At 37.3% G+C, this 576,716-nt stretch overlaps 3 long non-coding RNA genes and 1 pseudogene across 3 annotated transcripts; 2 read left to right on the top strand and 2 right to left on the bottom strand.

The window, feature by feature from the left end:
- The first annotated feature begins 108,802 nt into the window (after positions 1-108,802).
- LOC132352556 (uncharacterized) lies at positions 108,803-212,775 on the top strand. Its single transcript, XR_009498775.1, has 3 exons — positions 108,803-108,860; positions 109,491-109,668; positions 212,730-212,775. It is a non-coding gene; the product is annotated as an uncharacterized LOC132352556 (long non-coding RNA).
- On the bottom strand, positions 117,489-117,942 carry LOC132352699 (palmitoyltransferase ZDHHC7-like; annotated as a pseudogene).
- Positions 162,708-468,097, bottom strand: LOC132352555 (uncharacterized). The gene is made up of 3 exons (XR_009498774.1): positions 468,085-468,097; positions 170,404-170,456; positions 162,708-162,750 (listed from the first exon to the last, which is right to left on the bottom strand). It is a non-coding gene; the product is annotated as an uncharacterized LOC132352555 (long non-coding RNA).
- Positions 468,098-522,722: 54,625 nt separating this feature from the next.
- On the top strand, positions 522,723-524,981 carry LOC132352414 (uncharacterized). Its single transcript, XR_009498709.1, has 2 exons — positions 522,723-522,899; positions 524,497-524,981. It is a non-coding gene; the product is annotated as an uncharacterized LOC132352414 (long non-coding RNA).
- The last annotated feature ends 51,735 nt before the right edge of the window (positions 524,982-576,716 follow it).

Here is a 576,716-nt window from a genome sequence, read left to right as displayed (position 1 = left end):
TGGGAATCATATTGCAATATGTAAATGTACCCAGTCAACAAGTTGTACCCCTTAACTTTCCACAATGTTATACTTCAATTATATTTCAATTTTAAAAATTGAAGGGACTGAATAGGATATGTTGGATGGCATATTGTGCCTCTTTCTTCCTTGGGCTTTAACTCAGGTTTTAGGACTTTCCATGACGTTAATAAGCACAGATGACTTCAAAAAATGATGAATGATGGTCAGTGTTAAGTGTGAAATTCTTCAATGTTAAGTATTTAAATTCTCTTTTGAAAAGTATGAGACCTTGTGTACAGGAGAAAAAAGAAATATTAAAGGAATTTCATTAGTGCCAATTTTAGAAGAAAGAACTGATTGTTCTTGCTTTTGAAAAGTTCCTCTTTCCCAGAAATTGGAGAATAAACCATGTACCTCTGAAGAAAGAACAGACCCTTCCTTCCCTTTTTTTAGAGAAGATCTTTCTCAGCAATAGTTACCAGGTATGTTCTTGACAAGAGACATGGACATCAGCTACTTACTCCCATAGTTTCAAAGGAAAAAAAAAGTCTTCCACAAGTTCAGCCAAAGAGCAAAAGTGTCATTTTTTTGGACATAAGACACCATCTAAATATTTGGATTAAGGTTGAACAACGGGGTACAGAGACTGTATTAGTTTCCTAGAACTCCTATAATAATGTACCTCAAGCTGAGCAGCTTAAAACAGCAGAAATGTATTCTCTCACCGTTCTGGAGGCCAGGAGTCCAAAATTAAGGTATTGGTAGGGAGCCTCTAGGGGAAGATCCTTCCTTGCCTCTTCCGGCTTCTGGTAGCCCCAGGCATTTTGTCACCAATGGAAGTATGGCTGCAATCCCTGCCTCCGTCTTCACATGGCCATCTTCCCTCTCTGCCTGTGCCCAAATTTCCCTCTTTTTATAAGGACACCAGTCATAGTGAATTAAGGGCCCACCTTAAGGACCTCATCTTAACTTGATTACATCTGCAAAGACCCTATTTCCAAATAAGGTCACATTCATAGGTATCAGGAAGGCTAACACATCAACATATCTTTTGGGCGGGACACACTTCAAGCCATAACAGTGACCAAATGTTTATGAACCATGACTGGACACACAAGAATGAATTGAGGCGAACACATTCTCTAGCTTGGGAATCTGAAATCAAAGCAAAATAGGAAGGTTTTTTTTTTAAAGGATGTCATGAATCAGAACTGTGACAAGCCAAAGCCTTGTGCAAACTGAAATTGTAAGGGAGCAGAGAAGATATAAGTAGGTGGAAAGAGTAAAAGACAGATGACGCGTATCGTGAAACAGGGATGAACAGAGACAGCTGGAAAGTAAACGAATATTTTGCACAGCAGCTTGAATTCTTCAGATGAGCATCCTTATACTTAAGGTACCTCTGCCCTTGGGATAACCCAAGTGGCTTTTTGTTACTTGGAAACAAAAGAGCAAAACCCTAACCACTTCTCATTGTCCACAAGATTCAGGCAGAGAGGCTCAGGTTGGGAGGTGACAAGAGGGGCAGGGAAGAAGGAGAAAGTAAGGAACAAAAGCTTCCAATTCCTTACTTTCCTGTTTTGTTTGTGCCCTTGTTGCTTATCTTTGTCTTCTGCCATGGATTCTCCTAGGCAGCACTTGTTTGGAAAATCACACTGACCTTCTAATCCAGCTAGAACAAAGGATGAGGAAAAGCTCTTAATGATATTACATCCCTTTATTAAATCATGCATCACTCATTCTCCCGGGCTCAGCTAGACGAATAGAAAGATCGGTAAATAAACACACACACACACACACACACACACACACACACTCCATTATTTCTGCTTCTCAAATTCACTTTTCAGTCTTGACTAAAATTTCCCCTTCAATGTATATTTGATAAAATATGAATTGTTTGCTGGGTCAATAAAAGACAAGGTGGTGGAAAAACCGAATTTTATGCTTTTCCCAAGACACATGTTGACACTTTCTATATGGGAAGCCTTGTCTCAAGTGCACCCTAGACTCGCTGTTTGGGGCAGAGAACTCAGCCAGCTGAGGACTCAGGGTGTGCTCTTCCTTACAACCAGAGACGGGTGTCACTCTCTCCTAAAGAATATTTTCGATACTCTTGAGTGCAATACTCCTGTGCATTCAAACAGATGGCAAAATAAGTTGCGTACAGCCTTAACTTTTCTTCCTGATCAATAGAAACAAGCCTGTGGTTTTTGAGCTTTCCAAGAAGTGGCTTTAATACTCTGTTCAATTTAAGTCTCCTATATCAACCTCCAGAAAAATCAACAAAATTTTTCTAGAAGGAATTTTAGTTCTCATTAAGGCATTTGCTTTTTGGTACTTTTAAACCTAGGTGGGAAACTTTTTTTATTCTTAAAATCTTTCAAGATGGAAATTTTCATCCTTGCTGTCTGAAGATAATGTCTTCACTCTTGTTTTGTGACTTTCATTTTGGGGTACAGAGTCAAGTTGGATCCGAAAGTGTGTTTGCTACTTTTGACTTTGGCAAGCAACATTCATCTGAATGCCCGTATTCCCCAATCTTTAACAATCGCTATTTCAGGTGGAAGTGTGCTGCATTTTATTGAGAAGCCTTCCACCAATTGCCAGAGTTCTTTTATGGGAACCTTGGCATACTTTAGTAGTGTGGCTGTAAAATGTTTACAATCATGTTAACTGTCAGGATCTGAGAATGATGTATGAACATTGTCAAGTTGAAGATACATCTTGCCGGAAAAAACTATATTATGTGGTTGCCTGGCACATTTAAATCAGCAATGCTTGTTTTAACTCAAGGAAAATAGTTTCTGTGTTGGATAAAAGCAAATTGTGTTATAAAATTCTGTATAACATACTGTGAAAAGTTCTCTCATGTTCCTGAAGAATTTAGTTTAATTAGGCATTATCAGAGAAGGGACAAAAATCAGATATGACATCATCAGGAAGCATGTGAATAAAACCAATAGAAAAGTAATTGCATCAGTAATGGTCTCCCTTTTAGGATAGTTGGTTTATTCTTTATAAATCTAGGCTTTTGTGTATTTCTCTTTTGTTGTTTATTAACTTTAATTTTATTATGTTAAGGGTAAAGAAACATATGGCAAAATATAGCCCATACTTTTCTTTTGCTGTGTTCCATTTAAAAGAAGAAAGATGAAAGTGAAGAGTAGGATGTGATAATCCTCTCTAAAGAAGCCTTCTTGGTTTCTTTATTTTTCTGTGCAGATTTGATGTTACCATATTAAGAGGGAAGGAGTAATTGTTACATAATTAAATCTGCTCTCTCAGATGTCACTGTCAATCTATTTTGCTTTATATTTTTAAAAGTTTCTAGAAAATATATCTAGTACTTGCTTTTGAAAGACCCAGCCTGGATAATAAATCAAGTTACATACCAAATATTTCTTTCATTGCAGATCGCATGAACTCTAAGCTTTGTTGTTGTTTTTCTTTGATTTGGGGAAAAAAACAGGATCTCTACTTAAAAAGCAGATGAGCCCCGATTCTGGAGTCAGACTACCTGTTTTCAAATCTTGGCTCTGCCACTGATTAGCTTTATGACCCAGGGCCAGGCACATAATCTCTCTTTAACTTAGCTTCTTTATGTATAAAATGAGAAAATGATGTTATCTCTCCCATGGGGTTAAAAGAGTGCCAGCCAGAACTTTAGCCCTTCCTATTATTTGCAAGATGAATAGACAACCTGTTCCACACAGCAAACATTTGATCATGCACACTTACCTGGTCAGCTCATTTGTCATCTGCTCTCCACGGGGCCACCATATCGCACAATATAGAATATAATGTGAATGACACCCCCGGAGGCCCATTATTGTGTTCTCCGAGAATAATGTCTCCTGGTGTTGTATAATTTGGAGGCCTTGCTCCATCTGATTCCATTTTATACCTATCAGTGCAGACCATCAGCTTTTTGCAAAACTTCTAAACCACACTAAGAGGATGAATTTCCTCTCTGCGTTCCAGAAAAGGAGAGAAAAAAATTCTTCTATTGTAGAAGAAAACAAACTAAACAAACACATCTATAGAGATGTGACCAAATTGGACTAAGCAATGTAGTCAGTTTGCTATTCTATAATTCATCTAAAACAGGCAGATTATTCTGGGGAGACTTCACAGGACTGTGTGTGTTGCTCAGGTAATGTAAAAGGATGCTCTTAGGGAACCGATATAACCAAATATCTCGGTTCTATTATCATGGCAATATTTACAGTGGGTGTTCCCTAATAGATGTTGCTTTCAAAAATGTGTCTTTTATAAGACAAGGAGGGGTAAGATATTCTGTTTCTTATTCTTTTGGGGGGGGGGACTTTGAATATGTGACCCAGAGTATACAGCATTCATTGTATTAGCATTTCAGAGCTCACCCCTGGACATCAATACTCAAGAGACATTGATACTCAGTTGGACTAAATTCAGAAGAATACTTTGAATTTTAAGGTATGGGAATTTGTGCTTATTTTTGTTTCAAAACGGTAACCACCTGCTGCCTTGCCAGAGTTTTGTTTCTTCCAGTCAAAATAATGTAGCTCTTAAAAATTCATTTTCTCTACTTCTGAGAAGCAGAACATTAGGAGAGAATGTTCCCTTCTGTTTCTTTAGTTTTTGTTTGTTCCCCAAGTTGATTACCAGACCCTAGGGGTAACAGAATCTAATTCAATCATCATAAATGTAGCATGAGGCCCATTTAGGAATTTTCTAGTCTGTAATCCAATCACATCATCATGCTTTTCTGGCCAAAAAAGAGACTGTCGCCAACAGCACCGAGAAGGCATCTGAAGTTTCCTTTTTTAAACTTCACATTAATAACAACCACTTGTAAAAATAAACTGTGTTCAAAAGGGAAGTGCTTCTTCATATCTCCTCAAAGAATTGTGAAATTACTATGTGTAAATGTTTACAAAGGCTTTAATTAGCACCTTGGGATTTCACATAGAGATCTGTAAATAAACAGTGGATTGAAATTCGAAAAAATACTTTTGAAACCTTTATACAATACTTTTAATTAAGGCCTAACACCTCATCCTGACTATATTATTTCTAGGAACTTCTGTAATCCTTTATCTTAGTTTCTGCTATTGCTTTCTGTCTCCAGTCTTCTTTCCACTTTTACAACTGCCTTATTCTTACCAGCTTGCCATTCTATCATGGACTGATGGTGACTTCTCCCCAAGATTCTGAATTTTCAACTTATATTTGAACACATCATCATCATCCATTTCAATAACACGTTTTTAGACCTGATGCCCTTGACTTTCCTCCATATTTTTCATTTATTTATGTATTTAATTTGATTTAACTTTGATCTACAACCTGAATTTTTTACGTTCTCTGCTCTTGGATTGCTGGAGAAAGTCATGCTGATTTAGGTGCTCTAAATTCATGGCCAATAACCTTTGATGAGCTCTCAGCGAACCCTGCTAGCCAGTTGTTATGATGCAGAGCCCTAGTCTTCATAGCTGCCATTCCATAGATGTTTTTCTCTCTTCAGACCTGGAAACCAATCCATATCCCCTTTTATTTTCACCAAGATTAATAGCACCATCTAAAAAAAAGTCAAACATTTCCCAACTCATATTCCCTCAGGTATTTCCCACCTTACATTTACTTTGTATTAATATTTTCATCTGTCACCTTATTCTTAATTCTTATAAAGTCTTAATTCTTATAATGGAGAAAGAATATTCATTTTCCTCTCAAGGCCAGTGGTTTATACTATGCTCACAATCCCACCCCTTTTGCAGACCTTGATCTATTAATTATTTCCTTTATTTAACATCTTCAAGAACTTTCTTTTACTTTCTTTCTTTCTTTCTTTCTTTCTTTCTTTTCCTTTTCTTTCTTTCAACATGCTTGTATCTTTCTTGAAACTGCTACTTTCTATGAGTTTCCTTTTCAGTAGCATTCTATGCTCACTAGCTCCATTTTTTTAATAACTTGCTGATTCCATAAACACAATTTGATGTGTAGTATTCCATTGAGAGTAATACTCTACTGAAGTCACAATCTCCTAATTGTAATGAATCACCTTATATTTAAAATAAATCACAAATATTTACATGCTTATTGTCTGTCTTCTCAAACGAGAATAAAAACCCTTTCAAGACAAAGACTTTATCCGTCTGGTTCCTCACTGTATATCCTACATATCCTGTCTGGTGCAGTGTTGGTACTCCATAACTATTCACTGAGTGACCAGGTAATCACCTAATCCAAACCAACTTGAATTTTCAGAGACTTCTGATAATAATTCTGCTCAATATTAATTTTATGAGGAAACATTGTTTGAGGATGATCTTCCCCATCTTTCATTTCCACCAAGATATCCAATCAGCCCCCAGTTTCTTGTTCTACAAACTCTCATATGTATACTTTTCTTATCTGTTCTTATTTCAGCATTCTCAAACTGGAAAATTTCAGTACCATATCCTAGTACAGTATCCATGCTTCTTGTTCAATCCATCCTGCACTGAGCTACCAGTATAATCTTCATCTGAAACAAAGTTCTGGCCACACAACTCTCAGCAGCTTCTGTTGCTTACACACTGGGATTGTAGGCTCTAATTGGTCTTTATTGCCTTATCTCTGAAAAATTTCCTATATGAAATTTATGTCCCAGTTAAATATTTTTCAAATATACTCCATGGTTTTTATAAATATAAATAAAGATAAATGCCTTCCTAATCCAGTTCTTCTGAAATTTCTTCTTCCCTTAGCTATCTAACCCATCTGTCAGGATTTAATTCCAATGTTACCTCCTTCGGTAAGCTCTGTCAGAGCTCCCCAAATGGAAGTGACCTCTTTCACCTGTAAATCTTCATAACATTTTGAACTCTTTTCATGGTATGCCTCACATTATGTATTTATTCAACATATTCTATATATTTTTCTCTTGCTTACAAAATTATACATTGTTTGAGTACAGGGATATTGTTTTTAATATCCTTTTATTTCCTTAGTGCTTAGCATAGCACCTTTTCCCTCCAGCTTTATTGTAGCATAATTACATACAGTGAAATCCATTTAAGTGTACAGTTTGATGAATTTTGGTAGTTACATACAGTTATCATACCATAATCAAGATATACAATATTTCTAATACTATAAAAATTTCCTCATGCATCTTTGAAACCTGTCCTCCTTTAATCCATAGACTCAGGTGATTACAGATTTTTCTGGAACTATAGTTTTGCCTTTTCCAGCCAGAATTTATATGAATAGAATCATATAAGTTGCTTTTGTCTCTGTCTGCTTTCATTTTGCAGTTTTCCACCCATGGTGTTTCATATTTTAATTGACTTCATGTATTGAAATTCCGTTGTATTGCTGAGTATGAATATACCACAATGTTATGTTTATCCATTCACAAGTTGATGGATGTTTTGAGGTTTTTTTTTCAGCTTTTGGGTATTACAAATAAAGCTGCTGTGAACATTTATGTACAAGCTTTGGTATGAACATGTGCCTTCATTTCTCTTAGCTAAATCATGCTGTAGATATGTGTCAGGAAGCTGAGTGCAACCAGTCTAATAAAAAGTCATAATCCCTTGCTCAGTTCTAGGACCTGAGCCAATTTTCAGATCTGGAACCCATTGACTAACAGGTGGCCTCATTCCTAGGAAGAAGGTCACAGCAACTTCCTGGCAATTGTATATTATAATGATTTCACAGTCCCTCCCCTGAAAGACCTAAGTCATTTACTCAGATTACTACATACTTGGGAGAGGGAAATGCTCAGACATTTCAAGGACTATTAGACACAAGTAGAAAGTGAATTTGATGCTCGGGGAACCAAAGCACCATCACGGCTCCCCTGCTAGAATACTGGTTTATGAAGGTAAGATAATAAATGGAGTTCTGACTAAAATCCAGTTTCTAAGGGGTCCACTGGTTCCACGGATCTACTCAGTGGTCATTTCCCGAGTGCATAACTAGGATGAACATACTTGTAGTTGGGATAATTTTTTCATTGAGTATTTTCCCTGTTAGATAAGAGATAATATAATGAGGACAGCCTAATAGAAACCTCTGAAACTTTCTCCACCCATGCTGGCTCACACATTCTGGGGCAAGGGTGTAGTAGAGCATGGCACAGATAGTGGGGTGGTGGTCCCTTATCATTTCCTTATCTCCTTTTAATTTGTCAGTCCGGCGTCTTTCAGATACTGATGGATCCTGGAGAATAACTGTAGATCACCGCAAGTTCAAACACATAGTAGCCCTGTTTGCAGCCACTGTGCCAGATGTTTCATTGTTGCTAGAGGAGATATAGAAAGCCTCAGCTAAATGACACTGGCCCATTAATTTGGTAAATGCATTTTTTTGTATTCTAATAAGAGAAGAGGATCAGAAATAGTCCATATTTTCATGGAATGGACAAAAGTATTTATTAATAGGTTTGCCCTACCTAGGGCTATGTTAACTCATCCCCCTTCTCTCATAATAGGATATAAGGGGATCTGGAGCCCACAGAACAGTGCCTGCATCCATCATATCAATGACATTATGTTGATTGGGCAGGATGAACAAGAGGTGGCTATTTGTTACCGGCTCTGGATCCTACATCAGGATCTATCCCATCCTCCTTTTCCTCAATAGAGGTCTTCTTTTCTTTAAGCCTAATTCATTTATTTGCCTACTCAAAATTCTTGTGCTATTGATTATACTTTCCTTGTCTTGTATATTTAACATCTTCTCAAATAGCTTTTTCTTATCAATTTTTGAAGCTCTCCATTAAAACAAACTCTGACAATCCTTCCTTTACCCCAAATTCCCATCTATCCTTGTTTCCATCCCTTTACCTTGTCCCACCTTATAATCAAACTTTTCCAGTTTGGTTTTAATATCTATCATGTAATAAAATTTGATATTATATTCCAGCTTTGCAATCCCCTTGAGCTCCAGATTCATATAACTAACTGCGTACATAATCTTTTTACTTGGATGATTCAATGTTACCTCACACTCAGCTTATTTAGATTCAAAGTCACGCTCCATTTGCCACTTCTAGTCTTTACACCCAGTGGTCTTTGACTCAGTATAGCTCCAGAAAACACAGGAATTAATCTTAACATTTCCCTCTCTCTTATTCTCAATACCTGATCTCCCACTAGGAAGGGTTTTTTTCCTCCCAGTGTTTTTCCAATGTGTCCCTCTTTCTTCTCTACTGCCTCTGCCCTTGTTCTAGAATACTCTCGCCTAGAGTATTGTAATCATTTTCTAACAGAATCTCCCTTAGGGTCAGTTGTCTTCTTCCAGTCCTTACTCCATAGTCAGAATAATTTTTTTTCTTCACACAGAAACCTGATCAAGTCACACCTTCTGTATAACAGTTTAGTAAAATAAAACCCCAAATATTTAATGTGGCCAAACACGCCCTGCATTGTCTCTCCTTACTTTTCTCCACATTGTACTTTAGTAATACACAACTCCCTCACCCCACGCTCTTCAAGTAGGGAGCTCTTGCCATTCAATCACCAGTCATGCAGGAAGGACTTCTCTGGCCATCTCAGTCATTTATTTCTCCCTGTTAAATGTGCTCTATACATGTACTCCATTCTGTTCCCTTATTTATGAAACATTCAACTAGAAGTTGCTATGTGTCAAACATTATATAAGCATTTAAAATATTAGCTCGATTAATACTTATAACAATCCTAAGAAATAGATACTTTAAAATTTTCCATTTTACATATCAGCAAACTGAGGGCAGAGAGGTTAAGTAACTTTCCCATGGTCACATAGCTAGTATGTGACAGAAGGGATCAATCTCATCAGATCCACGAAGGGGTCCATGGATCCAACAGAAGGGGTCCATGTTTTAAGGACCTTACTTATGCTGCCTCTCTCCCTGAGTGACATTTTCCAAAGTCACAACTTACATTTATTTGTGTGAATGTCTACTTTCCCATTCTAAAGATAACGATCTGTTTTACTCCTTATTATGGTACATAATACAAGTAGAGATGAAAGAATGAAAACTGAATGAATAAAATATTGAACTATTTATTTACATCCATCTGTATTTTGGATGTTAACTTCCTCTCATATGTGTCCTGTGCTCTGGAGTTTCATATTGCTAGGTTAATTATTTCCAAGAACATCTCTATGAGCTTTGGCAGAGGTATTTAAAATAGGTAATGAATATTTTCATGGCCTAACAACTTAAAAAATGGAGGGTCTTAAGTAGAGATACCAGCATGTCAGAAATGTTAGAGAATATTCATTTTTCACTCACGTTGAAAGTTTCATGAACCAGAAAGTTTCATGATGTTTCATTTCCCTTCCTCCATTTAATTATGAATTCAAATTCCTTGTCAAGCTAAAGTCAAGGAATAGTAAAAGAAGGGAACATTTTTCTGATTATGAAATAACACATGTTCATTACATGGAATTTTAGAAATGTAGAAGATTTTTAAGAAGAAATTAAGAATCAATTACTGCTAAATCTGCCAAGAAAAGAAAAACCAGAATAGTTTGGTGCATAAATCCTTTAACACCTATATGCATATATAGATATATAAGTCATATTTATACATACATATATGTCAAATACAGAGGAATACATATGTGTGTATGAGTGTGTATACTTCAGAATTAGCATGTTACTTTAAATGAATGCTTATTTAATTTTATATAAGAAGCATATTTCACTATTATTGTTTTTCAAAAGCGTGATATTTAATGTCTAGATAATATTCATCCTATGGATAAGCCATAACTTATTTTACCACTTGTTCTTATTTTCAGTATCTTTAAAAATAATAATTCAGTGTTTTCTTATGTATAAACCACTATCCACATCGCTGAACTTTTCCTCATGATTGAGTTCCCAAAGTGGAGAGACAAGATCTTAAATGTTCTCACCCGAAAAAGGAAATAATAATTACGTGAGGTGATGGAGGTGTTAGCTAATGCTACATTTGTAATTATATTGCAATACAACATGTGTATCAAATCAACATGTTGTACACTTTAAACATACATAATGTTATATGTCAATTAAATCTCAGTTTAAAAAAGTGAATTTTAATTTCTTGATTCATATTGCTGACTGCTTCCCAGAAAGGTTGTACATAATTAAACAGAAGCATACAGGGGTACCTACTTTATGATACCTTTATCAACTTTAAATATTGCTCCTGGAAACAAAATCTTTGATGATTAAAAACTTTGATAACACTGTGTCAATGAGTGTTTGAGAAACAGATTATGTTCGTATTTTGTGAATATGTGTAAAAATTGCTACAAATTTTATGGAGGGAAATTTGGAAACTCCTGCTAAAATTTCATTTCTCTTTTGATAGCAATTTAATTAGTTTCTAGGATTTCTCCAGATATGTTCAAGCTTGGTCTCAAAGTCATGTGTACAAAAATATTCATGACCCCTTGTTTGTAATAGCCAAAGGCTGTAAGCCACCCAACTATCCATCTATAGGAGGTTGGTTGTATAAATATGGTATAGTCACACCGTAGACTACTGGATCAATTAGAGCTCTCAATGCTAAAAATAACAGAAATCTAACCCAAATTGGCTTACACTATAAGAAAATCCATTGATAACTTGACAGTCCAGAGGCAGAGTGGACTTCGGGGTGGCCTTAACCACCTGACTCTCATATTGTTGACTCTTTTTTTTTAAATTAATGAATTAATTTATTTATTTTTGGGTGTGTTGGGTCTTTGTTTCTGTGCGAGGGCTTTCTCTGGTTGCAGCGAGCGGGGGCCACTCTTCATTGCGGTGCGCGGGCCCCTCACTATTGCGGCCTCTCTTGTTGCGGAGCACAGGCTCCAGATGCGCAGGCTCAGTAGTTGTGGCTCAGGGACCCAGTTGCTCCGTGGCATGTGGGATCTTCCCAGACCAGGGCTTGAACCCGTGTCCCCTGCATTGGCAGGCAGAGTCTCAACCACTGCGCCACCAAGGAAGCCCCCTCTTGACTCTTACTATCCCCAAAGACCTAGTTTCTCTGCTCTGCCTTCTGCATTATCTGCTAAAATACATGGCTTGGCTGCCTCCACTTGTGACTAAAAAATGCTCTGGGCTTCTTCATCTCATGGAGAGAGGGAGCAACTCCCCAATCATTAAAAAAAAAAAACAAACTAGGCTTCATTTTGATTGGACCAACATTGGCCATTTGACACTGAAATAATCACTGTTGAACAGGGACAACGCCCCTGGAGTTACAGATGCTATGAGTCTCACTCAAACTTTAGTGCAGTGACACAAAGGAGGTGGAAAAGTGTAGGGTCACTGGGAAGCAACCTCAATATCCACTACAATTTTGATGCAGAAATTAATATATAAGGTAGTTTTATATGCACTGATACCAAATAAACTCCAGGATATAATATAAGCCTAAAAATAACAATAAGATGTTAATTATGAAAACACACATATACACACATATTTGCTTGTATATGCAAAGAATCTTTCTAGAAAGGCACATAGGATCTGGTAGCATGAGTTGCTTCAGTTTGGGATAGTGGAATAGAAACTTTTCATTGTATATTTTTTTCAAGTTTTGTTTTGTTTTGTTTTTGTTTTTACTTTGAGTTATCTATTTGTAATGTATGAAAAATACTCTCTTATTCGACTTTCTCTCTCTTTGAATATAATGAGATTGAAATTTTAAAACATTAATTGGCCATTTGTATTTATTCTTCTATGAACTGTCCACGAATGTCTTTGGCCACATTTTCCTATTGGTGTGTGCAGTTGTTATTTTCCAAGAGGGCCCCCAGTGATCCTGGTTTTCAGGCCCTTGAACATCTCCCTTTTACATTAAGATTGGCCTATGTGACCAGCTGATTATTGATGGACTAAGACTTCCAAGATTAAGTCATAAAAAGCTTTGTGGCTTCTGACGTGATCTCTTAGGTCTCTTGCTCTGGAGGTAACCAGCCATCGTGACATGAAGATGCACAAGCAGTCCCTGAGGAGAGGAAGTGAGGACTTCCACCAGCAGCCAGCACCATGTATGTGAACCAGGGGTGCAGGGGATCCTCCAGCCACAGCCAACCTCCAGGTGACTGCAGCGTTTGACTATGACCTCAGGTGAGACCCAACCTAGAATTCCCAAATTCCTGACCCCCAGAGACTGAGAGGAATACTAAATGATTACTATTTTAAGCCACCAAATCTGGGGATTATTTGTTATGCAGTAATAGATAATTAATATTGCACGTAAGCAATTTTCTTATTGATTTATTAGAGATCGTTATATATGTTTTCCAAGTTCATGGTTTACTTTTCAATTTGTCTTCTTAATACATGGTTTTAAAATTTTTTTATGCAGTTAAATGTATAATTTTGCTTCTTGTCCCATTTCTTTCTAATATCTCTCGGAAACATGTAAAATGATAATGGTGATTAAAGATTTTCTAATGTGATTCTTTGATTTAAATGGAAATCACTCTAGTATTTTACTATCCAGTATTATGTTGTTTATTGGCATAAGTTAGATATTCTTTATTATGTTGAAAAACATTCTTTTATTCTTAGTTGTCTTTAAAACGTCAGTGATAAGTATGGTGAATATTAGCAAATGTTTTTCTGACATTTATTGAAATCATATTTTTAAATTTCTTAATGTAATGTACTATATATTAAGAATATGAATCAAATGAATAGTAAGTCAACATTGAATTTCTGGGAAAAACAATTCTTTGTGTGGGTAAATAATTTAATATACTCTTACATTCTTACACAATTTTTAAGAAAAGTGTGCAAGCTTATAGCTACTCAGGAAATTAGTACATCATTAAGCATTTACATAGGTTCAGATATTTTATCAATACAGGAATTTTGTTTCCTGCTTTTACTGCAAAGGCAGGAATAACTCTTACAGAGGATAGAAATTTTAAAGCTCTTTAAATGACAAAACTGGAAAAGGATTGATAAAGCAAAAAGTTCAGCAGCATTGCAGGCAAAAGGGGTTAGTGGGTAACCTTGCTTCATGAAAAAGCACTGATGTCAGAGCTTGGCCAGACCAATCCTTGACCACTACTATCAACTGTTAACCCACCTCTCTAACTTATTAATATTTTACTCAATATTTTTGCACTAATTTCATTAATAAAACTGATTTTTAGTTTCCTTCTTTTATTTTGGGCTCTATTTTAGGATGTTATATACAACTTCTATTAGCCCCACCTCAGGTTGGAGTCTTATTTGTACCTAAATCTTTGATAACATTTTCAAGTCCTTTGTAGGTATTTGGTTTATTCTGCTTTTTTTATTTTTAAACTTTCTTTGAATTAATTTTGATAATTTTCATTACACAATTGTAAGTTGGTAGTTTATACTAGACCACTGATTTTCAAAGTGCAGTCTGAAATATTTTTTAGGGCACTGTGAGGTCAAAATGATTTTCATAATAAAACCAAGCTGTTGTTTGCTCTTTTATTCTCATTCTCTTCTGGGTGTATTGAGTTTTCCAAAAAGTAAATTATGTGTACTGATGTCATTATTCTGATATCTAAGAGAAAACATGCTTACATACTCTTGTGTTTTAAATATTCCTAGTTTTGTAAATCAACTATTCTTTAACAAAAAATAATGAAAAACAATTCCTAACTCAAAAAATTCCTAGTTTAATTTCTAATATGGTAAATATTAATAGATTTGACAAACATAAACAAAGTCACTTTGGGTTCCTCAATACATTTTAAGTGTTTAAAGGGGTCCTGAGAAAAGTTTTGAGCATTACAGTTCTATCTAGATATTGTCCATTTTTTTAAATGCAAAGTTTTAATAGTGATTGTAAAAAATATTTCTTTATTAATGTTAATCTCTCCCTCTCTCTCTCTTATATATCTTTCCTAATAGTCTTATTTGTGTTTTATTCTCTTCTAAAAATTGGATATGCCAAAAGTCTGTCCATTTGATTGATTTCACTTGATTTTGCCTGACAATAACCGTAACTAACTCTATTCTGAATTATTTTATGTTTTGCTTGTTGTATCTTTCATAAAGATCTGAGGTTTAACACAAAGCTCGATTAATTTTTATTCCTTATTGTTCAACATGAAAACATTTAAAGTTATGTTTAAGAACAAAAGATTTTGCCCTAAAAATTTAAAACAAGCCAAGCTAATGCTTCTGTACTACAGCAATAAACATATCTTCCTAGATACACAAAAACTCTGAAATAACATGCATGTGCTTTTTCTTGATAAATTACTTAAGACATATTACAGTCAACCAAAAAATTGATCACAAAAATTCAGTAGCGTCTAAGGAGTATTTTGAAATGAAGTGATATTATTCATTGAAACTATCTAAACAGAGATTTGATCAATAAATTGCTATAAATAAGTATATTTACTGAGCCCTTGACTTCCTGATGGTATTTTTCTATTTCTTTCATACATTAAAAATAACTTAGCAGATAAATAAATTTAAGGCACAACTTTTCCCCTTCAAATTTCTTTAGACCATGTATATTAGTATCCTATTGCTTCTTTAACAAATTGCCACAGACAGAGGCTTAAAACATCACTAATATGTTATCTTACAGTTTTGGGAGTTGGAAGTCTGAAATCAATTTCATGGACTAACATAAAAGCGTTAGCAGGGCTGGTTCCTTTTCGAAGCTCTAGGGGAGAGCCTGTTTGCTTGCCTTTTCCGGCTTATAGAGGGCACTCACATTTTGACTCAGGGTTGCTTCCTCCATCTTCAAAGCCAGCACCATAACATCTGCTCTCCTCTCTGACCTCTGCTTTTCCATTATTTCATCTCTTTCTGATTTGGATCTTCCTGCTTTTCTCTTATAAAGACCCTGATGATTACACTGGGCCTACTTGGATAATCTAGGATCACCTCCTCTCAAAATCCTTAATTGATCATCTGCAAAGTCCCTTTGACCGTGTAAGACAACATATTCACATGTTGTGGGAATTTGGATGGGGACCTCTTGGGGGGAGGCTATTATTCAGCCTACCATATCATGTTCCATTTATCCTGGTACTTAGCATCCAGAGGAAGAGTGAGGTCATCACTATTTCCATTTTATTAAATCTGTAGTTATTTTCAAAACAATTTAAAACCTCCTTCTATCTTTTTCTTTTTTTTTTTAATTCTTAAAAGAATGTGGTAATGGTGGTCTTCACTGGTGAATTGAATTATTGGCCCCAGTTCTTCTCCCTTTCTGTACCCAAACTCTTTGCCTTGAACTTTGCAGTCCCTGCCGCCAGTGCGGGCTGCATTCCCTAGCCCTTGTCTTTGGTCTTGGCCAGCTGGCTCGCCCTCCAGCCTCATTTCATCACTCCTCACTTGCTCTGGTCCAGCCACATGCACCAGGCGTTCAGATAACATTCCCTTTGCCTCAAAGGTGAATCCTCTCTCTCTTGAATTTGGATTCATTCTCCCCATCCTCCAGGCCACTGTGTTAGGGAAGCCTTCCCGGATTCCTGGACAAAGCTTTACTGCTCAGCAGCCATTCACTGCTCTTCAGTCTCATTAAGCCAACTGCTGAGACACAAAACTATGTTCAGCTGTTCTTGGAAACATGATCCATTCAACAGATATTTATTGTGCACCTGATATAATGTCCTTGAGAGGACTCTCAATCCAAGAAAAATGTCCCATCTCCAAAGACAACCCCTGTTGACTGAGGACCTGCTCAAACGGCTTGGCAGATGTAGCTCAAATCTGGTTTTCAGCTGCCCGTACGTGTATTCACACGTATGTACTTTGATCTACTTTAGAGTTTGTAGACTTTGAGGACTGCTGAGGATACTCCTGGGTAGACAGTCTTGACAGGAGACAGGGCTTGTTAACAACACAGACAACTTGGATGATCTTGAGCCATCTGACAGTTGAGTAAAATCAAGGTACTGTCTCCTCCATTTGTACAGAATTTTGCCTTCAGAAAACACTTTTGGTGCTGAAAGCCCCTCCAGGAACACTCTGGAGTATACCAGGGCTGACTGATGAGCCTAAGAGCCAGCGCTTGTCGGCAAAAGCTGAATATGTTATTCTGCACCTCATTTCCCAGCCTGCCAGGCAGAATGTGATGGCTGGGATGACAGCTGACACCATGGGATGGCCGTGAGATTTCATTTACTTGTTAAATGAGGCCACAGAACTGCTTGGTTTGGCTGTGGTCAGTGTTTCCAACTCTCCTGTGGAATAGGAAGGACCCTTCACACTGTTACAGAAGTCTGCTTTCAGACCTCCAAGTTCTAATCATGCACTGTCCGTGACCTTTAGCTCAGCTAACGCTAAGGACACCGTGCACCCATCTATAGACAACCCCTCTCCTCCAAGCCTGGTAGAGAGGAGAGTGGAGATGGCTTCTTAGAGAGTTGAATCCCTGGAGAAACATGACTCCTAGCATGTCAACATCCTCCCAATTTCCTTCCTTTGTGTTTCTCTTCATTGAGGCATATCTATTCTTCCTTATGAAGATCTGTCATGGGATTCAACATGCTTATAGGGCTCGTTGATCACTGATCTTTCTGGAATTCTCTCTTTTTTTGTGACAATGTACCAGCAACTTCTTACCTGGTTCCACATGCCAGAAGCAGCTTGTGATTTTTGGTGTGTTAAGCTGACATCTTCCTTGGCCTCAAGTTATGCTACAGCAATAGTATTCTTTCTCAAAAGTAATACAACACAAGACTGAAGCTCCATGAGGAGAGGAACTGTCTATTTTGCTCATTGCTGTATCCTTAGCAACCCATATACACCTTCAACCATGGTAAGTCTTTAGTAATGAATGAACGAATGGTTTCCTTGGCAACCTCCCAAAGACTTTTCAGTTCCTACTGCTGCTTCCTGTCTACCTCTCTCAATGTTTTATCTCAAGTGAAGCAGAAGTGGAAAGAAGAGGTTGTGTGCAAATGCTAAGCAAGCCCTTCATTGTGTTTTCTGGTATCTCTCTCTCTGAAACTACTCTTTATCCTGAAAGTTCTCTGGCATTACTTATTTTGACATTGTGATTTCTTCCATTGACACATCTTCTCTGTTCTTTAGGTCTGTATTTTACAAAACACTTAGCTTTTGGTTATTAGAATTCCAATTTGAACTAAATTAAACAAAAATGTGGGAATTTGTTATCTCATGTAACCAGTGGATATAGCTGGACTCAGGATAAACTGGAACCAGTATTCAAATGTTGCCAAGATTTTTTATGTGCCTTCTTTCTTAGGGAAGCTGCATCTACTTTACTTCTACTGAAGATCAACTTTCTCCCCATTGTGTGGGAGATGGCTGCCAACAGCTTTCAAGTCCTTCATCTCAGAATCTCTATCCCAAATCTCAGTATGAAAAATCCTATAGGAGAGACTTAGGTTCACATGGTTTGGATCATGTAGCCCCTGCCTGGACCTACCTGTGGCCGGAATAGTGGAGTATTGGGATCAGAAATCCCTTTGGGTAAGGGATAGAAAAGATATCCCACAGAAGTCAATATAGTTTCCAGAAAACAGTAAGCTATTACTCAGTGTCTGATAGTAGACTAAGAGAAGAATACCTCAATAGTTGAGTTTATGTTAAGCCGCATCATTCTTTACATCATTGAACATAGCTATAATAGTGATTCCTGTCTGCTAATTCTAACATCTGGACCATCTTGGAGTCAGTCACTGTTGATTATCTTTTCTGTTGAAAATGGATTACATTTTGCTAATTTTAATATGTCTAGTAATTTTGAATTGTATCCGGAATGTTGTGTTAGAGTCTCTGGATTCTGTTGTATTCTTCTGAAGAGTGTTGATTTTATTGTTTTAGCAGGCAATTAAATGAATGGGCTAAAACTGCCAACTTTGTATCTTAGGCAGCAACTCCAATATCAGTTTAGTTCTTTTATCTTCTGTTTGACTGTTTTATGCATGCATGGCTCAGGGATTAAACAGAGATTTGGGTGGAATTTATAAATAAAATTTGGGATTCTCCTTTTCTAGCTCTCACCTTTCCAGGATTCCCCCACTCACTTACCAGGGCCTGTGATTATTCCAAACTCTATCCTCAAGTTCTTTAGGCCAGACAGATTGTGGCTTTTTTAAATCAGAGTTTTAGATGTCCTTCATTAAATTAGTACCTATGTTAGTCTACTTTTAAATCACACTTTCAATCAGATTAATTGATCCTGAAACACTTTGAGTGTGTTTCCTTTGCAATTGTAAAACGAGGCACCTTTTTGCAGAGATCAGTAGGAAATAGAGAGGCAGGAGTTTGAAACTGTAGCCAACAGCTGTGTGACCTTAGGCAAATCACCTCTTTTGTCTGAGGTGTGATTTCCTCATTTGGAACATAAAGTATCAGCCTCAAATTTCTTTAACACTAATGTCTCCACAAGTTCTAAATTTCTGGGTGTTCATGGTGGGATGAGAGGTGGGAGGGAAGATTCCTTCTCTCCATTCTCTTTTTTAAACAACTGTATTGAGGTACAATTGGCACACAATAAACTGCGCAAATTTAAATTGAATAACTTCATGTGCTTTGATTTGTGTATACCCCTGGGAAACCATCACCACAGTCAAGGTAGTGAACGTATCTGTCACTCCCCAAATTAACTTGCGTCCCTTTGTGATACCTCCTCTTCCTTCCTTCAGCTCCTGTCTCCAGGCAGAAAACCACTAATCTTCTTTTAGTCTCTTTAAATTACTATGTGGCAGTATCTCCTCATGGTTTTGATTTGCAGAACCCTAATGACTAATGATATTGAGTATCTTTTCATGGGATTATTTGCCATTTATATATCTTCTCTGGTGCAGCGTCTTTCAATGTTTTGCCTGCTTTTTCTTGGATTGTTTGCTTTTATATTATTGGGTTTTCAGAGTTTTTAATATATTCTGGTTACAAGTTCTTCACCAGATATATTAGCAGTGTCTTTTAAAGAACAGAAGTTATGTGGAGCCTGAATTCCTGACCCACATAAATATAAGACACCACAAAATAGGGGTGGTTTTAAGTCACTAGGTTTTAGAATAGTTTATTACATAGCAGTATATTATCAGAACATTCGCCATGGGCTCTTTAATCTTTAATCACCAAGGAATAAAGAAGGAGAGGAGCAGAAATGAGTTAGGCAGCAGATACAATGATTAAATCTGTGGGAGACTTTAGCAAGTTACCTCTCTCTGAGCTTTAATGTTCTCATCTGTAAAGTTCATAATAACACCTGCCCTGCTGGACCCACAGGGGTGTTGAAACAGGATCATATGTGGGAATATGTGATTTGAAAACTGTGAGGTGATAAACACCTCCTTATTGAAGTTTAATCTATAAATAATAAAATGCACAAAGTTCATTATGTTTTTGCCAAATAGATATACTTGTGTAAAAATGCCCAAAGCAAGATACAATAGCTCACCATCACTGTAGAAGGATCTCTTCTATTCTTTTATGATTAATCCAAGCCACATCTCCCACCACCCCACAGAAAACCACCATTTGGATTTCTATAGAAATAGATTCATTTTCCCTGTCCCTTAATTTCAGATAAATGGGATCATACAATAAGTGTTTTTTGGTATTTGACCTTGTTCTCTAAAATAACATCAGTGAGATACATGTATGTTCTGTGTATCATTCCTTTTTACTGCTGCGGAGTATTTCATTGCATGAATAAACCACATTTTGTTTATCCATACCCCCGTTTATGGATATTTGGATTATTTCCAGTTTTAGCTATTATGAATAAAACTACAATGAACATTCTGCTACATGTTATTTGGTGGATATACACTTTCATTTCCCTTGGATATGTACTCAAAGTGGAATTGCTGGTCTGTGGTGGTAGGTACAACTTTACCTTTGTAAGAAATTGTTAAACTGCTTTCCAAAATAGTTTTATAAGGGTCCCAGATGCACCACATCCATGCAAATCTTTTCAGTCTCTTTAATTTCAGCCATTCAGTATGGCTTTAATTTGCATTTCCCTAATGACTAATGGAGCGAATCATCTTTTCACATGCTTATAGGTTATTTGTATATATTCTTTGGTGAAGTGGCTTTTATCTATTTAAAAATTAAGTTATTACTGGAGAGTCAAACCCATTTTTTGTTTCCCATTCTTATAGTTAAAAATCCTCTAATTATATCAGTTTGTTTCTCTAGCAAACACAATTGAGAACAAATTTAAGAACAGAATTCTAAATCTAATAGCCAGTGGTTTTTCACAAGTCACCTAAATATCCTGTTAAAATGTTTATTATGATTCAATATGCCTTGGGTATGGCCCAAGATTCTAAATTTCTATCAAGGCACTGCAAAATGTCAAAACCTCTGGTCCAGTTACCACCTTTGAGTAGCAAAGCAATCAGTGCTTCTTTGATGATGGAGCCCAGCAGTATTGGAGGGTCATTTTATATAGCTACATCTATATTTATTGTAAATCACTGTTCTTGTGGAATCATAGCCTGAGAATGCCAAGGGTGAACGGAGTCTTCAGAAATAAGATTAAAAGTTATAGATTCTGGTATATTGATTTGACTAGTGGACCCAATCCTCCAACCTCGTGTTTTCAAACCATTTGCTGTATAGCGTTGTTAGGTCCCTTCACTTCCACTCTGTGTCAGGCACGTGACTTGCTTTGTCCAGCAAGATGTTAGCAGCTTTGACAAAGCAGGGGCTTGACCAGTCCTTGTGCATTTGGGTTTGCCCTTGCTTGTTTCTCTATGTTCACCCATTTAGCTTCCTGAGGAATGAGAAAAACACATGGTCATTTATTGGCCAGTATTTCCTTAGTGCCTATCATTTATTGAGCATGTGCTATGGATCAGGCAACATGTGAATCATTTATATTTTCCCAGTACACTTCCCGCAGTAACTCCATATCATAGGTAGTACTACTGAGGACATTGAAACCTAGAGAGGTTCAACGAAGCAATTAGCTCCAGAACTAGGATTTAAATGCTTTTTTTCTTCTAACTCTAGATGAAGTTTTAGCAACCAAGGCTGCAGACTAAAGCAATACCTTGGAAAGGGAGACAAGGACTCTAGAATGTTGATGGGCAGAAGTGGAGAATTGGAGGATTTTCTTTGGTACCCTTATGCCTCCCTTTATGCAGTTCTTTCCTCCATCAGAAGATCATCCATTATCTGTAGCCCCAGTAACTCTGTGTAACAAACTACTGGAAAAACTCACTGCCTTAAAACAGTATGTATCTATTTAGTTTAAGAATTTACAAGTTAACAATTTGGGTTGGGGTCAGTGGGGCAGTTCTTCCTGTATCCATCACCAGGCTGCCCCAGCCAGCAGTTAGCAGACCACCAAACATGTGCATGAGAAATTATAATTATTTTTATCTGGATTTTATATAATTATCATTTTATTTTATATATATATTACATACATATATTACAACGGAGTGATGACAGACATCAGTATTCAAGATAATGTGTAAAAAGCCTTATTATATTAGGTTCTATTCCAGGCAGAGCATGCTATTCAGATAGCTGTGTAATTTTACAGAAGTACCAAAATATTTTACTTTTATGGGTAATAACTTTATTCATAATATTGATTTCCTATACTCACTATCTGAGTCTGGGCTGATAAATCTGTCTTTAAAGGATCTTAAATCTTTTCCTAAAAGTAAATTTTACAAGTAACATCCTACTCTTGGCAGCTGTATCAACTCTACCAGGACTGTTTTCTTTAAGCTGAACCACAGCTTATTTCAACTAAAAAAAATGTAACAACAATTCCTTATTCAAAATACTATTTGGAAGATTGCTTAACTCAGTAAGTAAGATAGATTTCCAGTGATTTGGGTCAGTAGCTGAGTAAGGCAGAATGATTAAAATGACACACACTCTATGTTACTAGAATCGATTTTCTTGTGTGCCCCCTTTATCTCGTGACTTTTATTCTTTTTTTTTTTTTTTCAGGCTATTGGGCAATATATATTTCATGGTTTGGAAAAGACAGTTACTTGTCTGTGGTTCTCCCAATACTAAATAAAAGAACCTTAGAAGGAAAACGTGTCACTTTATTAGAAATAGTGTAAAGGGAGAAGGTGTCCTTTGAGGTTAAAATCATGAAGGAGAGCTCTGTGTCTTGAATCTGATTCTGTTGATATATATTGGGAGTGTCTGCAACAATAAAGATTGTTATGAGCCAAGAGAGCTAGAAAGCAGTTAGTCTGATGTTTCATTTATTATTTTCTCTCTAGAACAACTCATTCAGACACTAGGATCCTAGAGAAATCAGAAACAGGAGTGGTTTATGTATGAATTGCCACAGATGACATGCACCTAGACATTTCAAGCTCAAAGTTGAAAACAGGTCGCTTAAAACAGGTCTACTGTTCAGCTGAGGCATTGTCACTTGAATCATTATCTCAAGTATGGAAAGTGAGAGTCTTCTCTTGGGTTTTAGGTTTGGATAGGCAAAGGGAAAAAGATAATGAGTTTGGACTATGTATATATAACTCACAGCAGTGCATAAAGAACAATGTTCTGAGAGGGCAAACAACAATAATAAATAATGGATTGTAAAATGCAAATCTGGAGAGAGGAGTTTTCTGCTGGGCTTTAATCTTGAAGGGTTCTTAAAGCCTTTAAAAATATGTAACTTTCTGAGGTTTGAGCAAGAATGACAAATAGCCTAATTGTCATTATACTGGGTACAGAATCCACATAGGAGATAAACAGATGCAATTTAATAGGAAACAAGATGGAAACAAAACAAAATAAAACCTCAAGTAGAAACAGAAGCTACAGAGTAGAAGGCTCTTTTCTTGGCCTGAGCTAAAGTTAAATCAAACAGTCATTAATAATTAATTTTTGTAAAATAGCTAGAGGCCTTTCATTTGGCTCATGCTAAACATAAGGTGCTTTACTGGAGAGATGGCTATAGCACTGGCAATAGTTATAGCTCATGAAATGAAAGTGAAAAAAGGCATTCTCTGGCAAAGTTTTTCTTAATGTTTTCTTTTGATTTTTTAAAATATTTATTTCTCAAATAGTATGAGAGCATCCAAATATGAGGGGAGTATTTCTTCTTTTTTCTTGTTTCCTATTTATGAAATCTGAGCTTCTAAAAGTCTAGCTGGGTTAATTCATAGTATTATTATTAGTAGTAGTAGTATACATTTTATTAGCTATGGCTTGATGACTCACCTTTTGGCAAACGTTAGAATTCAGATCTCTCAAGAATCAGACATATGTAGCCTAGATGACAGAAGGCATGCAGAAGTAAATAATATAGTTTCAGACTGTTGCAATTAGGAGTGTTTTGGCATCCATTTTCTACCCAAAGGGAGACCCCTTACAGACAAGAAAAATATAGAAAGTTTTTTCCTAACTCAAAAGGCAAGAATTAAAAAAACAAAAACTTTGCCTGTCACGGTATAACCACCTACATGACTCCAAACAAAGTATTCAGAAATAAAGTTTCAGTGCAAGGCAAATGGGAAGAGGAGTCATTCTCTAAATCAAAGTAAATGGCAGTGGCATTTTTCTGAATCTGTTGGAGGAAGCAACTCCTTAGCAAGAGAGTTAATGAGGTCTTTGCTCTTTGAAGTCTGAACTTTGAGCAATTCCAGAGAGACTTAGAATTTGCTCTATTTAGTTATAAGGGAAAAGAAATATGGGTGCAGTTGACTCAGTGCAAAGCAGAATGGGACAAAAGCAAGGAGGACACAGAGAGATCATTAAGTCAGAAAGATGGAAACAAGAGGGAACACAGAACATTAAAAATATTCCCCCAGCTCCATGAATTCTTCAGTGAGTAGGGGAAGGGGAGGGAGTTAATGATGGAACACCACTTTGCATCACTTATAGCTTGTTGTGTTCACCCATACTTCTGTCAATTGTATACTAAGATGTCTACAGCTCTAAATTTCAGAACATAAGTTCAGTCATTCTCAGTTGAGTTCTTGGTGTCTTTTTATGGTCATGCATTAACTTCATCTATAGTTGTGGGTCTATATCTGAGCCAGCTGGATCCCAACTGGCAAGATTCTGGTAGATTAGACTCAATAAGCAGTATCCTTTCTACCATGTTACATATTAAGACTCTCTTCTTCTCTGAAAGCGATATACATTATACACACACTTCATGAGACATAATATTTTGACTTCGTAAATGGAAACTAATACTGTGTTTCTGGTTGTAAGATATCTAGTTTTGTAATACCACAAAAAGAATTAAAGTAACTTGACTGTTTAGGGTGCTTTATAAGCTACAAGCACTTTTATATCTATTCTCTTATTTATTCTATCCTTGTTGGGTAGATATAGATTTTTAAAGATGAGAAATCAGGTTGAGGTAACTTAAATAATTAACTTGGGTCATGTTTTTAATTGAAAGACCTATACTTAAGGTTTTCTTTCCTTTTTATAAATCTTGTAATTCTGTCGCCTTGCCGTTCTTTCCAGCATAAACTACTTCCAGATTATAACTAAAGTCTTTCTTAGGAAGGCTCTTTTTATAGACCATTTATTTGAACTTCTCTTTCTTACGGCAAAATTTGTTTTGACCACAATCTTATTTTACACATAATTTAGTCATTTTTTGCTTAATAAAAGTTCTTTTATAAGAATATTATATACTTTCTGTTGTTTAATTAAAAAACAATAAGTATGTATTCTTTTAGGAGAATGAAAATGTATATTCTATAATAAGAAATGCTAGTTCAAAATTCCCAGTTGCTGGCTTCCAATCTGACAGTGGTAAAACAGGCAGATTCACTTTATGAAAAAAGGTTTGCAAAGCCCTTAATAAAGTAAATGATGCTGTACAAACAGAAGGCTCTGTAACTGTGAGATGCCTAAGCTTGAATAAACTGTGCTTTTCTTCTGATGAAAATGAAAGAATTGACACATTTGAACTCTGTCATTCCTAACAAAGATTCATTAAACGTAATCTGTTAACTTTTCCAAGGTGATCTTGCATATAAATAAAAGGCTATGCTGTATCAAAGATAAAAAGCAGATATTTCAGGTTTTTTTTGAAGGTTGTTTTTGTTTTTGTTTTTGTTTAGTGAATGTTATAGAGAAGCAAAAGTTAGGATAAATACTGTTTTTTTCAAAGCTACAGTAAATAATTCCAAATTCCCCAGAGGTCTGTGTTAAAATGGCTGTTGTATCTAAAAAGGATCATTGACCAGATTGTGAAATTATAGAATCTTTACAACTATGGAGAAAAGGAAATACTGTATTGTCCAATCTGTAATTTTATTGATCATTTTCCTTTTTCTCTTCATTTTCGGAGACCCTAAATCCTAAAACTCAGCACCAGTTCCATTCTTCTAGTCCCAGACTTTTAGTTTGCTGGTTATATAACAATATCATATACTTTCTATTGTTAGAAAACAATTAAAAAGTATGGTACAAATGAACTTATTTATAAAACAGAAACTGACTCACAGACATAAAAAACAAACTTATGGTTACCAAAGGGGAAAGGGGGGATTAATGGGTACACACTACTACATCTAAAATAAATATATACAATAAGAACCTACTATATAGCATAGGGAACTATACTCAATATCTTGTAAAAAAAAAAAAGTATAATATTTTTAAGAAAATGCAAATTGATATACTATAATAATACCTGTTTGTGTGCCTGAAGGTTGCTATCCTGAGCGTATAAAGCACAAATTTCTCATAGCTGACAGCATAATGTGTCATTCTCTTCATGGCTCTACACCTCAAGTTGGCATAACCATTTGTTTTACAGCTAGAAGACAAGGAGACATTCTAGGTCATTTGTGTGGAGACAATGGTGTTTTCAGCTAGATTTCCCTTGTCAAAATTGCAGCATGATCACAGAGTACGTCGGATTTCCCATCAGAACTGAACAGGAAAGCCACATGACTCTGGAAAGATCAGATAGCAGCTTGACATATCTGTACTCATGAAGTGTCACGTTGGGAGGCTACTAAAAAATGCTGGTTTCCCCAAAGAAACAGGCAAAGCAAACAGCAGAAAGGACAAATGAGATGGAAAATATGTCCAATCAAAGAGTCTTCCCCTCAGAGCGGGGAGGTTCTAAAAGCAACAGGACACCAACCCCAGCCCTAACTATCGTAACTTAGGGGTGGTCTGAGAAATGTAAGAGCCAGTATAAAACAGAGGGAAAATAGATGATGCTAGATTTTCTCCTTTCCAGTATAAAATAAGGACTTAGACACCTATCTAGAACTGAAGCTTAAACTTGGTACTTTGAATATGTCGAAACAATGACATGACTATTTTTTCCTTTGTACCCATACGCGTCTTGATTTTTCCAGGAGCAGAGGCTTCTTAATGACCCATCCAGAGGTCAGTGGTTCAAGGACTATCTGTCTGTCATGGATCAACACCTGGCAGAGAAAGCCCAGTAATGGAGGAGGTGGAGCGGACCCCCAGACAGGAGTAACGGTGGGTACAGTGGTGGCAGCTGTACTGTCTTCTCAGATGTATGTGTTTACAGCTGCGTGTGTTGGGCCTTTGCCTTTCAGCTCAGTAAGGGACTCAGTTTTGAACACCATTGTCCCTGTCTCCAAAGAGACACTTGGGTTGGAATTGCCAAGTCAAGGAAACTGCTGTCCTTTGGGACAGTGGAATACTGAATCCTGGGGCTGCATTTCACTAGACTCTTCTCTGAGTGTTCTGTATTTCTTCAACAATGCTGGGTGGGAGTGGCGCCTCGACCCTAAGAATCAGCCTTTACAGTGAGAGAGAATATGTTCTATCTGAAATGTGCCAGCAAATAAACTCTTTGAGGGCAGGACTCTTTTCTACATTACATCCCCAGTATCTGGCACATAGTATGTGCACAGCAAATGTTTACTGGATGAATAAAATATAGCATAGTTTTGTCAGATTGAAGCCTTTTACTAGTAGGTGTTATAATTCTCATCTGCGTTATTTTTATGGAAGTTTCAGTAGGATCATGACTGCCAAAACAGCTAGAGATTTGTCCCTCTACCGGAGCTGGTAAATCAGTGAACTGATAACTGATCCGAGGACAACATAAAATGAATTTCTTTCCAATTTATCAAAATGGGTTTACTATTTTGTTCTATGAGATTTCTCATATGGGTTGAACTAAGTAGAATAGTTGGGAAACCACTTATGCTTGATAGGATTTGTACTGCTCTTTCATGAACTTAGTAGTTGTATCTTTGCTTTACTGGCTGGGAAGAGATGCTAGCGATCTCTTTGAAATAACTTTCAAAGCAATTAAAATATTTTGGACCCCTATTGTTCAAGGAGGGGAGAGGAGATCAAAGACACAATAGTGTGTCTCTGTCATTAAGCAGCATAAATCCTAGTTGAGGGGCAGAGACATGTACATATCTACATGACTCACACCTTCATTTCATAGAGGACTCGCTCAAATGTTCTATCCCCTTACCTGAACTTATTTTGCTTTATAGTCCTTACAACATGTTTGTTCATTATCTGTCTCTTTCCACTAGAATGTAAGCCTATGAAGATAAAAAGGGTTTGTTTATTTTGTTCATTGCTCTGTTTCCAGTGCCCTGGACAGTGGTTGGTACATACTAAACCCTTAATAAATGTTTATTGTTGCATGAACTGTCAGTATCAGGTAACCTATAATTTCCTCATTGATTTAAGACTAGATAAACTGTGAGTCTTTCAATGATAACATTTTACAGTCACCTATGGTCAAGGACAAATGTCCAGTCAATAAATAATATAAGAATTATAAGAAAAAACCTGTTCCTATCCTATTCAGAAAAGAACTGTGGACTCCAATGGATTTCATCTCTTTCAAACATGTATGAAGACATCTTATTTTCAGCAAAGCATTTTTTTTCTTTTTAGTTTCTGGAGTTTCTGCTAGAGTCAATTCTCTTTACTACTTCTGTTGCTGAAGTGCCAACAGTACAGATGGGCCTCAAAAATGTCTGATGGCATTTTGTAGTAGATAGAACCTTATACTCACAGAAATAAAATTTTTATGGATGTTACAGTCTTTTTGGAAATTAAGACCACAGAATCTGAATTGATTACTTGAGGGGGAAAAAAAGAATCAAAATCAATACATAACTGCTTCATGTCTCCCAGACTCTGAATTACAGAAAAATTTTTGTTGAAACACAATGAAGTTATACTGCACAATTCAGTACAGAGTAAATCATTCAGAGTTGTTTTTGCCCTAAAATCCATCAATAATAGCAATAACATTTGGTAGTAAATGCAATTTTGAAGACTGATGTGAATTGTCTACTTAAATAACCATAACACCAACCAATTAAGTTTTCTCATAGTCATTTTCCTCCCTTTTTTTTTTTTATACACCGGTATCTTGTAAAACACCTGATGATGACAACTAAGGAACTGTAATTCTTCTGCCTTAGCTTGACTTATTTTTGCCTTAGGGAATGAATAAGCATGTAAATTAGACATGACTCATTTTAGCCACTTATCAATCCAAAAATATTTGAGCAAGGTAGGCCAAAAGTGACTGGCTGGGAATTGCAGAATCTATTGAACTATATTGCTTTCTTTAAAATATATTACTTTCTCTAATTGAATTAGGTTAGCTTCATGGAATTGACACAGACAAACCTGAAGGATGAGTGGGAGATGATAGCCTGAGGGTCAGGCTAAATTTGAAATCAGGATATCACTTAATATTGGGCAAGATGATCTTTAAGTTACCTTCCAGGCAGACACTGTATGATTTGAAGAAATCGTAGCCCATCACTACATGCCTCAATCCAGCAATATCTTGCAGAGTAAGAGTAGGAAGCTGAAATATCTATAATAGAGTGGAAAACATAATTAACTAATCCACCAACCTGGATTGTCAAATACCCTAACCGATATTTTCCAAGCTTGTTGGTCTTAAGGGTCAGTGGATGAGCTTGTTAAAAATACTTAGTCTCAAGTTCCTCTCTATTCCTGAGCTCTGCAGATTCTGATGAAGTGGGAACAATTTGAGCCAAGGGGAAAACTCTCCTATAATCCTACCAGGAATTAGATGAATGTAGCTTTACCTTTTCCCAGTAACTAAATAAAATGACTGACCCTATGTATGACCATTTCTAATTATTTACATGTTTGCCTGATCTAGGGGATCATGAATTTAGATTTTAAATGACCAGGGACAGAAGTTTGATCACATCCAAATTTGATTAATATTTTACATATATACATACTTAATAAGCATTTTAAAAGTTATGTACATACTTACATAACATTATTTATATAAAATATTTATTATACATAAAATTATACATGTGTTTGTTTTTGAAATATTGAATGGGAAAGAGATTGATGTTTTCCTCTCATTCATATTGCAATATCAATTCTCAGGAAGAGAAGACTTGTCAAATTTTAAAATAGTGTGCAATTGCCAATCAGATGTTTTAGATTACATTCTTAACACCCTATTCATCATGCAGAAAATGATATGAAAGGGATGGGCACACTGATATATGAATAACATCATTAAAAATAAAAAAGTTTTATAGCCTCATGTGTATGAACTGAGATGCCATTTAATTATAGACTCAAATAAATGACTCTCTCAGGATAATTTTTTGCATATTTGTATGTGGTTACTTTGGGGACAACATATTTATTTTTGATAACTTTAAAAGTTCACTCTGTATAAAATAGTTTTTAAAAAGTCCTGGGAATTAGTGTGAAAAAAAAATCATTAATTAAAATATTTAACTTCATGCTGATATTCTGTAATGGGGTTGGCACCAGAAAAACAGAGCATGACTATTTTTTCCTATAAGAAGGTTTTGTATTAATTATACAGCACACTCATTGAAGGCACAAATGAAGACATTTGCACTCATGCAGCTATGTGGGCAAATGGACATATACTACCTGTGCAACTAATTATTTTTTTTATTCATTGATGAAGAAACCAACATTCATTACTATATGTTTAGATCTAATGAGAGATGGATCTTCTTCTTTGACATTTTATAAGTTAAAAACAACATTAAAATATTGTAAAAATTGCTGGGGAAATCAACATTTCTAGTTTAAGATGAGACTGAGGACTAGAGGGATGGATTAACATCAAAGTTGTGGTCTGGGTCTCCTAGATCATGTTCTTCTGTGCTTCAACTTCTTCACTAGGAAAATTACAATACTTTCTCTTAGGTTGCAAAGATTCAGTGAGTTCACACATGTAAAATGTTTGGAAGAGTGCCCAGCAAATAATGATGCCCAATAATAATAACTATTGTAATCATTGATCTTAGAACAGGAAGCACTCTCAAGGAAATACAAAGTCCAGGCAGCCCTCTTCTGAAGCATTATAATCTCAAGTCTAAAGATGAGGCAATGAGGGGAAGGTCTAGAACCTACCTCATTAGCCAACTTTTCTTATGAATGTCCACTAAAATGCTTCCGTAGCTCTTCTCTACTTCAAAAAATAAATTTAAAACATTTTCTAAGGCTGTCTGCCTTGGGGCCCCCTAAGTGCCCAGCCGATGTGGGACCTGGCCCCCACCCACTAGAGGGCCCAGGATCTTGGCCTACCCACAAGCACACCTGCACTAGCCCCAGGAAAAGGCTCACCCATCAGTGGCTAGCAGTAGAACTATGACATTGTTCTAGTAGGCCTCACCTACCAGTAGGAGGGCATCATCCAAAACTAGCAGAATACACATTCTTTTCAAGTGCAGATGGAGCATTCTCCACGATAGATCACATGCTAGGTCACAAAAAAGCCTCAATGAATTTGAGAAAATTGAAATCATATCAAGCATCTTTTGCAACCACAATGCTTTGAGACCAGAAATCAACTACAATAAAAAAAAAATACAAAAACCACAAACACGTGGAGAGTAAAAAATATGCTACTAAGCAATGAATGGATCACTGAAGAAATCAAAAAAGAAATAAAAAATACCTGGAGACAAATGAAAATGAAAAGACAATGCTCCAAAATTTATGGAACACAGCAAAAGCAGTTCTAAGAAGGACATTCATAATAATACAAGCTTACCTCAGGAACCTAGACAAATCTCAAATAGACAATGTAATATTACACCTACAGGTACTAAAAAAGAAAAAAAAAAAACAAATTAGTAAGACAGAAGTCATAAAGATCAGAGCAGAAATAAATGGATTGGAGACTAAAAAAACAATAGAAAAGATCAATGAATCCAGGAGCTGGTTCATTGGAAAGATAAGCAAAATTGAAAAACTGTTAGCCAGACTAATCAAGAAAAAAAGAGTGTGGCCCCAAGTCAATAAAATCAGAAACTGAAAAGAAGTTACAACCAACACAACAGAAATACAAAAGATCATAGGAGTTTACTATGAAATTATGCACCAATAAAATGAACAAACTAGAAGAAATGGGTAAATTCCTAGAAATGTACACTTTCCAAGACTGAGTCAGGAAGAAATAGAAAATGTGAACAATTACCATAATGAAATTGAATCAGTAATTTAAAAAACTCCCCCAAAACAAAAATCCTGGACCAGACAGTTTCACAGGTGAATTCTACTAAACATTTACAGAAGAGTTAACACTTATCCTTCTCAAACTATTCCAAAATTCGCCGAGAAAGGATTGTTTCCAAACTCATTCTACAAGGCCAGCTTCACCCTGATACCAAAACCAGACAAAGATATCCCCCCAAAAGAAAATTACAGGCTAATATTATTGATGAACATAGATACAAAAATTTTCAACAAAATATTAGCAAATCAAACTCAACAATATATTAAAAGGATTATATACCATGATCAAGTGGAATTTATTCCAAGGATACAAGGATGGTTCAATATCTGCAACTTGTTCTCTCCATTCTAGAGTCCTTAAACCTTTTTCCTCTTGCCCAGCCTATGAAAACTCTGTCTTAATTTGAAGGTAGCATCTATTTAACTCAATTTTGAATATCATCAGTGGGCATAGACATTTGGAATAAAGGCCTAGGAGTCTAGTAATACACTTCTACTTCCTGCCTTGCTTCAAACCTCCATCAATTAATGAACACAGAGACAGCTACTTCCTGACGATGATGAAAAGGAAAAGAGAAGCAGACAAGGAGACATTCCCATGAATTGTTATTAAAGAATACTATCCATGCATGCTGATTTATTTTCTGTTACAGTTTTTGATTATCCTTCCCAACTTTCCAGACTATAAGTTTTATGAAAGCAAGAACTCTTATCTTTACCAATATGTATCTAGCAACTAGTACAATGTCTAGAATAAAGTAGATACTTAAAAATTTGTGTTAAATAAATGAATAAATATAATAGGCATTAAATACATATTTATTGTATTCCCATTGCTGAATACATTACTTCATAAAGAGAACATATTTAATAAATATTGAATGAAAAAACATAATAAAAGGTTGACAAGCAGAAAGAGAAAAACAAATACTGTATGCTAACACATATATATGGAATCTAAAACAAACAAACAAAATGTTCTGAAGAATCTGAAGACAGGAATAAAGATGCAGACATAGAGAATGGACTTGAGGACACGGGGAGGGGGAAGGGTAAGCTGGGATGAAGTGAGAGAGTGGCATGGGCATATATACACTACCAAATATAAAATAGCTAGTGGGAAGCAGCCACATAGCACCAGGAGATCAGCTTGGTGCTTTGTGTCCATCTAGAGGGGTGGGATAGGGAGGGTAGGAGGGAGATGCAAGAGGGAGGGGATATGGGGATATATGTATACGTATAGCTGATTCACTTTGTTATAAAGCAGAAACTAACACACTACTGTAGAGCGATTATACTCCAATAAAGATGTTAAAAAATAAATAAAAAAATAAAGACATGCTCCTTTTTAAAGAAGAAAAAAAACTATCTATATTTGCAGTGGACATGATCTTGTATGTAGAATGTCCTAATGAATCCACTAAAAAACTATTTAATTAATAAATAAGTTCAACAAGTTTGCAGGTCATTTATACAAAGACCATCTGTATTTTTTTATACCAGCAATTAACTATTCAAAAATGAATTTAAGAAAACAGTTCATTTACAATAGCATCACAAATAATAAAATATTTAGGAGTAAATTTAACAAAAGGAGTACAAAATGTATACTCTGAAAACTACAAAACGTTGTTGAAGAAATAAAAGATGAATTAAATAAAAGGGGGGGAAAAAAAGCTTGACAAGGAGATGCAGCAGCAAAACCTTGGAGGTCATTTCACACAGCCTTTGAGCCAGCTGAGTTGGTAAGATTTGGCTAAGGATGTTGAATGTGTGAAACTAACCTCTGATCTAATCATAGCACCAATGACAAATGAAAATCAGCAAGAAAGGATCCTACTCTTCATTGTATGTCCCTGAGTCTTCTGATTCAAGTTGATTATACTAAATCTCTATCAAGACTTTTGCCTTGACTTTGTAGCAGTGGTTCTGGGCTTATACAAAATTTCACTTTGAGATGGTGATTAGAAAAGAAGTGTGTGGTATGAGACTGGTAAAAAAAAGTGAAGTGAATTGACCTAGTTAGCTGAATGCTCCAAACAATTGTATGAACTCAAACAACATGGAGCATCTTACATATTTTATAAAGAAAAAACAGAAAGGACTGCTGTCTTGATGAGAGTTCTTTTGGAATAAATATACAATATTAGAGTGAACATGCTTTGTTATTAAACACATTCATGACCTAGAAAATTCATTTTTTAAATTTCTCTGTGATGTGAACAAAAGTAAAATTAATTATCTCATGGTTATCCCAGAAAAAGGGACAAGTGTAAAAACATTCCCTTTGGCTATAGAGTACTGTGAATATACTGTTATAGAAATACCATATTATTAAGCGACTGTTTATTCATATACATGTGAGATGGGATTGAGTCTTAACACTCTATCCACAAACACAGTGCCCAAATCTTTACTGAAATTACGTATTTTTCTTTTGAACTCAAATAGCTTGGCAAACCTGCTCATCTTATCAAATAACATAAACCTTCCTATGAACCTCTTCTAGTTCCTTTCATTTGCTCATGTAGATTCATGCAGTGTCATTTTCTTATTTCAATACAGCTTTGGTCTCACCCTCTTCTTGAACTTGTTATTTTCAAATACATTTCATTTCCATGTTAAGCCTATTGTTATAGGCTTAACAATACAATCATATATGTACTGGTTTTTTAAAAAAAATTTATTTTATGTCGGAGTATAGTTGATTTACAATGTTGTTTTAGTTTCGAGTGTACAGCAAAGTTATTTAGTTATACATATACATATATCTATTCTTTTTCAGATTCTTTTCCCATACAGGTTATTACAGAGTACTGTGTAGAGTTCCCTGTGCTATACAGTAGGTCCGGATTATCTATTTTATATACAGTAGTGTGTATATGTTTATCCCATCCTAATTTATCCCTCCCCCCACACACACACCTTTCCCCTTTGGTAACCATATGTCTGTTTTCTAAGTCTGTGAGTCTCTTTCTGTTTTGTAAATAAGTTCATTTGTAAAATTTCTTAGATTCCACATATAAGTGATATCATATGATATTTGTCTTTCTCTGTCTGACTTACTTCACTTAGTATGATAATCTCTAGGTGCATTCATGTTGCTGCAAATGGCATCATCTCATTCTCTTTTATGGCTGGGTAATATTCCTGTATGTATATATATATATCTCACATCTTCTTTATCCATTCATCTGTCGATGGACACGTAGGTTGCTTCCATTCTTGGCTATTGTAAATAGTGTTGCTGTGAACATTGGGGTGCATGTATCTTTTCAAATACAGTTAGTTTTTAAATAAGAGAAGAAAGGCAAAAAGATCTTTTCTGAATAAAGATGTGCTTTTCTAATTTAACAGTCATGAGAAGTGCATTTAATCTCATCACTCATATTCCTTGCATTTTATTTGTGCTGAATCAAACGTTCACATCCGTGTTGTTCTATTATACTATGAACTTGTGGAAGGTTTGATAGTGTTCAGCAAGTAAGTAAACACACGCCTATTGAGTGTAAGATGACCATAAAATGTTTGTGCCTTTTACCTTTATATACTTTATAATACTTTCTATTAACTGGTCTCAATAACCATGACACAACTTCCCTCACCTTAAAATGAGCTACAAGTCATATTTGAATATATGACAGGAAAAGATATATATGTAAACAGGAATGAGAAGCATGACTTCATAGACTTGTATTTATCGTAAAGTGCTACCCCTACTCATTTATTCTCGCTTTTTGTTTTCACTTTTGCTCATTTCTCCCTTCCGTTTTGGATCATTATCCAGAACATTTATCTCAGAATCCTGCTACTCATTGATTGCTGACAAGTTACAACTATTCTTTTCCTGAGAGAAGTTAGCACTCCAAGTGACTGGGGCTGCTAACACCTTCTATGGAGTTAGAGAGGAGTAAAGTATAAGCCATTAATTTTTTTCATGGACAACTAGTGAGAACCTGGCATACCGCCTGGGAAGAGGTAGATTAATGAGAAGGGGATGAAATATTGATTCTAATGTTACCTATTTCTGGATTCACATGTAGATGACTCTTCAGGTAAGTTTGGCATTATACATCCTCTTGAAATAATTGAGAATGTCCAGTGTAAAAAAAAAAATTTAGTTACTTTTATTTTTAAGCCATATTTATTGACGTGCAATTTGTTTACAGTAAAATGTATCCTTTTTTAGGTATACAGTTTATTTTTGACAAATGTATACAATTGCATGACCACCATGACAACAATGATACAGAACGTTTTTATCATCTCAGGGAGTCTCTAGTGCCTGTTTTTGGTGTATATCCTCCACTTCCTCCCCACACCTTCTGGTAACCATTGATGTGATTTCTGTATCTATAGTTTTGCCTTTTCCAGAATGCCACAGAAATAGATTATATGGTATGTAGCCTTTAATATTTGACTTACTGCACTTAGCATAATGCCCTTGAGATTAATGTTGATGCAGGTATAAGAAATTTCTTTCTATTGCTGAGTAGTATTCAGTTGTATCATATATCACAATTTCTTTATATATTCACCAATTTTTGGACATTTGGGTTGTTTCCAATTTTTGAAAATTATGAGTAGAGCTGATATAAACTCCCATGTACAGTACTTTGTGTGCACATATATTTTTATTTCTCTTGGGTAAATACTTAGGAATGGCATTGTTGGGTTGTATGGTGAGTATGTTTAATGTTATAAGAAACTGTCTGTTTTCCAAAGTAGCTATCCCTAGCCATGCCATTTTTGCTTTCCCATCAGTAATGTATCAGACTTCCAATTGTGCCACATCCTTGATAGCACTTGTTATTGGCAGTTTATTTATTTTTTTAATTTAGCCATTCTAGTAGGTGTGTAGTGATGTCTCTGTGGTTTTAGTTTGCATTTCCCTAATGGCAAGCTTTATTGACAAACTTTTTATGTGCTTTTTTGCAATTTATATCTCAATTTTGTTGAAATATCTGTTCAAATTTCTTAACTCATTTTTCTAAACTGTTTTTTGTTATTATTATAAATGAGTTGTAAGAGTTTTTAAAACTACACTTTGGGTACAAGTTGCTTATCAGATTTTGTAAATATTTTCTCCCAGTCAGTGGCTTGTCCTTTCATTTTCTTAACAGCATTCTTAAAAAGCAGAAAATTTTGATTTATGAAGTCCAACTTATCAAGTTTTTTTCTTTTTCTTTAATGGCACATGCTTTTTTGGTTCAAATAAGTTTTTTCCTAAACCAATGTCATAAAGATTTTCTCTTATGTTTTCTTCTAGAAGATGTATAGTTTCAGGTTTTACATTTAGGTCTATAATCCATTTTGAGTTGCTTTATGCTTAAGGTGTCAGGTATGGGTCAAACTTAATTTTTTGTATGTGGAGGTTCATATATTTTTGGAAAGACTATCCTTTGGCCATTGATTTACTGTGATACATTTGTTGAAAATCAATTGACCATATGTATGTGTGGAGGTTCATTTCTAAACTTCACTTGTTCCTGTTTTACACTAATACTGTCTTTATCATTACAGCTTTATAGTTAATCTGAAATCATGGAGTCTAAGTACTCCAACTTTTTTCTTCTTTTCAAAATTGTTTTCGTTATATATGTCACTTTACGATTTCTACAAAAAAGAACATTTTGGAATTTTGATTGGAATTGTGTTTAATCTACATATCAATTTATGGAAAATTAATATCTTAACAATATTAGTTATTTCAATCTATGGGTATGATATAACTCCCATTTGTTTAGATTTTATTAATTTTTCCATTAATTTTTGTAATTTCCAGCAGATCTTGCAATTATTTTTAAAGATTATATCCAGGAATTTCATGTATGGATATAAAATTTCATGTATGGAATTTCATGTATGGTCCTATTATAAATGACACTATTTTAAAAAATTTTAATTTCTAATTGTGCATTGGTACTATATGGAAAACATTTGATTTTTGCATATTGACATTTATCATTCAAACTTGCTAAACTAACTTATTAGTTCTAGTTGTTGTGGTGGGTTTTTTTTTGTAGATTATTTCGGACTTTCTATTTAGATGATCATGTCATCTGTGACTAAAAACTGTTTTATTTCTTCCCTTCCCATTTTTATGCCTTTTATATTTTTCTTGCCTTAACGCAAAGATTAGGATCTCTAGTACAATGCTGAATAGAAATGAAGTGGTAAGAGCAGAGGTACTTGCCTTATCTCCTTTTCTTAATATATTCAATTAAAAGTATAAAGATAGTAAAAATCAGAGTGGTGTCAGAAACTAAGTTCTAGCTCCAGATCTACCATTAACTGTTAATTGAGATACTAATTTCCTCTTTATTGTAATGAATATCCCCAAGAATGCAAAGTGTTTAATACCAAATTAAAAACCTATTTACAGTATGAAATAAAGTATCAGATTTCCTGATCATATTTTGTATTTATATGAATGAAACAGAAAAATGCCTGAGATTTGATTAAACTTCCTGATCCATAGACAACAACATTTAAGGATATATCCATATAGTTATACCTATTACTCAACAGTACTCGAATCTTATTGCTTAGTCACATATTGTGTACACATTAAGTATTTAGATAATTATAAGTCTAAAGTTAAAAATAAGCTATGAGGCTGTATTGTACAACACAGAAAATATAGCCGATATTTTATAATAACTATAAATGGAATATAACCCTTAACAATTGTGAATCACTGTGTTGTATACCTCAAACTTACATAATATTGTACATCAACTATACCTCAAAAAAAATACCCAGATTTTTTTGTTAATCAATTAAAAAGTTATCTACTTGCAGTTTTAGTTTTTGTGTACCCTGCCTTCTAAGATTACAGTTGGTGATTGACAAATAAGATATGCATTGCATTATAAATTATAACATTAGTTTTATGGTTTTGAAATTAGCTTTTTGTAGGTTGAAATTGTGAAAGTTAATTCTTTAGATCTGAATGTCTTTGGGTAAATACAATTAAAATTTTCTTAAAAGTTTCTAAAGAGTGGCTAGAAGCAGGCTTTAGATGATGGTGACCCTACCCAGAATGTGTACCTAATTCTCATTGTTTTTTAATAAAAGAATGCTAAAACAACAATTCAGTGAGGAATTTAAAAAAATATATAAACGAATGTGCTCTTTCCATTTATACTTGCTTGAATTTGATTTCTTTTTTCCCTTTCACCCAGAGGTATCTATTACCTTAGGAAGATATGGATTGTAATAATTTGGAATGTAAAATAGCCAATTTTAGCTTTTGACTCACAAAATAGGATCTTACAGCCCATAGACAGACAATAGTTCTGAAAGCCTTTGCATATCGAGTAAAACTTGGTGATCTGAACTGAGATTTTAAGCCATAGGTAGTAAGAACTCAAGATACGCCCAGGTTAAAAATGAAGTCTTTAAAAATTCTTTTAATTAAATTTTTTTGAGTTTAATTTTTTATTTTTGGTGAGAACATTTAAGTTCTACTCTCTTAACCAATTTTTATAAAGAGCCTTTATAACTGAAGTATGGAGAAGGCAGAGACTCATAGAAAATGAGACTTTCCCTCAGAGCTCTGCTTTCCCTTTTCCAACCTTTATCCTTCAGGCTTTGCCTTGGGTGTGAACCCTAAGAAGGAAGAAACTCTAGGTGGGGACTTCCGGATCTCAGGACAATTACCACTCAAGGAGTCCCCTCTCCAACATCCAACACAGAGCAGGTGCAGATGAAGGAAACAGTGTTGTGGTATGTTTAGGAAGAAAGAGGGCCTAAAATAATATAATGTTCCTGAGTAAAACTCAGCTCTCAAGTGGAGTTGTGTGAATTCCACAGACTCCTTGGTAGCCTGAGAGGGTTATAGAAGATCAGTGAGCATGAAATTAAGCTATAGCTACAGTGTGGACCCACAAAACAGTTCTGGCTACACATACGGTAATCTGCAGTGCTCATGAGGGGAAGACTGGACAACAGGGAGAAGTGGCTGATGTCTTTGGAGACAACTGGCATGCCTTGCCCAGGCTGAGAAAGCAATTCACAATTATATAAATTGATATATAGCCATGGACACATCAGCATTAGAGGCTGTGAGCAGGTGCGCAAAGACAAAAGGGGCAAGACATTCATTCAGGGGACAGCATTTGATCCTCTGATAATCCAATGCTATGAGAATATTAGCTTTTCTTTTCTCTGTACCCAGGCACTATTTTGGGAGGAGGCAAGGATGGGAGACCTCCTTGATGGGGAAGAAAGCCTGGGAGGGAGATTAAACTTTGACCCTGGCCCCATTTATATCCAAAATAGAATGACTTCTCTTTAGTTAGAAAGTGTAAATCATTCCTCTAAGCCTGTCATCAGAGAGAAAGACACTCAGGAGCAGAATGAAGTATGTCTTGAATAATAAAGGAACTTTTTGTTTTTTGCACTTTGGGAGTATCACGTGTGAATTCTCATCCTATTCCACCCTTACAGAAAAAAGTAATTTTTCAGGGCAGAAAATTTGCTTCATACATGTTGTATGTGGCTACTGACCCTTTCCGTGATGATATTAAGCGGAATGCCTGACTTTCTGGCAAACCCCCCCTCTTACCTCTGTCTTGTCAAATTTGGAGTTAGAAACTCTGAGAAAGCTTTGAAATTTGTCTCTACTTCAGTGAAAATATATTTTGTGTACCATGATGAATCAATTACAATCTAAATTTTTGAACAGTAAAACGTTCTTTACAAAAAAGTAACTCGTTACTGAAACAAAATTTTTAAAGTGAATACACAAAAGGATTTATATGGCTTTAATTTAGATGATCAGCCTGAGCTGATCCAATTGCACCTGCCAGCATCAGTTAAAAATAAAATACTAACATGTTTAGGGCTAATGTTCATGAAAGGATGTATTGTCTATCCAGAACAAAGCAGGATTGTTTCCTCTTGACTGTAAAGGGCTTCTTGCTTCCCCTGATGCTCAAAACTTATGTCATGGGGCTATTTAGAAGTGAGTAGTATCCAGATCTTCGATACTTTGACAGTGAGAGTTGTCATCTGAGTTTCAACGTTTCCTTAATACCCATGCCAATTTTAGTTTCAATATTTCAAGGGAAATTAGAGAGCATGTAGGCAAGAGTAATTCAAATGTATTATTTTTTTTTAGATTTAAGTTTGGAACGTGAATCAGATGGACTTAGGTTTAGAAGTAAGGATGAATTTCTTGCCTCCTGATAATCACTGACGATAGCAATGATTCTTAAATTGCTGTCACTAGATCAGCAGCTTCATGTGGGACCATGCTATGGGAACTTATTAAAATTCTCAAGCCCCGCTCTAGAACTACTGAATCAGAAACTCTGATTGTGTGGCTTGTATTTTAACAAGACTTCCAGGTGATTCCAATGCATGCTAAAGATTGAAAACCACTAATCTATAGAATACTACTAAAGAAACATCACTTATCCTGAAATCCCTTAAAAATGAGACAACTGCATATTTTGAATGCCTTGGTAAAAATCTTTCCAAGAAGTAGCTGGACCAATAATCTATTTAGCATTATTTTATTTACATGTATTAAAATGTTTAATTATAAATTTCTTAAAATGGTATGCATAATGTATGTATGGTCACTTTTGACTCTAAACATATATGATATACAAAGATAAGAAAAGTAAATATATAAAAGTGTTTAGAAATGTGACTGGCCATTAGTTGAATGCTAATGAAAAGTGATAACACTTAAAGAGCATCTGTTTCATGTAGGCAACATGCTAGCCAGTTTTACATATATATTTTGTGTAAATATCTAATATTTATAACAAATGTAAAATATCTTCCCAAATGTCACCCAGTTAGGAGGTGATAAGTCAGATGCAAGTCTGTTCTTCAACTATAGCCTTACCTCCTTAAGTTAATTTACTTACGTGCTCCTACTCTAGCTAGGAGATTCATTAATGACAATAATAAGATATTAGTTTGAAATACTAGTCTCCTAGTAATAATCAGTGTGCAGATAATATCATGTATTTTATTAATATGGTGATACATTGGAATAAGGCCATTGAGGAAGAGGCTTATCAGTAGCAGCCTTTATATTTATGATGTGCTTAAATATCTCTTCTATCACTTATCTTTGATATTAAATCCTCTTTATAATTTGAGCACTTTAGTGACTCAGACTAAAGTCATGACTTTCCCATGACTCTGTTGTATATATCACTACTTAAAGAATAGTCTTCATAACTAGACTAAGAGAAGAGCATGCAACAAGAATGTAATTTAAGTCAGTAGTTTGCTATATCAAAATTTTATTGCATTATTTTAAAAGTATCTTTTCTCTGAAAACTTGGACTCTATGCTACATTATTGCTATCTCAAACATTTTTTTGGAAAGAGTAGTGACAAACTAAGTTTGAAAAATACCTTATCACTCTGTTATGTTGTTTTCCGCTCTGTATAAGTACATATTCAACATCAATGAAATGAAATCCAATTGCCCACAACAATTAGGTGGAACTAGCAATATCTGGAGGGCTGATATTATAGGTGGAAGTAGGGAGAAGACATTCAGGAGACTGGAATTCAATAAAAAGCTATATATTTTTAGTTTATGGGCTCAGAGTTCAAGAGAACACTGCTATTGTTCAGTCAAACTATCAAGAGGTCATAAGACTTTTGGGTCAGATAAGACTTTTGCTTTTGCTCTGAAGCTGCACTAAACCTGGAGTAAAGAACTTTTTTTGGAAAGCATGAACAGATTAGGATAACCGTTATGGATTGAATTGTATCCTCCAAAAAAAGATGTTGAAGTCCTAATCCCCAGTAGCTTATAATACGACCTCATTTGGAAATAGGGTCATTGCAAATGTAATTAGTTAACATGAGGTCATACTGGGGTAAGGTGGGCCCTTCATCCAATATGACTGGTATTCTTATAGGAAGTCAGAAACATGGAGGGAAAAGGGCCATGTGAAGACACTCGCATAGAGACCAAGATTGGAGTGATACACTATAAACCAAGGAATGCCTGGGATTACCAGCAGCTGAAAGAAGCAAGGAAAGACCCTCCCCTAGAGGCTTCCGTGGGAGAATGCCCCTGTCAACACCTTGATCTGGAAAGTGTGACAGAATACTTTTCTGGTGTTTTAAGCCACCCCATTTGTGGTAGTTTGTTATGACAGCCCTCGAAAACTAACACAATGAGGTAATGGGAGAGGAGAGAAAGAACAGGAAAGGGAAGCGGAAAATTCTCTACAAAGCATTAGTTAATTCAGCAGAACCAAGAAAGCTGACTCCCAAGCTTACTATGGAAAGGTCAAGAAACAACCTGATTTACCTTGTCTGATCCCCCAAAACTCAGGAAATGATAATCCAAGGTATGTATGTTAACTAAGTTCCTGGACCCAATTCCAACATGTGTGTGTGGAGCCTTCCCCACACTGACAAGCAATTCTTGGATACCTGCAGCATGTCCAAGAATTCAATTCAATTCTGACATTATCTACCTGGAGATAGAATCAGATTCTATAGGTAAAAGGTCCAGTCCCACAAGACCACCCTCTACTTCATCCACCAATTGCAAGCCCAGGTTACCTGTGCTTCTGACTAACTGACTACAGATTGGAGATTCTAACAACCCCCTCCAACTCAAGATACCAATCACAAGTCCAGACTGTTACCTGTACGTCTAACTGACAGGCTTAGATCAGAAGTTTTCACGACTCCCTCATTGGGTTCAATTACTTTGCTAGAATAGCTCATAGAACTCAGGAAACCTGTTTCCTCACTAGATTACCAGTTTATTACAGAGGATATGAATCCACAGCCAGATGAAGAGATACTTTTGGTGAGGTCCCGAACATAGGAGCCTCTGTCCTCATGCAGCTTAGGGCTTGGCAAGGTGGCTTGTAGAAGTGTTCAGTTTCCTTGACCTGGGAGCTCTCCAAATCCCCTCCTTTTGGGTTTTTATGGAGACTTCATTTCTTAGGCATGATTAACTCATTGATCACTGGTGACCGATTCAAGCTTTAGCCTCTCTCCTCTCCCAAGAAATCAGGGGGTGTGACTGAAAGTTTCAAACCACTATTCAGTTGGTTCCCCTGGCAACCAGCCCCCATCCTTAGGTACTTTGTAAAAGTCACCTTCATTAACATAAAGCCAGTTGTGATGGAAAGGGCTTGTTATGAATAATAAGATACCCATTTCACCTTTATGGCTCTGAGGCATTTCCAGGAGTTGTAGACAAAAGACCAAATATCATTAAAAAAAGAGGCTCCCATTGATTTTATTGCTTAGGAAATTCCAAGGGTTTTGGGAACTGTGAGCCAGGAACTGCGGAGGAAGACCAAATATAAGTGAGAAATATACTTTGGTCATCTGAGTGACCAAATATATATATTTATTATAAATCACAATATCACAGTATGGAAGCTGAGATGAGGGAGAGTGGGAGCTGAAGCATAAGTGGGCAGAGACAGAATCAAGCAGGAGGCAATAGTATAGAGACAAGGATCATCCATGGGGACCAGCCCCATGGGCTTCTGAATAGAAAGAGATGAAGATCTTGGAGAATCTTCCTGAGATCCTGGAATGTAGCAGCAGGTATTTTTTATATTAAGAGGCCGAGAAATCTAAATCAAGAGTAGGAGGGAGTTTCAGAAAGTGCTGAGCTAGCATGGACAGATCTCTTGATATTTTAAACTTTTAATGGTGTGACGATACAATTTAAAGATGGGGCAAGGTGGGAAGAAAGGCCAGCTTGTAAACAATGATATTACAAAAACAGCTGCATCTTGGCAACAGTGTGATTTGACAGGACTTAAAGAAGGTGAAGTCAAATAGGAAGAAGTTGGGTTCCATGTAAATGTTTTCTAGTTTAGAATAAATTTGTAGAGAGAAGAAAACCCAATTAACCCTGGCTATTGAGGAATAGAGACATTAAGGACAACCAAGGAATTGCCAGTTCCTTCTCTTTAAGGCTATTGGAAAAAGAACCATCATATTCTACCTAAATGCAAAGCCTTTGAAACCTAATTTTAAGTATGAAAATCTATAAGCAGTTTATTAAAGATACAATTTTTCTTCTTTGTCATAAATCTTTAAATGACTTGGTGTTTCGCTTTTAAATGTATATGGTGTCTTTGTAAAAATCTACTTTGTACTTAAATTCTTTTTTTATGATATATTAATTTAATGAATCACTTTTCATTTGAAAAATAATTGGTTGTCCTGCTGTTTTTCCACCTCAAGTTTGAAAAACAATGACCCTAATAGTAGCCGGAAAATGAATGAATGCAAATTCTTTGGTGTTGTCAGGAAGGGGAAAATTTCCTCCTTTACCCCTCTTAAGTTCTTGTGGCTGGACTAATAATAAAATCAATGCAAGACAGATTAACAGGAGAAAAAGAAACAAATTTTAATTCATGCACATGGAGGTGGCATAGAAATGTGTCCTACGACGTGGCCAAAGCAGGCAGCTTTTATACTTTTTAGACAAAGAAAATAATGAATTTGGGAGGAATTGACAGGACAAAGAAATTTAGTTTTTGGGTGCTCGGTTAGTGAAGAATCTAAACAGAATGTGGGTTTGGGGTAGTAATTTAAAGAAGTAACAAGATTTGTGTATAGAGGCTTCTCAGGCTGAATTCCTTATCTGCAGAGTGAACCTTTCATATGGCGGGTTTATTTCCTGCTTTCAGGGAAAAATACGTTTGTGTATAAATATATATATGTCTCAAATGGCCCGAATAGATGATGCTTGTATAATTTAAGTTTGACATTACATTTACCAAAACCAATGGAGTTCATTTTAACTGGTAAATGTAGTAGAAAATAAAGGACTAGGAACAAGGAAAAACAAAGAGCATGGCTCACCACCCAGTTCTGCAAGAGTTAAAGCTGTAACCCGCTGAGGTTGCCCGAAAGTTGTAACCCGCTGAGGTTGCCCGTGGACAATGCATGCTGAGAGGAATTCGGGATGAAAAACAGGATGAGGTACTCTGTACTTAGATAGATCCTTAGGGAGTGAAATGTAGATCTCAGGAAGAACTTCAATGATCCCAGATTCTTGCACAGCATAGCACTAAAACCATTAACTTCAGATCTCTGTTCTTTGTGATCAACAGCAATCTTTTACCACGGGGTATGATTGACTGCATGTATTTCCTAGCCAAAAAAGTCATACATTAACTGGCTTCTCCCCTATCTCTCTCTTTGGAGCAGTTTCCTCAGAGCCACTGACTGGCTTTCTCCCAGGCTATAGTCCTCAGTAAGTCCTTGAATAAAACTTAAACTCACAACTATTATGTTGTATGTTTTTCTTTAAGTCAAGGCATCTTAAATTTTGAAGAATTGGCACATGTGGGAAAAAAATCAATGTTTTGGGGGTTTAATTTTCCTTTAGAAAATAGTTCTAACGCTAACTGTTTTTGTTCACAATGTCCCATTTTCAAATTGTGTAGTTTAAAAAAGTGGATTTAGGTCAAGGGCTATTTCGAAAATCAAATAGGGTCACTAATTCCCTCAGAGGATTATAAGTAGTTGTGAAGTGAACCAGTTTTCCTAAATGCTCACTGGATCATATGTATTATTTTAATTCAGGTTTTGTAACATTAAAGCTTCTTTCAGCTGTGGATTATGTATATTTCAAAAAGACAGCATTACTTCACCTCCTAATTTGATGTCGCTCTTTCTATGAATTTCTTTTTATGACTTTCTCAAGAGGCTAGGCTACATAAATCAGAAATTCAGACTAAAATTTCTTCAAAAACTATTCAGTTAAATTAAAAATTTTAAATGAAAACAATTTAGTTTCAAAAATATGATGAATACTTATTCTATTGAAAAAATGATGAGTATTGTGACATACACAAAGATGATGCAAATATGTGATAATTTGTATAGATACAAAAACCTGATGCATCCTAAAAAAAGGAGAAAATATCAACTTTTCTATCACCAGATTTAAAAGTTAGAATTGTTTACAAAAAATTTTCCCACGAGGATAAATGTTTCAAAGAGTTTGTTTTAATTCCCACTTGTCAAATTCTATCTTCATCAAATATAAATACAGATGTGAAACTTTTGTAAATAACGGTAATGCACTATCACTAAATAGGTTTTTTTTTTTTTTTTTGGAAATGGGGATGCATTTATCTTGATAAATTTTCACATTCTCATTAAGTGTGATCAACCGTTCCTTATGTTCAATGTTTCCTGGTGAAATGGCTATAATTAAGTGGGCAGTGTATAGGTGCAGAAAAATAATAGCTAGCACTTATGTAGTGCTTACTGTGTGCCAGGCTATTTGAAGCTCTTTATACATATTAATACAGTTAATTCTGAGAACAACCCAACAACATGTAACTAATATTCTCTCCATTTTACGCGGAGAGATTAAGTAACTTGTCCAAGGTTACACAGCTGTTAAGTGACAGGCAGAATTCAGATACTGGTAGTCTGGACCTTGAGATTATGCCTTAGACCATAATTCTATAGCCCAGTATTTTACAGTAAAAACTCTGTAGAGTTATTCACTCACAGACTCACTATTAAAAATATTGATTATGCTAAATTGGGAAAAGGATGGAAGAGGGAGGCAGAAGCTACTCTGATGAACTATGCAGCTGAGGAAATTTATCAAATTCATGGTCTTGTATTCGTAGAACTCACCCAATGGCCTGCTCTATCATTTCTGGAACATTGACAATTGTAAAAAAAAAAAAGAAAGAAAGAAAGGAGTAACTACAAAGAGTTTCCTAAGACCCACTATACAAACCATTAAATGTTTTAAGTCACAACAGAAGAAAAAAGTTCTTGGTCTCGTTTTGATCTTGGTCACAGAGGCATTTGGAATAAACCATTCAGGTTATATCTGACAGTTGCAACAATTCAACTGCTTGCAGATCCCTCAAATCAATTTAAAAATGAACGTTATGGACGAGGGTTAATAAATATGTGTATCTAGTGGTCAACCACAACCAAGTGTCTGGAGAAATGAAACAGCTGGCACTCTCCTTCTGGACACACACACAGTGAGGCAGGGATAACAAGTAGGTATCAGTAAGCCAGCTCCCTGGGGCTGGCTAGGGCTGCCTAGGTGCCCAGGTAGCTGCGTTCTGGAGAATTCTGAGGCTACATGCAGACACCGAAGGGAAAGAGGCTGCCCTGAGTTACCAGCAGTTACGAGGGTACATGTCATCTTAGGTAAGAGGATAAAATGTCTAATTCCAGTATTTATGAAGAGGGCTTCAATTCAATGCGTAGCACTAATCAAATTCTCCCTTTACCTCAGTTTGCCTTTCAGAGGCAGTAATCATTTACTTTTGCCACTCTGCCTCTGTAGTTTGTCAGAACACGATACGTTTCTAATGTAAGGTCTTTTAAACGAAGGTATTATGGAAGTATAAAACATTTTAATTCAGTCGTTTAAGGTAGCATTGTAAACCCAGTTAGAAAAATAAACAAATAAGGAAATATACCTCAAAAACTTTATTGCTTTTTACTTGCTGTTCTGAAGAAGTTTCAGTTCTGGAGAAATTATTTATTTCTCCCAAGAAGCAAAACATCACTTATAATATGAGTGCTTCTGGCACATATACTTGAGAAAGAATCACCCGTTTGCAAAAAAAAAGCACTGAATAAGAATCTATTGTGTATATGATGTATACACAATAATCGGGTGATCACAACTCTTCCTGCACAAAGTTATTTCTGCTGCAACTATTTGAACTTAGTAAGACAGTAACTATCCCTTGAGCAGATTTCATGGTCACAGATTGCTTCAAAAGCGTTGGTAGGAGAATACCATTAGTAATGAGTTAACTGTTAAAAATTGTTCAGCATCTGGGCCCTGGGGTTGCCAAGAACCGTGGTGTGTTCTTGATTGTTGGCTGAAACTCTGGAGCAGATGAAGGAGGTCGAGGAAGAAGAGCAGAATCCTGTGTTGACATCGGATGAGGCAGGTGCTGATATGACTGATGGGATGCAGTCACATACAGTGTCTTTAACTCAGCAAAAGTTCCTGTTCCATAGTGATAACTAAAGAAGGGGGAAAAAAAGTTTTGAAGTCTCATCTTTAAAGGTGCAACTGTAGACACTTTAGGCTACAAATTCAGAAGGTTCCTTATCTCAATATTGATATGTGGTTTTGTGAGCATTCAGGTTATTGCACATTTATTAATAGGCAAGAGGAAGTTGCCTGGTTGGAACGTAAGGGGAAGTCTTGAAGTTTGCTTGTTCTCACAGGAAAGCACAATAGCTTGGCTCAAATTATGTTAATTCTTCAGCTGGCACTATTTGCACTAAGGTTTACTAATCACTGTGTTTTGGTACAAATTTATAATCATTTCTCCCAGAGCACCCCGGAGCTGGGGGGCGCTGGGTGTTAAACAGGGTGATTCCTGGGCACCTTTCCACCAAAACGGGTACTCTGATATTACCATCCCCATTCGGCTCGTGGAGTTCAACCTACCCTGTCATATTTCTATGCCTTTGTATGGAATTTCCTTCCCTAAAACACCCATCTTCCTTTCTTTTCAATAAAAATCTCATTAATCATTAAAAATAAAGACTAATATTTCAAGGACAACTGAAATAGAGACGTTTCTTCTAAGTCTGACAATTAGCCTTAGCATTCAAAATTCTCCAGAGTGAGAGCTCTCATAACTGTCATGCAAACTATATATAGCTTAATTGTATGTGCTTAAATATGCCTCTGGTAATTGGAAACGAATTTGCTCCAAAGGAAAAAGGCAGAAAAGAAGAAATAAATGGCAGAATATTTATGTGGAATCTGGAAAAATGGTACAGATGAATTTATTTGCAAAGCAGAAACAGAGTCACAGATGTCGAGAACAATCATATAGACACCAAGGGGGGAAAGGCGGCGTGGGACGAATTGGGAGATTGGGATTGACATACATACACTACTATGTATAAAACAGATAACAAATGAGAACATACTGTATAGCACAGGAAACTCTACTCAATGGTCTATGGTGATCAAAATGGGAAGGAAATCTAAAAGAGAGTGGATATATGTATACGTATAACTGACTCACTTTGCTGTACAACAGAAACTAATGCAACATGTAAAGCAACTATACTCCAGTAAAAATTAAGTAAAAAATCATATTTACTAGTTGTGGTACCTATGCTTACCTCTTTTCATTAGCAGGTAAACTAAGAAGAAAGCTCAATTTTAAAACAGTCTGTTTTCATATTTAATTGTTCCATCAGGTTGGAGTTTTTCTTTCTTATTGGAGAAGGAGAGAGAAGGACACTTCGGTATGTTCTTCTGCACTCTATAAGGCTATAGCTCTTTTTCTATTAAACCATCTTGAAAATATGGCCAAAATTTCAGCTTCACATTATAAGGCATGATACACTTTTGCTAAGTATACCCTTGCCTTGATGTCCTTCAGAGCATTGTTTAGAAAATTACGTTTACAGGCATATTTCCTCTCTCATAGTACCTGTGAGAATATTGCTGCATTGGAAATGGGAGGGTAATGACCCAAACTCTTCTTAGAACTCTTAGGAAACGATTTTTGAAGACATTTAATTACAAAGAATAGCAACTTGTACACACAAATATTTCCTCAGTAAGTGTTGTTGTCATTGGTATTATGTTTATATCGTTCCTAGAGCTTCAGGAGGACTGCAAAGCAGACAGTGGTGTACTCGTCTAGGAGGAGAGTCACTGAGTCATAATCTTCCTGTTGGGCCAGAGTAGACTCCTGGGGGGTCCTTCATTTTCAGACTTTTAACAACTGGTGATTTGCTCTCAAGTCACAAGGATTTGTAGAAAAGCAGCTTTGTTTTTTCTCAGGAAAAGCAGTCTTCTTCTCTTCTCTGAAATCTTTTTGAAAATTTAAATTTCCAAGAATATCGCATTGGAAAAAATAGTGTTTGGGATTTTATATATCACTTTATTATTTGCACCGCACATTCTCATATTTAATTCTCAGTAGATATCATTATTAGGCACCAATTAAATTGGTACTCACACTGCTTCTTCCAGTGACCATGTCTTTACCAACCCCATCTCTCCCTTTGGAGAACTGCTTTCTTTTTCCATCCCTAGACAACTGTTCCAAATGACCCAATTGTTTTTATGCCTCTGACTCTCTGGTTTAGCAATTGTTAAGTGTTGGTCAGGTGACCCAAGCCAAAGTCCTTCCTTGGAGTTTTATTTTTAATATCAAGTGTGTGCATGGTGGACAGGTCAGTAAGTGGTTACCAAGTAAGTCTAGAGTTGCTGATGGCCATGGCCATGTCTCCACAGTGTGACATAAAGTGCTCTCTGATAATGAAATCAGCGTGCAGAGAGAGGCTGAGATAAACTTGGTAGGAAGAGAGGAAGACACCACCTGCAATTTGATTACATAAGCTAGTTAATTACCCTTTATATGTTGAAGCCATCAGTACAACTGAAGTGAGTTGATACAATACTTATTCCCAACTTAAACTGGAGAAATTGAAATCTTATAAACATACGTGATTTTACTAAGATGTTAAAATGCGTTCTGTTTTCTGCCCCTTTTAGAATTATTTCTATTGAACTGCTCTTTCATGTTACGCCATTAGCACAAACTGAAGTAAGTCATAAGAATAAAATTCTCATCATTTTACAACCTGTTGTTCACTAACATTGTACAGTGTTTGCACCTGTAGCTAAGGGGAGCTTACTAGGAAGATGTTTTCATACATGATAAGAAAACAAGTCGATATAAGGAAAAAACACAGATTATCCTCAATAAGAAGTTTATTTGAATTTTGAAAACATTACAAATTTTATAACTGATTTTATTTCCCTCTTTGTCTGACTGATGGAACAAAGAGATAAATTTTCAGCTTACCTTTAGCAATTGCACAGGACTGTACAGTATATATTTTCTTCTGTCTACCTCACCTCTAGTTTTATTCATTTTTTGTGCATTTATTCCTTTTGCTAAAAAAATTAACTTCATTCCTTTTGCATTATATACATTTTTGAAAATAAACAAGCAAATGAATAAATGAAACAGAGAATGAATAACTAAATGCATTTTTTATATTGCAGTAGATTAGTGTGGTATGCTTTCTTCCAAACTTCCATTAGACACTACTGAAGGCGGATGAAAGCAGAAGCTAACAATAGCACCTTAAGTTAAAGGAAGATCATATGTGAGGTCCTTTTCCTTTCATGGGCCAGAAGAACTTGCATTTATAGTATATCCTTGAGAGGCATGTATTGAGATTCTTAGATAATATAGCATGTATTTTGCTCTCTCAATAAGAAACACCTGAATGGTCACTACTGCGATAGGAAAGGACTTTGGCCCCTCATGGTCTGCTGCTAATTATTGGAAATGGTGATTAGGAGAAACACGGAGGTGAAAAGCAAACAGCTACCCCATAATTGCTCAATTTCAGTTTTTCTGAGCCAGTCAGCTCTAGGAGAACCTTTGTACCCAATCCGTCTCTACCCACATCCCAACACATAGGATCATCAGCTTTTCTCTTAGCCACTGAGAGACCATATCTACCAGGAGGATCATGGCAGAGGTGTATTGCATCTTGGGCTGCTCAGGTACCTGAAGAAGTTTCATTTCATTGCCCCGCTCATCTTTTCATAGTAGATTTCTTCTGGTCACTGTCTGGACTAAGGATGAGTAACTCCTGGATCACAAGTTGACCCATGGTCCAGTTGGCCCTATCTGGAGGGAGGATATATAGTACAGGATACCACTGTGTACTGTGAAGGGCTTGTGAGCCGGTAGTTCACCTCACAAGAGGCTATGGGCATGGTAGGCATTTTGAAGATTGCCTAGTTCATTACAAAGTCTTTTGCAGTTATTCCCTTTTTCTTCCTTTAAATTATGAAATTTTCAAGCGTAAGAATTTAACTCTTTGTGAGTTTGTCTATACCTTTTATATTTTCACGTAAAGTATTCTCATTTCCAAAATATTATGTAATTATCACTTGAATTTCCTCTGACTCACTAGTTTTTAAGAGGGTTTTTGAATCTTCAGTTGATTTGTTTTAAATTTAAACATTTGCTATTAATTTCTAGATATTTTTGTACTGTAGTTAGAACTTAGTCTGAAAAAAATTGTACTTTTTAGAATTTCTTACGATTCTTTTATGATTAAATATAGGATTTTTGGTAAATTATTTATAATTTTTTCCCATGATTTCTCATATACTGAGAATGCCATGCTGAAATCATTTGCCTATATTATGTTTTTACCCATTTCTTTTATAGTTGTTATAGTTTTTCCCACAAATGCAATGTTATTTTTTGCATCCAAGTTTACAATAATTTTACTATTATTGTGACCTGTAAGCTTTTATTGACATAAAATTATTCTTTTTGTCCTATTTAATGTATTTCATTTTGCATCAAATTCTCTTTTGTTACTATTACTACTAACTTTTTTTAAACATACCTTTTTTATCCCTTTTCTTTTTAAACTTATGAAGCATTTTGTTTAAGGTGTTTCTTTCAAATAACATGTAGTTGAAATATTTAGAAACTTAATCCTGGTATATATTTTTCATAATAAACTTTTAAAATTTATTTTCATACCTGAAGAAAATATTAATGAATATTTACCCAATCCTTGACTGGAGAAGTAATCACTAAAAAGAGAAATGATGAAAATAGTTTCAAAGGAAAGGAGTAATATGTTAGATTGCCTAAACTTTAAAAAACAGGTGTTGTAAAAATGTCACAGCCTCCTTGAAAATAGAGGAATCACTGACAAGTGTGACCAAAGCAGAAACAAAACTGAACAGAAATATAAAACATTGTGATAAAGAAAAATTAAATAACTAGCAATGTGGAGAAGAGTAAAAAGAATTAAGGATACACAGCAGATATGTGTAAAATGGATAGCTAGTGGGAACCTGCTGTATAGCACAGGGAGCTCAGCTTGGTGCTCTGTGACGACCCAGATGGGTGGGATGGGGGAGGGGTGGGAGGGAGGTCCGAGAGGGAGGGGATATAGGTATACATACAGCTGATTCGCTTCATTGTACAGCAGAAACTAACACAACAGTGTAAAGCAATTTTACGCCAATAAAAAAAATTTTTTTTAAAAAAAGGACACATAGTGGATAACTTCATGGAAACAAATCTGAAAGTAGAGATAGAAAGCAGAGAGACAGAATGTTCCTGAGCAGTAGTGTAAAGATGTCAATACACCTTCAAAGTAATCTATACTTTTAATATAATATCTACTGTGTACAATTGTAAATTGTTTTAAACTGTCCAATGGAAAAATATATCAATAAAAACAATCAGGAACCTTAAAATTATTTTTTCCTTTGCTCATCAGTGTATCTGCAGTGTAAAGAAAATCTAAACAGAAAGTAAGCACACAGTAATTACTAGTTTCACGAATGCATGGATAAATATGACTTCCACAGTATTAGAACATAGTAAAAAAAAAAAAGGCACAGTAATTAAAACAATATGGTGTTGGTCTTAATGCTGTATCTAAATTCTAAATATGGAAATTCAACAGAATATGGAATAGGCTTGTTAAACAGAATAGAATAGGATGGAGTAGAATAAAGAATCGAATAACAGAATAGGTATTTTTTTTTAAAAAACCCTCTCGAAAATATTATGGGGAGAGATCTATGAATTATTGATATGTGACAAAACAGTTACATTTTATAGTATAATAATGACTAATATTAACACATTGCCTACTATGTATTAGGCATTTTCCTAGGTGTCTTTCTAAATTGATACTAAAAGCAACCATATGAAGTATTTTCTCAATTACAGATAGGAAAAGAGAAGCTCAGACAGGCTAAGTTACTTAAAAGTTTACAGATGAGATTTGAACCCAGGCAGTTTGTCTCTAGAGTCCGTACTTTTAACCACTTGGCTATATTTTCTTGTATTTGTGTGTGTGTGCATGAATATAAATATACCCATTATATAAATCAATATATAAATAATGCAATCTTATAAAATATAAGATAAACATTAATAGTGGTGTGGTTGTCTCTTGCAAGAGAGATTTTAGGGAAACATTCACTCTATAATTTTGAATTCTGTGCAAAGGACATGTGTTATTGTTACTAAAAGCAAAATGTGTATTCTTTTCAGAAAAAAAGAGAAGCCTCTCTTTTTAACAAATATGGTTGAACGACTAGGTATCCTTATGGGAGAAAGTCAACCTCGAATCTTAACCACACCATAAAAAATACAGCCCAAATCTCAAGCATCCAGAAAGTATTAAAAAGATTGTCAGCCTAGAGGCCAGGGAGGGAGGAGCCAGGATTTGTGCTAAGGGCTGCTCCCAAGAGCCATGTGAAAGGTATATACCAACTCAGAAGGCAGAGGGGCTCAGGAACAAACACAGAGCCTAACCATCTCCGTGCCACACACCTCAGTAGATGTTCTTCTTAAGTATACAAGTCCTATGCAACATCAAGTCAGCTTGAAAACCTTAATTTTACCACTTTTATTTGCTCAGCCTATGTCCAGAACCGATCCTGTCAATTCTATTACCTGGCTAGTGGTAAGATACTAATTACTGCACTTACTCAAATTATCTTTTTTTAAACATTGATTTGACAGATCAAAGGACACTTCCTGCTAGTTAAATTTGGGGCTCAAAATTTGATTATACTTCAAAGAGAACTTTTTTCTCTACTTCCACCTGAAGTTTCTTTTCTTCATTTTCTCCAGACCTTATCAGTGTGAGAGGTCTATTTGTGGGTTTGAAAGGAATCTTCACTGGAGCAGAAGAGACATATTTCTCCATGGGAGGAGGAACTGTGCTTCTGGAAAGTGGACTATCTCCACAGGATAATTTTACACTCTATGAGTAGGACATAGAGAGTCAGGAAAACATCTGGAAATCTATAAATAACCACTTATATTTGTCAACTCTCTTCCCTCCAGACGCTCTCCCTCTTATAAATAGATATTTATTGGCATTTATGTAAAATTATGAATTGAACCTAATCGATTTAGCTGCTGTTTATTAAACGAGGGGGAGATCACCTCTTTTATTTGCCAGTGGTGGAAAATAGTCATAAATTGGAGCTTGAAGCAACTTGAATTGTTATCATTTTGACTCACAATCAAATACGACCAAGGATAACTGCTCCAACTCTGAAAAACAAAATCATAAATAAGGGCTGAAGGAAAAAGCAAATGAATGAAAGTTTCGGAATAACAACTCAAAAAAGAGCCTAGAGAGAGAGAGAAATGGACAGAGACATTATCATTGAAAATCAGACCACCACCGGCACTCATTATGTTCAATTTCTAGAAACCAACCAGCATCCTCATAGTCAAGCATTTACTCAGCTCCTCTGTAATAAACACCATGTATGACTCTTGAAGAAATGAAGAACATGCATACTTTTAAAAATCTTAATGTATGTGTATATTTATAATAACACCTGAAAACAAATATATTCTATAGATTGCCTTAGGCACGGTCTACATAACGCAGTTTAAGGGGTTAAGAAATCTCCACTAGTAACCAAGGAAGTTTCCCCCCAAGTTTACCACATCTTGAAATTGATTTATGAGGCGAAGTGCTTAAATGAGAATTTCTGGGGAGAGGTACATCAGTAACTTAAGGAATATATGCCTGATACTAATATTGTCTATCACTAGAGGGTCAAAAGGTGGAAGGAAAGACCAAAGAGCCCTAGGGATAGTAAGTTCAGAGAAGAAAACTTCACCTCCTTCATAATTTTGTGCAGATCTGGACAGGCATATTTTTAATTTATTTCAGCTATAGGAGAGGAAGGAATAAAGACAGATTTTTCTTTACTTTTTTCTCCTAGTCCTCTTTTGAGAATCTGGTATAAGCTATAAATTCTGCCACCAAAAAAAAAAAAAAAGTACATGCACACATTCATCCAAATACTGGGAGAAAATTTCAGGGATTCAAAGACTCTGAAATTCATCCAAGATGGAAGGTTGAGAAGCACTGATCAAAGGGTTTGTTGGCATCACAAGAATATAAGGGGGGTTTGTTAGAAGTCCTGAATGTGATGAGTGCTTTCATGTCAGTTGGAAGAGAAGGCATGAGGAAAGGGCTGGAAATAAAATTACTGAGTGGCAGATAGAGCGAGTTATTTCGTCTGGAGTAAAATATGCAAATGGATAAAACAGAAGGCAGAATTAAAAAGTTATAACCAGTACCCAGAACAAGTACAATTTGTAGGATGCAATTCACAGAGCACATTTATTTCCTTTTCTCACTGGTGTGGTGCTCAGTGAGCTAGATTTCCCCCTGCCTATGCACCAAAAAAAGCAGTTATAGGACTTTGTAGAACACATGCCAAAGATTAAGATCACTTTAAGTCACAAAATTGTCTCATTTTGGTACTTAAAATGTCCAATAATGCTTCCAACTTCTGCTGGAGTGGGTTGGGGGACATGGACTACCTCCTGCTTCGATTCTCTTCCCCAACTCACTAACCCTGACTTCTGGTCCAATGGCCCTGAGATTGGAAAGTGGGGAGCAAAGGGATGTAGGGGGATGAGAAAGTGCTTGCTCTCATAAGCCATCTTCATGTTAGGTCTGAGTCAGGTCTAGGTTCAAATACACTTTTTGACTTAGAGATGGGCTCTTTCCCCGTTGCTGGAGATCTTTTACTGGCAATTCCCTAGATGCAGATGAGGGACACTCCTCTGGCTTCTCATTTTCTCTCCTTCCACAGTACCTAGGAAACTTGAGCTTCCCTCTGCAGAGGCCTGTTCCCCAACATGCCTCCATGAGACCCTTTCTTAACTGTGGTCCCTGTCCTGACCCTGGGGAGCAGTCATACTTACTTTGCTATGGTACGTTTTTTGAGCGTTATGCAAAACCCCTTTTCTCACTTCTGCCCCTGGAAGAATTGGCCAGCCTGTCTTCTGCCTTTTGCAATTCTCAGGAAGGATTCAAACTCAAGAAGTGAGTGAAATCCCTCAACTGCTGGGAAAACAGTGGAAACTCTCTGATTGGTCCTGAGGAAGTTGAGGTGAAGGAGGTCACTCACCCCATTTCTTCTCCTGGGTGGTGGTGAGTGGCTCACTGCATACCAATAGCACTTTCTTCAAGATCATTCTCACAAATTCTCTCTGGATCTTTTACATGCTCAGTGTGGAAGGCCGTATTTAATATGATCTTGAGCATCTAAATGTTTGTAAGTTCTACTATTGGTTTATCCCACAACCCATTTTAGAATTAGCTTAGGGTAAAAATTAAATAAAACTTTCAATACACAGAAAGTAAAGAACATATATGTGTAGTTTTACAGAAATGAAAACAAAGTTAAAACGTATATGCATATTGTAGACAAAATAGTTGTGAATCAATATATACGGTTTTAATTTAACAAATTTAACAAACTCTGTTGCCACTTTTCCAAGCACTTTTCAGACTAACTTGTTTAATCCTCGTAACAATCAACTTTACAACACAAGCACTACTATTGTCATCCTCATTTTCCGTTGAAGAAATTGATGCCCAGAGAGGCTCAGCAACCCATCCAAGATCACACAGCTGGCAAGTGGCAGAGCTAGGGTTTAAGCCTATGCAGTCTGGGTCCAGTATGATTGATCTTAGCCACTATGCTATCCTTCCTCTCAAGGTTATTGGAATCCCCGAGTAATTCTAAAAGGAGAAAGTGTATATTTTATCAATCTGAATTCCAGAGTGGTAATTTCAACCACTCTGCGGCTACAGCTCTCAAATGCTTTGCTTCCCTGTAGCTCTGTCCCACTTATGACCTGGCAAATCAGATCACGTCAATTTCTTACTTAAAGTCTTTAGTATTTTTTATTACTCACCAAGACCACATTTCTTGGTGATGTATGAAAAGCCTTTCATGTTCTTCATGTTCTAGTTTCTTTTAACACCTGTAATCTCATTCCCTGGCATTTCGCTAAACACTCTTCTCCATCATGCTGATCTACTTATCTGTGCCCTGAGCAAGCTAAAGCTATTTTATTTCTCTATACCATGCCATCCACGTGGAAGTATCTCTTTCATGTATACCTTTATAGTCTTCAATCCACCAAAGAATTGATTTTTCTTCTAAAAAGCCATCCTTGACCCTTCCATCCATCTGTGTATCCATCTATTCGTCCATACTTTTGTCATACATTCACCAAGTGCCACAGGTCTTAGTTTTCCAGGTGCTGGAATATAATGACGACCAAAGCAGATACAAATCTTCATTTCCACTTTGGTGCTCTCTTAATCCCTGGGAAAATATTCATTTCATTCCTTGTTGCCTCATTTTGTAATAGTTTGTTTACATCTCTCCTCTGCACTATAATCCGAGATCCTCCAGGACCCCCAAACAGGTCTTTTAAACAATATTATCTCCATTTCTCCAGGCGCATAGCAGGGTTCTTAGCATAGACATGATAAGTGTTGGATTATTAAATTAATTAATAAATGCACACATTAGTGAGATGTAAATGAATAGTTGAATCTAAGAATACACTTGCTACTTTTGTATTATTATTATTATTTGGTGTAGTTAGAAATTGGTACATGGGGAACTAATAAGAAAAATGTTTCTGGAGTCTAGGTTCAAGGATTTCGAGTCTGAACTAGCTTCCTAAAGCTGTGGGAAAAAATTTGGAGTGGGAAAGGATTTGGCCTCAATTGAGAGAACATGAAAGTGATCCACTCTGAAGGCAAAATGAATGCAGCTTTTCAGATTTAAGACTTACTCTGTTATCCAGAAAACTTTTGAATTGACCAAAATGGAAATTTCTAGCAGAGAAAGGCAAAATTACAAAAAGAGATGTCAAAAGTTTTCAAAAAATTTATGGTTTAATTTTTTTCTGTCCAAAGTTAGATTCTTTCCTTTGATTTCAAGGGATTCCAATAAAGGGTTTTAATATTTAAAGATAAGTAAAACACCCTACTGAGCCAAGTTACCCAGTCTTCTCATGCAAAGTGAACTGAATATTCAAAGAAATTAAAGGTAGAATATAGTTAAGAAGTTGCTGTTCTTAGTGAACGTGGCTCTCTGTTGGCGTGTGTGTTCAGTACTTGGATTGGCTTTCAGCACATTTTCTTAAATTCATCTCCCAGGCTTCCAGAAAATTATTAACAACTCAAAGAAGAAAGCTGTCTTTTTATTAGATCTTTTTATGCTTATCTAATAAAATAAATAATGGTTTCTTTGATGTCACTGTATCAAGGATTACATTTCCTCTAAGGAAATTATTCATATCCCTTCCACAATATGGTGAAAACGCTGAGTCACCTGCCATTGACCTTTACATGTTTATGTGTACTTATCTAAACCACACATCTGTTCTTTATTTTATTTTCCAATAAAGAGACCATATGCCCCTTGACTCACATATAAGAGCATAATGTTCTAAAGCAAACACACTAAAGTTAATTTAAGGGATAAAATAAACTTTCAAGAGGATTCACATTCAATGCTCTAGCTGTGAAAAATAGCAGAATTTATTTCTAAACTCAAGGGTGGCATTTTATCTCTTTTTCCATAACGCTCTGGTGAATTAAATAGTTTAATGAAATAACTTTTTTTAAAAAGTATTTATTTATTTATTTATTTATTTATTTATTTATTTAAACACTATTTTATTTATTTATGGCTATGTTGGGTCTTCGTTTCTGTGCGAGGGCTTTCTCTAGTTGCGGCGAGCGGGGGCCACTCTTCATCGCGGTGTGTGGGCCTCTCACTATCGCGGCCTCTCTTGTTGCGGAGCACAGGCTCCAGACGCGCAGGCTCAGTAATTGTGGCTCACGGGCCCAGTCGCTCCGCGGCATGTGGGATCTTCCCAGACCAGGGCTCGAACCCGTGTCCCCTGCATTGGCAGGCAGATTCTCAACCACTGCGCCACCAGGGAAGCCCCGACAAATCTTTTAATCATGTATGACTAAGACGAAAAGATTAAGGAGAAAAATATAAACACACAACATCATAAATATAGATATTGACAGAAGAGATGTTTTGTCTAAGATCATCCCTTATTTAATAAAAATTTACACTGAATTTGTTTCGAGGAGAAGGAAGAGTGTCTTAGAATAATGTATATTCATATTTTGAACAAGAAAAAGTAATCTTAATGACAATTTCTTTCTTGCTTCATGAACTCATAATCTCCCATGAGGAAAAACCAAGTTAATGTAGTGTTTATGCTAAGAAAATCCCCAAGAAACCGTATAAAGAATAAAATCAGAGCACCAGTTTTCAAAGCTAGAGAGTATATAGTTTTATCATTAACATAAAATGTATCTGTCTATCTATCTATAGATAGATAAATATCCATCCCCCCCACCCCGACCAAGACTTTGCAATAAGTTATATTGTTGCCTTCTTCCTTGTATTTTGGTGTTAAGTAGGAATCAGGTACAAAATAACTTGGAAAGCAAAGTCCCATATAAAATCTAGAAGGACGCATACCAGATTACCAGCAGTGGTTAGCTTTGGGAACTGTGGCATGAAAAATTACAGAAGGCTTTCTACCTTTATACACATCTATAAAAACCACATCTTTTTATTAGACAAAGTGAAAAAAATAGTTCATATACTTTGACCCATAATTCAAAGGACAAGAGTCTCTTTCAAGGAAAAAATCATAGATAAAGAATAAAAGCCTTAATTTTACCCTTATAATGTCATAATATTGAACAATTATATATAACAAATATTCAACAATATAAAATAATTATCTTAATTACAGCTTGTTAAAACAGTAGATTATTCTTCAAATGAAGTGGTTTCAGAAATGTTTAATAGCTGGGGAAATGTTTATGATTATATATTTATCTTAGATTATAACAAATGCAGAGTCTAGTTACTTTTAATCTTCACTAGACCTTAATCATCCTTTTGTGTTCTATGATGCAGGTTAAATATATAGCTGGATGATGGATGGATAGAGAGGAAGGAAAGAAGGGCCCTGAACACTTCTATGTGCATTATGGTATCACATTTAATCTTCATAACATCTCCATTTTGCATATAAGAACACTAGGCACAGAGAGCTTTAGTCACTTGCCATCTTCCTCTCTATCCATCCATCCACTTGACAAATATTTATTGAGTTCCTACTATTTGCCTGTGACAGGTGTTGGGAACAGACGGACATGCAAGATAGACATGGTTCCTGCCCTCAAGGATCTTAGAGTCCAGCATGGAATCAAGCATGGTATAATTAAAATAATTATTGCATAACTAACTAATTAATTGTAATTATGAAAAGTACATAAAGGAAGTACTTAGGTAGGGAAAGAGAAAATTGAGGTAAGGCTCAGCAATGAAGGAATAAAGGATGTCTGAGGTTAATGTAATAAGACACATTCTTCTTCTATATCTCCTCTTCCACTCACTGTGAAATTAAAAATAAAGTACCTATTGAGCTTGTACTGGATGCCAAAGAGGGAGCTATTTATACGGAGTTGTGGACTTTATAATACAGGTCAATCCCAGGAAGGAAACAGATGTTCTTAGTAAGAATAATGCAGAGATTGCTGTTTTATAAAGGGCAGAGTCAAAGTCAAATTCCTGGGAGAAATTTTCCTTTCCTCAGAGAAGACTTGAGTGTATGGTCTTTGTGAAAAATTCATGCTCACTTGGGTGGGGTGTACCAATTTTTTAATGAAGAAATAAATACTAAACTTTACGTTTACAGTTCAGTTATAATTGAAATTATAGTTCAGTTTAAAGTGAAATCAGAGTACCCACTTTTGTTCCATCACAGGAATGTTGTTCAATTTTCGCCTTTAGGGATGAATGAGGTCCATTAAGCTCCATTAATATTCAATTGCAAGAATTCATCTCAAAGAATTCAAGCAGGAACCAGGGAGATCTGTTTCCCAAATGAAGATGGGGTAATTGATTGGGGGCCTCGGATGAGGTATATCCAGAAAAAAGGAAGGGGCTTAAAGAGAGAGGGTCAGCAAAGAAAGAGCACCCAAATGTTCCTGCTCATGTAAACGTCAGTCTCTTATGAGTTGAATTAATATAAGTCAGTCTGCAGAGATGGATAAATTTGGGTTGCTTTGATTTAAGTGAAGACTCTGAACTTGCAAACATCAGGACCCTACCACGGACTCCGATAAGTGAGTCAAATTGTGACCACATAATGAGATCCTTCCCAAGTTACTACCTGTCTTTCCTAGATGACTTATTTACTTACTTACTGATTGACTGATTGACTGATTGATTGCCTATCCCAGCACACCAGTTACTATATAGAGCTAAACAGTGTTTTCTGGCTAACATTTCTCTCTATTTTTGAAGATATCTGCCTTTGTTTATGGGGGCTTGTTCCTATCAATTTCCATTTCAGAAATGCATTTATTATTAAAACTTTTATTTGGGGATAATTGTAGATTCATAGGCCATTGCAGTAGATAATACACAGAGATGTCATGTATCCTTCATCCAGTTACCCCAATGATAGCATCTTGCAAGATTTACTGTACAATGTCACCAACAGGAAATTGATCTAATTTTAACCTTACTCAGATTTTCCCAGTTTTACATGCACTTGTGTCTTCGTGTATTTATTTCTAAATGATTTTACCAATTTGTGTAACTTGTGTAATAGAGTTGTCTTAAATGTTTCCTGTGTATCCATTGAGAACTACATTAGACTATGTTATAATTTATGCTTCAACTGTGAAATATGATTGAGAAAACTCAAGAGGAAAAAGAAGGTCAATTTACCCATATTTTCTCTCTCCATTTTTCTTCTGTTATTCAGTGATTCCTTCTTTTACCATTTCTCTTCTGCTTAGAGTTCTTCCTTTAATCATTCTTTTTTATGGTATGTCTGCCAGTGACTAATTCTTTAGCATCTTCATCTGAGACTGCTTGATTTCCCCTTTCTTTTTGAAGGATAATTTTGCTGGGTATAGAATTCTCTGTCAACAGTTCTTTTATTTCACCTCTTGAAAATATCAAGCAGCTTCTTTTGGCCTCTGTGGTTTCCAAAGAGAAATGCACTCCATTCCAATTGTTTTTCCTCTGTGTATCATTTCCCTCTTGCTACTTTCAAGACTTTTTGTTTGGATTTTATTTTTGAGAAGTTTGACCAGGATTTGTCTTGGTGTGGATTTCTTTGTACTTTTACTTTGGGGAATTACTCAGCTCCTTGAATCTGTAGGTTTATGTCTTTTGCCAAATTTAGAAAGTTTGAGCACTTTTACCTCTGTCTTCTTTCTCTGCTTCTTCTGGGATTCTAATAACAAACGTTAGATCTTTTGTTATAGTCTCACTCTTCCCTGAGGCTCTGTTCAGTTTTTGTGTTTTTTATTTTTTCAGTTTATTTTCCCTCTGCTTTGCAGATTAGGTAATTCATATTCTATCTTAAAGTTCACTGATTTTTTTTCCTCTGTCCCCTCTATTCTACTGTTGAGCTCATGTGCTCATTTTTAAATTCAGATTATTATATTTTTCAGTTCTAAAATTCCTACTTGGTTCTTCTTTATATTTTCTATTTCCCGTCCTGATACTTTCTATTTTTCCATCTGTTTCAAGTGTGTTTATAATTCCTCATTAAAACATTTTTATGATGCCTGCTTTAAAATTCTTGTCAGATAATTCTAGTATCTATACCATCTTGGTGTTGGTGTCTGTTATCTTTTTTCACTCACAATGAGATTTTTCTGGTTCTTGGTATGATGAATGATTTTCCACTGACAATGGGACACTTAAGGCATTAAATTATGAGGTTCTGTGTCTTTTTTCAGTTCTGTGTTTTAGCAGACTTTATCTGAAACTGCTCCAGCAGGAGTTGTAGAGTGCTGCCTCACTACTGCCAAGAAGCGGAAGAGGTACAAGTTTACTGCTCATCTGCTGTGACTCAAGTGCAGGGGCAGGAAAGAGCCTTCTCATTACTGCTGGGTGGGGCTGGGGGTCCAGGCTTTCATCCTCATCCTCACCAGTCCTCAACTGGTACCATTCTCTCTGGGAACTGGGGGAGAGCTGCTCCCCATGTGGCCTTCACTGAAACCATAGGAGGGTGTTGCCCCATTATCACTGATAATAATCCCTCATTATCACATTATCACTGAGCAGTGATGATGAAAGTCCTGACTCTCCACTGTGCAGCCTCTGAACCATCTCAAGGTAGGGCTACCTTGTTACTACCTGGTGAGAATGTCACTACCTGGTGAGAATGTCACAGCTCCCAACTTGGCTTTTTTGACACCACCCTGCAAGGTGTTAGGGCACCTTGTTGCAGCTTGTTGAGGGTGGAAACCTAATTTCCCCCTGGCTTACAGTTGTTTTTCTTTTTCTTTCTTTTTATTTGTCTGTGGTATTTGCCTGAAGAAGAGCAATTATCGTCTAAGAGTATTCTGTCTTTCTAGGCTGCCTACTCTTGGTTCTTCAGCTAGAGAGTGCAGCCTCTTTTGGTGTCTTTGTTTTGTTTTGTTTTTGTCTCTGCCTGAGGGTTTCCAGGATTCTGGCTTCTTTGGAACCTAGTCTGGGGTATGTGAGACAAAAAGAAAACTCTGGAAATTCACCACCATGTTATTCCTTGGGCTCAAAGTTTTCTTTTCTCCAACCTTGAGAGCCTCCTTATGCTTGTTTTACATATATTTCCAAGGTTTTTAGTTGTACTTAGCAGGAGGAATAGGGAAAACTATGTCTACTTCCTCTTTTGAAGCAGAAGTGGAATTCATTTTTAAAATGTAAAAATGACCCTGGCTTGCAGGATGGTACTGGTGATGGATTTGTGGAAGGAAGCAAATCCTGAGGGAACTCTGCTTACTCTTCCTCCAGGTGATTTCTAGGACCATTTCTGGAGGTACTTGAATAAAGAGGCTGAAAGTTTAACTTAAGAATTTTCTTTAATAGATTCGAGAAGAAATAAGATCAACAAGAAAGTATCTCTTATTCTTTTTTTTCAAAGAAGCAAATTAAAGGTGAGAGAATAGATAGAGGGAAAACCAGATTTATCTAGAATAAATGGTTATGTTAGAGAAGTAATAGGAAAGAGATGTAATAATAGTTAGAAATTAAGGTTTAGGGTATTTATGTAAATGGATTTAGAGGCTTCTATTTTGAGAACCCTGAGAAGAAGGAAATCTCATTCCTGTGAGGACAATATGAGTTTCAAAGAAGAGCTGTAGAAAAGGGGGGTAAAACTAGCATAAAAGAAGTAATAAAAAATGAGCCACAGATATGAGAAATCATATTCTCCAAAATAAAGTTTCTCCCTTCTTCCCAACTTTATGCTGTCTTGAAATTCAATCTCAGTAATTTCCTACAACTATTGAAAGAGTATTTGTAAAACTCATTCCTCCAGCATTTCATGTTCTCTTTTGTTCATTAATTTAAATGAGGGTAGATGCATTCTGGAGGACAGAATTCTGTAATAAAGTATCATAAAAACCTGCTGTATAGCACAGGGAGCTCAGCTCAGTGCTCTGTGGTGACCTAGATGGGTGGGATGGGGTGGGGGAAGGTCCAAGAGGGAGGGGATGTACGTATACATACAGCTGGTTCACTTCACTGTACAGCAGAAACTAACACAATATTGTAAAGCAATTATACTTCAGTAAAAAAAGAGATCCTTAAAACTCATTTATTAAGGAAGTAAATTATTGAAGTTATCTTCAATGTACTTTATGTGCTAAAAATATTTTATCATATCCTGATCTTATCTATCCTAGCATGTACAAGTTGCTGTCCTAGACTCCGTGATCCAAAATAAATTAACAACAGGGCCATTTACATAAGGTGTTAGGCAGTAACTGAGACACCTTGAATTAGTTTCCGGAGTTGGGTGGGATATTTATTATAAATAAGTACATCATGATTACACTAACCAGGGTACTCTACTATCCAAGTATGATATTTTACAAAGGTAGTTGTACTAGAATATATAAAATTATCATGATTAATTCAATTATAAACTAGACATTTCACTCTACCTTGTGGTGACATGACTATAACAAGAATTTCTACAGAAGGGACAACGTGGAAGTAGAAAGAACATGATTGATTGGGTGAAAATACTGGCTCTGAAACTAATTGGATTTATACAAGTTATTTAATTTCTTTAAGCCTCAATCATTAATCCAATTTTGGAATCCTTAATCCTAATTGAATTCGGATTCTTAAAATTTAGATGCATTTGAGAACCAAAACCGTTTACACACATACAACTTACTATATACCTTTAGAAAATTGTACTGTTGAGCTATTTTCACTAGTACAACTTTACCATTCCAGGAAACTTTTGCTCAAAAAGATAAAAGTTGCAAATAGCTGTATATATTTTTTTTAGGAAAATCTCTCCATTCCTCCAAAAAGACATCTACATGAACATCAGACCGTCAACTTTTCCATAGCTACTTTTTTCCCCCTAAAACTACTCTTTTCTCCTCATTATTCTTAGAAACCCTTGCCTAAAAATCTCCACCTTGCTGTGTTCACCACATCTCTTCTGAGATGGTTAAGGGATAGAACCAGCCATTTCACACAGCTCAGAAATTGTAGTATAGCTCTTCCTTGCTCTAATCTTGCTCTGTTCTTAACTTTATTTCAAGACCGTCAAGGCGACACATGCAAGCTGTTGATATTTACGTTTTGATGCACACATACACACATGTGGAATGTTAAATTGACATTCCCAAGATACAACTAAGTCCCAGGAAATGGTCTCTGTATCTGACAAAATCTTCTCCTTTCTAGGATGATACTTTAATTGACTTGACCTTCCTTTCATGCCAGCAGATTACTGAGCAACACAGGAAACTTTCTGATAGGAGATAGTCATACACAAACTTTTTATTTGCTTCTTTTCGGCTGAAATATAAAATGCAATTTCTAGATTATACTACTCCAGAAACCAGTTGAAAATGGAAAAGTTTGTTTTATACATGGTTTTGTTTTTATAAACTAAATCATCCCTGTGCCAAAGGTTCAACCTAATGGAAGTAATGCAACAGATTCAGAATGGCCCACATCCTCAGGACTATTTTTCCATGTATCCCAAAGAATAAAGAACCATCTTAACATTTTTAAGTCCCGTACATTCTGAAAGGAATGCATCCTGAATGCTCAGAGATGGTAGCTTTCAGCCCAGCCCTGAACCATATAAGTCAGGTGCCCTAGGAGAGCTGCCACCTTGACCTGAGGAGGCTAAGTGTATTTATCCAGGTTCCCTCATGGGATCGGTTCTGCTCTATAAGAGGCCAACCAGCACACAGCATATTTAGAGGCAAGAATCAACAATCCCAATGATGTCCAAAACTTTCAAAAGAAGAAGGATATACTTCCCAACCTGCCAATGGACTTCTCATGTCCCTCTGTGACATTAAACCAGCATTTCATGCCAAGGAGAGCATCTTAAGCAGATAATCCTCTTCATTGTTACCTGGTGGAGGTGTGGTGCTTAAATATTCCAAGAACCATCAATTTCAATTATTTCTAAGAATCCTGTAGAGTCTCTTGATGACCCATGGGGGGTCACTGAATGAGCATCTTTTGAATGACAAAACAATTTATTGAAACCAGTGAACTGGTGTGTGAAGAACTGAATTTGAGATGTAATCACTGTTTTTAAGCCTTTATTATGTGACAGTCATCCTGCGGGCACTTTCACATACGTGGTCTTAACTACCTTTATAAAGTGAGTACTGTTATTTTTATTTTGCATGTGAGAATGCTGAAGCTCAAAATGTTGTCTAAAATAAAATGTTGGAACTTCCCTGGTGGCGCAGTGGTTGAGAATCCGCCTGCCAATGCAGGGGACGCGGGTTCGAGCCCTGGTCCGGGAAGATCCCACATGCCACGGAGCAGCTAGGCCTGTGCGCCAAAACTGCTGAGCCTGACATGTTTAGTTGGGATTTGGAGCCGTGGTTATATTTCAAAATGAACGTTTCTTGTATAAATCACTTTGAGGATCATAGCATCATCGAAGGAAAATATGTCTAAGAAACAGATTTTGAAGACACAGAAGAATACGATATTTTATTTCAGAAATCTCTGGCCTTGTAAAGTACAGGAAAATAAGTAGAGATGTTCAGTATGAATTTTTTTTTTCCTGAAATGAGATGCAACTAGTTTTATGCTTAGTTAAATCTTCCTGGTATTATATGTTCATTTTTTAGCGTAAAAAGTTTTTTAAACTTCAGCAGACAAATTTTTTTTTTTAATATTTATTTATTTATTTTTGGCTGTGTTGGGTCTCCATTTCTGTGCGAGGGCTTTCTCTAGTTGTGGCAAGCAGGGGCCACTCTTCATCGCGGTGCACGGGCCTCTCACTATCGCGGCCTCTCTTGTTGCGGAGCACAGGCTCCAGACGCGCAGGCTCAGTAGCTGTGGCACACGGGCCCAGTTGCTCCGCGGCATGTGGGATCTTCCCAGACCAGGGCTCGAACCCGTGTCCCCTGAATTGGCAGGCAGATTCTCAACCACTGCGCCACCAGGGAAGCCCAGCATAGACAAATTTTTATGGTTAGAAACTGCTTTTAAATTTAGGACAACCTTTAAACAGCCTTCTCACATTAACATTATTGCAAGAAGTAAAGGCAAATGCAATGAAGAGGTTTTGCCCATCACCCCAAGGGTGTTGGCTCAGAGCAGAGAGAGTCCAGACAGGCCTGTTTCAGCAGCAGTGCGGAAAGGGCAGAGGCAAACATTACTCTTTCCGACTGGTAATTCCTCCTCTTCTTTGAATTCTTGTCTGCGTAGATTCTCCCTTTCGCTAGAGACTTTGAAATCCGATGAAGAATGGCGTGAGAAGGGTGCATTTCAGGTTACAAAGTTTGATTTTTCTAGTCTATTGAATGTGGTGCCATGTAGATTTGATAACCGCTGTAATTAACCATCAGTCAATCGTCTCGTTGGGTCCTCCGTTCTGTGTGTTCAGTGATGGGCTACCTTAGACTGGTTTCTGAACTCCTCTTACTTTTGACTGTTAACTTTGGACATGTAAGAATATGAAAAGCTCCCATACATAAAGGAGGAATTAAGTGGTCTGTTTGCTTCCTTACATTTCACTCTTACTCTCAGGGTTTAGAATATGGATTTGAGGCAAGGTTATTAGAACTTGGATCCCACCTCTGCTACTTTTTAGCTCTGCTCACCTGGGCAAGTTATTTAAACTTCCTATATCTCAGTCTCCCTACTTACGAAATAGAGAGAATGATACCTACATCGTACAATTATTTTAAAAATTTAGACTCAGGATAAGTAAAGCATTAAAACCATGCTGGGCACACAGTAAGTATTAGCTGTTCTTATTAAGGATGCCTGATCACCCTGATAGCATGTCTGTGTGGGACTGAAGCATTTCATTTCAAGAGTTGACGTGTTCATCATTGACGTGTCCATGTGAAATATCAAAACGATTTCCCTTAATCCAAAATTTAATTTTCTTTATTAGCATTATATTCCATCAAAAGTTATAACCATAGTCTTAGAATACAATACTGAGCTCTTTCTTTTACCTTAGACACTGAGAAATCTTATATTTCAAAATATGTCTGCATTTCTATGAGCATTTCATCCAAGTGCTCTGCCAGCTTTGTGTAGAAGTCAGGGAAAAATTACCATGAACTGTTAGAAATGATAATCAGGGAGGATTTTGTTAGGAAACAAAAGGTGGTATTTTTGTGGTGGTGTCAAGCTAGAATTTGAAGTCACCTTAGCTGTAAAACACGTGTGGAGGAATTCTAGCAAATCTGCTGCCTTTGCCCTAACAGAAAGTGTTTGGTATCAGTAACCCACATCAACTGGGGAGTGGTTAAAATACCAGGTAAATTCCCACAAAATGCTTTTTATTTTTTATTTTTTTTGAGTGAAATGTGCATCTTTCTTTTTTTTTTTAACATCTTTATTGGAGTATAATTGCTTTACAATGGTATGTTAGTTTCTGCTTTATAACAAAGTGAATCAGTTATACATATATCCCCATATCTCCTCCCTCTTGTGTCTCCCTCCCTCCCACCCTCCCTATCCCACCCCTCTAGGTGGTCACAAAGCATGGAGCTGATCTCCCTGTGCTATGCAGCTGCTTCCCACTAGCTATCAGTTTTACATTTGGTAGTGTATATATGTCCATGCCACTCTCTCACTTTGTCCCAGCTTACCCTTCCCCCTCCCGGTGTCCTCAAGTCCATTCTCTACTAGGTCTGCGTCTTTATTCCCATCTTGCCCCTAGGTTCTTCATGACCATTCTTTTTCTTTTTCTTTTTTTTTTAAGATTCCATATATATGTGTTAGTATATGGTATTTGTTTTTCTCTTTCTGACTTACTTCACTCTGCATGACAGACTCTAGGTCCATCCACCCCACTACAAATAACTCAGTTTTGTTTCTTTTTATGACTGAGTAATATTCCATTGTATATATGTGCCACATCTTCTTTATCCATTCGTCTGTTGATGGACACTTAGGTTGCTTCCATGTCTTGGCTATTGTAAATAGAGCTGCAATGAACATTGTGGTACATGACTCTTTTTGAATTATGGTTTTCTCAGGGTATATGCCTAGTAGTGGGATTGCTGGGTCGTATGGTAGTTCTATTTTTAGTTTTTTAAGGAACCTCCATACTGTTCTCCATAGTGGCTGTATCAATTTACATTCCCACCAACAGTGCAAGAGGGTTCCCATTTGGTATACAGTCATTACCTTAAGACAGCATTGCAGGTTCAATTTCGGGTTAATCTCTTGAAGATGAGAAGCCCATCGTATGTTTACAAGATCGAAGATGACAACTGAGTTAAAAACTGTCCTAAATTTGGAACAGGTGTTAGCGAATGTATGCTGGGAAACGTCGAAATCAGCAGTAGACTCAGCAGTCCAGCTTCTCAAGTATCCCTCAACCGGAACCAAGCACTGTGGTGCCAAAAGCCGTCAGAAAAAAATCAATCTCACAAGGAGAGAGCCCCCAACACGATGTGACTCCAGGGGTGTTTAAAGCCCCCTTGCTTATTTGCTTATTCAGCTTATCAATACCGAGAGTTCCAGTCTGAGAAGATCTTTGATTTCAGTTCCATGTGTTCTTTTAAACGTGTGTTCTGTTAAAAAAAAAAAAAGGCTGGTCCTAGTTATAGCATTATTAGCCTCCACGATGCCAAATCTACTGTACACATTTGGTCTTTATTTTTCTTGATCTCAGAAATACTTGACAAAACTGACCACTCCCTACGTTGATATTCCTTTCTTGTGCCTTCCTTGATACCTCTTCTCTCTCTCTCTCTGTCTCCCCATCGCTCCCTCTCTCCCTTGCTCTTTCACTGTTTCTCCCTCCTCTTTGGAGTCTCTGCTTAGTTTTCTTTATTAGTTCTATCCAATCAGTAAATATCAGATTTTGAAGCCTGCTTACTCTTTTCTCTCTCTTTCTGTGATCTTAGCCACTCTTGGCACTTGAATTACCACTTACCCACTGATAACTCCTATCTTACCTAGGTTCCTCCAAAAGTAGAATGAGGCAAAGGTTTGTAGTTTATTTGAAAGTTATTCCAGGCTGTGGCAGAAATGCATGGGACGAGCAAGACAGGGAAAGAGGAAAACCAGCAGAAGGGTGCATTATCAGGTTAACCACTTCTGCAGCGGCAACCAGTGCTGGATCCTTCTGAGATCTTCTGAGCAGCCTTATAAAATGCAGCTCAGATTTGCCCATCCAGGGGAGAAGAAAAAGAAGTCTTTATTCATCAGCTTCTATTTCCCATTGATCAAGGACGGCCTCACAGGAGTTAACTCCCTCACATTCTGGGGGGTTCATATACGAGCCTCAGGCAGCCATCAAGAGATACAAGGCTAAGGCTGAGGAGAGGCATTATCAAATTAGACCCGCAAGTATCTGGTTGGAACTTGGATGAGAGGGGATAGCAGTGGTGATATTAGCAGCTTTGGTTAGAGTAAGAGGTGGGGTTGAAAGGATGTAATAGGCTGTGTGAGATGGGCCTGATACAACTCCCAAGCATATTTCTTTATCACAGACTTTACTGAACTCTGGATTCATATAACCAACTGAACTCATGTTCTTTTCCGTGAAATTCCTCCAAAGTTTTCCATCTTGGGAAATGGTACCTAGTTGCTCATGGCACAAAACTTAGTCATCATTCTTGAGGTCGCCCCCTCCTCAATTCTCCATCTGAATGGGTCCCCAGTTCCTCTTCGTGATTTTCTCCCTTTCCACAGAGACTCCTATAGTATAAACCACCATCATCTCTTACTTTGACTACAGGAATAGCTACTCCTCATTTGCTCTCGCTTCCTTCAGATCTCTTTCTCCGCTGTGAACTGAAAGGTTCATTTTTACATGAAAGTCTAAGCACATAATTCTCAAGTTAATTCCCTTTACTGACTTCTCATTGCTCTTAAGAAAGTCCGAACTCCTTAAAAGTGGCCTGAGTTGAGCCCTGCCCATCTCTGCCCACCATCCTCCTTGTAGTTCACAATGGTCCAGCTGCACAGAGCTTTCCTTCATGTGTCAGATGACACAAGCTCCCTCCTTCCTCTGTTCCTGAACACACTCCTGCAGTAAACACATCCTTTTCTGTGACATATTTTGGAAAAAAGGCAGATTAATGGAGATGTTTGGAACTTAGAAAGATGGCATGAGTCAAACTCAGGGGACAGCCAGAGAGAGGTAAGTAGTTCAGAAAGAGGGAACTGAGGTCTGATTTAAACATTGACTACTTTACTGTTTTTAATCCAGAGCCTGTGCACCCAGGCATTCAGTATTTACTTAACAGTTATATCAGTTACACAGCACTTAGTTTGTGCAAAACACTGTCCCAAGTGCTTTGAAACATTAATGCATTTACTTAATTACTGCTGTATTTCAAAACAGAGCTATGTTCCGGATTCTAGTTTCTTAATGTTGTCATGCTTATTAGGCAAAATACTACACTTCTTGGAAGTCTGGTGGTTTTATAGAATGAGTGGTTTAAACCTTGAGATTAAATTATTATACATTATGCACTTCTGGAAATACCTGACTTCAAAGCATTCATGCTTTTTCATTTATTTTTCCTTTAATTCATTCAATATTTGATGAGAATCATCTTTATGTTAGGAGCTTTGCTACCACTGGGATGTGCTTCCAAGACCTCAAATTCTCTGTCCAAACCTGACCTTTCTTCCCCTTGCTGGCGTTCCCTGCCACCTGTCTCTCCTTGTTTTGGATAAACCTCTTCACAGCTACCTAAATCCTCTTGCAATAGAGGACACATTTAATCTATTCCAATTCCTTAACTTGAAACAAAAGACCCTTTACTATGCATGTATAGCCCAGACCATGGCCCTGGGAGCTCAGTTCTAATCCCCTTCCATACACCTCTAGCTCCAGCCATCCTGCCATTCCAACAGGAGCATCTCACTAGGAGTGCCTTCTTCTCTCATTGCCCTGTTTTTGCATTTCCCCTGCCTTCTGCTTGCAAAGTCCTTTAAACTTTGATTGACTTAGAGACTCCACTCATTCTTAAGCATCTAGATCAAATGTTGCATTTTATTAGGAAACTTATTTTGCAGAGATGGACGCTGTCTCCTCTGAATTCTCGCATCATTTTGTGCATGTGTTTATTTTCCCAATTTTACTTGTTTGTAAACTCCTAGTTCAACTCTGAGCTTCTCAAGTTCACAAATCATATCTTCTCCATTTTTCTTTTACCAGCATTTTGGGAAGAGACTGTCACCATCAAAACAACAGAGATAAGATATCTAAGAATAAACACAGATTAAAGATATCCAGACATTATATGAAGAGAATTTTAATATTTCACTAAAGGATATGAAGTAAGCCTTAAATAAAAGGAAAGTCATACTCTGTTTTTAGACAGAAAAACAGAATTCCTATTGGCAATTTTCCCCAAAATTAAACAATAAACTCATTTATATCTCAATTAAAATAACAACAGATTTTTTAACTTAGCAAAAATTCATGTAAAATAATCAGCATGTGAGAACATCTTGGGATCGTCTGATAAAGAAAAGTAATTACAGAAAGTCATTTTTATTGGTTTAAAAGTACTATGAAGCTACACTAAAGTAATTTGGTAAGTTCATAAATAGATCAAGAAAATTGAAAGAAATTCAGAAACAGACACATAAACGTAATCAAGATATTGGTGAAGAGGATATTTTAAATTGTTGAGCATCTAATAGATTATTCAGAAGGTTCTATTGGGCCATTTGGATAGCTCTTCTCAAAAAACTAAAGCTAAATCCCTACTGGAAGTTTTATTTTAAAATAAATACCAGATATACGAGCATTTAAACTAAAAAGAGATATTCTAAAAAGACCAGAAGAAATAACCTTACTTTTTAAAAACTTTAGAATGGAAAAAACTCTTTCTAACTTAGAATTTGAGAGGGAAAAGTCATAAATTGGACCACATAAAAAAGTACAAATTTGATACTACAAAAAATTTTCATGTGGCAAGAAAAATGACAACTATGGAAAATATATGCAAAGTATAAATCTATGCCAGACAAATGCCATACTTTCTTACTACGCAAAGGATTCTCACAATAGAAAAATGAATAAAAATGAAACAACATTTCACAGAAAAAAATAACAAATAGTGAATAGCCAGCCATATGGTAAAATGCTAAAATTCACACATAACTATACATGCAAATTTAAATAACAAGAAGACACCATTTTCCCCTATCTTATTGGAAACACTAGAATGTTTTATAATAGCCAGTGTTGGCTAGAATAAGTAAGTACTCTCAAATCATGTTGAAAGGCAATTTTAAAATACCAAGATTTCTTGTGATCCAGAATCCTACTCACAGGAATTTATCTAACAGTTTTACTGAAATGCAAAGATGTTCACTGATTTTCAGATCCAGAAACAACACAAATGTTCATCAAAAAGAGAAGTATTAGTAATATTCATACATTGTGCTATTTTTGCAATTGTGATTAGAAGTGGTAGATTTAACTATTTAGATGGAAAGTTGACCAACATATCAGTTAATTAAAAAAACTGTAAAACATAGATGTTTGTGTAAATGAAAGGATCATTTACATGCAATAGTACATATATTTTTCAGGACATGAAGTCCTGAAATCTAACATGGTTGAATTTGGGGAATAACAACTGAGCCGGAGGGGAGATGGCAAGGGGACAGTATAACCTTCAACACTTCTGTATTATTGGAATCATTTTATAAACCTAACAAAGGATTGTTTTTTTATAGGTTTCTAAGTTTTTCCAAAAATGGCAACTCTTCTTACCTCTGTCACTTTAGACTGAGAGAGTTATTCAAGAATAACTTGTTTATTCTAAGACACCATGTGTCTTCCCAGTAACTGATGGATCCAGAAATTGAAATATTCATGCTCCCTGATGGTGACAAGTCCCTTTTGGGGTTAATTTTTATATTTATACTTTGCTCTAACAGGAACGCTGAAATCTGCATGTGCGTGTCATAGCTAGGATGTTTTTGGCACAAGCAGAGGCTCTTGCTGCCGCCGTGAAGAAAGAACGGATGCCTATGACAGGAGTGGCAGCTCGCTGGCGATGAACAGCCTCTCTTATTTTGGCATTGCGTACATCGTACTTTTTCTTAGTCCTTTGCTTTCTGCACAGCTTTCCAGGTATAGTAGAAAAATAGATTTTGCAGTATTATTATTTTTTCTGTTGCTTCCTGATAAAATAAGAGGGATAAATATTGCCTTTCTACGTGCTCTAATTGCCAAACATGGGAGCTTGGCTCTCAATCATGTAACTACAGGTACAACTGCTTAGGTGAGTGACTCTTCTGATGACCACGTGTGGTTTTGTACCCAGTTCCAATGTGTGGGGTTTTTTTTCCGACACCACCAAGCAATTCTCTGACACCAGCTTGGTGTCCTACAATTGAACTTAATTATGACACCATCTACCCAGGGATAGCATCAGATCCACAGGACAACCCCTTCTTCAGACACCAGTGGCAAGTACAGGTTGTCAGCTGTGCTTCTGACCGACCAGCTATAGATCAGAGGTTCCCACAACCCCCCTCTGATGAATATTTGATTAATTGCTAGCATGGCTCACAGAACTCAGGGAAACAGTTTACCTACTAGATCACCAGTTTGTTATAAAAGGATATAACTCAGGATCAGCCAGAGGAAGGAGACGTGTAGCGCAAGGTGTGGGGAGGGATTCAGAGCTTCCATGCTCTCTGCGCGCCACTCTCCCCACATCTCTGCATGTTCACCAACCCCAAAACTCTTCAAACCCCGTCCTTCTGGGTTTTTATGGAGGCTTCATTACATAGGCATGATTGATTAAAACATTGGCCATTGGTGATTTAATTCAATCAGTGGGTGAGACTGAAAGTTTCAACCCTCTAATCACATTGTTAGCTCCATTGACAACCAGCCCCCAGCCTTAGGTGACTTAGATACTTTCCAAAAGTCACCTAATGAACATACACATGACACTTTCTCTCTCTCATCACTCAGGAAATTTCGAGGGTTTTAAGAGCTGTGTGTCAGGAATGGGGTGAAGACCAAATTTGTATTTCTTATTATAAATCACAATATCACACCATGGTTGGTCAGATCTTTGGAAAGTTCGAAGGTAACAAATACAGATGAGAAAACAAAATAAAAACATGGAGGGTTCCCTTCCTATTGTCCTTTTATTCTGTAGGAGTGCTGGTATCCCGGATTTCTGCTGATGTCACTTATTTAAGTCAAAAGTGTGGAACTCAGCTTGCAGCCTCTTCAGGAAAAAGAGTAGGGTAAATACTGATCACTTCTAGCCATGTTTTCTGTTCTGAGTTCAACATCATTAACTAGATAAAAATTGTTCCCAAGTGGTGGTAGTTTTTAAAAAACATGATAATTTCTTAAAGCTGAATGTAGTGTACCTATAGCCTTGTATGTGGTGATAACTCAAAAACAAAAAATGTTGCTGCCACACTTGTTTGTTACCTAAGTCACAATAGGATGCAGAGAACAAATATTCCTCTAATCATAATATTCAATGTTTCTAATAAATTAGAAAAACAAAAATAGTAAAGAGCAAAAACACAATTTAAAAATAAAAATAGAAAAGTATTTAACCCTCTATTCCCTCAAACATTGAACACGGTAATTCAGTGCAGTACATAGGCACTATCAGAATTCAACTCAGCCAGTTTCATAGAACTTACTTGCTCCTAGAAAGTGATGTACTTTTTTTTTCTTTTTTTGAAACTGTGGCTCATAAACCTTTCTATAAGGAAGACCACCAACTCACTTTTTCATGACTTAAATATAAAACCATTAAAAAGTACCCTAGCTACCTACCAGAAAAGGAAGGCATTTTAGTACTGGGGCATGGGGTAGCTGTTTCTCTCACTTTTCAAAATGGAATTTAGTTAATTTTATGACGTTTTAGTTTGAATTTTATTATTAAAAATCATGCTCATTGAAAATAATTCAAAGCATACAGAAAGTTAGAGGGTGAAAAGTTACTGCTCCTTGCCTTCCTTCCCCGAGTTAAGGGCATTTGCTATATTCTTAAATATCTTTGTGACAGATCAGCTAAGATTTTCATTGGTTTCAAGAGAATATGTAATTTCTTACTGAAACGTTTTTATGAAGGCTGCTTGTCCCATAATTCCAGTATCTGATTCATCCTGGTGTTGGCATTGGTTGATCATCTTTTCTCAGTATGATAGTTACTTTTAATTGTATCAACCTTTCAACAATTATGTTACGAGACTCCAGGTCCTATTTAAATCTTTTATTTTAGCAGACAGTCACCTGCTCGGGATTAGCACACAGCTCCTGGCTTACCTTTGCAGACTGTGGTTCCAAGGACTATTCAATTTTTTTTTAAGTGTACACTTCAGTGGTTTTTAATATAATTACTGATACGTGCAACCATCACCACAGTCAATTTTAGAACATTTTCATCACGACAGTGAGAAACCCTATATCCTTAGGAATCCTCTCCCTGTTTCCCCATCTCCCAGCCCTTAGCAAGCATTAATCTACTTTTGTGTCTATAGATTTGCCTGTTCTAGAGATTTTACATAAATGGAGCTCAAACACATGACTTGCACTTTCACTTAGCATAATGTTTTCAACATTCAGCCATGTTGTGGCATGTATGAGTCTTTATTCTTTTTCGTGACCAAATAATTTTCCATCTATGGATATACCACATTTTGTTTATCTGTTGATGGATAGCCAGTTGATGAACATTTGGATTGTTTCCACCCATTGGCTATTGTGAACAGTGCTGCTATGAATATTTGTGAATGAGTTTTTGTTTGAACGCCTGACTTCACTTCTTTTGGGTGTATATATAGGAGCGGAATTGCTGGGTCATCCTATATTTAATGCTGTAATTCCATGCTTAACCCTTTGAGGAGCCACCAGACTGGTTTGCACAGTGTCTGCACCAGTTTGCGTTCCCACCAGCAACGTATAAGGGCTCTAATTTCTCTACATCCTCACTCACACTTATGTTCTTTTTTTCTTTTGGACAATTTAACTTTTAGAGCCTTTAGAGTGCCATTTTTGTCTGCTTGGTTCATCTGGTGTCACTGGGGCTCCCACTGGGCCCTTCCAGTGCCTGAGGAGGAGAAAGGAGTCCCCCAAAGCTGGGCTGTCTGGTGCCTCTAGGTGGTGAGGGTCTCCCCCTCTCCCCAAGGGACAGAACGTTCTTCTGGGAGAGACTCTTAATGTAGCTGGATCCCTTTTGCCATTGGTGCCCACTCGCCCAATCTCTTGGTGGGGGAGGGGAGTCTCAGGTCTACAGGGACAAAGAGACTTTCCGAGCAGGCTGCCTGCTGTGGCTTCCCCGGCAGTGTCACCTGGCTGCCCAGGTTCTCTATGTGGAAGCAGATCCTGTCCCTTGCCTGATGATTTCCAGAGTGGGTCTTGATCTCTCACCTTTGTATACATTGCCCAGCTTGCCTGCTGGTGTTCCTAGAGCTCCTATTTGATCCAGGGGAGGAATGAGCTCATCTGGGCTCCCTTCTCTTTGATGGGAGATCTGGCACGAGGGGCTGAGTAGCCTTTCTCTGTTGGGTGGAGGGTTGTAAGACCCCTGCCACTATGTTTTTCCCTTAGTCGTAGGATCACAAACAAATTCGTCTTCCTCTTTCCACCATCCAGAGTTCTCTTTCCATTGCCTTTGCATTATTTCCAGGGTTTATAGCTATACTTGGCGAAAAGAAGCTGGGAGAAATTAATCTACAGCCTCTTTTCTTGTCCAGACTGGAAATCTTTAATTTTCTCTTAATGTGCACGTCGCCCCAGCTAAACTCTGAGGACTAGGGAAAGACACCACATCTTAAAGTTGTGTCTTCAATGTTTAATTCAGTTTCTGACGCATAGCAGGCACTTATTAAGGAAGTGTTAATGAATTAATGTACAGAATTTGCTCTGCCTATATTTTACTATGGCGAACAGGAGATTTTTCTGTGCCATGTTACTCAGCAGTGACAACAAACCCAGATTAGGGCTCTGCTTAATAATGCAAACATGTGACTTTTTTCTCTGTGCTTGGATAGCTGACTTCACATTTATCTTTTAGTGTTATCTCCATTGCAGGCGACTAAAAGATGTCAGAAAAGGATATCAGTAATACATCATGCCACCATGTCACAAGCATCAGAGAATGTCTGAGTGGGCAAATAGTTTTCTCAAAGGACTTTAGAAAATAGTCTCTGTATACCTTTGCTGCTCAAGGCTTCCATTAAGACAAGATAAAAGGAAGAGTTTTACTCTTCTAATTACAGGTAAGCCTGTGAAACACAAGCACCCAGCATGGTTGAAGGTTTTGTTTGTTTGTTTATTGCCCTGGTTTAATGGAATCCTGGGGCAAAAACCTTAATGTAGGTTAAGATTGTTTAATAGTAGTGATAATGCCTCCCTCTTTTTCAGTGTCCCCTGGTGTGAAGCTCTGAGCTAGCCGCATTACTTATATTTCTTTTTTTTTTTTTTTTTTTTTTTTTTTTTAAATATTAGCTGATAGGTACTTTGGATTGGCCCTTACTATTTTTTTTTTTTTTAAATAAATTTATTTATTTATTTATTTATTTTTGGTTGTGTTGGGTCTTCGTTTCTGTGCGAGGGCTTTCTCTAGCTGCGGCGAGCGGGGGCCACTCTTCATCGTGGTGCGCGGGCCTCTCACCATCGCGGCCTCTCCTGTTGCGGAGCACAGGCTCCAGACACGCAGGCTCAGTAGTTGTGGCTCACGGGCCCAGTTGCTCCGCGGCATGTGGGATCTTCCCAGACCAGGGCTTGAACCCGTGTCCCCTGCATTGGCAGGCGGATTCCCAACCACTGCACCACCAGGGAAGCCCATTACTTATATTTCTATTCAACTCCACAAATCTCCATTCTGTAGATGCCGAAGTTGTGAATTAGAGAAATTATATTATCTAAAGTCATACAATTTGTTCAAACAATAGAGTTAAGTGTGCACACTGAGGACTGTCCACCCTTTTGTTTGTAGGTTGGCTCTTATAAAATACAATATCTAAAAGAAAGCATGAAAATGTAACACATGACAAAATAAGATTTGATGAAAAAAATCTTTTTCTTCATTTATCCGAAAGTGTCATGGTAATAGCTTAGTTAATATTACAGGATGTTTTGTTGCAGTGATAGTAACAACTGCCTTTTGACAAAATAATGCATTGTTATTAGCTCATTGAACTAGAATGGAGAACATTGTTTCCAAAGGCAATAATGTCTTATAATACAGTGACTTCTGCCCTGCCCCCTACTGTGTTAATTTCTTTCCTCCACACTGACAAAGGCATTCCGCAAAATGAGAAAATAGTGGAGGGCACAGCTGAATCAAATTTTGAAACAAACAGCCAAAGATAAGTGTGTCACATGAGAACAGCTCTTAATTGTTCTGGGATAATTCACTCAAAATATAATGATATTGTTAGAAAGAATGAACTACTTTTTGCGGATTAAGAGAAAATCATTTGTAGAAGATGAAAGGGCATCTAGCATTTGAATAGACAGAGAAAAGAACTGCAAGAACATGAAATTACTTTTTTGCCTGATAAGACATTTATCTGTGTTTCTCTATCCTCATGCTAAATGAGGTCTAGAATAGATAAAGTCCTTTGAAAGCAGAAATGGTATTAGGTTGGAATTCTGTTCAAACCACTCCAAACAAAGACATAAATAATCATTGCAGTGAGGCAGGTTACTAACGAGGAGAACTCTTTAGTTAAGTCATCTTAACTAGCTTTTTTTTTTCTTGAAAACTGCCCAGGGTGTCTTACCAAAAACCAAGGCTGCATTCTATATTTGCAGGGAAATAAGATGTATAAGTAGCCCCCCCTTCACTGGGACAGTTTGGCTCCTAGAATATCTTAGCTCAAATCTTTCTTTTAGTGTTAACACAGATTTCAAAGCAGATGGTCATAGTAACTTGCCTTTCAAGACAAGCCTAAAATCTTACCAGTTCACTCAGACTTTTAAAACAATCCATCCTCCTGCTAGAGGCAGCCTAGCAATATGAAATAGCCTCTGCATTGAACTTATACTTGAGCTTCCCTGACTGCCCTTTTTCTTGTACCCTTCCAATACGGAATCTTAGCTACACTTTAATGATGAATCTTCCCACTCTAAATTGGACAATCAATCGATGGTATATTTGATGGGAGTAGGAAGAACCTGAAGTCTTTGCATGAGATAGTACAAGTGGGCTCTTGAATGTTTTCAAAGTGGAAATTCCTAGGCACTTTTTGGGAAATTCCTAAGAATTTTTTGGAATAAATTCTTTTAATGAGAATTTCCCTAGAAATATGGACCTATTTGGTATAACACGGAGGGACAAAGGAATTGAGGATTGAGGACTGAGAGGGGAGGGGTTAGGGTCCAAGAGATATGGCACATGACTGATTCTCAAGGACCCACCTACTTGATGCAAGCAAATCATGCATAAATTATAATAAAGTGTTTGTATGTTTAATATACATATTTCTCGGCTTGAGGAATTTAGAATCTAGAAGAGTAAGCAGTGAGGAAACTATACACATGAAAGTGGGACTTGCTTTTGAGTCAAATGCCCAAACAAATAATGGAATCAGGAAATCAGATATTAGGAGTCGAGAGTGAAGGTTTTTCTGACATTTCTAATATAAACTGGAATCCACAAAGGCGTCTCAAGTAGCTTTAGAGAGAAATATGTGTATTCTTTTTGGAAGAAAGCATTCTGATTACAGTTTTTTAGGAATCCATGAAATAAGCTTAATTAAATATAAATGTAGATTTAAAAATTATGTAAAATTCAAGAAAACAATTCACCATATGTGAGTCAACAAAAACAGCAAAAATATTTACATCTACATACTTCATATATTGGAATTATTAGGTAAAAAATATAAAATAACTATGTATAAAATGTTTAAGAAGTAAAATATGTGCAAAAATGATTGAGGAAAAAGGAAACGGAACCATGAAAAATAATCCATAGCTTTGTTTCTGGTAATTCCCAGGTGATTTGTGTCCACTGTCCTGGAGAGGATAAGAAGCAAAGCTGCAGGGCTGTGTGCATGTGTGTGTGTGTGTGTTAAGTATGCATGTGTACCAGCTTATAGGAATGAGAGAACCAAAAAGGCAGCTAAGAATTCCTGGTCCAAGACCCACATGAAGGGGGAAGCCAAGAAAAGTGGAAAAAGGTATGTCTTGCAAATAGTAACCAAAAGAAAGGTGATAATAGCTGTCAGAAAGCACTACTAGCAGTAAAGAAAGACACCCATAATGCTAAAATTCAGGAAGATGTAACAATAATTTGAATGAACCTGAAATATTGACAGAACTAAAATGAGAAATAGACAAATTCAAAGTGATGATGGATGATTTTTTAACACAAGCCATTCAATAATTAACAGAACATGGAGAAAAATTAAGTAAAAAATAAACATTTGAAATACTCATTAATAGACACACACACACACACACACAACTCCACCCAACAACAGTACAATACAGTTCTCCAGGACATATGGGGCAGTTAAAAAATTTATCAGATGCTGCCTCACAAAGCACATCTCAACAAATTTCAAAGGATTGAAATGATACATGCTGTATTCTCTAATCACAGTATAATTAACCTAGAAATCTGGAAAAAACTCAGTTTGGAAAATCCCCATATGTTGAAAGCTAAGAAATATACTTCTAAGTTACTCATGGTCATGGAGGGAATCACAGTGGCAAAGAGAAAATATTTTTAATTAAATGTAAAATAAAATACCATTTTCAAAACTTGCAGTTTTCTGTTAAAGTGTGCTTAGAGGGAAATGTGCATCCTTAAAAATGCATATACTGAAGAAGGTGAAAAACTGAAAATCAATCATCTAAGTCTCCATCTTAATAATTTAGAAAGAGAACAGCAAACTAAATCCAAAGAATGTAGAATACAAGACCTATTATAAGTCCATAAATAAAGAAATATAAAAGATTAATAAAATGGATACATTTTTGGTGAGATTGACTAAGAATGAAAAAAGGGAAGACAAAAATAATCAATATCAGATATTTAAAAGAAAACATTAAATAGGTTAGAAAAGTGTACGAAGAAGTTGGTTAAAGAAATAATCCAATGTATCCAATAAAATAGACATTTCTAGAATCATATAACTTACCAAAATGTAAATAAAGGTAGAAAATCTTTGTAATTCTATACTTGTTCAATGTGATTTAAAATTTTCCCAAAAGAAAACTGTTGGCTAGTCCAGATGCCTCCATTAGTGACTCATACCAAACATGAAAGTAGGAAATGTCAATTTTGCTCTTCCTGATAATAGAACATAAGGGCAAACACCTCAAGTTAATCTTTGAAACCAAAATAACGAGCATATGTGAAATAAACCTAATAGAATTTTTATAAGGAAATGATAATTGAAATAAAAACCTTAATGGATGAATTCAACAACACACAGACATAAGTGAAGAAAGGATTAGTAAAACTGGAGTATAGAGGTAGGGAAATTACCCAAGTCACAACATAGAAAAACAAGAAGATGGAAAGTATAATAATTGAAGGGGACAGTCTAACAATATAACACATCACTGTCCCAGAAGGAAAAACAGAATGAAGAAGGGGGCTGATATTTTGCCAGAGCTGATGGAAGGTACAGACTTAAAGACACAGAGAGCACCGCTTGCTCAAGGCAGGATAATTTAAAAAGAAATATAGACTCAGTAAATCTGTAGAAAGCCTGAGGGAAAAGGTAGCCAGAGAGAAAGAACAAATTACTTACAAAAAACAACACTGTCACCAGGCTTCTTAAAAAATTGAAAGCCAGATGATAGCAGAATAAAATTTTTGAAGTGCTTATAGAAAATAACAGTTAACTAGAATTGAATATTCAGCAAACTTGTCTTAAAAAAAAAAGAGGATGGGTTGAAACAAATACATTTTCAGATACTGAAAGTCTGAGTTCACTTACCACTAATCAGCTTCACTACAGAAACATGTAAAGATTTTCTTCAAGAAGAAAGAAAATAATCTTACAAGGAAAATGCAAAAAATAATTGTGAGAAAAGAAACTGATAAGGATAATACATTAGATATCTAATGCTGTGTAACAAATAAGCCCCAAACTTTGTGGCTTAAAACAATAATCTTTATTTATACAGCTTCTGTGAATCAGGAATTCGGAAATGACTTGGACAGGTGGTTCTAGTCTAGGGTCTGTCATGAGGTTGCCATCATATGCCAGTTGGGGTTGCAGTCATATGAAAAAATAACTGTAGCTAGAGGATACACTTCCAAGGTGGCTCACTCACATGGCTTTAAAGTTGGTACTGGTACCAAGCCTCTGTAATAGTTCTTGGGTGTCCTGACAGTATGGTGGCCAGATTCTCTCAGAACAAATGATTCAAGACGTCAAGGTGAAAGTTAAGATGTCATTACGACCTAGACTTGGTGGTCACACTCCATTGCTTATGCTATATCTTATTAGTCACACTGGTCAGTTATGATTCAGAATGAGAAAGGATTACACAAACACGCACACATATAGTTACAGCCAAACAAACGTTGTCTTCATAACATGATAATAATGATATGTCAATTTTGAAAATAAAAGCAAAATTAGAGGATGAAATTATCACCAGGAGAGACACTATCAGAGTTAAATTCTTTTAATTTTTCAAGAAGGGAGTAAAGAAACTGATTTATAGTTTTGTGCCCATGGCAAAATTGTAGTGGTAATCAGTTAAAAAATTGGAATAGGTTATGTAAATTATGAATTGTATAGAAAAATAAAAGACCAAAAGAAGCAAAAAAAAAGTCATAGAAAATAGAAATAAGATGCAAGAAGCATACAAAAATGGATCAACCAGAAAGCACAGTGAAATATGGTAGAAATCAGTTCTGTTATATCAGTAATCACATTAAATGCAAGAAGAATAAATTTGTTCATTAAAAGACAGACATTGCCACTTTGGCTAAAATAAATCAAATTTAACCATATAAAACACATATAAAGCATAAGGACATAAAAAGTTGAAAACAAACAATTGGAAAAATATATATGTAAATGTCAGGAAAATATAAAATGAACAAATTTTAAGATGTGTAGTTATATTAATATCACAATGTAGAGTAACCAGGAATAAATCTTTTAAAAATCTAAAATAAATACAACTTGTTTATTTATATATATTTTTTGGTGCAGAAACCCCCATAACTATTTACTCATAAAGCTAATTTAAAAGATAGAGAAGTATTCCATGTTCTCATAAAGGAAAATCCAATATCATGTTTATTCTCCACAGAATAATTTTACTGGTTCAGGGAAATTGCAGTCAAAATCCCAACAGATTTTATTTTTAAATATCGACAAGCAGATTCTAACATTTCTTTGGAATAGGAAAATCTGAAAAACAGGAGTTTCCCGAAGAAGAATACTGTGGGAACATCCCCTGGAACATTGCAAGACTCACCACAAAGCTACTGTTTTGCCCCAGAAAGAGACATGCTGCCGATTGACCCTAATAGAGAGGCCAGAAACAGTCCAAAAATATACAGAAATTACATATGACACGTGCTATTGTAAACCACTGGCAAAAGAATAGACTAAACAATAATGGGGCCAGAACTTTTGTTTATCCCTCTAGGAAAAAGACAAAATTGGATTCCTACTTCGTGTCATGTACTAAAATAAATTCCAGGTGTATTAAAGACTCACCTATGAAAGACAAAACTTGAAAGCATTTGAAGAGAAGACTTAGGGTGAATATTTTAAGATGTTGAAGTAGGGAAGAATTTTTAAACTAAGTTTTTAAACTAAGAATTTTTAAACTTAGTTTTTAAACTAAGACTCCAATAACAATAACACCAGGGGAAGAAATAAAATAAATATAAATAAATTTTTATGCAAAAATAACACCTACTTGTTAAGACATAGTGGAAGTGAAACATAAACAACCAAGTTGGAAGAAGATATTAGCAGCAGATGTAGCTGATTATTTATATTAGTTTACAGAACATATAAAGAATTTACATTGCTTGGGAAATGCTGAAAATTCTGACAATCTCAGACATTAATAAGGAGGAGGGGCAAGGGAGTATGCGACAGTTCAGCAATTCACTCTAGATCTCTATCTAAAGGAATATTTCTCACATGCAAAAGGAGGCAAGTACAAGAACATTCAAAGTACCCAAAAATATTTTGGGCATGAACACAAATGTATATACTTCCTATTATGGACTAAACTGTGTCCCCTCTCTGCAATTCCTGTTGAAGCCCTAATCCCCAGGACCTCAGAATGTGACTGTATTTGGAGATACATCCTTAAAATGGTAATTAAGCTAAAATTAAGCTATTAGGATGGGTCCTAATCCAATATCTTGTCGTTGTGAGAAGAGATTAGGACACAGGAGAGACACCAGGGTTGTGTGCACACAGAGAAGGGGCCAGATGTGGACACAGGGAGAAGGGGGCCATCTGCAAGCCAAGGGGAGAGGCCTCAGGAGAAACCAAACCTGACGACACCTCCATCTTGGACTTACAGCCTCCAGAACTGTGAGAAAATTAAATTCTGTGATTTAAGCCATCCGGTCTGAGGTATTTTGTTATGGCAGCCCCAGCAAACTGATACGCTCACCCCCTTCATAAAGGCAAAAAACGAAAACAATCTAAATATCCGCCTACACAGGAAAATGGACTTTCTCTCTGAGGTGTAGCCTTTAAGATAACTCAGTGCAAGGGAACCTTAGTCCCTGTGTTTTACGATTCGAAGCCTCCCAAATCCAGAAGAGAGAATCTGATTCAACTCCTGGAACGCATGCAATGACTACTCCCACCTGGGTTAGCTACAAGAGTTTGAAATGAAGCATCAATCTGAGATCTACCGGCATGTGAATCGGTGGTTCCATCTAATCACCAAGCAATTATACTCCAATAAAGATGTTTAAAAAAAAAAAGTACATATTTTTCTACTCATAAAAGAGGAATGGCCCTCTGACAAAAATTCTATGAGCCCCCATCTCTCCCCCTGTTGCATTTTCTTCACCAGATCTTGCTTTAGGTCTCTTGAATTTCCAGAAGTGAGAAGGAAGATGAGAATCAGGGTGTGTGTAGAATAGTCAGATTTTAAAACCTGGGCTGTAGTGGAGTTTATTTTAACCTACTTTATGTCCTTACTCCCTTTAATAAATGTGAGCCTCTAGGCAGACAAGCAAGAGTTGAATGTTAGATTCCAGTGCTCTGTCTTGCGGGAATTTTGGAGGATGGATATTATTACAGAATAGCCATCAGTCAAAATTTATAAGATTTGGTACTGAGGACTTTTTAATCTAATAAAGAATCAGTAGAGCAAGGCAAAACTTGCTGCAGATGAGACAGCAATGAACTAATATATCCAAGCTGGTCTTTTCTATTAATCTTAAGGAATTAGTAAATGTCTGCACACTTACTGTAAATAAACACGTTTAAGGAGATAAGATCTGAGGATTAAGTGCAGTAAAAGCAATAGGTAAGAAACTATTCATTGTGGTTAAACATGTTACAAATTAAAAGAAAAAAAAACTGTTCAGCTCTATTTAATTTGCTTTGCTTTAATTTTAATTTAATTTTGCTTTATAACCAGAAGTTATATTTTGTGTATCAACCATAGGCAAGGAAAATTGTTTCAGCTAGAATTTGACAATAGAGGCAAATATTTACATAAACAAAATTGTTCCCAGAATTAAACTTGTAAAAACAAACAAGAAGCATATTTTCTTATTGCAACAATGCCCAAACTTCGCAGAAATAATCCTTAATTCTATGTGTAGAGGAAATTGACTCTTTCTCTATGGTGTACTCTCTGTATCCATTCAACCAACATTTCTTTACCTCTGGTGGTAGGTCAGGCACAATTCCTGGAGGTGGAGATTTAAAAATTAAACAAAGTATGTATCACCAACTGGACGAATGAACTAATTGTTCATTCGTCCAATTGGGATGATGGAAAAGTGAACAGCTATCATCATCTAGTCAAGTGTGATCAAGTTACACAAAATTCAATCACTAACAACTGGGTTTAGATTAGGGAGCAATTCACGGATGAAGTGTGCCCAAGTTGACTCTTAGAAATGACTAGGGATTTATCAAGTGGTGGCAGGAGGGGGATGAGGGAGGCTGTAAGAGGGTGGAACATTCCAGGCAGAGGAGCTCTAAGGTCATTCATTAAACAAAGAAAATTCAGTCTTGAAAATACATTGACATGTGGACTCAGAAAATAAAAAATAACAGTTAATCCATTTGGTGCCGGGGGGAACTTGATCCTAACTTGTACTGACCTCAAAAATGATCAGAAACTCGGCTGCTTATCAAAAGATCTGTGTCAGTGCCAGTCTTATTTATTTGCTTCCAACTCTAATTAATTTATTCTTAGTGTCTTTATATGTTGTACAAGCTCTGGACATTTTAATTCTTAGCAGTGACAGGTTTTAGATTTCTAAGAAGTATGTCAAACAGTTTTAAAATTCTCCAAAACTTTTAGAACTTTGGAGAGAGGCAATACAATAGATTGAATTTTCCAGCGTTCTAGAGACATTCATGTGTCAAAAGTATCCCCTTATAGCCCAAGGTTATACATCACAACTCCTCAGATTTCGCTATAGTTAATTACAGTGAAAAATCACCCACATGGTCTTGAGCGCGTATTCAATTTATGAGCATCAAAGGAAAACAGATTTAGATACGTTAAAATGTGGTTTCTATGTTTATAATGATATGCAGCCACATAAAAAATAACGTACAGAACACCTTGTCCTACAAAACAGCTTTGGGTAATTTTCTCTGACTAGAAATTATCCTAGTTTGAGAACATTAGATTAGACATGAACATAAATTTGAGACATTATTAATTTATTTGAAAGAGCGGAACATTTACGAAGGCTGTTTCTACCAGTGGAAACAAAGATGGAAAACTGTCAAATAATTGTGAGTTGCTTGGAATTCTGCCTGGCTTCCAGAAATTAAATTGGGAACAGATGTCTGACCACACAGTGAAAATGATCTTATTAGTAAATGTTTCTTTAAATGAAACACACAATGACAAAAATGATTCTTTAGCAGACTCCCAGTCAAAGGGAAAGAAATGTTAGATAGGTTGGAATCTCTGCCATGGTCTTCAAATTTCAGCAGTAGACACTAGCAATTTAGAGGTATTTTTCCTGGGATGCAAATAAAACTTTGCAATTCATTTATAATTCATTTTTTTGTGAACATTTTGATGAACAACAAGAAATAGTTGATGAAAAGATTAGACAACTGAAAGAGGGCTTAGATTTCATCCTTCTTAGTTCAGTTTCAGACCCTAGTACATTTACTTTTGATTGGTTAGAAGCACCAAAACAGATTTTTACTTAAATGATTTAAGGAATTAAGTAGTATGTGATTTCAAAAGAGAGAAATACTATTAATTATTAAAAAATGAAATGAATCATTTTACTTTAACTATAGTTATATTGATAAATATACCAGGTTAAAACAGGTTGGTTTTTCTTACTCTGCATTTGTAATCAAATTTTTCATGGTAGTTGATAGGTTTTTGCTTAAGTATTTGGAGTCGTCTTTCAAGGAGAATAACTATTTTTCTTGAATGTTAAAATATGAATGAAGAAATATATGGCATTGTGCCAAACCCCTTACATAATACTTTTGACACAGTTAGTTCTCAGCATTTCTTGGGTTTATTGGAGAACTATGACTCTAGAGAGAAGTAAGGTAAGTTTAGCAGTTACCACCAGGGGGCAGCAGAGGCTGTAGGATCTCAAGACCTGGAAGTAGCTCTACGGGCTAAAAAGGGTACAATCTCGCACTCTTCCTCCATTTTTGCCGAGTTGCGGCTCTTAGCTGGGAGTGCACATCAGAATGTTCCAGAGAGTTTTGAATCATAATCTCTGGGGAAGTGTAGTTTCCAAAAGCTACTGGTTATTCTCATGCGTAAGAACAGGTGAGGAGTGAGAAAGATAAGAAAGAAGGATCTCAAGATGACTGCCTACTTTCCCATTGGGTTGACCTTAGGGAACTGGAAACATGGACCACAGCTACTGGGTTTTCAGTAACTTATGTGGGGATATTCAGTCTTGTATTCTCTAGTCACTTGATAGGAGGAAGGGTGAAGCAACCTGAACTGTTTTTTCCAGGTCCCCTAAGGACTCCCATTTTAACTGGTAGGGAATATCCACTGAGGTGAAGTTCATTAGGCTTGACTCAGATATAAACTGGCCCACAAAACCTCTGATTATTCTCGATTGCTCTGGCTCTCTAACTGAAGTTGTTCCCATGCTTTTAAACTGTCAGTTCTTTTAGTATTCACTCAAATAACAAAATACTTCCTTCTTCAGTTAACTGTTTTCTAAGCTCCTAGTATTTACACTAAAATCATTAATGGTGGTTAGAGCATATAGTTCTGATTCTCTTAGATATAAAGGTTTTTTGAGGTTGAGTTTCTTGCAGATTACTTCTGCTCTTAGTATGCTGAACTCAGGGGTGGTAACTTTTTCTTTTAGTCTTCCAAAATCAAGTGTAAAAGATGGTCTTTCCATTTATATCTTAGAGCCGAATCGACAGTGCTTAAACAAGAATTGAGTAAAGAATGTGGAATTACAAGAGGGGAAATAAACATGGGCATTTTTATGATTCTAGATAATATTTCGTACAAGATAGGGTCTATTTTCCAGACTCACAAATTTCATTTTATCCAAGATAGACCCCAAGAACAAAGGAGATGAGTAATATATTCTCTTCTTGTTATTAATTAGTTCTTCTTCCAACTTGAAAGTATGGCAACTTCCTCTCCCAATTAGATTAAGAGGTTTGAATTTTATGCTGACTGTGATGAGAAACCTTTGGAAGTTTTTAACCAAGAAGAAGGAGGTTCAATTTGTGTTTAGAAGAGAGGAATCGGACTGTTCTGTGATAAACAGATGGGGAGAAGATGAGGAGAAATGCAAGAAGATCAACTAGGAAACTAAATAGTGATCTCAGAGAGAGGTGATGTTGTCTGGACTATGAGAGTAGTGATGGAGATGGAGAAAGTAAAAACGTTTGGAACAGACTTTGGAGACCCTAGAAGAACTGAGTTGATTTGTATATGGTAAGGCGGGTTGGGGGTGGGGAAGGGATTTTGGAAAGGAATGGTTGGAAAATCTACCTTATTTCCTTTCAGTGCCCTTGCATGGGTCTCTCAGATGCTGCTTGTTCTCCTGTCTTGCTAAAGAAATTGGGTAGAGTAAGACTAACCGAGTTTGTCCTCTCTCTCCTCTACATTTTAAAGGGATTAATGTGTTTTCCTTTACCCAAACAAATTCACTGAAGCAATGACATATTATGAAGAAAAACAAACAAACCCGTGTGACCTCACACTGTATAACGCAGAGATAGGAAGTGGCACACCGGGCAGGATAAATCATGCTGTGGAGTGCTTGCTAGAGGCACTGGTGTGCCCAGGAGTTGTTTAAATTAGATGCATTATTGCACGTCCCGTCCTGGGACCAGTCTACCTAGACATCAAGGGGAAGGCATAGATGTACTTTGTTGGAGCTTGGTCATCACAACATATTTTTCAGTTTTCCTTTAGTGTTCTGTTCTTTCCAATGAGGCTCTGACTTATTTTTTCCTTCCCCCGCCCCCCCGTATGTATAAGGGATTTTTAAAAAAAGAGTGTTGGAAAACATCCCCATGAAAGCACTAGCCTGGATGTCTGGATTTCCGTTTGTGAGACCTGCCTCCCTTACCGAATAGCTGGGCAAGTCACCTATCCTCCCTGGAGAAGTGATTGTAATATAGGGAGCTTGACTCCATGAACCCCAAATGCCTTCCAGCTGTCATAATCTGTGACTCTTATCTTTGAGGTCTGTATGAAAATAATGTCAATTCTTGATACCATCCATGGGTTGCCAGTTCTTGATTTAAATGAAAGAGCCTCAGCCATTGCACGGGATATCAGCAATCTCAGAGAAAAACACATATTTGAACTTTCAAGGCAAAGAGAAAAATAATGACGACAGGCTGTTGTTTCAATCCCACTGGATATATTCATATTTCTTTTTGGGTTCACTGAATCCACATTTTGCTTTTCCTTGGTATTGTAATCATCTTCTTTCATCCATCTTTTTTGTTGAACATCATGTATTTCTTATTACACTGGGCTAACAGTAATGTCTTCAGAGTTCTGATTTCTGTATAATCCAATAATCTAATTCAATGTCAATACAGATCAAGAATATTATATAGACAATAGGCCAGCAAGAGGAGTTTCTCCTAGCTTGGCGTGGACTAATAAAGTCAAAGTGAGCAAGGTACATTGGCTTAGTGGGCAACAAGAAGTGGATAATGAGTGGTTTCCTTCATGAGCCCAGAATGATCAGACAATTCTGCTGTCTCCCTCTTATTACAATGCTTCCTTGGTCATCCCAGGCACCTATAAAAGGAATATTTGATAGTGTGCAACACCAATCTGTAAAGTAAGAGATATAAACTGTAGCAGCAATAACAACAGAAAACCCTTAAGGATTACTCTTTCAGGACCAAGAAACTGCAGTGAACCTGACAGTTTTCTGCAATTAGTGTGCCAGTTCTGATACAAAGAAAGAGTCATTCTATTATAAGATGGGACAGAACAGTGTGGCATCTGCCCTGGCCCTGGAGCATGAAGGGGATGCATTGGATGAAGCAGAGACAGACGGTGATGAAGACAGTCCTGCAGGAGGAATTTACTGACCTTACTCAGAAGTTATTAAAGTTAACACGAGAATCACACACCATCTTTAAATTTAAATAAAATGCGTAGTGTGGGTTAACTCACTTTCAGGTTGCCAAATTTTTATAATATCTAGAGTCCAAAAGCACCAGTTAAAGTGCTGCTAAAAGAAGTAAGTGGCTTCAACCAACAATTGGAATCAGATTTTCATGCCCAGCATGTGTTTCATCCACCCAGATTGGTCTCCTGCTGAATAAAGAATTTTGGTGTCTCTGTGCCTACCACAGCTAACTTATGCGCATTCAAAAGCCAAGTTTTCGCAGACTCTTTATTTGCCTTTTCCTTAGGAACATTTCATGAGCCAGAGCAATAATTTTGAGGTTTGGATAAAAATACTCTATAAATATATGATTAAATTTTGCTTTTAAATGCACAGGCTCAACTCTAATTAAAGCCATGAGTACTTTCAGATGGGGAGCCACAAGGATTCGGTCAGGGTGTACTCAAAGAAAAATGGCAAAGCTCAGTCTTTTATGTTTAGGACAGGAGGGGTAAAGGAGATCATTTGGGACAAGGCAATATATTGTTAATAAATGGAAGAACTTATCACATTTCAAGCACTTTAATTCACGACCCACGGTATGTCTTTCAAATGCTATGTTGAAATGCAAAGGCAGAGTAGTAAGAAAATTTGGGGTATGGAATAAAGCCATTTCACACAAACAGTGCCGTCTCCTATGCATGTTCTAAAGAGAAAAAAAAGGGTCTAGTGGAAATGTTAAATGTTTTAGCTACGTGAAAGTATTTAATTCATCAATGAAATGGTTTATTAAATAATTTCTAAAAAAAATGTTTCACTAAGATGGTTCTAGAGGACATAGATTTGGGGATTATAATTTTAAAATTGTATATGTAGACATCTAACTCAGGAAATTCTTTTCTAAAAAAAATTGAAACTTAAAATTTAATGCGGTCCCAGTGGAATGCAATTAGCAAAATACAGAAGGTTGAAAAAAAATCTTACAAAACAAGTAATTAGTTTTTCTCTATAAAAGACATTAGAATGAAGTTGGGGGAGAACCTATAAACTAAAAGAGATTTAAGGTAAGTAAAAGTATAATTTTAATATGTGGACCTTATTTGGAATTTGATTCAAATAAATCAAATAAATAAATCAAATAAAGACAAAGTTGCACAGCATTTACAAGGAAAATTTAGAAAATGTAAACATTGACAGGATATTTGATAACATTAAAGAATTATTGTTAATTTTATTCAGGTGTGATGATATTTAAAACAAAAAATTCTATTCATTTGGAGTCACATGCTGAAATCTTTACCAATAAAATAGGTTAATGTGTTTGACTCAGATTTTTTGGTTTTGGAAAGAAAGCCAATGGAAAACTTTTAAAACAGCAGAGTACTTGATTTCTTAGACTCTACCTCATTTAGAGTATTTTTTTAAAACTCCTATTAGTATCAATTTTTTTTTTTTCAGTTTCTTGATATTTACAGATGATTATGTTCAGAGGGAAATAATCCTTACCACTAAGAGAGTGAATGAAAGAAACACACATGCAGTTTGTAGAAGCAAATCCATTTTAGATATTCCTACTTTGATTCAAGGCAAGATGGCCCACTTTTCCATTTAAGCCTACTTCCCATCACCATCAGGGTGCATTAGACATTTTCTCTCCTCTGGGAGAAGATGCCCAATGATGTCCTTTTCTAACTGCACGGCCACTGGGTAGGGATGACAACTGGCTGTATGTCTGGAAGACAGCGAGATGTAGGTCATAGTTAGGGTTTTTTGGATCCATGCTGCCAGATGAGTGTCTATAGTGATACCTCCTGCCACGATTCTTGATTGGAGAAGAAATTCAAATCAGTCTGCAAAACTCCAATGGTGAACAAATAACATTCTCTGTACCTCAATCTCGTTCACTTGATTTTCTATATTTTATCTATGGGATAATGTACTATGCATATAACATATGTATGTAGGTTTAACTTTAAAGAATTAATTACTGATGGTTTAAAAGGGGGTATCACTAGGAGAAATCAAATAAGAGAGCAACAAATCAAAGGGAAGCACAGAGATTTCCCAGAGAAAAAACAGAACAAAAGAACAACAAAAACCAAAGGTGACAGTCAGTAGAGACTGGGAACCAAACAGATACAATACAGAAGAAGAATCTAGCTAGTAGCTTAACTTGTACATTACAGGTCTCAGAACAAAAAATAAAAAAAGACTTGGGAACCAGACAGAAGAATGGAAATGGGATGGAAAGTCAATTGGAATTGAGGGACTTGACAGAGCTACCCACATAAGTGGGAGGTTAGGAAGTGATGCTTCAGTAGGTGTTTAGAGATGATTCCTGGATCCACTCATTCATTCCTTTAGGAAAGATTATTACTTCCTGCATATCATGCACAATTCTAGGCACTAGGGATGCAGTGATGAACAAACAATATTTTCCTTACTTGTGGTTTGTATCCATCAGTTATTGCTGCGTTCAAGAAGAGTAACTTGAAATTCTCTCGCAGGAATGAAGGCTTACCCTGAAGACTAGATATGAAGGAAAACAACAAACAAACAAAACGTGTACTGCTTGAGAGCTAAAGGAAGCACCCAAAGTGGACACTTACATGTGGTGACAAGCTGATAGCACCCTCTTCCCACATGCAGACATAACTCCTGGGGTCACTCAGACTAATCTCCTTCCCATCACAGAAAGTGCAAAAGAAACATTCTAAACCCAGAAGTGGGAGTTGCAGAGAGTGCATGAGAATGCTCTGCTTTCTCTCTTTTTCTTTTTTGGACCCTCTCCTCCCCTTTTCAATATGTTCTCATGGAAAGGAGGCTTGGAGCAGCTTGAATGGTTTCAAGATAAAAAAAAAATCAGGCACAGAAGGTACAACGGAGGCCAAAGGCAAAAAAGACACATACCTGAAGATGAGCTGTATGTTACTTATGTTTTAATCACTCAAGCATCTCCACAGGTTTGGTAGGAAATGAAGATTATGGCATCTAAGTTCCAAGAAGATAGCAGCCCCTTCTGTTTGTTTCTATTACTGGCTTCTAAGGGACCTAGCATATTTTCTGGTACATGTTAATAAATATTTCTTGAATGAATGAATGAATGAATGAATGACAATGACAAAGAAAGATTTTACTGATAGTAAAGTATCATGAAGTATATGAAGTATATGAAGATGGTGACCAGTCTTGTAGTCTTGCATTCCTTAAGTCTATTTGCTGTTCTGTTTCAGCCTTAATGTCTGCTTCTCTGGGGACTCATGCTTATTTGTGTTCTCAGCCTTCTAAGATATGTTAAACGAGATAGCACTGTTTCAGTCCATGACACAATCTAAGATGGGACTAGACAAATGCATTTAATGTGCATTATATATCAGTAGTTTTTGTTCAATATACACTTGGGATATTGAGTTGAGAAATGTTCCCTGCCTCCATTAATAATGATTTAAAGATAAATCCAATGAACATTATGTCAACTGTCATTGATTCAAGGACTGGTTATCTATTCGGAGGATTATCAAGATTTTGTGCTGTATTTCCTTTGACTAGAGAGACTCTTCTGGGATCATGGCTGAATTAACATGGCTCTTTAGTATGTAGGAATAAAATATTCTGGTGTCTATAATTTTATAAAGGGGTATAGAATACGATGATGGGGAGGCGAGACATAAAATGCACTGGATGACTTTTTTAAAGGTCCTGTCCCTTGGCGTCTCACGAACAGAAAGCATCCTATTCCTTCACATTCCTTTTCAATTTCTTCTCCTTCTGTGTATGACCTGGGATGGTAGTGATGGTCATAGAGCCATGAGTGGGTGGTAGATGGTCAAAATAATTAAAGCAGAATAAGAGAATTAGTTTTGAATGAAATCTGCATCCCTCTCACTCAGAATCCCACACTAGCAGAAGCAAACTCATGTCAAATGAAAGTCCGGTAGACAAGCACCGTGGGGCAAACATTTCAGAATCACAGCTGATTCTCAGATGTGCTACTTCAGGGCTGTTTGACTTTGAGTCAGCTATTTAATCCAATTTTAAAATATTTATCTCCAAATGAAGGTAATGATGCCAAACTTATATAAATATGAGAATTAAATTCATTAATGCATTTAAATGTTCAGTATACTGCTTGGCTATTGTTAGGGTGCAATAGATGCTAGCTTATATTATTTTTCCTTTGATAGAAAAATAATTATTTTGTTTCAATAAAATAAAAAGCAAAAAAGCAATACATTATGATTGTGATTACCCTTCAGTTTTCTTCTCAGATTTTTAAATTTTTAGCTAACCATTGAGTTTGCTTTCATGTAACATGCAGATGTAATGTTCTTTATCATTGGCCTGGAAGATATTATTTTAAGAAAAATGATTATCGTTGGTGCTTAAAATGTAGATTTAAAGGGATTTTTAGAAATGAACTATTTTCTATATCTGTGAGAAGAACAAACTTGTGGTTACCAAAGGGCAGAGGGAAGGAGGGAGGGGCAAATTAAGGGTATGGGACTAACAGATACAAACTACTATATATAAAATAGGTTAGCAACAAGAATATACTGTATAGCACAGGGAATTATAGGCATTATCGTGTAACAACCTATAATGGAGTATAATCTGAAAAAATACTGTACACCTGAAGCTGTACACCTGAAGCTGATATAATTTTGTAAATCAACTACACTTTGACTAATACAAAGAACTAATCGATTCTAACCTGTTGATTCTGCAGATGGCATTATGGTGAAGCAATGAGGCTAAATTGGTGGCGGATGGTTGCAGGTACCATTTAGGAACAGCTCTGATGACAGCTCGAGTCTCTGCCACTGTGTCCAGTTCTCTTTCCCGAGAAAGCATAGCCTTGTTTAAACAAGTCCTCATTGGACAGTGGAGCAGATACTGGACTCTTGGTGGACTCATGAGCTTCTCTTTCCTATTAACATGAATTAATACCTCAGAAATGGTACCTCTTGAGGTTGGTAGAACTGAGAGGGAGTTTTGAGGGTAGGAGAAACATTGTATGGCCCAAGCAGACATAGTCGCAGAGAAAGGAACCTTATGGAATTGCAACCTAGTTGCCTCCCCAAAACTCCTCTTTTTTGCTTCTGCTAGTTGGGATGGGTTTCTGCTACTATAATCAAAAGAGCCTTGAAAAGGACTAAATGAATAATCATTTTTGTTCAGATGAAATATGTATTTAACTGCAAATTTATACCTTATTAATAGACATTAAATAATGCAACCTGGAATTGGATTTTACAAATGTGTTGGCATTTTAGATGTACTCTTGTCTTTCATAAAATAGAGCCATCTGCTAATAGCTTTGATCAAAGCATAAAACATTACTTAAACTAACAGAGATTTTGAAATGGAAATATGAAGAGAAAGAGTCTTTAATTTTCTAATTGCTCTTCTCTGCTATTGAAATTAACTAGCATTTTATCTTCAACGGGAACAGTTATGAAGAGAAACATTTGCTAGCTAATTTAAAGGTTAGCCACTATGGCATGACTAACATCTATGAGAAAAAGAATCAGTAAATTGTTACATTGCAACAATCATTATAAATGATTGCTCCTGTGAATACCTGGGATATTTAGCCCCTCATTTTCTTCAACAGATCATAACCACTGAAGTCTGCACAAAGTAGAAATTCGACACAATAAATGTTAGTTTCCTGCTTTTGCCAGCTCAGATACGTTTCTAATAATAGCAAGACTTTATCTTTTGTTTAAAATATTTTGCTTTTAACAAAGAACAATTTTCGCTTTGATTATCAGTTTTCACATCCCAGTAACTCTTCCTCATGAGCAGGTAGGAAGAGAGAAAAGGTGCTGGAAGTGGCAATAACTTTAGGATTACATCATCTCCAGCACCAGATGTGACCCCTGGGAACTGAGACTGGGAGAATTCTTCACTACAATTTATCAGTCACCCTCACTTAGTCCCTGTCATCACTCAGCTCTTTTTTATGGTATTTCCATGTATGTAGGGAGAAGGGGAGAAGTGGTTTTAAAAATCCACTTTCTCACTTGGAAAGCTTGAAGAAATTAAGATTTTACTTTTATACAACGAATGTTTTTTAAATAAAATGGCTAATTTTTCAGGTTGAAAAGTCAACTCTCTAAAGAAACAAAAGCCCAGTCAGATTCATGTGGCTTACAGTATTCTTACTGTGGCCACGTCATAGAAAATCTTCTGATGTGCTTCATTGTTTCTCAAGCCAAAGCACACATCTATGCTCCCAGGATGTCCCGATGTAGATGCTGTCCTTTCCAGCCAAGTAGTATGGTCTGCCACCTGGCAAAATAAAGCCCTTTGAGAGGCAGTATGAACTTGACTGGCTGGTACATGTTCATCTCTGCCAATTAGTAATGATTATTTTATTTTTACAAATTGCTTATTGAATTTTACGTATGCGCTTGCTCTTAGAAGAGGCAACTTTACCCTATGAAGAAAGAGAATACTATTTGTTCAGCTGTGGTGTTTGGGACCTTATAATAACAATTCTGTTCTGATAGAATATACAGCCCTGTCTCAAAATGTACAGGTAACAGGCTCTATCCAGACCACTCAATCAGAATGACTGGATAGAAGGAAGCTGCCAGTTTGATTTTTAAAGAAGCTCTCCAGGTGATTCTTAAGCAAAGTGAAGTTTGAGAATCAGTGATTTAGAGGACTTCAGCCTAAAGTCCTCTCCAAATACAACTGGTTTATTGACCCCTTTGGATTTCTCTTAGGGGCAGCTGCCTAGCTGGGCCCGTGATAAGTCTGTCCAGCCCTGGAGCACATTATTAAGACATCCTTTATGGCCATCCACATTCTCTAACGTGTCTTTATCTCTATTTTCTTAACTTCCTTCAGTGGGTCCCAACATGTGTTGGAGAAAGGAACACCATTTATTGGGCGACTTCAAACCCTCAAATACGAATAAACAATATTCTCTTCTTTTAGCCTAGGAGTAGATGGCTTATACCAGCTTATACCGAATCAGTGTCTATCACCCATGTCTGTCTATCTACCCTCCCTCTAACAGAGAACTGCTAAACATCTATGAGCAGCAAAGTACTAAGCAAAGCATCATTGGAAATACTAAGGTGCATCAGACACATCCTCAAAGGAGGTTACAAACACCTGAGTGCAGTGATATAAACAGATATAAAGGGGCACTAGATTGGGCATGGAGATGATTCTAACATGAGCTGAGTGTGGCACCAGGAGACCTTGAAGTTTTGAACTTAGGACACTTGGACACTGGTGATGTTTTGAGATGTCACACTTGAATCCCTAAACTGTCTCGTGGCATTGTAAAGCCATATTAGGGGCACAGGGGACAGAATAACTGACACCAGGGAGGAAACACTTTGTGTCTTGTCAGGGATGAAACCGTGCTACCATTGGAGCATAGCTGAGCCAATCTATAGCACTGGAGCTCTTCTTTTTAGTTCCATCATACTTTTTTTTTTTTTTCCCTATTTGGATGGAATACAAGTTAGCGGTTCCCCAGCTGAAAATGAGATGGTAATTGTAACAGACGATAGAAAGAACACCAGAGTGAGTGCTTGCCAGTTGGTGTGGTTGAACTCTCTCCAGCTTGGAAATTCAGAGCAAAAAAGGGATCTGTGTGGGTTGAAGCCATCCCTTCAGGATCTGCAAGAGTCTGCCTCTCATTCCTACTGTTTTTAGGCAGGTCTTCACCACACTCTTTGGACAAGAACCTCCATTTTTATCCTAAGACAAAACAAACAAATAGCGAGTCTCCAATGAAGATATAGAGGACCTCTTGTTTATAAATGGTTTTTCAATGTTATTACAAAGTAATATATATATACATTGCAAAACATTAGAAAACATATCATACAGGAAGAATAGGGAATTTTCCTTCATCACTTTAACATTTTTTAGTATTTAGTCCCTTGTCATTTTTTTCTGTCATACGTACTATGCATACACATTCTTATTCCTTTCCACAAAAATAGAATTCTTTTGTATACAGTTTTAATACTTTCATTACTTAAAAATGTAACTCCATATTCTAAACATTCTCCTTATTGTTTAATATTCATCCTTAGTATTATTTTATTTTATTTTATTTTTTTTTTTTAAATTATTCATTTATTTATTTTTATTTAGGCTGTGTTGGGTCTTCGTTTCTGTGGGAGGGCTTCTTCCAGTCATGGCAAGCGGGGGCCACTCTTCATCGCGGTGCGCGGGCCTCTCACTGTTGCGGCCTCTCTTGTTGCGGAGCACAGGCTCCAGACGCGCAGGCTCAGTAATTGCGGCTCACGGGCCCAGCCGCTCCGCGGCATGTGGGATCTTCCCGGACCAGGGGTCGAACCCGTGTCCCCTGCATTGGCAGGCAGATTCTCAACCAATGCGCCACCAGGGAAGCCCTAGTATTATTTTAATGGCTAATAACTGCTTATTACATTTGAATGTAACACACTTTATGTAAACATTTCTCTATTTTTGGACATTTAGGTAATTTCTAGTTTCGTGTGAGTACCACCATATAGCTTAGTGCAACCAAATATACTTCAAAGTATTAACATTTCCAGTCAAAAGATCAAAATGATCCTTTTGAAACAGAGCTATAGGCTGTAATTTGGCCAAGGAACTTGAGCTTTTGGCACCTCAGTGGTTAAGATTGTACAAAACTGGGCAGTCTTAGGGAAGATAGTTCTAGGTTTTTAGCTGATGATAAATTGTGTACTGATCTCTAAGCAGGGGAGATTATTCCAGTCTGCAAAGTGGACTAAGCAAATAAGAAACGAGGAAGATTAATGGTCAGAAGATAGGTTCAGGGGAACCTGGCTTTACCGTGATTGATGGCCTCCAAGTGGAAAACAATAACAGGCCAAACAAGAGTTTAATAATCTTTAAAAAAAAAAAAAAAATGGCACTCCTCTGTCCCATAAGTAAAACTTTTTAAATGCCCTTAGTTTAAAATGATTGTATCAAATCATGTTATTTTTATTTTGGAAACTTTTAAAAGCTATGAAAAGATTCATTTAATAAAACCTCTTTACAGAAATCATAATCAGCATTTCTAACCAGAGAACAATGGTGGGAGGGAGAATTCTTTTCAGAAATACAAAGAACAATGCCAAGTTTCTGATTTTGAAAAGAGTTGTTAAATAAGGCACAGAAATGAACTGGGGAAAGAAAAACAAGTTAAGAAATTTTCTCAAGTTTCTCTCAAGTCAAAGAGAGTGTACTGCAGAGTTTAATAGCATAAAGATTAGGCTTGGATTTTTAAGATCTGCATGTTGAGATTACAAAACTCTATAAATCATGTTTATAGTATTAGTCTCAATATATAAAATACTTTATTTTAACTCTGGAGGCCATGTTCAGTTGATTAAAATAAAGTCTTATGTTTATGCAAGTCTCATACCATAAATCAATACAGACTCACTATTACAGTTTATGAAAAGAAAAATGAAAGACTCCACTACCCTTCTGATGTACATTTCTGACTGGCTTTCCTCCCTCCACAACAAAAATGAAAACATTTTTAGAATTAAAACTTTTAAAATTCCTTTATTTTAAAATTATTGTGTCAAATCATGTTATTTTATTTTGGAAACTTAAGTGATGAAAAGATACATTTAATAAAACCTCTTTAGAGAAATCATAATTAGTATTTCTAACCAAAGAACCATTTAGCATACAGATTATATACGCAGAATAGAACTTACACTTATATATGTGGATGGCTTCTCCAACTGTTAGAAATAAGGAAAACAGAGGTACTCTTTATGAGTTATATTGTCTTAATTTAGACTTGCTTGACTCTATTTAATTTGTAATAACGAATAGTGCATTTAAAAGAAGAATGTATCAACAGAACAATGATTAGTATAGTGAAAAGTTCAAATGGTTGACCTTCGAAAACATGTATGTCTAGCTCTTCGGAAAGATGCTGGATTTGGAGTCTAGGATTATGCTTGTTCCTCAGACAGGTGTTCTGAACTCTTTGCTGGAAGGTGTTATTCTTCTGTCATTTAGAAATAAGAAAAGTATAACTACTGCATAAATAAGAAATGTTACAGCTTTCCACCCACAATTTCCTCATCTATTAAACAGAGCCATCTAGTGTGTAACTCCTACTCTCCTTGTCTTAGAACACTTTTCATCTTTTTTCCTAGTATGTATATAACTCTGCTTCTAACACAGTCAGGGAGAAATACCTCAGTGTCAGTATGACTATGCAGTTTGGCTTCTTAAGAGAGGATAGTATCACAGGGCTCTAAGCGTTCAGAAGCACTGGATGGAAGGCAGAGAATGAATGATTTCAGTGGCAAGTTACTGTATCCTGCATTTTGTTGAAGGGGCTGTATATGTGAGAAACCCATGCCCCTGGAAGGGCTACTTGAGACCTATAGACATCTTAAGCCAAAGGTAGCTTTTGAGCAGCCCACCTCACCTATGACTGAGTGATCTCAAGATGCAGCCAATCTGACTTATATTTGTTTTTCTTTCACATTATCCTAGGACTCCCAAAGTCCAAGGCAACTAAAAAAAGGTAGGATACTGGAAATGAAAATGACTCTGGATTAGCAACTTCAATCCACATTCAGAATAACTTATCTTTGTTTCCTCCTATTGTTTATCTCTGTCTTTTAACCCTATTGTGTGGGTTCCTTAAATTTATCTTGTCACTCCTTCAAAATTTTTTAAACTTCCATCTATTTTATGTATTTTTCCTATTGTTTAACTATTCTTTAAAAAATGGCATCATGTTTGCTTCATGAATTTAATATTTTCTATTTTTTTTCCTAAGGATAAAAATTTTAGTTTTTTAAAGTTTTTTTTTTTCTTCCTGCATTGTCTCTTTTATTTTGAGACATTGTCTCTTTACACTGTGTATGGATGGTGGTGTGTTTTAGTCTTCTTGTTAGAGGTAGAAGTTTTCCTCAAATGTCTGTTGGTTTCTGACTGACTTAAAAGTGATGCAGTAAAGTTGTGTGTCTGTCAGGTCAGCTATAGTATTGAGGGATCCCCAAATCTGTAGTTTTCTTTTCACTCTAGAGAAAGTTCTCAATCTTCTGCCTTGATGCACAGCCCATCAGCTAGTTCTGGATGAGTGAAGAGGACTCACTCTTTGGCATGTGTACTGTATCTCACTGCCTGGTGTCCCTAAGCCAGGACGTTCCTAGTACGATTTCTGCAGGGAATAAATCTCTCATCTCTAGCAGGAGTATGAGGGGGGCTGTTGCTTTAGTTGAATGGGGACCAGTCCCTCTGATTGTTCCACATATAAAGTGTCAGCCGATCCTGTTTTCAGTCTCTCGTGTCTTAACCCACTTTCCAGCACACCTTCTGCCTACAACCCTTAAAACTCCTGGGTTCCCAGGAGTGAATCATCTTGATTCTCGTCAGTATGCACATCTTAAGATATTTGGTTTCATTGAGGCTTCCGCCATGTTTGTGCCTATACCCGGAGTATTCAGCTTCTAGTGGAGTGTCTTAAAACAGCAAGGAAAGATTATAACCAGATCTGGACAGGGTCTCCTGGGCCACTTCCTCTTTTGATGAACCTGCTTCCTGCCATCCTCTCTCTAATACCAGGAGTTTTCTACCATGCCTATTCCGTGTTATCCACACTGTAAGACACCAGTCCCAGAAAAAGGAGGAACGTGTATCCTTCCCCCATGTCCTCATTTTCTGTCCTGATATTACTTTCACTCCACACAGAAGGACACGATCCAGCCATGTGGTCCCCAAATTATACAATTGTCTGGCTTCACCACATGTCCCGGATTCTGAGTTATTAAGTTCCACCACATGCCGGAGATCAGCAGCTCTGGATATACAGCTCCAAGCTCCATTTAATCTCTTTTCAGCCTCTCCTTGGCAATGGTTTAGAAATCTCGTGGTCAAAGTTAAAGCAGAGTCTCTCTTGTCCAAGACAAATGAATAACACAAAGGGTGAGAGTGACAATCAACACAATAGAAGTGACACCAATTACTTGTGGAGCAGATACAACAATTTCAGCTGAGAGAACTGGGAAAAGCTCTATCTCTTTTTTCCTCTTCTTTTATCATTGTTTTTCCTTCCTTTCCTTTTTTTTTTTTTTTTTTTTTTTTTGATGACCATGAAGAACAAATAGTTCCCAGTTTCCCTTGGAGGAATTCTGCTGTGTTACAATTCTGTTAGCCAAGAAGTTCTTCATTATGTCTAACCTAAATTGCCTCTGACTTAATTTAATGCTATTTTATTTCATTCAATTCACCATGGAAAGGGAAAAAGTAATAAATTTCAATTTCATAGAATCCCTTCATACACTTGAAGACAGTGATTAAGCCACTCCAAGTTTTCTTCTCTAGCCTAAACAACCCTGACAAAAATCTTTCTAAAATGATTTTTAGATTGGGTTCCAGGAATTACGTTTCTCTCAGTAAAATAAGATCTGACTGAAGCTTTTCTTCTGCTTTTCTGGCTATACTTTTTTTTTTTAACTAGGCATGTACTTCAATCACACTTTATAAACCTCATTTACAATGTTCAGTACTTACATACTCAAAACTTACAGGCCTTTAAAAATTGCAACTTTACTCAAATTAACCAAAGCAGATATCATGGTAATTCAAAAGTGATTACTGGCTGACTTTGGTGTTATGAAAACATAAACATTGGTCTCCTGGGCTAAACTTCCTCTTTCATATGGTCACAATTTTAAGAACAGTCTGTGTAGACAGGAGTGTTATTGCCAGAAACACCGCTTGGAAGCAGCCCTAAGTGTGCCAGTGTGGTTAGTTTGAGCTGAACAAAGAAACAGTAAAAGTTTAATCAAGTCCAGTTGGGAACACAGTCTGGGGGGATTGTGTCTGACAAGAGAGATTATTCTGCAAAGCAATTTTCCTTAAGCTTCTCTAAAAGCATATAGATATCACAAAGTTTTTGTTTTCAGTTAGAAAAGATCATGCCGCTAAATTAATAGCTGCCCATGGTATTTTGACAAGATTAACCTTCACATTTAAGATATGCAGTCCTAACAGAGAAGGATTACTTAATAAAGATTATTTAGGAGGCATTAAATCCTGAAAACAGAACCAGGTATTTAATCATCTTTAAAATATGGAAGGCTATTTATTCCATGAGCCTTGTAATGGATAGGCTGTATATGTCGAGCTTCCCTTTCTCCTTTTTTGGTAAGAAAATCTCTTTTCCTAAGGAAATCCATTCCATGAGATTTGGATGGAGTGATCACTCTCCCTCACTCCATGTCCCACCAGCATTAAGGGGTAGACACGTGATACAGGCCTTGCCTAGCTGAAGACTACATGCCCTTAAAGGCAGTGACTATTTGTGGACAGACATGTGATAGAAGCAGTGGTATTTCTGAGAGTTTTCAGCCAGTCCCAGATAAGGAAGATGGTATACAAGAAGTCTCCTGAATGTAGAGAAGCAAGAACTCTGTGTCACTAAATTCTGCCCCCAGCCACTTAATTTTTTTTTTTTTTTTTTAGCTGGACCAGTTTTATATGAATTTCTATTACAATTAAAAGTCCCAATTAATAGGACTGGTCAGAAACACTCCATTTTAAGCAAGGAAAATGAGGCATGATTTGCCTAAGTTAACACACAGCTGGTTTGCTGGGCAGCTCTGCTTGATGTCCAGCTCTCTTAAGCTTTGTTCTTTGACTCTTATTTCCTGGGCACCTGCAGTGTGTCAGATCTTGGTGGTAGAATGATAAGCCTCCCTTCACCAAGCTTATAGTCGATTTCTCTTTAATTCTCCATTTTGGTGAAGCTATGAATTTTTAAACAATTAAAGTCTCCAAGAGAGAATTTCTAAAATCAACTCTGTTATAATAAATTCAACTGCAAAGAAGAAAGTGAAAGATTTTCCATAGAACTATAAATATTAAATTTAGAAATGTTAAATATTTCATCTAAATCTTGAAGCCTTTTTTATAAACCCCATTTTGTAGCTAAAATAAGTAAGAAAATTAAGCCACTGTGCCAAATTCATACTCCATTCAGTCTATTTTTAAAAAGAGGTTTATTATTTGTTGCTTAATTCATTATGAAGACTGTACAAGAAAAAATACTGAGGTTAAATTTTTTTCTTTTCTTATATAATAGTATTGCATGACTTCATTTGTTAAAAACTTATAACTCTTCTATTACCATAAATATCCTAAAGTTTAAATAAGTACTATTAATGGAATGCTTACTATGAATATATCTAATTGCCAGCTACCTGCATTGTGGGAAGGAATTTGAGACCCAAAATTCTTCCTGTTCTTTCATCCTGCCTTGAAGTTGCAATGACCCCTCATCTCTTGCCTAGCTCAAATGCCCCAAACATATAATCTCCAAAACTTTCCGTCAAGACGAAGAAGCCCAAGAAGCTCTAAAGTGACTAGAGGGAAAAAGGTAAGTCTAAAATATACCAAACTTTTTTAACTCTTAGATTCAAATGCTTGTTATCATATACCAATTTATTAGGCAGAGGGTGCTAATAAACAAAGTGCATAAATTTAATTATTGATATAGGTCAATTTATTATTTTTCAAATAGGCATGTTAAGTGGTTTTGTTTTGTTTTTACTTTAAATATGTGTGTTTCATTTTATGTTAATTATAACTTAATGAAGTTGTTTTAAAAAAGACAAAAAAGATGAGACATCCATATTAGCAAATTCACGCTCACAAGGAAGGATGTCTATAGTGTATTAAGTGAAGAAAAAAATGTGAAACAGTAGGCATGATATTTTTTGTGGAATACTTATAAGCAGAAAATGTTAACTTTGGCTGTGGGAATACAAAGAGTTTTCACTTCCAAATTTAAATACTGCCATAGTCTACAATGAACATATGTAAGGGTCAGGCTCCAAGATGGCCCCTAGGGATCCCTACTTCCTGGGATTCATGCCCTTGTATATTTGTCTCCCACATTGTATCATGGTTAGTTTCTGTGACCAATAGAATATCTCAAAAATGATGATATGCCTTAAAAGGCAACATGGCTTCCTTTTTGCTCTCATCTGAATTATTTATTCTGAAGGTTACAAAGCAGCTTTATGGTGGGGTCCGTATGAAGAGGAACTGAGGCCACATGCCAACAGCCATGTGAGTGAACCATCTTGAAAGAGCATCCCCCAGATGCAGCCCAACCTTCAGATGACTGCAGCCCTGTCTGTCATCCTGATTGCAACCTCATGAGATGAGAGAGAATCATCCAGGTAGGCCATTTCCAGATTTGTGATTCCCGGAGATGTTTGTTATTTTAAGACATTAAGATCTGGAGGAATTAGTTACATAGTAATAGATACCCAAAACAGCATGTATTCCTTTTTTTTTTTTTTTTTGATAGCTATATATATATTATATATAATAATATATATACAATTAACATATAATAAATTAAACATACATATATAAAGAATACAATTTGATAAGTTTTTATATATACAGTTGACCTTTGAACAATGCGAGTGTTTGGGACATCAACCCTTCACCCAGTTGAAAAAAAACCTACGTATAAATTTTAGTCAGCTCTCAGTATACATGGTTCCTGCATATCTGGGGTTCCACATCCTTGGATTCAACCAACTGCAGACCATGTAGTACTGTGTTTGTTGAAAATAATCCATGTATAAGTGGACCCACCCAGTTTGAACCAGTATTGTTCAAAGGTTAACTGTATATGATATAAACATATAGATATGATATGTAACTGTATCTGTAAAGTATCACTAAAATCAAGATAATAAACATACCAACCATTCCCCCCAAAAGTTGCTTAAGACCTTTGCTTATTCTTCCTTCTTCACACTCCCAGCTTGCCTACCCCAAAGCAATCCTGTCTGCTTTCTGTTGCTATAAATGACTTTGCATTTTCTAGGATCATGTGTAAATAGAATTACACAGTATGGACTCTTTTTGTTTGGCTTCATTAACTTAGCAGAATTATTTTGAGAATCATTCACATTGTTGCATATATCAATAGTTCATTTTACTTTATTGCTAAATAGTAATCCATTTTATATTCAGCATTGAATATATTCAGCATTGGATATACCAGTTTGTTCATTCATTCACCTATTGATGGAGAGGTGGGTCGTTTAGAGTTTGAGGCTTTTCCAAATAAAGCTTCTATGAATATTTATGTACATATATTTAATGGATATATGCTTTCATTTCTCTTCAAGAAATACCTAGCAGGGGAATGGCTGGGTTATATGATAAGTATATGTTTAACATTTAAAGAAACTGCCAAACTGTTTTCCAAAGTGCTGCCTCATTTTACATTGCTAGAGAGTTCCAGTCTTTTCACATCCTTGCCAACACTTGGTACGATAAGATTTCTTAACTTTAGTTATTCTAATAGATATGTAATTGCATACTATTATAATTTTAATTTGCATTTTTCTAATGACTAATTCTTCTGAACATCTTTTTGTGTGCTTAATTGCTATCCGTAAGTTTTTTTGTCAAGATTCTACTCAGTATTTTGCCCAATTTTTTATTGAGTTGTTTGTTTTGTTGTTAGAATTTTGAGCGTTCTTTATATGTTCTCTGTCATATATGATTTGCAAATATTCCCTTCCAATCTGTAACTTGGCTTTTCATTCCTTTAGTAGTGTCATAAACTAGCAGAAGCTTTAAATTTTGATGAAATCCAACTTATCAATTCATTTTAAAAAACAGATTATGTTTTTTTCAATCATATCAAAGAAATCTTTACCTAACCCAAGATCACAAAGATTTTTTTCCCACTGTGGTCTTCTAGAAGTTTTATAATTTTAGATTTAACATCTAAAATTCACTTTGAGCTAATTTTTGTATAGAGTGAATTTATCAAAGTTCACTTTTTTGCCTATGTATATACAATTGTTACAGCATAATTGGTTGGAAAGAAGACCCTTTTCCACAGAAATGTGATTGTATTTTTGTCAAAAATTACTTGTAATATGTAAATTTAAGAGGAGAGGATTAGTTGATCCTCTGGGGGAAAATTCCAGATGAAGACTGGTTCTTTTACTTGAAAATAACTATGTTTAATAACAAAAGTTTTATAGGAAAATGCAGAAAACACATAGGAATATTAGAATCAATCATAATATCATTGGCCGTAGATAATTAATGGTTTTCTAAGAATACAATTCATCTTTTTATCTTTTTAGTAAAAATGGGGTCAGAGTACATTATTTTGAAATCTGCTTTACATATCACTGTATGACAAATAATTTTGATATTATTAACATCTCCTATAACATGTATAGATTTTAATGAAACCACAGTGATGACTACAAAATTCATATAGAGGCAGAATATATTCCTGTGTACCAACCAAATTCAGAAAATTATTAGTCTAAAAAGTTAAAAGCTAGATAATTGATGATTAATTTGAAAGTTTTTCTTTAAATTATTCAAAGTAGAGTGACATTAACTTGTGACTTTTTTTCTGTTAGTTTCTGTCTGCATTTCTGGATTTTTCCATGCTAACAATTTGCCTGAATTGTTCATGACTCTTTCTTTTTGAGAGAAGAGAAAAACAATTTTGATACAAAGTTCTTTTTATCATAGTGGAGATTTTGATATTAATAAATATTTAGAATTCATCTGAAATCATTTTATAGGACTCTGGAGCTGAAAATTAGGCGATATAAATGGAAATTTGCTGTCTAAAGATTTTGGATCTCGATTCTCATAGTCGCTCAGGATGATGTTGCTGGAACCTATCCAGGATTATACAAACTTCCAGGCTCATTGACATGGAGATGGATAATATATTTCAAAAACTGCATGAAGTCCTTCCGTGAATAATCAAATTAAGCCTTTAAAGATAGCACTCTCAACAAGGCTCAAATCAATTCCAAGAATGATTCAGTAAAACTGACAGTTTCGGTTATTCAAAACCACCTAGCCAGTCTTGAAAACACGTTAATCTTCTTGAGTAGAAATGTGACCCAAGAGAAATGAGGCGGTATTAATTTGGTTTGTTGCTAGGGAAAGTGCTAGCCAAGTTTTATAACTCATTCTCTCACTGTTGTAGTAGAAGGAAATGAAAATAGGGAGGATATAAATCAGCTCGGCTGGGCCAGTTCTGGAAAGGGATTTTTACACCATTTTCTAAAAGTCTAAGAGGGTACTGCCAACAGGGGTTGCTGGCTGAGGAAGTTTTAACTTAGGATTTTGCAAGTAGGGAATCAGGGCATCCAGATGAGTTCAGATCAAGTCGAAAATTATAGAGTGTTTGATCCAACCTGAAATGAGTATGTGTATTATAGGTGTCTAATGGGACAATCTTAGGAATGATGCTAATGAACATTTGGGTGAAATATTGTCTGTTAGTATTGAGTTCCATCCTTGCCGTTCTAAGATCCTCCTTATATCTGCATTTCCCAGACTCCTTCGCCACAAGCCACATGGTTTAAATTTAATTCCAACAAGAGGATTAGTCACAAGAGATGTGAAGGACAGACTGAAGTCATTTTTTTGTTTCCGGCAGTAACAGGTGAGATGTTCAGCTGACCGTAGACATAAGGTTTGCATCATCTTCTGGATGAGCTTCTTTTAATCACCTGCTTCAGTGCTGTAGGCAACTGAGAGATTCAGCAAAACTTCTCTGAATCTCCACACTTCCTGATTTCCTAAAACCAGCAGTGGCACACCCTGACCTTTATTTGCCCTTATGAACAGCACTTTAAATATCCAATTCCCTCTATTAAATCCCTTCCTATTAAAACAAGTAGAGCAGTTTTTGTTTTCCCACCAAAATGGACGGATAGACCATTTAAATGTTAAGATTACACAATAGAATTCTCAGCATTTGTGTATGGTGTACACACTTAAAGTTTCAAGTGTAAGTCCAGAGTAAGGAGGTGAATGCCCAGCTTCTTCCTCCAAGCAAGCATTTATGGTTTACTACAATAGAAAACACAGATAAGTGTTTTAAAATAACAGAACCAATTTTTATCATTGCCCTGATTGACCCCTCATGGATACTTAATTAGGAAGACTCAATTTAAAAGAAATGTTTAGGACTTCTAACACAGGCAAGCAAAGTTTGTTGCATGGAATCAATTCAGGAGAATAAACTACACATATGTTAGCTGACACATTACATTCAAAATTTTAATAGCTTTGTTAAACCTTCCAGGGGGGGAAAAAAAAGATACATTCCTACGATTTAGATTAATTTCATTATTGAATGAAATATTGGCAATGAAAAAAGTTGACAACCCATAGAAGCCATTAGAATGTTAAAAACTGAAATTATTTAAGAAGTAAGAACACAAAGGCAGCTTTTAAAATTTTTTTATCTGGAAATTCGGTTATAGGTTTAATTGCAAAACTTCCTGGGACGCATATTAAGCACTCATTTATCGTTGCTCGTGTCTGACATTTAAGATAAAAACCACAAAGCTTTATCAAGGGACATAAAGTCAATCAAACAAACAACTTGAACATGAATGAATGTAAAAGGATGTCATGGTTCTGGATGGAAAGGCAATATTTTAAGATGCTAATTCACCCTCAAATTGATATCTCCATTTCCTGTAATGTTAATTTCAGGGGGATGTTTGTTTTTCTTTGACCTTTCAAAAATTATTCTAAAGTTCACGCGGAGAGAAAAAGACAACATAGTCAAAACATTTGGGAAAAGATGTGCTCATCCCCGATTAGGTGCTATAAAAGACTGGAGATGTGGTTGTGGGAGTGAGGAGGTGTGGCGAGCAGAGCCTGCATCAACTACGCTGCATTCATGAAACGGAGTGCACTGCAGCCAAAAAAATAGACTGGTGTACGTACTGCTCAGAAAGATGTTGGGGATATATTGTTAACGGAAAAAACAACCTACGGATCAATGTGTTTCACACAATTATATTTCTATAAAAACTGCACACACCTTTATACGTACGCATGCAAATGTCTGCATTAGCCTTAGAACACTTGACAATCCATCAAACTGCTAAAGTGGTCCCATCTGAGACATAGTGGGAGCTGAGGTTGACATTTGCTTCATATTTCCTATGTGTGTGCACGCACATAATATTTAAAGCAGTGATGACCTTGTAACTTTCAACATTTTGCATTTTTAATATTATTCAAATTCAAGTGTAAAGAAATCCATCATGTACTGTTTTCTGTTAATCTAAATAGACATGTACATTCACATACATATACATTTAGGCAAGAAAGAAACTTTGATATTTACAAACATGACTGCTCTTTTTTGAGGAGAGCTCCTTTCTTATAGAAATGGTATTTGTTATGTTGAAAAATCTTGATCTTGGGCGGGCAAATTAGGGAGCAGGGGTCTGAGAAGCCTGAATTGCTTTGCATGATAGAGAAAGGTTGTGTGCAGGATGTGGCTTGACTTGGTTACTGTCAGTGGTATGATTTCAATATTGCCTCTGCCACCCCTACAAATTCCTGAATCAGGTCTACATTGTTCACGAAAGGTTTGGTATAAGTGGATTTCTTGGCAGGACTCAGAGTCAGTTAGAGTGCAGTTCAAGGGCAGATGCAAAGACAATGCGGCTTGAAGAAGAAGGGACTATGGAAAGTAAGACTCCAGGAATTTTCCGAAATTTAGAAGATATTTTGCATTTTCCCCATGTATGGCTTTGGACAGTGCTTCAAGGAGAACACTCAAACAGCTTTACTTCTGTTACCCGGAGTCTGTCTAGCAAAGAAGCCTGGTTCAAAGTCTGATAAAGCTTAAAAGTGAGAAGCTATAGCTGTCTAGTTATTCTGAAGGCTGAGCAAGAGTGATTAAAAAGAAGGTTCAAGAGGGCTGCCTAGAGGGATGATGGGATCCTAATTTAGATGATATCCTGTGAGGAGCGGACCAAGGGAACTAGAGGCTGGGAAGGCAGAGATTTGCAAGTAGCATCAGGGGAAGACTTTACCTGCACTAAGTATCTGCAGCGAGAGATCCCAGCAGCGAAGGAGTGATGTCTGAAGAAACTACAACCACTCCCTAAGAAACAGAAGTAGTCTTAACACCCTCCAAGCCCAGAAAGTACCAAGGCCAGGTCAACGCTAGAGTTAAGTAAGATATTTCTTGCATTACAAGTCTCTTCTTATCTGTCATGTAAACCTTGAAATGCCAGAGGCAGCCTAACAAGTGGGGGAGTGGGAGGAGTGCTAGATGGGCCTTAAAGAAGAACGTGAATCTCAAGGTCCTGATTTCTACAATAAGCCTAAAAAATTTAAGAACATTCTCTCCTCCCCCACTATAGACACACTTGAGAAAGAAAACGCAGAACATACTAGTATTCAAGATCCAGTGGTTTAAAACATGTACTGATCAGTTAAGAATCTGTCCAATTTTTTTAGTTTAATACATTTTACCTCTATAATAAATATGATTCATTTGCTTATTCAGCACTATTTACTGAGTGCCAACTTTGTGCCAGGCACACTTCTTCTGGGATCTGGGGAAATCAGGAACAAAATGACAAAGTCCGGCCCTCAGCCTCAGGAAATTTACATTCCAGTTGGGGTGACCCAGGGTAAAAATATAATAGTACAAGGCCACATAGCAACAAGTTCTATTATGAAAAGTAATTCAGCTAAGGTGATAGAGTGACAGGACTGCTAATTTATATAGAGACATTAGGTTACTTTGAGAGTATAAAATTTAAGTAAATTGAAGGATATGAAGAAATGAGTCATGGGATATCTTGGGGAAGATCCATCTGGCCAGAGGGAACATGGAATGCAGAGGACTGAAGTGGGGACAATCTTGGCAGGTTGAAAAGTGCAAGGAGGCCCTGGTGGTTAGACTGTAGTGAAGCCAATGAGCAATGAAAGTGTTTTTTCAAATGAAACAACTTTCAGGGAGAAGGACCTTTGAGATGCTAACCTTTCTGTGGGCAGGATCTGGAAGGAGAGCCTGCTGGGCCCTGGTCAAGAAGAGGGTCTGTTATAACCCATAACTTGCGTGTGTATTTAGATCGTGCTCTGAGACTCACTGCCACCTTCATGGTTTGTCCACGAGCATTAATATTTCTTTTTTTTTTTTTTTTTTAACCACACAGGAATGATTGCGTTTTGGATCGAGATAGTCTCCAATATGCAATACATTCATAGTAAACCCCAGGGCAGGAGGACTCCGCACATCTCTCCCCTCTTCCCTGAAACGTCGGTTTCTGAAACATAGCTTGTTTGCTGCACACGCCCATTACATGTTACATCACCTGAACAACACTGCCCACTTCAAAACACACGTGCACACACACACACACACACAAACAGACACGCGCAGACCTGCCCACAGGGTCAGGGACCGCCACTTCCTGGCAGGGGAGCGTGGCTGCAGCCCCCGTGCTGCTCAGTGCAAAGTGTCGGAGCTGTGGAAACCTACACGGGCTCCTGCTTGACCGAGGGGGTCACTGGTGAGTAAGAGGGTAAGTGGGAGCTCCCTGAAACCACCAGCTGCAGAATTCTTGTTCACTGGATTGGCTTGTTTTCTTCATGATTGAGAAAAGCAGCTCGGCACACAGGATTTTTAATAAACAGTGTAATATCCCACACATCTTCTTCTTAGAAAATGTGAAGCATGTTAACAAAACTCCTAACTGTGCTGGAAGATAATGACATTTGGCTTCTTCGTGTGGCCACACACCTGCATCACTGGGCAGTGACACTGATCAGAATGCCACCCGGTTACTGGTGTGGAAATCTGCCATCCGTGACCGTAAATATATAAAACTCTGCTTGCTCCGAGCAGTTGGTCTGTGTAGGTTCCATTTGCCCTGTTGGTCACAGATGGGCTGTTGACACCCTTTCCGACCCCAAACAAAGTCCATTCACAAGTGCCAGCATGATGAGAGGGCCTCGCACTGAGAATGGGGGGCCCGCTTTCCTGGGTCTGGTCTGCAGTTGCCTAAAGCGGAAGCCGATGAAGGGGTTCATCCAGAGCTTCGAGGGGGCCCCCAAAGACGGACTTCATCCCTTCCTATAGCAGCCACTGCTCCCACGTGGGCTTCTCGCTCTTCAGCTTCTCTATTTCCGCTTTGTCATTGTATATGGAGTGGATTTGGGTTTAACTACTGCAGTGGTGGGCGCGCTCGGGCTTGATCCAGCAGCACTTGGGACACTTGTACAGATCCCCTCTCCAGGCTTCAGCTGCAAACCTCCATGCCTTCTTTAGTAGCATTTCCTTTGGGTACTGCCCCCGGGGGGGTGAGCACGGTCCTCAGGTGAGACACCACAGGGCAAGCACCGCCAGGCAGTTAAAAATGATCCCGTGGACCACAGAGTACCAGAAGTCTTTGGAAGGCAGCAGCAAGACCAGTGTCACCAGAAAGTTTGCAGAGGTGACCGGAAGCCACGTGACACAGGCGCAGATCCTGCCGCAGCCCAAGCGGATGAACTGGACTCTGTCTGCCGCATCAGCCTCTAAGGAAGAGAAGGCTGAAGAGTCATAACAGTCATTTTCACTCAGGAGAGGATGGGTGATGCTCAGCATCCCAGAGCTGGTGTCCTGATGACGGCATGGTTTCCCTACGCACCCTCTCAACTTATTTCTAAACATTCCTTGAACATTTTGTGCCTTTTCTTTTTTTTTTTTTTAATAAATTTATTTATTTATTTATTTATTTATTTATTTTTGGTTGTGTTAGGTCTTCGTTTCTGTGCGAGGGCTTTCTCTAGTTGCGGCGAGCGGGGGCCATTCTTCATCGCGGTGCGCGGGCCTCTCACTATCGCCGCCTTTCTTGTTGGCGGAGCACAAGCTCCAGACGCGCAGGCTCAGTAGCTGTGGCTCGCGGGCTCCAGACGCGCAGGCTCAGTAGCTGTGGGTCGCGGGCTCCAGACGCGCAGGCTCAGTAGCTGTGGCTCGCGGGCTCCAGACGCGCAGGCTCAGTAGTTCGTGGCTCACGGGCCCAGTTGCTCCGCGGCATGTGGGATCTTCCCAGACCAGGGCTCGAACCCGTGTGCCCTGCGTCGGCAGGCCGACTCTCAACCACTGCGCCACCAGGGAAGCCCATGCCTGTTCTTTAGGACCTTAAGGTGCATACTGTCCTATGGGATAGGATACAAGGCCCCGGGTGGGGTCGCCTGGTGTTTTGGCTCCTCCCAGCCTGCAGCTGGCGGAGACTGCAGCGGACGAGGCAGAGACGCATCATGCAGCCGCGCTCCTGGCCAGGGCTGCGTGGGCCCCGCAGCTCGGCTCGGCTGGACTGTGTTCTGCCTGGCCGGTCAGAAGAAGGCGGCCTCCTAGCAGACTCTTGAGCCAGAGCCCAGCCTCCCTGAGCATTCCTGCGTGACTGAAATGACGATCCTGCAGCAGACGGGCTTTTTCCAAGGTAGGTTCAGGAAAATCAATACTGCATCTACCCAGGGAAGAATATCTGGTCTAAGGAATCTTCTCTCTTGTGACCATGACGTGTAATAAATAGGCCTTTTTTTTTTCTTCCCACTGGGGTCAAAGAGTGATTTGTTCTAGTGAACAAAATGGATTAGCTAATGCAAATTGAAATACATTGTCTAGAAATTAAGTCAGTCCTGAACCCTTCCCCCAGCAAAGAGATTGCTCCTAGGGCTTGTTTATACATGAGGTGTCTAAAGCGCTTGTTAGTGTGCTTAGCACAGCACATGCTCAATAAATGACAATTATTATTATGTGGTAATAATAGTAGCTTGAGATCACCCCAATTAGTAGGTAGTGACTAATCAATACAAATGAAGTTTCTACCGGGCATAAGCACATGGCTGGGTATGTTGCATCACATACGCATATCTACACCAACCTGGGCAAGAGGTATGTACCCATCAGGATTGCCTTAGACAACAGGAACCCCCGCTCTTCCTTCCTAAGCCTGGGAATAAGCAGTCCCTGAAGCACATGGTTACATGCAGGTGAACTTCTGAACTCAAGAGTTCTGTTAGGAAGGAGGAGGAGAGATATTGTTACGGAGTCCAAGCTCATGCTGGCTTGCTACATGACAAGCCAATAAATCCACAGAGGAGGTATTGGGGCAAGGTATAGTGCCTTTATTTGGAAAGGCAGCATACTGATAAGATGGTGTCCCAAAGAACAATCTTACCTGAGTTAGAATTCAGGCTTCTTTTATACTAAAAGAGGAGAGGGTGTGGCTCGTTGTGCAAACTTCTTGGTGCCGGAATCCTTTGTTTGTACAGTTAGTTGTCCATGGAGGTCTGTTCACAATGTTCCTATAAACTCCCAACAAGACAATTGTTATTTTCTGTTCTGCAAATTTTTATCTCCATATAAATGGGAAAATGTTATACCTTTGAAAGTCAGAGTCTTGAGAATGGGCTATCCTGTATATTTCAGGCTAGAGGTAACATCTTTTACAAAAGGTGCAGAGCCAGCATGACTAAGCACAGGCAGCAGACCACAAGGGTTAGAGCTAAAGAAATAAATCTAATATGGAGTCAGGTTTGTTCTTCTCTGTTACAATTTGGCTACTAGACAGCAACCAGCAGTGTCTGTTACAACCCTTAGCTTTTCCACCTCTTTTTCTGCTCCTCCTAGCGAATTCCATAACCATATGGTTCTGAATTTCGTATATGTGTGATGAAATGAGCTTAAATTTCCATATGGCAATGTTTTCTCTTCTGTATACCCCATGCTCTTTTATGCTTTCAGACTTTCATATATGCTCTTGTTTCTGCTTGTCATTCCTCTACCTTTTTCATCTTAGTCTTCAGGATTGTTTTCATTCATTTATTCATTCAATCTACATCTGACAGATATCTATTTTCTATTATAAGTCAGGCATATAGACATCATGACAGGAAGTATAGACAGAGCCTACGATGGAAGAGATAGAGACATAAAGCAACAACTAAAACAGAGCATAGTAAGTGCTACTATGGAGGTATGCATCTGAACTTCGAGTCACCAACTCCACCTAAGATAGGAGATTGACCTTGTTGGAGGAGGTAATGTTTAAATGGTATCTGGAAGGAGTCACAAAGGTAGGAGGGAAGAGTAGCCCTTCCAACATGAGCAGGGTTCTGAGAGAACATAGTTCCTTCAGGAATGTTAAATGGAAAAGCCTGAGCACCATCCAATGGTTGGAGAGGAAATTCCTAACCACCTCAGAGGGATTTTATATCAGTCTAAGTAGGTTTGTTATATGTGACAGCTTTATAAGCTATTCTATACAAGTCAGTGAGTCGTTGTATATTTGTGGAAAAAGCCAGGGATTGGAATTAGACAGATCTATATTTGAATCTTGACACTTTCACACACTGTGTGACTTTGGGCAAGGTATTTCCCTCATTTGAGCATCTTTCGTATCTGTGAAATGGGAAAAAATATGCTTTAATGTTACAAGCACCAAAATAAGTTAGTACTTGCAAAACACCTGTAAGTGCCTGTCTCATAATGAGTTTTTAACAAATATTACTCCTCTTCCTTCTGTCTCAATATTAATTAAACTTTGGTATTAACTTCCTTCTTGAAATTCTCTCCTCACTTGGCCTCCATTATACACTCTCTCCTAATTCTCAGCCTCAGTGTTATAACTGCTCCTTTTGGCCTTCGCCATGGGTTTCTCTTCCACTGATGGATCTTCTTTTTCTTAATGATTGGTTATTTCTAAGGATTTGTCTTACCCTCTTTTCTACTCAATTTTTTGTTGTTAATTTTTTTTAAACATCTTTATTGGAGTATAATTGCTTTACATGGTTGTGTTAGTTTCTGCTGTATATTTTCTATTCAGTTTAAGGCAGACTGTATTTCTTGATACGCTTTCTAATTCCAGTGCATTCTCCTAAGATTCAGAGCTGTATTTCAACAGCTCTGTGGATAACAATATTGTGTTATATATTTATCATTGTGTAGGGATTTACCCTAAACATAATGGCTCACAGCAACATTTATTATTCCACAGTTTCTGTAGGTATGAATCTGGGCCTCCCTTATCTGGGCCACGTGTCTTGTGGTCTTTCATAGGGAGGCAAGCAAAGTGTTAGATGGGACTGCAGTCTCTAGCCTCCACACACACTCACGTAGTTGGACCATGTTTCCCATGGGTGATTGGACTGAAAGTCTCAGTTCTTTACTGGTTGCTGGGTAGAAGCCTCCCTCACCTCCTTGCCACATGGCCTCTGTATAGGACAACCCAAACATGGTAGCTGGTTTCCCTCAGAGCAAGTAAGAGAGTGAGAGAAACAAGCAAGATGGAACTCGCAGTCTTTTGTAGTTTAATATCAGAAGTAATATCCTGTTACGTTTGCTATATTTTGTTAGAAGTAAATTGTTATGTCTACCCACACTCGAGAGGAAGAGATTATACAAGGGTGTGACTACCAAGTGTCCTTTTAGCAACTACCTACCATAATTAAGAAATTCCTATGAGGTAGAAATTATCCTTGTTTTACAGACGAGAAAATAGCGACCCTGGGAGTTTAAATATACTGCTCAATACTTACTAATAATTTATGGATCTGGCATTTGAAACTTAAATCTGTTTTTTATTTTGTATTTATTTAATTTTATTTTTGTAAGAAATAAAAATTGTATATATTTAGGTCTATAAGTGTTTTGATATACGTATAACATTGTAAAGTTATTACCACAATCAAACTGATTAACATATCCATCACCTCCCATAGTTCCTTTTTTTTTTTGTAGTTGAGAACACTGGGGATCTTAGCAAATTTCAAGTATACAATACGTTGTTATTGACTATAGTCACCATGCTGTTCATTAGGTCTCCAGAACTTACTCATCTTATAACCGAAAGTGATCAGTAACTCTCCATTTCCCTTACCCTCCAGCCTCTGGTAAATACCATTCTACTCTCTGTTACTATGTGTTTCAGTTTTTTGGGCTTTGTTTTTTGATTTTTTTTTTTGTTTTGTTTTTAGATTCCACATACAAGTGAGATCATGCAATATTTGTCACTCTGTGCCTGGCTTATTTCACTTAGCATAATGTCTTCCAGTTTCACCCAAGTTGTGGCAAATGGCAGAATTTTCTTCTTTCTCATGGATGAATAATATTCCATTATATATAAACATCCAGAATTTTCTTGATCCATTTATCTGTTGATGGACACAGGTTGTTTCCTTGTCTTGGCTACTGTGAATAATGCTGCAATAAACTTGGGAATGCAGGTTATCTCTTCAAGATACTGATTTAGTTTCCTTTGGATATATACCCAGAAGTGGGATTGCTGGATCATACTGTAGTTCTATTCGTAATTTTTTGAGGAGCCTCCAGACTGTTTTCCATAGTGGCTGTACCATTTATATTCCCACCAGCACTACACAGAAGTTCCCTTTTTTCCACAACTTCTATAATACTTTTTAACCTTTGACTTTTTGGAAATAGCCATTCTAGCAAGTGTGAGGTGATACCTCATTGTGGCTTTGATCTGTATTTTCCTGATGATGAGTGATGTTAAGGATCTTTTCATATACCTGTTGGCCATTTGTGTGTCTTTGGAAAAATGTCTATTGGATTCTTTGCCATTTTTAATTGAATTATTTTTTCCCTCTTGAGTTGTATGACTTTCTTATATGTTTTGTATATTAACTCATATAAAATATATGGCTTGCAAATATTTTCTACCATTCCACAGGTTGCCTTTTCACTTTGTTGATTGTTTCCTTTGCTGTGCAGAAATTTTTTAGTTTGATGTAGTCCCACTTATTTATTTTTGCTTTTGTTGCTTGTGCTTTTGGTGTCAATTCCAAAAAACCATTACTAAAATCAATCAAAGAGCTTGTCCCTCTGTTTTCTTCTAGGAGTTTTACCATTTCATGTCTTAATGTTTAAGTCTTTAATCCATTTTGAGTTGATTTTTGCATATGCTGTGAGATAAGGGAAGCTTGCTTTTTATTTTTTTCACCCTAACCAATAGCTTTTGAGATGTTTTAAAGTTATATTATTTCCAAAGAGGTATTTTCTGTAGCTTATCTATGCCTATTCATGTATATGCAAATGAAGCTAGACCAGAGTTTCATGCAAATATGGACATAAAAGGAAATCAATCAAGTCTTTGAATTTTAAGTCTCATTTAACTGGAAGGCAACATAAAACATGCTTGAAGCCAATAACTGGTTTTTCTGGCTTTGATCCTACCTTCTTTTTTTTTTTTTAATATTGTTAATGTGGACTTGGGTGAGGCCACGTCACTGTGCTACGGATGATACCGCTTCCTTTTGACGAAAGCTTAATCCAGAGCCATATTTTTCAGCCTCATAGCCCCTTTTGAGGCAAGAGAACCTGCCCCTGGATATTTCTAGCCTGGGATTTCATCTGAACTAATGTGCCCTGGCAATTGCTTCATACTTATGATTGTTTGGAAAAGTGTCCAGTTGTGTGAATTTCTGAAGATGCTGGTGACAGAATGCTTAGTATGGAATTGCTTTATATACTCTTTCACCTTGCCTATAGTACAAGTCAAAATTAAACTTAGTATTCAATTGGAATAGTTTTTTGGCCACATTTTTTCCCCTGATTTTGTGCTTAATGTATAACTTCTTCATTCTGGCATTGTATTTCTTTTATTTTTATATTTTAATAGTTATTTTTAATATATGTTTTCCATTATGAGGTGTCTTCCATCATTTCTGGAAGTATTCAGGGTCTAAATTAGGAACAATTAATAAATATTAAATGACACAAAATTAGCTTAAGGTTTAAATTTACATGAGCCATTTAAAAGAGATTTTTAAAATGTATGTGAATGCCATATATAGAACTCCAAGTACATACCCACATCTTAAATATTAAGCAGAAATATTTCATTATTATTTATTGAATTCTAATGGTTTCAATTGTAAATAAATACTAATGAGGGAAATCACAGTAGTTTGTATGAATTATTTGATCACTCTTCCAGGAAAAAGAAACAAGAGAAAAAGGCAAGAACAGTATTTTCAAACTCAAGTCAGAAGCAGAGAGATTTGCTTATTTAACAAATAGATCTAAGTATCATTAGTCATAATTTGGAAAAGTGTAAGCTATTAAATGGAAATTGAATGGCTAAATGTCCTCACAAGAAATGAATAGTATAACACCACTGTTTCTTTGAATATAACTTTCCATAAACTTATAAATTAGAAGATAGAGTTCTCTAGCATGATAATATCATGACACACAATCAAATATTATAGAGCATAAGCTCCTTATTATTTTTATTTTCAATTATCTGATGGGACAGTTATATGTTAAAGAGTACTTTTGAAAAACATCAGAATAACATTTCATTTTCTAATATTTCTCTGGATACTCCCTATATTTTGTTAGAACTTGGTCATGCCTGTTGAATGCTAATACACAGTGTTGGGCCATTTTACTAAAATCTTCTGGAATTGAACATCTAATTTGTCGTGACAATTTAAAACTTGGCCTACATCAAAGTCCACCCTTCACATGTCTGCAGGTTTAGGTTTGATTCTTTGTGACAACAGCTGGCTGGATGTAAGGGAAGGTCTCACTCCTTAAAGTTGTGACATTATTTTAGTTATTTATAGATTCCTATCTGAACCAGTGGCTTTATGAGTTAATATTCTGGGAATTATAATGAGAGCCATTGTTTAAACTGCTTTCGGGCTGACTTCAAGTGGCCATAGTCTTATCTTGAAGCTAAACTTCGTAGAAAGATGTGTCCAAATATTCGTGTATTAGAACTTTTCACAGGATTTGAAAGCTTCAATAAGATAATTTTACTGGTCATATTGGAACCAAGAGAGACTCCTATCAGCAAAGATCTCTTTCAGGAGAATGATGCTATAAGATGGCGGAAAACCCATTAGAAATTGTCCTCAGCCATATGTCCTCTGCTCACCATCTTTGTGTATCTCCTTGGATAAGCCAATCAAATCTCCTGAGTGTATTTTCTCTTTTGTAATATGAGAAAGTGAACTAGATCATTATTACTCTTTTGGGGTCCTAACTTTCTATGATTCAATTAAGCAAAGCGGAAATGAACAAAACATCAAGTTGTGTTTCTGCTAATATAGCCTGTAGCCATCCACATATACGTATCACCATTTGATGTCACAAAATTACATAAAAAATGGGAGGAAAACTTTAGGGCCATTTCAAATATAAAGAAGCCCTATAGCAATACAAATATAAAGACACTTCTATATGAATAACAAAAACAAAAACATAAACGCAAAACATTGAGACATTAACTATAATAATATTTCTAACCAGGAAAGGGCTTATTCAGTCCACATAAATTAAGTCAGACCTAAAGATCTAAAATATTTCTTTAAACTAAGACAGAGCATATCTGGCCTTTCACTGAGGAATCGTCTAAGTGCAAATCATCTAAAGGCTTTTCCATATGATCCAGAGCAAAGTCAAGGAGAGGCTAGGAGGTATATTCAGATTTCTTGAACTTTAATTCATTTCCCTTTACACTCAGGGTGTTTTCTTTTTTCTTTTTTTTTTTTTAATAATTCTTTATTTTATTTATTTATTTTTGGCTGTGTTGGGTCTTCATTTCTGTGTGAGGGCTTTCTCTAGTTGCGGCAAGCGGGGGCCACTCTTCATCGCGGTGCGCAGGCCTCTCACTATCGCGGCCTCTCTTGTTGCGGAGCACAGGCTCCAGACGCGCAGGCTCAGTAGTTGTGGCTCACGGGCCCAGTTGCTCCGCGGCATGTGGGATCTTCCCAGACCAGGGCTCGAACCCGTGTGCCCTGCGTCGGCAGGCCGACTCTCAACCACTGCGCCACCAGGGAAGCCCCCAGGGTGTTTTCTTAACAAAACTTTTCTTCAAGTCATCTCACAATTTGAAAAATAAAAGAGAAAAAATATCTTTCAAAAGTGTGTAATGGCTAATTGTTTGGAACTATCAAATTGCTCTGTGATAGACCTGATAAATGAATCAGAAACAGATCATGGCTGCTCCTCAGTTTCTGCAACGCAAAACCATTCATAATGGAATGTATCCCTGCCTTTAATATACATATCAGGTTTTTTTAATTTTCAATTTAGTTGCTCCTTTTGCACAAAAGTCCATTTTAATTCCTCAGTGAAATGGTTTGAACGATTTGAGTGCTTTTTGCTGAGATGTGAATCAGGAGTCTGTAAACTGTAAACATCAAGACATGTTGGAAATGAAGAAAGTAATCCTGTAATTTAAACTCAGAGTATCTTTTTTCACATTGTTAATTGAAGTTTAATAGACAATAGCCCAAGGACATTGTCATAGGGGACTTTTTTTTTCCCCCTCTGATGTCAACACACACTCTGTCAAAAATGCTTCCAAGAATAAGATGTTTTTCATATTTTTTAGTTCATTAGCAAACATGTACAACAATTTTAATCCTTTCTACGGATAGCAAGTAAGAATTAAAAGGCAATAAGTAACCAACCATGACACAGCTGGTTTTCATCTCAGAGAGCCAGTCAAGCAGCCGTTTTATTTACAATATGACATAAATGGTCAAAAGTCAGCTTGTCGACAATCGTATCATCATATGCTGTGGACTTAGATTTGGCTTGTCATTGCTAAGACTCTCTCCTGGGAAGTTGTGAAATACTTTCTGCTTAGAGTGAGGAAGAAAATTCCGTTTCTGTGTTTAAATTATAAAAAGGAACTAATTTATTTGTGTTCTGAAAAGGGAAGTGATAATAATAATTTTTAGGCTATCATTTTAAATATCTATATTTGTGCATACACTCTCTATATAGTCTTTTGTGTGTGTAGCCACTTATATTCTATACATAACGCTACACACATAAATAATTATATAAGCACATATAATTATTTTTCTATAAAAGTTATTTTCTTCCTTGCACACACATTTTATTTAGTACTATTTATCTCTACTGATGAAAATCCCATTTTACCAGAAAGATGACATTTGAGATAAGGTATGTGAAGATGTTTGGTAAAATGCTTAAGGCAAGTCTTCTTGCGTTCACGACAAAAATTTTAAAAGTTCTGTATCTCTTTTGGTCTTTTTCTTTTTTAGTGAAATTATGACATGAGTTGCTTTTGGTGGCAAATACTTGCTTTCCATCATGCATATCCTCACAGAGCAATGTGATAATGCCAAACTGCAAAATCCTAAAACTTACTACAACAACTTTCTAAATTATTTTCTTGATTTCAGGCACCATGATATATAGAAGTGAGAAAGTAGGCAGGATGACATTGAGTACAAGGAAAATATAATAGAAACAGGAGGCCAAGGAGATAATAGTAATTCTGAAACCGGAGCAAATCACGATAATGGGTTTTTAAGAGATAGTCACTATGACCCTATATCATCATGGTTCCCTCAGCTGTGAATGGCGTTCAGAATTTCTACCTTCTGAACCTTTCTCATTCTTTGAAACTTAGCTCAAGACCCCTTTCCTTCCTGAAGCTTTAGCTTCCCTAAAAGTATAATTTATCCCAGTATTTACTCCTGATGCCAAGTTGTTAATTGACAAGAAGAATATTAAAGTCTGAGATTATTTCATTTCAGAGAAATCATAAGCTACATATAAGATTATAATAATTTCCTCCTTATCAATGTTGACAGTTAGTGAAAGTTCAATTTCTTATAAAAGCTGAGAAAAGCATTTTAAAACATTTCCTTTGTATCTCTATAGAAATATTTTGACTATTCTAATTTGGCTTGGCTTTGAATTTGTTCTGATGAGAATCTGTAAAATGTGCCATAATTTTTAAGGAAGATAAACCTCATTAAAGTCAGCACAAGGAGTCATTTTTAAGTTGTAACAAGGAATGCTTTGATAAATATAAGTAGGAAAATACCTTAACTGTGAGTTTCTGGAGCAGCAAAGAAAAGGAAATTGCATGATTACCATTTCTGAAGACATAAGAATATCGATAATATAATTGAAGACTATAATTGCCATTTGCATAGAAGCATATAGCTTAATGAATATGTTTAAAATAGGGAAAGAGATTAGATAACTTTTTGAAATTCATTTTGATATAAGTTGGTAGTGATTGAAGTTTAATGAAATGAGTTGGAAAAAAATTAGTTTTCCTTTCTATAATTCAAAGGTTACTTATTTTTAAATTTTCTCCAAAACATAGTACAGGCCTATTGTGTCTCTTGTCCTGAAAACTATGCTGCCATTTCCTGATATTACCACTGCCAGTGGATCTATAATTAGGATTTTTACTCTGGGCGGCTTTCCAAGGGCAATTCCAAAATAAAGCTAGTGGATGGGTACCCTGAACAAATGCCAGACAGTAAATTCAACTGGAAAGTAACAGGGTTGCCTTGGCTAATTGCATTATACACACAGTTGCTGACAAGTTCTGTCTTTTTCCTGGTTTCAAACTTATTTCACAGAATATTAATCATTTTACAATGATGTTGAGTCAGAGAATTAACAGTGACCTTGGAGGATATTCATGCTTGCTTTTTAGGTAGTCAATATTGCAGTGATGAGAGTTTTCTGTACAATATTTTGGAATAAACATCTTTTCATCTTCAAATCTTCAGGCAGGCTGGCAGGCAGGTCAAAAAGAGAAATGAATGGAAAAAGAAAGTAAAGGAGAGAAGGAAGAAGGAAGGAGGGCAGGAAGAAAAAAGAAGGAAGGAAAGAAAGGAAGGAGGAAGGGAAGGAGGAAAGGAGGAAGGAAAGGATCCTTTTATTACAGCACCTAATCCTAATGAGTCATTTGGTTCTTGATGGAACTAAAACTGGATTTTAGAGTTTTTCAGTCAGAATCTGAAGATGAAAAGGAAAAGGATAAAATAAATCACTAAAATACACAACGAAGGAAGAAGCTACCTTTTTCTGGCTTGTCATGATAAATATTATGTAATTTAAAAAATACACTGGCTCCTTGCCAATGTATTTTACTAAACAGAGAGAACAAACAGAAATCTCTGCAAGTGTAAGATTTTGGGGAGGAAAACTATGGAAAACAACATCCGTTACTGGGGCTGTTGTATTTTATTGCATGTATTAACCAGATTTCTACAGATGGAATAAAGCTGGCTTTATAACAGAGCCATAAGTCTTTCAACTTTTGATGGTTTCTAGCAGGATGTTTTATCAAATGTACTCTCAGATATTCACATAAGTTGGGCTTTTATTTCTGTCCTTAAAACTTAAGGCAAGATTGCCATTTGGATGCTATTATACAAGACCTACCAATTGCTTTATAAGACAGTGTAAAAGGGGAAACTTCCATTGCTAAATTTGTTGTATATTTAACTGTATTTGTATATATTAACTGTATTTTTACATTTTATTTTTATAGAAAATATAATATACTTTTATAAATGTAAATTATATAAAGTGTAGTTTATTTAAAATATTTTATAATTAGTGAGATCATATCACATTTACTGAAAGGAATTAGAAAATCTTTGGTCTGCATTCTTTTCCATACTAATCTTATCTTCCTTTACCAAGTTTCCATCTATCTGGACCATTTCAGTCTTCTTTTCTTTTTAATGACAAAAGGAAAGCCCTACTCCTGTCAAATGCCGATACCTCTTATGTTCTAACTTCTATTCTTTGGGTATTTCCTCTACACTTGCATATCCAGTCTATTTCACCTATAGGATCTTCTCCAACAGCTTGCAAACCAGCTCTGATAATTCATACCTTTAAAAAAAGACAAATACCAAAGCTTTCTTTTATTTCCCATCCCTTTTTAGACCTACTCTGTTTTTCCATTTCTTTATATAACCCAGAATCCCATAAGAATCATCTGCTGTAGTGTTTCTACCTTCTTACCTATTTCCCTCTTTTACTCATACCATTTGGGATTCTCCCCTCACTTTTCCAAAGAAACAGCTCTTGCTAAAGCCACAGAAGCCTCTCCATAGCCAAAATGCAATGGACCTCTTAGCCCTTAGCATACTAGATCTCTTTTTGTCTTTCAGACACCATATTTTCTTGTCCACTGTTGTCTTCTGAGCTCTGAGTTCTCCTCCCCAGTTCTGTTAACTGTTGCTTCCTTCTCTAAGCAATTGCTTGGAGTTGGGAGTACTACTGAGGTTGGCCTTGAACTGTTTTCAGTTTTCATCCTAGATTTTCTCACTGGGCCAGAGTATCTATTTCCTTGGTGTTCGGTGACATTTATATGGTGATGACTCTCAAATTTGTGCTCCCAGCTCAGGCCACTCTTGTGAGCTAGACTTTTATAGTCAGCTTCTCATTGACATCTCACAGATATCAAACAGGCAACACAAATTCCTTAACATATCTAAAACTAAACTCTCCATCTTTGAGTTAAACAACCTTATTCTGGTCTTCTTATTATAAGTAATTAGTATCAAACTACCCCATTACTTGGGCCAGAGAAGAGGAAGCTCTTTGAGATCTCCCCTGGCCTCTCTTCACTTGACACATCAATTCAAAAAATGGTTCCTCTTTTTTCCTCTGGTTCCACTGCTTCCTCAAAACTATATTTGGAATCTATATACTTTGCCCCACAGCAACTGCTGCTACTCTCTCATCTTGACTTATCTGCTTCCTCTATTGTTTTTTATCATCCATTCTCTAATAATCATTCAGTTTTCCATGTCCCACACTTATTTTATCTACTTTTAAAATTACTACCCATTGTATTTAGAATAAGATCCCAAATTATAAACATGCCTTAGCAATGTCCTACAGGATCATACCCCTACCCTGCTCTCCAACCTAATCTCATTACTCTTGATTATTATATTCCAGTCATGTTGTCTTTTAATTTTTTAAATGTGTCAAGCTCTTTCTTGCATCAGTGTCTTCATCCCTCACTTCCTCTACCTGAAATACCCTTCCTTCCACTTGCTCCTGAGTGGCAAATGTCCACTCATTCCTCAGGTATTAGCCTACAGTTCACTTCTTGAGATAACTCTTACCATATCTCCCAATCTGAATTAAATTAAGTTGCTTCTGTGTTCATATAGACCATTATTACTTTCATTAATAATTAATAGCATATTTAAGTTTGTTTGTTTGCTTGTTGTTTTGCTCATGCTTGTCTCTTGAATAGATTTTAAGATTCTGGGAGATCCAGGCCCTTTTTTCAACACTGTATATTTAATACCTAGCAAGCCCCAGTACTGGGACTAGAGTAGCTATTAAATATTGTTCAATAAATATATCTGAATTATTTTTGGTTACCTTGGTAACCCAGTTTTCCTTAGACTCAGAAATAGGATGATGTGAGCATTACTACACTGACAGTTATTGTAAAAGGAGGCGGTTACCATTTTGTCATCCCCATCTCTTATCTTCCCATCTCCAATACCAGGATTGACACTTTCATTGGTATCTAGTTACGAATCTTTATGTAAATCAGTTCTTGGTGGCTTTCTTCATCAGAAAATTATACAAACATCGTGCAAAATTGTGCAGATATTTCTAAATTCCAGTTCAAGTTATACCCAGGCCCTGATACACCTACAGAAATGTGAGTGGGAATAGTCAGTGAATATGCAGTTTTATGAATTAATCTGACTTTTCCTGTTTGCTAATATTTTAGAGACATTAGGACAAATGCTCTTAAAAATACACTTGCTAATAGAGTTCACCTCAATTTAGGAAAGGCATACATACTACATTTGCTGATAAAGTTCATTTCCTTTTAGAAAAGGCACACATGCTTTTAAAACATTTGCCTGTAAAAGCAGGTTGGAAAAGAGAGACAAATTAAATAAGCTAAAGAAAGTTCATTTAGAAAGAAAGGTCAATAGACAATTGAAAAAGAAAACATATATCTAATCCAGAGCAGGACCAGCATGAGACTAAAGAGTTCAGAGAATGGGAATGGTAAAATGCTATAACATATTTTAAAGCTTATAAAATACTCATTAGCTTAAAGTTTACTTCCTGAGATAACCCTTGCCATTTCTCCCAATCTGAATTAAGTTGCTTCTGTTTTCATATAGACCATTATTTTCATTAATAAATTAATAATTAGTAGCATGTTTAAGTTTGTTATTTTGTTTTGTTTGCTAATGCTTGTCTATTGACTAGATTTTAAAATTTAGGGAAATCCAATACAGAGTATCATAGAGGAGAAAGCAGCACAGAGAGTCAACTCTGAGACTTACAAATGGTCCCTCTCAGTAGTATTTAGTTGAGTCCTGATTAGGTCATACTTGTGAAGAAAATTCTAGTAGCTGGAGAAAAGAACCACATGAAAGGGTTTGAAAAAATAGTACTCAGACTGGACAAGACCAGGATTGAATCTGTTCTCAGAGAGATTTTAAAAATTTAGAATTCATGGATCATCAGTTAGAGAACAAAGAGGTATCCTGTCTTAGTAGTGGGAAAAAATTAACTTTCGACTAAATTAAATTCTAGCCTACATAACAAAGCTTAAAGAGGAGACCTGAAAGGATCAAACTGTGTCTAACTAACTGGATGATGTCCCAGAACAAAGTTCATAAATAGCTTTGCTAGGAATGTTAAAAAAATCAGCACTCAACAAGAATAAATCACGAAGTCTGATATTTAATCAGAAATTACTGGGCATTCAAATAAGCAAAAAATAAAACTCATAGTGAGAAGAAAAATCAGTCAATTGAAACTGACCCTGAAACGACACCCGGGAAAATTAATAAATAAAGACATTAAAACAGTTTATGACTATATGTTCAAGAAGCTGGAACAAAGGTTGAACCTGTTTTGTAGAAACATGAAAGATATATATATGACCCAAATTAAACTTGTGGAGATGAAAACTATAATGTCTAACGTGAAAAGTACACTGGCTAGGATGAATGAGAGATTAGATATAGCAGAAAAAATTATTAATGAGCTTAAAGACATAGCAATAGAAACTATCTAAAATGAAACACAGTGAGAAAAAAACTGAAAAAAATATGAACAGAAAATCAATACAATGTGAAATAAATTCAAGAAGTTAAATATACATGCACCTGGAGTCCTGAAAGGAGAAGAGAAAGAATAGGGGAGAAAATTTATTCAAAGAAATAAAGACTGGATATCTTCCAAATTCAATTAAAGCTGTAAATGCATAGATCCAAGAATCTCTATGAACCTCAAGCACAAGAAATATGAAGAAACTGTACCAAGGTACATCATTATCAAATTGCTTAAGACCAGTGATAAAGAGAAAAAAAAAAAACTTAAAAACACTGACAGAAAATAAACAGTGGGTACAGTGGGGAAAATATGGTAACAGCAGATTTCTATTTGAAAACAGAGAGGTAACATCTTTATTGTCTACAAAAATCCCTGGAAGCCTGAAATTCCACACCTAGCATAAAGATCTTTCAGAAACAAAGGCAAAATACTTACTGAAACATACAAATGCTGAAAGAATTCATCACCAGAGGAAATGTGCTACAAGAAATGCTAAAGGAAGTCATTCACACAGAAAAGAAAAATTAACCAGATGGAAATATGGGTCTACACGAAGGAGTAAAGAGAAGCAAAATGGGAACTACTATGGCCATTATTAAATTTTTTCTTATTATTTAAATCTTTAAGAATTTTAATTGTTTACAGCAAAAATAATCATGTATTATAAGGTTTATAACACATTGGAATAAAATGTCTAATAATATCATACAGGCTTGGAGTCAAGAAATAGTAGTATACTTTTGTAAGGTTCTTATACTATATATGAAATGGTATAATGAACTGGAAAATGGACAGTGATAAAATAAATATGTATGCTGTAAACAATAAGTAAGTAACCACTAAAATAACATCCAAAGGATTTATAGCTCATAAACCAAGAAAGGGAATAAAATGAAATCATAAAATATGCTCAGTTCATCCAAAAGAAGGCAAAAAATGAGGGAAAACAAAATATGAACAGAAATCATTTTTTTAAAAAAAAGGACAAGTAGTAATATTGCAGATTTAAATCTAACAATACTAATAATCTCCTTAAGTATATATATATATATATATATATATATATATATATATATATATATATGTGGTAATGGTGTCAAACCAAAGAAACAGATCAATTGAATAGAATAGAAAATGGAGAAGTAGAGTCACATATTTATGGACAACTGATTTTGAGCAAGGGTACAAAGGAAATTCAGTGGAGGAAAAGATAGTCTTTCAACAAATGGAACATAACAATTGTATATTCGTATGCAAAAAATAAGAATAAATAAAATAAATACCTTGTACTATATACTGAAATTAGTATAAAATGGAAATGGATCATGTACTGAAAATCTAATCTTATAAAACTTTTAGAAGAAAACGTAGGAGAGAATTTTTGACCTTGGCTTAGGCAAATATTTCTTAGCAACAGCACCAAAAGCACAATCTATAAATTAAAAACAAACCACTAAATTAGACTTCATGAAAATTAAGAACTTCTGCTCTTTTTAAGACTGTTCAGAGAATGAAAAGATAAACTTCACACTTGGAGAAGATATTTGTAAATCACGTATTTGGAAAAGGACTTGTACCCAAAATATAAAAGGAACTTTCAAAACTCACTAGTAAGAAAACAAACAACCCAACTACAAAATGGACAATTTGCGTAGACACCTCACCCAAGAAGATATATCAATGACAAAAGAAACACATGCTCAATATCTTTAGCCATTAGGAAAATTCAAATGAAAACCACAATAAGATAAGACCACATACTGGCTAGACTGTCTGAGCAAAAGAGCCAGAACAATACCCTCCACCCACCTAAGAAAGAACACATGGTGCATAATTCTATTTATATCAAATTCTAGAAAATGTAAGATAAACTATAGTGACAGAAAGCAGATCATTTGTGATGGGGAAGGTAGGAGATTTAAGCAGAAGGATAACAAAGGTGCGTGAGGAACTGGGGGGAGGTGATATATATGTTCATTATCTTGATTGTGGTGATGGTTTGCCAATGTATCTATCTGCCAAAATATTTCAAATGGTGCACCTTTAACATGTAGTTTATTGTAAATTTATTGTATGCACCTAACAGGCTGTTTAAAAGGAGCAAAATATAAAATGTTGGTAGTTTAATTCCATTTATATAAAAATGCAATACATGGCTAACCACAGATAACCACACAAAATAAGACTGAAATAAAATATGCTTGAATTTTAATAGTGACATCAGGAGTGAAGCTTTTTCTTTATTACCTTGTTATTAAAGTTTTTGAAAAAGATATATATAATTTTAATCTTCAGAAAAGGTAAAACTTTTGTTAAGTAAAAAAAAAAAATGCCAAGCTTTAACTGTGAAAACAACTTTTCCCTCACGTTTAAAGCACAACTAACTTTACTCTTAAGTTCAAAATACATCTTCCTTTCTTCTCTTTCTTGCCTTCTTTTAAAATAGAAAGTCAACAGTAATCCACTAGACTGCCCTTGGCAAAGTCAAACATGCAAAGAATGCTAAAACTAGACATTTTTCATTAGATATGGGAAAACAAATAAAAGTCTGGGTATGAAACGATAACTCAGTATGCTTAAGGGTATACCTGATGCTCTATGACGGAGAGAAAGAAGCTCCTCTCTCGGCCTTCAGGGGCTCTGAAAAATTAACATTCTCACTGTGTAGGCAGGTCTGCAGGAAAAAGGAAACTAGTCAAAGGAGACTAATTAGCCAGGTGGAAAATAAAAGAGAAAAAGCATGGGAAAACAGAAGAGGAGGCAGTAGAAGCAGCAGCAGTGGCTAGAAACTTGGAAACTGAAGACAAAGCGGAGATGTTGGAAACAGGCCTGACTTACTGCCTAGCTGATGTCTCTTCCATCCTTGCCTACCCTTCTCCCCAACATGCCACTAGGATGGGATTGAAAACCTATGTCTCTTCCAGAATTCTATATTTAAAACTTATTTTGACATTTCCCTTTTTTTCCTACCTATTTTTTTTTTTTTTAATGGATTCTACAACCAGACGGACTGGATTTTTTTTTTTTTTAATTTATTTATTTTTGGCTGTGTTGGGTCTTTGTTTCTGTGTGAGAGCTTTCTCTAGTTGCGGCAAGCGGGGGCCACGCTTCATCGCGGTGCGCGGGCCTCTCACTGTCGCGGCCTCTCTTGTTGCGGAGCACAGGCTCCAGACACGCAGGCTCAGCAGTTGTGGCTCACGGGCCTAGTTGCTCCGTGGCATGTGGGATCTTCCCGGTACAGGGATCGAACCCGTGTCCCCTGCACTGGCAGGCAGATTCTCAACCACTGCACCACCAGGGAAGCCCCTTTCCTACCTATTTTTATGTCTTTGTACATATTTGATTTTCCTACTATATATTTAGTTTTTCTAAGAACAGGGATCATGTCCTTTTCTTATTTGTAACTTACCCTCCTTGCCCCCTACTTTTCTTGTGTGAATGCCTAGAAAAGTGCTTTTCAAATAGTTGGGCTAATTGATAGATATTCAGAGTGCTTAATATCAAGATAAACTTTCTATAAGATCTATGTAATGGCCTTCCATTCCTCTGCACAGTCTAAGCTTCCCATTCTCAACTCTGCAAAGGAGGAGTAGATACATGAAACACATTATTAGTGTGTTAAGAGCTAGGGGTATCTTTGCCTTTCAGCATCACACAATCATCACATTTCACAAAGACCCAAGGGTATTCCCCATGTTCTGCTTAAAAAATAGTGAAAAGTATAGTATATTTTTATCCTTCGTAGCAAAATGTTTAAATGCATAATTTAGAGAATTCACTTGTGTGAACTAACCCATAGAAGAGGCAACAGTGTCACTAAACTTGGACACTTTGGAAGAAATATGTGGTTCAGATAATGCTTAACAACTGAGGCATTATTGTACTCTTTGAAAAACAGAGATCCAATTGTTAGGATTCAGTTGGAGGGATGTTCATTTTGGATTCATCCTTCAATGCCAGTGCTTGTTAGCTAAGGATTCTAGCTCAGTGTTAGAATCCTTTGTCTTTGTGTTTCTGCTGTAAGCTCTGAGAACTCTTTCATATGTCTATGTGTCAATAGGACACAGTCTGAGGAATCTGAAGTCTTCTATTTTATCAATCTGGACATTCAAATGGAGGCCATATGGTTCATGTCTCTAACAGTTAAGGCAAAATAAGATATTTAATTTGGTCACAATTTATATCCTCTCTACACTGATGTCATTCCTATTTAGTGGTGACCTATGCTCTAGGTGAAATAGAAAACACTGTTATTGGTGGTTAATGCCTTCTCTAGCTAGGCAGACATGCCTAGAAGACATGAAAAAGAACATATCTCAGAAGACAAAACTTATACTTTGGGAGGCAATTTTTATCACAGTCCAATTAATGCTCGAAACACAGCTATAATGGATCATCACTTACTTGGAGATTTTCTTTCAATTATAATGGGAAATTTACAAAAAGTAGAATGATTCATTTCAATTCAAAATATCACTAAAGAAATGTGAAAAAACATTTTAATTCAGTTGTTCAGCTAAAAACTTACTCCGTTATAAGATATTCAGCAAATAAATTGAGATTCATTCTGAACATTATTTGCAGAGTCCTATTTAAGGTACTTAATTATGACACATAGTCAAGGTTGTCTTTTGACATTTTGCTGGTTATGTAGAAGATTAAGTTGCCAAGGGAAACTATCTGAAATGGTTGGAGGGTAACTGGAATAACTAGATTCATATCATAAGGTGATACAAGCTTCTGGTGTTGTAGAAAATATACTGAGGAAGGATAAGAAGGAAGTAGGGACAAATGGAAGTCATAAATAAGAATTAAACTACCGAAAAAAGGGAAATGTTCAGGAGTTAGAAATGCTGTAAAATATAATAGAGAGAAGATTTTGAACAAATCAAAGAGAATACCAGAGCCAAAATTTAGCTTAATGACAGAAAAGGTCATACTTTTGTTGAAGTACACCTACAGAAGCATTTTAAGAACCAAAATATATCACTTGATTTATATTTCCTAAACAATGAGCCCTATTGTTACTTGTAAGGATAAATGTCAGCAATATGAATCGTGTAGAAAAACTAATTTTTGTTAAAGGTATCCAATAATACCTTTAAATTTTTTTTTAAATGAGAAAGAGAGGAACTACAGCAGCCCCACTTTTGTCAGTTGGTTAAATAGGCGGAAGTTTATTACATTCAAAGCATCACATTTATCACAGTCTGCTTTGCATTTTACTGTATATGTCCCAGTAAACTATAAGCTTCTAAAGGGCAAGAGATGGGTTTTGGGCATCTGGTGTCACCACAGTTCCATGCATTTATGTGGGATATTGAATAGTCTTCTGTGTAACATGCTGCTGCCCAGTCTACCGAGTGGCTCAAGAATATTCCTCTGGACTTCAGCCTCCAAAGTTACAGTGTAAAGAGGTAGGAATATACAGTTGATACTCATTATTCCTGGCAGTTAACGTTCTATAAAGTTGCCGCAAACACTGAATTAGTAAATACTGAACCAGGACATACAGGATTAGGTTCCTGCAAGTCTCTGGTAACAACATTTTCATCAACTGAGCAATCCATAACCTTGTTTTACATGTGTTTCTGTTTAAAGATACTTAATTTAATACATATTGTCAATTCATTAACATTGAACTCAATGGCCAACAGCACTACAAGTCATGACTGAACAAAACTTATCTAACACACACATTTCCTTCTTAAGGCACATCCCAGCTTAGGAACACTAGACAGCCCTTCAGCACGCTACTTGGGGCATTTTAATGGGCAAAATCGACAAAAAAATGAGGGAAAAAAAGTGGCAATAAATAGACTGTGAAAAGGACACTTGTTTATAGTATGAGAGCTGAAATGGGAAGGTAGAGCTTCACCTTGTTCAAAATCAGGTGAGAACATGCAAATCAGGCAACTAAAATTTTTCACTGCTCTGCATGTGTTTGCGAGTGACTACAAAAACACCATGGGTATTGATTTTGGGGTTACGAATAAATGTTAGCATTTAGGCAAATTCTCAAATATGGGGTCTGTGAATAAAAAGGAAGCTTAGGATGAGAATAAATGAACATAGGCAGGACCGCAGAACAAACCTCATCCAGTTCAGCATCTAAGTCTAAATTCAAGTGCATGTTCGTTTTCCCACTCTGCTCATGTGATATTTTACCAGGTTGGAAAATTTGTGATATACTTGTGGTTTCCAGCACAAGTCCACAAAATAAATAGGTTTCTAGATTTGCTACCTGCTGCTGTGCCATGCATTGACCTATAATTCTTATCTGAGAAGGGAGTTGACATTTACTGAGAATTGAATACATTGCTAGTTGCTTGTCTTTTTGCTAGTTCTTTTTTTTTTTCACTAATAGGACTCTGATTCATTGGGGGTAGGACAGCAATATGCTCAATAAAAAATTTTTAAAAAACCCAAAACACCCCCAGTACCCTTCCAGATAAGGTGATTAAATAAGCAAGGTCTGGTCCATGAGAAGCAAGCAAAATTTGGCTTGGTCTTCAGGGAAAATGGGAAAGATTAGGTTAACATGGACCTGGTTGTCGCTTCATCTGCTCTATCCTGCCTAAAATAAAGATATAGGGGCTGAAGCATCAGTAACAATGTGACTGAATGACCTTGATGTTGAATGACAATCCCTCACCAAGGCTAGTGGAATAGAAAAATATAAAAGCCTAGATTTCTGATTGTATAATGGAGGTTCCATACCAGCCTTGCCTCCAGATTTCCCACTAGGAAGAAATAAAACTTTGAATATTTCTAAGGTTGGTTGGTTTGTTTTTGCAACTCTACTGACTGCTGTCAACCTTCTTTATGCTTCTCTTATTGTTTAATAATGTCATTTCCAAGCTTTCTGATTAATGGTATTCTTTCAAAGCTTCTATACTTTCCTCTGTTTCTCAGTTTTTTCTTTGATCCACTTGCTAAGAATTGCACTCACAGTGGCTCCTATTCATTTGGGAAAGCATTTTTGGTTTCCCAAGCTCTTGAGATTACAAAACAAACAAACAGAACAAAAATAATGACTTGTTTTTCCTCCTCTGGTGGAGGCCAAAACCACTCAGGTAATTTCCTGCCCGCATCCACCACCAATTTGTGCTCTGGTATTGGAAGGACGTTTTTCATCTAACGTTGTTTTTAACATGTTGTACACAGATATTTTCATTTGCTATCCTAGTTGCTCTGTCTGTTTTAATGAAAGAGCTGGAGTAGATTAAAATGTGATAGCCTCTCTCATGATCTTTTCTCTCCCAGAAATTTAATCTGCATTCTATCTAATATAGCATACTCCCACAAGCAGGTGTTGTCTATATATTCCTTTATCTCTCATTCAGAAAACCTTTCGAGGTAAGTATTATTGCTAGTCACATTTTCAGATGACAAAATGAAAGCCCAGAGAGGTTAAGTAATTTGCCGAAAGTCACCAAGATAGAAATGGATGTTACCTACATTTGAATTTGGCTCTGTTTAGTCCATTCCTAAGTGCTAGGTAAACCCTTTAAAAATGAATCTGAAAGCACTATTCACAACTGTGCCCTTGCAGAGGGATGCTACACCTGGCCTCAAGAAGGTCATAGAGAACCTCATGATTTTGATGCTTAACTCATGGGTCAAAATACATGTTAAAATAGACAACTAAAAGTTTCTAGCTGGAAAAAACGTAGTAAAATTTAAAAGAGAAACACAAGTATTTTTGCTAGTAAAAGTCTAGGCAGATTCTAGTCAGGACGTTTGTCCCCATGCACATTCCCCATGCACCACTGCAAACGTAAGTATCTTTGAGATAAAGAGAACACAGTACCCAATCTAATAGTAATCATAACTGCTTGACAGCACACATCAGCATTTTGTTACAAAGTTAACCATTCTAGTTCCTTTACTTCTCTACATAGGACTTTTAAAAGCAAAAATGCTTGTATCGCTCCTTTAAACTTTTCCCAGATCCCTTTCCATTATCTGTGCTCTCCTGAAAGAGTTACATTTCTATTGACACTTGCGTGTATAACCTTTTTTCTTTTCCCCAGTTTCCCTTGGATGTTATTTTCTTTTCCCTATTGTTTTCCTTGGATATTATTTTCCCCTTTGAACAATGAGGACAGCGAGACATAGGGTATTGAGTTAGAGAGAAGAGGAGGTAAGATGGTATGTACCATGTGCCCATTCCTGCCACAAGTGATTTCCATTTAACATCTAAGTTTATCCTTGCATGGCTGTTTCCTCCACATCACTACAGTCTCAGCCCAAATGTTATCTCTTTAGATAAATTTTCCATTATCCCTATAGTTAAATCCACAAGTCCTCTCCCTATCTTCCTACCTCTTAATCAAGGCTCTCTTATTTTCCTTGTAGCACTTTTTCATTCTTTGAAATTCTTACTTAGTTATTACTTTCTATGTTTATTTTCTCTTTTCTCACATTAGAAAGCAAGCTTGTAGAACAGGGATTGGGTCTGTCTTTTAAATCACAAGACCCTGGCTCCTAGACATTGCTGGATAAATAATATTTGCTCACACACCATTGTAAAGCAATTATACTCTAATAAAGATGTTTAAAAAAATAAATAAATAAAAATAAACAATACAATCAAAAGGCAAAAAAAAAAAATGTATGTGGTTAGGAAAGAAGGTGAGGGCACTCTTATACGACGGTCTTGACTTTCTCAGAAACATAGTAGGTGCAGACTTTGGTATGAGATAAGGCTGCCTTGAAATAAATGTCACAACGGGCTTCATCATTATAACAGGTTAGATGTAAGCTCTCTGAGGGCAGTCTTCCATGGCACGTTCCTGAATGTCTCCACTGCTAATTGTTGTACCTGGAATATAGTAAATACGTAGAAAATGTTTGTTGATGATACGAATATATGGTTAGAAAAAGAAAAAAAATAATATTTGCTCAATAAATATTAAATAGATAAATGATTAGATAAATAAAAGAACAAGGAATTCTGTGCAGCTAGAGACCAGGATCTCAACAGAAGCAAAATGTTTATGAGGATAAAAACTTGAACAAGGGAAGAAAGAAGACTGGTAAGAAAAACTTAGAAAATATGGATGGAACCATATTTCCTTCATTCCTTCCAAGGCAATGTACAATGGATTGTGAAGTTAAAGTAAATAGGCCTACAACTAGATTAAATAAGCAAATAGTCTGTCTTACATTTTCTATAGGGTGACCTCTGCTATTTTCTTCCTTCTCAAGATTACTAAACAATTACTAAATTAATAAGGAGATTATTCTATTGAGACTAACTTTCTGGATAAAGCCAATCACATGCCAAATAATAATTATGAAAATCCTAAGGCAAAGCTCATTGCTACCTCATTTACTGTCTGATAGGCATAATTTAGCTGATGAACATTTGTTTGCTCAACTCATATTGACTTAGGTTAATTCTTTCACAGTGAGATTTGGATATAGTAAATTTATGCATTATCTAGTAATTATTGTTATGAGAGGGTCCACATTAATATGTTAAATTTTGCTTTAAGATGTGCTAATTAAGCTTATTGTGTGGCAGACTCAGACCTTACATTTTGAGTTTGTCAGTATTTCTTTCTTGAAATGTCTGGGATATTTTTGTTATTCAACTGTGCTGGTTTAAAAAATAAGGATATCTGCTACAATATGAAGGACACTTTACTCTATCAATTTAGGTTATAGCTCTATTTATCTGGTGCAAGCAAGGGAATAGGAATTATTATATTTTCAATATCTAAATAATCAATTGGGTGTTCACAAACTTAAGTGCTATGATTTCTTTAGGAGACAACTGAAAATAACGTATCTGTTTTATTTGATAATCTTGATGTGGCCCATACTAAACCATACCCTATAAAAACTTTAATGTATATGATTCTAAAATTAATCATTCCCATATTACTTTTATAATCTAGGCATTAGAAATTCCCTTTCCAGTCACATAATGAACTAGCTTATTTAGACAAAGTACCCTACTGAAAACAATTATAAATGTTTTGTGAAATATGTTTTTAAAATATTTTTTAAAGTATTGAAGAAATGACCACAGAGGAAGGAAATATGAATGAAAGTGGGAACACAAATAGGCAAGCAGAGTTTTGTGACTGCTTTTGTGCTGAGGGCACGCTGCCAAAACTTGAACTTAGGAACTTGAACTTAGGTTTTGGTGGTGTTTTGAGCATGAAGGTAAACTTCTAACATTTGACACTGAGCAGAGCTGGCCAGGATGCAGTGTGGGAGACTTCATCACTAAGAAGTTGTAAGCACTAGAAACTTCTCCGATGGACACACAGCCCAAATTTCCATCTCCTGGTTTAAAAACAACTGCTCAAGCTGTGAACTTAAAAGGAAGCAAAGCATTTTTTTGTGGGAAACAGCAGAAACAATAGATACAGAAATAGACCCAAAAGACTTCAAGTACTGGAAGTATCAAAAAAAGATAAAGCAAATATTCTTTCTACATTCAAAAACTAAAAGCAAGCAAGGAACATATATCTATAAGAAAATGTTATAGATTTAAAACAATGGAAACTCTAGAAATGAAAACTGTAACTAATATTGAAAACAAAATGGTTAAATGTATTAGCCATTTTGAAATACCTAAAAAGAAAATTCACGAGTTGGAAAGGTAGGGCAAAAGAAACTACCTAGAATGCCACATGGTGAGGCCAAGTGATACAAATCAAAGATATAGAATATAATCATAGTGTTGGAAGGATGAATAACTCCAAATATTGGAGAAGCCCAATGAACCCCCAAAAATTCCTTTAGAAGAAAAATTATTCCAGATGCAAGGGTTTAGATGCAAGAAGGAATACAAATCAAAGAAAACAGTACATGTTGGTTTTGTCTTGCTGAACTTTTGTTGTATGAAAGAATAATAATTACATCTCAAGGGATTAAAATGAGAGAGAAATAAACTATCAAACAATGTCCTATAAGTTAGGAAGTGAATAAATGAATTGTTTTAAGTTAGGACCTCAAGAGGCATATGTCAAAGAAGATTAGATGTGCAAGGGATTGACTAGACTGCCTGAAGGGTAAAGGGAGGAGAGCTGAGAAAGGGACCACAATACAGGTCTCCCACATGTGTAAAGAGAAGAGGAGGAGGGAACATTGGGTAGAAAGAGGATCGAGCTGCAGCATAGATTGGATAATATTTCATCCAGACCAGTGGAGAGTTCTCCAGTAAAAGTTGTCACTCAGAGGAAACTTGCATTGGGCAGGAACATCCGACACTCTAGTCCTCATTCTGGGGAAAGCATGACAGCAGCTCAGGGGAAGCATGGCCGCACCATCCTCATGGTGGAGGATCCAGAGAGGCTGAGTGTCAACTGTTCTCCCCCCAGCAGAAGATCTGAGAAACATATTTCTATGCCTGCCACGTGGAGTTAAATTTTCTAGTATCTTTGTATTTTGGAGGAAGAAGAAGAAAGATAAAAATATTGATGAGTGTAGATTTTAGTAGGTTAAGTATGCACATTGTAATTTCCAGAGTATTCACTAAAGTAATAAAAACAGGTATATTACTTCCAAACCAACAGAGGAGAGATGACGATGGAAACACAATTTCAGAAGAAGGCAAGAATAGGGAAAGGGGACAAACAAAATAAGACAGATTCGTAAGTAGAAACTGTAAAATAATATGTTATATATTTTAAAAATCACTTTTAGATTACCTGTAATGGACTACATGCTCTAGTTAAAAACAGTGGCTGTCAAAATTCATCTTAAAAACCAATCGGTATACTTTATGAGACGCAGTTAGTCTCTACACTAGATTCTACTTCTCTTGAAATTATTATTCCTTTCACAGATATTTTTTAGCGTTTTCTTGCTCTGAGAATGAACACAGAAATGCCTAAATTTCACAGGGAAAAAGCCAACTTAGAATTTGAAATTTATAGAAAGACACATGCAGAACACTAGCGATTTCTCTTCAATAAATTTGGGTTGGTAGGGAAAGGCCAAATACCCTGAAATTTCATGATAAAACAATAATTACTGTTTGAACTGTTTTTATTTCTGAAAATAAGTTGAGATAACTTATAACTCTAGACTTATTTTATTAGATCATTAAAATCAAAACAGAAAGTTAAAAAATTGTATTTGGAGACAATGGGTATAGTAAAACCAAATCATTAAGTTATGTCATTATGATGAGTAATAGGAACCTGAACAAGCAACAAAAGGAAATGCAAAGGATTATATACATTCTTCTTTTTCCAATAAAAGGGCGATGACCTTTCTTTAGGAGTGACAGACTTTCAAAATGATTTTTTTTGCATGAATAATGAATGCACATTCAAGAAATACAAATAATCTGATGGAATGTGTCATAGCTGTTTATTAAAAGAGGAAGAAATAATCTTACACATTTTTCTTAACAGGGTAATGGGTTTTTTAAGATGCACTCGAGCAGAAGTTAATGTATATTTTCATCAGCCCAATTCCATTTTGTGGCACAGCGAGGAAGGTTTAATGAATGAACTCCACAAGCAAACTTTGTCACCTTATAAGCACATCTTCAATTTTAACTCTGATCTCTGTGTTCAGTTCCCAAATGTTTAACACTCAGCTTCAAACCAAGATTTCTTTCTGATTTTTCTCTAGGAAGGCTTTCCTCACTGCTGTAGCCAGGCATTACCCACCCCGGGCTGGCAGCTGACACACTGATGCCTGTGTTAGTAACTGAACTTGGCACTCTTCCCATCAATAAAGCCAAACACCCAGGGGAGTTAATAGCTATTTATACATTCTTATTAACAAGATGCAGGTTTATAAACCTTCTTTCATTGTGAAGCTCTAAATGCATATGCTCTTCTATTAAGAAAAGTGTATATACAGATGTATGTACAAATTTTGACTGTGCAGCATTTTTCGTTCATATCGTATTTCCTGTTGTCCATATATCACGGGCAACTTTTTTGAGAGATATCCTAGGAACTTCCATACAATGTTTTTTATTCCCTTTGACCAGTTGTTGCTGTGCTTCTTTAGACAGGTGATGAAGCCAGACAGCATTATTCTTTGTTTCCTCCTCCTCGCCCACTCCAGACGTTCCCTCTACAGATCTCAGCAAAACAAAGACAGCTTTAAAAATATTACTGATTTTTTTTTTCTTTTAGTGAGATGAAAAATTCTGAGTCTTTCATGATATAAAATTTTAGAAAAAGTAATTTATTGACCCCTTCGTAATGATGCTGTTTCTACATTATTCTTTTTTAAAAGGAGAAAAGACTCTCAAGTGACACTTGGTGATGTTCTGACAGCTAATGAGGGAGATGTCATCATGATTCTGAAGACTTTCCATGTCACCGAGGCTGTTCTAGGATTCTGACTGATATTTTGTTTTTAAGGCTCCCTTTCATTAAAAAGTACAACTTGTTTTTGTACAATATTAAAATTCCATTGGTTGTCCAAAGAGATAGTTGAGAGTTGTCTAATCCATCCTTCTAGACGGGTCATAAGACCCTTTTAGTCCTTTTAGAGAGCATTGAACAGTATAGCATCCAACCATGAATCAGACATTTGCCATGGTGAAACTTAAAAGAATAGGGCTATTTTAATGTGGAATTACAAAGAGACAAGGCTTATTGATTTAAGTTAAGTGAGATACTTTACACAAAGTGGTTAGCACAAAGTTTGTTCATAGGAGTAATAAGCACTTGCTGTTTGACCTTTGGTTGGGAGATTCATTTTCCTCCATGGTTTGATAATGGAGTGGGTATACACTACCACTTACCTATCTGCTCTTGAAGCCTATTTCTTAAGGTTTGTGAGTATTGCTGATGTTGTTGTTCTTCCTAAATGCAACCCACAAGATATTTTCCACCAACCTTGACCATTCCTCCACCAACCCATTGCTTCAGGTGGTGGGGACAAGACCCAAGGGCAAGTGGACCTTTTGCAGGACCAGGTGGAACCTCTGATTCCTCTGCGCACAGCTCTATAATTAGTTCCTCCCAACACACTGGAGAGGTGGCTCTGAAATTTTGACAATGTAATCTGAAACCTGACTTGACTTTAGAATTACAAATACCAATTATGAAAGACAGACAAAAATGATATAAAGCATGCAGCCCCATCTTAGTCAGGTGATTTTGACTTACGCATCTTGCACTGTCTTTTTATGTTTGAGTTTTTGTCCGCTGAATAATCTACACACTTTTCACAGAACTATTATTTAATTTGGGAGCATCAGTAAGAGTTTTCTTGAACATATTTATCTCAGTTCTTGACTTAAAGCTCACCCTGCCCATCAGAGCTTCTTTTTGTGACATACCTGAGAATTCTGAAGAAATATCAGTCATGCTTGTGCCTTGAGAAGAATTTCTTCATTCACCTACCAATACTGACTGTTCTTTATGGTTTGAGAGATAATTTATGTTGAATGGTTTTTATTTTTAAAACTTATATTGCATAATTCTATACTTTGTTCTTTAAGTCTTAAAGTTGTCTCAGCTAACACATTTTCAAGACTTTTTTTAATTAGTTGTGTTTCTGACAAATAAACAATAGCAACCATAATGAGAGTAATGCCACCTTCACAAACGTAGTTTCATGCCCTTTTCATACCACTTTTATTAATCAACTTACAATGACATTTTAACTGAGTGTTCTTAATGGCTAATATTAATTTCATAACCCCTTTTAAAAATTTCTTTCTTAAATAATTGTTTTTACACATAAGAAACTTTGTCAGTCCTTTACTTCCTTTCCAGGTTGATACTTAAATAATTTAGAGAACTGTGAAATAGTCTGTTCTTTGTCTCTGGATTGACCGAAGATTTATGTGACTGTGGATTGTGTATATATCAATTGCAGTTTCATCCTTTGCCTTTGTGGATTTTGTTTGAGATAGTTCAGCAAGTGTGGATAGACATATTTGAGCTCAGTAATACTTTGTCTTCCTTAAGTGATCAATTTCAGTTAAATTATTGCTGCTTTAAAAGATGGCCTCAGGCTATTTAGTGTTTTCAATGACTGATTGTGAAGAAACATTGAGGGCTTTTTCAGCCTGTCACATATCAACCTGACATTTTCTGCCTTACTCTGCAGCTTCTGATATTCCTTCAAAACCACTCAGAAAAAAAATAATTGAGAAAGTTCTTAAGTTTTTAGAATCATACTTCTTTGCCTTCCATTTAATTTTTATTTTGTTTTAAAAGGCCTAACAACTACTCTTGGGTTCAGTTAAGAAACCTGATATCCATTCAGCCTTATTAGTAACTAACTATTTGTTTTCTTATTTTATGTTACACCATCTTCATGAGCAATGACCATGGCTAATTCATTCTTGGTACCACTAAAGGTCTAGCACAATGTCTGTCAAGTAACAGGTAACCAAATAAGTATTTCTTGGTGTCCCCGACTATTGTTGTGTGTATTAACTGTGCAAGCTTCTTCATAAGCAGGAGTGCCCATGGTAGAGTTTCTAGTGTCCTAATTAAGCTCAAGTTAGATGGCTGTTTTTGCAACTGCTACAAAATGGTGACCCAAAAGATATATATGGGACTTTTGCTCTTTCCTGAAGAATAAAATACAAAATTTAGCAACTTTGGGTACATGAAAAGAGTACAAAAGATAGATGAGAAAGATGGAGGTGACTCAGTGAGACTTACTGCTACTCCACATTCCCACGCTAACATGATGGGTTGCTTTTTAAACCAGTTGTGTTCACTAAAGTGTCTGGAGACTATAAGCCCAGGTAGTTCTGGGACCCAGATAGTAAAATATCACCTTGTATTTAAAAAGAGCGATCCACTCTCTTTCTCCCCACATACTATGGGATGCGTAGCAGGCAATGGTAACAATCTTCCCCAAGGAAGCAGTGACAAGGCATCTTAACTGGTAGGGCAGAGTCAGAGAACAAGGTTAGATTTGTTCTTAAGTACATTGTCCCAGGACACTGTGGATATCCGAAACATTACTGAGACAATTTTGAGGATAGAGTCTAAATTATTGTTGGGAGAAAGAAGCCATTAGAGACTGATATTGAAGACTTAGGGAATTTGGATCAAAACAGGATGAGATTACAGAGTAATTCAAAGCTACCACTGCTGTTTCCTGAATCAGTCTCCAAAGTGGCTGAGAAAGACAGTCCAATATTACCAGGAAAATAGAGTCATACAGTGTTTGTGTACTTAATATAAAACATCCAATATTTAGTATTTCTTCCAATAAGGAATTCTTAGAGGTTACATTGTAAAATGCCCCCCCCCCACACACACACACAGACAAATACATCCATGAACATATTTTAAGTTTCTCAGATGTAACAGAATACAAAAATGGGAAAAAAGTTCATATATGATTATTGTTTAGAGACTTTTTTAAAATGGACTTGAAAAAGAATTAAAAATAATTAAATTCATCAAAGAAAGGACAAGTTGAGAATTCCCAGAAGAATAATTTATCTGGTATGTAAGCCATATTAATTGCATGTGCTCTGAATAAACTAGCATGATTCAGAAGGACTAAGGAAATCTAAAGGCGTTAGACTAACTAGACTTTGAAATTTGGTGGGTTTTATATATTTATTATGTAAAACCAACCAAGTCTGGAACAACAGAAAATCATCTTTGTGCTGTTTGTATCATAGATGTTTTCAATAATTGAAAACTTATTTTTGAATACCAACTTCGTGCCTGAATTTTTTTTTTTCTCGTGGACTTAAGGTAACAACAGAGAGCAAAACAGACAAATATCCTTGCCTACCTGACATTTACATTCTGGCAGAGTAGCAGAAAATAAATGACAAACAATAAAACTAAAATCAGTGTAAACTATATATCTTTTAAAAGGCAACAAAGGCTATGGAGAAAAAAATGAGAGCAGGGTAAGGGGATCAAGTTTACCAGGTAGCCTCACCGAGGTGTTGTTTGAGCAAAGAATCAAAGAAACAGAGTTTGGTGCATTAAATTCAAATAGCTGAAAGTAAACTCCAAAGAAAATACATAGTATGCTTATACCAGAAGTTCCCCATATTCCAAACTGCAATTCATATGCTACTATGATGAAAATAGCAGAGCTTAAAAAGCAAAGTAAATGCTTTCCATCATCCATCCCTCCTGGGTCTTTTATGCAATAATGCCTGTTTGGCAGTGTGCAAAGAAAACGGTTTCACATTGCTACGAATGCCCTCTCATTTCTCCTGGACAACATCTGCTAACCCAAAGGGTACACCAAAAAATAAGAACTAACACTAAATTTTTCAGTTGGGCCTTAGTCAAGAATGCAGGAGTTGGGATGATTATACAAGCAGAAACAAAATAATCTCCCTTTCAAAGAATAAAGATCATTAAATCTTAAATTCACAAGCTCAGGTGATAAGGATATCATTCCCCATTACTATGAAGTTAAAGAAAAATCCTCTTCTACCACTAAAGAAAAGAAAAACAAAATAAAATTTCAGTGGGTCAGCTTGCCAGGTTAAATAAATGCAGAAGACTGTATATTTATTGAGGAATTTGTGCAGGTCTGAATTCCATTTACTTCCCTCCCTGTTTTCTCATCTGAAGTCCAGAAATCACATGATCGATGATCAAGGCTATTAGATAGTGTTTGTTTATTCAGTGAAATATGACAAAGGCAGTCATACAGGGAGAAGGTTTAGTTTCTAATGTCCCTTATCAGATAAGTCTAGTCCTTTTCCTGCCTTACTTTTCCATTCACATTATGCTTTCAGTCATGATTCTTTAGAAGGACCTTGTTGGGTGCACAAAGGCATATCCTCATCCAACTGAGTACTTCATGGACAAGTTCCCAGGTCTGTATGAGCAGAGGCAATAATGTTGAAATGGCTCCACAATATATTAGCTGTCAAACTGTAAGTCAAAATACCCACATGAAGATAACAATGTGTCCTTATATAGACTGATGAATCATGTTCTGTGTCAGCAGAGAGATTTTCAAAGATGTCTATGTCCAAAGTCACTGTAAGAGATTCAGCACTTTTGAAAGAGCAGAATCCTTTTTGATAAAGGTGAAAATTGAACTGCCTCATGAATCAGTGGTCATGGGAGCTGTCCCCTCATTCTCTGGCCATCCCACTGTAGGTGCTGAAAGCCCTGAGCTCAGCTAATAGCTCATTGTTTCATTGACACGCAATGTCTACATCATACCAGGATACCATGGCTTATATTGGAGGTGCAGTTTCCCACGATTAAGCTAGATGTATAGAGTGAGTCAGAGATAGACCTTGAGGGCCTGTATCTGTCTATACATTTTTTTCTAGGGTCCTGATTTTGGAAAAATCCTCCAAATCCAGAAGACTCCTAGGGAGTTGCAGCAATCCCAGGACCCCTACTCTAGTCATTTAGAATATTTTCTTTACCTTATTCACTTGTCCCAATCTATAGCAGTTCAGAGTTCCCCAAAGCATCCTTAACTGATACCAAACATATAATGTAAGATTACTGTTTCACTAGGTGGTCAGGCTGTGCCACAATATAGACTATAACATGAGTGAGGCCAGGGTCAAAAGGTAGGGAAGTCCCACCCAGGGAAGACACCCTGGGTGGGACTTACCTACCAGGTCAAGGTCTCTGAGAACAGAAAACATGTACAGTGGGCTGAAGTAGCCCAGCATTTACTCATAGCCAGAGGAGAGAAAGTATACAGAATCAGTCCCTTGCAACACAGTGGTGCCCCATGGCTAATGGATCCATTCTGCAGCCCAGACAGGCAACATGGCCCCATGAATCCCACTTAGTGCTACAGTACCAGGACTCTTGTGGGGTCTGAACACAGAAAGTTGGTAGCATGCCTGATGGTCACTGAGACATGCATAACTAAGCCGTTTCAAGAATAGTTTACATATACCTAATACAGAGGAAACACCCACTGCCCGTGCTCTGACTCTCTTCATGCTATGCGATTTGTGAGTTTACCAGCACTTCCTGTACAAAGCACAAGGTTCTTCTTGGGAACACAGGGGAGGTGTCGGGCTGTGATTGGACCCTCCCTTCACAATTTTGATCAAATTTATTGTTTTTAATCTTCTGCTACTTTTTTCTCTCTAAACTTCAAGAGACAGAAGAGCAGGAAATAACCACAGGTCTATCAGAATTTCTGAACGCCAAGCATTGACTCTTGGCAAGGTAGGCCAAATGCTAAATATAGTACTGGGCAAAAGTAAGCACTCGATAAATGTAAAGCTGTCATTTTTTATTATATAATTTTTGATAAAGAAAAAAGCAAATACAGAGATGGTAGTCATCTCTATTGCAATCTCAGTAGGCTGATACCTTGCCTTTCAAAGGAGTTTGGATTACTATATTAAGAGAATTGGAGTTACCTGTGTAGACCTTCGTTATAATACACTGCATCAGAACAAGTTATTTGTCTCATTTTATTTCTGATGCTGCACATAACTAAGAGGATTCCAAACGTTTATTTTTCTCTCATTTAAGATTTTATTATGAATAATTTCACATATACACAAAACTAGAGAAAACTGCGATGAATCTCCAGGTACCCATTACCCTGCTTCTACAACTATTAACTCACATCCAGTCTTGTTTCATGTATATCTCCATCTATTCTTTGAGATACAAATTATTTTAAAGCAAATATTATCATCATATAATTTTATCGTAAATATTTCAATATGTATCTCATGGTGATAAATACCCACAATATTATTATCACACCTAAAAATAAATAAATTTAAAAACTAAGTAATTCTGATTATGGAAGAATAAAGGGACTGGCAAATCGTTTTTGGAAAAAAAGCAAGGAAAAACCCGTATAAAATTGAATAAGTTGTCAAAAACAATAATTTCAAGCTGTGGGAATAAATGAAATGCAAACAACAAATTGAGAAGCATTCATTCTTTAATAACTGCTAGGGCTTCACATAAGAACAGCAGGAGCATGTGTTCTTGCCTGCAGCTGCTCTCATCTCTTCCTAGTGTTGATTTGTGAGAACTGTAGCTTTCCAGTGTGGGTCTGGCCGTGAAAAGTAACAAATTTGCTGCCAGAGAGAAGGGGCTATATTTGGAGCCCAGACTTTGACAACTAAATATGATGAACTTGTTAGGAAATGAATGGGAAAAATTCACAGTTGCGCAACTTTGCTAGTTGCAGTTGTGGTCTCAAGATATCCTGAAAATGAGGGAGAAATGGAAGTGCTGAGATAAGCTCTTCATACATCCCTGGCAGATTGAAAAACTACACACATACGTGGAGGAGATCCTGGAAAGGTCGGGGAAAAATAAAACCAAGACAGACTTAAAAACTGGTGAAAATTTTAATGTACTCACCAGACTCCACACAGATTGATCTACAAGGAGTGGAAGGCTCATGAGTGCAAGGTGTTGAAATGTAAACTCTGCCCAAATCATTGACCACTTTGTTATTCAGACAGAAGGTTGAGCTATAGGATATCAGTCTTGAAAATATAAATTATTTTTCAAAATTGTGTAGAGACATCAAGCAGCCAAACACTGCAAGAGAGACAAATGCCAAAGATTAAGTCTAGAAGGAAGGAAGGGAGGGAGGGAGAGGAGGAGAGGGAGAGAGGGAGGAAGGAAGGTAAAAAAGAAGAAAGGGGAAATATCAAACCTCAGAAAAAATAAAAACAAGACCAAGGATTAATATAAAGTATTATGTAAAGTGTCCAGTGTTTCATCAAACATTATCAGACACACCAAGGGGCAGGAGAGAAAGCAGACAATATACATACTGACTCTGCATGGACCTAAAGTTGTATTTAGTAAAGACTCCAAAGCAGCCATTTAAAATATGTTTAGAGAATTAAAGGAAACTATGGTGACAATGGCTTAACAAGTAGAGAATCAATAAAGATAAACTATAAAAAGAACCAAATAGAAATTTTAGAGTTGAAAAGCACAATAACGGAAATGAAAATTCAACAGATGGTCTCAACAGTAGTTTTAAGATGCCAGAAAAAAAAATCAATAAACTTGAAGAGAGAAAAAAACACTAAAGAAAAAATGAACAGAATCTCACAATCCTATGGGATATGGTCAAACAAACCAACGTATGGATGGTGGAAGTCCCAGGCAGACAGAAAAGAGAGAAAAGAGTGAAAACAATGTCCAAAAACTTCCCAAGTTTGATGAAAAATATTATTATTTACATCCAAAATCTTAACAAAATTCCAAGTAGGATAAATACAAAGAGATCTGCACCTAAACTCATCATAATCTATCTGCTTAAAGCCAAAAAGTAAAATATTGAACACAGAAAGAAAAAAATGATTCATCATGTACAGGAGAGTAGATATCATTCATTTTTTTTAAGTGGAGAACTCTATAAAGGTAAAATATTCCTTATCATCTATTTGGTTACCCTGTGGGATAATTCTTACAGGCAGGATAAATGCTTGAGTAATTGCCTCTGCCACTACCATTTTTTTATAAAACAATTTCCAAAATAATGAGTTGTTGCCCTAGCATTCTCCAGTGAGAATTTTCCTTTTTCCTTTTTGTCAACTCCACTTTTGATTTTTTCAAGAGTGAGTAATATAGTTTTTAATTCTTTTAAATTTTTATGAGCCTCAAAAATGATGTCTGATTTTCATTACATCTTTTAATTAGTTTTCGATTATGTATAAAAGATTACTAGTTTTTGTTTGATGATTTCTAACCTGCGGTTTTATTTTTAAATCTCATATCATTATAGTAATTTTACCATTGATTATTTTGGGTTTCCCAATATTGAACAAATCTTTGGAAAATTGAGATAGTTCTACCTCATCCTTTCCAATTTTAATGCAGTTAATTTCTTTTTCTTGTCAATTGCATTTGCTGATACCTTCAATACAATATTAAATAGTGTGGATGTTATGGGTGTATTTTCTTCTTCATCCTGACTTTAACAGGAAAGTCACTTTTGAGATACATTGTTGGTTTTGACATATATACACACACATACAAATATGAATAAATAAATACATGTAATATATGTGTATATATATGTATGCAATATGTGTGTATATTTGGGTGTATGTGGAGAGAGAGAGAGAAAGATAGAGAATGAGATATAGACAGACAAGAAAGACAGAGACGAAGAGAGCAAATAAAATCCATCAGTTCCTCCTTTAATGAATGTTTTCAACAGAAAGGGGAATTGACTTTTAAAAAATCTCTCAGAATGTATGGCAATATATAATGATTTTTCTCCTTAGACCTAAAACAATGAGTAGTTAGTATTAATGAATTGCCTTATGTAGCATCTCCCTTGCAATTGTGGAATAAAAACCCACAATTTTTCAAATGGATCATTTAGTCCTGTTTGCTATTTTTTTAATTTAATATTTTTGCATTGATGCTCATATGTGAGTTTGGGTTGTATTACTTTTCATCTTTTTTGTTGAAATCTCTTTCAGGGTGTTTCTTCATAAAAGAAAATAGGAAGTTTTCTTCATTTCTGTATTCTGGAATAGTTTAAGTAGCATTAGGATTATCTGATCTTTAAAGGTTCAGTAAAATTTCTATTTCTTCTGTAGCAATTAGTCTGTTTAGAATCTCTGTCTCTACTAGAGCTAAATTTAACAGGTTGTATTTTTGTAGAAAAGTATTAATTCATCTACACTTTCACATTTATTTGCATAGTTGTTTATTTAATTTTACTAACAATTCACATATTATGCTGATTTTTTTAAAGTTTGACTTTATTTTCTAAAATATGAAAAAATGTATGAAAAATATTTAAAAGATATTTATATATTATGTTGCCTTTTTTAGGTTTATGACTATTTTCTAACTTATTAAATTCTGTTTTTCTTTAATGATTCCTAAAGTATACTTTCTTTTGGCTTACTATGTTTTTCTTTTTAGGTTTTTGAGTTGGAATTAATCAAAATTTTTATTTGTAACTTATTTATTAATTGATATATAGATATATATATTTTTTGGCCGTGCCATGCGGCATGCAGGATCTTAGTTCCCCAGCCAGGACTCAAACCCGTGCCCCATGAAGTGGAAGCACAGAGTCAACCACTGAACCGCCAGGGAAGTCCCAACTGATATATTTTCATTTTTTTTGATATAGGTATTAAATGTTATGCAATTTCTCAGATAACTATTTAAGCTATATTCCAGAGAGTCTGATATTTTTCCACTATTGTTTTCAAGTATTTTGGCATTTTGGTTTTGAATTTTGTGTTTTATACAATAATTGTTCAATAGCATGTTTCAAATTTTTGGTGTGAAAAGGGCTCTTTTGTTTCTTGATATTAATTATGTTCATATTCTTTCAATTCTTTGGAATTTATTAAGGCTTTATTTGTGGACAAAGGAAAGGTCAATATTTGCAAGTATTCCATGTGCTTTTAAAAAGGTATAGTTTCTATTTTTGAGGTTCATAATTTTATAAATTTCTATGTAATATATTTTTAAAATCTTCTGTCTACTCACTAATATTTTCCATTTGATTGTCTTGTATTGAGAGAGGTGTATAATGTTCGTTTCCTTGCATCTGTTTTCTGCTTTAATGTATATTGTTGCTCTAAGTTACATAAATATTAATAATTCTTAAATATATCATTTTCAGTAGCTTATTTGTTTCTTTTAATGCCTTTAGGTCTGAAACCTACTTTGTCAGATACCAAGATTGACATCCTCTGTTTCCTTTTTATTTCCTTTGGTCTCTTATATCTGTGTCTATACTTTCATTTTTAACCATTTTGAGTCTCTTTGTTTTAGATATGTCCCTTGTTTACAGTGCAGTGTTACATTTGTTTGTTATCCTATTTGAAGTATTTTTCTTAATAGTTTAATAAAATCAATTTAAATTTATTGATATTATCAAAATTTTTGACCTCTAGAGTATTTTATGTATACACATACAAACATATATATATATTTATATATATAGATACTCACACAAACATGTATATGTACTTTAATACACACACCCATATGTATAAAAATATATGTTTGTAATACACACATATATATTTGCATTTTAGTCTGTTTACCTATATATTACCATTGGTTCTCTTTTATAAGCTCTTGTGTTTTTTTTTCTTCTTCTGTACAATATTTTTATTAGTTAGTAATGTTTTCTTTCCTCAACCTTCCTTCTTTGAAATAATATATTTTAAAATCCTAATTGGTAAAATTGTTCTTTCCATACATTCTCTTCATTCCACAGATTGTTCTACTGTATCTACGTTTTACATGGTACTATTATCTGTAATACTTTTTCCCTTATAGCCATCATTTGATCTTGCCACATGTATATAATACTGATATCCCTCCAGTCGTTTTGGTTTTGTGAAATTCTTGCTCAGATATACTAGGAAGTGCTCATTGGAACAATATTCTCTATCTTTCTTTATGTTCGTAACAGTTTCTTAGGAGCCTTTGAACTTGAAGAACATTTTGTCTGGCTATCAAATCTTATTTTCTTTGAGTATCTTAAATATGTCATTCCACTATCCTCTGGAGTAAAGTGTTATTGTCAAAAAATAATGTCAACCCGATAGTCTTTTCTTACAACTAACTTTAGAGTAGACGCTGGATGTCTTTTAAGAAGCAGGTGCACCCATCCCCTGGTGCTATGAATGTTGGCTACTAAAAACTCACAACTGTTATTTTCTCCAGAAGATTGCTCTTAGCTGATGGGGACCATCTTGCTGGAAGGTCACATACTTCTTGGGGAATGGCCAATAGCTCCTGACTGTCTGATGTGGGGCACGAAAGACTGGGCCTCTTGCCTGAAGGTAGAGGCAGCTCTGCTGTGCACACACCCGTCTCAGTACCCTTCCTCTTGCACACCTTGGACTAGACCAAGGCGAGGCTTGCCCTGAGACCACATCCTCTCTCAGATTGGTCTCCTTTCCTCCCCTGCTCCCCTCACTCCCTCATAGATTTTGTTTCTTCTAAAGAACACGTTCGCAATAAAATCACATGCATAGAAATCTCTGTCTTAGGCTCTGTTTCCAGGTAACCTGCCCTTTTCAAATCTTCTTTTCTTTATTTGCCTTAGAGTTGAGTTTTGTTTCTAGCTTATGTTATTCCTTCATTGCTTGTATTATTATTATTTTTGGAACTTGCTTTTAATGCTTTATAAATTATTAGATTACTGTTTTCACTGGCTAATGGGTATTCTTTCTGGATTGCCTTCATTTCCATAGTATGGCTATTCTGCTTCTTAGATTCTTTTTTCCGAATGTAATTTTGTATGGGATTCAACAGCAATATTTGCCTTTTTTCCTTTTTAGGTGACTTTTTTTTTTTTTTTTTTGGTAATTTTAGGAGGAAAATGAACTAGAATAGTTTTCCTAGCTTCATAGCTCTTAATATTTATCTTCTGATATAATCACAGGTAATAACATTATGACTCTATAACTTCTGAATTATTCTGGCTTCTTCCCTCCCAGTTTTAGGTAAAACCTCTTGTTTTTCCCTGATATTCCTTGGTTCTATTTTTTTTTTAATAATAATCTTTTTAATTTATTTATTTAATATTTATTTTTGGCTGTGTTGGGTCTTCGTTTCTGTGCGAGGGCTTTCTCTAGTTGCGGCAAGCGGGGGCCACTCTTCATCGCGGTGCGCGGGCCTCTCATTATCGCGGCCTCTCTTGTTGCGGAGCACAGGCTCCAGACGCGCAGGCTCAGTAGTTGTGGCTCACGGGCCCAGTTGCTCCGCGGCATGTGGGATCTTCCCAGACCAGGGCTCGAACCCGTGTCCCCTGCATTAGCAGGCAGATTCTCAACCACTGCGCCACCAGGGAAGCCCCCCTTGGTTCTATTATTTTGCAATTTCTCCAGAGTAGGAATTATTCTGTTAGCAGTTTCTTTCCATGGGACTCTATCCTAAAAGAGAACTTGAGTTAGTTTTCTGTGTTTCAGGGGCCCAGGTAACTTCAGTGCCATTTGACCTCTTTTTTTGATGTGGGCCATTTTTTAAAAATTTATTTATTTATTTATTTATGGCTGTGTTGGGTCTTCGTTTCTGTGCGAGGGCTTTCTCTAGTTGTGGCAAGCGGGGGCCACTCTTCATCACGGTGCTTGGGCCTCTCACCATCGCGGCCTCTCTTGTTGCGGAGCACAGGTTCCAGACGCGCAGGCTCAGTAGTTGTGGCTCACGGGCCCAGTTGCTCCGCGGCATGTGGGATCTTCCCAGACCACGGCTCGAACCCGTGTCCCCTGCATTGGCAGGCAGATTCTCAACCACTGCGCCACCAGTGAAGCCCCATTTGACCTCTTATGGGTCCTTATAATCAGCTGTGAACTGATGATTGTCCACCTCCCTCTCAGTTTCTGTTACTCTTCTCTGATTGGCTCACTGAGGTTTCCAGTGCTTAGTTTTTTCTTCAGTTTCAGAGAGGTTGTAGTTATGTTGCCTTTTCTTTGACTCTTCCTGTTCATTTTCTGATTCCTTGTGAGTTTTGCTTCTGTCAATGGTTTATTTCAGTCCAATCGAATTTGGGGTTTGCTGTCATACATTTTGCCTAACTTTGTTGTACATGTTGACTCTAGGTTTCAGTTTTTGCTGTTCTAATGGTTGTCTGTTTTTAGGTACAATTTATGTAGATTTAAAAACTATGCCACCGCTACTACCATCTTTCCAGATTGCTACAGATTTATTAGTAAGTGTTTAAGTTTAAGCAGGTAAAAAACAATCACAACAAAAGATAACACAAAACAAACTCCAGACTTCTGGTAGACTGAGTTAACAATTTGGATTGCCAATTTGTAGCTCATTAATTAGCTCTGCAGGACTGAAATAGATTTACGCACTGCTTGGTTTGCGCTCGGTAAGGATAGGAGATTTTCAGACCATTTTATGAACTAATGCTCAGTGCCCTTCACTTTGGGTAGATTTTCTTTCTAAACTTTATAGCATGCAAAATTCACACTTCAGGCATGAAAAGGAGGCTGGCATTGCAGGTAGTAGAAAAAAAATGCATACAACTCAAGTTCATTTGAATGTGACTTAATTTGTCTAATATCCAAAAGTCTTGGCTTCCTTCCCGGCCTTCTAACCACTCTCCTACATTTCCTACATTCAGTTTATTCAGTAGGTTTCTAAGAAGCTTCTTAAAATTTTGTTTGACTGTGTGTCCCTTGAAAAGTTACAAAGTGGGAGCAAGTGTTAGCCTAGGTAAGGTGAATTTTCTAAAATGTATTGTTATAATCCTATTATTTTGTGAAGGAAAAACTTAGAATCATACTTATTGAGGTTCAGATACTCATATTGTCTGGGTTAGACTCAGATTTGAGTTTAAAAGCACTTTCAATAAGAACTCAAATTGTTTTAATGGCAAGTTAATAATTTCTTACTCTCTAATGAGACAAAATCCTTAAGCTAATAAAAATTAAAATTAAACCCCTCTCTGCAGACTGGGTGTTCAGAGGAAATAAACTACTACCTGGATTATGGGAATCTCGGGATTAAAAGGCCAATGGGAAGCGGGCCCCGAATATTCAGATGCAGTCTAGTGGCATGCTATCCAAGTCATTTGCACATGTCGTCTAGCCTTTTTCTTTGAATGACGCCTTGAGACCCAATCCTGTTCCTCCGACTCCTTTCTAGTCCCCTTACATACCATACGACAGGGGGCTGCAAACTTTTATTTTAAGGACCATAGAGTATGTATTTTAGGCTTTGCGGGGCCCAAGTCTCTGTTACATTCACTCAACTCTGCTATTATACGGAGAAAGCAGCCCTACACAAAACAAAAAAGAATGGCTCGGTTGTGTTCCAATTAAACCCTCTTTACAAAAAAAGGCAGCAGGCCAGATATGGTCTGCAGGGCAGTTTGTCAACTCCTGCTCTAGAACAAGATCATATTGGAGGGTAAGGCCTAGCCAAGTCTTCACACAAAAGGAACATTTAATACAAACCCCATTATCGACAACTTCCATTTAAGAGGAGAAATGCCATTCACTTCAGAGTAACCTGCTTTGGGACCAGATATGGGGGAATGGGATTGAGGGGCGTCAATGGGATTGGGAAGAAGCTATTTCTGTAGTCTACTTTCTTGTGTACTATATATATTTTTTTTAATTTTTGAATTTTATTTTATTTATTTTTTTATACAGCAGGCTCTTATTAGTCATCAATTTTATACACATCAGTGTATACATGTCAATCCCACTCGCCCAATTCAGCACACCTTGTGTACTATATATTTTTAAAAGTTCTTTCCTTTATTTATATTTTTGTGCTATGAAATGAAATTACATGGACATAGAGAGAAATATGAAGATTCCTCCAACTAGCCAACAAATAACAAATCCTATATATGAATACCAAGGGAAATTGCTTGAAGTACACTCTGTGATGGAGATATAAAGTGAACAAGACTCAGGATCATTTTTGGTAATTTTTATGCATGAGACGCTCAAGACGTCTTGTGAATTCAATCCATGTGATGGGGAAATGCAGTCCTGGAAAATAGATTTTGATTCTGTAGCACCTGGTTAAGGAAATAAAAGAGGTAATTGAAGAAGATCAATTTTAAAACAATTATATTTTACTCAGATTGAGATAAAACATCTAATTATTAAGTATGGGAATAGCCCACTTTGTTTGGTTTGTGTATCCCCATTTTACATTTGGGTATATCTATTATAATGAATAAGAACTATTTCTCCTCACGTATTCTTTATTTATATAAAACAAACATATGATAGAAAGAAATCTAATTAACAGAAAATATGGTAGCACTTGTTGGGACATGTATCAGTCTGCTAGGGCTACCATAACAAAATAACACAGTCTGGGATGCTTAAACTGCAGGAAATTTATTTTCTCAAAGTTCTAGAGATTAGAAGTCAAAGATCAAGGTGTTGGCAGGTTTGGTTTCTCCTAAGGCCTCGCTCCTTGGCTTACAGAAGCCTGCCTTCTCTAGGTGTCCTCATATGGACTTTTCTGCATGTGCTCACACCCCTGGTGTCTCTCTTCTTATAAGGATGCCAGTCCTATCAGATTAGGGCCCCACCCTTATTACAGCATTTAATCTTAATTCTGTCTTTAAAGACCCTACCTTCAAATACATTTCCACTGGGGGTTAAGACTTTAACATATGAATGATCAGGGAACACAATTCAGTCCATAACAGCAAATGCTGCCAAAATTTTAATTGTTGGACCAAAAGCCTAACATTATTGAAATGGTAATTGGAGTTGCAGGTTATATAGACAGGTAGGGAAATATTTCTCTATGAATGACCACTAATAAGCAAGGAGCTTTGCAAATAATTTCATGTTAACATTTTTCAAATTGGTTATCTTGAATAATAAAGTGTTGTTTTCATAAAATAACATGTTAATTCCAGTACACAGTCCCCAAAAGAGCCATCATTGCATAAAACCAAAAACAAGGCAGAAGATTTTAAGCTTATAATTAACAGTTGGAAATTTAAACAGGGTAATATATGAAGTCTGTGCAAAATTTTTATGATTGAGTTTTGAAAAATACTGTATTATCCCTGTTCAAACTGATGTTGCAATTTTTTCCTCTAGGAACAGACAGCCTTTCAGGCTAGATAAATTGGTTACCAATTTCTACTTGATAATCCTCAGTTCCAACCACTGACTCTCTCTTCTGCCTTTGTGGTAGGGAATGGCATTCTTCTGCAACACAAAGCAGACAGTGAACATTATGTGCTGATGTAGGGATTGGTCAAGACAACACGCAATAGCTCTCAGGAGCAAAGGGCATTATTGGTCAAGTTCTATGACAAAGCCAACTTTGCATAATTCCTGTAAGAGTCAAAGATATGTGATCTTATTTGCATGAAGTCTATAAAAATTTTATACACATCTAATTATTGCTTAAAATATATCTTCATTCCACTTAAAGCATCAAGAAATCTGAATATAAGTTGTATAATATTCTGATGAAGAAAAAACATTGTGAAATATTTCAGAAATCTTTCTTCTGAAGTTTTTTTTCTTTTCTAAATCTTAAAAAATTTAGATTTAGAAAGGGAAGTCAGAAAGTATAATTCCTACTCTGGCCTGCCACAGATTGTTTTGAAATATTCACCATTTTTCTAAGATGATGAACAGTACAGAATTATTTCATTTTTAAAGAAAAATACATAGTCTATTTTGAAGTTCCTCAGAAAGAATTTTCCTAATACTTGTACTTAACATGTGCTAAATTTTTTTTCGAGAAATAATAATTTCCAATTTGGAAACCAAATTCAACAAGCCATTTAATTCATCAGCCACCTGTGTATCTGAAATATTCATTTGATTCTACTTCCAATATTTCAACACTATCTGAACATTTTTAGACAGTCTCCAGTGTCTGTTAACAATCAATCAAACCTATTTTTATAAGCCACATAGTTTTCTCAATATATTTGTCTGGTTTATAGTGTATTGAAATGCTGCAATCTCTTTGCAGAAGGCTGGTACTGTTGTTCAAAGAATTATTAATATTCACAGAGTTTTGGAGTTCCACTTGCTGACAGAACATCCTCCAAATTAACAGTAAATGGTGATCATGACAGTACATATAAAAAGGCCTTCTCTCTCTCTCTTCCTAAACTTTGAAAAAACTATTAAACATTCCACCCATGCTATCAGCACGATTATATTTCTGCCTGCTCAATTATGTTAAAATGAACTCTGATTTGCTGCAGGTAAATTTTTATCACTCTGTTTAGATTGGTCTCAGTCATCTTTCCAATATAATGAAAATCAAAATGCTCCCTTATTTAAGAGAATCTTTGATGCCCTTTGAGAACATTTTACACTAATTGATAGCCATACCACTTTTGCTCCATTGTTTGTTGATTGACATCTAATGGAAACAATGCTTTCACACATTCTGAATTACGTTATTATTTTTCTGCCTATGGAACTGTTCAAATCAATCTGTGAGCTCATATATAAAAACATCTCTTTCTTACCTTTCTGATTTTCAACAACTAAAAAAAATCTCTTTTCTTTACAAATGAACCAGACTCATCATACTCTTTTAACAGTAAATACTATTCCCCAACAAATAAATATTTTTAACTCTGAATTTCAGGTTTCTTCCATTTCCTTCAATATGTTTTTGTGAGAAGATCATTTATCTGCAACAGTTCCATTACAAAATCCGTTTTGACTCCAAAAGCAATCACTTCAAGTATATATTACTTTTTCATGTGTTCTAATTTTCTAGGAATTCTTTTTTTATTAGAAGCTTCTGATTTTGTTTCCAAGTAATTATAGCTGCCTAGAAAATACATCACAGTTACAAATAAGCTAGACAAAAAGTGTAAATATTAAGGGACAGAGGAAAGCAAACAAAGTGTTTCTGAGACATATAATGTTGAAATGAATAAACAGGTTTACTTGGATGGGATGGTGCAATTAAAATATCATTACTAATTGTGTTATTGTTCATTAGTTTTGTTTGTTGTGATTTCATTTTCTATTTTGATGCAGAAAAATTCGTCTATTTTGTGCTGCCACAGAACAAATAAAATCATTGCTATGTTTCACAATTTATGTAACTATTAATTTGTGACATGTATATATTTTTCCCTGTGTAGAAAAAAAACAGAAGCAAATGTTGGGGCTATGGAGAAGAACACAGTTATAATTTTGAATGTCATTTCATCATTCCTTTGGTGATGAGGCATGCAGCCATGTACTAGAGCCCCCAGGACTTCTGTGTTGTGGCTTGAGGTTAGCTGCCTTTCTAAGTCTTCAGTATCTCCCAGATCCTCACTGGTATTGTCTGTTTCCAAATAGTCAGTTGCTACATTCAGTTTTATTATCTGCCAAGTCCTTCACACTGGGCTTAAATTCCACCATTAATCTGAAAGAGGCAACACCCAAGGATAACCACCACAACCTTATCAAAATAGGAAAGGAAAATTCTAGTGCTCTACCCAGCTTTACAATCTTATCCTTGCTATTGTATGTCTTGTTCCCATGGTTTAAAATACAACAAAATAACATTTTCTTTATTGATTTAGATCCCCAGTGAAATATCCCCTTACTATCCCAAAGCTTGATTCAAAAGACTTCAAATAATAGACTATAGACTTTTGCTTTAAATCTGGTTTAACAGGGACCAGATTTACCCACGCACCTGAAATAGCGAAAATACAAACAAAACAAATAACGCGTTGGTCTTCAAGACACTGAATATCACTAACAGGGAAGGTTAAGAATTCCTTAAATATGGGAAACAAATTTGATGAGCCGTACGTACAATTGCATCCAGTTTACTGCCTGGAAAGAGTTTTCAGGCCGTGATGCAAGGAGGGGAAATTCGGACAAAGTCCAGTGGACACCCTGAACTGAAAAGATGGAGCTGGGAGTCCAAGGAGACTAAGGCAGATAGAGTTGTCAGGGCAGAGCACTGCACAGGAGAGGGCAACACACAGAAATTTTTGGAGTCCTGCAGAGGGCAAGATGTGAGAGACAAATACAGAATAAACACAAATTGATATCTCCCTGAGGAACAGATTCTAAATATATAGTCTGAACATTCAGGCGTCAGTGTACATTCCATTATAATTGAGGCCCTAGGTGAAAACCTTAGGAAGATCCTCCAAGATGCTTCATGGAGCAAAAGGGGTGACACATGCTGCAAAACACAGAGCCAAGGAAAGCCAAAACTGCAGCGGGTACTGGCACTATTAGGGTTAGTACTGGAGAAGTGAAGAAGAAAGGATATTCTAACAACGAGTAAAGCCATCACCAGATGAAGTCAGGATAGAATAAGGGATGAAAAATGGAAGTCCAGAAAAATGGTGTATAGGGAGGGGGGGCGGATAGAAGCCAAGCTTAGGAATAAGAGAGTGTTAATAACCTATGACATATTTTTGCCTAAAAATCTGAATCAGAATCTAATCGGGAACCTACATCTAAACTCTGGTTAATGGGAAATTTGGGTCCATAGAAGAACAGGTTAAATGGAACCATGAAGAAGCAAACAGCTAAATTCAGAATATGAACCATTCTCTATGATGTAAAAATAAAAATAATATACCTTTAATAAACCAATGACATGAAATCAAAAGGAAGGAGGATAGTTAGAGAATGAAATATCCGTAAGTGATATAAAAAATAAGTGCAGTGTGCAGACCTTGTTTGAATTTCATCTCAAACTAATCAACTGAAAAAAAGATAGTATTGAGATAACTCAGGAAAATTTGAATAACAATAAGGAATTAAAAAATTTTTTGTTTATAAAGATCAAGGAATGGTGGCTATAGTAAAAATTTCCTTTAAAATTATTGTGCATACTCAAGTATTTATAAGCAAAATGAAATTATGTCTGAGAATCTCTTTAAAACAGCCAAAATGAAAAGAGATGGGGCAATACACAGAAATGGTTGGAAAAATATTAAAAATTGTTGAAGTTGGGTGATAGGTATGTGGGGACTCCTATTTTTCTTTTTTTAAAAAAGAATTTATAAATATAAACTGGTTTACAATTTTATAAATATAGTTGGTTTACAATGCTGTGCTAGTTCCAGGTGTACAGCAAAGTGATTCAGTTATACATCTATGTAACTTCTCTTTTAGATTCTTTTCCATTATAGGTTATTACAAGATACTGACTATATAGTTCCCTGTGCTATACAGTAGGTCCTTGTTGGTTATCTTTTTTTTTCTTTTTTATTTATTTACTTATTTATTTATTTTATTTTTTGGCTACGTCGGGTCTTAGTTGTGGCGCGCGGGATCTTTGTTGAGGCATGTGGGATCTTTTTTGTTGTTGTTGCGGGCGAGCGGGCTCTTCATTGCAGTGCGTGGGCTTCTCTCTAGTTGTGACGCGCGGGCTCCAGGGCGCGTGGGTGGGCTCTGTAGTTTGCGGCACACAGGCTTTCTCATTAAAGCGCGAGAGCTCAGTAGTTGTAAGGCATGGGCTTAGTTGCTCTGCGGCATGTGGGATCTTAGTTCCCTGACCAGGGATTGAACCCGCATCCCCTGCATTGGAAGGCGGATTCTTTACCACTGGAACACCAGGGAAGTCCCTGGTTATGTATTTTATATATATATATATATAGTAGTGTGCATATTTTAATCCCAAACTCCTAATTTATCCCTCCCTCCCCCTTTCCCCTTTGGTAACCATAAGTTTCTTTTCTACATCTGTGAGTCTATTCATGTTGTGTAAATAAATTCATTTGTATCATTTTTTTAGATTCCACAAGTAAGTGATATCATGTGATGTTTGTCTTTGTTTGACTTATTTCACTTAGTATGATAATCTCTAGGTCCATCCATATTGCTGCATATGGCATTATTTCATTCTTTTTTATGGCTGAGTAATATTCCATTGTGTATATATACCATATCTTCTTTATCCATTCATCTATTGGTGGACACTTAGGTTGCTTCCATGTCTTGGCTATTTTAAATAGTGCTGCTATGAACACTGTAGTGCATGTATCTTTTTGAATTATAATTTTCTCCAGATATATGCCTCGGAGTGGGATCGCTAGATCATATGGTATTTTTCTATCTACTTTTGTGTTTGTTTGAAATTTTCCATGATAAGATTTTTTTTAAAAAGAAAGAAAAGATGTGGCTATTCAATAAACACTTATTAGCTGCTTACTTGAGCCAGACCTCAAGAGAGCATGGAAATGAAAGTCAGAAGTTTTAGTTTTGGGTGTTTATGAATTTAAGCAAGTCCTTTAACTCCTTTTAGACTCAATTTCCTCACCATAAAGTTGAAATCATAATGACAGCTACTTGCCTCAAACTGTACAGAGGACCAATATAATGTATGTGGGCTGTAAACTAAGAAAGTATTATTAAATATTATCTGTCATTACTTATTTAGCAGCAATTATTAATTGTTTTCTTTGTGCAAGGTACTTTCACGTATGTTGTTCAATTTTATCCTCCCATCTCTCCCGTGAAGTTGGTGTTTGACAGACGGGTTTAGTAAGTGGGGGAACTAAAGCTCAGATGGATACAGTAGGATTCTCAGGGCCACAGGTCTAGTGAGCAGCATTGCAGAGATTGGGCAATCCTGGCTGGCTTCCACCCCAGACCTCCTTCATCTACTCTGGCACACTTCCCAGTTATGTCAGTTTTAGGATGAGCAGGAAAGTATGGACATCCTTCTCAGGTATTATGAGTGAGCCCCTTGATGAATAATTTACAATCACAGACCTTCAGAAATTGTCAGTAGTAAAACCACTAAACTGTCTGTAGTATCCTATGTAAAAATACTTCAAAAAATACTAATATCTAAAGGACCACTGGAGAGAAAGTGAATACAAGTAGGAAAGAAATAATACCTTGGAACAGATAGCACCTTGCTGCCACAGTAGCTGAGGACAGAATGAAATCAATAACCTCACCGGCTTTATGGCGGACTTGGTTCCCAAAGAAGAGGCTGAATACTCAGGGAACGGAAAGACATCCAATATTATCTTGAAGTCCTAACACTGCTAATGAGCTTTCCTGTGAGTATAAATGATGCCCTTTGTGACACCCGCACTGTGACATAGACCCTAGGGAAAATGTAGCTTTAGAAGCTATGATTGTCTTAAAATGATTTTCTCTAGAGACTAACATTTACTCAAGTTGTCATTAATTCCCAGTGTAACAAGTTAATGCAAACTGTGCTGGAAATTACATCCAAGTTCTATTAAAAAACAGGCCATGTGTAAATACAACTAATGGTAAGAAGCAACGTGCAGGAAACAATGCCAGCATCAACAGCATCTTTGACTACAAAGAAAAACTACATGACACCAAGCTCAGTTTAAGCTTTCTCTCCCACAAGAGTAGTTCTGCATCATAAATGATCAAAGCAAAGCCATCAACTTGAAGGAGAGTCTAGCAATGATAGGGACTTGAGTGTAAGGGTTTATTATTTTTTTTATTAACTCATTTTATTACTTAAGTCTTGAATAAAATTAAGTTTTAGCAAATTGTAACAGCCTCAGCAGGATGGAATTTGGAGGGAAAGAATGAGGGAGTCAGAATTTTTGAAAGGCTTTGAGCTTTTATGTGCTGGAGCCCATCCTCACTATTTGCACAGTTTGAGAGGCATGACTCATGTTGACTGTGTATCTGGTCAACCCCAATGTTTCCTATCATGGGTCTTGTAGGATGGTCTGCTTACTGTCCTTACTTGGCTAGCACCTATTCCTTATGACCAGGAAGAAAATATGGATTCAAAGATCTTAGAAAAGTACCACTGTGCCTAAGGAAGAAGCAATGGGGATTACATAAAGGGATTGGGAGCCAAAAGCAGGTTGAATACAGGATGGGAGATTAGTTTTATGATTTGTGTGTTGTGAGCATGCATGGGGGGTGTCATGCTGCTCGGCAGGAGGATACTGTTGTAAAATCACAGGGAACCCAAAATTCAAACTAAGTACTCTCTAACATCACATGAGATGTCCCTTGGAATCCACCTTGCTATTTCGCTTGATACAGAGATAATTTTGCCTTTCATATTTTGATACCATTTTGCAGCTGATTGTATAAGGCACTAATTCGGTAAAGCAGAGTCCACTGTGAAGGAATACAATTAAAATAAGAACAGTGCGCTGAGAATTGGGAAGTCTGAGGCCTAACCCCTTTCTAAACTTAAATCACTTAACTGAGCTTACCCTCAGCTTCCTCGTGTTTAATGGAATGATTAGACCATAAATCATTGTAGAGGGGTTCCTGTGTTGAGTGGGGTTCATTGATTGGTAAGGACCCTTCCATCTTTATATTGCTGTGGTTTGACACATTTAAACTATATTAGATTTTAGCTATTATTGTATACTAACACTCAGCCTGTTTATATCACACCAGCACAAATAATAAATCAACATGGCAACTCCATGTAAAAAGCCAGCCAACTCAAATAACTTACTGAAATGTCTACCTACTAAAATTTTTCCCTTTCTCATTTTGAATTTTAGATATGCTAAGCATCAATGTCACTTCTCATTTAATCTAGAATGCAATAATTTAGACACCCCCCCCATATGAATTATCACTCACTAAATAATTAAATCCGTTCTCTGACAGATTTTCATAGAAAACTTTTGTCATACAAAAATATGTGAGTTTTTTGTCATCCATTTTCCAACAATATTAATAGACACAAGGTGGACAGAACACAAGTCAAAGCAGTATTGGTTTGCTATAAGCATGAAGTACAACAAGCATATTTTGCCTTTAGGGAGGCCTGGTTGGGTTTAAACACTTAAAATGAAGGGATGAATTTACATAATTCAGGCACTGAAATCAGGTTATAGACAGAGAGGGGTGAGGAGCCTGGAGAGTGAATCCAGCTCTGTCACTTACAAGCTCTTGATTTTGTTCAAGGTGTTAATCACTCTGAGCCTTGATTTCCTCACCTGTAAAATGGGTACAATAATCCCATTTTAATACAATGCAATGTGAGTTAACGTACATAAAACAGAGTATTCCATGACATAGTAAATATTCAATATACATTAGTTAAGAACACATAGGCTTATAAAACTTAAATTTCTAAAGTTTTATGACTTTGAAATGAAACCATTACTATTATTATCCTTCAAGGGTGTTCTCTGAGGTCCTGCTTAATACTAACTATTTTAAATTACCTTAACTATACATTTCCCCCTGTATGTTAGTGTTCACTTTCATGTGCTGACAAATGTAAAAGAATTATCTACAGGATGAAACTAATCAATATTTATTTTCATGTAATTAATTTTAAAAGTATCATGCTTCATATACATAAGTTTCTCAGTTTTTTTTTTTTTAAATGGAAATATGTTCCCTTGACTCTTTTTTTTTTTTTTTTTTTGGTTAAGCTATTTGAATTTATTTATTTATTTATTTATGTTTGGCTATGTTGGGTCTTCGTTTCTGTGCGAGGGCTTTCTCCAGCTGTGGCAAGTGGGGACCACTCTTCATCGCGGTGCGCGGGCCTCTCACTGTCGCGGCCTCTCTCGCTGCGGAGCACAGGCTCCAGACGCGCAGGCTCAGTAATTGTGGCTCACGGGCCCAGTTGCTCCGCGGCATGTGGGATCTTCCCAGACCAGGGCTCGAACCCGTGTCCCCTGCATTGGCAGGCAGACTCTCAACCACTGCGCCACCAGGGAAGCCCAAGTTTCTCAGTTTTAAGTGAAGTTTTTTTCATCCTTTAGATTCTTAGTGTCCCCTTCACCTTGGTTGCAAAGACCTACACTGTGTCTACACACACACACACACACACACACACACACACACACACACACATACATCAAATCAAAACAAGGTAAGTCCTTCTGGCACATAGTTAGTTACATCTGAGCAAACCATAAAGCATTGATTTTTTTTTTGATGAATCTTTTCACCTTATCTTTCCCCTCTCTCTGTTGTTTATACAACCTACTAAACTTCTGCAATTGAATCTTGGACAAACGAACTTGCACATTGTGCAATGTTTCAGTAGAGATGTGTTGCAGGGTGCTGTGAGTTTCCTTTGTGTCTATCAAGAGACGCTATTCTAAACACTTTCTTTCACAGCCGCTTTCTGCCTGTCCATGGACTAGCTCAGTTCTGGCCAAACAGGAAGGCATAGTAGGTTCCAGACACTGTGTTTTTATCCACAGGACTTCTCCATAATTTTGTTACCTGCAGAAACTCAAACAAAGCAGTGGGTGACAGATAGAACAAGCCTTTGGAGACACAGAAAAAGTGTAACCTTTTGCAGATCCTAACCAGATGTTTCATAGGCATTTATTTGTTCCCTCTTTTTCCTCTTTTTGCAAAAACAGTTTCATTATACACAACAGATTATATAATTACAACAGATTCATAATATACAACAGATTCATATATACAACAAAGTGTTGTCATGTGAGCCCTTGAACATTTTACTTAAGAGCCAAGAGGTTAGGCAATTGTTTGAATTTCATAACTAAAAACAGACGTGGTTTCAAGGTCTCATGCTAATGGAATTGAGGCTGTGGGGAAGAACTGGAAATCTTGCCCTTCTCTAAAGCTACCACTCTTTGGTTTGTTCACCAAACGAAAGGGCCCAGGCTGGGTGGCTTGGAAACACAGGTCAAAGTCATTCATTCTTCCTGCTTAAAGAGATATTAGTAAATTTATAACAAAGTCAGTAGATGAATTTTCTTGTTTATTTGATAAATTCTATTTTGGGAATATTAGGTGGTAAAATCAAAAGCCATTTAGAGTGATTATAGACGGTGGACAAGAAATTTGTCCTAAAGTGTTTTTGCTTTCATCCAGTGTACCAATAGTTCAATCAATTAATTCCATTAAAGATTAAAAAAATCACTGTAGAAACTGCAATGTATGGAAGGGAACAAATTCTATATCATATCTGACAATTATCTCATGAGACATATTGCCCCCATAATGTTAATTTCAACCACTAGTTCCCAAACATACCTGATTATTTGTAACTTGGGATGTTTTATAGGAACTCGAGTTCTTTGGACCACCTCAAGCTTATGAAATCAAAATATCCAGGGATAGAGTCTGGGAAACAAACATTCAGACCTAAGAGACACTTTAGGAACCTCTCATTAAATCACAGTCAAGGGTGACATGTGGTGCAATATTCCTTCTATAGAGACATATTTTCTTTCCATATCAGTTTGCTAGGGCTGCTGCAACAAAGACCACAAACTGGGTGGCTTAAAGAACAGAAATTTATTGTCACACAGCTCTGGATGCTAGGAGTACAAGATCAAGATGTGGGCTGGGTTGGTTCCTTCTGAGGGCTGTAGGAAAAAATCTGCTCCATGCTTTCCCCTACCTTACGTGTTCTCTGGCAATCTTTGGTATTCCTTGCCTCGTAGAAGCATCATTTGTATCTTTGCCTTCATCTTTATGGTGTTTGTCATGTGTGTGTACCTCTGTACCCAAATTTCCCCTTTTTAGAAGGGCACCAGTCATATTGGATTAGGGCCCACTCAAATAACCAAATCTTAACTAATTACATCTGCAATGACCTTATTTTGAAATAAGGTCACATTCTGAGGTACTTGGGGTTAGGGCTTTAACATATGAATTTGGGATGGGGGTACAATTCAACTTATAACACTCAGAGATAAAAAACATAAAGCAATAAAGCCTTTTTTTGGGTCATGGTAAATTTTCAGTTATTGGACTATGAATGTAGTTCTTTTCCACTTAAAGTGTAGTCTGCATCATCCAGGAACTTGTTAAACGTGCAGAGTTTCTAGCCCCACCTTAGTCCTACTAAATCAGGATCTGTATTTGAACCAGATTTCCAGCCTATTCACCTGCACATTCAAGTTAAAGAAGTGCTGCTGTAGCTTCATCGTGTTTCGCTCTCCAGCTGGGCTTGCAGATATGTCTGAACTAAGGTTTACTCTCACTTGCAGCACTTTCTCTTGCTAAACCTTCTCTCTCACAATTTTTCTCTTCTCATTCCTATTTCCCTTCTGGTATGTGACACCTATGTTATTATTATTATTTATAAATTTATTTATTTATTTATGGCCGCATTGGGTCTTCGTTGCTGCGCGCGGGCTTTCTCCAGTTGCAGCGAGCCAGGGCTACTCTTTCTTGCGGTGCGCCGGCTTCTCATTGCAGTGCCTTCTCTTGCTGCGGAGCGTGGGCTCTAGGTGCACGCGTTTCGGTAGTTGTGGCACGCAAGCTCAGTAGTTGTGGTGCACGGGCTTAGTTGCTCTGCGGCATGTGGGATCTTCCCAGACCAGGGCTCGAACCCATGTCCCCTGCATTGGCAGGTGGATTCTTAACCACTGTGCCACCAGGGAAGCCCTATTTTGTACTTTAACAATTAGCTTTGTGTTTTATCACATCTCTTTTGAGATTTATTATATCTGCTCTTTTTTATTTGAAATCACCTTAAGTCACTTTTAGGAAGTATGCAGGTTAAAGTCTATCTTTCCATACCAGCTATCTAATAAAAAAAATTGCCCTCCCTTTCAAGGTCTCTGTGACCACTGCTAAAGTCAGCACGGCTCCTGGCCCTGAACTCCACGCCACAGCACGAAGTCGGGGTGGGAATCTGGATGGACATCGTCTCCTTGGTTTTTTGAAACATTTTATTTGACTGTGGAGTGAAGAATTGGTCTTGAAAATGATATACTGTCTGGTAGTTTGGTAATAAAGTATGTGAACAGATGGTTAAAGCTATATCTGTTTGGAGTCTGATCCAGCAAGGAGAAAAGCAAGCAGAGATGGTTGCATTCATGAAAAATGTGCTATAACCTACTGGGCAGCAGAATCCTGTGGCTGGAAGAGAGTAGTGCTGGAATTAAAGAGATCCGGGCTTGAATCAGAATGATCCACTCACTATGCATATGACAGCAGGTGAGATAGTCGACCCATCCAAGCCTCAGACTTCTCACCTGTAAAAAAGGGAATCATGGGCTTCCCTGGTGGCGCAGTGGTTGAGAATCTGCCTGCCAATGCAGGGCACACGGGTTCGAGCCCTGATCTGGGAAGATCCCACATGCCGCGGAGCAACTAGGCCCGTGAGCCACAATTACTGAGCCTGCGCGTCTGGAGCCTGTGCTCCGCAACAAGAGAGGGCGCGATAGTGAGAGGCCCGCGCACCGCGATGAAGAGTGGCCCCCGCTTGCCGCAACTAGAGAAAGCCCTTGCACAGAAACGAAGACCCAACACAGCCATAAATAAATAAATAAGCAAATACTTAAAAAAAAAAACAACCCTGCCCTTTGTCTCAGGGCAGGCCCCTTTCCTTCTAAAAAAAAAAAAAAAAAAGGGAATCATATCCACCAACTAGAAATACTTGTAATGGAAACATTAAATTAGATACAATGAATAAAACCAGCTGGGAACAGTTCCTGGCACATACAAAAGCCAAAGAAATGGTCATTTTTGTTACTTAGTGATGTACATGATTTTTATTCTCGAAACTCAGCTAATCTTCTTAGGCCAGAGCCATTGCACAACATATTTATGTGACAAACTTCTCTGGAACTCATCAAACATTATGAAAAATAAAATATGTATAATTGGCCTAGAGTAATCTCATGAGATAAGGAAAGCTTGGAGGAACTGATGACTTTGGCGTAGCAATGATATGGTACAGATTAGGTGTGTGAGGGAAAGCTGGATACTGGCTTTGCTAAAGGAAAGTAACAATTGGAATTACAGGTATGTAAGTGGTGGGAACGTGATGAAAGTTAGGAAATAAAGTAATTGAAGGCCCAAGATAGAATTTTAAAATGCTTATATTTAAATCAGCCTTAGAGATGAGGAAATGCAGGTGCAGAGCGTCAGCGGTAGGCTTTAGCTTTCCCTCTAATCTCTAAGTTATGTATACCACTGGGTATTGTGCCAATAAATCTCCACCTCCCATGCCCTTGCCAACCAGGCTGCTGTTCCTATGACTCTCCTAAGTAGCATTCCTAGAGATCCCCTGTTAAGGAGATCACTGAAGAGCTGGGTCTAGAAGTCAAGTGTTGGACTCAGTATTTACTGATTGTCCTCTATGCCGTTTTGTTTTTAAGAAAACAGTAGTAGATAAAAAGGAGTTAAAGACATGTGAAATTCGATGAAAACAATAATGCAACTAAAAGTGAGAAAATGATACAAAATGTTCCGACTTGAGGGCTGAGCAACTCTAAAACATATTTTTAATTTTTTTTTTTAAATACACGAAGCGTAAAATGCATCCCACTTCTTTAAGACCATCTTCATCAGATGGCAGCTGACTCTTGGCATGAAGCACTAAATTAGAAAGATCTAGAATTGCTATCCGTTGGGCCCATGGGGTGTCTTAGATGACTGAAGTGCACCTTTAGAATCACTGAGCACCTTTAGAATTCATGAGGGCATAAAGGGGATGGCAAAAAAGACATACGAAAACTCATCTTAAAAGGTGATTTTTTTTTTTTGCTTTCATATATGAAACTCTATTTCCCTAAGTGATATAGAATTGTACCGATGCATTCTCTTTGAAGGACTAGCTCTCCAGCTTTTGGGAGAAAACTCAGATACTTATTTTAATCGTTATTACCGTAGTGAAAGTGGCAGAGGCACCGTAGTAAGAGGCAGAGGTATCGGATTCCAAGTCCAAACTTTATTTCAGTGAATGAATCCGGAGTAAATAAACCATATCCCCTTATACTGCCTACAGTAGTAAAGTATGGGTGCCCAGAATGATGAACCGACCGAATATCAGAGGGTTAAAAACAATCTAGGAGGGACCCCAGTGTCCCCTGGCCACCTGCCAACAGCCTAACTCTCTGATGGACAGTTCTTGTTAAAAGTAAGAAAATTCGCAAGCATATCAACCAGGAAGGATTTTTACTTAAAGTGACAGAAGGTAGATCTACCACCAGCTTAAATAGATAAGGGTTTTTATTCCTTCAGAATTAGATGTGGCGGCCGAGGTGTGGTGGAGCTGCTCAAGGATGTCATTCAGAACACGGGTTCCTCTGTTCTTCCCGCTCCACTAGCCTCAGTGGGTGGTTTTCAACCTAATGGTTGCAATAAGTCTGCTGTCCCTCCAGGCATTGTGTCTGCCTGCGAGCAAGAAGAAGGGCGAAAGGAAAAAGTCAAAGAGTATGTTACTAGAGTTGTCTGCTCCATTTAAACATTTCCCGAAGTGCTTATGCAGTGATTGCGGCTTCGCTCTCACCGACTAGAATAGCATCCCATGGCCATGGCTGGCTGGAAGGGAGGCTGGATAAGCAAGCACTTGGGGTGTCCAGACTTTGTAATAGAGAAAGGAAAGAGAGAATGAAAACATGCGTGATTTGGGGAAGCAAATCCATATAGTCTGTGTAGTAAGTAATTCTCTCTAAACAAGGTGACAAAGCCGAAATTGCAAATGGTTTATTTTCTAACCTTTAAAACTCTACTTCATGGTCTTTCTTGCCAAAAACTATGACCCGTTTTAATCCAAGTGCTCTTGAGTGCTTCATTGAGAATTCAGAACAGTATTGTTATGAATGAGTAATGATTTAGTGAAAGGGATAGTGTGTGTGTGTATGTGTGTGTGTGTGTGTGTGTGTGTAAATTCTGGAAGGATTGCATGGCTCACTGATATGCTGATATTGTTGTTTACCACTTCGGAATCACATTTCATCCCTTTCAACTCTGCATTCTACCCTGCGCAGTTTATCTCCATCCCACAGTAATTCCCCAGAGTTTTATGGTCACTAATTCTAGATGAAATAAGTTGGGAACAGAGCTTTACTAGGAGAAGATTAGCTGGTTCTACAGAAATTTTAAAAGAGGAACGGTATTTTATATTTAATATTTCTAACAGTATGTACAGTCCTCCATTGGTATCCACAGGGAATTGGTTCCCGGAGCCCCCAAGTATTGAATATACCAAAATCCAAGGATGCCCTAGTCCCATAGTCAGCCTTCTGTATCTGAAGTTACACATTCTTGGATATAACCAACCACAAATCGTGTAGTACTGTATGTATTTACTGAAAAACAAATCTACGTATAAGTAGGTCTTCGGAGTTCAAACCCATGTTGTTCAAGTGTGAACTGTACAGTTATATAAAACTATTTCTCACAGTGTATTTAGTTCTATTAAACCATTAAGCTGTGACCATGGTGGTAACCTGCTTTATACACTACTTAGAGAAGACATCTTTCTAATGGACTATATGATGCTGAGAATTTTCACATACTGACAGTGTGTGTCTATATGATACCAGTACGGGGGAGTTGTCCATAATATTTTTACTATTTAGTGTCTTATTCTTTTCATCCTTGTCCAACTCATTTTATTACTTGAACAAAAATTTTTTTGATAAATCATTTAAATTATTCTTTATTTGTTTCATTACATTAAAGTGGCACTTGGTATCATGCTGTCACAGCAATAAGATTATGCATAACTCTGGAATTTTAAAAAAAATAACCTCAGTGTTCAAAACAGCATGAAATACAATATAATCATTTTAGTTTGCTTTTGACAGATATGTTAAGCAATTTCATGCTGTATCGTTTCCTTCCCTCTGCACTATAAGAAAGTGAACTCTGCCAGTAATTAATAACCTTTTGTATTTATCTCACAGTTTTCATCCAAATGATGTATGTGTTTTCATCAAGCACGTCATCTAATTAAGTGTTCCTTTACTCAGACCCTACTAGTTCAATACTAATGTGTGGATAGATTGTAACTTATTTTCCATAATGGAATTCATAGGCAACTATGGATATGACATGATCAACCCTATTTATCTTGTGTTATTTGCGTTGAAGTTATATATACACACAAATCCTTTTTCACCATTCATCATTTCTTTCTGCCCTTATATCCCCTTCTCGGGGCATATATCGAAGCCCCTGTAGAGGCTTCTAGTGTCTTTCTATGGGAGGAGTGAGAGGAGGAGAGGGAGAGAGAATCAAAGAGACAAACCATGTGTTTCAGATGTACCAAGTCAGTCTTACTTTATAGAGTTTTTTTTTTTATTAGTTTGTTTTTAATATTCAATGATGAATTTTCCTCAATGTTCTAGCAACATATACAGAAATTATTTTCTCCTTTATATTATAGACATAGTGAATTATATCAATAAATTTTCCAGTATTAAAATAACCTGGCATTTATTTCATAAACCACATCTGGTCATGGTGTAACTTCTTTCAATTAATTGATGTCTTTCAATTAGCTGATATTTGTTGCTAAATTCTGTTTATACCTGAGATGTGTTTATAATTTTCTTCTAGGGACTATCTTTCTCAGGTTTTAATATCACTTTTGTGCTCATGTCATCAAATAATAATTAGAAAGGTTTTCTTCTTATTAGAAGGGTTTAAATAGCATTAAAACAGAACAGTTTAAATAGTCTGCCCATCATTTTGAGAAGGAAACTCTGGAAGTCTTCTAAATTCTCATATAGTATTGCTATTTTAGATTTTCTGTATCGTTTCTGGCAAGTTTGGGAAATTATAATTTCCTGGAAAATTATCTACTTCATGTATATTTTCAAGTTTATTTGCACAGAACTGAACAAAGTAATCTCATAAATATTTTAACATTTTGTCCATATGTGATTATTTCCCCATTCTTATTTCTTACTTATCATATATGCTCTCTTACTCTTTTTCTGAGAAATTTTGGTAAATCCTTATTCATTTTATTGTATTTCCTCTTAATATCCATGTCTTTGATTTATTCAGTAGTATTACCATCTTTATGTTTGATTATTGATAGATTTCTGCTTGTTGACTTTATTAATTTTCCTTCTACCCTTCTTAGCCTCTCTTTTATACTTTCCAATGTCTTTGGTTCAACAAATTAATTGATTTTCATTCTTTCTGGTGAATTAATGTGTGTATTTAAGAGTATGAATTTTTCTATTTTTTCTTTGAACATTGCTTTCAATGGTTCTCAAATTTTTTGATATGGAACATTTTTATTATTGTTATTTTCTAGCGATTCCTTATTTCCATATTCAGTTTTGTGAGTTGTTTTTCTGCTTCATGATCACAGAGTACCATTGGAATTTAATGATGTTTGCTTTGCTGCTGACTATGTGATCAAATTTTGTAAATGTTCTATGGATACCTGAGAAGATGTTTTTCTGTTTTTAGGATATAGAGTTAAATGCATAAGTATCAGAATATATTTGCTTCTCTTTAGGTCTCTCAGCCTTTAGTTACTTTTATTCATTTGAATTTTTATGGATCCAGAGAGGTATAGATTTCACTATCACTAATATTTTATATTGTACTCATAATTATGGCTGAATCAGTTTTTATGTTAATTTATTTGGGAAAAAATTTTATAATTAATTTTTATTATAGGCTGTATATTTTATCATTATAAAATGACTGTCAATTTTGTCTGACATTAAGATCTTAATTTTTGTTTTATTTGTGCTTAAATTTGTCTGTTTTGTTTGTTTTGGTTTGCTTTTTTTGCTCATCCTCTTATTTCCAAATTTTGTGAATTCCTTTTGATTTGGAGGCTGGAGATCTGCTGTAAACAGAAAATATTTGGGCTTTAGTATCCAAAAGGGAAATTTTTAACCCATTTGCATTAATTTATATGATGTATTTTTTATGTCTTTTTACATTATGCTAAATTGTTTTTAATGCTTTTGTTTTTCTTGTTTAATTACATGGTGTGGTTTCTTTACTTGTTATGTTCATGCTTATAATTTAGAACGTTTATTTTTTTATTATATTTTAGATACAACTTCATAACTTCATGTATTTAAACTTCTATTTCTATAGCCAGCATCAGCATTGATAAATAAGTACATTTTCATTGCTTTTTTCTCTTCTCTCTCCTTCCACTATTTAATATTATTTTTGTATTACATTTTTTGCCATTTTCTTGGTATTTATCATTTGTACCTTTACATATACTCACATCTCTATTATTTTTCCCCCATATCTTCATTCTTGATTAACAACTGGAAATTCTTGTACTCCCTGGTTCTTCACAATGAAGAAGACACAATACTTACACCATCTTCCACGTTCTTTTTTTTTTTTTAATTTTATTTATTTATTATTTATTTATGGCTGTGTTGGGTCTTCGTTTCTGTGCGAGGGCTTTCTCTAGTTGTGGCAAGCGGGGGCCACTCTTCATCGCGATGCGCGGGCCTCTCACTATCGCGGCCTCTCTTGTTGCGGAGCACAGGCTCCAGACGCGCAGGCTCAGCAGTTGTGGCTCACGGGCCCAGTTGCTCCGCGGCATGTGGGATCTTCCCAGGCCAGGGCTCGAACCCATGTCCCCTGCCTTGGCAGGCAGATTCTCAACCACTGCGCCACCAGGGAAGCCCTTCCACGTTCTTTTCCTTTTTCTTTCTTTCTCAGTTTCAGTTATACATAGTATGTGTGTCTTTTCTCTGTGACCAGAGGGAGGAGGAGGAGATAGAGTTGAAAAGAAAAAGCACCCTAGAAGGTGTCCAGCTTCTATTGGCTGTAGAAAGCTATTTCTTAACCCAACTCAAAGCCAAGTTTTAGGGAAACTCTAGAAAAGGACATGATAGGAAAGCCTGACCTTCCCTTTCCTGGTTGGCCCTTGGCTTAGGCAGCAGAAGAAGGTGGTGGAGTAGAAGGAGGGATTAGTTGGAAGGGCCACCTGTTCTCTCCCAATCTCTGCTAGAAGTGGCAAGGAGGCAAAATATACAACATATCCAGGGCACTCTGGGATTGAGCTGTGTGGCTAGGATCATCCCTCTGAGACAGTTGTTTTCTGGTTGAGGAGGGCCCCAGCCAGCAAGATGCTGCTAAATATACCATGTTATGAAGAGCAGGTAGCAGAAGTTGAGCCAAAGTCACATGTGAGTCTAATGTATAACTTATTATGGGTGAGCTAGCACTTAGACTCCAGAGACACAAGAGATATCTATAGCAACTCAGTATGAGCCAGAAAACACTCACAACAAAGAAATGAGGATTACTTCTGTGTTCCAATAAATAAAGGATAAGTGCCTTTCCCCTCTTCCCTTCTGTCTACTCCCACTGCTGGAATAGTTGGATCCAGAAGAGAGAGGGAGAGGAGTGCCATGTCATGTGTTCCTATCCTTCTCATTTCAGGTCTTTCCAGTTCACATCTGGTCTACTTTGAGTGCGAGGGAAGGAGACCTTTAAGGTGACTGTCTGCCTGAAATATTAATATTAGACTAAAGAGTTAATGACTAACTATAAAAGAGAATTTATGAAATCTCCCCAGGGTATCCTTAAGGAACTAGAAAGGGAATTTGACATGGTCTGGCTGAAGGCAGTGACTGAAGAAAAAGCAAAAACTGCCCAGACTTGCACTCCACAGTACTGAGACTGGTTATTGAGTCTTCGTATGGGTAATGTGCTGGTTTCTTTGTGTTGACTGCATGAAGTGAATTCTGGGTTAGTAGATTTTCTTCCTGGTATGGAGAAAGCTCTTTGGTATAACCCAGAGTGAGAGTGCGAGTTGTTTTTTGTTTTCTCCACAGTCCACAAAAATTCGTAGCTCTGAACTTTCTCTCCTCCCTCCTGTAAAGGTGGTCTCATGTGTGGATCTTTATTCACCTGGTTCTTCCTTCTCATTACTGGCACGAAGGGCCCAGCGAATTTCCATCTGTTAGTCCATGAATCCTGTTCCTTTACTTCCAGTAAAGAGATTTCATACTACCTCCTTCACTTCATCTTTTTATTTTGGAAAAAATTTGAAGCTATAAAAATTTACAAAAATTGACGTGTATGCACTCTTCACGATTTTGCTCTCTTTCTCTCTCTCTGTACATGATAAGTACACACACACCGACAATATGCATATATAAATATTATTTACTGAACCAATTGCAGACTTCAAGATTCTTCACGCATAAATACTTTATGTATATCCTAAGAACATAAAATTATATTAGAAAATCACATATAATTATTAAATTCATGAAATTAACTGTGATACAAAAATAACTATATCATTCATATTCATAATTTTCCAATCGTCCCAATAATGTATTTTAGAGCATTTTTTCTGATCCAAGATCACACATTGAATATAGTTGTCATGTCTCTAAAAAAGATTATTCTTTAATATGGAACAGTTATGTGTGCTTTCACCTCTTTATATTGACATTTTAGAAGAGCTTGGGCCAATTCTTTTTCAATATGCTCCTTTGTACTCTGTTTTTTGGTGTTTGCTGACAACTCTTCAGTCCTCTCTACGTCTTCCCTTTCTGCTTCACATCTGGACAAGCTGGTAGGAAAAACCAGATTCTTTCTTTTGGGTGCATTTGGAGGTTCAAACCATGCAAGTTCCTACCTACGCTGGGAGGAACCACCTGCCCTGTCCCCACCTCCTAATCACAGTAAAATCCCCAAGCCAGTCTCCTGTTCTCTTTTAAACTGTTTTTGGATGTTCTTAGGATCCACTCCACTGAACCCAGAAAGCTTCATTAAGTGAGTAATAAACCTTTCCCTTTCATCCTGTGTGCATGTGTGTGTGTGTGTGTGATCATCAGTCTCAATGCTGGATCCAAATTTTGGGTGAGGGTCCATTTCAATGCTGTGGGATGTCTGTAACAGCCTCAGTTTAGACTGTGTGATGGTTTCCTCAAAATTCATTTTAGGCTATGATTTTTAGGGGGTACGAACAGGAATGAGTGATGTTGTGCCTTTCTCAAGAGACCTGTGATGTTGGCTTTCACCATTATGGTTGACATTAACTCTGATCACGGTTAAATTCATAAAACCTGCTTGGGAGAACTATGTTCTGCCCCATTGCTTGAAATTCTAGTTGCAGGCATGCTTTCTCAGCATCTTCCCTCATCTTTATTTGACCTTCACTACATTTGGCAGTGTTTCTACATACAGTGTAGTTCTGGGTACCAGCGTCTCCAATTTTACTGAAGTGTGAGTTTGCACTTCTGTTTCTTGTTATCCTTGTTATTTTAGAGAGCAGAAGACAGGGGCATGCACCCAGTATTTGAAAAAAACAAAACACCCTAATTTATTTTGTTAAAAAGTTTCCATGTCATGATCTATGAAATAATTTAAATAAAACTGAAATTAAATTAATGATTATTACCACGGAAATCACAAACCAAGGCTGATTTTAATTCTCTAATGAGACTCTGGTAGCAATCATAATTCTTAGGCTCCAAAAAAAGAGAACACTGCTTAAAAAAAGCATTTCAGGTGGTTGAACTTTATTAAAATTCCCAAATTAGAACTTGAAGCTGGAATGGCTGTTTGATTAGCAACCCCTCTCTGGTTAACTCACAGGCTCACGGAATATTCTGATTATTTGGGAGAGGCTGCCAAGATTCACAAACTGAAGTTCTTCATTTTTATAAAGATGCCTTGATGAAATAAATACCATTGGTTTTCCTCCTGTATCAAAGCTGCAGATTGATTGCTTCCCTGGAGATATTTTCTGCTTGCAGAGATATGCTACTGATATGTTTATTTTTTCTTCTTCTGACTGTACTGTGATGAAAGTTATTTTGCAGCATTCACTACCACACCTGGGGAAAATGGGGAGGTATTGGTCAAAAGGTACCTAAGTTGAATAAGGTCTGGAGGCCTGACATATCACATGGTGACTATAGTTACTTGAAATGTGCAGTAGATCTCAAGTGTCCTTACCACACACACACACACACACACACACACACACAGACACATACGCGTAACTGTGTGAGGTGGTGGATAGGTTAATTACCTTGGTTTTGGTAATCATTTCACAATGTATACATATATCAAAACATCACATCGTACACCTTAAATGTATACAATTTTATTTGTCAATCATACCTCAATAAAGTTGCAAAAAAAGACTACCATATCTTTAAGGACAAAGCTGGAAAGACTTTCATTAAAGTCTATTATGCTAAATTTACCAACTTTGTTTTCATGTGATGCTATTTCTGTGACTTTTAGTCATATTTCTCTATTTTGAAGAAACGGAGAAATTGAGGCAAAGTCAGAAACTGCCTTTCTTCAGCCCTGACTGGAGACCCTCACTAAATAAAAGTGATCCTTTTCTTATGCAGAAGTGGTTTAATTCTAAAATCTCAGTTTGCCTGATTTTGTAGCTTCCTAAACCTTGGGGAAGTGAGAAAGCACTGAAGTTATTTTCCTCAGGTTTTCAGTTGTTCAAGAGGGAATGGCTCAGAGAAGTGGCCACACTTTTATTTCTAATTAGGACAGGAAAAAAAACCAACACTGACATAAAATGTTACCAAGGATAATATTTTTTTGTTTTAAAAATCTCATTAAAAGGATATGCTTAAGTGGAGAACCTCAGTTAGTTTTTTCTAACGGCCTTTCCATCCATTAAAGGAAGGTGACGCAGAAAATCAGAAAGCATAACTGAAAGCAGAACATATTACGGCTGTTGTTCCATAAGAATCCAGCCAGGATGAAAAGGTTAGGATGTTTTCAACAAAGGTGCCTCCACATTTCCCCATCGTGGGTTCTGGCCTTTGCTAATAGGAACAAGCCTAATTTTAGCCAGCAGATGTGCCTCGCTATGGTTTTAACCTTTTCAGGGAATTTTTTTTTTTTTTTTTGCATTTAAGCCGAAGTTTTCAAACAAAATCTCATTTTAGCAAAAAAAGTCTCACAGATGGTCTGAGGCCCAGTCTTTTGATGGATGGACGACAGAGGCCGTCATTTACAAAGTTCACTATAGTGTCAGGAAAATGAATAAAGGACAAAGGGAAATAAAAATATTTTCCAAAGCCTGCTCCATGGGCGGCCTGAAGTGTTCCAGATGCTTTTCACAACCACCTTACCCCAGTGTTCCTAGCACAATTTCTGAACTTTATTGAGAAACCTGGGCAACCAGAATTGTATTGCTAATAATTGTAAATTCTATTTATATGCAGACTTCCTCGGAATTGAGTTGCAAGCATGAAAAGCATATTATCAAGCATTTTCCCAATTTCATTTGGTGGGAAGGGGGTATAGCGTTTCTTTCTGAACAGAATCAAGAGAAGAGAGGTTATAGCGTTTGCAAATGTTATTTGATGAAATGGCCAGGATCATACTTTACCACCTGGTAAATTGTCCCTCTGCCCCTCCTCCACTCCTTGACCCAAATGTGCGTGCCCCATTATCTTCTTCCTGGCACCATGGGTACTTCGGCAGAGGCGTGGGGGGGCATGATCCTCAGTGGGCCTGAATTTCTAGAGGGCCTCCCTCCCTGTTCCATGAGCTGATCGCCCTGTGCATGATTTATGCACTCTCTAAGGCTAACAGCTAGCTCCTCCTGTCTTTCCCACTCCTTCCTCAACAGGAGCGATTTTCAGATTTCCTAGTGACATGGAGAATGCATTTGGGATTTGGGGTGTAAAGCAAGTAGATAAGGGTGATTGTTTGGCAAGTGACAGAGACTGTATTGACTCACAACTCAGGTTTTCCTTATACTGCATATTCAGGGGAATATTCAATCCTGCCTGTTGCTTCTCAAGCTGTAGCTCTATTGGGACCTCAAGGCTGGAAAGATGCCTCCTGTGTGATTCTAGATTATTCTTATCAAAGGAAGCACTGTCCCCTTTCACCATCCCCCAATACCATCCCCCCCACACCAACATACTTTTCTTATTTTATTTTGTGACTCCAAACTCCCTTGCTTTATTGATCTAAAAATAAGAATACTTTTACCACTTAATAACTGTTCCTTTTTTTGGTGATGCCCATAGTAATTGTATTTTATGCTTGATTTCACATGAAAGAAGCCAAACGAAAATTTCCTCTTGCTTTTGTTTTGGGGGTTGCCTAAGACTAACATTTATTTTTCTCACATGTTTTGCATCCTAAAGAATTGCTCTTCCTGATTTATTAATGATTAATCATTCAAGGTTCTCCATTATGAAATTTCTGGCTAGAGTCACCATTCCCATGGCTGTGAAAGAAAACACCAACTTCTTTTTCTGGTAGACAAGGTTATGGTGAGTTCAATACAGTAAATCTTAAATTCTTAAATATTTTACAGGGAATTTCTAATGATACTACATATATTCCCTATTGCTATTAGTAATTTAGTTTTTATTTTATTTTTTTTTAATCTGAGAAATGGGTCCCAGACTTAATTAGTATGTTGCAAAGCAGTTTAAATTTATTTATTTATTTATTTTTGGCTGTGTTGGGTCTTCGTTTCTGTGCGAGGCCTTTCTCTAGTTGTGGCAAGCGGGGGCCACTCTTCATCGCGGTGCGCAGGCCTCTCACTATCGCGGCCTCTCTTGTTGCGGAGCACAGGCTCCAGACGCGCAGGCTCAGTAATTGTGGCTCATGGGCCCAGTTGCTCCGCGGCATGTGGGATCTTCCCAGACCAGGGCTCGAACCCGTGTCCCCTGCATTGGCAGGCAGATTCTCAACCACTGCGCCACCAGGGAAGCCCCAGTAATATAGTTTTAATTAAAAATAATGTGCTCATGAGTGGGCTTATTGACAGTAATATATAACCAGATTTTTTTTTTTACCATTAGCCCTTCATCCCACTGATATAATACAGTTATATAATATACTTATATAACTTATAATAAACTGATATAATACCATTTCTAATAGTATAATTTTGTGTATCTACTTTATAGAGACATTTGTGATCAAAAACAAAACATGAAAAGATATGCTGAAGACTTGTAGACTAATTTAGAAAGGCATTTCATTTAAAAGATTTATTAAGGGCTTCCCTGGTGGCACAGTGGTTGGGAGTCTGCCTGCTAATGCAGGGGACACGGGTTCGAGCCCTGGTCCGGGAGGATCCCACATGCCGTGGAGCAACTAGGCCCGTGAGCCACAATTACTGAGCCTGCGCGTCTGGAGCCTGTGCTCCGCAACAAGAGAGGCCGCGATGGTGAGAGGCCCGCGCATCGCAATGAAGAGTGGCCCCCGCTTGCCACAACTAGAGAGAGCCCTCACGCAGAGACGAGGACCCAACACAGACAAAAATAAAAATAAATAAATAAATCAAACATACGCATCTGATTAAAAAGAAAAAAAAAGATTTATTAAATTTTTTCATGTATAATTGATGGCAAAATTATTGGGCCAATTTATCTGTTTAATGTCTACACATTTGGGACTCATATATTGATGGCAAGTTTACTATTTTATATACTTCTGATGCAAGTGAGATCTCTAGACTCAAGGGTTTGGCAATTAGTTCAAAATTGGCCTTGAGTCTAACTTTTAAAAGAATAAGCAGAAAACTTAGATGTAGCCCCAGACTCCTCTCTCTCTCTCTCTCTCTCTCTCTCTCTCTCTCTGTCTCTCTCATATACACACACTCAAATTCATGTGGTGCATGCACAAACACTCATACGTGTTTTGGCATCATGAGGTTTGGGCCAATTTGGAAGACTTGTCTCAGGACAGTAACAATGGCAATAAGAATTCATCTGGAGGAAACTGCTGGTGGAGACTTTGATGCTTGGAGAGATCACAGATGCGGTGTAGACCATGGCCTTCAGTTCTACAAAGAGGTTGAAGATGTAGTTGACAAGTTAGATTACTGATGGAGTAAGATTCTTATAGAGATGGGCTGTGAGTCTCCAACCTAGATGGAAGAACTGACTCTGGTTATGAGTGTGAATACCTCTTTCTCTGAGACCTTAGGAAAGGAAATTGAGATGAATGAATTATTCAGACCTGGTAACTTCTATCTTTTTCTGGGAAAAAAAGCATTGTGACTACTGAAATTGAATAGGGCAAAGGTAGAGCTGGAGGTTTGAAGGGAGTAATAAAGGTCAGAAAATAGCTACTGTGAAGAACGAGAGAAGTTATTTACCAAAGGCTGAGGATGAAGATGATAAATTAGGAGTTGTGCTCAGTCATGCTACTCTCATCTTTTCTCTGTTAGCAGTCAGGATGTAGGAAAGAAGAAGTTGGGTGTTGATGTTAATTCAGAGTAGGGATTTTGTAGAGCAACCAGGTTTAAAGTGATAAGACCAGAAGGTAGATAATATAAGATGGTGGGACAGAGTTATTTAAAGAATGGAAAAGCTGGACTATGTGGTCTGTTTGGATGGAGAAGGAAAAGAGGCAGGAATGAATTGGGAGTATGAGGTTAAAGGGAATGACTGGGGATTGGAAATGGGAAAAAAGGAAAGATTAAGGGGCTGGGTTTTTTGAGGTAGATGAGCCAGTAGAGTGGGGATGGTGTAATAATAACGTTAGAAAGATAATAAGTATGGTCACAGATTTGGAATTAAGGAAGTGCCACATAACAAGGTCCTAGTTTAGGTTAGCAAAGGATGGCTAAAATTAAAGAGATCAACAAACTTTGTGGAGTGGGTTGTTCAACTTCAACTGAGAGCTAGAGTCTTCACAGATCTAAGCAGAAAATGGGAAAGAGAAGATGACTGTGAACCAGGTCACACAGATGTAATGATCTTGAAAGCAGAAAAAAAGGAAGAAAGGGAATAGCTATGGAAATGGTAGGAAAGCCCACCTACCAAAGCAAAAGGTAGAACCAGTGAAGAAAGCAACCACAGAGTGCAAAAAACAGACCAAACAGACCAAGCCCCAGAATCCTTCTTCCCTAAGGAAACACAGGGGGAAAATTTAGGTCTGACCAACAATTCTGGGGTTAACAGTGGAAAGCTGTACATTTAGGTGACTTACTAATGAAATTCAGAAACCTTACCATTCAGCAGTCTCAGGGGAGAATATGTATATTAATCTAAAAATGAATGCGTAGGTTCCATTTTCCAGTCCTCTATTTCTACCCACAACTTTATATCCCTACTCTTGGTTTCCTGAGACTGAACTCCATCAAGCTAAGATATTTTCTGCTCAATGAACCTGAACCTTTAATGAATATTTAGCGACACTTTTGGAACTTTCTTCTGTCTTTTCAGTGCTGAGTGCTAAAGGCACCATCTCTGTTTCCAGTTCTTCTACTGGTCTCAGTTGCCTGGATTTGAATCCCAGATCCCTTAGTTACTGGCTGGTTGGCCAAAAACTTAATTACTCATGACCTCAGTTTCTTCACCTACAAAATAGGTATAATAATAGTATTTACTTCACAGAGTGATTCTGAAGATTGAATGTGATAATCCATGTAAAGTAAATGTAAAGAACATGGGATGGAGACATACGTAGTCATCACTCAATAAACATCAGCTGTTTTATTATTGTTGTTGTTGAATAAGATTTTGTGGAGTAATCATTGTACCTCGTGATTAAATTTTATCATATATAAACTGACAGAGAACTAAAGTGCTATGGTGTTTAGTTAAATATGAATGTACCTATGATCTTTGAGAAAAGTAGTATGGGACAGAATCATAACTATTAAATCAATATGGTACAACAAGTTTTGGACCCTTAATAATCTATCACAGGAATATCTCACTTCAGGGTATGTGGTGTAAATGTACTGAGTCAGGCCCTGGAAGTTCTGATTTCAGGTAATGACTCTACTCCTTCCTACATATTTGTCCTTGAACAAATTACTTCCTGAAGTCTCAGTTTCCTCATCTACAAAATGAAAGTAATCATCGTACCTCTTCCCTGGGTTGTTATAAAGATTGAATGATATAATTAGGTAAATCATGCAGCATAGCACCGAGTCCAGAGTTGGGACTTACGCCTTTACATCTCCCCAAATTCCAGTAGGCTTGATCATCTGATTTTCCAGCTTGCAAGTTATTGGAAACAGCAAATTAAAGTGTGGGAGGCTGTTAAAACAAGTTTTATTGATTTTGATAAAAAGTGACAGCCGGTAAACTGATGTGGCAGAAGCAATACAAGAAAAATTAAAAACACATATAAGATGTGATAAAGCTACATAGAGATCTGGGACATTTACTTCAGCAACAAACAGCCCTGCAAACAGCAAAGGGATGAGGAATCACTATTATAATACAGTACACTAATCAATGCTCTCAACAGAGATATTGTGCTACTGGATTTTGATCAGAGAACAGGCCCTGTTCATGTTCTCAGGTTTAATAAGAATAGTTTGGGGCATAAAGTGAGAAAGGAGCCAAACTCTATGCAAATACATCCACACATTGTATCTTAGTCTTCTCAGCAATTCTAACAGTTCAGTAATTTTATTCTACCTCATAGAGTAGAAAACAGAGGTACAGAAAAATTAAGTAACATGCCCAAGCCCACACATGAAAATGAACAGGCCTGTCTTTTGTAAAAGTGATTTTTTAATCAAAAAATAAAAAGTTAAAGGGAGTGTGGTTATAATCTAAAAAAATCAATTAATATGGGACTTTTTTTGGTTACTATAAAAAGAGAGGATAAAGTATGCATTAATTTAGAGGTAAAAATTTGTAAACTCAAAAGGCTCAGCTATCACAGAGTAGGAAAAAGAACAAAATTAATTGGGTAACATAAGCATATATTTTGAGGTTCTTTGGGTTTCTGAAAACAATTTTATATCATATGAAGAAGCCTTTAGTAGATATTAGAAATCAAAGAAGAAATGAAACAGACGATTGTGTTGAAAATATACGGCATAAACCCTGTTATGGGATACACTGTTTTCCTCGAAAATTAATATGTTGAATTCCCAGCCCCCAGTACCTCAGAATGTAACCATATTTGTAGATAAGTTCTTTAAAGAGGTGATTAAGTTAAAAGGAGGTGATTAGGGTTGGCCCTAATGCAACAAGACTGGTGTCCTTATAAGAAAGAAAGAGATACCAGGGGTGTGGGTGCTCAGAGGACATGCTATATGAGGACACGGAAGACCACCATCTGCGAGCCAAAGAGAGAGGCCTCAGGAGAAAACAAACCTGCCAACACCTTGGTATTGGACTTTCAGTCTCCAGATCTGTGAGAAAATAAATTTCTGTTGTTTAAGCCACCCATATCCCCAGAAGGTACCCATGTACTCAGAATGTGGTAGGGAGGAGTGGGAGGCTGTGTAACAAAAACCTAAATGTGTGGAATTGACTTTGGAACTGGGTAATGGGTAGAGGCTGGAAGAATTTTGAGATGTGGGTTAGAAAAAAGCCTAGATTACCTTGAAGAGACTGTTGGCAGGAATATGGATGTGAAAGGTGATCCTGCTCAGGTTTCTGATAGAAATCTGGAACATGTCATTGGAAACCGGAGAAAACGTGATCCTTGTTATAAAGCATCAGAGAACTTGGCTGAATTGTATTCCAGTATTTTGTGGAAGGTAGTAGAACTTGTGAATGAGGACATTGGATATTTGGCTGAAGAGAATTCTAAGCAAAGTGTTGAAGGTGCAGCTGGTTTCTCCTTGCTGCTTATAGTAAAACGTGAGAGGAGAGAGAGAAATTGAAGGAGGAATTGTAAAGCAAAAAGAACCAGAACTTGAAGATTTGGGACATTCTCAGCCTGACTGTATTGCAAAAAAAATGAGAAAGTTCTAGAGAGAACACCAACGGTGCGGCTGGACAATCACTCCATAAAGAGATGATAGGTGTGACTCATGATTTTATACAATGGTCTCAGCAGAAGCCAGGAGCAAAGAGAGGTTATATCAGCATCAACACTGACAGCTTGGATCGAAGAGGGCAGAGATGGGACAGAATGAAGGAAGGCTGTTGTGCATCTGGGATTCTACAGGACAGAACATTAAAGCTATCCAGCCGCAAACATGCAGTATTCTTCAAAAAAAAAAGGGGGGGAAGAATAACCCTAGAAGTGATCCAGAGATCAGTAGGGCTGCCACTGCCACCACAGGTCTGCAGAGCCAGGCTGTCTCCTGCTAGGTTTCAGAGGTTGGGGCCACCTCCTTGTTTACAACAGGTTAGACTGCTGCCCACGGCTGAGAGGCAATGACACCACCAAAATGGGCCCAGAAGGGGGCTGTCACCCCAGTGGACCCAGAGGAGAGAACATTGCACCAAAGAAGATTATTCTCAAGCCTTAAAACCTTATGATATTTGCCCTGCCAGGTTTTGGACTTGCTTGAACTTGTGACCCCTTTCTTCTTTTTGATTGCTCCCTTTTGCAATGGGAATGCTTATCCTATGTCTGTGCCACCATTATATTTTGGAAGCAGATGACTTCTTCAGTTTCACAGATTCACAGCTGGAGAAGAATTTTGCCTCAGGGTAAATCATTCCTTGAGTCTCACCCACACTTGATTTAGGTGACATTTAGATAAGATGTAGACTTAAGAGTTGATGCAAGAATGGGTTAAGACTTTGGGGATCAGGTAAATGTATTTTGCACATGACAAGGATATGAATTTTAAAGGCCCAGAGGTCAGGATATTATGGGCTTAATTGTGTTACCCCAAAATTCATACACTGAAGTCTCAACCCCTAGTATAGTAGAATGTAACCATACTTGGAGAAAGGGTCTTTAAAGAGGTGATTAAGTTAAAATGAGGACATTAGGATGGGGCCCTAATCCAATAGGACTGATTTCCGTGTAGGAAGAGGAAGAGACACCAGGAGTGTGGGTACGTAGGAAAGAGGCCAGATGAAGACATAATGAGAATGAGGTCATCTGAAGCCAAGAAGAGAGGTCTCAGGACAAAACTAAAACTGCCAACACCTTGATCTTGAACTTCTAGCCTCCAGAACTATGAGAACATAAATTTCTGTTGTTTAAGTCACTCAGTCTGTAGTATTTTCTTATGTCAGTCCTACCAAACTAATACAAACCCTTTCCTGGGTGGCAATGTTATGCACAGATTAATAATTCTGTTATAATCATTTGCAAAGTCTATAAACTACAGCTTTCTAAATAATCAATATTAAAATAATGATGAGTGTGAATTATCTTCCGTGTTGAACTATTCCAGGGGAAAAAAATCAATGTCTAGTACTATCATACATCATTTTACATCCTTTTGTTTGGGAATTACATTCTCTCTACTGATTTACAATTTTAAAGATCTACAGTAGTATGGCATGTATTAAATTTATTACTTCTCAGTATTGGTATGGTGAGATTTTTACTTCTAACTAAGAAACTGTGGCTCATTATTCACCTACCCTTTTTCATCTACCAAGCCTCAAGATTCTTGCTTTGAAATGTTTTCCGGATAGAAATTTTGCTTCTATTAATATTATAAGCATTTTAATCTAGACCTTCTCCTTCCCATACCTGGATTTCTACTGTTACTTATATAATCTCCCTACCTCTGTTTTACACTGTTCTAATTTATTGTTTATAATGTTGCCAAATTAATCTAATTTTCATTAAACCATCCTCTTGTTGAAAAGTGAACTATGCCTTTTATGCGTATCAAATATCACTCTACATGAATCTTGAGAATTTCATGTAATCCAACTCCTACTTTCTATCCTCCCACACAACTACTGATTTAACCATATTGTTTACTCATCTTTAATTATCACTCACCTTCAAGTCTTTTAAACAGGTTTTCTCAACATTCCTTGAGTAAGTCATGTTCATTGTTTTGTCTTCATATCGTTGATTATTCTGTTCTGCCACCCTATCCTGAATGAAGACACTGATGTATATTGTTAAGAGTATTCCAAGTCTTAAAAATTATCCAACTCACTCAAACTCATATTAGTCTTATCCTTCTCAGCACAATTAACTCCTTGAAGGTATCACACGTTGGAGTTTCATTTCCCTGGTGGGTCCTCCTCTCGCCCCCCAGTAGCACATAGCATGGTGTCAGTTACTTAGAGGAAACTCAATGGAAGCTTGTCCATCAATGCATTCACTATCCTCATAAACGCTGCCAAGGTATCATATTTTTTTCATAGTATTTAAATTCATTAATTGATTTGTCTCATCTACATGCAATGATTAATATCTACCGTTTGCCTGGTATTGGGTTTCAAGAAGGGCATGGAGACTAGATATTGGGCATAGAAACATGAAAAAAGTACAACCAGATAATCTGTGAGTAAAGACAGATACAAACAGAAAGAGCCTGTGTGATGAGTGAATCCACAGAGGCAAGGGCAGTACTACTGTAACGTGATGGACTCTGCCTTCTGGATGAGAGAAGGGGGTACAGTAGGGGAGACACTTGAGTTCAGCCTTGAAGAATAAGCAGGAATTCATTTGTCTCATAAGAAGGATGCCACAGAGTAGAAAACAGTAATTTCTTTACAAAGAACCCACATACGGTATGTGATTGATGCTTGTGTGGGTTCAGTACTGTACTCATTTACTTCCTTAATAGAGAAAAAGGATTTAAAGCATCTTATTAAACCATAACAATAAAATTGTTTTTAAAAAGTTGGAGGAAGACAAGGGAGAAATCAAGTTTGGAAAAGAGATAAAAGCTAGCATGACAAACACTAGGGAAAAATGCAGTGATTACACTTGACCATAAAATTTAGCCTTGAGTTTTCTGAGAGACATTGGGATGAGAGAAATATAGAAAGTTACTCAAGGCTTAAAAGGTAACAGTGAATACAAATATATCTTTATCCCAAACTCAAAGGAAATATTCCTCACTGGAAACTCCAGAAAGAGATCTGGGAGATATAATGGATGATATTCTCACATATATTTTTAATAACTAACACAAAAGTGAATGCAAATATTTTATTTTTTACATATCTTACTTAAATTTTTACCTACACAGAAAATGCATTGAATCTTTGTAGAAGGGAAGCATCAAAGTCCCACATTAGAAAGCAAATAAGATCGGAAATGAGAGACTCTCTTTTGAGAATTTAGTCAGTAATTTCCAGCAAGATCTTCAACACTAATAAAGTGTATTATTTTAACTCAAAAATTTTAACCCAAAAATTATCCCTCAAAAATTTTGAGTTAACTTTAACTCAAAAATTCTTCTCAAACACCTAACTTCTCCAAAAAGATAAGAAATTTCCTGGTGTTAATAAACTTAATAGTTCGACTTACTTGTTATATGCATTAGACTTCTTCCCCTTCTTCTTCTTCTTTAATAATTTAGTTGTTTCAGAGGCTGATGAAGAAGTCATAAATTATAGCTTAAAATGATATCTGTTGTGTGTTTCAGCAGTAGGCCTCCTAAGATATTCATAAATGTATATTTATTCAGAGAGACATTTCACAGTTCTGGTTCTACTATGGGAATTTTTCAAAATAAAAATTTTTGCATATTTATTTTTTCCTGGAACTTCAGCAGAGGGCTGTGCTTTTTTGTTTTGTAAACGTTTACACCCACGTGTTTACCCTTGCTTTCTTAATTAGTTCACAGCATCTATTACATATAAGTTACATCTTACCTAAGGAGCACAGAGTCCAGGAGCCAGCCCAGGCACCACGGCTTGAACTGATGTACTGGCCAACATCCAAGGTCTCTGAGGGTCATTCCCTCATCTCCTGTTTGAATTTAATAGACTGTCTTATCAGCCTTCCTAAATGCCTCTATCTAAGGCATTTAATCAAGAAAGGAAATTGTGGGGAGGAGCTTCAAGATGGCGGAGGAGTAAGACGCGGAGATCACCTTCCTCCCCACAAGTACATCAGAAATACATCTACATGTGGAACAACTCCTACAGAACACCTACTGAACGCTGGCAGAAGACCTCAGACATCCTAAAAGGCAAGAAACTCCCCACATACCTGGGTAGGGCAAAAGAAAAAACAGAGACAAAAGAATAGGGATGGGACCTGCACCAGTGGGAGGGAGCTGGGAAGGAGGAAAGGTTTCCACACACTAGGAAGCCCCTTCGCGGGCGGAGACTGCGGGTGGCGGAGGGGGGAAGCTTCGGAGCCACGGAGGAGAGCGCAGCCACAGGGGTGCGGAGGGCAAAGCGGAGAGGTTCCCGCACGGAGGCTCGGCGCGGAGCAGCACTCAGCAGCCCAAGAGGCTTGTCTGCTCACCCGCCGGGGCGGGCGGGGCTGGGAGCTGAGGCTCGGGCTTCGGTCGGATCGCAGGGAGAGGACTGGGGTTGGCGGCGTGAACACAGCCTGAAGGGGTTAGCGCACCACAGCTAGCCGGAAGGGAGTCCGGGAAAAAGTCTGCAGCTGCTGAAGAGGCAAGAGACTTTTTCTTCCCTCTTTGTTTCCTGGTGCGCGAGGGGGGGAGACTAAGAGCGCCGCCTAAACGAGCTCCAGAGACAGGCTCAAGCCACGGCTATGAGCGCGGACCCCAGAGACGGGCATGAGATGCTAAGGCTGCTGCTGCCACCACCAAGAAGCCTATGTGCGAGCACAGGTCACTCTCCACACCGCCCCTCCCAGGAGCCCATGCAGCCCGCCACTGCCAGGCTCCCGTGATCTGGGGACAACTTCCCCGGGAGAATGCACGGCGCGCCTCAGGCTGCTGCAACGTCACGCCGGCCTCTGCCGCCGCAGGTTCGCCCCACATCCGTATCGCTCCCTCCCCCCAGCCTGAGTGAGCCAGAGCCCCCGAAGCAGCTGCTCCTTTAACCCCGTCCTGTCTGGGCTGGAACAGACACCCTCAGGCGACCTACACGCACAGGCGGGTCCAAATCCAAAGCTGAACCCCGGGAGCTGTGCGAACAAAGAAGAGAAAGGGAAATTTCTCCCAGCAGCCTCAGAGGCAGCAGATTAAACCTCCACCATCAACTTGAAGTACCTGCATCTGTGGAATACCTGAATAGACAACGAATCATCCCAAATTGAGGAGGTGGACTTAGGGAGCAACGATATATATATGTTTCTTTTCCCTTTTTCTCTTTTTGTGAGTGTGTATGTGTATGTTTCTGTGTGTGATTTTGTCCATATAGCTTTACTTTTACCATTTGTCCTAGGGTTCTGTCTGTCCTTTTTTTTTTTATTACTTAAAAAAATTTTTTTTTCTTAATAATTATTTTTTATTTTAATAACTTTATTTTATTTTCTTTCTTTCTTTCTTTTCTTTCTCCTTTTTATTCTGAGCTGTGTGGAGGACAGGCTCTTGGTGCTCCAGCCAGGGGTCAGGGCTGTGCCTCTGAGATGGGAGAGCCAAGTTCAGAACACTGGTCCACAAGAGACCTCCCAGCTCCACGTAATATCAAATGGCGTAAATCTCCAGAGATCTCCATCTCAATGCCAAGACCCAGCTCCACTCAATGACCAGCAAGCTACAGTGCAGGACACCCTATGCCAAACAACTAGCAAGACAGGAACACAACCCCATCCATTAGCACAGAGGCTGCCTAAAATCATAATGAGGCCACAGACACCCCAAAACACACCAGCAGACGTGGACATGCCCACCAGAAAGCCAAGATCCAGCCTCATACACCAGAACACAGGCACTAGTCCCCTCCACCAGGAAGCCTACACAACCCACTGAACCAACCTTAGCCACTGGGGACAGACACCAAAAACAACAGAAACTATGAACCTGCAGGCTGTGAAAAGGAGACCCCAAACACAGTAAGTTAAACAAAATGAGAAGACAGAGAAACACACAGCAGATGAAGGAGCAAGGCGAAAACCCACCAGACCTAACAAATGAAGAGGAAATAGGCAGCCTACCTGAAAAAGAATTCAGAGTAATTATAGTAAAGATGATCCAAAATCTTGGAAATAGAATGGTGAAAATACAAGAAACGTTTAACAAGGACCTAGAGGAACTAAAGAGGAAACAAACAAAGATGAACAACACAATAAATGAAATTAAAAATTCTCTAGAAGGGATCAATAGCGGAATAACTGAGGCAGAAGAATGGATAAGTGACCTGGAAGATAAAATAATGGAAATAATTACTGCAGAGCAAATTAAAGAAAAAAGAATGAAAAGAATTGAGGACAATCTCAGAGACCTCTGGGACAACATTAAAGGCACCAACATTCGAATTATAGGGGTCCCAGAAGAAGAAGAGAAAAAGAAAGGGACTGAGAAAATATTTGAAGAGATTATAGTTGAAAACTTCCCTAATATGGGAAAGGAAATAGTTAATCAATTCCGGAAAGCACAGAGATCCCATACAGGATAAATCCAAGGAGAAACACGCCAAGACACATATGAATCAAACTATCAAAAATTAAATACAAAGAACAATTATTAAAAGCAGCAAGGGAAAAACAACAAGTAACACATAAGAGAATCCCCATAAGGTTAACAGCTGATTGTTCAGCAGAAACTCTGCAAGCCAGAAGGGAGTCACAGGACATATTTAAAGTGATGAAAGAGAAAAACCTACAACCAAGATTACTCTACCCAGCAACAATCTTATTCAGATTCGATGGAGAAATTAAAAAGCTTTACAGACAAGCAAAAGCTAAGAGAATTCAGCACCACCAAACCAGCTTTACAACAAATGCTAAAGGAACTTCTCTAGGCAGGAAACCCAAGAGAAGGAAAAGACCTACAATAATAAACCAAAAACAATTAAGAAAATGGTAATAGGAACATACATATCAATAATTACCTTAAATGTAAATGGAGTAAATGCTCTAAACAAAAGACATAGACTGGCTGAATGGATACAAAAACAAGACCCATATATATGCTGTCTACAAGCAACCCACTTCAGACCTAGGGACACATACAGACTGAAAGTGAAGGGATGGAAAACAGATATTCCATGCAAACGGATATCAAAAGAAAGCAGGAGTAGCAATTCTCATATCAGACAAAATAGACTTTAAAACAAAGACTATTACAAGAGACAAAGAAGGACACTACATAATGATCAAGGGATCAATCCAAGAAGAGGATATAACAATTGTAAATATTTACACACCCAACATAGGAGCACCTCAATACATAAGGCTAACAGCCATAAAAGGGGAAATCGACAGTAACACAGTCATAGTAGCGGACGTTAACACCCCACTTTCACCAATGGACAGATCATCCAAAATGAAAATAAATAAGGAAACACAAGCTTTAAATGACACATTAAACAAGATGGACTTAATTGATATTTATAGGACATTCCATCCAAAAACAACAGGATACACATTCTTCTCAAGTGCTCATGGAACATTCTCCACGATAGATCATATCTCGGGTCACAGATCAAGCCTTGGTAAATTTAAGAAAATTGAAATCATATCAAGTATCTTTTCCGACCACAACGCTATGAGACTAGATATCAATTACAGGAAAAAATCTGTAAGAAATACAAACACATGGCGGCTAAACAACACACTACTTAATAACCAACAGATCACTGAAGAAATCAAAGAGGAAATCAAAAAATACCTAGAAACAAATGACAATGAAAACACAACGACCCAAAACCTATGGGATGCAGCAAAAGCAGTTCTAAGAGGGAAGTTTATAGCTATACAAGCCTACCTTAAGAAACAAGAAACATCTTAAATAAACAACCTAAACTTACACCAAAAGCAATTAGAGAAAGAAGAACAAAAAATCCCCAAAGTTAGCAGAAGGAAAGAAATCATAAAGATCAGATCAGAAATAAATGAAAAAGAAATGAAGGAAACAATAGCAAAGATCAATAAAACCAAAAGCTGGTTCTTTTAGAAGATAAACAAAATTGATAGACCATTAACCAGACTTATCAAGAAAAAAAGGGAGAAGACTCAAATCAATAGAATTAGAAATGAAAAGGGAGAAGTAACAGTTGACACTGCAGAAATACAAAGGATCATGAGAGATTACTACAAGCAGCTATATGCCAATAAAATGGACAACCTGGAAGAAACGGACAAATTCTTAGAAAAGCACAACCTTCTGAGACTGAACCAGGAAGAAATAGAAAATATGAACAGACCTATCACAAGCACTGAAATTAAAACTGTGATTAAAAATCTTCCAACAAACAAAAGCCCAGGACCAGATGGCTTCACAGGCGAATTCTATCAAACATTTAGAGAAGAGCCAACACCAATACATCTCAAACTCTTCCAAAATATAGCAGAGGGAGGAACACTCCCAAACTCATTCTATGAGGCCACCATCACTCTGATACCAAAACCAGACAAAGATGTCACAAAGAAAGAAAACTACAGGCCAATATCACTGATGAACATAGATGCAAAAATTCTCAACAAAGTACTAGCAAACAGAATCCAACAGCACATTAAAAGGATCATACACTATGACCAAGTGGGGTTTACCCCAGGAATGCAAGGATTGTTCAATATACGCAAACCAATCAGCCTGGTACACCACATTAACAAATTGAAGGAGAAAAACCATATGATCATCTCAATAGATGCAGAAAAGCTTTTGACGAAATTCAACACCCATTTATGATAAAAACCCTCCAGAAAGTAGGCATAGAGGGAACTTTCCCCAATATAATAAAGGCCATATATGAAAAACCCACTGCCAACATCGTCCTCAATGGTGAAAAACTGAGAGCATTTCCACTAAGATCAGGAACAAGACAAGGTTGCCCACTCTCACCACTATTATTCAACATAGTTTTGGAAGTTTTAGCCACAGCAATCAGAGAAGAAAAAGAAATAAAAGGAATCCAAATTGGAAAAGAAGAAGTAAAGCTGTCACTGTTTGCAGATGACACAATACTATATGTAGAGAATTCTAAAGATCCTACCAGAAAACTACAAGAGCTAATCAATGAATTTGGTAAAGTAGCAGGATACAAAATTAATGCATAGAAATCTCTTGCATTCCTATACACTAATGATGAAAAATCTGAAAGTGAAATTAAGAAAACACTCCCATTTACCATTACAACAAAAAGAATAAAATATCTAGGAATAAACCTACCTAAGGAGACAAAAGACCTGTATACAGAAAATTATAAGACACTGATGAAAGAAATTAAAGATGATACAAATAGATGGAGAGATATACCATGTACTTGGATTGGAAGAATCAACATTGTGAAAATGACTCTACTACCCAGAGCAATCTACAGATTCAACGCAATCCCTATCAAACTACCACTGGCGTTCTTCAGAGAACTAGAACAAAAAATTTCACAATTTGTATGGAAACACAAAAGACCCCGAATAGCCAAAGCAATCTTGAGAAAGAAAAACGGAGCTGGAGGACTCAGGCTCCTGGACTTCAGACTATACTACAAAGCTACAGTAATCAAAACAGTATGGTACTGGCACAAAAACAGAAATACAGATCAATGGAACAGGATAGAAAGTCCAGAGATAAACCCACGCACATATGGTCACCTTATCTTTGATAAAGGAGGCAAGCATATACAGTGGAGAAAAGACAGCCTCTTCAATAAGTGGTGCTGGGAAAACTGGACAGCAACATGTAAAAGAATGAAATTAGAACACTCCCTAACACCATACACAAAAATAAGCTCATAATGGATTAAAGACCTAAACGTAAGGCCAGACACCATAAAGCTCTTAGAGGAAAACATAGGGAGAACACTCTATGACATAAATCACAGCAAGATCCTTTTTGACCCACCTCCTAAAGAAATGGAAATAAAAACAAAAATAAACAAATGGGACCTAATGAAACTTAAAAGCTTTTGCACAGCAAAGGAAACCATAAACAAGACAAAAAGACACCCCTCAGAATGGGAGAAAATATTTGCAAATGAAGCAACTGACAAATGATTAATCTCCAAAACATACAAGCAACTCATGCAGCTCAATATCAAAAAAAAAACAACCCAATCCAAAAATGGGCAGAAGACCTGAATAGACATTTCTCCAAAGAAGATATACAGATTGCCAACAAACACATGAAAGAATGCTCAACATCATTAATCATTAGAGAAATGCAAATTAAAACTACAATGAGATTTCATCTCACACTGGTCAGAATGGCCATGATCAAAATATCTACAAACAATAGATGCTGGAGAGGGTGTGGAGAAAAGGGAATCCTTTTGCACTGTTGGTGGGAATGTAAATTGATACAGCCACTATGGAGAACAGTATGGAGGTTCCTTTAGAAACTAAAAATAGAACTACCATATGACCCAGAAATCCCTCTACTGGGCATATACCCTGAGAAAACCATAATTCAAAAAGTGTCATGTACCAGAATGTTCATTGCAGCTCTATTTACAATAGCCAGGACATGGAAGCAACCTAAGTGTCCATTGACAGATGAATGGATAAAGAAGATGTGGCACATACATACAATGGAATATTACTCAGCCATAAAAGGAATCGAAGTTGAGTTATTTGTAGTGAGGTGGATGGACCTAGAGACTGTCATACAGAGTGAAGTAAGTCAGAAAGAGAAAAACAAATACCATATGCTAACACATATATATGGAATCTAAAAAAAGAAAAGAAAATGGTCAGAAGAACCTAGGAGCAAGACAGGAATAAAGATGCAGACCTACTAGAGAATGGACTTGAGGATATGGGGTAGGGAAGGGTAAGCTGGGACAAAGTGAGAGAGTGGCATGGACATATATACACTACCAAATGTAAAATAGATAGCTAGTGGGAAGCAGCCGCATAGCACAGGGAGATCAGCTCGGTGCTTTTTGACCACCTAGAGGGGTGGGATAGGGAGGGTGGGAGGGAGGGCGATGCAAGAGGGAAGAGATATGGGGACATATGTATATGTATAACTGATTCACTTTGTTATAAAGCAGAAACTGACACACCATTGTAAAGCAATTATACTCTAATAAAGATGTTTAAAAAAAAAAAAAAGAAAAAAATTATGGGCACAAAATTGGGACTGCCTTTATCCTGTTCCCAGAATGTGAACAATTTCTTAATTCTGTTGTTTCTTGTTCCTATCACCTGTCTAGGGATTTCCAAAGAAGAATATATCGTATCATTTCTTCTCTGTAGCCCAGTTGCTATGCCAATCTTCTCTGTCATTTTTTGTTTAGCTTTCTTTATGAATCATGAAATGTAACATCATTGCAGAAGAAATAGTAAGAAACTGGTGTGATGCCTTTGACAATGAAAACCTTGCTGGGCATCCTGGTGTGAAAGCTGACATCAGGCAGCCGATTTGCTGAAGCCAGAGAGGAGAATACATTTCTTTAAATGATGAATGAAAGGCACCACTTGTGTGAGAGATATGGGCTTTCAGAGGCCAGATTAGTGCAATGCACTTTTTAACATAAAGGTCAAATACAGAGAAAAAAGAAGGCTAAAGTTTTAAATTATAAATGATGAAAAATAAACCTGTTTATTAACTGCAAAAAAGATTCCTTTATAACATTGTTATATTTACAAAACTAAGTTCGATGAATAATAGTGTTGTATTAGGCTTTTACTATTGATTTATGTCATCTTATTTTAATTAGTCATGATTTGCTTACAACTCCAGACCAGGCTTCAGCAACCTTTTTCTATAAAAGTCCAGAGATCAAACCTTTTTTTGTCTCTGCAGACTACCCAGGCTTTGTCCTAACTCTTCAACCTTGCCAATCAATGTAAGGAAAAAGCAGCCATGGACAACATGTAAGCAAATGAATGTGACTCCGTTTCAATAAAACTTTATTTACAAAAAAGAAATAGATGGTGGGTCAAATTTGACCTACAGGCTGAAGTTTGCTCACTCTTACTCTGACTCTATAAATGAACTGATGTACTCAGTTTAGTGATGCCTGGTACGAAATCAAAAAAAAAGGAGTTTAAGTGGTATTAATACAGAAAAGAAGGAAGTTACTTCCTTCATTCAACAAATATTTACAGAGTCCTTGCTGTGTGTCCAGCACAGGGCTAAGTGTTAGAGAATCAGTGATGAAGTTGGCAGAGTGATTGCCCTCCACCCCCAGAAGCTTACAGATAGAGGAAATGAATAAGCAAATTAAAATATGGAATGTGATAAATTCGATGATGTAGGTACATATAGGGTGTTACAGGAGCACTTAGGAGGAAAAGCCATAATAGCCATATATAAAGCTCTTTCTTTTTCTTCCAAGGTCTTTAGAGCAGTAGTTCATGATTTTATAAAATCCTTTCTAAAGATACAACCAGATTATTTTATTCTCATATTTCCTTTATATTTACTTTCATTCTCCTCAGTTTCTTCTTTTATTCAATGATTGTTGTCAACCCACTTTTGTCCAAGGTAGTCTGTAGGAGATGCTTCTTCTTAAAATCATAAAGTAATAGAGTGGGAAGAGATCTTTACCCATCACCCAGTAGAGTCCCCATACATTTCAATTGAAGATAATGAGACTTGGAATGCCTAGATGATTTGGTCAAGGCCCCATGGAAGAAGTAGGATTCAAATGTGAATTTTTGGCTCTAGATCAGTTCTAACTTCTGTACAATATGTTAAACTCAGAAGCAACCTCATGGCCAATAAATAGGAAAGTAAGAATGCAGTCCCTAAATTAAGAAAAGATAGTACTTGATGTGAGGACTGCATCAAAAAATGCTTTATTTTTCCTCTTTTCTGAACTTCAAAAACACTTTAGGGCTTCCCTGGTGGCGCAGTGGTTGAGAATCTGCCTGCCAATGCAGGGGACACGGGTTCGAGCCCTGGTCTGGGAAGATCCCACATGTCGCGGAGCAACTGGGCCCGTGAGCCACAACTACTGAGCTTGCGCGTCTGGAGCCTGTGCTCCGCAACAAGAGAGGCCGCGACAGTGAGAGGCCCGCGCACCGCGATGAAGAGTGGCCCCCGCTTGCCACATCCTAGAGAAAGCCCTCGCACAGAAACGAAGACCCAACACAGCCAAAAATGAATAAATTAATTAATTTAAAAAAAAAAAAAAAAAAAAAACCCAAAAAAAAAAAAAAAACACTTTAATCAGATTCTCTAAAAGTTAATTTGCTTCCTTGCCACCTAGGTATTCTTGTACACTTACTGTTCTAATTATAATTGTGTGGAATGTTATTCTTTTTTTTTTTTAATTTTTCCAAAATCTTAATCTATATTTAGGTAAATGGTTTCTAAGTAAAAGCACTCAAGGCACCGCATAGATAATTATGAACCCAAATCTGCCATTATAAAATTTCTTCCTGGTAACATGTGAAATGTAGATTTCTTGAAATTTTGGGTTTTGGTCTGGATAGTCACATTGCTTGAAGCTACTAAGCATTCTTGCAGGCCTGAGAAGACTAATACTTACAAAGTTTCAAAATTAATTATAAAGAGAAGAATTTAACAAGTGCAGAGAAAGTAGGGGCAATGGAAAGAGGATGTACGAACAAAGAGCTGTGGTCGTTCCAGAAAACCTCTTTGGTTTGTATAGCTGAGTTCACTTTTAAGTAATTCTTCAAAACACCAGTCTGTAGAATGAGCAAGTTAATGACAAGACTGAAAGCAAATCTGTTCTTCTCCCAAGTGTCATGGAGCTAGCATTTAGCTGGTGGTCATTTTTTTTTAGCCCCGTTCTGTTTGTAGAGCTGAGTCTGTGTTTTTCTGCTGTAGTCTATGCCTCTGAATCATTTTGAGGGACTAGGAGAAGGAAAGAGAGGCATGCATTCATAGTTACCTTTCTCCTCTAAAATATACCTAAAAGGTACTCCTTTAGAAAGGGGATATTTGAGTGAAAAAATAGAGAGTATTATGAAGTTAAAAACATTTTTATTAATGGCTCATATACATAATGGCAGTAATGGTGAGTTAGAAATTAAGTTAACTGGATAAGAGAAAAAGAAAAAGGTGTGGCAGATGAGGGACTGTGTTGTGGACATTACCATTGGACAACAAGAGAATTTATTCTAAGACAAAATCTTCTCATGAAAGGCTTGACTCTATTTAGCTAACAGGCTTTGAAATCTGTCAAACACAAAGTGGGAATGCCAAAAGCTTTTCTTCTTATATAACAGAGGTTTCTCCTGAATCCATAAAAATCTGACTTCTCAGAGACATTCTATAGAAACTCAACTAAAAATTTCCACTAGTTTACTTTCTTAGCTTATTGGCCTTCTGGTAATTTCACGAACTATGGTAACTATTGACTGAATATATGAAAGCATGTGTGTGTGTGTGTATGTGTGTGTGTGTGTAGGTGTTTTGTATATATAATCAGCATAAAAGTTTTTAATAACCAAACTTGTTAAAAAAATGCACCTCTATGTTCATTGGATTTTTGTCTTAAAATTTTCATAGTAATATTAAGCAATGCAGCAAATATATTTTATAATATAAAGTCTAAAATATATTAAAAAGAACCCTAGAATCTAAGGTTTGGTAAAGATCTTTAATGCACACTGGTCAATCTCCCATCCAGTCATTGAAATTCTTCCACTGTCTCCATACAACTTACCTAGTATAGGTCTATAAATATAATTTTTAAATTTTAAATTAAATATTTATAAAAAAGACAAATAGGATAAACACCAAGATATCAAGATTTTGTGAAATTTAGGATATTTTAAATTTCTTCTTATGCCTTTCATGTGACCTTTGAAATCAGAAAATCAAATCCACGAATTGAGAAATAAGGAAAAAAAGCCTTCTTTTGTGTCTTTCTATAGCTTCTTCACCACTGCAGGCCAAAGCTGACCTCTGGTTACTTAAATCTGATCCATCTTTTACATTATAGACCTTTAAATACATAAATTATTCCCTCATTTGTGAATAGAATCTTTCCTTTTACTAGATAAATAAGATCATAGGATCTTTCTCTCTCTTGGTCTCCATATCAAGTATATGAAGATGAATATTTCACATCCTCTTTTGTTAGGAATTGGGGGGAGACCATATTTCATCTGGGGCCTTGGTCTTCCTGAATTTATCTCTACAGCTCATTGTTATTTTCTGTAATCCTTGGTTACATGCCCCTTTCCATATCTTCTGATTATGTTTTCCTTAAATTAAAGCCCAAGTACTCTAGTTTTTTTTTATATATATATATGAAATAATTTAATGTCTGCCCTTGTCAGTCATTTCTACTTAAGTTCTTTCACTTTATTTCCTAAGATATGATCTCAAAAGTAAACACTGTTGTAGTGGACTAAATATGGGCTTTGGTTTGATAAAACTGAAGAGTACAAAGTTAACCTCTGGGGAACTGTTTCCCCATGGGACAATTTGTACTGCAAGCATCCAGAGTTGTTGGCAAATTCAGGGGAAACTAGACGAGATGATTCAAAGCTTGTGGGGAGACAGATGGGGAGAGAGAGAGAATTGCAACTATTTAATATGTGCAGATCACCGCTCTGTTCTGAGAGTTCTACCACCTCTCTTGGGTGTCAGTTTTCCCTTTCCAATATTCATTCTACAGTTTTCAGTATAAAGATCATTCTTGAAATACATGGACTGTATCTTTTTTTTTTGTCATCCATCATTAAAAATGATTAGGGATTTAGGTTTTATTATAGTACTTAAATAAATCCATTCAGTCAATCAGTCAGTAATCAGTGAATGCTTACTGTGTGAGATATACTTTAGTCAGGAGCAGATCCCGGTTTTGAGGCCTTAAAGTTTACATAATAGGTAATAGTGAGGCTTCTTTAAGAAGAATAACCAATTTAGGTATGAAAAAGAATATTTGTTTAGAATATTTGTTAGAAGATAACAAAAATACAAATGTTTTGAATCTGAAAAATTTCACACAAGTCAGAAAAAACATAATATTTTCATGAAATAATAGCCTAACGACTCTAAAACATATTTTTCCTATATATTTTGGCTGCAGATGCTTTAATTATCTCTTAAATGGCAGTAATTTTACAATGTTACAGAAAGAGTAGGAAACCTGTAATCTCTCCTCTAACATGTTTGATCCAAATTTGTTGTAATTATTATTATTATATAGGACATGAAACTTTAAACATAGGTTTGTTGTGAGAAATATTACTGTAGGTTTATGCTGTACAAACAAAGGCATTCTGAAAAATTATTTTACCAGATTTTTAGTATTAAAACATTTTTTATCTATATCTGTATAGCTTCATTAGATTCAGTTAATCTGTCTCTAGTACTAGGTGCTAAGATACAAGAGAAAACAAAACAGACACAGCAGCTGCTTTTCTGGAATTTACATTCTAGGGAAGAAAGGAGAATACCCAAAGAAACTTTATCTATTTCATGAACAATTTTCAAAGTGTGGTCTGAGCCCATTTGGGGGTTGCCCAGAGACCATTTCAGGGGGTCCATTAGGTCACAGCTATTTCTTTAATAATACTAAGAGATTTGCCTTTTGTACTGTGTTGACATTTGCACTAATGATGCAAAGCTGTGATGGGCAAAACTTTTGGTACCTTAATATGAATCAAAGTTGTACCCAACTGTGCTAGTGGTCACTGTATTCTTTGCCATCACGTGCTCTCACAGTGAAAAGAAAAGGACCTAATGCAAATAGTTACATTAAAAAACTGCCTAAGAACAATTACTTCAATTAAGCACCAAATTTAGGTCAGAATTCATCTTCTTAGCAGAGGTAGCTATACCAATCAGTTATCTATAATGAGAAGTATACTAGCATGTTAGAAGAGGGATAGATTTCCTAGGGTTCAACTCCTGTTGGTAAACTTTTATTTAGGATCAATACACAAAGTTTCAGTGATTTAGCCAAACGTGAAGAAGTAATTGGGTGGCTTTCATTGTAGTACCTTTAGTAAAAGTCAAGAGCATTTCATAAGATGATGATACTATGATTACCTTATTGTGGTAATCATTTTGCAGTATTTACTAACATCAATTCATCACACTGTACACCTTAAACTGATACAATGTTATATGTTAATTGTATCTCAATAAAGTTGAGAACAAAAAGGTACAAGTCCAGGGTTGGATTGTATCTAGTGCATGGCACACTGCAGGTTCTGGGCCTCCTATATTTAGAATACAAAGTAATTGGCAGCAGGCTCCCGTGGATTCCATGATGAGCTGAATGGCTTCACCAGCCCTCCGTTCCTTCCATCTGCCTTTTCTCTCCCACTTACTCCTTCACATCCTCTATCAATCACATGAGCCACTCTCTCTTGGACACATGGCAATGGCATTACTGCAGTTCTGTTGCTTCCACAAACCAGAGGCTTTGGAACTATCAGGGCTTCACTCTTGCTATATATTTTTTGTAATAAAAATAACAAAAGACAAAGAGTGAACCCAACTGTAAACTATGCACTTTAGTTAATAATATTAATATATCAATATTGGCTCATCAGTTGTAACAAATGTATCACATTAATACAAGTCATTAATATTAGGAGAAACTAGGGGAGGAGGGTGTATGAAAACTTTTTGTATTTTCAGCTCAATCAAACTAAAACTGCGTCTATTAATTTTTTAAAATAACACTAAAAACAATTATGCTCAGTCTCAAAATTGTGTGAAATGTTTCAAGGTCTCTGAAAATATTCTGAGTTTCAGAGCCCAGTTTTATCTTTTGCTATTCCCACCGCAGAGTTTCAGATTAATCAAATAAATAAATAGCAAGAGAAGCACTTGGGAGCTCTTCTTACAATTTCAGTTTTTAATATTTATCTCTACAAGGAAGTGTCTGTTTGCAGTATCATGTTTATAATGGGTGAGACATTCCATTATGGAAAGGAAAGAAAAATACAAAGAGATCTCTTGAGGTAATTGTCAAAAGCAGTTTGTTTATAATCTAATAAAAAGCATATTGCAAGAAATTATTTTAAATAACTGAGATTAAGACAGGCGAATGATGGAGGTTTTTTTTATTTCCTTTTTCCCACACTCATAACTCTAAAAAAATAGATGCAATGTGACTTTTGGGTCTCATTGCACTCATTTTGATTCTCTTCTCTCCTCTCCCTCTCTCACCACCTTTGTTTTCTCAGAACTTTCTTCCCCAAGACCCAACATTTAAAGAAGAATTTCTGTAGAGACTCCCAGCTATGAATTTCAAACCATTTTTGTGCTGGCTTAGATCCAAATAATTTGATGCTTTGACTTACAGTTGTGGGCATGGTGCCTAGTGGTAAATCAGAATTTAAATTGCTTTAAATTGTTTTGAATTCTTTGGCTTTTATACTTTTCTGTTGCTCCTGAAGAGCCCTAACATCAAAACAACTGCTACTAATAACAACAGCGACAACAAAAATGACAATATTTGTGTCACATGAACCTGCGACTTGACTCATTTGAAAAGACTTTGTCCACTGTTCACCAGTTCATTTATCTTTAATTTGTGCTAGAAAGCTTTCAGAATAGATGATTCTAGAATGATTGGAAGAGCACTTTCTCACCTTCTATTTATTTTATACTAAAGTTGGTATCTGGAAAAGCAAAGTACTTCTTTACTTATGCATTTTAATGAGAAGATATTCATTAGGAAAGGCTAGAACCTTGGAAATACATGTAGTTTGCAACAGGAGACTTCCTTTTGTAGTACTAAGTAAATCAAAAGTAACTCAGAAAACTATCCTGGATCTAGGTGGTATCTTCAATACACACACACACACACACACACACACACACACACACACACATCCTGTCTAAGAAAGAAGCAAGGAGATTCTGTAATGCAGATCACCCCTCACTTGCATATTTACACACATTGAGTGTATCTTCATGGAATCAGAGTCTACAGGAGCAACATCAAATTTAGATGAAAGACTCTGGGGCATTTGGTTGGATAGTCACACCTTAGGAGGTTAGGTTTTTCTTTTTCTTTTTCTGACCTGTCTCTTAAACACACATGTCATTAAATCTTTATACAGTGTTGAAATGTTTATTTGTGAATTCTCCCAGAATTCTCTGAAAATGATGTAGTGAAACCTTTGGAAGTCATTTAAGGATCTAACAGCCTTACAAACTTGTGAGGGATACATAGGCAGCACCTCCATAGGGGACAGGACTCCAGACACAGGACAATAGGAGGACAACAATTTCACAGAAGAAAATTGCCACAGAGGACCTGGCAGGCCAAAATCCCACTTTCCTTCTCCCACAGTCCATGATTACTATGCCTGGGGAATCATTTATGAAACCCCCCTGCGTGGAGTCCATGGGCGATGAATGAATCCGGGGCCTTTGCAGAGCACCCAGAGATTTGTCATTCCTGTATTCAACGTTAGTAAGAATGAATTCCAGCCAACGCTGAAAGTCAGAATGCAGCATCCTTCAAGAGGCCTGAGAAATTTCTGGCCCTCTGGCTGCCATCCTGTTTTCACTTTTTATCATAAACTAATCATACATTCTTTTTCTTTCCTTTTGTATTGAAAGAAAATGTACTCTGTGGAATAATGAAAAACATCTTAGCCTCCAGGTTATGCTTTCTCCCCTCTCTCCTTGCTCATGTTATCATTCCTCTTCCATTCTCTTTATGTTTTTTCGGGGTTTTTTGGCTATGCGGCTTGTGGGATCCTAGTTGCCCGACCAAGGGTCGAAGCTGGGCCCCCTGCAATGGAAGCACAGAGTCCTAACCACTGTACCTCCAAGGAAGTCCCCCATTTCCTCTTTATTTGTACATCTAGAATTCCCTTTCTTTACAATGACCTCCTTAGTGCTTTCTGTATACCTCTGTCCAGAGAGTGTCATCTCTATTTCCTTAGGAGTCTCAATCTTTCCCTGTTTAATAATCTCTTTTAAATTTTAGCCTCCAAAGATTTATCTTTCTCTTATTCCCATCATTCTTTCTTCTTTATGTTCCTTGAATTACTTGCTTTCTCTCTTTCACTCTGTTTTATCCCTTCTCTCTGTTTTACACTTCCAGGGAAAATTGCTATCTGTGGCAGTTGACTGTGACCCTGGAGAAGATTTTGGAAAGAATTCAGGATGTTTTAAAATAATCCTTCTTCTTTGACAGATGCACCAAATGGGATACTCAATTCAGTCTTTGGGTCCAGGGCATTGGAATATATTCATTCCTAAATAAATTCACATATGGAATGGAAGGGGTCTCAGTAAATTTACGATAAAATAAAATAAATATTAATTGTATGAATTATGGGAACGCCATAAAGCAAAATCTAAATATTCAGTGAAGATAAGGATAGGCTTGAGTATGGAGAAAAATCATACCAGAATTCTAAAAATTCACCTGACTTAGGAATTGGAATAGGTTTTAAATAAGTACAATATAAAGAGCCCTATTCTCTTTCTCCTTTGTTTCACCAATATAGCAACAATAACTCTGTGTGTGTGTGTGTGTGTGTGTGTGTGTGTGTGTGTGTGTGTGTTTTCAGGGATGGGAAGGGAGTTCAGGAGGTTTCTGGCATGTGATTATTCTAGAACTGTATCCTTCTAGAACTGTATCCTATAACCAAACCTTGTTCCTTGAAATGGAACTTTTATCATTTTAGTGCACACTTATGCACAAAATAGCTGATTAACTCTGAAACCTAATCTTAGTATCTGTTGAGCATTTATTTAGCTGAGAAGTTGATGCTTGGTGCAGGATTGGAGGATGCTTCATGCAAGAACGCTGATAGAAACGCCCAACTGCTCATCTAGCCACAGTACTTTAACGCTGACTTAGCTCTTTCAGAAACTCAAACACCCTTCTTCTTGGAAGGCAGTTTAGCAACCATGCCTCCTGAAGAGTCACATCACCTGCACATCCCCCCAAACATAAGTAAAATTTCTAACTCTTCCTTCAAGCCACATCCAGGACTCTTTCTGAGAGTTTTAATAAATAACCTTTTTTCCCCTGTAGGCAGAATAACGGCCTTCCAAAAAATGTCCACATCCTAATTCCTGGAACCCATGAATGTGTCATGCTGCATGGCATCTGAGTTGGCCCAATGTAATCACGAGGATCCTTAGAAGTGAGAGACAGACGCAGAAGAAGAGGTAAGAATAATGCGACGCGATGAACTTTACTGGCCATTGCTGATGTCTAAGGGTTGAATTGTGTCCCCCACCAGAATATGTAGAAGTCTTAATGCCCTGTACCTCAGAATATGATCTATTCAGAAACAGAGTTTTTAAAAATGTAATCAAGTTAAAATGAAGTCATTAGGGCACACTTTGATCCAATATCGCTGATGTCTTTATAAAAAGAGAAAATTGGGGCACAGAGAGACATGCACAGAGGGAAGACTGTGAAGAAACATAGGGATAGCACCACATGAAGGTGGAAGATTGGAATGACGCATATGCAAGCCAAGAAATGCCAAAAATTGCCAATAAACCAACAGAAGCCAAGAGAGTGGCATGGAACTGATTCTCTCTCACGACCCTCAGAAGGGATGAACCCTGCCAACATCTTGATTTTGGACTTCTAGCCTCCAGTAAGACAATAAATTTCTGTTAATTTAAGCCACTCATTTTGTGATAGTTTGTTATGGCAGCCTTAGGAAACTAATACACTGACTTTCAAGAAGGAAGGGAGCTGGGAGCCAGGAGCCAATCATTGTGAGCAGTCTCTAGAAGCCGGAAAGGCAAGGAAATGGATTCTCCTCTAGAGTGTGCAAAAAAGAGGGCAGTCCTGCTGACACCTTGACCGCAGGTTTTATGTTATTAACTGAATGTTTGTGTTACTCCTAAAAACATACGTTAAAGCTCTAACTTGCAATGTGACTGTGTTTGGCAACAGAGTCTGTGGGGAGATGATAAAGGTTAAATGAGGTCATAAAAGTGGGGCTATAGAGCTTGTACCTTTATGAGAAGAAGAAGATACCAGAGCGCTCGGTCTCTCCATACCATGTGAGGATACGTAGAGAAGGTGACCGACTGCAAGTCAAGAAGAGAGTGCTCACCAGAAATCAAATTGACTAGAACCTTGATCTTGGGCTTTCCAGCCTCTAGAGCTGTGAGAAAATACATTTCTGTTGTTTGGGGCCCAGAGTCTGTGATACTTTGTTATGGCAGCCCAATCTGACTGAGACACCTAGTGAGACCCATATTGGACTTCTGGCCTCCAGAACTATAAGATATAAATTTGTGTCGTTGTGAGCACTAAATTTTGGTAATTTGTTACAGCAGCAATGGGACACTAATATTTCCCTGTGTTGTTAAGTTTCTAGCGATGTCTTAGCTACAATGTAGACTGGCATCATGACAAGCATGTTAGTTCATCTTTTAATTATCTTAGCTTATGATACACTCTAGAGCATCTATATAGACCTTAGATCAGAAATTGAGCAAAAGGAGTGATTACAAGAATTACAAATGTAGTGACATGCAGTTAAAGGCATAGCATCACATAACCATTATTGCCTTCACTTTACAAGTTCAGGTTTTACTTATTTTGCTTTAAAAACATACTTTTAAAAGATAGTTATGAAATAGTTCTCCTTACTAGAAGAACCTGTTGATTTGGTAACTTAAAAATCTATGAATACAATGTTTCAGAAAAAAAAAATGTCAAATGATATGGTGAATTATTGCTATTTGTGGAACATTTCACACCTGTAATTTTATCTGAAGGCTATAAATTTTTCCTGCTGTCCATGAAGCAGGCATAAAGCACAGAATTAGCATTTTGAAGGAAATCAAGTTGGAAAATACACCTTGACAAAGACTGAGAAAAATTTAACAAAAATAACCAAGGTCTAAAATGATGTGAAATAAAGTACATTTTACCATCAACCAATAGTTTCAGAGTATACAGTAAACCCAGAACTATGCACTCCTGAGATACAAAAATTTGTAGACTCAGAAAGTTTGTAGTGTAGATGTCCTCAGGTTTCTTCCAGTCTGCCATGTAATAACTGAGTAGCTTTGAGCAAATTTGTAACCCTCCTCTAAATGTTAAATCTTTAAACTTATAAGTTAAATAACTTTTCATTTTTATATTTTAACATCAATAAGCATATCTATGTACAAGCTTTATTTATGTTGTTTGGTTTACCTATGTAAAGTATTTAGCACCACGCTAACATAGAATGAGCTCCTTATGGAGCATTATTTAACTCTTATTCAACCTTTAAGACGTCTCTTAGATTGTCTTCCCTAATATACCTAGTCAGATTTTACCATTATTTCCAATTCCCTTTGACAACACTTGATTTATATCCCCTTTTTAACCAGTTATGTCACAATATCTTACATTATAGTAAGTTTATACATCTGTATCTCTCATTAGACTAGAAACTACTTTGGGTGAGGGATGCAAGTTAGGAAGTTATCTCTTACGTAGCTTTCTGTTTCTACAATACTTCCACAACTATCTTGAATCCTAGAATATTATGAAACATTTAATAAAATCTGCTCAATGAATAGATACTAGCATCATTTAAAATTTTTCTCTTCTTCTGTGTGCTTGGCTCATAAATGACAGAATAGATGTATTTTTTATATGACATAAGAGAACCAAATATGCCAGCAAACTAAATGTGTAGAGAAAAAAATTGTGAAGGAGTTAGAATAATATATTTCCTATTGAAAATGCATTAATTCATTATTATTTATTTCCATGGTGAAATGAAGAAAAGCACTGAGTAGAAGTCATAAACCCTGGGACCTAATCCTGCTCTCCAACTGTTTGGCTCTATTATTTGGAAAAAGTCAATAAACCTCTTTGGGCCTCCGTTTTTCTTACCTACAAAATGATGTTGAATGGTTTCTAAGATCCTCAAGAATTCTTCCCTTGCTACCATTCTTCACTTGCTACCATCTTGCTACCTCAAGAATTCTTCACTTGCTTTGACTACTTATATAGGTAAAACTAAAATATCCAGATCTAATGGAATCAGAAGAAACACAGTACAGTCAGAAAGCACTGCGGTAAAATGGCAGCATTTTCCCAGGTCCCAGTGCAAACTTCTGGATCCTGTAAATCATCATCCAGAAGGACACAGTTGCAAGTGATAGCATCTGAATGTGCAAAGGCCGTGTCTAACATTTAGAAAGCTCAATTACCTTCTCTATGCCCAGCCTTACTTGCATAACTGTGGAACAGTCCTGCGCATAGTCTAGAGCAAACTTGGCCATCTTTATGCATAGTAGAATTTCCCATCATGATGAGATGGCAAAGACTTGTCTCTCCCTGCTCCTCTGCACTAACTATAGCTATAAACTCTGGAAATAAGCCAATAGAAAATCAAAGGAGAACTTTGAAGGTTGCAAGAGGAAGGCAAACTGGCTAGAGACCCCTGGGCTAGAGAAATAGAACAGTGGGAGGACGTCTTTCAACCCCACAGCCAACAGAAGAAGGTGACCTAGACCCAGTGTTTCTTGATTTCCAACCTAACAACAAAGGGCATCCCAGATTAGCTCATTGCTACTGCATCAAATGGGAGTGTCTCTGACAATACCAGGCAAACCCAGCAAAACCAGCAAGGAGGATCAGTTGGAAACCTTTTTGATAATAAGCAGCTACGAGAAGCACTCTCCTTCCCCTCTGGTCCTATGACTCCCCTCCCCCACCCAGAAGCACCATGCATCCATGGGACAAGGTGGATCTCACCACAAGTACCCAGCCCAGGAAGCACTCTGTGCAATGAGCCTAAGAATCTCTTCACCCATCTAGAGAGACAAGGCAACCTGGCTTTGATAAGTTCCTTCAGACCCCTCAACTAGCATCATCAGGGACCAGTAGGAGCCCCAGTGGCATGAAATAAACCAAACAGACCAACACAGCACCACACAATCTCTGAAAATTAGACTGTAATTGGAATCACAAAAGTAGACTAGGACCTGCATGCCAAGCCTAAACAGGGTGTCTTCCTGTTAAAATAAAAAATTTAAATAAGGCCCAGTGTCTCCGAACATAATATCCAAAATGTTCAGGAAGTGATTAAAAAAAAATCATCATCTGACCTAGAACCAGGTGATCTCGGGTGGCCTCGGCCTGCAGAGCAGCTTGAAGCAGGATTTCGGTTCCTGGCCAGAGACTGAGGCCAGGTCATGGCAGTGAGAGCAGCAAATCATAGCCACTAGACCAGTGGTCAGTGACAAAGCCCTGGCCCTATGGCTTTGTAGAAAAAGAATTCCCGCAAAGAAGGAAAGTAGTGAAACAAGTGAAGTACTTATTAGGGGAAAAAAAAGAATTCGGTACATGTGGACAGACACATGAGCGGGCTCAGAGAGAAAGTCACACCCTCGTGGCAGTCTGAATCACTTATATGCGGCATTTCTTCCAGGTTTCCTCCGGCCAGTCATTTAGATTTGCCTGGTTCAAAGTCTGTATTTGGTATATCTCAGGATCTTCCCACGTGTGTGCGTGCATCTCTTAGCCAAGATGGATTCTACTGAAGAGGCCTATGGGTAGACTTAGCCATTTGGCATCACTCCCCTTTTGACCTCCAAGGAGCCTTTTCTGCACATGTATAGTCGAGGACGTCTCCTGACTTCGAGAATGAGAAATATGTGGTCTCTTATCTTCTATCTGGGCAGGGCCCACCCTCCTCTCTCAATTGTCCTGTTATTCTTTTTTTTTTTTTTTAATTTATTTTTTATTTTTGGCTGCGTTGGGTCTTCATTGCTGCGCGTGGGCTTTCTCTAGTTGTGGCGAGCAGGGGCTGCTCTCCGTTTGCTGTGCTTGGGCTTCTCATTGCGGTGGCTTCTCTTGTTGTGGAGCATGGGCTCTAGGCGCGCAGGCCTCAGTAGTTGTGGCTCGTGGGCTCAGTAGTTGTGGCTCGTGGGCTCTAGAGCACAGGCTCAGTAGTTGTGGTGCATGGGCTTAGCTGCTCCGCGGCATGTGGGATCCTCCCGGACCAGGGCTCAAACCCGTGTCCCCTGCATTGGCAGGCGGATTCTCAACCACTGCACCACCGGGGAAGCCCCTGTCCTGTTATTCTTGACTCAAGAGTATCAGTCCACAGGAACGAACTCAAACCTTTTTCCCCAGGGACCCATCTATCTCCTGCCTCACAGGGAAATGACAACCTGAATAAGAAAAGACAATCAACTGATACCAACATGCCTGATGATGAAATGAATAAGATGTTGCAATTATCTCACAAGGATTTTAAAGCAGCCATCATAAAAGTGCTTTAACAAATAATTATGAATTCTCTTGAAATGAGAGAGAAACGTGGAAAATCTTAGAAATGAAACAAAAGTTAGAATTTAAAAAATAGAGACTGTAGAAATGAAAAATACAATAGGCAAAAACTCAGTAAATGGGCTCAATAGTAAAGTGGAGATGACAGAAGATAGACCCTGAATTTGAGGATGGAACAATAGAATTCATCCAACCTGAACAACAGAGAATATAGGCTCAAAAAATAAACAAACAGATCCTCAGTGACCTGTTGAAATAATAACAAAAGATCCAACATTCTTATCTTTGGAGTCCCGGTGGGAAGAGAAAGAGAGGCAATGAGAGAGTATTTGAAGAAATAAAGGCTGAAAATGTCTCAAATTTGGCAAAAGACACAAGCCTACAGAATCACCCAGTTGGGGAAATACACAGCAAGACACATAATTATACTTCTGAAACTACAGACAAAGAAAAGATTTTTAAATGAGCCAAAGAGAAATAACACATTACCTGTGTCCACGGTGAACATAATGAAGTCACACAATATTTTTCAAGGGCTGAAAGCAAAGAACTGTCTACCACCGTGAATTCTACATCCCGTGATAGAAAACTCTCCTTCAGGATGAAAGGGTATTAAGGACATTCTCAGAAAGAAAACTAAAAGGATTTGTCACTAGCAAACGTACCTTAAAGATTGACTAGAGAGACTGGTGCTGTGAAGCAAAGTACAGCTTGTATCAGATTCTATACAGCAACCTGCCCGCAAGAATTTCATATCCCATGGGTGGAGGTTTTATTTAGATAATTCCAGTAAAATAGAGTGAAGTGAAATGATGGAGCCGTTCACGGGGTGTTATGGAGCACATAAAGTAGGGGGGCCTTTGTCTCAAAAGTTGGTGCCTTGAGGAGATGATATCCAAGCTAAACTAGCAGAAAGACGCTTGAGGGAAAATCTTGACAAAAGCAGAGGACTACAAAGTGGAGAGCTAGCAATAAGCAGATAATCTCTTGAACAGAGAATAAAGGCGCCAGTCAAGGCTGTTCACCTAAAAAAAAAAAATGCACGACCTAAAAGTTGAGAGTTATGTTTTATTTGGCAGACTTTCTGAGGACTTCAAGTTCTGAAGACAGACTCTCAGGTAGCTCTGAGGGACTGATCCGAAGAGGTAAGGGAGGAGCCAGGATATATAGGGGGTTTGGCAAGAAAAACCAGGTAGTCAGAACATCAAAAGAAAACCAGGTATCTCAAGGTAAAGACTTTAGCACTTTTCTAAGTATGGGAAGATGCAAGAGTCTGGGCTCATTGACATCATTCCTGGGGCTGGGGCCGTTATCCTGTGCTTTTCCGTCTTGAGTCCCCTCAGGGTGCACCTTTGGTAGTGGCTGCAGTGGAGGAGGGCTGGGCAGTGGGCAGCCCATTTTGTCTCCAACCTGAGTTCCCTCAGGGCTCACCATTGCTCGTGGTTGTAGTGGCTTGATGGCTGCAACGCCCTTTGTTTACTGATATGGCAGGAAACATTTTTCATTCACCAGGCTAGGCAAGGACAGAGCACTGGTTAATACTGGACAAATACAGTATGCTAACACATATATATGGAATCTAAGGAAAAAAAAAAAAATGTCATGAAGAACCTAGTGGCAAGATGGGAATAAAGACACAGACCTACTAGAGAATGGACTTGAGGATATGGGGAGGGGGAGGGGTGAGATGTGACAGGGTGAGAGAGTGGCATGGACATATATACACTACCAAATGTAAAATAGCTAGTGGGAAGCAGCCGCATAGCACAGGGAGATCAGCTCGGTGCTTTGTGACCGCCTGGTGGGGTGGGATGGGGAGGGTGGGAGGGAGGGAGATGCGGGAGGGAGGAGATATGGGAACGTGTGTATATGTGTAGCTGATTCACTTTGTTATAAAGCAGAAACTAACACACCACTGTGAAGCAATTATACTTCAATAAAGATGTTTAAAAAAAAAATACTGGGCAGGGGGCTTAGGGAAGTATCATGGAATGCTTTAGAGAAGGACTTTTTACAACAGAAAGAAGTAAAGGGAGGAATTCATTTAGTTATTTCACAGATCCTCTGCGAAATAACTAGAGCCTGGCAAATCACTTCATGGAAATGCAAACTGTAGGGGCTAATTGATTTTAATGGAAAAAGAAGAGGCTGGCTTTGTCAAGCTACTGTAACTAGTAGCAAAGAGAAAAACATCCAAAGTACCCTTAGGATACCTTGTAATTTTCTGCAATAGGAAAGTTCTTAACTTCTTTCTAAAATTGTGCTATGGCCCCTCTTTTCTTTTTAACTTTCAAGTGACGCATTTTGAAACTTAAGAAAAAATAAGTTGCTTGAGCAGTTTAGGCTAAAGTTGCTTTCCATTAGTGTGAATAGAAGATTTGCATTCCCTTTCTTTTACTACAAAAAATGAACATTTATGTTTTAGAGCAAAACTTTTTGCAATTTAGCTACCAGAGGAATTTTTATCCTCTCCACTAAAAGCAGAAAGTTTATAAAATTATTTTTTATGCAGAAACATTTGTTTGCCATCAAAGTGAATAGGCATCTGTGATATGTACAATAAAATATAATAAAAATGTAATGGTTTATTGGAATTGCTGGTATATAATTGGTGGCACTTGAACAAGTGTCCATCCAGGGCTTCCAGAATCACAATACATTAAAATGCTCTCCCAAATAGGCCCCAAATAACCAGATCAGTAGTCAAGGGCAAGTCATAATTTTGTCAAGGTCCCTTTCAGCTCTTCTTTGGAAATAGTCTCAGCCATCCCTTCTCCATACCTACTGCTCAAATCACAGTCTACTCTCTCTCTCTGTCTCTCAGCTAACTGGCTGCTCACTGAATTTTTACCACTTTTTACTATCTCCCAAATCTACCCATTTATCCCACTCTATAGCCTTTATCGAATAACCTTCATTTCTCATGTTACTATCACAGTAAATTCCTGGCTGACCACTGGATCTCTAGTTTCATCCCTTCTAACCATCCTGCAAAGAACTAAAAAAAAGTAAGAGGTCTTTATAAAACATGCACTTCATCATATGTTCCCTCTGTGTAAAAGCCTTCAGTGGTCTCCAATTGCTTTTAAAATAAAATCCAAACCCCGTAGCATGGCCTCAGGGCTTTTATAGGGTGACTCCTGACCACCTTTCTAAGGTTTTCTCCTGCTGGGATTTCCCTCACATCCCATGTTCTGACAAACTGAACTTCTTGCAGTTTGACCTTTGAACCCTGCTTCTTCATATCACCTTGTCTTTGTGCGAACTCTGTCCTCAATCTTGAACACCCTCCCTATGCTTCTTTCCTTTGTCATACTGATGAATTCTTATTCATTTTTTTTAAAGATACCGTATTAGTTTGCTTGGGCTGCCATCACAAAGTACTACACACTGAGTGGCTTAAACAACAGAAATTTATTTCTCACGTTTCTGAAGACTAGAAGTTCAAGATCAGGGTGTTAGCATTACTTCTGAGGACTATGAGGGAGAATCTGTTCCGTGCTTCTGCCTTAGCCTCTGGTTGTTTTCTGGCAATCTTTGGTGGTCCTTGACTTGTAGAACTCAGATTTCTGCCTTCATCTTCACATGGCCTTCTCCCTGTATGCATGTCTGTGTTCAAATTTCCCTTTGTATAAGGATTAGGGCCCAGCCTAATAACCCCATTTTAACTTAATTACTTCTGCAAATAACCTATCTTCAAAGAAGGTCACATTCTGAGGTACTGGGGGTTAGTACTTCAACATGTGAATTTTGGGAGGGCACAGTTCAGCTCGTAACACTCAGTTCAAAGGAAACCTCTGTGACATCTTCTATAATCCTTCTCTCACATAAAGAATCTTCTTTTTGCCTTTGTTTACTCACTGTACCTTTTAAACAGTTTTAAAATAAAACCTAGTACTGTGAATCACAATTGCTGCTTTACACGTTTTGTGTACTAACGTGTATTATTGTATATTACATTTCCTAATTTACTATATTGGGAATTCCTTTTTTAAAAACAGAACATCTTTTTGTTTTTTATTCCCAGCACTTATTATAGTGTCTAGGTTATACATTAGTTGCTCAATAAATGTTTATTGGATGAGTAAGTGAATGAATGTGTAAATTGGCATATTGTAATCTACTCAAGTTCAGAGAAAAATTTCAATTTCTAAAAATAAAAATGTTTAAAAGTAGATTAAAGTACAATTGACTTCAAAATCAAATAAGTTATTAAATTCATTATCTCATGAAATTAATGGATTAGTTTTTAAGATTTCAAATGTGAAACTTAGGAATGAGTGAAGCATGAATTTTATTTAATAATACTTTTCAGTTGGCATCATGTTTTAAAATCTTTAAACTTGGACATCTAGGCAAGAGCTGCTGGTCAATGTCAAATTTATGTGGTGCTTTATACTTGCACTCTCTTCCTAGAAGCTATCATATTTTATCCTCAGAACCACCTTATTCTATGGACATTATTATTCCTATTGCAAAGATAAGAAAATTGATATTTTGAGATGTTTGGGACTTTTCCAAGAATTAGAACTAAAATCCATATCTTCTGATATCTTCCTTGCATATAAAAAAATTTTATGATTGCAAAGATATATGCTCATATCTTTTCTACCATTACTGAACTATATATTTTAATACTTCTGAAGTAAAATTTAAGCCAAAGAAAGATGAGTAAAATCAACTGTATTCACAAATTGTCTAACAGTCCATAAACTGAGGAGCGAACATTTTACTTTTGTTTTCTCCCCGAGATGTGTATGCTTCATGAAATTTCATTCGATCTTTATGTTCATCGGAACATAGACCTAACTGCAGAGCAATAGAATAAATGATGATACAAACGGTGTTTTCACAAAGTGCAAATGAAAGTGCTCTCAATAACAACCTGGTTTAGATCAGGAAGACAGGCAGAAATAAGAAGAGGCCCAGAGACAGTTTCGATGAGAACAAAATGATTTCACCAGTAACAGAATCTGTTTTTTCCTTTGAGCAGAATGTTCCATCACAAGAAGAAGAATAAAAGAGAAATTAAAACGTTTGGAACCTCTGTTATCTATAAACCTTTAAGGCTGTGCTTACCTAATTGGATTATAATGAAACATAAACAGTGATGGTCTGGCCATGACATTGGGCAGATACAGTAATCATCTGGGTTCCAACTGCTGGGAAAATCTCCACCAGACACTTCCCAAGTTCACTCACAAGATAATTCTCCCCCTAGGGTAATCAACACTTCTAAATAACAAATCAAGAAAAGATGAATTGTATTTCAAGGTTAACTCAGCACACTTCTCACAGATTTAAAACAGAGAAACATGATCTATATTTAGAGCAGAAGGTCTGGGTCCACCTCACTCTTTTCAATGTTCCCTAATTCTATTCACTTTTAAGCACTTCTTTAAATCACACACCAATACATTCATAAATTTCTTCTGGTTTTTTCCATGATGCCCAGCACAATGTCAAGCCTAAAGGAAGTGTTTAATGAATAAATATAGATGGGTGGGTATCTGTTTAGGGTTTTAGAATAAAATGATCATAGTTTCCAAAGCGCATTCAATTTATCCCATTTAAACTTTGTAACATTGAAATATATATTATTAAATGACCTTTAAAAATGGCATAATGATGCGTGGCTCCGTGTCCGTTTAGAAAACAAAGGGCAGTCACCCTCAGGGAGTGACGCCCTGCCTCTCAGCCTGGAGGAGCTATGTGGTTTATACCTCATAGAGGGCAGGCTGGTTGCTTATCTAGAGCCTCAGTCATTAGGAGAGGAGGTCTGGAGCAAAATGCTTTAGTCCACTTCCTTTCATTCCTGTTACTACGACTGCCACCCAAATCGCCCTTACCTATTTTCTGAAGTTCTGTATTAGCTGCCTAAGCAGTCTCCCTTCATTCACCCTCACGTGTTTTGTACAGTGCCTCTGAAACTGACCTTTTAAAAACGCACCTCTGATTTTGTTAGTCCTCTGTTTTGGGAGGTCAAGTCCTTCCACAGCTCTTACAATAAAGACCACAGTCCTGGACCCGCAATGCCCTGCATGTTTAGCCCCGCCCACTTCCTGTCCATCACCGCGTCCCCACTCCCCCAGGCTCTCCACACTAAGCTATAGTGAACTTTGTCATATTCCGTGACCCTGCTAAAGTCGCCTGCCTCATGTTCTCCACGTCCTGATGTATGCTTGGCCCCCTGCTCTGACGCTGCCAAGCTGGCTGCGATCGTTTTATCCTCCAGGTCCAGCTCAATGTCACTTCCTCTGGAAGTCTTCCCTTTCTTTCCAGTCTGGGTTAGGTCTTCCAGATTAGCTAGAGGTGTCCTCCCTGGTAACAGCACGTTTATATTTGTATGTATAACGTTTTTTAATCTCCGTTCCCAGCCTCCCTCCTTCTCCAGTTCATCAACAAATCCCCAGTACCAATCACATGCATAACCCTGAGTAGATGATTCATAAACATTTATTGAATTAAATAAATCTCTTTTCACTGTTTCAGCTCTACTGAGCAATTTTTAATAACTTTTCTCTTTTGCCCTAGACATTTGCATATTCTGGATCCTTTTCCTCCTGGCTTTTTTCCCCCCTCTGCCCAAGCTCATTTGCTTACTTGGGACTCCATGAGGACCCAGTTTAAATGTCACTTTTTAAGAAGGTGTTGATCTGAAACAAATAGGCTGCCAGTATGTGTCCAGCAAAGATGGGCTTATTTGGGATCAGCAGCAAATTACAATTCGGTGTCTGCAACCAAGGCCAGCTGCCTGCAAGTCCTCATCTGGCAAGGGAAGGAGAAAGCTTTTGTGGAGAGAAAAAAGGAACTTGGGAGGGCTACAGTAAACAAAGCGTCCATGGCTTTCATTGGCTGAGTGTTTGCCGGGAGGAAGGGGAAATCTTTCTTCTTCCTGTTGGTCTCTGCCCTCATGGAAGGGAGTGGGAGCTCTCCCTTCTGGTCTCACAACTCTAGTTAATTCAGGTTTCTGTTTCTTAATTTTTACAAAGGCTAGTCTTGATTTTTGATTCGATATTTGAGAAAATAACTGAAACATTTATTATATTTTGAAAGTAATAACAGCGTGCCAATATGTCATTAACACTTACCTAAGGTTGTAATATATGATAATGGTGATAATTACTTGAAACTAAAATATATTTGGAACATTAAACTTAGTGTTTTTCACAAAAGAGAACCTTCTGAAATTAGGTTGATATGATGCACTTCCACACAGTAGGTTGACAACATTCAGAAAAGAGTGATCGGGGTTAAATTTCATTAAATAAATAAACTGCTCTTCATGAGACAATTTATAGACCATGGCATTAGAAGATTCCTGTGGATCTTTCCAGCAGAGAGCTGTAGTACAAACAGACAGGCTGATAATAAGATCTCACTAATTTTCGTGATGCCTTGAATACTATTACTGCTAATATCTTGTTAAATAAGGTTCACATGCATTTAAGGTTTTCAATTTCTTTGAATCACATTCTCCATTAACTTATACTCCTCCTGGCAATAAAATGAGGTTACATTTTCACTGAATCAAGCTTTGTAAATATTTTATATTTTGCAGCAGTTGGTTTTATTAATCAAGGATAATGTAAAACATTTAATGGAAGCATTTGGGAATCTTAAATGTGTGTAGTGTAGAGAAGATATGTTTAGGAGATAGTGACAAAATTAATAGCAATAAGAACTAGTGTATTGTGAACGGTAGAATGGATGAGAAATCATTTGATATCTTTAAAATGAGCTTTTTTCCAGATTAATATCTCTTTTTTTCCAGTTATACATGCTCAGTGTATGCAATACAGAAAAAGCTAATGATATCACCATTCAGAGGTAATTGAATAGAACATTAAAATTTTGCTGTATTCTAATATATATGAGAGAAACCGTATATATATATATATATGGTTTCAGAATTATAATCATAAATGATTTGCACTTTTAAAACCTTCTTTTCTCATTTAGTATTATTAGTATATTAGTATTATTTAATATATTTAAAATATCCTTCTGAAATACACACACAAAACGTACTTTTCCCTTAAAAGCAAACATGATTTTAATGCTACCATAATATTCTAATTATGATTAATTTATTGATTAATTGTCTAATCATTGGATACTCAAGAAATTTCTCATATTCTAACATGAATAGCAACTTGAAAAAATTTGTGTATATGCTTGATTATTTTATTAGCATGGGTTGCTAAACATGTAGTTACTCGATCACAATTTTTATATATATATATATATCTTTAATGCTTTTGATATTATTGCCAAATTGCTTCCCTTTACGGTATACAGTTTAATCATTTCTTTCTGAGAACACCATTTTTCAACTTAGGCTCACCAATACTGGGTACTATTTCAAAACATTAAATCGACTTTGAAAAGGTAAATCAAGGGAAAATAGTTTGAAAAGGCAAATCAAGGGACAAAATCTTTACCAGTGGTAAAGTTTCCATTGTATATCCTTAGATGTCAGTAGAACAATCTTAAAGAGAAACAGAAATTTGCACGGAATGGTAATAAGAGCCTGGGGTAACCTGTCTGCAGATTGGCTAGGGCTTTTTAACTTGACCTGGGGATGGTATAAATTACAATCTAAAATAGCTTTAAAATGCCCCAAAGAGAAAACAAAGCATGGAAGCAAAGATGGAAGGAAGGTAAGGAGGGAGGGAGGGAGGGACAGACGGAGGAAAGAAGGGAGGGAGTTTCCCCAAGTATTCCATCTAATTTTATTTGTCTGACCTCTAACTTCAATCTTGCATCATGCAGGAGATTTGAGGAGCGGGGAGAGAGATGTGAGCAAAAAATGCTCTAAAAATCTTGGATTGAAAATAAAACAGCAAAACAAGGAAATGTATGCCACTTATACATATTTGAAAAGGTTAACTCTTAGGATTATAACTACATCATTTCTTCACGTAGACAATTTCCTTTTAAAAACGTCCTCCAGGAAAATCACTCTGTGCTGAACCAAATAAGAGCTACCCCTACTTACAGAAATATAGCTGTAACAGACACACACATACACACACAGACACACACACACATTCACAATTTGAATTCAACTGTGTGGATTCAAATGTACTGAGAATGACAGCTATCACAAAAATCAAAACATACTTTTTGCACTCTACTTGCCCATTCTAAGAGTATGACTGCCTTGTCATTGGAATAAAGCAGAAAAGATGGAAGTTTGAGTTTGTATGTGCTTACAAAAGATAAAAACAAAGGAAGAACTTGTAACCACCCCCATTTACTCCTCTGCCTGTTTATTAAGAGAATCAATGCTTTTCCTCTTCAACCCAATCATTGAGGATAAAACTGAAAGCTTTGCAATCTGTGTTCTGGTTATTCCAATAATGGCAAATGATGAAGCATTATCATTAGTAAATATTTTTACCTAAATAGAGGGTGACTAAATATAATCCCTTCTTTAAGAGATTTTGGTAGGAAATAGAAAAACAAATGTTGACATTTCAGTATATATGTGGCCAAACAATGAGGAAGAATCAAGCAGTTACATGATGGAAAAGCCAAGGTGAGTGCTTGTGTAGTCCCTGGCTACAGTTTCTACAGGCTGTACTGGAGGGCAATCAGTGTGCTTGACCTATGTCAAGATAGACCTGAGGACACAGCCAAGAGTGAGGGGCTGCTTTGGTGAGCTCAGGTGAGGAGAGTGGCATTTGGGAGTTGCCTCAAGGAACAGGTAAAGCTTTAACATCAGTCCTACAACCTAAATTTCCCACACACCAAAATTTGTGCCTTTGAAAAGCACCATCTAATCTACTATAAACACTTAATATTTTCCTTGAGTTCCCCAAAGAACTTTTGAGAGGTCTTACAGTATGTAATAAAATGACAAGGTAATAAAGGAAAAAATACAATGGTGAGTGGGTGGGGTCGGTGAGAGGGGAATGTAAAAAGTTCTGCATAATGAAACTCAGAAACAGTTGTCAAGCTTGTTCTCGAACATGATTTGTACTTGTATTGAGTCAGAGACATTATCCCACAAGGGAATGGTTAACAATTCATCAGTGCTTTTCTCAGTAATTGAAAGCCTCTCAATTATACTCTGGTAAAGTACAGAATCTGAGGAAAGGATTGCTGAATATGCAAACTCAGATCAGTATTAAAAAAGTGAGCTATGTCTTCAGACCTATGGTAACAGGCACAGTTAGAGCTGAGATTTTTAAGGAACAAGTTCTGTGGTCCTTTGCTTATAGTTTGAAAAATGGCTTAGTTATAACTTTTTTACTTAAATTCTAAAGACAGCAGACATCTTATGAGGTCTAAACATCCATGAAATCATTAGGACCCCTTGTATTATACAGTACATTGTTGTACTGATACTACAGAAAATAGAATTGAGAAATAATTAATTAAATGATTTGACTTAGAGTAAAACAATAGCTAATTTTCTTGAGCATTTACTATTATAAAAATTAATAAGCAGAAAACTCAATTTAAATAGGTTTGGGAGGCCAGGAGGGGTAGATTTCATGCCTTCTGGCAATAGCAGAGGCCAACAGGAAGAAGAAAGACTTCCTCTTCTTACCTGGCAGGAGCTCAGCCAATGAGAGACTGTCACAACTCAGCCAATGAGAAGCCACCGTACTTCAAACTCTCAATTCCTCCAAAGGATCCTTAGTTTAACATAGCCCTCCCAGCTTCCTTTTCTTCTCTATGAAAGAGTCCTCTTCTTGTTACCAGAGACTTGCACATAGCTCGCCATTGTTGCAGACCCTGAACTGCAATTTTTTGTTGATTCTAAATAAACCCAGTTTTGCCAGATAAATAACTTGGCAGTCTATTTGTTTTAGGTAAACACTATGTTCCACTCAACAGTGCTAAATACTTTAAAAACATTACCTCTATACTACTCAGAACAACCCTGTGAAATCAGTAGTATTTTTATTCATATTATAGATTCAGTAAGTGAGGATTAGTTCAGTAACTAAGTTATGATAGCTCATAACTGGTAAATAGTCAACAATCCACTTGAATTGAGGTTTTATCATGAAACTTTTCTATGGCCATGGTTGTTTAATTTTAATTAAGCAAAATTTAGCTCAGGGATTGTGAAAGTTAGAGATAGTAGCTATTCATCTTTGCAGCTATTTTCTTGTTTGTATTTTTTGAGTGTTCTAAAATATACTTTTATTGTTGGCTTACTGCAAGAATTTGTAATGGCTTTCATACTGGGTCTTTGGAGAATTCAATAATTGAACATAAAGGGAGCTTTAGATTTTTCTCTTTCCAAGAAAAGAAAAAAAATCTTGAAATGTTATTCCTCATCTGTCAAAGCATTTACCACATGTCTCTCCTCTTGTTTTAACTGTATTTTTGAGGACTCAGCTAGAAAAATGAACCTATGATAAAAGGCATTGAGTTATGGCATGTTTTCTTCCAATCGATGTCAACACATCTAACTTGATCAATTTACAACTCTTAGTAAGTTGTCTTGTAAATGTCCATATTGAGGTTTGAAGTTAGAACTCTATTATCATCTACCGTGTTCATCACGATCACCAGCATCTTGCAAAGTATGCCCCTTTTCATAGTAGGCAAACAAATAGTTGTAGGACTAATTAATAAAAATGAATAAACTCTTACTGAATGACTTTGTGTGTATATCACTTAGCACATACCTAGCATAAAACTGTTGACCATTGTCATTATTATGATTAGCCAATATAATAGCAACTCATATTTTAGAATGTTTTATAATCTTATGGGGAAGATGGAATAAGTTCAGAAGCACAAATAGAGATTCAAACTCTTTTTAAATAATCAAGGTCATAAAATTTAATTTGCATGACCCTAAGTGTTTTGTGCACTTGGTCCCTTTTCCCTATTAAATTGTAAGACATTCCAAGATGTTTGCTTATGGTTTGTAGGATAAAAAAATAATAATACCCTAAATGTGTAGGATTCATTTTACAAATTACAAAACCATTGTCATGAAATATAAAGCTCTGTTATGGTCAACTAGATTGGTCTTCAGCTTTTAAGGACAGTAGTTCTCAGTGTGTGTGAGAAACATTGGCCACTTGCTTTAGAACAACTTGAGGCATTTTAAGAGGTACAGTTTTTGAGGAAAGCGTTCTTAAATTAAGCTTCCAGTTTTAAATGATTTAATCTTTAAAAAGATTTCTTCATAAGAAAATAGGTTCTCTTACTAGTTCTTTCTTATTTTATAGAAGATATTAGATATGTTTAGCCTCTCAAGTTGCAGTCCTCATTGTCCAAATTGCTTCATTGTAAATACAGGTAAAACCATAATTATGGACCATGTTTAGGCTGGTGCAAACTTTGGTGTTTAAAGTTTGGAAACAATTTTCTTAGAAAAGAGGTTCTGGCCACTTCCTTCAGAATAACCGAGGATGTTTTGAGACATGCAAATCCTGGGTCTCTTGCAAAGCCAGTTGCATTAGTATCTCTGAGGGTGGGGCTCAGTAATCTCTACTTTAGGAAAACAAATTAGTGATTTTTACCCACACTAAAATCAGAAGAAAAGGCTTATTTCTTTGCTCTTGAGCTCAGGGCTGTGATTGTTTAGAGCCAGAGCATCTGCTGGGGAGCAACTACTGGCTAGCATGACTCCTTCTCCGGGAAGTGATTCTTTGCTAAGACAGTGCAGTCCTGGACAAGGTCAAAAAACTCGGAGGCTTTCCTAGGTGCCCTACCAGACCAGTTCCCTTCCATCACATCCCCGGAGGGCAGGAATCTAGAATGGGCCATGCATAAGATGGGGCTACCCCAAAACAGAAGGCATAGAACTGATACTCTGAAAACAGACAATTGCTTTATTTAATTACTGTCCTGGTGCCTGTGTGAATTACGAGGACTCAATGTTTCTAGAATGATTAGTAAATAGAAATTTCTAATTAATTAATTAACACAGGCTTAAACAGAAACTTTTTTGTGTTTCTATTTCTGCTAATAACAGAGAAACTGAAAATCTTGCCTGAATCAACCAGCAACATCAAACTGAATGCTAATGATTATCATTCAGTAGATGTATGGACAGGGTGACCATATGTACTGTTTAGTCTAGGATGGCTCTGATCTAATCCTGATCTTCTGGTTGAATCAATACTGGTTTTGATGATAAATTATGCAGTCATCTAGTCTAAAGATGCATCTCTATAGAAGGTTGAGTAGAGTGTGACATATCCATGAATTTGTGTGCATATTTATTTTTTAATTAATTTTTTCTCCCACTCTTATTGAGATATAATTTATATACAGCACTGTACACACTTAAGGTGTGCGGCATGATTGGACTTACATACATCATGAAATGATTATCACAATAAGTTTAGCGAACATCAATCATCTCATATAGATACAAAATTATTTTGTAAAAATAAATATTTTTCGGTATGATGAGAACTCAAGATTTACGCTCTTCACTTTCACATATAATATACAGCAGTGTTAATTGTATCAGTCATGTTGTACATTACATCCCTAGTACTTACTATGTTATAAAGGGAAGTTTGTGCCTTTTGATCACCTTCATCCAACTCCCCCTCCCCCCACCCCCACCTCTAGAAACCACAGATCTGATCTCTCTGTGAGCTTGTTTGCTTGAAGTATAATTGACCTACAATACTATGATAGTTCCTGGTGTACAACATAGTCATTCAACATTTCTATACATTACAAAATGGTCGCCATGATGTCAGTTACCATCTGTCACCATGCAAAGATATTACAGTATTTTTGATTATATTCCCCATGCTGTATATTTCATCCCCTTAACTCATTTATTTTGTAACTGAGAGTTTGTACCTCTTAATCTACCTCACTTATTTCACTCATCCACCTCACCCTCCACTGGAAACTACCTGTTTGTTCTCTGTGTCTTTGACTCTGTTGTTGTTTTGTTATATTTATTCATTTGTTTTTTTTTTATATTCCACATATAAATGAAATCATACAGTATTTGTATGATTTATTTATACACTCCTCTACCAATGGACACTTTGGTTGCTTCCATATCTTGGCTATTGTAAATAATGCTGCAGTGAACATAGGGGTGTATATATCTCTTCAAATTAATGTTTTGTTGTCTTCTGAAAAATACCCAGAAGTGGAATTGCTAGATCGTAGGGTAGTTCTAGTTTAATTTTTTGAGGAACCTCCATACTGTTTTCCATAGTGGCTCCACCAATTTACATTCCCCTCAACAGTGCATGAGGGTTCCCTTTTCTCCACATCCTCGCCAACACTTGTTATTTGTTGTCTTTTTGATACTAGCCATTCTGACAGGTTTGAGGTAATATCTCATTGTAGTTTTGATTTGCAGTTCCCTGATGATTCGTGATGTTGAGCATCTTTTCATGTGTCTGTCAGCCATCTGTATATCTTCTTTGGAAAAAATGTCTATTGGGGACCTCTGTGTGTATATTTTTAAAAATCAAATGTATGATTTCTTTATTTCATGAAAGGTGAATTGTCAGGAAACTGTTTTCCAGGTAACTGAGGTTTCTGGTAATTTGAATTCTGATCTCTTGAAATTTCCTTATGCTATATTGGTCTTTTTGTTTTGGACTTTTTAAACATTCCAGTGAATGTTTAAAGCATTCTGATTCTGGTGAATTAGAAGCACCTTATGACTTGTGTCCCCCAGGCACTGAGCTATAAAAGTAGGATCATTTCCTTACCCATAATTGGGAACTAAAGTAGTTTGATTTTATTTAAAAGTCTTTTGGAAGGAATTGAATTGAAAAGTAGATGGGCCTAAGCACTCTGAAAGTAGATGATAGAAGACAGCTTAACAACAAAGGACAGATGAAAAAGCAAGCAAAATGATTTTGCTTCATACCAGGGAAGGCATTTGGCACTTTCTATTTAAAAGGTTCTTTGTGACCATTAATTAGTTAATCCTAACAATCTCCTGGTAGAATACATCAGCGTTATTATCATTTGCTGCAGACGCAAAACATGAAATACTGAAAGATTAAGGGGTTTAGTAAGAATTGAAAGTTAATGAAATGGCATAGTAAGAATAAGAACTGGGTCTCGGGCAATTCTGGACTCTCTTCAGAGTCCACCAGGCCAGAGTCTCTGTAGTGTAGTCAGCATACTGCTCTCTGATTACAGAAGAGCACCCTGAGGAATGCCCAACTCTGGTAAGAAAAGATCATCTCAACACTACTTTGAAAGCTGAATGGAATATGCGAATTGATGAGGCATGGACATGCTATTTTTGTCTCAGACCTCCACGGAGAGAAAGACATGGTTTAGTTTTCTCTGAAAGGAGACACATACTAAGGAAAATTAGCAATTGACCCTTGTAAGGGACTTTACACTGTATCACCTTACAACAAAGAGTAATAGAGAGGGACCAAGGGATTTGTGTTTTGAACTGCAAATTTCCAAAGTATGCTTTGAAACAAATAACTTTACTGGGATCATCATCAGAAGAAAAAATCACTGCAGTTTTCTTAAATTGAGATAAAAATATGAGAAGGAACTGGTTAACCTGAAGAAAAGTCAGAATTAGTTAAACATTTGCTCTTCTATCTCACACTAACCAGTCAATTTTCAGTCAATTCAGTGAAGAAGCACAATGATAAAATGCTGTGAAATGGTCTGTAGAGAAAGAATAGATGACAGATTCTTTCTGAAATTTTCAAATAGACTGTAGTATTGAGAAGTTCTCCTCTGACAGTCAAAAAGTTTTCCTACTTATATTATCTTGGGATAGGGAGTTCCTTAGAAGAAAAGATAGACTCCTAACATATACTTACCTCAAAAGAAATTCCAGATGTATTATACATTTAAATGAAAAAAGAAAAGTACTGAAAGAAAATACATATGGTTAAATAATTTGGGGATGGAAAACATTTATTTAAGCTTGTCACATAGGTAGATACATAGGGAAAATTAATATATTTTCTATGTAAACATGGAAAATACAGTAAATAAAAAATTAAGACAAAGAATAACTTGGATATGTGATGGGATGGAGGAGGTAGCTAAAACTATGGTGGCAATCACTTTGCAATATATAAATGTATCAAGTTCCTTGTACAAGTTAAACCTACACAATGTTAATTATATCTCAGTAAAGCTGAGGAAAAAGTAAAAAATGAAATAATTTAAAAGAAAAAAATACCTTGGAGAAGCATTTCCAGTGTATCATTAATATCATTAATGGATTGATGTCATTAATATACAAAGAGCTCCTAAAAATCAATAAGATAGATGAATATCCAATAGAAGGATTGACAAATGAAATAAATAACAAAAGAGGAAATATAATTGGCTGGTAAAATTTTTTAAATGCCTAACCTCATTAGTAATCAAAGGAAATTTTATTAAAATAAACAGTAATTAGATTGACAAAGAAGAAAAATAGTACTACTGCCTAGTGTTAACATGCATTTAAATAAAAGGTATATCCTAAAAATTGAATTGGTAATTAGTAACAGGTGTCTAGGGAGTAATATAACAATATGTATTGAAAGCTCTAAAAATATGTACGCTTTTTGGCACAGATATGCTATTGAAATAATATATCTTGAGGGGAAAATCATCAAACACAAATCTAAGTATAAGGGTGTTTAACAAAGCAATGTTCATAATATCCCAGATAATGGAAACAATAGTAATTGATTGACTAAGATATACATTGTATAATACTATATATAGCCGTTAAGAAAAGAAGAAGAAAAAGGATAAGTTGGAAGAGCTGGAGGAGGAGGAGGAGGAGGAGGGGGAGGAGGAGAGAGCAACAGTACACAACCCTATAAAAACATTAGATTAGTTCTACAAAGTGTGCTGAGTCAGTTCTCAGGGAACCATGTAAATTGGCAGAAAATTTGTGGACCTGACAACCTAGGTGTTCTTTAGTCTACACCAGGAGGACTATCTGGTGGTTATTCTAAGACAACAAGCTTCAGAAAGAGTTTAAAGCTGCTTTTCTATCACATCCCATCCTTGCTCATTTGGCTGCCCTCAGGCTCCAAGGCAAGATAATCCTGAAAATATTCATCTGAAAAGTACTGGTGAGGTAATTTATCTTTGGGCAATTAAAGTCATCTTTATTGAAAGAACAATATGTAAAAATTATATTCAGTAGGTTCCAACAGGTATGACTATGCCTCTTAGCCTTGCTCTAAAGTAAACAGTAAATTGTGTAGGTACCCTTTCATTCTGCATTACATATACACTTGGATTTCAAGATTGTCTTCACCAGACCAAAAAAGGGGCAAAATTCCCATCAAAACATTTATTTACCTAAAAGAGACATTCAATATGACACTCTAATTTACTAGTGCCATGTAATTATGGGATGCATTACCTGGGTTTTTGTGATGCAATTTCAGCTTCTCTTATTCAGGGAGGGAATTTTAGAATTCACAGCATAGAATCACATAGAGCTGTGGTTCTCAAACTTGAGCATGCATCTGAATCACCTAGGGAACTTGTTAGAACACAGATTTCTGAGTCCCAACCCCCAGAGTTTCTATCTCAGGACTCAGTAGGTCTGGGGTGGGACCCGATTTTGCACTTCCAAATTTCCAGGCGAAGCTGATGCTACTGATCTGGGCACCACACTTTGAGAACTACTGACATCAAGAAATGAGCAACAAAGAACTCACATACTCTAGCTAATATTTCTAACACCATGGGTATAAGCGTCTTTAAGGCAGACATCCAGGAAGTGTATTTGCCTTACAATTAATACAAGTACAAATTTATTGATTGATTATGATATGATAATAGATGTGTAATCTGGTGACATAGTTATGAATTACCTTCTTTATATAGTTTTTTTAGATTTTATACTTTAAATTAATAAATGCATTATGTATTAATACATACATAAATTCCAAAGTTCAAAATAGAGTGAAAAAATCATTTATTTAATCATTAAATGTATTTAATAAAATTTGTTTAAGCCAACTGATACTTCAATTCAGCATTATTTCATCTTATTTTTATGAAATTAATGGGTGGATAGTACAAAAGAGAGTAATGAAATCAGGCATCACTTATAACTTCTTATGTCATTATTTGGAAATTCTCAAGATTAAAAATATTTCTATTAAACTGTACACTGGAGAGGGAGTTCTGCTGAAGAGGTGAGGTGTAAGGTGGGTCCAGCCCGTGATGAGTCTCATATGTTTTATATATATATTCATTTATACACATATATATGTATAAATGTACCTATATACACATATATATGTATATATATGCATTTCAAAATTGTGTAAATAGAAACTCAAGGAAGTCATGGAATTTGCGTAGGCAGCACAGCTAGAAAGGCAGAAAATGGTGCTCGTGGAGACAGCTGTACACAGCTCCAGAATTCTGTCGTTAAGTGGTTGCTGTCTTTTTCTTTTCATTTAACTTCTGCAATCAACCATTCAAATACTATTGCTAGCAGCCAACTACATATTTGAAGCTTAATAATCTTCCAGAATCTCCAGATTCAGTATTAAGGATCACAGTTAGTGATTACCTTATGGGGTACAGAGTTAAGTCAGTAAAATCTCCACCTTTTCAAAGATCAGATTTCTGGAATTCTGTAATGTTTCGACTTGTAAACAACAACAAAACACGTTTTGAAGTTTAAGAAGCAGATCCCAAACGCTTAGGAAAAAATGAAAATGTATGAGGCAAGGAGTAGTGGAAATAATAACCAATATGAATGACATGTGACATGTTATTTAGTAATGGACTAGAGTGCAGTGGCATTCTCCAGCTCCTTTGGTCAAATCACGTGTGTGTGTGTGTGTGTGTGTCTGGTTGAGAGCTCTTCACAATCAGGTCACAATTTTAATCTCTAAAGCTGAATGATTAACATAAGCACTATGGATTACTTTTTGGATACAATTAAATAAGAAAAGGGTTTATCATGCTTTTCTTCTTTGTGGTCATTGACATTAAAGTTTGTGTTTTTGTCTATTTATTCCTAAAAATTCTCAGTAAAGCTTTCCCATTCCCATAACGCTGAAACCTTACCTCATCATACATTTTTAAACAGCGTTCACTTGATGACCCTTCCTTCCTTTAACCATACATACGATCAGGCATTTAATTGTTTAACATGCCGTAACTGACGCCTTCTTGTTCTATTTCAGGGATCATTTCTCTCATCATTCATTAGGCCTAGAAGTCTAATATTAGAGGGAACACATTTTCCCTCCTCCTTGTTTCCTAGAGAAGGGATTTTGATGCCCTTTTTGCCTCTCTCTGTCCCTTTATCAGTCTGTTTCTGCCTGAGTTACCCAGAGCAATGTTTCTTTTTGGAACCATTTTGACAAGTTTGTTCTCTTCCATCCGTATTCCTCTAGGGAGCAAGATGCCTGCAGTGCGCGTTAGTTTTGCTGCTACTTATGGGGGAAATGGTTCTTCTCCAGGGAAGCTTTCACAATCTTATTTTGCCTTGACTAAGTGGTTAAATCTAAAGAATTCTGGAGCTCAGGATTAGAAAACCCTCTTCCTTAATGGCCCTGAAGCCACGTCTTCTGATCTCGCCTCTATTACTAAAAAAAAAAAAGAGAAATTTTGTTTCATAACCTGAGTAGGGAAGGGAGATGCTATCAATTTTGGCCAGCACAGACCCTAATACCCAGCATAAATTTCAGTTTAATTTCTTTTTTTTTTTTTAATTTTATTTATTTTTGGCTGCGTTGGGTCTTTGTTGCAGTGTGCAGGCTTCTCATTGCGGTGGCTTCTCTTGTTGCAGAGCACGGGCTCTAGGCACATGGGCTTCAGTAGTTGTGGCATGTGGGCTCAGTAGTTGTGGCTCATGGGCTCTAGGCGCGCGGGCTTCAGTAGTTGTGGTGCACAGGCTTAGTTGCTCCACGGCATGTGGGATCTTCCCAGACCAGGGATCAAACCAGTGTCCCCTGCATTGGCAGGCAGATTCTTATCCACTGTGCCACCGGGGAAGTCCCACAGTTTAATTTTTATTCCTCTGGACCTCTATGGACTTTATATCATTTATCAATCCTTCTCTATCTTTCTCTTCCCACACTAGGCTTATGGTTTCTCTTGCTTCCCCTTTCCATTATATGGCGATGCATGTGTAGATAGCTATATGATATCATGTGGATGTACACATCTAACCTTCTTTGTCTAGTTCCCTCTGGATACTGCTTTCTTTATTATTTATTTGGGTTCTTTGCTTTGTTTCTCCTTCTTTCAGTGGCAGCTCCAGACTGTTTTTCACCAATCTTGCCAAACTATGAAACCTCTTTCCTGTACTTAGCTGTGGATTCCTATGCAAAACCAGTGTTTGGTATCTAATACAAACAAAAGAAGTATTAGTAAATAAGGGACAAGAAAGAAAACAACATCAAAAATTAAGTAGGATGATAAAGATATAATTTTAAATCACTAATAAAAATATGTATAGTCAATAAATGGATTAGGCCACCTGAATAGACATCTGAAAAAAATTGTATTTCTACATCACACTTTACACAAAATAAATGAAGGTAGGTTATATAATTAAAATAATAAATTAAATAATATACAGAATAAAAATAAAATAATAAAACATCAACATTCTCAAATGAAATGAGAAATTTAAAGTCCTGAACTGAAAAAAATAAAATCCCTAAGTATGACACAAATCTCAGAAACTGTAATGGAAAAGATTTTCTAAATTTAATTGGAATAAAATAATTTTAAACTTATACAGAGCAAAAAGCTCAACTGATAGCAATTTGGCAATATTTTCAAAATGACAGATGCATGCACCCTTTTTTATACCAGCAAATCCAGTCCTAAGATTCTTTCCACAGATATATTCTGGTATATTTAAGAAATGACACATTTTAAAAATGTGTCATTTATTTAAATGTGTCATTAAATGTGAACATTCATTTTAGCAGTGTTTATACATACAGTTGACCATTGAACATGGGTTTAAACTGCAAGTGTCCACATATATGTGGATTTTTTTCAATAAAAACATACTATAGTACTGTATAATCCGAGGTTGGTTGAATCCACAAATGCAGAACCACAGATGTGGAAGAACCACGGATACGGAGGGCTGACTGTAAAGTTATACTCAGATTTCAACTGTGCAGGGGGTCAGTGCCCCTATCCCATGTTATCCAAGGCTCAACAGTACAAAATACTGGAGATTATAACTTAACTTCAATAGAGGATTGATTCAATTTTGGTAAACAATTGGACATAAATATAGCAGTTCAAAAAAACCGAGGCAACTTAGTGTTTACTAACAGACTGATTGACATAAACTGATTTACAATATAAGTTGTGAATAACTTGTCAAAAGGGAATAGTTAACTGTAAAACAGGAGACATAGTGGACTACCTCTTAAGTTAAGAAGACAGATGAAGATGGAAAGAAAGAAGAAGATATACAGTTCTGTAAGAATAAACAAGAAATCAGTAATGCGGGGCTCATCCCGTGAGAGAAATTAGTAAACTGGGGAACTAGAATGAGAATGTTATTTTTTAATCATATCATATCTGGAACTTTTAATTTTGTTTCTTGTATACATATTACCTGTCAAAAGAAATATTTTAAAAGGGGGAACTTGTATCTATAAAATCCCTCTGAAAATTGTATATGATTTAATCTTGCTTATACTCACCTTCTCCATTTCCTCCCTCTTCCCAGGACTTGTTGAATGTATCTGGAGTTTTAGCTCTAGAATATTATTAACTTTAAGTCAAAAACACTTAGAACAATATGCCTCCTATTAACAAAGGCTACATATTTAAATGTTGTAAAATGCCAGCTCTGTAACTAAGAAGTGTGTATCAGTGTAGCATATTCCTGCAGGTTTTACCCCTGACTGCAGTTGCCTCTAAGTATGAGAGCAGTCCTGTTTGAACATAACAGGGGGAGCATATGATCTAGAAAAATTCCAGATAGAGGTTTAGGGAGATAAAGTTTAAGGAGACAGAGTTTAAGGGAAGCCTCAGTAAACTTGCTAGAATATTAATCATTACTTCTCAGTGTACAAAGGCAGGACTTGAGTGAAAGCTACAGGGTAACTGCACCAAATCCTGTCAGTCTATATGAGCTCAGGTTACTCTACCGGCCTTCCTGTCTGTGTTCCTTCCAAAAGACTCTTGGTTTCCTGTTTTCCTCCCTGTTTCACAAGGTACAGGTATCCCTCACTTTTAAAAGCTCATTTTACTCCATTTAGCTATTACAAAAGACCTACATTAGTACCTGTTGTCCTTAACTGAAAGAAATCCAGAGGATTTTCACTTTTCTGAAAAAAGGTGAAAAGCAAAAGTAGTGCTCAGCATTGGTTTTGCAGCTACACTCAGCATCTGAGTATTGAGCCACCATAGCTTTGCACTGTGTCTGTGAGCATCTGTGCTTTATCTCCATTTATTTCGTGCATCCTTTTGCAAGATGTGTCCTAAGATATTTGCTTCATCTCTTTATGCCCTTGAGGCTTATGAAAGGTTTCATAGGAACACTCTACATTTTGACAGAAGGGGAGTCTATACCTCCACAATGCAGTCTGTATCACTTGATTTGGTAGATTACAAAAAAGAACACATTACTTTTTAAGTTTCCTCCATCAAGGGGTGGGGTCTACTTCCACATCCCTTACATCAGAACTGCTCTGTACTTTCTTTGACTGATAGCATTGGCTGGCAGTGATGTTATGCAAATTTGTAGCCTGCATTTTAAGAGACCTTCCTCTCCTGCTACTAATCATACCCTGGAAACTAACTACATAACCAAGCTCAAGCTAGCCTTCTGGATGACAAAAGAGATGTGGCCCATGAACCTTTGCTGTCCCAGCAGATAATTGGTGAAAGCTCAGAAGAGCCATCTAGTTGATCAGCAGCTGAACCTGGACACATGATAAGTTTAGTCACACCAGTAGAATCATTCAGGTGCACCTGGCCCAAATTCAAGACCCACAGACTCATGATCTAATTCAATGGCTGTTGTTTTAAACCACTGAGTTTTAGGGTGGTTTCTTATATGGCAGTAGACTTCAGGGCATTGAACCACCAGAGACCTCCCAGCCCCATGTAATATCAATTGGCAAGAGCTCTCCCAGAGATCTCCATCTCAATGCTAAGACCCAGTTCCACTGAACGGCCAGCAAGCTCCAGTGCTGGAAGCCCCATGCCAAACAACTAGCAAGACAGTAACACAACACCACCCATTAGCAAGGAGGCTGCCTAAAATCACACTAAGTTCACAGACACCCCAAAACACACTACCAGACACGGCCCTGCCCACCAGAAAGACAAGATCCAGCCCCACCCACCAGGACACAGACACCAGTCCTCTCTACCAGGAAGCCTACACAAGCCCCTGAACAAACCTTACACACTGGGGACAGACACCAAAAACAACGGGAACTGTGAACCTGCAGCCTGTGAAAAGGAGATCCCAAACAAAGTTTAAAAAAATGAGAAAACAGAGAAATATGCAGCAGATGAAAGAGCAAGGCAAAAACCCACCAGACCAAACAAAAGAAGAGGAAATAGGCAGTCTACCTGAAAAAGAATTCACAGTAATGATAGTAAGGATGATCCAAAATCTTGGAAATATAATGGAGAAAATACAAGAAACGTTTAACAAGGACCTAGAATAACTAAAGAGTAAACAAACAATGATGAGCAACACAATAAGTGAAATTAAAATTTTTCTAGAAGCAATCAATAGCAGAATAAATGAGGCAGAAGAACGGATAAGTGACCTGGAAGACAAAATGGTGGAAATAACTACCACAGAGCAGAATAAAGAAAAAAGAATGCAAAGAATTGAGGACAGTCTCAGACACATCTGGGACAACATTAAACACATAAACATTCGAATTATAGGGGACCCAGAAGAAGAAGAGAAAAAGAAAGGGTCTGAGAAAATATTTGAAGAGATTATAGTCAAAAACTTCCCTAACATGGGAAAGGAAATAGTCAATCAAGTCCAGGATGCGCAGAGTCCCATAAAGGATAAATCCAAGGAGAAACACACCAAGACACATATTAATCAAACTATCAAAAATTAAAAACAAAGAAAAAATATTAAAAGCAGCAAGGTAAAAGCAACAAATAACATACAAGGGAATCCCCATAAGGTTAACAGCTGATCTTTCAGTAGAAACTCTACAAGCCAAAAGTGAGTGGCAGGACATAGTTAAAGTGATGAAAGGGAAAAACCTACAACCAAGATTACTCTACCCAGCAAGAATCTTATTCAGACTAGACGGAGAAATTAAAACCTTTACAAACAAGCAAAAGCTAACAGAATTCAGCACCACCAAACCAGCTTTACAACAAATGCCAAAGGAACTTCTCTAGGCAGGAAACACAAAAGAAGGAAAACACCTACAAAAACAAACCCAGAACAATTAAGAAAATGGTAATAGGAACATACATATCGATAATTACCTTAAATGTAAATGGATTAAATGCTCCAAGCAAAGACATAGACGGGCTGAATGGATACAAAAACAAGACCTATATATATGCTGTCTACAAGAGACCCACTTCAGACCTAGGGACACATACAGACTGAAAGTTAGGGGATGGAAAAAGGTATTCCATGCAAATGGAAATCAAAAGAAACCTGGAGTAGCAATTCTTATATCAGACAAAATAGGCTTTAAAATAAAGACTATTACAAGAGACAGAGAAGGACACTACATAATGATCAAGGGATCAATCCAAGAAGAAGATATAACAATTGTAAATATTTACACACCCAACATAGGAGCACCTCAATACATAAGGCAAATGCTAACAGCCATAAAAGGGGAAATCGACAGTAACACAATCATAGTAGGGGACTTTAACACCCCACTTTCACCGATGGACAGATCATCCAAAATGAAAATAAATAAGGAAACACAAGCTTTAAATGACACATTAAACAAGATGGACTTAACTGATATTTATAGGACATTCCATCAAAAAACCACAGAATACACTTTCTTCTCAAGTGCTCATGGAACATTCTCCAGGATAGACCATATTTTGGGTCAGAAATCAAGCCTCAGTAAATTTAAGAAAACTGAAATTGTATCAAGTACCTTTTCTGACCACAACGCTATAAGACTAGATATCAATTACAGGAAAAAATCTGTAAAAAATACAAACACATGGAGGCTAAACAATGCACTACTAAATAACCAAGAGATATCTGAAGAAATCAAAGAGGAAATCAAAAAATACCTAGAAAAAAATGACAATGAAAATACAACGACCCAAAACCTATGGATGCAGCAAAACCAGTTCTAAGAGGGAAGTTTATAGCAATACTATCTTACCTCAAGAAACAAGAAAAATCTCAAATAAACAACCTAAACTTACACCTAAAGCAATTAGAGAAAGAAGAACAAAAAAACCTCAAAGTTAGCAGAAGGAAGGAAATCATAAAGATCAGATCAGAAATAAATGAAAAAGCAATGAAGGAAACAATAGCAAAGACCAATAAAACTAAAAGCTGGTTCTGTGAGAAGATAAACAAAAAAGATAAACCATTAGCCAGACTCATCAAGAAAAAAAGGGAGAAGATTCAAATCAAATCAACAGAATTAGAAATGAAAAAGGAAAAGTAACAAGGGATACTGCAGAAATACAAAGGATCATGAGAGATTACTACAAGCAACTATATGCCAATAAAATGGACAACCTGGAAGAAATGGACAAATTCTTAGAAAGGTATAACCTTCCAAGACCGAACCAGGAAGAAATAGAAATTTAAACAGACAAATCACAAGCACTGAAATTGAAGCTGTGATTAAAAATCTTCCAACAAACAAATGCCCAGGGCCAGATGGCTTCACGGATGAATTCTATCAAACATTGAGAGAAGAGCTACCACCTATCCTTCTCAAGCTCTTCCAAAATATAGCAGAGGGAGGAACACTCCCAAACTCATTCTATGTGGCCACCATCACCCTGATACCAAACCCAGACAAAGATGTCACAAAAAAAGAAAACTGCAGGCCAATATTTCTGATGAACATAGATGCAAAAATCCTCAAGAAAATACTCGCAAACAGAATCCAACAACACATTAAACATATCATACACCACGATCAAGTGGGATTTATCCCAGGGATGCAAGGATTCTTCAATATACGCAAATCAATCAATGTGATACACCATATTAACAAATTGAAGGATAAAAACCATATGATCATCTCAATAGATGCCGACAAAGCTTTTGACAAAACTCAACACCCATTTATGATAAAGACTTTACAGAAAGCAGGCATAGAGGGAACTTACCTCAACATAATAAAGGCCATATTGACAAACCCACAGCCAACATCATTCTCAATGGTGAAAAACTGAAACCATTTCCACTAAGATCAGGAACAAGATAAGGTTGCCCACTCTCACTACTATTATTCAACATAGTATTGGAAGTTTTAGCCACAGCAATCAGAGAAGAAAAAGAAAGAAAAGGAATCCCAATTGGAAAAGAAGGAAAACTGTCACTGTTTGCAGATGACATGATACTATACATAGAGAATCCTAAAGATGCTAACAGGAAACTACTAGGGCTAATTAATGAATTTGGTAAAGTAGCAGAATACAAAATTAATGCACAAAAATCGCTTGCATTCCTATACACTAATGATGAAAAAGCTGAAAGAGAAATTAAGGAAACACTCCCAATTACCATTGCAGCAGAAAGAATAAAATACCTAGGAGTAAACCTACCTAAGGAGACAAAAGACCTGTATGCAGAAAACTATAAGACACTGATGAAAGAAATTAAAGATGATACAAACAGATGGAGAGATATACCATGTACTTGGATTGGAAGAATCAACATTGTGAAAATGACTATACAACCCAAAGCAATCTACAGATTCAATGCAATCCCTATCAAATTACCAATGGCATTTTTCACAGAACTAGAACAAAAAATTTCACAATTTGTATGGAAACACAAAAGACCCCGAATAGCCAAAGCAATCTTGAGAAAGAAAAACAGAGCTGGAGGAATCAGGCTCCCAGACCTCAGACTATACTACAAAGCTACAGTAATCAAGACAATATGGTACTGGCACAGAAACAGAAATATAGACCAATGAACAGGATAGAAAGCCCAGAGATAAACCCATGCACCTCTGGTCACCTTATCTTTGATAAAGGAGGCAAGAATATACAATGGAGAAAAGACAGCCTCTTCAATAACTGATGCTGTGAATACTGGACAGCTACATGTAAAAGAATGAAATTAGACCACTTCCTAACACCATACACAAAAATTCGGTCAAGATGGATTAAAGATCTAAATGTAAGGCCAGACACTATCAAACTCTTAGAGGAAAACACAGGCAGAACACTCTATGACATAAATCACAGCAAGATCCTTTTTGACCCACTTCCTAGAGAAATGGAAATAAAAACAAAAATAAACAAATGGGACCTAATGAAACTTAAAAGCTTTTGCACAGCAAAGGAAACCATGAACTAGACGAAAAGACAACCCTCCGAATGAGAGAAAGTATTTGCAAAGGAAGCAACTGACAAAGGATTAATCTCCAAAATATACAAGCAGCTCATGCAGCTCAATATCAAAAAAACAAACAACCCAATCCAAAAATGGGCAGAAGACCTAAATAGACATCTCTCCAAAAAAGATATACAGATGGACAACAAACACATGAAAATATGCTCAACATCACTAATTACTGGAGAAATGCATATCAATACTACAATGAGGTATCACCTCACACCAGTCAGAATGGCCATCATCAAAAAATCTACAAACAATAAATGCTGGAGAGGGTGTAGAGAAGAGGGAACCCTCTTGCACTGTTGGTGGTAATGTAAATTGATACAGCCCCTGTGGAGAATAGTATAGAGCTTCCTTAAAAAACTAAAAATAGAACTACCATATGACCCAGCAATCCCACTACTGGGCATATACCCTGAGAAATCCATAATTCAAAAAGAGATATGTACCATGATGTTTATTGCAGCACTATTTACAATAGCCAGGACATGGAAGCAACCTAAGTGTCCATCAACAGATGAATGGATAAAGAAGATGTGGCACATATATACAATGGAATATTGCTCAGCCATAAAAAGAAACGAAATTGAGTTATTTGTAGTGAGGTGGATGGACCTAGAGTCTGTCATACAGAGTGAGGTAAGTCTGAAAGAGAAAAACAAATATCAAATGCTCACACATATATATGGAATCTAAAAAAAAAAAAAGTGGTTCTGATGAACAGAGGGGCAGGACAGGAATAAAGACTCGGACGTAGAGAATGGACTTGAGGACACGGGGAGGGGGGAGTGTAAGATGGGATGAAGTGAGACAGTAGCAGTGACATATATACACTACAAAATGCAAAATAGATAACTAGTGGGAAGCAGCCGCATAGCATAGGGAGGTCAGCTTGGTGCTTGTGACCACCTAGAGGGGTGGGATAGGGAGGGTGGGAGGGAGACACAAGAGGGAGAGGATATGGGAATATATGTATAAGTATAGCTGATTCACTTAGTTATACAGCAGAAACTAACAAACATAATATTGTAAAGCAATTATACTCCAAAAGATGTTAAAAAAATAATAATAATAAAAATAAACCAATTTTTAAATACGCAAAATAAATCAATAAATGTATAAAATATAAGTTAGATCATGTTAGTCCTCCACTCAACACTTCCAAGGGCTGCCATCTCACTCAGAATGGAACCCAAAGATTCATCGTAGCCTACGAGACCTTCCATGTTTTGTCTTTTCCCATCAGCTCCTCCATCCTCCCCCTCACTCACACCTCTCCAGCCACAGTTCTTTATTGTCCGTTTAACACTCCAAGCAGCCACCCACCTGAGGAAGTTTGCGCTTGCTCTTACCTCTGTGCGACTTAATCCTCATTTCCATCAGATCTCTGGTCCAAGGTTACCTTCTCAGAAGGAATCTTCTCTGACCACACCCCCATCACTCTCTAAGCCCCTTACCCTAGTTTTGGTCACAGCTGTTTATCACTTGACATATTAATACTTTTTCTTGTCTATCCCCCTTCCAATGACTCCATGGGAGCAGGAAATCCATCTGTACCCGTATTATTCATCGCCATATCCCAGCATTTAGAACTGGGCTTAGCTCAGAATAGAAACTCAGTGTTTCCATTAATAAGTGTATATATGATAATATAATATAATATATATGTTCAGTAAATATTAGAGTGTCATTAATTTGCTTATTGACATATTCTGTTTGAAAGAACCCCTCCCACATGCACACAATCAAAGGTGACATACGTGGAATGCACACATATTATGGTAAATACATAGCTAGTAACACTTGATTTCTGGGCAATAATAAGAGTAATTACTAAGTATTAACCATGGTTTACACAGAGCTTTACATTGTACCATCAGATCCTCACAAGTGTACAGACAGGTATGATTAATATTCCTTTTTATAGATGAGGAAGTGTTGCCAGAGTGTTAACGTTACTCACCTTTGCTCAAACAGAAATTAAGGGGCAGGGTGCTGGCAGGAGAGATTTGTTGTGCTTTCATGATGTGCCTGGCTCTGCATACGTGCTTTTCAGGCATCAGGTTAATGAATCACATAAGAATCCTCTGGGAACCCTGCTATCCCCATGTGGTGGATGGAAATGAAAACTTGGGTTAAATTACCGTTAGCTAAGTTAGGATTCAAAAGTGGGCAGTCTGGCCCTTGAGCACGTACTTATTCCCTGTGATTCTATTGCTTCCTACAGGCACCCTCTGCTCTGCTTTCTGGCATTTTTGCTGTCACCACTACAGGTGGCATTTTTGCTGTCACCACTACAGATGGCGTTTCTGCTGTCACCACTACAGATGGCTTCTGGGAGACTAAACTGCATTGTGTTGGGCACGTTCAAACACACACTTGAGTAAAACATAAAGATATTCCACTCCACTTGCCAGACAGGCCAAAAATGACACTGCATTGTCAGATGTTCTCAAGTAAAATATTAAAAATGTTGAAGTCATTCAACGTTTAAGGTTATTGGCCCAAAATAGATTTTTCAAATTGATATTAAGGTCAAAGCTCCATGAAATAGTTATATACTCAAACTCAAATACTTGATGTGGCAGAATTATTATTGCTGTGAATACGTCAAAAAAAAAAACAAACTGTTAACCTTTGGCACTCACAATTTTTTTCTTATATTTAGACACAGCACTGAGCACTTTAGTCTTATCTGAATGACTCCATCATATATTGAACAATTTTCATGCATCTGTAAACTGAACTATTCTGAAGTCACGCAGTAATAAATAGTGCAACATCACAAATAATATTATTTCTTAAATTCGGGCATGCATTTGTTCTTCCACAGTGTTGAAAATTTAGGTGGGAGGATTGGACTTGCTGTGCTATACTAATGAGATTTTTCTGGACTGCAATTACTCCCTAGCAGAGTTTTATTTTTTTTAATGTGATACATTACTAAACATATGCTGTGTGACTCGAGTTGTTTGGGGAAGAGGGTGAAATTGATGAGCCCAGATGGGTCTTTGCAATGAAGACAGAAGTCCAAGATGGTTCAAATTTGAATTATGTCTGCTAATAAGATGTATGTAGGGAAGAGGTAGATATATGAAATAGCTAAATTTCTAAATTTTCCATAAATCATTCATTCATTCACCAATACATGTTGGGTGCCTATGTGTGAGGGCCATGTAATGTATGAGAAACTAGGAATCCAATGATTACTCAGTTCTGGCCCTCAAGGAACTTACACCCTAATTGTACTCAGGGCTTTTAAAATATTGATGCTTGTCTCAGTGAAGTTTCAATAAATTCTATAGCACAGGGTATAACACACATGATGGCAAGCACAATGTTGTTTCTGGCCCTTTTTGTCTTGGACTGAGCATCCGTAGCTGCAAGAGTGGGAAGGGGGTAGGGATCAATACATTCATACAACAGATTTCCTGTCAGCTCTCAAATCTGTTTATCCCATGATATAGCTGAAATAGTTAAATGTTCAGCTAAATGACAGGTTAAATTGGCTTTTACAGTCTTTTATAGGTCATTTTCCAACTACATCACCTAAACCTATTACCAAAAACATTGACAAAGATCAGAGTAAATTAATACATAGGGATCCCAAATCCTTGAAGAAACACTATTATGGAAGCACAGAAAACTGATGTGGAAAAATGATTAAACTGTAATCATGTTAACTTTATACTGAATGGAAGTTTGTTACCTTGATTCTTGGAACTTTTCTTTCTGAAAATACAGTTTAGTGTTAATTCTGAAGTCCTACCTGGAAGTCTCATGAAAATAAATAGTCATTTTAAAAGAAAGTATAAACCCTTAGTGGGTGATATGTCATGTATAGAGATTTAAAAACTGGAATGTTTTAGAATTTAGACATTGGTCGTGGACTAAAAATATCTTTAGTTATGGCAGTCATGGAGTTTTTCCAGATTCCAGGATGGATGCTAATGCTTATTTGTAGGTCACTTTTTCCATATGTGAGCAAACTGCAGTAGCCAAAGAAGTGGCTAATTCTATCATCAAACAGGTAAATTTTTAAAAAGCAGCTCAACAGTTATCAAAACATCCATTAAGCATTATTTTGGGTGGAGGCGATTGGTAAACAAACTCAAAGATCACTCACATTTTTGCCTTTGTAAATATTTTTAGTCTCACTGATTTGATGTGTCCACCCTTCTGCCTTTCCTCTGGTCTCCCCTCCGAAGCAAAGTAGCTGGCGTTATCTCCTGTCTCAGGGTTAAAGCGAAAGCCATCAGAAGTCAGCACTTGTATTTGCATCTAGAGACATCTTTTTCCTAGTGAAGTTCCCTCTCACAGAAGCAAATAATAATGATGATAATGATGACGATGGCTACAACGATGACTAGTAGGAACTAAGCGATCATTAGGTGCCAGCGTGTGCTAAGTGCTTTATGAGTAAGCATTATCTTAAATAGTCGCTTATTATCCCTGTTTTTCAAATAATAAAGTCAACACTAGGAGAAGTAAAGGAACTTGCCCAAGGCCACATAGCTAATAAATGACAGAGGAGGTAGGTGAATCCAGATGACTGTCGTTGCAGTGCTGAAACCTGTCCTGCTCTCACAGGGTATCTCTCACCCTGTTCTAGATCTCATACCATTCTGCCTCTCCAGAGACCCTGAGATAGGGCTGTTATCCCTCTGGCTTCTGAGCATTCAGTCTTTCTCCCTCTGTGGTCCCCTTCCTGTTCACGTGCAAGCATGTGCTTTAGGCAGAAGAGATGTGAGGAATGAGGTCATGGAGAAGAAAACAGTGTGTAAAGACAACCACACACATGTCCATCTTACTGGAAGATATACCCTGATGATATGTTCATTGAATCTTCCCACCTGGCAATGATTGCAACTTAATAATATTCTTGCTCATGAGACTGAAAAACTGAATACGCTCTGCTGGGTCAGAATAGGTGGTGGTGTCAGGATTCCAGTCCTGATGTCTCCAATCCCTAAAGCCATGCTCTTCCCATACAATCAACATTGACCTAAAATTTGTGATATTTGAATATTTCTTGTTAGGGTATTGAGAATTGTTATTAGAAAATTCTGCATATGTGTTCATAGATTCCTGAGCAAACTAGGATCTGAAGAGAATCTCTATCATCTTCTAGGCTGTTCCCAATGAAAGTATCCTTTATTATCTTCATTTCTTGATGGTCAGCATCTATCTCTTCTACTCTGTCTCCCGCTGAAAGTATGACATAGGCCATTGTTCTTTCCCTTGTTCTGAAGAGCTTGATATCCTAATACTTGTTCATGAATACATTTTCTTTTGGAGTTCTTGGTGCTTTTGGAACTTAATTCTCATCTCATCTTAAAATTTTCCAAACTGCAAGATATCTTTAAAACAACTCTGCAGGTAATCAATCTGTTTTGCTTTCAATCAATAAAGGATAATTAATTTGGCTGGTCTGCAATGGACAATGTTTCTTCCTAAATTTTCAGTCTGTGAAATTCCATTCAAAAGCAAGAATGTAGAATTGTCTCTACCCCAGTGGTCAGCTCTGTGATGACCATATTACCAGGTGAACAGACTGCAAGAAACTGGATAGGGGATACGTGGGTTGCAGATCCTAAGTAATACGTATGGTTTTAAAGGGCATGAAAATATTTCTTCTATGTCTGCCTCTGACAAAAACTGAAATGATAATTCCTCTCTCGGTTTGAAGAAAACCTTGACCCAGTGATATGTTGGACAAACTGCTTGATTTCCCCATGCTTTGAATCTGATAAAAGCAATTATTTGAGCTAATCACTTGTTTGTATAAACTGGATCTAAAATATTCAAACTGAATGATGCTTTTTTATTGAGTAACAAGTCAACACCCTTAAAGGGTCCCCTTAGTCTTTCATGTGAGACTTTGCATTCAAAAGGAGCCCTTTACAATTTTTTTCCCAAACATCCATACTAGCAAAAATTTATTTTGTTAATAAACCATGGTTGCTAGATGCTGTACATGCTTTCAGGTGGAACTCAGTAATTATTACGCCCAGTATGTACCAATCTCCAAAAAAGAGTCAGACTTTTGATCTGTTTTGTCATTTGCCTTCATCTGGCATCTCTATGGGAGGTTTCAGGCAGTAACACCAAAGTACTTTTTTTAAGTGACAGCTTTAAAAAAAAGAAACAAGAAAATATCTTCTTGCTGATATTAGAAACATTTAAAATTTAATCTGTTTTGAAGATCATGATTTAATTAGAAATATCTAGGGGATAGAAATAGGTCAGTAGCACTGCGGTGATATTTATACTCACTAGGAGGTTTACAAAACATCACCAGGTCATTTAAAAGGGGGAAAAAAGGAGAAAAAAGCAGAAGTAACTGCATTGTGTTCTGAATAACCAAGCAAACATTATATTGTCTCCTTTGTCTCATTTTGCCTTTCACTTCTCTGGATCTTTTAGCAACCATCATTTTCACGTCCAAAAACAAAGGTAAAATATTCTGGTATGAGGTATTTGTGGTAGTGGTTAGTTCCTTCCTTTAAATAAAGCCAGATTTATTCTGGTTAGAATAATGGGGGGAAAACAAGGTTACAGAGCCTCCGTTGTGGGATTGTAATAAAAACAATTCTCAAAATATAATTGGAAGCATGGTGCATGGCGGCGAAAACATAATCGTCTAGATGTAGTTGGAACACAGGACTCCCAGAGACTCCCTAGACCTAATTACTGCTAAATTGGCAAAAGTAGCTAGAATTACTTTGGATAGTGTTTTGCCCTGTGCTTTTGATGCTCTACAGATCAATGTAATTTTATTGGTTCTGGGTGTTTAGAGCTACGCGTATCCCAAGTTGTTTCTTAGCATCATAAATAAAATTTCAAAAAGTGCAGTATCAAAAACAGACAAGGATATAAAGACACAGTACCAGGGGAAAAGCAGGAGATTTGCCTCTAATCTAAGTGGCCTCTGAAGTCAGACACACCAGGCTCCCAACCCTGCTTTTGCCACCTACCGGCTATGTACCCTTGAGCAAATTATTTAATATGTCTGTTTGCTCTTCAAGGAAATCAAGCTAATAGTGACTACCTCATGGAACTGTTGTGAAGAATATGTTTTTTAAAATTGCATAGAAGAGTTTAACCTAGTTCCTGATACTTAGCAGATGCTTAATAATTTTTTATTACTATTTTGTATTTTCTGCAACCACTACTGATTATACCAAAACTATAATCTTATCTACACAGTAGCTGCAGTCACATCCCTATAACCTACTCTGATGATTTCCCATATAGTCTTTCCTTGTTCTCCATAACTTATGTAGCCCTATAGGTTATAGTTATGAGTTCAAAGTCAAATTCATCATACCTCCTCCTCAACACCTTGTTCCTCCTCCGCTATGGTTCCTAACAAGGCTGCTATGCTCTCTAGCCCCTGGAATCTCCCTAATTCCTCACAGTCACCCAGTCACCCGATGTGGTTACGTACATTTCTAAAATATGGTGGCCAGTCATCATTTCTTTACTTTCATCCTCACTGCTACTCACCACTTCTTGTATTTTGTCACCTACTGGCAGGATTATTGAATAACTACCCGCCTAGTTTCACAGTCAGCAGGCATTTTTTTCCCCCTCATTTTCCAAGGTTACTAGATCATCCTGCCTAGATAAGAAGTTGGGTTGTATCGTTTATCTGCTCAAAGTCTATCCACGGCCTCCCACTGCCTGTCTCCTGAATCAGGTACAAAACCCCTGGCCTGGCATATCACACGCCCTTGGCTGTATTTTTTTTTTTTTCTGGCTTATATTCCATTACTCCTCTACAGAATACTTAAAATACTCATGCTTTGTGTCAAACTATTTCATTCAAAATCAAGTCTGCATTCTGTCTTTTATCTCCTACCTTCATGCCTTTGCTTAGGCTACTCTTCTCCCTAGAATACCCTTTCTTCCCATTCTACCCATCAAACATTAGGTAATGTTTCCATATCATCTTACTTATGAGATCTTTTTGATCCTCTGTCTTAAAAATTATCTTCTTTTTGAAAAAAAAAAATTATCTTTTTGTTTTCAACTTTCATAAATGTATATATCACTATCAATGATGATGTTATTTAATACATTAGCACAATGCTTTTCTGCATATAGGTACGTTTGTATATTACTTTATTTATAAAATGATGTGTATTCTGGTCTGTGTTGCTTATTTGCATATTAACTGGTATTCTCAATGATAATGCTATTGCCCTAAAAAGGATTTTTTTCTCTTTTACATTATTGAGTTTTTTTATGAGAAAAAAAAGTGTTTATTCCATCACTCAGAGAGCTAGTTATAAATTAGAGAAGACTGTAAAAGCAAAAGACACCGATTCTCTACATTCATTCAACACATTTTAAACACACACACACACACACACACACACATACTTACTCTAAGCTCTGTTTTTTGCTAGAAGCTAATTGTATAAAAAAGGTATAAAAGAAATAGTTATATAAATAATCATTTATTTTAGCTGAATGAATGCCAGTAATGAAACTGAGTGTAACGAAGACACCATGGCAACAACAACGATAGAAGCAAGATTAGACCAGAGAGAAATTGTTTTAGAAGAGAGAAAAAAACAATAAAGTTTCGTATGGAGGAGATTAACCAAGATGGCGGAGTAGAAGGACGTGCTGTCACTCCCTCTTGCGAGAGCACCAGAATCACAACTGACTGCTGGACCATCATTGACAGGAAGACCCTGGACTTCACCAAGGAGGATACCCCACATCCAAGGACAGAGGAGAAGCCACAGTGAGACGGTAGGAGGGGCGCAAGCAGAGTAAAATCAAACCCCGTAACTGCTGGGTGGGTGACTCACAGACTGGCGAACACTTATACCACAGAAGTCCACCCACTGGAGTAAAGGTTCTGAGCCCCACGTCAGGCTTCCCAACCTGGGGGTCAGGCAACGGGAGGAGGAATTCCTAGAGAATCAGACTTTGAAGCCTAGTGGGAATTGGATTGCAGGACTTTGACGGGTCTGGGGGAAACAGAGACCCCACTCTTGGAGGGCACACACAAAGTAATGTGTGCATCAGGACCCAGGGGAAGGAGCAGTGAGCCTGGGGGAGACTGAACCAGACCTACCTGCTGGTGTTGGGGGGTCTCCTGCAGAGGCGAGTGGTGGCTCTGTTTCACCGTGGGGATAAGGACACTGGCAGCAGAGGTTCTGGGAAGTTCTCCTTGGCGTGAGCCCTCCCAGAGTCTGCCATTAACCCCACCAAAGAGCACGGGTAGGCTCCAGTGGACTGAATGTCAATACTATGACATAGTATGAGTGTGTTTCATGTTTGGTAATTGCAATCATTGTTGCTTTTGTTGTGGTCATCCATGTACAATGCTTGGTGTCAGTCGATTTATCTCTTGTAAAAATAAAATACAGTGTGTGTGTGTGTGTGAAAAAAAAAAAAAAAAAAAAAAAAAAAAAAAAAGAGCACGGGTAGGCTCCAGTGTTGGGTTGCCTCAGGCAAAACAGCCAACAGGGAGGGAACCCAGCCCCACCCATCAACAGTCAAGTGGATTAAGGTTTTACTGAGCTCTGACCGCCACAGCAACAGGGAGGGAACCCAGCCCCACCCATCAACAGTCAAGTGGATTAAGGTTTTACTGAGCTCTGACCGCCACAGCAACAGTCAGCTCTACCCACCACCAGAGCCTCCCATCAAGCCTCTTAGATAGCCTCAACCACCAGAGGGCAGACAACAGAAGCAAGAAAAACTATAATCCTGCAGCCTGTGGACCAAAAACCACAGTTACAGAAAGATAGAGAAGATGAAAAGGCAGAGGGCTATGTACCAGATGAAGGAACAAGAAAAAACCCCAGAAAAACAACTAAATGAAGTGGAGATAGGCAACCTTCCAGAAAAAGAATTCAGAATAATGATAGTGAAGATGATCCAGGACCTTGGAATAAGAATGGAGGCAAAGATTGAGAAGATGCAAGAAATGATTAACAAAGACCTAGAAGAATTAAAGAACAAACAAACAGAGATGACCAATACAATAACTGAAATGAAAACTACACTAGAAGGAATCAATAGCAGAATAACTGAGGCAGAAGAACGGATAAGTGACCTGGAAGACAGAATGATGGAATTCACTGCTGCGGAACAGACTAAAGAAAAAAGAATGAAAAGAAATGAAGACAGCCTAAGAGACCTCTGGGATAACATTAAACGCAACAACATTCGCATTATAGGGGTCCCAGAAGGAGAAGAGAGAGAGAAAGGACCAGAGAAAATATTTGAAGAGATTATAGTCGAAAACTTCCCTAACATGGGAAAGGAAATAGCCACCCAAGTCCAGGAAGCGCAGAGAGTCCCATACAGGATAAACCCAAGGAGAAACACGCCGAGACACATAGTAATCAAAGTGGCAAAAATTAAAGACAAAGAAAAATTATTGAAAGCAGCAAGGGAAAAACGACAAATAACATACAAGGGAACTCCCATAAGGTTAACAGCTGATTTCTCAGCAGAAACTCTGCAAGCCAGAAGGGAGTGGCATGATATACTTAAAGTGATGAAAGGGAAGAACCTACAACCAAGATTACTCTACCCGGCAAGGATCTCATTTAGATTTGATGGAGAAATCAAAAGCTTTACAGACAAGCAAAAGCTAAGAGAATTCAGCACCACCAAACCAGCTCTACAACAAATGCTAAAGGAACTTCTCTAAGTGGGAAACACAAGAGAAGAAAAGGACCTACAAAAACAAACACAAAACAATTAAGAAAATGGTCATAGGAACATACATATTGATAATTACCTTAAACGTGAATGGATTAAATGCCCCAACCAAAAGACATAGACTGGCTGAATGGATACAAAAACAAGACCCATATATATGCTGTCTACAAGAGACCCACTTTAGACCTAGGGACACATACAGACTGAAAGTGATGGGATGGAAAAAGATATTCCATGCAAATGGAAATCAAAAGAAAGCTGGAGTAGCTATACTCATATCAGATAAAATAGACTTTAAATTAAAGAATGTTACAAGAGACAAGGAAGGACACTACATAATGATCCAGGGATCAATCCAAGAAGAAGATATAACAATTATAAATATATATGCACCCAACATAGGAGCACCTCAATACATAAGGCAACTGCTAACAGCTATAAAAGAGGAAATCGACAGTAACACAATAATAGTGGGGGACTTTAACACCTCACTTACACCAATGGACAGATCATCCAAAATGAAAATAAATAAGGAAACAGAAGCTTTAAATGACACAATAGACCAGATAGATTTAATTGATATATATCGGACATTCCATCCAAAAACAGCAGATTACACGTTCTTCTCAAGTGCGCACGGAACATTCTCCAAGATAGATCACATCTTGGGTCACAAATCAAGCCTCAGTAAATTTAAGAAAATTGAAATCATATCAAGCATCTTTTCTGACCACAACGCTATGAGATTAGAAATGAATTACAGGGAAAAAAACGTAAAAAGGACAAACACATGGAGGCTAAACAATACGTTACTAAATAACCAAGAGATCACTGAAGAAATCAAAGAGGAAATCAAAAAATACCTAGAGACAAATGACAATGAAAACACGACGACCCAAAACCTATGGGATGCAGCAAAAGCAGTTCTAAGAGGGAAGCTTATAGCTATACAAGCCTACCTAAAGAAACAAGAAAAAGCTCAAGTAAACAATCTAACCTTACACTTAAAGAAACTAGAGAAAGAAGAACAAACAAAACCCAAAGTTAGCAGAAGGAAAGAAATCATAAAGATCAGAGCAGAAATAAATGAAATAGAAACAAAGAAAACAATAGCAAAGATCAATAAAACTAAAAGTTGGTTCTTTGAGAAGATAAACAAAATTGATAAACCATTAGCCAGACTCATCAAGAAAAAGAGGGAGAGGACTCAAATCAATAAAATCAGAAATGAAAAAGGAGAAGTTACAACAGACACTGCAGAAATACAAAGCATCCTAAGAGACTACTACAAGCAACTTTATGCCAATAAAATGGACAACCTGGAAGAAATGGACAAATTCTTAGAAAGGTATAACCTTCCAAGACTGAACCAGGAAGAAATAGAAAATATGAACAGACCAATCACAAGTAATGAAATTGAAACTGTGATTAAAAATCTTCCAACAAACAAAAGTCCAGGACCAGATGGCTTCACAGGTGAATTCTATCAAACATTTAGAGAAGAGCTAACACCCATCCTTCTCAAACTCTTCCAAAAAATTGCAGAGGAAGGAACACTCCCAAACTCATTCTATGAGGCCACCATCACCCTGATACCAAAACCAGACAAAGACACTACAAAAAAAGAAAATTACAGACCAATATCACTGATGAATATAGATGCAAAAATCCTCAACAAAATACTAGCAAACAGAATCCAACAACACATTAAAAGGATCATACACCACGATCAAGTGGGATTTATCCCAGGGATGCAAGGATTCTTCAATATACGCAAATCAATCAATGTGATACACCATATTAACAAATTGAAGAATAAAAACCATATGATCATCTCAATAGATGCAGAAAAAGCTTTTGACAAAATTCAACACCCATTTCTGATAAAAACTCTCCAGAAAGTGGGCATAGAGGGAACCTACCTCAACATAATAAAGGCCATATATGACAAACCCACAGCAAACATCATTCTCAATGGTGAAAAACTGAAAGCATTTCCTCTAAGATCAGGAACGAGACAAGGATGTCCACTCTCACCACTATTATTCAACATAGTTTTGGAAGTCCTAGCCACGGCAATCAGAGAAGAAAAAGAAATAAAAGGAATACAAATTGGAAAAGAAGAAGTAAAACTGTCACTGTTTGCGGATGACATGATACTATACATAGAGAATCCTAAAACTGCCACCAGAAAACTGCTAGAGCTAATTAATGAATATGGTAAAGTTGCAGGATACAAAATTAATGCACAGAAATCTCTTGCATTCCTATACACTAATGATGAAAAATCTGAAAGAGAAATTATGGAAACACTCCCATTTACCATTGCAACAAAAAGAATAAAATACCTAGGAATAAACCTACCTAGGGAGACAAAAGACCTGTATGCAGAAAACTATAAGACACTGATGAAAGAAATTAAAGATGATACCAACAGATGGAGAGATATACCATGTTCTTGGATTGGAAGAATCAACATTGTGAAAATGAGTATACTACCCAAAGCAATCTACAGATTCAATGCAATCCCTATCAAATTACCAATGGCATTTTTTACGGAGCTAGAACAAATCATCTTAAAATTTGTATGGAGACACAAAAGACCCCGAATAGGCAAAGCAGTCTTGAGGCAAAAAAATGGAGCTGGAGGAATCAGACTCCCTGACTTCAGACTATACTACAAAGCTACAGTAAATAAGACAATATGGTACTGGCACAAAAACAGAAACATAGATCAATGGAACAAGATAGAAAGCCCAGAGATTAACCCACGCACCTATGGTCAACTAATCTATGACAAAGGAGGCAAAGATATACAATGGAGAAAAGACAGTCTCTTCAATAAGTGGTGCTGGGAAAACTGGACAGCTACATGTAAAAGAATGAAATTAGAATACTCCCTAACACCATACACAAAAATAAACTCAAAATGGATTAGAGACCTAAATATAAGACTGGACACTATAAAACTCTTAGAGGAAAACATAGGAAGAACACTCTTTGACATAAATCACAGCAAGATCTTTTTTGATCCACCTCCTAGAGTAATGGAAATAAAAACAAAAATAAACAAGTGGGACCTAATGAAACTTCAAAGCTTTTGCACAGCAAAGGAAACCATAAACAAGACGAAAAGACAACCCTCAGAATGGGAGAAAATATTTGCAAATGAATCAACGGACAAAGGATTAATCTCCAAAATATATAAACAGCTCATTCAGCTCAATATCAAAGAAACAAACACCCCAATCCAAAAATGGGCAGAAGACCTAAATAGACATTTCTCCAAAGAAGACATACAGACGGCCACGAAGCACATGAAAAGATGCTCAACATCACTAATTATTAGAGAAATGCAAATCAAAACTACAATGAGGTATCACCTCACTCCTGTTAGAATGGGCATCATCAGAAAATCTACAAACAACAAATGCTGGAGAGGGTGTGGTGAAAAGGGAACCCTCTTGCACTGTTGGTGGGAATGTAAATTGATACAGCCACTATGGAGAACAATATGGAGGTTCCTTAAAAAACTAAAAATAGAATTACCATATGACCCAGCAATCCCACTACTGGGCATATACCCAGAGAAAACCGTAATTCAAAAAGACACATGCACCCGAATGTTCATTGCAGCACTATTTACAATAGCCAGGTCATGGAAGCAACCTAAATGCCCATCAACAGACGAATGGATAAAGAAGATGTGGTACATATATACAATGGAATATTACTCAGCCATAAAAAGGAACGAAATTGAGTCATTTGTTGAGACGTGGATGGATCTAGAGACTGTCATACAGAGTGAAGTAAGTCAGAAAGAGAAAAACAAATATCGTATATTAATGCATGTATGCGGAACCTAGAAAAATGGTACAGATGAGCCAGTTTGCAGGGCAGAAGTTGAGACACAGATGTAGAGAATGGACATATGGACACCAAGGGGGGAAAACTGCGGTGGGGTGGGGATGGTGGTGTGCTGAATTGGGCGATTGGGATTGACATGTATACACTGATGTGTATAAAACTGATGCCTAATAAGAACCTGCAGTATAAAAAAACAAACAAAACAACTAATACTAAACTTTCATTGGGTTATTTGTATGGAAACATGTTAATATAAATGTTTCAGACATTACATGAAATTTCTAAAAATCTTATATTTGTATTTGTATGGAAATATGTATGGAAATATGTTAATATAAATGTTTCAGACATTACATGGAATTTCTAAAAATCATATTTGTATTTGTATGGAAATATGTATGGAAATATGTTAATATAAATGTTTCAGACATTACATGAAATTTCTAAAAATCTTATATTTGTACTTGTATGGAAATATGTATGGAAATATGTTAATATAAATGTTTCAGACATTACATGAAATTTCTAAAAATCTTATATGTTCTGGTATAATGTTATAAGTAATAATCCTATTTATTACTTTAAAATGTATATCTCAGAAATAACTAATTTTCTTGTCAACTGCATTATTATGAACTGTCATCAAATCTTTAACCGTGGTCATTTTTAAGTCTTTTGTCAATTACAGACAGTTCTGGGTGTACTCTGATGATTTTGCAAATATGTTCCTATAAAAGGGTTTCATCTTCAAGAAATACATGGAAAAGACTCTGACAAGTACAGGTTTCTGGTAACGGACTGTACTGCTGAACTGAATGAATAAGCATTTTCAGAACTCTAATGAAAAACTGATGAACTCATAAAAGTGCTAACAAAAGATCAAGATGAAAAAAAAAAATTAATTACATGGGACTGAGTGAACTGATGAGGATGAGTATAATTTTTGTGACTTTCTGTCTGAATTTAAAAAAAAAAAAAAAATTCCACAAGGACTCAGAGGCAAAGAATATACAAATCAATTTTCACTGCAAAGTAAAGGAGCTGTTACAGTGGAGGATTACTGGACTGAATGTCAATACTATGACATAGTATGAGTGTGTTTCATGTTTGGTAATTGCAATCATTGTTGCTTTTGTTGTGGTCATCCATGTACAATGCTTGGTGTCAGTCGATTTATCTCTTGTAAAAATAAAATACAGTGTGTGTGTGTGTGAAAAAAAAAAAAAAAGTTTCGTATGGAAAATGAAAATTGCCAAAGAGAGTAATATTTACACAACAATATGTTTTTAAATGCCTACAATAATATGTAAGGTGTGATACAGAAAGGGGAGTCATGAATAATTCTAAGATTTTTATGTCCATAGACAGATGAATGGATAAACAAAATGTAGTATATACATAAAATGAAATATTATTCATCCTTAAAAAGGAAGGAAATCCTGCTGGATGCTATATTATGTTAGGTTAAGTGATTCAGGCACAAAAAGACAAATATTATATGATTCCACTTATATGAGGTATGTAAAGAAGTCAAATTCATAGAAACTAAGAGTAGAATGGTGGTTACCAGGGTCTGAGGGAAGGGTGAAGAGGGGAGTTGTTTAATGGGTCTAGAGTTTCAGATTTGCAAGATGAAAACTCTGAAGAAATTTTTCACAACAATGTAAATATACTAAACACTACTGAACTGTACATTTAAACTGTACATCTGTATCATCTATAGTTAAGGTAATAAATGTTGCTATGTGTTTTTTACCACAGTAAAAAAATACCAAAGTCCTTAGTTTGGCCCATAAGACCCAGTGCTACCTATGTGATATCATTTCTCACCAGTCTCTCCCTCCCTTGCATACCTCGTAACAACCACACTGGCATCTGTATTGTTCTCCAAATAAACTTAGTACACTCCTGCCTTAGGGCCTTTGTACTGGCTGATCGGTTCTTTCCAGTTTATTTGTATTAATTGTACTCTACTTCAAGTTCCTGTCAAATATGACCTTCTCAGAGAGTTTTTTTCTTGATCTAGTTCAACCCCCTTACCCTGGATGATTTTTCTCTGTGGCATTTACCACCACGTGACGTATAGATTTATTTCTTTTTTTCCCAGTGGGAACGTAAGTGTCATTACATTAAGGGCTTTATTTGTTTTATTTATTGTTCATTGGTTTAGACCCAAGTTTGCTAACAGTGCCTGGCATATGAGAGACTATTATTTAATATTTGCTAAATACATACATAAATGAAAGGTAAGTTATTTCTACACCAATAATAGGAGATAATAATTGAGGCTTATGATTTGAAATGTTGTTCATAATTATAATGAATGTCTTGCATTCTACCTACAATCCTTTCGTTTTCTACTGGTGTTTATACTATAAGACTTACCACGTGTATTATGGTACCTACCTAGATTTGCCAACAAAAATTACCTTAAAATCAGTTGCCAAAAAACCAGGAATGAACTGATACATAAGTAATGGATTATGTCCGCTATGAGAAGTGATTTCAAATAATCCTATCTTCTGTCTCCCAATCTTCAACACCCTGCTGACAAAATACCCTGCAAACAGAACAATTCTTTAATTCTAAAATTGGAAACAAGATTTAACCTTGGAAAAGTTATGAACCTTAACTTACATTCACAAGAAGGAGTATAGGAGAAGACCATGGATGAAGATAGGTTTTTGATGGAAATAGGAGACTTGGACTTAAAGTTTTATATATGATAATAGAGAGAGGTTACTTTGGAAACAAAAGACAAGTTGGGTTTTTTAAATTTATTTATTTCACTGTTTCTAATAATGTCTCTTATATAGAAGTCAACCTTGAAAGCCTAACTTTGTTCTTAATATTCTTTATAATTTAAAAGTTGACTATAACAGATGCATTATAATTATCTTTTAAATGCAAGAATAGATGTATTTCTAAATGGAATGATTTGGGACATATTTTGCAGGAATAAATATTTGCTTTTGCTTTTGAACTCAAGTAGGTTCAATTCACTCTGCAAACCTCTTTCATGTTTCCAGTTCTTAGCTCTAGACATAATACCCTCCACAGATGGTGGATGTCATTTGATACTGGCCTTTTCTAGCAAATTCACATATGTCAGCAAATGAACCTAAAACAACTCCAGGTTTCAAATGCAAAACATTTGTAAATTGCACTGATTCATAATCAGGGCAACATAATAAACTACAATCTAGTCATTCTCAGTGGGCCTTATTCAGCAGAAAAAAGCCATAGAATGGAAGCCAAGAGAGGATGTTGAGCTTGGCTCTTCCAGTACTAGGCTTTTGGAAATTCAATTACTTGCCTGTGGAAAGTACTGGAATGACAGCCTTGGAGAATAAAATCCCTCATCACTTTAGCAGACAGAAAAAAAGGTCAGACTTGCCTGTTACACAAAGGTCCACCAAGATACTTAATTCCTGGGAACCTCCATTTTCCAACTGGAATTAAACACTTTGACAGTCTACAAGTTATGTCCCCTGCCAGTCTGTCACCCCAACCCCAGTTTGCTTTAGTTATTAATTTCATATCAGTTACCATTCATGTTTTAGTATCAATCAATTTGAATTATGGTATAGGAGAGGATGTATAAAGGCAGAACCTTTCTATTGCTGTATTTTTAAGTGTAAGATAATTTTTTCTTCTGCCCTGAGAGAAGTGAGGGGACCCAAAGTCATATAACCCAGAACCACGATGGCATTTTTAGAAAGTTAATATAGCACAAGTCTCAACGGGGTCTTGCTTAAAAAAAAGCCTGTAATAGGAACAGAGCGGAAAAAATGAAGATGATTGTTATAAACGATTATGAGACACATTTATATGGAAATCATGTACACGTGAGGCATCAAATAAAATAAAAGAGTTAGGAAAAGTAAGGTGCCTAAAACCTTTGATATTGTCTGTAGCCTTTTTTAAAATATATTTTCAAAGAATAACTCTCTGCTCTTTTCCTTCTGGAGAAACAAATGGGTCAATCAGTTCCGCCATTCCCTTTTGAGAATTTAATTAGTAAAAACCAAGCTAAAAAAGAAAAAAAGAGCCAACAACCTATTGGCAACCACTAACACATCTGACTAATTTGAACCACATAGAGCCAAGCTCAACGTCCTTTCTTGGCTTCCAGGTTGGTATTTCAGCCTTTGCAGTTCTTAAAAACGGTCTGCAAACAAAAGACATAAAGCTGTGAGTGACCATCTTTCCACAAAAACGTCTTTGTAATTTCATAAGCCCTAAATTCCCAAGGCTGTTTAATCTCAGCACTCTATTTAGAGACTGTGAAAGACTGAGATATCCCTCTATTTTGGTGTCATCTAACTCCCTGCAATTCTGGGCTGTCCTCTGCATTGTCTCTCTCAATTGCTGATGATTTTTTTCCCTCAAAGTAAATGCAGATGTATTGCAGCTGCAAATATTAAAGTCTGAGCATTTCCATCAAGAAACTTCATTTTGAGCTCTAAACTAAAAGTACCCCTGGGCTTCCCTGGTGGCGCAGTGATTGAGAATCTGCCTGCCAATGCAGGGGACACGGGTTCGAGCCCTGGTCTGGGAAGATCCCACATGCCGCGGAGCAACTGGGCCCGTGAGCCACAACTACTGAGCCTGCGCATCTGGAGCCTGTGCTCCGCAACAAGAGAGGCCGCGACAGTGAGAGGCCCACGCGCCGCGATGAAGAGTGGCCCCCGCTTGCCACAACTAGAGAAAGCCCTTGCACAGAAACGAAGACCCAACACAGCCATAAATAAATAAATAAATAAATAAAAATTTAAAATAAAAGTACCCCTGAAAATTTTATATAGGTGGGTTGACATGTGAAGGACATAAGAAATGAATCTAATTCAGTGTAAAAATATAAATCTTTTTATTTTGTTTTATTCCATCCTATCCCCATCATGTTCATGTGTTTCTTTTTTACATAAAATAAATTAAAAAGTATTCCAATTTAACAGTAACATGTTTATTATTTAAGGTATGGATTTTCTAATCACTGCCTGAGATAAAGGACTACAAGTGAAATAAACTATTGAAATAATGTCAGTTTAATTTGATGAGATTGGATAAATTGGGCTTTGTGATATTCTAATAATTTTATATTTTAGATGATTTATTTACACACAGTCTTATTTTAGAATGATTTGAGATAGGCAAAAAAGATGCAGCTAATCTAGGAAGACAAATTTTTGTTAAAAAGTAAGTGAAACATAATTAGGGAAAAATATGAGCAGACAAATAAAATGAATCCCAGAGTGACAGCCACAAATAATACAGGCAGTGAAACCTTATCCACTTGTGGGAGATAGGCCAGGACATTGATTTCTGTCCCGGGGAGATAGGCCAGGACATTGATTTCTGTCCCATGCTTCCTAACAGGTAACAGGAACTAGAAAACAGAATCACAGTAACCATTAGTTAAAAGCATAAATATTCTTTATAATGAGACAGGAGAAAAATTATTCTCTGTGTACTTACAGAGGGATACTGTCAGATTTATTTCACAAACACCTCTCTTACCATCCTTCAAATAAACACCGTGATATGTGTAATGGCACTGCTTCTATATAATATACCTTTATGTAAGCTGATGACATTACAACGAAGCACAGTTCAGTAAAAACCATTTCACTAAGGGATGGTATATTGCAGTTCACACAGAGTTCCCTCTGAGAGTCGGGCTTAATTCAGAGGTGGATTTTATTGCAGAGGGAATGCACAGGCAATAGGTATACTTTTCATGGAACTTTTTTTCTTAGAACTTAACACATAGTATAACTAAGCCTTTGATCTCATTCTAGGCTACGAGCTTCATGAGAACGAAAACAAAACTATATCCCCAGCTCCTATTAAAGCATCTGACACACAGTAGGCACATGAACATTTGTTCAGTATTGAATGAAGGCTTAGTTTTCAGGAATTTCCACAATTATTGTTCCTTTCACTCAAATATTTCAGGATTTTTCTCCCTGACAGGCACCTGGAGGGCAGGTAATGTATATGATAGATCCATGTGGAGGTACATGATTAAAGCAATCAGCTGGACTTGAGCTTCTTTCCAGTCCTGCTAGTGATTGTAAGTACACTGCCTGAAAGTAGATATCAGGCTTATGTAGCAAAAAATAATTATCTTCCATTAAAATTGTATATGCACTACCAAACCAGCATAATTATGATTATTAAGCTTCCTAACACTGGAAGCAGGTGGAAAGATGCATCTCAGAGTTATTCCACTCAACGGGAGAGGGAAATGAGGTATTTACACACCAACAACTTCCATCAGTTGAGAGCTACTCCCAGAGGGAGGTAAATTCCTTGGCATTTCTGGCCTGTCCTACTTGATGACAGAGGAGGACCTGAGGGCCAGAGAAAGTTTTCTGAATTGGCAGGACCTATGGGAATAGAGGTAAGGTACTACAATATCTGCTACAATAACATATTTAAGGAGACATAGTGTATATTTGAAAAAGAAAGCTTAGGTAGAATTTGACAGATTCCTCAAATAATATCTCCTGTTAGATTTTATCCAGCGTCAGGAAGAAGCCTGAAAAGGAGAAGAAAAAGAAATAGCTGTGTATTTTATATATGTATGTATGTATGTATGTATGTATGAATTCATTCATTCTATATGTCCTCCTCTCTACCTTCGAGGGGTCACACAGTGCAGATTCATACTTGATGAGCACGAAGCCCCCAAGCAGAAGACTTTTCTCTCACCTGACTGACACTTTGATTTTACCCATCTGCAGTTTAGTTCCCTTATTATTATTTGTATTAAAACATCTTCACTCTCACCTGTTGGAAGTTTTCAGTGATTTAGTCTAGCAACTGTAGCAGAGAACAAGCTACACAACTCAAGCTTTGAAGCCCACAGGTGTTTTCTTGCACCTAAAAATAACCTCAATCAAATAAGATGAGAATAATGGTGACCAAGCAGTTTGCAAAAGCAAGGACATCCAGCTTATGGTCAAAGAAGTTACATGTGAAAAACTGAATATGTTTCATTGTTAAGCGAACACTCCTTATTGGGGGTAAGTCAACAAAAGTGTGGGCAGCTTATCTGCAACTAGCAAAAATTTGACCTTCAGAATATAAATTGGCTGAAAGCCAAGTCAATAACTTGAAATATAAGTGGGAAAAAAAGGGAAAATAATGGAATAAGGTCTTAAAAAGCTGTTTCTAAGTTAAGCAAGTCTCATATTCATACAAATCCTGGTTCCAGTGGGCATGGCAAGAGAAAGCTGGTTAGTTCTCAGATGTTCCAAAATGACACGCGGAAAGGCAACTTTATCAATTAAGTTTAGATTTGGCTGTAACAGAAACAAATATTGAGGCTCCATGATGTCGTCAGGAATCCTGATGCCTATATTTCTACTTGAGTATTCTAACATGTCTGCTGTCTCCAAAGTGTACTCATGTTCCAAAGTGATTGCTGGAGCTCCAGCCATTACTTTGGCATTGCAGGCTAAATGCAAGACAAAAATATCTCCCTCCCAAATAATTTAAATTTATAAACAGCCTTCCTAGACTTTCACACACTTCAGTATGTTTCCACTGTGGTCAGCACTACTTGTCACATGGCCACAGCTAGCTACAAGGGAATCTGGAAGTATTATCTTTGCTGTTTGTTTGATTTTTTTAATGCCACGTGGCAATGACCAGAATTGTATTGTAATCAAGATTTATATGTATACCAGATTTGCTTAATTTAGAAACAACTTTTTAGAACCTTAATGTCCATTAATTTTTTCTTATTTTCCACTTTATATTTCAAGTTATTAACTTGGTTTTTGGCTTTAATATTCTGTTAGTATTCAACGTTCTGCTATTGTAGTAGAAGTGGAAAGCAATTCTTGTTCTAGGCAATTAGAAATTACAGTCTCTGCAGTCACATGGAAGTTACACCAAAAAGAGAGTGTTTGTGTGTGACCTTTAGCTTAGGAACAGGCAGAGAAAGTGAATAGACTGGATGGTGTTTCCTTAAAATTTTGACCAACCAAGAGTCAAAGAGTCATTTTCCTTCACACGTACTCACGCTGTAGAAAGTGCTGTGTTTTAATAGCCAGTGTTTGTGGTGGGTTGACTGATAAGCATACCCCTTGAAAAAGCATGTGACATGGGTACTTCTTTCTCCATTTTACAGATGAGGAAAGAAGTAAAGTGAAAAGGACATAAGAGTAAGAAAGTGGTAAAACTATGATTTAAGCCCAAACATTTAGACCCTAGAGCCTCCTTGTCACATCCATGCTATATTGTGTTTCCCTTTTTATATCTTTAACGAAGCCAGGAGTAGAGTGTGGTGTGTGGGACATATGTCCTGGGCACAAAAGTCAAGGAGGCATCCCAAAAGTCAAAATGAACAGTATTTTGATGAACTTTTAAAAATAAATATAAATGTAAAAATCCACGATGAATAAAATATCAAAACTTTTAAAAAAGATATAAATGTTTGAGGCAGGAAAATGTCCTATGACTTTTGACTCTAGGACATATGACCAGAGAAAGATTAGTCTTGTTTTTTAAAAAATTTGCTCTTCACCTACAGCAAGGTTTCTCAGTAGTGCCTCTATTGTAATTTGGGGCTGGAAAATTTTTGTGGTGGGTTGACCTGTGCATTATAAGATATTTAGCAACATCCCTGGGTTCTAGTCATTGGATGCTGAAAGCACCTTCTCCAATTGTGACAACTAACAGCGTCTCCAGACAACGCCAAATGTCCAATAGGAGACAAAATCATCCCAGTTGACAACCACAGGCCTAAGTGCCTCTGATTTATTTTTGAACTGTTAAAAATAATGTTAAGCCTCTTTAAAACTGTGCAATGTTTTCATAACACATTCCACCCAGAAATGTGGTAAAAGGCTTTATTAGAGATAGGTTTGTTTTGTACAAACACACTAAGCCTACGTGACAAATTCATCTCAGTCAAAAGTCCTTTACTCATCGTAATTTTAAAAGTCCTCTCTAACTTAATTATTTGCTATTTGAAGAGGAGAGGAGAGCTCACGTGAGCTAAATTTTTCATAGCACTATTATTCCAACATTAGATAGCAATTAACTTTTACATCTTTCTTACCTCAGACAGCCTTGTAATTCATAGCTAAGATCCCAAGCCCTCTTTAAATAAATAAACCAACCAGATATATGCCAAGAAAGAGGAGAAGGACGAGGAGGAGGAAGAAAGGAGGAGGTGAAAGGGGAGGAAAAGGAGAGGAAGACTAAGGGGCCTGAAGAGCCCAGGATAGGGCACAAGTGCATGTGATCATTCCTGCTGGTATAATGGAAAGAATCCATGCAGGTTTTGGAGCCTCACTGACCTTGCTTTGAATCTTGACTCTTCTTCCTAACTGTATGATGTTGGCTGAATTACTAACTTCTCCATAACATGTGCTCAGTAATTCAAGATTCTCATGGGTTCTACAGAGATAAAAGCATCTAGAATTGTGCCAGAAAGAGAAAGGCAATACTTGTTAGTTTCCTGTGTATGTTGAGTTGATCTTTCCTCATTGGCTTCAAAACAAATGTTCATACACTCCTGAAGCCAAGGAATGAGATGCAGAAAAACATACTTTCTATGTAAAATTTCACTGCAACAAAATCAGGTATGTGCCCACGAAGTCCGTCTTGTTTCTGTTTGCTTGATCCTTATGTTACTCTGTAACTCATCAGTTCCTAAGTAGGACAATTGTTCTGCTCCTCTAGGCCATTGAGATGAACAGGCCTGGTACCAAAAGGTAGTATAAGACTTCTGGCAATTGAAGGTTGGGGGGAGGGGGAGGGGGGAGGATGCCTCAATATCAGTGTCCACATTAAAGAAAGCTTCCCCTAATTTACACAATGGATCCTCAGTGTGTATTCTTCCATCATATAAAAATTTAAATGTTAGGTAAATATTGGTCATAGAAATATCTGTCTGGTGTTTTCCACAATGAATGTCTCAATGGTCCATTTTTCCTTTTCCCCTATTGAGATACCATTGAGTTAAACGTACTCAGAGACAGTCAATGAGAAACTGTCCCTTTTGTTTTGAGTCCATCCTTTGGCAGTGCTTGCTTACATACTTTTCATTTAATGTTAACTAGTATGATCTAAATTTTATTCAAAAATGTCTATCAATATCTTTCTTCTCATATCTTGATTTCCGCTCTTCTTTTTGAACTAAAAATAGTGCAGTTGCAAGGTTTTCTATTTAATGATGTGCTTTTTAAAGGTAAAATATAATGCACTTAAAATTATGCTATTTCCATGAATAAAGAGCCTTCCTCATGACAGCTAAAACATCAAACAATTGAAATAATGCTATCTCTCCACTCCATTCAATGTCCTGTTAAATAACCTGTCGAACTCCTTCCAGTAAGCTCAAATTATTTACAAACATTAAATTTTTAAAAAATATTTATCCAAGGAAGCCATAAATAACAAGTTCAATTTCCTTGAAGAGTCAATGCATTTAACGAATCTGCAAAGTGTAGACAAGCTATTTTACTTGGGTTTATGCTACATAAGAGAAAGAGACCATAAAATTCAACATCAGAAAACTACTCTCCCAGCACAACTGGAGGAATTTTATTATTACAAATCAGGAAAAAAAACACTGTCCTGGGACTTCCCTGATGGCGCAGTCATTGGGAATCCACCTGCCAATGCAGGGGACATGGGTTCGAGCCCTGGTCTGGGAAGATCCCACATGCCGCGGAGCAACTAAGCCCACGCGCCACAACTACTGAGCCTGTGCTCTAGAGCCCGCGAGCCACAGCTACTGAGCCTGCGTGTCACAACTACTGAAGCCTGCGAGCCTAGAGCCCGTGCTCCACCACAAGAGAAGCCACCGCCACGAGAAGCCCGCGCACCTCAAGGAAGAGTAGCCCCCGCTCTCCACAACTAGAGAAAGCCCACACGCAACAAAGAAGACCCAACGCAGCCAAAACTAACTAACTAAATAAATTTATTTAAAAAAAGAAAAGAAAAGGAAAAAACACTGTCCTAGCACCTTAGATCAGTAACACATGACCCAATAACAAAGGCAAGGACGGTATTACACGCTGTCTGCTGCAGGCTGGGCAATCAGGGAAGCGGACTTTAAACTGGAGGTTAGCCTGGAGGCTGATTATTAAAGGAGCCCTCCTGAGATGAGCATCTGCAGAAAGAAAGGGATGTAGAGGAAGCAGAATTTGGCAGAGGAAGATGTTGGGCCGTGATGCAGTCACAGGAAGGTCTTAGGCAGCCACATGGGGAGCTTTGAATCAAGGATGGCCCTTCACAGTTTTTAAGAATTCAGGTCAGGAGGCTGAGCCTTTTCGTCTCCATGTCAAGGGGACATGACTTTGGGCAAGCTGGTTCCTCGCAACCGAGGCAGTTCTGCAAAAGGTTGACAACTGTGAGCTGGATGCCGGTAGTCCCAGCAGCTGGAACAACACGTCCTTCGCTCCTGAAGGAGATCCTGGGTGGTATCTAGGATACCAGTAGCATCTACTACTACTGTACTGTTTTTCCTTTATATTTTTGTCAAAGCCACTTTTTTTTTTTTTTTTGGCTGCGGTGGATCTTCATTGCTGCATGTGGGCTTTTTCTAGCTGCGGCGAGCGGGGGCTACTCTTCGTTGTGGTGCACGGGCTTCTCAATGCGGTGGCTTCTCTTGTTGCGGAGCAATGGGCTCTAGGCGCGCAGGCTCAGTAGTTGTGGCGCACGGGCTTACTTGCTCTGCAGCATGCGGGATCTTCCCGGACCAGGGATCGAAACATGACCCCTGCAATGGTGGGTGGATTCTTAACCACTGCACCACCAGGGAACTCCCCAAAGTCACTTTTTAAATAAACATCTTTATATAAGCCCTTTAAAACCATCATTAATATCTCTATGAAAGAAATGATAAATAAGCTGCTTAAAACACAAAGCCACAGCATAGAATTATATTTTTTGAAGGCTTCAGTGACTATAGGTATCATGCAGCCAACACATTTAACAGATGGAGAGACTGAGGTATCAGGAGGTAAAGTCACGATGTTTGTTAGTTTAGACTCAGGGCTCTCTGCTCCACCATTATTTACCCAATACTGTCTTGTACATAGTGCTTCCCTTTTGCTCTATCATGAATCTATTTCCTAGAAATCCTAAATGACATGATCTAGACAAGTTAGGGGAAAAGTAACAAACATATGTACAAAAACCTTAAATGTTTGGAGGATAGAATGACCATATTTTTATGGTCAGTCCCTAATAAATTCCTACCCTTTCCAAGATTACATCCATTCCTTCCTTCATCTTCCCTAATAAAGAGAGGTGTGTGGTAGAAGTTACCACTCTTGGTTTCCCTGAGGCGTCAGAGTCAGGAAAACTTCTAGAAGCACATTTATAATTTCTTGTGCATTGCCCCAATCTAGGGAAATCCACTGTGTGGCCATGCTGGAACTGTATTTAACTGGATTATTAGAAATGTAAGAAAACAGTAAGGTTGGTCACACAATATTCCCTGTGGATTTAAGCCCCTTACAAGATCTATTGCAGGAGTTGTTTCTGGGTATTGCATAAATGAATTACCCAGGACACCTAAGGACCTCTGCCAAAGAATGCATGGTTAGCACCCCTTATCTCAGCCTAAGTAGTCAATCTAGTTCTACCTTTACATCTGGTTTCAGTCTCTGAAATCAAAACACTTAAGAAAAGAAATGGAGGTATAATAATTATATAATAATTATGGCCTGTCTAACCTCCTCACCAAAGAGAAACCAAAAATTGAAAACAATTGCAGATCCCCCCAAAAGTATGAAATCCAGTCAAGAGTACATTCACCATTAGTTGCCATAGAAGTTTCAGGATGAACCAGTGGGGAGATGGTAGAATGTTTATGGACTTGCCTTCTTGCTGCCTGGATTGTGTCCTGTCAGCCATACTGAACTCACCAGCCCACATCTCCACTGCTGAATCCAGTAACCGTGTATGCTGATAACGAGAAGGTCAAGATACTGCTGTCCCTGCTGGACAGACAATGCAATATCTCTTGTGCAGACAAATATGCAGCTGTCAGCGATGGTAATGTTGGGCCTGATATTGTCCACTGCAGATGATACGGACTAGCCAAAGGTGGAGCCAGGACCCATTCACAACAGAGACCCTGACCAGTTACAACATACAGAGCAGTTGGGAAAGGTACGTAAAGTGTGAGTCTCTAATTTCTGTTTTTCCCTTAGAAAGCTGAGTGCCACAGGCCTGTAGCAATGTTTAGCCTTTTAAAAATATGCATATATTCTGAATCATTTTGCCTAAGAAAGCTTAAATGTGGTGTGAAAAATGTGAGTTAAAGGTGCTAGCCCAGTCAAAACTCATTTAAGAAGGAGATCCATGGTTAATTCTAAGGCCAGGGTCAGCCTACCTAAATGGATAGGTCAATCGGATTTTTCATATTGAATGATGAGGTAATTTTTATACTGCCATCCAAGGTCAAAGACCAATATGCAAGATGTCCAAACAGCGTGCTGAGGTTGGCAGACTGCGTGCATAGGAATCACTTAAATTCTAGCTCCACGAACTCAGTCACTTCTACTAATTTAATTACAAGGTCTTCCTTGGTGGGTGACAGTTTTATACACACTCACCATTAGTCAGCACATTGCATGTATTATATTTCTATTTGGTGAGGCTTGTTTCTGGAAGTAAGAGAAGTTAAAGTAAATGCATCTATTTCTGACACTGCTTTCACCAGTGACTCTTTCCACAAGCCAGACTCAAGTGGGCCCCAAACTCTTGAGTTTCATCACATCAAGTCAGCAGCTATGCTGCTAATTAAATCTTCGAATGAGAGTGAAGAAAGGAAGTCTCAAAACTGATCCCTGGTATCTCCCAGCCATGTCTCTGGCGGCTAGATTAGGAGAAAACTTAGCCAATTTATACTTTACAGTCTTTAAATTCAAACTGTTTGTGATAATTGACCCACGAGTGGAAGGAGACAGGCATATTAGTACTGACATCTTGATTCCCATGGAGCCTAAGACTAAACGCTAACATTCCATCTTTGATTTGAGGCAGCCTGTTGCTGTGAAAATACAATCGGAATATTAAATCCTGACTTCTCTGCAATAGTGCATCAGAGAAGTCTCATGTCTACGTCAGTGCTTCATAAGGCTAAAATATAAATATTAGGATGCTTTTCAAAGTGTAAAATAAGCACATTCTGCATTCTAGATTTTATTCCCAATTCTATCCCCAAACTCTCCTCTGACTTGGGAAACTCAGTTTTTATCTGCAAGATGAGGAAGCAGGATCGTATGATAACCAGGACTCCTGACCTCTAAGTAATTCAGCAATTCTATAGAGATGAGGCAATAGCGAAGGTTTGTATAAAGATCTACAAAGGATCATTGTGGATTTACAAAAAAAAAATATCTTTACACATATCCAGTAATGCAAAGAAAATTGTGTCCCCTTTGCATCTAAAATAAATTCTTAAATTATAATACATATTTTAAATTAATTTCCTATTCAAATTTATCATAGAATCCCTTACTGTATTAAACAGAAGCTTATTCACACCAAGATTTACTCATCTGTAGGGTCTGAAAGGATAATCCTATAGCTTATCCCTATCATTTCAGGGTTTGCAGTGGAAGCAGGAAGAGGAGGCCAAGAAAAATTCAGTTCTAATTCTCTTCACCCTTCTACTCCTCTTCCTCTCCTTCTTTATTTTCTGCTTCTTCTTCACCTTATCTCTGATAGAAAAGAGAAATAGTGTAAATTGGGTGGGTGGCATGAACAATGGAAAGAGAAAAGGGAAAAGGAGGCAGAGAAAGAGAGTACAGAATAGCTGTGGAAAGTATTTAGAAATCATGCTCATCTTTGCAAGCAGGAACGCAACGAAGTTAAATACAAGCCAAAAATAACTGGAAAACTCTTCTTCCTTGTGCCATACTACCGAGATAGTCCCATGTACGGAAAGCTAGCAAGAACAGTAGATACCAAAATTGTGTCAAAGAGGACTAAACACAGCTTCTCGTTGTGTGTTTGTTCTCTCTTCACGCTATTTAATATGGTCCTTTGTTCTACATGGCTGATATTGAAACAAGAGATTCACAAGTGATAAGTAAATATGCTTCATAAGGCAGGGTATCTCCAAAACAAGACAAAGTAAAAAAATAGCTCTGTGAAACTGAATTGAATGAGAAGATAAACGAAGGAAGCATTGTGTGAAAATCTTCCATTCGTGCACATCATGTAAATAATGTTTACGGTGAGCGGAACATTCTCTGGCAGTCTCAGATCACACATCCATTTATCATGCTTAAAAGGAAAGTGTGTATTTCTGGTTTTAAGTGATCAGTCCCCAACACAGACTCTCCTAGTTTTTATTGAAAATACGTATATGCAGACGATGACAACAATAACATCAACACAAACACACACACATGCACGTACACAAACACCACCGTTAGGTAGGATTTTCATGCAATGTATGATCAGAGTATGGAAGGAATTTCTTTTGACAACAAGATCAACTTAAATCAACTGACACATTCAAAGAGTGAATTATCCCTTCTACACTGCCAGCAACATAATTCACTATCCATGTAAAAGTAAATAGCTAGATCCTGCATTCTTCATCCACTCAAGACTCACGCTAATCAAAACACTGGTCAGCTGTTGCTACTACTGTTAGTGCTGTTTTTGCGATTCTAGCATTTTGGAACCCCTCATCTGTATCTCTCATCAGTATTTCCCATCAGTAACTGCATTCAGATAATGAATCCTGGTAGATATACCTCATGAAGTCAAGGCTATAGATGAAAGTAGAGGCAAAAAGGCAAGAGAGTTTAAGATTAAACTTTTCTACGTGCACTATATACTCAGAGTGACGGAGAATCAGACCATGAGAATGGGAGAAGCTCTCCTGTAGGTATACCAGATCTCCACTGGAAGGCGAAAAAAACACACATGCACAAACAAAACTGCTTCATGGTGGGAACTGGCTTGGAACCTTGAACATCCATTTATCTTATGATTCAATATGACCGTCTTTTAAGTAAATAGAGAATGGGGCCAAAAACAATCTATGGTTTCTGTCTTTAGAGCATGCCAAATCTACATACAATCCTACTTATTTAAGGATGTACAGAGAGACAGAGAGAATAAAATAAGGCCTATAAAGCAAATTCCTTCAGTAAAAAAGGAAAAGAAAACCCATCCTTTAGAATCAGAGATCCCACAAGCCGTGTGGCGTGGCCAAAAAAAGTAAAGAAAAAAAGAAGATATTTAGAGAAAAAAGCTGTAGCGTTTGATGTCTACCTTAGAAAGCAAGAAGACATGATGACCTCAACGCAATATAGATAGAAAATTATACGGAAATAACAAGCTGAAATGAAAATATGGGATTTAAAGAGAGAAAAGTAAGATAAGGAAGAGTCAAAAAGAAAAATAATAATACCATATATTTAATTTAAATTTGCAATGACATCAAGGAAAACTAAATACATAAATCAAAGGAATAACTTGAAAAGCTATTAAAAAGCAAATAAGAAGAGCAGGGAAAGGAAAAAGCTGTATAAGGTCATTCTTCTGAGGAGGGCTGAGAGGGGTGAGAATATGGACATCGTTGGTGAGAAACATTGAAAGACATAGTTGAAAAAAACATATAAATTGGAAAAATTTAAGATCTAAAACAGGATCATAACTTTCCAGGTGAAATCAATAAAAAGAGGCGATGCCTTACCAGGACAAAGGACACATCTATAAAAAACAAATTCTACAAGCTCCAGGCAGACAATTGGGTTCCTTACAAAAACAAAACCTCAGACTTCTCCTCTATCAAAAAGCAGAGAATGGAAACATGGCTACAATCCTTTGAGAAAATGAGTTGGGACAGAGGAAATACTTGCACATTCAGATTGTCTTTCCTTAGTAAAAGAATCAGAAGTGGATTCTCAAGTACGTAAAGACTCTAAAAACACCATCATAAACTTTGTTCGAAACCAGAGATTTAAATCTATTCCAGATGTCTGAGAGGTAAGACAAATTTAAGAACTCAAAGATACAGAAAGTTTTAGAATACTTAAGAATTATTATTACTTCTATTTACAATAATAGCAGTTAACACTTCTTGGGTGCTCAGTTTGTATCCAGTACTTGATGTAAATTATCTCATTTTTACAATTACCTTTGATATAAACACGATTATCTCTCTCTATTTACAGTAAGTACACTGAGGCTTAGAGGCAACAAACATTTTCCCCAAGATTGCTACAGGTTACAATGTCTTGCGTGAATTTAGGCTCACAATTTTAATCGTGACACTAAAACATTTCCTTACTGTGTTTGAATGACTACATTAAGTTTAGATTAATTAACTGTAGCCTGGTGTCGAAACGTGGTTCAGCTGTTTCTTTTCTATTTTTACTCCTTTGCTAGTTCCCGACAAAGTGTTTTCCTTTGTATGCATCATATGCATAGTCTATACGTCTATTGTCATGTACAACTCCTTTAAACAGTAAAGAAGATACTGTTCTTTTCCCAAACCTACTAACCTATATATAGCACTTATGAAGTGACAGGCATTCTTCTAAGCAGTTCACGCATATTAACTCATCTACCCCCATTTTACCAATGCAAACACGAAGCACAGGGTAAATATCTCGTCCAAGGTCACTCAGCTACCAAGTGGCAGAGCCTGGATTTCATCTTAAGCTCTATGTAATATTGCTTTCATTAAAATTGTTGGAACACTAAGAGAATTTTTCTTAACAAAGTCAGATTGTGTAGAGAATTATCATTTTCATTTCCAAGGAAACTGAGAAAACATTTGTCATGTTTTTAAATCGTATGTTGAATAATGTGATTCCTTGTTTCTGTTCATCAAGAAAAACTAATAAATCAACCGAATCTTAGAAATATCCTCTCTCAACAAGTCCCAGTGGACATTTTCTTCCATCAAAAATGTCCCTCTGATAACTATCCTTCACAATCAGAATACAAGAGATGATGTCTACAGGCAGAGGAAAAAGAAAAAAAAAGAAAGAAAATCAGAAACACTTTAAAATGTTTAGAGGCTATATCTGTTCATAGAATTCTGGATGTTTTCTTCTTTATCCTGTCTGTGTTTTTCAAATTTTATAGCTTCCCCCTAAATTCCTATAAACCTATGCATGTAATATATAAACACAGCTGGGTAAAATACGATTCATAAAAATACTGAAAAGAAAGGTAGCAAAGTTAGAGTGTTTATTCCCAGATGTTAAGGTTATAGATGAGTTTTTCTTTAATTATATTTTTTTTTCTGAATTTTTCAAATTATTCATAATCAGAATATCGTTTTATGGAAAGAATATCTTTTGATGGAAAATCCTTATTTTTAATAAAAATAATTACAGCCTGTCATCACAAAAATTTATGCACAGTGGGTAATTTTCAGTAGAACAGCCTTCACACGTGCCCACTTTTAGAAGCTGCTATAGCTCTGCCGTGTGTCATAGCAGCCTTGGGTTTGCTTCCAAGTTTCTGCGGTTAACCCAGACACTAAACATTTTTACAGTGTCAAACCTCCTAGTACTCTAAACCACATTAGAAAATTCTCAAGGGTTTTCAAATTGCAAATGTGGCATATTTTGGCTGAATTTTATTTAAATTGTCTTTCTCACATATAATCTTAACTTTGTTTTTTACAAAGGAAAATAATTTATCAAAGCAGATACTGAATATTACATATTTATTTATGTATTTAAAATATTTATTTAAATATTAAAACTACCTAGAGTGAAGCAGTTGCTATAGTCTACATTATTAATTCTGAGTAATTTACTCAATCCACAGTAACAGAGAAATACAGATTCGTTTGAGTTATTAGGATTAAAATTATTTTTAAAATATGTATTAATAATTCTTAGGTGGCAAGCACAGAGCTAAGGGAAGAGAAACACCTTATTTGCCAGAATTCTATTAGGTGAAAAAAATAAACTCATTCTTCTTTAATATTAATGCAAGTGAATGAAGGAGTACACATACATATTCTAAACAATTCTAAATGCTAATATGCTATTTATTTAGGAAATTCCAGAAAGGATATTCAAATATTTGTGTTGAATAAAATATCAAACGTACCTTTAATCATGCAGTAGTAAACATTGGCTTCTCCTCCTTTATCTTATCTCACAATCATTACTTAGTAGTTCAGAAATAATATCCTAGAGTTTACTCTTTCATAACCCAGAATGTAGTAATCAGTTTGGCATTAAATAGAAGTCTTGAGATGAGGAGTTATCTAAATTTAGTTTCAAAGACAGTGCAAATCCAAGTATAATCATCATCAGTACTGAAGCAATTGGCATGAGCTCGCCTTACACATTGTGAGTGATCTCACACATTACATACAGTCTGTGGATAAGGCAATCTACATAATTTCGCTCTAACACAAAACAAGGTAAAAATTAATGCATTGAGATTTTGAGACTAGAATATGCCTTGAATCTTCATAATGAATTTGGACGTTAGGAAGAAAAATAAAGGCAGGGGAGAGAGACCAGAGCAGAAAGAGGTAGTGGTCTGATGACTGACATAATAATATTTATCTCATACAGCTCTTTATTGATTGATTTGTCTACTTTAAAATATTTTGGAAGCGTCGAGTATGTGTTAGTAACGGGGGATGCAAATATAAGCAGGGCAGCCAAGCTTCCGGTCCCAAAGCAATTCAAAATTTTCTACCTAGCATAAAAGACAAGCCCTAGTTCCTCACTCCCATTCCTTATACCTAAAACTGGAAATTGCTAATTAAAGGTAGGGCACCTAGTTCTCTTGAGATGCCCTTAAAACCAAGGTCCTTCAAAAGTGTCCTTGTAAGCAAACTAAGGAATGTTTTATTCCAGTTACAGCTCTTTTTAGGCTGCAGCTCTCTGTAAAGAAAATTTTTCAAAAAAAGGAGAAGTGGTGGGAGGAAACTTTTGGAGGTGATGGATAAGTTTATGACACTGATAATGATAACGGTTCCATGGGTGTATACTTTTCTCCAAACCCATCAAGTTATATACATTAAATATCTACAGTTCTTTGTATGTCAATCATACCTCAGTTAAAGTAGTTAAAAAAAGAAAGGAAGAAAGAAATAAAATTTTTCTGACACTTTCATGTCGTGCCGTTCAGTGATTTCAAAATGTATTAAAAATGTTTTTAAAAATTCACCGGAAGTCATGGCTTCCTTACCTGTTCCGAGTTCTTCCTCCAGGTCATTCTCCCTATTGTCAGATCCAGGCTTATCTTCCAAACTAGCAAGTCTGATAATATAGATTACTTTTAAAACCATACAGAATCACCCACTACATTCAAATCCATGTGGTTTCTATTTACTTTTGAACCTGTGCATCCTGAATACTCCATATGTGGGTGCCACTTGCTCTCCCTCAATCCACCAGCAGTCTTTGCACAGATATTATCTTCCTCTGATGTCATCTCTTTGTGTATTTATCCATCAGTCTATTAACCTTGGGCCACCTTCTCCAAGAAATCTCTGAGCCACAAAACAGAATTAACTCCTCCTTCTTAATTCCCTGAGACATGATTTGGCCCTTCCTTCCTTCTTTCCTCCTTCTCTTCCGCAAAATCCATTTCACTTAGAATAAATTCAAATTCCTTACCATAACTTTAGATGATTGAACCCTGATTCAATAACTTTACATGATTGAAGTGTAAACTATGACTTGCTTCTAACCAATAGAATCTAGCAAAGGTAATAAGACAGTCACTCCATAATTACATTACATTGTATAAGACTCCATCATAGCAGACTGGAGTGAGAGATACTCTTGCTGTCCTTGAAGAAGTCAGGTGCCATTTAATGAGAGAGCCTGTGAGAAGGCGTACGGCAGGGAACTCTGGGTGACATCTAGGAGCTGAGAGTGGCCTCTGGCAGTTAGAAAATGAGGACCTCAGTCCTACAAGCACAGGGAACTGAAATCTGCCAACAACCATGTGAGTTGAGCTCCAGAAGGAAAACACTGGTCAACAGCATGAGTGCAGCCTTGTAAGACTAAGACCCTGAGCCAAGGACCCAGTTAAGCAATGTCCAGACTCCTAATCCGTGGAAACCAAGGACCCAGTTAAGCAATGTCCAGACTCCTAATCTGTGGAAACTGTGAGTTAGATAATAAATACACATTGTTTTAAGCCACTAATTTTACAGCAATTTGTTTTAAAGCATAGAAAATGAATATAATCTCTTACCTACATCTCTACCATTTTTCCTGACCCTCTCCCCTTATATCACTTTGATCTGGACACTCAGGCCCCCCTTCTGGTCCTCACTTTAGGAATTTTGCACATTTAGATCCCTCTGTTTGGAAGGCTTTGTCCTCATCCATCCTGTGGTTGGCTCCATCTCAGTTTATGTCTTCCTCTTGAGTGACACTTCATCAGCTTGTCTGCATATCCTGTCTCAAATGGATGTGCCCTCTCCACATTATGGTTTAGAATTGAACTTGCTTCTTTTATGGCATTCATAAAAATGTATTATAATTTGATTACTTATTTACTGAAATACTTATTTCTAGATCCTCCATTAGAATACAAGTTTGTTGAAAGAAATCGTATGTGTCGTACTATTGCATATCCAGCGTCTAACTTGGCATACAGTGAGTTGTCAAAAAATATGTGCTAATTGGATGAGTAACAGAAGAGGTAAGATCATGCAGATTCTTACAGGTAATGGTGAAAAGTTTGCATTTAAGCTCGGGTGGACATGATTCAATGTACTTTTTAAGACACATACTCTTCTGTTCTATAGAGTTGATAACTGCAGTAGTGATAAGATACATTTAGATTTATTATTTTGGAGATAGAATCAATGAGATATGATGATGGGTTAAATATGGAGAATGAAGGAATAAGAAGAATTTATTCATGAATGAATGAATGAAAGAGGTAGGCGGGTAGGCAGATGGAGGATGGTAGGGAACAGCAGGGGTGAATGATGAAAAATACAGTTCACTGGATTTGGTGACTGCTTTTGAAGCAGAAAATGGGACAAAGCAGGTAAATTAATCTTCCAGGTTTATAAATTGGGTCCCTGGGAGGTTAAGGGTCCATTCACTAAAACTCAGGGAACAGGAAGAGGATGAGTCACTGTCTCCCTGTTTTGCACAGAGATATTTATGTATATACTTTTTCAACTATTGCGTGAATTGTTAGAGAGTCATAATCATTAGCTCCTAGAACAGTGCTTTGTAAACAGTAAATGTCAGAAATCGTAGCAGTATTTTTTTGGATCTGTCTTCTAAAACAAAGGAAATAAAAGCAAATATAAACAAATTGGACCTAATTAAACTTAAAAGCTTTTGCACAGCAAAGGAAATCATAAACAAAACGAAAAGACAACCTATGGACTGGAAGAAAATATTTGCAAATGATATGACCAATAAGGGGTTAACATCCAACATATATAAATAGCTCATACAACTCAACATCAAAAAAAAAAAACAAACAAACAACCCAATTTAAAAATGGGCAGAAGAACTGAACAGACATTTTTCCAAAGAGGAAATGCAGATGGCCAACAGGCAAATGAAAATATGCTCAATATCGCTAATCATCAGAGAAATGCAAATCAAAACCACAATGAGATATCACCTCACACTTGTCAGAATAGCTATCATCAAAAAGAACACAAATAACAAATGTTGGCAAGGATGTGGAGAAACGGGAATCCTTGTAAACTGTTGGTGCGAATGTAAGTTGGTGCAGCCACTGTGGAAAACAGTATGGAATTTTCTCAAAAAACTAAAACTAGAACTACCATGTGACCCAGGAATCCCACTCCTGGGTATCCAAAAAACAAAAACAACAACAAAAAGACTAATTAGAAAAGATACGTGCACCCCGATGTTCACAGCAGCATTATTTGCAATTGCCAAGATAAGGAAGCAACCTAAATGTTCATCAACAGATGAATGGATAAAGAAGATATGGCGTGTGTATACACACACACACACACATACACACACACAATGGAATACTACTCAGCCATAAAAAATGAAGTTTTGGCATTTGCAGCAACATGGATGGAATAAGAGTGCATTATGCTAAGTGAAATAAGTCAGACAAAGACAAATACTGTATGATATCACTTATATGTGGAATCTTAAAAATACAACAAACTAGTGACTGAAAAAAAAAGAAGCAGACTCACAAATATAGAGAGCAAAGTAGTGGTTACCAGTGGGGAGAGGGAAGGGAAGAGGGGCAATGTACAGGTATGGGAGTAAGAGGTACAAATTATTATGTATAAAATAAGCTACAAGGGTATATTATACAACACAGGGAATATAGCCAATGTTTTATAATAACTGTAAATGGAGTATAACCTTTAAAAATTGTGAATCACTATACTGAACACCTGTAACTTATATAATATTACTGTACATCAACTATACTTCAACAAAAAATAAATAAAAATATCTAAGCAAAAAGCCAATAAGTGTCAAATAAATGTTCTTTAACTTGAATTGTTGAATTAACTTTAGGTCTGCTTTACCTTTAAAATTTTTAATATATTGCATTATTAAAAAGAAATATTTTATTAGAATTGAGAAAAGTACTTGGCAGGAAAAAGAATTCAGAAAGAAAATAAAACAGAATAGCAAGTTTGGTCTAGTGCCAGGAGCCTTGAATTGCAATGACAGTATTTCTATGTCTCCTTCATATCTCCCTGCCCCAATTTTTATCTTGACTCCATTATTTGTTTATATCTCCACATTTTTTCTCATTTTATTGAAATTAGTAAAATATAAAAGCTATCAGGTAAAACTAGGATTTATAAGGACTATAATAGATTGAGGTTGAAAATAAAATGTTTCACAAATTACCTTGTGGATAGACATCTTCCCACAGTGCAATTGAAAAAAGCCAAAATGGATGTGGTATAATTTTGACTTCTTTCTCTGGGACATGCTGATTTAACTAAAATGGATGGCAGTCAGTTTCAGGCTGACCTCTGATATTGATAATTACTAGTTCATAGTCAGTAAATCCAACTGCAATACATTGATACTCCACTATACGTTAATATATCCTACAATGTACATATGCATGGGACTTTGTATATATATACATATGTACCTATGTGTATATGTGTACATATGATGTATATCATACATATTTATGTATTCACAGGGGTTAGATAGATAGATATCCTTCAATGTGCAAAGAATTGTGTTGGTGAGATTTGAATGGCTTGTCAAGGAGTTTGGACCTTATCCTGAATGCAGTGTAGAACTTGTAAAGTGTGTGTGAAAGAGACTGACATGATCAAAATAGTTTTCAGTGACTGGAAATAGAGTAGAGAATATTTTAGAGCATTTTATTTCTCAGCCATGCTGCCAAAACCCAGTGATGTGCAAGGATCCATTTTGAGATGTATTTTTAGTGCACATTTCATTTTAATTAATTACAGTAAAGTTAATGCTGTCCCCATGCTAACGACCTCTTCCCACCCTTGCATGACTATGTTCCTTCATGGCATGAAAACGAAGGTCCGGAAATCGCACAGGAAAACTGCAGGTGAATGTATCTTTAAAACTGAGGAAAGAGTGGAGCTGAGTGATTTGGGAGATATTGCATAGGGGAAACTGACAGAAATGGGAGAGAATAAAGTTTGAGGAAGGAAGAGCTGTCAAGGATGACAACAGGATTTTCAGCTTGAGAGACCGGGTAATTGGTGAACTCATGAAAAGAGATAGCGAGTAAATGATACTCTATTTTAGTCAGAATGAATTGCCAAGATTTCACTGCTATAATACCAACACTATCTCACCTGAAATGTTTTCACTACTTGGCTCCTAAAAATAGAAGTGCATAAAGGTTCCAATATACTTGTGTATTTGAGCCGATAAGCTTTTTCTTTTTAAAAAAAAGTACGCAAAGAATAATATTATGTAAAGGTAAAAGAATCAAAAAACAACATTACCTGAATAATTTATCTATGATGTATGGATCTTACCCTCAATATAAGACCCAATGGAACATTTCAGTTCAATAACTTCAGTGCACTACAGACATAGTCGAACGATCCTTAGCTACTATCAGACTGTGATTAGCCTCAGGCTGAGCCCACAAATGCAAAACAAAGTCAAGAACTGTAAATATAAAAAAATAAATCTAAGAAAAACAAATCTCAAACGTTTTACCTCGATTATAAAATATTTCAGACAAAAATAGAAATATAATATTTTTCTTCTTGACTGTCTCCCACAATACACAGGCAACTAGATGACTCTTGAAATACCTATTGAATTTATTTATGAATTATCTAGATAACTGATTATTCTCATATCTACACTGCCTATGTGAGATGTAAGTTATTAAAGTATTTTTGTTTGTATGTCTAAACTATAACACATATTCACGTCTCCTGACTACTGTCATATACACATCTATGATTCTACAGCTATACATGACAATTAATGCGACCCAGAAAGCTTTCCTTTTCTTGGCACAAAGGGTACAATAATTCGATACAAGGGATCATGCTGAAAGAAACATTTTAAAAAATCTTGCTCAACATAATTTCTTACTTGTGGTACAGTCAGACTTGGTTAATCTAAATCTTAGTTTGAAAATTTCATCTTCTTGTGCAAATGTGTCTAAAAATTTGAAATGCAATGGCATACTATTTTCAAATGTCTGGTTACTATTTAAATATAGCAGGCTATAAAACCATGAAAATAGGACAATCAAACAAATTAACAGAGTGCGACTAAATTCTTCCTTTCTATTGAAATAAATGCTTCATTATTTTCAAATGAATTTGGCTCTTAAACCATATTATGTCAAATTATTTATGATGTTTTCAGTGAAGGTATCTCCATTTTATACCTTCCACTATAAGGAGCCTATAATGAATGAAACATTACAGAAAATGTGAAGTTTATCTCAAGGTCACTTTCCCGCTGATAGACTCACTGCTGACAGCAGAATCAGTGACTCATAAAATGGCTGTGCTGGTGTTGTCTTGATACTCTTAACGGTGATGCATCTACCTTGTTTTCATTTTCCGTAATGATGCTAATATAGAGTGTGAAATTCCACTAACAAGATCCACCTGAAGAAATGATTACCTCCATAAAAACGTCTTATCATGCCATTAATGATATTTTGAAAGCTTTAATGGATCCCTGAAATCCTAACCTATAAATAACCAAACTGCCACTCATTTGCTGAGGGAAAGTAGGTGAAAGTCAATCTTTGACAAGGATATACAACAAAACAGCCAGCTTCTTTCAGATGTTAAATGTATTTTGCCTTTGAACTCCAACTATTTCATAAATATTTCCTTTGACAGATATTTTTTTCATTCTCACGTATTTCTCTGTTTGTGGTTAATGGTGCACTCTTTTAAATTTCAAATTATCATTTCTTATTCATACTTCTTGACAATTGCTACTCTATTATTTAGAGTTATTTGCAGAGTATAGCAAAACGGTACAGCTACAATTCTTTTAAAAGTTTTATACAAAGATATGCCCCCTTCAACCAATTTTTGTTCTCAGTATGGAGTACTGCATTATAACATGCTGCTAGAAGATTATTATGAAATGTCAAACATCTATCAGGGTCCATATTGCTTTTCATAATAATACATATTTATTACACATCTACTGTATCGCACTGCATTGTATATTATAGCAATACACAGTGTGGAGAAGACAAGGTCCTGACCTTCAGGAGTCTGTCACCAATCTTCTGGCTGGATAACAGTAAAGGCATAGTCTTATAAAAAAAAAAAAAAAGAAGAAAAATGATAAATAAGATGCCAATAAATAAAAATAGTGATTATTCCAATAAAAAAAATACTATGATGCGTATATTCCCTGATATCTGAATATAAGAAAGAATCACGTATCTTTATTTTTCTAAAATCAGTCAGAATTTAGACTCTATTTTTCTAAATTAGAGTAAATCTAGGTCTGCCTCCAGTAACCTGGTTACTGGGAAATTCAGACATATATCTATACAAGAAAGGGATAATTTTACAGAGAAATTCAGTTTACCAAAATTAACCCTGATAAGGGTGGGAGGATTAACTAGATACATTTTCACAGACACAATAAAGTTGTAAAAGAGCTGCTTCAGAAAAATAGTACCAGGAACAAACGGTTTCACCAAATAAGTCTACCAAATATTTAGAGACCAGTTAGCACATAAATGATGGAAAACATTCAAATTCATTTTATTAAGCAAAAATAATATTGACATACAGCCTGATAAAGATAGTGGACAATAAAGAAATTATAGACTAATATTACTTACAAGTATTGCAAAAATTCTACATAAAATATCAGTGAGTAGTTCCAATACAACCAGTAATAACACCCTGCTTATTATGGACTGAATGCAACGTCCCCCCAATAGTCATACGTTGAAGCCCTAACCCCCCAATGTAACGATATTTGGAGACTGGGCTTTTATGGAAGTAATTAAAGTTAAATGAGGTTATAAGGGCCCTGATCCAATAGGATTTACTGTCCTTATAAGAAGAGATACCAGAAAGCTCATTTTCTCTTCCTCCAGATTCAGTAAATGTTCTACCACTTGGAAAGCTTATCTTTCTTTTGTCTTTCTTTTTTTTTTTTTTTAGGTAACCACACCAACAAATACTTGTGAAATAATTGATATATGAATTAACACATGGAGTATGGGTAGTGGACAAGTAGAGCATTCCTGACAGGAGTAACGTTGTCAGAAAAAGTATAGGGATAGAGCTACTAACAAAAGAATTTTTGTATGGAGCCAAAATCTAGAGGAGCAGTGAAGGATGCTTGGGGGACAATTGGAGAGCAACCAAAGGACACATGTTCATCTTTGTCAATGAAATGTTGGGTCACAGACTTCCAGCATTTAGAGATTTCTGAAATATCTGGTAGATTTCTCTATAAAGAGAGAACAACCTATCTTAAAGCAAGATCGCCTAAGATAATATGAATTAAAGTAGAGCCCATAAATACAACTAACGGTTCTCCCTGACATTGTTTTACCTTCTACATCATCAAGGACAACCTCACCTTTTGAATCCACTACCTTTGAGCCTCGGAGTCGCCATTTTCTCATTCCTTACGTATAATCCAAAGTTAAGTTTGAGAATACTGTCTTTTCAAATTTACTGTGGTAGGTTCCAATCCCAGCCCTCTGCCCATACTGCACCTTGCTGGGTTTATCTCTGGGGCAAATGAAGAACTGTATGGTCAGTATTTAGATTCAAAACTGCCACATGAAATTCTAAGTACTTTGTGTAATCAAGCACTGGAGCTTTTGCGGTTACAGTAGATGGTTCAACCATATGTGATAAATCATACAACTTTGCCCTTGTTTCACTAATTGATTTAATCTAGGATCTTATTTACTAAGTCGTCCTAATGAAAGTGTGGTGATTTTTTGTTGATGACCAATTCCTTCTAACTATTTGAGTCTGTGATTCAGAAGAAAAAGTCCTCCATAAACTTTATTCATTCATCCATTTGGCTAGTGAGTCATTTATTCACTTAACAAACATCTTTTTGAGCACCAACCATATGCCAGACAGTGTTCTAAATACTGTGTTAGAAAAATAAAGTCTGTCCTCATGAAGATTACATTCTAGTGAAGGGAGACAGAAAATAAACATAGAAATAATTGAACAAGACAATTTCAACTAGTGAAAAATGCAATGAAGAAAATGACACGGGTTAATTCACTGGAGAAGCACTGAGTGAAAGGAGCTACTTTAGGTTGAATGACCTAAAAAGACTCCACTGAGAGGGCAGTACTGAGCTTAGAACTGATCATTAGAAATATGTGATTGAGAATTGCAAATGCAAAGACCCAGAAGTGGGAGAATGTTTTGGAGTAAAATAGAAAAGAATGAGGTCTGATACATAAACAGGATCAGATTATAATGTTCCTTCTGATTTTTATGTTTCCTGAATTTTTGTGGCCAAAAAGGGTGAGGTATGCATGTTTGTCCAGATAATACTAACGTGTAGGGCAAGCTTTAAAACTAAGAACCCTGCAAAAGAATTATGAGAAACTCACTTCAGGAGGATGTATGGATACCACGCAAAATGTAAAAATGTATTATAGTAAGGAACATACTCAGTTTTGCCCCAGTGAGCACTGTTGCATCCAATTAAGCCACCTGACTGCTTTTGTCATTATGTAATCAGTCTGCACACACTTAAAGCAGCAGAAGAAACATTCCCAAATTACTCCACACTTTCACTTGAAATTAGTGCTTATTTTAAGCTGAAGCTTAGCACTAGAAAAGGCTCACTTGATCTCCATCCCACGACATTGAGGAAGACAGCATTCATAAAGGTAAAAGAAAGTTTGTTTATCCATGGAATTCAGTTAACATAAAGATCCAATCTAGGTAATTTATATGAGAAGCCCAATTTCTCAAATCATATGTTTAATTGTCAGTTCTTCACTTGTCTTTGCAGATCCAAAAAGCAGTTTTTAGTCACTTCCACTAGAATATTCTATAGTTGTTTCTTTGTATTTCCAAACAATTCATGGATTTTTAAAAGTTTGATAGAAATAGGTTTATACATTTTTTGTCAAATAACAAAATATTTAGAAACATCTAAATGACAAGCTATATTTTTAGATATGATTTTCACATCTGCTATCCTGTACTTATAACTTCAGTGCTTTAATGACAAAAAACCATGGTAATGACCAAGGGGTTAGTATCAAATACTACAAACTGCTAGTTATTCCCATAATAGAGAGAAGTTATTGTCGGCATCATAAAATGGCAATGTTACAATCTGAATGAATACTGAGTTTACACAATGCTTCGAACCTTTTATAAAAGAAATGCTTTTAAAACCTACTTGAATGAAATACATCCCATGTTAAGTATTGGGTTTTATTTTCTTCCATTGAATCTATACGTGATCAAATCACTTAATAGTTTTCTCTTTTTTCACATTTAGGCATATTATTATTATTGAAAATTAAGCATAGAAGCAGAAACTAACACACCATTGTAAAGCAATTATACTCCAATAAAGATGTTTAAAAAAAAAAAAGAATTGCTTAGCTGTAGAAAGTAAAATGAATGTGAATTAAAAAAATAATAATGCTAAATCCTGTTTATTTCTAGCAAGAATATCATAGTCAGCCATGATTTATGATTTATTGAAAAAAAGCTACGTTTATTCAATTAAGAGACACATTTGGAATAAAATTTTTTTATGTTTAATAAAGATTTTTAAAAGTCTAAAAAAAAAAAGAAAATTAAGCATAGAATTTAAAAGCAGAGAGAATAGTAAAATGAACCTCTTCCCCAATTTCCACAATAAAGAGTGCACAGAAAAACTTGTTATAGGTATTTTCACACACACATGTTCCTCCCACCCTCCACTGGGTTACTTTAAAACAAATACCAGGAATTTTATAAATCCATCTATAAATTTAACATTTTTCTTAAATTCCTAAACAACAGAGGACCCAGTCCAGCAAGATATAGGAATTTTTTCCCCTGAATTCCTTTCAGCTTTTCTCCCTTAATGAACTAGGCTGGATAAGACTCAGAGAAGACTAATTATATTCTGAAATCTATTCTCCTTTCCCTTAAATATTAGTCCAAAATTTCTCTCAGGTCATCCTGGTCCCTTAGTCCTTTAGAAATAAAAATATTTTTCAATCATAAAGCACAGCCAGCCCCAGTTCTTAGCACCTCAACAAGATGAGAGAGAAAAAGAGAGAGAGAATGTGACCCAACGGTGTCTTACATCAAAAATCACCAGGATATGCCTCTTTCGTGTAGTTTAGCTTTATAATTTCTGTATTTCCCCAACCAAAGCTTCACCAGCCTAACCCAATCCTATGAAACTAGAACTGTGAAAGGAGAATGGGATGACTTCCCCTCTGTGAGTGGTTATTGACCTCAGGGAAGACGATTGCTTTACATCTCAATCTTTTCATTTCTCTGGGACCATTTTTACTTTGCTTTCATTATAGTTCCTTGAACTATAACTGCAGAAATTTTGATTGGCAATAGGGGAATTGGAATGTGGGGCAGAAAAGAGAAGCCAACACCAGCTTATCAATGAATAATCAGACATGTGCACAGTTGAATTTTTAACCACCACTGAAAATGTAAGCAGGAAAACTCACATTGTAACATACAGAATGATGCAGTCAGCAGAATCTTATTTCTATTAAAAAGAAGTATTTAAACCAAAAACAGACTTACTGAAATAATACCATCTGTTGTTGGATTTCCTAGAGGTACAGGCACATCTATGTAAAACCAATCATCCTCTTTTCAATCTTGTGTTCTCCAAGGAGCTATAAAACACGTCTACTTAAATGGGACATGACCCTCTCTAGGTAGCTTATTTTAAGGTTCAGCGCCCCTCTTAGCTACAGCCCCTGGGCTCACCTGTTTTTTCTTTTCTTTTTTGTTGTTGTTACATATTAACTCTTTGACAGAAGCCAAGCCCATCTGGTTTTTGTTCAACCACATAAATCACTCATAAAGACATTTTTTGAGTCTGTTATCTGCCATTATATAGCAGTCTATAAGCATTCATACAGAGGTCTTCTCATTTGAGAGTCTCAATTAACCCAACAAGGAAGGCAGGGGAGTTGGTCTTTTCTCGTAAACAGTGTGAATATATTTATTAATAAAAAAAGGAAAGAAGTTACAAGAAACATGTTAAGATAACAGCGAGATATGCCCTCAAGAACTTGGAAACATAAGAAATACTGTTGTTGGGAAAAAAAATCACTACGCAATAGACAAGAACAGAGAAATGAAGTCATTTAAGAGCCAGTTTCCAGGTGTGCCACGGCAGGTTGATCCCTGCCTGCAGGCTCCGACCGAATAAGAAGTGTCTACTAGGAGGCAGTAGTCAGCCTGAGACGGGTCGGTGAGATAAGCATTGCCCACGTGCTCCCTGCTCTGTCAAGGAGACAGCCTTCTCTCAGACAAGCTGGTCCACCTGGAGAAGAAGTGGCTTCCCAACCCGAGAAGCACAGAAGTTATATGACTTTCCTTAGACAGACTGCTATCCATCACCAGAGCACAAGAAGCCAGGCCTGTATCCTCTCTTCTCAGTGTCCCTTTACCTAAGTATTGTTTCTCAACTTACCCCCAGATGTGCAGCCTCAGCATCACCTGGAATGAGTTAGAAATGCAGATCCTTGGCCCCTGTCCCAGATGTACTGAATCAGAAAGTCAGAGTGGGGTCCAGCCGTGTGTGGACTTCAGCAAGTCCTCTAGGTGATTCTGATGCACATCAAAATTTGAGAACCACTGTTCTAGGGCCAGAGGACAATGTCTTACAAACAACATATTTAATAATCAAGGTATGATTATTCAATAACTTTCCAGATTCTGCTGCACTTTTTCTCATAGTCTCTAGGATGTTGAGATAGGGATTAAAAACTGCAGTATGTCTTAAATATCCTTTTCTGGGTTGGTGAAGTATAGCAAGAAAGACTTAAACAGTTTCACCTTGCAGATTCCTCCAGCATCACAATTTGTATTTTAATTAAAAATCCCAGTTGATCAGTAACCAAATCCTAGCACAATGCTTCTGTAGAGGGTATGAAGTTTCACTGTTGATAAATTGCTTTGTAGATAATCCACTGCCGATAATTAACTATAGTTAAGAAAACGGTGATAAGAATTGTTAGTGCTCAGATATTAAGCCATTTCGTTGGATCTAAATGTTACTTTAAAAAACGTTTTCTCTTCTCTGATTAATTGATTTGTGCTTAAATAATTCTCGATGCCACTCTTTTCAAAACACAATTATGCAATAACGTTACATCTGTATAGAATTTTATCATTTCCCATGAATTTCCTCCTACAAACCTCAAATCAACCTCAGTTAGTAGCTCAGGGAGCTGAAACCATTTTCCTAAAGTCACAAAGCTGGAAGGTGGAAGAGTTTGTGCAATACCAACATAGAAGTAAATATTTTAGTTTTCCTCCCCAGTTCAATATCATACAGATGCTTCAAATGCTTTTTTTAAAAAAAGAGCCCAACACTTTTTGAGGTATAACTATTGTCCAGGGATCTGACTTTTCTGAACTCGTTGCTATGATTGTGTATGGTGGTATCTCTGTGCTAAAACAATTCACAAAGCTCACTGTTCTGCAAGAAATTCAGGATTCATTTTCAAATTTCGCAAACAGGCTCCTGTTCACACTTTTGTTTATGGGATTCCAGAGTCAGAATTGCTAGTTTTTTATTTATAGTTACTTGAACTAACATGAATTCCAGACACTAAACATAGACTTAGTGAGAATATGCAGACACAATGATCAACTTTTCCATAATAACCTTGGTTAAGATTGGTCAGTGTCACCTACAAACAATAAATGCTGGAGAGGGTGTGGAGAAAAGGGAACTTTCTTGCCCTGTTGGTGGGAATGTAAATTGATACAGCCACTATGGAGAACAGTAGTTCCTTAAAAAACTAAAAATAGAATTACCATATGACCCAGCAATCCCACTACTGGGCATATACCCTGAGAAAACCATAATTCAAAAAGAGTCATGTACCACAATGTTCACTGCAGCTCTATTTACACTAGCCAGGACATGGAAGCAACCTAAGTGTCCATTGACGGATGAATGGATAAAGAAGATGTGGCACATATATACAATGGAAGATTACTCAGCCGTAAAAAGAAACGAAATTGAGTTATTTGTAGTGAGGTGGATGGACCTAGAGTCTGTCATACAGAGTGAAGTCAGAAAGAGAAAAACAAATACCATATGCTAACACATATATATATGGAATCTAAAAAAAAAAAAAAAAATGGTCATGAAGAACCTAGGGGCAGCACAGGAATAAAGACGCAGACGTAGAGAATGGACTTGAGGACACGGGAAGGGGGAAGGGTAAGCTGGGACGAAGTGAGAGAGTGGCATTGACATATATACACTCCCGAATGTAAAATAGATAGCTAGTGGGAAGCAGCCTCATAGCACAGGGAGATCAGCTCGGTGCTTTGTGACCACCTAGAGGGGTGGGATAGGGAGGGTGGGAGGGAGACACAAGAGGGAGGGGATATGGGGATATATGTATATGTATAGCTGATTCACTTTGTTATACAGCAGAAACTAACACAACATTGTAAAGAAATTATACTCCAATAAAGATGTTTAAAAAAAAAAAAAAGATTGGCCAGTGTCAAGTAACCTCAATGCAATTTCTATTCCACGTTGCAGACTCAAAAAATGTCTCCCCTCCAAATGTTAATATTTTGCTTTCACTGCTATGTTCTCCTATCATCTCCAATTTCAATAATATGAGTGTTTTGAAAAATCATTGCGGTGTTAGTTCTTAAGTGTTTTAAATTTTCTTGGATCATATTTCAGAAAACCAATATCATGATATCCAGTTATGAGTTTGCAATTGAATGTTCCAGACCACAGCTTTAGAAGCCTGTAATCACCGCACAATCATAAAATAACCCACAGTCATGCATGAGGTCATGAGGTTTTTTTCTTATTTCTTGTTTTATTTTAGTTTCAACAATATCTCTCATTTTAATGAGACTTGCAGCCTGTTGGAAGCCATCAGAAAAAAATGTATATATATATTCTTTTTTTCAATGACATTTGGATTTTGTAAAATAAATATCCAGAATAGCTCCAGAGTTTCCAAAAATACTACTTGGGACTTGAATACAAATAAAGTCATGTTTTTATTTTTCATATTGCATACATTTATTTGACATGACCAGTAGATAAGCAAAAGATCACTATGCCTTGATTTTGATAAGCATGACGTAAATTTCTTTTTAATAATAGACTTCTCAGATTAATATTAGAATTAGTTGGCATTCCCTGTCACACACATCAACTGACTGTGCAGAAAATATGTCAAGGAGCATTCAGAACACCTGGAAGAAAGCAAACTTAGATTCTAAAAACAGTTACAGGTAATCCACCAAGAGTCATGAAAATACAACACAGAGTAGCAAGAGGCTGAAGGGATTATGAAAACTGCTGTTTCAATTTATAGATGGCTGAACTGAGGCCCGTTCAACTAGATAACTTGCCCAAGGTCACAGATGACTCTTTAAAATTTCTTGGGTCATATTTCAGAAAACTGATGAACTTGGAAAAGTTATCTAATTTAATGTCATAAAATGGTATCAGAGGAAAGACTCATATCTAGCAGTCTTGATGCTTAGGAAAAAAACAGGGCTCAAAATTTATTCATATGATGTGAATTATGTTCTACCATTATCTTATTTACGTTCTCAGTTTTGTCTTCTCAATTCATTTTTTTTATTAATACAAAATAACAGCAGTAGGAATGGCCTTGAATTGAACACTACTATGCACCAGGCATTCTATGTACATTATTTCAATTTTTACTAATATGCTACAAGGTAGACATATCTGTTAATGAAATATAGCCAAACATGAGATATATCAAATTAGGTCATAAAAGGAAATGCCACAGTATGAAAAGATTTTCAGTATAATTAAATCTATAAAAGTATAGAAGTAATGCCAGTCACTGGGTGAATTACAGTTACAGGACAGAATGTAAATGCTATAAATCTTGAGAAAGGTTTATATAAAGTATAAGAAAGATGAGAAAAAATGGACATGGACGTGAGTTTATTGCTTCACCTTTCATATTTAAGAGAAAATAGAGTTGGATACTTCATACTTCATATTTGACAGGCAATAGATCACAACTAATATTGATAAATTAAGAAATAGAAATGTATATGCATTATTTAAACTCATCTATATTGTTCAAAGCCATGCATGCTATTCAAAGCAGGGAAGAATAGCAGGTGATGGATGTGGTGGATTGGCTTGCTCAACAATTATATATTTTTAAATGCCTCTCTACATTGCAGAGAACAGACAGCTAAAATCTACATTCCCCCGACTTCAATGCACCAGAGTTCCTGATGGGTTTTAAGATCTACCAGACACATGCATTCACTGCAGTTCGAACATGGATGTGAGACAGAGGAAGGTGGAGTACAAAGCATTCATTTCCTGGTAGAGATCACAGTGGAAGCATAATGGCCCAGGAGAAAGCACCAGCCACAATGGGAATGGCAGTTTTCCTGATGTGACAAACTGAGGGCCATGGTCACATTTGTCTGTTTCAAAAGTTTCCTGTAGACATGACCTCAAGTTTCTCAACCACAGTCATGGCTGATCAGTGCAAGCCCAGCAGAAAATAACTCTGCCCAGACCCCGCTCTTCCAGCCTTTCTGACAATTCACAAACCACTGAAGTACATGCCTGGTAGTAAATCCTCTTCTGCTTCAACTATCTACAGTGGTTTTTGCTGTCTGCAGTTGGATTCTCTTCTCTCTCTCTCTCTTTTTCATTTCTCTCCCGAACCCTCTTCATTTCTCTCTCTCTCATACACAGACACATACACATACAGGCATCCCATAGAGCAAAAGATAGGTACAAAGAAAAATATAAAATGAAATTATGGTATTAAGATTAAGAACAGTAATTATAACAATAAAGGCCAATGGGATAAATTCCCCTTGTATCATATTAAATGTTAAAAAATATATTGAAAGAGATGCAAAAAAAACAAGGTGGCTCTAAAAGGATAAAGACATAACTTGAGAGACACAAACAAAGAGATATTAGGAGTTGATAATATAGATATCAGACACATTTAATTGCAAAACATAAATAAATTAGACAAATAGTGGCACTTCAAAATGATAAAAATCAAATGTCAGAATGAATCTTTAAGTATCAGGAAACATAGAACCAAAAATACCAGTACTAAAAATTGCTGTAAGTACAAGAAGAAATTCAGGAACAAAACAGTAACAAGAAATTGAATTTTGCCTCCTTCTAGACCAGGGGTTGGCAAACGTTTTCTGGGGAGGGTCAGATAGTAAATATTTTAGTCTTTGAGGGCCACAGTTTCATCACAAATATATGACTCTGTCAGAGACATCATATAAATAAATAGGTGTGGCTGTGTTTCAATAATACTTTATTTCAAAAACAGGCTGCAGGGGGGTTTGCCCATTGTCTGTAATGTGCCATCTCCTGCTCTAGACCACAAATGATCAACTAAGCAAACAGAAGATCTGAAAATTATAAGGTTAATCTAATTGATATAAATTAATCACAATTCCATATAAACAGAGAGTATGTTTTCTTTCAAATTCTGTGGAATATTTATAAAAATTTACAATGCAGAAGCAGTTGCTACCATCTATCAAGTGCTTTCTATGTGTCTGGCACCAAGAAATTCACATGCATCAGCTCATACAATTTCATGAAGTAGGTACAATTATTTTTATGCCCATTTTACAGATAAGAAAGCTTAAGGTGGGTTTAAAAAATAATGTTTCTACATTATCTCCCACTACCTCTTTGCTTGCTTTTTATATTCCACCCAAACAAGTTTTCAGTACATAGAGGGTTTCTGTCCCCATAACTTTACCCTTGCTGTTCATTCTGCCTTTTCCTTGTACTTTCACCATCAAATTTCATCCCTTATTCAAGATCCAGCTCAGTGATACCTCTTCTATGAAACTTTCCCTTTTCCTTTTCAAACAGAAACCACCTCTGTCCTCCTCCTACACATTCAGAGGGCTTCGTTCTTCTCTGGATGTAGTTATAGTATCCTCTACATTGTTAGTTATGCACATGTGTTCTTTCTCCTCACTTTTGGGGCAACCGTTAGATATGTGAACTTATTCTAATTATTCTAATTTTTAAATCATTCATGTTATAACAGAAATACCATGTGCAACGTAAACATTCATATATAAATTAAATTTACCATGTTGCTTTTCCCCTTTCATAATGAGTTAAGTAGAGTTTATCAACCTTTATTTTATCAGATCACTATCTTAGGGACATTTTCACTCAAAGGTGGGCAAGATCGATTTATTTATCAATCAATTGATATATACACATGCATATGAATATGATGGTGTCAGCTGAAAAAAAATTGCACAATGTGAGAGTTGTGACTTAAGTTTTATTTGGGGCTAAATGAGGACTATAGCCCAGGAGACAGCATTTCAGAAAGCTCTGAGAAACTGCTCCGAAGAGGTTGGGTGGGGGGAAGGTCAGTGTTATACATGACTTTAGTGAAGGGGGGACGTGCAGTCAAGCACACTTGTTGACAGAGGTTTGCTGCTAGTCACGAGGACCAGATGTCACTGTAAATGATTTTAGTGCTTTTCTAGATATGAGGAGATGCAAGAATTAGGCTCATAAAATCTTCTCCTGAAAATATCTAACTATCTGAAGGCCTGTTCTGCTAGTTTTTCCCAGAGCACAGAGCGCCTCATTCCTGATCTCCACCCTGAACTCCTTTCAGGACGTGTTGAAGGTCAACAGCTGCAGCGGCTCATGATTTAATCCTTGTAGATGGCAGATGGCAAGTGACAATTTGGAGTTGGCAATGACAATATTAATATATATATAATATAATTATTAATGTGGCTAAGGATAATATTAAGAATAAGGATAATTATAGCTAAGGATGGTTTTTCCTCCAAGAGTATTTGAATCTTCTATTTCAAGTATCACAATGCCTTCTGAAAGCCCAGTGATTGTTTATGTAATTTTTCACATTGGGAAGAGGAACTATGGTAGAAGAGGGACCCGGGAGCTATAAGTGACTCAGCTAAGTAGTACAAGATAAGAGACATGGTTGGGTTGGATTCCCTCTTAGGCCAGAACCTCCTCTGGAAAGTTTTCCCATCAGAGAACCGAGTGGATAACCCCAGAGCATTGACGATCAGAGTAATGAGTTAGTACTGCTCTAACATTTACAAATCATAACTAATTCTCCACATAGGTTCTCTGTGATGCAGCCATTCCAACAGATGTGTGAAGCTCTCTGTAAACAATTTTAGCAGTCATGTGTAATTACAATACGTTATGTAACAGATGTGCCCACAAAATTCAATTCAAGGAAACAGTGAGGATTTATTGAAGTCAGTAGAATAGCCTACGACTGACTGAATGAGAGATTCCTACAAAGCTACCCAAAGTTTCTTCAAGAGGACATTCCCTCACTATATTTTTTTCTAGACTTACGGTTAAATATAGTTCTTTTTTAAAATTTTTTGATTGAATTTTTATTTTATTCTCTTTTTTATTGAAGTTTAATTTACAACGTTGTGTTAGTTTCAGGTGTACAGCAAAGTGATTCAATTATACATACATATATATCTATTTTCTTTCAGATTTTTTTTCCCTTACAGGTTCTTCTTTGATGAAAGAAAATAATTAAAATGCTTGCCTTTTATTTTCTTGTTGGTAGTGGCAGCTAGTGATTCCTGGCTTGCAGACTGGCCCCACTATAGCTTTCAGAATATTCATTTTCTGTTACCATCCCCCATTTGTACTAACCAGTAAGAAATCTTGTAAGGAACACACATTTAAAACTAAAAATAAGAACGAGAGAGAAAACTCACTACTCCCTATTCTCAAATATGAAAATAAAACCGCTGGTAAATTGCAAGTTGTTCATACAGGCTTTCAAGAACCTCAGTGCTGAAAATGAGCTTTAGTGAGCAGGTCAGAAAAGGTTTACTTTAAATGAAGGGGTTTTGGTGAGTTGTCCTCTTTATCTCCTTTTTCTCCTCAAGGCAGAGGCTACCACTTCATAAACATTAGCTCATGACACAGGTTTGATGAAAGAAACGAATATCTTCCCTGACTTTACAGAGAAAGATGGAACCCAAGCATTTCTTTTTCACAAGGAAAACTCTCTTGACCACACTATGGCCCTAGAGGGAACCGCTATGCTTCTGGATCTATGAAAGTAAGACCAGAAAACTTTGTTTCCTTCTAGAGAGTAACATCTCTGAGGTGGAGACAGATGTGGCCTTTACCCTCAGTCCGACAGCGCACTGGCAAGAAAATGCTATATAGGCAGTTTTAGAGAGAGGATTGTGCTAAAACATATTTTTGGAGAATCCAACGAGAAGTTGTTAGTAGAAGCCTGTGGATCCAGTGGAGATAAGGACATGATTCTTCTCTGTGTTCTTCATTTGTAAAATAGAGAATAATGAAACAGGAAAGGATTAGCGGTCATCCCAGGATAACCAGTGGGTCATACTTGCATGGTGACTCTTGAGTGATGGAAACTTGCTGCTCTGATAGAGTGTGACAAGGGCTCTGGGGCCACAGCCAGCCTCAACAGGAACAGCAAAGCTGCCACTGGAAAAGGAAAGCGAACAGACAGAACAGAACATTCAACTGCAGGAGTATGGATGAGAAAGAAGGTTGGATGAAGGTTTTGAAGTAAAAGATAGATTTTATCTCAGAACCAAGATATGTAGAAGGAAGCAGAAAGTCATTTCGGGCAGAGAGAATAGCATGTGGGCATGAAACATCTGGGTTTTCTGGAAACAGCAAAAAGGGCAACATGGCGAAACACTGGGTGATAGGGGGAGGGGCGTGTGGGCGACATGAGGCAGGAAAGGTAGGTTGGAGCCAAATCATGATTCATAGTAATATCTAAGATTTTCCAAATACTTAATGATATTTACATCAAAGGACATGGATCAACCCACTTAACTTTCTCAACTTCCATATGAGTTTAGTATTATTGCTATCCCCTTTTTACAGATGAGAAACTGAAGCACAGAGGGTTAACTACCTTGCCCGGGGTCACTCTTTTAGGAAGGGGCAGGGCCTGGATTCAAACTAGGGTCAGCTGGCTCCAGAGCCCTATTTGTCAGCTTCCATGCCATGCTGAATCCCCATCTGATTTCTGCCATCATTCAGCTTCAAACGAAGTACAGTGTGGAGGAAAGACCATGAACAAGAAGCTAGAATCCTAGCTCATGGCATCAGCTTTTCCACAACGTAGAGGAAAATGTATGGTCCTCAGTTCCACTCCCTATGAAGTAGAAAGATGCTAAGGCTCTTTCCATTCCAGGTTATACGATCCCGATACCAAAAGTCTCATTTGTTTTGCCTTTTCTTCCATACATATATTATTATGGCATGAGCTCTAAGTGGCAAATAAGGGGAATTTGCCCTCCCTGCAAAGTGCCCTCCCACACCCTGCCCCCTGGCTCTCTGGGTTTCTTGCTCTGTGGTGATGCCTCAGTCTTCAGGGCCCTCAGGTGATCACAGCTCCACTGACCCCAGTGCTGTTCTGTCCTCTGCTGGAGATAGCGCCAAAGCCCTACCCTCACCTAACGCTCTCCCTATTCCCTGGAGCACAGCAAGAATCAATCTATGGTTTTTAGGACACCTTCCTGATGGTTTAGCGCTATGGAGGGTATAACATGGACAGCAGGCTTCATGGATGACAGAGCTCCCACCCAGTCCCTCAGCGGACTCTGCACCTTCACTCCAGGTCAGAAACTTGTAACCTGCTCCACAGAGACAACAGTTTCCTCTTACCCTGGTTCCTGGGAATATCTTTTCTTTGGAGCTCCAATATGTCATTTTTTATTATTTTATTCAACATAATGTTTTTGGAGGGAAGCTTCAGCTCAGCCTGCTGTGTTTTGACAATCCCTAAATACGGTTTTAGGTTCAACCCCACACTCTAAACACTGTTTATTGTCATTCAGGGGTGAGTAGCTTTATCTTTAACTTCATTTCCAATTCCATGACTTAAATGCCAATTCCCTCCACATGGATAAAGTTACTCAAAATCTATTGAAATACTTTAAAATTATATTCATCAATATTTTTCTTCCCCCCTTCCCCTTAGTTTTGAAAACATTCCTGGTTTAAGATAATCAGAAAAAAAGTAACAAGAGAAATGTAAGTGGTCTCTCCAAGTCAACCAGTCATGGTGACTCCAAGTCTTTTCTCATGCCCAGCCCTCTGCAAATCATTGTGTGTCAGTGACATCTGGACCTTTCTGCACAATGCCCAGGGGGCTGGGTTGGGACACTGTCTTACTGGACCCTAACTGAATCCATCTGGTCAACACAAATGGGTCAGCCAATGACCGTGAGCTTGGAATATGATTTTTGCATTGCTGCTTTGAGCTTGGTTTGAAATAAATGATTCATGAGTTGAAAAAATTAATATGTAAGTTAAACAGGGGTATTCTTTGACCTTGGGCTGAGAGCAGTAGTTTGTGAACATTTTAGCAGTTTTAGCAGAGGAAGAGTGAGAGAAAGGAAATAACTCTGGTGCTAGCTTGCTGAACCTTTCTCTGATTCAAACAAGGGAAACCATCTATTGTGTTGTGCTCTTAGCCCATTGTCAGTGTTCAGAAAACTCAAGCATCTGAGCTCTGTGCAATGCTGAGGGCAAGCAAACACTCAGAGATAATATGTATTAAATAATTGTATTCAATGAATTCTCACTGAATGCCTTTTATATTCTAGACTCTGCATGTTATCATTCTTGCTGAGGAAACTATGGTAAGAAAAAGAACCGTCATTCCTGCCCTCATGGAGCTGGAGTCCAGCGTGAGAAACAGACATATACAAAATAACCATATAGATGTATAACTTCACTAGGAGTTGATTCGTACAATTTGGTGCCTATCAGAGAAAGCTATAATCCTATGTTCAGATCCAAAGAAGACTCTACAATTCTCAAGAGAGAAATCAAATTCATTTTTTAAATCTTAAATTCTGAGTATACAAATACAAGTGAACAAAAAGAGAAAGGCAGAGTGGCACAAAGGTCATTCTATTAGGTGGTTTGGTTTTTAAAGCACATGTACAAAAGATAAAAAGAGAAGTCTGCACCTAAGAACAAGTACGCAGGAGTATTAGGATACTCTGAGCTCTGTCTGAGGAATGTTAAAACCCAGAATGAATTAAGACTTGAAAAGAATGGCAGAGAACTAAAAAGGCTTTATTTTCACTATATTTTAGGCAAGAGGAATAAAAAACGTATAGCCGCAGTTTTTGGAACAGATGGCCTAATGATATCAGATGCTAAAGAGAAGACAAAACAATTCTACTTTTCTCTGCCTAAGAGAAAAATCTTCAGACTGGAAATGATAAACCAAATAAAACAGAGTGGAGAGCAGTTAAATGGCAAGACTATCTAGGTATTTTATATGAATTTATACCAATAGGCCACTTATATTTCAAACTTTACTGACAATATTAAACTGTGTCAAGTATAAAAATATGAGCAAGTGCTATTCCCATCTGAAAAAGATAAAAGAAAATTTCAGGAAAAATAGCTCATTTTAACAACAGGCAAAAGTCTGGAATAGGTTTTCAGTGATCAACCAGATGGAGAGTGGGTACTAAAAAAAAGAGTATCTTGGTAATTACGGGTATTAATACTGGTTTAGAAGGAACAGGTTATGTCAAAATAACCACATTGTTTTCCTTTTTCCACATAGTTATGACACTGGTAAATCAGAGAAAGAGATTAGCAATCTGGTGGGCAGGGCTATGTCCCATCCTGGCCGTGGCCCGTGGGTCCAGGGACAGATGCCGGGCCTGCTGGTGGCTGGCTTTGGGGCCCGGGAGGTCCGGGCTGGTGCAGGCCCAGTGGCGAGTGAGGTTGTGTCCCTACATGGCTACCTGCTTGGTCTGAGGAGGTCCCTGGACTGGTGCCAACCAGCTGGTGGGCAGGGAAGCCCCCCAGCCCTAATAGGCTAGAGGGAGGACTCCCAAAATGTCATTTGCCAGCACTAGTGCCCTCATGGTTAAACAAGCTCTCCAAAGTGGCTGCCATCAGCATTGATGTTCCCATGATGAGTCCCAGTTGCCTCCTTCCTTTCCAGGAGGGTCTCCAAGATCAGCAAATGGGTCTGACCCAGGCTCCTTTCAAATCACTGCCTCTGTGCTGTGTCTCGGAGCCTTGGAGATTTTGCGTGTACCCTTTAAGAGTGGAATCTCTATTCCCTACAGCCCTCAGTTCTCGCGTATGCAAGCCCTGCTGGCCTTCAAAGCCAGATGTCCTGGGCTTTCCTTCCTGGTGCAGAATCTGGATCGGGGAGCTCAATGTGGAGCTTGGACCCCTTGTTTTTGGGGGAGAACCTCTGCAATTGTGATTATCCTTCCATTTGTGGGTCACTTACTGAGGGTGTGGGTCTTAGCTGTACTGCATCTCTATCCCGCCTACCCATCTTGTTGTGGTTTCTTCTTTATACCTTTAGTTGTTGATAAGCTTTTCTGTTAGTCTTCAGGTTGTTCTCATAGATAGCTGCTCTGTAAATAGGTGTAGCTTTTGTATACCCATGGGAGGAGGTGAGCTCTGGGTCTTCCTGCCCCATCATTGGCCACTGGATTTGGTTGACTATCTTGTTCGAGTTTACAGAGCTGGTCAGGAGAGCAGGGGTTGGAACCAGGATTTCTGTCTGGAATAAATGCATGAATGGTAGAAAATTTCCCTCTCTCTCAATATCACCTTGGAGAGAGACTGAATAATAAAGTGTGATTACTATAGGAATGTACCTTTCTTTTTTTTATAAACAATTTTGGCTAGAACAAGCCATATGATAATGAAATATGTCCAGAGTCTGGATTTTGTCTGAGACAAACAGACACCTTCAATAGTTAAGCTCAGTATTTTATAACAATACTTTATTTCCAATCTTTAAGTGTTTTAAATAAATCTTTTAAGGCATTCAGTCTTTTTCACAGAATGCTGCCCTCAAATATTTAGTTCTTGTTCGTCTCTTTCTTTTCTCTCTGAGGGTTTTCTAGGCTTTTGTCAATTCTGAAATTCAGGTTTAACTTTGCTGATGCTGGCCTGGTGTTATTTTTCTTTCCAATTTGCAAGTGGCAGCTGTGTAATGGTGAGTGTGCCTGCTGACATGCTCCGTTCCTACTTTACAGCTCTTGTTAGCATGCCAAAAACTATCCATCATTCACACAGAATGATCCCATTTCTATACTCTGCCCCCTCTACACACACTTAAAATTAATTGTGTGAGTTATTTTAAGATAACCGCAATCATGGACTTGGCATTTATCAAAGTCTTAAGATAAATCTTTTAAGACCTAAATGACATAATCCTTATTACTGCTAAGACTTATCGAGGAGCCAGTAAAAATGTATTACAACACGCTGTATTCACTGTTTAGATCATTAGAACAAGTTTCCAACTCTTCTTTTTAATATATTTTTTATTTGATGATTGAAAAAAGATTTTACATTTAGTATTTAACCATCACCTAATGACACTTCCCACTGTAGTAGAGAGGCTACGACTATAGTCTTTTGTACTCAGGAGATCAGATCTTTGCCCTGCTCAATTACAAACTGTAGGTCAAGCTTCCTCTTTTTTCCAGGTCTCTATTTTCACCTAACATAGGGGCATTTGGAGAGTTTGCATGAGATAATAAAGCCAAAGGACCCAGTGCCTGCAGTGCTTCAGGTCTATTTTTTCAACTCATTTTTCCATGTCTATGTATCTCTCCCACACCCATGGCATTAATACCATTTGAGTTCTGTTGATCCTAGAATTTATCTCTCTTGCCTGAGTTCATGATTCACCTATCAACCCCCTACTTGAGATCTCTATACTGGTTTTGAAGAGACATCTCAAATTAATATTAAAACTGAACTTATTTCCAACCTCCACTCACCGCTGTGAATCCCCTTCCCCCCAGTCTGCTCTCTAACTTACATCTTCATCTCTGCAAATAACATCATTCACCGTTGCTTAGGGTCCACCCCTACAAATTATCCATTATTCCTCTTTTCCCTTCTGCCCCTCATTTAATTCCCTAATTCCCTTATATTTCAAACTTTACTGACAATATTAAAGTAACTGTGTCAAGTATAAAAATATGAGCAAGTGCTATCCCCATCTGAAAAAGATAAAAGAAAATTTCAGGAAAAATAGCTCATTTTAACAACAGGCAAAAGTCTGGAATAGGTTTTCAGTGATCAACCAGACGGAGAGTGGGTACTAAAAAAAAGAGTATCTTGGTAATTAAGGGTATTAATACTGGTTTAGAAGGAACAGGTTATGTCAAAATAACCACATTGTTTTCCTTTTTCCACATAGTTATGACACTGGTAAATCAGAGAAAGAGATTAGCAATCTGGTGGGCAGAGCTATGTCCCAGCCTGGCCGTGCCCCGTGGGTCCAGGGACAGATGCCGGGCCTGCTGGTGGCTGGCTTTGGGGCCCGGGAGGGGCCTCTAATATATCCCTCATTCTGACCACTTCCTATTTTTCTGTTGTCTTCCACAGCTGCAACATCCACAAAATCATTCTCCCCATCCCCGCACAGGAGAGAACAGAAGAAACCTGCAATGTCATTAAGCCGAAGCACAGAGAACAATCAGCTCACTGTTGTGGCTTAGGCCAGTGGGTCTCAACGTGAGAAATGCTATATTGAAAGGTCTGGACCTAGGTATCACCGTCTCCTGGTCACTGATAAGAAATGCAAATTCCAACCCCAGAACTACTGAGAGATTCTGAGGATGGGGACCAGCAGTCTGAGTTCTAATAAACCTTGCAGGTAATTCAGATGCATGGTCCCGTTTGAGAACAGCCAGTTTAGGCTTAGCTTAGCACAGTAGACGGGTCCCGCTACCATCGCAGAACAATGCCACAGACGACGTGACCACCCCAGAGCCAGTGCAGTCTCAGTGCAACAGAAGCTGCAATACAGGGAAGGCCCTGCCACAGAGCACCTGCCCAGCCCTCTGTCCTATGTGCTACAGCCTCAGAGCTAGCACCCAGGCCACGGGGACAGAGCCCACAGAAAGGGGCAGTGCCCTGCCGGGGGACACAGTGAGCACCAGCTTCTCACTCTCTGTGGCATTAACAATTCCAAGGGGAAAGGAAACTGGCAGGTTGGGAGAGAGGCATGCGTAGAAACAGTAATGACATGTAATTCTCAGTTCACGGCACTGAAGAAAATAGTTGGCAGGGTTGACAGCTGCCTCAGGAACAATTCTTGAACCCCACAGGAACCCCATTGGGGACAAAATTGTGTTGGGGAAGTCAAGAGTTTCACCAATTACTCTAGTTGAGATTGAAAGAGCAAAAAGTTATTTACCTAAGGAAATAGCTTTCAATGTTTCCCAAGTGCCCTGTATATTCTAGGCCAAGCATCCACAACCCTCTTCCCATTCCTCCTTTACTATTTCCCTTTCCTCTCCATTCTCCCCTTTGTTTCATTGCTCTTTGTCCTTCTCTCTGCCATCCTTCTCTCTGGATGGTATGAAGTCGAATAACATGCAAAGAAAATAAACATTTGGTATTAAATGATTCTGTTTCGTGTTGCTAGGAGACGGTCCCCAAACCTCCTTTCCTTGAAGGGTCTCAGGTGGTCTTACAGCAGCGTGACAAGCAGATACCCGTGCTGCTTATAAACCTGATCTGTCATCAAGGTGAGATTTTTTTGTCTAGGCCAACAAAACAATTTATTGAAGGTTCTACCACATCCTCAGCTGTTTTCTGGGATAGAGAGGGAACACCAAGAGTTGAAAGGGAAAGTTATTCTTGATATTAAAGAGATGGGGTGACCTCATGATAACCCTGAAATCGCAAGGTTCATTTCCTATACATTTAATGGGAGAATGTTTAATCTTTTCCTCCTTCCTTCCTTTCCTTTTCTTTTCTTTATTTTTCTTTTCTTTCCTTGTCTTCCTTCCTTCCTCCCTCCCTCCCTCCTTCCCTCCCTCCCTCTCTCTCTCTTTCTTTCTTTCTTTCTCTTCCTCTGGTAAGAACATTTACAGTTGATTTTTTCAATGTGCCTTCTATCCTCAGACTTATTGCACAGTCTATTGCAATTGTCCAGAAGCAGCCTGAAGGTGCTCTAAACGTGCCTCCATTTGACCTCACACATAACGTGGTTATCCCCTGATTCTATCACTCCCCCACTAGACTCTTTCAGGAAAAGGACCAAGGCTTGTTTGTCTTTGAATCTGTAGCCCAGTTCCTGGAAAAGAGTAAATGGTTAATAAAATTTTGAACTTAACTAAACTTAGAAGCAGTTGTTTAAAAATTCCAAAAGTAACTGATTGCTCAGAGGCAGGCTATTTGACTTTGTCCCCATTTTGTACCTTCTTCTCTAGACTGGCTGACATCCACTCTACTCAACAAATATGATGCTCATTCTCACTTCCTGACATTCCGATATTTTTACCCCTATGGAAGAGACTGTGCAAAGCATTTTATAATTAATTTGATAGTCAAAATTATGCAAAGAAGAATAATTTTAAATATGTACTTAAATTTAAGGTAATCTATACAATTTTTTTTACCATTTGAATTTCTTACAACAAAATCAGTAAGATCATGTTAAAGAGAGAAATTTTCACATTGATTATATTTTATTAAATTTAAACCCCTATTGCAAAAATAATATGGTGTATTATTTATCTGTTTTTTGCATTGTGAATTACTCAAAACTTTTCAGATTAAAACAATAAGCATTTGTTATTTCACACATGTTGTTTCTGAGAGTAAGGGAGGGGCTTAGATGATTGTTTCTGGCTCAGGGTCTCACATGAAGTTACAGTCAAGATGGTGGCCAAGACTGCAGTCACCTGAAGGTTTGACTGATGCTGAAGGATTTACTTCCCCAGAGTTCTCCCTTACTGTGGCTGGAGGCCTCACTCTTTGCTGGCTATTGGCAGGATGCCTAAGTTTCCAATCAGGTATATCTCTCCACAGGACTGCTTGAGTGTCCTCATGACATGGCAACTGACTTTCCCCAGAGTAAGTGAACCGAGAGAGACAGACAAAAAGCACAAAGGAAAAGCCACGATGCCTTTTATGATCTGGTCTTGAAAACCACACTGTCACTTTTGCCACATTTTATTCAATAGATGTGAGTCACCAAGTACAGCCCACTCAAGGTAGGATAATTAGGTTCCACCTATTGAAAGGAGGAGTATCTAAGAATTCACATATTTTAAATTGGTTTACAACTTTAACTGAACAAACAGCTCTTTTAAAAGAAACATTCTAACAAATATAGTTTCTTATAATAATTGTTTATAGTCTCAAAGTCACAAGTCAACAGATTGCAGAAAGAGTACAACACACATTTCTGAATAATATAGAATACTCCTTACTGTACTTGGTGATCAGTCTTTGCCAGAAACCTAACTCTATTATGACAAGATTCAAAGTAGTATTGATTTAACTTAAATGTATGGTAACTGGTACGTAAACAAGTGAAAGGGCAAGAAAAAAGTTGATGAGTATCTTACACAGTGCATTTGAGTGATAGAAACGAGTGTCTGAAGCAGTGAGCTGAGAGAAAGAGGACTGACAAGCAGAAGTGAAATCAGGGAATCAGAAGTGAGTCAGATGATACAATCTTGCCAGTTAGGGAAGGACTTTAGATTTTACTTTGCATGTAGTAGAAAGCTATTGAAAAGTTTGGGGCAGAGGAACAACCGAATCTATGGTATTTTTTACAAGATCACTCTGGATGCTATGTAGAAAGTTGACTGTAGTGGTGTAAATGGGGAAGCAGGGAGACAGGTTAGGAGACGATTGCAAAAGTCAGGCTTGGAGCAGAGTGCTAGTGTGGTAGGTGCTGGTGTAGCTAGCTTACATCTGGCAAGATTTTGAAAGTAGAGCCAACAGAATTTGTTGATGGATTGGATGTGATTTATGGGAGAAAAAGAAGATGTTTTTGACATAGAGACTGGAAGATTGGTGATACCATTTCCTGACATGGGAAAAACTATGGGCAAATCAGGTTTGAATAGAAAAGGCAAGGGTTTGTTAAGAATATGTTAGATTTGAGGTGCATAACAGAAATATGATCAGTCAGGATAAGCCAGGTCAAGATGCAGAACGAACAATCCCCAAATATCATTGCGTTAAAAAATATAGATTTATTTCTTAATCTTGCTTCAAGTCCAGCAAGGGTCAACAGCAGTGCTGCCTACTTCAGTCACTCAGAGAGCCAATCTAATGGAAGATTTTCTAGACACATACTTCCCCTGATAGACAGCATGACAGCAAAGGGAATATGGCTACTGTGCTCTGGCTCTTTAAGGCTTCTCTTGTAAAGGACCTAAAACACTGCCTGCTCACATTCACTGGGGAAAAAATGCAGATGGCTAGCTACAAGAGGAGGAAGTTTCAGAGAAATGCAGTTCTACCATGTAGCAAAAGTGATTATTTACGAATAACCCTAACAACCTCCACAATAACTAAGTGGAAATGCTGAGTAAGCTAATGGATACTTGAGTTGGGAATCAAGGAGAGAGGTTAGGCTGGTAATACATATATTTGTGATTGGTCAGCATGTGGATGGTATTTAAACCTATGGGACTAGGTGACACCACCAAAGCGGTGAGACACTAGGATCGAGACACCTCAATATCTAGAAGTAGGAAGAGGAAGTTGGGTGAGGAGTGAGGTGGGAAAAAAAAAACAAGAACGAGTGTTCAGTTATAAATGCAGAAAACTTTCTAGATTTGTTTGAAAAGGAAGACAGAAATTTTTGTCTGGTAGTGTTTATTTTCTTTGTGCAGTAAGAAACAAAGTTACCAGCTCAGAATTAGAAGGAGGGGAATGTGGTGAAGATTAAAGGGGGGAGAAAAGGTATGCCCTATTGATCTAGAAGAGTGGGAGAGTGCATATCATGGGGAAATAGAGGAGAATTTTTAGGTAACACTGGGATCTACTTGAAGTCAGTCAGAATAGTTGATTTAAAGATCTGTCAGAATAGTTGTGTGATTTTTTTCTCACCACAGTTACCTGCTCAGGGGCAGGTGCAGATTAGATGAGAGACCATATTTAACTGGGTTGTGTTTGCCATTCCCCAGGGGAGAAGGAGTTGGGATATATATGAGATGTGATTGACTGACTGTGGGACTTCAACTAGATAAGAGGGAACTGAAAATACCAGAGGGATGAGGAGTAGTGAAAAGTCACGTGGGATCAATAGTTTGTAGAAAAGTCCTAAGGGCTTTGAGAAATCATAGGAGGTGGGGCTGTAAGGAAGTAAAGCTAAAAGGATAAGAGGCATTTGTTAAAGATTGGTAAGCTTTAGGCTGATCGTGGGAGCAGATGTCTCAGAATGGAGGACAAGATTTTGGAGGAAAAAGTCAAGAATCTGGAAGCCAGAGTATTGGAGGAATCATTAGTTTGGCTGTCAAAATCCCAAAATTAAATTTTGATAGTGAGGAGAGAGGGGAATATTGACAAAAGCACTAACAGTTCAGTGGGTCTCCTCCTTAGTCACACAGAGGGTGGTGTCTAGACCAGTGGAGAGTTGTTCTCTTTTAAAGGAGAATGGTAACATAGAGTGAAAGCAAGGACAGAGTATTCATCGTAACACTCGTGCTGATGAGGCCTCCAGATGGAGATGTCTAGTAGGAAGTTGGATAAACAGTACTGGCGTTCAGAAGAGATAATTACAATGGAGTAATATATTTGAATATTCACAGCATAGAGATAGTTGTTGCAGTTAGGAGAATAAACAAGGTCAACATGGAAAAATATACAGACCTGGAGAGAAAAGAACCAAGGGAAGAATGCTGAAAGACAAGAATATTTAAATGATAATCAAAGGAAGAGAAAAAACTAGGAAAAATGAAGTAGGAGAAGTATCAGAAGAGTTTGATTTCAAAATCTGACTCTTTACTCAATAATACAAAACTAAAAGGCTAAGGTGAGTTTGAGAGGAAGTCTTAAAAATGTAAGTGAAAAGAAACTTGTTTTAAGTACTTAGGAGTGGGCTTCCCTGGTGGTGCAGTGGTTAAGAATCCACCTGCCAATGCAGGGGACATGGGTTCGAGCCCTGGTCTGGGAAGATCCCACATGCCACGCAGCAACTAAGCCCATGTGCCACAACTACTGAGCCTGCACTCTAGAGCCTGCGAGCCACAACTACTGAGCCCATGAGCCACAACTACTGAAGCCCACGTGTCTAGAGCCTGTGCTCTGCAACAAGAGAAGCCACCGCAATGAGAAGCCTGCGCACCGCAACAAAGAGTAGCCCCTGCTCGCCGCAACTAGAGAAAGCTCGTGCACAGCAACAAAGACCCAACACAGCCAAAAATAAAATAAAATAAATATATTTTTTTTAAAAAAAGCTTTTTAAGTACTTAGGAGTAACTAATATATATATGGATAATTAGAAGGAGTCACCATCTCCATTTTTTCCTAACCTTTCCTTAGCAAAAGTTAAATTATCATCCGATGTTAGATGTGAGATGAGGCTGGACTTGCTGCGTTGTTTTAGCTGTGGCTTGTTCCACTAAGGGACCAGGTGGATTTCTGGATTATCTAGAAATGCTGAGCTGAACTTTGTCAGACCATATCACTATAGCAAACAGTGACGCCACGATCTGTATCAGAGGATTTCTCTTCAGTGTGTGTTACCTTAAGAATCTTGCGAAAGGATTCTGAAATGTCAGCATTATCGTTTACATATGATAGAGTGCCATAGGAATTCATTCTTTGCTGTATTTCTTAGTTCCCAAAGAAAAGTAATTTAACATGCCATAACATATTTTGAGCTATGGATTAAAATCTGATAAGGTTCAGTTTCAGGTTGTACATACCGATCTTTGGATATGGAATATTCTGGGGAAGCTCTGAAGATAATGTTGAAGGTTAATAGGCAAAGCCAGCCTGTTTGGGGCCTGTAAGCACCATCTCTCTCAGTTTAATAGTTTATTTTAAATTCTCACATATTTCATGTTTACGAAAACTGTTCTCTTGGAACTCCTATTAAAAGGTACTATTAGGATCTATAAACAAATATGGTTTTAATTTGCAGTCAACCCTAAAGTATCTGGAAAAATCCTATGAATGCTCCAGTAAGTCCCTAGACAACCAAATTAGCTCAAGTTAGGACAATAAACATACTAAATTTACCCTTAAACCTAAAGTAAATTTAAACAAAACATAGCCTGCAAATTCGTTATGTCATTACCATTGATAAAAAGTGTACCATAGGATAACATTCTCAATGCAAGATTAATAGCAAACATTAAAGTGTTAATATTAGTCAACAGATACACACGTAACAACAATTTAAGAAGTTAGTGGCATTTATAATCAATACATATGATATGTTTTAAAGTAGTACAGCCCATGGAAAATATTTCTATTTTCAACTCATGGAAAACAGTACTTTGAAGTTTCAGAAAAAAACCATTTGACTCACTGTCTTTGACATATAGAAACTGAACAACGTTTTTTAAATCACTGTTTTATTTACTCAAGAGAATTAGTTGACCCTGAATTTTGCTCCATTTCTGAGTAGCTTCTCAACATCTAAGCATTTTCCTGACAATTGCACTGATTTTTCCAGACGAAATTTCTTGGAGTCTGCAGAGTTTCATCTGCACGGTCATAAGCACACAATTCAGATTCCCTTTTTACTGAATTTTGATGAAAAACAAAACATTTTTCTGTGGAGACTTGAACGAAGCTGTCTCTACAATACAGTTTTACTAAAAACAGTCTGTATTCTAGAGAACAATTTTATGCTTGATTAACATATACAGCTGTCTGATTAGGCTGGTTTCTGAAAGTCAGGCTCATGGATGGTAAGATATGGCAAGTGAGACATTTTCAGAGGGTACTGCACACTTAAAGGGGGTAGAAGGAAGGTAGACAAGAAGCAGGGAAACCCTAAATGTTGGATCAATATCATGACATGAAAGTGATTTTACACACACATTTTCTTCAGCAGCTCCAGGAATGCCCTGTTATTTATAGGATGGAGTTCTAATTACTGTCCATTAACTTGAAGATCCTTATCCTGACCTATCACTGGTTTGGTGGTGCTTGTTTGGTCACATCCTCTACTCCATCATAATTAATCCTCCTTGGCCTTCAAGTAGCTAACAGAGCCTGAGAGTTCCATTTCTCACTTTGCAATGTATGTATCTGCTTTTATGTCTCTATCACCCTGACCAGACCAAGATCACCTGTAGAAGAAAGTTAGTCTTCCTCATTTTGTATCCCTAGTGCCTGAGGGTTTACACTGAGAAAACCTCCATGAAGGCCTGTATAATAAGAGAATGTACTGATACAAACACAGTTGTGTCTGTGTGTCTGAGTGTGTGAGAAAGAGAGAGGGGATATATACACATATACACATACACATATGCACCCATTACATAACAATGCATACAAATATATTTATAACAGGATATTAAAGTACAGAACTTCCTGACTCAGTTTTAGCTGAAACCTGAAGACAATAGCTGGCAACAACCTCCTAAACCACCTTAGTAGGACATTCATAAACAGTCATCAAAAGTTCTAATTTTCTGATCATGGCCCCTTACAGTCACATTAAGGCTATTTAAGAACAAAAGCAGAAGAGTAGAGAAAGATGGAAAGGAAGGAGAGTTTTACCTTGGAGAGACTTGTAAGGGTTTTGCATCACAGCCCATGGGGAGGGGAAGGAGGACTTTTTTCTCAAGGAAATCACTTGGAGAAGGGGATATGTGGTCCCTGGATTTTGAGGACACAGTGGAGGGATGTCTGACTCATGGGCGAAATGTTGGCTGAAGACTTATGTGGCACCAAAGCAGAGGACTCTGTTGGGGAATAACTGCGACTCCACAAGGGCAGGTCCAAGGTGTGTGTTGACCAGATGTGCAACCTGCAGGAGGAATGTCGGCTCAGGGTTGTTTTAAATAATACTCTCCAGGAGGGATTCCTGTACAGGGCAAGGAGACCTCATAAAAAAAGACATAATATTCAGAGTGGTGGGTCTCCTAATGCCAGCCAAAGGCATGCTGTCCCTCATATCAAGAGTCCTGAAGTCAGAGACGCCAAGAGGGAACTCTGAAGGACCTCGGCAACAAGGACAAGGTTCAGTTCAAATATCAGCCGTGGCCAGAGATATCCAATGCCAGACTCGTGCATTTCAGTCAAGTTAAATCTGTCCTTGGCAGGCTTCAACCAAGAAAGAGCCAGAGGCAGCCAAAGGTTGGGCAAGCAGAGTGGGAAGCAGTATGCAGGAAGGCAAGGTCTTAGAGACGAGCTTACCAGGCTCTCTTTCTCACCTGCAGGAGTTCAACCGGAAGCACGCCCTACTCAGGGCAGGGAGAAACTTGAACTTGCAATAAAGCTCAGAGGTTCAGTTATCACTCTGGACAGTATATTTTAACTACTAAATTGAGACTATCCTTTTTGGCAACTGCTATGACCAAAGGACTCTGATTTACCAGGAGGCCCCAAAAGTCATGGGACCATTCCCAAATTTTATATAAGAAGTGGAAAAGACAGTCCCGAAGGGTGGGTTTTAACAGTCAACAGAGGAAAAATAAATTTATATTCTGATCGTATCCTGAGTCCTAATTGTTCAGTGTAAACTTTACACATGTGATTCCCTCTCAATTTAGTGGGGGAAATACATTCCGGTGTAGTGCTAGAACTTTGGGAATTTGCTTAAATTATTTCTCCTCCAAGAAGCTATTGATAAGTAAGTTTAATCTATCCACTATCTCTCTGTGGACAAACTAGTCTTGTGTTTGTATATGTATGTTTATAAGCTTCTAGAGCACTATTATTTACCCATAGAGTCTACATGTGTGTTTACTTTATTCATAAATCAAATAATATAATTTATTTTAAGATAAAAATTTAACTAAATGTTAAGTTCATTAGAGGATCAGGACATTCTCTAACCAAAACTTTGGTCCTCTTCATCCTCAATAAGTGATGGCTTTAGATGACTGGAAATCTTTGGTAGAAAAAACATTCAGGCTGAAGTGTTTGCTACATAACTGTTTTCCTAGATTCTGAGCTCGAATTTCCTTATCACTACTTATTGTCCTGTGCTTTTTTTTTCACTCACACATTATCATTTAATGAAACAAATATATAACCCTCAACATTAGAAATAAACAAAGTTGGCAATTCCAAAACTTAAAAAAAAATAAAACACTCCTTGAATTTTAGGATTTTAGGATATAAACTGTGATTTTAGGATATCAGTTTTGATTCCTTCAAAATGTCACACACACACATTTTGCCAGAGAATGTAACTATAAATATTTTGTTTTAAAGTATTTAAAACACACTTTAAAATGTTACACACACACACACACACACACTTTGCCAGAGAATATAACTGTAAATATTTTGTTTTAAAATATTTCTCAAAGGATTTGTTTCATAAAGAAAACATCTACTTTGTATATAGTCTTAGCACTGAGGGCTACATATCATCCCTGGGGAAATAATTCTAAATACACAATTCGCTTTCAGACATGTTTTGTGTGGCCTGTCTTTTAATTTAATCTTTCCCTTATCTGCTCTCTTGTAACAATGTAAATCAAGCTTCCCCCTGGATTTTATATCACTTGAATAACCTTACAAATTACTTTATAAAATTTGTCATCTCTACAATCTTTCTCCAGCTCATCTCTTGATCAAGGCCACTTACCTCCCATTTCCAACTAAAGTGCAAAACTAAAAATAAACAAAACTTTATTTGCAAGCAGATAGAATTATAGCTTAACTATAGAAGAAATCCCCAACCTAAACAAATGGGTTAAATATTCTTGAAGAAGAGCTTATTAATGATGCTAAAAACTCACTCTAATTTCTTAGGGGTTCAGGTTCCGTGCAATGCTGGACTATACTAATACATCTGCAGATTGACACCTCTCAAATATTTCTTTGTTAAATATCCCTACGTTATATCGAATCTCTGAGTTTAAAAAGTCGTTATTGCTCAACCTTGCCAGCTGTATATAACTATATTATTACTCTCAGTTATTAAAAATGATATGTATTCATGAGGGAAATATTAAATGCACCCTTGCTTTATGTTATATATTCAGAGCATAGCAAAATGCTTGGTGTAGAGTGGTGCATTTTTTTGAATAAACTTTTGAAAATTAAAGGAAAACAAAACAGTGTAATAGAAAAGTGTAAGCTCTCAAATCCCAACACACAAAATAATCATTGTTATATTTTGGAGGACTACCCTCTAGGCATCTTTTTATGTACTATGTGACATGTATATTTTATATCACAGGTAAGAATGAAATTTTATGAACTATTTCCACAGTTCCATTTAAATGGGATCACATTACACAGGCAAGCCATTCTTCACTCAGCAGTGGATGCGCCCAGGGCATTTATGTTTATAACACAGGGTTGGGCCTAGGCAAAATTGTAAAGTAGGTAAAGTTCTATTTAGATTTTTCAGCTTCTCCCTTTTTTTCTTTCTCAACTGCCCATCTAAACCCACTATCAGAAAAGGATCCAATGTAGACCCTGCTCCTGTTCTTGCTATCATTTAGAAAAAAGAAGTGGTGTCAATACTCCTTACATGATAAACAATAAAATGCCTCCTTGATGTTTTCATTTCTTGGGCCTTGCACATTTTTCAGAGCCCATCATTTTTTGTCTTCAAAGATACGTGCAATTAATGTTCCTTCCTGGTTAGTCTTTAGACACGAGAATATCAATTTGTTTAAGCAAATGAAGTTTCTAAGCAGAATGTCGTTTTAAAAAATGAGGTGTCCACATGCCTCACAGTCATTTAGCAAATAGAATGTATATAGGTCATCTAGCTCTTAGTTTGAGTCAAGTTGTTGTGTCTATGTGACCTTGGACCTTCACATTTTCAGCCGGATTTAATGATAGTGTTAAAGTCTCCAACCACCGCCTCCCATTCCAGTAAAGGAAGGTCAGGAAAGAGCAGCCTCTTCTCTATTCTCAGGATACCTGGTACCTGCACTGCTACTACAGAACTGTCACACTGCATGGTGCCCCCATCCAGGTACCTTTCTCTCTTCGCCACAGCTCTTGATGGCAGAACTAGTGCTTTAGTCATCTTTGCTTCTCAGCACCCAACACAAGGCCAGGTTCAAAATATATATCAAATATGTTTTTGTTAAATGGACGAAATCTCCTCCTATAGGTGTATACACTTCACATATAAGGCTGATTATTTTCAGTGAAATGCTTCTGTTCCCTCATTATCTTAAATCTGAATTTCTGTGCAAAACCTGCTACTGTGTAGCAGCTTTCATCGAGAATATAGATACATTCCTTTCGACAAACAGCTAAAATAGCAAGCTAGGCAGAATTTCTGCAATACTTTGAGAGATGATAAATACTCACAGAAAAAGGGGAAAAGTAATCCAAGAACAGGCAAATATGCCATGATTAAAGTGAAAAGCAAAGGTGTTTTAAGGTGACCTCGAGGGAAACATGAGCCCTCAGAAAGGTCAAATTGATCATTTCTGCACTGAAGCTGAAAAATCAAAGGGAACTATAGAAAGTTTGATGATTCAAAACTATGGTAATCCTGAAATAATCATCAAGATAGAAATTCAGCTACAGAAATAAAAGAGGTACAGCATCGATTCTTCTGAACTTTAGTGTCAGTGAGACTGATTCAAGAAAGATACCTGTAACATTTCTGTAACAGAAATGTATCTATTATGAAGACATTTTCACAAAAATGAGAAGTTGGGGATCAGTCATAAGAAATGCAAAACAAAAGTTTGACCATTTGCACAAGTTTGGTTGACTGAAGAATTGCCTTTACCCACAAGGAAGGCAAAGCTGCTCCCACTGGAACATTCTCACACCTGAGACCTTCACTTGGCTATTCTACATCTGACATAAAGCAACTGAAGGCTCCAGATATCAATCATTTATCATCAATGAAAGGAACTGATAGTACAGTTGAGAGTTCGCCCTCAACACACTATCATCTCTAAATTAGTTCCTTATCTTTTGAGATTCTCTTGGAAAAGATGTGGTTTTTGTTTTTTGGTTTTTTACTTTAGACTTACTACTAGCTATGCAAATCCACCTAGGTCAACAGGCCCCAAACCTGACAGAAATGAGATGAACCCTAAGGAAATCAAATTGTAGGAAAATCACTTTGTTTTAAATGACACTTAGGGCACTAGGAATGTACCTTTTCAAAATTCTCTGCTCTCTGCCAAGAAATGCAACACGATGTGAATAATGAAAATACATGATGCAAAGTGAAATGCAGTCCATAATTTGCACATCAGTAAGAGTTTTCCTCTTCAGACTGATCGACTTCGGAAATTAAAAACAAGGCTGTTTAAAAACCAGACCAACAGCATCATTAAATCAGAATAGAGGCCAACCGGATACGGAGCCATGATAATGGTGTTGTGTTCAGTCATCTGAAGAGAAGTGATAATGGAGATTCATAATGAATGATGGCAACATACATGGCAAGTGATTGCTTTGGAGGGCACCATGATGGACAGCAGGGAGATTTCTTGGTTCACCCCAGGACACCCTATTTTGGAGGTGCCCTGAGCCTAACATTTTGAGTTAGCATTTTCAAAGAGTTTGGAACTAAAAAGTGGAAAAGAGTTTTTGATTATAAGCAAGACTTCTCCTGTGATCCCCCTCATTACAATTTGATCAACAACTTCAGCGAGGTCATGCTTCTCAAGTCCCTTCTGTGCTCAGGTGAGAAAAGGGCTTTGATGGCAGAGCTTATTTTAACCTCAGTTAGAGAGCCAAGAAATACTCACAAGAGCCCTGCAAGAAGAGAATGGAAATGAAGACCTTCTCTGAAAGAAAAACCCCAAACCTATTTTCACAAGTAATTATTTCATCATCCTATGGACTTACAAAATGATAGCTATCCTCAACTGTTCTTCCCCATATGTCCTTTCAAACATACACCATATTCCATAAAGAACACTGCACATCTGCTCTTAAAACGAATGGCTTTAATTGCTGAGCTGCTAAAGGGGCGTTTTCTCCCGCAGAATTTCCACCCATCTGCACGCTCTAATTATCACATCCTCTTCAGATCTTGTCTACTTCAACCCTTTTCCCTAAATGATCATCATTAATCCTATCCATGGTATCTCTAAATGTAGGAAATGAGTCTGGAGTAATAATGATGCCAGATCATGTTGCCATCTTCCCTTGAAAAAGAAAAAAAAAATTGAAGTTTCAAACTTCTCCCCCAAACAAACAGCAACAACGAACAACAACAACAGACAGACACAGGCACCTGATGGAAAAAAAGTCTACCATCAGGCTGAAATTGTAACAAGAAGTTTATACTTGATAGAGAATTCTAGACTCATGAGAGGATGTTTCCTGGAATACTAGGAAATTCTCTGCAACGTGTGGCAGAGAATTACATAAATATCGTACTCAAGGGAATCCTCTCTCTTCTTTTGGAACAGAAATTACACAGGTTAAGGTAAAATAAACACTATTCTAAATTCATTATATCCTTACTTGCCCTAGTCTTTAAACACTGTGGGTACACTTTGAATCAACTGGAATTTGTAAAAGTCACAAACCAAAGAGGCTGAAGAAAAAGGAAATAGAGAAAGAAAGAAAAAGACTTTTATCAGCTTCTCTTTGACTGTATAGCTCTGTTTCTATGGCAGTTGTTAAAATGAGAGTATTTCAGGGAAAAAAAATCATTCTGCTCATATGCAATTATCACCTAAAATAACACAATTTTCTCTGTTGGTCATGAAAATAAGACATTTACATGGCAAAAATTTCAGACCAGACTTATATCAGGATTGGGGAGAGAAAACAGAAGCTGCTCTAATAATTCCAATGAGAAAGTATGCTGATGCAAAAATCTGAAGCGTACACACTGTTGGAAGAGCTGAGGGGGCAAAAGTCAATGAAGCTACGGCCACCAATGCCAGCTGCCAGAAGCACCAAAGCGGATGAACCTCACCAGCATACCCGGAACAGTCTGAGAACTTCTGCTGTACACTCCCCAGGCTCTTGGCCACTATTCCTGGAGAATAACAACTTCTTCTCTACCACCCTCCAAATCTCCTGAGAGTCTGTCTCATTGGCAAACTCTCAACCAGAAATTTGGGAAAAGATTCTGGTAAATGGAGGTACAAGTTCTTTCCCTGCAATACAGAAAAGAACAGAAGAAAGATCTGGCAATCAATATCTGTTGTGTGAATGTGTAAGTGGGGAAGAAAACGAATAAAAGAATTCTTGTCTTAGCAGTTTAAAGCCTTTCCAAGCTACATGGAAAATTAAAGTATAGACAGAATGAGAGGACAAGAGTTAGTTGTGTTATTTGAATGTTTAACAGCTGTAAGCTAATGTAGCCTGAATGACTGACTTCATAAAAGGGTTCCAACTACTCTGAGCTGGAACTGGTTTGTGTTTTCAGCCTTTTTATTTTATTTAGTTTAGCCTAATTATTTTTTTATATTGGCCACCCCACCCCTTTTCTGATCAGATAGTCTATCTCAGAATTATGTAGTCATATTGACTACTTTTCCCCTTAACAAACTGAAGTCGCAATCCAGTTTTGCTTCCCTAAGATTATCATCGTGATTGAAATTTTGAGTTTCCAATCTTTTCAGTCATATATTTACACAGAACCTTTGGTCAATTCTAGAGATGGCAAGTCATATTCCTGAGAGTAGATTTTAGCAATTTAATTCAAAGAGCAGCCTGATTCTCCTTATTTCTTAAATTATTGCTTCATGCGCATCAATATCTGTTGATTGGTTCTGCAACATTCCTAATGTTTCCATATTTTCATTGGTTTTATTAAATCCGCAATGACGCTCTTAAGACATAAGCAACTGATATAGTCGGTAGACTGAAAAAAAGCTGTATGTTAAATAAAAGGTAAGAAAATTTCTGGAATGATGATTAAAATATCCTGTCACCAACAGTGACAGTTCTAAAATATTACTGGAGTCAATTGTTTTTTTTAGAGTAAGGAAATATCATTGTTTTTAATACTATAATAATATTTCCATGGAAACTCCACTGTATATTTTATTACTGTATAAATCTCAGCTAATATGGTGCTTAGGATGCAATATGAACGCACCATAATAATTAATTTCAAGTAGCTCTAATAGATACTGGAAGTTTCTTTTAAAAACTATAACCACTAATTAGATATTCAAATGACAATACTGTTGGCAGGAAAAGCAAGTCATGAGAAGCATGTCCGGGCACAGCCTGGTATTACTTGGTTTAGCTCTCACAGAGGTCATGATGGCACACCACGTCACTGGTTCTTCCTTGCCTGGCTAAAAACCATGGCAAAACTCATGAAGATATGGCACTTCAATAGGAACCATGCTGAGTCCTGATGTGCTCTGCACAGAAGCCTGAAAGTTCACAAGGTACAATGTCGTATGGAATCATTCCTCGTCCAGCACATCATTCCTGTAACTAACTCCCTCACTCCTCTTTTCATTCAGCACATGGCAGGTACTGAGATCTGAGAGGGTTTGTGAAATACAGAATGAGACATGAACTCTATAGCCACTAATGAAACAGGCTGTGTTTATTATTTTTTTAAAGTGTATGTGTATTTTTATGAATATTCTTTAAACAGGAACAGCAATTTTTGTAAGGATGAGAAGAAAGGACATCCAGGAGGTGCTCATTTGGAAAATGCAGCCACTTACGTGCATTTATGAGATACATACATTTCTGCCGACATTTACACTTCTCACCGTGTGCTCGCTTCTTTTATTGAAAGCACCCTCTGTAGGCTTCTATTAAAGAGGTTCTCACAGATTGCGAGAAATGGGGATCCCTGCGGGGATAGGATTTAGCATAGGTGACTTTTAAAAGGTCAGTGAGTGTCTCAGACATTGGCCTGTGCTGGAGGATGCAAAGCTTGGGTGGATCCCAAGAGTGAAGGCAGCCTGAGAGCTAGGGTCGCCAGATGAGCTGATCTGAGGTAAGGATGGAAGAAAACAGGGGCTGAAGAAAAGAGTTGAATTTACATTTCTACCTAGGGACAACCCTGAGCTAAGAAAATATTGAAAACTAAGGTTGAGCAAATAATGGAAAGGAAAAGTTGAATGTGACAAAGGAAAGGCTATAAGAACAAGGCTATGCATGAAAAAAACTGTGTCCCATTTTCTAGAGCCTATACTTTATCCATATCATGTTTGCAGATATCAACGTGTGATTCAATGCTTGTGCCTGTAGCAAGACTTCACAGTATATTGCTTGATAAAGTCTTATTACTCATCTGGTACTGTTATCTAAAAATAGTTTTAATAAAATAAATGACGTTATTTATATCTTATTTATATATATTTTGATGAATTTTTTAGCTACAGAAAATATTTGATTATGAGCATATAGCTATGCCAAATTGATATAGATGATAGATAGGTAGATAGATAGATAATAAATAGATAGATACTCAAATGCATATGTATTCTTATCCAGAGTAAGATATATCTATTAAGTGAGCATCGTCTTTGATTAACTAGTTAAAATGCAATTAAGGTTCTATGCTTGCTAATTAATTTTACTGATCAATATCTCATTAACAGTCCAAACACAGCAAACAGGCACTCTTTTAGGGAGTGGAGAGGGGGGAAGGGCACAGAATAGGCATTAAACTGGTAAACATCAAAACCTTGCCCTAATCAGGCAGCTATCATGACTTTAGAGGAAAGGGCTTTTGTGATGGGAAGAGTCAGATCCTCTAAGGGTCTAGTTACTGTCCGAGCTTCCTGACCAGAGGTACCTACTACACTGTGGTTACCTCTGGATATTATTTTAAATTAGCTGGTAAAAGCTCAAGGGTCTTGGGGATTAGGATATATAAATATAAACAAATAAGCAAATAAATAAATAAATATTACATATTGTGTTCCTTTAACTAAATTCTTTTAATATATGTGTCTTTATGAAATCTAAGGTGAAAAGAACTCCTTATAGGTTCAGTTAAAAGAGTCACATTAACTGGGTGAGCCTGACCCAGCGACATCAAGCAATTATCTTGGTGCCCTAACTAGGTAAGCAAAGTTTTTAAAATAGCACCTAAACTAGGACGGTTCCCATCTTAAGTGACACAATACTGTTTGATGTGTGTTCAAAGACAACAACAAGAAAAACTAATGGGAGCAGTAATTGCCAAAATTTACAACTATATTTTAAACAAATGAGTCATAGTTACTGTTGAAAATGATCCATCGATCCTCCAAAAAAGGTCTAGTCTCTAGACCAATAATCTGACCCATACCCGTCTGAGATCATCTGGTTAGCAACTCATAAACTCCTTCTGACTTTCCACGAATTCTCCTCCTTTGCCTGAGACCCTCACACTGCCCCTGCCCCTCCCCAGGGTCTGAACCTGGCCCTGTTCCCCCCTTCACTGGTCCTCTCATAATCTCTAGCAGATAATCATGGTCCATTTGCAAGGTTTGGTCAGGTCATTTCCAGTTTAGTGCTAGGAATGCCCTCATCCTAATTCACATGAATACTAGAAAATAAGTCCAGTTTTGACAATCAGCTTCCAAGGACAGCATTGTTTTAGTGCCTCATCACATTGGCATTACTCTTTAAAATATTTAACATCATCGTACTGTTGACTTTTCCAAGACTTGGCAAATGCACAGAAATATGTATATAACTATCAAGGCTCACCTGTTCTTAACTTACCTTTATTTACAAGCTTGAGTGATAGAATTATTTTGCTTTTGGCACTAAAAAATCCTACCTGGCAATAGCAAAGTGTATATTAATTAGACAAAGCATAATATTGATTTAGATATTCTGCTCCTAACAACACTTATTTTCCCTGCTGCTTTGTCAGCATCTCAATTGTTTTGCTAGTCTAACTTCCAACACAACAGATTGCTTTGTAGTTAGGGAAAAAAGACTCTACAATGCATTTATTGCCATTTTAATAACCCCTTTGTGCTTTCTAAAAATTGGATTCAAACAGCAAGAAAATAATGATGGCTCTCTTCTAATTGGGTTCAGGTGCAGCATTTATTTTAAACTTGAACTTCCTTGTATTCATCACAGTAATCCGTTATTAAAAAGTGTGGAATTATTATCCTGGTGACTTCTTTTAGTTTTACACCCTTTTGAAAAATACTTCATCTTGAACAATGCAGAAACACCCAGCTGAAGTAGTCTGAAGCCAAACTCCTGTATCTCAAGGAAATCATAGACTAAACCTTTAATCGTAGGACTGGATCCTCAGGTCATTGCCAGAATTCATCTTTTATCCCTTCCCAAGCAGAAACGTTCAGTTAAAGGACTCCTCTATAATTATGAGCCAATTTAACTGGCTGATATTCAAATGCTTGGAGAATGACTGACCCAGCCTTACGTGTCTACCCCTGTGCAGAAGGAGCCCAGGGTGTTCACAATCATTTTCTTCTCCAGTGTTCTTCCTTCCATCAGGACTGGAGATCACCCATCCTCACTCTTTCAGGCTTAGACATGTGTCCCAGGCACAGATTGGGACAGTGATTTTCACCTTCTTATAATAAGCTCTCCTTAACTCCTTACTTTCCAAACACAAAGAAAGTATCAGTCCTCTTATTCCTCTTCTAGATAATGTGACTAGAAGACAAGTGACATCCTATTTTACATGACAATTCAGAAATACCCTCTCCATATGCAAGGGGTATTACGAAAAATAATACTTGAACTTTCTGTAAATGCTTCAGTGAAAAAAATTACATTTATGAAAATATAAAAGGCAAGTTATCATAGCAACATTAGGGTGAATACACTCTATCATATTAGAGGCTCTTTTTAGTACACTAATTAGTGTTGAAAACCTTATACATGTGCAACATGGGTGAGTTCACATGGCTAAGGGAACTTGAACAATCGTATTTTCTAGACTTGCTTGGTTTGACATTAAGCAAAATTCACATAGAATCGTATGAATTCACTTGGTCGTATTAATTTAAATTGTTTACTTGACCAGTTGATCCCATTAGCTCTCCTAAGCTTCAGGAAGATTCTCAAGGGAGAGCTTTGCTGTCCCTTTGGATTTCAACATATGATCTAGAGCATCGGTCCCCAATCTTTTTGGCACCAGGGACCAGTTTCGTGGAAGACAATTTTTCCACGGACGGGGGTGGGGGTCGATGGGAGATGGTTCAGGCGGTAATGTGAGCAAAACGGTTCAGGTGGTAATGTGAGCAAAACGGTTCAGGTGGTAATGTGAGCAAAATGGTTCAGGTGGTAATGCGAGCAAAATGGTTCAGGTGGTAATGTGAGCAAAATGGTTCAGGTGGTAACGCGAGCGATGGGAAGCGGCAGATGAAGCTTCACTAGCATGCCCGCCATTCGCCTCCTGCTGTGCGGCCCGTTTCCTAACAGGTCACCGAGAGCTACCGGTCCGTGTCCCAGGGGTTGGGGACCCCTGATCTAGAGTTCCATTGTACAAGACGCATGACCTAAGTCTGCACTGAAAGTGATGTAGAGCATCTAATGATGAATGAAACAGTCCCCGTCCTTAAGGACTTCACATTCAAAAACGAAAATAAGGCATATGCCTCCATGATTTCAACATACGACAGTACAGTCCCCTTTGAAAATATAAAATCTTACAGAAGCATTATACAAGATAAAAATCTAAATTCCTTACCAAGGAATACAAGACCCTTTATATTTTTTAGTTCTACCTTTCTAGCCTTATCTTCATCCACTTTCTGCTTTATCCTACATTAAGCCCCTAAGGATAACAATTCTGAGGGCTCCCTTAGCAATTTGTGTTTCTCTCTAATATAATATGACATAATTTAATAAATGTTGTTTGAAAAAATAAGTAAATGACTGATATTTAGGAAAGTGATCCCTTCCACACAGTGTAAGCAGAGAAGGGTAAATGGAGGGTTTGGCATTTGGACAATAAAAGAAGGGTAGGATTTTGATAGAGGTGAAGTTGCGGGGTATTTGAGATACGGCCCCAATGTCTGGAAATTTCAGTTGCAAGTAAGTAGACTGGGTTTGGTGTCTGCAGCAGAATAAAGGCCAAACTGAACATAGATTGGAACCAGAAAGAGATCATCTATTTTGAAATGTTGGAAAGCATCATTATTGGTAGAGCTGCAATATGAGACTACTATTTAAGTGCCAAAATCGTAAATTTAGCTAGAAATTTTGAAAGATTAGATGTTTTTGCATCCTAAAAGAAATGAATTCGTAAAAAGTGCGCTTCGGTATAAAGAAATGGATTTTTTAATTGGATAAGTTGGTCAGGAGGTTGCAGCAGCCCGGCTATACATTACTTTATTTGTCTCTGAATTTTCCCCTGGAAAAATTCATGCACACAGCCTGCTTTCTCTCAACATAGTTTATAATTGTTTCAAGGGCAGAGCCTTTAAATTTCCCATGATATACAACCCAATAAAATAAGTGCTTGCTTATAAAATAATTATATATATATAATATTATGTATAATAAGTCATAAAATAAGTTCTTGCTTAGTACAGCAAAACATCAACTTTTAAAGAGAGCATAAATTCTATGACCATTAATATCAGAGAGAAAGGATGAATATAAAGTAGAATAAAGATACATCAACTTCTTGTTAAAAATTTTTTTTCTTCATGGCTCCTTCTCAAAAGACGGGGTAGGGGCTTCCCTGGTGGCGCAGTGGTTGAGAATCTGCCTGCCAATGCAGGGGACACGGGTTCAAGCCCTAGTCTGGGAAGATCCCACATGCCGCGGAGCAGCTGGGCCCGTGAGCCACAACTACTGAGCCTGCGCGTCTGGAGCCTGTGCTCCGCAACAAGAGAGGCCGCGATAGTGAGAGGCCCGCGCACCGCGATGAAGAGTGGCCCCCGCTTGCCGCAACTAGAGAAAGCCCTTGCACAGAAACGAAGACCCAACACAGCCATAAATAAATTAATTAATTAATTTTTTTTTAAAGTGTGTTTTTTTTTTTTTTTAAAAAAAAGAGGGGGTAGAACTGAGTATGGCAAGATTGTGCTGGACTAAAGAAATCTGACTAGACTGAGGGACTAAGTTGATTTGGAGAAAGTTGAGGTTTTAGTCTTTCCAAATTGTTGTGATATCCTCAGGAAGAATATCATCAATTCAGAAATTGACTTTCACAAATTCTAGGAAAAAAACAGCCAAGTATGCAAACCTATCTTGGTTGTCCTATCACGAACCTTTTGAATTTTTTAAAACTTCTTCCTATTGACCTATATGCGTTCATGTTCCTTCTTGTTATGGAACATTCTCCTAATCAACCCATTCCTACCTTTTTTTATTCAAAATTATCAATAGGTGTTCCTTACAATTTTTTTAAAGTTCTATTCTGATTAAAGAGATGGATAATATTAAGTGATAATCATTCTTTCCAGAAGACTCTGTACTACAAAAGATCATCCTTTTGCATTTGTATGGTGGACATAGAATAATCAGAACAGATTTTTCAATACCAGCTCTGCTGCTTACTAGATGTGTATTTTGTTCGATTGTTGTTTTGTTTTGTTTTGTTTGAGCCTCATCAGGATTTTGTGAGTAGACATTATATACGTAATATATAAAATTTGTCATGTATATATATATGTATTTATACATATAGTAGGTGCTCAATAAATGGTAACTATCTTTATCTCTATCCTGAGTTTCAGTTATACTTACCTACTATAAAAGAGGCTGTGTAGTGTGGTGATTAAGAGCTGAACTTTGGAGCTAGACAAGATGGGTTCCCATCCAAGAGTTATTATTACTAGCCATATGATCTTGGACAAGCTTCTCAACTGCTCTATTTTCTAACCCATAAGGAGAAAATAATAATATTTACCTTATAGGGTTGTTGAAAGGATTAAATGAGTAAATGTATGTGAATAACTTAGAATAGTGCCCTGAACAATGTTAATACAAATATCAGCATTATTATCTTTCTTTTTAAGCAATCTACTCTCATCACCACTCTGTGGATAAACTGATGCCCCCAAATCTCTCCATCTTTAAAATCTTGAGCTCCAACACCCAATTTTTCTAAAGCCAACCTTTTATTCTTTCAGCCCCTTACTCTCCTATTCACCCCCCACCTTCTTATAGATGCCATTAGAGGTCCCTTGAAAGTCCTCTTTCTCTTTGTCTCTGGGTTCCTACCTAAGTTCACTTTCATCCTGACGTTGCATGATGCCACATAATTCCTTTCACTCCTCCCAGTTTGTACGGTAAGTCATAAAATTCAAGATCTTCTTTTGAAATCAAAATGGTTCTACATACTTTTTTGCATTCTTCTTCCTTTCCCATTTTTTATTAAAACCATTTTTTTAAAGATTTCTAGTAGTTTTGGATAATCCTCATCATTTATGTGCTTTATTGATACTTTATTTCAAGGCAAAATTAAAGAGCTTACCTTGAAGTTTGCGAGAGGGTGAATGTGATAATATGGTAGATGCTACTTGGCTAAATACAACTGGTATATACTTATCGGCAGAGACGGCCCCCTCCACCTCCCTCTCCTTGCTAATACCCTGGTGGAACAGCCAGTGAGAGAACGGAGAAGACCAGCTCTGCGTTGTCCCCCTGTTTGTAGTTGCCTTTTTGCTTTCTTGTCCTGGGGACAGACTGGGGAAGACTGGGGAACAAGCGATCCTGGATTGAGGAGGATACACTTCAAGTTTTTCTCATCTTGACTCTATTCCTTCCTGCCTCTCTTTGTAATAACTAAGTAAGGGAGGTTGTGTGAAAGATTCTTTTTAGTGAGAGGGGTTGAACTGAAAGTCTTCTGTGTATTCTGAGGAACACATAGCTATTGTACATTCTTTAATGTTCAATTTATTAAACTTATAAATCTAATATACTAAATGTTGAAAGTTATTTCTTCTTGAGCATTTAACATTGGTTTCAAATACGATGAATTAAATCCATTAATATATTTAAATATCAAAAGCAGATTTATTATGGCTAATCTTTGATCACTTCAATGCCTTAATAAGGATCCAAACATACAAAAATGCAATACAGTTGACCCTTGAATAATTTGGCTTACGGACACAGTGGAAAATCTGCCTCTAATTTATAGGTTGGCCCTCAGTAGCTGTGGTCCTCTGGGACCAGGGCTCCTCCATATCCACTATTACCAATCCACAGAATTAACCACCTCGGGAATTCTTGAAAAAAAATTCCCGTAGACGTGGACCGACGGAGATCAAACACTCGTTGTTCAAGAGTCAACTGTAATTTCAAAACATATTGCCTAAACTTAAACTTCAGTTAAGACATCCACATTGTGTGTTTATTCTCTTTCTTTATTATTACTTCTAAAATACCCTCCTTTTTGTAGCTATTTTTATTTTCTCTTCCTAGGGTTGAGTTTCAACAGTATTATTTAGATACCATCCTAGGGTGGCAAAGTCTTACCAGACTCTGAGGAAAAGAAAATTTTCCATAGAGTTTACAGGTTTGTTACGCAAGTGATTCTTGGTTGGCGTATAAGACATGATTGCATTTCCTTAGGTGAATTTTTTGCACTCAAGTATCTTCCCCTAAAAATTACATATAGTCTTAACCTCACTTTGAAAACTTGGTATAACCCATTGACTTATTATTAAGATTAACTGGCCTTCTCTGTTAACATGTTTTAAAGATGTGTATCCCTTATTAATACATTATTATAATTAGTAGAGCCCTGTAGAGCTTTTATAAGCTAAGTGAGAGATGAGAACTCTGCAGTTAGCACTTCTGTTTAGGACTCTCTTTTCGCTCAGGTATTACATGTAGCCTTTGCACTGATCAGTCCTGCCAGGTCCTGGTACATACACTTTCTCAGATGCTTGGCTTCCACGTTGTTCTTTTTGTTTATTCTTTCCTGCTTATGTAGATAGAAATAAGTACAAAAATATTAATTTAAATAATAGATTTAAATAACTATAAATTATTATATTATATTAACTATATACATAATTAGTAGAAGAAAAAACCCACATGTGTTAACCAGATCCCACAAAATAAATTTAAAATATACCTTATTATATTTACTCTTTTTGTATATTATCACTAAATACTACATGATTTTTATAAACTTTGCAGAGTTAATAGTGAGACTTTTTGATTAAAAGCTTTGCATGGTTTGTAATTCGGAAAAGTTACTTTTTTCCTAAAGTGTATTTGAATATACTTTCTGTTCCACTTTCTCTGTTTTTATATGAAAATACTAGTTATACATCTAAATATCATTTCACTTTTGGCACCACCTTTTTCTTCTGTATTCTGGATGCTTTAAGATGGGTTTATTGAGGTACTGTATTGACATACAGTAAACTGCACTGATGTAAAGTGTATAATTTGATAAGCTTTGATACATGTCAAATCTTAACCATAATCAAAATAATGATAATATCCATTACCCTAAATTTTTCTCATGTCCTTTTCTAATTCTTCCCTTTCCTTTCCTTCCTGTTGTCTTCTCTTCTTCATGTCCAGGCAACCACTGATCTCTTCTATAATGGTTGATTAATGTGCATCTCCTATGACTGGAATCACATAATATGTACTCTTTTTGGTCTTGCTACTTAAACTCATCATAATCATTTTGAGACTCGTGTACATTATTATGTATATAAATAGTTCAATTCTTTTTATTAAGTAATTTTTACTGCATAAAGATACCACAATTGGTTTATTCATTTACCGGTCCTCCAGGACTCACTATTAGCTCTGTTCTCACTCACTCACAGTCCTGTGGTGTGTGTATCGATCATTCCCAAATCACATGCCATGACCCAGGCCAGTCTCCCTTGTCCCAGGCCTACAACTCCCACTGTCTTTTAAGCATCTCTTCCTGAATTTTTACTGGCTAATCAAACTTAACCTGACCAGGACTAGCATCTCATCTTCCCTCCAAAATTGACTTCTCTTCCTCTGTTCCCTAACACTGGATCAGAAAACTACCCAGCTTAAAATCCTCTGAAGTTTTCTCATTGTTATTGGAATAAAATCCAAACTTCTTACTTTTGGCTACAAGACTGTATAATCTGGACACTACGTGTATCCCTAGATTCATCATGTTCTATTTTCTTTTCTCCTTCTACACTTTAAACATCCTCAATTAAACTCTATTTCTGGACCAAGGCATCTGTCCTACCTCGGGGCTTCAGTCCTTACTGTTTCCTCTGTCTCAACCCCTTTTCCCTTTTCCACTGGCCCTGCACAGAGCTGAGTCCTTCCCATCACTCAGTTTTAAGCTCAAACATTCCCTCGCCAAATAGGTCTTCTTCACCTCTGCCCTCCCAACCAAATTAATATCCCTTTACATTCTTACCAGCCTATTTGTTTCTTTAACTGCACTTGCCACTGTAACCATTGTTGAGCTATTTATTTACTTCATTTTAATGCTGTTTCCCTTCTTCAAGGTGTAAGTAGTAAGTAAGTCCCTAAAGACAGAGACTATGCCTGAGCTGTTCAGTGCCATAACCCTGCACTTTGTACAGTGTCTGTCATGAGAGCACCTGATAAATACTTGCTGCATAACTGAAGGTATGAATGGGTCAAAATCACCCCATACACTCAATAATCCTAGTCGGCTATCTTTCCCCTGCCCCCATATCTGATTTCTCACTAATAGTCTGAGTCATAAATTCTAATTCTTTAACATATTCTATCTATCTTCACTTCTTTCTCTCCACTATTCCTACCTTCATTCAGACCCTCGTCTCTCCAAAGTGCCTTAATTCAGGAATCGCCTGATCAACTTTTCTGATGCCATTTCAACTCCCTGCCGTTCATCCCTACTTGTTTCTAAGACACAAAATGGATTAAGCTCTGCCCTACTTAGGTTCATTCAAGGTATCTGCATATACTATAGGTTAAAATTCAATTTTAGTTCCATTATATACTGTTTCCCATCATAGCTATGTTTTCTTGCTGTGCTTTCCCACCCACCTGGACCTCTCAACTTAATTCATCTATAAGTGCTTACACACTGGAACCCCAAAAGTTTCTATGATTCTCTTTAGACCTTCTCATGCAGCTTTCTCTTCCCGAATTGCACTTGTCACCTACGTTACCTAGAAAAAAGGACTATCTCATCATGCAGACTTGCACACATACACACCATCAAGCACTAGAGCCTAATCATATAAACTCAGCCCTGGGGCCCAATAACCTTGGTTTAGTTATAGTTCTAATAAGCTGTGTGGCACTCATTAAGATCCATATGCTTTCAGTACCTCAATTTCCTCTTCCGTAAACTATGAATAAAAAGAACACTGGCTTCGTGAGATAATAGCAAGCATTCCACCTTTGACAGTTACTATTATTAAATGTGACCACTTCCTCCTTGTGTCCCTTCCACATCTCCTCTCCTAGCATCTGCAGCATCTCCTTCCATCATTTTCTCAACCTGCAAGACCGCAAATGCTTCAAGGACAGGCCTCCTATCTTTGTATCTCATCATGAGGACATGCTCAATTAATACTTGTTAAATAAGTGGATACGTTAATTAATAATGAAATTGCTACCTAAATCTAAATGGTTTGATACAGAGGGAAGGATTCCTCCTCCTCATAAGGATTGCCTAAACTTCTTGCTTATTCCAGGTAATCCCAATTACCTTGCCTGTTCAGAAATAAAACCCAAAGAATCCATCTTGTGGAAACATATTTAGCATGTTCTCACTCTGCAAAGAGCCTATGGGATATTTAATCCATGGGACTCAAAGGTACAGGACTTCATACATATGCTTGATTCATGAATAAATGTGAAAAATGAAGTGGGACTAATTGGTAGGAGGTTGCTATTTCTTTCTCTGTTTTCCCCAAGTTTCTGCCTTGGCCCCTAGGGGATCTTGCACTTGCCCTACTCAGGGTGGGTGTTGGAGAAGCACTTTGGGGCTGTTCCTAGCTCCTCTCCTCAGGAGGAGGGGTCCCTAAATTGACTGGTGGGACCCACGCAACCACTGGATACATTTAAATAAAGATCAGAATCACTGCATCTGAGGCTGAAGTCTCTCTTTTATCTCGAGGGTCCAGGTACAAAGTGAAATTCTCCTGGGCAGTAGTTGTAAAGTCTTATTCTTGCTTCTGGTTCCTGTTCCACATAGGTGGCAGGGTAAACTGAGATAAAACACTGATTTTCAACATTTGCTTCATGATAGATTCTCCTGGGGACCTTTAAGAATTCCAAAGCCCAGGCCACACCCCTGTGTAAGTCACAGCCTTTGCAGGTGAAACACGGGCATCGGTAGTTTTTAAAAGCCCTCAGGTGACTCTGAGGTGCAGACAAGTTTGAGAAACACAGCCCGAAGAGAAATTAAGAGGTCTGGTTCAAACCATAAGTACCATTCAAATGTGGCAAATTAGTTTGTCATTTAAAGTTCAGGAACTGCTAAACATTGGATGCCTTAGCCATCTACTGACCTTCAGTTTCCTCTCCATTCACCTGGCTCCTCCAGGGACAAGACAATCCTTAAAAACACTGGCTCTGCCTATACTGGAAACAGTAACATCCTCTCTCCAACTTCTCCTAACACAGTGCAGGCGGGAAATAGTACAGCAACATCCAGTGGGGGAGTGGGAGCCAGAGAGAAAACAGTATGGAGGTTCCACAAAAGAATGAAAATAGAATTACCATACGATCTACTCCTGGGTAGGTATCCAAAAGAATTGAAACTGGGAACTCAAAGAAATATCTGCACCCACCATGTTCATTGTAGCATTATTCACAATAGTCAAGGTGTGGAAACAACCTAAGTGTCCATCAAAGGATGAGTGAATATAGAAAATGTGTATGTACATACATAGAATAGTATTCTGCCTTTAAAAAGAAGTTTCTGCTGAAAAATCAGCTGATAACCTTACGGGGATTCCCTTGTACATGCACCTCAATGTTCACTGAAACATTATTTACAACTGCCAAGAGATGGAAGCAACCTCAATGTCCATTGACAGATGAATGAATAAAGAAGATGTGGTATATATATGCAATGGAATACTACTCAGCCATAAAAAAGAATGAAAAAATGCCATTTGCAGCAACACGGATGGACCTAGAGATTATCATAATCAGTGAAGTATGACAGAGAAAGACAAATATCACATGATATCGCTTATATGTGGAATCTGAAAAAAAAGATATAAATGAACTTATTTACAAAACAGAAATAGACCGACAGACAGAAAACTAACTTATGGTTACCAAAGGGGAAAAGGCGGGGTGGATAAATTAGGAGTTTGGGATTAACATATACACACTGTTATATGTAAAATAGATAACCAACAAGCACCTACTGTATAGCACAGGGAACTATACTCAGTATTTTGTAATAACCTATAAGCGAAAAGCATCTGAAAAAGAATACAACTATACTTCAATAAAAAAAGAAAAGAAAAGAGAAAGAAAAAAACGCTGCCATTTGCAACAGCAAGGATGAACCTGGTAGACGTTATGCAAAGTGAGATGAACCAGACACAGAAGAAGAAATATTGTATGGCTCCACTTATATGGGGTATCTAAAATAGTCAAACTCATAGAAACAGAGAGTAAAATAGTGGTTGCCAAGGACTGGGGGGAGGGGAAATAGGAGTTTCTGTCGAATGAGTTTAAAATGTTAGTTATACAAGAGGAACAAGATCCAGAGACCTGCTGTACAACATAGTGCTTATATTAACAACACTGTATTATCCACTTCAAAGCTTTAAGAGGGTAGATCTCAGGTTAAGTGTTCTTACCACAAAAAAATAAAATAAATAATTTTTTAAAATGTGTGTCCATATGTCTACTTGGATAGCATGGAGTTTGAAAGAGGGATGTTCAAAATCTGTTTAACAGAGGTTTGTTTTGTTTTATTTTTCCGAACTGCTTAAAATAAATAAACGGCTGGCCCATCACTAAAAGAAAAAAATATGGTTGTATTGTTTACTCAGAGGGAATGAGCCTGAGAAATAAATGAGGAACAGCTGGGACAGCATGCTAGGTTATCTGCTTTCTCTTTAAGAAGCAGTTAGAACTACTGGGGAAAAGAAGCAGAGAAAATGTATGGAGAAAGAGGGATTATATTGGGAGGAACAAAGAATCACTTGAGGGACTTCTGCGCTCAGAGCAGTAGCTGAAACGTGCTAACGATCATTTTAACACCTGCCATTTTAATTAGCACCTAAGGATAAGCTGACATTGAGAGAGAGGGTTGGAAACAGTAAAATGGCCCGAGAAGCAGCCCAAGGTCAGAGGGAAAATACAGAACCCCTGTTTCTAGACAGAGGCGATTATAGTTTATTAGCCAGAGGGAGCGTGATTTGTATTTAGGAGTTGTTTTATTCATTAGTATGTCTTTATGATGTAAAATTTGGAACAGACACTAATTTGTGGATTGTCTCGAGAAAATTAGATTTGATATAAACTTTTTAAAAATGTTCCCTTGTAATCTAGAGATTTTAAAAAATCAAAATAGCAAAGAGTACATGAGACTCAGCCTAGTTTTTCAGGAGTCACACTTCTAATAATCTGAAGTACTATCCAGTTGTTTAGCAGTAGGAAAATACAAACTCCCATTACTTACAAGCCTGGTAGCCAAAGGTAGCAAAGATCAAATGTAAATAAACAAGATCCCTCATAAATAATTATGTATTGAGCGGTGGAAGCAGGGGTGGAAGGAGTCACATCATAAACATTCTCAATGTCATAGATTTGGGGAAATGTTGTCTCATACTAATACCTACCTTAAGAACCTAATTTCCAGCTAGTGGGGCTGTCTGATCATTGATTTGCTCCCATCCTCCAGGGTCCATGCAGTGTAGAACTACTCTGACCTGGAACCAAGTCCATTCACACCTTGGTTAAACCTTTTCATATGGGACTGTGTCTGTCTGAGGATAAGAATCTGTCACCAACTGTAAACCCACCCTCAGGAAAGATCATCAAAGCAATATCATGGTTCTCAGCCTTTCTAAGATCAAGAGAATGGAGTTTAACCCACAAGTGGGGTCTGGAAAGTCCCTGCTAAGCCACACATGAAAGGTGTGATATGTTCACTCATAAAGTTAGGAGGAGAGAAGGGCATCAGAAATCACCTGAGGGCCACATCCAGGTTGAGCTGTTTTCCTTGTACATTCTTAGGAAAAAGAGAATTAACAGATTGATAGATGTTCACATATGCAGAGGAGCAATGTAAGACCTGAAGTCGTACAACCACTAAGGACAGAGCCAAGCCTAAAACCTTATCTCCGGGCTCCAGCCATTTCCTAATTCAGAGTCTGCAGAAACACACCCAGGAAGATTATGCATGGTGAGGTCCCTAAATATATCACCAATTAAAATACACATTGATCAAAAATATTCCAGAATTTTAGATACTGACATAAATTGTCACTGCAATAATTTTCCAGGAGGAGTATTTGAACAAAAGCAATTAAAAATCAAGGCTACTCTCACTAAACCTAGTTCTGCAGAAACATATATTCTGAAACATGTGATTAAATGTGACTTAAATATGTAATGACTGTTTCTGTGTGTTTGATATCAGTTTTAATCTTGTTCTATAGTTGCACTTGAATTCAGGTTTTTAGCCTGGAAATACATTTTCTGATGATGGGATACTGGCATATTTACATGATAGTCGTATCTCAAAAGTTTAGTAACGCTGTAGTAAATTATGCTGATCTTTTCATGTACAAGATGTTCTGGGGGTTTTGCATTCATTTGTTTGTTTGATTGCTTACTTGTTTGTATTGTGGTCAAAATAGTGCAGAAGGCCATGAAAGACAAAATGAATCGTACTAAGCAACGAATGAGAAGAAAGAAAAGGTCTTTGCTTTCTGATCCAGGAGAAACCCTGTGCCAGGTTAAATTCTGGTCCCTCAACCAAAGAAAATAAACCTCTTTCTAAAACCCTTTAATCAATTTTAAAGAATATAACTATCTAAGTAATTTGCATTATCTCCTTTTCTTGGGCCCTTTTAAATACACAGGTCGTGTTTGAGTCGTTTTTCCTATGACAGGAGCTAATCACACCCTGACTTGTATTTTAAGGTTTAGGAAAGAGTCATCAGTCAAGATTCAGTCCTACTTCTTGTTCTAGCATTTATGAGATTCTCAATAATTGCCAAAGTTTTCCTTGTAAGAATAAGAGCGAAAGCCCTAGGACTTCAGAGTTTTCAAAATCACATCTCAGCATATTCTCTGTGAAATGATGCCCACGTTGACTTTGGCTCAGATCCAGACACATCAGGAATTTAGGAGAACCATAGTAGATCAATTAGCAGAGTTCCTTGTTTTTTATTTATTTTGGTTTTGTTTTATTTTTCAGATACCACCCGAAGTGAGCAAAGAAATTAATATACAGAAACAGAAAAGGTATCTGTTAGTACAATTTTATATAATAAATGTTGGTGAAAAAAATTGATTGTATATACATACATATATACATATACATACACCTGTTACTGTTACAATGTAAAAGTCCTTCTCCAATCCTGTAATCTTTTTTTTTTTTTTAACATCTTTATTGGAGTATAATTGCTCAATCTTGTAATCTTGAGAGACTCTTCCTGTCCTTTGATTCATTTTGGCTTGCAAATTTCTTGCTTATAACAAATGAATTTGGAGGAAATGAAAAATTCATTTATTTGAGTGAATTGTTTTCTTTTAAAAAAATTATCCTAAGAAAGCAATAATTGAACATAACAAAGGCTTATACAGCACATGTTTTTACTTAGGTCAAGATGCAGCTAGTATTTTACTTAAACTTGAGAAGGAACAAGTTTTTTTTTTAATGGAGAAAAATGCCCTGGTCTGGCATTTACATGCCCTATGAATGTAAATATCACATCTCATCTTTCAACAATGGAGGTGCCATATGGATTAGTACATCTTAGAAAATTGGGAATATGCCAAAAAATTCCCACTCATTATTGCCCCAAGATATTGGTTAATAGGGAATAACTCACTGAAATACTATTTGATATCCATGAGTATTACTTAAAATATGCAGGTAAAGATGACTTCTTGTTTAAATTTAGAAAGTTCTTAGAACAAAACATTTTCTGATACCAGACTTTTAGTCATGAAGATCTGGCTTTAGTTTTCTCCTATTAAACATTGTTAAAACTGGCCCAAAGTTACTGGGGATTTTTTAAGAAATAGTTAAATTGTTCTTTAAAAATTTTATTATGTTCAAGAAACCTATTTGAAGCATGTAATGCAAGAAACAAAGATCAATAAAGCATGGTCTCTAAAAGGGTTACAATCTACTAATCAAATATATATATACTAAAAGGAACAACAAATATATTACATCTGTACATGTATCTGGGTATGTATATATATATTTATATATAAATGATTATATATAAAATATATGTAGTATATATAATTATATATAGCAAATCATTTATATGATAATGTCATATTTAATGTAATAAATAAAAATATAATTATATATATAAAATAAAAGGAACCAGAAGAGTGGCATAAACAAAAAGCAATAGACTTAGTGGCAAGAGGGTGACATCTGGGTGTAAGATATCAAAGCAGGTCTTGTGGGATCTGATAGTGATCTTCAAGATCTCCAGAATGGCTAAGTTATCAACAATAGAGATGAGTCTATATTTAAGGTGCCAAAAAAAAAAAAGGAAATAAATAAGGCACGCATTACAGCTAAAATCTGCAAATACAGAAAGTGAAAATACACAATATCCAGTATATGAAAAGAGAGTGTAGTGTGGTATAGATAAGCCTGGATATACACTTGGTGCCAGCACATGGGGGACATTTGAAAGCCAGGCTGTGAAGTTAGGTTTTATCCAATTGGCTGAAAGCACTGAAGGTTTTTGACCAGGGAAGTGACAAAGTCAGAGCTAAGATCTGGAAAGTTTCTGTTAAATATACATGGTTGAAGAGATAGAGGAATCAGGACTGCTACTCAGAGAACCTTTGTGCAATAGCACGGGAGAGGAATAATAAGGAGCGAAGGGAGTGGGAGAAGGAGAGGGGAAGGAGGAAACAAAGGTAGGAGATGTTTCACAGGGAGCTGGTGACTAAAGTATGTGTGGAACCCACAAGGGACAAGTGACTGACTTTGTGAGCCAAAAGGGCAGTGCCACGATTCTCAACGCAACAAAGTCAGCCCAACAAACATCTCCTGAGCGTTTGCTGCAAAGAAGTCCCCATGAACTGTGCTGGGTTCTGGGCCCACAAAGATGAGTAAGACAATACAGAGTGCCCTCAGGGGTTTGGTAAACTCATGGAAGAGGAAAGAAAGTCAACAGCTATTCCCACAATTCAAACTTAATCACTGCTTAACAATCAGGAGAGTGATTTTTGTGGTGGAGCCTGTGGTGAGGAGTAGGAGCCAGAGATCCTACTGAGGTGAAGGCCTAGGGAACATTCAGGAAGCATGGTACAAAGAAGGAGGATTAGCTCGCCAAGGAAAAATGACTGAGCCATTGATGTATGAAAAGCATAGGAGAAGAGAGCAAGAAAGTGTTTTGAACTTGGGATAATATGGAAGGAGGGATGAAGGAAACAGAATGTTGATAGAAGCAGACTGGAGGCATATAAAAGAGTAATCCCAAGTTGGCAGAACTTTGTTATTGAATGAGTGTGCAATGGAAACCGGCCCAAACTAGTTTCATTTGGAATGATAATTTAAATGTGGGTATTTACCTGCCAGTTCCCCTGACCAGATGGTGAAGCTGAAGTCTTCAACTACTTCTGGGGGGCAGGCAGGAGGTATAGTATGAGCAATAGAAGTCTCCAGTTTCTCCCTGTAATGTGTCCAAGTCTAATTAGCTTCTTAGTATTGATAGCTGATCAATACTAAAAATACATGAAATCAGTACATGAGCAGTACATGAAAACATGCTTGTATATAAGTCTGTCTTGTTGGCAATTGAATCATGATTATTTTAGTGGCATTTAAAAATTAAAAATAATTTTGGAGGTATTTTTAAATGTAATTATTTTGATGGCATTTAAAAGCTATCTCCCCCGAGAATACAGAAAAATATGATAACCTTGAATTATATATCCACACCATGAAACATAATGCAGTCACTAAAAAGAATGGATGAGAAGTCAACCTTTTGACTTGGAGTGATTTCCACAAAAAAATGGTGAGTGGAAAAACAAGATCAAGAAGTATGATTAATATGATGCTGGTTTTTGTATACAACAAACCAATGCAAAACTCCCTATACAACTGTGCTTGTATACGCAAATTATGATTAATGAGCTTGCAGAAAATATGCAACAACACATCCTAGATGCCCACAAAGATTACTTTAAGTAAAGGATTATATGGGTGGAAGGGAGACCAGGTGGTGATGGAGCCAACATAAAAAGAAAAATAAATAAATAAAGGACTGCATTTGAAAAAGCAGATGTGCAATAATTACATTTATGAATGCATGTAAAGTTTTACATATATGTGAAAGCGCACTCGGAATATATTTACAAAGAAATTTGGTTTAATAAAAGGGTGAAAGTGCAAACAGATTTAGTAAGAGGGTATATTGTATTTCAAACAAGATGAAGGAGGAGCAAAGATCTGGATTCACTTTCCATTTATTACCCCCTCAGAGACTATTTCTGTTTCTTCTGGTGTTCAAAGTCAAGTCTTTGGCTTGAGCTCCCTGAACATGTCAATTTTGTTTCATTTATGAGCTATTCCTGTGACATCTCCTTTATATACATCAGTTACAATTGAAAAAGACTGGCTTTTTTTTCCCCGACTGTCACAGAATAATCCTTCAGAGGACCTGTTGTCTCTATCTGACTAGTTCAATCATTATTTGCTTTCTGCCAGTACCTGAAAGACAGAACTTTAGTTGTGGTCAACTTCCCTACTTAACCACAGATTTTCAAAAATTTCCTCCCAAACTGGATGTTACACTGAGTTGTATTCTTAGCTGAGCTTCTGTGATACTGTAGAGCCTTCATTAATCTGCTTCTTTCCAGCATTTATCAGCAAAGCAGTGAGAAGCATCAGACTGCATTAATGAAGAATTCCCCTTGGTCTCGGCTGCCATTACCAAGTCGGGGCTAATCTATGGGAAGAGCTGTCTTAAGCAGAGTTAGGACAGCACAAATGACATGCAACTTATGGTGAATAAATGAGCATTGTGCTAGAGAGTTCTGGAGCACCTCGTATCATACCTTTTCTCAGGTGCTAGGGGACACTTTTCTTCATCGTTGCCTATTCAAATCCTCCTTATTCTCAAGGCTCAACTCAATGGCTTCTCTCACATCACACTGTCACTAATTCCTCTCCAGCTAGAAGTAATCTTCAGTCCTCCTGCCCCTTTCCTGTCCTGCAATAGAAATCAATCTGTACCCTTTTCTGGTATTTACCATCTTCTACCTTATATAACAGTACTGTAGCTTGTTGTCTGTACTTTCAGAGTTAACTTCTGAAAGAGTAGGCACGCTTTCCCATCAATTGTGTTAAGCCACCAGCACACTGCTAAGAGTAGGTACATGATCAGTGTTCTTTGACCAAATCATCCCTCAGCTGAGACGGGATGCTGAGCCGCCATCTTGGAGAGGACCTTGGAGATTCTACAGGGAGTTGGATGTGTACTCACAACTATATTCTCTATTCAGAGATATTGTGATTGGAACTCTCCTCTTGATCTTTAGTCAACTCTATAAATGCAGAGACATGATCAGAGCCCACTCCTTCTCATGAAGCAGAAGACACTGCTCATGCTGTGTCCTTCCCAATCTAGCAAACATAATCATTGTTGTGTTTTGACAATCTGTTGGTATTCTAAAAACGAGAACCATGACTTTTGTGTTAATTAGCTGATACAAGAGCCTGCTGGGTCTAAAAGAATAAGACGAAACTTGAGATCATGTATTCCAATCATAAATATGGAGGTAATAACTAATGTTGATGATGAGACCAAATAAACATACATCCATACTAATGTGCTTTTTAATCCCCTTCCTCTGACTGAGATGTTCTCAGGATTGCCTAGCAGTATAACAAACACAATTAACACTACCTAAAGAGTCTTGAAATATAAGGAAAATACTTCATTGTACTTTTTTAGATGAGCAAATAGATCATTGCTGTAAATTTAGAAGTACATCATCTGAAAAGTTGTTTACAATTTAAAGGAAAGCATATTGAGCATATTATTTGAAGATATAACAAACAGGCTTTAAAAAATAAGCATAGCCCATGCTTCCCAACATTTGCAGACCCTTTTAATCTGGTAGTAGTAAGTGTTTTTGAAGAAGAAATAAATAGTGAAAGGATAGAGAATCATAGGGAAAGGGAGAGGTTCTATTTTAGGTGTGGTGTCTGGGAAAAGAAAGCAAACGTAGAATGTTTTTGATATTTATAATGCCTCCAGATTGCACCTGCTCTAAAACCGTACATACTACTATCAGAGACAGCTGATATCTCAAGCACTGCCTGTCCTGATCAAGAATCAAGGATGGCTCATTCTCTCAGAGGTCTTGATCTAGGGTCCTTTAAATGTATCTTCAGCCCATCCAGACACCTCTGGGAATTGGCCACAAGGTTTTCCGTAGCTGTCTATGGTCATTTTTCTCAGGAATATAAAAAAGTTTACAAAGCAGTAAACTAGATGATGAATTATTTGCTTTGTATCCTGTTGTATAAACAAGCCAGCAAGAACAACATCACCAGGGACAATCATGAAAACAAGAGGATGTAGGTAGGTGTCTTTCATCACCCATTGCTTTCTGGAGCAGCAGAGAGGGCTGTAGGGGTCTAGAGGGGAGGTACAGCCCTTGTGTTGCTGGCTTTTAGTTGCATGATTAGGGGAGCACCAACACCCTCCAGTGTAATCAAGATCAGGTGTCCAGGCCTTAAGGTCAGAGCCAAGTTGCCCTGGTAAACCCTTGGACTCCAGTACTACTCTGCTACTGCATTCGTCAGTTGTTGGGAGAGGTCGGGAGGACTGATCCTCCCTCTAATTTAGTCAGATGTAGTCAGGGAGCTGGGGCCCATGCCTTATGGTTGCAGCTGTAACAGAACTTCTGGCCTGAGCCACACAGGCTGAGATGGGTTTGGAAGGAGCAGGGAAGGCTGTAGGACGAAGCGGAAAAACTCTAGTTCCCTGTTTCTCACTAAAGTTTAATACCTGGCTGGGAATAAACAGGCTTTACAGGGAAAACAGAAATCCCTTGAGTTACCCCTCATTTCAGGTAAACACTGGTTGCCCTCCTTGCTCTCATTTTGATGCTGTAACAATCCAAGCGTTGGTCAGGTTAAGAGAAGCCAGGCAGTGCTTTTTCCATTCTCAGAGTTACAGTTCCTAATGTCATCACCAAGGAAGCTGTTGATTATCTATTCATTTGCTTGGTTATGTTTGTTCATTTATATCCTGATTTAGTTGACAAAGAAGCTGTGGTGCCCCAAGGGAGCTACTGTGGTAAGACCCAACTTCCCGGCGTCCAGGTGCTCAGATGAAGAGAATGAGAAGAGGGCGAGAAAAGCAGGAGAGGCTTCTGGAGGATGGCTGTGGGGAACAGAATCCCAGGGGTGCTGGATGACTGTGGTGGTACCATGTAACTCTGCCCCATTCTCTTGCATTTTGCCCTTCACTTTATTTACAAGCTAGTTGCCGGCACCCCCGTTTTTTTTTTAACATCTTTATTGGAGTATAATTGCTTTACAATGGTGTGTTAGTTTCTGCTGTGTAACAAAGTGAATCAGCTATACATATACATATATCCCCATATCTCCTCCCTCTTGCGTCTCCCTCCCTCCCACTCTCCCTATCCCACCCCTCTACGTGGTCACAGAGCACCGAGCTGATCTCCCTGTGCTATGCAGCTGCTTCCCACTAGCTATCTATTTTACACTTGGTAGTGTATATAGGTCCATGCCACTCTCTCACTTTGTCCCAGCTTACCCTTTCCCCTCCCCGTGTCCTCAAGCCCATTCTCTAGTAGGTCTGTGTCTTTATTCCCATCTAGGCACCGTCTTTTTAAAATATATAACTGAGTATCTGAAGGAAGGTTGACGATGAAATCATTCTTATTTAAGCATTAATTAATTAGGTTTCTCCCAACATGCAGCTAAGTTCAGGTGTATGGGTGGTTGGGAGAGGAAAGGGAGGGTATTTGGGGTATGGATCCTTCTGTGGTAGGGCAGACCTGGAGAGGTTGGGAAGATTAGAACATCAGCTAGACATTGTTTATCTGGACATCTGGAGAGAGAAGCATGGGAGCTGGGAGCTGAAAGAGTGAAGGATGAGGAGAAATACAAAGACAAACCGTGCTTATTTCAGAATTTCACATGGGGCTGGTACTGCCCCCATGACATCTAAAGGAATCATCCTTTTCCTTCTCCCTCTTCATATCCTTCTCTTCTTCTCCTCCCACCTCTTCCCCTCCCCCTCCTCCTCTTCCCCTTCTTCCTCCTTCTCCTCCTCCTCTTCCCCCCATCCTGGAATCCCCCCATCACCTCTACTAGATATCAGGGGAAAACTGTAGGTACTATAATCCTGCTACATTGATTAAATAAAATCACTAATGTGTTAGCAATGGAAGGGGGAACAAGAGAGCATCAGCTCCTTCAAGTGGCAAATAAGGAACACAAAGTTCCAAGAAGGGAAATCATCCAGTTAGTCCAAGGTCATTCTGGGACTAGAATCCAGGTTTCCTGACTCCCAATTAAGTGTTCTTTCTGCTCCACCATAGAATTTTCTAGGTCAACAAAGAACTATATACCACATATAATGTTATTTGACTCATGAAATCAACCATTTAACCACTTGTTTTGTTCCAACTTTATGCTAAAAGCTGGAAATTAAGGTGGGCATGACTTTAATTTTAAAAGTACTTCATAGTTCTTTGTTCATATCCCATAAAATTATAGACTTGATTGTAATTTTTTCCATTTTACAGCTGTAGAAACAGAAAGAGGTCAAATACATTTCAGTTTGATGACCCAAAATACAGTTTCAGTTTGGATGACCTGGATTTATTTTTCTATTTGAGTTTGCCTGTTCTTCATTCTACTTAAATCTCAAGATAAGCCAATCACAACTGCGAAAATCAAAATGCTAAAGGACGAGACAGGAATACAAAATAGAAAAGCTTATTCCTGGAAATCATATGGTTTGAGTGAATTATCCCATCTTTCCACCTTACACAAACTCTACCACCAAAACAATGGCTGTACATAAAATGAGGATAGGCTGAGATGTATAAATATGTAACAGGTGTTTCCTAGGCCACAAAAACCCTGGGTGTATAAAGCATAATAGCTAACATTAATAATGGTCAAAATACAGTATTTATTTGGCTCCAACCCATTTGCATTATATCCTCTCTGCAACTATAATTTCTCCAAATATTTCCAGGATGAGGTGTTGGACTGGTTGGGTAGAGATAGCTCGGGTTTTACGTGAGCTCCTAACAAGTCCTTCTGGTTAATATGTTATGCTGACCCCATTTCCTCTTGTCTGCTCAGCTCAATAGTAAAGCTGCTGGTGGCAAAATTAACACTTATGCAGACAGCACCTACCTGGCAGGGTAGAGCCGAGGCTGCCAGGGCTGTGTTGAGAGTACTATGTATCTGTGGGACCCATCAGAGCCTAACACCTTCCATCACTATGGTCTGTGGGATAAAAATTAGTATCTCTGTTTTCAAACTGGGCTCAGAGAGTTTAAGTAATGTAGCCAAAGTCACACAGCTGGCACCAGGGAAAGATTTTACACAAGCCAGTCTGACTCCACAGACTGCCTCCTAATGTTCATTAAACGTTCTGGGTTTATGAGGCAATTGGACAGCACACCTCTCTGGAGCCCGTCTTCCTCTGGCAAACTGGATCCCTGGAGAAGGGCTGCTGGTGCTAGAAAGTTAGAATGGCTGTGGCTATGAGTAGCCCGGCCAGCTTAAGTATAACATTTTTTGACTGTGAGTGAGGCAGTAGTGAATAGAATTATCCTCTGCAGAAGAACAGCTAAGACGGAGAAAATCTCCTTAGTACACAAGTTTGGGGCAAAAGGAGGTGACTCAGCCCCAGTTATATTGATTTGGCAGGATAATACTGCTTGGTTTCAATAGACACTCTTCATTCTAAACAGAAAACAAGGATTTGAAAGGGCTCTAACCACACAAGAGACCTCAGTTTGGTCTGGGCATAGTGCATGACCAAATACAGTACTGGAGAAGAATGACAGATGACTGTTCTTTCTCGACCCCAAAGCCTCCAGCCTAAGCAAGTAGAAAAGCCCCACCAGACTTCCTGTCAGTAGCCCCAAATCCAGCTCCCCGGCCAGGAGACCCAGCAGCCTGGCAGGTTACTCCTGGCCAATCTCTGTGGGTAGGATGGCCTTTTCTAGGCTCTGTGGGCATGCCCCGGTACTGTGTCAATAAGAGGATACAGGAGCTAGAAGTATTTCCTAATATCCACCCCCCCCACCCCCGCAACACTGGTGAGTATGTGAGATCCCAGAGTCTGATACAGGAAGCTTTGAACATTCACTTCAGGAGGTGAGAGCTATTCTTTAAGACCCCTCAGATACACACATGTACACAATATCCACCCGCATCCAAAATCATGGAAGCAAATGTTCATAAGTTATAGTTTTTCACAACCTGGCAGATACGTGGCATCTCATCTCTTTATTCTGAAGCAAGACAGCTATAAAAATAAATCCTCAGGTTGTAAATTACATCTTCCAAGCATGACTTCAGATCCTCTTTAGAACATTAATGACACCTTCCACGTACCTGCTGCTACTCCACTCTGCTTTGGCAGCAATTTTAATTTGTCACCATCACCCCTGTGCCCCAACCTATTCCTTTCCCAAGTATGGCAGGAACCTCATTCTAGCCCAACTGTCACTGGTCTATTTGGCCAGCAGCGGCAGAAGCAAAGGTGGCACCTGCTGACACCCTGACATCAGGTTTCTCTTTAAGTGTGGGTATTAAGTCTCTATAGATAATAAGAAGGAGGAGGTTCAGCAAAGGGCAGGAAGGGACTGGAGTTACTAGCTCCTGCTGAAAGGAAGCATGTCAGTGATTTGCAATAGGAAGGCTAGGTGGGTGGAACTGTGAAGCCAGTGATTAGCTGATGCTGATGGGAAGGTCGGGACTTATGACAGAGCTGGCAGGTCCCCCATGGGTGAGTGCGCTAAGCAGCCTGACAGAAGACAAAAGAACACAGGCAAAGAATTCTAGCCCTCTCTGAAGGACCACTGTTCCCATTACACGCTTCTAATGTTTTTATCAGTTCATTTCATTAATGAGTAGTGATCACATTCAAATATCTCAATGAAAATAGTATTTTGACAACATGGTTTACAACTTCAAATGGACTCCATAAAGTCTGGTTCTCTTAAGTAAGGGAAGTAAAAGCAGTCTCAGTCATTCACTGTACAGATTAAAATAAAACTTTGAGAGACCCTGTACTATGTCACCCTTTTTAGTGTAGTTGAATAAATTTGGCTTTTAGAGTCAGGCTGACCTGGATTGGTTGTATGACCTTGGACAAACAATTTAACCTCTCTTGGCCTCCGTTTCCTCATTCATAAAATGGGACCACACTCACTATTACATAATGGAATAGTTAAGACTAAATGAGATGAGATTAGTAATGCTCTTAGCAATATGCCTGGTACCCTGTAGAAACTCAATGAACTCCCTACTTACCTGTCTGTCTTTTGAAGTCTAAAGGTACCTATTAGTTCAATGTACATTGTACGTTCCCCAACTTTTCTACAGAGCTTAAGATGTCATCAAGAGCCTTGTAAAATGAGAAATCTGGGAACAGAGAGGGGAAATGAGTAGAGGAAGCTGCAGTATCGTGGGAAGAGCCATGAACTGGAGTCCTGGGCTACAATTCTGGCTTTGCTCCTTACCAGCTATGGGATTTCAGGCACATTGCTTAATGTCTTAAAAAGTCAGCTTTGTTATCTGCCTCAAGGAGATACCAGTGTCTCCTTTACGGGCATCTATTTAAGACATCCTTCCTATGCACAGACATTGGGCATGAGATTGGATTTCCCACAAAGATGAATAAGACATAGTCAATGCCCTCAAAGTACCTGCAGCCTAGTGAAGGAATTAGTCATGTACCCACTAACAAAAACACATTCACTGAATATGTGATCATCTTCTGAATTCCTTCTTAGAAACTTTCTATCTATCTATCTATCATCTATCTATCTACCTACCTATCTATCATCTTCCTTACCAGAAGATACAATGATAGGCATAGATTTATGCCAGATAACTTTCAATCCAGGCTCTTCTAATTCCTAGCTGTGTGAACTTAGGCAATAAAACCTAATTTTGGAAATGAGGAAAATAATGTAATTGTTGTAAAGATTAAACAAGATAATGTGTGTAAATGTGAGGAACATAGTAAGCATTCAATAAAACGTTAGCTCTTTTTAGTTTGCTACCTGTATCCCTCCACATGGGACAGAAGGTGACAGGTTTGAGGGGCCCCCATGTGTAGCCTATGTGTCCATCACACCAATAATTCATGTAGGAACATCTCGTGCTCTCTGCTCTGAAACATGGAATTAATTGTTTTGATATTGTTTGGTATGTCTTCAATTTCAAAAGTCCAGATTTTAACATCTGAACTTTATATTTTGAAAGAACATAAAGATGAAAGCTACTTCTTTGCCCACTTTTTTCATATAATGCTATCTTGCATACTTTTTTTTTTTTAAACATCTTTATTGAAGTATAATTGCCTTACAATAGTGTTAGCTTCTGCTTTATAACAAAGTGAATCAGTTATACATATACAATATGTTCCCATTTCTCTTCCCTCTTGCATCTCCCTCCCTCCCACCCTCCCCATCCCACCCCTCTAGGTGGTCACAAAGCACCGAGCTGATCTCCCTGTGCTATGCCGCTGTTTCCCACTAGCTATCTATTTTACATTTGGTAGTGTATATATGTCCATGACACTCTCTTACCCTGTCACATCTCACCCCACCCCCTCCCCATATCCTCAAGTCCATTCTCTAGTAGGTCTGTGTCTTTATTCCCGTCTTGCCACTAGGTTCTTCATGGCCTTTTTTTTTTTTTTTTTTTTTCCTTAGATTCCGTATATATGTGTTAGCATACTGTATTTGTTTTTCTCTTTCTGACTTACTTCACTCTGTATGACAGACTCTAACTCCATCCACCTCATTACAAATACCTCCATTTCATTTCTTTTTATGGCTGAGTAATATTCCATTGTATATATGTGCCACATCTTCTTTATCCATTCGTCTGTCGATGGACATTTAGGTTGCTTCCAGGTCCTGGCTATTGTAAATAGAGCTGCAATGAACATTGTGGTACATGACACTTTTTGACCTATGGTTTTCTCAGGGTATATGCCCAGTAGTGGGATTGCTGGGTCGTATGGTAGTTCTATTTGTAGTTTTTTAAGGAACCTCCATACTGTTCTCCATAGTGGCTGTATCAATTTACATTCCCACCAACAGTGCATATCTTGTATACTTTATCTTGCCACTTTTTAAGAGTCTTCCATTTTCTGTAAGAAAGTTTCTATAAGTTACCAAGAAAAGTACAAACTTTACTTGCTACAGGGAAACTATGAGATGGCAATGAACTCCAGGGAGAATCACCTGTATGGGAGCAAAATTTGCCACCCCAAAATGTCTCTGGCATATGGGTTAATTTGAGCTGTAAACAATCAAGGCCCAAAAGACTCAGGAAGGAATTTTGACCTCCACCCCTAACAGCCTAAAAGAATGTAGACAGAGGGACCTCTTCCAGGAATGGAGCTGTCACCATAGATGACTATAGTATGAACTAGCACTGTAGACAGGGAGGAGCCTAGCAAAGTCTGCTTGTTAAAATTCCTCTCTGTGTCTCATTGTCCCTGCATGGTCCAGCTAACATTTGTTCACCAAAGTGTTGCTTTTTCATCTTCATGTGAGTTGCCTTCCTCCCCTTTGGAGTCCCAAACCGTTAGCCCTAACAAACATCCTCTTTTTTCTTTTGCTGAAGAAGATGGTGCTTAAGGTGAGGGTTCTGGCCATTTCAGTTGCTCAGGTTTCCTGGGTCTCTCCCATGTATACATGGTATTAAACTTTTGTTGGATTTTCTCCTGTTAATCTATCTCAAGTCAATTTAATTCTCAGACCAGCCAGAAGAACCTAGAAGGGCAGAGGAAAATTTCTCCCTCCCTACCATACCACATGCAGAGAATCAATTAGCAAAGGAAAAATGTTCAGGATCTCACTTTCAAGGTCCTTGAAAAGAAAACCTGTTTCAAAGAGAGAGGTATTCTTTTCACAAATGATAGTTTCAGTCCCTGATTCCTACTCTAACCTAAGCCCCAGCTGTGTTCATTTTACTTCATTTTCCCTCAAAGTGGAGATAAATAAGGATGAAATTCTGTTCATATGTTGTATCTTGTTTCCAAGGAGTCCAATAGGCTTTAAACACACGATCTCTCACCTTTTATTATGATTCAATCAAATTGTTTTCACAATCTTTACTTAATTTTTCCAAAAGTTACTTATGGAGAAGTGTGACAGTAATAGTGACAATTCTTTACACTATTCTTTTCAGAGGACATTTTAAATAACCAGAAATGACTGGCTTGAAAAATAGAAGACTAAGGTGTCTCTTCAAACATTCAAGGATGGTTACAGGAGCAGATTGGTTTTGTTTGGCTCCAGAGTTGCTCAACCTAAGGAAGTATGACAGGTGCTGGCATCAGATGCACCCAATGGAACACTGGTTTTACCATTCACTGAGTATTTCTGAGTTCCAACTTCTTCGATGTGAACAGGCATTGTATCCCCTACTTTGCCTTGTAGTTATAAGGATTGGGGGTTACCACGTATGTAAAGGTCTCAGCATTATCATGGCATTCCAGGGGGAACTAGAAGATCAGACTTTTTAAAATCTAATACTGGATGGCCGGATAGTGCAAATATACATACCATTTACAATTTTTAGATTCTAAGAGTTTCATTAAATTCCTTCTCCCAAGGATTTGATTCAATTGCATGTATTGAATACCTATTTTATTTTTATTTTTATTTATTTATTTATTTTTTTTCCAAAGCTCTGCTGGATGCTGTGAATACATGAAACAGTCCCTGATCTCAGTCCCTGGAACATTTATAAACGTTCGGCTGCCTTTCCAAAAACTCTCTGCACTAAGTTTTCTTATATTTGATTCCTCCTCCTTTCTAAAAATGTTTTTTTGAACTTTTTAGTCTTTTTTTCCCTCCTATCCTGAACATGTATGTACTCTTCAAGGTTCTGCCGTTGTAATCCTGTCTCTGCTTGTATTTTAATAATGTGTTCCTTTTCATTTCCATAGTTTCCTCTCTGCATAATAGACTCAAATATATGTCTACAGTTTTAACTTGGACTTATTGGTCCCTAAAACTCCAGAAGTCCAAAATAGAATGTATTGTCTCTTTTTCTGTTGCCCAAACCAGACCCTTCTCTTGATGTTTGTGTTACTGCCCCAGCATATAACAGTCAACGTTGACTCCTCACCCTTCGCCTTACACATCCAATTAACTTCCAGGTCTTATGTTTTGTTTTTCACCTTGAAGGATGTTAAAATCCTTCTTTGCATTTTCCCTGACATTGCTTTTGCCTAAGTACTCTTTACTTCTTTTTGGATGTTTCAATAACCTCCTAATTCATCTGCTGCTTTGAGTTTTTCCTTCTTCCCAACCTTCCAATGTCTTGAATATTTATACATTTCAATGAATAACTTGATCAAAACCTCTTTGGCTTCCCAACAGTGACTGAATGAAAGAAAGATCATGAGTTACTTGGGAACTTCCCAAGGATATCTCCAGTCTACCATCCCAGTAATGATACACACACTGTTGATACACATGAATGAGCAGCTGTATCTCTGTAAGTGTACACAGGTAGCCTGATACATGTGTGTGCATGTGTATGTAAGTAGGGCAGGGTGAATAAAAGAATCAGTGAACTGTGCATAGGTCAGGTAGTTCCAATAAAAGTACTTATAGTCTCAGGGACAGGAAAGGAGTGGAAAGAACTGTAATACTATGACCTGACGGTGTTTATTATTACAGTACATGGGCATGGACCATAGCAACTAACAAACTGTTGGAAAGATAGCTTGAGTGTGAGCTTCAAAAGGAGAAGTCTTGTGTTGGGTAGTTGTTGGATAGCGGTGCTAAAATAATGTGATCCAGGAAAAGCACTGGGGAGCAAGGAGTCCCTTTCCTGCTGCCTCTGAATGTAAACGAATAAGAGGAGAAGCTTACTTTCCCTTCTCTATGAATGGAGTTTCTCCAGCTTCTCTCTCTTTATGAAAAACCACCTTTGATGAAATGTTATTGTTTCACTGTCTAAGAAGTGATCAGGGGCTCAAATACCGATAGTAATTTCAGGAAGTGTCTGGTGTCCTGGGCCTAGATTTTCAGAAAGCTTCACCAGGTAGAGAACATGCATGTTTCCATGCATAAGGTTTGTAAACCAACGTTCCCAGCTGTATAAAACATTGGGGATCACATTTCCTTTAAAAATGTGAGCTTTATTGATAATGCATTGTTCATGGGTTGAATTGTGTTCCCTAAAAATAGATAAGTTGAAGTCCTAACCCCCAGCACCTCAGAAGATGACCTAGTATTTGAAAAGAGGGTCATTACAAAAATAATAAGTTAAAACGAGGTCATTAGGGCAGGCCCTAATCCAATATGACTGATGTTCTTATCAAGAGGGGAAATTTGGACACAGAGACAAACGTGCATAGAGGGAAGATGATATGAAGAGGCAGAAACACAAAGAGAACACCAAGTGAAGATAGAGGGGTGAGGAATCTACAAGCTGAAAATTGCCAGCCGTCCACCAGAAGCCAGGAGAAAGGCATGGAAAAGATTATTCCTTACAGCTCTCAGAAAGAACCAAACCTGCTGATGTTGAACTTCTTTTTTGTTACTTTATTACACAGCCCTAGGAAAACAATACAGACATTAATATATGACTTAAATTACTAGTTTCTAGTATACAAGAAAAAAAGAAATAGACTTGGAGTAAATTTTCCAAATATCACTGTTTTTATTCCAAACAGAAGCAATTGCTTATAGTCCCTCAGAGAAAATATCTTTGTATTTGAGCAAATACCGTTATGTTTCCAAAGGTGATATTCATAGTAAGACTTCTCACCAAAATTGCTCCCCAACTTGTATCTCAACTGCAAACCATCGTACATTAACTCTTTAATTAGGTTCTTAGCCTTTATGAATGAGTAATCCTTCTTGTGATAGCTCCCAATGCAGTAAGGATATCACTATACAGTTCAAACTACAATGACTTCCATATCCTTCTTATTTCTGAATTTTCTGTGGAGATGAAGGACTAACCCAAGAAAAGCCTGCTTCATTTTAATCTGTGACACCTCCTTTTCAATATTAGTTATTCCCAGTTAGACCCGAATGGAAAGTCATTTATCGTGACTTCGGTCAAAACTGGAAGCAGTTTTGCCAACTGGTAGCCAAGTGGAATTCCTACTAGAAGAAATGCTTTCATTTGTGACTTAAACATGCACTCTATTCTGAGTAAATGTGCAATTTCCACTATATAAGAGTTTAGCCAAATTTTTTCCCTTGAGAGTAATAAATGTATTACCGGAATTATTGCCTGAAAGTTTCAGATCCAAAGGTGAGAAAGTTAAGTCTTCTTTCTGAATGGCTTCATTCTGACTGTGACTCACTATTGTTTCCCTTCCATAGGACTAGGAAGAAGAAATTTAGTTCGGTCTTAATTCAATCACAAGAGCAACTTTGTTGAGCCAACCAGAGCCAATTACTGTCCTGTGGGCAGTGTGGGTGTCAGTTGAATGAATGAAACTGAAGACCTTTGACAGTGTTATGAAGAATCTTATTCAATCTCTTGCCAAACACTAAGAGTAACTGCTTGCCAGGAAAATTTTTTCCCCTGAATTTGTGATTGCAAAGCACCCTTTTTGCAAGAAACCTTGGCTTCAGCAAAGGTGCATGTGAGCCCATATTTTCTTTTCATTTTCTGTGGATGTTGTCTCTTTCTATGTCCCTACCTTTCGTGCATATTTGATCACTCTTTCCATCTGTTAAAAAAAAAGTTCTGTTTCTTTTGGACAAACACTGGCAAAATTCTTTTGCTTCACATCATTTTCTAGACATGTTGACTTGGCTGTAGCAAAAGTGAAGTTCTCCAGAGAGAAGAACATGAATGATAACATACTGAAAAGGGGGCAATCTAAATTTAAACACGTTATTAGATCAAATCTATAATTTAAGCCAAATGAATAATAGTTCATTTGCAAGATGAATTACTACATTTACATAATTTTTAAATCCCAAAGTTTCTATTCTTGATCCAATAAAGTCAGTAAGTAAGTCAGAAAAACAAATACCGTATGCTAACACATATATATGGAATCTAAAAAAAATGGTTCTGAAGAATCTAGGGGCAGGACAGGAATAAAGACGCAGACGTAGAGAATGGACTTGAGGACACGGGGAGGGGGAAGGGTAAGCTGGGACGAAGTGAGAGAGTGGCATGGACCTATATACACTACCAAATGTAAAATAGACAGCTAGTGGGAAGCAGCTGCATAGCACAGGGAGATCAGCTCGGTGCTTTGTGACCACCTAGAGGGGTGGGTTAGGGAGGGTGGGAGGGAGACGCAAGAGGGAGGAGATATGGGGATATATGTATATGTATAGCTGATTCACTTTGTTATAAAGCAGAAACTAACACACCATCGTAAAGCAATTATACTTCAATAAAGATGTTAAAAAAATAAAATAAATGAAATAACTGAAAACACAACACACAGATTACTCTTCTACTTTTTCAGGAAAAAAAAAAGACGTGTTTCTCCAAGTCTTTCTAAAGTTTCCTAATCCACAACACATAGCCACAAGCAATATAATCAATCAACTGAGAGGTGGAGGAAGTTGTATAAATTAGTAAGTGGTAAGAAGAGGACACAGCCAAAGCCTGGTCTCAGGTAGCAACATTAGATTGAGGTAATTGTATATTTCAATCAATCCACTAAATTAATGAGCCCATACTATACACATTTACAGCATAAGACATACAGAAGATATGGTCATTATCCTGAAGGTTCTCGTATCAACTTGAAGCTGAAGTACTGACTTCTTTCTCCCAAGCTAGCCAAGCTTTTATGACCGTCAGACATTTGGGAGAGGAAACGTTCTATTATTTACCTCCAGAAGAAAAGAAACATCGTGGGGTTCGCCGAGGCCCTACCAACAGGAGTTGTAGTGTAAAAGTGGAGGTGGCCTCTACTTACTAAGTACATGTCCAAGTACCTGAGTTCTCATAAGAGAGAACATTCCATATATGCTGGTATCCAACTGTGCTGAGTAATGGAGAAATAAGCAAAAGACACCTGAAAAATATTGCTAAAAACTTTTCATCCCTGGTCAGTTTGGGGATTTGAGAAAAAAAAAAAGATGTAGATGACAAATATATCTTAGGAACCAAATGCTCCTGTATTTCAGTCCTGGCTCCATCACTTATAAACTGTATGACCTTAAGAAAATTTTCCTAATCTTCTTTTTGCATCTCAGTTCCATCACCTATAAAAAGTGGAAAATATCACTATCTACCTCATAAATTGTGATGATTAAAAGAGATAACATCTCTACAGTACTTAATTTAGAATTTGGCTCACAGGAAGCATTAGATAAACGTTGGCCCTATTGTACTAGCAAAACACAATTGTCATATGCGTAATAAAATATATGTACATATTTTTATACATATGCATATATAACATTACACACAATTTGAATTATATTACATAAATTATATGTATTATATACTATATATATATATACATACATATATATATATATATATATATATATATATATATATACTCACACACATACACAGTTTAGTTCTATAATTGAATGGGTACAATTCAGTTAATGTTCAAAACGCAGTTTGCCTGGACCAAATGATCATTTACCCTAATCCAGGCAAGTAAATCCCTATTGTTAACAGTCAATCCTATCATTTTCTGTCAAAGGAATAGACAAAATCCTGGGCTTGTGTGAGTTGGAAGGAGCTAAGTTAGAATCCTGACTCGATCACTTAATATATATGTGACTTTGGGTGTAATGCTTATTCTCTCTGTGTCCCTCATTTGTGAAATGAGGAAAATAAAAAAGTACTTAGCTCATAACATGTACATTTTTTTTTTTTTTTTTGTTTTTTTGTTTTTTTGTTTTTTTATACTGCAGGTTCTTATTAGGCATCAGTTTTATACACATCAGTGTATACATGTCAATCCCAATCGCCCAATTCAGCACACCACCATCCCCACCCCACTGCAGTTTTCCCCCCTTGGGGAAGGAACCCTGTCTAGGCATTAGGAGCTCCTCTAGGAAGTTTTAAAAACACCTATGTCCAGGGTCCCTCTGCCCTTGGTTCTAATTGAATGAATGCTTTTCCAACCGGACCATTAGTATTAGTTAAAACTTCCCAGGTGGTTCTATTCTGCAGCCAGTGTGGAGAAACTACTGACCTTTAGGCTAACAGGTCTTGAGTGTGTAGCTCTTCAACCTGATCCTGTTGGAATCATCAGCTGAAAGCTGTCAACTAGGCAACTTACCATCAAATCCTGAGGGAATTAGGTGACTAAGCACACTGAACGGGTTCCTTTGTTGTAATAAGAACTGATTAACTAGATCACAGTTACCATGACCTAGACACCACAATTTTGAGTTGACATATCAAATACTAAGCATTTTTACTACCACATCATCAGCAAACAAGTATGTCTTGACCATTTACAGCATACAAGGGAAAACAGCCCTTTGTATGCATTCTGCAGGTAAAGAGAGAGAACCACTATGTCACACACATGAACTCTGGTTGTTGGCTTCCTGTCATCGTTTTCAGAGAAAACAATGTTAGGTATTGCCCTGGCAAATCCCTCTGAAACAGTCAGGGGCTGGGAGGACAGGACTGTTGTAATCTATTGTAAAGGACAATACACAATGGGTGCTCATATGTGACTGAGTAATTTAACAAAGTCTGATCATTTTAAGCAAGTGAAATTTAAACAAATGTAAGCCCCTTATTTATAAAAATATTTTCCTTGGTTTTGAAATCAATGAGACTGTCAATTCTACATATATGTTTTTAAATCAGTACTTAGTATTGTTTTATCTGTGAAACCAGACTGAATTGTTACATATGGCAAAGTGGGGGAGTGATTTTTAATTCTATATTGTTCATTTGATTATAAGTTTCCTTATTTATTTGTCCTAAGGGAAATATTTCTCAAATCAGTGGGCTAGCATACTAAGAACACATTTATTATATCATTTTTTCCTCAGGACCATGTTCAGGAACAAACTGATAAGTATTGATAGAATTGATATCTATGGATAATATATTATCCACCTTCTCAACAATGAAGAAAGATTATCTTCATGATGGCTGCATGCATTATCAGTGATTAATTCACCTACAAGAAAGTGACATATTTAACCATTGAATTATTGTGAGACTATCATATAGCTTTATTGAAATAATTGATCATATTTGCATCTAGGTTAAGGAAAATATATTAATCTGTATTTGTAATGGGAAATAGGTATTTTCATAACACTAGGACAAATATTTAAATATATGTGACTAAATTTTCAAACACAAGTTCTCAATGTTTATTGCTTTAATCTGTGCATATTTTCCTCAATTCACTAAAAACCTTTTACAAAAATATGTAATTTTATGCAAGAACTTTTGTGTGCTTACTAAATATTAAACTGCAGTACTTACAACAGAGAGAATCTAGAAATGCCAAGGAAAGAGTGTAGAAAAATCATCTCAGAAACTCTGGAATTTACTTACAGAGTTCAACTCCAGAGTGCTTGCTAAGTGTTGTGTTTCTTTCCAGAAGCAAAGGAGAAGTCATCATGCAACAAGAGTATCAGCAATAACCAAAGAAAGGCATTTTTTAAGAGTTCCTAAAATGTGCATTTTAAATGGACATGGGATGGAACTCTAATGAGATCTTGTGCAATTTATGGCAATAGCAAAATTTAAAAAAAAAAGTAAGCTAGACACGAGCATTCATTTCCAAAAAGAGAGAAGAAGCTGCAATTATCTTAAATACCTAATCAAACATTAAGTATGCAAAACTGATCTCTAATTTTAGGGATTTTATTTGTCCATTTTAAGAATTACATGGGACTGATATTTTCTTTAGATGTATATATTTTCCAGATAGACAGGTAGAGATATAAATATATATATATGTATAGATAGGTATAGATAGAAAATAGATAGCAAATATAGATGCTGCTTTTTTTTTTTTACTTTTAGGAAGTATTTTCCAGTCTTCTTCTTGTCAAAATAACATAATTTTCCTGAAGCAGCACCAAATTTAGATAGTCTGAGTTCTAATAATTAAGGCATGAGATGAAATTTATTTCCTTCTATAATACTAGCTCCAGCCAGCTGTATCAGCAGTATCAAGCACTCTGGAGTTGAATTAAAGACGTTATTCGATAAGAGATATAAAGAAGTGATATATATTTTTTAAAGTGTAGGGAGAAGATGGTAAAATGAATGAGTAGTGATTCTACAGCTTAGTCATCCAAAAAGACAAGAAAAGACAACAGGTATGGGAGAGAAAATAGAGATGGGGTGGGACAGGACGACAGTTGTAGATGTCTTCGCCTATGCATAATTCTTATCACACAGCATATGCTCAATAAAATTGTATTGACTGACTTGATAAAGACTATATTTATGGTATTATGATTTTAAACTTTCAGGGAAATTAAAATAAGAAATAAGACTTTATACAGATACTAAACATGAGAAAAATTATAAAACAAAAATATAAGTAATTTTAACAATACACAGAAGTCCTCCTAGTTATATCTGTTGCTCCTCAAATCAAATCGTGTTCATTAAAACAGACAAAGATGTACTTCTTGACTTATTTCCTCAATAGGGAGTCTTCCCTGCACCCTCTGCCTTGCTCTTCAAAAGACTCACCTCCTATAAGCTAGATTTAATATTTAAAGAAAGAAAGGAATTAGATCATGCTACTCTCGTATTTACATTTTCCCAACAGTTTCCCATTGTACTTCAAAAACAAACTCTGTATCGTGAACTACAAACCCCTGCATCATTTGGTCTCTGTACACCCCAACCTCCTACCTCCAACTAATCTTCCCCTCTCCCCCTGGCCCATTGTACTAGGACCCTCTTCTCACTTCCAGAAATACACCAAGCTCTTTCCCACCTCAGGGCCTCCAGGGGCGCAGCTCACTCTGCCTGGAATATCAGACTCCCCTTCTTTGCCAGGGTCACCACTCGGTTAGGTCCCAGCTAAATCCTGAGTGTCGGTAGCTTTCCGGGTGTTAATCTCGCATTGCTCACTGCTGCTCCCTTCATAGTACTTATCACAGGCAGGAATTATATAATTGTTTCTGTGGCCATTGCCAGTCTTCTTTAGCGTGGTGTCTCCACGTGGGTGGAAACTGCTTCTGTCCGGTTCACCGCTTTATACTCAGCACCTGTAGCAGAAAGCCTGCCATACAGTAGGTGCTCAGTACTTCTGAGATGAACTTATAAATTACAGTAATAAGTGCCAGGATTCTACTTAAATTATCTAGATAAATTGTATTCTTTACTTCGGAAGTGAAATGACAATTTAATGGCAAAGGAAAATTCAGTTCTACCTAATTGTCCGTAAAAAAGCAAAAGTTACTACAAAAAGCTAACAAAACTCTGGAATTGGGACAATGAGAATGAATCCATTTTGTGCCCTATATGTGAAACTTTCAAGCCTGAGTAGGAGTAAAATATTTTATTCACCTAATTTTTTATATTTTATTTCATTGTAGTAAGAGCAATTAACATGAGATTTACTCTCAACGAATTTTTAAGTGTACAATACAGTACTGTTGACTGTAGGTGCAATGTTGTACAGCAGATTTCTAGAGTTTATTCCTCTTGTTTAACTGAAACTTTATGTCCATGGATTAGTAACACCTCATTTCCCCCTCCCCTTATCCCCTGATAACCACCATTCCACTCTTTGATTCTATGAATTTGACTATTTTAGCTACCTCATGTAAGTGGAATGATGCAATGTTTGTCTTTCTGTAACTGGCTTATTTCCCTTAGCATAACATGCTCAAGTTTCATCCATGTTGTTACATATTGCAAAATTTCCTTTTTTTTAAGGCTGAATGATATTCCATTGTATGTATATACCATCTTTTCTTTTTCCACCCATTTGCTAGGTTGTTTCCACATACTGGCTATTGTGAATAATGCTACAGTGAAGACAAGGATCCTAATTTCAATTCTTTTGAAGAAATACCCAAAGTGAGATTGCTGGATCATATGGTAGTTTTATTTTTAATCTTTTGGGGGACCTCCATATTGTTTTCCATAGTGACCTCACAATTTTACATGCCCACTAACAATGTGCAAAGGTTCCAGTTTCTCCACAACTGCAACACATTGTCTTTTGTATTTTAAACTTGTTTTTAAAATTTGAGTTTTTAAAATCTTCATAAAGATTCAATTGTAAATAACACTAAATCAAGCTCTCCATCTTTTAAAAATAGTTACTGGGGAAATAAATAAAAACTTATGTCCAGCCTTCTATTCTAAGGCAACAGGTGTAGTGATGATGATTTGATGAAGAGCCAAATGATAGTTGATACTTTCAAAAAGCCAGTGTCACATGATTAGGGAAAAGTAATTCAAATGCTTGCTCAGAACACAGTCACAATTTTCATTTTAAATTTTCAGTGCAAAAGAAAAAAATGTTCTGCAGGATTTTCTTTTCATTTACAAAGACTACTGTTTAAGGAGGAAAAGAAAATAGCAATTCAAAACTGTTTAACAAATATGGGCAAACGACCATACGAATCTTAATAACCAGAAGCATTGAACCATGTTGATTTGGGCTCATAAAGTGGTCTTTAAATGATTGGAAAATACAAGGGCTCTTGTCTGCTATTCTGAAGTTCATTTGTGTAAGTCAAGAATTGCAACAAGAGAATTGTTCTTGGCTTTGTAAATACTTCCCATGAACTTTTGAAATCTGATGTGGTATCTTTATGTACACATTACCACAAGTATAATAACTGCAGATGGTATGTGAACTCTAAATCTGTAGCCTTCTGGGATTTTTCATTCCTAATTTTTGTTATCATAAGCTTTTTACCAATATACTATGTAAACAGATTCCATTTTTAGATATCTTGAAAGCAAAGGAAAAGAGCCTATGTAATCTCTACTGTCTTAAGCATTTAGGTTTACTTATCTAATAGAGAAATGTAGTGGTATGTTAAGGTATCTAAAACTTTATTTTAGGGAGTTGATTAGAAGAATTAAAAAATTAAAATATAATTCTTTTGAAAGTCTCCATTTTCCTGCTTTGAGGAAGTGCCACAATAACCATAATATATGGAGGGATTTTATATTCTCCTCTTAAATTTCATACATGACATCTTGATAGAATTCCCCAATGACCCCCAAGTCAGGGACTTTCCCAGGAGACAAAAATGTCAGTTAATAACTCCAATTAATCCAATTAGTTTTTTAATAAAAGGAATTTTAGATAGAGCCCGAATGCTTATTGGAAACTAAACAAGCCCCAAACATACCTAGAGATGGAAATGGAAATGGAGGTGGAGATGAAGATGTGGAGGTGGAGATGGAGATGGGGTTGGAGATGGAGATGGAGACGTTGACAGCGACTAAGACGGAGACGGAAACGGAGATAGTGATGGAGATGGAGAAACAGAGGTAGAGGTAGAGGTAGAGTTAGAGGTAGAGAGAGATTTTCATGAACATAAGTGAAAGCATAGACCAAATATAAATGGCACCTGTCAGAAGTTTTAAAGTGTTTAGGCTATTCATTTACAAAAATATGTTGCTTAATTTATCACTGATTTTAAGGTTGCTTAATTTAAAAAGACACATGCATCCCAATGTTCATTGCAGCGCTATTTACAATAGCCAGGTCATGGAAGCAACCTAAATGCCCATTGACAGATGAATGGATAAAGAAGATGTGGTACATATATACAACTGAATATTACTCAGCCATAAAAAGGAATGAAATTGGGTCATTTGTAGAGACGGGGATGGACCTAGAGATTGTCATACACAGTGAAGTAAGTCAGAAAGAGAAAAACAAGTATCATATATTAACACATATATGTGGAATCTAGAAAAACGGTACAGATGAACCTGTTTGCAAGGTGGAAATAGAAACACAGATGTAGAGAACAAACATATGGACACCAAGGGGGAAAGCGGGGGGTGGGGGGAGGGCAGTGGGATGAATTGGGAGATTGGGATTGACATATATACACTAATTTGTAGAAAACAGATAAATAATAAGAACCTGCTGTATAAAAAAAAATTAATTTTAAAAAAGGAAGCTTAAAAAAATAAAAGAAATGTAGTATAATCCTCCCAAAAAAAAAAGAAGCAGTCATAACCAATAACCAACAATTAATAGATTACATGGCACTCTAAAATTTGTCAGGTGAGAGGATTTGGGAAGCCAAAAGTCACATACAAGAGAAATATTTAAAATTAAGTCCTCTATTTATTGTTATTTATTTGCACATATTTTTGTAGGTCACAGCCTTATGTTTTGGCAAACAAACATTTTATGTATCTTCAATGAGAATGTCATTATTTCCCAGTAAAAGAACTCAATATGGCTACTTACGTCAGGAACAAAATGGAAGAACATAATCCTGATTTCTATACCTACTTCACTTTATTTTCTTTTCTTTTGACTCAGAGAAGTGTCCCCTGTCCATTTAAGATTAATCCTTCCATATGTGATCTTTGTATGATTCCTTCCCGGTAACCCAGCACTGATCCCTCTGTCTCCCTCTTCATTGTTGCCTCAAAGATGTTCAAATTCCCCCCAATCTTTGAGCAATCATTTTCCTCTCTTCTTTATTTTGCTAAAAAATTTCACTTGGTGTTTTCCTCCTACTTCCAGTTCCATCCCAGCTGCTCACTTTCTCTGAAAATTGGCTTTTGCCTCTTTCCCACCTGAGGCTACTCTCTATAAGGTCTCCTTCTAATCATAAAATTCAGTTGTTTTCTAAATCCTCATTCTCCTCCTGAACATTATTGACAAACAATTTTTTCATGAAAAAAGAAACCAACCTTTCTTTCCTTGACAATAAATCCCCAATCTCCCTTTCCTTAAAGAGCATTTACGTTAAAAACATGCAACTGTAAATTCTTTTTTTGCCCCTCTAAGGTATAAATCTTCTCCCAGTCTCTTTCCAGTTTTACAACCTAGGAATGCCTTTCTCTAGGACCTGGAATTATCTCTTTGGTAGATAATCAAGAAAGATAAAGCCCCCTATCTCCCAGTTTCTGTGAGAAGGTAGGAGCCTAACTTCAGTAAGGGTCAATTAGCAAACACAGATGGCCTCATCACACTGACCAGTGCTTTCCCCCTGGCAAACCTGGGTACTTAACAACTCTCCTGTCTTTTGTTTCAATGGAGTTGAGGTGACTCTCTCCCAAATGCAGTAGTCTTGAATAAAGTCTTCCTTGCCTGCTTAATTCCATCAGGTGCAATTTTTCTTTGACAATTGTCACCTCAAAGAATAAATTAAAATAATGCTTAATTTATGCATGTCAGATTCAGAAAAAAGTGTTAAGAAAAACAAAGCTTTTTTATATGGTATCCTGAACTAGTTAGTCCCATTAAAGGCAAATCCATATCCTTTAATAACTTGTCCCTGAGGGTCACTATCAAAGACAGATGACTGGGCTGAATTGGACAGAATGCTGAATTCAGGATAGAATTCATTTATTTAGTCAGTTTTTTCATCCATTCAATGAGATTCTTTTGGCAACTTCTAAATACTAGGCACTGCATAATAGGCATTTACTATTAGAAAGATAATAATATCAGGTCTCCTCCCACGTGGACCTCAGAATCTAGGCAAGGGTGACAAAATGTAAACAGTCATTACAGTACAATGTGATCAGTGCTCCTGAGAGCTCTGATGACAATTATTCCAACCTCATCCCTGTCATATGCCTCAACTCTCCATGGATAGTACTTCCTTGTGAAGCAGCCCGGTCCCAACACCAACCAGCAGGTGGCTTCTTAAAGATTCCTGGAGGTAAAGTTTCTCCATCCAGGTGCCCATACTTCAGAGCCTTGTTCACTGACCTCTCAAATGCAAACGGCTTTGTAAGATACTGTTCTGACCGCTAATGTTTCTTGTTTGTTAATTTAAATGTCTCTTCCATTTCTCTTACTATTCTATTAGATGAATAGCAATTAACTTTCGCTTATGCTTACTCTGACCTTGAGTAGTTTGTATATTAAGGTTAGAAACTGATATTAATAAATGGCTCTGGAATTTAGAGCAGTTAAATAATGGTTTTCTCAAAACTGATATTCTTTCACTTAACTGTTTCAATTTTTAGGTCAGGAGAATAAAATGCCAGGTATTATGAGACCCGCAACGAATACTAGTCACCTTCACACTAGGATTATATATCTGCTTTGAAAGAGTTTTGTTGATACCTTTCTTGCTTGTGGAACGATAGGAGACAACCTTTTCTCCTGTCCTTGCTTACGGATTTACTGTGCTTGTTGCCATGGTGACAAATCCGTAGTTCTCAGGAGATCACTATTTTGAACTTTGAATCTTTTGACCCTCTGAAAACAGCAATATAGAAAAGGGAGAAAAGCAAGTTCTAAAATCCCTCAAGTGGAACAAGTTATGAAAATGCATGTTTTGCTGCTATGTTCCAGACTATATCCAATGTAAACTTCCAGCATTTCAGAAGGGAAAAGTACAAATAGGCTCTGTGCCTTGAATTACCAAACTATTGTGAGACTAGTTTTATGAAAAATTTTGTTAGAACCTGTCCCCAGGCCTCCATGCATTAACAACTTTGACCTTAGAAAAGGCATCATGATTAACTTATTAGATATTTGGTTTTTGAGTTTAAAAAGCATGCAGAAGAATGTACAAAAGTAGGTCTTTTCCTACAGAAATCTTACAGTTAATTTGCATAGTAAGATTTCTAAATAGAAAATAAAGAAAAGAAAAATAAATACTTCCTATAAATAACAGTTTTTCTTAAAAAAAAAAGAGGGGGAAGATCTTTTAAGGTTAAGGTACACCTTAAGGTAAAAATGAACTGGCCAGATCTCAGCACATTTCATTCATTTATGTATTTGTTCATTAATTCCCAAAATATTTATTGAGTGCCTGCAATGTGTCCATGTTGTTAGCACTGAAGACATAAAAATTATGAATTATGTCAATCATCTTTGGTCTTGTAAAGCTCCCATTCCATAAGGCAGGGAAAAAGTAAACATATATATTTGATTATACATAAAATATATATATAGATGTCACCACATATGCATATACAGTAAGTCCCCTACATACAAACCTTCAAGTTGTGAACTTTCAAAGATGCGAATGTGAGTTGGCATGTCCAATCACGTAAGTTAGTTCACTTGTCTGGCGTACATTGTCATGTGCGTGCATCCTCTACAAGTGGTTGTGCTTTTGTGTACTTTACTGTACAGTACTGTATAGAGTACAGTAGTAGAGTATCTTTATTTCAAGCCCAGGATGTCATCTATGATGAGAAAAAAAGAGCTACTACCCAGACATCACTGGATCATTTTTTCAAGAGGGTAGATAGAATTGAATCCAGCAAGGAACCAGAACCCGTGAAATCAATGTCAGGAGTGAGTGAAACTGCAGCTTGCTGATGATCCTTCAGCTCTATCATCTCCTCTCTCTCCTCCAGCCAGTAACTCTTCTTGCCTGTTCACTCAATGCCAGCCCCTGTATGCCAGCTGTTGTACTGTACTACTGTACTTTTCAAGGTACTGTACTGTAAGATTAAAAATGTTTTATTTTTTGTGTTTGTTTATTATATATTATTTGTGTTAAAAGTACTATAAACCTCTTACAGTACAGTACTATACAGCCGATTGTGTTAGTTGGGTACCTAGGCTAACTTTGTTGGACTTACGAACAAATTGGACTTACGAACATGCTCTCGGAACAGAACTCATTTGTATGTAGAGAACTTACTGTATACGTATATATATTTACTATATTTACACAAACACAGACATACAACTTTGGGTAGTAACTAGTGCCAGGAAAGAAAACAGTGACATGACAGAGACGACAGTAGGCATGTTCAGGATCAAACAAAAGGCAAGTGGACCTGGTAAATAGAGTGAGTGGGGGAGAGGAGGAAAGGGAAGGAACGAGGCCAGAGAGAGAGCCAGGAGCCAGATCTTGTAGAGCCTTTTAGGGTATTTTTAAGTATCTGAATGTATTCAAAGTACAGTGGGAAGTCATCAGAGGGCATTAAGCAGGAGAGTAAACACAATTAGAATTGCATTTCTAAAAGTAGTTGCTGGACATTTTATTATTTACAGCACTAATTTGATTATATATTTAGAAGTTATCAAGAAATTTAATTTTGCACAATGTTGTATGATTTGGTCATTAAAATGGACAGATCGTCCATGCATAATTCTAATGATTGCTGGAACCAGGTGCATGTCTAGACAGGACATCAGTATGAATCACCTTAATTTTTGTGTGTCCTAAGCTTTGACTATTATAATGCTACTGGTGACAACAACAATGATAGTGAAACTACCACTAGCAGAAGGTACCATCTCTTAAGAACTTACCATGTTTCAGACACCATACTGAATGATTTGTATAATACATTACGTTTAATCCTTACCAAAACCCCATTCAATGTCCATTTTATAGATGAGTAAACAGTCTTGGAATGATTAAGTGGCCTTCCTGACTTCAAGCACATTAGATAAAGAATTAGGAGTTGATTCAAGATCTAATTCCCTAAAGCAAACTCTTAGGCATTGTACTTTTCTGCCTGGAAATGTAATCTGGTGATTAATTAAGGTTTCTTTTAGAAAATCTGAACCCAATATTTTCTTTTAATTTAAATTTTAAATTTTATCCACTAAGTAGATATGAAAACAGCTTTTGATTTTGAGTAGAAAACATATCTAGAAATCCATTAGTATTCATTATTTTTTCTTTCTCCAAGATGTAACATTAGAACAAATTACAATAGCAGCACTGCCATTTAATCTACAAAGTTTTGGTCAAGACAGTACTTTTTTACTGATTCACTAAAATATGTTAATTTTTTAAGTGGCCATCAACAAAACAAATTCACTATTAAATCAATGGTATTTCAACCAATAAGAAAAACAGAAGGAAACTAAACCTGCTATAGTGTTTTCTGTCTTGATTGACATTGTGCCAACCTCTTATAAACGAGGGAGTGAGTGATTCACACTTTACCCATTCTCCAAATTCTAACAAGTTAAAATTCTTAAATTACTAAATATATCTTTCCTTAATAACTAATTCATCTGTTCCTTTCTCTCAGAATAACTGGGGCCTGAATACAGCCAGAAATAATTCAGTTTTCCCCTTAAAAAAAAAAAAAAAAAAAAAAAGAGGGCTAGATACTGTTGTCTCAGTACCAGCCTGAAGCATTCTTCTGGACCTCCAGCCAGCACACCAGAGACCACTTTATTCTTTGCAGATTAATTTTTACTTAGAATTATATAAATGCCTTTTAACTACTTTCACTTTCTACTTACCAATAATCATCTAATGTTCACTACCATACAGTCTCTGTTTAAAAAAGAAAAAAACTAATAATCGTATATGATTTCCATATTCATTTCTCCCTCTTGGCTCTCTATCAGCTGCCTCACATCAACACACCTTGACATCACCCATCCACACACATTGCTTTGCGGGGAAAAGTAAGAAAAGAAGAAAAAGAAAAAAATATCAAATGATTCTCCAGTCCTCTGATTCTCATTAGATTCTTTCTGATGATTCCTCTAACAGCAGGGTGATTAGCTTAACATTTGGAAAAATGACAATGAGCTGTTGCCACTCTTATTTTATGATGATGTGAGATTAGTTGTCAAATAACTGAAGTGGAAATTCACAGCAAGCCTTCAGGATGTTTAGTTTGAGCTCAAGGAAAAAGACAAACTATTACAGGGCTTCTCTCTTATACCCCAGCACACATATAATATGGAAAGATAGGCTGTCAATCATTCTTGAGTGAATCATTATTCAGTCACTTCTGTGCCTTCGCTCAAATATTATTAGAGTAATTTCAATGTGCTATGGACCAAAAGGATGCTCCTTTTGCCCGGTCCTCCTTGCAAAACACATAGATTTTAGGAGAAGGGAGATAACACAACACAAATACCACAGTACAGGTCTGAATACAAGTTCATGAAGAGCGGTGCAGAGTTCCATACTGGATCAGAAAATGAAGAGTTCACTTTAACTAAGATGATTAGGGAAAGCTTTATGGAGAGTAACACCTAATCCTTTCAGGAAGGGAAGGATCTTGACCGCAGATTAGGGAGGGAGGGGTTGTTAAGGAAAGCATTAGCAGAAGAAGAAAAGGCACAAACAAAGTAAATTTACTGTGGTAGAAATAGCATGGGCCTCTAAGTCTGGGATGCAAATGTCAGTGGAAGTCCTTTCACTTATAATCACACTGTCCTCAGTTTCCACATCTGTACAATAAGGATTGAGCTAGATCATCTTCAAGTTCTAAAACTCTATGAATTTTTAAAACCCAGAGGTAGTAAGTCACAGAGCATGCTTGGAGAAAGCAAAGCTTATCTGAAGACTATCTGATATACACAAGTGCTGAGAAATGAGCTGGGAAGACTTGATTAGGGCCATAGGGTATTTGGATACTGGTCAAGGAATTGGGTCTGTACACATTAGCCCAGGGAAATCCAGTGAAGATATCCCAAACCACCCAAGATTTGTTTCACATCAATCTGATAACAGTTTGTAGGGTGGAAAGGGGCCAAGAGGTGTGATTAGAGTAATAATTTAAATGGCTATTATAATAAGATCAAGTTAGGACTAATAAAGGTGAGAACTAGTGCTATCATGGTAGGAATGGAAATCATGGTATGCACCTGAGAGACTGTGGGAAAGCTGCATCTATTCAAGAAGAGCCTAATTTACTAAGTCATTTGGAGATACACCTCAAGAAAAGTATTCTTTGTCATTAAAGTCAACCGCATTTATGAGTCTCAAGGCTGGAATGTTTGAAGTCACTAGGAATTGTCAGTCTCCTCATATTACCTGTTATTTTGGGCTTTCCTCTTGCCTGTGGTGTCTGCCTAGGACCTCATGATGATTTAAAGAAAAAAGAGTACTATGTGTCCCCAAAAAGGTGGTAAGTAAGCATTGGCTGTTGGCTCCTTCCCTCAATTCACCCACAAGTGTCAGAACCATAGCATTTTTTGTAAGTGTCTTTCTGCCACAGTAATAGGCAAATAGAAAATTAAAAGTAGATCAGAATACGAAGTCCAGGACTAGGCCCAGGAGGACTTGAAATACAGTAAGGCTGGTACTTCAAAACAAGGAGGAAATCATAGGTAATTTGGTAGATTGTACTAGGAAAACTTGCTCATTGTATGGAGAAAAACAAGGTAGTGTGCCTATCATATGCTCTATACAAAGGGAAAAGAAACTCCAATATACAATAAAAAGTTTTAAAAAAAAAGATGCCCTTCCACATTTTTTAATTACAACTTCTGAATCAGCATCCTGCATAATAAATTTCATATTCTCTTTGAAAACTACAAACCAATTATGTATTTTAAGTATGAATTTCTTGAACTTATATGAGCCTTTTGTATAATAAAGAGGCCAAGGCTATATTGCCTAATGGAAAAGAATGTAATTCTTTCCCCTTCCCTGATGTTACTTTAGGTGCTGGACAGAAGGCCATACGTAAATTTCAGCTGCTTTAATGATTCCCTGTGTAAGGAAGGTCTAACTCTGATTATAGTAACACAACGGTTTATAGCTCTGAAGTGATTTAATTTTGTAAATTAGAAAGATGTTATGTGTTAAGTTACTATGATGCTCTATAGTTCCTAAGTGAATTCATCAGGAAAAATGTCTGCAAAAGTCAAACATTCTAAGATCCTCAGTTTCATTTTCAGCAATCTAAAAATCTGCAAGCTGGGGAAAAAACACTTTCACCAGACACAGTCAATAAGCAGCTAATCTGCTTGGTAAACATTATGAAGATAACCTGCTTAACTAATCTTTGGATCTGACTCTCCCTATCCCATCATCGTCTGAGCAGCCAGTTATTATTGACATTTGATGTTACGTTAATGACAAGAAAGTTGAGCCTATAAACACATATCAAAATAAAAAGTTAAAACTTTGCGATTTTTTTTAAAGAATGAGAAACAAACAGAATGGAGAGTTAGAACACCACATAGGTTATTTTAAACCCAGCATCTTATATACACCCTTAAAAATCATCTAGGAACTAGTTAGTAACTGTAGCAAGATAGAGCAAAGATATTTTTGGTGTGTTATTTCTTTTTTATGTAGGACTACATTTTCTTCTTTTAAGCAAGTCATTCATTATTTAATAGTATACAATTCTTGAACTCAGTAATAGCTTTAAAGGATATATGTTTTAAGCTTTTTCAAAATTAAAATGTCATTCTTCTCTAACAGTTAAAACATGAGTGCAAAATTAACTACATTTAATTTCCCATTTCTCATCCAAGACTACTCTCTGTTTTTATGAGTTTGACTACCATAGATAATGGATATGAGTGGAATCATACAGTAATTGTCTTGTTGTGACAGCTTTATTTGACTTAGCATAAGGTCATCAAGGTTCATCCATGTTGTAACATGTGTCAGAATGCTTCTTTTTTTAAGGCTAAATAATATTCCATTGTATATACATACCTCATTATTTTTTCCATTCATCCATCTATGGATATTGGGTTGCTTCCTATTCTTGGCTATTGTGAATAATGTTACAATGAACATGGGTGTGCAGATATCTCTTTGAAATCTTGCTTTGAATTATTTTGGATATGTACCTAGAAGTGAGATGGCTGGGTCATATGGTAGTTCTATTTTTAATTTTTTAAACAACTTCTTCACTGTTTTCCATAATGGCTGCACCATTTTACACTCCCAGCAACAGTGCATAACGGTGCATCTTCAAGAACACCTGTTATTTTCTATTCTTTGATAGTAGTCATGCTAGTGGGTGTAAAACAAGACAAACTTCTAAGTGGAAAAAGAGAGAGGGGAAAGATCTGGATTTCTGGCACTTAAACTAACACTTGTTGACCACAAGTTTAATGCGATCCAACAATTTAATGGCTACTAGAGTGCTGCTTTAATTTTAGGCTACGTGAATTGAATTTTAGAGTTCAAATCATGGTTGGTAGGTAAGACTCTCACTCTGCGCTGAACTACTTAGACCATATTAGAACATTATTTTCAATTTTTATCATTCTATATGTAACAAAGTAGAATATGGTTTGAGAAATTTTATTGGGATGATGAGAGGTATGGGTATCTTTGATTAAGAGAAACAATTGAAGGAATTAGGAACTCTATTGGGTAGAAGAGAGGCCCACAGGGAGATACAATAGTTGTTTCAAATATGTGAGACTATCAAGCAGGAGACTATTTGTTCTTGATGCTCTAAAAATCAAAATGAAGATGAAATATGAAAGAACCTAAAAATACTATCATTTAGGATTGCCCAATAACAGAATGGGCTCATTTGGCGTGCTGATTATCCCCTTTTCAGTTGATGGTCCAAGGAGAGAGTCAATGACAGTTCCCAGGATATTGTAAACAGGAAATTACAATATTATGGACTCTAAACCACTTTCACTCACTATACCATAATTACATTTCAAAATAGTGGAATAAAATCGTTCTGAATTTCATGAAACTAACCTCTTTCCCAGTTCTACCAAGGAGCACATGTGTGCACACACCCACACACAAAGAGAGATTTTTAAAAATCTCCTAGTAACCAGTGTCAGTTCCCCGCCCCCCGGATATCCTTCCCGTTACTCATGTTAAAAAATTACCAGAAAGCTTAGCCAAAATGATAAATGGAAAAGATAAAAATCAACACTAATGCCCATTAGTATTTCTCACATTCTCAGCTTTTGAAATTTGATTGATCATTTTTGTCACTTTCAAGATGTCTTTATACAAGTTATCTTTGATAAACTGCATTTTCCAAATGCTACTGACATGTAGCATATTGCAATTAAAGTCCACTGCTGGGAATGGCTGTTTTTTGTCCATCAGATAAATAAAGTATGCACGGGTTTGGGCTTTGGCAGAACAAAAAATTATGTTCAATTTCTCTGAATGTAAGGAAGGCAAAGATAATGTTTTATATTTGATTTAGAGCACTGAGAATTATTACCGTAAAATCTTTTTACAATGTTTAACGATGTTAGGTCAACGCAAAACACTTACGAGAAATCTTGAAATGAAGCCTATTTTATTAGGTGCTTCTCTTTGGGAGTGATCAGAATAAATGTGTGTGGAACTAGTGATTCGAAAGGAAAGAGGAAAGCATCTATTCTATTCTTGATACAGAAGATGAAATTACGTATTTAGGCTCCTCTCCTTACTTCCTTACTCATCACTTTCACCCCAGATGGACCACTGCTTGAACAAGTCAAAAAGTCAAATACCTATTAGGAGATTCATCGATATTTCCTTTGTGTGGTTCAGGGAAGAGGACAACCATTTCCTTATAATACAGCAACATACAGTCTATTAATATTAACCTGCTCCTGTATAGTAGAAGAATTCCCTTTCATAGATTATTTATTTGAGTCAAGTGATTTGAGTGCTTATTCCTGGCTGATTCTTATTCTCAAAATATTACTGTAAGTTCATTACAACCTACAGAACTTTTAATAAGTATCTGTTTTATACCAGCATTGAAAACTGCAACTCATATTTCTCCCACCAGTTAATTTTATTGGTTTGAGTAACAGCAAGGCATTTCTCCATATGAATCTGCACTTTGAAATTATGATTTTCCAAGAAACTTGGCCTTGTTTCATTTAGGTTTTATTTGTTATTTTAAAGAAATCTTAACTATGTATCTTTGTGCTACAGCCTTAGTTAATTTTAGAAACTACATACTGATTTCTTGCTTGTGATCTCTGTTTTCATAATTCCAGCATGTGGAGCTTCACGTAGAGACCAAAAGTCCCACCACTATGGAAATTCTACAAGGGACTATCTGAGCAGCCAAAGAACAAAACTGAAAAAAATATATATTAAGTGACTAAAAACACCTATTAAGAAAGAAAAATTGGCAGGCTTCCAAGAGAGTACACAAAAAAAACAGCAATTTTGTTTTCAGTCTTTGAAAACGTCATGTTCTAAAGGATTTTCCTACCTTGAGTTTTTTGTCTGACATCTTGGCCTTCTAGGTTCTTTCAATTTATATCAAAATATCTCAAACTTTCTTATGGGGTTCTCTCTGTCCAAGTGTTTATAATAAATATAAAGTAATTTTCTGAAAAAAAAAAAGAGTAAGTGGGACTTCCCTGGTGGTGCAGTGGTTAAGAATCCGCCTGCCAATGCAGGGGACACTGGTTCGATCCCTGGTCCGGGAAGATCCCACATGCTGCCGAGCAACTAAGCCTGTGCGCCACAACTACTGAACCTGCTCTCTAGAGCCTGCGAGCCACAACTACTGAGCCCTCACGTCACAACCACTGAAGTCCACGTGCCTAGAGCCCGTGCTCCACAACAAGAGAAGCCACCATAATAAGAAGCCCGCGCTCGGCAACGAAGAGTAGCCCCCGCTCGCAGCAACTACAGAAAGCCCGCACGCAGCAACGAAGACCCAATGCAGCCAAAAATAAATAAAATATAAATAAATTTATTTAAAAAACAAGAGTAAGTGATTTTCATCATAATATATTGATAGTTTAAATCACGTTTTTTACAAAGGAATATTAAGCCACAAAAAGAAATAAAGTACTGATATATGCTACAACATGGATGAACCTCGAAAATATTATGCTAAATGAAAGAACTCAGACACAAAAGTTCATATACTGCAGGATTTCATTTATATGAAACATCAAGAATAGGTAAATCCATAGAGACAGGAAGCAGATTACTAAGATTTTTAACTTATGCCACTTGATGCACTAAAAGCTAATATTTCTTATTTCTTTTAATATTAATATGCAGCAGACAACACAAAAAAGAATGAATTATAATATACACTGCTATTTCAATAAAATATCAACATATAGCAAGAAGGAAAAAATGTAAAAATGTATCTACCATAAAGGTTTTATAGCAATCTTCAACCTTAGAACTTAGAAATCACTATTTCAAAGTCATGTAAATCATTATTCCCCGAATTTCATATTCCAGTGCCTCTCCTTGAATCCCATTGATTATCTTCATTGCTGGCATCCACTGTATTAGAAACTGAGGCATCTCTATGCAAACAATAAATCTTGTTCAAAACCAACAAGGGCATTATTACTTACAGATCTTGGAAGTAATTTCTCCCTGTCTCTTGTTTTACAATATCCATTAAAGTTTTGACTTAGATTTGGGTTCCTCCTTCTCCCTATCAATGCCACTTAAAACTTTTGGAGCCTACAGGCAACACCAGTTCAACTCACTTGAATCCTTTAAATACCTTGATATGGAGATGCCTAGACGTGGCAACAGATTTATAGTCTACTGGAATGAGAGCGAAGTGAGTTTTTACTGGTCCAATGTTCTTCAGAACAAATTCAGTTCTATGAGCCTCAAAGGGATAAGATCCAGGCTGGCAATGTCCTGCTATACTTGTTCTTTTCCACATACATTTTAGATAATTTCTCCTTACAATTTAGAGGATCATGGTGTTGATGAAAGAAAGTTAATACTCTGGTGTTTTCCTCGAAGTCTTAATTGGTGAATTGAAATTGCCAAGCTCTTTACACTTACACCCACTTCGACATTTTTCTTCCATAATAGCCATTTTACAGTTGCTGCAGGGAGATCATGTTTGACATCTGTAGCACCTTTTAGATTTCCTTTTTTCCCAAGTTCTTTGTATTTCTCAGTTCTGCAGCCCTATTACCTGTCCTCTTATGAAGTCTTATCATTTGTCCTAACCTAATGCTTTGGCAGTGTCTCTGTGGTTTCCAGGCAGTGAGTAACGGTAATATTAAATTTAAAACTATAAGATAGGGAAATAAAATTCTATCCCTCAAATCATCTTGCAACCTGTCATTTCTAATTTTTCATAGCTAATTATAGCCAACTTTTTTGTTTTATCTTTTTAAATTGGTTGCTCTGCTCTAACACTAGAGGGTAGCATTACTGTTATATATGAATATATTTCATCCCCTCAGCTGAGCCTTACCTCCATAACAATAGTACCAAACAATTTTTAAATAGGTTTGGTGAAAAGGGAGTTACTGGTGGCAATTGCCAATATGTGTGAAAATAGAGCATAATTAAAAACCAAACTCTTAAGATTGTAGTAGGAATAAAATGTGATAATGTTGACTGAAATGTTTTAAAATTGATGTATATATACTATACAAATGAAAGGTATTTCCATGACATTATGACTCCAATTTTATCTTATAGTCAGTCAGTATCTTCCCCCCAAAAAAGGTGTGAAAAAAGTTCCACAATGCTTCTCTGCCTGGTGTCCTCTTCACTGCATACCTTAGGGGCTTACCAGTACCAGTTCTCAAGATCAATTTAATAAGGATTTTGCTGTTTGGACCCAAGCACTGGTATATGTAAAAGCTCCACAGATGATGAGAGGGCACAAAGACAGTTGAGTGCTGAGTTGAAAATCACTCATCAAGACCTTCCAGGACTTTGTCAACAGCAGCCATGGCAAAAACCGTTGTCTTCTGTACGAGTTTAATTAAAATGCTTTCAGTGTTTCATTTTAAATACAATAATAGCTTATGATTTTTTAAATTCTCAAGTTATGAAGGCAGCCTTCCATTCTTAATAAAGAATACTTCTTTATTCAAGAATTAATATTATTTGTAAAAAAAGAAAAATCAGGACTTCTTTCAGTGTCTTATCCTCTGTCCCATTTTGTATATTTGTCTTAAATTCTACTTTGATCTGTATCTTATTTTTTGTTTATATCAATATCTTACATATCCACCCTGTTATTTTTTAATATGTGTATTATTTTGCTTAAATGTTTATAAATGTCATGATTTGCTAGACAATGGTATCTTAAAACAGCCTTTGGGCTTGGAGTCTAAAAACCTAAATTTGTGTCATTGCTCTTACAATTCCAATTATAAACTGTTCTCACCCTGGGCAAATAGTTTAAGTTTTCTAAAGTGAGATCTCTTATCTTTAAAATGTGGGTGATAGTACCATGCCTCTCACAGAGTTGTTATGAGGATTAAATAGGGCAGTTTGTAAACTGTAGAGTTGTTGGTAAATGATAAAATGATAGACATTTCATAAGTGGAAGAGCTGGGACTAGAAACTAGGTCATCCAATCCCCAGAGCCATTTACATCCCACCCAGGTTTACCACTTTAAGACAATAAGCTAATATAGGCTTTGGGGAAGCCATGGATGTCTCTGTGGGTTATAGACCAAGGCCATCCTTCAACAATGGCCAAAAAGGAAGAAGGAAAAAAAAAATGGGACAGCAGCAGTCATATTTTATTTCTGTATGGATTCGTTTCTCCATGAATTTGTCTCTCAATCACTTCCCAAAGCCCAAACAAGCTAGAGGCAAGTCTCCTGTAGCTTCAACTGATTAGTCAAACAGAGAATATGAAACATATTAGATAATGTCACTATGACAACCAGTGAGGCTCTTTGGTACTCATTCATCCACAATTTATACAGTGTATGTTTGGTCAAAATCTGACCTAGAAATGTTCATGCAGTGAGATTTTGAATTATGAATTCTATCCCCTTCTTAAACCACTTTTCATTTTGTTTTCTGTAAGGTCTCTTTTTCACAATTTAAAATTACACAAGAAATAGAAAAATGATTCTGTTGTAGTACACTTAAGCACAGCAGAACTATAAAACATAAAAAGGAATGTCCCTCTCCTCTTGGCCACGCCAAGACACTGCTTTCCCAGAGCAGCCACTATTGATATGTTCCTGCACACCCAGGACAGTTTTTAGGTGTAGGAAAGCATACATAAAGCATAAACCTCGGGGGCTTCCCTGGTGGCGCAGTGGTTGAGAATCTGTCTGCCAATGCAGGGGACACAGGTTCGAGCCCTGGTCTGGGAAGATCCCACATGCCACGGAGCAACTAGGCCCGTGAGCCACAACTACTGAGCCTGCGCGTCTGGAACCTGTGCTCCGCAACAAGAGAGGCCGCGATAATGAGAGGCCCGCGCACTGCGATGAAGAGTGGCCCCCGCTTGCCACAACTAGAGAAAGCCCTCGCACAGAAACGAAGACCCAACACAGCCATAAATAAATAAATAAACATTTAAAAAAAAAAAAAAAAAGCATAAACCTCACATTTTTAACGTACTCACATTATATGTATATGTGTGTATATTTTTTATTATCAACTTCCTTATTTTTTTCTATGGGGTAACTTCCCAAAAGTAGGACTGCTGAGGACAAAGACATATATGTGGTTTTTTTTTTATTTAAAAAACATTAGCAGATTATTTTGTTAAAATGTAAAAAAATCACACTATATATATACAAGAGTAGGGAGAAGAATGCGGGGAGTGATAAAGAGGAGTAGAGAGGGGTAGAAAAGGAGAAACTGTTTCAGTTCCTGGATTCAGAGTTTCTCACAGTCCCTTGAGAGTTTCCTTGAAGCCAAACATACCTGCCTTTCTGCATTTATACGAGCCTCTAACACCTCTACTTTTCCTGGAGCTAATTTACAAATAGTTGTGCACTTGTCACTGAAATGGTTCTAACTAGTAACAATCTACGAGGAAATCAGGTCAAGCCTGTGGCTCTAGGAAACCACAAGTAGTCTACTTCTTTCCTCATTTTTGCTCCAAGTTCATTTTCTTGGTATTGACCTTGAGATCAAGTGAAGGCCCTGTTCACCATTGTACTATTTCCTACCATAAATGTCGCCTTCTCCTAATGTGTGTGACGGCATCTCATGGCATTAAAGCTGCCTGCTCATTTGAGAATACCTTCTAGAATTCTCTTCTAGTCACAGCACCTTAGCTTTCACATGTTGTCACAAAATACCACCTTGCACGTCCAGTTTTCATTAGGGTTATATATACCAACCACTCTTTTAGTGTCTACTCATGGTCCCTCTCTCCCTGGGGCTTAGACCCATCTGAATGATGGATCTGGCCAGAGGACTAATAATCAATACATAATTCTGTTCTCCAACATTTCTGCAATTGTTTTCCCAGGAGCCCTTCTTCTACTAAAGCCTTTCTTCTCTCTTTCCAGAGATTCTTCAATTCCCAAACCAGTCTAGTTGACACAAAGCTTGCGAATCACTTCAAAGTTTTTCTTGCCACAATAAATGTCACTAAACATATTTTCTCCAAACAGTGACCTTCAAAAGGAATGAAACTCAGAGATCCATTATGTGTCATTCTCAACAATGAGACAGTGACATTTGCCTAACAAAGTAAATGTTGATGACAGATTTATTCTGTCATCACAAGCACAAATATACACTAAGTTTACGTACTGATTCCAAATGACAATGACACAGCTGTGAGTAGGAGACACAAAATCAAAAATAACCATTGGAGAAAACAACCATAAAGGCTACTCCTATAAAAAATTATAACTCTGACAAATATAAGTGCAGTTGTTACTAATTTTTTTATATTTGGCACACTTTCAAAATACTTAATGCATTTACTTCAGTATATGATGTATAACATTTGAAAACTACACCATCATTATGTTCATTTCTCCAATTTAATTTTATCTTATATCGACAAAAACTTGGGAGAATTTTCTGAAATTATAACAGGTCTAATTATATATTATGACCATTGCTTCTTTCTAAAATATAGATGAGACTTTTGCTGTCCGAGGTCTTCTGTGGTTTCATAAAAATTTTAGGATTGTTTTTTCTACTTTTGTGACAAATGCCTTTGGAATTTTGACAGGGATTGCTAAGAGAGGAGATCTTAAGTGTTCTCACCACACACACAAAAAATGTAATTATATAAGATAGTGGATGTGTTAAGTAACTTGATGGTAATAATTTCACTATGTATACGTATGTTAAATTGTCACACTATACACCTTAAAAAATCACACTGTGCAACCTAAACATATACAATTTTATTTGTCAGTCATACCTCAATAAAGTTGGGGAAAAAATAAAACATAGGTGAGATTCTACTGCCCATCTCTCCTAATGTCAAAATATTTAAGGAAAAAATAATTGAATTAAATCCCTGATTTAAAAATATCTGACTAGCTGCAATGGTGGCCAGGTGTGGGGTATCTTTCTGGGTAAAATCTTTGCCTGGCTTTGATCTCACAAAGATTTTGTGATTGGTTGAATCATAAATAAGATAGGCTTGAATACAATAGAATGTCAGAATGTTTGGTAGCCCTGCCAGTATGGTACACGGCTAAGAAGATCAAAATTGTAGAGATGCAGATGGTTGCCCCAACACATTTTTTTCAGTCAACATATTTTGGTTGAGAAGAAATAATGTGATGTTGTGGAAACAAGCTGATGCTAATTACAGACCAATGGAAAGTGACGAGCAAAAAAGATGTCTAAGAAGGAATCAGGATCTATAAAACTAATAGAGTTATTACAAGAAATAAATATTGGGTATAGTCACTAGGGTAAATCAAAGGAATTTTTATGGGTAATAAATATCTCTCACGTGGACAACCTTTAAACATTAGTTGCTCCACTGTGTCCAGAAGACTTTGTGTATTTCAGTCTATTGCCCAGCTCATGTGGAAGAATATGATTTTGAGGCTCCTAAGGAAGAGATGCTAAAGCAACAAGTGTTTCTATGGTGAGTGATTTATTAAATTCTTAGGGAGTGAAGTGTACATAAAAAGTTGAAAAGAAGGTAACGCATTTTGGCATTAGAACATAAAATACATCAATGACACAAACATGCAAAAGTCCATAGACATTTATATATCTATCCAAATACGTATGTCTCCGCTAATATGTTTATTATAGAGCAAGACATAAGAATGAAACTACCAGAAAAAACTCCTTTATAGGATTTCCTCTTCTGGCAGAGACAGACCAACTTGTCTGGACAAATCCATACACCAAGAATAAAAAGAGTTAGATGAAATATAAAACCATCTGTCTGAAACATCAGGAAGCTACCATGACAGCCAGGATAGCTACCTGATGAAGATAAAAGGGAAACTCACTGACCTAGGAACAACATTCCGCACTATTTTTCTCCTCTCCTTATTTTAAAAGCAGAAATTTAAAAAACTGAAAAGAAAGCAGTCAGCAGTATCATAGATTGGGGGTAAATAATACTGACAGTCAGGGCCTACCAAGGTTGAATGACCAAAGTAAATACTCCAGCTTGAAGCTGGAACTCATAAAGGACAGTACCCTAAAGTATTCATAAATCACAAATATACCAAGCCTTACAAGTACTGAAAGTCAAGACTGAATCAATTCACTTCTCCATCAAAACCAAAAGGAGGAAATGATTTACAGATAAAGCATCATCCAAAGCCTTTCCAACTTTTATAAATTTGGCTGGCATTCAATAAAAAATTACCAGAACACCAAGTTATTGGATGAAGAGGAAGAGAAAGATAATAGAAAGAGTCTAAGAAGTTATTCAGTTATTGGAGTAATTAGATATTAGACTATTAGACATATAGATTTTTAAGTAGCTGCAATAAATATATTTAAGAAGATAAATAAGAACATGGAAATTTGTATCAAAGATCTATAATTTTTTTAAAAATTAAATGAAAATTATTGAACATAAAAATAAACTACTGAAAATAAGAACTCAATAGATGAAATTCCCAGCAGACTAAACACAGATTAATAGAAGATTGGTGGTGATCTGAAAGATCATTTTTTTCTTCCAGTTTTATTGAGATATAATTGACATAAAGCAGTATATAAGTTTAAGGTCTATAGCATAATGATTTGATTTATATACATCAAGAAATGATTACCACAATCTCCTGTAGATACAAAGTAAAAGTAAAAGAAAAAACAATTTTCCTTGTGATGAGAACTTTTAGGATCTACTCTCTTAAAAACTTTCACATAGGCTTCCCTGGTGGCGCAGTGGTTGAGAATCTGCCTGCCAATGCAGGGGACACGGGTTCGAGCCCTGGTCTGGGAAGATCCCACATGCCGCGGAGCGATTAGGCCCGTGAGCCACAATTACTGAGCCTGCGCATCTGGAGCCTGTGCTCCGCAACAAAAGAGGCCGCGATAGTGAGAGGCCCGCGCACCGCGATGAGGAGTGGCCCCCGCTTGCCACAACTAGAGAAAGCCCTGGCACAGAAACGAAGACCCAACACAGCCATAAATTAATTAATTAATTAATTAATTAATTAAAAAAAAAAAAACTTTCACATATAACATACAGCAGCATTAATTATATTAATCATGTTGAATGTTATATCCCTAGTACTTTTTTATCTTATGACTGGATGTTTGTACCTTTTAACCAGTTTCATCCAATTCCCTCTCCCCCCCACTCCTCCACCTTTGGTAACACAAATCTGATCTCTTTTTCTTTGAGTTTGTTTATTTATTTGTTTTTGAAGCATAATTGACCTGCAACACTAGTTAGTTCAGGTGCACAACATAGTGATTTGATATTTCTATACATTTCAAAATGATCATCATGATAAGTTTAGTTACCATATGTCACCATACAAAGACATTGCATTATCATTGACTATTTTCCAAACACTGCACGTTTCATTCCCGTGACTCACTTATTTTGTAACTGGAAGTTTGTACCTCTTAATATCTTTCATCTATTTCTCTCATTCCCCCATCCACCTCCGCTCTGGCATCCACCTATTTGTTCTCTGTATCTATGCAGAGTCCCCTCAATATTTAAGCTCTGACTATTGCCTGGTAATTTCAACTTTCTCATGATTAAAGATCGCCAAACAAGGAAAAGAGTCGCTACACTCACAGAGGTAATTAACACTTACTGTCAGGAGAAGGTAGGACTTTTATTTCACAAAGAGAGCAGACAAGAATAGGCTTAATGCTCAGGTGATGCATTGGGCTATCTCTTCATCCTCTCCTACTCCATTTTAATAGTGAATAGACAAGTACAGCAGCCACAGCCTGAGGCAAGAATAGTGAACAGGGGCTCAGACCTCTTGTAACAACAGAGATGCCAGCAAAGAGTAAGGGAAATATAAAATGGGTAGTGAAAGAAGAGGGTGATTATCATTTGTGACCTTAAGATTAACTACAACAGTAAAGGCTATACTTGTCCCAATAACATTTCTCTTATAAGTTCCCCACGATACAAGACTCATCAGTATCCTGAAGAATCTATTCTCCAATGTCAGGAACTTACTATATAAAAAGCAAGTATAGTTGAGAGATACAAATGGTGACCTAGTGGGTACTCCGATGTCATAACCAGATCACCTTCAGCAGTGGAAGACAGATCATTTTAAAAGCCCATTCTGAAACTCAAAGAAAGTGTAGATACAAAAATAGAAAGAATAAATGAGCTTAAAAGACAATGGGAGGGGCTTCCCTGGTGGCGCAGTGGTTGAGAGTCTGCCTGCCAATGCAGGGGACACGGGTTCGAGCCCTGGTCTGGGAGGATCCCACATGCCGCGGAGCAACTAGGCCCGTGAGCCACAACTACTGAGCCTGCGCAACTGGAGCCTGTGCTCCGCAACAACAGAGGCCGTGATAGTGAGAGGCCCGCACACCGCGATGAAGAGTGGCCCCCGCTTGCCACAACTAGAGAAAGCCCTCGCACAGAAACGAAGACCCAACACAGCCAAAAATAAATAAATAAATAATTTTAAAAAAGACAATGGGATAAGGAGATTAGATCTAACATACATGAAATTGGCATCTAGAAAGGAGAGGAGAAAGAGAGAGTGTACAGACCAGAAGCCAGTTTTGAAGAGGTAATTTTCAGAGAATTTTCCAAAAGTAAAAAAGACAAAGGGCACAGATGTACGAAACACTATGAAATCCAAACAGGATAATAAAAAAAATACAGTACATAATAGTCAAACTGATGGAGAAAAAGAGATACATTTTCTTCAAAGGAATACTAAGAAGTCTTAGAGTTGACATCTCAACAAAAAATTTGGAAGCCTAAAAATATTAGAATAACTGCCAACAAAGTTACATAAGTAGATATGAATTTATATATCTATTTATATATGTACATATATAAACTTATATCTATTAACATATACACTCATATCTGTTAAATGAATTAATCAGGAATTTTAAACTTTCTCATGGACTTCTGGTTTCAGTTAAGAAGGAGTAAGTCCACTAAATCTAATCTCTCCCAATGTTTACAACTAAAAGCTCTGGACACTATACAAAAAGCAACTACATGGGGCTCTGAAAATTACACAGTAGCAGGAGAATTGGGAAGGTAAGCAAAAATTTAAAGAACGACCTGAATGGAGGACACAGGGAGGGGGAAGGGTAAGCTGGGATGAAGTGAGAGAGTGGCATAGACATATATACACTACCAAATGTAAAATAGATAGCTCGTGGGGAGCAGCCGCATAGCACAGGGAGATCAGCTCGGTGCTTTGTGACCACCTAGAGGGGTGGGATAGGGAGGGTGGGAGGGAGGCTCAAGAGGGAGGGAATATGGGGATATATGTATACATATAGCTGATTCACTTTGTTATACAGCAGAAACTAGCACAACATTGTAAAGCAATTATACTCCAAAAAACATGTTTAAAAAAAAGAAAAAAAAAAAACAACCTGTATCAAAGGTGAGTTTACAGCATTTCCCCCCCACCCTCTCTCTCTCTCTCTCTGTTTCTCTCCTTTATTTCTTGAAGCGCAAAACTGCACAGCATGTGAAGATGGCAAAAATTCTGAAAGAAATTCTCCTTTGACAAAAGAGGACCTCTGTGAATCAGAGAGTGTAGGGATAATCCCCCCATGTTTTTGTTTGCTTGTTTGTTTTTTTTATTCTTCCTTCCCTCAGCTCTGCCTAAAGCCTGCCCCATTCACAAAGCTGCATTGCCATTGCAGGAACACAGACACCTAAAATCTCAAGAGAAAAGTCTTTGTGGCCAGAGAAACCAAGAGACCCTGTGTTCCCAAGACTGTGGAGGAAACTCCTCCTATTTTCTTTTTCTTGCCATTTTTCCCTGAGGGTAAAAGTCATACAAAACTGCAAGAAAGTTGAATAAACAAAAATTCTGCATAAAATTCTGCAGCTTTCTAGCCAGAGGGCAGGGAAAAGGTGTCCCTGGGAACTGGAGAGCATAGAGAAAATTCTGGAAAGGATAGAGCTGGTGAAGAGGATTGCCTACTTCTCTCTATGAACTGGCACAAGTCTTGGGCTTATCCTCACGCCACACTTACAGAACAGATGCAAAGTAGAGACCAAGATCTTTGAGAACTGATCTGTAATATAAACCAATGCCCAAGTCCCAGACTAAGCCCTGAGTAGAGTACAGACCCAAACAGCATGCAAAGGCTTTCGGAACTGGATTTATATTGGGACCACTGCCCACAGAAAGCTAGAAAGGATGTGTTCTGAACCTAACCAAGTTGGTTGCCTACTAGGACAAAACACAACACACACACACACACACACACACACACACACAGAGCACAGAGAATTTTAGCAGAACCCAGAGTCCACAGCATAATATATTAAATGTTTAGGTTGGAATCCAACTTTCTGAATACATAAAGATCCAGGAAAATATGACCAATGCTCAAAGAAAAAAGTAATCAGGAGATGCCAATTCCCAGATGATCCAAGTGTTGAAATTATCAGACTCTAAAGAATCTACCCACAAATGTCTTGGTTTTATTTTCCAAGAATATTCAAAAATTAGTGTTTCTATGTAAAACAAGTATAAATAAATAATAAAAAAAAAGTATTTGTATGTGATACATAAGAGACTGGCCCTTGTTTATTTTCTCTTTCAGGGATGATACCTTATTGAAGACTACCAAATAAACCAATGTTTCTCAAATTTTAATGTACATGCAACATACCTGGAAACCTTGTCTAAGTGAAGACAATAATCCAGTAGGTCTGGGGTATGGCCTGAGACTCTACACTTCTGGTCACAAGATCCCAGGTTACGCCAGTTCTGCTGGTCCTCAAATTATACTTAGCAGCAATGGGATAAAGAACTTGGATTTGAAAGGCTAAGTAGAAAATATTGAAGGTCATGCTCTTATTGATACTTCTCAAATGACCTAAGGACGTTGCTCCTTAAAGATTTTTTTAAAGTGTCAATATTGCATAACCCCCAAATTATTATTACTTGTAACTGCCTTTGATAGAACTAATGGAAGGGCTACTTATGTGTCTTCACTAAATGACTTAGAAGTGAACATGCAAAATATTTAAGGATGGGAAGAAAAAGTCATATATAACTGTTGTCCAAGATGGTTCCTACATCCTTTAATACTGTATTAAATGATGAATCTGACAACTAAATTCCTCATCAAAAAAGATATACATATATATACATACATATATGTATATATTTATATATGTATGATAATATATACATACATTATATATTATAATTATACATATATTATAGCAACCTGCCAAACAACCATGATAATGTTTTATACTAGAATGAGACATTTTGTGGTAAAAGATGAACATTACAAGTATGACATGTTACAAGTCACTTTGCTTTATATATAAAATCAGTATTTTGTTAATTTTTCTCGCAGCTAGTTAAATTTCAGGTAAGAAAATAGCAAAGTGCCTCATAATTAGGTAGTTCAATTTCTTCAAATTTTCAGAAAAATATTAACAGAATTCAACCTAGAAACTTAAAATTATACTAAGACATTTAAAATTTTATCTAGAAGGGAAAAATTATTAGAAAATGATAGCAGGTCATAAATGCTTCAACAAAGTGGAAAGTGTTTATGGTCTAACACCAGAAAGACCAAGACTGTGATTTACCCCACTGATTACAGATTTCAGGTGACTACTATAATGTCTAAAAGCTAGGAAATCCTAAGGTTCCTTGAAAATAACCTATAATTCATTGTGTTTTATTTCAAAGTACAGAACAAAGAGGGAAAAAAAAGCCTTCCGCAAAATGACAATCTTAAAGTGAAACACTTTTCAACATAGTACAGAGGCTTTACGAATGATATGGTATCCAAGGCAACACAGATAATGACTAAATGGTAAAATTTGAATAAAGCAACACAGGAAAATGCAGAATCTTAAACTCCTCAAAAGGGCCTACATTAGGAAGCAGTTATTTAGCTAACTCTAGAGTTTGTAACAATACATCCGAAATGTCATAAATGTATTATAAAATATTTTTCTATTTCTAAATATTTTAAATAACAATCCATTACACATTTCTACAACAAATGCAACCAATAATAATTTTATGAGCCTAGTTGTATGCATTATACATGTAGACAGTGCATTATGAGAAGAAAAAAGATGTCTTTACATTTTTTACAGAATTGCCCTTACTAGAAAAAAATTATGCATATCAAAATTCTATTTATGACGTAATACAATTGTAATTCAAAGGTAACCGTTTTATAATTATTCTGGCATTATTATAATTATTCTAAATATTACCTCCTTCTTGTTTTCACTGCACTTGGGTTGTGTATTATTGAATGTTTCTCATATTTTGATAAGGTTTTGCTTATATGTTTACTTCTTTCACTACTTTCTGAACACTATGAAGCCATGGACCCCAAATTCACCACATCCTTCTGTGCACCACATCCTTCAGCCCTTCTTTAATCCCTTCATCTCCCTTCAGATGATAAATTGAGCCCATCTTCACTAATCCAGATTGTTCAACAAAGGCTTGGCTAAAAATAAGATTGTTCTGTTCCTAAAAAAAAAAAAACTTTGCATTTTTCTGATATAGTCATAAACCATAAATAATAGTATTATAATCTCTTAACCCACTGTATTCACCATAATTGGTTGTATAATGGAATTAGTAGTTTTTCTCCATAGCACAATTCATAACCTGAATTGAATAGTATACAATTGATTAATTAAGAAATTTTATTTGCATTATACCCACTGGTCTTTTTTATGACATGGTTGTAGATTAGAAACTAGATTTTTGTCGACAGGAGAAAAGTTTTAGGTTTCAAACACAGGTGGATTAATACAAACTTTATTTTTTTAATTGCTTCAAGAAAAAAATAGCTATATTATTTTGAGTCTGAAAGTCTCAAGCCTATAACCTAATTCTTAAAGGAACAATTGGATTTTTTATGACATGATTGTTGGTAATGGGGATTTTCTTGGAAATCTAACTACTCCATTATGCTGGATTGACACATATTTTATTTAGGTCATGAGGAAAATATAATAAGTTCAAAAGGCAGAAGTTTACTGGCCACATTATCCGATTACAATTTAACAAGAACATAAACTAATAATATCAATTTCAACCACAAAAATACAGCATCTTCTAAATTAAAAAGCAGTCTCCTAAATGACTCTGAATCAAGGAAAAATACTGCAAGAAAAAATACCACCAGTTATTTCTCTAAATCAATAAAAATAAGAACACAATATATCAAAAGACTAGGTAAGTGGACAATGCTATGTTCAAAGATAAATGCCTTGAATTATATGTGTTTATTGTTGGGGAGTAAGAAAGAATACAATAAATTCAGCTTCCAATTTTAAATTTTATAAAAATATAAAGAATCAATCCTGTTGGAAACTGGGGAGTTACTAAAGAATTACTAAAAATTACAACAGAAATACACACATTACACAGTGGGATTAATAAATCTAAGAGCTACTTCTTTGAAAATTTAATAAAATACCAAAACTATAAATGAATCATCAAGAAGAAAAACAAAATCCACAAACTAATATTATAATGGAACAGAAAACATAACGAAAATAAAATCTTTTAAAATTGTCACCATATGGTGAATGGTTTACTAAAAAGTAAATTGCCAATGTTGACTAAATTGAAGTAAAAGTCAAAAGACAACTGATACTAAACTGAGAACATCAAGCTATTCCTGAAATTGCTTGACAAGAAACATGATCATTAAATCCATCAATCAAGTAATAATACTTAGTATCACTATTATTTAATATTGTTTGGAAGCAATGAACAGTACAGTAAGACATGAAGCAAAAATAAACTTTATGCAGGAAAGAAAAAGATAAAAATATATTCATTTGCCATTTATGTGATTGTGTTCCTAGAACTTGAGGGAAACATTCAACATTACATTAATTAATAAAACAGTAGGGAAAGTAAGTAGTATAAGAACATACAACAAGGGAAATATCATTCTGTTATATCAATTAATACTTTCCTCAGATGGCGCAGTGGTTAAGAATCCACCTGCCAATGCAGGGGACAATGGTTTGATCCCTGGTCCGGGAAGATTCCCACATGCCCCGGAGCAACTAAGCCCGTGAGCCACAACTACTGAGCCTGCGCTCTAGAGCCCACGAGCCACAACTACTGAGCCCGTGTGCCACAACTACTGAAGCCCGCGCGCCTAGAGCCCACGCTCTGCAACAAGAGAAGCCACTGCATGAGAAGTCTGTGTGCCGCAATGAAAGAGTAGCCCCCGCTCGCTGCAACTAGAGAAAGCCCACGCGCAGCAACGAAGATCCAACGCAGCCAAAAAAAATAAATAAATAAATTTATTTAAAAAAAAATACTTTCCTCACTAGGGGGATCATTGGACCAATACCCTGTTGCTAAGTTAAATCCTCAAAACATAACGTTTTCAGGACAGGTCACCCAAACATGGTACAAATTCAACTTTTTTTTCACGTGAGATTCTGTAGCTAAAGACAGTTACAGAGTAGTGATGATTGCATTTTGGAAACCATAATGCTGAAATATCTTTTCTTATATTAACTTATTATTATTTTGGGTGAAAACATCATTATATCAGAAAAAAAGGAGTCATTCAAAAAGTGTTGTTAACTTTTCAAGAGCCCTTATGTGAGCAGTCATAAACTGAATAGTAGTGACGTGAAGCAAGTATGAATAAGAAAGCAAACCCTCTCTTATGCCACTAGCCTTGTCTTCCTGTCTCTCCCCATTTGGAAGTTCACTTACTTTCCATTAGCCTTTAGTCTTCCTTCTACTATAATTGCATCGTAGTTAAAGAATTTTGCTTATCTGATCCAAATTATTTGAAATTTATTGAAACTTGTTCTATAAACCTACAATGTGTTCAATTTTTTTGCAAAAGTTTCATGTGTTCTTCAGAAAAAAATGTGTATAGTCTCTAATTTGGGAGCATAGAGTTCTACATGTGACCATTTGTTCCCTCTTGGTAATTGTGTCAAATTTTTAAAAACTATGCCAAATTTCAAAAAGTGTATATTATTCTTTTGCAAATCTGGAGGTCTTCTGCTGGTATCTTTTTTCTGTTTCATGTTTTTTTTTAATTAAATTTATGGTCATTTTCATTATTTTAAGCATAATTATGTCATAAGTGATATCCAGTTATACACATTGCTTGAAGTTCTTTGTATTCTAAATATGCTCCTTTTTGTCTCCAATGACTATAGCTAATTGATCATTGTTTCCTTTCGTATTTTTATTTTAAATTGTAAATTCATGTTTGATGAAATTTCATCCATGGGAAACTTGGGAGACCTGAGTTGGAGTGAGTTCTCCAGAGAGAACTAGGTGTCCCATGAGTATTGCCAATCAAGAACCATTTTTAAATATTAATTTTTATTTTTAGCTAAGATCACATAGGTAGATGAATTCCAAGTCCAAATCCATGTAAGGACAAGACTAGCGTGACAGATTATCACAGTAGATTTTTTTTAATCCCTTCAAAGTACAAGACAAGCAAACTTGCCTGTCATCCTCCTTGGCCAGTAGCAGAGGTACTTCACTGTGATGTAATCCTGTAAGAATTCTAGAATTTGTGAAGGTTTTAATTCAAACTCCCCTCTTTATAGGGGCCTTCCCCACCCCCACTTCCATGTAGCCATGACAACTCAAGTCCCCTGATTGCAAAAATCTACAGTGTTCCCCTAAGCCCTACAGAACAGTCTAGATTCAGAGTTTCTTCCTATTCTCCTTTCCAAGTTCCTCTTCGTCACTGGCCCCTGAAAATCTATTTCTTTTGGGTTAAGTTATGCATGTAAAGAATAGAGATTGTATATCATCCAACATGTCCATGTAAATACTAAAATATGTTTGGGGGGGATTATTATAAATAAGCCAAATTTGATAGAAACATTTCTAAATGAGTTAAATATAATAATCCTACCATACTGAATAGTTTAAACTTCTATTTACTTTTCAAACAGTAAATCTCTTTTAGTGACTGCAGATATCATTGTAATTATCAGTTACTGTGTAACAGGTTGATGTTCTCTATTGCTTTTAGAGGTTTAAGTTCATTTGTCCCAATTTCAAATTATTTCTGACAGGTGCGTTGTTGAGGTGTTTACTTTCATAGTTTTCTATCTCCTTCCTCACTGTCAAAATCCCAGCTGTCACTCCTACTTCTATCACTGTGCTAGCCTTCAGCCTTCTTGTTCTCTCTCTCTCATCATTATTCTGTAGGTCTCACATGAACTTGTTCTATTTCGGCCTCTCAGAAGTCTCTTTGGCTGACTTCCTGATTCTGGAATGTAAAGCTGACGGATAATAGTGCCTGAATAAATGAAGGGGCCATTCACTTCCCTTTTAATGATGAAGAAAATGCTACTGTTTTCAGATGGTGAAAACCGGTATTAGAGACCTCAGATAATGTTGAAAAATGTATTACGATCAGTGGGAAAAAAGAATATTTCAACACATTGTAGAAATAGAAAACATTCTCCGTAATTATTCCTTAAATAAAGAAAGACTTTTGAAGACTCCCTTTCTGCTCCACTGTTGTTTTGATTTGAAAGGTCCTAAAAGTAAGGGCTTATTTATTACATTTGTAAAAGGCTAAGAGCACATGAAAATTTCCCCCAAATGGAGTCATCAATAACTCAAGAACAAAGTAGAGAGGTTTATAGAATGTATAAAATTGCAAAGCCAAAAATAGCATGATCTAGAAACTCACCAGGGAAAAACTAAAATGACAAATTTGGTTCATCATCACCTTGCAAATGTGGGGTGTTGGCAACAGTTGACTTCATTTTTCTAAAGTATAAATGGCATTTTATTTAGCTGACGACGTCGACATATGGAACATGTTTGGGAATTTATGCCAGTTAAATAATTATTTCATAAATTAATGAACGAGTTATTATTGGACATCGACTATTTGCACAACACATCCCAGGTGTGTGGGGGAAGCAATAATCAAATCACATCATGCTGTTGCTATGCTCATGGGACATCCTGCCATCAGATCATAACTGCTTCCTGTCAATAAAGACGCAGACGTAGAGAATGGACTTGAGGACACGGGAAGGGGGAAGGGTAAGCTGGGATGAAGGGAGAGAGTGGCATGGACATATATACACTACCAAATGTAAAATGGATAGCTAGTGGGAAGCAGCCACATAGCACAGGGAGATCAGCTCGGTGCTCTGTGACCACCTAGAGGGGTGGGATAGGGAGGGTGGGAGGGAGACGCAAGAGGGAGGAGATACGGGGATATATGTATACGTATAGCTGATTCACTCTGTTATACAGCAGAAACTAACACACCATTGTAAAGCAATTATACTCCAATAAAGATGTTTAAAAAAAAATAACTGTTTCCTGTCAAAAATGTACCCCATCTAAAAATGACAGTCATATATTTTTTCAGTTTCTAAATGGTGCACTAGAGATAGTTAGAAGCAGCAGGACAGTAGTATAACAATGTAGGCAAAGACAAAGAATTCCTCTAAAATATTTCTGATGAAAAGAAATATTATTACAAAAAGAGTTTGAGTTCCAGCTGCTCAGAGGATTTTTGGATTTGTCTTGGGCTTAAAATGGCAAAATGTCTTATTCTCATAATATTAGGGTGTGAGAGCAGGATTACAAGAAACAAAATAAATTATTTACTCTCTGTTCTCTTTTATATTCTTCATTGTGTTTAATTAACTTCTAGTATGAAGGTGTATATTTGTAGTCAAAAGGAAAAGGGAACTCCTTTGTAAGAACATCTTGTGATCAACACAGGTGCAAAGGGTCAGGTGCACTCAGAGATGCTTCTGGGCAAGAAAGAAATGTGAAAAAAGGAAGAATGAATATAGGAAAATATTGTTTGGTGTGTTTCCAGTAATGCCAGGTGGATTAAATAACCTTTGACACAAAATATTTTTGAATAGGATGGCCCTCCTGTGTTGTAAATAAACATACCTTGTCTTGATCTTGACAATAAATGAATAATTAACGTTAATGTTTCACACTTTCAGATTAACTCACTTCAGTCAAGATAACATTTTCAAGTGCTGTGTACATAGGAAAGATTTCCTCTGGTGTTAAAACATCCCATCTCAAAAGCTAAAAAAAGATAAACATTAGTAAAATATATTACAGTAAAATTCCTTTACTTCCAAATAACGGGAAAAAGTCCAATATAATGGTGAACTTTTCAAGTATCCAATATTTCTGAAAAAATGCAGCTACAATTCTTTTAAATGCTATATAAGAATTAATATGTAAAAGTAAATATATATTTCTATTTTGTAAATGTACATTTGCATTACATAAATAGTATACAATAGCTAATATATGAGAAAATCAGTAAATATGTTAATGCTTCAAAAACATATTTAAAATAATCCCTGTTATAATTTTCAAAAGCATAAACCCCTGTAACATAAAGTAATCCACTGTTTGATACAGAACTTTAAGGCATCCTGAAAAGATGATACATTTCCTGAGCTCCATTTTTATTGTGGATTCCCCTTCTTTGGAAAGGACAGAGGAAATAACTTTTAACATTATGCTTATAAAGAATATGTATAATATTTTTCAAACACCTGACATACAAAGTTAGTAAAATTGTGGTAAAGACCCTAGAATCCAATTCTACTTCAACTGTGCTGGAGCTGCTTTGGATTTGATGAGCTTTTTCATTGTTCCACACATCAGAGGAGGCTCTGCTTCAGTGGTGTGTGTGTGTGTGTGTGTGTGTGTGTGTGTGTGTGTAGGGGAGGGGACAGTGTATGTATAATAGGGGACTCTGACCCAGCTTTGGCCAGCCCTGGATCATAAGTCCATCCCTTTGGCCATAAAGACAATGTATCTTTATTGACTGCTTCACTAGAGTCATAAGGGAACAGGAACGGAGGTGGGGCATTGTTGATACCAGACAAAGAGGGGAAACCCCATTAGACAGACAGTAAAAATGTCTGTCAACTACATCTACATGGTTTCTTACAAAGGTGACCTTAGATACCCCCTTCCTACCAGCAGACTGCCAAATAAGGAATTCTCTGCAGATCATGGACACTTTAAAATAAACCTCAGTTGTCTATAGTTCTTATGTAAGTAGGAGCTACATGATGCTCTGTTAGAGGAGACGATTCAACCAGTCACCAGCAGGCATCTTAAATCCTCAATTGAAGCCCTAAACTCCTTCACTGGAGGAGGGTTCCGAAGAGCAGGGAAGGTGTCCAACGCCATGGCCTACAGAAGGTCACCTGCTCTAATTCTCCACTCTGTTACAGGACTGAACTTCACTGTCCAAATGAGACAGTTATTACCAAGAAAAATAAACTTGAAAAGTGTCTGGGATTCCCAGTCTCTACTTTTGTCTAGCTTCATGTGGGACACACAAACTTGGCAAAAAATACTCAAGGCTCTTTCCAGTTAAAATGACTTTCACATCTCCCTTAAGGTCTCTGCTGATTCTTTACTGTTAATAAGGAGAAAGGTGATTATAGCTTTCAGAAAAAAGCTCATTCGAGAGTGCTGGGAAATGAAGAATTGGGCAGGGGACAGTATAAATAGGAAATTTTCAGAAATGTGTCTTCAGGTGCAAGTTTATAAACATGCACACAAGGAAGAAACGGCAATTCACATACAGAAAACAGCACCTAAAGCAAAGGAAGTAAACTCAAGTGGCCTGAAAGAGATCACTGGCAGGTAGCAGGAACTAGTGAAATCGGCCAAGTAAGCTTGCGTCCCTGCTCTAGTGAACGGTGGTAACCACAGTAACTGGAGAGCACGGTTATCTTAAAGTCCTTGTTCATTGACTTTCGTGTCTGGATTTCCTGTGGATCTATGTCTGTTTTCTATTTATTTTTCCATAGTTTTTTGATCATGTAATTTCATTTCCTCTTCTGATTGCCAATTTGTGATTAAAAGGCAGGTATTTCATTTGAAAGGTCATAGAGCTAATTTGAATCTCTGGATGAGCCCTCTGGCAGGAAGTTACGGTCTAAGCTTTAGTCCATCTGGTATTGAGCTGCTTCAAAGCAAAGCTTCAGGCTTTGTGAAGGCTGTTCTTTATAAAAATTCACTTATTCCAAGGGTATAGTCCTTCACCAATATTAAGTGAAAGCCTCAAGTATATACTAGGGCCTTCCTTCTTGATAGTCCCTGGACTCTAGTTTCGAATCCTATAACCCCCCCCACAAGACTGAGAGAAGATTTTCTCAACTTCTAAGCATCTCAGTGACCTCCATTAGAATGGGCAAATGATTTAAAGAGAAAACTGGTACCAAATGTCTATTTTGCTTTACCTTATTCTTCTTTTGGCCTCTTGGCCCCTCAAGTCCTTGCTGACTTGGTAGCTCTCTAAAACTTTTTGATAGACATTTTTCTTTAATTTTGTCTGGATTTTGCAGGTAGTCTCAGTTACAGAGAGTTGGTCTATAACAACACATTTATAATTTTAATATCCTTGAACAGAAGTCTTCTTTGATCTTAGAACCCTTTGGTTCTAAGATTTTTCACACCCTTAAATTTAGGTTATAATTTTATACTCAATACACCTAAGATAATACTTTTTATCTAAATTTTTGAAATGTAAAATTTTTACCTTTCCCAGGTAGATGATAATACCCTTGAAGGTAAGATTCTAATTGTACACTTCTTATGTGTCCCCTGAAGAGCTGAATGATTTGACAGGAATGTTGTTGGTGTGATATGCAGAAGAAGTAGTGGACCAAGCACTGAAAAGATTGGTTTCAGTTTTCAGAACCAACCTGGTAAATCCCTCATAATCTTTTACTCAGCATTTCCACTCCTAGAAATCTATGCTTTAAACATTTCCACATGTGCACACAAAAATGTATATGCATGTGTAATACACTGACCATGCCCACACAACATTTATCTGTTTCAATTTTATCTTTGAAGTATTTTACTTACACATAATATATAAGTATGTGCATGTGATATGTCTACATCATAACCCTTTACAGTAAATAATATGTGTGTGTCAGTAAATATATATTTGTATTTTTCCATGCCTGAGTCCTCAGTCAATGAGAACTGGTGAAACACATTCTACTGAGAATCCCAGCCAAAATTATCCATGCCTCAGCCAAGACTGCTCTACCATTTTATCCGGTGTTGAGGATATTCTGCAACAAGTGTTTACTCAGCTGTAGTCTCTTTTTCTGCTATTGACTTTGTGTTCTAGCAAACAGTGTCGACACTGCTGGATAACAAAAGTATGAAAGTGATAACCCTGGATCTCCTTCAAAGAAAAAAAAGAAAATGCATCAGGCCTGAGGTGAAAGTACAAAGTTTATCATGAATTGAGTTGCCTTCCGGAAATGAGAGAGGACTTCGGAAGGTAAAGACTAACAAATGATTTGGGATTTGTGAAAGTCCTCTCACAGAATGAGGGGCATCATAAAATCCCTGCTGCCTGGGATGACTGACTAAATATCTTATGGAACATATTTGGGAGAATGTAGGACAGAAAACGTATTATGATTTCAGAGGATGTGAAGAGAAAGAAATAATGATTACTACAATATGAAACAAGAATACATAACCATAGAGACTAGGCTTCAAAGTCTCTTTGGTGCTCTGAAGCTCTGATTTGGCTGGTGCTTCCATTTGAATTTATGCTTCTCTGTATCTCAACAAGGACTGTGTGTAGAGAGACGCCCACTCTAGTAGGGGGTGATTTAAGTAACAATGGCAATTCTTAAAAAGAAAAACTAGCACTTAAAATATATATTAGCAAATATCATCAAGACATATTTAAGTAAAAAAACACAATGTACAGAAAGACAGGTATGTTGTGACCTCGTATTCTTTTAAAATCCTAGAACTATACAGCTATATCAGTTTTTTCATCTATACCTGTATCTATATGCTATGAAAAAGCTCTAGAATACATGCTAAATTTTACCAGTGGTTACATCTAGGATAGGGAGTGGATGGGAGTGAAGTGGAAAAGTAAAATAAACTGTACTTTATAAGTAAACATTGCCTGAATTTTAACAAGTTTGTATTTAAATAGAGAAATATATAGAATAAAAAGCTATAATCCTAATTTTGATTGATGTGTACCTTATGGAACTATCTAAAATTAATTCACATTTTACTTAATAATCATATTCTTAACAGAATAAAATTCAAGAGTGATATAATAACCATTACTATTTTATGGACTTGACAACATACAGCACATGGTCTATCTGCACAGAATGCTGTGCTTGGTGGTGTGAACTTCACCTCCTACCACATGAAACCTGATCTTCAGACTGAATTTCTGAAGACCAAGAAAATCCTTGTTAGAAAAAGAAAGGAAGAAAAGAAAAGAAAAAGAAAAAGAAAAATGAGGCTCCATTGAAGAGAACTCTTTTTTGTTTGTGCTAGAAAAATGAAAGCCTCATTATGAATATATTGCCAAATCTTTTATAGAATTATATAGCACTGTGTAATATTAGCCAGTGAAGAAAATCTTTCTCCATCTCTAAGAAACTGAATTACTTTCTCCAAACTTGAGTTTAGATAAATATTTTATATTTGTTTCTCCTTTTTTTCTGGTCACAAGGTGGGGATGTGGGCAAATACAATTTCTCTTAAGTATCAAAAAGAGAAAAAGTAGTTTCTAAAAATGCAGTATGGGAGTGATGGCAATAAGCAAATGTCAACAGATGGAAAAAATATAAAATATATTGCCTCTTCAATTAAGCATCATTACAAAAGGAAGTTAATTTGTTTCAAGTCATCAGGAAACTGACAGCAACATGAGATATTTCCTCAATCCAAAAATAAAAATAAAAATTAGATATTTTTAAAACACTCAATATCAAAAGTTACTGTTTCATTTAATGCATTAAAATTTACTTTCCCACACTTGATGATGGGCTTCCTACTTGCTGAGAGAATATTCATCTATAGGTTTTCAGATCCTTGAGATCTCTCACTAACCATCATTATCACTTCCCGCCCCCATTCCCACCCTAATCAAAAAAATCACTATTCAGTGGTTAGGAACTACAACCAGGAGACTTAAAATTGGCCAACTGGGGTCCTTACAAACATTTGATTCAAAAACTATTTTCTCAGCATTATATGTTTCTTCTTTAGATATTCTATATTTTAATGGAAGTTTTCAGGTTTTTGTTTAACTAGATTATATTCTACCTGTTAGCTGCATTACCCTGGACTAGTTACTTAACCTCTCTGGGCCTCAGTTTCTCCTATGTCAAATGAAAATAATAATTGTAACTACTTCTTAGGGTAGTGATAAGGATTACACTAGTTAATATATCTAAAGTGTTTAGAATAGTGCCTACTACATAATAAGCGTGCAATGAATCATTTTGTTGGTGTCAGTGTTGGTGCTATTATTGACAAAAGGAGTTAGGAAACCAAACAGCTTTGCTGCTAATTTCCTCTCTTTACTTCCTGATATGCCCAATAGAAAACATTAGTTGGATCTGAAAGAAATCGCAACTTAGAAAAGAGGAAAAACTTATGGTCCACAGATCCCAAAACCACATTCTAAAATAAGTCACGTGGATTGAATTGCTTTAGTCAATTGTGCATTGCTTAGATCGTACACTTCTCCAAATTCAGCATTATATGAGGGCAGGAATCTCCGTGTTGTTTCTATCTAGCAGTCTCTAGAGCTCTCCTTTTTAGACCTTTTAAACTCAATTTCGGAGAGAATAAAAAATGAGAAAATTTGCATAGTGGTATTTTTGTGTTTCATTTCTAAATGCTGAAGTACATTTTATTAGGCACACTGAAGAAAAGTGCGTCCCTCTGACAGGACGGTGCCCTGGTCACCCTCAGGCTTCCTTCCCATCTGGGGTTTTTCCGTCTTTTGACTTCACTTACATTCTAAAACACCTACTCTCTTCACCCCAAGTTATTCCAAATCAACTATTTAATTTGACTATTTTTGCTTATCAGAGTTCTATGCAAAGAAAAACTGTAACTTGATAGGCAAGTGCTCCCCTTCCCCATTAAATTTTGGATTCTGAAAAGATAGAGAGGTTGCACAGGAATGGTCCAGAGTTGCTACTGATAAGCAAAAATAGCAAATTCAAATATATTATGTATTGTGATGATTCCTGCCTAATTTTTTTTCAGGACAATGTTTTATTGGTAGCACCATTTATGATATTCATCTAATTGCAAACTCAAATACAAAACACTTTCCAATCCATAAAATCATCACTTGAGCAATACCTCAAATGGCTGGTTGGAATAATTAGATGCACATGCATTTGAAGCCTTTACAAATGATACTGATAAACTATGACACTTATAAAGACAAAAAGGGTGAAAATTCAGCATTGAATGTCTTTCTGAGAGGAGAGAGAAAACTATTAAAAAACAATTTAAAGTAGGAACATTTTCTTTTCCTTTGATTAAAGTAAATATACTGATGCTTCTTAATAAAAAATTAATTATCCAATAATTATATTTGTCTATAAATACAAGTGGCAAGAGAATTAACATAGAAATAGACAAAAGCGATCTATGAATTATAAATTTATCTAGCTTCTTCAAGTCTCAGTATTTTCATTTCTTTCTATGTGGCATCATATTTCATCAAAATATCCTGAAAATATTATTTAGTATATAGCAAAAGCTATTAAAATTGTTCAAAAATTATTTTAAAGTGTTAAATTAAAAAAGGTGACGTACTAGTCAACAAAAGGTGTTAGAAAAATTTACTATTGAGAAAAAAAATCAATGTTCTACACACGTCATAAACACATCAGAATAAATTCCATATCTATTTTAAAAAACTGTAAAATATTAAAACCATGAGGAAGTGATATCTGGATGTCACAATGCTTTCAAGTCACAAAATCAATCCACCAAAATAAAAAAAATTAAAATATCTATAGCTCATAAAAAGCAAACATAAAAATATTGCAGGGCAAACCAAATTGGAAAAATAGTTATCATAACAATTATAGTGGATTAATATATTTTAAACTCTTACAGGTCAAAAAAATTAGATTCTAAAAAGTTTAAGCAAAAAGCATTAACTAATAATTTATTAAAATTAAACACAAAGTTTTATGTATACATATATGCATAATATAAATTTATATATTTATATATGTGTGTACACATCTGAAATATACAAACTTACTAACAAGGGAATGTAAACCAAAACAAGGAGTTATCATTTTCAACAAACATGTTAGCAATAATTTTCTTAAATAACAGAATGTTGGCAGGAAGTGGTATGATTGTCACTCTCATATACTCTATGACAAGAGTGGAAATTTCCACAGCCTTTCTGGAAAGTAATTAATCGGTTGTATTAAATCTTGAAATTTTCTGAGCTTTTGACACATAAATTCCCCCATTAGAAATGTATCCTAAAACACACAGAAACAAAGAACAATATAAGCACCAACATTTTGTTACTTAACAATTTCTAAAAATAAAACTAAAGAACCTACGTATTTATCATCAGGGAAATATCTAAATAAAATAAAAAACAGTCACACTATGAAATATATAATCTTTAAATGATACTGTCACAAAAATTTTAATGAAGGGGGAAATGCTCATTATATTGTGAAAGCAAGATAACATATATATTTATTATATATACTATGTTTTATATGTATATAAAAATTATTCTCCAAATAAGACTTTCTGCATTATATTTCTGTGCAACAAAACTGTAAGTCACTTGATAGCAGCACGTGCACACACACATATACTATTCAGTCCTTCTTACAGTGTGTAGCACATTGTCCATGATCAGTACATGTTTCTTAATCACTTGAATAAACTAGACAAATAAGCATATATAAATACTTAAAGGATGAAATGAAATTTATCAAAGGGTTAGCAATTGTGTGACACGGACTCTTCCCTTCTTTCAACATTTTTACAATAAACATTATATTTAAAAATATTAAAGAAACAACTCAAGATCTAACTGAAAAGGTATATTTCACAGCCAACTATAGAAATGAGAGAAATCTGAGCAATCATTGCTTTATTTTAAATGTATATAAACTTGACATTGCTGATGCTTTGAATTGATTTTTTCAAAGTGTTTGGTCCTGCGTGAAAGAAAGGCCATGTGTTCTCATTGTGTTTGCATAGCACCATCAGACAAAAGAGGGGTGGCTTCCATCACAGTCCTTTACATTCCAGCCAAAAAAACCTCTTGAATAATAACAGACCCACAAAGGGAAGCAAACTAACAAACACTGGGTAGAACAAGTAATCCTCAGCTTGAGTCCAGGGCTCCCTGACTAACATGACTGCTGCTCATTCACAAAGAGGAACTTGAGTTCTAGTCATGATGATTTAATGTATTAGAAAAAGAATTAAATCAGGAAGCAAGTTTTCAAGCCAATCTGCTACAACCTGTGTTGATACAAGGAAACTAAAACTTCTCCTGCTTAAAGAGAGTCCAAATCTCTTGCAATATCCTCTAGCTACTTTATGGATTTATTGCAACACCTGACTTCCTTAATAAGTTTATTAGGCTAGAACATACACATCCAAAATACAGCAACTGCTCAAAATGTACTGTTATTAAAAGTCTTCCAATGAGGTGTAGTGATGTCTTTATAAGCCACTGCATTTTTCATGAATGGTACTCTGTATTGTTTTTGTACTAATATTAATTTAATGAGCACTTCTGTTTGCTACAGATTGGCTAATACATTTTTTATTTCCTATATTTGGGTCAGGCCCCTAAGTAATTGGGCTCTAGACCATTTCATGCAACGCACAGTTTTTTTTAGTGAAGGTCTAGATGAAGTGTGCTATTAGACAGTCTGCTTGGGGCTTCCCTGGTGGCGCAGTGGTTGAGGGTCTGCCTGCCAATGCAGGGGACACGGGTTCGAGCCCTGGTCTGGGAAGATCCCGCATGCCGCGGAGCAACTGAGCCCGTGAGCCACAATTACTGAGCCTGTGTGTCTGGAGCCTGTGCTCGGCAACAAGAGAGGCCGCGATGGTGAGAGGCCCATGCATCGCGATGAAGAGTGGCCCCCACTTGCCGCAACTGGAGAAAAGCCCTCGCACAGAAACGAAGACCCAAGACAGCCATAAATAAATAAACAAAAAAATAAAAACTAGTAAATTGGCCACATAAGATCTTTAAAAAAACAAACAAAACAAACAAACAAAAAAACAGTCTGCTTTTGAAAGAAAACTTCTAATCTGATATCTGTTTCAGATGATGTACCCTGTAGGGTTGCCATCTGGTTCATGTATTTTTAATAATTTCAAGATTAGGTTGCTAGAGTTCAGATCTACAGTGTTCTTTGTTTTATTTAGTTGGGAGTTAAAATGAGTAACTGTGAAACCAGAATCAGCAACTTTACATGATCCAAAGGAGTGTGGGGTGAAGACACCCAATTTACTTGTAATGGGAGCATGTCTTTAAAAACAACATCTACATCTCAAATGCAACCTCAATTGAAAATCAACACAAAGTGACAAACCTTTTGCTTTTAAGAATTTGACACCTTGTGAAATCATACCATATTGGGGCAGCTTTGATTGAGAGGTACTAATTTAAAAATACTTACTTAAATCTTACTTAAATTTTTTTTAAAATAAGGAAAAGTTGACAGGCTCAAAGTAATATTCATGCACCTCCTAAGAAACTATGTGAGAGAATATTAAACCTTCTAAGTGAGTCAGGCACACTGGATGCTGCTTTAATCCTTTTAGATCACTGGACCAGTATTTCATTAAAGGACAGTGAAAGGATATCCTAACTGACTTAGAGAATTTTTGCTGCCAACAAAATGATTCACTCCCAGCATAGAGGAAAAAATACACCAAGAGTATCTTATTGTGATCTTTTCATTTGTTTTCTAGGTAGAAATAGCAATTTTTTGTTTACACTTTAAATTTCCTCCTTTCCCCATAATGTCTTCTTAACTCACTATAATTGGTAGTAACAAATTGCATTTTGTGCTAATGTGGTTTGAGACTAGAAAAACATCTGACAAAATATGTGTGCTGACATTGCTAAACACATCATAATTTGACATTTTACCAATTTAAAAATCAAAACTGTCCTTTAAAATCCTAAATATTGCTTTTTAGTATATTTTAGTATGTTTGTTGAAGAAATACATTTTCATTTCTACATTAGAGAACACAGAATAAAATTAAAGGAGAAATGTGAAAACATTTCTATATTCACTCCTCTGAGAAAATCACTTAACAGTGACTGATATGGATATATTGTCTTTCATCTATGTTTTAAAAAATATATATAAAATATATATACTTACATAATTAAAATCATAACATACTTCTGGTAGACTGCTACATAATTATTTCGGTCAGTTAACATTAACTACTCTTTAATATGTCATTTTAAATGACCATGTCATATGACATCCCACTGATACACTATGCTTTATTGAGCGCTCTGTTACTTATTTATGTTGCTTTCAGACATATTTACAAAAATATTTTTTCAACTTTCTGAATGAATTTTTAGAATAAATCTTAAAGGGGGTGGGGAACAATGGGCCCAACGGGCTCTTGGTACATATTGCTAAATTATTTTCTATAAAGTTTCTAACAATTTACACTCTGACTAGCAACATAAATCTCACCCCTGTCTCATCAGTATTAAGTATTACCACTATTTTCTTTAAATATATGTTATTTTGTTGCTTGGAACGGGGTATTATGAATTGGTGTTACCCTGATTACCGCGGAGCTTCAACACATTCCCACGTGTCTGCTCATGTATGTTTATTCTTCTGTAAATATTTTGTTCATGCCCTTTTCTCAGATTTTAGAAAATTTACTTTTTCCTGTTTGCAATGAACATGAAGGAAGGGCATGGAGAGGCTTCATATCCCCCCCTCAGTTTAAAGCCTGGGCCAGTTCTGTGCAGTTCAGAGCTTAAGGTCTATTTAAAGAGAGAGCGGGAGAAATAAGGTAGAAGGAACTCAGAGAGTAAAATCATATGTTTTAGATACTTTTTATTACATTCTTTTATTTTATAGATAAGAAAAGTGAGGCACTGTAAAAGCTGATTAAAGGCAAGACCAAGACTAAAGACTGAAACCCAGGTCATCAGACCTCAGATTAACACTGATTCACATTTGGAAAGACAGAACCTTCTAGATCCCTGTGGCACTGTGCCTCAAGCCTGTCCCAGTCAGAGCCGGAGCACATCACTAATTTGGGGCTGGGGAAAGGGGCATTAAGTCCGTAGAGTGGGGAACACTGCCAAGTTGCCATTTTTGTCCTCTCTACTTTTGGGGGGTATACAATTTCATTGATGTACAAAGTGTAATTAAAGTACTGGGAGATTCTGGTTAATTTTGTCCGGGAGCTTAAGATGTGGCCTTATTTAAGGCCAACTCACTGCACCTGCACCAGAAGGCAGCATAACAAAAGCTGATTTGGACAGAACCCTGCCTAAAATGGCAATGATACAAAGTTGATTGACAAGATTTTGGCCACAACCCAATGAACTTTCAATTCTAATGTGCTGATATTTAAAGAGGAGGACTTAATAGCAGAAAGACAAATTACAGTAATTGAATCCAAGCTGCAATCAGCAAATGTTTGCACTGGGAACTCACCGGGTTCTTGAACACTCCTGTCGTTAATATATCCAGCTGAGGCTTCCAAATCTATTAGTATTCTTAACGAGTTTTTGTTTCTTCTTTTGCAAAGACAGCTGACAGGTTATAACATGTACTGTCATTACGATCGTTTGGATCACTTGTCTAGCAGAATTCTGAGTCGGCAAAGGGGATCAGAGTTACAAGGACCATTGGGCTACGTCCACCACGTGTCCAGGAGAAGAAAACAATAGCCAAATGTTTGTCACATCTCTGCGTCATCACCAACATTCAGAAAAGGGTATGACAGAAAAGGTGCTGATGGGCAGCAAAAGAATAAAGACCACTCAGTCGTCCTGCATTGTGGGTCTAGTAGGCTTAATAAACTCTACACCTCGTCCCCGATGCTATTCAGGGATACCTTACAGAAAAATGTAAGCCATCTTTAAGCTTCCTTCCTGTGAATGTATGACTGTATTTTAAATCTCCTTTAGAAGGAGTATAGTTTCTAACTTAACTTTTCAATTATTCCCCTTTTCTAGATTTATATTAAGGCTGACTTCCAATATTTCAAACATAGGACACAGAGAAGAATTCACTTGGTCCCTTCCATTTCATAGTGAGTTTAACTGGCATGAACAACCAGTAGAGATATAACGACAGCGGTTAATTCGTTCAACTTAACCAGAAGTGCTGATACTTAACAGTTATAAAGTGCCAGCTACGACTATCTGTTAAGGAAATACAAATACAACCGCAAATGAAGAGCTACATATCTCAAGAAAAGTAACTTACAAACAAAATACAAATATAACCCTGAAATAACTTTCACATTTCTCAAGCAAAAGTAATTTATACTTTTTTGAAACATGCAATTTACTAACAGCTCCTATAATCACAGCAGTTCTCACATTAGCATAGAGCACATGCTCATAACTTTGTAGTCTGGCAGTTTGTTGAACCAATCTTTTTTGTTGTTGCTATTTAGATCTTGATTTTAACATTCATATATTCTAAAAGGACATGAGTGAATCAATTGAGTTTTGTTCTTTGAAGTGTCTTCATATTCAACTCATTTATCCCTTTGGAAGTAAAATCCATCCATATACTACTATTTCCAGCACACATACTACAATTTTCAAGGTACATGTCAGACCCGTGGAAGAAAATAATTCATTATGACATCTGTAAAAATGGATCCTGAATCCATTCACCCAGATCTTTTCTGAGTTTCAGATGCACATTTCCAACCTTCTTGTAGACTCCTGCATCGATACCTAATGTCCCCATTTTTATTAAAGTATCACCAATAACTTTTAACCGGAAAACTCTTCTGTTTTTCATTCTCCCCTTTCCCATTTATCTCACATGAAATAATCACCGAGTTCTTTTCCATAATATTATTACACCCTTATTCCTTTCATTCCTATAAAGAATCACCATACTAACCAGCAAATCAGGAGGTTAACTCCAATCATTCGTCCCAATCTACACCCTCTAGAGTACAAAAAGCACACGACAGATACTAATATACAAAACCCTGGCAGGCTGCACTCAGTACTTCAGCTTAAAGACTGCAAGTCTAATTTATCTCATGAAGCAGCTTGCATGACACACCATCACACCTGGGACCCTGCTAATCTCAAGGGTCTGGGCTAGGAGCAGATTGTGGGGATTCCAGGGTTACTGTTCTTCCTTCTTCTTCATTCATAAATAGTTATGAGAAATTTTCCAGTGGCAAAGGCCTTTTCTTAACATTGATGGTGCCTCTCGGGAAACTCTTGAAAACTTGTGAATACATAAATTCATTCTTGCCACCAACCTCCACCCTGAACAATGGTGTTAGAAAGGCAGGGCTCAAAAAAAGGTCTTAAGAGGGAACCCACCTATTTTTAATCCTAGATGAAAAATACTATTTGCCACACCTTGCATCCAGATGTTATGGAATGCACCATTATTCTCCAGTAAAAGGAACCAGTTCTCCTTGGAATGGAAAGGAAATGGCTGATCCACGGACTGGGGCAATAAATATAGCAGATGAGCTTGGAGCATCTTGAAGTTCCAGAGAGAAAGGAAGTGCCAAAAAAGAAATCACAATGATGGAGATACGTCAAAGGGAAGTGGGAGCATCAGATGCGCAGAGCCAGATAACGTGGGATGCTCAAATCCACAAGATCACATCTGCTGTGCAGATCTAAGAAATGACATGGGTCACACAGTCCTCAATGAGCTAAGCCAATGCTTGCTTGTCTGGAATAAGATTGGGATACATATACTGGCTGCAAGAACCTCACTGGAAGTTGTCTGGGTATCACCACAGTCACGTCACTCTTAACTTCGAGAAGAACAAAGAGGAGTCAGAGGCTCTCTTCCCAAACTGACCCAAGCTTTTGACTTGGAGTGATGGCAGAAGCAAACTGGGATTTTGATTTGTTCTGCTAAAGGCTTGATCTTTTTAGCAATAACTTTTTTGTATGAAAGTCCCAATAACAGCTGATGTGAGAATGTAGGTAGAATATATATGGAAGTGACATACATACCTCCCAACCTTAATCCAGCCCCTTTAAGCCCTCTGTACTGATACATGCTTCTGACCTGAGCAGTAAACTATTTCTGCATTATGCAGGATTCACCGAGAAACCCAAAGCAAATACGTGTCCGTATGTGCATGCTCCGCCTTGAATAAACAACAGATCTAATAGTAACGAGCGTAATTGTATTATGCTTCTAAAAAATTCATGAGAAAACAAGTCTCTGGTTCCTAACTAGATGAGTCTGCATCTTAGAATGATGTTGCAATTCTTGCATCATTTTCTGACAAGATTATGATTTTGCAAAGATTTACAAAGGAAGGACCCACTTTAGACTGTAGAGGGTGAGTAGTCCCTGAAGGGACAGGTAAGGTTTGATGTCATTGAACCAGGGAAGAGGCAGGACCTCAGGGAAAAAAGAAAAAAAACCCTCAATAGATCATCATCCTTAACCTTTCTCATCCACCTGGAAGCTGAGGGATGCAGATGTCCAAAGGGAAGCTCTCATGGGATGGAGCTACTTAGGTAGAGAACTTGTCAAGAGCTTATTTTGCCCATGGGAATGGACCAGATCTGACCATCTAGAGAAGGGTTTAGCCAACTACAGCCTATAGACCAAACTTGGCCCTGCCTGCTTTTCTAAAACTTCATTGGAACATGGTTTATTTACACATTTTTAATGGCTGTTTACACTCTACAACTGCAGAGATCAGCAGTTGCAATAGAGACGGTATGGCCTACAAGCCTAAACTATTTTACTACCTAGCCCTTTACAGAAAGTTTGCCAATCTCTGATGGAGAGAGCAAAGTGCAAGCTGGGTTATGTAGAAGATTCATAGTGTTCTTCTGTGATTGTTTCTCTTTTCATTCCTGATTTTTTGGTAATAGATATAGAAAAAATATTCTACCACATCTCACTTAAGCTATAGCAAAACCAGAGCAAGGTCCTTTCTCTAAATTTGGACCAGAAAGTTAAAGGACAACCCTGGTGGCTATAATGGGGACAGCAAATAATCCCAAGGGGGTGGTGACAGCCGGAGAGTCCAGCTCGACCAGGAGGTTCCTACCATGAGATTCTCCTCAGGTGCCAACCTCAACTGGCAGTATTTTTTTTCCAAACAACAAAGATGTATTTATTTATTTGTGTGTTTTGTTTTTCACTTTTTAAATCAGCCTTACTGGTGTAGAATTAACATGTAGCAAAAGTGACTAATTTTGTGTGTATAGCCTTAAAGGTATAAATACAGTAGTGTCACCACCACCACAATCATAATATTGAACTTTTCCATCACCCTCAGATGTTCACTCATAGTCCTTTGTAGTCAATCCCTTCCTCTACTTCCTGGCCCTGGCAACCAGTGGTCTGCTTTTTGTCATTAGAGTTTTGCTCTTTCTAATTTTTCATGTAAGTGGAATCATAAGATATAAATATCTTTTTTAACAAAAATTGTATATATTTAAGTTGTACAAGATGATTTGATACTATATATGTGTGTGTATATATGTATAATCATATGCGTTTATGTATAGTATAGGATGCTAGTAGATAAAATAAGCCAGACACAGAAAGAAAAAACTGCATAATCTCACTTATGTGGAATCTTAAAAAGTCGAATTCATAGAAGCAAAGAGTAGAACCCCGGTTACCAGGGATAGAGGGGAGGTGGGAGAAATGGGGAGATGTTGATCAAAATTGCAGTTCTATAGGATGAATAAGTCTAGAGATCTAAAGTACAGCATGATGACTATAGATAATAATAATACAGCATTGAATACTGGAATTTGCCAAGAGAGTAGATTTCAGGCACTCTCATCATTTAAAAAAAATGGTAACCATGTGAGGAGATGAGATGATATGCTAATTAGCTTGACAGTAGTAATCATTTCACTATTTAAAAGTCAGTGTTTCTTTATTCTGCCTGTGCCTTTATTTTATTATTTACAATATATTTCTAACCCACTTACAAGAAAAAAATAAAGGAAACTTACAATAATAAAACTTAAAATAGAAAAGTTTTTAAAGAACATTGTAGAAGAGATCCAAAATCACAGAATAACCTTTTACTGAGGATCATATTGCCAGTTGACTGCATGTTTAGAACAAGCTCAATCTTCAAACCACTGTTGCCAAGACTACATTAACCTAATCAGGATACAGCCCGCCAGATGATAATCATATTTACAATCCTAGGTTCTGTTATAAAATATGAATGGCCATCCTGTAGGGTCAGTAGCTCTCATGCTCTCATTCTTAATATAATCATTCATTCAACGAACATTCATTGAACTTCCCCTGTTCTGGCACTTGCATGGAAGCACATCCGTAACACAAGGCAAGCTCTTTCTGAAATTTTCTCGGTATATCTGGTGGGCTCCTACGGCAGGACAGAAGTTTTTCAAATGTATATTAGATAAATCTATTGACAAGGTGCTGGCATCTCTATTGTGTTAACACCTAAGAGCTCAGAGAAAAATCCTCCTATGTTCTCTGCCTTTTAAACGTGAGCTCAGAGAGTAGGGCAAACATGGACATTCCAAACGAAAGGAAAACAGTAGACGCTTGATGTAGGAAATTGCTTCCAGTTTTGAGAGGGATAAGAGAGGGAAGAAAGAGGCCTCAATGGGGAAAGCAGGGAAGTATGCATTGGCTAAAGGGACAAAAGAATAGCAGACAAATGAATGAGTAGTAGTGAGTACAGTGAGTAGACTACTCACTGTGTCTGGGGAAACATTATACAGAGTGCTTTTGCAGTGACTCCTCAAAAAACAGGGAGTAATAAATCAGTAAGGGAAGGCTTCTGTCAGCCAAGTTTTCACTATTCTTTCAACAACTTGATAAGAGCATCATGATTGCTGTACCACAGTGGACTGGCCCCCACTGATCACTTTTTCTAGAGCACTGCTGATTCACCCTGGGAGTAGCTTTGAGTCAGGTGCCCTAACCTGCAGGGTAAGTGGACTTCATGCTTCATGGGTACCCTGGTTGAGGCAAGAGCAGATTTGATGACAATATTCCTCAAAGCATTCAATTAACATTTAATCATTTTAAAAGGAAATACTTATATTTCCTTTTAAAAATCCTGGTGCAAATCAACATGAAAGTCCTTTGCTTGGAAAGCAGGACCAATTTGGATGTGCTGTACTAAGTTTGTCAAATGTGTTCAGCTTTGCAGGAAGAGTTTGTGAGAATAAGAGCTAGTGTGTTTGCTGGAGTCTCCAAGGCAATCAAGAGCGAGACGGCAGAAAATTCTGGCCAAAGTGAATGTTTTTGAAAGGAAAGAAGAAAGAAGAATGAATGCCACTGAAATCATAAAGGCTGATTATTTGTTTAGACAAAAGGAGAGAACACCAAGTAGATTTCTTTTTTTTCTTATTGTTATAACTCATACTTAGCTTTCCGTTCAAAGCTTCCTAGTCAATGCTTGACCTGCAAAACCAAACTCATTTAAAGTTAAGTGATTAGCTTTAATATAAAACTAGTCACTATGTAATTACTGAAATGACTTGTTCATAACAGTAAAGGAACTACAGAGCTCTTTAAAGCTCCTTCCATGTTGAGGAAACGTTTATTTCTTCCAGGGTGTCATTTTTTCAAATCGCTTACAGGCTTGCTAGATTTTTGTGGAAACTTTCATCAACAAAGCAAGGTTTCAAATGGTTCTGTGAAATTCTATAATTTGCTGGAAGCTATATTTCTGATTTTTTTTCTTTTTCTGCCTCTGAATTACATTTTCATCCACACTGTGCCACTCTGCAGTTTTCCCCCAAAGCAAGTGATGAGTGAACCATTTGTAAATATTTATTGAATAGCTTGTGATCAACAAAGACTCTGACAAATAGTCGATGCTCAATTAAAAAAAAAAAAACATTGAATGCATTCTGAGTATGTGTTTATTCTAAGGGCATCTCTTAGCTTTTGGGGAATACAAAGTATATGAAATGCAGATTCTACCTCTAGATATGGTCTAGAAAATAGAAAACACCCATGAAAGTGGTATTGAAAATCACCATGGAAATTCAGAGTAGGAAGAACACTCCCGGATGAGGTTTCAGAGAAGTACTTCTGAAAAAGGAGGCCATTGAACTTGAACTAGAAAGATATGAAGACAGAGGCCAAGGCCATCATGGGCCGAGGGAACATGTAAAAGCACAAACACAGAATTGTGAAATGAGTATGGGCACTTCAGTTCCCAGCTGCAGATAAAGAATTATAATATATGCTACTGAGAATGAAAGAAGGATTAACATAAAGGCAAGAGAGAAAACTATCAACTCAATACTCAATTTAATATATTTCATCCTTGAACTAGACGGTACTGAGCACCCATTGGGTGCTCAATTATAGCTTGCATTGACATCCAAGAACTGGTTAGGCAAGGACAAGTAAAAGAAAATTTCTGCCCTTGAGTTTCACACAGTTTAGCGGTGAGACCAACAAATAAATCAATGCTTTCAATATAAATAATATGATTAAAGAGCTGGCAAAAAAAAAAAAAAAGCATCTAACTCTGGTTGGGGAGGAAAGTCCAGGAAGGCTTCCTGAGAAGATACAAGTGAAACTCAACGTTGAAGAATAAGAAGCAGTGAACAGGCACGTAGAGAGACTTGAGTTGGGGAGGCTTTTCAGACACAGGCAAGAAGCTGATGTGCAGAAAGTGAAGTGCGGTTTCCTACAATTATATTTCAACACACGCCCCCAACATGGATTATCAACTACAGACCCATTTAAACTTTGCCTTATTAGCACTGCTCTATAAACAGGACATTAAAATTTCATTCACTCAACAAATATTTATCGAGCCAAGCTTGTCCACACAGTGTTCTCTGCTTTTTGAATTCCTCCTTGGCTTTTCTCACGTAATTTTCTCTGCCTGGTCTGTCAATCTTTTCCATCTTCACCCATCAAACTTCTATCCAACCACCAAGGCCCATCTATTCAAAAGCCATCAATTTAATGAAACTTTGCTGATATCTCAAACAAATTCTTCCTACTTCTTTTAAGTACCCAGTACACTTTCTTTGCACTATCTTGTTATGCCTACCACATTTGCCTTATATAATTGTTTCTACCAACATTTGTGTAATAGCAAAAAAAAATTGTGTTTTGTTATTCTTTTCTATTTTTATTCTCTATTAGACTAGAACAATGCTTTTTGTACCACCAACTTTTGCTGAAATGAGTGGACAAGATTGTTCCAAGTATAAATCAAATACATGTGAAGGTCAGTATTTCCCATTTCCAGATCTACGTATGTGTGCATATATTTGCATATGCAGATCCTTGCATAATAGTCTATACATATGTAAAAACAATATCCACTGTCACCAAAATTTCCTTTATTATTTATATTACTTTTCTCCATAGTTATTCATCTGTGCAAAGAATAAAGACACTAGAGAAACAAAACCTTGGAAACTATGCTAGACGATGTCAAACCTGTATGGTTCCAATTATATGACATTATAGAAAAGGTAAAACCATAGCAAAAAAAAAGCAGACCAGAGGTTCCGGAGTTTGTGGATGGGGTGTGAAGTTCAAGTGCAAAGGGATACAGAACTATTCTCTGGGGTGATGAATGTGTTCTAAACCTTGACTGTGGTGGAAGCTGCAGGGCTTTATATATTTACCAAAACTCATTGACTTTATTCATAAAATGTGTGTTTTACAGTATGTAACTTATACCTCAATCAAGTTATTTTAAAAATACATATTATACTAAAAAAAATCCTTGACTTTAAGCCGGGTCTTTGAATACCAAATATTTTTGTATGTTATATAGCTTTTGACAAACTGATGAAAAAATGATAATTTTGACGAGGAAAGATGATTACTGAGTAACTTTTATATTATGTAGAAACAATCCACAGACTCACAAGTAAAATAATAAATATTTGACTGAAGTTGGAAATATTATATAATATTTGTCAATTTTGCTGAAAACCTATATTCTTAAGACGTGACAAAAATTTCAGCGTGGCTTGAAGGGAGATAATGGAAAGAGATGATAATCAACACAGCTGCCGCAGATGGAGAATTAGGTACAAGATAAAAAGAATAGAGCTGGGAATATTTATATATCAAGAAACTTTTAGCTCCTCAAAACAAAAATGAGAAGAAAGGAAACCAGGAAAAAAGACTGGTAGCCAGGAAACCAGAAAATTGATCACTGGAATTTAAATTACCCTGAATCAAACTTCAATTCTGCATTCCAAAGTTGATGAAGAAAGAACACACATTTGAAAGAGTGTCTGGACAGAACAGTTAAACAATGGGACAATTATAAAACTGACACACAGGAAATGACTTCAGGATATTAGAAATGGAAATATGCAAGGGAAGGAAACTCTGGTGCTTCAAGATACAAAGGTCAGATATTATGCAGGAATATTCTAATATTAGTCTTCAGTTAAAATTCTATTTTCAAATCTCATTTCCAAAGAACTCCACAGTACATCCACTTTCTGTTGTTGAGAATTTCATTACAGTGAATGTTCTATTCCCACTCAACAGATCCTGGAAAGCAATGGCCTCTCTAGGAGTTGCTGTGAATTAAGAAGTAGAAAACAATCTTCTGAATCAGCTACTTACTTTTCAGTAAGGAGTTATTTAAGGAACTATTATGTATTCATCTCACCCTTTCTTAGTCACAAAATCTTGTATGTGTGTTTTGTCTGTGTGATGGAAGATTGAATGGGTTTTTATGAGCAGATGATTGAGATGGAGAATTCTAGCGTTTGAAGTCAGTTGTCTACTAGTATTGCTGCTAAGGGGGTCCTGCTCTCTTGGCCATCCCTGCCTACTCCCCCATTTCATGCTGTAACCGTATCTAGAAGTCTCTGATACCAAAAAGCAACATTGTAAAGACCCAGCTCTTTTCCTCATTTGACACTTAATTTCTCACATGTCACATTAACTCTTGTTAACCAACTTCTACCAGGTCTAAGAGAAAATCAGAGATAAAGGAGAGATAAAGTCTGGGTATGGCAGAACAAGCCTTGGACTTGGAACCATAGACTTGATTGAAGTTCCACTGACTTCTGGACAATTTAGAGAAACACACATCTCGTGTGTTTTCACAGCACCCTGTGCATGCATTAAGTATAGTTCCATTCACTCTAGTATAATTACCTCTTTATTTGTCCTCCCCACCCGCCAGGACCTTAGGTTCTTCAAAGGCAATGTTTGTCTTTGTTATTGAATCCTTCCTACCCAGGAGAATGTCTGGAATGACTGCTGGACTAAATAACAATAAACAAGTCATTTCACCTCTCTGAATTTTATTTTCCCATGTGTAAGTTAAAAAGAAAACAGCTTCTTTGGGGGTTATCATGACATTTAAAAATATATACAGATATAGTGAAAAAACTCATTGTAAGGTAGAAAGTTACATGACATCTCTTATTACTTATGTTCATCCAACAATTAAAAACAACGTATTCTATAGCAGACTAGTTCAGTTCATGTTATACCAAGTACCACTGTAATGAAAATCTATGTACAAGAAAATAATTTCAAGCGCTTTTTGACAATCTAGGTATTTAAGTAGATAAATCCAGAAAAAAACGTAGTTTGAATGAGCCTTTCAAATTTCTAATAACAGAAATTGCCTGGTAGCCAGATACAAAAGAAGAAGTTGGCATTTATTTGTAGCCCCATGTTTCTAAGACAAAGAGGCAAAATAAGCCAAATACGAAGTACACGCCCTGCAAAAACTATCAGGCTTTTTAAAGACACATGATGAAGTGTTAGACTGTTGCATGTAAACACAGTGATCAATTCATTCACCCATTCCTCCTTACAGTCTGTCCATTCAGCCAACAACCTTGAATATCCATTCAATAAAAAATGCATTTTACACATGTATTGTGAGCATCTACTAGATGCTAAGTTAACCAGTGGAAAAAGTGACAAGTGAGACATATTCTGTGCCTTAAAGTTACTTACAATTAGTAGGGGGGAAAAATTCATGAATTCATATGCCCAGGAGTCATGCTATGTATTTATTTCAGTAATTAGTGTATGCGCTACACATATTGCTGTAGAGAATTTTGGATATTTATTATAATGGCTTATTTACACATGCAGAATTTTACTCTGAGATCATAAAAATTTTACTTAAGATCATAAAAATATTTTTAATATGGACCTTTAATGTCACATGAAAAGTTGTTTTCTTTGAGAAATATTTCCATTGAAAAGTATATGCCTGAGAGAGTTGACCTGTTCACTAAGGCATTACCCATTTATATAAAATAGTGGATAAATATATTTTGTAAATGATTCAAGGTTGAAAATATGTATACATTTTGTTGCCAGATCTAAGATATTTCACAGTTACTGGGGATGTTAAATGGGAAGAATAATTGTCTCTAGTAGGTTAGAGTCAATGACCATGTCTTATTTAACTTTGTAGACCCACGCCTAGCACGGTGCACACATGCATGATGTATATTGAGAGAATGAAGGAATGAAGGAATGAATGAAAAATGTTGAAATGACAGCAGCTGAGATTTATAAGTGAGAACTAAATCAAATGGAAAAGAAACTTGTATCAGTCTAATTAGTCTTCTTTTCTTGTGGAACCCATGGCTTCTCATCCTTATCTACGAATGGCTAGTAACATAAAATAAATTGGAATTTGAAGTTCAAATCTAGACTACTCCAACTGGGTAAGTAATATAATCTTTTGAAATTCCATTTATGTAATATGTAATGTGTGAAAAACATCTAGCACACACAGTTTCTGACATAGAATTACTGTTCTATACATTTGAATTGATATTTTAGATTGAAATTTTTCTAGGAGCCAAAACCCCTGCTATTGTTCCATAGCAATAATGTGCTAAGACTCCATCCAATGTCATTCATCCTGCAGTCATTTTTATATCACTGATATTTTCAAAGACACATGTGAAGACAGGTAGTTGTAGAAGAAAATGTCCTCTGCTTCCCTCTCACCAATCAATCAAGTGCTCCCAAGCTCTCTTGATGCGTCAGTAGCTGTCTACATGGTATGATATGAAGGATATGTAAAGTTATTCGTGGATTAAAATATCTTTGTAACAGTCTACCTTGGGGACTACAAATAACATCATTGGAACTACTTGTTTGAATTAAAGGTGAATCCCTGACTTCCAATCTTCCTGCTGTAACTCAACTCTCCTGCTTGAAAAAAAATGGTGAAGACAGATAAAATATTAATAGATAAAAAGAATGAGACGAAATTGGGCTCAGAAAAAGTTTAACATATCAGTGGATCAAATGCAAAAGAGTAGACCTCAAATCTAGGCTTCGTGGACTTCTGGACAGGAAGTAGGTGGTAGTAAACGGGAGTTTCTGGGGGACAATGACACTAAAAGATCTCCATATAAGACAGGGGACAAGGCTCATGATCACTACTTAAAACCAGGGCTTAAACAGTACTCTCCTGTTGCATAAAAAGAGACTGACCATCTGTCAACCTGCAGCAATTACTTTATTGGAAGCTCTGAACCTCAGGAGGCAGGGTGACAATGACACAGCCTCACAACCAGAATCTGAGACAAGCCGATTGCTGGCTCTGTGACTGGATTCCCAATGTTCACAGTATCATTGTGAAAAAAGAGTAAAATATCATTGTAAAACTGGTCATGGACTAGCTCCCTGCGAGTAGATTGACGGCAACATAAATATGAAAGGAGATACAGGGAGAAAAAAATAGAATCCATCTAAGTATGTACAAAAATAAATTTCAGAAGGCACAAAGACCTCAGGTAAAAGGAAAACTTAAAACTTTACAAATATATAGAATATCTCAATGAATTTCAGGTAGCACTGCACAACAATATATAACAAACAAATTGAGGTCAGGATACAATTTGAAAGTGGAGTCAACAGGTCTTGAAAATGTATTATGAAATGAGAGGGGTCAAGATGTCTCCAACATTTTTGACCTGAGCAACAGAAGAATAATGTGCTAAATACTGAGTTTGGGAAAACTGGAGCAGGAGCAGGCTGGAGAAGGAATATTAGGAGTTATCTTCGGGCAAATTAGAATCGAAGTTCCTATTAGACCTCCAAATAGAGGTGTGGAATAGAAAGTTGAATATATGAGTCTGAGCTCTGGGAAGAAATCATACCTGGAAATTAAAATCTGGAAGTTAGAAGCTTATGGTCATTATTTAGAGCCATGGAAGCTGATGAGATTTCTTGGGGAGAAAGTATAGTTAGGAAAGAAATGGGGAAGAATGAAACCCTGAGGAATTCCATTAATTAGAGATTGGGAAGAGCAGAAAGAACCAGCACAGGAGCCTGAGAAGGAGTGACCAGTAAGAGAAAGGATCCCAGGAGATCTTGTCCTAGAAGCCAACTGAATAATATTTCAAGAAGGAAAAAAAAACGGCTGTATGAGAAGTTTCTGAGAAATCAAGTAAGGGCTAGAATTGATCCCAGCTTTGACAATATGGAGACTGGTAGTGACCATGAAGGAGAAATTTCAGTGGAATGATGGAGATGCAAGTGTGACAGGAACGGTATAGAGGAAAGGAAATGAGGAAATCGAAGCAGTGTGTCTAGACAGCTCCTTCAAGGAGTTTTCCTAATAAAGGAGAACAAAGAAATGAGTCAGTAGCTGAACAGATAGAGCAGAAAGAATTTTTTTTCAAAGATAGGAAATATGGCATTTTTAAGCTAATAGAAATATTTCATTAGAGAGGAAGAAGTCGAAGATGAAAGAACAAGAAAATGAAATTATAGGAGTCAAGTAAGCAAAGACGGAGTAAAAGCCAGTCCACGAGAGGGGCATTTGGCCCTATGTAGCAGTAGAACAGTGCTTCCATCACAGCATGTACACTGTAGATTATTTCACCTTTGTAGAGACTTGTTTTCTATTTTATTTTACTTTCTTATTTGTTTAGTTTTAAGATAAGAAGATACCTAGTTGGGTCTTATCATATGTGCATCTCCAACAGGTGCCCCACATGTTGGGAAATTACATACTCACTCCCACACCTGAAGTCAGTGCCTGGCCCATATTTGCAATACTTAAATCAGGTGATCCTAGGGAATCCCTCAGCCTTTCAAGAAAGGAGTCCTTCAAATTGGTTGCTCCAGAAACTATTTTAACAAGTCACACACAACTCATAGCTCTCTAGGCAGAGTTATCTGAGCTGAATTAAAATTTGATGCAATGTTTGAAGACTTGGGAAGATTTCCCATGGGTTAAGAAATCAGAAGGAAATGTCACTGAGCACATGAAACTGAGTTTAGGTTCAACACTGACTTGAGAAACATTTTATTTTTTTTTTATCTTGGGAAACCTTAAACTTTTCGGATATGAATGCAATGTAAGGCCCCTATGGTAAGTTGATGTAAAAGGTATTTCTGAGTTTCCAATTTTGTATATTTCTCCATTCATTCTTTGTGTGAGTTATATATATGTAAAATACATTGCTATAGTTTGAAATAAATAAAATATTTTTTGTTATTTCTAGAGCGGCATGCTCCCACTTTTACTTTCAGTTGAAATAGCGTAAGAGTCTTCTAACAGTCTGTATTATTGTGATCGGAAAATTACCAAAGGCTAGAAAAATACCTTACACAGAGCTCTGAAGAAAAAAAATTAAATCTGAAAACTGATTTATGCCACATTACTTTGAGGTTTTAGACTGAGATTTTATTTGAAAGTCAAAATCTGAACAGTTGCCAGTAATGATGTGCAATTCAACATCTATCAATTATTTTCCTCAGAATTATTAAGGTTTAACTTAAGCAGTTTCAAAAGCTTAAGATTTTCTTTCTTTATACACAACACTCTAAGCAAGTCAGGAACTAATACAGGTGTGGGGATTTCAAATGTTCTTATTATATTTGCATTTCTGTAGCTCACTGTATAAGTCAGCTCAGGCTGCCATAACATAATACCATAGACTGGTTGGCTTAAGCAACAGGAATTTATAGCTCACAATTCTAGAAGCTGGGAAGTCCAAGATCAAGGTGTCAGCCGATTCAGTTCCTGGGGAGAGCCCTCTTCCTGGCACACATGGAGAGCTCACATGGCAGAGACAGAGAAATCTGGTCTCTCTTCCTCCTCTTATAATCCCATCCCTCATGACCTCATCTAAACCAAATCACCTCCCAAAGGCCAAATACCATCTCACTAGGGGGTAGGAGTTCAACATATGAATTTTGGGGGGAAAACAAACAGTCCATTTCATTCATCTTCTAATGCAATTAAGCAGAACTAAATATTGCATCACTTCTAAGACATGTGCGTTGTCAGATACTACTTTGTCAAGAACCTTCTCATTGTGCACACGTCAATGCACTTCTGCTCAAGTGCCAAACTGAGCATCCATGAGCAAGGTACGAAGCCTCATTCATAAAAACCATGGTACCCACTGGGCCTCTAACCAGATCACTTAACCTAAGGCCAGATACTTCAGGACACATTTGAGGGATATTTTTGTCTGAGTTCTGTAATTTTACAGTGCTCCAAAAAGTCTACAACCTAACAATGAGTTGCCAGAGTTTTTATTTTCTGCCAATTTAGCTTTCAGATTGGTAGTAAATGAATCCGGTGACTAAACATTACTTAGTTGGCAATTCAAGCAGGTTTTGGGTTTTTGTTTCTTTTGTTTTGCTTTTAATTGAGCAAGAAGGAAAAGACTTTGTCATGTACAAATATAATATTTGGTTTAAGATCTTAAGGAATAATTTTTGACCCACTGATGGCTGACTTTTCTTGTCATCCTTTAAAGCAGAGATAATTCGCTACCCTTGGCCATCTAAACCACAATTTTGTTTTCCCTAGGTCCAAAGTCTTCAGACGAAACAGAAGTGAAGTAAAATAGACTTTAAATATTAGCGACTACATGCGGTGTTTGAGCAGAACAAATAACTGAGAGGCAATTTCCAGATTTTATACATTGTTCTGGAAAAGGCTTCCAAAGAGCACTTCAGCAGTGACTGCCTCTCTGTGATCTCCATTGTTTTTATTTTCCTTACGCTTGTGTTTAGCTTGCATAACTACAGAATATAATGCATGCAAATAATCAGAGACTTTATATGTAGAAGCACTGCCACACACATAGGTAGAGGCGAGATACTTCTTATCAAAGGATAAAAGATATGGGAAGAAACAGGGGGGAAAAAAGAGGACAAGACTAGATTAGATTGTAACCAGTGCATCAACAGAACAAGTTATTTCCACCTATCATCACACCAAATCACATCTCTATTTGTCTCCCTGTCACTCTCTGCACGGTGACCAGTCAGCCCTGACTGACATCATTAACCCTGGATTTACTAAGCATTATTGAATTCAGCTGTGAGAAGTAAAGCAGTTGAAACTATACAAAGCTATAAGTGAAACTGAAAATTTAAAGAGTTCAGTCTATCAATGGACTTTTCCTAATAGTAGAAATGCAGTGTCCTAGGGACACATTTGCAGGGAAACATGAAAATACAAAATATCTACACCTTCTGAAAAAATTAGAGAACGGAGACTTCTTTTATATATTAATCTTATTTATTTATTTTCGGCGGCGTTGGGTCTTCGTTGGGCTACTCTTCCTTGCAGTGTGTGGGCTTCTCACTGCAGTGGCTTCTCTTTGTGGAGCACGGGCTCTAGGCATGCTGGCTTCAGTAGTTGTGGCATGCGGGCTCAGTAGTTGTGGCACGTGGTCTCTAGAGCGCAGGCTCAGTAGTTGTGGTGCACGGGCTTAGTTGCTCCGCAGCATGTGGGATCTTCCCGGACCAGGGCTTGAACCTGTGTCCCCTACCTTGGCAGGTGGATTCTTAACCACTGTGCCACCAGGGAAGCCCCGAGAAAGGAGACTTCTAATGAAAAGGCAAAGTTTCTAGAGTGCAGTCTGTATTGGAAAGGATACTGGAAAAGTCTCCATATGTTCTTTCTTTTAAAAATGTTCATATTTCCTAAGTTTCTTTAAATTGAGGGCCACATTTCTAAAGTTTCCAGCCTCAAGACAATTCATCCAACATTTAGGAGCACTTATTGGTCCTTTGCCCTGCTAGGTGCTGAAGACAGGGTGAGGAAACGTCTCTTAAGGGACGAAGTTGCTGGATCATAAGTACGTATAATTTCAAAGAGAAGCCAAATTAGCTTGTCCAGCTTAACACTGAGGAAGAAGTGGTGATACCAGTGAGGGAGGGACAAGGGGAGGCTGACCACCAGCATGTTCTCCATCTCTCAAAATAATGGTTTTTCAACTATAGTAGGCACTCAAAATTTGGTGAGTTGTATTAAATGAAATGTTAAATAAGAATTCCCTTTACCGATAAAGAAGATTCCATCCTTATCTATGGAATTTTCTACCCAACAAAGTGACCTCACATTGGAAGGAGCTGGGAAAGGATATGAAAACTTCTTCCTTAGAGATTTCTTAGAATAAGAAGTTGCTAGTCTGGAAGCTTGGACCAGACTATTTCCCAGATCTTTCCCCTTCTATTATTTCTGTGTATTTTAAATTCATTTAAGAAAGTCTGGTTCTAAATGTATGGACACCAAGGGGGGAAAGTGGCGGGGTGGTGGTGGTGGAGGTGGGAAGAACTGGGAGACTGGGATTGACATATATACACTAATATGTATAAAATAGATAACTAATAAGAACCTGCTGTATAAAAAATAAATTTAGGGGCTTCCCTGGTGGCGCAGTGGTTGGGAACCTGCCTGCCAGTGCAGGGGACACGGGTTCGAGCCCTGGTCTGGGAGGATCCCACATGCCGCGGAGCAACTGGGCCCGTGAGCCACAACTACTGAGCCTGCGCGTCTGGAGCCTGTGCTCCGCAACAAGAGAGGCCGCGATAGTGAGAGGCCCGCGCACCGCGATGAAGAGTGGCCCCCACTCGCCGCAACTGGAGAAAGCCCTCACACAGAAATGAAGACCCAACACAGCCAAAAATAAACATAATAAATGAATAATAAATAAAAATTAAAAATAAATAAATAAATAAAATAAATTTAACTTAGTTTAAAAAATTTTTTAAATAAATAAATAAAAAGGAAGTCTGGTTCTGTATAAGATGGAGTAAGCACACACCATCTTGTCTCCCTTACTGTTGCGTAGCTGTTACATGCAGAGGTAACAAAACAACTGGAACAGGTGTTTAGGACTCTAAAAAGAGAAGAATAGCAGGTGGATTGGGAACAAGACCAGAGTTCAGAATACCACCAAATTTTGTGGTGAGTTGCTATCATGTTTTTCCTCCTCTGATACCCCTCAGCCAGGATTCAGGGCAAGTGGACAAGAGTCCCCTGCCATACAGAATAAGAAGCGGGGTCGAGGGAGAAGTCCCCTGTTCTTTTTTTCTTTACAGATTTCGGTGTCCACGCCATTTTCAAATGTTGCCCATTAGATGCTAGGAACAAGCTGGCCGTAGTCAGTAGGCTGAGCTCTGGCTTTGGAGATCAGACAAGTTTAGTTTCAAATGGTAGCTATGCCACTCAGAAGTTCTGTAACCTTGACGATTATTTAACCTCTCTGAGAGTCCTTTTCTTTGTTAGCAGAATGATAATAACACATTATAGGACTGGTATGCAAATCACACTCCTGCGTTATTAAAAGTTTTCACTCCACAAAAATATAATGTTTCTGAATTCATGTATAAAAATGGAATGCAAGTTCTTTTATAACTTCCTAATTAAAGGTGTCAATTATGCCAGCTCTTCAGTCAAATTTCATGGACTAAACTTTCCAGAGAAATGTACAGACATAATTCTCACTCCTGTTGCTCTAAGGTTAATTCCCTAGTTTCCTCTTCTGTGCTCAACAAAATAAGGTCAAAGACGTAAGTTCCTTTGATTAAAATCTCTGCTTGTCCTTGGCATTCAAAATTGGCCTAGACATTTGGGTTGCTTCAAAATTGCTCAAGAGAAATAAATTAATATCCCAGATAACTTGTTAATTTCCTTTTTGAAAAACTCCCTAAAATATTCCTTCATAATGTTTCAAAGGGATGACGGCCCCAATTGGCACTTTAAGGGGATAGACTAGAATGGTTCTTAATGTCTCTTCCTGCTTCTGACATTCTATGGTTCCTTGATTTGTAGGATTTTCAGAATGTGGAAATATGTACGAAGTTTTTTTCTCCCCTAGTGAACCCTAACTAGATAATTAATCCCTGTTTCAAGGATAGCTCAAGAGCATGTGTATGCAAGGATGAGGCAAATTCTCTCATAATCAAAACGTGAGCGTCTTAAGAATAAGGGCACATTTCTTATGTCTCTTCCTCCTAGACAGCATATTAGCACAACTGTACCTTCAGATGGTCACAACCACTTCGTATTCCCAGGTGGCCAAAGCCTGGGCATCCTACAGCTTCAGTAGAATCATGTTAAAACTCAAAGAGTAGACCTGTGGATTTTAAGGGTTATTTTTCATGATAAAGCAAAATAGTACACCATAGAGTACACATAAAAGTTCACTTCTTTTCTGTGACTGATTCAGCAGGAATCTAGGTGGACCCACAAGTAAAGTGTTATTCAGTGTAATAAAAGCCTTTTTGATCAGCGGATAAATAATAACCCTCTTCAGAACCACAAGTGATTGTCTTATTCACAAGCTTTCCTATATTTTCCTACTTACATTATTATTTTCAACTCTGCATTTCAGCCTACTTTTATAATCACAAAAGATGATTATAGCTTTTCATGAACACCATTTAAAACCTAGCAATGACCTCACTAAGAGAAGAATTCAGTGGAGGAAAAATACACAAGAATTGAGCCAATTTTGTTGCTGTTCAAATGAATCCTTTTAAAAAAGGAAATATCTAACATTCCTGCCTCACTTCATTTTGACTATTATCCACAATGTGTTTCCTTAAGAATGATCATGAGGAAATTTGCACCCTGACTATTCATGACTGTTATGCAACACGTAAGGATGTCCCTAGATGGCTAAGTGAAGACTACACTGGGGCTGCTTGTATCTGCTGCTCAGATGCACAGAGCTCACTACTGGCAAAACCCATCGAAGATTTAGATTCAGATTGTGTCATCATATATGCAAGGTATACTGACAGAATGTCAGTCAATTCAGTATATACAATTGGCTAGGGGAAATTTTTTTTTTTCAAGGATCCACAGCCTCCAATTTTGAATTTGGACATGATCATTTCAAAAATTTCATGTGCGTACAGCAATGACCTGACCAAAAACTTCTGTTTCTCTCAATATACCTATGAAGGAAAGTTTTACTTTACTCCTATCTTCGTAGTTGGGTTTATCATACATGGTCACAGGTAACTGTTTACAGATGTGTTCATTCAAGTGTTGCTGAACCTCGTTTTTCTTAGCAGTTAACAATGGTGTCTTCTAGAAGCAAATTTTCTAAAAAAAAAAAAATGCTATCTTCTAGTATTCTTAACTAAGTGTGTTATTCTTTTAAGCAAGGCTACACATTCATTCTAAAGACTTTCAAACAAATCAAGAAACTCACAAGGAACTTTATAGGAGTCATGTAGTCCCTAAGAATTTTGAAGAGATTAATCCTCAAATTTCTGCTCACTCTCTTGTATGCACACAGCCAAGATCAGCTGGGAATAATTTGGGGCATAGCAACAGGTTAAATTATAATGTGTCACTTAGAACAGAAAGGAAATGTCAACTTTCAAAGCCACCTAATACCTCCCAGCTCTATGTACCAGGAAAATGAAAAACAATTTTTATGATTTGCATATTTTAGCAAGTACTTTTTCTTCCTAATAGTAGGGTACTGTTACTCTGAGAAGTGTACAACCTAATAATTATAGTTATGTTTTCGACTTTTACTATATCTCAGGTAACAGTTTTTAGATTTTTTTTTTTTCTGCTTCAGAGTTTCACACAGGTTACAGAATAGCTGGAGAAGACAACCTCAGTCTTCTCCCTAGCTCACCTCTAATATACCCTGTAGGTTGAATTAGGTTTCCATCTTAATTAGCGAAGGGATCGTAAACGTCTCAGAAGTGACCTGGGCACACAGAACAGAAAGACAGTCTAGCTCAGCGGGGCCTCCCAGCTACTGGTTCTCCAATGGAAAGGAAGGCTGCCAGGGACACTGAATATGCAGCCCAAGCTATAAAATGAAGACGATATTACCTACATTAAGGAATTTTGAAGATTAAATGAGAAAAGCCATGAACAAGAGAGTCAGCTTTGATTTGGCCACTCTCAGCGCCTACAGCTAACCTCACAGCAACTCAGCTGTATTTCCTCAACTGTTTTTACTTCCCTCCATTTGCAATGACCCTGGCACGATCCAAGAAATTACCCAATTTTGCTGTGCCAAGCGCTTTTCTAGTCAGAGCTTGTATCATTCTGGGAGACCCTCTGCTAATTATAAAGCACTTCGATTAAAAAACGAATGTCGTCAAAGTTTGGGCACTCTTGAACCTACAGAAAACTCAGAATCAACAAGGCCACATCCTTATCTGGAGGAAAAAAAAAAAAAATCAGTCTGCTCCAGGTACCTTACCTACATCTCTGCCTCCTGCCCTTCTGGAAAGCCTATGTCCCTGTGTATATCTTATGCAAATTAACAGAACAAGTATTTATTAGGAACATGGTATGTGGTTAGTGCTGTAGCACTGAAAGTTAACAGCAGAGATGCGTCCCTGTTCAGGGGACTGACAATACATAGTGACACAATTAACTAATTATATAGCTATAAACAGTGAGAATTAACATGAAGTAAAAACAAAAAACAGTGAGAAAAGATGTGTGTGTGTGTGTGTGTGTGTGTGTGTGTGTGTGTGTGTGTATCAAAGAACTAAGTAGGGGTGATGAAGAATCTCTCTACGGAATTTTGGAAAAGATCAGTCTGAGTTAAATAAGCAAATAACAGGGGTAAGAATATATGTGGGAAGGCCCTAAAACAGAAAGGGCTGCTCTAGGGGAAGTTCAGCAGTTCAGCACAATTCTGGGGGAGGATGGAGACCAGGCAGAGGCAGGGCAGACAAAGCCTTGCTGGATTCTGAAAGGCATTAAGGATTCTGACATTTTTCCTGAGGTCACTATGTAAACGACTGAAGGGTTTAAGCAGAGGAGTGACAAGATCTCGTTTATGGTAAGATAAGAGCAGTGCGAAGTGCACTGTGGCCTCAATGTGGAGAATAGGCTGCAAAGGGCAGGAAAGTGGAAGCACGGAGACCGGTGAAGATGCTATCGTACCTGTCCACCTGAGAGACGGGTGCCTCTCAGACTCAGGTGACGACCATGCAGATGGAGGGAATGGACAGATCTGAGATGTATAATGAAAGTGAAATAGACTAGTGATGGGTGATAGGGAGAAAGAGAAATCAAGGGAATTCTCAAATTTCTGAGGTTCTAACTTAACCTTTATAACTACATGATATGAATAACATTATGTATCATCTTATAGACTCATTTATGTATTTGACAAATATTTCTGGAGCTCCAAGCCTGGTGATTTAGAGTGCCGGTGACCTGACTTTCAATACTGGTTCTGCCTCTGTGTGACCTTGAGCAAGGTCCTTAACCATAAGTATGTGGATCCTCAAACACCATCCTGAACCACTTGTGAGGTTTCTGAGATTCTAGAGGTCGTGGGAAATAGATGAAATACACAGCTCTGAGGAAAATCGTGCTCTTTGGAGATTTGATCTTGTATCATTGGTGTACAAGGTGGGATCAAATCCTAGTCCTAAGAAATGACTTTTCTCTTAGTGAAGGTCTCCAGATGACTGCATTGCCTGCGGGTGAAACAGCATTTCAGAAGGGTCTCCTTGAGCTCACAAATGACAAGAACTGCACCAACTGACTAGTTCTTTCCAGAGGTAGAGATGGCTACAGCAGAGTTTGCAGACATTGGTATCTATAGGGTGAGGTGGAGTGGAGTGGAGTAGAACGGGGTGGACCTAATGCAAGAATTCTAACATTCCAGTGTCATTCTTTTTTCAAACTGCAAACGGACACTCTGTCTCAGCATCAGAAATACAATAGGGAGTGACAGAGACTATGGCTGATTGGAAAGAACATGCCTGATTAAACAAGGCAGCAGATACTCATTTCCAACTATAACTAGTGTGCCTAGATTTTTTTAAAGAATCCAGAAATCAGGATTTTTAGGAGAACTCTCCTAATATGTAAATGTTGGCTCAATTTTTAGAATAAAGTGATATCTGGGTCCTCAAAGGCCAGGTGTACGCCCTTGGCCTCCAGTTTGGAATCTTGGGTTTCCACTACCTCAAATAGTCCCCCATGGAATCAAGTAACTGTGGGAATGAACAAACAGGATGGAATTTATACGGTGACAGTAGAGTAGTGTGATGCTGGCACAGAATGAGCTATGTTCCAAATGGATGAACTGACACAGAACATGAATGTAGGAAAAGGAATGGAAACGTGAAACTAAAAGAGAGACGATTCAATCACTTCGCTTTATAATTACATACAAGCTTCTGAAGAGGAAGAATTTCTGATTTTTATATATGTATTTTGACTTTATCTAGCACAATTTAAGAATGTCAAGTTAAAAACCAATTAATTCAGGTTTTTTGATCTGCCAAGTGGAAATTTTTGTAAGAAATCTAACCAACTTTCTTACACATTAAAAAAAGCTCTTGACAATGTTTCTCCTGTTTGGTTTAAGGACTGAACAAAGTCCGCTGGACTAATAATTAGTGTGACTACTCATGTAACATCTAAGGAGTATAACCAGCAACTTCTCTCTGTCCCAATCTCCTCAACTGTTAATAAAAATGCCCATCTTGAAAGTGTGTTGTAAGATTGAAACTCATAGTATTTTTTCTAAAATGCGTACTTAAGGAACAGAAGCCACAATATATATAATCACTATGTGCAATAGTGCTGAAAGGTTTGATGAAAACTTTGAGATAGAGAGATGGAATATTCAATATATACCTGGCAATGAGATCATACTCTTCTTTCCCAGCCCTGGGGACTTCTAGCAGAAGAAAGGAAGGGGAGCCATCAGGACAGAAGGCATGACCCTTGCAGGAGCAGGGAAGAAGAATGTAAATGGAAACAGGGAACATGCAGAGACGTGCAAGGGAGGGGCCTAGAATGAGCCGCCATGGGGATTTTCTCACCTAGGGCATCTCCAGGGTTCAGGAGTGAGGTGTAATGCCAGTGACCTGCAAAACAGAGGAGATGTGGTATATCTAAAGATTCCGGTCTTCAGTGGCCCATGTCATAGGCCCTGTGCCCCATGATAGAGGAGCACTGAGATCGGGGGAACATTTACCACCAGGGGGTGCCATGTCCACAGCTTTTCTTTTGCATCTCAATAAACCACACTGTGTGGCAGAACAAATCAAACTAACTTACAATTTATGGAGCTGATTTCACTTTATCTAGTTGCAAAGTGGCTTAAGATGGTCCACCTCAATTTTTCTTTTCTTCACCCCCAACTCCTAAAATGGCCAAACCAGATGATGGACAGTCAGGCATTCTACCTCTAAATAATTTCATCGTAGACTCAAGTCTACTCAGCAAATGCTTTTGAGCTCCGAGGAATACATCAGTGAAAAAAATGTAAAAAATATCACCTGTCTCAGTGGCCCTTACATCCTAATGTATGAGGTTCAGAGAAATAGTTGCAAATACAAGTATTCTACAGTAAGAGGAATACATGGAACTCACACTCACTCACACGAAATTGAAAATAACAAATTAGGAGGTGGAAGATGGAAGGACACCTCTGGGTATTTTTTAAGGAAGTGAGGGAGCCTTGACAATGGAGAGAATGCTATTTTTTAAAGAGGTCTTGGGCTTCCCTGGTGGCGCAGTGGTTGAGCGTCAGCTTGCCAATGCAGGGGACGCGGGTTCAAGCCCTGCTCTGGGAAGATCCCACATGCCGCGGAGCAACTGGATCCGTGAGCCACAACTACTGAGCTCTGCGCGTCTGGAGCCTGTGCTCCGGAACAACAGAGGCCGCGATAGAGAGAGGCCCGCGCACCGCGATGAAGAGCGGCCCCCCACTTGCCGCAACTGGAGAAGGCCCTTGCACAGAAACGAAGACCCAACACAGCTAAAAATAAATAAATAATAAAAATAAAGGAATTCCTTTAAAAAAAAAAATCTATAAAGAGGTCTTCCCAATACATCAAAAGAAGTTTAAGGTTTTTTTTAATTTCACTCTCTGTGCTTTATAATTTTGCCAGAGGACTGCCCTGCTTCCCTTCTTCCACTGTAGTGGTAAATAGATGCTATTTCCTGGGGCACTTTATGCTGCTTGCAACTGAGCACAGGTGCAGCTGAGAAAGCGTGTTGCTGCTAAATCACTGTTTTCATCTCATTTTTCAGACATAATTTCCATCCAATTTATAAGAAACACTTCAACCCATTTCAAAAAACATTCACTTTCTAAAAATAAAGGTAACCCTGTTTTTCCTACTGGTATTTCAAGTTACCTAAAAATGAAACCAATTACACAATGATTATCTATTGCTCTCAAAATCCTCATTATACAAAACCTAGGAGGGTGCAGACTTTTTTTAATTTCACTTTCTCTTTTAGACATTTTATACTCCACCCTGACCAATCACTTTAAATTTATGAAACTTTCTTTTCTCAGTTCTCACAGACATAATGGTTGCTTCTTCACCAAGCTGTATTCAACAGGTAGGAATCTGCTGGCTGAGATGGTATGATTCTCAAAGTGTAAGGTTCCTAGAAGTTGGTATTTTGGTTCATGTAGATTTCTACCAAGGCTAGATGCTTATCTTGACTTATCCCAAATTACTTTTTCTTTTCCAAAACTGGGGAAGCAACCTTTAGTAACCAAAAATTTCTTAGTAGATATTCCAGCAGCTTTGAGCGATGCTGGAGAGTCTTTCTGTATCATTTCTGTTTGATGTACTTCAGGAAGGATAAAAGCACAGGAAACATTCCAAACTCAAACACCATGATGCTTTGTGACTTCAGCAATAATCCTAAAATAGAGCAAAATGTATCATTTCTGTTTGAGGCACTTCCTGAGAATTTTCCAGCATCGTCAGATAAAGCTTAACCTATCCATTGAGAGTGTAAATAAAGTGTTTAATTCTTAGTAAACAGTTTTGTTTGGAAAACCCAAGTAAAAGCCAATGGTGCTTGAAAATATTTTTGTGTTTCTCTTAAGGAAGGTTTTATCAAGGCTAAATGGTTTGGCTTAGAAATCTTAAGTGGAAATTTATAAAACTAAATAACCACAGAAAACTGATCACTTAGGTTTAGCTCAATGCAATGACCACGTACGTATCTTGGTCTACTAAAATTATTCAGGTAGCACTGATTTTAGGGATTTGGCCCTATTTGCTTTAGGTCGTCCTTCCTTTCAAGTCACTGGAATGTCTCACAGTGTAGATATATGATGTCTTTCCTCTGAATAAAAACATCTGATTATTTAAGGTAGTTCCTTTAAGAAATCTGCCTAGCTCCCCTTAAACTTAGGGAAAAAAACTACCATTTCTCTAACTAGAAGCTGTTTTGTGGTTTCCTTCTTCAGAAAGTCAATGAGTAAAGATGAATAACTCCTGAATAAGTGGGCTGTGAGTAGCATGATCCACAGAACTCTGCGAGGCACTTAATACCAGGAGTTCCCTGTGCCACAGACTGACTGCTCCAGAGTTTTCTACATGAAAGCACCCACCGTTCCTAACGCACCTCAAGGTGTTAGGTTGGTTCTCCCAACTGAGAACCACTGACCTTATCCAAACCCCTTATTTTACAGATCAATAAAGACCAAAGAATTGAAATGTTTGGTTCTATCTTTTAAAGAATAAGTTAAGATCAGAAGTCAAACTTTCTTGACTTCAAATTCATGCTCTTTCCTACGTTGGGCAGGTTCTTCCTATTGCTATAATATGATATATACACATATTTTTATTTTTAAAAAATGGATTCTATCAGATTCTCTTAAATTGGTTTCAATATTATCTTGAATCCTTTTCTAGCTCTTTCTTACATGTACACTTGTTGGCTGGCAGTCACCAGACTATCTATCCTGGAGGTCATGGGAAAATGGCACTGAACACATGTCTCTATATCAAGAATCACACATGCAGTATTTGACTAATTTTGCTTCAACCATTTTAAATTCACATGTTTCTTTGGAATTATTAACTTGATCATAAATAAAGTAACATGAGAAATAAATTTGTAAATTATAAACATGACACAGGTATTAAGTATTTTCTTTAAGTATATTTATATTAGTATTAGTATTTATTAATGTAGTATTACTATTTATTAAGTATTACTATCATTATCTTCAATTTTAACTGAACTGTTTCATGAAGTCCAGTATTCAAGATGGCACTTTCCTACCTCTTCTCATTTGTTTTCCTTTATGGAATCTTCTAGAAATAATTATTGATTTAATTTTTAACTGAATAATTTTGTTAATTATAGCTTTATAATACTGAATATTTCTTTTTTTTATCTCATCCTAGATTTGTTTCTTTCCCCAAGATCTATTAAAATCTTGACCTGAGTATATTATTTGCTTATGTCAGTGTTGTTTCATGGGCTTTCTAGTTGTATTACTGTTCTGTTTCCTATTTGTGAAGATTTTTTTTAAGGTCACTTGTTAGATATGTAAACTTAGGTAAATTTAATACCTTCTCTGAAAGTCAGTTTCCTTATCTGTTAAGTGGAAATAAAAATATCTACCAAAAAATGTTTTTTTGAGAATCAAAAATAGAGGGTTTTTTGCCCCAGTCTTCTTTCCTATCTATTTTTAAGTTGCAAATAAGTAAAAAATGAATTGGAAAGAATAAAATTAAGGGAAAAGGCCTACAATATACTAATACTATGTTTATATTTATATAAATATAACTTAGATTCAGAAAATTAAATCCTTACTAACTTGTTTAAGGTTTTTTACTTACTACAAACAAAAGCTGAAGTCCTTTGGTCTAGTGGACAAAGAGCAAAATAATAACTGCTCATCTCTTTCTCTTTTTTTTCTTTTTCTTTTTTTTAAAACATTTTTTGAAGTATAGTTGATTTACAATGTTGTGTTAGTTTCAGGTGTACAGCAAAGTGATTCAGTTATATATATATATATATTCCTTTTCCGGTTCTTTTCCTTTATAAGTTATTACAAAATATTGAGTATAGTTCCCTGTGCTATACAGTAGGTCTTTGTTGATTATCTATTTTATACACAGTAGTGTGTATTCTCATCTCTTTCTAATAATTAAGAGGACAAAGAACAGGGAGATCAAAACCTCATAAAAAAGTGTAAACCTAAAGATTAAAGAGGCTGATACCTTATTCTATATTAATGGCAAAGAACAATAACCTCCATTCAAAAATCACTTGACAGCTGACACATCACCTTGGCTTATATTATTTTACAAGAAGTGAGAGTCAGTAGAACCAACCATCTGTGACTGTATGGGAAGGAAGGGTAAAGGTAGATGATTATATAAAGCTATCAAAGAGGAACTTGACTAGCAGTCTCAGGATACAAAGCACAACTTTATAAATAGGTGACAGCTGGGGAGGGGCAGCTTATAGTTAAAGCTTAGATATATTTTTTAAATTTTTAATACTACATTTCCATAGAACGGATTAAGGGTGGAGACTGTTTCATTACTGTGTAAAGCAGAAGTTGTCAGAGTTATGACAGAGCAAAGTCTGCATTTCCTGGGAATCTGGATTATATGATCTATCATGCTCCCTTCAACTCTTGGATTCCGTGAATTGATGAGGAAAAGTGGCAAAAGAGTTTAAAGAGACACAAAGGAGAAATAATATTTGACCAAGATTATTTATTAAGCAGAGTACTTGATACCTAAGAAATAAGTTAACCAGATCACTGTCTTTGGAGATAGACTCTTTAAGAGTCTCAGAACTTGCATCCAAATTCAGATAGGGTGAATTTTTTACAAGATATACACAATTACAACTACCATCTGAACAACACATCAAGAACTCTTAATTGAGAAGATAAAGAATTAGTAACTTCTGCTATTGTTCTAGAAACTAATTACAGCAGCAGCTATGTACTTGCCTAGCAACTGGTGTTTCCTCCAGAACAAAATCACATTCAACCCTTTTCCCCACCCTGGGTATCATTATTCTGCTCTACCAAGAGAGTCTCTGAAATTAGATTCTTTGTGCAGAAAGCATGTCCTGAAAACACACAAAAGGAGGACTTTGGAGTTCAGATTACTTGCTTGAGTGTGCAGAGCTGAAAATGAGGTGCAAAAAATACAGAAGTTTGACAGCAATTGGGTAAATTTTCTTCACAGTGGAAAATTTTAAGAGACTTTTCCACTGACACAAACCAGAAAACAGCAAGACTGTGAATACCACAGGAATTTTTAAAGTGCTTCACAGGTGCCTCATATTTATAAAAACAAAAGTCTTGATTTCTGAGATATGATTAAAGTTCCACAGCTGATATTTGGCTCAGGTCTCGGTTGTCCCTCCACTGACCACAACTCTTTAATGAGGTAACTAAAATTTATGTTTAGAAAGAATATCAAAGTTGTATCAACATTCTTATTTTTCTATTACTATTCACTGAATCACTTATTCATACAATTCTAGTTGAACTTTAGTTTTTTCTACTTCTCCCTCAGAACACTTCTATTTCCTCCTGATTCAACTTCCCCTCTGAGATTCATTTTTTACATTTATAATCAGAACTACAGTGGCTAAAGACAGGAAAGAAGTATTGTAAAGATAGGTAATTCTGTTATTCAAGAAAAACAGTGTGGTTAGAACTAATAAAGTCCCTCCTTTTTTATCCTAAGCATTTTTTTAAAGAAAAATTTTCTAACCAGGTATTTCCTGGGCTTTTTATTTAACAAACAATTATTGCATAACTATCGTATGCCAGGCATTGTGATTGAGGGACATAAAAGTACTAGGGATGAATAAAATATGAATAAATATGAATAAATAAATAAAGATGAATAAAATATAACCCATGCCTTCAAGACAATTCTTTAATTAGGGAGACAGACTCATATATAATTATTTTAAGAATGTACAAGGCAAAGGATTAATCTCCAAAATTTACAAGCAGCTCATGCAACTCAATATCAAAAAAACAAACAACCCAATCCAACAATGGACAGAAGGCCTAAATAGACATTTCTCCAAAGAAGATATACAGATTGCCAACAAATATATGAAAGAATGCTCAACATCACTAATCATTAGAGAAATGCAAATCAAAACTACAATGAGGTATCACCTCACACCAGTCAGAATGGCCATCATCAAAAAATCTACAAACAATAAATGCTGGAGAGGGTGTGGAGAAAAGGGAACCCTCTTGCACTGTTGGTGGGAATGTAAATTGATACAGCCACTATGGAGAACAGTATGGAGGTTCCTTAAGAAACTGAAAATAAAACTACCATATGACCCAGCAATCCCACTACTGGGCGTATACCCTGAGAAAAGCATAATTCAAAAAGAGTCATGTACCACAATGTTCATTGCAGCCCTATTTACAATAGCCAGGACATGGAAGCAACTTAAATGTCCATCGACAGATGAATGGATAAAGAAGACGTGGCACATATATACAGTGGAATATTACTCAGCCATAGAAAGAAACGAAACTGAGTTATTTGTAGTGAGGTGGATGGACCTAGAGACTGTCATACAGAGTGAAGTAAGTCAGAAAGAGAAAAACAAATACTGTATGCTAACACATATATATGGAATCTAAAAAAAAATGGTTCTGAAGAACCTAGGGGCAGGACAGGAATAAAGATGCAGATGTAGAGAATGGACTTGAGGACATGGGGAGGGGGAAGGGTAAGCTGGGACGAAGTGAGGGAGTGGCATGGACATATATATATACACTACTAAATGTAAAATAGATAGCTAGTGGGAAGCAGCCGCATAGCACAGGGAGATCAGCTCGGTGCTTTGTGACCACCTAGAGGGGTGGGATAGGGAGGGTGGGAGGGAGGGAGATGCAAGAGGGAAGAGATATGGGGATATATGTATATGTATAGCTGATTCACTTTGTTATAAAGCAGAAACTAACACACCATTGTAAAGCAATTATACTCCAATAAAGATGTTAAAAAAAAATGTACAAGGTGCATAGACAATCACAAAAGAGCAAAAGTCAAATTCTAGCTTCAGTATGTTAGGTGCACATAAATGTGTCACTGAGAAACATTTTTAAATAGAAAATATGCAGTATTATTCATCATATAACATTGTTTCTATAGAAAATCAGAGTCAGAATAATTATTCCTAATTAAATACTTCTCTAGGAATGTAATTCGCCATGAATAAAAAGCTTTCGTGTTACTAGTGAATATGAAGTGTTCCTGTCTGTACTATCCTATTCCTTATTAAAAGTAAAATAAAATATACATTCCACTCTCTTCAATTTCTGGAAGCCCGACTAACCTCAATGCTTTGATCAACATTACGGTAGTAATCATATATCTTCTGCTACCATTACCCAAAAATCAATGGGCATGAAGTGATAAATAAGTAAAAAAATCTGAGTTGCTGCAGCCAGGAAAATATATTTATTAGTATTACAAATGAAATGTAATCTTGGCCTCGCATCTGCACAGTTCAAGGTCTAATTCCGATGCAGCATTCTGGCCAGTAAGGTTCTGGGAAGTCCCTCACTTTGCACAACAACCTTGGCTTTCACTAGACATACTTAGAGGGAAGGGGAGTCCCCAGGGACTCGCTTTCCCACACCTCTAAAAAGAAAAGTGAGCTGGAGTCTTGAGTATAGGGAACTAAGATAAAGTAGTGATGCTGGTTCTCTGCTATTGAGCCAACATTGCCAAAGTGGACAAATGCAATTGCAGGTTGGCAGCCATCTGAAACAGCAGAAGTATATATAGGTCCAACAAAAGCCTCCTTGAATTAGACCACAGGCAGAATGAGTTTACGATTAAAACCAAGGTCACAGTGCAAGTCACTGTGAGTCACTGTTGATAAAAACAACAAACAGATCTCCAAGGTCTGCAGAAGGGCCATTATGTAATATAAATAAATAAAGGAAACAATCACAAAGATGAGAACACAAGAGACTAGCCAGAATAAAAAGCAGACTGGGAAAAATGGTGGGGAGCAGGGGGGACTTCTAGATATATTTTTTGAAATTATTTTTCTATCCCTTGTCTTGAGTGTTTGGTTCATTTCCCTTTATGGTGCATATTTACAGGTAAAGCCAATGTTCTTGGTTTAAAAGCAAAGACTTTTTTTAAACCATTACTATTGAGTTATAGGATGCAATAAAGAAGGAGATATTTTTAAAGACGTAAAGATACAGCTATGACTTTGCAAAGCATGTGGATACAGCAAAGAGATCCATGGGATTTGGTGCTTAAAAGTGGTGTTTTGAGCAAATGTAGAAGTAGAGGGCATGATTGGACATGAAAGGGCCAGAAGCAGAATCTAGTCTTCCAGAACCATCAGCTAAAAGGAAAAGCAGAAGAGCAATGGGGGACTCACAATTCAGACCAGACTGGAGACCTTTTTTCAGCTACACAGATTAGAGGTAGTCACCAACTACTTAGTGATACCAAATTAGAAACTAATATAGAAATATACTGCATACCATTTGTAAAAAGATATATATTTTTCCAGCTGGTAGCACAGGGTAAAACAGAGATTCAAAGCATGAGAGGGACTTGGCACAAGGTAACTTTTCCATTGCTGAGATGAAAGAGACCCTTTGAAAGTTCTTTGGAGTGGAGAGAGGTTCCCTACCGACAGCCAGCAAGAAAATGGGGACCACAGTCCTTCATTCAAGAACTGAATTCAGCCAACAGCCTGAAGTCTGGAAGTGGATTCTTCCCTACAGCTTTCAGATAAGAATCCAGCCCTGCCAACATCTTGATTTTGGCCTTGGTTGGACCCTAAGCAGAGTACCCATCCAGAGAGCCCTCTCAGACTTCTGACCTACAAAACTGTGTGATAATAAATGTGCATTTAAGCTATTAAGTCTGTGATACTTTATTACAGGGCAATAAAAATCTAATACACTTTCTTTAAACTTAAGTTTAAGTTTAAATTTGAATTTGTTTAAAAGTTTCTAAAATTCGGATTTGATTATATCTCTCTCCTTTTTTTTTTTTTTTTTGCTTAAATTTTTCACAGGCTTCCTGTTGAAGGGAATTGAATTCTCCTTACCCCTATCATGACATTCCAGACCCTTTATCACTTGGCTCCCACCTACCTGTCCAGCTTTATCTACAGGGAACCATTCCCAGGGTCCCAGGCTCCAGCCACAATGGACCACTTGCCTGTCCTGAGACACAATGGTCAAGGTACAACAGTTTGGCTCTCTCAACATCTCTTCCAACTTGTATACTGTAGAACCTAGAAAACTAAAACCGCATTCCCCACTGTGTGGTGGACCCACCCCAATGAGCCATGCCTTTGTATAATCCTCCCTTGTTGGGTGCAGGCAGAACCTAAGACTTGCTTCTGACCAAGAGAATATGTCAAAGGTGATGAAATGTCAGTCTCATGGCTATCTTACATTATGTAAGACTCTGTCTTAGCAGACTGGAAAGATTCTCCAGCACTTATCACCGCATATTAAAGTTGGGTTTTTTAGGTATCTCTTTTTTTCTGCCCTACTAATTCAGCTTAGAGGGGAAAAAACATGCTTTATTTATCTCCATGGCGCTGGACTCCACCATGTCTAATAACTCTCATTGAATAGAACCGCACAGTACTATTAGTGCCAAATATCAGTTATATGTGACAGTAATCAGAGAAACATCCAATGTTTTGTCAACTCTGGATTAGCAGGTGCCTGATTCTCTTCCTGTGGCCAACCTAGCCATGGGAATCATTTAATTTTGAATTTCCTACAGAAAAAGTGGTGAAAGAAAATATCTACTTTCATGCTCTACAGAACTATCCTATGAATCCACTCTTTTCAGCTCTCCCAAACTATCCCTAAGCTTGCTTAGATAATTATCTCTCCAGATCAGGCACTTCTCTGACTTGTTTCCCTTAGCTACTCCTACATTTGAGCATCTTGATAGACATTAAAATGCTTTTCAAAATAAATTTAGAGAATTTTAAAAAGTAAAAATAATATCAGCCAATTTTGTTTTTATCTTAGCCAAATTATAAGATTCAAATATTGGTAATTAGAACTTTTTAGTAATGCAAATCTAATTCTTCATCCCTTTTACGATTGAAAAGCTAAAAAGTAGGCATTTTTAAATTGGGAAAGCACCTCTGAAAAGGTTCCGGCCAAGTCCTATACTGGATATAAATAAAATATTAATTAGGGTTGGTGGCGGCAGGAAGGATTTTAATGAGTAGCTTTCAAGGGACTCTGGAGCCAGTATTAAAGCTTAAATAAATGTAAATCTTATTCAATGTTTTAACTATGCATATTTTTCTACCTAGGTAGATTGTAAATTACTAAGCCACAGGGAGTGTGATATATTTATTTGCATTTATCCCTCTTAATAATTGTGTCTTGAAGAAACAGAGATTTGTCCAAGATCCTCAATTCCCAGATCCTAACCCAACTACTATTATAGCTATAAGACACCTCCATGTTACAAAAGAAAATATAGATAAATGGGACCCCATAAAAATAAAAGCTTTGTGCATCAAAAGACACCATCAAGAAGTGAAAATACAACTGGCATATTAAGAGAAAATATTTGCAAACATATTCTGACAAGGAACTTATATCAGAATATATAAAGAACTCTTATGACTCAATAATAAAAAGACATTACCCAATTTTAAAATGGGCAAAGGATCAGATTTGACATTGCTCCAGAGGAGAAATGCAAATGACGAATAAGCACACGAAAAGATGCTTAACAACATCAAGCCATTAAAAAAATGCTAAACTGGGAAACAGTTTGGAAGTTCTCAAAAAGTTAAATATAGAATTACAATATGAATGAAAACACAAATCCTCATTAAAAAGTAGTAAATGAATGTTCATAATAGCATTATTCATAACAGCTTAAAAACGTAAACAACCCAATGTCCAGTCACTGATGAATGGATAAATAGAATATGGTATAACTATGCAATGAAATGTTATTCAGCCATAAAAAGGATAATGTACTAATAAAAATACAACATGGATAAACCTTGCAATATATGCTAAGTGAAAGAGGTCAATCTTAAAAAACATATTATATTCTGCTTATTGCATTTAATTGTCCAGAATAAACAAATCTATAGAGAAATATATTAGTTGTTGCCAACTGTTGGTGGGGTTCCAGGGAAGTCAGAAGTGACTACTAATGGATATTGATTTCTTTAGGGGGGTAATGAAAATAGCATAAAATTGATTATGGTGAGGGTTGCACAACTCTGTGATGTATTAAAATCACTGTATACTTTAAAGGGTGAATTGTCTGGTATGTGAGTTATATCTCAACATTGCTACTGTAAAATGCCTGTTAAAATTTGTACGAAGAATTGAAAATAAAGTAATATCCAAACTAGTTGGTGGGGCAAGGGAAGAAAAATAATAAGAAAAAAATAAAATTATAATCACTTCAGGAAAAAAAGTTAAGAAGGGATGAAAACAGAAATACAGAAAAGCACACTAAACAAGTATAAATAATCATTAATCCAATAAATATAATAATTACTACTAATAAGTACTCTTAATCACTATAAATGGATTAAACACTCAAGTTAAAATATAAAGACTGTGGAACTAAATGTTACATGCATGCTGCCAACCTTAAACATAAAACATGGAAAAACTGAAAGAAAAAATTTGGAAAATATATACCTAGCCAATACTAGTCACACAAAAGCTTATAGAACTATATTAAAATCAGACAAATAGAGATAAGAAAATTATATACATTGCTAGAAATTTTAAAAGTCATTAAATATTAGTAAAATTTTATCTTCCAAAAAGATATAACAGTTCTAAACTTGTATGCATGTAAAAATATAACTTTAAGACATATTAAACAAGCAGTGAGCAAACTACAAAGAAAAGTTCAGTTCGTTGTGTAAGTGGAAGATTTTTATATATTTTGTTCAATAAGTGATAGATTAAGCAAAAGGAATAGTAAAGCTAACTTTCAATAATTAACAAGCTTGATTCAAGGGATAGATGTAGAACATTGCATTTAAAAGTTGGAGAAATCACATACATTTAATCATACGTAGGACATCAGGAAAATGTTGTGTGCCATAAACTAATTTTCAGAAACGTTCCCAAAATTACAAATATAAAGATTATGTTTTCTGACCTCAGTGTTGTTAAGTTAGAAACCAAAAAAGAAAACACAACCTTAATCCCATAAAACCAAGCTTAGGAGTGGCATTGTAAAGCAATTATACTCCAATAAAGATGTTAAAAAAAAAAGAGCTTGCGGACTTTAGAAAATACAAAATAAAGGCAAAAAAAAAAAAAAAAAAAACTACACCTATAAGCTTGGAGGATGGTATTTAAAGGGAAATTTATAGCTCTAAATAATTACATTGAAAAATGAGAAATGCTGGAAATTAATTAACTAACTGTCTAACTTAAAAAATCAGAGAAAGAAAACTGAATGAACCCAAATAGACTAAAGGAAGAGAAAAACTGATAAGGGCCAAAATTAATAAAAACAGAAGACAAATATTTAAAGTCAGTCTCAACAACACCACAAATTGATTTAACCATGATAAAAGATAAATAAAATTTTCAAATAACAATATTATAAATGAGAAAGTAAACAGAACTACAGATTTGGCATATTAAACATCAGAAAACGTTATTAACAATTTTATGACAGCAAATTTGAAAGCTTAGATAAAATGGACAAATTCCTAGAAAACATTATAAAAATGTCTCTAGAAAGTAAGACCTACCTGAAGAGTCCTATATTTATTAAAGCAATTGATTCAGTAATTAAACATCTCTCACAGATAAACATATGGTTTTGCAGGTGAATTCTATCAAACTTCAAGGGAAAATATACAATTTAGGCAAACAATTCCAGAGGAAAAAAAAGAAAAACAAGGAAGTACTCTCTGTATTCTTCAAAGAGGCTAATAAAATCCTGGTTTTGAAAACAGATAAGACCTGTGTAAGAAAGAAAATTTGTGAGTAAATCTAAGCTGCTAATATTTTTAAGATCCTAAACAAAATATGAGTAAATCAGATCCAAATATATGCATATATCATGAATCAGTTGAGTTTAAATTAAAACATGAAATTTGATGAACATTAGAAAATCTTTTAATATAATTCACCAAATTAAGAGATGAATGGAAGATTAGCTCAACTATCTCAATGAATTTTTTAAAAAATTGCTAAAAGTCACTATACATTTATGATTATTTTTTATATAACTTTAATAAACTCAAAAATAAGTAGCATATTGTTTATGGGTATATTTATATGTGGTAAAAATATTTTTTAGAAAGGCATAATCAACCTGAAAAATAAGACTGAAGCTGGCTTGAAGAATGAGAAAGTTTGGCACATGATGTACAGGGAACTTCAGATAGATTGTGTTTATTTTATATTTAAGTTCCGTGGTAGCTACACAGTATTTGTTTCATGATCATTCTTTATACTTTTTGTTGGTAAGAGATGTATCACGAAGAATAAACAAACATATAAATAATTTTAAAATCAATAAAAAGCAGAACTTCAATAAAGACTAATATGTAAGATCACTTACAAAGATAGCAGGTAAAAGTCTTCAAAAAAATTTTTTTTAAGCTACAAACCACACTATTAAAGGATTTTACTCTTGCTAGGAGTCCCATGAACTGGGTTTAAAGGTAGCTCACTCCTCCTGCATGCTGTCTGAAAGCCCATCCATGGATGTCCCTCATCTGACTAGAGTATAGCTAATGATGAAATTGGAATCCATGACAAAGATGCAGTAGGGAGACCATTCTGTTTCTCAGCTCTGAGGACCCCAAGATCCCCAGGGTGTCTAGCCTTTGGATGATAAACCTTAGAATGGCTACTGATAACTAAGCCCTGACTTTGTGCCTGCTATTTTACATATATAATTTCTAATCTTGACAGTGATCTTGGAAAGTACATAGTTTAATCCCCTTTCTACAGATGTAGAAACTGAAACTCATATAAGTTAAATAATATCCACAAGGTCACACAGATGATGAATTACAGGGTCAGAACTTTAATCCAGATGTAAATGAATCCAGAACCTGTGTACTTCCTACTAACCCTTCGATCGCATTCATATAGTAAACACACAATTCTTGACAACATTGAAAAATTAATATGTGTAAACAGATAACCAGCAATAAATAAAAAGAGAGTGGGTCTGGGTTAAAATCATGTTTTTTTAGAAGTCACACAGCTTGCTTTTACAGTTAATCAAATCTAGATTAGATTTTAAATTGGCTTTCAACAAGACTGAACTAAGTCACTTTAGAGGTTTATTTCCTTTTCTATTCTCCCTGAAGAGCCCAACCTGGACCTGACATACTAATCAGCTTCTGAGCATTTACAGAATAAATTTTAAATATCAGAGGCTTGATAGCCTTTCTCACGAACTTCTGGTACGAAAGAATCCTCTACATACAGAGCCACCAAGGTGAAAGCAAGAGACAATTGGCTGTCCCCACCCTGGTTGACCATCCTCTCCCCTAAAGGTACCCCTACTCTCTCCTCTTTGAGTAAACTTCTATTTAGTGACACAGCAAACATCAGTTTGTATCAAATGTCTTCAGAAATTTTCAAGGCAAACCTAAAATTTAGCTGAATTTAGCACAGTTTCCTTCTTTTAATTTTAAATGCTACTGTATAAGCGTGACGGGCTAGGGAGAACCAAGAGTCCAGGAAATAGAAATGAATTGCCTCCAGCCGATAGGCAATAACACTGCATGATTTAAAGGAAAATGTCAGAGGTTAACTGGTGTCAACGATTTGCTATATGTCCCAACAGTCAGCCACCAAGAGGGCTGTCAGTATTGCTAAGAGCTAAAAATCAGTCCAACTGATGGGCAGCTTGAAAGGTCAAGTGTAGGCAAAAGCAGTATGTAATCCTTTCTGCATTTATTCCAATACTTCTATTTCATAATAAATATCATTTTGAAGTCTTCACGTAATAAGGCTATATACAATCAGAAAAGTATGGCTCCTTTTTTAAAATTTAAATATATATATACATACATACAGAGCTACTCTCCATCAGGAAAAATAAATTCTCCTCTAATGCAAACATGTTAAGTAGTACAGTTTTTTAAATCTTTAAACCATGTTGACTTATTCAAAGATTTTAACAGTTTTGCTTTCATTCAATAAATAAAAGTGAATTTGACTGTTCAAGCCATTAATGGTAATGATGGGTCTTATTAGCAACCAGCACTTTGCAGCTATTCTTAGGATAAATTTAGCTAAACTCAGCATGTCAAATTAGAGCAAAGAATTTGATATATTTTCTCCCTCTCCTCACAATATAATGATTTCTCCACTGTCCTTTATTAAAAGGGTGATTGCAGAAAATCAGAAAGTTCTTAGGGGTTATCCTTCCCTTTAAAAAGAGCACCCAGCTTTAATGCCTGGGAAAAATGTCAGAAGTTTATTTCACATAGATCAATTTTACATCTCAAAAGACCTTGAAAGAAGAGTAGAAAATGTATATGCATATACAACATTATTTTATTATTCCTTAATGACTCAGATAGCAATTATAATAGTCATAAACATCTCTTGCACCAGTATTAGCAGCCATCTAGTCAAAGCCTTACTTCACACACTAAATACAACACGGATGTCTTAGCTCAAGTCTTACCTGAACCCTGGACAGGGTTGGTATGCAAGTGTATTACTTCATAAATTATGCTAGGGAGCAGGAGTGAAGGACCAGGGAAGGAGAGATGGTTAATTTCATGTGTCAACTTGACTGAGCCATGGGATGCCCAGATATCTGGTCAAACATTATTCTGGGTGTTTCTGTGAGGGTGATTTTGGATGAGATTAATATTTAAATCAGTAGACTGAGTAAAGCAGATTGCTTTCCTTAATGTGAGTGGGCCTCATCCACTCAGTTGAAGGCCTGAATAAACAAGAAGTCTGACCCTCCCTGAAGTGCAAGAGAATTCCTCCTTGAGTGCCTTCAAACTGGGATATCAGCTCTTTCCTACTTTCGAACTTACACTGGAACATTGGCTTTTCCTGGGTCATGAGCCTACAGACTCACCCTGTAGAATTATGTGAGTCAATTCCTTATAATAAATTTATATACATACATGCACACACATGTATATTATATACATAAACACACACACACACACACACACACACACACACACCACCTACCAGTTCTGTTTCTCTGGAGAACCTGACTGATACACAGGGTAAAAGAGAGAAGGGAGACAAGTCTGTATAATGATGTGTTATTATATTGTAAACCAATGTGGACAACAGGTGATCAACCCATCGTGGAACTGTAGGATGCATCTCAGAACTGTCCACCAGCAGTTCTGAGTTGCTCACTGTGAGTGTCAGGTGTGCTCCCATAGGCATCCCTGAGTCAGAGAAGCTCCAGGGCAGGAAACAAAAGACCAGCATACATACTCGAGTTAGCATGCTGTCAGCATAAAGATGCTCAAATCAATGAAATTGAAAACAAGAAATCAATTGAGAAAATCGACAAAACCAAAAGCTGATGCTTTGAAGAGATCAATAAAATCAATAAGCCTCTAGCCAGGAAAACTTTTTAAAAAGGGGGAAAAAAGGACACAAATCACAAATTTAATATCAGAAATTAAAGAAGGGACATTAGTACCATTCCCACTGACACTGAAAGGACAATCAATGAATAAATACTGTGAACAACTCTATGCCAACAAATTTGATAATCTAGATGAAATGGACCAATTCCAAAGAGATATTCGTTGATGCATGAGAGACTAATCAGTTTGAAAAATTTAACTGACGTGACTGGTCCACAGACTATACTGTTGAGGAAAAATCGTTTGAAGAGATGAACACGACTGCTGTGTGCCTGGTTCCTGTGTCCTACTCTGATGGCTTTTCTCACCACTCGACCTCCTGGGCTCCAGCTGCATATTCTTCAATAAGCCACATGCTCTCCCGCCTCAGATCTGCAACAAGGTACCACATCCCCTGATGTGTGTCATGACCTCTGCACCCCAGCACCTGACTAATTTCCACATTATTTCAGTGCTAAAATTCAATGAAGAAGTTTGTTTTCTTGGTTTGCTTATTCACAGTGACAAGTAGTGGAGCTGATGGAAAGAGTACAGGCTTTGAGGTGGCCAGAGGTGGGAACAGAGACCTAAAAACTAGAGAAAACATTCGGTTATTGTCCTGGTAGAGATGATGTAAGGTAAGCACGTTAATGCAATGCCCAGCACATATTAGAGTAATAATAATAATCTGCATCAAATTTCCTACTGTATGTTAATTGTTACCACTGTGTAAATGGGTATGTCTGTGTTCATCAGCATAACCTCCTCATTTGAGAGTCAGTATCTCTTTCTACAGTAGAATCAGAACTCTCTCACACTTACTAAAGACTAAAATGCCAATGAAGTAGCCTTGGCATTGATACATTTCATCATTTCTGATGTGCTAACACAAAATTATTATTGCCATCTTCCTCGGGCTATGTTCTTACTACCTATCACCTCATAAAAATTTTTTTAAATGTTCTCTCTACTGATTGCTGTTTGCCATTCTATCTCCAAAACATTTTTTCTAAAGATATTGTTTCCTCTATAGTATATTCTCTATCAGTAGTCATTTACTTGTTCATTTTTTTCATTTAACAAGTTTTAACTGAATACTTACTTTGAAGCCTTCATTGTATATACTGAGAAAAGAGAGAACAAGGTTTGGTTTCTCTGCTTTCTAGGAGTTTATTTCTTACATGAACAACAGAGAAGCAAGAGGCAATTTTGATCATACGCTAAGTATTATTAAAGGTTTAAAACAGAGAGTATAGGAACTTAGGAAACAACCACCTGACTCAGTCTTAAAATGTCAGAATAGATTCCACAGAGGAACTGAAACTTGATGGGATGCTTGGAGGTCAAGTGGAAATTAGTCAGGCACAGAGGAGTAGAGGATGTCAGGCCCATCAGGGGATGCGGTACTGTGTGGCAGACCCAAGGGCGAGAGGAGAGATCAGGGTAGGACACAGGAACTAGGCACACAGCAGTCACGTTCATTTCTCCAAACACTTTTCCCTAAACAGTACAGTCTATGGACCAGTCATTTCAGTTCAATTTTTCAAGCCAATTGGAGTCACTTATGCATTTGGAAGCTATTCCATTCCCTACACAGCACTAGTCCCCAAAAATACAACAGAGAATAAGCCAAGGTCTCTGCCTTCATCAAGTTTACATTCCAATGAAGGAGATAGGAAATAAGCAAGTCAATAAACAAATGCATTTATTAAAATGTTTACTATTGTCATAAAGGAAATAAATTAGGCACTGTGATAGAGACGATAAGGGTGGATTAAGAAGGCCTTTTCAGAGAGAGTGTTCAGAGAAAGTTTCTCTCAGTAGAGAACATTTAAGCCAAGTCCTAAATAGTGAGGAGCCAGGGAAAGAGCACATAGGCAGTGGAAAAAGGTGTGCTATGTTGAAGACCCGCGTGTGTTCCTGGAACCAAAGTATGGCCAGGGTGATGGAGTATGGGGTGCAAGAGAGAGAGTGGCACGAAAGGAGGGTGAGCAGAGAAGTGGAGTCAAATCATTCAGCACCTTGAGAGCCAGTTTGGAGTTTATTCCAAGGGTGAAGGGAAGCATCAAAAGGGTTTGAAGCAAAGAAGTGGAATGCTCTGGTTTATATCTTAATAACTTTTCCTGAGAAATTACTGAATGCTGATGATTGAATGTGTATGCCTATTATTGATTACTCAACAAATATTTGTTGAATAGGTGAATGAACAGTTTATCTGTTCCTCATTCTATAAACTGAAACTTTCCACTAACTGCTACAGTTTTTTAAGAAGCTATAGGGGGACGTGCTTCAACAAAACAAGGGTTAAAATCAAGAAAGAAAAAGACATGAAGTCCAGGAAACCGTGAAAGGGAATAATTGGGTATTATCTGGCCAGCAGATCAAGACTTTTGAAAACATTTTTTTTTTTTACAGTGTTTAGCAGATTATTTATTTTTTATTAATTTTTATTGGCGTATAATTGCTTTACAATGTTATGTTAATTTCTACTGTACAGCGAAGTGAATCAGCTATACGTATATGTAAATATCCCCTCTTTTGTGGATTTCCTTCCCATTTAGGTCACCACGGAGTATTGAGTAGAGTTCCCTGTGCTACACAGTAGGTTCTCATTACTGATCTATTTTGTACATAGTATCAAGAGTATATACATGTCAATCCCAATCTCCCAATTCATCCCACCCCCCCTTTTCCCCCTTGGTATCCATACGTTTGTTCTCTACATCTGTGTCTCTATTTCTGCTTTGCCAATAAGATCATCTATAACATTTTTCGAGAGTCCACATATATGTGTTAATATGCGATATTTGTTTTTCTCTTTCTGACTTACTTCACTCTGTATGACAGTCTCTAGGTCCATCCACATCTCTACAAATGACTCAATTTCTTTCCTTTTTATGGCTGAGTAATATTCCATTGTATATATGTACCACTTCTTCTTTATCCATTCCTCTGTCGATGGACACTTAGGTTGCTTCCATGTCCTGGCAATTGTAAATAGTGCTGCAATGAACATTGTGGTACATGTTTATTTTTGAATTATGGTTTTCTCTGGGTATATGCCCAGTAGTGGGATTGCTGGGTCATATGGTAGTTCTATTTTTAGTTTTTTAAGGAAACTCCATAGTGTTCTCCATAGTGGCTGTATCAATTTACATTCCCACCAACAGTGCAAGAGGGTTCCCTTTTCTCCACACCCTCTCCAGCATCTGTCGTTTGTAGATTTTTTGATGATGACCATTCTGACTGGTGTGAGGTGATACCTCATTGTAGTATTGATATGCATTTCTCCAATAATTAGTGATGTTGAGCATCTTTTCATGTGTTTGTTGGCCATCTGTATGTCTTTTTTTGAGAAATGTCTATTTAGGTCTTCTGCCCATTTTTTGATTGGGTTATTTGTTTTGTTGATATTGAGCTGCATAAGCTATTTGTAAATTTTGGAGATTAATCCTTTGTCAGTTGCTTCATTTGCAAATGTTTTCTCCCATTCTGAAGGTTGTCTTTTTGCCTTGTTTATGGTTTCCTTTGCTGTGCAAAAGCTTTTAAGTTTAATTAGGTCCAATTTGTTTATTTTTGTTTTTATTTTCATTACTCTAGGAGGTGGGTCAAAAAGGATCTTGCTGTGATTTATGTCAAAGAGTGTTCTGTCTATGTTTTCCTCTAAGATTTTTATGGTGTCTGTCCTTATATTTGGGTCTTTAATCCATTTTGAGTTTATTTTTGTGTATGGTGTTGGGGAGTGTTCTAATTTCATTCTTTTACATGTAGCTGCCCAGTTTTCCCAGCACCACTTATTGAAGAGACTGTCTTTTCTCCATTGTATATTCTTGCCTCCTTTGTCATAGATTAGGTGACCATATGTGCATGGGTTTATCTGGGCTTTCTATCCTGTTCCATTGATCTAGATGTCTGTTTTTGTGCTAGTACCATATTGTCTTGATTACTGTAGCTTTGTAGTATAGTCTGAAGTCAGGGAACCTGATACCTCCTGCTCCATTTTTCTTTCTTAAGATTGCTTTGGCTATTCGGGGTCCTTTTCGTTTCCATACAAATTGTAAATTTTTTTGTTCTAGTACTGTGAAAAGTGCTATTGGTAATTTGATAGGGATTGCATTGAATCTGTAGATTGCTTTGGATAGTATAGTCATTTTCACAATATTGATTCTTCCAATCCAAGAACATGGTATATCTCTCCATCTGTTTGTGTTTTCTTTGATTTTTATCAGTATCTTATAGTTTTCTGAGTACAGGTCTTTTGCCTCCTTAGGTAGGTTTATCCCTAGGTATTTTATTCTTTTTGTTGCAACGGTAAATGGGATTGTTTCCTTAACTTCTCTTTCTGATCTTTCATTGTTAGTGTATAGGAATGCAAGGGATTTCTTCGTATTAATTTTGTATCCTGCAACTTTACCAAATTCATTGATTAGCTCTAGTAGTTTTCTGGTGGCATCTTTAGGATTTTCTATGTATAGTATCATGTCATCTGCAAACAGTGACAGTTTTACTTCTTCTTTTCCAATTTGGATTCCTTTTGTTTCTTTTTCTTCTCTGATTGCCGTACCTAGGACTTCCAAAACTATGCTGAATAATAGTGGCAAGAGTGGACACCCTTGTCTTGTTCCTGATCTTAGAGGAAATGCTTTCTGTTTTTCACCATTGAGAATAATGTTTGCTGTGGGTTTGTCATATATGGCCTTTATTATGTTGAGGTAGGTTCCCTTGAGGCAAGAAGACAGCTGGCTCCAGAAGGGAGCCTTTCAAGAAAGAAATGCAACTGATCATTATGCTTAACTATATCAGCTTTGTTGAACATTTAGAAAACATATTAATAATAGAGAACACTGAAACATATCCCAATGAAAAATTCAAATATTAATATTAACTCTAAGGAAGAAAGGTAAAGAAAATAGAATATCACAGGAAACCAATTGGCTCAACATAAAACTGACTCAGGTGTAATTTAAAAACTGGCTACTAATTCAAACATATATTGTGCTTGCTTCTTGGAAGCAAGACTAGGATTGGGAAGAGGTGAGGCAAGGGCTTGGTGTGTCTTATTACTATGTGACATTTTGGAAATCATGTTCATCTATTACTTTTCCATGTCAAGCCTCTGACCTTCCTGTCTTGCTCCTCCTCATTTATTGCCTCTGCACTCTAGCTCCAGGCCTGTTCTCTTGGCTCCTGTGTCCCTTTGCCAGGCCCAGTTCTAGAAGTGATGCTGTAGAAAATCTGATCAAGATTTTTATCTATTTATACAACTTTGGGTCCCAAGCTATCCAAACTGGTTCTAAATTCACTTTACCTATTCACAGGAGTGTCTCATGTCTGCGGCCTGTCTTGATAATTGATATATCCTATAGACCTATGAGTATTACTCTTTATTCATTTTTCTCCCCTAAAGACTGAAAGTTCCATGTAAGGATACTGAAGTACCTTTACAGAATTTCTCCCTTTGACCTGAAAGAAATATCTTTAAATCTGAAAGAAGTTTCCATAAACAGAGAGGAAATGTATCCATTATTACTGCTCCATGTTCACTATTCTGTCCTGTTATGCCCCCAGTTGCAATTATTCATATAATCTCCTTTGTTTCCAATCCATTTTAGCCTTATTAAAGAAAAAAGTTTATGCAAAAACTTAATTATCTTTTAATTTGAGGATTTTATAAGTTAATTTGGCATTTATGGTTTGCTAAATAAAGTCAAAAATTCCCATAATCACATGTAGCTATAGGCCACCTTACAGAGGCCATTCATAAATTATGTGTAGTATCTAATATTTGAACATACAGCCAATAATTTCATTTATAAAATTAAAGTTATGGCTTTTCAAGTGTATTTCCAGAATTCTAATTAACACCAGCTAATGAATTGAGTACTGGGGCCAAGGACACCATTAGAGAAAACTAATGAAAGGCCAACAGAATGTAATTATTTTTCAAAACAGAACTTGAAGTAACCACTGCTATTTTTAAAGCATATGATTATGGGATATTGTATATAGATATGATGACTCCATCAACTTTAAAAAGCACTACTGAATGAAAGCTTCCTGAGGGTGGGGATTTTTACTATATTTGTCAGTACTCTATCCCCTGTGCTTTGAACAGTGCCTGGCACTTAGTAGATGCTTAAGTATTCTTTTGACTTCGTGAATAAAAAGTTGATGTATCATATTCTACTAATTGACATTTTATAATAAGACCAATTGCACTTTTGTGCTATAACACAAAAATTTATTATCAGTGTTATAACTCTGGAGTTTCACCAGACCCTAAAGTGCCTTCGGAATTATCAGAGGTACCATGGCATTCACGTTATACTGCAATTTAATAATCAATTGCATTTTATTGCATTCTGATCCTATGATCAGTGACCAGGCCTCAAACCTGACAGAATAGTAGTGAGGTTTTTGTAGACATTTTTCTTCCCATTGCTTAAAAAGGTCACAAACTTGTGTCCCTCAAGCTACATTTAGTTTGTAGATATACTTTATTTGGTCTTCACAGCACTGGTGTGTGTGTATTTATATATACATACACACACATATATATTCTTTAAAAAATTGAAATGGTTGTCAAAGTTTACAAATCATGTCACTTCGTATCAAATTATAGATTTGTGGAATCCCTTGAAAAAAAAAGCATAATATCTGACAACACTGTGCCCAAATTTCCACATAGGCAGAAGCTGAGTAACACCACTGTCTTTAAACAGAGCGGGTGCATTCTGTGTTGCCCTACTTCCCACCACTCTCTTTTGTCCTCCCAATCAGATCTGTTCATTATGGTGCTCAGACTGTTCATTCTTAGAAAGTAATTAAGAAGGACATGAAATACTTTACTTTGTACTCTTCACTCTTTAATACTATCTACAGGAATTCAAGTCTGTAAGTCCTGGCCTAAAGGATAGAGTACAATTGCTTTAGCGTGGCAGACCCAGCCCTTCATACTCTGACCCAGAGGAACGTGTTCATCCTTGTCTTCCTCCATGACTCTCCATACAGTTTATTCTAAACAAAGCTCATTTCCTCAATGGACCATAACCATTCATTCTTGCCTGTATTTGTAGGATCTATACTTGGCGCATTATCTTTCTAGTGGAATTCTGCTTATTTTTTCAAATGTCATCCCCTATCCTCCAGGATGCAACAAATATTTGTTAAATGCATACATGCCAAGCACTTTAATAGGTTCTATGGGATACAGAAGTAAACAAGGGACACAAACCGTACCATAGCAGAGATTAACAAGGAAGTCACCCTTGTTAATAATTACAAAAAAATAATTACAATAAAATGTGCTCTTGTCTGCTTTCCTGGCCACTGACTGTTTGCTCAGGAAGGGGTGGGGAGTGCCCAAAACAACCTAAAAGTTTTTCAATTCGAAAGAAATTTCATATAATGTGTATTTGGAAAGATCTCTCACAAATGCTCTCCCCCAAAAAAGGTGCACTAAAACATGCAAACAAATTGAAATTCAGATGAGAAGGTAAATGGCAGGAGAATAATATAATCTTGAAATAACAGCTTAAAGAGTGGCAGAAGATTAAAACTTTTCACTGCAGCAACCTGCCAATGTCTCATCATCTCTAGTTTAGAATGTGAAAGTGATAAGGAAAAAATAAAGAGTAAATATTGCAGAATGCAATAAGAAAGAAAGTCTCAGCCAGCAGGTTCCTATGGATTCTGTCATAGAACAGACATTGCTTTTCATAATTCTGGTCAGTCAGGAAAATGAAGTAAGCAGATGTCAGGAACCTAACCTGGCCTTGGCTAGTCAAGGAACTGGGAATCATACCCTGTACTCTCGCTCACATTCTGAAATCTCCTCTATTCATTTTGCTGACAGCAATCATATTCTAATACACCCGCCCCCCATCCGGGTTGCCAGAAACCAAGAGAGGAACATGGATTTATGATTTTAAACTTCTGATGACACCTTCAAACCAATGCCTTATTCTTCCTAAGAGTTCCCAATCCTAAAATTTTCAATGTCACTTATAAGTCAAAAATCTGCAGGCACAGAATTTTAAATTCTGCAATGGAGATGCAACTGACATTTCCTAAATCTTCCTAGTGTGTCTTTCTTCACAACATTTTCACAGATGAGGAAACCAAGGCTCAATGATTTAAATTCAGTTTAAAAACCCAATATATGTGGCACTTTGTTTTCTAAAGAGAAAACGATAGAACATTTGTTGAGGTAAATTGAACTGTACATATGTAACACAGTTTGAAATAAAAATCGTTACAGTAGCATTTGTTTAACAAGAACTTATCAATAACCACATTAAGACACTAGAAGTTTCCACGGCTTAAAGAACTGGAATTTGAAAATGAAGGTGGAAGTAGGGAGGGTGTGGGGAACAAAGAAATTCAGCATATGGGGGTTTGTAGAGTTGAAAGTTTATGAAGAAACCAGTGAATAAAACATATTTTTAGGGGCTTTCCTCATGGCGCAGTGGTTAAGAATCCTCCTGCTAATACAGGGGACATGGATTCGAGCCCTGGTCTGGGAAGATCTCACATGCCGCAGAGCAACTAAGTCCGTGCACCACAACTCCTCTGCCTGCGCTCTAGAGCCCGCGAGCCACAACTACTGAGCCCACGTGCCACAACTACTGAAGTCCGCATGCCTAGACCCCCTGCTCCGCAACAAGAGAAGCCACCGCAATGAGAAGCCCACACACCTCAACGAAGAGTAGCCCCCGCTCGCCGCAACTAGAGAAAGCCCGCGCACAGCAACAAAGACCCATCGCAGCCAAAAATAAATAAATAAATAAAATTTAAATATATATATATTCTTAAATTATGTTGACCGTAATGTGCTCTGCTCAGAGACTGAGATATATATGTATATATATGAATATATGTGAATGTTTATATTTGAATATATTTAAATATATTTAAGGGCTTATATAGATATAGACATATAATTTTAAGAAAGAGATAGGATTATAAAAAGAACTTCTAGAATACTGTCTTAATGAAAAAATTTCCACAAAAACTGAACATTGTAAAGAAGGTCGTGGTCAGTGGTTGCCTAAATTAAACATACATAAATCCTGAAGACAATACATTTGCAGACCTGCATGCTAGTTTTACCTGCTTTTCCACTGTAATCATGACAGGAAAAAATGACAGAGCTGAAGGCCAACACTGCTCACCCTAGACCATTAGGGGACTTGACTTAAACTGAATTGATCAGAACCAGACTACACTCTGCTGAACAGAATTGAAGGAAGTGATCTGAATCAACACCACCAGCAATTAAGCAATGCTTTTAAACTCTGAACTTATGAGAAACTGATGACAGATTTTTAACAACGTGAAAAAAATGAGGAGAGCCATGGTTACAACAACCAATGAGAGAGAACACAGTGTGTTAGGCTTTTACTGTGAGTTCAGCTCATCATTCTGGCTGGTAATTTTCACAGTGGAGATGGAGATGGAGATGGAGATGGAGATGGAGATGGAGATGGAGATGGAGATGGAGATGGAGGTGCAAGCAGTGTCCAGGGAAGGGCAGAAGTTTTCGTGATGCTAGAACATATCTTAGGACCCAACTTTTAAATAAAGACCTTGTCGTAACATATCAATGTTTACTCTATACATGTCCCTTTCTCCTAAGATAAATTGTAGAAAAATAAAACTTTATTATAATTATCAGTTCACCTATCCAACTTACCAACTAAACGAGAGCTCAGCAATGGAAGAATCAATGCCTTATTCATTTTGTAACTACAATTTCCAACACAGTGTACATCACAGGTATGTAGGTATGAAATAAATTTTTACTGACTCACCTCATAAAATTATTATGTACAACATGTACCTAAATGAGAGAATCTAAATATTTGAAGTTTTCCAGTTTGCTAGCTTCTGATTGATGAAAATTTTACTAGTCACAAATGTCCCTAGAGCTTGTGGGCAAGAACCAATAATCTAATGTGGTTTCTATACTATGAAGCATAAATTGAAAATAAAATACTAAACCCTAGTCTATCCCATAAATATGCATTTATGAAATATTTGAAAGGTAAATTATGCAAATATGTGTTTAAGGAATTTAGACATCATGGATCATTGACCTGTTGGGCCTCAACAACTTCCTCAAAACCATTAGCATCTATTATGTAAATTCACATTTACAGAGCTAATAAAATGCACGTTAGTCAACCAACAGCAGGATTACTTATCTGAGGTGGTCTCATGTTTACACGTCCAGATTTATTTTTCTTTTAAGAAAAATAGCCACAATATATTAATTTGAGAGCTGAAATTTGAATATAAGCAGGGAGTTTTTGTCTTTCATTTTTAATACCTTTAGACTTTTCAATTTGGCTGACACAATTCAGAGTAATCAATGGGTTTTCTTATAATGTAAACAACCAAAGTCAGAATATATAATATAACTATACGGCTACTGAAATATGCATGACTTTCCATTTGTTTTTAATATATAGAACTTTTTACTTTGAGATGAACTGGAAGTTATGTAGCAAAAGAGTTTGTAGAAACAAATGGAAATGATGTAAAAACAATCCTACTGTTATAAATCAACTACAAATTCAATGGCATATTCAATGCATATGAATAATGTCACCTCAAAATAGCATATAATTGCAAAAGAAATTTAGCAGTGGCATAATGTTTTCAAGAAACAGTTTTCATTCTGTTAACATCTTATTGAGCTTTTTGATTATTATTTATTTAATCAGGAAGTTTTTTTAATTAAAAATTTAGATTGTATTAGAAGTTTATAAAGTATATCAGAACTACCAAAGATAGGAGAGGGCTTTTTGCAGATTTTTCAATTTGAAAATTATTGGACTCATAAGTATAGTATATGAAATCCCTATAATAAGTGAAATGAGATACTCTGCAATATTTTCTTTGGAATATTAGATTTAACTTAGTAACCTAAAAAACACTCTCTGGTTTTCTGCTTCAACCACCTCACCTTCCTCCTAACGTCCATGAAATTAAACCAATAACTCAAAGTAATGTGGCTTTAATGGTGGACAATAAGCCTTGTTAAGACAGTGATAACGATGTATACAGGGGCCTCCCCTGGTGGCGCAGTGGTTGAGAATCTGCCTGCCAATGCAGGGGACGCGGGTTCGAGCCCTGGTCTGGGAAGATCCCACATGCCGCGGAGCAACTGGGCCCGTGAGCCACAATTACTGAGCCTGCGCGTCTGGAGCCTGTGCTCCGCAACAACAGAGGCCGCGACAGTGAGAGGCCCGCGCACCGTGATGAAGAATGGCCCCCGCTCGCCGCAACTAGAGAAAGCCCTCGCACAGAAACGAAGACCCAACATAGAAATCAATCAATCAATAAATCTTTAAAAAAAAAAAAAAAAGATGTATACGACTGGAGATATCCACAGAACCCCTCGATTTACAAACATGAGCAATGGCTATTCATAGACTAGACCTCCCTGAAAGGACTAATTTACAAAACGACATAAATATTTTAGACCATCATTTATTATTAGAATCTCACTGATACCCAACAAGTTTAATGTGAATTTTAAGCAACTTTCAGTGATGAAATACCTTTCCATGGTTCTTTTGATGCCATTTCTAACTTTATCCTCAGTGTCTAGCCTTATTATACACTTAATAGATGCTCAGACATACTTATTTAATACATAAGTCCCAGGTTGATAGGTCACTTTAACTGAAGGGAGTAGCCAAATATATATTTTTTCATTCAGGCAAAACAATTGATCCAAAAGTTTGATGCAACTTATTTAGACTGCTTTTATTTGGGGGGAGGGGCATTAAATATAACACTTTACTTACGAGCTGAAATTCCAAACTACTAAACAGGTCAATCCAAATTATTTAATCAAAAAGAAATATCTTATCTTACTTACCAAACTATGTCCTGGGCAATATATACAGTAGATAGAAATATGCTATTTAGGCCTTCTAAAAGCAATGAATGAAATGAAAAGTTAGTTTTATACAAATCTGTCAGTTATCCTAACTTGAGAGTAAACGCATTGAGAGACTGTGTCTTACTTCTACCCACAGCACTTTGCAGATGGTATGCTTCACAAAAGTTTGTTGGGCTAAGTGAGAGAAAGAAGATTCTATAAAACTTCTTCTCAGAGCCTGATTAATTGCACTAATTTTTTTAGTAAATTTAGATTTTTAGCCCTTAAATCAAAGATAAAATTCAGAAAACCATATACCTCCATTTATAAAATACAGAATAATCTCACACACACATATACACACAGACAATATGCTATTCTTGGTGTTTCACTATTGAGTAAAATGAGATGTGTCTATTTTCAAAACAGATTAAATAGCTTTGTAAATGCCACTTAGCTTATATGATAAAATAGGTTTGTTCCATACGATCTTCTAAATGCACACCTACTGAAACATCATCTACATGTTTATGTCAAAACTCTTGTGCATCAGGGACTCTAAGATGTGAGAACTATTACTACTCCTATGTTCCTTCTATGGTAACCCTCCCAGTTTTCAGAATTTGTTATAATAACAAAATAGCATCTGAGAGCAAAAATGTGTAATCTATCTATCTTTACTGTGATTGTCGGTAAGAACAAAACCCTCAATACCTCAGCAGGAAAATGGTCAAAAAATATACATCTGAAATATTATTATTGTAAAAATGGAAGCAAGAGAATTCCTATATCAAAGTAGAGAAAATTAGATCAGAATTTTCTTTTCAGTGTGACATTTTCAAAATTTTTAAATTTAATGATCAAAATTAAACATTATCTCCCTAGTTTTTCTCATTTTCCACGCCCCTCCTCTTCCCCAAGCTCACAAAGAAAAATGAGAGAAAAGGAAATACAATTTCCTTCAAAACATTCCTCTCCAATCTCTTAGTCTCCTCGTGCTAATTTCTGAGCTCCTTTAGACCTGCTTTTAAAGTCCTTCTATCCTTGCTTGATGTGCTTCAATCTTGCCCCAACTAAACCTGGTGGTGCAGCTGAACAGGAGAACAGAAGAGAAAGTTGTGCAAGCTGAAATAGACCAACCTCCTGACGCTCTGTCTGGTTTTATCTTTTATCTGCTCTTTCTATAAACTGAGATAGAATGCAAAAAGGTGTCAGTTCTTCTAAGAGCACAGCTCTCTTATACTGTTGATGAAAAAAACAGAGATGCAACTGTGTTCAAGGCAGGGTCCATAGTGCTTGAAATCTTGTGAAAAGAAAAAGCCACCCAGGGTTCACTAGCCCATACTCAAAGCAATGTGTTGGAGGAGATGCACAAAGTGAAGGTTTAAGCCACCAATGGAAGAATTAAAAAGAAAAAAAGGCTGAGCGTTATTTTGATGATAATTGACATACAAACTGTTCAATTTCAGCACAAATTTAGTTCAGCATTTTGTTTTTCAGTTAAACTTGGATATTCTCCAAAATATGTTAAGACAAAACTGGTTCTAAAATAATTTTTTGCTTAGGTCTGCATATACCCTACATAAGCCTCCAAAGTGATTAACAATCATGTCTAATTTATTCTTATCCTAAACTTGTCAGGATTCAAATATATTAAAGCCAGAAGTGGTTTGCATGATTACTGTTGGAAATAAGATGAGATTTACGGTATTGTAACCAATGCCCTAGAATGCCTTGACCTTAGCTCCAGAAAATCCTTACTCTCCCTTCTCATAGTTACTGAGACATGTGGAAACACACACACACACACATACACACAGTGATCAATGTGAAAAAAACACCATTTTGTAATCTGAGTCATATCTTAATGCCCTAATACTGAACTAATTGGTAGAAGATGTCCACACCTCAGGCCAGCAGGAACTTTATCTCGTCTTAAGTCAAAATTCAAATTCTTTAGCCATCCCCATGATAAATAAACTCAGGACGATGAGCAGCTAACTCAAACAAGCATCAAGAAAGAGAACATTTAAACAACTAGCCTATGCCCAAAAGTTTTGCCTGGATCATTATATAGAGTCATCCCTTGGTATTCACGAGAGATTGGTTCTAGGACCCCATGTGGATACCAAAATCTGCGGATGCTCAAGTCCCTTATATAAAATGACATAGTATTTGCAAATAACCCAAGCATATTCACCCCAATACTTTAAATCATCTCTAGATTACTTATAATATCTAATATAATGTAAATGATATGCAAATAGTTGCTGGCAGACAGCAGATGCATGTTATGCTTTTGGGAACTTTCTGGATTTTTTTCTAATATTTCAATCCACAGTTGGTTGAATCCATGGATGCAGAACCCATGGATATAGAGGGTCCACTGTACACCTCTACCTCCTGGAAGCAATGAAGTTAAAGAGAAGAAGCGGTATAGGGTTATGTTTCTGATCACACAGTGCCCTCACCCATCAGTAAACATAGCCTGTTCAAAGTCTTAAGCTAGGTTTACTCATTCATTCAACAGATTTTGAGCATCTACTATAGACCAAGCACTGTTCTAGATAACAGAGATATAAATTATCAATTCCTTCCATAGAGAAGTAGAACTCATACAAAGAAAACTGAAGGAATGGCCCTCCTACCGACTACATGCAAGTTATTCTTTCATGAATAAGACCTGGACTTATCATCAAAGAGTCTAATTGGAAAAAAAAAAAAAAACTACCAAATGAACACAAGGGTGAAATTACATTGTTCCCTTTGAATCAATGATCCCACCTTTAAATTCTTTCTTAAAGCAATATTCAAAAATATGGAGATAGGTGATGTCAGCATCATGGTGATACAAGATGTCCCTAATTTTTGTCCCCCTTTTAACGTCTAAAAGTCAGCATCTATCCATGAACAAAAGTGCCTCTGTGGGAGCTGTGGGACCAGCACCATATATTAAGCAACGTGAGAGGAGTCTTGTCACTTGTGAATTGGGTAATAGACAGGCAGACTCCAGTACAGGCTGTGGAACTAGCAGGGGCCTGTAAACTGGCTGCAACCTCTCTCAGCTGTGGTCCAGGAGTACCTGGAAAACACTGACTCGGGCAGATACCCACAAGATGAGAAAGCCTTTGGAGAAGTCCAGGTTTATAGAGGAAAAGTCCTAGCACTCTGTTGGAGTTTTTAAAAAATACAAACTTGGATTCATTGGAGTGGTTGAGAGGAGCTGTGCCTGCATCACCCCTCGCTACCAGGTGGCACAGCTCAGAAAAAGAAGAGGTTGGGGGTCCCTCCCACGGGGGAAAAGGAAGAGTGGTGAGTGAGGACCCAGCTTCCCCAGCTGTGCAGGATGCTACTAAAGAAACCTATCTCTCTCCTGAAGCCCCCAGAGCATTAAAGCAAGAGCTTCACGACTGGGAAGTGGGAGGAGGTAGGAAGGAGATAGGAAAAGAGGCAAATAAGAATATCAGAGAACATTAAAGAGACACAATTCCTGCTGACGTGTTCTAAACTCCAGCAGGAAGCCTGTCCATGAGCTGCTAGAAAAATCTCACTCAAGGATCCCTCCAACTGGTCCACTGACACCCCCAGCACCCTGAATGCCAAACCCACACCTCCCCCAACTCTACAGCCAGCTCTTTATGTGAATTCCCGAGGGTGGTGGTGAAAGAAAGCTCAGATAGACAGGGAGTGCACACAGAAAACAAACCAGAGTCTGCAGGAAAGGAAGAAACCACAGTCTTGAGCTGTAGCACCACTTTGGGGAAAACAAAAGAGAGGTTACCAACAGCCAGCCTGATGCATTGTAAGACCATGAGAAGACGTACAAACTTAAATGTTCTGCTACAAGACAGAGCAAGAAGTGGAGCAAGTCTAACCATACAAGATCAGAGAAGGCCCCAAAATATAAGCAGGATCAACAAAAATATCTCTCAACTGAAGGCAGCTCGTGAAGATTGGAGGAGGTGACTGCTACTTTGAGTGTGAAAACAGCAACGCAAAACTCCAAAGAACATGAAGAGTCAAGGAAATATGCCATCAACAGGTCATAATAATCTGCCAGTAACCAAACCCCAAGACACAGGTATCTGTGATTTACCCAAAAAAGAATTCAAAGAAACCTCAAAATAGAAATAGAGGGGATGGGAAGATGCAAGACTGGGGTAAGGGATTGAGAGGTACAAACTACCAGGTATAAAATGGATAGACTACAAGGATGTGTTGTACAGCATAGGGAAATATAGCCATTATTTTGTAGTGACTTTAAATAGGTTATAATCTATAAAAATAGAGTTGCTATTTGTACACCTGAAAATAACATGCTGTTATAAATAAAATATACTTCAATTCTTAAAAAAGAAGCAATATTAGAATCATTGGAGTTCCAGAAGAAGAAGAAAGGGAAAAGGAGACAGAAAACTTTTTTTTTAAGGTGGACTATTTTTTTTTAATATAAGTTATTTTTTAATTGAAGTATAGTTAATTTGCAATGTTGTGTTAGTTTTAAGTGTACAGCAAAGTGATTCAGTTATATATATATGTATGTATATACATACATACATATATTCTTTTTCAGATTCTTTTCAGAAAGCTTATTTAAAGAAATAACAACTGAGAACTTCTCAAATTTGGGGAGAGGCTTGGACATCCAAGTTTATTAAACTAATACCTCACTCATTATTTCAATTCAAAATAACCTCCTCCAAGAAACATTATAATGAAACTGTCAAAAATCAAATCAAAAAAAAAAAGAGAGAATCCTAAAAGCAGCAACAGAAAAAAATATTTTAACCTACAAAGAAACCCCCATTACACTATCAGCAGATTTCTTAGCAGAAACCCTACAGATCAGGAGAGAATGGGTTGATATATTCAAAGTGTTGAAAGAAAAAAAATTGCCAGCCAAAGATAGTCTATATGGCAAAGTTATCCTTCAAAATGACAAATAAAAGCTGAGGGACTTCTTTGCCACTAGAATTGCCTTATAAGAAATGCTGAAAGGAGTTCTTCAAACTGAAATGAAAAGACACTAATTAGTAACATGAAAACATACAAAAATATGCAACACACTGGTAAGAGTAAATATATCATCAGATTCAGAAAGCTCTAAATCTGGAATATGATAGTGTGTTGACTAACTATATTATAAAGGTTAAAATATTTTTTAAAAAAACTATAGCTTCTATAATTTCTTAATGAATACACAATATAAAAAGAGGTAAATCATGATATTAAAAACATAAAAGAGGGGAGTCAAAGAGTAGAGTTTCTATATATGATCAAAGTTAAGTTGCTACCAGCTTAAAATGGACTGTTATATCTGTCAAATGTTTTATGTAAGCCTCATGGTAACCACAAAGCAAAAACCTATAGTAAATTCACAAAAGCTAAAGAGCAGGGAATCAGAGGATAGCACCACAGACAACCACCGTTTCACAAAGGTAGACAACAAGAGAGGAAAAAGAGGACAATGGAACCACAAAACAGCCAGAAAGCAATTAATAAGATGAACAGCAAAAGAAACAAGCAACAAACTGAAAAGGCAACCTACAGAATGGGAGAAAATATTTGCAAACTATATATTGGATAAGTGGTTAATATCATATATTTAGAGAGAGAGAGAGAGAGAACTCATTCAACTCAATAACAACAGAAAATTCAACTAAAAAATGGGCAGAGTAAATTCTTTTTCCAAAGAAGACATGTAAATAGCCAACAGGTACATGAAAATGTGCTCAATATCACTAGTCATCAGGGAAATACAAATCAAAGCCACAATGAGATATCATATTACATCTGTTAGAATGGCTGTCATCAAAAAGACAAGTGATAAGTGTTGGTAAGTATGTGGAGAAAAGGGACTTCTTCACACTGTTGGTAAGAATGTAAATTGAAAACTATAGAAAATAATATAGAGGTTCATCAAAAAAGTAAAAATACAATTACAGTATGATCCACTTTTGGATATATATATATATGAAATGAAAATAAGATATCAAAAAGATACCTGCACTCCCATGTTTACTGCAGCATTACTCACAACAGCTAAATATGGAATCCTGCCATTTGCAACAACATGGATAGACGTTGAAGGCATTATGCTAAGTGAGATTAGTCAGGAAGATGAAGACATACCGTATGATATCACTTATATGTGGACTCTTTAAAAAGCTGAACTCATAGAAACAGAATAGAATGGTGGGTACCAGGGGCTAGGGGTTTGGGGAAATGGAGAGGTGTCGGTCGAATGGGACAAACTTACAGTTAGAAAGTGAATAACTTCTGGAGATCTAATAGACAGCATTGTAATTATAGTTAAAAATACAGTATTATATAGTGCAAAATTGCTAAGAGACTAGATTGTAAATATTCTCAGTACAAAAAAGAAATTATAATTATGTGACATGATAGAGGTGTTAGCTAACACTATGATGGTCATATTGTAATATATAAATGTATCAAATCAACACATCGTACACCTTAAACTACACAGTGTTATATGTTATTCATATCTCAATTTTTAGTATGAAAAAATTTTTGATTGAAACTATTTATTCCAGCTTTATTGTAATAGTGTTTTACATCTTGATGTATATCTGTTCAGTTTTTTGTCTGTTTCTATGTATGCATGTATGTGTGTTTATATACATATAAAAGTGACATTATACCATACACACAAATATAATATATACTATAAATATGTTTATATAATTCCATAATCTTATTCTTTTTCATTTAATAATGAAAGGATTTCATTAAAAGGATTTTCTCATATTATCAGACATTCGATCAAGCATATTTTTCAAGGGCTGCATACTGTATCAATTGGATGAGCCCTAATTCATGTTAGCTATCACCCAATATTCTATGTTTAGGTTGTTTTCAAGTTTTTCCTATACTATAAATAGCACAAATATATCCATGACTGAATATAGTAAAACTATTTTGTGTGATACTACTAATGGTGAAGACATGTCATTATATATTTGTCAAAACCCATAAAATGTACAACACCAAACATGAACTCTCATGTAAACTATGGGCTTTGAGCAATAATGATGTGTCAATGTTAGTTCACATACTACTTTGGTGTGTGATATAGATGGTAGAGGTGGTTGCATACATGGAGGTCAGGGGGTATATGGAAATTCTCTGTAGTTTTCACTCAATTTTGCTGTGAACCTAAAACTGCTCTAAAAAGTAAAGTCTATTTGTACACACATGTAATATAACCATTGTAGATACATGATTGTATATGAATCTGTGTGTGCATCTCTGATAAATTTTTTAATATATATTTCTAGATGTGAAAGTTCCAGATCAATGGTCATGTTCACATTTAGACCAACTGCCTCTATAAAATGTTTAAGCAATAACTCTGTCACCAACATTGTAGGAAAGTATCCTTTTCTTCTAAATCTGTCTCATACTGGGCATTGTGGGAATTTTAGTTTCAACATCTGATTCACAGAACAGCTTCTTGAGCTGCAGTAGGAAAAAACACTATACTCTCAGGCCAAATCCTTGGATTTATGTCTATCTTTTTCACAGGGCTCTACCTGCCCTGCACCTCAGGGCTCCATCTTTATTCTACTATTCTTCTTTCTGCACACATTTTTTTTTTTTTTTTAATTTTTGGCTGCATTGGGTCTTCGTTGCTGCACGTGGGCTTTCTCTAGTTGCTGTGAGCTGGGTCTACTCATTGCGGTGTCTTCTCTTGTTGCGGAGCACCGGCTCTAGGCACACAGGCTTCAGTAGTTGTGGCACATGGACTCAGTAGTTGTGGCTTGTGGGCTCTAGAGCGCAGGCTCAGTAGTTGTGGCACACGGGCTTAGTTGCTCCACGGCATGTGGGAATCTTCCCGGACCAGGGATCGAACCATTGTACCCTGCAGGCAGATTCTCAACCACTGTGCCAACAGGGAAGCTCACTGCACACATTTATCTTGGAAATCTTACCCACCATCATTGTTTCATCAATATCTCTATGAGGACTCCTGTATCTCTAAACTTACCTCTGAACATCAGGTTCCTAAAATTCAATGCTTGTAGAATATGCCTAACTGAATGACTCACAAGTATCAAAATCACATTTGAAAACCAAAATCCATTATGTTCCTTGACTTAGACTGCTTTTCTTCCTACATTCTTCATTTCAGGAAATGGCACCATCATTCATCAGGATACTCAGAAACCTTGGAATCATTCAAGGTATTTCTCTCAACCCATAGAAGCTCTATTAATTTTATCAAAATTAAAGAGTAAATAATATTATACAGCACTTACTATTTTCCAGGCACTATTCTAATCATTCTTATAAGCATTAACTTATTTAATCTTTATAAAAGAAATAGTATTATCTCCTTTTTACAGATGAGTAAACTGAGGTATATGGATGTTAAAGAACTTGCCCGAGATCATACAGAGCCGGAATTCAGACTCAGGCAGTCTGGCTCCAGAACCCATGCTCCTCATTACTACAATATGCTCCCTCTTCAATTCCAAAAGTTAGGCTAGCTACACCGAATTCTCCAGGAACCGGTCACTACCAACCTGTCAAATATAATCTTCCTAGCCTGCACCCTATGCTTTCTGAATACCAAACATTTGTAGTTCATAGCAGCTGTAGATTTATTCTTCTGTAACTTTGCTCATGCTTTTCCTGCTACTTAGAAGATCCTTCTCATCTTTTCCATGCCCTGTTAACATTTAATAATTCAGTAAGTCTTTGCTCAACCAAAAGCAGTCCTTAAATACCCATGTTGGGATGCAGGTTTCTTTTCCATATCCTCATAATCCCCAGTATACTGCTCTCTTTTCATCCGCTATATTCTATTGATATCATCTAATTACTGGTAGGCCACAGGGTTTTAAAAAACAAAGAACAGAGGGTTGTTTTTTTTTTTTTTTATCTTCAATCTCCCAGCATCTATTTAAATGTATGGCATGTAAAAGGTTTTATATATAGAGAGAGGTCTTGAACTTTGGCTATAGAGTCTTGCAGGTAGGGTTAAAATGCCATCTCCATCTCTTACCTATTATATGACCTTGAGCAAGATACTGATTCTCCACAATGCCACTATCCCAGAAAAATGTTGTTACATATTTTCCTATGACCACTATGTTGTTGACAAAACGACAGGCAGAAAAATGAATGAACTTCATCCTATTCAACACAGTAGCTAATGACATTTATCTAGTTCTAAGAAATCACTTCTTGGACTTCTGAAAAGACATATAGCCCACAATATAACACAGTCAATCTAAGCCATTAACATAAGAACTAATGGGAAAAAAATCTTCAAAATGCCAATGGATACTGGACAGATATTGAAGATCCCATTAAATCTGCATTCCCCAGGGTACTAATTAAGGGTCTTTTGGTTGCAGTCAACAGACAACAGAGACTGACTCTAGCTAGATTAAGTATAAGGGAGAATTTATTGGAAGAGTTCTGCTATTTCTCAAGATGTTGCAGAAGGAATTGAACAAAAAGTTTCAGGAGAGGAAGAAATAAAGGTAGCTCAAAGGAATCTCAGCACAAAATATCAAGAATATGTTTATTGCTAGAAAACTACCACTCAAGTGACTCAACTCTAATGAGTCATAGTTACTAAGTCTCACTGTTTTCATATTTCAATTTTTTTAAAGAGAATGTGTAGCCCAGTTTGTATCAGTGGCCCTGGCCAAAGGTCAGTGTCATATATTATAGAAGCCAATCCCAGGACTTCCCTGGTGGTCTATTGGTTAAGACTCCATGCTCCCAATGCAGGGGGTCCAGGTTTGATCCCTGATCAGGGAACTAGACCCCACGTGCATGCCACAACTAAGAGCCAGCATGCCACAACTGAGAGTTCTCATGCCGCAACTTAAAAAGCTCCTGCACGCCGCAACTAAAGATCCCACATGCCACAACGAAGATCCTGCGTGCCACAACTAAGAGCCCACATGCCACAACTAAAGATCCTGCACGTGGCAACAAAGATCTCACGTGCCACAACTAAGACCTGCCACACACAAATAAATAAATGTTTTTTTTAAAAATCCCAAAGAAAGGAGAAAGTGTCATAAGCTGAAAAGCATCTTATGTAACTAAGATTTTCAGCATTAAAACAAATTACTTCTTTTACAATTAATACAATAAGATACCAAATAACTGTTCTACTTATTGAGCTGGAGACAACCCAAATAATTGAAAAGAGAAAGAAAAACATCTTCCTTGGTGTCAGTAAAGTGTGAAGACTTTCAAAGATAGAAAGAATTCTCAAATGAATATTTTTTGATACTAAAGCTGAAGTCAAATGGTAGAAAAATAGGGCAATGTGGCAGATAATTTCTCACTGCATCCCCACAAATGTGGTAGAGATAGACAGCTGTCTACAAGAATTTTTCTTCCTCTTCTACATTATAGAGTCATTGCAAGGATGCCAATGCACAACCATAGACTACATTTCCCAGGAGCACTTGCATATATCTTGATGGGGCCCGTGTCTTTAGTTCATACGAATAGAGAGTACACGGAATATGTGTGTTACTATCTACACAGACTTCAGCCATGAGCCTTCTCCTTGTGCTTTTTCCTTTCTACTGGCTGGTTCTGGAAAATGGCAGTACCAATGGAAGGAGCCAAGATTTCTGAAATACATCATGGAAGAATGCCTCCCACCAGCCAGGAACAAGAAATAAGCCACAAATGATATCATGGAGATAAGTAATAAAAAATTAAAATTATAATTATAATTAAAAAAAAAGAAATAAGCCACTAAGTGTTAGGGGTCCATTTATGACTGCAGATAGCATTAATCCAGAATCTGATTCCAGAAGAAGTTGAAAAAGCCAGAACATTAAAATGACAGAAAGGGAGAAAATAAACATGAACACAAAGAGAACAAAATAAATGACAGAAGTAAAGTGATGTCAATGATATTTGGAAAACTGGAAAATATATGACTTAGCAAAGTTGATGAATTATCAAGAAAATTAGTGACATAGAACATTAGATGGATTTAGGAACTGGAGACCAAGGATTCTTCTGAAGGTGAATATAATAAAGAGATTGATGACAGAAGAGAGTACTGAAAATCTACAAAGAGCAGTTAGACCTCTAGAGCCCCACACAGACCAGATGCCTCTCTCTTAAGTAGGCAGAGACTGTGGGTCCACTGGAGGGATTCAGAAAACAGAAACACCAGGAGTATTTAGAGTGGGATGCCGACCTTAAAACGGAATTGAACAATGAGACCCCCTCCTGCCACCCCCTCCTCCTTCCTCTGACTCAGCTCTGAGGGCCAAGTGACGACCAACCTTGCCCGCATGTACTTTGACCCATGTCAGCCAGAAGCTGAAGATTCTTCCTGAGGAAACTGGCTGTGGGAGAGTCCTCATATGTACGAATAGTTGTGGATTCCTCAAGGGAATATTTGGGTTTGAGGTAGCCAGAAAACAACTCTCAACAAGTCCTATCAATATACAAAGAGCTTCCAATTGGTTTTCAAGACCTCCACCTTAAATATGAATGGATATCCAAGGTTCACTGGACATTTTTGACAAAGCTCCAATGTGAATGAAAAGGACCAAGACAAACCACAGTAGTTCTCCCTTACCTTCAGTTTCACTTTCCCCAGGTTCAGCTATCAGTGGTCATCTGCTGCCTGAAAATATTAAATGGAAAAATCCAGAAATAAATAGTTTGTAAGGTTAAATTGCTCTCTATTCTGGGAAACGTGAGGCAATCTCATGCTGTCCTGCTCCAATTTGCCCAGGATCCCCAAGCACAACATCTCTTGACATCTAACCATCAATATCATCATGGCTTGATGATCCAGGATCACCCAAAGCAGATGACCCTCCTTTTGATGTGTCGTCAGAAAGTCAATAATAGCCTAACTCTACGTCACAATGCCTACTTCATTCACCTCACTTCATCTCATTATCTAGGCATTTTATCATCTCATATCACAAGAAGAAGGGTGAGAACAGAACAACAAGATATTTTTTAGAGAGAGAGAGATACACCATATTCACATAACTTTTATTACAGTATATTGTTGCAATTGTTCTATTTTATTATTATTTATTATTGTTAATCTCTTAATATGCCTAATTTATAAATTAACTTTATCATAGGTATATATGCGTAGGGAAAAACATAGTATTTTTAGCGTTTGGTACTATCTGAGGTTTCAAGCATCCACTACGGGTCTTGGAAGGTATCCCCATGGATAAGGGGAGACTATAAGGGACTCAAAAGAAAAGGAAAAGTCAAAGAAAAAATCCAGCAAACAAAAAATTAAATTGAGGTTTTCAGAAAGATAAAAAGATACAGTGGGGCTTCCCTGGTGGCGCAGTGGTTGAGAATCTGCCTGCCAATGCAGGGGACACGGGTTCGAGCCCTGGTCTGGGAAGATCCCACATGCCGTGGAGCAACTAGGCCCATGAGCCACAATTACTGAGCCTGCGTGTCTGGAGCCTGTGCTCCGCAACAAGAGAGGCCGCAATAATGAAAGGCCCGCGCACCGCGATGAAGAGTGGCCCCCACTTGCCGCAACTAGAGAAAGCCCTCGCACAGAAACGAAGACCCAACACAGCCATAAATAAATAAATAAATAAATAAAAATTGTATAACTTTAAAAAAAAAAAAAAAAGATACAGTGCATCCATAAAAAAAGAGTGCAAGGTAGTCCAAAAGACAATTTTCAGGCAACAGATAGGGCTCCTGGATGTGACTAGTGTGACAGACATAAAGAATTCAATGGCATGATTAGGAAATACAGTTGAAGAAAACATCCCAGAAGTAAGACAAAGAAACAAAGAAGGAAAATGGGAGACAAAATATAGGAAAGTTAGAGAATCAGTACAAGAGGTCTAATATCTAATTGATAGGTGTTCCAGAAAGAGAGATCAGAGGGAACAGTGGGGAGAAAGTTGTAACAAACACAATAAAAGACAAATTTCAAAGAAAGAAAGAGAATGAACAGCCAGTTCAACAGGCACAATAAAAATAAATAAATAAATATTTTAAAACACCCCACAGTGCATTTTTTTTACTCTGGGAATAAAGAGAAAAATCTTACAGCTTTTAGAGAGAAAAATGCTCACACACAAAGATATAAGAATCAGAACAGCACTTGGTGTGTCAACAGCAGCATGGGCCTTAAAGGACCATAGAGAAATGCTTTCAAAATTCTAAGGCACAAATGCATTTCAACCTAGAATTCTGAAACCAGTCAATCAGTTAAGATTGAGAACAAAATTAAGTCATTTTCAGATATGCAGGAACTCTATTTTTCACCTCCCATGCATTTTTTTTTTTCATTAGGACCTCCTGGAGAATATGTTCCAACAAAATGAGGGATTAGGCCAAGGAAAAGAAAACATGGGATAAAGGGCATGGAGAAGCCAACACAAGAGAAAATAAAGAAGAAAATTAAAATATCAAAATGCGATAAACAGTCCTAGAGAACAATCATCCAAGCAATCTGTAACAAAAGTACTTGAAGTCAGCCTTTCTGAAATTGGTGTGTAAGGCTGGAGGACACCAGAAAGAGAAATAAGGTTTTCTTTTTTTAAGAGTTGGAAAGGACTTTAGATATCTTCTACTTTCTCATTTATAAGGTGACAGAACTGAGGTTCAAAACAATAAAGTCACCTACTTTCTTGGCAGACATACTCGGTCCACTTCTACTCAGAAGCCCTTGTGAGAAAGCTGGACGCACATAATTGAGAATAAGGTCTGCAGTCAGGAGTGAAGGAAAACTTATTTTTTCTATTTTATTTTATTTTTATACAATTTTAAAGGTTACACTCCATTTACAGTTATTACAAAACACTGACTATATTCCCCATGTTGTACAATACATCCTTGAGCCTAGCTTTTATACCCAGTAGTTTGTACCTCCCACTCCCTCACGTCTATATTTCCCCTCCCCGCTCCCCACTGGTAACCACTAGTTTGTTCTCTACAACTGTGAGTCTGTTTCATTTTTGTTATATTCACTAGTTTGTTGTATTTTTTAGATTCCACATATAAGTGATATCATACACTATTTGTCTTTCTCTGTCGGACTTATTTCACTTAGCATAATGCCCTCCAAGTCCATCCACGTTGCTGCAAATGGTAAAACTTCTTAAAGCATGACTTTCTCCCTTTTTTTATATTTAGTTCAGCTTGGATCTCAGCCAAAACTGATTCCCATTTTCATGAGCAAAATAATAAATCTTGCAGTTTATTTCTGTCCATTTACTCTGGCATCAGATGATTTGCTTTTCACTAAACTACTATATAATCATATTGCTTTTATTGTACAGCTTTTGCAGCGGTGGCTATAAACTTTGGGCAAGTTTTTGTTGTCCTTTCAAAACTAATAATTGGCTTCTCTCGATTTGCAATGCATTTGATTTTTATCCTGATGAATTGTATCACCCATAACATGTATGCAGCTTTGGAGAGAATGCAAAGTTTTGTTGCAGACCAATCAACCCTTTCATTTGCCTTTCGTTTGTGACTGTTGGACACATGCTGCATATAAATCTGCTTCTCTTAGGAGAGCCATAATTTCAACTTTTTATATTTTAAAACTAATATTTTCTTCTTTCTTCAGTTCTACCTGGATTACTCTCTTCATGAATCTTCCTCTTCAGGGAAGTGTTGAGACTTAATAAGAAGATTCTGTTCTCTGCTTTCTGAGATTCTATACTTGGGACACCTTCATATATATTGCTAGCCAGATGGATTATTTAATCTTTTGTTAATTAATTTCATAGTTCACCTCCTCAGAAGGACCTATTTTTTGAAAAAGACAAGGTGACTCAGTCACTGGCTACTTCCTAATTTCAGGTTTTTAAACTTTCATATAACTTTTGCTGCTTGTTTTCTTTTTTTCAAGTTAAAAGTACACTTCAAATGTATATAGGATCATACAGTGAATTATGCCTATTTTTTCTCTTGTTTTACAAATTTTTGTGAGACAATCATATGATTTATTAGCATCCTATAATTTTGTTCTTATTTTGAAAAAGATATGTTTCCATTATGGCTTAGTTCTTTAAAGATAATTGAATTGCATTCAAAGGGAAGCATCACTTTTGGGATCAGAAGGTGATAATTGAGACCTAAGGATAAAATCTGAAGAATGAAGCAGAAGTCATCTCAACATAAATTACCACAATCCCTCACATTTCTGTAATGATTTACAGTTTTTTATTATTATTATTATTGGAGTATAGTTGCTTTACAGTGTTGTATTAGTTTCTACTGCACAGCAAAGTAAATCAGCTATACATATACATATATCCTTTTTTTGGACTTCCTTCCCATTTAGGTGACCGCAGAGCACTGAGTAGAGTTCCATGTGCTATACAGTAGGTTCTCATTAGTTATCTTTTTTATACCTAGTAGTGTATATATGTCAATCCCAATCTCCCAATTCATCCCACACCCCTTTCCCCCCTTGGTAACCATACGTTTGCTCTCTATGTCTGTGTCTCTATTTCTGCTTTGTAAATAAGTTCATCTGTATCATTTTTCTAGATTCCACATATCAGTGATACTTTACGATATTTGTTTTTCTCTTTCTGACTTACTTCACTCTGTAGGACAGTCTCTAGGTTCATCCACGTCTCTACAAATGACCCAATTTTGTTCCTCTTTATGGCTGAGTAATATTCCATTGTATATATGCACCACATCTTCTTTATCCATTCCTCTGTTGATGGACATTTAGGTTGCTTCCATGTGTAGTGCTGCAATGAACACTGGGGTACATATATCTTTTTGAATTACGGTTTTCTCCAGTATATGCCCAGGAGTGGGATTGCTGGGTCATATGATAGTTTTATTTTTAGTTTTTTAAAGAACCTCCATACTGTTCTCCATAGTGGCTGTATCAATTTACATTCCCACCAACAGTGCAAGAGGGTTCCCTTTTCTCCACACCCTCTCCAGCATTTATTGTTTGTAGATTTTTTGATGATGGCCATTCTGACCCGTGTGAGGTGATACCTCATTGTAGTTTTGATTTGCATTTCTCTAATAATTAGTGATGTTGAGCATCTTTTCATGTGTTTTTTGGCCAGCTGTATGTCTTCTTTGGAGAAATGTCTATTTAGGTCTTCCACCCAATTTTTGATTGGGTTGTTTTTTTGTTTGTTTGTTTCTGGTTTTGTTTTTGTTTTTTGATATTGAGCTGCATGAGTTGTTTGTATATTTTGGAGATCTACAGTTTTTAAGGCATTTTCAGATATGTCATCTCATTTGATCTTCACAACTACCCTATCAAGTAGATAGAAAAAAGATTGGTATCTCCATCTTGCAAATGAAAAACCTGATCTACCTCAACCAAAATCACACAGTGGATAAGTGACATATCTGAGTCTTGAAATCAAATCCCTTGATTCTGCATTCCAGTATAAGACTGTTAGGATAAAACATATCTCTTAGGTTAGAAGTCTATGGTAGTTTCATAAACATCCATTAAAAATCTTTGTAAATTTAAACAAATTGTTAAGTATTTCACCACTTGACAAAAGCAAATGCCTTGCAGGAAAAATTTTATAAAGGGATAGATCTATTGTCTAAAATAAAGAGATGACACCTAATTATATTTCTAACATGTTTCCCTTTTATAAATATAAAAACTTTTCAAAACATTCAGGAATATTTTCACTTAAAAATGAATAATTCCTTTTCTCGTTGGCCCAGCATAATTAATTGGCTTTATTTTTACAAATTCTAATTTTGACTTATCTACTTCAATAAATATTTTACATTGTCCTAATTATAGTCAACAAATCATTTCATGTTTTCATTTAATGTTATATTGTATATATTTCCATGTTCTTCTTGTATTGTAAGTAATATTATCATATGTTATATTATTGATCATATGAATTATTGATTATATTATATTAATGATCATATTTATAAACAGAGACTTTTCCTTTTATTGAAAAAAAATCAAATTAGAGCCAGTAGTTCAAAAAGTATGACTATTTAAAGGCTTCTGATACAGGTTACCATGCTGCCTCTCAAAAAGACTGAAATTTGAGTCATCAGCAATGTAGGATCCCACCTCCTTCACCACTTTTGATTGCTCAGGCCAAAAATTTAACAGCATTCTTGACTCCTCTCTTTCTCTCATCAGCAAATCCTATTGGACTTACCTTCAAAATGTATCAAGAATCTGACCCCTTCTCACCACCTCTACTGCTATCTAGTCTCTTTTCAGGTTTCTCTGCTTTTATCTTTGTGTCTCTTAGAATCTATTCTCATTTTGTTCACTCTCCACCGTGCTAACAAAATGTATAGGGGAATAGAGTCAGAAAGACAAATTATAAGGCTACTGTAATAATTCAATGAGAGAGAATGGTGGCTACAGACAAGAGTAATAGTACTACAGGTGGTGATGAGTGATCAGATTCCGAATGTACTGAATATATTTTCAAGATAAAGTCAAAATAATATTCTAATTGTTGAAAGTGAGATGTGAGGAAAAGGTCTATGTTAGAGATATAAATTTGGGAGTTGTTGACATATAGAGAGTATTTAGAACCATGAGACTGGGTAAGATCCGAGAAAATGAGTGTCAGTAAAGCAGAGAATCATTAACTAAGCCTTAGAGAGCTCCATTATTAGGCCACAGGGCACAGTGAGGGAACCAGCAGAGGAGCCTGAGAAGGAGCCACCAGTAAGGCAAAAAGAAAACCAGGTGAGTTTGGTGAAGAAAGGAGTGAGAGATGAAATGTCAACAAATACTGATGACAGGTCAAGTAATATGAGGGTGAGAATTGAATGGGGGATTTAGTAAGGTGACCTTAAGACCTTGACAAGAGCAATTTTAGTGGTGTGGTCAAGATGAGACCCTGACTGAGATAAATCTAAGAGAGAATCAATGAGCAAAGACAATGTTTTTGTAGAATTTTGCTGTAAAGCAGAGCAAAGGACTGGATTGGTGATGGAGGAGGTATTGAAGGAAGATGTTTTTGGTGCTGTTGTTGTTGTTTTTAATGAAGGAAACAACCACATATTAACAAGTGTATTTCAGAAGGGAGTGAAAGAAATGACTCTTTGAGATAGAAAGAGTGATGTGCTTGACTGGTGATAAAAAATGGCATCCACTGTACAAGGATAGTCTTTAGATCGGAGCAGTAATATTTCTCTCTGGTGGCAGGCAAGAAAGCACAGTATATTGAGGCACATATTGATGGTAGGTAGATGGGTGGAGTTTGTGGAGGGTCTTCTGATTTTTTAATTATTTTAGTAAGACAGGAAGCAAGGAGATGGAGAAAATATGTTGCAGGTTTGAAGCAGGACAAGAAAGTGATAAATCATATAAGAGACTGGGAGTGTAAATGATCACTCGTGGGAGTATAAGGCTTGGTGTGGTTGCCTGGAGACATTAAGAATGCATTTGAGACACATGGTCACCAATCCAAAGTCCATGAAGATGTGTTTTTTCCTCCACATTTAGCTGCACCAGTTCAGGTGTGGAGCTGAATTTAACCAGGATTATGATTCTGCCAAACAACTACAAAGAAAAGAAAGAAGGGCAAGGAACTTTTGGGTGTGGTCAATGGAGTGATCATAGTGATTGACCATAGGATCTCACCAGGCTAAAAAATAGGGAGAGGACACCAACGGGTAAGGGAGAAGAGAAAGGAGCTGAGATAACAGATTGGAGATCCTAGTCAGATCAAAGAATCATTGAAGTTGGGTGTCTAGAGGAAGAAGACCAGAGATAAGAGGTGGTAGTCAGAGAGCAGGATGCATGGAATTGAGTTTGTGGAAGGGTTGTAGTTAGTTGGCAATAACAAGAACTGACCATGTCTTGTATCTGACCAATAACCTTCCATGGTTTGTCTTTGTGGATAAAATAAAAGCTACAGCCCTCGCATTAGCTTCAAGACTCCACTCTCAGCTTGCTTCTCACTGTTTGCCCCTGTACCCCCCAACTCCTTTCCATCTTCATCTCTTAAACTACCCTAATACAGTCCACTTCAGCCATTTTAACCTCTATGCTGCTCATTGAGACATGTTTTGAAGTCTCTATGCTGGTTGTTCCCCCAGATTCTTCAATCCCCTCCTTCAAAGTCTTTGCCCAATTGTCACTTCTCCAATGATACCTTCCCTGACCATCCAAATTAAATGTATAACCCACCTCGGGTCCTAACACTTCCTACCCATCCTCCCTTCTTTCTTTTCTCCATAAAATTTACCATCCCCAACAGTACACAACATACTTATTTTGTCTCTTGCTCATCTTTCCCCTACTGGAATATGAGTTCCACGAAGACAGAAACTTTTCCTTGTTTTAATTACAACTGTTTTCTCAGCACCTAGCATATAGTAGGAACTCAATTAATACGCACTGAATGAATGAATTACTTTTAGTCATTGTTATTTAATTTTTGCTATGTTAATAGGTATAAATGTCACTATGTTCTTTTTTTCTAACATCTTTATTGGAGTATAATTGCTTTACAATGTTGAGTTAGTTTCTGCTGTATAACAAAGTGAATCAGCTATATGTATACATATATCCCCATATCCCTTCCCTCTGGCATCTCCCTCACACTCTCCCTGTGCTATGCAGCTGCTTCACACTAGCTATCTAATTTACATTTCGTCGTGTATATATGTCAATGCTACTCTCTCACGTCATCCCAGCTTACCCTTATCCGTCCCCGTGTCCTCAAGTCCATTCTCTACGTCTCTGTCTTTATTCCTGTCCTTATCCCTAGGTTCATCAGAACCCTTTTTTTTTTTTTAGATTCCATATATATGTGTTAGCATATGGTATTTGTCTTTCTCTTTCTCACTTACTTCACTCTGCATGACAGACTCTAGGCCCATCCAACTCAGTAGAAATAGTTCAATTTCGTTTCTTTTTATGTCTGAGTAATATTCCATTGTATATATGTGCCACATCTTCTTTAACCATCCATCTGTCGATGGACACTTAGGTTGCTTCCATGCCCTGGCTATTGCAAATAGTGCTGCAATGAACATTGTGGTACATGTCTCTTTTTGAATTATGGTTTTCTCAAGGTATATGCCCAGTAGTGGGATTGCTGGATCATATGGTAGTTCTATTTTTAGTTTTTTGAGGAACTTCCATACTGTTCTCCATAGTGGCTATATCAATTTACATTCCCACCAACAGGGCAAGAGGGTTCCCTTTTCTCCACATCCTCTCCAGCATTTATTGTTTGTAGATTTTTTTTTGATCTACACACTATCCTGACCAGTGTGAGGTGATACCTCATTGTAGTTTTGCTGTGCATTTCTCTAATGATTAGTGATGTTGAGCATCCTTTCATGTATTTGTTGGCAACCTATATATCTTCTTTGCAGAAATGTCTATTTAGGTCTTCTTCCCATTTTTGGATTGAGTTGTTTGTTTTTTTGATATTGAGCTGCATGAGCTGCTTGTATATTTTGGAGATTAATCCTTTGTCAGTTGCTTCGTTTGCAAATATTTTCTCCCATTCTGAAGCTTGTCTTTTTGTCTTGTTTATGGTTTCCTTTGCTGTGCAAAAGCTTTCAAGTTTCATTAGGTCCCATTTGTTTATGTTTGTTTTTATTTCCATTTCTCTAGGAGGTGGGTCAAAAAGGATCTTGCTGTGATTTATGTCATAGAGTGTTCTGCTTATGTTTTCCTCTGAGTTTTATAGTGAATAGCCTTACATTTAGGTCTTTAATCCACTTTGAGTTTATTTTTCTGTACGGTGATAGGAAGTGTTCTAATTTCATTCTTTTACATTGAAGAGGCTGTCTTTTCTCCATCGTATATTTTTGCCTCCTTTATCAAAGATAAGGTGACCACAGGTCCATGAGTTTATCTCTGGGATTTCTATCCTGTTCCACTGATCTATATTTCTGTTTTTGTGCAAGTACCATACTGTCTTGATTACTGTAACTTTGTAGTATAGTCTGAAGTCAGGGAGCCTGATTCCTCCAGCTCCATTTTACTTTCTCAAGATTGCTTTGGTTATTCGGGGTCTTTTGCGTTTCCATACAAATTGTGAAATTGTTTGCTCTAGTTCTCTGAAAAATGCCATTGGTAGTTTGATAGGGATTGCATTGAATCTGTAGATTGCTTTGGATGATATAGTCATTTTCACAATGTTGATTCTTCTAATCCAAGAACATGGTATATCTCTCCATCTGTTTGTATCATCTTTAATTTCTTTCATCAGTGTCTTATAGTTTTATGCATACAGGTCTTTTGTCTCCTTCAGTAGGTTTATTCCTAGGTATTTTATTCTTTTCATTGCAATGGTAAATGGGAGGGTTCCTTAATTTCTCTTTCTGAATTTTCATCCTTAATGTACAGGAATGCAAGAGTTTTCTGTGCATTAATTTTGTATCCTGCTACTTTACCAAATTCATTGATTAGCTCTAGTAGTTTTCTGGTAGCCTCTTTCAGATTCTCTGTGTATAGTATCATGTCATCTGCAAACAGTGACAGCTTTACTTCTTCCTTTCCAATTTGGATTCCTTTTATTTCTTTTTCTTCTCTGATTGCTGTGGCTAAAACTTCCAAAACTATGTTGAATAATAGTGGTGAGAGTGGGCAGCCTTGTCTTGTTCCTGATCTTGGAGGAAATGCTTTCAGTTTTTCACCATTGAGAATGATGTTGGCTGTGGGTTTGTCCTACATGGGCTTTATTATGTTGAGGTAGGTTCCCCCTATGCCTACTTTCTGAAGAGTTTTTATCATGAATGGGTGTTGAATTTTGTTGAAAGATTTTTCTGCATCTATTGAGATGATCAGCTCAAAAATCAACATTTCTATGAAGTTCTCAGAGCAACATATTAAGTTCGAAGGGGAAGCCCATACAATCACAGACATTTTAGATCTCAATTACAGAATTAATAAATCAAAATAACCCAAACATTCACTGCAACTACACTTTTGAACAGATCTCAGCTCCTTGGGAGAACTTCAAAATAGTGGATATTAATCTGTATTATATATCTATATCTATATTATGTGGTATCTTCCTCTAAGTTGTTTGTACCATTTGTAATTTCTAAGACTGATTTTTTTCGCCAAGCTCATAGTAAGTGGCAATTTTTCAAGTCCAAAGAATACCCAGGAAATTCTTAAAATTCTGTCAGAAAATTAAAATGAGAACATAGTGACAGGGTCATGCACCAGTGTCCTGTGCCAGCCTCCTGGGCTTCCTCTCTGCACAGCCTGGGAGCGATAGCCCTTCCCTCGCACCTGACTGGGACTCTGGGGCGAGGAGGTGCTGCACGAAGGGAAATTTGAGGCACAGAGAAGTTAACTGCCTGGTCTAAGACCATAGAACTACAGTGTGGCTGTCAGGGTCTTGGTGCTCCGGCCTGGTGTCAGGACTGAGCCTCTGAGGTGGGTGAGCCGAGTTCAGGACATTGGACCACTAGAAACCTCCCAGCCCCATGTAATATCAATCAGCGAGAGCTCTCCCAGAGATTTCTGTCTCAACACTAAGACCCAGCTCCACCCAAAGGCCAGCAAGCTCCAATGTGGAACACCCCATGCTAAACAGCTAGCAAGACAGGAACACAACCCCACCCATTAGCAGAGAGGCTGCCTAAAATCATACTAAGTTCACAGACACCTCAAAACACACCACTGGATGCAGCCCTGCCCACCAGAAAGACAAGATCCAATCCAACCCACCAGAACAGAGGCACCAGTCCCCTCCACCAGGAAGCCTACACAGGCCACTGAACCAACCTCACACACTGGGGGAAGAAACCAGAAGTAAGAGGGACTATGAACCTGTAGCCTGCGAAGAGGAGACCCCAAACACAGTAAGTTAAGCAAAATGTGAAGCAATAAAATACATAATTGTAAAATAGGATTAAAACTCATGGCATAAAAGAATTATAAACTTAAAATTAAACTCAATTATAATTAAATAATAAACATATGTTAAAGAGTTGAATAAATAAATAAATGGGAGAGAGGCTACATCTCTTCCTTGCCTCACATACAACCACTGTCACTTTCTTTGTTTCTTGAGACAGCATGCAATACCTTGAGGTAGTCTCACCTCCCAGCATTGCTTAAAATTTTGCCAGTGGAAAAAATCATGAAGTTATACCAAAGTGCCTACCTCCAATTATGAAACAAGCAAACTTAGATGATTTTTTTTCTTTCAGATTACATACGTTTTTGTTATCTGCAGACAGTTTGCACATGTCTGTGTTCCAGTGATAACCTGTACCACCAAAAACCTATTAGAGTGATAATTATCTCACTAGAGCTGATATTAGAGGAGGTCACCTTGAAATCTAAATTTGAGTGGAAATAAAATGTATTATCAAAATAAGCCTAGATCCTAAAGACAAAAAGACCTATACACAAATACCGTAATTTAGTTAGTAAATGTGTTTCTCCCAGAGGCATGAGTTAGCCATTCTGAAATTGCCTTATTTGTATACTAGGATTGAACAAATAATTAAGTATATTGTCAATGATGGAGGTCAAGTTTCTTACTCTCTGGGGTGGAAATTACAAATAAGAAAAGGAGAGGATCCTATTGTGTTAGATTGAAATGAGAGGTATCAGTATACACATATAAATTTCAATATTTATACAGGTAGATTTGGAAATAAATATAGCTGCACATGTATATGTGAGTATACACACATATATTTCCTAGTTTTGATCACTGAAAGGGCCTAGAAGCAATGATACCCAAATAGCGATTAGTATACCTAGCTCCCAGATTGTTTGGTCTCTAAACATCATTCTCCGATGAAGAAGACCAGGACCCCTTACAGAAGTGGTAGTTTCCAGGGCTGGGGCGAGGAAAATATAAGCCTAGATGCAGGAAGGGGCTTCTAATGGCCAATTTTTTTTTAAATGAGCAATAAAATACATAATTGTAAAATAGGATTAAAACTCATGGCATAAAAGAATTATAAACTTAAAATTAAACTTAATTATAATTAAATAATAAACTTATGTTAAAGAGTTGAATAAATAAATAAATGGGAGAGAAGCTACATCTCTTCCTTGCCTCACATACAACCACTGTCGCTTCCTTTGTTTCTTGAGACAGCAGGCAATACCTTGAGGTAGTCTCACCTCCCAGCATTGTTTAAAATTTTGCCATAGAATTCTGGAGAGCCAACAGAAAAATCTATTTTAGCTCTGCACCCAGAGTCCTGCCTTTTCTCCTTTTGACGGGTGCTAGCCCTTCTTCCCCAGTTGTATAAGGTCTTCCAGGGAACCACGGGCTGGTTTTATCTGTTTGTCCCTATGCTGTCCAAACAGCATGAGCAGAACAGGGAGACAATCCATGACATGGCATGGACAGAACAAGTAAGAGAAAAGGAGAGCAAAGATCCTCATTCCCAGTGCTCACTGTTTGCATGTTGCCATTCCCTTTTGTGCTATCATTTTCCACCACGCCCACAAAATTGCTTCAGTCTCCACTGGATTTTGTCTTATGCTTCCCTGTATTCTAGTCTTATCCACTGGCTGGTAAAGAGGGCACTTTTCCATTGTCTCACTGTTGGTATAGTATAATCAAAGATTGCCCTGATCAGATCCCCCGCGGGCTCCCCAGAGGGTCCAAATCTGCCACAGCTTGAGGTTCTCACAGAGGTAGTCTCCACCCACATCCTTTCTGAGGGAGCTGTCTTTAGACCAGTATATCATGAGAACGCCTCAGAATGCACAAAATTTACCAGAGCAGACACAGAAAACAAGGGTATGGTGTTTAATCGGGTGGGTTAATGGTACAAAGACAGATGGCTGTAAACTAGCGAGCTTGAGGAAGCACAGAGAATGTGAGCTGCAGGCCCAAATTTCAGCAAGACCAAGGGGCAGAAAGGGAGTCTTTTTTGCTTATGCTGCATAGGATAGCAAGCTGATCACTTGGAAGCAGAAAACCACCATTCCACGCGAGTATAGATTTTAGTGAGCATCTGAATGGCTGGCATTAACTCACCCCCAGAGCAATAGCCAGCAGCAACAGATTGTCCCAATGGCCAGCCAAGACTTTTAGCCAAAAATGAGAAGGAGAGAGTCTCATTCCTCATATTCTCTCTAATCGGACAACAGATTGAAATACTTAGGCAAAAGTGAGAGGTTCGTCTCTGAAAAAGAATCATTGTTATTAATTTTCATTGCACACAATGTCCTGTCAAGTATTATAAAATGCTTCTGCCTTGGGAGGGGGTGCTTTGGAACACTTTCCTTTTCCTAGTGCAGGTTGAATGTATTGTTCAGGTTTACAGAGCATTCCCTATCCGGACTCAGGGTTACAGTGGCTCACCCTTGAGTTCCTGGTCTACCACTTCTGTTTAACACTACGTTCATGATTCCCCAAGGAAAGGAGTGCTGATTTTATTCCAGAATTCAAGAATATAGCATTTTTAAAGAGCTGGCCATATCTAGTGTAATACACCACTCAGCTACATTTTGCCTGTTCTCCAGTGTCATTATTTTTCTAAGGTTGCTCATAAAATTACTCACCTAAAAATTTCAGCTTCATGCTGTATTTTAGTGATGAAATTCTAAAATGCCATGGTGTTTCAGATTCCTGACAGCTGGTTCTTTTGCTTATTACCTAATGTCTACCTGCTGGATAGGCACTGGGGTAGATTTTACCCTACCATCAGTCATGTCATAAGGCATCTGGTCTTCAAGAGTATAAAGGGATTTGGGTCTTCATTTTATGCTTCTTCAACCATGTTGTACAGAAATAGGCAGATGGTCTTTTACAGCAAAATGACCACATACCTATACAGTGTCTTCTGTTATCAGACATTTTGTTCCATGTCATATGGTGAAAAGAATAAAAACTGTTACAGATGGATGTTCTCCTACCCCTAATATATAATCAGATCAGAATAGCATTGTTTTTTGACAAAATTTCCAAATCAGAGAACAGATAACATATAAACTTCTGAATTAGTATGAAGTTAGATTGTTTCCAAGCATGAAAATGGCATTTCTAGTCTGGTTACATTTATGACTTTATCAGACAAATAAATATAGCGCCACGGCAATGCACTGTTGGGTGTAAAATGATTTATGTTCTATGTGCTCCTTCAGAGCAGATGCTACGTCTTGTTCTGCATTGAGGGTCCTATGCATCCTGATGCAAATGTTTGTTGTTAGACACATTTTTTTTTTGCTCAGTTTGTGCAAAATAGAAAACTACTACCTTTACAAATATAGTTTCATCAAGAAAAAAAATCTTCAAGAATGTCACTTCTTAGCTTTTGGGGGGAATTTTGTCCTTTCATGATGCATTTTCAGACCATCTCTCTTTGCCAGGGATCATTTCTTACATCTTCTGTTTCTGAGTTAGAAAGGTAGAATAATTTTTCATATCCCTTAGGTGCTTCTTGGCAACAGCCTTTCAGTTCTTTTTCTATATCACCATAATCTTACTCCCAAGACGCTAATTATCTGCAAAAAGTAAAATTCACAGATTCTATCTCTAACTCAAGAGCCCACCAAAATATTATGATATACTATTTCTCATAGATTAGCTAGTAAATATCAAAGTATCATTCTCATCATCCAAAGTGAGTCCCTTCATACAATTTTATTCCTTCTCCCTGCTCTTCATCCTGAAGTACTTAAGGAAGGATGATTGACATTCCTCTTTCCCTCTCAGAAAATCAAATTTTAGGGAAGTCTCTATCTAATAATAGTAATTTTTTAAACCAAGAACTTTGCAAATATTATTTAATATAATACAAAGTCTTAATATTATTCCAATTTTGAAAATGAAGGAACTAAAGCTTACTGAATTTAAAAGCTTTGTAAAGATAATAGAGCTAATAAGAAGCAGCAGCATGGTTAGGCCCAGATATGCCTAAATTCAGAGTTCCATAAAACACCACTACCCTTCTTTAGTCCTCTCCTGTTGTCTTCTCATCCTGCTGTCCTTGGTACCTTGAGTATCGTGGCCCCAGGAAGCTCTCATCATCTTAGTTCTTAGTGAACTCCTCATTTCTACCTCCTCTGCCATGATTGCATCATTACCTGATTTCTCTATCTCTAGGGTTGAGACACTATATATTCAGCCACATTTTTTACTATTCTACGTTATCAGTAACAATGTAGTTTCTTTCTGAGGTAAAAGAAGAGAAATCATCAATTTTACATGCAAGTTGTCTCAACTTGTGTAGTATCCTACATGAATGTTTTCTCTCCATCTCTGTTAATGATAGCAGGATTTGAGAAGGTCATGTATAGGCCTCAAGAAAACCAAATAGTTCTTTTACCACATCCCAGGAGGACTATTTCTAGAATGGACCTCAGTTCCTTGACTCTGCAGATAAGCCATTCCAGTGATGTTTGGTCACTTGCTGTGACCTCACACCCACTGGAAAAACAGAATGAATATAAACACCTGAGCAATTTTTTACCAAAAGGACTGTTTAAATTTCTCAGTTTATAAAATAATATTCACCAATATACATTTTACTTATAAAAGAAATAGGATCTAAGTAGTAAAAAATATTTATCTTTGAGAAAATTCTAAATGCCATTACATCCTCTAACAAACAATACTCGTGGCAATTAAAGTTAGTTTTAGAAGAAAGATCAAAATTTGCAGTGAATTGTCTACGTCCAATGCATTTGCTAGAACTAAAGCTGAAGTGTTTGTCAAGAGGATAAATATCTTAATACTCTCCTCTTCTACAAAGGGCTCAGGCTTCTTTGGTCTCTGTTCAGAGATATTCTGAATCATCACTTACTTGGTTTGCAAGAAGCTCTGATTTTCCTAGGTTTGTCCTCCCCTGGATCTGATGGTCCTCAGGGCTACTTACCTGTATAACAAAATGTCCCTCGTCATCTGTGCACTCAAAGACCCTAATTAAAGGCCCTTAATAGTCTTTAAGGCTGTATTAAGGATCCTTACCTTTTAAGTAAAGAACCTCTGTTTCCCCTCTTTTTTTATGTCACACTAAGAGTTCCTATTGTAGTCAGTTTGGGCTGCTATAACAGAATATCATAGACTAGGTGGCTTATAAACAACAGAAACTTATTTCTTACAATTCTGGAGACTAGAAATCCAAGATCAGAGGCAGTATGTTCAGGTTCCGGTGACGGCATTCTTCCAGGTTGTAGACTTCTGACTCCACATTGTATCCCCACATGGCAGAGAGCACAGATAGGAAGCAAGCTTTCTCATGGCTCTTTTTTGGGTTTTTTTGGCTGCATTGTGTCTTCATTGCTGCGTGCGGTCTTTCTTTAGTTGTGTCGAGCGGGGGCTACTCTTCGTTGCGGTGCACAGGCTTCTCATTGCGGGGGCTTCTCTTGTTGCAGAGCACGGGCTCTAGGCACGCAGACTTCATCAGTTGTGGCACGCGGGCTCTAGAGCGCAGGCTCAGTAGTTGTGGCGCACGGGCTTAGTTGCTCAGCGGCATGTGGGATCTTCTCGGACCAGGGCTCGAAACCATGTCCCCTGCATTGAGACCTCATCTAATCCTGACTGCTTCCTGATGTCCTCACCTCCTAACCTCATCACACTGTGGGGTAGGGTTTCAACACATTAATTTGGAGGGATACAAACATTTACTCCATAACAGTCTCCAACAGGTAAGAAGAACAGCATCTCACATAGAATGCAAGTCCCTGAACTTCAGCTCTGCAGTCCCTCTCTTTTGACTAAAATTCTCCCTGTGTTTCTACTCCATTGTCTAATCATTGGTCTGCTTATCTCAGGTCTTGTGCAGTGCCTCTCTCTGCAGAGTCTATATTCTACCTAGAACCACTAATGTCCTTGGTGGAGTGAATTATCTTCACTTTCCAGTGCTCACACCTTGGGCTTTCCACCATCTTGCTGCTACATCTCCAGTTATTACCTGGTTCTCAGTCATAAAAAAACACCGTCTTCAGATGTTCAGCCTTGAAAAGGGAGAATCCCACAGCAAAGGAACATGAATGTCTGTCACCAGAGTCCTCTTTATCATACCTATCAGTGAGACAGCAATCTGGGAGTGCTGCACCAGAGCACAGTCAACCATAGCCTTGAACTGCACTTGAAATTCTGTTCATTCTGGCCCACTCTATTATGATTCTTTGCACACTCATATGACTTTTCTCTCAAGAATTGTGTTGCCCCTCCTTGCTATATGGCTTTGGTGGGTAGCATCTCAATCCCTCAACCATGTCTATATATTCCTAAACTCCAATTATATTCAGGGCCCTAGTAAGTCAGGGAAATGTTAGAGTCTTTTCTCTGAGATCTTCTTGACTGTTAAATGGTATCTTCCCAGAGTAGACAGAGGAGCTCTAGGAAGAGTATGACAACTAATTTCATTTGCCTACATGAATCTCAGCCAAAACACCCTCCTTTACTTCTAGTTACTAAGAGTGCCTATGGAGAACATTTTTATTCACAAATATTACTTTGAGACAGAAATGTCATTAATAAATCATCAAAAACTTTTTTATTATGGTTGGGATTCAAAATATAGTATTCTCAGTAAAACAAGAGAGACTACATAAGAGGATGGAGAGACATAATAACTCATATTTATGCAGACATCCTATCAGATGTAATAATCAAAATTACTAGTACATCTTTATAAATTGTTGGTAAATTATTTGGTTAAGAGTGGAGCTGGGAATAATCCACAAATGTTTCCTCATGTTCCTTCTTCGCCAATAAGAAGAGAATGTTGTGTTCTTCACTTTTGAGGATATAGTGCAATTTTCCCAGTGTATTAAAATTAATTATCCATACTTCTATTTCTGGTAATAGTAGACCTACCTTCTGACTGAGTATAACTAGAAATTCTGGACAAAAAAGAGTTGAAGGCATCAGAGTACTAAGTCAGTGAAGACTATGTAGCAGAAGAAATAAACCCAGTTTGTCATGTCTTGTATTTGAGACCACATTTCCACCAGGGGTATCTGCCAATTCTAGAAGAGGAGTTGAGAGTCAGGTTGCTAAATTTTCTTTTCAGAAATAAATATAAATTATTTCTAGCAGATGATAACATTATCCTACATTTCAAAATTAGTTTAAAATTTTAGATACAATACCCATTATTCAATTGAAAATAGCCTGGCCCATGAGTAAACAAAGCAATACGACTGTAAACCAAAAAAACACAGACAAACAATAGGAACAGATGCACAGAATATCCAAATAAGAGAGCTATCACATAAAGACTTTAAATACAGTTATCATAGTCATGAAGATAAAAGACAAGATTAAGAATTTTCTGTAGAAAACTGGAAATAACAAATAAAAGCCAAAGACAAATGTTAACATTTAAAAAATAATAATAATAGTTAATAAGTTTCAGAGCAGATTAGACACAGTTGAAAGGAGAATAAGTGAAGTAGAAAATAGATCATAGGGGGAGAGCTTCAAGACGGTGGAAGAGTAAGATACAGAGATCATCTTCCTCTCCACAAATACATCAGAAATAAATCTACATGTGTAACAACTCCTACAGAATACCTACTGAACGCTAGAAGACCTCAGACCTCCCAAAAGGCAAGAAACTCCCCACATACCTGGGTAGGGCAAAAGAAAAAAGAAAAAACAGAGACAAAAGAATAGGGAAGGGACCTGCACCAGTGGGAGGGAGCTGTGAAGGACGAAAGGTTTCCACACACTAGGAAGCCCCTTTGTGGGCGGAGACTGCAGGTGGCGAAGGGGGGAAGCTTCAGAGCCGCGGAGGAAAGCGCAGCAACAGGGGTGCGGAGGGCAAAGCGGAGAGATTCCCGCACAGAGGATCGGTACCAACCTGCACTCACCAGCCCGAGAGGCTTGTCTGCTCACCTGCCAGGGCGGGCGGGGGCTGGGAGCTGAGGCTCGGGCTTCGGAGGTCGGATCCCAGGGAGAGGACTGCGGTTGGCTGCGTGAATACAGCCTGAAGGGGGCTAGTGCGCCACAGCTACCCGGGAGGGAGTCCAGGAAAGTCTGGAGCTGCCGAAGAGACAAGACACTTTTTCTTGCCTCTTTGTTTCCTGGTGCGCGAGGAGAGGGGATTAAGAGCGCCGCTTAAAGGAGCTCCAGAGTCGGGCGAGAGTCGCGGCTATCAGCGCGGACCCCAGAGACGGGCATGAGACGCTAAGGCTGCTGCTGCAGCCACCAAGAAGCCTGTGTGTGAGCACAGGTCACTCTCCACACCGCCCCTCCCGGAAGCCGGTGCAGCCCGCCACTGCCAGGGTCCCGTGATCCAGGGACAACTTCCCCAGGAGAACGCATGGCGCACCTCAGGCTGGTGCAACGTCATGCCGGCCTCTGCCACCACAGGCTTGCCCCGCATCTGTACCCCTCCCTCCCCCCGGCCTCAGTGAGCCAGAGTTCCCGAATCAGCTGCTACTTTAACCCATCCTGTCTGAGTGAAGAACAGATGCCCTCAGGCGACCTACACGCAGAGGCGGAGCCAAATCCAAAGCTGAAACCCAGGAGCTGTTCGAACAAAGAAGAGAAAGGGAAATCTCTCCCAGCAGCCTCCAGGGCAGTGGATTAAATCTCCACAATCAACTTATGTACCCTGCATCTGTGGAACACCTGAATAGACAATGAATCATTCCAAATTGAGGAGGTGGACTTTGGGAGCAACAATATATATTTTTTTTTCCCTTTTTCTTTTTGTGAGTGTGTATGTGTATGCTTCCGTGTGTGATTTTGTCTGTATAGCTTTGCTTTTACCATTTGTCCTAGGGTTCTGTCTGTCCGTTTTTTTGTTTTTTTTTTAATTACTTAAAAAATTTTTTTTCTAAAAATTAATTTTTATTTTAATGACTTTATTTTATTTTATCTTCTTCTTTCTTTCTTTCTTTTTTTCCTCCCTTTTATTCTGCACCATATGGAGGACAGGCTCTTGATGCTCCAGCCAGTCGTCAGGGCTGTGCCACTGAAGTGGGAGAGCCAAGTTCAGGACACTGGTCCACAAGAGACCTCCCAGGTGCACGTACTATCAAACGGCGAAAATCTCCCAGACAACTCCATCTCAATGCCAAGACCGAGCTCTACTCAACGACCAGCAAGCTATAGTGCTGGATACCCTATGCCAAACAACTAGCAACACAGGAACACAACCCCATCCATTAGCACAGAGGCTGCCTAAAATCATAATAAGGCCACAGACACCCCAAAACACACCACCAGACGTTGACCTGCACAACAGAAAGACAAGATTCAGCCTTATCCACCAGAACACAGGCACTAGTCCCCTCCACCGGGAAGCCTACACAACCCACTGAACCAACCTCAGCCACTGGGACAGACACCAAAAACAACGGGAACTACGAACCTGCAGTCTGCGAAAAGGAGACCCCAAACACAGTAAGTTAAGCAAAATGAGAAGACAGAGAAACACACAACAGATGAAGGAGCAAGGCAAAAACCCACCAGACCTAACAAACGAAGAGGAATAGGCAGTCTACCTGAAAAAGAATTCAGAATAATGATAGTAAACATGATCCAAAATCTCGGAAATAGAATGGAGAAAATACAAGAAACGTTTAACAAGGACCTAGAAGAACTAAAGAGCAAACAAACAATGAGGAACAACACAATAAATGAAATTAAAAATTCTCTAGAAGGAATCAATAGCAGAATAACTGAGGCAGAAGAATGGATAAGTGAACTGGAAGATAAAATAGTGGAAATAACTACTGCAGAGCAGAATAAAGAAAAAAGAATGGAAAGAATTGAGGACAGTCTCAGAGACCTCTGGAACAACATTAAACACACAAACGTTCGAATTATAGGGGTCCCAGAAGAAAATAAAAAGAAAGGGACTGAGAAACTATTTGAAGAGATTATAGTTGAAAACTTCCCTAATATGGGAAAGGAAATAGTTAATCAAGTCCAAGAAGCACAGAGAGTCCCATAAAGGAAAAATCCAAGGAGAAACACACCAAGACACATATGAATCAAACTATCAAAAATTAAATACAAAGAAAAAATATTAAAAGCAGCAAGGGAAAAACAACAAATAACACATAAGGGAATCCCCATAAGGTTAACAGCTAATCTTTCAGCAGAAACTCTACAAGCCAGAAAGGAGTGGCAGGACATATTTAAAGTGATGAAGGAGAAAAACCTACAACCAAGATTACTCTACCCAGCAAGGAACTCATTCAGATTTGACGGAGAAATTAAAGCCTTTACAGGCAAGCAAAAGCTAAGAGAATTCAGCACCACCAAACCAGCTTTACAACAAATGCTAAAGGAACTTATCTAGGCAGGAAACACAAGAGAAGGAAAAGACCTACAATAATAAACCCAGAACAATTAAGAAAATGGTAATAGGAGCATATATATCGATAATTACCTCTAAATGTAAATGGATTAAATGCTCCAACCAAAAGACATAGACTGGCTGAATGGATACAAAAACAAGACCCATATATATGCTGTCTACAAGAGACCCACTTCAGACCTAGGGACACATACAGACTGAAAGTGAGGGGATGGAAAAAGATATTCCATGCAAATGGAAATCAAAAGAAACCTGGAGCAGCAATTCTCATAACAGACAAAATAGACTTTAAAATAAAGACTATTACAAGAGACAAGGAAGGACACTACATAATGATCAAGGGATCAATCCAAGAAGAAGATATAACAATTGTAAATATTTATGCACCCAACATAGGAGCACCTCAATACATAAGGCAAATACTAAGAGCCATAAAAGGGGAAATCAACAGTAACACAATCATAGTAGGGGACTTTAACACCCCACTTTCACCAATGGACAGATCATCCAAAATGAAAATAAATAAGGAAACACAAGCTTTAAATGACACATTAAACAAGATGGACTTAATTGATATTTATAGGACATTCCATCCAAAAACAACAGAATACACATTCTTCTCAAGAGCTCATGGAACATTCTCCAGGATGGATCATATCTTGGGTCACAAATCAAGCCTTGGTAAATTTAAGAAAATTGAAATCGTATCAAGTATCTTTTCCGACCACAATGCTATGAGACTAGATATCAATTACAGGAAAAAATCGGTAAGAAATACAAACACATGGAGGCTAAACAACACACTACTTAATAACCAAGAGATCACTGAAGAAATGAAAGAGGAAATCAAAAAATACCTAGAAACAAATGACAATGAAGACACGACGACCCAAAACCTATGAGATGCAGCAAAAGCAGTTCTAAGGGGGAAGTTTATAGCAATACAATCCCACCTTAAGAAACAAGAAACATCTCAAATAAACAACCTAACCTTACACCTAAAGCAATTAGAGAAAGAAGAACAAAAAAACCCCAAAGTTAGCAGAAGGAAAGAAATCATAAAGATCAGATCAGAAATAAATGAAAAAGAAATGAAGGAAACAATAGCAAAGATCAATAAAACTAAAAGCTGGTTCTTTGAGAAGATAAACAAAATTGATAAACCATTAGCCAGACTTATCAAGAAAAAAAGGGAGAAGACTCAAATCAATAGAATTAGAAATGAAAAAGGAGAAGTGACCCAACTGACACTGCTGAAATACAAAGGATCATGAGAGATTACTACAAGCAACTGTATGCCAATAAAATGGACAACCTGGAAGAAATAGGCAAATTCTTAGAAGAGCACAACCTTCCGAGACTGAACCAGGAAGAAATAGAAAATATGAACAGACAAATCACAAGCACAGAAATTGAAACTGTGATTAAAAATCTTCCAACAAACAAAAGCCCAGGACCAGATGGCTTCACAGGTGAATTCTATCAAACATTTAGAGAAGAGCTAACACCTATCCCTCTCAAACTCTTCCAAAATATAGCAGAGGGAGGAACACTCCCAAACTCATTCTACGAGGCCATGATCACTCTGATACCAAAACCAGACAAAAATGTCACACAAAAAGAGAACTACAGGCCACTATCACTGATGAACACAGATGCAAAAATCCTCAACAAAATACTAGCAAACAGAATCCAACAGCATATTAAAAGTATCATACACTATGATCAAGTGGGGTTTATCCCAGGAATGCAAAGATTCTTCAATATATGCAAATCAACGTGATACACCATATTAACAAACTGAAGGAGAAAAACCACATAATCATCTCAATAGATGCAGAGAAAGCTTTCAACAAGATTCAACACCCACTTATGATTAAAAAAACCCTCCAGAAAGTAGGCACAGAGGGAACTTTCCTCAACATAATAAAGGCCACATACGACAAACCCACAGCCAACATCGTCCTCAATGGTGAAAAACTGAAACCATTTCCACTAAGATCAGGAACAAGACAAGGCTGCCCACTCTCACCACTATTATTCAACATAATTTTGGAAGTTTTAGCCACAGCAATCAGAGAAGAAAGAGAAATAAAAGGAATCCAAATTGGAAAAGAAGAAGTAAAGCTGTCACTGTTTGCAGATGACATGATACTATACACAGAGAATCTGAAAGAGGCTACCAGAAAACTACTAGAGCTAATCAATGAATTGGGTAAAGTAGCAGGATACAAAATTAATGCACAGAAATCTCTTGCATTCCTATACACTAATGAGGAAAATCTGAAAGTGAAATTAAGAAAACACTCCCATTTACCATTGCAACAAAAAGTATAAAATATCTAGGAATAAACCTACCTAAGGAGACAAAAGACCTGTATGCAGAAAATTATAAGACACTGATGAAAGAAATTAAAGATGATACCAACAGATAGAGAGATATACCATGTTCTTGGATTGGAAGTATCAACACTGTGAAAATGACTCCACTACCCAAAGCAATCTACAAATTCAATGCAATCCCTATCAAACTACCACTGGCATTTTTCACAGAACTAGAACAAAAAATTTCACAATCTGTATGGAAACACAAAAGTCCCCGAATAGCCAAAGCAACCTTGAGAAAGAAAAACGGGGCTGAGGAATCAGGCTCCCTGACTTCAGACTATACTACACAGTTACAGTAATCAAGACAGTATGGTACTGGCACAGAAACAGAAATATAGATCAATGGAACAGGATAGAAAGCCCAGAGATAAACCCACGCACATATGGTCACCTTATCTTTGATAAAGGTGGCAAGAATATACAGTGGAGAAAAGACAGCCTCTTCAATAAGTGGTGCTGGGAAAACTGGACAGCTACATGTAAAAGAATGAAATTAGAACACTCCTTAACACCATACACAAAAATAAACTCAAAATGGATTAAAACCTAAATGTAAGGCCAGACACCATCAAACTCTTAGAGGAAAACATAGGCAGAACACTCTATGACATAAATCACAGCAAGATCCTTTTTGACCCACCTCCTAGAGAAATGGAAATAAAAACAAACATAAACAAATGGGACCTAATGAAACTTAAAAGCTTTTGCACAGCAAAGGAAACCATAAACAAGATGAAAAGACACCCCTCAGAATGGGAGAAAATATTTGCAAATGAAGCAACTGACAAAGGATTAACCTGCAAAATTTACAAGCAGCTCATGCAGCTCAACATTAAAAAAACAAACAACCCAATCCAAAAATGGGCAGAAGACCTAAATGGACATTTCTCCAAAGAAGATATACAGGTTGCCAACAGACACATGAAAGAATACTCAACATCATTAATCATTACAGAAATGCAAATCAAAACTACAATGAGTTATCATCTCACACCAGTCAGAATGGCCATCATCAAAATATCTACAAACAATAAATGCTGGAGAGGGTGTGGAGAAAAGGGAACCCTCTTGCCCTGTTGGTGGGAATGTAAATTGATACAGCCATTATGGAGAACAGTATGGAGGTTCCTTAAAAAACTAAAAATAGAACTACCTTACGACCCAGCAATCCCACTACTGGGCATGTACCCTGAGAAAACCATAATTCAGAAAGAGTCATGTACCAAAATGTTCATTGCAGCTCTATTTACAATAGCCAGGACATGGAAGCAACTGAAGTGTCCATCAACAGATGAATGGATAAAGAAGATGCGGCATATATATAAAATGGAATATTACTCAGCCATAAAAAGGAATGAAACTGAGTTATTTATAGTGAGGTGGATGGACCTAGAGACTGTCATACAGAGTGAAGTAAGTCGGAAAGAGAAAAACAAATACCGTATGCTAACACATATATATGGAAGCTAAAAAAAAAAAATGGTCATGAAGAGCCTAGGGGCAAGATGGGAATAAAGATGCAGACTTACTAAAGAATGGACTTGAGGATACGGGGAGGGGGAAGGGTAAGCTGGGACAATGTGAGAGAGTGGCATGGACATATATACACTACCAAACGTAAAATAGATAGCTAGTCTGAAGCAGCCACATAGCACAGGGAGATCAGCTCGGTGCTTTGTGACCACCTAGAGGGGTGGGATAGAGAGGGTGGGAGGGAGGGAGATGTTTAAAAAAAGAAAAAAGAAAAGTGATCATAAAATATATAGCTTGAAACACTGAGAAAAATGAATAGAAAAATAATGTAAGAGACATAAAGGTTACAGTGTGAAACCATGTATGCATTGAAGTCTCTTTTAAAAAAATGAGAAGAAAAATTGGAAAGGAACAGTAAAAAATCAAGGCACAATTTCAAGAAAATTTACAAACCACAAACTATATCAATACAGAGAGAAAGATACCTAGGTGCAAAGCTGCTATAATCTAAAGACAAAAAGCAAATCTTAAAAGCGACTACAGAACAAAAATTGACATATAATTATAAAAGGAGCAGCAATTCACCCCTGACAGTTGACTTCTAAACAAAAGCAATAGAAGCCACAAAGTGTTAAAAGAAAACATGGACTACCATACACACACAAAAAAAGTGAAGAATGAAGTTGAAATTTTAAAATTTTCAGAGAAACATAAACTAAAAGAATTTATAACTAATGGGCCATACTACAGAATATAGTAAAAGGAGTTTTTCAGGCAGAAGGAAAATGATCCCAAATGGAAGATTGGACATGCTGGGAGAAAGGAAAAGCAACTTTAGAAAAAGGTAAAAATTGCATAGGTCTAAATGAATATTGTCTGTATAAAACAATAATCATAATGGAGTTTTTTATTTACCTAATAAACATAACAAGACTATACTGAAACATTTGCATTAAAAATATGTGTTACAATAAAAACAAGTATTATATGCATGGAATCTTAAAGCAGACAGAAGAGAGTGGCTAATTCACTCATTTAAAAGAGCTTGAAAAGTGACCATTAAGAACATAATATTTGGACTGAGTCTGGAAGGATGAGTTTTTCAATAGGGTAGAGTTAGGAGGACTTTTCAGGCCCTGGCAGTAGTGTGAGCCAGGTGCATGGACACGAATCAATCTGGAGTGTGAGTAAACTGCATGCAGAGGGGCAGGAGTACAGCAAAGGGTTATGGGCGGTATAAGGCAAGAGATATAGTGAGGAACCAGGGTGTGGAGGGCCATGCCTTCCACCAAGGAACTTTGACCTTATTCTGTACTGCACATAAAATCTACAGACTATCTATCCTACTCAGTCTACACAAAAAAAGACTGCTTTTCACTAGTCATGTAGGTGAATGTCACCTTTAGATACGTGGCCAAGTTAGTCTAGGCAATGAAGAACCACTAGCTTTGTGTTTCACAAAGATTCCCCAGCAATACATAGGAAGCATGTCAGGGATGGAAGGAAGGCTGGAGCTAGAAGCATATCAATTAGAAAACTATTACAAGAGTCTCAATGGGAGATAAGGAAGAACTGTGGGGAAAGAATCCAAATTGCTTTGAATCCTCTGTTGAGTTACACACGCGCACACACAGACACACACACACACACACACACAGACACACACACACTCTACCACTACAATCTAGGAGCATTAGGAGACTGCAACATTGATGGAGAAAATACAAGCTTCCAGGAGGTAAGGTGTCCACTCACAAAAGCCACCAGCCTTGCCTTCAGTAGAAACCCACCCCATGGCCCATGAAAATTCCCCAACTGAATACACAGTAAAACCCTGAAAGGACATCCAGAACTCGCAGTTTGCAGAAATACTAATAATTCACTTGCCTCAAATCCCACATTCAGGATGCTAATCCTGCATATTTCCACCATTCCATAGCAATGGGGCTTCCACTTCTAGCTCACTGCTGAGCCTGCTTCTACCTTGTCATCGCCTGAAGAGGCTGCTGGCCACCCAACATGTACAGAATATGATCCAGAATCCAAAGAGTAGAGCCAAGAGGCACCATTTGGGAGATAATCCAAATTAGTGACACAATTTCTTCTCCTTCTAAAAATGTCATACCACCCACCTACTTTTTAAAAGAAAAAAATGGAAAATTACTTTTTAAGGCCATTTAAAAATACAGAGCTAATTTGTCCTAATGGATTTCTACTTTTACTTCTCCCACCCAGCAATTCCAGCAGCCACCTTCCACTGATAATACCAGCCCGTAACAGAAAGTTAGGGACTTTGGATGGAAATTGAAGTGATTTCCCAAGACATGCTGTCAATGTCCTTCAACTTTGCTTGTTTCGGACTCATTTGGTCATTAATCCAACATGATTTAAACTTTGGGTCAACTCCAATTTCAGTTTCATTCTCTGCCTCCTCCAATTTTGCCGTTCATGAATTTTGCCTCTGCTCATATCTTTGGGTCCTGGTTTTCTAACCTCCTCTCCTACCACCTTCCTTGGGGCAAAAAACCATTCATCATAGCAGAGGTCAAGAGGAGCTTAGCCCACTTCTGTTCAGTTTTGGCAATCATGAATAAGAAAGTTGAACAATTTGAGGCAAATATAATAATTCTAAAGAATATATGATTGGGGATTTTTCCCCTTTGATAAGGGAAGACGGAAGAGTAAAATTCACTTTTGGCTGCAGGTATCATGTTTCATGGAGCTGGTGGTATTTGTCTGGAATAGAAAATGTAATACAGGGACAGCCAAGGAGAAAAGAGTTATGTGAACCAAAGCTTTTCAGCAAGAGGGTAACTTGATCAAGTTCTGTGTAACTGTGTATGGAGGATTTAGGAAGTGACATGAGAAATGCAGAAAAAAAGGGAACTTGGCTAATGGAATGGAGAAATCTGCTAGAGTTGTTGGGTCAGTTATAGACTAGGCATCTATAATTTGTACTAAGTACTACAAAATAAAAAACATTTTTCCGTAAAGAGTAAGACTATTGAAAAATGTTGCAGATTTCAGTCATGAACTCTATAGGTATAAATACATTAAATCTTTTTTTTAATTTTTAAAGGATTCTTGAAAAGAAAAAGAGAGATTAGACATAAGTGCTTAACTGAATATCCAAATTTTAATCTGGAAGTAAGGCAGCTACCGAAATTGACTGGAAAATATTTTCTTTCACAGGCTTACGTTTGCATAAAGAAAACCTAGGGCAAAAAGCAGAATAATCTAGGTGTGGTAAATATTATAGAAGATAATAAAAGACTTGGGTATAAAAGGCTCCACTGCCAAAGAAGATGGTAAAAAAGATTATGCCTGAATAATATTTTGAGAAATATGCCATATCAACATGTACAGCATGGTCATTGCAACCCTGTGATTTAATATGACCTATAAATTTGGGCACCTTTAAATGTAAATATATCAAATATAAAATTTTGATATAAATATAAAAAATATTGTGCTTAGAAGAGTGTGAATGGCAGGTTACTATTTAGTAAATCACTGAATCAGTATATCATGTCCAATGGCATTTGATCTCTCCATTTGGTCAAAGTAAACAAGACGATAATATCAAGTGAAGCTACTCTTTATGGAGCACTTACTGCCAGATATTATGCATATGAGTCTTTCATAGGCATTATCTCATTCATTCCTATTAATAAACTCAGGAGGTTCCCCTTTAACAATGAGAAAACTGAGACACAGAAAGATAAAGCTAGTTACAGAGCAAACAATAAAACAAGAATTGTTCTAAAACCTGTGTTGCTAAGCCTTCCACTACACTGCCTACATTACGTTGTTGTTTAGTCTCCCGTGAGATTGATAACAAAGAGTGAGCATGGCAAGAATAGGACAGAAGCATAAGGAAGTATATTAATCAGGATTAGGTTTGACTCTTAAGAGAAAACCCAAAACAGTGTTTAAAAAAAAAAATGATTACTGTAGCTTTGTAGTATAGTCTGAAGTCAGAGAGCCTGATTCCTTCAGCTCCATTTTTCTTTCTCAAGATTGCCTTGGCTATTCAGGGTCTTTTGTGTCTCCATACAAATTTTAAAATTTTTTGTTCTAGTTCTGTGAAAAGTGCTATTGGTAATTTAATAGGAATTGCGTTGAAACTGTAGATTGCCTTGGGTAGTATAGTCAATTTGACAACACTGATTCTTCCAATCTAAGAACATGGTATAACTTTCCATCTGTTTGTGTCATCTTTGATTTCCTCATCGGCATCTTATAGTTTTCGGAGTACAGGTCTTTTGCCTCCTAGGTAGGTTTATTTCTAGGTATTTTATTCCTTTTGATGCAATGATAAGTGGGATTGTTTCCTTAACTTCTCTTTCTGATCTTTCGTTGTTAGTGTATAGAAATGTAACAGGTTTCTGTGTATTTTTCTCTCATGTGGAAGAAATTCAGACTTAAGCAGTCCGGGGCTGGGAACACAGCTCCCCACTGGCAGGTCACCACTCTCCTATCTCGCTGCTCCACTATCCTTAGTATGTTGCCTCATATTTCAAAATGGCTGCTTGAGCTCCAACCAGGAAGTACACAGTAGGAAGGGACAAAAAAGTATGGCAAAAGGTACTCATATTCTCTTTTAAGAAGCTTCCTAGAAGTTGCGGCATAGCACTTCCACTTACATCTCATTTTTCAGAACTAAGACACAGAAACACTGGAGATGTAGTCTTTATTTTGCATAACAACATAGCCAATTAAAAACTGGGTTTCATTACTGAGATAATAGAAGAGAACAGACATGCGGGAAGAAGCATGGTAAGATAAAAGTTGAGCAATGACCAGACACAGAGGTAAAAGAAGGGGAGGAGCCAAAGGGGCCCCCAGTGTTCAGATTCTTCCTGATTAGAGGGAAGGTATTTAATGCCTTGAGCAGAGATGGGGTAGAAGGCGGGAGAAGTAGTCTGGGGAAAGAGTACAGAGGGAAGATGATGAATATGACTTTAGAATTATAGTATGGCTCAATTACGAATGGAAATTAAACAAATCTTTATAACAATGGTTTTTTTCATTTCTTTAACTGTAGAAACATGATGGTGATTGTGAATCCCTTTAAACATGTAAATACTAAGCATTCAAATGAATTTAAGTATTTTCCCATTGGAGCACACTTTTAAAATGTAAGTCATCCAAAACATCAATAAATATTCTAACCATTATTCTTGAGGCTTAACAATTACTGCATCTAAAAAAACATTCTAGTTCTTTAGTGGATATTGGGAAGATTAGGTTTTGAAAAGAAGAAAAATAAGCATTCTTAGAATCTAGGACATCAAGCCCAGAGTCACTGAAGTCAGCAAAATAAAAGCCTGAATGCCATTTGCCCAAGTTCAAGCAGACCTTTCAAGGAGACCCAGAGGGGTAACATGAGCGGGGAGTGATTAACCAGCTTGAACGATTGGTTAACTGAGAGTCCATGTGTTTCATTCCAGTTTCACTTGGATACAGAAAACAGCCTCCCAGAGAGACTGACCTTTCGCCAGAGGTACAGGATGTTGTTGTCTTCCAATAACTGCAGGAAATACAAAGATGCTAAGTCAGATCTTTCTCCACCTTCAGCCAAGAAGATTTTCCAGGGCAAGAGTCATGTCTTTCACATCTCTATTGCCCTTCTGCTCAGCTCAGCAGCTGTCAGTATATGTTTCTCAGGATATGTTTGTTGAGAAATATCATTGAAGTGTTTTGCTCCTATCAGAATTTTGCTTTAAGGACCTGAATAGCATCACGTCAGCATTTGTATCCCCAGACCTGAAAGGGAAGAGGACGTAAAGTTCCTCAGATCCTCGTTATTCAGACACATCCATCCTTCCATGCCACTTCTGCATTGAAGGCTTCTCGGACTGTATCAGTCTTTCTTTCCATCTTCTGAATGCCTTAAGATTAATGCAAGTTTGGACCAGGTAAGGCATTCTCTCTTTCAGCAGTTCCAGCCCAGGATCAGTTTCACACTAGCTGAGCAATCCACTGTGAGAACCAAATGTAGACTGAAGGCCATGTCATATCTTCAGTGCTGTGAAAAAAGTATGAGGAGCCACTCCTCTGACAGTTTCACACTGAGTTAACTGTTCCTCATTTGTTAGTCTTATTTCATTGTCTAAACTGCAAGCTCCTTTAGGTCCCAGACTGAGTCTCACGTCTCTTGGCTTTCCTCACCCAGCACCTAGCCCAGGGTTGTGTGCAAGGAAGTCTCTCCAGAAACACAATAACTGTGGGGGGCAGTCACTACAGGGGGAACTATCGCCACAGTGGTTTCTTATTAAAGGGCTAAAGATCTGGTGGTTCCCAGAGACAAAAACGTCCCAACATCCAGGCAATCTTCAATTTCTCTCCACATGTACATTCATTTTTAGGAAAATAAAAAGTCATCCTGGCCAGATTCTTCAGTAACAAAGTTCACAAGACAGCACAGACAATTCAGAGGAAGGGAAATCTATCCCCATATGATTCCTGGAGCAGTGTTCCTAGAAGGAACTCGTCTGTCACCTTTGGGGCCTTTGTTTGCACTCTTGGGTTTCCTTTATTTACAAGGGAAAGAACAATACTGATCAAAGTCAGTCAGCAATGAATTTCTATTAAACTAAATTTAAACCTGCCCTAAACCATTAGATAAATTATTTCATACTCTTTACAGTTACAGTCTATTTATACTCTACACTTAGCTTATCAGCTCTCCTGGCTAAAAAGGATCTAAATGTTTTAGGAGGGGCACCTCAAGAATTAAATAATGTTAATTCAATAGTGTTTCCAAGCTTTATGGTATTTCAAAAAGCCACTGTAGCCTCCGTAGTTGGCAGGCAGCTCATAAAAGAGAAACCTGGCAGAAGGGCAATAGACAAAAGCCATAACAGGGAAGGATGTCGAGAAATATTTTGGGAGTAGCCAAGCCATCCTATGAGCAGGATAGAATGCATTTATAGCTTCTGCATACACTACCTCTGTAGGCCCTCATCTCTACATTCCACTGTCACTCCCCTCGTTCTAGATGGCATCATGCCTGGTGTGAACACTCACAATAACACACTAAGGAGTTTGTAGTCTCCTCTTTCTCTAAATCACCTCCCATCCTGCCACCAAAGTTGTCTTTCCAGAATACATGTTTGATCTTACTTCATCACTCTTCAAAACCCTTGACTAGCTCTCCATTGCTTAGTGGATACAGTCTAAACTCATTAGCAAGCAATATAACACCCTCTATGTTCTGAACCCAAGCTCTCTTTCAACACCCTGCTATGGTCCTTTCTCCTCTCCATCCTCCCTGCCTCCCAGCCTTTCGCACAAATCCTAAGTACCAGGCACCCAATTACATTTCCCCCATGCAAACCGTAATGTTCATAACACCCGTATTGCAAATTTTGTTCCACCAACCTAGAATACCCCAGTTCTTTTCTTGAGCACTCTATGTGCCAGGCTTTGGGCTAAGTGCTTCCAAAAATCCTCTAGTGCCTTGGTTCTTTGATGTGAAAAATGAGGAACAATAAAATCCTACTCTTCGTTTCAAGATTATCAGATATCCTCTGTGACCTCTTCCTCTGCCCTGCCTCCCTCAGGTTGGAATTAATTGAGCCTCCGTGTGGACTTCCATAGTATTTTATCTATCTACTGTATCATACTGACCTCAGCCTGACCAGAGTTATTTTCTGAAAACTTTTACACTGTCTTTCCCATGCTAGCCAGAAGATTTTCTTTGTATCTAATAAATCTTCTCTCCTATTATATTACATGGATATTTTTATTTTCAAAGTAGCATGTTATAAGTAGTATGGTTTCAAGTCTTCCAGCCTTATTTCTAAGCATGTGAAAAATATACGTTTCAGAGAGAGAGAGAGAGAGTGTGTGTATATACAAACATATATTTTAACAAAAGTTGGGTAATACTCTATAATGTTCATTATTTTATCTATAAATAATTTGTAAGTAAAGTAATTATATTATAAATTTGTAAAATGTATAATATTTATTTATAAGTAATACTCTTTCTTTTTACTTCAGTCTACACTGAGGGCATTTCTACATACAGGAACATACAGAGCTATGTCACTGTGTTCATGGCTGTGTAGTATTTTTGTTATATATATACACAGACATAATAAACATATACCTAGTATATAGTATACATGCATATATGCCACAATTAATCATTTTCTTTTTGATAAACATTTATGTTTCCACTTGGAGTGAATTATAAGTAGTCTTGCAATTAACCTTTTACATACAAGTACAGTACATCTTTGTGTGAAGTGGAGTTTCTGGGTCAACAAGTTGGCACATTTAAAATTTTTCTACTCTTGCCAAATTTCTTCTCAAACATGAAGTACCCATCTCCATTCCATTCAACAGTGTGAAGAAAGCTTTGTGTCTACTCTTTCTTAAACTGTGACTGTACAACAGGTAAAAAATCATCTCAATATTGTTTTTAATTTCCATTTTTTTACTTGAGAAATTGACTATTCATTCATATGTTGAGTGTTCAGGGTATTCCTTCTTTTTTGAATTGAGTTTTAATGTACTTTACTCATTTTTATATTGAATTTTACCTTTTTTAAAAAATTAAATCTCCAAGAGTGCTTTAAATAGCCCTTATTTGTCAATTAGGTTGCAAAATTTTCCCATTTGTCACCTATTATTTAGTTTCTCCATATTTTCTTACATAAAAGTTTTCTTTTTAATGTAATCTTGTTTTAGTTTTCATTATGCTTCAGAATAATTTGTTATTCTTTAAGAGATGTTTTCAATCATGAAATTTTTTAATGTTCTCTTCTTCTAATACTTATTTATCTTTATTTTAAAACATTAAACTATTTGAAATTTTTGTTTATACTATGAAGTGGTGATATCATTTGAATATTTTTTCCAAAACTATCAATAATTGCCCCCGTTATAAAAAAGAAGTCCATTTTTACCCATTTATTTGAATTTCCACCTTTATCCTATACTAGTTTTTAGAGTCCCACTGTCCAATAGAACACTTTTTTTTTTTTTTTTTTTTTTTTTACTTATTTATTTTTGGCTGCATTGGGTCTTCGTTGCTGCGCACCCGGCTTTCTCTAGTTGCGGTGAGCGGGGGCTACTCGTTGTTGCGGTGCACGGGTTTCTCATTGCGGTGGCTTCTCTTGTTACGGAGCACGGGCTCTAGGCACATGGGCTTCAGTAGTTGTGGCTCGCAGGCTCTAGAGTGCAGGCTCAGTAGTTGTGGCGCACGGGCTTAGTTGCTCCGCAGCATGTGGGATCTTCCCAGACCAGGGCTTGAACCCGTGTCCCCTGCATTAGCAGGTGGATTCTTATCCACTGTGCCACCAGGGAAGCCCCCAATAGAACACTTTTGATGATGGAAATATTCTATATTTATACTGTTTCGTATGTAGCTATTGAACACCTGAAACGTGATATGACTAAAATCTGAATTTTTCATCTAATTTAGCTTTAATTAATTTACATGTAAATAGCCACATGTGGCTATGGCTACCATATTGGATAGTCCTCTACCAGCACCAGGCTGCTTCCATTACTAGAGCTTTATTACTTGATTTGGTTTATAGTAAAGCAAACACCATCATTATTCTTCTTTTTTTAAATATTTTTTTGGCTTTTCTGTTGCATTTACCCTTCCAATCAAAATTTAAAATTAGCTTGCTAAGTTAGCAAAAAAGGGCAGGAAACATTTATCACACTGAAATTAAGTGTATAAATTAATTTGGGAAGAACTGACAATATCCATGATATCAAATCTTCTCATCTGGCATGTAGCATGTCTCTCCATTAGGAAGTTTGTATAGTTATCTTCCCACAGGTCTGTGAGGTAAGAAGATGAATTGCACATTTAGGAGAAAAATACCTCAATCTCTTGAAACTTAAGAGTGTGGCCCATCTTTGCTGTGCACCCATCTACCTTTCCCCTGTTCCATCTACATTTTGGAAGAAAATGATAATGAGATTAACTTCATTATAATTGTTGAAGGAGTGCCTTAAGTGGAAACTAAGTCCTGTAGGAACACACAGTAGATGATGTCGAGCAGAATCCACAGTGATCATCCCACGGCAGCTCACATTTTTGTGGAAACTACGATGTACCAGACACTGTTTTAAGGGCTTTATATGTATTAACTTATTTATATGCACAACAACCTTATTAGATTCAGGTAATTATTAACCCCATTTAACAGATGGGACAATTAGGAGCAGAACTTGGCAGTGATTTGCCTATTACATCTTGAAGCTGGGCTTCAAATCTAGGCAGCCTCCCTCCAGAATATGCTCTCACCACCCAGCTTGCTGTCTCTCTGAAGATGCCCTTTGGCTTTCTGTTTGTTTGTTTGTTGTTTGTTTGTTTAGCATTTTTTATTGCTTCACAATGTTGTGTTAGTTTCTGCTATACAGTGAAGTGAATCAGCTATATGTATACCTATATCCCTTCCCTCTTAGACCTCTCTCCCACCCCACCCATCTAGGTTGTCATAGAGAACCAAGCTGAGCTTCCTGTGCTTTATAGCATGTTACCCTAGCTATCTATTTTATGCATGGCAGTGTATATATATCAATCTTAATCTCCCAATTCGTCCCACCCTCCCCTTCCCCGCGTGTCCACATGTCCGTTCTCTACGTCTACGTCTCTATTCTTGCCCTGCAAATAGGTTCATCTGTACCATTTTTCTAGATTCCACATATATGCGTTAATATACAATATTTGTTTTTCTCTTTCTGGCTTACTTCACTCTGTATGACAGACTCTAGGTCCATCCATATCTCTACAAATGACCCAATTTCATTCCTTTTTATGGCTGAGTAATATTTCACTGTATATATGTACCACATCTTCTTTATCCATTCACCTGTCGTTGGACATTTAGGTTGTTTCCATGACCTGGTTATTGTAAATAGCAAAGCAATGAACATTGGGGTGCATGTGTCCTTTTGAATTATGGTTTTCTCGGGGTATATGCCCAGTAGTGGGATTGCTGGGTCATATGGTAGTTCTATTTTTAGTTTTTTAAGGAACCTCCATACTGTTCTCCATAGTGGCTGTATCAATTTACATTCCCACCAACAGTGCAAGAGGGTTCCCTTTTCTCCGCACCCTCTCCAGCATTTATTGTTTGCAGATTTTTTGATGATGGCCATTCTGACTGGTGTGAGGTGATACCTCATTATAGTTTTGATTTGCATTTCTCAAATAATTAGTGATGCTGAGCATCTTTTCATGTGCCTCTTAGCCATCTGTATGTCTTCTTTGGTGAGGATACCCTTTGCAGTGGGATTTTGAGAGCTGCCCCGGCTTGGTACCACTGAGTAGCCTTCCACACACAGCAAGGGGCCCTCTCTGGTTAAAAACTAAAGGGGGCAGCTAACATCAAACTGAAAACCTCCTGGGTTTTGTTATTTACTATTGTTTCCTTATTATTCCCAAGCATTTTTCTATTGTGGGTTAGAATTTTTTATTATATTTTCTAACAAGTTGTTTCTGGAATAAGGGAATGCTGCTGGATTTTATATATGAATCTTATAATTACCAAAATCTTTTTATTTCTAATAGTTTTTCATGTCATCTGTGATAAAAGTTATTTTATTAACTTTTTAAAAATGGTAATTTTCATGTCATATGTAATAAAAAAAGTTATCTCTTCTTTCTAATATATATAGCTTATTGCTTTTTCCTCCATTTTCATGTTAACTAGAAGTGCCAGAAAGATACTGAATACTAATCATCCTGCGTGTGTACAGAGTAGAAGGAAGGGTCATTTCAAATTATTCATATAAATAATTTGTTCCTTAAGTCTATTTGCTTTGTGAATATACATATACTTCTTCTTCCAGGAGCCACAAAGAACAAACTTGACAAGCTCTGTGTACGTTAGCACCATCAACAGGCAAAGCTCCACAAATATGGGGTTTCCATTCAAAAGAGTAGTTCCCACTACTCTTTTGACCAGAAACTATGATGAAGGTTCTCTGCAAGGGCTGTGCACAAAACAAACAAGAGCTCCAGCCTGGGGATCCTTACTTAGTCTACCACATAAAACCAGGAAGGAGCACTTTTACTCTTCTCTGGGAATTCCCTATGGCCATTAGTCGCATCAGTGCAATCGCATGCTTCCCTCTGGATGCAACAAACACATAGTAGGTATTAACATATGCCCAGCCTTGCAGGTTGGTTGGCACTTGGAAGAGCCCGAGTTGAGTAAAGCATGATTCTTATCTTCAAGTTACTCACCACCTACTAATAATCACCAATATATGCCGGGTAGGCTAACACTTTACATGCTTTTCTCATTTTATTCTCAAAACAACACAACTTTATGCCCATTTTTACAATGAAGAACTTGTCTGTCTTCACTGCCTTCTACCTGCCAGTGATATTATTCAGGAATCCAGTGACTTTCAATTATACCCTCTGAATATACTCCTTTTTTTAATTAATTTTTATTGGAGTATAGTTGCTTTACAATGTCGTGTTAGTTTCTACTGCATAGTTTCTACTGCACAGCAAAGTGAATCAGCTATACATGTACATATATCCCCTCTTTTTTGGATTTCCTTCCCATTTAGGTCACCACAGAGCACTGAGTAGAGTTCCCTAAGCTATACAGAAGGTTCTCATTAGTTATCTATTTTATACATAGTATCATTAGTGTATATATGTCAATCCCAATCTCCCAATTCATCCCACCGCCTCTTTCCCCCCTTGGTGTCCACAAGTTTGTTCTCTACGTCTGTGTCTCTATTTCTGTTTTGCAAATAAGATCTAGATTCCACATATATGTGTTAATATAGGATATTTGGTTTTCTCTTTTTGACTTACTACTCCTTTTTAATTTAGAAATATTTATGATCTTCCCTTTAGTCAATATGTTCTGAAATTTCATGATAATGTGCATAGATTTTTTTCCCATTTTTGAAAGGGGGCATTCATCGGGCACTCAAGTGATTTTCTCAGCCTGGAAGTTCATGTCTTTTGATTCCGGGAAATTTTTTTAAATTATTTATTTGATGATTTTCTCCCTTATTTCCTCCTCTCTCTTTCTGAAACTCTTCTTATTTGGATATTTGGCCCCATATACTGATCCTTTAATCTTCTTTTATTTCTTATTTTCCACCTCTTTGTCTTCTTAGTCTACTTTTTGGGGAATTTTATCAACTTTGGCTTCCAAACTTTTCCTGAATTTTTAACTGCTATTTATTTTTAGTTTCAGGCAGCCATTTTTCTGCTCCTTTTTTGTTTCACCCTTCTTATTCCATGGAGACAGTATCTCCTTTTCTCTGCCTAAAGATAGTAATGATACTTTTCTGAGGTTATCTTTAGCTTTGTGTCTTTTTTATCTCTGAATCCCTTACTGTGCTTGTTTTGTCCTATCCTTTGTACTAGAAATTCTCCATAAAGCCCTAAAAAGTGTCTGTAGTCAGGGCTTGTCAATTGGTATCCTTCATTTCAGCATTACTGGGCTGAAACATTTCCTGAGAATATTTAATGTTCAATACCTCTAAGTCTTTCTTCAGAAGAAAATCCCAATGCCCTGCCTTAACTACATAAACTTGGCTGCCTGCTTTCTCAGAGGCAAGTGGAGTAAGTTGGATGAGGTCATCACCATTCAGTGTGCAGACCGTCAGTGGCCCCCTTGCTGTTAGTGTGACTGCCCAGAGCCCAGCTGTAAATGGAGTCCTGGAGCGCTGAGTTCCTTTGACTCAGCCTCTCCAGAGAGCAGACAACCAGTCTTCTGCTCGGGTTAAGGGAGAAGCAGTGAGCCAGCATTGCAGAGTGGAATAGGGTTTCTGGGGCTAGAGCTTCGTGTGCAGACCTGCAACCAATCTTCCTATACTCAGCCCCTTCCTATCTGTGGTTCCCATGACCCTCACTTTCAGTGGCGTCTCGTACCACCAACTCCAGGGATTTTCTAGGGTTCTGTTGCATGAATCTACCTGCATCTAAGTTCCCCTCACTGGCAGCCTTCTCTAGTCTACTGAGGCTGTTACCACTCCACCATATGCTTTCTAACCTCCAGAATCCTAATGCTGTGCTTTCCTCATTCTTCTCCTTTTGTTTTTATATTACCACCTTTTTAATACACTTTCTGTCATTTTAATTGGGTTTGGTGTTTCAAGGACACTTCTAAGGACAGCCGTGACACACGTTTACCTCTGCTCTCTCCTGAAACCCCAGCATATTCTCAGAAAATGGAGGTTTCTTCCCTTTTCCTTCTTATTTTCTATCTTGGGTAGAACACGACAGTATAACCATGGAATAAACTTCTTAAAATTTAATATACGTGTGCTTTAACTTTTTGTTTTGACATAATTTCAAACTTACATAAAAGTTACAAGAATAGTAAGAAGAAGTCTTGTTTAACTTTTATCCTGATTCACCAAATTTAACACTTCACCACATTCTCTTTATCATTCTAGATAGATAGATAAATGATAGGTAGATAGGTAGATAGATAGATAGATAGACAGATAAATGAGAGATAAGTGATAGATAAATGATAGATAGATAGATAGGTGTATAAATACAGATATGTGTATAGTTTACTTTTCTAAACCGTTTGAAAGCGGTGCATACATCATGCCCCTTTTTGCCCTTCATACTTAAACATGTATTTCTTAAAAACAAAGAAATTAACCTGAATAATCAGAGTATGGTTATAAAATTCAGGAAATTTAACATTGATACTATACTTTTATCTAGTGTACTTTATAGCACATTTTTCCTCTAATGCAGGATCTAGCCCAGGATCACATATAGAATCAGTTGTCATGACGCTTTAGTTTCTTTCAATCTGGAACATTTCCTTGGGCTTTCTTTGTCTTTCACGACATGGACATCTTTGAAGAATACAGAATATTACAGAGGGTTACTCAAGTGGGGTTGCCCTGCTATTATTTCCATCTGAGTCAATTAAGCATCTCTGACTTGAATACCATCTAGGTGATGTTTGTTGTTCTCAGGGTAGTAGATCTAAAGGCACAAGATATCCACTTGCCACTAATTACTGTTGTTAATTTTGATCACCAGGTCACAGTGCTGCCCAGTTTCTGCACAGCACAGCTGCAACATAAGCAATGTGTGAGGAAACAAATGAGACTATGCAAATATCTTTTCCTTCTCAAGCCTTCCTCCCTAGCCTTAACACCCATATTTTTGTTTGAATCAATCTTTTTAAAATAATGGTTTCCAAATAATTTTTTCAACTTCACCACTTCCTCCACATTTTGACTTTATTCCTATATACTGTATAAGAAATAGATTTATGCTTTTTCATGTATTCATTTGTCTTAACACCATTTATTTTAAACGTTCATCTTTGCACAAGTGATTTAATACATCACCTTTGCAGACAGTTAATTTCCACACGAAGTTGGTTCTATTTCTGGAACATGCATTCCAGTGGTCTATTTATGCACCAATACCACACACATTTAATTATATATTTTGATTTTCGATGTCTTCCTAGCTATTCCTGCAAGTTATTTTTAATGAACTTTAGTATCAACACTTTTAGCTCTAGGAAAAAAAAATCTTGTTGGTATATTTTTTGAGATCACATTAAATTGACGTCATCTTAGAGAGAACTGACATCTTAATGATGTTGTGACATGCTAACCAAGGATAAAAGATGTTTTTCCATTTATTCCAGCATACTTTTGAATTTTTCGGGAGTGTTTCATAGAGGTTGTGAACATTTGTTAAGTTTACTCTTACATAAATTACCTTTTTGTCACTGTTGCAAATGGGATTTTTCTCTTCCATTATGTCTTCTAACTAGTTATTATTGTTGTACATATACACTATTGATTTTTGCATATTGATTTTATGTCTTACTACTATTCTGAATTCCTTTATTATTTGAGTCCGATTTACCTGGATTCTCTAGAATTTTGCAGGTATACTATTATGTCATCTGCAGATAAAGGGTATGTGGAGAAATTCAGATTCATCTGGTCACCAATACCTTCCAGACCCAGAAAACACACACACACACACACACACACACACACACACACACACTTATTTCCTTGAGAAAAAACAGTTCTGAAAAGAAAGGCAAATGATAGTGCTGCTAATAGAATTTTAAGGTTAAGAAAATGATGGCTCATAAGTACAATATGGCCCATTATACAATATAGAATTCTGGAATAAATTAGAGAATGTCTAGTTCATCAGTACTCATAGCTGTAAGGTGAATATATCCATGATATATCTATTGAGAAATAGGAAGAAAGCAATTCATGACGTTCTGGCTAGTGTTGCAGCCAGTGGGAAATATTACCCATCAAGTAAGAGATAAAACTATAAATTGTTTGAGTAGCTTCACCAACGCATTTACCACCAAGTGCCTCACAGAAATGTCTGTATAGTTTTCTTACTTACTGACCAAACTGCATGTCTATCAAACCACTCATCCTCACATCATTAGTCAACCCTACTATCCACTTTTACAGAGTTTGGCATCAGTTTATAATGTAAGAACTCTAACAGTCTAAAGAAAATGCACCCATGGTTCAGTATCTTTTCTTGCATTTTATGTCAGAAAATTTATACTTCATTGATATTTATCATTTGAGAGACTCTTGAAAAATCTCAGGATAGAGCCCTTAAATGTCAATCATCCATTTTTCTCATCTTATATCTACTATTTTTAAGCTTCACAGAAAAATCTTACTCCTGGTATATTAGAACTTCTGATGACCTGTTTTATCTTTTCCGTTTTCATATATTTCATGAGCTTTGACTACAATCTCCTTAAGCCTTTTTTTTTCCCCAAAAAATGGAAATTTCTCCTTCAGAGACCTTTTGTAGACAGTAATAAGATGAAATTAGAAGGGGCCAGAGCTAAGGTACTTAAAAAATTAAAGGATAATCTATCAGAGAGAAAAATATAAAGAGATATATAAAGGAAAAATGAGGAAGAGAACTGAAATGACAGGATTAGGAAAGAAAGATTTTTAAATTGAAGGAGAGGGGTCTCCCTGCTTGTTTCTTAGTCATATGGATGATCTCCTTCACTTCTTTCTCATTCCTAGAAGTACACTGCTGTTCTCATGTGGGTACTTCACTAATTACTTTCCCAAAATACTGACTGAGAGAACAATTACTCACACAGTGCTGAAGACAACTCTGGAAACTTAACCTCTGGAGAGAAGGTTTCTTGCCAACATGCCTTACACCATCTGTTCTGCCTGTGGTCACATTATTCACATCCCTATCCAGCATGCAAAAGGCCATTTTTGGCTATTTGACTGATGTATAAGCTGCACTCCCATCACTCCCATCGAAATGCATTTGATAGTGTAACCCTCTCAGTTCATTACAACCTGTCACTGAAAATGGATGGCCTCCTTGCTACAAAATACATGTTCAATTCATTAGCATAAGAGTAACAGCAACAACTGATCTCAAACCATCTTAGGACGTGAGAGACAGCATGGAAGTGGGATGGATGGCGGAGGAAGAAGGTGGAATAAACTAAGCAGGTTCTTAAACAAGTAAGATCCTTTTAGGAAATCTGATGAGTAGCAATATGATGGTTTCAGACGTTTCTGAAACAGAAATGACATCTTACTCTGGTTAAGGACTCACTCCCTGATCAATCTTTGTACATTATTCTCACCCATTCTGATCCGTTCTAAAACCCAAAGTGCAGATGGCCAGTCTCTTACACTTACGTACCAAAACGTTTCATCTTTCTGCTTTCTCATTTCCTACCACCAGGACACCAGCTCCTTGATGTCATGAAGTGCTCTAGTCTCCTTAAATTTCTCTCCCAAGCTATTATCTTTTTTGGCATTGAACTTGCTTCTAACACTATCTAGCTAAACTATAATAAAATTGTTTTGTGGTAATGAATTTATTTTACAATTACCTTTTGTTTATGACACTGAAAGTGATACTGAATTTATATTTAGAATGACACACAATTTCTAAACAAATTTATTAAGGTGAAAAAGAATAATTATAAAGAAAAATAGTAAGGCAATAATATCTAGGTGTTACGTGGATATGGAAAATGTTGTGAAGATTGTACTCAATGACAGAAATTTTGAGAACATCTGTCAGAGCAGAGTAACAGAACAGAGTAACACCTGTTACTCGTGTTAGTAAACCTGATTTCTAGTCCAAGCTCTGTCATTTGCTACCTGGAAGATATCAGAAAAGTCATGTAACTTCCATGTACTTCATTTGCTTCACCACGAAAAAGAGGAAGTTGACCTTCAATGATCTTTCAGTAAATAATAATAGCCACCGTTATATGAATACTTTTATGGGTCAGGCTGTGTTAAGCGCACTACATAGGAACTCTCACTTGATTTAACCCTCACGACAACCAGGCAAAGGAGACGCTGTCACTCTCATTTTACAGATTGGAAAACAGACTCAGAGAGATGAAGTAACATTCCCCAGACCGCACAGCTTGGACTCAGCTCAGATTGGTCTGACTCCTAAGCTGTGTTTCCACCTCCTGAGGGTAGCTCACATCTCGGATCTTATTGCAATACTAATGGCAATTACCATCCTGCAAAATCTCTCTAAGGGACTCAATTCTAAGATTCCTGGAGCTGTATTAACAGAAAAAAAAAATTACAAAGGGCAGCATAATTTTATATTATTTTTTAAAAACAAATTCTAGGATTAAAAAAGTAACATTTATGGTATAAAATGCAGGAAGTACAGAAAAGTATAAAGAAGAAACAAAACATCACTTCTAATTCGACCACCCATAAATTACTATTTGGCTATATTTCCTCCCTATCCTTGTCCCATGAATGTATGTTCAACTGCCCTCCAGTCCCAGGAGCAGTGGGTCCTCAGAAAAGAATGAAGACAATGTTTACTGATACCTTCAGTCTTTCTCCTCTCCCCTCTGCCCCTTTAGCTAATAGACAAATAACAAGGGTACGGTTTCTTGAGCACCTACTATATATCAAGGCATATTGCTAGATCATTTCATTCTCATGACATCTTTATGAGACAAATACAGGTTTTTTTTATTATTACTGTTATACATATTTTATAGAGAATGTGGCTTAAAAGGTAAAGCAATCACCTTGCCCAAGGTCCTAGACTCTCTAGTGAGCTCTGCTTGCATGGCAATAACTCATTTTAGGGTAAGCACTTACAGTCCCTAAAAAGCACCCCCAGTATTGCATATACTGTGTTGAAATGTTCAAACTCAAGTAATCCAGAGCCTTGGCAAAAGTTTTCTCCTAACAAACACTTACCAGAGAATACTAAGGCTCTCCAATATCAACTGAATCCTAGGAATAACCCTGGACAACTAGAGATTCCCATGTTAGATGAGGAAACTAAACTCTAAAGGTGATGTTGGATTAGCTTTACATAAGAAAGACCTAGAAAAATTTATATAACAGAATAGGAAAATTACATCAAGAAAAGGGGTCCTAAGGAAATGTCAGAACATGGTTCCAGTTTTGTTGTCATGAAGAATATGACATCTTAACTTGTTTTTTGTTTTTCTATAGCTGTAGAATATCACTAATAAAATACAAAGGTGTGCCACTTCATTTAAATTGGCCCTCTATCTACAAGTAGACTGAACCAAAACATAGACACAGAAAATCCATCACTATGCAGTGATGGTTGATAAACTCTTCAGTATGAATAGATGCTGTAACATTACATTTGATTATACTGAAGTCTACTGTCAGAAACAATGCATTAAGACATGTTCAGTCAGTCCAGCACATGTGGACAGCAGGTTTCTAGGACAACCAATATAAACCACCAAACATTCTAAAAGTTAAGTCATTAAAATTTTAAAGAAAAAATGTTTTATATATATATATATAATTTTATATGTCTCATTCTCAACATTAGGCTTTCTAATTGCATGTAGTACGAATTAGTCTAATCACTTGTTCCAGTGTTGAATTCACGTTGGGTTTAGACATATGTTGAAATTGAGGAAGAAAATAGATTTTTATCAATATCCTGGGAAGTAGTTTGACGCTTGCCTGATTCTATAGACGAATAAATTATTTAAGATTAGTTGTCTCTGAAAAATGAAAAGTTACTCTGATCATTTCATTAGATGGTACATGTGAAAGTAATTAAATTTACTTTAAAGCCATTCAATGAATGATTTAAAGGAAACCTTCCAAATCTTCCAATCTAAGTGTTATGCAGAGAGGTCGATAAACCAATGGTCATCGTGCAAAGATTTTCTGTCAAGCATCTCTTAAATAAGAGACTTCTATTTATTTTTTTTAATGAGTCCAGAGAAATGTGCTCAATATCCAACACCCAGGTAAAGTTCCTAACCCAGCATTGCTTTCTGAAAAGGAAAAATGTTTATCTCTAAGATTTAACTGTGGAAAAAATGTGGTCAGACACATAACTATTGCAAGCTATTTTTTTTTCAAACTTCCCCATCAGATCTCATTGTGATTGGAAGGTGGTTTTAACTTCTCAACAGTCTGATCACTGTTAAACCAATTGGATTGTCTGTCAGATCCTGAAAGCTGTCACCTAACAGCACAGAGCCATCATCACTCAAGGATTTCAACTTTTCAAGTCTCATCAAGGTACCTGAACAGATCCTAAAAGGGGAAGAAAGCCTATGAGTGCACATTTTAAGAGTCAAGTAAATTCTTTAAATGCTATGTCAGAACAGAGATGTTTTAAATTATGGGACTTAGGAACCAAGAGCATTTGGACCCAACTAAAGTTTCAATGTCAAAGAAATTTATGCTTTTTAATTCAAATTACACTACCCATCCAGTTGCCTATCTAACTGAAATCCTGGCTTTAATTTCAGGCTGAGATTGACTGTCCTGGTGTATCATCACTTAGTAAAGCGTTTCATGGTCTGACCTCCCCATTAACAAATGCTTGACTTGGGAAAGATGTGCAGTGAAACAGCTAAGAATGTGTGTTCTGTGATAGGTTCAAATCCTCTGTACCGTTACACCCCATGGGACCTTGGGCAATTTATTCAACCCTCTTAAGTTTCTTTTTTAAGTCTCTGACCATGGGTTTGTGAAATAGCAATTTTAGAAATCTACTTTATAAGGTGGTTTTGAGGATTATGAGATTAAATACACAATATAAATGTTAATTTTTATCATTAAATTGCATTGATTTATGAAAGTTTAACTGAATGTTGGAAACCATAATACTCACGGTCTAATCCTGCTTCCATTTACTGTCTATACCACCTTAGGCAAAACACATCATATCTGTAAGTATATTTTCTCATCTCTAAAATGAGAATAATAGTAGCCATCTTGTCTGTATCTCAAGAGTGTTGTGAGAATCAAATGAAAAATATATATATATGAAAGTGCTCTATAGATAATAAGATAAACTATAAAATTTTTTTAACATGAAACCTAAGAATAAAGTCTTAAAATGTAAATCAAGTAAACAAATGGAAGGGAGAACAGTTTCAGAGGCCTCTCCTCTCCAGACTTTTCTCTCAACCATGCCAAAAGGTGGGTCACTTTAGAAGCTTTTCAAAACATTATCTCAGCGCATGAAGCCAAGGAATCTTGGTTTACTGCTCCTTGTTACAGACAAGAATAAATTTTAACCAAATTATAACCTGAAGAAAAGGAAGACACAGCATATTTACGCCCTAATAGCTAGACACACATCTCCTTGAACCACAAGCTTCAGAGAAGTTGTTCTGACCTGTACTCTTCCTCAGAGACATAAACAAATCATGTTTCTCCTGATCTGATTCTGTACCTTTCCTAGTGACCAAAATCGTTCTTAAGAAGGGAAGTGAGCAGTAATGACAAGAGAAGAGGATGTTAGACATATTTGAAATGTAATGGAATGTGGGGAAAGAAAAACAATGATTTCATCCTGTTAAAAAAATGAAGTCAGAGTACCTTACAGAGAGCATAATCCACAAAATGTTGTATCAGTGAGGGAAGGAAAACAAAGAAAATGATCACACCGCCTCAGTGGAGGGCAGAATGGTAAAGTGGTTCAAAGTACTGGTTTTGGAGTCAAATCCATTTGAATTTATATTAAGGTCCACTTCTTACTGGAATAGATTCAACCTCATCAGTTCTCAATCTCTTGATGTATTCTCTACATCAAGAAAAATACTGCTAAAATATCAGAGTGGCTATGAGGATTAAATCAGATATGGCATTATATTTACACTTAACCCAGTGCCAGGAACACATTGGGTGCCCACTATACTGATGCTATTATAACTAAGATGAGGACGATAATAAATCAGGAAATGGTTTAGTCCCTGTATTAGTTTCCCAGGCTGCCATAACAAATTGTCACAAACTGTGTGGCCTAAAATAACAGAAATGTATTACTTGACAGTTCTGGAAGTTAGAATTCTGAAATCAACAGGGCCATGATCTCTCTGAAGGCTCTAGGGGGAGAATCTGTTCCTTGCCTTCCTCTTTGCTTCTGGGGTTCCCAGCCATCCCTGCTTCTCCTTGGCTTCTGAACATATCACTCCAATCTCTGCCTGTCATCACAGGGCATTCTCCCTGTGTGTTTTTCTCTGTGTGTCTTCCCTTCATATAAGGACACCAATCACTTTGGGTTGAGAGTCCCTCCTACTCCAGTATGGCGTCATCTTAAATGGATAACATCTGCAAAGACCCTATTGCCAAATAAGGTCACATTCACAGATACCAAGAATTAGGACTTCAACATAGCTTTTCAACCACAACAGTCCCTAAGGAAGAAGATAGAAATGAAGGATGCACACTTAGGCTTTTTCCCCAACCCCATTCCACACTACACCGGAAAGTACTGCATTTGGTTCTAGAAAGTTTCTAACCATAAGTACGTTAAACATTGGAAATCATTCACAATAAAACACAAAACAATTTAGGAAGTGAAAGAGCTGGATAATAAGGAAATCTAGCAAAAGTGAAATAAGTGTGTTGTACAAGCAAAATCCACAGGGAAAGAGTGAGAAGTTTGGATCAGTCCAGAAATCAGGAGAGTGAGATATTTTTCAGAAAGGATTAAGAATAACAAAGGGGATGAAATTAAATGAGAAGATGATTTAGGATGAGTACCAGGTGATTTGTCAGGTTAACAACAGCTCTAATGAATGACGGTCAGACAGAGGACGTGGTGAAAGTATGAATTTTTTAGCCATTAAAAATAGAGAGCATGGCATAGGAATTAATTATGGCTCAGCAAGCTAAAGACGGTTATCGATCCCTTGCATACATCTTGGATACATACATTTTTCTAGAAAGGGAAATCCAAGTGATGTGTAAATGAGCTGGGTCTTCTACACAACTGATCTGGGTATAGGGGCCCTAATTCCATATTCAGGGTGAAGAGGAGAGCTGGAGTGACATAAGAAAAAGTAGAGTGAGAATGCTATACCTCTCTCTCAGTCTACTGTCTTCCAGACCTCACCAGAACACTAGCTCCATATCCACCACTGACACCTCATTCTAAAAGAAAGGAGGTAATATCATATCTAACTTCGCAGGTTCTTCTGAGAGTAGTGAATCATCCCACGTAAAATCCTTAGCACGGTGGCAGGCACGTGGTGAGTTCTCCATAAATGACAGCTACCAGCCTAGATTGTGATCTTTATTTTCAAAGCCTATGGTGGTTTTCTTTATTGTGACAAAGTAAGCCAGCTCTCCTCTGCATCGACCAAGCAACACATGTTTGTTGAGTACATGCTGTGTCAACCAAGAGAACTACTATGTGCCCAGCACGAGGCTGGACTGAATAAGAGATTTAAAAACAAGCATCATGAATCTCCTCCACCTCAGAAGAGTTCCTGCCCTGCCCTATACCTGGCTGCAACTCCAGCCATTGGAGGCTAATTTTATTGCTTCGCTTATGCTTCAACATAGCCTTACAGTATGTTTTCTGTTTTCGGCAAATTACCCCGTCTCAGTGAACAAAGCTGTACCAGGAACCTTTTGTAATCCATCTCCCGCACAATAAGCTCAGCTAAGTACATCCAAAGGGTCTGAAGTCATTAGGGCAAGGCCAGCTGTCTCCTACCTGGAGTATCTCCAGAGGCTAATGGCTCTGCAGTGGCACTGAATATATTCATATGTATACGGTGTATGAGGAAGGATCAGGAATCCAGTTTGAGGGAGGAAACACTCTCCCTTTATTGGTTCAAAACCTCAAGGGACTTCCCCAGGTGAAATCTGAAACTGGTCTGTGTACAGGAGGGCAAGGAGAGACCAAAGAAAGGGGCAGCCCACTCCAGGTTGGTAGGTGGCAGTTTTAACAAGCAAGAAAACTTACTTACGAGGCTTCTCTCCGGCAGCTACAAGATGAATAGATCTCCCAACCCAGCGGCCAGGATCTTAAGAGTTCATATGTCTCTCTCTCTCTCTGTGTCTCGCTATCTCTCTCAGGATACCCACCTTTAGAAGCTAGCCACCATGTGGTAAGAAAGCCCCAAAGGGTCCATATAGAGAAACCACATGGAATGCCCCACGTAGAGAGAAACTGGAGTCCCAAGTCAACAGCCAGCACCAAAGGCCATACATATAAGTCAAATTTTTCTGATCCACAAAATCTGTGAGTGTAATAAATGGTTGTTTATGCCACTAAATTTTCCTGTAATTTATCATGCAGCCATATTATCAGGAATATGTGCCACATTATATCTTTACTCTAGGAATTAACTTCCTTTTCCTGGAACATTTTCAATTTCCTAACATCTGAAATCAAACATTACCAACATCAGCCTTTTTCATCAACACCTATTCAAGTTACTAATTACAATTTATATATTACTTCTTCCGGTCTTTTTTTCATCCCTCAGACTATAGTGTTTCTTACTATAGCTTACTTCTATCTACTCCACTCTTCCTTTATCAAAGGGCTCTTCAAACTTAATGTGAATAATTGTCAGCCTTCATTGGAATCTAAGATCAGTGAGGGTAGAATATCTGTCTTGTCCATCATTTTGCCCTCATGTGCATAGTAAATTATGCAAACTTGTGTTATGTGCTGAATCAGTATTTTCTGTCTGAATATATAAGTAACATAAAGCAAAAAATGAAAAAATTATTAAACTGAAATAGCTTAATTAACTCGATGATTCCCCCCAATTCAATGGATTTATAAATTGACTTGGAAAAGAAACCTTGAAATTAAAAATATTTATAATTTTTCCAGCCCAAGCCTTCAAGTGAAGATTGTTCCTTAGATTTTGTTAAATTGGGATAATAGGTAGAGTTAAAAATTGTGAAAATAGACAAAGGGTTCCATTGTTTAACATGAAACTTGCTGTATATACCTGTAATTAGATCTGTGGTTTGGGGAAAATTAAATGCTAGAGAGGGTAGGGAAATTAGGGTAGAGAAATTATACCTACTCTAGGTATAAATGGAAATGTTTCGAGACTGGTGCTAGCAGTTGTTTTTTATTATATGCAATGTAGTTCCTACTTTCATTTTCCTGCAAAGAAAGCTGCCAGGATGTTTGGCCATTTAAGTGGTGGGGGGAAGGGGAGGAAAGAGTTTCTAGAGAGGCCTTAACTGGGTTCAATGGAGTAAACCATCCAGATGGTCTCAACAACACTTTGCTCTCTCGAGCCTCTTCCTTGAAACAACTCCTAGTGCGGGAACAGTGGGTGGAGCCTACATTCCAAGGAGGGAGACAGAGTGAGGAGCCTCTGATTGCCCTGGTCCAGCTTTTGGGTCAACCAACAGTCACATCCTCTCCGTGACCTCCTCCAACACTCTTGCAGAAAAAAACTGTCAGGGATCACTAACGCTATCTTTAAATGTAGCCCTCTACGGCCACAGAGGGCAGGAAAAAGAGCACAAGTTTTGGATTTGATTCTTCATTTGACACTATTACTGCTTTGACCTTAGGCAAACTATTAACCCTTTCTTAGCCACAATTTCCTCATAAAAATGGAGATAATAATATACACAGTCACCATCTAAAACATATAGGTACTAGATAAATGGTAGAAGAGGGAATTGTTTTCAAGTAATTCTGACCTCATCATGAAAAGACATTTACTAGGTAGAGAAACTGGTACTAAGAAAATTTCTAAGAGACGAAGCTCATTTTCTAATTCTGCTTTTTGTAAAAAGAGAATAAAGGCAGGAGCATATCTCCGACTCTTAACATTTCCCAACAAGTAAAATTCCTTTTAAGAACCCATTCAAATAGCATGAATACATGGGCTTTTCTTTTTTTCTCCAGTCCTTGAATAACAATTTGGTTGCGTAAAATAACTGCGATCAGTTTGAATGAAACCAGAAATAGAACAATACGGTTAATCCTTACTCTCTGTATAGAATAATGGAAGTCTGCTAACTTCTGAAATGGTGCAAAGAAAGATTTGTGCATAATGCCTATTAGAGGAAACTAAATGTATTTCAGCAAAGCACACACAAAAAAGGTTACTATCTCTCTAAATTGTTTAGATTTTTCTAAGAGATTACAGTGGTTTACCATTTTTTGAAGTTCTGCAATTTAAAAGGATAGAGTTTGTTAAACAAATATTGTTTTCTCCTCTTTTATTCCTTCTCTTCACACAGGTCACTTCCCATCCCTAGCAAAATTCATCCTGAGAACCTAGTATATATCTTTCCATATTGTTATCAAAGACCATAAAGTCATATCCACACATATGTACGTACACACATGCATATTTATATGCCCCCAATTATATCATATAATTTCATACAATGATGAAACTCTCCTACCTGGAAATCATGTGTGTCCCCAATGCTATTTTTATCAACCTAATTCATGCACATAGGAAAAAAAGATTATATAGCACTGAATTTAAAAAGAAAAACAATATTTATTATCCCATCCTTCCCTAATCAGCAATTGTGCTGGCCAAAAGCCAGATCCCCTGTTTTTAACAACGTACTCTCTACTCTCCCCAGCTTCCAAATCCCAAACCTGTCTAAACTGGGGAGGGAAAATTTTTATTTCTTTAAAAAAATGTATTGTCCTGCGTACATTTCAGGGTGTGACTTTCTCCACCCTTCTCCATCAATTATCTTCCTCTATCTTATTCTGTCTAAAAAAAAAAAATGTTCAAATGTCTATTCCCACTGATGTCTGTTCTCCTATTTGTCCTTGTATTTTTTTCACCCACTTACTATCATATTAGTGAGGGCTGGAAAAAGTAAAAGGAGACAAACACATTGACAAATCCACCTTCTTAAACCATAAGGTCACCCATGACTTTTATAAGAGTAATTAATAGCAAAATAAACCAGAAGCAAGGGGAGGCAAAAACCACATGCCCACAATTATTCACTGAATAAATGTTGTGTCCAGGCCCACCATACACAATATCTCTTTTGATCATCATGTGATCAAAGAATATGTGATACAACCTATTATTTATATTTCAAGATGAAGAAACTGAGGCTACTTAGGAACAGTCAGTAAATTTCCCTAGACTAACACAAATGGTAAATGGTGACCAAAATTTATATTTAGGTCTTTCAGGCCCGAAATTTGATCCATGTCCCACTAAATCGCACAGCCTCTTTTTCCTCAGGTATATCCTGAAGTCATTGTTAAATTTAATCCATAATTTGTCTCACTTTTCAGTGCTTTAAAATGATACCTGAAATTTTTAAGTATAACCATGAGACGCTGAGTAAGCCACACTGTTAAAAATATAACAAGATAATATAGAATAAAACAACCCCCAGAAACCTATTTTAACAACTTTCCTTATACCTGGAAAGAAAAATAAGGCTGAATGATTTGCAGCAGAAAGTTTGAAACTAGTATTATCAATTTAATCTTTCATTATAACAAGAGAACTCAATTAACCACAACATTTAACTGACCAAGAGTTCTGACAATAAAGATTTAGCCATAATTTTGTAGCTTGTAATTCTTTAGAATATGATTGAACTATCCAGAGGCATTCAAGTGAAAAAAATGACTATAACTGAGATAAAGCAGGAACAAGAATATAATTTAAGTTTAATAAGTCATCTCAGAAGGCTTTTTTATTTTTCCCTCAGCTCCCATGCTAACATGAAAAGTATCAAAATCATCAAAATCACGTGTGATGATTCCTATTGTGACTAGAATTATTATAGAATAATACAATAATGTGATTCGATGCTGATACCTTTCTCTATTTGCCAGTGAATTCTGTATTCTTTTGAATCTATTCTCCCTTTTGAGTAATTCATAAAGCAAAGGCTTTAGACCACCATGATAACATCTGGCTAGAACGATTCCTGACACATAGTAGGCGCTCAATAAATGTTTATGGACGAATGAATGATTCTTACAGCATATACTGGTCAGAGAACTAATGTATTTTTCAAAACTCCATAGATACATAGAACCTCAAGTCAATTATTATTTAATTTTAACAGACTCTTTTACTGGGAATAACAAGATTACAAGCTAAAAAAAGATAATGAGAGAAGAAAAGAATTGGGTGTGATGGATATATTTTAGAACTCATCAAACTGGGAATCTTCACCTTCTACCCTAGGGCAGATCACAGTTCTTACACGCTCACGAAAGCTAATCTTAAGGGCAGCAAAGGGGAAACATGATACAAATTTGAACCTGAGCTGAACATCAGTGTTTTATATATTCTACTTTTACAGGTGAGGTTCTCAGAGGACTAGGAATAGTCTAGACCAGGCTGGTACCTCGTGACAAACCTATGATGTAAGTAACAATTATTACTTTCTCCATTTTACAAATAAAGAAGCTGAGCCATGGAGAGGTTAAGCAGCTAGCTGCAGCTCACAGAGCTAATAAGTGGTCTACTATGGATTCCAACCAAGGAAGACAGACCCCACTCCAAGGTTTGTCAACCCACGTGGCTGAAGCACAAGGTGCAACTGAGCCTGTAGGGAGATACTGAGAAAAGCATTTGGGGACCAAATTGAAGTGCCTTGTTTGTCAGACAGAAGGATTGTGATTAATTTCACATGAAAGGCTTAGCAGAGGAGAAATTTGTGAACATGTGGTAGATCACAGGACATACTGAGTCACCACCTCTCTGCATCACTAATGAGATGAACAAGAGTAAGCTCCTTTGGCTGGGTCAAGTACAGCTTGTCCCCCTGAATTTCGGGAACTCTTGCCTTTCCTCTTCTCTTGTCTGGGCTATAGAAGCACAGAAGTTTACAGTGTGACGAAGGCTTAAATATTAATTCAACTTCTGCTTAAAAATGTATAAAGCTGTAAGAGAGCATCTTTGACACCCTAACAACTAGAAAACGTCAGGTAGTCTACAAAATCATAAATTTTCTTCAGGCCATCAGACAGCTGAGCTTGCAAGGCACCAAGTGAAATACAAAATGTGAGAAGCTCCTCCAAGGAGGAAGGGACGCGTGACTCTTTCACCTTCAGCAGAGCTGGGGAGGAAGAGTTAGCCACCATGAAATCAGGTAAGGAAAAAGCAGCTAAAACATTAATGAACTCTCAAAGGCCAAATGCAGACTGCCAGGAACCAGTTTAGAACAAAAGCTTGAAAGGGCTTGGGGAGGGCCAGGAAAGCTCCCCACCCCCGGGGGCCCAGGTAAAATCTGCTGTTTCTTAGGGAGAGATAGAGGCAACAGTCACTCATCCCCAAGGGAGGAACGGGTCCTTTCTGCCTCGGCTCTGAGCCTTGAGTAACAAGCAACAGGAGTCTCAGCTAGAGGAGAAGCAGGGCTGATGGAAGCATAAAAGAAGTAAAAGCCTTTTGACTTGGAGGGAGGGGAAGATGCTGGGCTCCAGGATGCCGCACACTGAAGACAGAGATGTATTACCAGTGAGACATGAAGAGGGAACAATCTCCCACCCACCCAAGACCCCCACAGATACAAGGTAAGGTTGGAGGTCAACTGTTATTGAACTGTAACTTAGCCCACCCAAACTTAACCATCCTCCTAACCTGAGTCAACATCATGAAAAAAAGGGGAACATGGAGCCGGTCTTCAGAAGAAATATCAGATTATGAAATATAGATCAGGCCAACTGTTTCTATAATGGATTCGGGGCTGAGCGTTCCTGGTGCAACTTCAGTTCCTGACCTCGTTCCTATGATCCTACTAGTATTCTGATCTTTTGACTCCCGCCTCCCCCCAAAAAATGTCTAAATATAATGCGATCTTTTAGGAATTTTAATAGCCTGGTTTTTTTCATTTGTTCTGTTGTGAACAAAACTCACCCTTCTAAATGTTTCTTGTGTAACATTAAAATATTTTTACCTAATGAAAATTGTTCCATTTGAGAATTTTTGGAGCATCCCTGGAATAAATCACTCCCATTTTTTTTTTTGGCTACGTTGGGGCTTCATTGCTGCGCATGCGCTTTGTCTAGTTGCGGTGAGCGGAGGTTACTCTTTGCATTAGTAGTTGTGGCTCGCAGGCCCTAGAGCGCAGGCTCAGTGCTCCGCGGCATGTGGGATCTTCCCAGGCCAGGGCTCGAACCCGTGTTCCCTGCATTGGCAGGCAGATTCTTAACCACTGCGCCACCAGGGAAGCCCCCTTACTCGAGTATTTAAATTCTCTTCTTCTGGCTGCTGGCTTGCTTTATGACCTTTCCTAAACCTAGAGGGCACTGAGATAGGGCGTGAGGAAAGCTGAAGAGCTCCAAATAAGCTTTGCCAAGACCTCCCAAGCTCCCTGCCTCAAGCTCACCAATCAACAACCTCAGTGAGACGCTACAGCTAATCCAGGTCTTTAGTTTTTTGCCAACTCACCCACAGTGCTCAGAGCCACCACCAAATACCCTTTGCCCAATCCTCACACCCCTGGCATTTTCAAAGAAAGTAGTTGTTTGTAGTGCAAATTTAGCCAATTTTTGCTCCTTAAAGTTTACCAGCGGCAAAGTGTAATTTCTTTCTTTCTTTTTTTTTTTTTTTGCTAAGTGAAGAAATCTAAACTCATTTTCTCGCAACGTATTTTAAAATGTGAATTTTAAAAAGGCTGAGCAAACATTAATAGAGTATCTTCTATGTTTGACTCAGCAACGTATTTTTAAATGTGAAATTTTTAATAGGTTTAACAAATACTTATGTCTCTGACTTTGGATGGTTCGACTTACGATTTTTCGACTTCACGACGGTGTGAAGGTGAGACAGGCTGGGACCTGGGACCTGGGATCCTTGGCTGCAGTGCTTGCAACACTGGACAAACGTCTCCTCCAGCAACAGAATATAAAGAAACTATAAAGGACTAAAAATAACTGCATGCATAGGCAGCTGGGGCAAATTATAAGTAACAAGATAGAAAAAGACCAAAAACCCAGCAGCCGCTTCTGAGGTGCCGGGAGCAAAAGCAAGGTGCACACTGCGCATGCTCCCTGCGCACGGCACTAAGGGGCTGGGCCGACCGCCTTAGCCGCCCCTCCAGCCTGGACCCGCCCACACCCTCACGCCATTTAAGGGACCAGCTCACCGCCTCTTAGGGAGCGAGCAAAGAAACCTGTTACTTGTTTTCGCTCAGTCGTCCTGCAGCACCAGTGCCAATAAAGCCTTGCCTGAATTTCTTGTCTGGCCTCATCAATTTTTATTGATTAAAGAGTCCAAGAACCCAAGTAGGTAATAAAAGCAATACACATTTAGTAGAAACCGTACTTGGAATTTTGAATTTTGATCTTTCCCCAGGCCAGAGAGATGTAGCACGATACTCTCTCGTGATTAAGGGCAGCAGCAACAAGCCACAGCTCCTAGGCCACGTGATCACGGGAGTAAACAACAGATACACTTACAACCAACTATTCCGTACCCAGACACCCATTCTGTTTTTCCCTTTCAGTAAAATATTCAATAGATTGCATGAGACATTCAACACTTTATTATAAAATAGGCTCTGTGTTAGATGATTTTGCCCAACTGTTGGCTAATGTAAATGTTCTGAGCACATTTAAGGTGGGCTCAGCTAAGCTCTGATATTCAGTAGGTTGGGTGTATTAAATGCATTTTCGACCTAGGACATTTTCAACTTACCTTGGGTTTATCTGGATGTAACTCCATCTTAGTCGAGGAAGATGTGTGCTCTAAATGCACCAGACACAGTATAAATATTTGCTCATTTAATCTTCCTAACAACTAAAGGCAGCAGATAAATTATTCCTTACTTTACAGATGAGTAAACAGAGTGTCAAGAGAGGCAAAGTAACTTACTCAAGGTCGCACAGCTAGTGAATAGGAGAAGCAGGATTCAAATCCAGGCCACCTGGTCACAGAGACTGTGCATGATTATAAGAAGGAAGGAAATGCAGAGGCTCTGCTGGGAGAAGTAACCACGGTTTCAAAGCCTTTGTAGGAAAATCAACAAGACTTATAGTGATATTAACGTATTCAAGCATCAAAGCCAAAGGAGTCCCCATTAATTTCTGAAAAACTCAACTCCAAAGTTCTATGGCTTCCCTTAGACCTCAATTATTTGCAATTATTGGTTGAAGAACACGTATGCAGAAATACTAGTGGGAAATAAGAATGTCTTGATATTTAGACATAATGTGCCAAATAAACTTAAGCCTTATATGTATATGCATAATTTATTTCCAGGTTAGATGGAAGATAAACTAGTTATGATTTATAGAAATAGCCAAATAGATAAGTCATCTACTTGTAGTAAAAATCGTATTTATTCCTGATCTCCTTACAATCATTTGGCGCATCCAAGGTGGCAAATGTTCAATCTGGAGAAGGAAGGAGACTCGGTTGTGTGTTTTACTGACCACTCAATGCCAGCATGTCCCCCTGTGCTGGGGGAGGGCATTCAGTGATGACTGGCACCATGACAGCTCTAACAACTGGAGTTTCTCCTCATAGTCTTATCTCCACACGTGTTACAAAGATCAAACTAACAAATTATAGATGAGTATTCGACATAAATGTGAATTCATACAATAATAAGTACATATTGGTATCCATAATCAGAACTCACACACACACACAGTAACTCTCAATGAGCACAAGAAAGTCAAATTTTTGAGAAATGTAAAATGAATCGTATTTGTTCCTAGTCCCCCAAATTATGCACAGCTTTCAGTCTAAATCAACAGCTAATTCATTGAATGACCTGCAGTTAATATCTGATTAATGACTCCAATTACCAGGAAGCACTTAAAAAATATGAAGAGCTGTATAAATGTTAAGGATATTATCTTCAAAAGTCTCTCTAGGCAGAGCAAATAGCTCTTCACTCCCATCTGCCTTTGCATTTCTTTTCGCTCACCATGAACAACTCATTCTCTCCTGTAATCTTATTTTCTTATTTTTGCAACTCAGAACTAATTCCATCCAGAACTAATTCTCCAGGAATGGTATCTCCACACTATAGGGGACTGTTTTGACAGCTTGCCAAGCCAAGGATTGTGCTTTGAAAAATTCACAAAACATATAATTCATTAGAGAAGGCGAGAGATTACCCACAAACGGTATTACCTGCCAACAGGTAAGCAACCACCTCGGCCTTCTTGGAGAGAGCCATATGAGATACCACACAAAATGGAAAACATAGAATCATAAGCAAGGCAAAATTAAATACTCTAAATATAAAATGCAGTATTCTAAATGACAAAAATATGAAGGTTACTATTTAATGTAATTTATTGTCACAAGCTGCCCCAGTATATGCCCACCCTTGACCCAACTTTGACCCAAACACAGAAAGTCATCTCCTCAAATTTCATCAAAAGTATCCACTTACACTCCCCTAAAAAGAAGAGTGAGAAATGTCCATTTCACTGAAGATTATTGTTGGGAGTCCAAGGGCCAAAGCTGAGAAGAGAGAGTTGATGGAGCACAGACGAAAACCAACTTAGAAATTCATGAAACACATTTTTCTTTCCCCAAAAGCTCCTGCAACTGGGCTGCCCCTGGAGCTCCCAGCTCTGGCTCTTCCCCCCTGTCCCCCACCCATTTTGCACACAAATTTCCTTTCTCATCTTATATCATGTAGTTAAGGGACTATCTTTTCCTTCCTGGGCCGGTCTCACTCTCTATCCCAAACAATTCACTGAAATTCCACACACACACACAACAAGGTGCTTTCCCCAAGAGAAATTATGGCAAATAAACTTTTCTTCACCTTGTTACACTTTTTTTGGTTAAACTGAGACTTTCTTGGGTTTTCGTTGATTTGTTTCAGTGAGGCTGTAAAGAAATTGAACCGCTATAATATTATCTCTAAAACAGGGTTTGTTTCTGCTTTATACATCCCTCACTATTCTCCCTTCTTCCCTTCCCAATGAAGTTTTAGAAAATATATAAAAGAAACAACTATGGAATCAAACCTGGGCATCTTGGCTAAAGAGCAAGTGAAGCTGGTAGCCACTTCAACCCCTAGTCCTTGATTTCAGAAGTCTTATTTTGAGGACATGCTTTCCCTATGTGGACTTAAAAGAAGATTGCTATCCTGCTGGTTTCAGAGAATCATTCTGGAAGAGTGCTACTCTGTGAAGCAAGTGCCAAATACTATTATCAGATTGTTATTCTAGCATTTCTGTGGGCAGCACGAATCCCTTTCATTTGACAGTTATCAAACTAGATGGGAAATACCCACGAGTCTTTATTTCCACTTGTGCATCACTCCATTTAGCCTTCACAATGAATCCTCAACTGGCTCAAATGTGCTTAAAACCACAAAGAGGTATTACACACACACACACACACACACACACACACACACACGCACACGGTGGCTGGGAAGACCTGCCTGAGTCACACAGTCAAGGGCAGCCTTAGGGCTGGTGAGGTTTACAGAGTTTGTCTCCGCTTTCCTCTCCCTACTCGGCTGAGGTCCCTGTACACACCCCTCCCAGCCATACCTCCACAGGAGAGCCTCTCTCTGACTACTCCTAGATTTTCCCATCCACCTAATAGACATAAGTGCTATTAAATTCACAGGGTTGTACTAAAGGTTTAAAATGTGGTGATATACGTAAAATACTTAACACAGTCCCTACAAAACAAAGCGGATAGTCAATGAATACCAGGTGTTATTATTGTTGTTGATATCAACTGACTCCATCCAGATCAAATTACAGAGTAAAAGACGCCAAGGGAGAATCGTTCCACCAACTCTCCTCCAAAATCATTTCCCCTGAGAAAGAGCAATGACCCGTCTACCCCAACCTAACTCCCTCCCTCCATGTCCTCCTAGAAATGATAATTAAGGTCCTATCAGTCTTAAAGAATTACAGATAAATAACATCTGAGCATTACAGCACTGCCTTTACTTCTCCCACCCCTACCCAGTTGTAAACCAATGGTTACCACACCAAGCCAGAAAGAAGCTGTTTCAAGACAAAATTCTTGTGGAGACTAGCTAACCTAGTTTGGCACACTCAGAACCTTGTAGGCCCCCATGAGACTCAGGTGTCTGTATTTGTAACAAAACCTAGAGGGGTTCCTTTAACTCTCAGATGTTCTCAGAGTTGACTTGAGAATAACTGAGTTCACATCTTTGATATTTATATTTTACTATTCATAGTTATAAAACATGAATTTTATAAGGCATGGAAAATTGATACTAGTTAATAATTTCTCCTTATTATGAAATTGAAGATAACTTTTTTTTTAATTTTTAAAATCTGCCTTAGGCTAAATTCTTATCTAGGTCTCAGATGGTTCTTGTCTCATGCATCCATGTTGAGAATTTGCTTCTTAACCCCAGGCCTTTATTACTAAGTCCACATTTTCATATAAGCCTTGACTCAGAGTACTGAGTTTATGAATTGATTTCCACATATGAATATAATGAACTGCTGCAGAGAGTTGGGTATAAATATGAGGGCATCTCTTCTATTAATAGCTCATACCAAAGGTGATTCAAGCATCTTCTCATCAGCAAAGCTGGTATCTTCTTGGGGTTTTCCCCTCCTGTAGAGTAGACTAAGAACTCTGGGCAGTCTAGAGGGAAGAGGTCAGTCCAACTTCTGCACACCTATGTGGGGAGTCAGAAAATCAGTGGGCTACTGCCATTGCTTCTCCCTGACACAAAGAGCCTAGGTCCCCTTCTGACTCAGAAATCCATGAGGGTCATGTGGATCTTTCAGGGAAGAAAATCGACTGCTTTTTATCTTCAGCAGAGGGCAATTCCGCTGACATGTTCTTTCAACAGATATTCATTGAATGCCTCTGGGTCAGGGGAAAACAATGGTGAAAAGGATAGCATCATCCTTACCTTCCTTGCATTGACACATGACAAGCAGAGCATACCCACGCGACGCTGACATCCGGGCCTCAGTCACCAAAAAGCAGCAGGGCCAACACTTCCAGAAAAAAGTCATCTTTGACTTCATGTCCTCTCTCTTAATGTACCCCTGGCACTTCTCCTAGATTGATTTTTATTCTATTCTATTCTATTCTATTCTATTGTAGTAAGAACACATGACATGTGCCCTCTTAAATTTTCAAGTGTACAATACATACTGTTGACTATAGACACAGTACTGTACAGCAGATTTCTAGATTGCCAGCCCCTGGCAACCACCACTCACTCTTTGATTCTATGAATTTGACTATTTTACATACATCACGTAAGTGGAATCATGTAGTATACACCACCCTGAACACACCCAATCTCATCTAATTGATTTTTTAAATTTGCTTAATCTGGTTTTTTTTTTATTTCTAGTTTTTCTTTTAATCACAACTATTAAAAAACAGGACACAACTGCCTCACCCAAGCTTACAATGCATTCACTGTCATTTGAAAAGAAATATTGTCCACTGCAGAGAAACATTTGGAAGCATTCAAGCCCAGCAAGTACCCACCGGGCTCATCTTATGGAGGTTTTCAGTTTTATCCACGTGACCTTATCCCTTAGAGCCTGTTCGAACTCAGACTCCAGCAAGGACATGGGAAGATCAATAGCATCTTGGTTGGGTGTGGGAAACGGACTGAGGTACAGAGGTAGCAGGGACTACAATCCCGTGGCCCAATTAGAACATAATTTCATGCCCACGTGGCTTTATATTCGGAATCTAATTTCATCCAAAGAGCCAGCTGGCCCTGCTAAACAGCGCAACGGTGTGACGGGTAATTACAGTGAAAGGCAGCAGCTCCCCATGGGCTCTGGAAGCCAGGATGGTTTTTAACAATTCATCTCACACCCATAGTCCTGGGGAAAACAGAGGAGCAGGGGCCGTGGGCGTGGCGCCGAGCCTGCCGTCCTTAGTGCTCACGAGTAGCTTTGCACACCGTCTGCCTGCACCGTTTGGGGAGCCAGCTGGGGAAGGGACCCTGAGGCTTTCCCTTGGCTGCTCTGGCCTTGCACTCCCGCCAGGTTCATCTCCGTGAGAGGCAAAGAGCAAAGAGCCTCACCGGCATCTGTTTCACCAGCTCAGCATGGCCGCGGGACTGGAGATAAATATATTGGCAAACAGTATAACAACTGCTGTTTCCACGTAGGGACAGAGTAGTGCTTGAGCAACACGAATAAATTACTGGGACTTGCAGGGAAGGAGGTGAACTCAAGAGCTCATCTGTTACAATATTGAATAAGGTTCTTTTCCTCCTGGGAAGTTTGAAGAGGCGGAGCCACAGGAAGGCCAAGGGCTTTGCTCTCTGCCCACAGCCAGACACGATATGCTGCCAGCAGGCCCAGGCTGAGGCAGAGGGAGGGGATGAAAGATCTCCATCTACAAATCCCAAAATAGTCCTTTACATGCATTTAACATGCTTAGGCAACTTCCTTTCTTCTGAACATTTGCTCTCCGTTTCAAGTCAGCTCCCATGATCCCTGCCGAAACTTGCAAGCTCTCTTTGAAAAGCAGAGTTCACAGAGAGAGAAGGAAGCATCCACATGGACAGATCGATAGGGTTTTCACCTCTGACTGAAGCCAATGAAATTGATGGACAGAGTTTGGACTCCCCCCCCCACCCCGGGCATAACTAAAAGTAGGCAGAGTAATAGACAATCAACGATGGTTGATAATAGTTACGGTTATAGAAGCCTGGGTTTCTCTGCTCTAGTGCCTGCACACCTCCCACCCCGCCACAAGCCTTTCCAAGAGAGAAAGGTGTATTTTTTCACGGCTTCTGCGTGCAAGACATGCAGGACAAGAAACAACAAAATAAGAAAAATGGATATAGAGGCCATGACAGCTTGTGGAGAAAGAAACTTCTCATTTTCTTAAGAGAAATATTCTTTTGTTTTGTTTTGTTTTGTTTTTTTGATCTTTTCCTGTGTGGTCTATTGTTTTCCATTTTGTATTGTATCTGATTTCTTTCTGAAAATTTGGAAGAGTTTTTTCCTAGTGATAACATTCATATTTATAACATTATGTAATACATTTAGTCCTCTGTGTATTTTGAAGAATAGAAGTTTTTTAGAATTATCATAGGTTGTAAATCATTCCTTTGTGGTTTGTGATGTGGGGATTCTTTTTTTAATAAATTCTCGCCTACTCAGATTCACAGGGGAGTATTTTTTGCAGTACTGATTAATTCCGCACTTTGACCAAAGAGAAATTAGCGCATGTATTTTTGCTTTCTCTTTGCCTCCCTCTAGCTGATATTATCTTTTTAGCGTTTGCTTTTGTAATGGTAAATTTAATTGTACCTTTATCCAGTGAATTACCAAAGATGAGTCTGTAGGAGCAGTTCCTGCCAGGTGCTAGCAAGAAGAACGTGCATTGTTCTTTAGAAAATTTTAAAACAATAATGAAACCAACTACAAGTCAGTCTGATCATCACTACCACACTGCTCCAATAATCCAATATCAGTGATAAAATATTCTTTCTTATAAGGAGAGAACACCCCACTGCCACCTACCCCCTTTGTATGCCTCTATCAGTCGTTTTATCAGCTTTACTTAATCTTTTAACATTTCACTGTAAAAGATAAGAAAACCAGCCAAATAATAATAAACTTTCTCCTCTCTCATTATCTCTTTCCAGTATTTGTCAGGGTTTATAACATTTATGTTGGGTTCTATAGCCATATTCCCCATATTTGTTTTTGTGCAATTATACAGACTCAGTATATACCACCATTTTTCTATATTTTACCACTTATCTCTTCATTGGCTGAGGCTTATCCTTAAGTAGTTTTTGAAATAATACATCGAATCAAAATTCCCTACATTCTAACATGTTCATGAATGTCTGTTGTCTTAATACAGGAAAAATATTTTAGCTGGGTATGAAATTCTTAAGTGCTGCCCACTCTTTTCTGTGAAGAAGTCTGAACCTGGACTGTTTTTGTTTTACTGAAATTTTTCTTTTACTTGAAGTTTGTATTTATCATTCTATGTCAAATGTTCCTAGGAAATAGCATGCCCTTTCAAATTGTAGATTCTCCTTTTATCCATAAAATATTCTAAATATTTTTCTGAATAATTATCTCCATGTTTCCTCCTTAGGACACCAATTACACATATCACCTTTGTCTATTATTTTTTCTCTAACCTTTTAAACTCCTTGCTTCCATTTCAGTGTGCCAATTTTTATCAGGCCCCTTATTGTATTTTCATCAATGTCTAGACTCTGCTTGTCTGCTAATAGTTTTGCCTTTAGTTCTAGAGTAGTTTTGTTTATATTCTATTTCTTTTGTGCTTTGACTCCTGAACTCTGCCAGCTCACAGTGATCTCCTCATACTCTCTAACTACCTCTCCCTGACCTCATATTTCTGCTTTGTCTGCTTTCTATATTAGAGCAATTGCCTCCTTAATTTTTTTAATGAATGTGAAATATCTGGTTACAATTTCCACCTGCAATGTATTTCTAGTAAGAATTCATTATCCGAAATTTGTTTCTCATTTCCATTCCTCCTTTTTTCTAGTAATAACTCTCTCTATATATAGATATAGATATAGATTTCTTTTTTTAATTTTTCATTATTTGAATGTAGTAAAGTTTCGTGAACCAATTATATGAATGAGGTCATATAATTGTGGGGTAGGAGCCAGGATATGGCTCCTAATATACCATAGTAGTATCCATGAGTTCTTTGGGAGTTTACTTTTCCCTAGCTGTAGAGACTGTCAGTTGTAGGAATTTTTATAATATAAAGACCCCTGAAGGCCCACCCATCACCACAAGAGTGGACTGCTTCTTGCAAATTGTATTACTTGTGTAATTCCTCATTTGGCCTTGCTTTTCATTTCTGAGAAAAAAACCAAGCAGAGGGAAAACGTCTATGCCAGTCAGTGAACCTTGTTCCCAATTTCCTGGCAAGGGTCTTAGTTTTGCACCTCTAAGGCCCCTACCTTAGAAAAGCACACTGATTTCTGGGATCTCTCTAGAGGGATGTCTTCTAATTCTTTCCATCCCTCTGTTGGATCGCCACCATTGTTATACTTCTTCACCTACTTTGTTGTCCCAAATTTATGCTGTCTCTTCTGAAGACAGATAATATGTTTTCATTTCTCATTCTTTTCTTGTTGCTTTTGGATAAGCCAAAAAGAAAGGAGCGAAATGACAACTTTAAGTGGAAGTCACCAGATCTTCTTACAAGAGAACCAATTCTATAACTAAAAATGACATTTAGAGAGCAATCAAAAGAAAGGAAGAGAAGAAGGAAATTCAACTTCCAAGTAGAAAAATCTGTTCTTCACCAAGAAAACCACAGTAGTCACTACACACTCTTGGGTACTGGTTTGCTTTTCATGCTGGTTACTATTTCTATCAGGGGAAACCACGACATATCATCTTGTTTGACAAAACTTGTTAAAAAGAGGTCATGTTACTTCAGTCCCAGATACTTGTCATTGCAACAGAAACTGCTGATCCAATAGCAATTGCTATTGGGGAATTATTGATTAATAGGTATAAACTTTCAGTTATGAAAAATGAATAAATTCTAGAGATCTGCTGTACAACAATAGTATCTAAAGTTAATGATACGGTATTATGATGAATCATTAAATATGAGGATAGATTTCATGGTAATTGTTTTATCACAAAACACACACACACACACACACACACACACACACACAAGAACACAAGGACATTTTTGGAGGTGAAGGATATGTTTAGTACCTTGGTTGTGGTGATGGCATCACAGGTATATGCATATATCAAAATTCATCAAGATGTATACATCAAATGTGTGGATTTCTTGATATATCAATCATACCTCAATAGAGTTAAAAAACACACAAAAAGTAAAATAAAGATTTCTTTTAAAATCAATTAGATGATGACATATCCCATTATACTATTAAATATATTGACTTTTGGTTATTTTTAAATCTTTATTGGAGTATGATTGCTTTATGATGTTGTGTTAGTTTCTGCTGTATAACAAAGTGAATCAGCTATATGTACACATATATCTCCATATCCCCTCCCTCTTGAGCCTCCCTCTCACCCTCCTTATCCCACCCTCTAGGTGGTCACAAAGCGCAGAGCTGATTTCCCTGCACTATGCAGCTGCTTCCCACAAGCTATTTATTTTCCATTTGGTAGTGAATACATGTCAATGCTACTCTCTCACTTCGTCCCAGCTTCACCTCCCAGCCCCCATGTCCACAAGTCCATTCTCTACGTCTGCATCTTTATTCCTGTCCTGCCAGTAGGTTCATCAGAACCATTTTTTTTTTTAGATTCCATATATATGTGTTAGCATACAGTATTTGTTTTTCTCTTTCTGATTTACTTCACTCTTTCTGACAGACTCTAGGTCCATCCACCTCACTACAAATGACTCAATTTAGTTTCTTTTTATGGCTGAGTAATATTCCATTGTATATGTATGACACATCTTTATCCATTCATCTGTCGATGGACACTTAGGTTGCTTCTATGTCCTGGCTATTGTAAATGGTGCCACAGTGAACATTGTGGTACATGTCTCTTTTTGAATTATGGTTTTCTCAGGGTATATGCCCAGTAGTGGGATTGCTCGGTCATATGGTAGTTCTATTTTTAGTTTTTTAAGGAACCTCCATACTGTTCTCCATAGTGGCTGTATCAATCTACATTCCCACCAACAGTGCAAGAGGGTTTCCTTTTCTCCACACCCTCTACAGCATTTATTGTTTGTAAATTTTTTGATGATGGCCATTCTGACTGGTGTGAGATGATATCTCATTGTGGTTTTGATTTGCATTTCTCTAATGAGTAGTGATGCTGAGCATTCTTTCATGTGTTTGTTGGCAATCTGTATATCTCCTTTGGAGAACTGTCTGTTTAGGTCTTCCTCCCATTTTTGGATTGGGTTTGTTTTTCTGATATTGAGCTGCATGAACTGCTTGTATATTTTGGAGATTAATCCTTTGTCAGTTGCTTCACTTGCAAATATTTTCTCCCATTCTGAGGGTTGTCTTTTTGTCTTGTTTATGGTTTCTGTTTTTGCTGTGCAAAAGCTTTTAAGTTTCATCAGGTCCCATTTGTTTATTTTTGTTTTTATTTCCATTTCTCTAGGAGGTGGATCAAAAAGGATCTTGCTGTGATTTATGTCATAGAGTGTTCTGCCTATGTTTTCCTCCGAGAGTTTTATAGTGTCTGGCCTTACCTTTAGGTCTTTAATCCATTTTGAGTTTATTTTTGTGTATGCTGTTAGGGAGTGTCCTAATTTATTCTTTTACACGTACCTGTCCAGTTTTCACAGTACCATTTATTGAAGAGGCTGTCTTTTCTCCATTATATATTCTTGCCTCCTTTATCAAAGATAAGGTGACCATATGTGCATGGGTTTATCTCTGGGATTTCTATCCTGTTTTATTGATCTATATTTCTGTTTTTGTGCCAGTACCTTACCGTCTTGATTACTGTAGCTACGTAGTATAGTCTGAAGTCAGGGAGTCTGATGCCTCCAGCTTTGTTTTCTTTCTCAAGATTGCTTTGGCTATTCAGGATCTTTTGTGTTTCCATACAACTTATGTAATATTTTGTTCTAATTCTGTGAAAAATGCTATTGGTAGTTTGATAGGGATTGCATTGAATCTGTAGATTGCTTTGGGTAGTATAGTCATTTACACAATGTTGATTCTTCCGATCGAAACAACATGGTCTATCTCTCCATCTGTTTGTATCATCTTTGATTTCTTTCATCAGTGTCTTATAGTTTTCTCAATACAGGTCTTTTGTCTCCTTAGGTAGGTTTATTCCCAGGTATTTTATTCTTTTTGTTGCAATGGTAAATGAGAGGGTTTCCTTAATTTCTCTTTCAGATTTTTCATTATTAGTGTATAGGAATGCAAGAGAATTCTGTGCATTAATTTTGTATCCTGCTACTTTACCAAATTCATTGATTAGCTCTTATAGTTTTCTGGTAGCATCTTTAGGATTCTCTATGTATAGTATCATGTCATCTGCAAATACTGATAATTTTACTTCTTTTCTGATTTGGATTCCTTTTATTTCTTTTTCTTCTCTGATTGTTGTGGCTAAAACTTCCAAACCTATGTTGAATAATAGTTGTGAGAGTGGGCACACTTGTCTTGTTCCTGATCTTAGAGGAAATGGTTTCAGCTTTTTACCATTGAGAATGATGTTGGCTGTGTGTTTGCCATATATGGCCTTTATTATGTTGAGGTAGGTTCCCTCTATGCCCATTTTCTGGAGAGTTTTTATCATAAATGGGTGTTGAATTTTGTTGAAAGCTTTTTCTGCATCTATTGAGATGAGCATGTGGTTTTTAACCTTCAGTTTACTAATATGGTGTATCTCATTGATTTGCCTATATTGAAGAATACTTGCATTCCTGGGATAAACCCCACTTGATCATGGTGTATGCTCCTTTTAATGTGCTGTTGGATTCTGTTTGCTAGTATTTTGCTGAGGATTTTTGCATCTATGTTCATCAGTGATATTGGCCTGTAGTTCTCTTTTTGTAGTACATCTTTGTCTGGTTTTGGTATCAAGGTGATGGTAGCCTCACAGAATGAGTTTGGGGGTGTTCCTCCCTCTGCTATATTTTGTAAGAGTTTGAGAAAGATAGGTGTTAGCTCTTCTCTGAATGTGTGATAGAATTTACCTGTGAAGCCATCTGGTCCTAGGCTTTTGTGTGTTGGAAGATTTTTAATCACAGTTTCAATTTCAGTGCTTGTGATTGGTCTGTTCATATTTTCTATTTCTTCCTGGTTCAGTCTTGGAAGGTTGTACTTTTCTAAGAATTGTCCATTTCTTCCAGGTTGTCCATTTTATGGGCATATAGTTGCTTGTAGTAGTCTCTCACGATCCTTTGTATTTCCACAGTGTCAATTGTTACTTCTCCTTTTCCATTTCTAATTCTGTTGATTTGAGTCTTCTCCCTTTTTCTCCTGATGAGTCTGGCTAGTGCTTTATCAATTTTGTTTATCTTCTCCAAGAACCAGCTTTAATTTTATTGATCTTTGCTATTGTTTCCTTCATTCCTTTTTCATTTATTTCTTATCTGATTTTTATGATTTCTTTCCTTCTGCTAACTTTGGTTTTTTGTTGTTCTTCTTCTTCTTTCTCTAATTGCTTTAGGTGTAATGTTAAGTTGTTTATTTGAGATTTTTCTTGTTTCTTAAGGTAGGATTGTATTGCTATAAACTTCCCTCTTAGAACTGCTTTTGCTGCATCCCATAGGTTTTGGGTCTCATGTTTTCATTGTCATTTCTTTCTAGGTATTTTTTTATTTCCCCATTGATTTCTTCAGTGATCTCTTGGTTATTTAGTAGTGTATTGTTCAGCCTCCATGTCTTTGTATTTTTTACAACTTTTCCTGTAACTGATATCTAGTCCCATAGCATTGTGGTCAAGAAATATGTTTGATATGAATTCAGCTTTCTTTCTTTTTTAATTAATTTATTAAATTTTATTTATTTTATTTTTGGCTGCATTGGGTCTTTGTTGATGCACACGGGCTTTTCTCTGGCTGTGGCGAGCAGGGGCTACTCTTCGTTGCAGTGCGCAGGCTTTTCATTGCAGTGGCTTCTGTTGTTGTGGAGCACGGGCTCTAGGCATGCGGCCTTCAGTAGTTATGGCACACGGGCTCAGTATTTGTGGCTTGTGGGCTCTAGAGCACAGGCTCCGTAGTTGTGGCACACGGGCTTAGTTGCTCCGCGGCATGTGGGATCTTCCCGGACCAGGTCTCAAATCCACATCCCCTGCATTGACAGGTGGATCCTTAACCACTGCGCCACCAGAGAAGCCCGATTTCAATTTTTGTAAATTTACTGAGGCTTGATTTGTGACCCAAGATATGATCTATCCTGGAGAATGTCCCATGAGCACTTGAGAAGAAAGTGTATTCTCTTTTTTTGGATGGAATGTCCTATAAATATCAATTAAGTCCATCTGGTCTAATGTGTCATTTAAAGCTTGTGTTTCCTTATTTATTTTCATTTTGGATGATCTGTCCATAGGTGAAAGTGGGGTGTTAAAGTCCCCTACTATGATTGTGTTACTGTTGATTTCCTCTTTTATGGCTGTTAGCATTTGCCTTATGTATTCAGGTGCTCCTATGTTGGGTGTGTAAATATTTTCAATTGTTATTTCTTCTTGGATTGATCCCTTGATCATTATGTAGTGTCCTTTGTCTCTTGTAACAGTCTTCATTTTAAAGTATATTTTTTCTGATATGAGAATTGCTACTCCAGCTTTCTTTTGATTTCCATTTGCATGGAATATCTTTTTCCATCCCATTTCAGTCTGTGTGTGTCCCTAGGTCTGAAGCAGGTCTCTTGTAGACAGCATATATATGGGTCTTGTTTTTGTGTCTATCCAGCCAGTCTGTGCCTTTTGGTTGGAGCATTTAATCCACTCACGTTTAAGGTAATTATCAATATGTATGTTCCTATTACCATTTTCTTAATTGTTTTGGGTTTGTTTTTGTAGGTCTTTTCCTTCTCTTGGGCTTCCTGCCTAGAGAAGTTCCTTTAGCATTTGTTGTGAAGCCAGTTTGGTGGTGCTGAATACTCTAAACTTTGTTTGTCTGTGAAGATTTCAATTTCTCTGTCAAATCTGAATGAGATCCTTGCTGGGCAGAAAAATATTGGTTGTAGGTTTTTCCCTTTCATCACTTTAAATATGTCCTGCCACTCCCTTCTGGCTTGCAGAGTTTCTGCTGAAAGATCAGCTGTTAACCTCATGGGGATTGCCTTGTATGTTATTTGTTGCTTTTCCCTTGCTGCTTTTAATATTTTTTCTTCGTATTTAATTTTTGATAGTTCAATTAATATGTGTCTTGGCATTTTTCTCCTTGGGTTTTTCCTGTATGGGACTCTCTGCACTTCCTGGACTTGACTGACTATTTCCTTTCCCATATTAGGGAAGTTTTTGACTACAATCTCTTCAAATATTTTCTCAGACCCTTTCTTTCTCTCTTCTTCTTTTGGGACCCCTAGAATTCGAACGTCTGTGTGTTTAATGTTGTCCCAGAGGTCTCTGAGACTGTCCTCAATTCTTTTCATTTTTTTTTTTTTTTTATTCTGCTCTGTGGCAGTTATTTCCACTATTCTATCTTCCAGGTAAATAATCCATTCTTCTGCCTCACTTATTCTGCTATTGATTCCTTCTAGCGTATTTTTTTTTCATTTATTGTGTTGCTCATCATTGTTTGTTTGCTCTTTAGTTCTTCTAGGTCCTTGTTAAACGTTTCTTGTATTTTCTCCATTCTATTTCTGAGACTTTGGATCATCTCTACTATCATTACTCTGAATTCTTTTTCAGGTAGACTGCCTATTTCCTATTCATTTATTTGGTCTGGTGGGTTTTTACTTGCTTCTTCATCTATTGCATATTACTCTGTCTTCCCATTTTGTTTAACTTTGGGGTCTCCTTTTTGCAGGCTGCAGGTTCATAGTCCCTGTTACTTCTGGTGTCTGCCCCCAGTGGGTGAGGTTGATTCGGTGGCTTGTGTAGCCTTCCTGGTGGGGGGGGACTGGTGCCTGTGTTCTGGTGGGTGGGGCTGGATTTTGTCCCTCTGGTCGGCAGGACTGCATCTGGTGGTGTGTTTTGGGGTGTCAGTGAACTTAGTTTGAGTTTAGGCAGCCTGTCTGTTAATGGGTGGGATTGTGTTCCTGGTTTGCTAGTTGTTTGGCATGGGGCATCCAGCACTGGAGCTTGCTGGCCATTAGGTGGTGTTGGGTCTTAGTGTTGAGATGGAGATCTCTGGGAGGGCTCTCACTGATTAATGTTACGTGGGGCCAGGAGGTCTCTGGTGGTCCAAAATCCTGGACTCAGCTCTCCCAGCTTGGAGGCTAAGGCCCAACATCTGGCCAGAGCACCAAGACCCTGCCCGCCACATGGCACAGAAGAAAAGGAAGAAGAAAAAGAAAAGAAAAAAACGAACAGATGGAACCCCAAGACAAAGGGTAAAAGCAAAACGAAACAAAGTCACACAAAGAAACATACACACACTCACAAAAAGAGGGAAAAAAAGGAAAAAAGAAAGAAAGAGAGCACCAAACCAATAAACAAACCCACAAGTGAAAACAAACACTAAAAACTAAACTAAGATAAACATAAAAGCAAAAACAAATCAAACACAGAAAGCAAACCCCAAGTCCACAGTTGCCCCCAAAGTCCACTGCCTCAGTTTTGGGAACACTCATTGTCTATTCAGGTATTCCACAGATGCAGGGTTTACCAAGCTGATTGCAGGGATTTAATGCACTGCTCCTGAGGCTGCACAGAGAAATTTCCCTTTCTCTTCTTTGTTCACACAGCTCCTGGGGTTCAGCTTTGGATTGGCCCCACCTCTGCATGTAGGTCGCCCTCAGGCATCTGTTCCCCACCAGACAGGAGGGGGTTAAAGCATCAGCTGATTAGGGCTCTCTTGCCCACTCAGGCTGGGGAGACGGAAGGGTACGGTAGTCATAATTGGGATGCGGGGAGTGTCTGCAGCGGTAGAGGCCGGCGTGACATTGCAACAGCCTGAGGCACGCCATGTGTTCTCCCAGGGAAGTTGGCCCTGGATCACAGGACCCTGGCAGTGGTGTGCTGCAAAGGCTCCTGGGAGGGTGTGGGTAGTGATCTGCGCTTGCACACAGGACCTCTGGTGGCAGTGGTGGCAGCGGTAGCAGTCCACACCCGCCTCTGGGATCCAAGATGATAGCCACAGCTCGTGCCTGTCTCTGGAGCTTGCTTAGGCGGTGCTCTGCCATCTGTGGGCACACGGAGCAGGAATACCCTCTCCTCTTGCACCCTGAAACAATGGTCTCTTGCCTCTCTGGCAGGTCCAGACTTTCCAGGACTCCCTCCCAGCTAGCTCTGGTGCACTAGCCCCCTTCAGTCTGTCTTCACACAGCCAACCCAGTCCTCTCCCTGGGGGTTGATCTCTGAAGCCCAAGCCTCAGCTCCCAGCACCCACCTGCCCCAGAAGGTGAGCAGACAAGCGTCTCAGGCTGGTGAGTGCTGGTCGGCACCCATCTTCTGTGCAGGAATCTCTCCGCTTTGCCCTCTGCACCACTGTTTCTGTCCTCTCCTCTGTGTCTCCGAAGCTCCCCCCGCCCCATTCCTGCCAGTGAGGGGGCTTCCTAGTGGTGAAAACTTTTCCTCCTTCACAGCTCCCTTCCAGAGGTGCAGGTCCCGTCCTTATTGCTTTGTCTCTTTTTTCTCTTTTTTTTTTTTGCCCTACCCAGGTACGTGGGGAGTTTCTTGCCTTTTGGGAAGTCTGAGGTCTTCTGCCAGCGTTCAGTAGGTGTTCTGTAGGAGTTGTTCCACATGTAAATGTATTTTTGATGTATTTGTGGGGAGGAAGGTGATCTCCATGTCTTACTCCTCCGCCATCTTGTAGGTCACCCTCAAATGTAGTGACTTTTATTTTAAAATAAAATTATAAAGTGAGAACATAGAATTATTCAACAGGGCACAAGAACTAACTGAGGCCCATTAACAGTGAGCTTTTTTTAATTTGTGGGTGGCAGGAACACTAGTGAGATGAGAATTTTCACCGCTGAAATCATCACAAAAATAGCTGTCACACTTGACATTAATGTTAATTGTGGACAAACTGAATCTTCTGACAGATTTTCTGCAGCCAATAATTTAGTAAAAGTGCTCTGCTTTGGAAAGCCAAGAATGTCAGCTAAAGGTCAGCTCCCAGGGCTTTGAAATGCCCCCTTTCTGTAATAAGAAGTTAAAATTTGACTATTTCTGCCTCAGTCTAAAATTGGAGAAAGCAAACAATAGGTACTAAGTACCCTACGTTACAAAGTGTAGGGCAAGACCACCTCTGCAGAGCTTCTAAAGCAAATGATAATAAATCAGTGTTGCCGTGATTCGCTCAGCAACCCTCTTGAGGATATAAAAGGATTGAGGTTTAAAGGGATTGCAAAGCAAAACTACTGCAGCCAGTTCTAGAGGACTATAATATTTTCTCTTCCCATCATAGAGGAGGGGAAGAGGGCAAGTTAAGAGAAGCATCTAGTGAATGGCTAAGAGCAGTTGACCTTGACTGCCTGGCATATCTGGGGTCCAAGACTGATGTCAGAACCATGTTTGAAAAAAGCCTGAGGCAAGAAGCTGAAGCCCATGGCTAAAGACTAAAGCCCTGCACTGGGAACAAACTGCAGTTCTTGGTGGCACAAATATTTGTGAACATTTTCGTTGGTGAGATGTGGACCACATGGGGAAGAAAGCTGACCTGGAGCTGCCTTAAAGTAAACTTTACTCAGGAGATCCCCTGAATGTATGATGGAACCCTAAAGAGAGACTTAGCATGGGATGGGTCACTGCATATACAAAAGCTGAGACTCAAATCATGACAATTACAATTAGAGAGCCCCAGCAGGAGTATTTCTGTGGAAGTCACAGAAGCACCTAAAAGAAAAATAATCAGTGTTAGGGACCTGCCATAAACAGAGGGAACCAGTGCCAGAATTTCATCCCTTCTGCAGAGGCAACTACTGTTCAATATGACTGTAGATTACCTGTCCTAGAACTTTATATAAATAAATTCATATAATATGTACTCTTTCATGTCTGGCTTATTTTACTCAAGGTAATGTTGTTGAGATACATCCCTGATGTTGCATGTATCAGTGAGTTATTTTTCTTCCTTATTGCTGAATATATTCCATTACGTAAATATAGTTTGATGTGTTTATCTAGAAGCTCTACATATTTTGTTCTTTCATTTGAGTCGATCCTCCAATTTGAACTGTTTTATGTATAGTACAAAGTATGTGTTGAAGTTCTTTTTTTCCATACAGATATCCAGTTTTCCTTCCACCAATTCTTGAAAAGAGTCTCATTTACCCACTAAATTATCCAATTACTTCTGCTGCATAACAAACTACCACCGGAATGACTGGCTTAGAACAAAGATTTTACTTTGCTATTTTATGGGTCAGCAATCTGAGAAAGGCTCTGCTGGAGTTTATTCATGGAGTTTCTCAGGTGGATACACTTAGGTGTAGCATGGGGCTGTAGAATTCTGAAGGTTCATTTAGGCTCAGGGTCAAATATGGCTCATTCACATGACTGGCATGCCAGCTGGCTGCCAGGGGCTCAGCTGAGAGTGTCAATCAAAACATCTACACATGACCTCTCCAGCATAGTAGCCACAGGGTAGTCAAACTTTTTACGTAAGCCTGGCTTCCCACAGAAGGAGTGTCCCAAGAGAACCTGGCAGAAGGTGTTTTGCCTCTTACGACTTACTCTCAGGAATTATACAGTTTCATTTCCATCATATTCTTTTGGTCCAAGTAATCGCAGTCCCATCTAGATTCAAGAGAAACCCACATCCTGGTGGGAGGTGTATCTAAGAATTTGTAGTCATCTTTAAAACCATAACAACATACACCTGTGGGTCTATTTATGGACTATTTTCTTCCATCCTATTGACCTATTTGTCTATCCTTACATCAATAATAATGTTGGATTATAATAATTTAAGGTAAATCTTGAAATCAAGTAGTCTAAGTTCTTTATTTTTAAAATTGTTTTGGCTATTCTAAGTCCTTGGCATTTCCATATAAATCAGCTTGTCAGTTTCTATTTTTTAAAAACTGCTTGGATTTCAATTGTCATTGTATGAATCTATAGAACAATTTGGAAAGAAATCATGTCTTAACAATATTAAATCTTGCAATCCATAAATGGTATATTTCACCATGAATTTAGGTCTTTTATTCCTTTTTGCTATCTTTGTTGGTGTTTTGTATAGAGATCTTACACTTCTTTCATTAAATTTATTCCCATGTATTTTATATTTTTTGATGCTATTGACAATAGAATTGACTTTTAATTTCATTTTCCAATTGTTTCTTGCCTGTATATAGAGATGCAATTGTTTTTGTATATTGATCTTGAATCCTACAACCTTTCTAAATTCACTTACTAGTTCTAATACATCCAGTACAATTTTGAAAAGAAGTTTTAAGAGTGAACTTCCTTTCCCTGTTCCAAAATTTAAAGATCAAATTTAAAATTTTTGCTAATATTTCATCCTTGTTTTTCTGCCTCAGTCTCACTCTTCCTTCTTCTGGGAACTCCAGTTACACATAAGTTAGACCGATTAATGTTGCCTCACAGATCTCTGAGACTGTTCCTTTTCTCAGGCTCTTTTCCTGTCATTCAATTTGGATAGTTTACTGATATTTTCTTCTAAAGTGTTCAATCTTCTGTTAAGCTAGTCCAGTGAATTTTTCATTTCCTTTTTTTTTTCAGTTCTAATGTTTCATTTGGTTCTTGTTTTATAATTCCAATTTCTCTACTGAGATTATCCATCTGTTCATCACTAAGTATGACAATATTTTCCTTTAAATTATTGAATATATTTATAATAGCTGTTCAAGTTCTTTCCTGCTAATTCCAATATCTCTCTCATCTCTGGGTCTGCTTCCATTGATCATTTTTTTTCTACAGGTATAAGGATCACTTTCCTACTTCTTTCTCTAAGGCCAGAGTAGCCCAACATCTGAGATGTGGCCTTTATGGGGTTTCAATTGAATACTTGAAGTTTCAGCAAGACCTCTCTACTTTGGTTGGTCAGAATTCTAATGCTCCCTTGAACACTGTGATCTCAAAAATCTCAGGTCAGCTCACGGTTCCCTAAGTAGCTGCTTGCTGTCAAGCCTTGCCGTGTCTCTCCCTGTACATGCAGATTAGTATTTGGCCAACGATTCAAGGGGACCCTTAGGCAGATTTCTGAAGCTTATTTTCTGACCAGCTGCCTTCTTTCAGATATCCATTCCTACAAGTTCCAGCCTCAGCAGCCCCAAACTCTGGCTCCTCCATTCAGTGAGACTGTCATACTTTGCTAGGGTTTCAAATTCCTGTGCCATGGTCTGAAAGTGCCTTCAGTCAAAAATCTGGGGTAATCATAAGAATCATGTGTTTTCCTTTTCTAGGGATTACAGTCCATTGCTGCCTGTCGTCTACCATCTGAAAACAGTTGTTCCATATATATTTGTCTAGCTTTATAGTTGTTTACGTTGCAAGAGCTAGTCAAGTACCAATTACCATCATGGCTGGAAGGTCAGTTGAAATTTTATTATCTAAGATTGCCTGGAAACATCAGTGGCTGGCTGAGCTTTTATCCTAGTTACAGGAGTGAAATATCCACAATGTTTGAGATAATGAGATAAAATTGTTTTCTACTTGCACCCTATAGTGTTCAACTAATTCAATATACCAGTTATGTTACCATTTCAAATATATATATAAAATAAGAAATAGAGTATGTTTGTGGAGCACTGATACGGCACTTTAATTAGGGAATGGAGGAAATGGCGAGCCACAAAACATCGATTATAAAGGAGCAGATCTGGAATGGTTCAGGGTAGGGGAAGACCCGAGTTTGGACTCAGTCCCAACTCTATTCCTTATTAGCATTATTGAGCAAGTCATTTAACCTAAAGTTAAAAGTCAGTGTTCCCTACCATTACAGCTGGATTGTAATACTGGCCCCTGCATTTAGTCATGAGTAGCAGATGTGAAAGTGTTTGCAAACTCTCCATAAGTGCTAGTTTTCACTGATAGAAACTTGATTTATGAGCTATATGAGGTAGAAAAACAAAAGCTCTATCCTATAATGTTGATATAGATTCTATTCCCAAATCTGTCTTCTCTCAGCATATATAATAATACTAGCAGTCCCCCTTTGTTCAGCGCCTACTACATGCCTATAACTGTTTTGGAGATGTTAGCTGATTTATTTTTTCCAATAAACTTGAATGACAGGGATTAACATCTTGATTTTACAAATCAGGGAACTAAGACTAAGCAAAGGTAAGAAACTTGCTCAAGGTCAAATGGCAAGTCAAGAAATCAAGCTCAGACTGTTGTGTCTCCAAAGCCTAAGTTTTTGCCATTACACCACTTTGACCATGGATGATCTTAATTTCTCTAGGCCTCAGAACTCTCCTCCGTGAAATGAGGATTTTGAGCCACATGGTAAGTATTACTATCCCTTCTCATCTAAACATGCAAAATTGCAACACGATTTTCTAATCTTATTAAACCTGAGGCATAAAGAAGCCTAATCTAATTCTAAGTCCATATACATAGAAATGTTGAATTCTACAAGTATATATGGTCTGATTTTCATACTCAGATTCTGATCTGCTATCAATAAAGACTGCAATCTGAACAAAGATTTTCTTATCTTATTCTAATCAATCACACAGGATTTGGTGCTCAACATTTTTCTCCTCTATGCTGGTCATATACACAGTGCATTTCTAGCTGTATCATCTATCATTGTTTGTCACAGAGGAGATGTATCCTTGGTAAGTATATTTGAAGAAGAGTCCCCCAGTTTATTCTGATATGCCCTCTGTCCACTGATAATCTGAAAAATATCATTGTGCATTTGTTTGTGCACAGCTCAGGTCATATTGCAGACATATATTATTTTACCCTATGCTCATTAGTACTAATTATCATTTTATCTCTTTGTTTTTATATCTATACAATCCATGTCAATAATGTTACTAGTTTGCAGAGCTGGCCTGAGAAGGGAGGAAAGGGCAAATATTCATCTCAATGTCTGCTTTGACAAGACTTGAAATGGGTGGGAGGAAGAACACACTTCTACTTCCCATGCAGAAATAAGAGAGGCCAGCCTTTGAGACAACAAGAGGTCATTCCGCAAGCATCAGTGGACAAAGGGCACATTTAAACAAGCACATCAAAACACCCATCAAAGAGACATTCACCCCCCTTGCTGACAATCACCAAACTCAGTGACAGTTGGTTCTGTTGGATCTGCACTGTTCATGTGAAAGGCACTGAAGAAAAGACAGCATTGAGCAGTAAGGCCAGTGAAATTGAGTTCAGGGAGAGGATGGACCTGTTTCCAAATATTTCTGCTATGTGTAGGGAGATGAAAAATCACTAACTGGCTGCTCACAGCACACATTCCCGTTCTCCTGGCATAATCTGGAGATCCAATGGGGTCCTAACCAATCAGGTTCTTCTGGTCCAAACAGTCCTTGATATTCTCTACCTTTATTTTCCAAAGATGATGAGAAACTGACCAGCAGTGAGGCACTATCTTGGCTCTCACCTCCAAAGCAGTAATTTCTTTCTTTGAATATCAGCCACAAGGGTCACTCACAAATCATCTGGTTGAAATGCAGGCTTTCAAGGTGCTCTGCCTCCTACAGAAATTCAGTCAATCTCTAGATCCAAGTTGACCTCTTTTTCAATCTCCCTCTTTTTCAATCTCTTGAATTTAAAATTAATGCAGCATCAGTGTTTACTGCATGATTAAAGATTCCAAACTCTGAAATGTAATAGTATGTAAAATGTTAGCAGGGCAAAAGATCAAGGACGTGTATAAGACAATTTGACACAAGCATAGGCCAAGTCAAAAGGCCACGTCACAAAATACATTGCAACTAGCAAGGGCATGAAAGAGCAGCAGGGCCATGCTTTATAAATACATTAGCAGTGTGGGCAAAGTATAGAATCCTTAATTATTGTGGTGGGAAGGGAAATAGAACAAGAGACAGCAGCAAAATGATGGAGTTATTAAGCATTGTCACCATCATAAGGTATATATCAAATGCCTGGAAAGTATTAGTTTAACTTCAGTTTTGAAAAAAAAAAAAAAAAAAAAGACTCCAATAATCAGAAGCCTAGTTTTTACTATACTTGAAAGAAAAAGAAAAGTCAGCCTGATTAGAAAGTAATTTATCAACTGCTTACTGGACATTTCTAAATGTCTCAGTCACTGAAACTCTACATACACACACACACACACAAAAAATCATCACATTTCCATCAAAAATTATTCTTCTCCTGGAATCTGGAACAAAATGGTGGTGCAGGAAGATCCTGAGCTCACCTCCTCCCACGGACACACCAAATTACAACTGCTTACAGAGCAACTATATTTGAGAGTGACTTGAAGACTAGCAGAAAGGATTTTCCATAACAAAAGATATAAAGAAGGAGCAACAACAAAAGGGGCATCTAGTCTGGACGCCCGCCCCCAGCAAGGTGACCCAAAAGTGGGAGGAAAATCACAACTGCAGAGTTCTCCCAAAGGAGGCAGGAATCTGATTCCCACATTGAGCTCCCCAGCCTGGGGGTGCTGCACAGGGAAGACGAGCCCACGAAATGTCTGGCTTTGAAAACCCGAAGGGTTTAAATCCAATTAAAAAATGGGCGGAGGACCTGAATATACGTTTTCCAAAGAAGACATACAGATGACCAACAGACACATGAAAAGATGCTCCCATATCAATAAGCCACAGGGAAATGCAAATCAAAAACACAATGAGATATCACCTCACACCTGTCAGATGGCCATCATCAAAAGACAACAGGGCTTCCCTGGTGGCGCAGTGGTTGAGAATCTGCCTGCCAATGCAGGGGACACGGGTTCGAGCCCTGGTCTGGGAAGATCCCACATGCCGCGGGGTGACTGGGCCCGTGAGCCACAATTACTGAGCCTGCGCGTCTGGAGCCTGTGCTCCGCAACAAGAGAGGCCGAGATAATGAGAGGCCCGCGCACCGCGATGAAGAGTGGCCCCCGCTCGCCACAACTAGAGGAAGCCCTCGCACAGAAACGAAGACCCAACACAGCCATAAATAAATAAATAAATAAATTAAAAAAAAAAAAAAAAAAAAAAGACAACAAAAGTGTTGGTGAGGATGTAAAGAAAGGGGACCCCCTCTTGCACTGTTGGTGGGATAGTAAATTGGTGCAGCCACTATGGAAAACAGTATAAAGATTCCTCAAAAAATTAAAACTAGAACTATTATACAATCCAGAAATTCCACACCTGGGTAAATACCTGAAGAAAACAAAAATGCTAATTCAAAAGGATATATGAACCCATATGTTCATTGCAGCATTATTTGCAATAGCCAAGATACAGAAGCAGCCTAAATGTCCAAGGATAGATTAATGGATAAAGAGGATATGGTAAATATATGCAAAGGAATATTACTCAGTCTTTAAAAAGAATGAAATCTTGCCAACAACATGGATGGATTTAGAAATTATTATGCTAAGTGAAATAAGTGAGACAGAGAAGGACAATTACAGTATGATTTCACTTATACGTGGAATCTAAAAACCAAAACAAACAAAACAGAAACAGGGTTGGAGATACAGAGAACAAACTGGTGGTTGCCAGAGGAGAAGGGGGTGGGGAAATGAACAAAATAGGTGAAGGGGATTAAGAGGTACAAACTTTCATTCATACAATAAATAAGTCATGGAGACGTAATGTACAGGATAGGGGATAGTGTCAACAATATTGTAATAGTAACTGTATGGTGACAGATGGTTTCTAACTTATTGTGGAGATCATTTTGTAATGTATAGAAATATTGAACCACTATGTTGTACACCTGAAACCAACATCGTAGGTCAACTAAATGGCAATAAAAAAATTATGCCTCTTCCAAATATTTGCTGTCACTGCCAATGGCACTACCATTTATTTTCCCAAATCTTCAAGCCTTGAAACTTTTAAGTTACTTTTGACTCACCCCCCTCCCATCTTTAATGCTTATCGTCACCAACTTTGTTTTATTTACTTCAAAGCATCTCTTCATCTATTCCTTTCTCTGCATTCACTGCTTTCTTTTGATCTTTCAACTCACAATTTAATTCTTCCATTGTCTGTACTTGCCTCTCAGGGTCCACTCATTTTATACACCACATTTATTGTGGCCGTTCTTTTCCAAAACTACAAAAGTTCCCTCCTTTCTATCTCATCAATTCTTCACCCACCAGCATAGTTCAACACAAGATATGAAATTTTATGTGATGTGATTTGCAACCTCTCAGAATTTACAATCCTCTTTCCCATCAAAGGCCTGCTATTTTCTTCAAGGACCCAAGCAGACACAAATGCTGAATATGAGCTGTGCTTTGACCTAGACTCAGGGAGCCTGTGCTTTAGCTCCTGGTTCTGGCATCTAAGGTCTGATTATCATTAGGCACTTGGACACCTTTGAGTTCTGGTATTGAAAGTAATAGGAGAGAACAGGCAGAAAATCCAGTGGCAGCACTGATACTTCGAGGAGAATTGAGCTTGAGCCATTGTGCATGCGTTTCTTACAGAATAAATAACATTGGCTTATATAACCAAAAGTCCACATTCTCAGTGGCTTAACTCAACAAAGGTTTATTTCTCTCTCATGCCACAGTCCAACATAAGTCAGTGAGGCAGGGTGAGGAGTGGAGAGCGAGAAGCAATGAATAATAGGGGGACCCAGGCTTCCAGACTGCTTTATTCTTAAAGTACATTTACTTTAAAGTGACTTCTGGGGCTTCCCTTGCGGCGCAGTGGTTAAGAATCTGCCTGCCAATGCAGGGGACATGGGTTTGAGCCCTGGTTCAGGAAGATCCCACACGCCGCAGAGCAACTAAGCCTGTGCGCCACAACTACTGAGCCTGCGAGCCACACTACTGAAGCCCGAGCACCTAGAGCCCGTGCTCCACAACAAGAGAAGCCACTGCAATGAGAAGCCCGCGCACCGCAACAAAGAGTAGCTCCCACTCGCCACAACTAGAGAAAGCCTGCGTGCAGCAACAAAGACCCAACGCAGCCAAAAATAAACAAATAAATAAATAAATTTATTTTTAAAAATAAAGTGACTTCTGAGGATGCGGCAGTACAGAAAGAAGAGATGAGGGTCACGCATAGAGCTTTTTATGAGTCAGGCGGGGAAAGGACAGGCTTCACTTTACCCATATTCCATTAGGCAGAACTTGGTCAAATGGCCCCAGAGTAACTGCTAAGGATCTGGGAAATGTAGTTCAGCTATGTGCCTGGGAAAGAGAGGAAAAACATAGATATTGAAGATGTGCAATTTCTACCCATCTTCCAAGAGTCCACTCATTAAGGGCTGCCTAGAACCTAGATTTGCTGTCAAATCCATATTAACTTGTTCCCGCTTAAATCAATAATTCCTGTCAGGGACCAATCCTTTGAACCATTTTTATTGATTTTATTTGATCACATGTGTTACATTAGTCCATCTTCTGGATTTTGCCACCCGTTTGGTTTCAACTACTTTAGCTTTAGATCAATACAATGCAATGACCCGCAGGTTCTCATCCTGCCTCACGCTGTAGAATACTAGACCCAGAGGCCGGTGGCTGATTCGCACTTCTCAAAAGGATAACAGTGATCTCAGTTAGTCCAACATTTACACTATAATTACCCACATATAGAGTTTAATAGAACAAACTTCGCAATCAATGAGACCTGGGTTCAAATCCTGCAGGGCTCTGTTACTAACTATGTGACCTCACTGGGGTATTAACCTCCCTAAGCCTCAGTTTCCTTATCTGTAAAATGGAGATAATAACATCTACTTTCAGAGTTGTTGTGAGGACTAAATGAAGTATATGTTAGACACTTAGCACAAAATTGTCACATTAGTCAGTTGAACGAGGAGGTCATCTGGGCATTGTCAAATTGCTGACGAATTCTTAATAACACCAAGGAAAGAATCAGTAATATTATTTTAGACAGTAGCAACAGGCTGATGGGGGAGATGTATGGATATTAGGTAACAATCTAGAAAGATTCTGTTACGGATCACATACCTGAATCTGCTCTGAGAAGAAAAAAATAATTGCTTTCATGGAACAAATAAATATATAGCACAATGTTAGGTACTATAGATACCGTGATGGCTTTGTAACATGTCAGTTTGGCTGGGCTGAATTACATTTTCTAGAATTCCATTTCTTGTGTCTCTCTGATTAGACCACAGGAAGATTCCGGGAGATGTAGAGAGCAGAGGGAAGCAGCTGCCTGTTTGTAGCTCACACCCGTTGTTGCTGATCTGCTGAGATACCCCAGGGGCACAGAGCAGTAGCTGGACTGCCTTTTCCTATCCTCCTGCTGCTTCTTTAACACCTGAGCCAGTGACTCCTGGGCAGGTGCGTGTGTTTAGCTCCCTGATGAAGTGCCTTGGCTTCTGCAGGATACCCTTGTCAGCAAGGCCAGTGGCAAAAAAAACATGGATACAGGCTTCAGTCCATCCCCATGGGGTTCCAGGTCATGTTTGTGGGTTCCAGACAACCCTTGATCTCCCCACTCCACATCCATCTTCCCCTCCTGACCACCGCCCTGGGGACACTAAGTGCCAGATGCAAATACTATATATATATTATATCTATATAATATATATACGTAATTCTGTGCTTAAACCCTGACTGATACAGGTACCATGATTTTTTAAAAGTCAGACAAGTACATAGCAAGAGGTTATTTTAGATAGGGCAGTCAGGTAAGTCTCTTTGAGGAGGTACCATTTGATCAGAAACCTGAATGAGGTAGCAAATGAGTCCTGAGAATATCTAAAGGGAAATTATTCCAGCGGAGGGAATATCCAGGGCCCAGGGCCTTTGCACTAGTTAACTCTCTCCAGGCCCTGGGAAGAGTTAGATGAAATAGGAAATCTGCACAGGGGTTTGGACTATGTGGTATTGGTAGAGGTGATAAGAAGTGTGTAGATTCAATACATATTTTGAATGTGAAGCTGATGGGAATTGTTGATGAAATGGATGTGAGTGTGAAGAAAAAGAAAAATCAAGAATGAGTCTCGATGTTTTCCATTGAGGAAACATATGCTAAGCCTAGGAGGATCTAAAATTAGGGCATTCACTATCCTCAAGGAAACAGTCTGTTCCTTCCGCACAGAGACCATACTCAGCATCTCCTCCATCTTCAAACACTCTTCCCAACTCCTCATTTGAGTAACTGTGAGTCTCCCATCTTCACTCAGCTGTGGGCTCCATGGGAGCAGGGATTAGCCTTCTTTGTCTTTTTTTTTGCCCCAGTCCACTTTGTGCAGTGATTTGTGGAGAATAGGGTTTATTTAAATTTCTTTGTTTGTGTTGATTCTTCTTGAAAAAGATTTGAAATAGGCAATCAGTCATAAGCGTCCCTAATTCCTTCAAATCACATCACAATGTGGCTTTAAGGGTTTCTTTATTAGAAAGCCAAGATGTGGATTTGCTTGCATGTGCTGATTTTTTTTTTTTTTTTTTTGTGGCGAATTTCAGTAATTTCATTATTTCAATAACATACCAGGAATCAAAGATTACAGAAGAGGAAATCCTTTTATTCCTGCCATTTACTTCACAAAAGAATTAGAATGTCCTTTAACAAAGAACATTTATATATTAGACAGATTTTAAGCAACTAAATTCTAATCGAGCCAGCCAAAGCCAATTCAATATCTTACACATGCTGGATATTAATTAACACAGTTAATTAAAGCAATTTAAAATCTCCCCTTTCCTGATTCCATTAGCACTGGCTTTTTCAACTAATAAAGAACCTTTCTTAAGTATTATGAATTGCCATGGAAATCACAAATTGCAGGGGCATTTATGAAAGAGAAATAATTTATTCATTCATTACTAAAATTCACTGACCATAAATTTGTCACTGAAATAAAACTGTGGCATTTATGCCCAGATGCACTCATAAATAACTAAATAATTAAACCCATAGCCTCAGAACAAAAGCCGCACAATGGGCACAATGAAACTCAAATAAGTATCTCACAGGACCAAAATAGAACAAAAATTATGCTAATCTGCATGTGACCCTGTCAGAGATTTTACGCCAGCAGTTTACAGAAATTCTACTTCACTTTCCATAACTTCCTTCCTACTCACTGTCCCTTAAGAGTGACAAAGTATTTGGAGCATCCCAAGGCAGATATTGTCTCTGTCAACACTGTATGGGTCGTGGCAATGAGGATTGTGGTCTTCCAGCTCCCAAAGCACATCTTCTCCCAACTTCTCATTTTACCAGCGTGGCCTAAGCCTCCTCCACTGGGCATGAAGCCAGGGGAAAGGAAGTGGGAGAGAGGAGAACCAGCATTTACTGAGCATCTAGTATTCAGTAAGAGCTGCCCAACGCCTGTTCCAAATACATTCACCTATGTAGCCCCACGATAATTGTCTCCTCCATTTTCAAACAACAAAAGTGATATTGAAGGTTTAATTAGATTGCCCTGGCCACCCAGGACTAGATGTTTTGTACCCAACCCTTTCTGACTCTGAAGCCTGTATTTTGCCACGTGAACTGGCTATAAGGATAGCTCTTCCTGTCTGTGACGTGTACCCATGCTCTGAGGCATCCTACACAGTCAGCCCTAGTGAGGTCTGCAGCTCTGCATCGGGTCCACCCTGGATTGACCAGCCTGCTCAGATGACAGCAGCAACCTTTTGCATCAAGCTATTTTCCTCAGCAATTTCTTCGTGTCTTTGGAGAGCAAATCAATGTATTGAAAGCAGCCCAGAGACTTCTGACAAATCAGAAGCATGTTGACTAGAGGATATTACACACACATACTGTGTTCTTTAATGTTGTACAAAAATATGGGGAAAGGGCAACCAAAATCAGTGGAGGAGCCCTTGGATGATGAGTTAGATATGAGAAGAGTGAGTAAGTCTCAAAGTAAATAGCAATTTCTGCCCCTTCCTACTCTACTAGTTTTTTACAAAAATAACTGGGCTTGGGTCCATAGAACTTCAATTTCTTATTCTTGCTTTCCCAGTTACTTGCTGAGTTACTTTGCCCGAGACTTTTACCTCACAGAGCCTCTGTTTCCTCTTTTGCAAAATGGTGTCTATAGTCAACTTTGAACAATTGCTAGAGGCTCAAAAGAGATTGTGTGTATCTGAAAAGAAGTCAACAGGGTAAATGTGTCCCACGTACATGTTTCATTTGAATAGCAGAGCAGTTTTCTTTAAATGTGACTTTGAACTTGAGGGTAATGCATCTCCCAGTTGGCCACAGTCCCCACCACACCCTACTGTCTTATATCAGGCAGCACCACACATTGACGCTATCTGCCTGGCCTCTGAGGCATTTAAGTTTGCATCTTATATGTTTATATGTCTTCTGTGAACTCTCAGGAATTATATGAATATTGTAAATATTATGTGTTTCTTTGAAGACAAGAAATCATACCTCAATACCTTCATGATGTGATAATATACAACAGAATGCCAGGCAGATATTGAACTCTAAATAGAAGCATCTGGAAATGAAATCATATTGGTGGTGTCTTGATAGAAGTTGTGGCGTTCTTTATAGAGGATTCATCCTCACAAACTCACTTAAACTGCAAAACACTGGTTTCCAGGGCCCAGGACACTTAATTAGCCTTCCTTTGTCTTTCCAGAGAACACTCGGATTCTTTTAAAGAAAGAATCTTAATGTGTGGCTTAGATTGAAAACCTGTATTTGTATTCTGCAGCAATGGTTCAGGTCGTGGAAGTTTTACAGGAAAATCAAATAAGTACATCAACAGTACAGAAATTGTTTACCCCAGGGCCCATATGCTACCTTGTGTTCGTTACAGTACTTAACATTGCCATGATTAGTGTTTCTCCCTTGTGAATTCAAGGAATAAGAGGTATTGTGAATGTATGAAAAGTTATTATGTATTCATCTAAAAAACTTCCAAAGAATCTTTATACTCCACTGAGTATTAGGCATTGCAATGCCCTGGGAGGTTCAGCCAGACCCCGAAGCATGAATTGCATGAAGCTAGCTCCAGGGAAGGGAAAATAACAAGAATAGCAATTTCAGCCCCACTATTCCCAACTTTCTCTTGCAGGCTGGGTGCCTTTATTTCTATCTACTAGTGAAGGAATAAAATATACGTAAGAAAATTGTATGTTCTAGACCTCTTACCATTAATTTACGTAAATGGAAAAAACCCACAAGTTCTCATCCGTACTACTTTCTTATCCATAATTGGACAGTTTTCTCCAGTGGCTTAAATAATACCCTTCAGCCAAAGCTTTCAGATTGTTCCTTCGTATTAACTTTATTCCTCTCGGTCCCCTGTGAGCTGGGTTAATAACAGGAGCATTGGAGTCTTTATGTTGCATATAAAAAGGGAGTCAAAATGATTAACCCCAAGTCCCAACCCAGCGCTAGAATCTGAACGCTCTCCCTTAGTTCTTTTTTTCTAGTCCCACACCATATTGTTGAGACACAGGCTAAAATTGCCAAGGATCACAGTCAGCAAGATGGGTACCATCAGTTGTGAATGGTGGTCAGCACAGACAGAAGTAGGAAAGAATACATTTCAGGCAAAATGTATCTGAGGGAGAGTTTAAACCATCAGTGTATCTGTGTACACAGTGTATCTGAGGGAGAGTTTAAACCATCCGCTGTTCTTGTTTTCACTCGATAAATTCATGATCCCAAATAAGTGGGCCATGGATCACCTAGAGATTTGGAGAGCTAATACAAAGAGGGATGGAAGAATCTATATTTTCAAACCATATGTCCTCAAACATTGTCTGTAGATGACATACATTTCTTGCACATATAGCTGCTACTTTTTTTTAATCTTATATAGTTTATATGTGCTGCTCTGATTTATGAAATACCACTTATATGAAAAGCTATTTATTGTGGTCTTGTAATTATGAATCACCACAATTACTATAAGATAAATTTACAAACAATATTGTGTTGAGTGTATTAGGGGAAAAAATGAGCTTGGGACATGTTAAAATTTGGGGTCCACTATCCTCAATGATATGCTCAAGTCTATCTTATAAAATGCAATTAGATCCAAGGAACCCAGTTTCTTTTTGAATAATGAACACCTTGAAGCAAACTTTTCACCATTTTTAACCTTTCTACATTTATTATTTCCATTTATACCTTTATGTGCCCAATCTTTAAAAGTTTTGTTTCCCAAGAAATATCCACCAAATAAGTTGGTCTTTGCATAGTAGACATATGCTTTTTATTAGAATTTTTTAATTAAAAGTCTCTTTCCCCATTCATTATTTAGTTTAGAGACACCTGACTGAGAATTGCAGCTTTGAATTCTTTAATTTATTTTGAGTTTATTTTTATAGTGATCACAGAATTTCCAACAATAGTTTTTCTGCTTTGGAGTTCCTGATAAACACAATGGGTATCTAATCACCATATTTATTTTTATCACTTTCTGACAATGAAGAACATTCTGTATCACTTAGTTTAGAAACAGTACTATATCCAGTGAGTTAGCCCTTTGTTTCAGAACTGGCTCCAAGCCAGATAAGTATGATCGATTCTTCTGCAGAAAGAGTTTTATTTCCCAGAGTTTATTGAAGTAATCCACAAGCAAACTTATAGGCATGATGCTGATTTCAGTATAGACTTCCCACTGGCCAATCTATTGACTCAAAAACTGCTTCCCTACATTAGAAAACCCGAGAAAAGGGCAACTGTCATTAAGGAAATTGTACTAGTCTTTTTCTATCATTGGGAAGTCTATGAGAGACTAAAAGTTTAGGAAGAGAAGAAATCATAACTCTCTTAACCTAGAAGAAAACAAAAAAAACCCTGAGGCTGATTGTGGGATTAGCAAAACTCTACCTGCAACAGCCAGGAACTAGGCAGAGATGTACAACTGATGCTATTGAGATGGTTTACATAGATCATCATTTTTATTATAATCATTATTATTTTACATATAGTGAAACCAAGGCTTAAAATATCACATTTTCATTGGGCTTAATTATAGACTAAAAGTCATATTTCAAATGCATTATATGCACACACACACACACACACACACACAGACACACACACACGGATGGCATAAATCCTTCTGAATGCCCTATCCACATATCATTTTGCTCAGATAATTGACCTTCGTAACCAGAGAAAGAGTTCTGGATCTCAATCAAGAAATAAGGGAGGCGTCTCAAGAAAAAATAAATAACAATAATGGAATGTTCCCTCCAATAAGTTATTGATCAAACTGATTATCAGAAATTATCTGGGGAATTTTTATTTTATGAATGTAGCCCCGTGGTTAAAAGTTCAACAGACCTTAAGCAAAACCTGGGATCTGTATATTTTTTAACTCACAAAGTAACTCCAATAATCAGCCAGGTTTAGGTACCACTTACCTGACCTTCTGTCTTGCGATGCCACGTAAAATTTCATCACCCTCTAGTATTTTCCTGAACACCCACCGGAGTCGCCGACGGTGACAGCCAATCCCAGTCTTCTCTGCCACCTGAAGTCCAGGCAAGAGCTAATTTTACCACCTCCTCCTTGTTTGCCTGCAATCAGAGAAACAGTAAAGCCAATGTTTAGGCTAACCGTATATAATATTTAATTGACACTTCCTACCTACATGAGTTGTTTATAATTATCATCTTTTCTGAGGGTCACTGCCTGGGCCAGTCCAGTTGTTCAATATTTTCAATGTTAACACCAATACTAACGAATGAGTAAGGGACTTGGAGCCATTTTGAGTGATGGGATTGCTGTTCTGCAGCAACTGTAACAGACGCAAAGAAACAAAAGAAAGGGTAAGGGAGCCTTTGCTTTTCCCCTCTTGACTGCACCCAAGGCGGTCCCCACAGTGACCGTGCAGCACGGCTGGAAGCCTAGTGATGATCAGCCGGGAACTTTCTCTCACTTGACAGAGACGTGGCCTCTTGTTGAGTCATTTTAGTTCAAGGTGATACATACTTCTTGTTGTTTGTTTTGTTTTTGTTTTAGAGACTAGTGCCAAAACAGTAATTTTTGTTCAGCTGAGGTGCCCACTCCTTTTAGAGATCTAGATAAAATCAGCATTCTCACCAGATGAATCTTGTCAAGCTACTTTGCCTTTTCCCAGGGTTTCTGCAAGAACTCTGGTCTCAAACGTTTCATGAATTTTAGTAGAGTTTACTCAAGATGTTCGGGGTCACAGGGAGAGTCACACTGTGGAATAGAGACTTCCACCAGCTACCCTGTTCCGCTTTCATCATTCTTGCCATCATCATTCCTGTCCTCCCTCTCACAACCCAGCTCTGAAGGCCAAACTGTACCAAAGTCTGGATATGGGGCAGATAGAGCAGTGGTTAAAGGCATGAGCTTTGGAGTCAGATTGCCTGGATTCAAATCCTGCCCTGGTCAGTACTCTGCCTCTGGACAAGACTACTGACCATGAGAGATGTCATTTGTTAATCAGGAATGATAATGGTGGCTACTTCCCTGGGTTTTTGAGTAAATGATACCAGACCATGGCTTAAAGCACAAAACACAGAATTGGGAACATTCTAGGTGCTCGTAAATATCCCCCAGTGGGCACACTGATGATCCCCTGAGCTACTGAAATGATGCACCCTCATCCCTGCCTCATAAATGAGGATCAGGGGTGGAATCCAGCTCAGTATTTATTATTATTAACACTCAGTTAGATCCCGAGAGAAATCAAATTCCAGTGATTTCAAGGAACTTACAGTGCAGTTAGAAATATACTACCAACTCATGAAAGGGGAGATCTGAGAAGCAATGTACAAGGTGACAAAATTAACAAAATGGAAACTGAAAGCTAAGCAAAGCCACGTTCAGGGTGGAGTAGTGATATTCAAAGAAAGCATTTCAAAGCAGATATTTTGAAATTGATGTTAAAATGAAAACACACACACACACACAAAACCCTGATAGGCAGCAAGTAAGAGAGAAGGTATCTGAAATGCTGGGTGTTTTTAGGGAACATACATTGATTTGCATAGTTGGAAGTAGCAGGTCCTAAGCTAAGGTGAGAGAGGAGGGGCGGAAGGAGAACAGTGATGGCTGATGGAATATTGTGTAATGAATCCTTCAGCATTTGCATCTGTAGGCTCCCAATAGAGAGCGTACAGAGCCACAAGCTGTCACCTCCCGTTGGGCACCACGAGGAGAGAGGACAGGAGAGGAGCTGGAGAAGGAAGGCCTCCAGGGAGTAGCAGGCTGTGTGGGAGTGCGGAGTGTGGGCCTCGGAGCTCTGTGGGACCAATGGAAACAGAACAGGTGAATCCAGTGATGTTCCAGAAATAAGGTCAGGATTTAACCTTTTCTATACTAGCGATTTCTGTGGTTTTATGAGATCAGAGTCACTCACTCAAAGAGAGAAATACTGACTATTTCCATGACATCACTGTGCCTCTGGATGACTGCAGGGATGGATGGATTAGGCCACGTGCACGCACTCATGCAGCTGTGGAAGGAGGTTAACTGTGGGAATAAAAGCAGGGTCTGGCTGAGGGGAAATCAGACCTACATCTGAATCCTAGCTTTGCCAGTTGCTGGCTGCGTGACCTTGGGCAAGCCACCTAACTTTGCTGAGATTTAGGGTCCTTCTGGGTAAAGCATGAATAATGCCCACCTTGCAAAGTTTGTTGTGTGGATTACAGATAACATGTAAAACACAGCACCTTGCACACAGCAAGCACTCAATAAATGCTAGCCATTATTGCAACGTACAATACAGGCAACTAAACCCAGACAACATGAAGGGTGTAACCTACAGTTGAGAGTCCTCAAACACCCTATCAGAAAATCCGTATATTATTGTACCAATTTTTTAAAACTTCTACACATTTATTTGTATTATAACTTTTCATTGTATACTCCTGCGTGTGAGAGAGATGCAAGAACTTCACGGGTTGTATTTGCCTGCCCCCTCGTGGTAAGATAAGCCCACTTCAGGTATGAGGCGAAATACCTCATTTTATTCTTTATCTAGAAACCAGAGGCTGCAGAGGTAAAGCGACCTCCCCAAGGTCACTAAGTACTAAAAGGCAGAATTGGAATCCAGGTCTCGTCACTCCTCTCCATGTTTTTTTCTATCCACCGCAGGGCTGGAGAGGGCTGAGGGGAGTTTAAGCTGGACGTTTAATGAATACAACATAGTGGTCTCCCTTCGCTTCACCTCTCTTCGGCAATGAGGCTATTTTCCTTTGCTAATGAAGGGGTTTAAGTTGCCAGACCCTCCGGCCACCCGGCTAACCTTCCATGGAGTCAGGCGCGATTGTTGTTGAAAAAAACAAAAAAAAGGAAGCCTGCAGTGCTTCAGGTGGGGCTGGACTCCCAGGGTCAGAAGCAGCCAAGTCAAAGCATATCAAGAAAATCCTGACTTAGAATCACCAAAAACACTTTCTACCAGTAAACTGGTCAGGATAGGATAGAAGGGATGAAAGCCCTCTCACCTGGGTGATACGGAATCCGAACTGTATCTCTTCTTGCTCTGTGGTCTTCAAACAGAAGGGAATGGGGCAGGGCGCAACCTTTAAAAGAATGACATAGCACATGAGGGTACGCAAAAACTGATTAGAACCAATTGGGCCCAAGATGGCAGAAGATTCAACTTCCAGGAGACCTTGAGCCTCATTCTGTGCTTATTGTAATACATTAGCATATGCTAAAGGCCACACCCACAGGCACCGCCATGACAGTTCCAAGGCCAACCATAAAAGGCCAAAAAGTGGGCGGGGCCCAATTCCTGGAAATCCCCGCCCCTTCCCCCAAAATAGTTGGAATAATCCTCCCACTCATTAGCCCATGAAATCACCCCGCCCATAAAAATTAACCACCCCATATTTCGGGGCCGCCCTCTCACCTTCTGAGACGGCTCACACTCTGTCTATGGAGTGTGTATCTCTCTCAATAAATCTACTTCTTACCTATCACTTTGCCTCTCGCTGAATAACTTCTGCGCTGAGACATAAAGAACCTGAGCTTCAGTAAGTCCTGACACCAGGTGTGTGATTTTTACAGAGTGAAGTAAGTCAGAAAGAGAAAAACAAATACCATATGCTAACACGTATATATGGAATCTAAAAAAAAAAAAAAAAATGGTACTGATGAACCTAGTTGCAGGGCAGGAATAAAGAGGTAGACATAGAGAATGGACTTGAGGACATGGGGTGGGAGGGCGAAGCGGGGGCGAACTGAGAGTAGCATCCACATATATACACTACCGAACATAAAGTAGCTGACTGGTGGGAAGCAGCAGCATAGCACAGGGAGATCGGCTCGGTGCTTTGTGACCACCTAGAGGGGTGGGATAGGGAGGATGGGAGGGAGGCTGAAGAGGGAGGGGATATGGGGACATGTGTATGCATATGTCTGATTCGCTTTGTTGTGCAACAGAAACTAACACAGTATTGTGAAGCAATTATACTCCAATAAAGATCTATTAAAAAAAAAAGAGAGACAGTGGGTTCAAGTCCCAATCTGAGTTGTGCGGTTTCAGTCTTTAATCTAAGCCTAGTTTGAGACCAATAATTGGGGGGGAAAAAACTATATTTGAGAACCACATGTCAAAATTTTCAAAAGTCAGAGTATTTTGCACATAACAGAGCTTCAAATAAATGCAAGTTGTTACCATTTTCACATCACGCTGGACTGTCGGTATAAAATATACAACTTTTTAAGAAATGCCTCTAAGTCATTATGGTTCTGAGGTGAGGGAAGCACTTCACCTCTCTGAGCTCACTTTATTCATCTGAAAACATACTTCACAGGTTAATAATGAGAGTTCATGGCATGATGTCTAGATGTTCAATAAATGTTAGTTGAATCTAAAATGGAAACAGCTAACCCTCAATTTTCTTCCTGCCATTGTCTACCCCCAAACCATAAAATACACAGAGCAGGAACCAGAGAAGGAACCCAAGTCAGTCCACTCAACAGTTTGGTTAGAAGGTTTGGTTGAGACACAAGATTACGACTCTGGATTTACAGGTGGATAAACAGCCCTCAGTAAGCCTGGCCCCATTAACATGACAAGGAGTCATGGCTATATTTAGAAAAATATCTGCCTTTTCTTTTGACATTTAGGAAAGAGAATTTGCTGATTTTTAGGGTTTCCAAACTGTGTTCTATGAAACAATAAGATTTTGGAGGGTTCCCAGGGCTCTGGAAGGGAGGGATAGTAATATAGGGCAAAGAGGTGGGCTTCTGTGTCCCCCATCTGTGGTTCAACCTGAACAGCTGCATTTTATAAGATTTTATTTGGAAGGGAAAGTTTCTGCTTTAAGACAACTTAAAAAATATGACCAGGCTAGACCATGGCCCTCATAAGGCCTGGTGGCAGGTCCCATCCTGATTAGTCGGGCCTTCTGACATGTTCCAGAAGTGGCACCATGAATGCCAATGATTGGTCTAATCAGTGAGGACTGATGAGGCAAAGGGGAGAGCTTGAGGAGAAGTTTCCCGGAGAAATCAGTCAAGCAGCTGACATGCACTGTATTTCTTTGTGCCAACCAATGACTAATGCCCAAAATTAATTCAGCTGATGCTCATAACAATTCTGTGACTTTTGGCGCCAAAGATCTGCACCCTTAACCCCTGTGCTGTATTGCTTAACCACACAAATAGATCGTGTAAATAACGGAAACTATAAAGAAAGGCCATCCGCTCTAGTGTTGTCAGAAGTGTCACATTGGTAAATGAGGGATCATAGGCCACTACAGGATGGAACATTTAGTCTGAATACATTTCCCTAAATTTCCTACTGAGGAAGCCCTAACTGTGAAAAGGCTATCGTGCTGTCCCTACAGCAGGCCACTGCAAGGGAGAAGTTCTGCTGGAAGCTTGTTTTAGCCTAAAACTTCACATGCAATCAGCATAATTTATAAATGGAATTTACATATTTTTAAAAATATTTCAAAATTCAAATGACTAGTAACTTATCAGTGAAACTACCAAACCCACCTCCCCTTCACTCTTCACCACCAGACATCCAATAAAGTCACCATCCCAGATGCTGCTGTGTTCATCCCATGGTCTCATGTCACCCCTGTTGGGGAAATACAACTGCCCAAGATGGGAAATCTGTCTGCCATGGCTTATTGGGTATGTTTTGGAACTCTGTTATATTAAGTTATTCTCCCAAACAAATCCCACACTGCTGGACCTCCTTTCCCTTCAATGACCTAAGGGTGGGGCAGAGATATCTTCACATTCTAGGAGAAGTGGGTTTTCCACGGAATTTACGAAGCTTAAGGTCCAGGGCCCTTACTTGTACAGTAATGTGTCAACGTAGTCATAAGACTTGTAAAGCTTGCAAAAGAAAAATCGTTCAACCCCAATCAGTTAAGGCCTCTGTCTCCTTTCCAGTCCTAATTTCCCTCTGATACATCTCCCCTCTTGTCAGAGGGCAGTGGCGTGGCCGTGGGCATTTGGGGTCTGGCTAAGGGGAGGTAGATCCAAGGGCATGTGATCTGTGTGAGGTGTATCCCTGCGGCTTGCAGTCACTTCTCTGCGTGGTAGTTGCTGTGGTTCACGAAGGGCTTTCAGGAAATGCCCGGCCCTCTCCACGCTGACCCACCCTCCAACGTCGGGATGTGAAGACGGGAGGGTGAAAGTCAAATGAGATAGGAATGTGGTTCCACAGGATCCAGTTTTTAAAGTATTCATAGTGGAAATGAACGAAACCAGAATTTTCTCTGTGGAAAATTCTTCCAAATCTTACAGTTCATATTTCAAAGAAATTTTTGAGATTTTTTTCAACTCTGAGAATCTTGAAAATTTACATGGCATAACCAAAAAGAAGTGTGAAGTGGAAAGAAATTTATAAACTGTCAGTAATATTCTGCTCAACGATGTTAAAGGAAAGACTAAATTATCTATCATCTCTATAAAAATGTATTATACCACCAGCGTCATATGAAGAAGTAATCAAAGAGTATGTAGACAAAACTACAGGAAAAAACTATTTCATAGGTGTGTCAGGCAGTTAATGAGTATAAATGTATTTATTGGACTTTGATGCTTACACAATTTGTCAACTTTTACAATTTTGTCATTTCTTGGGATTTTTATTCACATATTCACTTTTGTATCTAATTTTGTATTCTCTCTTAAAGCGGGTGGCTAATTTTCATAAGCTTCAGACCCCATCAATCTGCATCTGCCCCTGATTGTCTCAGTGACTTATCACCCAGTTTCCTCAGAGCATTTATATGCCCTTTCCTCTGGAATAGTCTTACCCTAGAACGTTGCCTGTTTCACTCCCTCACTTCATTCATGTCTTAGTCTGCTCCAGCTGCTATAACACAATAACATAGGCTGGTGACTTCTAGTCAACAGAAACTTATTGCTCCTAGTTCTGGAAGCTGAGAAATCCAAGATCAAGGTGCCAGTAGATTTGGTGTCTGGTGAGGACCCACTTCCTGGTTCTTACATGGCCGTCTTTTCACTGTGTCCTCACATGGTAGAAAAGACAAGGGATCTCTACAGAGTCTCTTTTATAAGGGCACTAATTCCACTCGTGGGGGGCTCCACTCTCAAGACCTAATTACCTCCCAAAGGCCCCATCTCCAAGTATCATGACATCGGGCATTAGGATTTAACATATGAATTTGGGGGCAGACAGGAACGATCTATAGTAATTCAGGTGCTTGCTCAGACGTCACCACACTCAGGAATCCTTTCCTGGCCACCCTATCTTAAATAGAATCCCCTTCATTTCCCATCTCTCTCTGTCACTTTACACCACTTACTTCCCAGCACTTACCACCTGCCACATTTGTGTGTCCTATAATATAAGCACCACAAGAGGGGCGACGTACGTGTTTCACTCACTGCTTTATCTGCACTGTTGATATCAGTGCTGTGGATGAAAAATGTCACCTGCCACATCAGTAAACAAAGGATGTTGTGGCCATCAAGCAAGCAGCCACTGCAGTCACCACCAATTGTGCACCCGGAGGGGATTCAGGATGGAGAAAAGCAGGCTACTGGCCCTAGTAGTTAGGGTGCATATCAAAGGAATGATTTCAGTGAGCCCAGACTCTTGCATCTTCCCATCCAGAGAAAAGCGCTAAATTCATTAACTTAAGATGTCTGGTTTTCCTTTAATTAACAGTAATCTTTTTTTTTTCTTTTCTTTTTTTGGTCACGCTGCACGTCTTGCAGGATCTCAGTTCCCTGACCAGGGATTGAACCCAGGCCACCAGGGCAGTGAAAGCCCGGAATCCTAACCACTAGGCCACCAGGGAGCTCACAATCTTCTGATGTTCTGACTACTTGGTTTTGTTGTTTTTTTTTTTTTTTCACACACACACACACTGTATTTTATTTTTACAAGAGATAAATAGACTGACACCAAGCATTGTACATGGATGACCACAACAAAAGCAACAATGATTGCAATTACCAAACATGAAACACACTCATACTATGTCATAATATTGACATTCAGTCCAGTAATCCTCCACTGTAACAGCTCCTTTACTTTGCAGTGAAAATTGATTTGTATATTCTTTGCCTCTGAGTCCTTGCCTTCTGACTACTTGGTTTTTGTGGCAAAACTTCTGTAACCCTGGCTCCTCCCTTACCTCTTCAGAGAAATCCCTCAGAGCTATCTGAGAGGCTGCCATCCAGGGTTAAGTCCTCAGTTTTGTCCACCAAATAAAACAATTCTCAACTTTTAGGTCATATATTGCTTTTCAGTAAACAATACCTAGCTCATAGTGGGCAATCAAAATATATCTGTGGGTTGAATGAATAAAAATTGTGTGTGTGTGTGGATATAAAGACAGAGATATATGCCCAAATCCATTAAAGAGTTCATCTGCCTGATGGGAAATCTTTGGGCTCAATTAACATTGTACAAATCTAATTCATAGGAGGAGTAGGAATTCTCCTCATCTTTCTGTGGGCCCCATGCCTTTGCCCAGTTGTGTCAGTTGCTTTTTTTTTTTTTTTTTTTCATTTTAACAGGTGATAATCTTACCTTCACCCTTCTCAGAGAAGCTCCAGGTGAAAAATCTTAAAACAATATGAGAATTATTTTAAAACCTGGTAATTTTTAAAGGCAAGACCCGAATGTCTTGGCAGTCACTCGCCTCTCCCACAAAGAGAGTCAGTAATGGTTGCAACAAAATCCCCCAGGCAGAGTGTAGGTGGCTCATTAGCTGAGGAAACGTGGAGATGCCTGAGACAGGACCGCTTCTCTAAGCGGGCAGCGCGATCCGGCACAGCCCGCAGGCCGCCGGTTAGTGAGCTGAAGCGTTCCTAAATCTACTCCCGCGCAGAAAAAAAAAAAAAAAGCCCTAAAATAGGGTGTAATCATCTGATAGAGAAATAAGGACCTAGATTCTCCACATGGCAACAGCCCGGATTTTCTCCTTATGAAGCAATGATCATTTAAATTTCCTGTTAATCCTTCAGTCGCTCTCCTGTTGGACTTAGCATTGGGGTGTGCCCAGACTACCAATACTGGACTGATCGGTGATTCAAAAACTAATCAGAAAGTTATCAAACATGAAGGGGAAAGGAAAAAAAAAAACAAAAAAACCGGGTGGACTTTTTTTCCCCATCTTGTGCCAACACTGCCACCTATTGTTAAAAATACATAAAAGGAACGCTGCAAGTAAACCCTTCCAAAGAAATGGGGAATTAGGAACATAGTTGCACTCTCAGCTGTTATTTATTGTTGATTTTCTAAAATTGTGTCAACTCTGTATCATCTCAAAAGCCGAAATAAAGTTTTTAGAAGATTGATTATTTATTCTTTCTTCCAACACTCAGCGTTTGCCATTCAGCTGAAGAGCTAACGTGCATTATCTGTTTCTACTGGCAAGCCACTTTCCTAAGAGCGTTACATGAATTGACTTGGGACTGTTCTTGGTCACAAGAAGCTCCTGAGATATAGGTTATTTGTAATCCCCATATTATTTTTGTTTTACACATAAGTGAGGCACGGAGAGGGAAAGTAAGTCACTCAGGGTTACACCTCTGGTAAGCAGGGAGCCACAGACCCTGTGACCCAGCACTGTTGTCTTAACCATCACAGCGTCCTGCCCCTCATTCTAAGTGCTAATTGCCATGAAGGTGATACAAAATATTTAGAAAACTTGGATCCAACCATCAACAAGTTGGGGGACAAGTAAATACAGCTCTTAATGGAAAAATGCAAAATTCAGGATGAGACCGAGTGCTTTATTTGATCACTAAAGGCTTTTCACATGGAGATTTGTGTCTCTGAAAGTTCAAGTTTCTACCCCATTTGTATTATAACCAAACAATAGAGTGAGTCCCACTGCTAATGCTCCAATTCTCCAGCAGATGTGTGTTTTAGTGCAATTCCCTTCACCTGGAGTAATTTTAAAAATACATTTAATGTAAAATAGATAGCTAGTGGGAAGCAGCCACATAGCACAGGGAGATCAGCTCGGTGCTTTGTGACCACCTAGAGGGGTGGGACAGGGAAGGTGGGAGGGAGACGCAAGAGGGAGGAGATATGGGGATGTATGTATGTATAGCTGATTCACTTTGTTATACAGCACAAACTAACACACCATTGTAAAGCAGTTACACTCCAATAAAGACGTTAGAAAAAAAATAATACATTTAAAAGATTTAAGATGGGAAAACCCCAAACAAGACAAGACCTACGTTCCAGTTCTGGTCTGAGATACTTTACTTCTTTCGGTTTCAGTTGCCAGAACTGTAAACATTTTTATTTTTTTAATTAATTTATTTATTTTAAAATAAATTTAGTTAGTTAGTTTTGGCTGCGTTGGGTCTTCGTTGCTGCACGAAAATAAAGCCTTTCCTCCCTCAAAATGTTTATTTTTCTAGATATTTTTATGAACACAATATGATTGAATATTCTGATCTTACCAAATATCTTGATTGGTGATACAAAGATTGGAAGATTTTGTTGTGGACTAATGAACAGGCATCCTTGGTGTGCATGGCTGGCACAAAGGGACAGGTGGAAGGAGTTTGTCCTTGGCTGGTTTACTGAGTCACACTTAGTAATTTACTAAGCAACTACTCATTGCTCAATGCCATCTACCATTTAGGCAGACGTTTTGTTAAAGATGAGCTTGGGGCTTCCCTGGTGGCGCAGTGGTTGAGAATCTGCCTGCCAACGCAGGGGACATGGGATCGAGCCCTGATCTGGGAGGATCCCACATGCCGTGAAGGAACTAAGCCCACGAGCCACAACTACTGAACCTGCGCGTCTGGAGCCTGTGCTCCGCAAGGAGAGGCCGCAACAGTGAAAGGCCTGCGCACCGCCATGAAAAGTGGCCCCCGCTCGCTGCAACTAAAGAAACGAAGAGGCCCCCTCGCCCAGAAACAAAGACCCAACACAGACAAAAATAAATAAATAAATTTATTTTTTAAAAAAGATGAGCTAGTTAATTTCCATCCCACTACCTTCACTCACTGAGTCCTCTGCCTTTTGTGTATATTTAAACAAACTGGTTCAAATTCTGCTAAAAATATATCATTTGAAAATACTGTTAAACGTTTTAGTTTCTAATGAGAATTGTTATGTGTGTAATATTTAGGGTTTTTTTTTGCAACAAAACCATATAACAATGGAAACTTTTTACACATTTAATTTTCAAACTGTTCTCTCATAGCATATGTTTCTTTCAAAAGGGGTTACGCATTGTATTTGTTTTTATCACCTTTATTGTACAAGAAGATTATTAAGCTTGTTTTTGTATTTTAAATATCTACTAGGAAAACTACAGGCAGCCACTTAGGGAAAAGGTCAACAAATTTGAAACCCCCCCCTTTTTTTTTTGCAAAGGAAAAAATGCAAAATATCTTCAACCACTGCCAAAGTAATGAAAACAAAGCCATCAAACATTGTTGCCATCAAGTGTAGCAAAAATATATTTTCACGGTCATTTCCTATCTCACTACAAAATGTTATTTTATTCTAGTAAAGATCTTGTTTTTAAAGAGTAGAAAAGTGGTTGCCCAGGGCTGTGGGTGGAGGAAATAGGGAGATGTTGGTAAAAGGGTATAAATTTTCAATTATAAGATGAGTAAGGTCTGAGGATCTAATGTACAATATGGTGACTATAGTTGATAACACTGTATTGTATACTTGAAATTTGCTAAGAGAGTAGAACTTAAATGTCCTCACCAAATAAAAAGGATAACTGTGTGGGGTGATGGAGGTGTTAATTGACTCCATGGGGGAAATCCTTTCACAATGTACGTGTGTATCAAATCAGCCCGTTGTATACTTTAAATATCTGGCAATTTTATTCATCAATTATACCTCAATAAAGCTGAAAAAGGATCCTGTTTTTTATAAAATGAACCACATTTGCTAATTTCTGACTACAATTTGAGACTAAAACTTGCAATAAATGATGCAGTAAAAATAATATAGTAATATTATAGAGACTCTATATCTATACTAATTATACAGATATACAGAATATATCTGTAACTATATTCTGGAATCTCTTTTTTATTCCAAAATAGTCATTCCATCAATGGGTAAATGTACCCAGTTTTACCATAAAATGTTTTTAAATTTACTTATTTTTATTTATTTATTTTTGGCTGCATTGGGTCTGTTACTGCACGCGGGCTTTCTCTAGTTGCGGCGAGTAGGGACTACTCTTTGTTGCGGTCCACAGGCTTCTCATTGCGGTGGCTTCTCTTGTTGTGGAGCACGGGCTCTAGGCACGTGGGCTTCAGTTGTTGTGGCATGCAGGCTCAGTAGTTGTGGCACACAGGCTTAGTTGCTCCAAGGCACGTGGGATCTTCCCGGACCAGGGCTCAAACCCGTGTCCCCTGCATTGGCAGGCGGATTCTTAACCACTGTGCCACCAGGGAAGTCTCTTGTTTTTAATAAAGAAGTAACTTACTGTTGAGTATCAGTCTCCTAAAACATTTTAATGGCTCATAGTTCTTTTTGTATTTCATCATTGAAACAATTTAGCAAATACCATAAGCTGAGATACGATGGAGACACATGTATTAAGGAGCAAACGTCTCACACCGAATTATTTGTTCTCATTCTTGTTTCTTCTCTACTTCAGTGATGTTTTCTGTGCCTCTTTCAGCAATATTTGCTGACAAAGGAATATACCTGTGTCAGTTTCCATGTTATTTCTGGTATTTTATTTCAGCCATTTTAACCTCAGTAGGAAGAGCAAGGGGATTGCCGTTATATGCATCTGCTATTATGTAAGCTCAAAAGATGCTTGTAAACATTTATTACTGTATGTAGTATGTCAAGGAGAGATTAAATCTTACTTGACTTTAAGCATCACTGGAAAAATTGTAGATGTTCTTCTTCATGTTCCTCATGTTTCTAAAAATCTTGCTTGCAAAGTGATGACATAAATAAATTGTAATACATCACAACATGCCAAATGAAGAAACCATTGTCCACCCCACCACAGGGTGGGGTGCCCATTCAGCCCTCAGGACATCTACATGCTACACTACGCATTCTGCACTACACGTGACTAACACAGCCATAAAGACAAACGTGTCTGTGTCAACCCTTCTATGAAATACCAGAAATGCTTAAAAATGTTTCTTTTCAAATATAAAAACACATTTTCTACAAAAACAAAAAATTTTCTAATATGTTCTTCGCACAGCACAATGGATCATCTTGCCCATCATTTTAGAGACTGTGCCCAAAGAAATGAGGCAAAACGGGCAATGCAGAGGTCACTGGAACCACCACTATCCCACTGAAAATTAAGCCTACTGAGACGACAAATGTCATTTTATTACATCTTTTATTGATGAGCACACATTTATAAATATTATGAGAAAAAACATTAACATTTTTAGTCAGAATCATCCTAATGATCTCTTTTTAAATAGTGGCAAAAGGGGAGAATACTAACTCCTGGTTTTAGTTGGTAAATATCAAAGTGACTGTGGTACGCCAAATAATGTTCCCATCCTAATCCCTGGAAGCTGTATGTTTCCTTATGTGAAAGAGGGACTTTGCAGACTTGATTCAGGATCAAGGGGCAAAGAGGACCTTTGGCTGACAGAGCAGACCTGTTGACCCAAAGAGATGACCTGCCTGAGATGAAGGGATGAGGGCTGAAGCTCAACACTGGGTGACCTGTGCTGCACGGTCCTTCAAGCCATGGATCAGATGGGAGAGTTGACACCCCAGTGGATGCCATCGTGAAGGGCTAACCAAGTAGAAAGACCAGACAGGATGCTAGGTGCTGCAGTGATCACTGGCATAGCAACTAGGTGCATAGAACAAGGTGCTTCCACAGGCCCACCACGGGGCCATGACTCTGTCACCATGTAAACCAAGCCAAGGTCAGATAACAACTATGGGGCAGAAGAGGGGTTAGGGAATACCCTGATTTGATTGGACTTAACTCTGAAAAAGCTGGAGAGAAGAAATAGGCAAGACTAGATTTGAGTTTTCTTGCCTTCAGGTGGAATGGGGCTCTAAGTATATATTGAGTATAAAATCGTTTGTAAATAATTTTAATTATAAAAATGTTAATTTTCATAGCTGAATTCATAGTTATTTTATAGTATGAAAATACCACACTTGTACCGTGTCCCTAATACACCTGGCACACAATGAATACTCAATAAAGACTTGTTAAGGTGAACTCAGGTCATGGGAGAGGCTCTTTCTTGGCTTCTCTCTGCACTTCCATTGGCCTCCTCTTCAGCTGTGAGCTATATTCCTGACCCTAGAACTTAAATGTATTCAGAAAGAAGGCAACATGGATATCCTAAACCTCATTATACATCCGAACTTGAAACTGACACAAAGTCAGTATTTTACGACTAAGGGCTCCCAGGAAGCTAGTCTGATTTGGAGGTAGAAATGGATTTAAGAACACAGAGGACTTGCAAGCTTGACCCAGGAGCTCTCTTGGCCATCTGTGATGCATGTTTTCCTGCTGCCGTAGAACAGGTTGCAAGGGCAAATGAGCTTCTGACAAATGTAAGAAGAACTCTCTATTTAGCCTGAAATGGCAACAGGCAGTCCAACGCCTCCCATGCAGGTCTGTGACACTGAATTCATTACAGATCTAATAAAGCACTTTAGCTATCAAAAATACACACACACACACAAAATTTAAGTAATAGCAAGTAGCACACAAAAATATTAAGTTAAAAGCCTGAATGTAACCTGGAAAGCACTGCTCCTTTTCCTGATTCTAATAGGTCTCTCCTATAGAATTTTCAGTAAATCCTATTTTCCCCAATCTAATTTTTTATTTTTAATTTTTTTATAGCTACTTTATTTATTTATTTATTTATTTATTTTTGGCTGTGTTGGGTCTTCGGTTCGTGCGAGGGCTTTCTCCAGTTGCGGCAAGCGGGGGCCACTCTTCATCGCGGCCCCTCCCGTTGCGGGGCACAGGCTCCAGACGCGCAGGCTCAGTAGTTGTGGCTCACGGGCCCAGCTACTCCGTGGCATGTGGGATCTTCCCAGACCAGGGCTCGAACCCGTGTCCCCTGCATTAGCAGGCAGATTCTCAACCACTGCGCCACCAGGGAAGCCCCCAATCTAATTTTAATAGCAAGGAGTTTTGATAATCTTTCACAGGATTGTGTTATAAAACTGGTGTTGAAAAATACTCTCCATGACGAGCTTTGAGGATCTTTACAGTGTAAGCATTAAAGAGCTTCACACGGAATCGTCAAACAGAATCACCAAGAGAATTACTGGGTCAACTAAATGTATTAAACAATATCATGGGATTACAGTACCTAAAACCCACAATCTTAAGTTTAAAATTTAATCATAAGAAGATGAGCATTTAACCCAGCATTCCCTTTCATGAATTTTTATAGAAGAAACAGGAAAAAGTACGAGACTATTTTTCACACTTTGTATTCACAAAGTATTCACAAGTATTTACAAATTATCCAGGTTACCAATTTTTCACCTCATCACCACCATGATCTCTTCATGATTGCTTGAACAGATCAAATTTTCTCAAGTACTCCCTCCCATGATCCTTGGTGGGTACGACAGAAGGAAATATTCTTGTCCCCTCCCCTGTTCTCTCTATAGTGTTCCTTAAGAAACTCGCTGACTCACAAGGTTCTAATTTTGAAAGACAGGGTCTCACATAATATTGATACAAGTACTCAATTTTTAAGAGAATTCATAAAGGCTAACTATGGTAAACGTTGTGGTTAACCCGCCAACATTTACTCCACCAAACTCCCATTAGTTAGCAATCGCATCACCGGGAAGTTGATTCTTACTTAAGGGGGCCCCCTGGTTCAAAAATGGTCAAATAACCCAAGGCTGGCCTATGAGAAGAGAGAGGTTTCGCTAATGGCTTCTGGAAAAGGTCCCTTATACGCTGAAGAGCAATGAGGGCTCAGAGTCTCTTCCAGTGAATATGAAAAAAGAAGCATGCGGCCTGTCTGCCATCTTGCAACCATGGTAATAAGCAGCCTCAGGAGCAGACAGGGTTGTGATGGCCAAACAGCCCGAGACGAATGATATGGGCCTTTGATGACATTATTAAACTGCTGGATGAACTGACCTTCTTGACTTTCTCTCAGGTGAGGAAATAAACTTATATCTAAGTCAATTTGAGCTTGCAAACGACCCAACTTTAATGGATGTCATTTCTATTTAAACCCAAACCCCTACTTCCAGCTACCTTCACCTACTTCTTCTCCATGTATGTCAACCCTGCAGTACTGTGGCATGTCCAAAACAGAACTCATTTCCTTTCTCAACAATATCAGTCTCTACACTACCCAGGCTTGGGGTCCTACAGTTATTCTTTTGCTTCTCTTTAGGTCGTGTCATGTCTTTGAGTCATGATCTCTCATCCATTGACTTATTCCTTTTTTCGGTCTCACCACCCTACGTCAGATCTTCACCACTCCATGGAGACATGATCCCACAGAGTGTATCTAGGGATCTCCTCATTCCTCTGCAAAAGAGGCCAAAGTGTGTATGGTTTCGATCGAATACAACGTAAGGGAGGCACCTCTAGGGATTTGATCCCAACTCAGAAATGGTATTTTGTTCCTTCTGCATGCTCTATCTGCTAAGATTGTGTCTGCTCTTAAAGATGTAGTTCAAATATCAACTTGGCTGTGAAGTTGCTTCACAACTGAGTAAATGTAAATGTCTCATGGATTCTCACACACTGGATTTCTCTCATAGCCCTGGTCTTTTCTACCAGGCACTAGAATCCTTTGGGTATGTGCTTTTCTCTGCCATGAGAATAAGGATTGCTTTGTATTCATCAAATACACTTCCTCCATGTTTTATGACATTAATCTGAAAATTGCTTTTTTCCTGTCCTGTACACATGGATTTTAAACACATACTAGGGTTTTTAAATGCCATTTTTTTAACGTCTTTATTGGAGTATAATTGCTTCACAATATTGCATTAGTTTCTGCTGTATAACAAAGTGATTCAGCTATATGTATATATATATCCCCATATCCCCTCCCTCTTGCATCTCCCTCCCACCCTCCCTATCCCACCCCTCTAGGTGGTCACACAGAACCGAGCTGATCTCCCTGTCCAAAGCAGCTGCTTCCCACTAGCTATCTATTTTACATGTGGTAGTGTATATATGTCCATGGCACTCTCTCCCTTCGTCCCAGCTTACCCTTCCCCCTCCCCGTGTCCTCAAGTCCATCCTCTACGTCTCTGTCTTTATTCCTGTCCTTGTCCCTTGTCCCTTGTTTCTGATGAAAAAGGTTCATCAGAACCTTTTTTTTTTTTTAGATTCCAAATATGTGTTAGCATACGGTATTTGTTTTTCTTCTTTCTGACTTACTTCACTCTGTATGACAGGCTCTAGGTCCATACACCTCACTACAAACAGTTCAGTTTCTTTTTATGCCATTTTTACTGGTATAAACTGGGACTTGCATTAGCACACCTTAACGCCTCTTCCAGATTGCAAAAAAGTATTGATTGATGTTAGAGCGGTAAATAAAACGAGTAAAATCCCAGCCCTGGCATATACACTATTAGAGATGTCTCTCAACTAACAATCAGGCAGTAGTTATTATTCCAGGCCTATTCCTTGGAACCCAGCTAATTTCTTTTTTTTTTTTTTTGCTACTTCTCACACCATGATAGAAATGAAAATTAAGTATTGAATAAAATGCCTAGATTACATTCTTGAATAGAACAAATTTAATTTTCATGCTACTTTCCTTTCTGAATCTAGCACTGCAGAGGCTCCGGGTTTTAATGACTACAGGGGATAAAAGCATCCTCTCCCCTTCTATACCAGTCACGCCTACCCATAAAATAAAAACTTTTGATTTCTCAAAATTATTGAAGAAATCATCCCTTCCTTCTACTCTTCTCACTCACTCACTCCTCCCCACTACCTCTTTGGGACAGACTGAATGTTAGAATTTGCCACTCACAAATGGCCTGGCCCCTCAATCCTT

The sequence above is a fragment of the Balaenoptera ricei genome, chromosome 18 (assembly GCF_028023285.1).
Source record: "Balaenoptera ricei isolate mBalRic1 chromosome 18, mBalRic1.hap2, whole genome shotgun sequence".
Lineage (NCBI taxonomy): Eukaryota > Metazoa > Chordata > Mammalia > Artiodactyla > Balaenopteridae > Balaenoptera > Balaenoptera ricei.
This window is presented reverse-complemented; position numbering and strand designations above follow the sequence as displayed.